Source organism: Emys orbicularis, chromosome 8 (assembly GCF_028017835.1).
Source record: "Emys orbicularis isolate rEmyOrb1 chromosome 8, rEmyOrb1.hap1, whole genome shotgun sequence".
Lineage (NCBI taxonomy): Eukaryota > Metazoa > Chordata > Testudines > Emydidae > Emys > Emys orbicularis.
Genome location: NC_088690.1, coordinates 59,378,569 through 59,955,284, shown reverse-complemented (window position 1 = coordinate 59,955,284; position 576,716 = coordinate 59,378,569). Strand labels below are relative to the sequence as shown.

General features: G+C 44.5%; 5 protein-coding genes across 8 annotated transcripts; 3 read left to right on the top strand and 2 right to left on the bottom strand.

Annotated features, from left to right (window-relative positions):
• Positions 1 to 107,164: 107,164 nt before the first annotated feature.
• On the top strand, positions 107,165 to 367,395 carry RALGPS2 (Ral GEF with PH domain and SH3 binding motif 2). The gene is made up of 20 exons (XM_065408804.1): positions 107,165 to 107,242; positions 108,379 to 108,518; positions 119,884 to 119,991; positions 136,171 to 136,221; positions 161,855 to 161,938; positions 183,251 to 183,340; positions 199,535 to 199,627; positions 217,392 to 217,518; positions 291,813 to 291,950; positions 292,429 to 292,519; positions 295,284 to 295,351; positions 304,582 to 304,717; positions 307,742 to 307,893; positions 320,746 to 320,800; positions 327,971 to 328,048; positions 330,195 to 330,300; positions 338,256 to 338,348; positions 354,249 to 354,354; positions 362,407 to 362,498; positions 365,817 to 367,395. The coding sequence occupies exons 2-20, from the start codon at positions 108,462 to 108,464 to the stop codon at positions 365,844 to 365,846; spliced, it is 1,755 nt and encodes a 584-aa protein (XP_065264876.1). The 5' UTR covers positions 107,165 to 107,242; positions 108,379 to 108,461; the 3' UTR covers positions 365,847 to 367,395.
• ANGPTL1 (angiopoietin like 1) lies at positions 243,701 to 262,439 on the bottom strand. The gene is made up of 4 exons (XM_065409866.1): positions 261,563 to 262,439; positions 248,079 to 248,272; positions 246,387 to 246,657; positions 243,701 to 243,888 (listed from the first exon to the last, which is right to left on the bottom strand). Exons 1-4 carry the CDS (start codon positions 262,386 to 262,388, stop codon positions 243,701 to 243,703), a joined length of 1,479 nt encoding a protein of 492 aa, XP_065265938.1. The 5' UTR covers positions 262,389 to 262,439.
• A 72,873-nt stretch (positions 367,396 to 440,268) lies between the features above and the next one.
• Positions 440,269 to 465,885, top strand: FAM20B (FAM20B glycosaminoglycan xylosylkinase). The gene is made up of 8 exons (XM_065409787.1): positions 440,269 to 440,354; positions 443,735 to 444,261; positions 448,493 to 448,579; positions 451,747 to 451,856; positions 454,699 to 454,870; positions 458,979 to 459,170; positions 463,291 to 463,350; positions 465,560 to 465,885. The coding sequence occupies exons 2-8, from the start codon at positions 443,885 to 443,887 to the stop codon at positions 465,789 to 465,791; spliced, it is 1,230 nt and encodes a 409-aa protein (XP_065265859.1). The 5' UTR covers positions 440,269 to 440,354; positions 443,735 to 443,884; the 3' UTR covers positions 465,792 to 465,885.
• Positions 465,886 to 476,881: 10,996 nt separating this feature from the next.
• On the top strand, positions 476,882 to 484,238 carry TOR3A (torsin family 3 member A). Its single transcript, XM_065409928.1, has 6 exons — positions 476,882 to 477,107; positions 478,016 to 478,129; positions 479,459 to 479,724; positions 480,226 to 480,401; positions 482,551 to 482,675; positions 483,991 to 484,238. The coding sequence occupies exons 1-6, from the start codon at positions 476,882 to 476,884 to the stop codon at positions 484,236 to 484,238; spliced, it is 1,155 nt and encodes a 384-aa protein (XP_065266000.1).
• A 5,194-nt stretch (positions 484,239 to 489,432) lies between these two features.
• Positions 489,433 to 574,591, bottom strand: ABL2 (ABL proto-oncogene 2, non-receptor tyrosine kinase). 4 transcript variants are annotated; one of them, XM_065408867.1, is made up of 14 exons: positions 574,417 to 574,591; positions 518,395 to 518,565; positions 515,748 to 516,043; positions 514,825 to 515,097; positions 506,495 to 506,579; positions 503,695 to 503,872; positions 500,801 to 500,985; positions 500,335 to 500,487; positions 499,033 to 499,122; positions 497,350 to 497,523; positions 490,389 to 491,135; positions 490,329 to 490,335; positions 489,915 to 490,297; positions 489,433 to 489,875 (listed from the first exon to the last, which is right to left on the bottom strand). In XM_065408867.1, the coding sequence occupies exons 1-14, from the start codon at positions 574,589 to 574,591 to the stop codon at positions 489,433 to 489,435; spliced, it is 3,360 nt and encodes a 1,119-aa protein (XP_065264939.1). The 4 variants fall into 4 exon arrangements, with proteins under 4 accessions (XP_065264939.1, XP_065264940.1, XP_065264941.1 ...); XM_065408868.1 differs by having other exon boundaries at positions 489,433 to 490,583; positions 490,899 to 491,135; XM_065408869.1 differs by lacking the exon at positions 574,417 to 574,591 and adding an exon at positions 522,022 to 522,130 and having other exon boundaries at positions 489,433 to 490,583; positions 490,899 to 491,135.
• Between the last annotated feature and the right edge of the window lie 2,125 nt (positions 574,592 to 576,716).

The window sequence follows — 576,716 nt, the reverse complement described above, 5'->3', positions numbered from 1 at the left end:
CCCTGCACATTAAATATCCCCGTATCCTTAGAAGGTGTATTGAATTACTGCTTTTCAGTGCAGTGGTGTAGATTGAATATCCTGGCTGTAGACACAAAATGTTGTTTCCCTCTCAGTTCTTCCAGTAGCAAGTAATGAATTCTTTGGTTTGTTTCCATGGAGCCAGAGTAAGGATCAATTCTCTGCTGTCCTTTATAAGATCAGTGGGAACCACAGTTTCCAACTTTCACGTGGTAAATAAGCACCCCGACTTTCACAATAAGCCAAAAATCCAGCTAATCCCATTTCAAAACAAGGCCAAAACAAGCCAATCCCTATATGTGACTAGATCCCCCCGGTGTGTAGTCTGGGACTGTTGTGGGCCTGCTGTGCACCCGACTCTCTCCCACCCCTTGCCCTTGCTTGCCGGGAGCCGATCCAAAAAAAAGAAGCAACAACCTACTAGCCAACAAGCAACTCACAAGCCAATTAAGCCAAAAACAAACCCAATTTCTGTGTTTTTTTTCCATGGGTTTGGCATGTCTGGTGGGAACCTGTAACTATCCTGATGTAGCAGAACACCAGGTTCTGTGACTCAAACCAGCTTTCCACTACTTGCAGGAAATCCCCCTTAATACTTAGCCCAGTGTCAGAGCAGTGCAGCTTTGTCTGACCAGGGAGGGGGGCTGCCATCTGAGTCCAGAATTCTGTCTCAGCAGTTAGCAGGGCTGGGGACACAGAACAATGACCACGACATCGTTCCACCATTGACATCTGCCAACTATAGACCCAGAATTTGTGTTGATGGTTACAGAAGGGACCTTGTGGGAGAGGAACAGCCCAGTGATGAGATACTGGAAGTGAAGGGAGGTGAGGAAGAATGGACAGGAATATCGAATGAAACACTACTATCATGGAGCTGTCTGGTAAAGCCTCTATCATTCTTTCCTCCCTGTTGCCCAGGCCTTAGATTGCAGAGGGACTAATGTGTAGATAGCAGCTGTAGTTGCATGGGAAAAGGGATGTCTCACACTCATGAGGTGTGCCCAACAGGAAAAAAATTTTCAGCCCCCAATGAACAGACTGCTCTGGCTCACACTTTTACACAACTCCCTTTCCCTCTCCCACCTGTGTAACTTTTTTCCTGTGTAACTTAGGCCGGTTTACAAGCAGGTACCACGCTGAAGCCCACCAGAAACTGTTTGCAAACTGCTATTAAGGTGAGACCCTCTTTGAGAAGGACTGCATCTCACCTCATTCAGGAGCTGCTGTTTTATATCCTCAAGGACGACCAGGGCAGGTGAGACAAAATCCACTTTCAGAATCATGTACCCAGTATCTACACAGGAGAAAAGCGTCGCATGAATGGAGGTGTAGTCCAGTGCTAAGCAAATGCTTCTTTTTCTCTCATCTATTGTACAATGGTATTGTACCTAATAATAAGTTACAATGTATCACACCGGTGCAATCTACTCACTACTTAAAGGGTTGAGGTGCATGATGCTTCTAGAAGGGCTGCAGTCCATCTCCTCAAGATTGTTGGGCTTCTATTTTCTCGGGAGTACACACGTTGAGGAAGGCAACTGAACTAAGAAAAGCTTGAATGGGTGCCTGACCATGAAGTGAGTGCCCCTGCCTATGCAAAACTGTCAGGTCTGAGCTGAATGCTGCTTCCAATGCCATTGTAATTCCAACACTACTGTCCCTGCTAGTGCCACTCACTGGCTATCCCTGAATGAGAGTTACCACTCCAAGCAGAGACTGAAAGGAAGAGGGTATGTTCTTATCTTAGGGGGAGAGAACTTATATACAGAGTGCACATGCCCTCAACATGTAAAACTTAAGGCTACGTCTTCACTACGGGGGGGGGTCGATTTAAGATACGCAAATTCATCTACGCAAATAGCGTAGCTGAATTCGACGTATTGCAGCCGACTTACCGCGCTGTAAGGACGGTGGCAAAATCGACCTCCGCGGCTTCCTGTCGACGGCGCTTACTCCCACCTCCGCTGGTGGAGTAAGAGCGTCGATTCAGGGATCGATTGTCGCGTCCCGACGAGATGCGATAATTCGATCCCCGAGAGGTCGATTTCTACCCGCCGATTCAGGTGGGTAGTGTAGACCTAGCCTTAATAAAATGAGACTAGACTATACAATGGGTGACAGCATCCCACTCAATTGTTTTTCTCAGCTATGTCCACACACTGACAAGGTTAAAGGATGTCACTTGGGGAAATAGCCACAGGTATCAAAGAGAAGCTAGACAGGAGATGTCCCCTGTAAGTAGTCGTGGCCGCGCCTCCGCATCCACCTCTCAGGGAGGCCATGCCTCTTCGCAGTCTGAACTGCCAGAGTATGTTCAAAACAAAGAGAGGGGGAATTAGCAGTACTTGACGGGCCACAGCCTTTAAGCAGGAAAGGGCCCCAAACAGTCTGGGCTCTGGCTAGCAGTCAGGACAGAGCAGTACCAAGTTATAAGCCCAGCCCTCATGCAGGGCGGGGCAATAAACAATCAGGCCTCTGGCCTGCAGTCGGGCAGAGCTGTAGTAGTTCACATGCCCAGCCTTCAAGCAGGGCAGGACAGCAAATAATCAGGACTCTTGCCTGCAGTCAGGCAGAGCTGTAGCAAGTATAAGCCTAGCCCTCAAGCAGGTGGGGGGGACATGAGCAGGGTGGGGCAGTAAACAAGCAGGGCTCTGGCCTGCAGTCAGGCAGAGATGAATCAGTTTATCTGTGCAGCTTTTAAGTAGGGAAGGTCAGCAAACCGTCAGGGCTCTGACCTGCAGTTAGGGCGAAGCACCCACAGTCTATGATCCCAAACTCTTGGTCAGAGCAGAGCAGCAAGTCATTAGGGCTTAGACCAGGGTTAGGCATAGAGTTGCCAACCCTCCCGGTTTCACTGGGAGTCTCCTGGAATCGGGCACTATCTCCCAGAGGCTACTGAAGCCAAACCGGAAGATTTTAGGCTGCTAAAAGCCCGGCAGTGCAGGGAGGCTAATGCAGGCTCCCTGCCTGCCCTGCCCCACGCTGCTCCCAGAAGCGGCCGGCACGTCCCTGGGTGGGGGCAGGGGGTCTCTACGCTGTCTCTGCCCCAAACGCCGACTCAGCAGCTCCCATTGATTGCAGCTGGGACCTGTGGAGACGGTGCCACCAGGGGCTACAGGGACATGCTGGCTGCTTCCAGGAGCGGCATGGGGCCAGGGAGACTGCCTTAGACCCCCCTGCGTTGCTGACCGGGAGCCACTTGAGGTAAGCGCTGCCAAGCTGGAGCCCACACTCCTCACCCTCTCCGCACACCCTGCCCCAGACGTGAGCCCCCTCCTGGAGCCAGCACCCCAATCCCCTGCCCCAACCCCTCACCCCGTCCCACTCCCCCACCCTGCCTCAGCCCAGAGCCCCCTCCTAAAACCAAACTCCTTCCCAGAGCCCGCACCCCCTCCTGCACTCCAACCCCCCTCCCGCACCACTCCCCCAGCCCTGAGCCCCCTCCCACATCTAAACTCCCTCCCAGACAGTTGGCAACCCTAGTTGAGCACACAAACACAGTCTAGGAGGCTCGGGCCAGATTCACAGAGTCTAGTGTCCTAGCGCAGCAGACTGTAGACTGATGCAGGCCTCCTGGCCTAAGGAGGGGGAGTATTGCCACCCCAGGGGTGAGGTGACAGGGGGGACGTGGGCCCACCCACCTCCACTGCATCCTAGCCCAGGGCCCTAACAGTGGCGGAGTGGTCCGCCACTAGGTTAGCCAGGATCCGCCCACAACACTAGGGTTACCATACGTCCGGTTTTTCCCGGACATGTCCGGCTTTTTGGTAATCAAACCCCCGTCCGGGGGGAATTTCCAAAAAGCCGAACATGTCCGGGAAAAATACTCCGTGGCTTACCTTAGAGCGAGCGCCGGGGGCTGCTGTGCTCCCTGACTCCTGGGCTCTGTAAGAGCCGAGCTGCCCGAGCGCTACCGGCTTCGGGCAGCCCCCATGCCTCTGGACCCTGCGCCCCCAGCCGGGCACTTCCCCTCCCGGGCTCTGGGGGCACAGGATCCAGAGGCATGGGGGCTGCCCGAAGCCGGTAGCGCTCGGGCAGCTCGGCGCTTACAGAGCCCAGGAGTTCAGGGAGCACAGCAGCTGCTGGAGCCCGGGAGGGGAAGTGCCCGGCCGGGGGCGCAGGGTCCGGAGGCATGGGGGCTGCCCAAAGCCCGAGCGCTACCGGCTTCACGGTTTGCCGGGCAGCCTCCAGACCCTGCGCCCCCGGCTGGGCGCTTCCCCTCCCGGGCTCCAGCTGCGCTGGGGAAGCGCCGGCCGGGGGCGCAGGGTCTGGGGGCTGCCCGGCAAACCGTGAAGCCGGTAGCGCTCGGGCAGCCCTTTTCGCGTGGCTGGGAGGGAGGAGGGGGAATGCGGGGCGCTCAGGGGAGGGGGCAGAGTTAGGGCGGGGACTTTGGGGAAGGGGCGGGGTTGGGGCAGGGCCGGGGGTGGGAAAGGGGCGGGGCCAGGGCCCCGTGGAGTGTCCTCTTTTTTTATTTTTTAAATATGGTAACCCTACACAACACGCTGACCTTGTACCAGGACAACTCTTAACCAGACTGTTGTCTAGTTTCCCTGGACTTCTTCCTACTCTCCCTCTCAGGTGTACCTGCGTCCAGGGGTCATTCTCAGTCTCCCTGGGATATACTGCCAAGGGTGGCAATAGCAGTTCCTCAGTGTGAGGAGTGGCAGGGCCCTCGGGGCAGCTGCGGTTCTCCTCAGCATCCCACTCCAGCAGCAGGGAAGACATGTCTCTCTCCCTCAGCGGCTCCCTCCCAATTGAGCTGCTGGGCTGGTGTTTTATACTTCCCCTTCCTGTCCCACTCTTCTGCTTCCAGTGTGTAGGGCGTGGTCCTCCTGGCTCCACACACCAGGCGACATGTGGCGTTCCCTCCCCGTCCGCCTCTGAGGGAGGCCACACATCCTCACTACATCCCCAAATGCAGGTACAGTACAGATAATATAGTGGCAGGGCCTGAATAAAGGATGGGAAATGCCCACTGGCCCTGCTATGCTGGGGTTTGCTTTGCTGGATGAATGTGCTATACCATAAGAATGATTTTCCAGTAGACTGCCCTGTAGGGCTCCAGTGCCTTTTAGTTGACTGCCCTATGCTGTGTATGTTAAAGAATAAGTTTTTCCTGTAGGACTGCACGGGGTTGAAGTCACAACACTCATACCCGCAGTTGCCATGTGCAGACATTCACACCTAGTCTGGCTCTGTTGAGGAATAGAAAGTTACAGCTTCCTCTAAGTGCAAAGACATAAATATTATGGTACAAAAGAGAGAAGCAGCATTAGAGTCCCCACCTGTATCTTGAGAGCCCTCTGTAGGGGCACTTCCTGTGACGATGGAGGGCAGTAGCTGAGTGGTAGTTGGGGATTCTGCACTATCTTCTGTGTCAGAATCAGTGATATCTGTGAAGAGAGAATATAGATCACTGGAGAAATCTAAAATCATGGTTAAAAGGAGCTATAAGCTTCCTAAGCACTGATACTGACTCTTCAAGTGACCATTAGTAACAATCAAAATAATTTCAAAGAGAAGCTGGACGGTTGAAGTCCCCCAAATGCAGGTATCGTAAGATAATACAGTAACTCCTCGCTTAACGTTGTAGTTATGGTCCTGAAAAATGCTACTTTAAGCGAAACGATGTTAAGCAAATCCAATTTCCCCATAAGAATTAATGTAAATGGGGAGGGGTTAGGTTCCAGGGAAATTTTTTTCACCCGACAAAAGACTATATTTTATATATATATACACACATATACACAGTATAAGTTTTAAACCATTTAATACTGTACACAGCAATAATAATTATGAAGCTTGGTTGAGGTGGTGGAGTCAGAGGGTGGAAGAGGGTGGGATATTTCCCAGGGAATGCCTTACTGCTAAATGATGAACTAGCACTCGGCTGAGCCCTCAAGGGTTAACACGTTGTTAATGTAGCCTCACACTCTACAAGGCAGCACGAATGGAGGAAGGCAGAGAGAGACAGAGACACACACTGTGTATGAGAGAGAGAGAGAGAGACGTGCATTGCCCCTTTAAGTATGCTGACCCACTCTAAGCACTGTACACTGCCTTTTTAAGTAGATCAGCAAGTTGAGACAGCAGTTGCTGCCAGCAAGCTCCCTCTGTTCTGAGCCCCCTGCTCTGTGGAGATAGCCTGATGGGGTAAAGGAGCAGGGCGGGGACACCCTGACATTAGCACCCCTCTTTATCCCCTCCCCCCCGCACCGCAAGCAGGAGGCTCCTGGGAGCAGCTCCAAGGCAGAGGACAGGAGCAGCACACGGCAGTAGGGGGAGGGACAGGTGAACTGCCCGGCAATTGATAGCCTGTTGGGCATGCGGGAGCCGGGAGCTGATAGGGGGCTGCCGGGCCATCCTGGTTCCAAGCTCCCACCAGCTAGCTCCAACGGGCTGCTCTTTCTCCAAGCAGTCAACAAAGCAGGCGGCTGCCAAACAACGTTATAAGGGAGCATTGCGCAACTTTAAACGAGCATGTTCCCTAATTGATCAGCAACGTAACAATGTTAACCGGGACAACTTTAAGTGAGGAGTTACTGTATAGTGGCAGGGGCTGAATAAAGGATGGGAAATGCCAACTGGCCCTGCTATGCTGGGGTTTGCTTTGCTGGATGAATGTGCTATACCATAAGAAAAAATTTCCAGCAGACTGCCCTATAGGGGCTCCAGTGCCTTTTAGTTGACTGCCCTATGCTGTGTATATTAAAGAATAAGCGATTGCAAAATACTTCTCTTCTGAAGCTTGCAGATGCAGAGCACATCCAACATTTGTGATCTCCGTGGAGACTTGTTTTGTCTTCTCTTCTGAATTCAAAGGGAATGTTTGTCCAAGGCTGAGATCCCTACAGCCAAATTCCAGTTTGTGGTTTTTGCAAAGTTCCAACCCACAAAGCATGGAACTTATAAAGAACATAAGAATGACCAGACTGTGTCAGACCAAAGGTCCATCTAGCCCAGTATCCTGTCTTCCAACAGTGGCCAATGCCAGGTGCCCCAGAGGGAATGAACAGAACAGGTAATCATCAAGTGATCCATCCTCTGTCGCCCATTCCCAGTTTCTGGCAAACAGAGGCTAGGGACGCCATCCCTGCCCATCCTGGCTAATAGCCATCGATGGACCTATCCTCCATGAACTTATCTAGTTCTTTTTTGAACCCTGTTATAGTCTTGGCACAGGTTGACCATGCATTGTGTGAAAAAATACTTCCTTTTGTTTATTTTAAACTTGCTGCCCATTAATTTTATTTGGTGACCCCTAGTTCTTGCGTTATGAAGAGTAAATAACACTTCCTTATTTACTTTCTTCAGACCAGTCATGATTTTATAGACCTCAATCATATCTTCCCCCTTAGTCGTCTCTTTTCCAAGCTGAAAAGTCCCAGTCTTATTAATCGCTTCTCAAAGGAAACATCATCTACCACACATTTGACCTGACAACCGTGAATTAAAAATAATCCAAATTCCTAGAAGTTAGAGATGGAAAACACCTATGAGGTCATCTAGTCCATTCCCCTGCCAGTTCCCCATTGGACACTTACTAGTGTTGTGCCTGTCTAGTATGAAATGTCCTCAATGGCATTTCTATCAGTGCCCTTAGGAGATAAATAAATGGCCTAGCAGGTCTGTCTGGAAGCTTTTCCTGTAGGACTGCACGGGGTTGAAGTCACAACACTCATACCCGCAGTTGCCATGTGCAGACATTCACACCTAGTCTGGCTCTGTTGAGGAATAGAAAGTTACAGCTTCCTCTAAGTGCAAAGACATAAATATTATGGTACAAAAGAGAGAAGCAGCATTAGAGTCCCCACCTGTATCTTGAGAGCCCTCTGTAGGGGCACTTCCTGTGACGATGGAGGGCAGTAGCTGAGTGGTAGTTGGGGATTCTGCACTATCTTCTGTGTCAGAATCAGTGATATCTGTGAAGAGAGAATATAGATCACTGGAGAAATCTAAAATCATGGTTAAAAGGAGCTATAAGCTTCCTAAGCACTGATACTGACTCTTCAAGTGACCATTAGTAACAATCAAAATAATTTCAAAGAGAAGCTGGACGGTTGAAGTCCCCCAAATGCAGGTATAGTAAGATAATACAGTAACTCCTCGCTTAACGTTGTAGTTATGGTCCTGAAAAATGCTACTTTAAGCGAAACGATGTTAAGCAAATCCAATTTCCCCATAAGAATTAATGTAAATGGGGAGGGGTTAGGTTCCAGGGAATTTTTTTTCACCAGACAAAAGACTATATTTTATATATATATACACACATATACACAGTATAAGTTTTAAACCATTTAATACTGTACACAGCAATAATAATTATGAAGCTTGGTTGAGGTGGTGGAGTCAGAGGGTGGAAGAGGGTGGGATATTTCCCAGGGAATGCCTTACTGCTAAATGATGAACTAGCACTCGGTTGAGCCCTCAAGGGTTAACACATTGTTGTTAATGTAGCCTCACACTCTACAAGGCAGCACGAATGGAGGAAGGCAGAGAGAGACAGAGACACACACTGTGTGTGAGAAAGAAAGAGAGATGTGCATTGCCCCTTTAAGTACGCTGACCCTACTCTACGTACTGTACACTGCCTTTTTAAGTAGATCAGCAAGTTGAGACAGCAGTTGCTGCCAGCAAGCTCCCTCTGTTCTGAGCCCCCTGCTCTGTGGAGATAGCCTGATGGGGTAAAGGAGTGGGGAAGGGGGTGGGGGGGACAGCCTGACATTAGCACCCTCTTTCTCCCCCCACTGCACAGCAAGAAAGATAGAAGCAGTATTAGAGTCTCCACCTGTATCTTGAGAGCCCTCTGTAGGGGCACTTCCTGTGACGATGGAGGGCAGTAGCTGAGTGGTAGCTGGGGATTCTGTGCTATCTTCTGTGTCAGAATCAGAATCAGTGACAGCTGTGAAGAGAGAACATAGATCACTGCAGAAATCTAAAATCATGGGTAAAATTAGCACTAACACTGACTCTTCAAGTGACCATTAGTTACAATCTAAATAATATAAATGAATACATTAACCTTTCACTGCTGGAAAACTGCTGGACCTAAAGCAAGTAAATTAACCTACATCCAAGTGGATATTTATAGCTATCTAACCACAAATGTAGAAGCATGGGTGGCAGGTGGAGCCCCCTTTGGGGAGGCTAGCCCCCAACTCTGCCCCTTGCTCCCCCTGCCCAGAGAAGCCCTGGGCTGGCCAAAGCTGCACCGTGCCTCCTCCCCTCCCTGGACCCACCCCACCCCTGGGAAAAGCATCTGTTAGAAGACGCTTTTGATATGCCCCATGCAGATTCCAGGGCAGCTGAGGAGGCAGTATGTGTTTCCTCAGCCATCCCGGAACCTGCATGGGGCATAATAAAGAAAAAACTTCGCCAACAAAGCCTGCAACTGGGGGGGGTTCGGCGCCCATGGCAGCGCTGGGGAGGCAAAGCCTGCCCTGGCCTATTATACCCGCCGCCCATGGTTAGAAGTCAGCAAATTTGGCAGCCTTTGCTCAAAGACTGTGCTGTGACGGGGTGGCCCAAGGCCTTTGAAGCCCCATACTGGAGGGCTTGCAGTCCTACCACATGCTGCCCCCGAAAAGGAGCAGTAAAGGTGGGTCCTCCCTCCAGGCCTGCCTAGAAAGGCTGCAGGGAAGCAGCCAGTCAGAGCACAGCAAGCCCAGTTAGAAGGAGCTGCCGGGCCTGCGCCTGAACAGTTTTGCTGTTGGTTGGAACCAGACGGGTGAGGAAGGGCTGGAAGGCTGTGAGACTCCAGGCAAGGAGGCCTGAGAGACATGAACTTCAGCCCTGAGGTAAGGGTGCAGGGGAAGGGGCTCTGTGGGAAGTGGCCCAGGGACTAGCAGCCACAACAGAGTTAAAGGAAGCAGCATGGGGCTGTTATTTGTAGGTCCTGGGTCAGGACCCGAAGTAGTGGGTGGGCCTGGATCCCCCCTGCTGGCAGAGTGGCCAAAGCCCTGAGAAGGGGCCAAGTGTTGTTTAGAGGCCCGAGTGAAGGGCAGAACTCAGTCTCCAAGGAAAAGGTTCTGGGGGCACTGCTGTATAACAGGGCAGGGACAGATTGAAAGCTAGCCCAGAAGGGGCTGAAAACTTAGCCCCAGAGACAAGGCTAAAGATAGTAACAAGGGCACAGGGACAGGCCCTGTTGGACCTTTTACCTTGGAAGGGGTTTGTTCGGTGATGCATGTTTACTGTGTGACTTAGTCGGAGGGCTGAAGACCCACCTGACAAGAGCAACAGCCGAAGGGCACTGTGAACAGAGAGAGTGCAGATTCGCACCAGGCCGACAGGAGGCGCTCATGAGAGATGAGTGGCCCCCTTCACAGACACATTGGAGAGAAGGAGGCTGTATAAACCCGATAGGTGCTACACAGGCTATATCCACAACTATCACAGCCCCACAGACAAAGGCAGAAAGGTGGGGCTGTTAGGATTAGCACAGCTGGTTGCTGGGGATGGTCAAACTGAGCCTCCCTAAAAGTAGGATGGGCTAATTGGTTGAGGCTCAAATAAAAATTTCACCTTAAACAATTCAAGGCCCTTCACCTGGCTGCTATTGGCACAGTAGAGCTGCTAAGAAAGCCTGTTCTCACATTCTTTCTCTATTGGCCAAAGCCACAAGGGACAGGAAATCATAGGAGAAAATTGGCTCTCATGAGATTTCCAGCCCTGTTTTGGGATCAAAGATGCTGAGATAAACATAACTGTTTGGCTGCTTATCTCATCAAAATATTGAGAGGTTTGCTCACCACTTTGGAAGAATTAAAGTGGCTTGTCCCCTAGAACAGGGGTTCTCAACCTTTTTTTTCTGAGCTCCCCCCCGCGCTATAAGAACTCCATGGCCCACCTGTGCCACAACTAGTTTTCTGCATATAAAAGTCAGGGTTTGCATAAGGGGGTAGCAAGCAAGGCAATTGCCTGGGGCCCAGAGGTGAAAGTGGGCTGGTACGGGTTGGTTCGGCGTACTGGTAAGAAGTGGCCACCAGTATGTGTACACAGCCAATGTTAAAGCGCTGCTGTAGCAGCGCTTTAAAGACCCTCCTTCAAGTGCTGCCACCACAGCGCTTTAACATCGCTGTCCCTTTTGCCACCCCCAGGGCTGCCGAGGGGAGGGGGAAGGGGAGCTGCCCCGGGGCCTGCAGTTTAAAAGTGACCGGAGCCCCAGGCCCTTTAAGTCAAGCCAGGGTCAGCATTGCTTCAAAGCCAGCCAGAAGTGCTTGGTGTTGACCCACCCTCATCCTGGGCTGGGAGTGCTGCTTCCACTTCACCTTGGGAGTGGGGGAAATCAAGAGACTCATGCAAGCCTCCTGTGTAGCAGCACAAAGCTCTATCACTTGGCCCCATAAGATTCTGAACTGAGAACATCATCTGTGCTACCAGGAGACTATGGTGACACATGCAGAGCATGGCACAGAGGTTCTCATCCTGTTCTATGCTGTAACTCCCTTTTCTAGATCAGCAGCCCACTCAGCAATATGGAAAGGGCAGGGTGGATGCTCCCCCCCTCCCCCCACGAGTTGTAATCCCAGGTTGAGAACCCATGGTGTACAGCTGGGAAGTGTCTCAATACCTACAGTAGGAGCAAATGAAGGGTAGCACCCGGTTGCAAGAAGAAGGGAGCAGGAGAAGGATAAACATTGTTCCACACGAGTCTGGCATAAACAGGAAGGGATTTAAATCAGGCATCCAACTTGCACTGCTGTAAGTGAGGCCATTGGACCAGCTCAGCCCTCTCGTAGCTGTGTTGTAATGGAGGCCTATCCAGGCAGTTTCAGTCGCTGCTGCCACCACTCCATTCAGATCTTGAAGGGTTAAAATGTCTGCTAGGCCCTCGTGGTTGCTCCTGCAGTAATCGTAGGCTGCGGCCCAGCTCATTGGGGTCCTGACCAGTACAAAGGCGTATTCACTGGCCACAGTCTGGAATGCAACTGTGCAAGAGAGAGAATTAAGAATGCGGACAGCTCTCCCAGGCTGCCTCTACCTCCTCCTCAGCCTGCTGCCCTGGGCCAGAAATAAACAGGGGCTGTAGGGGGAAATTTTTCCAAGACAGGAGCCCAGCTTCCATTGAAAATCATCGAGACGTGTGCTCCTAAGACATTTAGGCCTATTTTTGAAAATCCCATACTTAATCTATAAAGGGTCTAGCACGTCTGGCTATCAATAAACAAAAATGTATATAGAAATAGGGTTGTATGCTTTTATTGATAAGAACAAACTAAATTAAGCTCTGGTGTGAGTGGGTGCGATTCCACCCAAGTCAATGGAGTTGCACTTACTTACCCAAGAATTACAATTGTCCCAACATATGCAGTTACACCAGACAGCATAAAAATGACAAAGGTTATTTTTTCTCATGTTTTGGGGCATAAACAGATCAGCAATTGGGGTAAGGAAACACCCCCTCCCCCATCAACTGGGTTAGAATATAATTAAATAATATTGCACACTTAAGAGCCATGGTGAAGACTTTACACCTTCCACTGAAGCATCTGCCCGTGTCTACTGTTAGAGACAGGAGGATTTTGATCTAGAGGGAACACACCATAGATCTGATTCAGTAGGGTAATCCATGGGTCCTTAGCTATGGCTGGCCAAAAACAAATACTGTCTGATGGCTGCTCAGCAGACCTTGTGAAATTAATTGGTGGTCTCAGTCAAATGCCTCATGGACAGGTTTCCTCATCACAAAAACCACCACCACAACTGGCTGTCTTGTTGGCCCCCAAGACAGTTGGGTTCGAGACTGAGCTATCGTTTCATCCTAGATGTCGTCCCTCAGGTCAGACCTGAGCCATGTTGGTAGGACTCCCATGGTTGTCACAGCATTTGAAATAACTTTAGTTCATTTTAGACTTACAGTTTTACATCAGTTGATTACATTTATGAGTGACTCTTCAGTGCAGGTTGGAATACATGCTAGGTTGCAACTAGTCTGTATGGTTACTACTCTGTCTTGGTTACCTCTATTTTCAGGATAAGCATTTTTGGACTGACCTTTATGCTGCGCTGTATGGGGTCAAAGGATTAGTACAAAACTACATCTGTTTCAACTAGCAAATCCCCACTAGAGTGAATGAGCCTGGAATGAAGTTGATAAATGAATTCCATGCAGCCATGATATGAATATATTGCTACAATTGTCTCTCTAACCACCACTCCATTATCAGCATGAAAAATAAATATCTTGGGAACCCTGGGGACAAATACACATGTCCAGATGTTACAAGTATTATCTGCACATTGGCTTACAGATACATTGCAATTTGCTGCATGCTGAATTGCTGTCACTAGAGGTGAAATGCTTGTCACTAGTGAAAAATCTCTCTCGATTGGTAACAGTTCCATCTCCCCCACTGCATAAAGACACATTACTGTAACAAAAGATGAATAGAGCTAATTTGTTTCTTCCTATCTTTCCATGTGGGACTTGTTTCCTTTCTCTCAAATAATTTATATCTCACTCACTGGACTGGGGACATAGGCAAAGTACTGGGCAAAGCAGAAGTAAATCACTTAGCAAAATAGCAAATAGCTCCTCCATGCACACTCCTTCCCCAGCCAGATTGAACAGAAATGCATACATCTTTTGGAACTCACATTTACCAGTAAAAGCCAGCTGAAGATAAATTAGTATATTGTGATGCAGTAAATAAGTAGTGATGGAGAATTAAAAGGGAGGAGAGGTAGTATTGGTGAAAATAGCCAGACAGATGGTTCTGTAGCTCAAAATCTGCCACCGAACATGCTGCTACTGTGCGAGCTTCCCCCGTTAACAGTCTTGCCAAAGTGGCTCATGTCTGACTTGGAGGAACCATGTCTAGGATGAAAGCATAGTTCAGTCTCCAGCCCATCAAATCCTTGGCCTTGGGGCCAACAAGGCAGCCATATGAGGTGGTTGTTTTTGTGATGAGGCAGCCTACCCGTGAGGCATTTGACTGAGACCAACAATCAATTTCACATGGTCTGCTGAGCAGCCATCAGACAGTGACGGTGCAAACGTTCAGTCACTGTGAATGTGGGCAAGATTCAAACAGATAATTTGGAGGTCAATAAGAATATGTTGATATCTCAATTCACCTCACTTCTCCCAATCCTCTACCTCAACCAGACTTCTACACCCCTGGCTACGTACTGATACTTCTCAACAACTAGGAGGAAAGGGAAAGAGGAGGGGGGCAAGTATGGCAGTATTTGACCAGGAATACTACAAAATTATTGGGTTGAAAATGGATGGAATTTTTCAGTGTAATATTTGCTTGCCAAAAACCCACCTCCAGGTAATTATTTTTTGGGATGGGGCAAGTAAATGTCAAAATGTGGGTACCCAAATAAGAAGATTCTCCCCCCCCCACACCTTGGAAAATCCTGCACCTGTCTAGTTAAAAGGTGAGGCTTTAGGGAGATCCTGTTCCCAATCTTTGTGCTGAAGTCCAAATCTAAGAAAGCAATAAAGTACCATACCTATTGCAAGCAGTAAGAAGAACAGCAGCATCCTGTGGTCTATGCTGTATGGTCCGTAGGGGAGAAAGATGAGGGCGTCTGGAAACCTCTGTTAAATAGTACTGGGATGATTTGCCTAACTGCAGTCACACCTACTGCTGCACTAGAGACCTAAACCATTGGAATAGCACCAAGGTTATTACCAATGGTGCAGTGTACTCACACAAGTCATGTTGTTTCAGGTACAGTTTTGCCCCATGCCCTTACTTAAACTATACTACACCACTGCAGTTGCACTAACATCTGAGGACCTATTGCCAGGGCTCAGCCTGTGAAACATTTTGCCACCAACACCACCCTCACACATACACATGTAGTGCTGCTGTGCTCTATTAGACAACTACTTTGTTCCACCCCAAAGGTAGCTGCATGTTAACAATGGGAGCTGCAAGGTGTCATTATTTAGTGCTTGTGAAGAGCTTTGCATATGTGAGGTGCTATAATATATTATAAGTGCTTAGCATCATTACACTGTACTTTTGAAAAATTTACCTTTCAGACTACATTGCAGTTTCTCCATTGAGAAGTGCTCCTGACCCTTCACAGTCTGAGGCTGCTGGTCTGAGCAAATCAATTGTTATTGTTTCTAGACATAGACCCAAACCAGGAGTCTGGACTCAAGCCCCCTCTTTTGTTCTGAGAAAGTCTATATCTACATTTGAAATTTGAAGCCTGAGACCAAGCTATAACTGGATAAACTCACAACACCAAATCTAAACTCGGGGAACATTCACAGCTCAGGTTAATCTATAGGCTTTTTTTTATTTATGTATTCCCTTATCTTGGAGATGAGGAAGGATTCCCAGCATTTGCAAGTGGAGAAAATTGGGACTTTTGGCTGGACAAAGTGTTAACCTGCCATGCATCTAGAACAGGGGTGCACACATTTTTTGGCCCGAGGGCCATATCTGGGAATAGAAATTGTATGGCGGGCCATGAATGCTCACAAAATAGGGGCTGGGTTGTGGGAGGGGGTATGGGCTCTGGTTGGGGGTGCAGGCTCTGGGATGGGGCCAGAAATGAGTTCAGGGTGCAGGAGGAGGCTGGGGCGGGAGAGTGGGGTGTGGGTGGGGTGAGGGTGAGGGCTCCGGCTGGGGATGCGGGCTCTGGGGTGGGGCTGGGGATGAGGGGCTTAGGGTTTAGGAGAGTATTCCGGACTGGGATCAAGGGGTTCAGAGGGTGGGAGGGGGATCAGGGCTGGGGCAGGAGGTTGGGGCATGGGGAGAGGCTCAGGGGTGCAGGCTCCGGGTGGTGCTTACCTCAAGTGGCTCCTGGAAGCAGCAGCATGTCCCTTCTCCAGCTCCTATGCAGAAGCGCGGCCAGGCGGCTCTGCACGCTGCCCCGTCTGCAGGCATTGCCCCTGCAACTCCCATTGGCTGTGGTTCCTGGCCAATGGGAGCTGCAGGGGCAGCGCTTGGGGCGGGGGCAGCATGCAGAGCAAAGGCCCCTGGCTGCCTCTATGCATAGGGAGGGATAGCTCAGTGGTTTGAGCATTGGCCTGCTAAACCCAGGGTTGTGAGTTCAATCCTTGAGGGGGCCATTTAGGGATTGGGGCAAAAATTGGGGATTGGTCCTGCTTTAAGCAGGGGGTTGGACTAGATGACCTCCTGAGGTCCCTTCCAACCCTGATATTCTAGGGGCCATGCCGCTGCTTCCAGGAACGGCGTGGAGCAGCCTCCGACCCTGCTCCCCAGCTGGAGTGCCGGAGCAGGGCAAGCCCCAGACCCTGCTCCCCAGCAGGAGCTCAAGGGCTGGATTAAAATGGCTGGCAGGCCAGATTCGGCCCTCAGGCCGTAGTTTGCCCACCCCTGATCTAGAAACTTACTCTGATCCCTAGCATGCACTCCACATGTGACCTGCTTTCCCGCTACCCATGCTCAATCCAGTTAACAAGCCATGAACCAGATGTTTGGAGATGGATCAGACAGGAGCCTCCCGACTGGAAACACTGGGAAGAAAACAATTGGTGTGCTGAGCCAGATAGGCAGCCATGGTAAAGCAAAAGATCCAGCAGCTGGAGGATCATTAGTGGAGGGAAAAAATCTGTGGGTGGTTATTGGAAGAACAGAAGTATGGGAGTGGATCCACACTTTGGAGTCTGGCCCAATTTTAGGCAAGGGACAGGGATGGAAAAGGTACTGAGAACAGATACAGTGACACTGTGATTTTTGTATCTGTGTGTTAATGAATATTGTTTACTATGTGAAAATGCATGATGGAATAACAACTAGCCCACCACCCAGGCATAGCTGTTGGCCTGGGTTTGTCTCTGTGCTCACCTACTCTAACAAGAGTCCTGCTTAATTGCTAAGAAACAAGTTTTTAGTCTGAGCTGTCCATGAAATGGATAGAAATGGTTTGTTATCCAAATCAGGCATTGTTTGTGTAATGAAAATTGATGGATGTCACAGGGAGAGTGAGAGTTTAGCAATCTCTTTGGAGCTGTTATTTGCATCTGTGGACCTGACTCCAGACAGAGCTGAAAAGGGAATCTGCCTTTCTGCCATTTAAGCTAACATTTTTTGAGGGTGTCAGCTGCTCTAGGGAAAGCATCTGCAAATTTGAACAAGGGAAGTATTCAAACCGAGCAGCATCCTTTGAGGACTTGCTTCCGTAGCAATCTAAAATCTGCACTCCATGCACAGGTCAAAGGCAGGTGAAACAACAATAAATATTGAGCAAAGGAAGTTAATATGCATTCAGATTATTTTAACAGGAAATTATAAATCAAATGTTTCTGTGCAAGTCTGTTTTTTTAAACTTCTGATACTCTTGCTTTGCTTTGCCCCAAACTAATGCTGATCCATATCAATCAATGACACCTGATTAGGTGTTTGATATACTAGCCATCTATCCAGTTGAGTATACTGTTTGCAAGGAATGGAAGGCTCCACATACAGAGGTGACTCTGCTCAGGACTTATTATGGCCTCAGGTTGAGCAGATTCCCTACATGTTTGGTGAACGACGTTGAAAGAAGTGCATCCTTAGTCCCAACTTTTCCCCTGCTGACCCCTTTGTCCTCATGCACTGATCTCTGGGCCCAGGGAGAGCCCTCTGCAGGGTTGAATGAAGGAAGGGATGGTGCCATGACGGGAGAGTTAATGTTTGTAAAGCACAACATTATAATATTCACCAGAACCTTCTGAACAGCCCCATCTCTCCTGCCTAGAGCTGTCTTATTCAGACAACCCCAGCACAAGCTAGATCCTTGTTGTCCCTTCTAACCCTATTATTCTAAGCCACTGGGATTCTCTTATCCTGCAGCAGGAGGTGGGGAGTTACCAACCCAGAAACACACATACTTTACATAAAATGAGTCTGCTGAGTTTAGGGTATATCCCAAAGAACTACCTCACTCACTCTCCCAGTTATTTTCATAGAGATGTGATCACAGGGAGCAAGAGTCCATTATATTCACCATGGATTCCATGGATTCACCAAGGGCAAGGCATGCCTGACCAACCTGATTGCCTTCTATGATGAAATAACTGGCTCTGTGGATATGGGGAAAGCGGTGGACGTGATATATCTTGACTTTAGCAAAGTTTTGATATGGTCTCCCACAGTATTCTTGCCAGCAAGTTAAAAAAGTATGGATTGGATGAATGGACTATAAGGTGGATAGAAAGCTGGCTAGATTGTCTGGCTCAATGGGTAGTGATCAATGGCTCGATGTCTAGTTGGCAGCCGGTATCAAGCGGAGTGCCCCAGGGGTCGGTCCTGGGGCTGGTTTTGTTCAACATCTACATTAATGATCTGGATGATGGGATGGATTGCACCATCAGCAAGTTTGTGGATGACAATTAGCTGTGGGGAGAGGTAGATATGCTGGAGGGTAGGGATAGGGTCCAGAGTGACCTAGACAAATTGGAGGATTGAGCCAAAAGAAATCTGATGAGGTTCAACATGGACAAGTGCAGAGTCCTGCATTTAGGACGGAAGAATCCCATGCACCGCTACAGGCTGGGGACCGACTGGCTAAGCGGCAGTTCTGCAGAAAAGGACCTGGGGATTACAATGGACGAGAAGCTGGATATGAGTCAGCAATGTGCCTTTGTTGCCAAGAAGGCTAACGGCATATGGGGCTGCATTAGTAGGAACATTGCTAGCAGATCGAGGGACATGATCATTCCCCTCTATTCGGCACTGGTGAGGCCACATCTGGAGTATTGCGTCCAGTTTTGGGCCCCCCACTACAGAAAGGATGTGGACAAATTGGAGAGAGTCCAGTGGAGGGCAACAAAAATGATTAGGGGGCTGGGGCACATGACTTACGAGGAGAGGCTGAGGGAACTGGGCTTATTTAGTCTGCAGAAGAGAAGAGTGAGGGGAGATTTGATAGCTGCCTTCAACTACCTGAAAGGGGGTTCCAAAGAGGATGGAGCTAGGCTGTTCTCAGTGGTGGCAGATGACAGAACAAGAAGCAGGGAAGGTCTAGGTTGGATATTAGGAAAAACTATTTCACTAGGAGGGTGGTGAAGCACTGGAATGGGTTACCTAGGGAGGTGGTGGAATCTCCATCCTTAGAGGTTTTTAAGGCCCGTCTTGACAAAGCCCTGGCTGGGATAATTTAGTTGGGGTTGTTCCTGCTTTGAGCAGGGGGTTGCACTAGATGACCTCCTGAGTCTCTTCCAACCCTAATCTTCCATGATTCTATGATATTTGAGTTAGGAGGTGCAGGGGAACATTGTTTTCACAGGCCTGTCTCAAAAATGCTAAGGCCAGTCCAGCTCTGTGCATTTATATAGTGCTTCCTATGTACAAATTACTGCATAAATATTCACTAGTTCAGTGGTTCTCAACCAGGGGTCTGGTACCCACTGGGGGGCCGTGAGCAGGCTTCAGGGGGTCTGCCAAAATAAACCAGAGAGTAGGGCCGGTGTTAGACTCACAGAGGCCTGGGGCTGAAGCTGAAGCCTGAGCCCCACTGCCGTGGGCTGAAGCCAAAGCTCGAACAACTTAGCTTTGTGGGCCCCATGTCGTGGGGCCCCAGGCAATTGCCCTACTTGCTACCCCCTAATGCCAGCCCTGGCTTTTAATCTCATGGATATGCAGAAAAAGAGTTGTTGAGGACTAGGCAGGCCCTGGAGTTTTTATAGCATGTTGGTGGGTGGGTGGGTGTGTGTGTGTGGGGGGGGAGGCTCAGAAAGGAAAAGGTTGAGAACCCCTGTGCTAGTGAACCCAAGGAGGTAAATTACTGTGCATGATAATTCCTACTTTACAGATGGGGAAGTGAGGCAGAGGGGTGAAATGATTTATCCTAAGTCACATAGTAAGTCAGTACTTCTTGACTCCCAACCCTGTGCTCATTCCTCTACACCACAATGCATCTGATCTTAATCTCCATATTCCCCCCAAATGTTCCCTAATTCCTCCTCATTAAAGGGGCAACCCTAGGTATTGGAGTCTGCAGTGTACCATAGTGGGAAGAGTATCCAGTGAAGACAGAATGTGATGCTGTCTCTGATGATAACTCCGGAGAGCTTTGTAATGTACAGTTTGTTGCTGGTAAGTCAGTTGCAGCATTTGAGTAATGTTCAGAAACAAAAGGTTCCACAGCCAATCACCTTGGCTATAATTAACTGGTGTTGCTGTACACACTGGGAATTACCACCCTGGAGGGCCTATGTTTAGTTGTCATCTGATCAAGTGGGAATAAGTGCAATATTAAAAACGTTTCAGGGACTCTAAAACCCAGAGTTTGTCAATGCACTGACAAGTGTATGGGGATGGGGAATAAATCAGGAGACTTGCAACAATTTGGAAGGATCAGCACAAGTTGCCAGAGTGGTCCGTCCCCCCACGCCCAGCTGCGGCCTGACAAATCCTAACAATCTCCACTCTAAATACCACTTCAAAGATCTCTGCCTGAAACAGGAGCCAGTTAAATTTATCTGATTAGAAGGCACCAACTTCTCAGCCTCTTTAGGAGATGTTCACAGAGTGGCTGTAGCTGTCAAGCAAGCGACAGTGCATTAGCATATATGTGTGTAGTCAGGTTTCTTGTTGATTCTTTTGCTTGATATTGTGCATACAAGTCAGGTTTACACGAAAGACAATGGAAAGTTTCCATCAACAGGTGGCAAGTTCATTTGCAGAAAACAATCTCATGGGAGCCATGGACCCTGGGCTATGCATGGCAGTTACTGAGGGAGTCACTGAGACATTGTATTCCTGTAATGTTGCCAAGGGATTCCTGTGCAGACAGAGGAATCCTGCCTCAAGGCAACAAAAGGTTTCTCCACAAAATGCACATGCCTTTAACGTGGAAAGCATCCGGCACTTCCTTCAGCATAGGACTCAGCAGGAGAAGCTCTTCTGAATGAACTGAGAATTGTGTTTGGATATAATGGTCTGAGTTAAAATGGTCATTATGGAGTCTCCTGCTGGTGGCCACCATCTTTCTTGTGACATCCCCAGGGCTCCCTCAAACCCAGGGACAGAAGTTGCAAACTCTTTTCTAACCAGCTTACTTGCAGTAATGAGGGAGCCATGTGGCCGCAACTGTCTCTGGGGGTCTCTGATATAGGCATGGAGCCAGTGTAACCAACTCATGTGTGGCAGGCAACAGGAACAATTACTAGATCAATCCCAACCTCTCCTGAACATATGTTCCTGGGGAGTCAAACTGTTCTTCAGCTCAAAACACAGGCTTGTGCCACTTGAGATGGTTTAACTGAAGGTACTAGGAGGTCCCTTAATCTCTCTGTGGACTAGTTGTTAGAGGGCACTGTCACACATGCACACAAAGCCAGTGCATTCGGAGCTACCAAGCTTCACACGCACATTTCCCCTCATGCAGGGCTGCAGTAACTGAGCTGGGATTGTACTGCAGTGACTCCTTTCTGCCCCTGCAGGCACAGGCACTGAGAGCAGGGAGACTGTCATTCTGCCTCTGCTGGCACCCAGCTAGTGTGGCGCATCCAGGGAGGAGGAGGAGATGGCAGCTATTGGCTGATTCATGGCCTTGGCAGTGGGGAACTGAGGGGATATGGGCTCAGGAGTGCACAAGCTTGAAGGGGCTCACAGGCAGTAAAGGAAGCAGAGACAGAGTAGGGAGACTGTGTCAGGATTCTCACCCACCAGTTCCCCACATTGCCAGTCTCCTGCCATCACCCCCTCAGGCTGTCCTAGGGTCTCCTGCCCCTTCCCCGCCACAAGCTCCAGGGCTCCCTCAAGCATAGGTTGCTTCAATTCCATCTAATACCCTAGTCGCCACTGACTCCTTCAGGCTCCCCAGGCACCTCTGCTTTCTTCTGCCTTCCCACTTCTGCATGCTGCAAGGGATAGGCTCCAGCCTTCTCTCCCTCTCACCTACTCCTACTGCATTCTGAGGGGGATCACTGATGAGCTCTCACTACAGAGAAATGTCACACATGGAGCTGCACAAAACCAGGCAGTAATGTACACTGACACCCAGAAAGCGAGAGAGAGACATAGCTACAGCTGTCTCACTATTAGTGCCTGAAGGAGCTTCAGGAAGAATTATATTCTTTTCTTTCACAGAGAAGCAGAGATCTCATGCAGTAAATGAAAACCCAGATTTAAAGGGACACCAGAGGTCAGAAATCTGGTCAGTTTAAAAAAAAATTAAAAGTAGTTTTGTGTACTACATCTGTGTCTGAGGTTCCATGCCCATTTTTGTGGTTATATAGTCTCCTATATTTTCAATGGTTTTGCTCCTTTTTTCTGTGTAAAAGACTCACCCCAGCAAGCAGGGAAACTGTCTGTCTAGAAATGGGGAACGGTGAAAGTGATTCTGCCCAAAGGGTGAGATTAGGAGCACAAATCCCATTGCCTTTCAATAGGATTTGAGCTCCTAAATCACTTAGGTGCTTTCGAAAAGCATACTCAAAGTAGAATCTTTTCCATCTAATCACTTTCATTTACAGTACATTTGGGTGGTACTTGTAACAAGTGGAGTTCAGGTGGGTAAAACTGTTGGGGATAAATCTAACTGAATATTTTCAGACCTTAAACCAAAATGGTTTCAGTATTAGAAGGGGAACAAAGTTCTCGGGGAGGTGGGTTGTTATACTTTCCTATACAATTTACCCATGGTCCAGTTTGGACTATCTGTAAAAATTACTACTGATTCTATGCCAAGTAAGTTGCCACCATCTTTGTGGGTCTGCAGAAAGTGGTGAGGTCTGCTTTCAGTAATGGCACTTCCATTCCCTGAAGCTGTGCCTTCTATGCTGTGACCTCCAATTATCTTCACACAGATTATTTTTGTTTACCTGCCATATTCTTGCCCCAGAGCCATGTTTTGTAGCAATTCTGCCTATGGATACAATCCCATAACACCGTGCAAATGCCTGTCATAATCATGTTTTAAGGTCAAAATTTCATGCATATATCGAAGTATTTTTGCCTCTTCAGCTTCCCTGCTGGCTTTGGTAACAGTGGTGGTTTCTTTTTTTGTGTAGTTATAATCTGCTTGACATCCCAACACTCATTTATATCCAGTATTTAATTTATCTGCTGGAACTAATGGAACAATGGATATTGTTTTGGTAATGTCCTAGGTCAGGAGTTATGGTTTTTCTGCTCCAGGAAACCTCCCATCAATATTAAAGTAAATCTCTCTCGATGTGCCATCAAATTACATCAGACCCAGCAAGAAGTCTGTGAAGAGCCTCACACTTGACAGGGGAGTGGAAAATAAAACAAACAAATGGCTTCACTATATGATTTAGGAAGGGAAGATTTAAATAATCATATTTCTGGTTGTGAAGAGAATCTCTCTCTCTTTCACTCAGAAATTTGGCTTTTAAATTTTCTGTGCATCTTCTAGTTTTCTTCCCAGGCCAACACACAGAGTTTGAGTTCTTAAAAATTCCCATCAAACCCATGAATTTTAAAAATGTTCTATATGGGAACCAGAACCTCAGGAGGTTTTGACGGCATTAAAGGGACTGCAGGAAGATGGTGACAGACTGAAGGAGACAGGGTTTATACAATATTTCATCAAATCTTGTGGCTGGCTGGTGACCTAGCTCACTCACCACATATGATTAACGCACAGAAGTAATGGTATTCTTTTTCCCAAAGCTGATGAGTAACGGAATAGTCCGCCAAAAGAAAAGTTACTGTATTGTAAGTCTTCCCTCCTCCCCCCCACCACCTCCAAATGTATGTTGAAATGGGCAGCTAGGTACTGTAGAACATGATAACCATGTCAAATCTCCACAGCAACTTTCTAATGCCCACACTCCATGCATCTTTTTTAGTTGAATTTCCCCCAGGTCAGGTTGGAGCTGGAAGTCACAAAGAGCATGAATCTGGTACTTTGACTCAGCGAGTGACAGAAGAAATTCAAACTGGATGTGACACCGATGCCTCTTTACAAAGGGTTCCCTGTTCTTTGCAAACAACTCTCACCTCAGACCTGACAAACTCACTACACCAAACATGTCTTGCAGAATATTTACCCATAAAGCATAACATATAAGGTATCTGCAGAACGCTTGTGACTTATCAAGACTCAATTAAGGCTAAGTTTTAGTCACGAGTATTTTTAGTAAAAGTCACCGACAGGTCACGAGCAGTAAACAGAAATTCACGGCCTGTGACCTGTCCATGACTTTTACTATATACCCTGACTAAAATTTGGTGGGGGTGCCGCAGGTGCTGCAGGGGGCGTGGCCTGGGGGGGTGCCGCAGGTGCTCGGGGTTGTGTGACTGGTGGGGGGCGCTATGGGTGCTCAGATGGGGGTTTGGCAGGGCTGGGGCAGGCTCCCTACCCAGCTCCTGAGCTCCACGTGCTGCCTCCACTCCGCCCCAAGCCCCAGTTCTGCAGCTCCCATTGGCTGGGAACCACGGCCAATGGGAGCTGCGGGGGCAGTGCCTGCCGGCAGAGGCAGCACGTGGAGCTAGGAGCTGAGGGAGGGGAGCCACCCCCTCCAGGTAAGCACCACCCCACACCCCAATCCCCAGCCCTGAGCCCCCTCACACCCAAATTCCTGCTGCTGGAGGGATGGGGGTCCCCGAGACTGCCCCAGCAGCAGCCGGTGCGCCTGGCCCTGGCCTGCCCAAGCTGCTCAGGTGGCCCCGGGCCAGGCACACCAGCCACTGCAGAGGTCATGAAAAGTCATGGAATCCGTGACCTCTGTGACAAACACAGAGCCTTACTCATAATCACTGTGAGATGTATGTCTGGGTAATATAAAAGGAATAACTAAGATAAGATTTTGTCATGGAGGTGACAGAAGTCACGGGTTCCATGACTTTCAGAGACCTCCATGATGTTTTCAGTTTCAGCCCCATTCCTGGGGCCGGAGCTGTCAGCTGCCAGCGGCAGGAGCCCTGGTGTGCTGAGCCGCTGGAGCGGTGGCAAGAGCTGGAGCCTCCCTCCCACCAGCAAGGCTTGGGCTATCAGTCCCCATCTCCATCTCTGTGGGGCTCGGACTTCAGTCCCCCCGTCAGCACCTCCCCATTATTGTTAGTAAAAGTCACAGACAGGTCTCAGGCTTCCGTGGATTTTTGTTTATTGCTCGCAACCTGTCTGTGACTTTTACTAAAAATAACCATGACAAAATCTGAACCTTAAGTATAATGTAACTATATGGAAAATTTGCTTTATGGACTTGGAGTAGAAGTTAGTCACCGGGGGATAATATGTCTTAGTGATGACCCATTCTAGCGGGAGGGAGTTGTCACCCCACCCTGATTAGCCGGTATGTAATGCAAGGTTCAATTGTCTAGCCTTTCTCCATCCTAACACTTCCAATGGAAAAATCATCAGAGACCACTTCCACCAATTGAAACCACTCAGAGGTTACAAAAAAAAAGAAAAGAGAAGAACAGTACAACAGACAGATAATCGCTCTGCCTATGAATAAAGATAAAAGTCTGTTTCAGTATAACACAGGATGGGGAAAGGTACTTTGTATCCTTTTACTGATGGGACATCTTTAGGAGTAGAGATGTTCTCATGAAAAATTGGAACTTTGTTCCTGCAAAGCCAGCCAGCTCTGCAACAGACTGAACTTTGAGGGGCAATCCTACATTTTCAGACAGGAAAGGTAGCTTTCGGTAAGAGCAGACTAAGGTTAGCCTTGTATAAATTTATTTTATTTTGTAAACATTTGTTGCCATCACTCTGTCTTGTTTCAAATTGAATCTCTATTCTTTCTTAAATAAACCTTCCCTTGTTTTATTACAAATGCTGTGTGTTATACAAGAGCAGCGCTTTAAGGTAAAACTAGTAAACCGGGGTACACTGCTCCCTTGGGGCCAGAGAGGATCTGGGATTTCTGAGAGTAGCCAGTGTCAGGGGCTGGATATCACAGGGAAACAATTCCAAGGGACTTGGGGACTAGGGTGCATTTATTGTTAATCTGCAAGGCAAAGGCAGGACTGGCATAGCCAAGAGAAGTATGTTTGAGTGGCTGAAAGCCTGGTGGTATTAGGGAGCTGACACCCAGGTAGGCACAGGCAAGACTCCCTTACTATAGAGGTTGGGAGGGTAACAAAGTGACTCAGGATACTGGGTACTCCAAGGAACATTACTATCTGAGCCATCCTGAATAGCCTATGGGTGGTACTTTTCAGCTTCATTGACTTCATTGGCTACTTTTGGCTTCATTGGCTATATGACTGTAGTAGTTAGCAAGGCTGTCGTAAATTCATTATACTGCAAGCACAGGGCATAGTATTGACATGCATGTGTGTTACATTCGGTTGACCCAGCTTTCAAATGTGAGCCTCTAAATACGTCATCCAAACTGGTATTTAGATACATAAGATGAACACAATAGTTTGAAATAACGTTGAATACTCTAATACATTTTATTCACTTTTCTATTAGTGAAATATATTAATGAGGGGCCAAATCCTGAGGAAAATACTGAGATAACACTTCTACTGAGTTCAGACAGAGCAAATCCTACTTCACCTCAGTGGCTGTGGCAGTTTCTGGCAGCAGAAGCAATAGAAGTGACATGGTACAGCTCTGCAGGGCAGGATTCTGGGGATTGCACAAAAGCTGCAGTCACAGCCTGACTCCATCCACAGGGACCCTTCTCTGCAGTATACAGGGGCTGTGTTGGGAAGGGGCAGGGCCAGAAGACCTGATCCCTTTTTTCTCTCCCACTGACCATAACTACATCATCCAGGGTGCTGCAGTGGCATAGCTACAGCTCCATAGCTATGCAGACTGCAGATGCAGACTGTAACGACAGAAGAGGTTTTTTTCCATTGCTGTAGGAATACCACCTCCCCAAGTGACAGTAGTTAGGTCAACTGAAGCATTTTTCCATTGACATAGCTACTGCAACTCTGGAGGTTAGGTTGGTATAGCTGTGGCACTCAGGGATGTAGATTTTTCACATCCCTAAGTCCCATAGCTATGTCAACGTATGTTTTAAGTGTAGACCAGGCCACAGTGGGACATGGAGGACTGTGAAGGCTACTTCAGCTAACGGATTGAAGTCGTCTCCATGGGGTGGCTTCATAGTATTTTGCATGCAGCTTTAATTGAAACAACTGGGAATCATGCCAGAGTATTTGAGTGCAGAATTTCATCATAAATACATCTGGCTCTAGCAGAATCTAGTGGTGGTATTTACTGGATTGTCCCCAGCAAGTTCCTAACTGAGTATCTAGTTTGGTTGTTTTCGTACTGAATGGGCATTAATTAAACAGGACTTGTGAAGTAGCAGGGATTGGCTGGGCTGATGCTCAGTTTGCCTGGATTCAGCAAAATTCACCCCTTCCACGTATTTCTTCCATTTGAAACACTGTAGTTTCAAAGTTAATATGTTTGCTCTGGAGGATGTGAATTGGATGCCTTCCTTTCATCTGTAAGTAATGTTGCCATAATTCTTTACTCAGAGCATCATATAAGTTGCTATTCCATATAAAACTAGTTTTATCTGGTTATGTTACTGATAGGCTGAGAAACAGAACTGCTTTTATAAAATACTCTGAAAGACAGAATTTGTAAGATAGATTTTGCATGAGAAGAAAAAAATCAAGGAATCAGTTTCATTTGGTTCTGATACCATTTTCATATCCAAATTGACAAATGTGATATAGTTCGATAACAAAAGAGATTGATGCAAGAAACCAGGCTTTCTACACTTCTACACTTTTATGGTGGAAAATGCTATTAAAAATAAAATGAATATGGGAATTTGGAATTAGGTGAGAGCTAGAGAACAAGAGAATGAATTAGGTGAGTAGGGTTGGAAGCTTTTTCAGATGGGAAATGAACAACTCAGATAAACATGCAGCACATATTGATTTAAAAAGTATGTCAGGCTTAACATATGTGTTAAACTATTTAGCTAGAAATGAGGCATTGCATCTACTTAGCATCCAAAAACCATGAACAAATGTTACAAATCTGACATTCAGAAGTGGAAATGTGACAAAATCTACAGTGCTTAGGGAGAAGAACAAAGAAGGGGATGGGTTTCATGGATCAGATTTTGGTTCATCTAGTTCAATATCCTGCCTCTAGGAGTGTCCCACGAGCTGATGCTTCGGAAACTCCCACAAAAGAATAATGCATCCAACTTATTGTTCAGTGCAGTACTTAGGAAGGGGGTGAGGTGATATTATCTTTTTGACTCCCATAGGTTATCAGTTTATGCCTTGCCACATAAGTTGATTATCTTTATCTCAGCACTCATGAGGTCAGATGTAATGAGCTATATGATTATTAGCCCAATAACAGTGTTTGAGGTGATTTAAAATGCCTTCAGTCTGACATCAATTAGTTCACAAGGTTAATTTTGGTCACTGCAAGTAATTTTCAGCTTGAATATTTGGACAATCAAAACCCCTCTTTAAAAATATTCCCAATTCTTAAAATAATTTGACAAATGTTTTGTGCCAGATGGAGGTACCATATCACGGAAAGAAGACTGATCAGTAGCAAAGTATGGTACAGAAAATATATTTTCCCCTCCTCATTTTCAAACAAATATTGCTGAGATAGAAAAGGTCCAGAAGGAGGTAACAGACATCCTAAAGAGGTACACCAAGTTAATTATGTGGAAAGGCTGCAGGATAAACATGGCTAAGGAACAGACATGATCAAAGTTTTCAAAGTGCTAAAGAGGATAGGGTAGGTTGATGTAGATAATCTCCTCAAAGTAATGATTAACCCCAGGACAAGGACACAGACTAATAAGGAAATAGCACCATTTTGATCTACAGTAGTTCTGATCATTCAGACTCTCACATATCACTATATAATCAGAACTCCCTAGAGCATCAGCTTTTTTTTTTAAATAGATATTGGATGTGTCTCTCTCTTATACATACAACATTTATCCTTGAACCAGTCAGAAAATATGAGGGTTAGGGTGGACTGAAATTATTATTAGGAACCTATCCTTGCAACAAAGCCTGATGCCAACTCTGTCCACATATCTATTCAAGTGACATCACCATAGGACCTAATCACATCAGCCATGCCATCAGGGGCTCATTCACCTGCACATCTACCAATGTGATATATGCCATCATGTGCCAGCAATGCCCCTCTGCCATGTACATTGGCCAAACTGGACAGTCTCTACGCAAAAGAATAAATGGACACAAATCTGACATCAGGAATCATCACATTCAAAAACCAGTAGGAGAACACTTCAACCTCTCTGGTCACTCAGTAACAGACTTAAAGGTGGCAATTTTGCAACAGAAAAGCTTCAAAACCAGAATCCAACGAGAAACTGCTGAACTGGAATTAATTTGCAAACTAGATACCATTAACTTGGGCTTGAATAGAGACTGGGAGTGGCTGGGTCATTACACAAATTGAATCTATTTCCCCATGTTAAGTATCCTCACACCTTCTTGTCAACTGTCTGAAATGGCCATCTTGATTATCACCACAAACGTTTTTTTTCTCCTGATAATAGCTCATCTTAATTAATTAGCCTCTTAGAGTTGGTATGGCAACTTCCACCTTTTCATGTTCTCTGTATGTATATATATCTTCTTACTGTATGTTCCATTCTATGCATCTGATGAAGTGGGCTGTAGCCCACGAAAGCTTATGCTGAAATAAATGTGTTAGTCTCTAAGGTGCCACAAGTACTCCTGTTCTTTTTTGCAGATATGTCTACACTACGGGATTAATCCGAATTTATATAATTCGAATTTGGGAAACAGATTGTATAAATTCGATTGTATGCGGCCACACTAAGCACATTAATTCGGCGGTGTGCGTCCATGTACCGGGGCTAGCGTCGATTTCTGGAGCGTTGCACTGTGGGTAGTTATCCCATAGCTATCCCATAGTTCCCGCAGTCTCCTCCGCCCATTGGAATTCTGGGTTGAGATCCCAATGCATGATGGGGCCAAAAACATTGTCGCGGGTGGTTCTGGGTATATCCTCCCCCCTCTCCAGGAAGCAACGGCAGACAACCGTTTCACGCCTTTTTCCTGGGTGAACAGTGCAGACGCCATACCACGGCAAGCATGGAGCCCGCTCAGCTCAAGACAGCAGTCATGAACATTGTAAATACCTCGCGCCTTATCGTGCAGTTTATGCTGAACAAGAACCTGGAAAACCAGGCAGCGAGGAGCAGGCTACAGCAGCGCGGCGACGAGAGTGATGAGGATATAGACATGGAATTCTATCGAACCGCGGGACCCGGTGCTTTGGAGATCATGCTGTTAATGGGGCAGGTTATAGGCATGGAACGCCGATTCTGGGCCCGGGAAACAAGCACAGACTGGTGGGACCGCATAGTGTTGCAGGTGTGGGACGATTCCCAGTGGCTGCGGAACTTTCGCATGCGTAAGGGCACTTTCATGGAACTTTGTGACTTGCTTTCCCCTGCCCTGAAGCGCCAGAATACCAGGATGAGAGCAGCCCTCACAGTTGAGAAGCGAGTGGCAATAGCCCTGTGGAAGCTTGCAACGCCAGACAGCTACCGGTCAGTCGGGAATCAATTTGGAGTGGGCAAATCTACTGTGGGAGCTGCTGTGATGCAAGTAGCCAAAGCAATCACTGAGGTGCTGCTACACAAGCTAGTGACTCTGGGAGATGTGCAGGTCATAGTGGATGGCTTTGCTGCAATGGGATTCCCTAACTGTGGTGGGGCGATAGATGGAACCCACATCCCTATCTTGGCACCGGAGCACCAGGGTACCCAGTACATAAACCGCAATGGGTACTTTTCAATGGTGCTGCAAGCACTTGTGGATCACAAGGGACGTTTCACCAACATCAACGCGGGCTGGCCGGGAAGGGTTCATGATGCTCGCGTCTTCAGGAACACTACTCTGTTTAAAGGGCTGCAGCAAGGGACTTACTTCCCGGACCAGAAAATGACCGTTGGGGATGTTGAAATGCCAATAGTTATTCTTGGAGACCCAGCCTACCCCTTAATGCCATAGCTCATGAAGCCATACACAGGCAGCCTGGACAGGAGTCAGGAGCTGTTTAACTACAGGCTGAGCAAGTGCAGAATGGTGGTAGAATGTGCATTTGGCCGTTTAAAAGGTCGCTGGCGATCGCTACTAACTCGCTCTGACCTCAGCCAAAGAAATCTCCCCATTGTTATTTCTGCTTGCTGTGTGCTCCACAATCTCTGTGAAAGTAAGGGGGAGACCTTTATGGCAGGGTGGGAGGCTGAGGCAAATCGCCTGGCTGCTGATTACGCGCAGCCAGACACCAGGGCGATTAGAAGAACACACCAGGAAGCGCTGTGCATCAGAGAAGCTTTGAAAACCAGTTTCATGACTGGCCAGGCTACAGTGTGAAATTTCTGTTTGTTTCTCCCTTCATGAAAACCAGCCCCCTTTATTGACTCATTCATTCTCTGTAAGCAACCCACCCTCCCCCTTCCCCCAGCTTTCTTTCAAAGGAAATAAAGTCACTATCGTTTAAAAATCATGTATTCTTTATTAAGTGATTATAAACATAGGGAGAGAACCAAGAAGGTAATCTGGGTGAGGTTTGGGAGGAGGATAGGAGGGAAGTAAAAGGCCACTGAACAAATTCAATATAATGACAGTCTTTTGGTTGGGCTGTCCACTGGGGTGGAGTGGGAGGGTGCACGGAGCCTCCCCCCCTGCGTTCTTACACGTCTGGGTGAGGGGGATATGGAACATGGTGAGGGGGGAGGGAGGTTATACAGCGGCTGCAGCGGCACTCTGTCATCCTGCTGCCGTTCCTGAAGCTCCACCAGACGCCGGAGCATGTCCGTTTGCTCACGCAGCAGCCCCAGCGTTGCAGCCTGCCACCTCTCATCTCGAGCGCCCCTCAAGACCTCACGTTCACTGGCATCTTTCCTAAATTTAGATACAGTGTCCTTCCACTCATTCAAATGAGCTCTTTCATTGCGGGTGGATTCCATTATTTCTGTGAACATGTCGTCTCGCGTCCTCTTTCTACGCTGCCTTATCTGAGATAGCCTTCGGGACGGAGGAGGGAGGCTTGAAAAATTTGCAGCTGCTGGAGGGAGGGTTGAAAGAAAGGAGAGAAGTTTTTAAACTGATACATTTTACAGAACAATGCTTATACTCTTTCATGGTGAAAAACACTATTCACATTACATAGCACATGTGATTTCAGTACAAGGTCGCATTTTCCATCTTAATATTGAGTGCCTGTGGCTTTGGTGTTAGAGATCACAGACGCAGGTCCGGGCAACAGAATTCAGCTTGCAGGCAGCCATGGTAAGCCATTGTCTTTCGGCTTCTGCGCCCTCCTTTCCCACATACCAAGCAAAGCCTGTTGACTGCTGCGGTTTTCCTGTTAACCTTCAGCAGCAGAAAACAAACTAACCCCCCCACCATCCAATTCTCTGGGATGATCGCTTTATCCCTCCCCCCACCGCGTGGCAGGTATCAGGGAAGATCCCTGCAGAAACCAAACTAACCCCCCCCGCCCCCCCCCTCCCGCCATGAATTCCCTGGGATGATCAATGTACCCCTCCCCCCACCGCGTGGCAGGTATCAGGGAAGATCCCTGCAGAAACCAAACTAACCCCCCCGCCCCCCCCCCCGCCATGAATTCCCTGGGATGATCAATGTACCCCTCCCCCAACCGCGTGGCTGGTAACAGGGAAGATCCCTGCTAGCCAAACGCGAAAAGCTCAGGGCCAATTCCGCCCCCCCCTGTGATTGGCTAACTGCAGGGAAGGATTTCTTTTCAGCCACAGGCAAACAGCCCAGTAGGAACGGCCACCTCTGTCCCCTTAATTAAGTTCCCGTATTTCAACCAGGTTACCATGAGCGATATCACTCTCCTGAGGATTACACAGCAAGATAAAGAATGGATGTTGCTTGAATGCCAGCAAACACCGGGACCATACGCTGCCAGGCTTTGTCAGGCAATGATACCAGATTACTTGCTGCAAGCATGGCGTGGTCAAGTGTCCTACCATGGAGGACGGAATAAGGCTGCACTGCCCAGAAACCTTGTGGCAAGGCTTTTGGAGTACCTCCAGGAGAGCTTCATGGAGATGTCCCTGGAGGATTTCCGCTCCATCCCCAGACACGTTAACAGACTTTTCCAGTAGCTGTACTGGCCGCGAATGCATCCCAAGTCCTCAGGGCAAATTAATCATTAAAAAACGCTTGCTTTTAAACCATGTTTTATATTTTAAAAGGTAAACTCACCTGAGGTCCCTTCCATGGGGTCATGGTCTTGGCTACTGGCTTGGGAGGCTTGGGAGGGTACTTCAGTCAGGCTGAGAAAAAGATCCTGGCTGTTGGGGAGAACGGAGTGCTGGGTGCTCTCTGCAAGCTCGTCCTCCTCCTCCTCCTCCTCCTCTTCCCCATCCGCAGAATCCTCAGGTGTAGCTGATGAGACTATCCCCGACCCGGAATCCACGGTCACAGGTGGGGTAGTGGTGGCGGCCCCCCCTAGAATTGCATGCAGCTCGGCGTAGAAGCGGCATGTCCGCGGCTCTGACCCGGAGCGACCGTTTGCCTCCTTTGTTTTTTGATAGGCTTGTCTGAGCTCCTTGACTTTCACGCAGCACTGATCTGAGTCCCTATTGTGGCCTCTCTCCATCATGCCCTTGGAGATTTTTTCAAAAGTTTTGGCATTTCGTCTTTTCGAACGAAGTTCTGCTAGCACTGAATCCTCTCCCCATATAGCGATCAGATCCAGTACCTCCCGTGCGGTCCATGCTGGTGCTCTTTTTCGATTATCAGCCTGCATGGTTACCTGTGCTGATGAGCTGAGGTATCTGTGGTATCTGTGGTCACCTGTGCTCTCCACGCTGGGCAAACAGGAAATGAAATTCAAATTTTCCTGGGGCTTTTCCTGTCTACCTGGCCAGTGCATGCGAGTTCAGATTGCTGTCCAGAGCGGTCACAATGGTGCACTCTGGGACAGCTCCCGGAGGCCAATACCATCGAATTGCGGCCACACTAACCCTAATTTGAATTGACAAAATCGATTTTGGCGCTACTCCGCTCGTCGGGGTGGAGTACAGAAATCGATTTTAAGAGCCCTTTATTTCGAAATAAATGGCTCCGCTGTGTGGACGGGTGCAGGGTTAATTCGATTTAACGCTGCTAAATCCGAATTAAAGTCATAGTGTAGACCAGGCCACAGACTAACACAGCTGCTACTCTGAAACCTGAAATTATTTTGATTACCACTGGATGGGGCTAGAGTCATTTTTGGTTAGCAGCTGCTGAACTCACTTCAGTAACTTCTTTTTAAGAGGGAAAATTGTAACTCAGAGCTGTTTGGAGATCAGTAAGCAGAGCTCTTTATACCAATTATCTAATTCTTCTGGAAGTTCACATATTGCATGTGTGGTTTTCCTTTGTCTCCAACCATATGCAGCTGCTGAGACTTAAATCTCGGAAGCAGACTGAAGTTCCAAAGCCCAGCATCAATTAATGCTTGGGAGATGGGGGGAAAATGTAGCTTAAACAGAGCTTTATTTTATCCTGTTTTCTTGAAATACCTGTTATACATCAACCAAGGGCTAAATATGGGACTGTGACCTAAAATGAGTGACACAAAAATAAGAGCGCAAGAAACATATATTTATGTGGAATTCATGTCTTTACAATATACAACATTTCACTGTTTCCTGATTCAGCTTTTCTGCTCTATATGATTTAAGAGTGAAAACAAAGGAAGATAAGTATGAGTTCAGGTCTAAGACAAGACAGCAAATTTTAATACTTTGTAATGCGGTAGAGTTGAGAGGGACGTAAGGCAAATAGATTTTTGTTTTGGAAAGAAATTCCAAACAGATGGACAATATTTTTAATATTGTAAATATGCTGAAATACAAAACTGATAGATGCAATTACAATTCCAGCATCCAACCTCTACCAACCCCATGAGATACATGATATTAAAATTAGATAGTTATTACACTGATATTAATAACTTAAGAAACTAAATCACAGCATCTGGAAATTGGGCATCAACCCTGCAAGAATTCCACGGGACAAAAACTAGGTCAAGTAGAGCTATACTTTTCTCATTTTAGGGAGAGGAATTACATACTTTTAGCAACAAGAGAATGCTTTCTTTGTCTTGGTAAGTCACACAGGTAGATTTAACAGATGAGCTTTATTGCACATGATTGCCTAAGACCTGACAGGTTCACTGAAAAAGCACCTATAAGGGACCACGTGATCTGTGAGGAGCTACATTAGAAGTACACCTGCATTTGTATGGAGACTAACTTTCATTTTGTCTTTTTGGTAAAGGATTGGCTTAATTCTCTGGGGTGCTGCTGCAGCATGGATTTCAGATACAAATTTGTCTTTGTTTTTGGTCCTAATCTTTCTGTGAAAACAAATTCAGATTCACCCTAAAACAAATTCTTTTAAAATTACTTAATTTGGCTGCTGCACTGAAGAAAACAATGTTTTTTTTGAATAATACCTTTTTTCCATGAGAGACACAAGGGCATGTTAGCCTTAAAGGAAGTTTGTGCTGATAAAATATCGAATAGGCTTAAACAGATTTAACTGTAGATCGATTTCTGTTTGAATGCTATGCTCCTTTTGCTTCCCATTATAATGTAATCTTTACTTTATTTTTGGAATGTTTACCTCTTTCTGTTTTTGATTCCCTCTGTTTCCTTGAAACTATGTTGATCATGGAACTGTTTTGACTTTATTATTGTTTATATTTAACAATAGTGGTAGCCAGCCAGGAAGTTATGGTTGTCACTGCATGGCATAGTCATTTGGGATTTCTCAGTACTAGAGATCATAGAAGTCAGGACTTCCTGCTCCAAAAAGTACAGACCCTACCATTTCAGCCAAAGAAGGATCTCTTTTAAAATATGGCCTATAGCAGAAGTTCTCAACTGGGGGTCCACAGCCCCCTAGGAGGCTGAAAGCTGTTTCAGGGCGGCTGCAGAGCCCTGCAGCTGAAGATTGGAGCCCCGAGCCCTGGTGCCCACTGTGCAGCTAAAGCCTGGAGCTGCGGGGTAAAACCTGGAATCCTGAGCCCCAGTACCTACGGCTGAAGCCCTGAGGCCTGGCACCCCCCGTGGGGCTAAAGTTGGAAGCTGCGGGGCTGAAGCCCGGAGCCCTGAACCCTGTCACCTCCCACAGGGCTAAAGCTGGGAGCCCCAGTGACTCTCACGGGGCTGAAGCCAGGAGCAGAGCCACAGGGGTAAAGCCCTGAGTTCCAGTGCCCCCCACAGGGCAAAAGTCCCAATTGCTCCCCCCCCCACAAACTGCAGTGTCTTGCCCAGAGCGGGGCAGTCCCGGGAGCAACTCCACACCGTCCCCCCACCTTCTTCTCTTCTCCAGCCCCTCAGAGGCCCCAACCCCTGGCCAGGTCAGAGGTAGGGTTGCCAGGTGTCCAGTTTGTGACCGGAATACCCAGTCAAAAAGGGATCCTGGTGGCTGCTGACTGGGCCAGCAAAAGTCTGTTTGGTGGCGCAGTGGGGCTAAGGCATGCTCCTTGCCTGCCCTGGCTCCATGTAGCTCCTGGAAGCGGATGGCATGGCTGACTCCTAGGTACAGGGCGGGCCACGGGGGCTCTGCGCGCTGCCCCGCCCCAAGCACTGGCTCCACAGCTTCTATTGGCCTGGGGCGTGGGCAGCACGCAGAGCCTCCTGGCCCCTCTGTCTAGGAGCCGGACATGCTGGCTGCTTCCAGGAGCTGTGCGGAGCCAGGGCATGCAGAGAGCCTGCCTTAGCCCTGCTGCACCGCTGACCGGGAGCCACCTGAGGTAAGCGTTGCCCAGCTGGAGCCTGCACCCCAAACCCCCTCCCACACCCCAGCCCCCTGCCCCAAGTTGGAACCCCCTCCTGCATCCTAACTCTCTCCCAGAGCCTGCACCAATCACCTCCTGCCCCAACCTGGGCCCCCTCCCGCACACAAACTGCCTCACGGAGCCTGCACTCCCTCCTGCACCCCAGCCCTGAACCCCCTCCTGCATCCCAAACCCCTCATCCTGGATGCCACCCCAGAGCCCACACCCCCAGCCGGAGCCCACATCCCCTCCCGCACCCCAAACCTCTGCCCCAGCCCAGTGAAAGTGAGTGATCAGCAAGTGTTCTGTTAAGGTTGGTTTGTTTACATTTTATTAAGGGAAACTGTATTGAACTAAAATACCAGCTATGGATGCAATCTAAATTGTAAAATTTCTTATAGTTAATAAGAAACTTCATTACACATTTGTGAACTGCTAATTTTGCTGAACAAACATTATTTATGCTGATTACATAAATGTAACTCATTCTATCATGCAGTTTTTATCTGAAATGCTGTTGTGTGAGACCAAGAGGGGTGTAATCAGACTGGAAAATACAGCAAATAAACTAACAATATATTAAAATCCTTTTATATGAATCAAAATATTTAAATTCCTTGAGGCTCTGGACACTTCATAATGTTAATTGCAGTTGCACGTATCTAGCATAGTCTAAAAGAGGTTGATAGGATACAGATAGGTTAAAAATCTTGTAATGCCAGATAACTTTAAAATCATCTGCAGATTTAATCTTTCTTTTGTAACAGTCTGTACATGTAACTCAGATTTTTTTCTTCTGGTTTATCTAACTTTTGTTTAAAGGATTGAGTTTGTTATTCAAATAAAAATTATGCAATACAAAATTCATTGCTACTACTAACTAAAGATGGTCCCATATCAGAATCTCAAATTTAATACCTTCCATTATTTTGAGAGCATCCAATAGTAAACAAAACTGCAAGGAGATATGTCTCTGGATCTGGCTGAGTAAACACTTGATCAGTTTTTCTCTCCAGGTTAGATTTCAACTGCATTGAGTCTGAATTGAATTAAGATTTTATTACAATTTAGAAACATTTAAGCAGTTAAATGAAGGGGCTTTTTATTAATATATTTTATTCACCTTTTTATGTGTATTGTAAGGAACTGTAGCAAGAAATAATTGAGAGCCAGGTAATCCATTCCCACAGGAAAACCCACAGCAGTGAATATAGGAGGATGAAATTCATTTCCCACCCCCTATAGAATGAGATGTGAGTTTAGTCCCTATGGATCCTCTGGGATATGGAGGGATCCATGTGAACTCACTTTTCATGGATCTGAGACCATTTTGGGAAATCCTGGAAAATGAGCAGCCTCCCAAATCAAAAGCTGAAGCACAATTCATACTTCTTTTTGGTCACACTAAAATAACAAACCTGGGCTCTGGAATTTATTTGCAATCCTGAGGGCCAGATCCTGGCCTCTGCTAAGGCCGCATGTCAGACTGTATAAGGGTTTACAGAGCTCCCCAAATGGCACAGAACTGGTGTAGTCAGCTATGTGTCACCCTCACTTCTCACTCCAAAGTAGGGAAATGTGAGCAGAGAAAGGGGGCATGGTTGGAGGGCTGCTGCATTCCAGAAATTCCCTAGGGGGTGTTGCAGCTGCAGGTGCTTTAATTTGCTCTTTGGGATCAGCAGCCTGAGAATCATGGAGCCACATATGTGGCTAATGGTTACTTTTCCATCCCACTCCCTGATTGCCACATGGTTTTTTCCAAGTATCTGGCCTTGAGTACAGTATCTACAGGCCTGTTTTTCTACTTTTCTACTTTCTCGTCTCCATTTTTGCTGACAGGTAGAGTACTGCAGTGCACAAGGACCAGCTGTTTGAGTTTGAAGAGGAAAATTCTTAAAATTCTTCATCATCAGGCCTGCTCATATGATCAATGCAGAGAGGAAGACTGAAGGGATAGCATGTGGGCAAGAGTAAGTACGGTAGATTGAAACACAGCTGCTAGGTTTAAATTTAGATATACCGACTTTGAAGTGTCCCTTTAACTTTAAGGAACACAAATAAAATATCCACTTTAGTGGAACCAGAAGACTAATTGGGTCAGCTTTGTGATGACATATCAGCAAGACAGATTTATTGTTTATAGTCCAGGCATTATCTTCTTTTATTTTCTGGTGAACAAGTGTACATTTTCCTGGGCAATTTTTCAGCATTCATTTTCAGAGCTCTGAATATTTGAGTCACCTGTGCTTACCCCATCCTGGCTCTAGAATTAAGTTGATTAAGGGGAATGTGCTGCTCATGGCTAGGCAGTGTGGGGAGCAAGAGTTGCTTGATGTGTGTGTTACACACATACACTACAATGCATACTCTGTATACACTCACACATTATTTATATGTATTTGCTTGTTAATACATTTTGACAGGAATCTATTAGTAAATATTTGTTTACATCTAAAATTAGAAGTCCTACACTAGAAATTAGGCAATAAAATAAACAGTATATACATTCTGAGTGACACAAGTTTTAAAAAAAAAATGCATGACAAAATCAGAAGTAAGCATAACCACCCCCATTTAAGTACAATAATTCTCTTGGTCTAGGCAAATCGTTTTAAATGCATGGGATAATGAGACTGCTGGAGAGAGCAATATAGAGCGAAGAGTGCAAAATGCTGCTAATGTGCCTCGTCATCAAATCCTGTGAGTTCCACAGTTCCAACAGTATTATGGTTCTTATTGGAAACTTCTTGAGGCACATCAAGCTAAATTGAAGGGAACACTCTCATAAAAATAGCATTTCAACATGCTGCTTCTTTTGTAATGATAAATGTGAGCCAAAAAACAGTGGCTATTTGACAGTTCATTGAATCAAAGAGAAAGATTAAGTGACTGATTCCATTTTAATGAAGCAGTTAATATCTAAATTTGAGATATATTGTCCCATTTCATTATTTTGAGGAGTCTCATCCTCCTCCAGTAATACAAAGAGGATTTAGGTGTTGAACTCCCATTAGTGTTAATGGCCTGGTTTTCAGTGTTATGGTTTTCAGAGCCACACTTCCTCTGGCTCTTCCTGGTACATTTGTAATGTGGGCCTGGTACTTGTAATACTGGGAAGTAGCCTTAGACTGCCAACTCAGCTCATATGATGTATAGAGGAGCTTGGGGGCTTAAATCTTTGAATGGCGGGCAGAATGCTTGTCCTTGGATTCCAAAAGCCAGTGACAAGTTAGTTACCTGTCAGGGGTCATGCCAGCTAGGACCAGCTACTGACCTGCTTCCCTACTAACTTCACTGCTAGGCAACTAATAGGTCCAGATGCACTGCCCTGGGACTGCCTGATTAATTGCAGCACCTGATTGGCTGCAGGGTCAGCAGCCTGGTTTATAAACCCAGCAGCAAGAGCAGTGAACTGGCTGCTTAATGTACTCCTTGTCTGCTGCTGTTCTTAGCCCTGCCGTCTGTAGCCCTTCCCCAGTTCCAGCTTGCTCCTGTTCCTACCCCACCTTTGTCCTGGCTTTGGACTCCTGACTCCCACCCTCAGCTATGCCTTCTGACTGTGACTCCAGTTTACCTTTTGGCTTAAGTGTTGGCTTCTGACTCCTGGCTTCAACCCTTGGCTCTTGTTCAGGACCGGCCCTGTCTGAGTTCTATTCTAACTAGTAGGCCAGACTCTTGCTCCATCCATTAAACCACACTGCCAACTGAAAGTTATAAACTGCCTGCTGAAATTTCTGGCAATATGATGTTCATGCTACTCTGACTCTGAGCTTCTACCTAGAAGAAAATCCAATGTAAATATATTGCTGTTATTATAGCTAATACACTGGGAAATACTTGTAGGCTGGATTTTTTTTTTTTTTTTTGAGCATCCTCCGGCATTTTGGAAAGTCGGTGCCTGTGTAAGGCCTGGTCTAAACGGCATAGCTACATTGCTCAGGGATATGACCGACCTAGCCCCTGGTGTAGGCAGCACCTAGCTAGGGTCTCTCAGGAAGGTGGATTATCTTAGGGTTACCATTCGTCCGGATTCTCCCGGACATGTCCGGCTTTTTGAGTTTAAAAATAGCGTCCAGGGGGAATTTGTAAATGTCCGGATTTCTCCCCCCCCTGCAGAGCGCGGCATGGCTGACAGGGCAGCCAGCTGGATCGAGCCACTCGCATGGCAGCCAGAGCCCCTCCTCCGCTTCCCCCCTCCTCTCCCCTGCAGCTTCAGATCACTCCCCTCCTCTCCCTCCCCCCCCCCCCCCTGCATTCGCAGATCGCCGGCCATTCGCATCGGGCCTCCAGCAGTCTGGAGCTCCTCCCCCTGCTCCCCCTCCCCTGCTGCCCAGCACGCCGCTCAGCAGCACTCTGCGAGGGCAGGAACCAGGCTATGCGCTCCATGGGGGAGCGCGGCAGTGTGTCGGGCTCTGCGTGGATGGGTCAGGAGTTCGGGGGGGGCTGTCAGGGGGCGGGGGTGTAGATAAGGTTTTGGGCAGTCAGGGGACAGGTAGGAGGTAGGGTCCTAGGGGGGCAGTTAGGATGGGGGGGGTCTCAGGAGGGGGCAGTCAGGGGACAAGGAGCAGGGGGGTTGGGAGTTCTGGGGGGGGCTGTCAGGGGGCAGGGGTGGGGAGAGGGATTGGATTGGTCAGGGAGCAGGGGGGTTTAGATGGGTCAGGAGTTCTGGGGAGGGGGTCTGTCAGGGGGCGGGGAGTGATTGGATGGGGTGTGGGAGTCCTGGGGGGTCTGTCAGGGGGTGGGGGTGTGGATAAGGTTTTGGGCAGTCAGGGGACAGGTAGGGGGTAGGGTCCTAGGGGGGCAGTTAGGATGGGGGGGTCTCAGGAGGGGGCAGTCAGGGGACAAGGAGCGGGGGGGTTGGGGGTTCTGAGGGGGGCAGTCAGGGGACGGGAAGTAGGAGGGGCTAGGGCAGGGCTCCCACCGTCCTCTTTTTTGATTGTTGAAATATGGTAACCCTAGATTATCTACAGTGATAGGAGAACCTCTCCTGTCCGGTGCAGGTAGTGTTTAAACTGAAGTACTACAGTGGCATGGCTGCAGCTACGCCGCTGCACCATTTCAAGTGTACACAAGCCCTTAGTGCCTACAGTGAAGCGCTACTGCTGTGCAGCTGCAGCACTGCAACTGTCCCACTGTAACATTTCTATTGTAGACATAGCCTAAGAGCCTAGTGAGTTAGGCTCCCAAATCCAAAGGAAGTTCTGTGCCTATCTCCTTTGACAATCCTAGTCTAGATTCTTTCCTCTCCTGAGCAGAAAGGAGGGAACGGGTGGATGCACCCCCACTTTCATAAGTCTCTGCCAGCTCTTCTTTGTGTATACAGCATACCTGGGTTTCTGCAGAATTTAGAAGGGTATTGGAGGATAGGGAATGAGGAGGGAGAGCTTGGGAGCAGCAACTCTGTTTACTATCTGGAAAAATGCTAGGTTGCAATGGGTTCATGGTAATCTACACAGCAGCTAATGTTGCTCAGTGCAGCATGTCCTGCACCTCCATGGCTTTTACAGTACCTCCTTTCTGTGTGTGTGGGATTGGGAATTAGTGCACAGCTATGTGGGAGGGAGACAATGACAGTATGGTTTCTCAGTGAGCAGCATTACTAGGTAAGGGAACTGGGAGGAGACAGGGAAGGGGTGACACGCTATGGGAATGATGCAGGATACAAACAGCTAGTGCCTGATTTTCCCCACAGAGCTCCAGGAGCTAAGGAGTTTGAAGGTCCTGTCCCTTCTAAAGCCTCTGCAGACCCCTTCCATCTGAACAGAAGAATCATCAGTAGCTCAACAAACTGAACTTCAGAATGTTTTTTTCCAGCTTATGGATTTTTCCATGGGAGGAGGAGGATATGGACTAACAGTGGAAAATGGGAAAAGGGATTTATTAAATATTCTCTTATTAAAAACTGTGATGTTGTTGTTGAGATTTGCTTGTTGAAAGACCTACTCTATAAAAGTGGGGGATCAGCTACATCTGGAGCACTATCCACCCTTCTTGGACACTCAAGGAAGGCTTTCTATGGGTTTAGGAACTGCACAGAAGAAGGAATAGTAACTGGGCAGGTAAGTGATGGGGAGTGGGTGGGTAGGTCAAGGTCTAACAGAGCCCCTGGCCCCTTTTCCAAGGCCCCACTCTGCATAGAGAAAACCTCTGGGATAGCAACAGACTTAGCGCTCTTCCATTCAAATACTGACCAGTATCATAACACAAGAACTAGGGACCACCAAATGAAATTAATAGGCAGCAGGTTTAAAACAAACAAAAGGAAGTATTTTCTCACACAATGCACAGTCAACCTGTGGAACTCTTTGCCAGAGGATGTTGTGAAGGCCAAGACTATAACAGGATTCAAAAAAGAACTAGATAAATTCACGGAGGATAGGTTCATCAATGGCTATTAGCCAGGATGGGCAGGGATGGTGTCCCTAGCCTATGTTTGCCAGAAGCTGGAAATGGGTAACGGGGATGGATCAATTGATGATTATCTGTTCTGTTCATTCCCTCTGGGGCACCTGGCATTGGCCACTGTCGGAAGACAGGATACTGGGCTAGATGGACCTTTGGTCTGACCCAGTATGGCCGTTCTTATGTTAGTTTAGGAGATCAGCAGTATCTGAGCACTTGAAGATACAGTGTCAGGGCATGTAAAATTCCTGTGGTCCAGATAACCCCCTCCCATGGAAAGAAGGAAATCTCAGTGACAAAATTCCCCAAATCATCTCATATGAGGGTCAGGGTTTGCCCCACTGACCCAAAAGACAGAGCCCCACTTAAAAAGGGCATGTTCCCTGGGATCTGTGGGAGGCCAGGGCATCTGCACTAACTTTGGCTCCCACGGGCAGGTCATTCTGCTGGTTCCCTGGCAGAATGGGCTTCCCTGCATTCCTAGATGGTGGTTATGCAGAGGGAATAGTCAGGGGTGAAAGTAACTTAAAGGACTTACCGGTACGCCTGGAGTCCTGAGTGGGGGGCGTGGCCTCAACTGGAAGAGGTGGGGCCTCAACCGGAAGAGGTGGGCCTTTCAAGATTTAAAGGCCCTGGGGCTCCGGCTGTGGCTGGGAGCCCCAGGACCTTTAAATTACCCCGGAGCTACCAACTGCAGAGGTGGCTGGGAGCCCCGGGGCTCAGGGGTGAATTAAAGGGCCCAGGGCTCTGGCCGCCACGGAGCTCCCGGCCCTTTAAATCACCGTGGGAGCCTGGCTGCCGGAGCTCCGGCAGCGCTTTAAAGGGCCCGGGGCTCCCCGCAGCGGCTGGAGCCCTGGGCCCTTTAAATCACCGCCACGGAAGACGGTCCAGTCTGGCACAGCGTACTGGCTTTTGCCGGTATGCCGTACCGGACCGGACCGGCTTACTTTCACCTCTGGGGATAGTACAGTATTTTTTTCCCCTTGGTAATGTCCATGGTCTGGAGGGCAGATAATGTGTGTGGACGTAGGGGGTATGAGTTGGCCCTGTGTATTTTCTTAAATAGCTGTATATTTTTGCATCCCTATTGATGCTTCTCTCTGTACAAATTTCAAGTGCAAGGCAGAGGGAGGAGTTAGAAGCTTTTCTGAGACTTCTCTTGGGGCTGTTTTGCATGTTGTTGTTTTGTAATGTTGATTGCTTTTTTCCATGTTGGCATTTTTATTCACATGATACTGATCGGTCAGTAGCCTGTCTGAGTAAGTCTTGTCCTCCTCGTTGCATTCTGCTGCTGTTGACAAATAAGTACTATACTACTTCTCATGTTGGATTACTTAATATTTACCAATCTATTCAAAGCCTTCTGTCTCTTAAAGCATTCATACAAACGTCTGCATTTTTACATGGCTTTTCCCAGCATTGATTTAAATTACAAGTCTTCAATTGTCTAAAAAAATGGAAAGAAGCCACTGGGGAAAACAGATTAATTCAGAATGGAAATATCTTGAAGGAAAATGCCTATGTGAATTCAAGTCATAAGGATTGAATCCAAATGGTATTAGAGGAGACTGGGATACAAAGAAAAATAGAGGGTCTTTTTGGCTGCCTTAAAGCCATTTCAGAACAGTCTGAGAAAGCATACATACATGAATGAATTTGTTACATAAGGAAACTTGTTTCTGGGTCTATCTTTCAGTTACACATTGGCTTAAAGCTACTGCATGTATGATGCCCCAAAGCAATACTGGTATAGTAAGTATTTTTAAAATTATTATAAATGGCTTGGAACAAAACAAACAAACAAAAAAAGTAGGAATTTCCATACCAGAGCAAATCAATGGGCCAGCTACACCAGTATCTTGCCTCTGACAACAGCCTATGCAGAAGGTAAAGCATTGCCATAATACACCCAAACAATTGTATAAAAATATATTAAGTACAGAAGTTTCTTTTTAACTCTAGACAGTTATTAGGTTATTACGTGAAGCCTCAGAGTTGCTAGCTCTTGTAGTTATTATCCCTGTTATTGTGCAAATGCTGTTATCCATATATGTCTAATCCTTTTAAAACATCTTACTCAGAAAATTGTCTCGTTTACTAAGCTATTTCTGCTGCAGCAGGGAGTTCCAGGGGTGTTACAGTGTATGGGTGGAGGGGGGGAGGGAAAAAAAATTCCTTTAAACTTTTTCTGTCTTTTCATTCACCAAGAGTTCCCTTTTTCTCATATTATGTGTTCAAGTCAGAAGCAGTGTTTCACTGGCTTCCTCTATGATGTATCATTCAATATTTTGTATATGTTTATATCTTTGGGGCAGGAACTATCACTTTCCATATGTTTGTACAGGACTTAACACAATGGAACTGTGATCTGGTTGGGTTCTAGGTGCTACTGGATAATAATAGAATTTATTATTATCTCCTATTATTCCTTACTCTTTTTTAAATTTCTCCTTGTTTGGAAGCCTTCTCCTGTCCCCGTAAGCCTTAGATCCTTCTGGTTGCCCTTTGCTGATCCTCTTCTATTTCTGCTCTGTCCTTTGAGGTAAGATAACCAAAACTCAAAACAGTATTTAAGGTAATGACATACCATTAATGGCATTGTAGTATTTTCTGTATTATCCTTTATGCCCTTCCTAATTATGGAGCACAAGTTGCCCCTCCATAATTAAAATTGCATTTGCATTTCAATTGTAAGCTTTATTTTTAGCCCCTCTTCTTAAATCACAAAAATATCCATGTCCTCTAAACTTTCTGTTTCAGTAAGCCTACCTGAGGTGCTGCTAGGTATATAGCCCATATTCCAGACTGGTGAGCTCCTCACAGAAAGGGAGATTTTAATATTACCTTGTAAATTAACTTTCTGCAAAGGAAACTACAGCTCTGACAGCCCTACCCTTGTATTAATGTATGTGGCTATGGTGGTTTTATCTAGAAGCATGTTTCAGAGTTCTTATTTTTTTTTGGTTTTTTTTAGGTTAGTGTTTGTTTCATTTCAGGTTAAGCCTCTTTATTCAGGCTGAGATAGTGAGGCCTGTTGTTAGTAATCAGCTAGGAGTTGAAGCAACCTGCAACAACTTAATGAAGAGCAGCAGTCCTTAGGAAACTCCAACTAGTACAGAATTCTGCAACACCAAGCTACTGTGAGCACATCAGGCTTGTCCTCTACTCTCTAGACAGGCTTCTCATCGAATATTGAGTCAAGTCTCAGCTCTTGGTCCTTATCTTCAAAGTGTTGAGTGGCCTCGGTCCAGCATATTTAAAAGACCACCTAAAGCTCTAGGATGAAGATTGTGGTTGACAACTTTGCTTCTCAGGCACAGTGAAACTTTCTGCTATTAGGGTAAAGCTCATCTGGGCAGAAGATAGATATTTATTTGGGACTGGTTTGAGACTATGGAAAGAACTCTCATGGGAACTAGGGACTATCATACACTTCACCAACTTCTGTCCAAGTGCAAGGTGCACTTCTTAATTTTGTCACAGAATACAATGTACATTTAAAAAAAAAACCCCTAACAAATTACTGTGGTTCACACACAGTTCTCCCCTGGGTGTGTGAGAGAGAATGAGTATGACAGAGAGAATGAACCAGATATGACAGATGTTAGTCATGTTTCTTAATGCACTATTGGAAGGTCCTCAGATAGGTGATGGGAGTGGTTTAAGGACCTGTAAGAATAGAATAGCCTAGAATCTATAATTAGTGGACTCCTTTGTGAATGATTTTTCTGGTTCAAATCTAAAAGATAGAGCTAAAAATATATTGGAAGTTTTTCTCGTGTAACGTTTCTCCTAGTTTTCAAATATGTGTCTTTTTCTACTAGTAAATTGAATGGGATAAATCTGGCAGCTAGAAACTGGGGTCAAAGGAGGCAAACTTTCAGCATTTTGGAGGTATTAAATATTTATTGGTAATGTTTTTAACTTGATAGATTTTTATTAGTACATATTTGTATAAAGCATGAATCAGAAACTTCTCCCCTAATAATCAGTGGCTATCGTTATATAAATAATGTTAAAGCACTGTTGTTCCGCACCCTCACTATATATGGCCATATTCTCGGGGGATGAAGGGGTGGGACAGACAAACAAGACCTTATGGAAACAATGTAAGATTCCACCCCTTCATGTTTTCAACATCTGTCTACTTTACATTATTTAGGACTTGGATTTCACATTCTTCAAATGATAAATTCCCATGCATGTCAATGGAAGAGGATCAGACCAAACAAAATTGCTTTATAAATGTCAATTTTGGCCCCAGCCTGGATCAGAAGAGAGTAAAAGATGGCAGGCTAGAAATAGGCACATTATATTTTGGAATCTGCTTGTTGAGAGTGTTTTGAAGTCTTTCCAAAATACACAGGAAGAATCTATTCCATGTAGAAAGTTCAGCAGCTGTCTCCAGCTGAGACACAGTTATGAACACTAGACCTTTCAGGCCAGCTGCTCTGTCAGATGATTTTCTCACGAAACAGGCCTCACTCACATAAACAGTGGCTTCTTATTATGTCTTTTTAAAACATTTTGTTGAAGTTTTCTTATTTAATACAGGAAACACTGGCAAACACTGATGTAAGATATTATGGGGTGATGAGTAGCCAAGCAAGAGCATTCCTACCTAAAGTCGAATGTTCAAACCTCCCTAAATTCCACATACATAGCAATCTTCACGTCAAACTGAGGGTATAGTTTGGGCTGGAAATTTGAGGTCATTTGGTCAAGGGGTTTCTGAGAAACCCCCATATCCATCAGAGCTATCATCTTAACTTTGCATTTTTTGGATTGCTAAGGGTTGTATTTTGTTTGTTCTTGTAACGCTAATGGTCTTGTAGTGGGTGTGTAAGGAGACCTTAACTGCATTTCCTAGCTTTCCAGCATTTTAGTGTTCCATGTTCGGGAAAGGCATGAGGAACACTGGGGACTATGGAGCACCTGGAACCTTAACTCCATGTTTAGCAATCTTTTTTGCATGTTTGTATGCAAAGAATATTTTATAACCTAACTCATGAGGAGCAAAGTGGGAACATAGACTTAGAGTAATTACTCCCTTCAGCCCCAGCTCCTGATCAGGGCCGGCTCCAGGCACCAGCTTAACAAGCAGGTGCTTGGGGCGGCCAAGGGAGAGGGGCGGCACCTGCGGCAATTCGGGGGCGGCAGGTCCCTCACTCCCTCTAGGAGCGAAGGACCTGCCGCTGAACTGCCACCGCCGATCGTGGCTTTTTTTTTTTTCCAATTGCCGCCGCCGGTCGCGATTGCGATCGTGGCTTTTTTTTTTTTTTTTTGCTTGGGGCGGCAGAAATGCTGGAGCCGGCCCTGCTCCTGATAAACCCTTCTCTACATAAAGTGCAATGGCATCAAGGAAGATGGCCCACAGGCTTTTACTCAGGGCTGTGGACCAAGATGTTCCCAGGGGCTGCTCTACATACTGTATAGGCAAACAAGGCAGCTGACTAGGGTAGACGATTCTGACTAGGGCGACAGGGGGTTGGGCCAAATCTGAGTGGCACTGCAACCCCCATGCACCAGGTCACAACGCCACTCACTCAGATTTGATCTGGCTGAGCCTCGATCATGATGGAGGGGTGGCTGTGACAAACCTGAGTAAGTGGCACTGTGACCTGGTGCTTGCTCCTGCCTCCCCTTCTGCCATAACCACTGAAGGATCAATGCATTGCCTCAGAGTCTGATGTGCCCCTCTGGGATGTGCATCCCATTGGTTGAGAAACTCTGTTCGGTGGTGGTGGTGGTGGTGATGAGGGCAGCATACTGAAGGTTTGCCTAGGGTGGCAAACTGTCTTCTTGAGTGGCCTCTGGACATACAGGCTACAGAAACTGCTCCCTTGATTATCCCTGAAGGCCTTTGGAGGTAAAATGTTAAAAAAAGGTAAATAGAAATTAACCAAGGTATTTATTTTATTTAAATCTGACCAAACAGACCATCTGCATCCTACACAGCAAAGCCACTCAGTACCATGTGGCAGGGGCCTTCAGTGGAGTCAAGCCAATTTGGACCTACATTTTCAGAGGAAGATTATTAATTATGGGTAAGAAATTATTTTAGATTTGTTTTGCACCATTCTTCCTGAAAGCTCCCAGTGTTTTGCAAGTTAAGGGAAAAATCATGCTTGCCTTATTCATGCAAGTAGTCCCATTCAGGAATCATATTCACAGGAAGTAGGTTGGGCAGGGCAGAAGACCAGAGGCGAGAAGCATCTAAACTGAGTGTACTTGCCTCTTGTGGCTCTCAAGGAACAGTGGCTTAAGGAGATAGAATTCTAGATTTCTTCTGGGCAGGGGAAGGGAATCAATTCCATAATGGAACAATTATTTGGAGGAACTTCATGGAGGATTACTGCCATGCAGGGGAGAGTGAGACTCCTAGTATTCTTGTGTTTATAACATTATTTATAGTGCAGTTGCAAGTAATAATCCTTAGCACTTCTATAATGTCTTCCATCCAAGGATTTCAAAGCACTTCATAAATACTAAAGGCTGGACTATGATTGACCCTTTATGTGACTGTACAATGGTGGAAAGGGAATAAGGAGCTTTCCCAGGACAAGAAAGAACTGCACTCCTGCCTTGAGGGAACACAGGGACTTCTACTGAATTGTTCTGTCTCCTAGGAACTATTCATCCAAAAAGGAGCGGGGAGTAGTCAGAGCCAAGGCTCTTTCCTCACCCCCACATGCTGGTCATATAGAGGAGAGAACATTGCACCTCTTAAAGGGCAAGGCAAAATGAGCTTCCGACTGTGCAAGTGAGGGGCTCTGGGAACCCTTCTCCCTCTCTGAGGGAGAATGGTTCCTAATGCTCCTACTGAAAACATATATCTCTGCACCAACCCTTATGATGAGCTAAGTGCTATTAGCATAATTTAGCCCTAATGAATTAGGCCTCACAACAATCCTGCAGCACTAACAAGAAATCCTATCACAGGTACAATGTAGATTTGTCCTTGATTTATGCTTTTTTCTGAGATGTAACATTTTTCATTTATTAGCTAACTTAGATCATAAATTACAAGAAAAGGTGTTTTTCCAAGTAGCTGATTCATCACTACTTGTGGTTAAAAAGAATGTATAGGAACAGATGGCAGGAAGACAGGATTTAAGCAAGGGACAGATGCATCCACATTAGGGAGCTTGGAGGATAAATCTCTTGATAATCATGTCTGCTACAGGAATTCACTTTGTTTACTTAGGTGGTGAAGTATGACTAGTTACAGCAATTAGCAACTGCTGTTGCGTATGTTTGGGATATTGCTCCCTTGGATGATCACTAAATCCTATTACAAATAGAGTCCTTTTTCCATAGGGCACATGATTTTGGGGATGCCAGTGTCCGCATTCTTTATGGTAAGGATGTGTAATTGGACCCACAGTCGCACAGGAAAGCCTCTACAAAGGCTGGGGAACCAATGCTGTGGAAATGTCTGATGGAAGACCCTCTCAAAAAATATGGAGAAAGCTGACTTTAGAACTAGCTTTTTAAACATGTCCTTAAAAGAGGGGGGAGGGGAGTGCATGCAATATGAGGAAGATAAAAAAGAGAATGAAATGTAACTACTGTTGTATAACCAAAGTTCCAGCCCAATCTTACAACTGAAGGGCTGAGAAATAACTGAACATGTATCTAAGGGTATGTTCTCATTATTCACATGACTCTTAGCTAGGGTGACTAGACAGCAAATGTGAAAAATCGGGACGGGGGTGAGGGGTAATAGGAGCCTATATAAGAAAAAGACCCAAAAATCGGGACTGTCCCTATAAAATCGGGACATCTGGTCACCCTACTCTTAGCAGTTCTGAGCTGGTATGTTTTTCTATCAGGGACAGTCCACATTTCCACTGTACATTGCAACATATTGCACGACCAGTTCTGTCTGATCCTTATGAGGGCCACATAAATTGGAAAAGCTCCTTATTTCCTCTCCTCCATTGTGCAGTCACATAAGGGTCAACTGCAGCCCAGCCGTTAGTGTTTATGAAGTGCTTTGAAACCCTTCAATGGAAAACATAGAAGTGCTAAGAATTAGCAACAAAGACTCCCACAAACATATCAAACCTGTCCTCTTCCCTCTACCGTGGCGTCTCATAGAATTTCAAATCAAATTCTTAGTCCTTATTTTTGAATGCTCCATGAGCTGGGCTCTGGGTATCTAAAGATCGTCTCATGATTTGGAATGAAGACCATGGTTGACAACTACCATCCTTGGGTAGTGGAACTCTCAACAATAAGAGTAAAGCTTGTCTGTGCAGAAGACAGAACTTTCTCCGGGGCGGACTGAGACCATGGAATTAACTTCTCCAGGAACTAAGAACCATCATGAACTGCACTGCTTTTCACTACAAGTGCAAGGCACATTTCTTTGACCTTGCCTTCTCTACTATAAACACATAGCAACAGATAGATTTATATTTTAAAAAAATAAACTACCAAAAAAAGACACTCTACTGCACAGTCTTCTCCCTCTGGGGAGAGGATGAGAGAACAAACAGCGTGTGACAGATTTGTAGTCATGTTGCTTAATGCACTGTTGGAAGATGCTCAGATACTACAGTGATGAATGCAGTATAAAAACCTATCTAGCATTCTCACTTCTAACTGGGAGACCTGGAAATAGTAGCATGGTGCACATAGTTCAAATGTACTAGTCTGTGGCTGACTGGCAACTATTGTATTGTGTAAGCCTTAGCAGACATTGTTAACCATTGGGATAATCTTTATTATTAGCTTCATATTTAACTGAATTGAATGAACACTGTACTGTGATTAATGCAGGAAGAATGTCTTCCAGTTTTTACTAAGGACTACAGTCGATGTGTATTGTATTGAACTTAAACATACTCAAAAAGAAAAGAGGAAGATTCTGATGATGATATCATGATATCATGCTCTGGGTCTGGTTGCTATTTAAACTAAAACACAGACAAGGCCACCAATGAGAATCATGTACTGGAAGAGAAGTAGGAATGTGTAAGACTAAAAGTCAATGACTATTTATCTTTCCATAGCACTCTGAATAACATTCCATTTACATTTCTTACTGCAAGTACCCTGTATTTTGCACCTGGAAACACACACACACATTTTATGTCCGCTAATGGAAAGATTAAATTTTCAATTTATTTGATCATGTTCAATTACAGATATATTGATAACTTCCAACTCAACAGGGTATGGATATAAATTCTCATTCCTCAGAGAAACAGTTTTTGAAATAGTTTAAAGTATATTCATTAGTTGGATAAAGTAATATTTGTACTTTGGCAGTTTTGAGGATAAGTTGTAAGAATAATGCAGCACTCAGTTTGCAAGGAGGCCATGTCCCTTTTGGATTTGCCAGGATGATGATACATGAAAAATGCAGAATAGTTATACTTCTGCACAAAATGCATAACCAAACAAGAAATCATAGAAATATACACTTTTGATATTATTCAGGATATGCATGTGTCTGAGAAACAGCTTCTGAGATGCTACATTAATAAATTCCTATCCAGAAGAGTATCTGGCTGCCGGATAAATAAATAGATTAGATTTATAAAAAATATTTTTTCTGTGATATATGTGGAATATACAGAATATGATGTGATGGTGGTGTACTATAAATGTTTTAGTCGCTCTCATTTGAAATGAGTGGCATAACTCAGTTGTGGCTTTGCCAATCGTGAATAAGAGTAATGTGGTTACATCAGATTCATAGCAGTAAACCTTTGTAACACTATACTTTCATGTAGTTGTGTCCTCTCTGACATTTCCTTTCATTCTGAGTGTTAACAGTGCAACTTGTAATGTTCTGCTAATGTAGATTTTTGTATGGAAAGTTTAATATAACAAAGGGAAAATTAATTGGCTGGTGTACACTGCTTAATGTAATTTTAATTTAAGAGGGAAACTTAAAAAAAAGTTTTTCTTCAGATCTTTAATTAACAGTTTGTCTTTGTTAGCTAAGAATAATGTTGACAATTTGGCAGGGACCTGAATGCCACACCTAAATTGCATAAAATGAAGCTGATTGCTGTAGCTACAAGTTAATATAGAGAAGTGGCCTGTGATGTGAGAATGAAGAAAATGATTCTTTCTGCTATTCCTTACCAAAGACTCAACCAGAAAAAAGTAGTAACCTAATGCTACACACTTTCTCTGCTTCACTGTTCAGCTTCTATCTAGAACCTTCCTCAAATGGCCCCTGTAATTGTTTAAGTACCAGTCACCTAGTCTCATATCAACTCCTAACCCACTTTTGTCCCATAAAATATATTTAACAAGAATTAACATTTAACATTAGATTATAGATCCAATTTTCACCAGCTTCAACACTTGTCCAGATTAAGTCATCTTCTGACTGTGTTCCACAGTCTAATTATGTCTTGTGTGAAAAAGTATCTCCTTTTATCACTTTTGGATTTACCACCTTTCAATTTAATTGAATATCCCCTTCTATTCTTGAGACAGGGAGAACAGAAGCTCCCAGTCTACCTTGGCCAGATCATTAATTATTTTGTATATTTTTGTCATGTCCCCTGTTATTCATCTCCTCTAATATAAACAATCCTAGGCTACTCAAGAGTTTGTCCATGCCTCTAATTGTTCTTAGTGACACCCTATGTATCTCTTCTTATTTTTCAAAATCCCTTGTGAAATGGGTGATAATATTCCTGTTGAGGCTGCACCATATATACAATGGCATATTTTCTGTATTATTCTTCACCCTATTCCTTATGCATCCTAACATTTTGTTTGCTTTTTTTTTGTTTTTACTCTACCTGCACATTGATCAAAGATCTTTATTGAGCTGTTGACAATAATGCCCATTCGTCTAGTCTGGGTAGGTTCTCTGAAGATTTCAGTCTTCCATGGCCTTGACTAACCTGAATAATGTTATGTTATCTGCAAATATTGACATCTCATTGCTTACCTCCATTTTCAGATCGTTAATAAATATATTAACCAATATTGGTTCTAGTACAGAATTGAATGACATTCTGCTGCTAACCTTTTGTCATGATGGAATTTGACCATTCATTCCTATACTGTTTCCTGTCTCAGCCAATTTTTGATGCATGACAATACTTTACTTCTCACTTCAGACTTAGTTTCCTCACTGGCCTCTTGCGAGAGACTTTGCCAAAGGTCATTTGAAAGTCTAAATAAATTGTCAACCCGTTCTCCTTATCCACTATTTAACTGGCTCGTTCTAAGAATTATAAATGCGTAGTGAAGCAAAATAGTTATCTCCTCCCTCAGTGAAGGAAAATGATTTATAAATATTTTCAGCTTTGCTCCCCCTTGGATTAAATATTGAATATTTAATCACTGTGCTAAACTTTGTTGCAGTTAGAAATCTGGTGAACCCTTCTTTCAACTCAGGCCACTGCATTGGCCTATCAAACTGAAAGCCTGGTGGAGAGTTGAAATTTGGTATTTAATTTTCCTTTAATTTATGCTGGTTCAAAATGAGTCAACTTCTGACACTGTGCCATGTGACGATAGGAAGGACTGCTTTCTTCTAACACCCAACACAGAACTTTTATTAGTATCAGGAAAACAGTATTTGCTTGTTATGGTGCAATCCCTAACATCATTCACTCTCATTTTCTGCTTTAAAGGGTGGAGGTGGGGGGCTTCTGTGTGGAATCTTCCCTAATCCCTTCTGCCTGGTTTCCTGCTATAGATTTTAAAAAGCAGTGCACATAGCTTCATAAAAATCATGCCATGCTCCATCTTGATTTACTGTGGTCTGCTCAGACAGAACTTTTCATCCTGGGACCTGTCGTCTCTACAGACGCTACCTTTCTCTTTTAGAAATGATGTATATATAGCAGGCAGGCCAGGGTTTGGATGGTAGTTCATGGATTGGCTGGTGTATGTACACATTGCTGACACATCTCTGAAATGAGCTGTGAACTAAGCAATAACTGACTTCCGTGTAGCAGAGAAAAAACAGCGAGTTAATTAAGGAGAGAGATCAATGTTTGTAAAGCAGGCTGAAGATGAACAGTGGTGCTGGAACTAGGGGTTCTGGGAGTGCTGCTGCACCCACTATCTTGAAGTAGTAGTAACAAACACCAAATACATGATTTCCATCATCAGCACCCCCACTATAAAAATTGCAGCACCCCTGAAGATGTATAAATGCGAAGGATGAATTATTAGAGGCACTCAGGTGGTCTGGAACAGAGTAGGCAGGCTCCCCAAGGAGCGTGAGTGGAAAGGGGCCCTAAAAAAAGCAGTCTGGGGTAGCGTCCAGAGATGGCCCTTCCAGATGTTCCACATGTTTAATGTATAGTGGACTGGAACCTGCCCCACTGAACGCGAGCGATGGGGAAACAATCACAGGCGAGGGCTATGCGTAGCTACATTCCCCCCACTCCTTCCTTTTTCTCTGTGGCGACCAACCGCAGCAAGAGGGTGCGCGCGCCTCAAACCCTCTACCCCCGCAGTTGAGCGCGAGCTGTTCCAACTGCCAGCGGCGGTTGGGCAGTTGCGATCGTTGGGTCTGTCAGGCCGGGCGCGCGCGTAGTCACTTGCGCCGCAGACGCTTCACTCGTAGGCGGGCGCGCGCGCGGTCGTTCATCACCCGGCGCCTGCGCGGATGGGCTCATTTCCCCCCTTCCACAGAGAGAGGAACTTATGCGCATGCGTTTTCTACCTTCCTTCTCTGTTTGTGGTGGTGCCTGCTGTTCCCTCCCCCCACCTCGGGTCAGGTAGCCGCTACTGAATGACAGTAATCCAGACCGGGTGAGCTGCAGCGGCGGCGGCCCCGAGCGCGGGAGCCCGCCTGGCGGACGGAGTGGTTCCTTCCCCGCTCCGTCTCCTTCGCAGGTAAGCCAGGGGATGCACCCCCGCCACACACACACTCACACTTCCCCGACGTGAGGGAGGCCGCTAGCCGGTGCCGCCTCTCCGGGGAATTGCGGCTGGGTATTGTCCAGCTCCTCCGCTCTCTGCAGCCCTAGAAGGAGGATAAACCGTCGCTTGGATTCCGGGCCTCAGGGTTGCCGGGCGGGGACTGGAGGCGCACGGTCCCCTCCCAGATCCGGGGAGGGTCCGGACCCCCCAATCCGGACCCTCTGCAGTCGGGACGGGGTCACTGACACCACCCTCCACCCACACCCACGCGTGTGGTCCCCCACACCCTAGAGACACGCCTGGGCGACGGGGGAGTTGGACTCCGGCCGTGGGCCGTGCTGGCATGGGGCGCGCGGTGGGTGAAACGGGGGTAGTTACGGTATAAGCCCCGCCAGGCCAGGGCAAAGCGTGCGCTGTGTGAATGGGGCTGGAACGCCCAATTCCCGCCCGTGTGTGAACAGGCCGGGGGGACCGACCATCTCCTAGGGTGGGGTGGGCGTTTGGAGCGTCCCCGACTCAGGCAGCCCACCCGCCGTTTGAATGGGGCTGCGCGATGGCGAGGAGGGGTATGTGAAGCGGCCTAAACCCTAGCCTAGGATGGGTTGGAGAGGGTGAGACTGGCTCCTTGCTAGATGTGAATAGGGAACATGGATCAAAAGGCACGTGTTCGGAAGGTGGGCTACCTTGGCCTGCCCCCCATGCCAGACTAGAGGACCCACCGTTTGAAAGGGCCTGAGCCTTGGCCCTTTAATGCGCCGGTGTTCCGAATCGGTCTGTGTGTGTGTGATCATTAGATGGGGATACACAATAGCTCAAACCGGGTGCGAGTAAGAGCGTGCATGGTTTGAATGAAGCTTTTGCTTATTGATAGCAGTATGGAATGGTCTATCTATGTTTTAAGAGAATTAGAGCTTTTGTGGTTTTAATGCATTAGTTGTGAGGTGTGGGTACAGGGTAACTAACTGAGCCCTGTTGGTGAGTTAAAGCACCCAGGGTTTGAATGGGTCTTTGTGATCATGAGATGGGGTTATGGAGCAGCTTGGGTCGCAAAACGGATTATAGCATGCACTCTTTGAATTAGGATGGGTTGAGGTGGGTTTGGAGTGCTGCACTACCATGGAGACTTTTATAAGGAAGAGGGAAAGTTTGGGTGACAGAATCCTGAAGTTCAACACTCCTGATGCCACTGGCCTGCACCTGGAAACCACTGCAGTAGAACAGAAATAGGTGTTGGGTCATAGACACTAGTCCTTTTTGGAGATGTGGCTCTGGGAGGGATGTGTAGGCTAAACAAAGAATTAGATGCAACTGTCTCAGGCAGATTAGTGACAGACAACCATTTGCTCTTAAATGCGCAGTTGGAGACTACTTCAGTTACTGTTTCACACAAACAGTCCAGTATATTCAGAGAGCTGCATTCTCAGAGGCAATTTAGCACAGCTGTTACTTTGTTTGGATGGTAGAGGGAAGGGAAAACTGTGCTAATATAGACGGAAAAGAGGCAGATAAGACACTGGATTCCAATCAAAGAGAAAATAAAGTGCGAAAAACAAATATCCAGATAATAGAGAATTCATAAACTCTTGCAGTTCTCCTGTTTACTGGGTTCATTTCAAGATTGGCAGTTGCTATAGGGGACTATTTTAATGGAGTTAACTTTTTTATAAAAAATTAAGTTATTTCTATCTGTAACTATCTTATCTGTCCCAGTTCGATGTTTTAATTTTTTAAATAAAATTGGCACATTTTTCAGTCCATTAATGTAAGGGATTACCGTCATACCAGTTGTAACTGTGCCTTTTTTTTTTTTTTTTAACTCTGCACGGTGTTGTAAACTCATAATAAGGAAACAAATGGTAAAATTAAAAAAATTCTTCTCCCCTCATGTTCTTTTGAACTGTGTTAAATATATACTACAAACTTTAGAATCCTTAAAAATAGTAGGACTTTCATGTACACCACCATTTCAACATAGACTGTACTGACTTGGACCCTGATTATATCATACGGTCTACATGCGGACCATAACTCCTATGATGTAGAGCTTCATTTACTCCTGGGGGAATTCTGCGCCAAAAAATTAAAAGTTCTGCACACAATATTTTAAAATTCTTCGTAATTTATTTGTAAAAATAATGCAATATAATCATGCCAGTTTCAATTATTTTGGTAATTTATTTAAACTACAATACAATGGCTGGAGAATGGGAGTGAGGAGCATTGGAGGAAATCTCCATGCCCCCTTTGTCTAATAGTAATGTAGCTAGGTTTTACCCTTTATTTCTAGTTATTAGTCAACAAGTATATGCAGCCATAACATCAGTGTTACGCCCTAGGCAACTGAAAGAGCAAGTGAGGGTTGGGGCGTCAAACTCACAATTTATATTGGCTACTGACCATCTCCAGAAAGGCCAGTAGTAAACAGTTCATGGATCACACTGATAGGAAGTTTTTTCAGCCCCAAAATTTAGATCAGTTCTAATCACTAAAGCACCATAAGCATTTATAAGGCCATACGGTTATTTACAAAAGGCTCCTTTACACTACTCTGGCAATGTAAAGGAACCTTAAAACTTGTGCACCCATTTTATACTCCTGGGGGAATTCACTAAGAACAATTAAGTAAGCAGGCTGCTACATTCTGCTGTGCCCCATGCCTGCCTCCTCAGAAACACCCTGAAGCCTTGCCCTACTACGTCAGGCATGCTGCAATAGCGAGCAAGAGGGGCAGAATGTCTGTCTGTCACTGGCATGCATGCCCTGCCCCCTCAGTGGTGATTGATGTCTTCCCACGCCCGCCCTGTCCTGGCCCCCCACCGCCCTGGGGATAATTGATGTCTCTGCTGGCTGTTCTGGGTGCCAGAACTGACGTGCCTGTGCTGCTGGGGAGGAGCACGTGACCACTCTTGCAGCTTCTCTTTCTGCCCCGTCAGAAGTCATTTTTCCACGGGGAAGCAAAAAAATCTGCAGGAGACATGAATTCTGTATGCGTGCAGTGGTGCAGAATTCCCCCAGGAGTATCTGTTTAAGTTAATGGGGCTCCATGCTGGTGCAAGAAGCTGTTTGTATAGATCAGATTGTAGCATCAGGGTCTAGTGGATAAATAGTAGTCCCGGAGTTGGTATTTTTTGGTCTTTTTCAGAAGTACTGCCCCTTGTTTTGAAGCAATTTCTATGGAAAAATGTTGCATTTATCTGAAAATTTTATTTAATAACACTATACCACTTTCTTCTGCAGGTGAATCATTTACAAATGCAAAAATGTTTGCATTTTTTAGCCCCCTACCTACCTCACTTTCTTTTCTTTGCCAGCGAAGAGAGTTAGGAACCTCTCTTTCATGTGAAGAGAACTCTGCTTTTACTTAGAAAGGACTAAGACCTTCGGTAGATCTTAACATTTGTGTCACTGGGGAGAGCTGTAAAAGACAGAGTATTTCCACTCAGAGGTTTTTGCAGTTCTAAGGTTCAAGTTTCCTTCCCAACAGGGATGAAGTGTCATTGCACACCGAGGCTAGGTCCACACTAAAAAGTTAGGTTGACCCAGCTATGTTGCTCAGGGGTGTGAAAAATCAACACTTCTGAGCGTTGTGGTTAAGCTGACAACCCCTGGTGTAGACAGTACTAGGTCAATGGAAGAATCAGAATGAGAAGAATTAGAATTCTTCTGTTGACATAGCTACTGCTTCTTGTGGAGATGGATTACCTATGCTAATAGGAGAACCACTCCCATCGGCATAAGTGGTGTCTACACTGAAATGGTACAGTGGCACTGCAGCGCCACTGTAGTGTTACAAGTGTAGACAAACCCTCAAATACTGCAATGCTGGGTAGCATGTCTGAGACAAATACCTATAGGAGAGAGATGTTGAGTAGCCACTAGGAGTTCAGTTCACATCTTCCCTAAATACCCTGTGTTAGATCTAGATTTCAGCAAGCAGTGGTTCGGTACTTCTTTACCTAAAGAACTCCTCAATCCATTGTCTGTTCTATGTGGTGTTGCTTGCCACTCTTCCACAAGCTGGAATACTGTACATAGAGGCCCTCATAAAAGGAGAGGCTACTTTCTGGTAACTGTTGTACGAGAGTTGCCTCTGTGCATTCACACTTTCCTTCTACCTTGGGGTTCTTAACATGCTATTTGGCTCCATAAGAAGGAACTGAGGTGTTTGGTGGCCATACTCTTATATATACTCAGATGTTGAATGCTGATGTCAATAGAGGGTGACCATGTAGTCCCAAAGAACACAGCTTTGCTAGGGATTCCAAGAGCTTGATGCCAATGGGTACCAACCCCCAAGTGGGAATACACAAAGAATATCAGTTGCCAGCAGGGTGGATTTGATTTAAGTCACTAGTTAGGAAGACTCGATTTAATCATGGATTTCTACATAAAAGTGCATTCTTGTTGGTTGTTATAATCTTAATACATATTCTTCACAACTCAGAGACAGAGGTAGGTTTCATTTTTAGAAGGTACACACTATACATTTTTAAAGTGATTTATTTTGAAAACTTTTCAGATTAGTTTTATAGCTATATCAGAAAATGAATGATTGTTTGGTTATTTCATTTACCAAAGATAATTGAAGCAGATATTTATGAAGTCATTGGGAGGTGAACTATCTCCAGTTCAACAGGTTAATCATTAATATTTGGAGGATTTTCTTACCATGCTGTATTAGGAGGAGAACATCACCGGACAGACATTTAAATTGTTTTATTTAACTAAAACAACAACGTTATGTATTCTGGATTTTTTTCTTCAGAAGCAAACATACAATATTTTAACAAAACAAGCATATGAATTTTGGAATGTAGTCAAACATTCAAGTTTTTTAAAATCAGGTTTGTTTTTGTTAAAATCGTTTTTAACTAAAATAATTGAATGAAATATTAAAAAAAACCCAAACAAATTAAATCATCTCTGCTAGCCAGGTCAACAGGAGAAACTTAAAATATTGGCTTCTGCAGCTAACTCAGTCATTTTCACCTTCATTTTCTTGTTTGCTCATAATCTGGAAAAAAACAGACAAACAAGCTTCCTTACTTTTTCAGGTCCCAAACGATTTCTCAATTTGGAATGAATTAGTCCAAAGGAAGAAAATATTCTTTCTACACCAGTAGAAAAGGCTACTGCTGTTAAAAGTGAGATTATCACTTCAACAGTCTCTGAATCCAAATGCTTAAGGGACTTTCACCAGTTCACTGGTGTGACTTTCTTTAAAACATCATCAGCAAACACATATTTCTTGAATGGCTCTTATTCCCAAACTGGGCCTCTTTTACGGCCTGCTGCCATTATAGGTTTTCTCTTCTAGTGAGAGAATGGTATGGTAGATCTCAAATCAATGAAGGCTACACTCAGAAAGATCTCAAGATTTCTGGAATATGCTGCTCGTCCCTCCCTTCTCACATTTATCTCCAGATTTCTTCTCCTTGTCTAGATCTATTCTGCCCCCAACAATCTTCTATTCACTGAACTTTTTGAAACTTTGCACTTTTAGAGAGAGGTAAGGGATTGACTCTGTGTACACAAATTTGCAAAGGGACAATAGGGTTGAGGTCTGTTATTTCTCACTTCTCTATATTTATTTATTTATTTAAAAACATTTTTGCTGTTAAGAAGCATGTTATTTTTGGAGACACAAATCCACAGTTTGAGAACTGCAAAACTAAGCATCTCTGATGGTATCTTCTAGACCAGTGGTTCTCATAGCCAGTCCGCTGCTTGTTCAGGGAAAGCCCCTGGCGGGCCGGGCCAGTTTGTTTACCTACCGCGTCTGCAGGTTCAGCTGATCGCGGCTCCCACTGGCCGCAGTTCACCACTCCAGGCCAATTGGGGCTGCGGGAAGCGATGTGGGCCGAGGGATGTGCTGGCCGCCCTTCCCGCAGCCCCCATTGGCCTCGAACGGCGAACCACAGCAAGTGGGAGCCGTGATAGGCCGAACTTGCGGACATGGCAGGTAAACAAACCGGCCCGGCTCGCTAGGGGTTTTCCCTGAACAAGCGGCGGACCGACTTTGAGAACCACTGTTCTAGACTGAGCACTGAGTCCCATTGGGTAGATAGAAAGATTAACCTAAATCTATACAGAAGCCCCTGGAGCCCTATAAGATTGGGTCCCTAATCCATGAACTATTGGAACTCATTTACAAAACTTTTCATAAACATTACATGAATATGTTGTCTCATACTATAGAATTAGAATTTATAATCCCTATTCCATGATGAGATATCTTTGAGCTATAAAGTACCTTAATTAAAACTATCTTTAACTATATTTTTCCTCAAAAAGCATTTGATCAAAAAAAATCCAAATAAAGTAAAAAAAAATCTGATTGTTTTGATTTTTTTTTTTAAATCATTGATTTTTATCCACCCTGGTTACCAGTAAGTAACCTGTTGTTCTTTTAAATTTTATTTTTGTCTTTATTAAAATGGAGTTTTAGGACTTTAAGATCCCTAGATTTTTTTTTTTTAGTTAAACATTTCTCTTGACATACTCCAGATCTTTCATCAGTATTTGGATTGATACCTGATGCATCTCTATCTAAAACCATTATTTCCCCAAAACAAAGAAGGGGAATTCCCAGATTTCAGAAGTTTCAGTTTCTATTTGAGATAGCTCATGCAATGGCATACCGCTTTAGGATGAGGCAATTTCTGGTTTTATTTCCATTAATTAAAAGTAAACAGACTATATTACTGCAAAACTATTATCAAATTAAGTATTTTTTAGTAATTTTCATTACTATTGTCTAATAATAATTTTATTTTTCCTGGCTTAAACAGGTATTTACCAGTGCCCAGTCCTAAACTAGTTTTTCTCATGAAATTACCACCCCTGCAAATTGTATTTTTTAAAGAATTGGTTGGGACCAAATCTGTGTCCCGCTGAAGTTTATGAGAATTTTGCCACTGACTTCAGTGTAACCAGGATTTGGTCCTTGATTGATTTTTACCTACTCAGAACTCTGAGCCAATTGAACTCCTGCTTTCCGTTTGAATTGAAAACTTTGCTTTAGGGCTGGGTGGTGTAATCTAATTACTTGGCTTTTGTGTGAACTAAGGCATGCATGCACTATATTTCACTACAAACACATCATGACATGTTTCTGTTTTGAGAGTCTTTTACAGTCCTATATTTGACAGTGTTGTAAAAGAAAATGAGCAAGAAATTTTTGAGAAGATACTTAAAAATGCCTCCTGAAACTATTTGGAGAGTGTACAAACTAAGTCAAATAAATAAAAATTTTAGACTCCTCTGACAGCAGGTCTGTGTCCCAAAAGCAGAATCAGACAAATGTAATGTGTTGGTTCTAATGGAGAGTCATGTTGTTAGGGAGAGACCAATATTTTATCCACAGTTATATTTGCAACAAGGCTATCATCAGAAGGCTGATCTTTTTGCTCTTCATTTAACTTATAAGAAAAAAGATCCTCAAAACATCTTTGTTTTCAAAATTTTAAGGTTAACTGTCAGGGTAAAGAAGAACTTTTTTTTTTTTTTTTTTTTTTTGAAAACCTGAAGGAAATTAAACATACCTTTACAAAGGAAGAGATTTAAACTGGACATTCTGAAATTTTTGTTAAGTGTCTGATGCCCTTATATATTGGGAGGGAAAGTCAAATTAAATTTGGGAATCACCCTGGTAGTTTCTATAATAATCCCATGAGTAGGTCAGTTTTCAAGCAAAGAAAACAAATATACAGTATTTTGTTAGGATTTTCAGAAAAATATATGAATCTTTGTTGTAGCTAGAGGAATGAAAAAAAAAAAAATGATAATTTTGTCATCAAATCTGATGTGAAATACTTTGTGTGAGCCCTTTGTGTTAGGAAGCCTTTGTATGTCAGTGGATTGAAGAAGTGGATAATTTACTCCTGCAGACATTAGGCTTCAGTACAAAACAATGCATGCACTGAATGGTAGTCCTCATATTTCCCTAGCTCCACACTCCCATTCCTCTCCTCAGATGCAACTGAGTGTATGGTCCGTGATCTACATTTCCTTCCAGTTGATTTAATCCATGCAATGCTTATCAGATCCCCAATGAAAGTTACGGAATTGAGAAACATGGTGGGTTAAGGCAGTATATTCTAAGATCAGTGTCCCAAGCAGTGCTTGAAAGCTCAGTATGATTACATCAGCTGACCGGTTTCAGAGTAGCAGCCGTGTTAGTCTGTATCCGCAAAAAGAACAGGAGTACTTGTGGCACCTTAGAGACTAACAAATTTATTAGAGCATAAGCTTTCGTGGGCTACAGCCCACTTCTTCGGATGCATATAGAATGGAACATATATTGAGGAGAGATATATACACACATACAGAGAGCATGAACAGGTGGGAGTTGTCTTACCAACTCTGAGAGGCCAATTAAGTAAGAGAAAAAAAACTTTTGAAGTGATAATCAAGATAGCCCAGTACAGACAGTTTGATAAGAAGTGTGAGAATACTTACAAGGGGAGATAGATTCAATGTTTGTAATGGCTCAGCCATTCCCAGTCCTTATTCAATCCTAAATTATTGTATCTAGTTTGCATATCAATTCCAGCTGAGTGTGTGTGTGGATGTGGAATCTCACTCTTATTTTTGGCACCTTAGAGACTAACAAATTTATTTGAGCATAAGCTTTCGTGGGCTACATCCCACTTCGAAGACATGTTTCTGTTTTGAGAGTCTTTTACAGTCCTATATTTGACAGTGTTGTAAAAGAAAATGAGCAAGAAATTTTTGAGAAGATACTTAAAAATGCCTCCTGAAACTATTTTTCGAAGAAGTGGGATGTAGCCCACAAAAGCTTATGCTCAAATAAATTTGTTAGTCTCTAAGGTGCCACAAGTACTCCTGTTCTTTTTGCTGATACAGACTAACACGGCTGCTACTCTGAAACTCTTATTTTTGTAATAAGTATTCTTATCACAAAGAGGACATTACTTTTCTTATGATGCCTGTCCAGTGAACTTAATAAATTAAGTTATAAGGAGAATATGTCATAGGGACTGTTATAATTTAGATCCATTATGCAGTAAAAAGATTATTTGGTGTAAATAAAAGCTCTCTATATAAATATACCCATATAAGGACTGGTTATTCCCCACTCAGTCAGTGACATGTTTGCTTGCTATTTACCAGATGTTCTAAAGTTAAAATTAATAAGGTGCTTCAAATGAGAAATGTCTATGTACTGTGAAAAATGAATACGATTAAAAATATTTAAAATTTTTATTCTTAAATTAAGATAAAGTTTCAGTTGAGCTTCTTCCCCATTTACTGCCTCTTGTAATTTGAATTTTGATACAAAAGTTAAAAATATAAAGGTAAACTTAAGTAGGAGTATCAGTAATGTATTAAGATGAAATTCATCACAGTTCTCTTGCACACATGATTAATAACTGACAACACTTGGGTATTTTTGTAAGGTTGTAATAATTGAATAAGATGTAGAGTAGAGAATACAAAACTTTCTATGTAAATCTGTTTCTAAAAGTATACAGTGTACTTTAATTGCTAAATAAAATTCCCATTATGTTTTTATAGCTCATTAGACACACAGTAAAATAAAGTTGGTAAATTATGAAGAGAGGAAGACTACTTTGGATTGGTATAGAAATCTATTATGATTAGAATGGGGCAGATTCCCTGTCACTTAGGTAAGATTGTGGTGGGACAACTCCCATGGTGCCTAGATGCCTTTTATCTCTTTGACCCTTATCAATCTGATATAGTCCTGCCTGTTGCATAGACATTGCATTGGTCCATCTCCTGACAATAGATGAAGACCAGGTGTCCATGCTGGAGATAGTAGATCTATCAACTATCTTTGATATGTTAAGGTGATGCTGACTCTCCTCTGAAACCTTATGGGGTGGATGGAACTGCTCTTCAATGGCTTTGTTTTTTCCCCCTCTTGGACAGATCTCAATGGGTAGTTGTGGGCAATTGCCCCTCTTCTTGGAGAGCTGTCATGTGTGGTGTGCTGCACAGTACCATTTTTCACCCCTCTTGTTCAACGTGTATATGGGGCCATTAGGAGGGTTAAAATGAAATATGGGGTTAAGCTTTTTCAGTGTGCTGATGACACCCAACTGTAGGCTTCTCTCTTATCTGTCTGGGATGATGCAATTCAGCTCCTCAGTCAGTGTCTAATTGAGAGTGGAGCATGGGTGAGAGTAAGCTGGCTGAGGCTCCACTCAGATAAGACTGACGATGATGGGTTGGAATAAGCAACTGGAAGAGATGTTGAAGGTATATTATCAGCCTCCATGATTAAAGGAGCACATCTGCTATTAGTTATTAGTGTTTGTGACTGAGGGGTGGTTTTTAGACCCCCAGTTGTTGTTGTTGTTGTTGTTGTTTGTTGTTTGACAGTCATATTACAGCAGTGACCCAGTCAGCTTTTCACTGCATCTGGCCCGGAAGTTGCGATCTTTCCTTTGAGATGTGATGCTTCCTACTGTTATCTATGCTTTTGTCACCTCTAATATTAGACTACTGCAGTGTGCTCTGCATGGGGACTGCATCTTATAATATAATATATGGAGATATACGTATCTCATAGAACTGGAAGGGATCTTGAGGATCATTGAGTCCAGTCCCCTGCCTTCAATAGCAGGACCAAGTACTGTCCGTGACAGTTTCTGCCCCCTCCCCACCGATCCCTAAATTGCCCCCTCAAGGATTGAACTCACAACCCTGGGTTTAGCAGGCCAATGCTCAAGCCACTGAGCTTTCCCCCCCCCCCCCCCCCCTTAAACCATTTGGAGACTGAAGTTGGTGTAGAATACAATGGCTTGCTTATTGAGTGGGTCATTTCACTGGGAGCACATAACATCAGTATTCTGGGATCTGCACTGGTTGCCCATTTAGTTTCAGATGGAGTTTAATGTGTTGGTTGTGACCTGAGACTGCCTGGCTCCCTATGCCATATTGCTACTGCTTTGATTAGCAGGCGTTCTCAAATTGGATCCCCTTTCTTATAAAAGAAAGGGGCTGGCTGTTAGAACATTCTCCTAGGAGGGCTCTGTCTGAAACTTGCTCCCCCTTCTTGGCCTGAATTTGGGGACTTCCTGGGCATGCTGCTAAAGATCCTTGTTTGATAGGGTCTTTGGAAAAGGCTGAGGGTATGCTTCCTAGATGATGGCTGGCTGGCTAGCTGAGTTCCTGGAGAAGTGATTTCAGTGATGATGAGATTTAATTTAAATGCATTTATTTTATAATTAAGGCTCTTAGAGCCAGGGCTAGGTGTCTTTAATATTTTAAATCTAAATAAATTAAATGTATACCAGAATAGTTAAAGCAATATAACGCTCTTGTGAATGCAGTTATGCCAATATAAAGGTGATTTATACTGGTATAGGGGAATAAGCTGTAAGGCATCTTTATTCAACTACATTCACACTAAGGAATGTGTGTGAAATGGATGGATTTTATTGTAAGGTAGCTGTCAGCACTTCAGACAAAGTCAAAAAGCAGGTTTCGGCCATATCTACGGTAGGTCTTTTAGCTGGTATAATAATAGGGTGACCAGATTACAGAGGCGAAATATCGGGACGTGGGGGGCGGAGCCAAAAAATAAAAAAGCTGGTGGGGAGAAAAGAAGAAAAAAAAAAAAAAAAGCACGAACAAGCGGGAAGCGCCTAGGCTGGCGCCGGCCACACGCAAATGTAAACAGCGGCCCCTGGGTCCCGGGACGCAACAACCCCCGCCTGGAGCCTGAGGACTGACACCCTGATGCCGTGGAGATGGGGACGGAAAGGGGGAGCGCCCCCGCCAGGTCCCTGCGCGGAGACTGGCCTGGGCTGGCCGCGGGCGCGCCAGCGTGGGGCAGCCCCTTCCCTGGCGGGCTCCAGCTCCCCGTGGGCCCGGGAGTGTGGAACTGTAGTGACCTTCGCGCCACTGGGCTACACCCCGCTGGAGAAGCGGGACCTTGCCACGGCCCCCAGGCCGGGACTTGCCCAAGCATCGCGGGACGGGATCTCCTCACCTAGGGTCGCACACCCAGCCAGGCACGCACTGCTCCCCCCGCCCTGCCCCCTGGAGGCAGACAGACTCACAGATTCTAATAATCCCCAGCACCGCGGCGGAGCCGCCGCCTGACCGGCCCTTCCAGCCGCTCCTCCGCCTCTCCCTCGCTGCGTGTCAGGCAGAGGCATGCGCCTGGCACCCGGCGCCAACTACACCCCTCCGGGGCTGGGGCGCACATGGCGGAGGTGCTGCCCCCCCACCCATGGGCGTGTAGGGAGCCGGTTCCCCAGGCCGGACCCGGGGCTGCCCTCCTGTCTGCGTTTGGGCCAGGGCCAGGCTGGACTCACCCCGCCGTCCCCGGGCCTCCTCCCTCCAGCGCTTGCCTGGGAGGGGGGAGGAATGCGGCGTGCTTCGGGAAGACGCGGGGATTTGGGGAGGGATCCAATGGGGCAGTGAGGGGGTGGGGCCAGGGCGGGGATTTGGGGAGCTATCCAACCGGGGAAGGAGGGGGCAGAGTTGGGGCGAGGGAGGGGGCGCGAGCCGGAGCGGAGGGCAAAAATTGCTTGTTTGTCCAGTGTCCTGACCAAACATTGGTTGGGACGCGGGACAAACGAGCAAATATCGGGACAGTCCCGATAAAATCAGGACGTCTGGTCACCCTATATAATAATATTGGTTAGGAGTGTTATTCTTTATCATGTTTTTATACCAGCAAAGAGTCATAGAGTAGGCTCAGTTATCCTGGCAAAAAAGTCCGTTTGCCAAAGTAATTTATTTCATTTGGGGAACTGACATAAGCTATCCTGGGAAAAGTGTTAGTATAAGCTGTCTTCCCCTCGCTCCGCCTCCTCCCCCACTCCCCGTGCAGGAGATGGGGTGTGGTTTGCCGGTATAGCTAACAAACCTTTTCTAATGTAGATAAGGCCTTGGTCGTCCCCATGAATCGCAGTCAGTCACTTTTGTTCACACAGTTTTTACAAATACAAAAGGAAAAAGAAATGCTCACCTTCTAAGGCTTTGTCTCCACTTACCAGGGGATTGATGCGCGGCGATCGATCCATTGGGGGGTCAATTTAGCGGGTCTAGTGAAGACCCGCTAAATCGACTACTGATCGCTCTCCCGTCAACTCCGGTACTCCACCAGAACGAGAAGCATAAGGAAAGTTGACGGGAGAGTTTCTACCGTCGACCCAGCGCGGTGTAAACACCACAATAAGTCGACCTAAGGTACGTCAACTCCAGCTACATTTTTTCACGTAGCTGTAGTTGCGTAACTTAGATTGACTTAGTCCTGTAGTGTAGACCTGCCCGAAGTAACAGCAACCTGTGCAAAATTCCTGTTTGGGATTGTCTTATGCCCTTGAATTGCTCTTCTGGTGCCTAGACACCACCCTGGTTGGCGTTTTACAAATATCTAGTTAAAATACAATGTGAGGGAGCTTGTGAAAGAGAGCAAAATTCATCTAAAACAAATCTAAATGGCAAGTTGATACTCTCCTTGTTTCTGCTTAGTCTTATGACTATAATTGTGAAAATAACAGGAGTACTTGTGGCACCTTAGAGACTAACAAATTTATTAGAGCATAAGCTTTCGTGGGCTACAACCCACTTCTTCGGATGCATATAGAGTGAAACATATATTGAGGAGAGATATATACACACATACAGAGAGCATGAACAGGTGGGAGTTGTCTTACCAAGTCTGAGAGGCCAATTAAGTAAGAGAGGAGGGGAAAAAAAAAAAAAAAAAACTTTTGAAGTGATAATCAAGATAGCCCAGTACAGACAGTTTGATAAGAAGCAAGTGTGAGAATACTTACAAGGGGAGATAGATTCAATGTTTGTAATGGCTCAGCCATTCCCAATCCCTATTTAGCCCTGAGTTGATTGTGTCTAGTTTGCATATCAATTCCAGCTCAGCAGTCTCTCGTTGGAGTCTGTTTTTGAAGTTTTTCTGTTTTAAGATAGCCACCCGCAGGTCTGTCAAAGAATGGCCAGACAGGTTAAAGTGTTCTCCCACTGGTTTTTGAGTATTATGGTTCCTGATGTCAGATTTGTGTCCATTAATTCTTTTGCATAGAGACTGTCCGGTTTGGCCAATGTACATGGCAGAGGGGCATTGCTGGCACATGATGGCATATATCACATTGGTAGATGTGCAGGTGAACGAGCCCCTGATGGTATAGCTGATGTGATTAGGCCCTATGATGGTGTCACTTGAATAGATATGTGGACAGAGTTGGCATCGGGCTTTGTTACAAGGATAGGTTCCTGGGTCAGTGTTTTTGTTCAGTGATGTGTGGTTGCTGGTGAGTATTTGCTTTAGGTTGGGGGGTTGTCTGTAAGCGAGGACAGGTCTGTCTCCCAAGATCTGTGAGAGTAAAGGATCATCTTTCAGGATAGGTTGTAGATCTCTGATGATGCGCTGGAGAGGTTTTAGTTGGGGGCTGAAGGTGACAGCTAGTGGTGTTCTGTTATTTTCTTTGTTGGCCCTGTCTTGTAGGAGGTGACTTCTGGGTACTCGTCTGGCTCTGTCAATCTGTTTTTTCACTTCAGCAGGTGGGTATTGTAGTTTTAAGAATGCTTGATAGAGATCTTGTAGGTGCTTGTCTCTATCTGAGGGATTGGAGCAAATGCGGTTATATCTTAGAGCTTGGCTGTAGACAATGGATCGTGTGGTGTGTCCTGGATGGAAGCTGGAGGCATGTAGGTAAGTGTAGCGGTCAGTAGGTTTCCGGTACAGGGTGGTATTTATGTGACCATCGCTTATTAGCACAGTAGTGTCCAGGAAATGGACCGCTTGTGTGGATTGATCTAGGCTGAGGTTGATGGTGGGATGGAAATTATTGAAATCATGGTGGAATTCCTCAAGGGCTTCTTTTCCATGGGTCCAGATGATGAAGATGTCATCAATGTAGCGCAAGTAGAGTAGGGGCGTTAGGGGACGAGAGCTAAGGAAGTGTTGTTCTAAGTCAGCCATAAAAATGTTGGCATACTGTGGGGCCATGCGGGTACCCATAGCAGTGCCGCTGACTTGAAGGTATATATTGTCCCCAAATGTGAAATAGTTGTGGGTGAGGACAAAGTCACAGAGTTCAGCCACCAGGTTAGCTGTGACATTATCAGGGATACTGTTCCTGATAGCTTGTAGTCCATCTGTGTGTGGAATATTGGTGTAGAGGGCTTCTACGTCCATAGTGGCCAGGATGGTGTTTTCTGGGAGATCACCGATGGATTCTAGTTTCCTCAGGAAGTCAGTAGTATCTCGAAGATAGCTAGGAGTGCTGGTAGCGTAGGGTCTGAGGAGAGAGTCCACATAACCAGACAAGCCTGATGTTAGGGTGCCAATGCCTGAGATGATGGGGCGTCCAGGATTTCCAGGTTTATGGATCTTGGGTAGCAAATAGAATGTCCCTGGTCGGGGTTCTAGGCATGTGTCTGTACAGATTTGTTCCTGTGCTTTGTCAGGGAGTTTTTTTAGCAGATGGTGTAGTTTCTTTAGGTATACAAACATTGAATCTATCTCCCCTTGTAAGTATTCTCACACTTGCTTCTTATCAAACTGTCTGTACTGGGCTATCTTGATTATCACTTCAAAAGTTTTTTTTTTTTTTTTTTTTTTTTTTCCCCCTCCTCTCTTACTTAATTGGCCTCTCAGACTTGGTAAGACAACTCCCACCTGTTCATGCTCTCTGTATGTGTGTATATATATCTCCTCAATATATGTTTCACTCTATATGCATCCGAAGAAGTGGGTTGTAGCCCACGAAAGCTTATGCTCTAATAAATTTGTTAGTCTCTAAGGTGCCACAAGTACTCCTGTTATTTTTGAGGATACAGACTAACACGGCTGCTACTCTGAAACCTATAATTGTGAAGTGAATATCAGATATGAAATGGATGTAAGTTCAGTTGTAAAGAGAAAGTATATTCTGTCAGGGATATTAAAAGGCTGGATAATTAAGTATTTTTGAAGTATAAAGCAAGAGTACAGTCTTTTTATGCTTTTGAGGAAAGTCTGTGCTGATAAATATGAAGGAATTACCAATCTTCTTTAGAAAGTGTGCTTGCAGATTGTTCTTCTTTGAATGTCTAATTGCATGTAGTGTCTTCTGCTTGTTTTTTAAAACAAAATGCCAACAGTGCATTTATGAAACTTGGCTCTGAGTGAATAACTTATGCATACAGCTCCAAGTTGCATTATATGCTACAACTTGTGTTTTATTAGTATTTTATTAATGTTTTTGAGACGTCAAATATCATGACACAGCTCCAGGAAAAAGTCAAATTTATTTGAAGTTTTCTTTGCGGAACCTAATTAATATTTCAAAATAAAAACTAATTCACAAGTACCCTTTCCAGGAGAAACTGCAATGTATATAGTAATTAATGTATATGAGACTTCAGTTTGTAGAAATAGGATGTGCGTAACTGATTTTTCAGACTTACATTTATGGTACAATCACAAGTGCAACAGAACTTGTCTTGTGCGTTATCAAAAAGGCAAATCGAGTGATCTGGAGAGGGAAAAGAAGAAACTCAAATAATGGCAACAAAATAATTCACAAATGCTATTCTACATTTGTGTGGTGGTATTTAAATATGAGTTGAAAAAATAGGATCATATAACGATGATGCATCTCAGGAAAACGCAACAAAAATGCGCCTATGTGTCTAATGAAGCAGTGTGGCTAACTTGTCTACTCTGCATTTCAAAGTTACATAAGACTCTGGGGAGAAAATTTTGGAAATAGCCATGGATGTTTGGAGAAAAATATATATTGAGGTTGCATCTTCTACTTAGGATTTAAGACTCAAATTAATTCAACAAAAAAATCCTGGATTATATTAGACTCTGAGAACATATCGTGTATTGTGTTTTGAGAGACCCATTGTTTAACCTGTTTTGGTAATGTTGAAGTATTAGTCAATCCTAAACATTCTTCTTCGAGGGCTTGCTCATGTCCATTCCATTTTAGGTGTGCGCGTGCCGCATGCGCTGTTGCCAGAGATTTTTTCCCCCCCAGTAGTATCCATAGGGCTGGCTCTAGTGACCCTTGGAGTCCCACTCCCATATGCTGGCATAAGGGATGCTGCTGGCCCCACGCCCTTCCAGTTCCTTCTTACCGCCTGTGACGGTTGCTGGAACGACTTTCTCTCCCTTGTGTTTTCAAGACTTCTCCAGCGGTTGAATTTGACTGTTTTTGTACGTAGTTAGTGTTAGTCATGTATAGTTAGCAGAGTTAGATAACGGTCCCCTCAGGGGACACCATTGCTGGGACAGGGCATGCCCTGGTCCCCGGGATGGGGCTCCAGGGGGTGCTAGAGCTGGCCCCTACAGATACCACTGTGGGGAAAATCTCTGGCAACAGCGCACATGGCGTGCACACACCTAACATGGAATGGACATGAGTAACACATCTCAAAGAACAACAGTTATGGAAGGGTAGTAACTGTTTTTTTTATACCTCAGTTGTGACATTTTTATTCTTGGTATGAAAATTATTAAATCATGCTATTAATGCTAAAAACTTTCCGCCAAGTGCAATTGTAAGGAAAAGTGAGACTGCTTATAGAATGGGAAATCCACAGTGGGATGGAATCTGTGTGAATTGGTCAATCTTGAACGGGTATCACTGCAATGTAACAATAGTTTGGATGTGTGGCATCAATGTGATACTAGGAGACATATTTGGCCTTCTTGGAATTGTATAACTAATCAGGGTAAGTCTGTTCATGTTCAGTGTTTGGGATGATTCATATTTTTGATGCAACTGATTTGTCTCTCTCTAACCTATTGTATACAATCATAAAATATATCTGAGGGAAGTCGTAAAAAAAATTGCTGAGTATGTTCAAAGGCTGAGGGTTGTATGTACAACTAAAAGGACTTCTTACTCAAGAGTTTTATATACTGCATTTGCTCTCTGAGCCAGCTGGTATTTTATTTTTCATTATTTTTTTTTATCCTGTCCAATTTCTACAATCTCTCCCTAAAACTATAGTCTTCAGTCAAAAGGGAAATGGGCAGGAATGGAATTAGAAGGCATGTAAGGTTACTAGCCTCTTTGCCTTTACCTTTTTGTGGGAATGAAAGAAGAGGGCAGACTTGCCTTACTCCCCGGAGACGCTGTGGATATCTCTACATGGCAAAGGGAAACTTGTGTCTCTGAGTCTGTGCGCCCAGGTCAGTTGACTTGGGCTGCCAAAAATAGTAGTACAGACAGACGTTCCTGCTTGGGTTGGAGCCCAGGCTCCAAGACACTCCACCCTCTCTAGGTTTCAGAGCCTGGGCTCCAGCCCGAACCCCAACATCTGCTCTGCTATTTCTAGCTCTGCAAGCCCCAGTCAATTGACGGGGATTCTGAGGCTCACTGCCACGGGTTTTAATTTGCAGTATAGACATACCCGGTTAACTCTATGCTTCTTCTAGGTGTTAGACTTCAGGGCTGACTTCTGCTGCATGGGACAGATGTCTAGCTGGCTTTGCTCCTTGAAAGGGAGACAGGGTGAGCCTGAGCAAATGCAAATTTTAGTTGCTGGTGTTTTTCTCCAGCTCTGGTGTCCTCTTTCCCTACTACGTTGCATGGGAGTAATGAGGTCAGATGTCTATTACTTCTAGGTCAGTAGGGCATCTCCATGATCTTGTGGAGAACTAGCCGGTATGACTTGAGAGAAATGCCAAATATCTGTGTATTGTACATGTGTTTTTTTTGTTGTTGTTTGTTTTTTTAATGGCATGGCTTTATGTGAATGGTAATGAATTTTTTGTTGTTTTTCATAAATGAGGAGGGTAAGGTGTCTAAACTCTCGACACCCATGCACTCGTGCATACATCTTCCAGTACTAATGGAAGTTCCATACATTAATAGAAAGGAGAGTGGACTGGTGTCCTTAGGGGTTTACCTTTTTGGTCTAATGTATTTGAAAGAGCTAGCTGCTTAACTCAAAACAAAGAATGACTTGTAGTCAATAAGAGATGGGTTTCAACCCCACTGCCTCCACATCAATTTTCCCTAAGAGGATGTAGTGTAGTAGTCATGCAGTCTATTTTAGCTTTTTACATTAGTGACAATTTCAGAGATTGACATGGCACAGCACAGTGGAGTTCTAGATCAGTGGTTCTCAACAGGGGGATATGTACCCCTGGGGATACGCAGAGGTCTTCCAGGGGGTACATCAACTCATCTAGATATTTGCCTAGTTTTACCACAGGCTACACAAAAAGCACTAGTGAAGTCAGTTAAGATCTCACAAAACTAAGTGATTGGGCAACAAAATGGCAAATGAAATTTAATGTAGATAAATGTAAAGTAATGCACATTGGAAAAAATAACCCCAACTATACATACAACATGATGGGGGCTAATTTAGCTACAACGAGTCAGGAAAAAGATCTTGGCGTCATCGTGGATAGTTCTCTAAAGATGTCCACGCAGTGTGCAGAGGCGGTCAAAAAAGCAAACAGGATGTTAGGAATCATTAAAAAGGGGATAGAGAATAAGACTGAGAATATATTATTGCCCTTATATAAATCCATGGTTCACCCACATCTCGAATACTGTGTACAGATGTGGTCTCCTCACCTCAAAAAAGATATTCTAGCACTAGAAAAGGTTCAGAAAAGAGCAACTAAAATGATTAAGGGTTTAGAGAGGGTCCCATATGAGGAAAGATTAAAGAGGCTAGGACTCTTCAGTTTGGAAAAGAGAAGACTAAGGGGGGACATGATAGAGGTATATAAAATCATGAGTGATGTTGAGAAAGTGCACAAGGAAAAGTTATTTACTTATTCCCATAATACAAGAACTAGGGGTCACCAAAAGAAATTAATAGGCAGCAGGTTTAAAACAAATAAAAGGAAGTTCTTCTTCACGCAGCGCACAGTCAACTTGTGGAACTCCTTACCTGAGGAGGTTGTGAAGGCTAGGACTATAACAATGTTTAAAAGGGGACTGGATAAATTCATGGTGGCTAAGTCCATAAATGGCTATTAGCCAGGCTGGGTAAGAATGGTGTCCCTAGCCTCTGTTCGTCAGAGGATGGAGATGGATGGCAGGAGAGAGATCACTTGATCATTGCCTGTTAGGTTCACTCCCTCTGGGGCACCTGGCATTGGCCACTGTCGGTAGACAGATACTGGGCTAGATGGACCTTTGGTCTGACCCAGTACGGCCTTTCTTATGTTCAGTACAAACTAAAATTTCATACAGATGACTTGTTTATACTGCTCTATATACTATACACTGAAATGTAAGTACAATAATTATATTCCAATTAGGGCTGTCGATTAATTGCAGTTAACTCATGCCATTAACTAAAAAAAAAATCATGATTAAAAAAATTAATCATGATTAATCGCAGTTTTAATCACACTGTTAAACAATAGAATCCCAGTTGAAATGTATTAAATATTTTTGGATGTTTTTCTGCATTTTCAAATATATTGGCTTCAATTACAACACAGAATAAAAAGTATACTGTGCTCACTTTGTAATCACAAATAATAATATAAATGTTTGCACTGTAAAAATGATAAAATAAATAGTATTTTCAGTTCACCTCATTCAAGTACTGTAATGCAACCTCTTTATCGTGAAAGTGCAACTTACAAATGTAGATTTTTTTTTTTTTTGTTACAAAACTGCACTCAAAAACAAAACTGTAAAACTTTAGAGCCTACAAGTCCACTCAGTCCTCCTTGTTCAGCCAATCGCTGAGACAAAGAAATTTGTTTACATTTACAGGATATAATGCTGCCCGCTTCTTATTTACAGTGTCACCTGAAAGTGAGAACAGGTGTTTGCGTGGTACTTTTGTAGCCAGCATTGCAAGGTATTTATGTGCCTGATGTTCTAAACATTCATATGCCCTTTCATGCTTCGGCCACCATTCCAGAGGACATGCTGATGCTGCCGCTCATTTAAAAAAATAATGCATTAATTAAATTTGTGACCAAACTCTTTTGGGGAGAATTGTATGTCCCCTGCTCTGTTTTACCCGTGTTCTGCTGTATATTTCATGTTAAAGCAGTCTCGGATGATGACCGAGCACATGTTGTTCGTTTTAAGAACACTTTCACTGTAGATTTGACGAAACACAAAGAAGGTACCAATGTGAGATTTTTAAGGATAACTACAGCCCTCGACCCAAGGTTTAAGAATCTGAAGTGCCTTCCAATATCTGAGAGGGACTAGGTGTGGAGTATGCTTTCAGAAGTCTTAAAAGAGCAACGCTCCAATGCAGAAACTACATAACCTGAACCACCAAAAAAGAAAATCAGTCTTCTACTGGTGGTATCTGACTCAAATGATGAAAATGAACATGCGTCGGACCGCACTGCTGTGGATTGTTATCGAGCAGAACCCGTCATTGACATGGACCCATGTCATCTGGAATGGTCGTTGAAGCATCAAGGGACATATGAATCTTTAGTGCATCTGGCATGTAAATATCTTGCAACACTGGCTACGACAGTGACATGCGAACTCCTGTTCTCGCTTTCAGGTGATGTAAACAAGAAGAGGGCAGCATTATCTCCTGCAAATGTAAACAAACTTGTTTGAGCGATTGGCTGAACAAGAAGTAGGACTGACTGGACTTGTAGGCTCTAAAGTTTTATATTTTATTTTTTGAATGCAGGTTTTTTGTACATAATTCTGCATGTGTAAGTTCAACTTTCGTGATAGAGATTGCACTACAATACTTGTAATGGGGTAATTGAAAAATACTATTTCTTTTTTTTACAGTGCAAATATTTGTAATAAAAATAAACATAAAGTGAGTACTGTACATTTTGTATTCTGTGTTGTAATTGAAATCAATATATTTGAAAATGTAGAAACACCCAAAAATATATAAATAAATGGTATTCTATTGTTCTTTAACAGCACGATTAATTTTTTTAATCACTTGACAGCCCTAATTCAAATTGATTTATTTTATAATTATATGGTGAAAATGAGAAAGTAAGCAATTTTTCAGTAATAGTGTCCTGTGACACTTTTTTGTATTTTTATGTCTGATTTTGTAAGCAAGTAGTTTTTAAGCGAGGTATAACTTGGAAGTACGCAAGACAAATCAGACTCCTGAAAGGGGTACAGTAGTCAGGAACAGTTGATAGCCACTGTTCTAGAGCATCACCTAATAAAAACATCTATTTGTGGAAAACAACCCATTTTTTGGGAGCCACTCTTAATAGAGATAGTAATAATCTTCTAAAGATGGCCAAACATGGCCAAATCAACCCTCTTAAAAAACAAAACAAAACAAACAAAAAAACCCAATCAAAAACAACCTCCCATTTTCCCAACCCATCTATTTGACCATGAAGCTGTTTATTATAACCCTTAGAAAACTGGCTAATCCTGAGATATATTGTGCTTTGCTGAGTGGCCAGTTTCCAAGGGATTGTGTAAACTGGAGACAGGAATTGTGCTGGGAGAGGGAGGAAGCCAGGAGTATAGTCACTAGGTCAGGGCCCCTGAGAAGAGCCAGAACTTTTATTCCCATGACTCCCACTGCAAGGAACTTCTGCATTTGGTGCTTGGCTTGGGATCTCTTTTAGGCCATATAAGGGCTGAAGACCTGTGGAAGCCCATATATTCATACTCCACACCAATATTCAGACAATTTGACAAACACTTGAGGTATTTCTCCTGATGGTAAAAAGAAAAGGTGGTGCAGATCCTTAGAGATAAAACAGCCTTCTTGTGCTGCTGTCTGTAGAGAGTGAAGTATATTAGACCAGGTCTTTCCCTCAGCTGTACATCTAGCAGATAAGAGGAGACTCATTTGTGGATAATATAAGATGGGGTGGGGGGGGAAAGAATGATTTCTAAAAATGTATATGACTTGTTCATCATTCTTATGATGCGGGTTTCCCCAAGTGGGTCTGCTTGGTTTGAGACAACACCAAATGTTCCAAAGATATCTGTTTTTATCCTTTGTAGTTTCGGGAGCTATGAAGATGTAAAATTTGCCTCTTATTTCTGTTTATCTAATGGATCACAGTTTTCTTGAATTTGTTTGAAATTACTTGTCAAATGATTTCTGCAAATTTCTGGTCTGCAGATTGTTTGTGAGCAGTTTGAGTATATGACATTCAGAATTTGGGCTGCTTTGATTGGCAGTATTGCCAAATCCACACAGTCAAAAATCATGACTGCCCCAAAACTTCATTAGGTTAGCTTAAAAGTTATATAATTGTGGATTCTTTTTATTTGCCTTCTGGCTTTTGATCCTTTAGGGTTTGTGTGTTCACGTCTTTCTCCACAACTGTGAGGGCTAGAAAGTTATTTTTAATGAAAGCTGAGATTCTCATGTAATCTCAAGTAGCTAGGAGCTGAAGCTTTAAGAAGAAAATTCTGATTGTCCTGATAAAATTGTGAGTTGGCAACATAGACATGAATATTGTATGTATGTGTGTTTTTTCTGTTCCCAGAGAGAATAAACATAATTCTTAGAATTAACTTTCTGATGTGGATAGTTGCAGTTTTAAACTTGCTCTCTGTGGATGCTATGCAATATCTGCTTGAAATCTGCTGTTAGAGCAAACATTCCTGTGAGTGAACTAAAGTCACTTACTAGAATGTTTCTGGCAACAATAGAGAACTTACCTTCAAGGGAATGGAGCTCTTATCTGAATGGAGGCAGTGCTCTATTCTCTCAAGGATTCCAGGGAGATGCTGAGGTAATCAAGAATACCAGCACTATACTTGAAGCCATTCAGGTACCAGCTACAACAAAGGCAGAGGATGCCATCCTTCACTATCTCCAACCAGAATACTCCTCCAGAAAGCAGTCCTGTTTGTCAGGAGGCATGTAGCCTTAATCTTCCTTGTGAATATTTTAAGGCACAATTAACTTGGGTTAATATTTTTAGAGTGTATAAAATTTCTACTAAACAGGTAGACTCTGGATACTAAATATTGAAGTCAAATTGGAGGTAGTGTAGTGGGAATCTTAGGCCTGATCTACACTGGGGGGCGGGGGTGGGGAGGAGAGCGATCTAAGTTACGCAACTTCAGCTATGTGAATAACGTAACTGAAGTCGACGTACTTAGGTCTACTTACCGGGGTGTCTTCACTGCGGTAAATTGATGGCTGACGCTCTCCCGTTGACTCCGCCTGTGCCTCTCGTCTTGGTGGAGTACCGGAGTCAACGGGAGAGTGCTCAACGGTTGATTTATCGCGTCTAGACTAGATGTGATAAATTGACCCCCCCGCTGGATTGATCGCTGCCTGTCGATCCAGCGGGTTATGTAGACAAGCCTTAATTGTTCCCACATGCCCATCCTTTTGTGGTATTTAAATTACTGAGAGCTCCTCCACAGCAGTGGATTGTAACTGTGCTGTTCCTGCACACACTATTTCCCCCCCCCCCCCATGTGGAGGCACTGTGGGTATGTCTACACTACGAAATTAGGTTGAATTAATAGAAGCCGGTTTTATAGAAATCGGTTGTATACAGCAGATTGTGTGTGTCCCCACATAAAATGCTCTAAGTGCCCTAGTCGGCGGACCGCGTCCACAGTACCGAGGCTAGCGTCGACTTCCGGAGCATTGCACTATGGGTAGCTATCCCACAGTTCCCGCAGTCTCCGCCGCCCATTGGAATTCTGGGTTGAGATCCCAATGCCCGAATGATGCAAAAGAGTGTCGCGGGGGGTTCTGGGTACATGTCGTCAGGCTCCTCCCCCTCCGTCAGAGCAACGGCAGACAATAGATTCGCGCCTTTTTACCTGGGTTACCTGTGCAGACAACATACCACGGCAAGCATGGAGCCCACTCAGCTCAGCTCAGCGTCACCATATGTCATCTGGGTGCCGGCAGACGTGGGACTGCATTGCTACACAGCAGCAGCAGCTAACTGCCTTTTGGCGGTAGACGGTGCAGCATGACTGGTAGCCTTCATCGGCGATCTGGGTGCTGGCAGCCGTGGGGCTGGCAGCCGTAGGGCTGCATTGCACCAGCCCCTTGCCTTTTGGCAGTAGATGGTGTATTACGACTGGTAACCGTCGTCATCGTACAGCAGTGGCTGGAACTCCGTATGTCCCCCAGTCCCCCATTCCCCCAGTCATATTCTGCTGCCTTCACAATGACGATGATGGCTATCAGTCGTAGTTACCTATTACAAGTTGGATCATCGCACATTAGCAGAGTCTTCCCTGAGCAGCAGATCGTGCAATAGGCCTGAAGGCCATCATCATCATACAGGAAAAATGTGGCTATCAGTCTTAGTACACTAACTGCCAAGCGCCCAGTATTTGCTGCCAAGCACCCAGAAGATGCCGAGGGCTATCAGTCATGCTGCACCGTCGTCTTAAGATGTAAAAAATAGATTTGTTCTGTATTCATTTGCTTCCCCCTCCCTCCGTCAAATCAACGGCCTGCTAAACCCAGGCTTTTGAGTTCAATCTTTGGGGGGGGCCATTCTGTGTGACAGTTGTTTGTGTTTCTCCCTGATGCACAGCCACCTTGGTTGATTTTAATTCCCTGTACCTGTACGCCATGTCGTCACTCGCCCCTCCCTCCCTCCCTTCTTCCCCTGGTCCGTCAGATACTAGTTTCGCGCCTTTTTTCAGACCAGACGCCATAGCTAGCACTGGGATCATGGAGCCCGCTCAGATCACCGCGGCAATTATGAGCACTATGAACACCACGCGCATTGTCCTGGAGTATATGCAGAGCCAGAACATGCCAAAGCTAAACCAGGACCAGCCGAGGAGGTGATTGCAGCGCGGCGATGAGAGTGATGAGGAAATTGACATGGACATAGACCTCTCACAAGGCACAGGCCCCAGCAATGTGGAAATCATGGTGTTACTGGGGCAGGTTCATGCCGTGGAACGCCGATTCTGGGCCCGGGAAACAAGCACAGACTGGTGGGACCGCATCGTGCTGCAGGTGTGGGACGATTCCCAGTGGCTGCGAAACTTTTGCATGCGTAAGGGCACTTTCATGGAACTTTGTGACTTGCTTTCCCCTGCCCTGAAGCGCCAGAATACCAGGATGAGAGCAGCCCTCACAGTTGAGAAGCGAGTGGCGATAGCCCTGTGGAAGCTTGCAACGCCAGACAGCTACCGGTCAGTCGGGAATCAATTTGGAGTGGGCAAATCTACTGTGGGGGCTGCTGTGATCCAAGTTGCCAGGGCAATGAAAGACCTGGTGATATCAAGGGTAGTGACTCTGGGAAACGTGCAGGCCATAGTGGATGGCTTTGCTGCAATGGGATTCCCAAACTGTGGTGGGGCCATAGACGGAACCCATATCCCTATCTTGGCACCGGAGCACCAAGCCACAGAGTACATAAACCGCAAGGGGTACTTTTCAATGCTGCTGCAAGCCCTGGTGGATCACAAGGGACGTTTCACCAACATCAACGTGGGATGGCCGGGAAAGGTACATGATGCTCGCGTCTTCAGGCACTCTGGTCTGTTTCAAAAGCTGGAGGAAAGGACTTTCTTCCCGGACCAGAAAATAACCGTTGGGGATGTTGAAATGCCCATCGTGATCCTTGGGGACCCAGCCTACCCCTTAATGCCATGGCTCATGAAGCCGTACACCGGCAGCCTGGACAGGAGTCAGGACCTGTTCAACTACAGGCTGAGCAAGTGCCGAATGGTGGTGGAATGTGCATTTGGGCGTTTAAAAGCGCGCTGGCGCAGCTTACTGACTCGCTCAGATCTTAGCGAAAAGAATATCCCCATTGTTATTGCTGCTTGCTGTGCGCGCCACAATATCTGTGAGAGTAAGGGGGAGACCTTTATGGCGGGGTGGGAGGTAGAGGCAAATCGCCTGGCCGCTGATTACGCGCAGCCAGACACCAGGGCGGTTAGAGGAGCACAGCATGGCGCGGTGCGCATCAGAGAAGCTTTGAAAACGAGTTTTGTGACTGGCCAGGCTACGGTGTGAAACTTCTGTTTGTTTCTTCTTGATGAACCCTCCGCCCCCCCCCCACCCGGTTCACTCTACTTCCCTGTAAGCCAACCACCCCACCCTCCCCTTCCCCCTTCGAGCACCGCTTGCAGAGGCAATAAAGTCATTGTTACTTCACATTCATGCATTCTTTATTAATTCATCACACAACTAGGGGGATAATTGCAAAGGTAGCCCGGGATGGGTGGGGGAGGAGGGAAGGAAAAGGACACACTGCAGTTTAAAACTTTAACTCTTATTGAAGGCCAGCCTTCTGATGCTAGGGCAATCATCTGGGGTGGAGTGACTGGGTGGCCGGAGGCCCCCCCCACCGTGTTCTTGGGCGTCTGGGTGAGGAGGCTATGGAACTTGGGGAGGAGGGCTGTTGGTTACACAGGGGCTGTAGCGGCGGTCTCTGCTCCTACTGCCTTTCCTGCAGCTCAACCATACGCTGGAGCATATCAGTTTGATGCTCCAGCAGCCGGAGCATCGACTCTTGCCTTCTGTCTGCAAGCTGACGCCACCTATCATCTTCAGCCCGCAACTTGCTCTGTTCATCCCGCGATTCAGCACGCCACCTCTCCTCTCGTTCATATTGTGCTTTTCTGTAATCAGTCATTGACTGCCTCCACGCATTCTGCTGTGCTCTGTCAGCGTGGGAGGACATCTGTAGCTCTGTGAACATGTCATCACGCGTCCTACGTTTTCTCTTTCTAATCTTCACTAGCCTCTGTGAAGGAGAAACATTTGCAGCTGGTGGAGGAGAAGGGAGAGGTGGTTAAAAAAGACACATTTTAGAGAACAATGGGTACACTCTTTCACGTTAAATTTTGCTGTTCACATTACACAGCACATGTGCTTTCGTTACAAGGTCGCATTTTTCCTCTTATATTGAGGGCCTGCCGGTTTGGTGTGAGAGATCACTCACGCAGTGCCAGGCCACAGATTTCAGCTTGCAGGCAGCCATGGTAAGACACAGTCTTTTGGCTTTTTTAACCTTCTTAACATGTGGGAATGGTTTCAAACAGTAGTGCTCTCATTTCCCATACCAAGCACCCGTTGGGTTGGCCATTTAAAATGGGTTTGCAATGTAAAAGGAGGGGCTGCGGTTTCAGGGTTAACATGCAGCACAAACCCAACTAACTCCCCTCCCCCACACACCCAATTCTCTAGGATGATCACTTCACCCCCCCCCCCCCACCGCGTGGCTAACAGCGGGGAATATTTCTGTTCAGCAGAGCAGGAACGGGCACCTCTGAATGTCCCCTTAATAAAATTGCCCCATTTCAACCAGGTGACCGTGAATATCACTCTCCTGAGGATAACAAAGAGCGATAAGGAATGGATGTTGTCTGCATGCCAGCATACGCTGCCATGCTTTGTTATGCAATGATTCCAGACTACGTGCTACTGGCCTGGCGTGGTAAAGTGTCCTACCATGGCGGACGGAATAAGGCAGCCCTCCCCAGAAACTTTTTGCAAAGGCTTTGGGAGTACATCCAGGAGAGTTTTCTGGAGATGTCCCTGGAGGATTTCCGCTCCATCCCCATACACGTTAACAGACTTTTCCAGTAGCTGTACTGGCCGCGATTGCCAGGGCAAATTAATCATTAATCATTAAACACGCTTGCTTTTAAACCATGTGTAATATTTACAAAGGTACACTCACCAGAGGTCCCCTGTGTGCCCTCAGGGTCTGGGAGCATGCCTTGGGTGAGTTCGGGGGTTACTGGTTCCAGGTCCAGGGTGATAAACATATCCTGGCTGTTGGGGAAACCGGTTTCTCCGCTTCCTTGCGGCTGTGAGCTATCTACATTTTCTCCATCCTCATCTTCCTCGTACCCCGAACCCGCTTCCCTGTGTGTTTCTCCAGTGAGGGAGTCATAGCACACGGTTGGGGTAGTGGTGGCTGCACCCCCTAGAATGGCATGCAGCTCCGCGTAGAAGCGGCATGTTTGCGGCTCAGCCCCGGACCTTCCATTTGCTTCTCTGGCTTTGTGGTAGGCTTGCCTTAGCTCCTTAATTTTCACGCGGCACTGCTGTGCGTCCCTGTTATGGCCTCTGTCCTTCATGGCCTTGGAGACCTTTTCTAATATTTTGCCATTTCGTTTACTGCTTCGGAGTTCAGCCAGCAGTGATTCGTCTCCCCATATAGCGAGCAGATCCCGTACCTCCCGTTCTGTCCATGCTGGAGCTCTTTTGCGATCCTGGGACTCCATCATGGTTACCTGTGCTGATGAGCTCTGCGTGGTCACCTGTGCTCTCCACGCTGAGCAAACAGGAAATGAAATTCAAACGTTCGCGGGGCTTTTCCTGTCTACCTGGCCAGTGCATCTGAGTTGAGAGTGCTGTCCAGAGCGGTCACAATGAAGCACTGTGGGATAGCTCCCGGAGGCCAATAACGTCGAATTCCGTCCACACTACCCCAATTCCGACCCCCTAAGGCCGATTTTATCGCTAATCCCCTCGTCGGAGGTGGAGTAAAGAAACCGGTTTAAAGGGCCCTTTAAGTCGAAAGAAAGGGCTTCATCGTGTGAACGTGTCCAGGCTTAATTCGATTTAACGCGGCTAAAGTCGATCTAAACTCGTAGTGTAGACCAGGCCTGTGTGTATCAGCAGCAAAATGATTGAGGTGCTCAGAAGGAGAAAAGAGGCAGGAAGCAGAAGAGACCAATTGCAGGAGAAGAGGTTGCTGAGGGAACAGATGAGTAGTTTGCCTCATTCCTTTCTAATCAGTGGTGATGTGTTGACTTGGTGGTCTGGTGCCAGTATGTTTGAGTTTGTTTTTTCTAGGCCAAAATGAGCACAACCAGTTGATGGGGTGGAGGGTACACTTCTTGTATGTAGAGATTTTCTGTGGCAGACTGAAATAGCAATCTTGGTAAGCTCTGGAAACAGTCTAACACTGTGGTAAGAGCCTTTGATAGGAGGAGAAAGTTAAATAGGTAGGGGAAATGGTGTGGAGTTTTGTTTTGTTTTTGGAAGACCCTTGATGAGCAAAGGGGCAGAAATTCAGGATGGGGTGAGATTGACAGAAATGAAAAAGAATACACAGATAAAAAGAGGAAACTGGAGGCAGTTGTTGTTGAATACTTGGATTGGTGGCAGAAAGGAATAAAACTTCATGCTTCACCTCCAGTCTCTTGTCTTTATCACTTTTGCACACTGCCCATTTAAGAGTGATGTTTTTGGGGGTTTGGGGAAAGAATTCCCTTACTGACAAAAATGAAATTAATACCCTTAAATATCTATCTCCAACATTCTTTCACCATTAAATAATAAAACATCAATAGCTATTTTCATTATAGGACCAAGGCAAAGTTGTGTTTAGAGTCAGCTGAAGGAACACAAACTAACACATCTTATCTTATTACCACAGATGTGCTGACATGAATGATTGTGATGCAAATATAAGGGAATAAACAAAATTTTAAACTCTGTTGGAAACATGGCAATAAACTCTTTTTCCAAATGGAAAAGAACATTGCCATCTCTCAGAAGCATTGTTTACCACCAGCTACTTGGAAAATCCCTCCTGTCTTTTTGTTACTTCTTTCATTTTCAGTTCTGTTCTAGTCTTTCATTTTTCACTGTGTGATACCAGAGTTCAGTATAATGATTGAAATTACACATTGAGATATGTACCTCTATAAAAATTAGAGAACTTTGACTAAAGCTGGTAGATCAATGGCTCACTCTAATCCAATGCCCTGATAGAATAATCTTGTGTTGGTTTGCAATGTTTGTTTCTTTTCCCTTGGTTCATCATGTGACTTGATGTGGATGCAGAATTCTTCAGTGGTGAAAATAGGGTGGATTTTTGGTCTTGTGTTTATGCCCTGTATAGAAGCTAAGGGCTTGGCTACACTTGAGAGTTACAGCGCAATAAAGGAGCCCCGGGCGCACTAGCTCACTACCCGTCCACACTGGCAAGGCACGTAGAACTCTCTGACTCCGTGGCTACAGCGCTGCTGGTACTCCACCTCGGCGAGTGGAATAACGTTTGCTGCGCCCCCGCTGAAGCACCGCGGTGCCAGTGTGGACGAGGTGTTGCATTACTGCGCTCTGATGAGCCTCAGGAAATGTCCCATAATCCCCTTAAGTCAAGTGGCCACTCTTCTCATTGTTTTGAACTTGCTGTAGGAATGCAGATATGCTGTTTGAATGCTCCGTTTCTGACAGCCAGCTGCTTATCTGCTCCAAGACAGATAAGTGTGCTACGAGAGAGATTAGTGTGGAATGGTGAGTGAGTGGGGGGGGGGGGGGGGAGAGTCTGCTGCTGTCTCAGTGGTTTGAGCATTGGCCTGCTAAACCCAGGGTTGTGATTTCAATCCTTGAGGGGTCTGGGGAAAAAATCTGTCTGGAGATTGGTCCTGCTTTGAGCGGGGGATTAGACTAGATGACCTCCTGAGGTCCCTTCCAAACCTGATATTCTATGATAGTTATATGGATAAAAATTCAATTTAAAATGCACAAAAACTTACAAGACAGCATGCTGACATGCTCTCAGCCCCCCCAAAACCCACTCTCTCTCCCTCCACATACACACAACACATTCCCTGTCAAACTCCACCCCACCCCCCCATTTGAAAAGCACGTTGCAATCACTTGCATGCTGGGATAGCTGCCCATAATGCACCGCTCCCAATGCCGCTGCAAGTACCGCAAATGTGGCCACACCAGTGCACAAGCAGCTGTCAGTGTGGACAGACTGCACTGCTTTCCCTACTGCACTCTCCGAAGGTGGGTTTAACTCATAGCCCTCTACATCTGCAAGTGTAGCCATGCCCTAAGGAAAGTCCCTGCATGTGAGCTAGTTTCCATACAGGGTATAAACATATGACAAAGAAACATTGCGAAGCCTGCACCCACTGCAAGGGATTCCATCTGGAAGTTTGGCACAAAAATCTCTTCCTTCTCTCTTCCTCCCTCCAAACATTGGAGGGAATGATCTGGCCGAGGATGATTAATTCTGTTGGATTACTCCCAATTTAGAGAGAGAAATCTCTATTTACAAACTGATGAAAACTAATTGTTGACTTTCCTATCTAAATATAAATATGCCACTCCTCTTCAAGGATCCATTCATAGCCTCTGCCGTGTGCATTAAAGACTAGGGTATGGGTTATTCATAGTTTGCACACCCTCCTCTGTCCACTGTGCCTCACCTCCCACACATGCCGCATTCCCCACCACAAGTTTAAGTGCCTAAAGATACGCTAACTTCTTGTCTCTAGACAGATTCATCACAACCCATCCAGAGGACAGATGGTAGTGCAGAATTTTATATATAATACAGTGTTCTTTACCTCGTCTCTTGTTCTGGATTGTGAGTTTTAAATTTGTGGTTTCTTTGTTTATAATTGGTTGTATCTAAGAAACATAGGGAAGCACCACTAACTGTGGGGAAGTTCTAAAGTGGAGCTGTAGCATGTCCCAGTCCAATTTATAAACGTCCCCTATATGTCGTCCTCCCCTTCTTTTCAGCTTCTTGCCCATGCCAACAAATATGCCTTTGGCTCCTATCTTTGCCAGCCTCTCCAGGGACAGGTTTCCCTTCCTGAAGGAGGGGCAGCATAAGGTGAATTGATTTAAATAATCAATTTTAATCATGATTTAAATCAGCCAACAGGAAACCTTGATTTAAATCACTGATATATCTTTTTTTAATCTTGTTTTGCATTTGTACTTTTTAACTGTTTTCCTAATGAAAGGTTTATTTTTGTTGACTGATAACATTTTGGTTTGCAACTGAATATCCCTTTACAATAAATTTGCTTCTTTTTGCTAACCAGGAGGATATACTGTATCTATACACATTATTTAGGCAGTTATGTAGCTTAACTCACATTTGTTCAGCTTCTTAATTTTTAAATTTTTATTAGGAAATTGTGAATGATGCATTTATTTACTAGATTAATTTTTTTACTTGCGATTTGTGTCAAGCTCTATTTGGATAGAAGCTAAAAAATGCAATTAAAAGTGCACAAAAACAGCATTTTATCTTGTTATTAGTTAAATAAAACTACGGTACCTAATGCTGGATATATAAAGTTTAACAAAACATGTTTTGCATTTAAAACTAATTCAATTATTAAACAAATGAAGTATTATCTGTAGTTAGGCATGTGACCAGAAACAGTTCAATTCACTATCAGGATTTTAGAACTAGTAGACCACCGTCAAGGTGGCCTTGAGACCTCTGTCAGAGCCTAGCCATCCTGACTTGGCACTTTGGCTGAGTGCTTTGGCATTGGTCAGGAGTATGCCTGAGACCCGGCACTGCTCGTCTTCCCCAGTGCATAAGACCTCTAGACAGGCCGGTTGCTGACACTGATCCTCTGTAAGCTTGGGGTTAAAAGTAGAGTGCAGCCAAAACTCAAGCACTCCTTTTCTCTGGTAGCACCGAAACTGGCACTGTTGAGTCTTGGTCCCGAAAGGGTGAGTGATAGGGTGTTTGAAGGGCTGGGTGGCCTAGCGGTTAGCACACCTGACTTCTGGTCCCTGGCTGAGGTGCCTGGTTCCTGACCTTAAGTTGGGAACCTTCTGGCCTCTGCTTGCATCTGGTCTTCGGCCCTTAAGGAGGGGTGGTAGGGAGACCTGGGCTCTCTCTCTTCACTGAGTTCCAGCCCAGGGCCCTGTATGAAGCAATGCTGGCAAGTTCCTCTTGCCAGGGAGTCTAAGTCCACTGCCCTGTGCTACTTCCAACCTATTTCCTTCAGTTTGAGGCATGGCCCCAATAATCCAAACAGTTTTTGTAGTGGCTTGTGTGGAGTAGTGTCCTCTTGTGGACCTTTCGTTGGCGTTCTGCTGTGGACTCGGGTCCTTCTGGGCAGAGCAGATATAAGATTGGAGGGGTTTAGCCCCATAATTTCTTTATTGTACAGTTTACTCAGTGCTGGGTTCTCGCCAGTCTCCTCAGCAGTCTCTCTTGGTCAGGGACACAGTGCTTCTCCCTCCAGCGGCTGTCCTGGCTGTCAGGCTTGTAGTGATGCTCCCCTCATGTAGAAAGACAGAGCTATCTCCTGCCTCTTTGCTAGCCAGCCTTAAACTGAGCCAGATTCTCTCCTTTTCTTCCTCCTTCAGGCCAGGCACTGGCCCAAGATGTAGCGGTGTGGAGCTAGCTGGGCTCATAGGCTCTCTTTTTAACCCTTTTCATGCTGGTGTGAGGTTTCTCAGCTTCATCACAGGGCGTCTTCTACATTTGTGGTACCACAATGACCTGAGACCATCCTGGTACTGACCACACTGGAGGCATTGGCAGCAGCAAGAGATTTGCTGAGCCTATCGGTAATGTTATTCCTGGCAATGCAGGAGACCGTGCTTCTGGTACCAGCAGTTAAAGGGGCTCTGACATACCAGGGTGCAATCCAGATTAATGGGGATGGTGTCACCCTTGCCTCGCAACCTAGGGTGCCTTGCAGTACCTTACTGTTGTATCTCTCAACCTGGACCGCTCACAGCCTTCATCACGCAGGTCACTCCTAGATGTGTTTGTGTAATTGTAGCTGCCCGTCACACTCTGGCTCTCACCAGTCTGGGTTATACTTCAGGATGACCGCAACACTCTCCCAGTCCCAGATTTCCCTCCAGAAATGTGTTTTGCACTGCCCAGGCCTCTCTTGGACAGTCCAAATATATTAAGTCCATTATTCTTATAAGGGAATAATATACAACAGCTTGCCACCTTAAATGGAGTTACCCAGACACTTCAATTTAAACACACTGGATTAGATAAAACAATAAAACAAGTTTAATAACAACAAAGAGATTTTGAGCACAGGTAATGAGGCATAAAGATCAGAAATGGTTACAAGAAAAATAAAAATAAAACTTTCTAGTGCCCAACTTAAAAACTACATTAGAGTCAAAGCGAAGTTTCTCACACATACTTCTAGCAATATTACTGACCCACCTTCAGGTCAGCGCCCCTCCCTCAGAGTCTAATGGCTGCTTCTTTTGTCTTCTCAAGTGCAAAGCGTGCAAGAGACAGGAAGAAAGAGGAGAGGTTCTCTTGGGGTGCTTGTTCCTCCTTTTTATAGTTTTAGTCCCCCTCTTGAAAAGCATTTCCAGCTGAGAACCAGAAGACAAAAAGTCTGTGTGGAAGGATGTTCCCTACTGGGTTTTTTTTTTTTTCCCCACCTGAGTGAGCTTCCTTTGTTTTCTCCTTTCTCCCTTGCTGCTTGATGACTTTGTTCATTACTTAAATGCAAATTAAGACAAGCATACCCTCCTTTGTTGAAGACAGGTGTGTTTGAGTAGTTTGGTGCTACGTGAGTCTGAACATATATTTTTAACATTATATGCAGGGAAACTTTTAACTATACACATAATACTTCTACACACATTATACTGTGATATTACTGATCAGCAAGTTGAGTTTTCATATACCTCACAAGGCATACGTTGTACAAGGATTATTACAATAGTGTGTAGGTATGAATACAGGAGTGCATTCCATCACAGGGTCCACTGTTGGTGCAGTAATCGATACCATGACAACCTCCTGTGTTTCAGACTTCACACCCATCTGCACTGTTGAAGGGGAAGCCTGCAATGTTGGCTGCACTATACTCTTTCCCAAGTCGGCACCTGTCTCAGGTACCATCGGCAGCAGCCTCCACTGTGACTGGGTGCAACCTGGAACTGGGGTACTGCTCTCGCACTGAGATGCTGTGACAAGCTGCAAACCTCTCCAGGTACTGCACTTACATAGCCATCCACAGGCATGGACACACCCAGCTGAGTTATATGAATGCTTCCCCAGCCACTCATGAACGAACAATAGAGAGGCTCCAGCCAATTTCCCCAGCCTAGGACCCCAGGGCTGTATTGTCCTGCCTTGGTCAGAAGCCTGACCAGTGTAAGTTTATTACCTAGTCCACCCCTACCTCAATGTGGAGAGGACATGCATGAGCTTTTTTCCACTGAGCAGATTCCCCAAGCACTTCAACCAAAATACTGTTTAAGGTAAAATATAAAACAGATTTATTAACTACAGAAAGATTTTACATGATTATAAGTAGTAAGTGTACAGATCAGAGTTGATTACCTCAGAAATAAAAGTAAAATCGCAACCTGAGTTCTATAAACTAGACAAGATTTGAATCAAGCAGTGTCCCGCCCTGATGGTATAATACACAAGCTAGAATTCTCCTTTCCAGCCTGGGACCACCTCCCCAGTTCAGTCTTTGTTCTCCAGACTGTTTCCAGGTGTTGAGTTGGGCGCAGGGAGGGGGAAGAGGCCCAGTGATGATGTCACTTCCCCTCTGTTATAGTTTCTTTCAGCTTGCTGGAAACATCTATGCTTGTGATTGGGTCAAGCAGTCTCCATTGTCTACGTGCTATCTCTGAGAAGTCTTTATTATATACGGTTCTTGGGAATGTGGATTCCTTTAATGGGCCATCAGAAGTCAGGCTCCTCCATGGTTGCACCTGAAAGGCTGGTTGTGGGTGTTCCGAACCTTACAACATATTTCAGTAACACACACATAGCAAAACTTCATAACTTTCCATACAGTGATAGCACATACAATCCAACAAGATATTAATGTTCAACAGATCAACTTTTAAAATGATACCTCACAAGGCATGCTTTGTACAAAACATATCATAATTATATGACAGTGGTGAATATAGGGTTTCCAATGTGCTGCTTTGAAGCATAGCGTGCTACATCCCCTTGGTTAGCAGAGGGTGATTCATCCTCCCCTGAATTGGAGATTGGCTCTTATGTTTCCTTGCCTTGGGGCTGGTTATGCTACTCCTCACCTAGGTGTTATTACCCTGAGGTTGCTTTGGGATCCTCCAGCTGGAATGGGATTGGGCATGTGGCCATGACCAGTTCAGTGGTCCTTTAAAAACACCTGGATTTCTAGGTCTTACTCAAAGCATTCCTTCTCTGTATCATCAGAAAGGAATGGAGAATCTACTCACCAGGCGCTGCCTTTTCTCTAGTCTGGTATTGGGCCTGCTACCAAGCAGGAAAAGGTGGTTCAGGAGAAGTCTGTTGGACAGCTAGTGGAGGAGTGGCAGCCTCAACCCTGTGCTGGCATCCTCCTCCCTTCAGAGGCACCTCACTCACTTCCAATTGTTGTTATAGAGCTCACCAAGAGCTATTGGAGAGGGTTGCTTCTGGTTTGGAGATACAGGTGGAGGAGGTTAAGGAGTCCTCCCATCACCTTTCTGATATTTTGGCCACCACTGGGATGCCTTACTTAATGGGCTGTAAAATCATCTCACTAATAAGTTGCTCTGGTAGACTTCTTTGTCCCTTCCTCCCATCTCAAAAAGTTCTGAATGTAAATATTATGTTCCCTCTCAGGGGCATGGGCAGTGGGTATAAGAGGCCAGGGGAGGCTAAGCCTCCCCAAACAGCTGGCCTGCCACCCTTGGAGCATGCTGCCACCAAAAGGGCGTCCTGACTGTGGCCCTGCCTGTGCTCTGCCCCGAGGCCCCACTCCCACTCATCCTCTTCCTGCCTGAGGCCCCGCTCTGCCTCTTCTCATCCCCGCTCCACCCGCATGGGGGCCTCGGGGGAGGGAGCGAAGAGGCACATGGGGGTGGTGAGTGGTAGGCAAGGAGGAGGAGGCCGAGTGGGAGTGAGCCTCGGGGCAAGGCCATGGTCTGGGCGTGCCCAGCCTTTCCAAATGGAGGAGTCACTCGCTGCCTATACCCAGGGGGTTGACTATCTATATTCCTGTTTCACCCTGGGTTTTTTGATGGCATCAGCGACCAGTGAAAGGAAATAACAGGGCTAACAGGTGGCAACCCCCAAATCAAAGGATGCTAAAAAATTTACTTAGTAAAAAAGTTTATTCTACTGTGGGGTTGCAACTCAGGATTGCCAACCAACAAACTCTTTTGAGTGTTATGATTGTAACATTTGGGACTCCTTGTTAAAGTTTAAGGACATGTTGCTGGAGGGCACTACGCAGGAGTTCTTCACTTTAGTTGATGAGGGGAAATGAGTAGTGAGAACTTGGCTGCAGGCTGGACCAGATGTGGAGGACTCAGCTGCTAGGACCATGGCTTCTGCGATTTCCATGTGCAGGAGCTCTTGGCTTCAGTCCTCAGGGCTTCTGCATGAGGGTCAACAAACAATTCGACTTGCCCTTTGAGGGCAAACAGCTTCTCAACTCCATGGGGTGAAGGATTCTAAGGCAACTTTTTTGGGATTGTATATGTGACGGGTTGGATCACAGAAACCCCCTTGGGAGCTGCCACCCAATGTGCCAAGACTACCCCTGCTTCTGTTTTCCCTGCCAGCTCAGGACTCCAGCATCCTGTCTTGCTGAGCGAGACACTCCAGTCTGCTCCAACACAGACCCAGGGTCTGAATCACTTGCCCCAAAGCTGCAAGTTTACCTGAAAACAGCGTACAGTAGTGTGCTTGTCTTTAGCACTCAGATGCCCAACTCCCAATGGGGTCTAAACCCAGATAAATCCGTTTTACCCTGCATAAAGCTTATGCAGAGTAAACTCATAAATTGTTCGCCCTCTATAACACTGATAGAGAGATATGCACAGTTGTTTGTTCCCCCAGGTATTAATACATACTCTGAGTAAATTACTAAATAAAAAGTGATTTTATTAAATACAGACAGTAGGATTTAAGTGGTTCAAAGTAGTAACAGACAGAACAAAGTCACCAAGCAAAATAAAATAAAATGTGCAAATCTATGTCTAATCAAACTAAATACAGATAATCTCACCCTCAGAGATGTTTCAGTAAGCTTTTTCTCAGACTGGACACCTTCCAGGCCTGGGCACAATTCTTTCCCCTGGTACAGCTCTTGTTCCAGCTCAGCTAGGGGATTCTTCATGATGGCTCCTCTCCCTCTCTCTTCTGTTCCACCCCTTTATATATCTTTTGCATAAGGCGGGAACCCTTTGTCCCTCTGGGTTTCCACCCCCCCTCACTGGAAAAGCACCAGGTTAAAGATGGATTCCAGTTCAGGTGACATGATCACATGTCACTGCAAGACTTCATTACTCACTTGCCAGCACACACATATACAGGGAGACTCACAGGTAAACAACCATCTGCAGACAGTGGGAGTCATCAAGATTCCAAACCATCATTAATGGCCCACACTTTACATAATTACAATAGGCCCTCAGAGTTACATTTTATATTTCTAGTTTTAGATACAAGAGTGGTACATTTATACAAATCAGATGATCATACTCCGTAGATTATAAGCTTTGTAATGATACCTTACAAGAGACCTTTTGCATGAAGCATATCCCAGGTACGTTACATTCACTTATTACCGTATTTTCTCTAAAACTATCCCAGTTACATTATATTGACTTATTATCAAGTTTTTATAAAACCATATAGACTGCACAACGTCACAGTATACTCCTGCCCCATCCAGGAAACGCATTTTCACCCACAGCAGACCCATTGGTACTCTGCCCCTGCTCCTTGCCAGGATCTGCAAAGAAAGAAAAGTAGAAGTTATAGACGCGGCCATCTCCTCCTCCTGCTTCTACATCAATGCCTTCTCCATCTAGATACCCAGGGATTCTAAACAGGTGATTTGATGGGTTGATTGAGGATGCTTTGCCAGAGTCCATCTCCCCCTGTTCGCAAACAGTTTGTGCCACTTCCTCTGTGCTTGCTCCTGGATTACTTCAGACTGATGGGTCTTAAGCACTGTGGAAGTGGTATATACCCTCCAATTTGTTTCTCCTCCTCCCTTCCATACTCCCTCCCCTCTTCAGGGACCATTCTCATGAGGAGCTCCTTTTCCAGGTTCATTCTTTCCTTCTGGTAGAAACCATAGAGGAGGTTCTTCAGTGTCACAGATGGGAGCGGGTTCTATTTCTATTTCCTAATCCTGAAAGCAAAAGGAGGTCTCCGACCAATTTATACTTGTGCCAGCTAAGCAGATATCTCATAAAGATAGTGTTGCATCGTCACCCTGGCTTCCGTTATTCTGTCCCTGGAGACTGGTATGCCACTCTCAACTTAAATCACCACATGAAAGTAGGCACTTTATCAAGGTCACAAAGTATCTCAGATTCATAATGAATCATGCTTATTGCCAGTTCACCGTGCTGCCATTCGGCCTGTCAGCATCTCCTCAGGTTTTCACAAAATGTATAACAGTAATAGCAGGTTTACTGAGGATGCTACGGGTGCAAATCTACCCTTATTTGGATGACTGGCTAGTCAGAGGCTAGTCCAGGGCTCAGGTACTGTCCAGTTTGTCTATCATCCAGTCAACTCTCAAAGCACTGGATCTACTGATCAATTTAGAAAAAAATCTATCCCACGTCCAGTTCAGAGGATAGAGTTTATAGGAGCAGTCCTGGACTCTACTCAGGCCAGAGCTTTCCTTCCTGACACAAGGTCCCAAACGATTTGATTTCTTGCTGTAGATCTCCAGGCCCACCCAGTCAGAATAGCTCGAAACTGCATGAGGCTTCTGGGGCATATGGCCACATGCACATAGGTAGTCCGGCATGCCAGACTACATCTCAGATTTCTTTAAAGTTGGCGAGCCTCCGTTTATTCTCCAGGTCATCACTATTTGAGCTCTGTGCTGAACAAGTCCTCTCGCATATTCACTTCTCTTGATAGGTGGACAGACCCATTCAGTGTATGGGTAGGCATTCTGTTTGCTCTCAACCTTCATAAGAATATAAAGATGGCTATACTGGGTCAGACTAATGGTCTGTCTAGCCCAGTAACTAGTCTTCTCACAGTGGCCCGTGCCAGATGCTTCAAAGGGAATGAACAGAACAAGGCAATTCTCAACTGATCCAGCCCCTGTCATCCAATCCCAGCATCTTGCAATCAGAGGCTTAGGGACACCCAGAGCATGGGGTTGCATCCCTGGTCATCTTGACTAATAGCTATTGGTGGAGCTAGCCTCCATAAACCTACCTAGTTTCTTTTTTGAACCCAGTTATACTTTGGCGTCGACAACATCTCCTGGCAACAAGTTGCACCCATTGACAGTGTGTTGTGTGAAGAAGTACTTACTTGTGTGTGTTTATTTTAAATATGTGGCCTATTAATTTGATTGGGTCACCCCTGGTTCTTGGTTTATGTGAAGGGGTAAATAACACTTCCTTATTCACTTTCTCCACACCATTCATGGTTTCATAGACCTCTGTCATATCCTCCTAAGTCATCTCTTTTCCAAGTGGAACAGTCCAGTCTTTTTAATCTCTCCTCATATGGAAGCTATTCCATGTTCTTAATCTCTTTTGCCCTTCTCTGTACCTTTTTCCATTTCTAATATATCTTTGTTTGAGATGGGGCGACCAGAACTGCACTCAGGATTCAAGGCGTGGGCATACCATGGATTTATATAGCAGCATTATGATATTTTGTCGTATTATCTATCCCTTTCCTAATGGTTCCCATTGTTCTGTTAGCTTTTATTTTATTTTATTTTTTTAAACTGCCACGGCACATTGTGGGGATGTTTTCAGAGAATTTTATCCACAATGACTCCAAGATCTTTCTTGAGTGGTAGCAACTGCCCCATCATTTTGTATGTATAGTTGTGATGGATTTCCAATATGCATTACTTTGCATTTATCAGTATGAATGTCATCTGCCATTTTGTTGCCCAGTCACCCAGTTTTGTGAGATTCCTTTCTAACTCTTTGCAGTCTGCTTTGGACTTATCTATCTTAATTTTGTATTGTCTGCAAATTTTGCTGCCACACTGTTTACCCCTTTTTCCAGATCATTTATGAATGTATGTCATGCTGTATGGAGTGGCTCATGACTGTGAGTGCCTACTTCAAAAAAGCAGGGCAGACACTCCAAACATGGTTGTATTTTCTATATTTAGATTTCACCAAGCCAGTAACAAGTGTAAACTGCTAAAATACTATAGATAGTCCGTTAGATACTCGAGTCTATCTTGCAACCCAGGCAAGCTGCACTATGTGATAATGGTCTGTCTCTGTTCCAAGAGACCAGTCACTCACCCTGGTCTATTTGCATCCTAGATGTCAGAGCAAAGAAAATACTGGTAGCCAATTCTGTAATTAACGGTTTATTAGCTGGGGAAAAGATGAGTTATTGAGAGTTTAAATCAGGTAAAATAGGTGTACAGGTGAGTCTGTCTATAATTCCAAATGGTAGCAGAGATGTAGTTTTCCAAAAGTCTCTCAGGGCTACCCAGGATAACTCTGGGGAGCTCCGTCTTCTTGTTCAGTTATTCTGCCATGTTAAAATCCAAACAGTTCAGTGATGAAGATTTTTTTCCTTGTGTAAATACTTAAAGCTTCTCTCAGAAAACAAGCTGACAGGATCACTACCCATGCAGTACATTTAGTTACAGGAGTATACACAATAACCCATCAAATGAGAGAGAAGCCTACTGTAATGCAAAAGAAGAACTATCAGGAAAGTGCTAATTTCAAAGCAAATGGTCACTGTGTGGGGTGATCTGCGGTCAAAGATTCTAAATGCATTTCTCACTCTGTCATCAAAAAAAGAGCCAAATGTTTGCTATTACATTATAACAGGATACAGATAAGTGAAAACAATGCATGCGGCACACCACTTTATGAAGTTTAAACAGCAAACTGAATACATTCTAGTACATTTAAACAATCACTTTTGACATGTACACCTCTACCTCGATATAACGCTGTCCTCGGGAGCCAAAAAATCTTACCGCGTTATAGGTGAAACCGCGTTATATTGAACTTGCTTTGATCCACCAGAGTGCGCAGCCCCGCCGTCCCGGAGCACTGCTTTACCGCGTTATATCCGAATTCGTGTTATATCGGGTCGCGTTATATCGAGGTAGAGGTGTATTATATTTTGTTGCACCTGTTGTGACTAAGTGGAAATGTTCTTAATGTTTTCTCTGAATATTGTGTGGGTGCCTCTGTTTCCCCTGCAAGGTGCCAACTGAAGGTGTTGGAGAACAAAGAGATCAGGTGGGCTCCTTGTCCGGAAAAGAGACAAAGGCCAGAGGAGGGGCTGGAGGGAGTGTCAGTTTGGAGCTGGCTGGGGAAACGGGGAGAGACCCAGAACTTGGGTCTGGGCTCCCCACCCCCCAAGATGGACCTGAATGAGGGGTCCTGTTTTCTGTACCTACAAGCTCTGTTTTAGATTGTGTTCCTGTCGTCTAATAAACCTTCTGTTTTACCAGCTGGCTTAGAGTCACGTCTGACTGCGGAGTTGGGGTGCAGGACCCTCTGGCTTCCCCAGGAGCCCCGCCTGTGCGGACTCGGTGCGGGAAGTGCATGGTGTGGAAGGGCATGCTGAATGATCCGAGGTCAGACCCAGGAAGGTGTAAGCTTCTTGCCCTGGAGACAGTATGCTCAGAGAGAGGAGGCATGCTCCTCCAGAGTTCTGACTGGCTTTGTATGGAGTAGTTTCAGAGCATCCCAGCATCCCCTTCCACGCCGTGCGCTTCCCGGGAGTCCGCACAGGCACTGACACTCCCTCCAGCCACTCCTCTGGCCTTTGTCTCTTTTCCAGGCATTAGGAGGCCACCTGATCCTTGTTCTCCAACACCTTCAGTTGGCACCTCGCAGGAGAGCGGCCCAGGCCATCAGTTGCCAAGAGACAGGGTGTTGGCCATTCTCTGTGCAGACAGCATCACACTGGCCCTCTAGGGCTCTACAACAATCACACCCCCTTATCCCACCATCTAGATCCTTAAGAAATGCATAGGGGAAACTGAGGCACCCACACAGTATTCAGAGAAAACATTAAGAACATTCCCACTTCATAACACCTGTATACAACCAATTATATACTTTAAAGGGTGTAAAATAATCAAGTATTGTGCTAAACACGATACCCCAAACTGACCGCCAAATTTAAGTTGCGTGTTTTTTCCCCTCAGGTGAGGGCTCTGGGGTGCGGCTGGGGATGAGGGGTTCACAGTGCAGGAGGTGGCTCAGGGCTGGGGTTCTGGGGTGGGGCAGGGCTGGGGATGAGGAGCTTGGGGTGCAGACAGGCTGCCCCAGGGCTAGGGCCAGAGAGGACTCCCCCCGCCCCTGCTGGCAGCAGCAAGCTCCAGGGGAGGGACCCCTCCTCTTCTCCCCCTCCCTCCCCTTCCTGTAGCACACTCACTCTGCACCACTGTCACTGCACATGCTCCTAGGGCCCCTCTCAGGTCTAGGAAGCCCCCTCGCCTCCCCTATGGTGGGTACCGGGGTGGGGGTTGCCATCACATGTGGCCTCCCCTGCTGCTGCCCCTCACCATAGCCTCACTGGGGGTGGGGGATGGGGCTGCCCCTTGCCCAGCATGGGGCAGGAGTGGTGGCTGTGGGGGCGGGGGAGGTCAGGTTGTCACAAAATTCACCCAAGTCCCAGCTGCTCGGGTCTAGGAAGTCCCCCTCCCCATCTCCCCTGTGGTGGGTGGGTGCGTGCTGGGGGGGAGGGGACTGTCATCACATGTGGCTTCCTTCCTCCCCTGCTGCCCCTCACCGTAGCCTCACTGGGGGGTGGGGGATGGGGCTGCCCCTTGCCCAGCGTTGGGCAGGAGTGGGGGCTCCGGGATGGGGGGGGAGGTGGCTCACAGGGTCAAACAGTCACCAAAGTCCCAGCAGCTGCTCAGGTGAGTGAGGTCCACTCCAGATGTCTCCTGGCCGGAAGCCCCCTTGGCATCTCCTCCAGGTGGGTGCCGGGAGAGGGGAGGGGAGGGGACAGGGGAGGGCTTCCAAGCATGTGTGTGCCTCCCCCTCCCCCTCTGAGGTGCTGCAGCAGCCAGCCTGCTGGCGCTGCTCTTGTGCTATAGCCCTTAGGCAGCAGCAGCAGCAGCCTGTGTAGTGTAGGATACTGCTCCGTGTAGGAATGTGCTACACAGGCAGCACAAGCAGGCAAGGGAGAGGCGCGCGCTGCTTTCTTTCAGGCAGGGACGGTCCGGGGCAGGGCGGGGGATGCGCCGGGGTGTGTGTGGGGCAGGCAGGGGCCGGGGCCCGCTTCAGGCAGGGCCGGGGGAGAGACCCAGCTCCAAATATTGGTGGAGCAGGGCCCCCAGCCCTGAATATTCTTGGAGCCTGAGCACCACGAAAGAATATAACTCGCCGCCCATGGGCATGATTTCCCATTACAAAAGCCATGTTGACTCTTCCCCCAACAAATTGTGTTAATCTATGTGTCTGATAAATCTGTTGGTGTTTTGTTTTGTTTTACTACAGTTTCAACCAATTTGTCAGATACTGAAGTTAGGCCTACTGGCCTGTAATTGCCAGGATCACCTTTGGAACTTTTTTCTTAAAGTCAGTGTCATATTAGTTATCCTCCAATCATCTGGTGCAGAAGCTGATTTAAATGGTAGGTTACATACCACAGTTAGTAGTTTGCTCACATTAGTGATGGATATGTCTGTCTGGAGGTGGGAGCTTACGTGGGTCTGCTCCAAACTCAGAGTTCATGGTCCTCGTGGGACCTGTCTCTGCTTATTAATGTCAGGGAGCTAAGGGCTGTCCACCTAGCCTGTCAGGCTTTCCTATCTTAGGTTAAAGGGAAGAAGCCTGTTTGTTCTCACAGATGACAGAGTGGCAATGTTCTGCCTCATCAGGCAGTGAGGAGTCCACTCTTTTGTGCTTTGTCATGAGGCAATTCACTAATGGAACTTTTGCATTGCCGATTTAATCAATCTCAAAGCCTCTTGCCTTCCAGAGGTGCAAAACAAGCTTGCATATCGTTCGAGTCACCAAGAGTGATCTCTCCACCTGGATGTAGCCAGGGGTGTTTTCTATCAGTGGGGGAATCCCCAAATAGACCTATTTACAACCAAAGCCAACAGGAAATGCCACCAGTTTTGTTCCCTACAAGGTTGCAGTCCTGTTTCCATCACAGACACTTTCCTACTATCCTGGTTGAACAAGCTCTGCTATGCTTTTTCCTCAAAGTCCACTGCTACTCCAAGTTGTTGCTAACCATAAAATGAGACTTGCCTGGGTTATACTAATAGCCCCAGCCTGGCCCCGGCAGCACTCGTTCTCCAATCTGTTGGTGGAGGCTCTGATTTCACTTCTTGTTGGACCCAGACATAATTTTGCAGGATCATGGTTGGCTGCTCCAGCTGAACCTGTGGGCACTTCATTTAACAGCTTGGAGGCTCCATGGCTAAATCCTACAGAGGAGTCACTCTTGATTGGAGCAAGTTCACCATGTCTTGTTAAATAGTAGGTAGGCTTCCACCAGGACTACTTAAATTTTGCAATGGAAGCATTTTTTCATCTTATCTCATCAATTCGAGGTTTCCTCAATCCAGCATAGCCTGGACTATCTGTTGCACCTAAAACATCAAGGGTTGGTGATTAGTTCTATTCAGGTCCACTTAGCAGCAACATCAGCTTTCCATCTTCATGTGAACAACTGTATCACAATCAGATTTTTTAAAGGCCTGGAAAAGTTGTATCCTCAGATAAGAAAACCGGTTCCCCGCAGGACTTGAACTTTAATTTTGTCAAAGTTTATGATACTTCCATTTGAAGCTTTAGCAATGTGCTGCTTACTACACCTATTACTGGAAGTTGGCTTTTTTAGTAACAATCACTTCAGCCAGGAGGGTGGCTGAGCTGTGTGCTCTGACATCTGAACCTCCTTATACAATTTTCTTCAAGGACAAAGTGTATCTACGCCCTTATCCAAGATTTCTCTCTAAAGTGGTATCTAATTTTCATGTTAGCCGGTCAATTTTCTTGCATATGTTTTACACAAAACCCTATGCCAATAGAGAGGAGCAACACCTGTGCATGCTAGATGTTAGAAGACCTTGGGCATTCTACATAGGTAGGACTAAACAATTCCATTTGTCAACCCAACTGTTCATGGCCATCACAAACAGGATGAAGGCTCTCCCAGTATCATCACAGAGAATTTCAGCATGAATAGCCTCCTGTATTTGTGTATACAGGCTGGCATTTCTACAGTGAGCAAAGTAACATGGCATTCCACAAAATCACAATGAGCCTTGTCAGTGTTTCTTGCACAAGTCCCTATCTAGGACACTTTTAAAGCGGCAATTATAAGTCCCCACCTTCACATCCCCATTCTGGAGACTCTTTTAAGTTTGGATGAGTTGTGTGTGTACATAGACTCCCATGACTTCTGCTTTGTAGCTTGTGAGCTGCCAAGAATGGAACAGACATGTGCAATCACTCAAAGAGGATAAAACAGTTACTAACCTTCCATAATAGTTGTTCTTCAAGATCTGTTGTACATGTCCATTCCACAACCCACTTTCCTACCCCTCTGGGTTGGAGTTGTATGGTGAAAAGGAAAGGGGGAGGGCAGGTTTTGGGGAAGTTGGTGGTACGCAACGGCAGAGGGTGTTTGAACCGCACTGATGGGTAACACTGAGGAAAAATTTTCCAGTGACTGAGTGTGGGGTGCACAAACACTGAGTGCAATGGACATGTGCAACACATCTTAAACAACAGTTATGGAAGATTAGTAGCTATTTTTTTTCTTGCTTTTTCAACTCCCAATTGGTCTCTTATCTTTGAATGAACTAGTCAGTGAGCTGAACTAGTTGAACAAACTGAAATAAAGAAAACGTTGTCTGTATCTGCAGAAGAGACTGCTGCTATCCAAAGCTGGTTTAGCATTCCAACAAAGCCTGGTTCCAGGTGTTTGCCAGTGACTTCCACCAGTTCAGTGATATATAACTTTCTTTAAAACTTGGCAGCAAACATGTACTGCTTAATATTATTTTTTAAAATTTTCTTAATTTAAATTATTTTAATAGGTCATAATAAATTTAGGCTTTAACATAAATTGTCATTTTAATTATAAATAGGTTTGTTTTTTATTAAATTAAATACAGGTTTATATTTTTTTAAAAAATCTGGTTTTAATAGTCCATTTTTTTTTTAAAAAAAGATCAACTTTTTTATTCACCATGGGGCAGCTGGTGGTAAATCCTTCTCCAGTTCATGAGCTTGCAAAATAGGACAAAACTCATTTCCAAAGGACCTCCCAGATTCTGGCTATGTCTGCACTAGAAATCTTACAGCGGCATAGCTGTACCGCTGCAGCTGAGCCACTGCAAGGTCTCCTGTGTAGACTCTCTATGCCGCTAGGAGAGAGCTCTCCCACTGGCATAATTAAACCACCCCCAATGAGAGGCAGTAGTTGTGTCAACGGGAGAGCATCTCCTGCTGACATAGCACTATCCACACTGGCGCTTCTGTTGGTGCAAATTATGTCAGTCAGGAGTGTGGTTTTTTAACACCTCTGACTGACACAAATTTTACCGAAGAAGTGCTAGTGTAGACATAGCCTAAGAGTTAAAGGGGTTTTTAAAATAAATAATCTAGTCACACTTAAAAGTATTCACTGACCAAAAAAACCAACCTTCAATAATGCAGAGTTAAGGTATCTCGTGCCCTTCACAGACAAAAGCGCTGGTGGGGACAGTGCTATATCGGTGGGAGATGCTTTTCTGCCAGTATAGCTACTGCTGCTCATTGGGGATGGTTTAATTATGCCTCCCGGAGAGCTCTCCTGCTGGCATACAGCAGCTACACAGGAGAGCTTTCAGCGGTGCAGCTGTGCTCATAGGCGCCGACTGCATTGGTGCTCCAGGGCTGGAGCACCCATGGGGAAAAATTAGTGGGCGCTCTGCACCCACCGACAGCCAGCCTCCCCCCCGCCCCCCTCCCCCCTGAGCATGCTGCGTCCTCGCTCCTCCGTCTACCTCCCAGCTGCCGCCAAACAGCTGTTTGGAGGCGTTAACAAGCTCCGGGGGGGAGGAGCGGGAATGTGGTGCGCTCAGGGGAGGAGGCAGGGCCGTGGCGGGGATTTGGGGAAGGAGTTGGAATAGGGGTCGGGCAAGGGTGGGAAGAGGTGGGGCAGGGGTGGAGCCTCATGGAAGGGGTGGAATGGGGGCAGGGGTGGGGGGTCGAGCACCCAGGGAAAAGCGGGGAAGTCGGCATCTATGGCTGTGCTGCTGTAAGGTCCGAAGTGTAGACATAAATTCCAGTCTGCTGTTCTTTCCTCTAGGCCGCATGATTTGGATCACTAATGCTGTTCCATGCCCCCACGATTCTAGAACATTTAGAATAATTGTTCTTTAAATAGAAAAGTCTTGTCAACCTCAGCTGTAGTAGAGCTAGCTCTCTGCTTTAATATTGTATGAAGTTAATCATCAGCAACTGCTTTGCTATATCCTGATTCCCAGCACAGGATAATCCTGAAATATAGGAAGCTCTAAGAGGTGTGAAGTGGGCCATTCATCTCAATATGATGGTCTCAGCTAATGAGAGAACCCCTTAGAGATGAGTACAGCCTGAAACAATAGCTCTGACATGTGAACTGCTCCATTCATCTCAGTGGGTGTTCCATCCCCCTTCCCCAGTGTTTGAGAAACCTGTGATGTGTCTAAATCATACCTGTTCTCCCCACCTCCTCCAGTCTCAGCAGTGTGTTCTTGGTGCATGCTCCTAGCATGTCTGTTCTCAGCTCCCCACCCCAAGCAGCAGGGCCACAGAGCTTGAACCTGAGATGTCAGCTCACGCATAGAGCAGGGAGAGACTGGCATAGACCCCTTCAGAGGGTCAAGGTCCCCCAAATATGGGCTCTTGGCTCCTCTGTTCATGCATGCGTGCATGCTCTGTGTACCTTGTGACCATTAGGCACGCGCCTGAAATGAAAGCTAAATTCTTTGGTGAATACAGTTCTGAATTTTGCTCCCCTAAAGGGGCAATGGGGCAGACACTAGTTGGGGGTAACTCTTGAGCGATTAAGACCCCTGTTACAGGATCGGAGCACTGGTTTGATCCCAGGTCTGGGCAAAAAAATACATCAGCCTTAAGAGAACTGTTTTTTCAGATTGCTGTATCTTGGGAACCCCTTGGTCAAAATACCTCAAATTTGGCTCCCTAACTGTACCCTGTGCCCATATGAGGCACACCAAATTTCAAGGCAATATGAGTAACCGTGTGGGAGCATGTAGAAGAGTTGAGCTTTAAATAGAAAGCTGGTCTTGCCCTTCGCTATAGCAGGCCTGACAGTCCGCTATAATAAACTCAGAGCTTGTCTACACTTACAGCTGCACCGGTGCAGTGGCACAGCTGCACTGGTTACTGAAGACACTCCATGCTAAAAGGAGAGCTTCTCCCATCGTTGTAGGTACTCCACTTCCCCAAGAGGTGGTAGCTATGTTGACAGGAGAAGCCCTCCCTTTAACATAGCGCTGTCGATGCTGGGGGTTAGGTCACTATAACTATGTTGCTCAGGGGTGTGGATTTTCCACATCCCTGAGCAACGTAGTTATGCTGACACAAGTTGTAGTGTAAACCAGGGCTCAGCAAGGTTCCTTGAATGTTTTTAAGTAGTTTTTTCCTCTAGTACTTATATAGAAGATACTACATCATGGTTTCAGTCTGTTCTTGTTTAATTGAAAAATAATAGCTAAGGCAGTAAAATAAAATACATTTTTTTTAACGTAACCCCCTTCACAAAGAATCACAAAACAGAAGGTATGTAGAAATCAAATAGGCTGGTGGGTGATCCTGAAAAAATGAGAGGCTTTTTAGAAACCCAAACTTTTGTGGACAAAGGTCATGAATAGAAAACTTTTTAGTTGATTCCTGGCTCTAGTGCAGAAAAGCTATCTGATTATAATATTGTATTTGTTGTGTCTCATAACTTTTTTAAAAAGACAAATGATCCCTGAAGTTGTGTGAGGGAAATCACACATTTTTCAATAGAAAGCCCTTATCCGACAATTGCAGTCACAGCTCCCTGAAACATGTGTCCAACTGTTTGTTTTTAGTTCATTAAACTTGCTGCTTTAAATAGTCCTATCCTTCTGGTGGATCCATGCATGCATTGTGAGAGGCAGGGACTGCTTCCTTGCATGACTGCGTGCAGATACTGTGGCAGAAAGCTATCGCCTCCTGCTGCACCCACTACCGATTAACTCTTGGCCTGAGGTCAGAGTCAACTTTGAGCACTGCTACTTTTGAATGGTGGTGGTTAAGGAGGTAAGGAACTTGTTTATTACTGTAATTCATTTTTAAGTTTAAAGTTGCATTTTGTTTTCCTGTTTTGTTGTGAGTGGGTTTTTTGAAGCTGAGCTAATAGTTTTCTTCTCTCATGGTTCCTTATAGGATTCAGAGAACAGGAGTGGCTCATGTCCAGAGTGAAGACGTGCTCCCTGACACTTCTGTCTTACATCTCATCTGATGCAGTGGGGTCCAAGGGATGTACCAGTCTTCAGGCGATGGAAGTGGGGAAATCACTGGGTGCTGGAGCACCATGAGGAGGTAATTTGAGATCTGAGATTAATCTGGGGACATGAGGATTGGGGAATTGCCTGACTGTATCTCTTCATTAATGCCCCTCTGTTTTCCTTTTCAGAATTCAGGAATGTGGGAGATGTGCATCAAAGCAGCTACTGGATTATTGTGCCAACAAGTAGTAAAACAAGCACATTCACAGGTTGTAATTGCATACTGGCTGCTTAATTTGTCCGTCTTTTTTTGTTTTGTTTTGTTTTTCATGTAAAGCCTCTGGAGGGGAAAACTAAACAAGAATATATTTAAACTAAACTTTTTTTTTTGTATTTAAAGTTTTTTTGTAAAAGCTGATAAAATGTTTATTAAACATATCTTTTGTCCCTCATTATTGCTCTGTGGATTGTAGCTACTGTGTTTGGGTTTATACTGGACAGAGTTGAGACCATCCAAGTACATCATTGACTGCTTTTGTGCAACTGATATGTGTGAACAGAGTTGGCATATAACCACTATTGATGGGTTGCTGCTGTCTAAACTACTTGCAGTTGCATGGCTGCTCTAAATTGCATCAGTGGACCAGCTCAGCATAGATCAGGCAAGGATTGGTGGAGAGCAGAAAGATCTTGAAAGCCTCAGGATGTGGGCCTATATTTCAAATCCTCCTCATTTTTTTCTTTCTTTCCTGCAATGATCTTTTAATTATCAGATTACTCCTGGGCATGTTGAATTACTTAAATTTTTGTTCTTGCAATCTCTTGCTCTTTAGGATTACATATTTGTCAGATGTACTAATGAAGATTACTGCAAGTAATTTAAAACTCATCTATACATGTTTACGAGTGTGTTTTTGGAAAAAATTCCATGGAATGAATTAACTTTATTTTGTGTCTGTCTTGTGGCCTTTTATTGCAGTTTTAATATTAAACCTTTTAAAGTCCTATCGGATTGTTAAGAGTTACATTAAACCGTCTGTTTTCCAGTTAATTGCAGCCCTGACACAGTTCTGACTTGACTTTAAAATATAAAAGTCATAATTCATAATTAGCAAATTCAGGAAATGTATTTAATCTGTACTCTGATTAAATACAAATGTAGATACCAGTAAAAATTAAGCTAGGATCTGTTTCTCAACACTAGGGGGCACTAATATTTCATGAAATTGAAAATAAAACAAACCTTTATTGTATCAGTAGCATTCATATATAAATAAATAATTTTATTGCATTGACGGTCCCAAAATATTTTTCCTTACCAAACAGTTTTTCTGTGCAGAAATGAAAACAACAAGCAGCATTATTATAAGAATACAATTTCTGACTTGCTTTCATTTTCTTGTAGGAATGATTACTCTGTTGCCTTGGAAATGAAGTGACTACCCTGCTGCTGTAAATGTAGGGCAGAAGATCAATGGTGTGGGCAGTATGGAGCTAATGAATGGGCAGTCGAGCAATGTTAATATTGCCGCTACTGCTTCAGAGGTAAGGATTACAAGCCTACAGCCCCTTTATTAGTTAGTCAGATATTTAAATCCATAAAATGTATAGGGTTACAAAACCTCCCCCCCCCCCCCCCCCAATTGAAACAGTGACTTTTTTCTTTCTACAAAGATACGTTGTGCAGCACGGTCTTATTCTGTGGATCTTGTCTCTGACATTTGACAGTTTATATTTAATTTAGTTCAAAATTTTGAGTTTTTAGAATGCTTACTGGCCAGGAGCATGAATCAGCCTGTGTAGATTTGCCATAGGCAGTAAGTGCCTCTCCTCAGTTTCTATGGATGTGGTAGAAGCTTTTCAGCTCTTGTTGTGTCTGATTATTCTATCGTGCTGTGCCTGGTGTGTAAAAGGAGTCTTAATGAAAACTCTTATGCAGTTCCAATTTTTATTTTATACTTAACTTTTGAAAATAATTTCAAGCTCAGTAAATGGGTGAGGCTTTGGCACATTTTTTGTTGATGATGCGCCTCATGTCAGTTGCCTTCTCCAAAGCTTTGTCACACTGCCTGGATGCCTCAGGTGGAGTGTTAGAGCCTCTCTGAAGCACACACTGTAGTCTTGCTTATGGTGGAGCATCTCTCTTTCTGTTGCTTGTCTCAGTCCTCTTGGTGCCCCCACCCCAGGCTTTTAAGAGCCTTCAAATAGATTGTTGTTTCCTAGGTCCTTTGCTTATAGGCTGTATGTTACACAGACAGCAGATCCTATGGTGGGTTACTTGACTGCCCTTTCTCATTTAACAGCAGTTCCAAAGAGACAAGAGGTACTTTTAATGTGGATAAGCCATAGGACATTCACGCTGCTGAGCTATGTGCTTGGGAAATGGGCTCCTACCTTTGTAGTGGGTTTTGGTTTAAGGGTAGGGGCTTGTTAAATCTTATTCAGTACCCTGTCTTTTTATCTTGAGGAGACCTTAGGATGTGAGGGTGACAAGACAAATGTCCCTTGCTTCCTGGATGATCAGGATGAATCATAGGGTTCTCCATAAATATACTTCTTCAGAGTTGGATGTTATGTGAGTAGAAATAACACACCCCATGTGCTTCCACTGAGAACTAGAGATTGACTTCCATCCAGAAGTCGCTCTCTTAGGTTTCTCATACAATGAGTCTTGGTTCTTTTACTCCTGTTTATGAAATCTGCTTTTGTAGTGCCTTTAGTACTTCTTGAAGAGTGGGTGAGGTAGGGTGTCTAATAGCATCACTCTCCTCCCCCACCCCCACCTCCTTCACAGTCATCTGGGGGGAGGGATAGCTCAGTGGTTTGAGCATTGGCCTGCTAAGCCCAGGGTTGAGGGGGCCATCTAGGCATCTGGGGCAAAAATCTGTCAGGGATGGTACTTGGTCCTGCTGTGAAGGCAGAGTACTGGTCTTGATGACCTTTCAAGGTCCCTTCCAGTTCTATGAGATAGGTATAGCTCCATATTTAAAAAAAAAAAAATCATTAAGAATAAGGTCACGCAGTGACTATATCCCAAGTCCTGCCAAAGGTATCTTCGGACTGCCACATGTCAACCTATCCACCTTCCAGTTTTCTTCCCTAAGTCACGCTGTTTTTTGTAAAGGAGAAAATACATTACATGCACTTGATGTAAAAGTCTAATGCCCTCCTGATTTAGACAGGACTAAGCCCTGTAGGAAATCTCCCAGATTATTTCTCTCCATTGCAGAGAACTAAGAGATCTCTGATTTCCAAGCAAAGACTCTCTAGGTGGATATCTGGCTGCATTACCTACTGCTATCAGTCTCATGATCTTCAGTTTCCATAGAGTATTTACTCACTCTTCTTCAATAGCCTTTTCTTAAGAACTTTCCCATTGCAGAAATATGTAGAGCCATGACTTGGACATCCATTCATATGTTTGCTGAACACTGTGCTATCACTCATGCCTGAGCTTCTGATGCCATATTTGGCTCTACTGGTCTGTCTTCGATCCTAGACTCCACTCCGAAGCCCTATCCCTCTGTAGATAGTAATGCTCAATAGTCACCTAGAGTGGAGCACCCATAGTTCCTACTTGAAGAAGGGAAGGTTACTCACCCTGTGCAATAATTGTGGTTTTTCAAGATGTCCCCCTATGGGTTTTCCACTACTCACCCTCCTCCCCTCTGCTTCATAGTTCTTTACAACCGGTTCCATGGCAGAGAAGGAACTGAGGGCGGTTCACCCATGCAGCTCTATACAGCCTCAGTGTAAGGCACAAGGCTGCAGGGGGTGTGTGGGCCCAATGGACACTGCTACAATGGACACTGTTACCTAAAATCTCCAATCTGAGGTGCATGGAGCACAAACGCACCTAGAGTAGAGCGCCCATAGGGGGACACATCTTGAAGAACCACAGTTACTGCATAGGGTGAGTAACTTTGTCTTTTTCATGTTCTTTAAGATTATGCTGCATATTTGATTTTTTTTTTTTTTTTAAGCTGGCAAATGTAAATGGGAGAAGAGGTGTTTAAAGTGGATACTGCTTGCCATTTCTTTTAATATACTAAAAACCAAAGGATGTTTGTGGGTCAGAATTAAAAAAGACAAAACAAAAAACTGTAAAATTGAGTTCACCGCAGTCTGAAGACAACTTGCTTTTGTCTATACCCACGTCTTTTCCCCTGTCAGATCTGTATTCATTGTTTTGCTGTATGCAGTGGTGTTGTAGCTGCGTTGGTCCCAGGATAATAGAGAATCAAGGTGGGTGAGGTAATATCTTTTATTGGACCAATTTCTGTTGGTGAGAGGGACAAGCTTACCCCGAGGTCTTCTTCAGATCTAGGCCCGAGTTAGTTTTCCAATCTGCACTATAGAGTTAGGTCGACGTAAGGCAGCTTACATTGACCTAACTGTGTTAATGTCTACACTACAGTGGTGCTCTTGCCAATATAAGTCGCCCAGTACATTAACTTAACTCCACCTCCGTGAGAGGCATAGTGCTTAGGTCGATGTAGTTAGGGCAACACAGTCTCCATGTGGACACTGCGTTACTTACGTCATCTGACTGTCAGCCGTGTGTGGGGCTGACAGCTGAAGCTCTGCACCTGCGCTGACAGCCCGAGCTGTCAACCAGGCGCAGGGCTTACAGCTGCCTCCCCCTCCAGTGCTGATGGCTTGAGCTGTCAGCCCGGCATGGGGCTCACAACAGGAGCTTCTCCCCCTGCTTCCCACCCTAGGGCTGACAGCCCAGTGCAGGACTCAATTTCACCACAGTTTCAGAGCTACTATTATTTCACTTTTCTCTGGCTGTCAGTCCCGGGGCAGGGGGACTCCAGCTGTGAGCCCCGTGCTGTTGTCAGTGCTCCCCAATGCCCTACTGTAGTCGATGCAAACAATCCTGGTGAGGATGTGGAGCACCAGCAGAAGGAGGCTAGTGTGGACACCAGCCCCTGATTTAATTGCTGTGGTGGCTGGACTTAAATCTAACTTAAATCGACCTAATTTTGTAAAGTAGACAAGCCCTCAGTTTCTCTGCTAAATACAATATTTGAACAGCTTGTTTAGAATAAGTAGTTAACACACATTTCAAGGGACCATTCAAGCTGGAGTGGTCAATTAATACCCTTCCAGTCATAGGGAGGGAAGGAAAGGAGGAGTGGGGCGAAAAGCAGCTGGGTGTTAGTGGGTTACAGATTGTGCTTCACCCAATGACTCCCCTTCAGTTTGTCACGCTTCTTATGTCACATTTAAATTTAGGCTGCAGTGTTGTCAGAGTGCCCACGTTACTGTTTCTTCTGTGAAATGCCTAGCACACTTGGATGTTGCCAAATAACTATGGGATGCCAGTTGTGCCTCCAGTAGTTAAGGCTGAGCTGAGTTTTACACATAAAGCAGGGATTCATCCTCATAGTTGTGTATGAAAAATACATTGTATCCTCCCCAAAATTAGTGTTTGAGTATAGCAGGGGGTAGTCAATTTGTTTTTTGTCAAGGTCCAAATTTCTTGGACAAGGTATAGTCAAGGTCCAGACTGCAGAGAAGAAAATAATAAAAAACTGGAGGGAACTCCAATTGCTAGGAAAAGGCAGGTGTTAGTAATGGGAGATTGGATCATTAGAAACGTAGATAGCTGGGTTTGTGATGACTGGGAGAACCGTATGGTGACTTGCCTGCCTGGTGCGAAGGTTGCGGATCTCTCGAGGCATCTAGACAGACTTATGTGTAGTACTGGGGAGGAGCCGGTGGTCGTGGTACATGTAGGTACCAATGACATAGGGAAGGGTAGGAGAGATGTCCTGGAGGCCAAATTTAGGCTGCTAGGGAAGAGACTGAAATCCAGGACCTCTATGGTGGCATTCTTAGAAATGCTCCCAGTTCCACGCGCAGGGCCAGGTAGGCAGGCAGAGCTTCAGAGTCTCAATGAGACGATGGTGTAGAGAGGAGGGGTTTACATTCATTAGGAACTGGGGAAACTTTTCGGATGGGGGGAGCCTATACAGGAGAGATGGGCTCCACCTAAACCAAAGTGGAACCAAACTGCTGGCACTAAACATTAAAAAGGTTGTAGAGCAGTTTTTAAACTAGGAGATGGGGAAAAGCCGACTGCTGCAGAGGAGCATGTGGATCGGACAGAGACTTCTCTTAGGGGAGAGTCTAATGATAGAGAATCTCCAGGTTACAGTCAGGAGCAGAGGATGGAAGAGGATAAAGTAGGGGCCAGATCAGATGATAAACATTCACATAAAAAAGAATCTGACACATCTGAAAAGGGCAGACAAATAAACAGTGACACGTTTTTAAAGTGCTTGTACACAAATGCTAGAAGTCTAAATAATAAGATGGGTGAACTAGAGTGCATTGTGATAAAGGAGGATATTGTTATAATAGTCATCACAGAAACCTGGTGGACTGAGAGCAATCAATGGGACACAATCATTCCGGGGTACAAAATGTATCAGAAGGACAGAACAGGTTGTGCGGGGGGGGGCGGGCGGGAGTGGCACTATATGTGAAAGAAAATGTAGAATCAAATGAAGTAAAAATCTTAAGTGAATCCACATGTTCCATAGAATCTCTATGGATAGAAATTTCATGCTCTAATAAGAATATAACATTAGGGATCTATTATAGACCACCTGACCAGGACAGTGATAGTGATGATGAAATGCTAAGGGAAATTAGAGAAGCTATCAAAATTAAGAACTCAATAATAGTGGGGGATTTCAATTATCCCCATATTGACTGGGAACATTTCACTTCAAGACGAAATGCAGAGATAAAATGTCTCGATACTTTAAATGACTGCTTCATGGAGCAGCTGGTACGGGAACCCACAAGGGGAGAGGCAACTCTAGATTTAATCCTGAGTGGAGCGCAGGAGCTGGTCCAAGAGGTAACTATAACAGGACCGCTTGGAAATAGTGACCATAATACAATAGCATTCAACATCCCTGTGGTGGGAAGAACTTCTCAACAGCTCAACACTGTGGCATTTAATTTCAAAAGGGGGAACTATGCAAAAATGAGGGGTTAGTTAAACAGAAGTTAAAAAGTACAGTGACTAAAGTGAAATCCCTGCAAGCTGCATGGGCACTTTTTAAAGACACCATAATAGAGGCCCAACTTCAATGTATACCCCAAATTAAGAAACACAGTAAAAGAACTAAAAAAGAGCCACCATGGCTTAACAGCCATGTAAAAGAAGCAGTGAGAGATAAAAAGACTTCCTTTAAAAAGTGGAAGTCAAATCCTAGTGAGGCAAATAGAAAGGAGCATAAACACTGCCAAATTAAGTGCAAGAATGTAATAAGAGGAGTTTGAAGCCAAAGAGGAGTTTGAAGAACGGCTAGCCAAAATCTCCAAAGGTAATAACAAAATGTTTAAGTACATCAGAAGCAGGAAGCCTGCTAAACAACCAGTGGGGCCCCTTGATGATCGAGATACAAAAGGAGCGCTTAAAGACGATAAAGTCATTGCGGAGAAACTAAATGGATTCTTTGCTTCAGTCTTCACGGCTGAGGATGTTAGGGAGATTCCCAAACCTGAGCCGGCTTTTGTAGGTGACAAATCTGAGGAACTGTCACAGATTGAAGTGTCACTAGAGGAGGTTTTGGAATTAATTGATAAACTTAACATTAACAAGTCACCAGGACCAGATGGCATTCATCCAAGAGTTCTGAAAGAACTCAAATGTGAAGTTGCGGAACTATTAACTAAGGTTTGTAAACTGTCCTTTAAATCGGCTTCTGTACCCAATGACTGGAAGTTAGCTAATGTAACACCAATATTTAAAAAGGGCTCTAGAGGTGATCCCGGCAATTACAGACCGGTAAGTCTAACATTGGTACAAATTAGTCGAAACAATAGTTAAGAATAAAATTGTCAGACACATAGAAAAACATAAACTGTTGAGCAATAGTCAACGTGGCTTCTGTAAAGGGAAATCGTGTCTTACTAATCTATTAGAGTTCTTTGAAGGGGTCAACAAACGTGGACAAGGGGGATCCAGTGGACATGGTGTACTTAGATTTCCAGAAAGCCTTGACAAGGTCCCTCACCAAAGGCTCTTACGTAAATTAAGCTGTCATGGGATAAAAGGGAAGGTCCTTTCATGGATTGAGAACTGGTTAAAAGACAGGGAACAGAGGGTAGGAATTAATGGTAAATTCTCAGAATGGAGAGGGTTAACTAGTGGTGTTCCCCAAGGGTCAGTCCTCGGACCGATCCTATTCAACTTATTCATAAATGATCTGGAGAAAGGGGTAAACAGTGAGGTGGCAAAGTTTGCAGATGATACTAAACTGCTAAAGATAGTTAAGACCAAAGCAGACTGTGACGAACTTCAAAAAGATCTCACAAAACTAAGTGATTGGGCAACAAAATGTCAAATGAAATTTAATGTGGATAAATGTAAAGTAATGCACATTGGAAAAAATAACCCCAACTATACATACAATATGATGGGGGCTAATTTAGCTACAGCAAGTCAGGAAAAAGATCTTGGAGTCATCGTGGATAGTTCTCTGAAGATGTTCGCGCAGTGTGCAGAGGCGGTCAAAAAAGCAAATGGGATGTTAGGAATCATTAAAAAGGGGATAGAGAATAAGACTGAGAATATATTATTGCCCTTATATAAATCGATGGTACGCCCACATCTCGAATACTGCGTACAGATGTGGTCTCCTCATCTCAAAAAAGATATACTGGCACTAGAAAAGGTTCAGAAAAGGGCAACTAAAATGATTAGGGGTTTGGAACGGGTCCCATATGAGGAGAGATTAGAGGCTAGGACTCTTCAGCTTGGAAAAGAGGAGACTAAGGGGGGATATGATAGAGGTATGTAAAATCATGAGTGATGTGGAGAAAGTGGATAAGGAAAAGTTATTTACTTATTCCCATAATACAAGAACTAGGGGTCACCAAATGAAATTAATAGGCAGCAGGTTTAAAACAAATACAAGGAAGTTCTTCATGCAACGCACAGTCAACTTGTGGAACTCCTTACCTGAGGAGGTTGTGAAGGCTAGGACTATAACAGTGTTTAAAAGAGAACTGGATAAATTCATGGTGGTTAAGTCCATTAATGGCTATTAGCCAGGATGGGTAAGGAATGGTGTCCCTAGCCTCTGTTTGTCAGAGGATGGAGATGGATGGCAGGAGAGAGATCACTTATGTAACCCCCAACAATAATGATGAGTAAATAAAACAATTTCAGGGTCTGTTCAAAAACGTCTTCTAGTTTGAATTTGGCCCGAAGTATGCCAATTGACTACCCCGGGAGTATAGAATGACTTTTCTGAGAATTTTACAAGCAAATGCATTAGTTTGAGGTAAAATTAGTATTATGTAAAAATTAAATTACGATCTTTGAAATACTTAGCACCCATTGGCCGATCTTTTGTTCTTTCATGATCTCAGTAATGGAATAATAGGTTCTTCAAATGTGTCATAGTTAAAATTTACTGAAATCTTGTGCATAAGCCACATTATTTGTAGATTGTTTTTGGTATTCATGGGCTTTTTTTTCCACTGTGTTAATCATAATTGAAAGTTTCTTCTTCAGTAGAGATGAAGAACAAATTTCTTTTGTAGAGAATTCCACAAAAAACTGCCCTTTTCAAAGTGGCTGCCATCTCCCTGTCTTCTGTATTGGACTGAAGCCTTAGCTGACCTCAGTGGTCATTTTGAGAAAGGTATCTGTTCACTGAACAGTGGTACTAAGGCCTGGTGTACACTAGAAGTTATCTGTAAACCTGTGTTGGTTAGGAGTTGATTTTTACTAATATAGTTATACTGGTACAAATCCTAGCATGGGTGCACTTATACTGGTATAGTTTATTTTGCTTCCTGAACTGGAATAAGCTATACCAGTATGAACATTTCTATACCTGTATAATGGCATCCACCCAGCAATGGGTGTTGGGAGGGAAGTATCTAGTGTAGAGTAAAGTCATGAGTATCTGCCCCCTGACCGCAAAAAGCTCCATCATCTTCCCTGAGGAAGCTTGGTTGGCTTCACTCTCATTGCAAATGTAAGATAGTGGCTATTTTACAAAGGGCAATTTTTTTTGTGAGTTTCTGTTGAAGGAGATTTTATGCACCAGCCTCTGACAGATAAACTTAATTATGAAAAACAGTGGCAAAAATGATCATTAATCCTAAATATTTCTTCTCAAAAGCCACCTGTTGCACCAAATCTACTCAACAGAGAGAAGGAACCACGTGTGTGCAGGGGGCTGGAAGGAGCAATTTAGAAGATAGGGAGGAGGGTAAAAATGAGGGGTACACTCGGGTTGTTTTCTGCTGCACTGGCAAAAAAGAGTAGCTGTAAACCTAGCTAAACTAGCCAATATGTCCTGGCTGCTTTGCACTTCTCCAGAGTGGCATAATACAGCTAGAGTGTACCAGTGAATCTATCCATAGAAGTTAAAAGGATGATTTTTCATATTTTCAAATCATTAGAAATATCAAATAAAAGTTCTTTGAGACTTTTGTTTAATGTTATGATTTTTTAAAAATCAACAGCCCAAGAAGATTTCAAGACAAACTATATTAAAATGGAGTTAAAATTGAGATTACAAATCAGTATTTAGGATAAATTGACAGGGATGTTGTAATTATTCTCAAGCTAAATGTTATAAATCCAGGAAATTCAGAGTTAAGATTCAGTGTAAAAATTTAAAATATGGCGTCAGGTGGTAGGAAAAAAAAAATCTAATGTTAAAAAATTTGTTTAATCTAAGACCACAAACACCAAGGTTTAATCCCAATAATATTTTTTAAGTAGTGTTACTGGGCAGATTTAAGGTTGCTTGGTTGCCCTACCACATTTCCTATCTTAACATGTTTGGATTTCTTTTATGACTAAGTAAATGACTACACAAGGTGCAAGACAGTAAAGATCAGGTCAAATATCTCCAACAATTGAGATATTGCGCTCTTAGAAAGCAGTCTAAATGTGCTGTGATGTATTTGGAAACTGGATACCAAGTCAGTCTCAATTTTGAGATTTGTTTAGTTGCAGGCCAATAGTTCAGGTTTAGTCATATCTTAGTCATATATTTCGGAATAAAATAACCCTTTAGAGAATGCTGCCATAAAGCCTGATTATTGATAACATGGCTGCCTTTCTGTTAGGCTGAGATACCATTGGGTTTAATTACACAAGCGTCTTTAAGTTTTAAGTACAGTGGCAGTCTGTATCGGTGTGATCTTTTGGAGCTGCTATTTTGCTTATTCAGTTACTTTTTTTTCTTCTGAATAATTTGAGTTGTATCAAAAGTGGCTGATCACTCCAGGCTACTTCAGTGAAGCAATTATTTGTTTCTGTGTGCTGGTAAACCAATAAAAAGGGCTTTTAAGAAGAGAGAGTTGCTGTCATTTTACTCAGCACAGTAATCTGAGGGTTCACACGTTACAAAGCAGTATTACAGGAACCTAATGTTGGTGATTGGAAGCCAGTTTCTATTTGTAGACAATTGGAAAAAACAATCTTTTTGTTCTTTAATATTAACTTTTAACATTAAATGTTGTTGAAGCACATCATGCAGGTTGCTGAAGATGCAAATCTGTGTGGTTTTCCTGATGCATATGTTGAAAAGAGATTATACCGTTACAGTAATGTAGTAGTTACTGTAACAGCCATAATTGTGCTTTTCTGCTCCAACAGCTCATTAAAATAAGTTTAAAAAATGGAGAGCACTCTATTATTTAAAATTTCAGCTGGGTTAGTTCACTCCATTTCCAGATATCCCAGTACCTAGCTATATGTGGAAAATTAGAAGTTGGGTTATATAACTGATTATAACAGAAACAAATTCTGCTTGCTCTGGTTTTCATGGAAAGATGTTGAGAACATCCAAATGTAGTTTGCACTAGTGCTTATGCAGCTGCTGGGACAGTTATTGCTGGATTGGTTACTAAAAGTATAATTTGAAAACAGTGAAGTTTGGCTGCCAGAACCATTATTGGTGGTAACTCCTGAGAAGGGAAGAACCCAGCTTCCCCCTCAGATCCCACAATTTGCTGTATGTACAATGCAGACATATTGTGTCCAAGATTATTGTGTAAAATATCATATATATCTTATGAAATATAGTTGCATTTAGCAAGGACACTTGTATACAGTCTGTATCTTTTTTTATATTTTACTGACATTTCCCCCCTTAAAAAAAAAAAAAAAAAAAAAAAAAAAAATCAGGAGAGAATGGGAGAAAAAGGCAGAAAACCAGAAAGATAAAGGAATGGGAGGGCTGGGGAAGGGGAAGGAGAGCAACATTTCAGTTTCCATCCACTAGGATAGTTTGCATATCTGATATCCAGAATCTTGATTGTAAGTAATTTTTGGAGTTCTGGTATCCTTTCAAATTTAAGAGAGAAACTGATTTGCAGTCTTATTAATTATTACTTTCATGTTGTCTGCTAACCCAATCACTACAAATGGTCTAAACAAAAATCAAATTTATTTTGTAATTGCAGTGATTTTAGTGCTTAAGAAAGGAGGTAGGATAGCTGACATTATATCATCTTAGTACTTACCTGCAACTACCATTTTATTTCAATGTTAGCTCTTTCTTGACCAGTCTTTGTATCTATTCGCCCTGTGCAGTGATTTTTTTTTAAATCTAAGACTAGTAGAAATCATTTTTTGCCTTGAGTAAGCAAGTTTAAATGCCAATTCTCTCTGTGTAAATGTTTGCATTATGAGCATCATCTAGAGCCCACTGAAGTCAACTGAGGTTCTCTGGTTTCAATGGGGTTTTGGTCAGGCCCTAATATGCTACATGTCCTAATATGCTACACACACAAGGGTAATTTGCAGTATAGAAATGTTTCTTGCAACAAAGAGACACTTGAAAATAAACATTTTCTTCTTGTTTTGAAAAGAGAACTGTATCTATGTTCTTTTTTTTTTTTATTTTGACAGAAGAGTAGCAGCTCTGAATCCTTAAGTGACAAAGGTTCTGCTGAACTGAAGAAAAGCTTTGATGCAGTGGTATTCGACGTTCTCAAGGTTACACCAGAAGAGTACGCCGTAAGCAATCAACGAGTTATCTTTTTGTGGGAATACTTATACTTTTGGTGCTGTTTCTTTTCCCCTCTTAACAACCCTATTTCTCCCCACCTCCCACCCACAGGGCTTCAAAAAGAGGCCCTCTGTGGTTCCTTCGGTCACAGGTGCTGACTTCCTCCAGGCCCTGGGCTGGACAGTAGAGGACATACATTTCTGGGGGGAAATCTAAGACTGGGAGTGTGTTCGGGTCACCCTGCAGTATAACCAAGACTGATAAGAGCCTGAGAGTAATCCAGCTATGGCTGGCAGGCTGCAGTTACACACAAACACTCAAGTTGTGGCTTGCATGCTGGAAAGTTGTTTGTGAACAGCCCAAGTAGAAATTCCTTCAGCAAGGCATTGTAAAGCACCCAAAGTTGCAGGGCAGGGGTGACAGCTGCTCATTAGTCTGGATTGTACCCTGGTATGTTACAGAAAGGTGGTTTTATGATTTACAACATTGGACTCGAGATCTGTGTTGTGTTAAGAACATAAGAATGGCCATACTGGGTCCGACCAATGGTCCATATAGACCAGTTTCCTATCTTCTGACGGTGGCCAATGCCAGCTGCTTCGGAGAGAATGAACAGAAAAGGGGCAATGTTGAGTGGTCCAGTCCCACCTTCTGGCAATTGGAGGTGTAGGACACCTGGGGCATGGGGTTGTCTCTCTGACCATCTTGGCTAATAGTCATTGATGGACCTATCCTCCATGAACTTATCTAGTTCTTGTTTTTAATCCTGTTACATTTTTGGCCTTAACATCATCCTATGGCAATGAGTTGCACAAGTTGACTGCGTTATGTGAAGAAGTACTTCCTTTTGTTTATTTTAAACTTGCTGTCTATTAATTTCATCAGGTGACCCCTAGTTCTTGTGTTATGTGAAGGTGTAAATAACATTCCCTATTAACTTTCTCTATCGCATTCATGTTTAATAGACCTCTTGTCATATCCTCCCTTAGGGCAGGTCTACACTAGAAGCACTACATCGGTGCAGCTGCGCCACTGTAGCATGTCTGGTGAAGATGCTCTGTGCTGATGGGAGAGTGTCTCCTGCTGATGTAGTGCCAGAGTGGAGAGCGCTTAGGTTGCATCGCACAGCTGGGTGTCCTTTTCACACCCCTGAGTGATGCAACTTAGATTGGTTTAAGTGGTAGTGTAGAACTGCCTTTAGTCATCTTTTCTAAATTGAACAGTCCCAGTCTTTTTAATCTCTTCTCATATGGAAGCTGTTCCATAGTCCTAATCATTTTTGTTGCCCTTGGGCAAGTCACTTTTACTTTGCCTCAGTTCCTCATCTGTAAAATATGGTTTATAATACTTGAATTATAATATCATTTGAGCAAGATTAGCTCCAGGTTTTAGCTCCTCAGTGTGAAACTGGTAGAATTCCCTTAGGTCATGAGGATTGATAACCTTTAAGGGCAGCAGTAGTGGTGTAGAGCAGTGGTTTTCAAACTTTTTTTCTGGCGATCTAGTTGAAGAAAATTGTTGATGCCCGCAACCCAATGGAGCTGGGGATGGGGGGTTTGGGGTGTGGGAGGGCCTCGGGCTGGGGTGGAAGGTTGGGATGCAGGGGTGGGGCTGGGGATGAGGGGCTGGGGGGGGTTTCAGATCTGTGGCAGGGGGTTGGAGTGTGGGAGGGGGTCAGGGCTCTGGGCTGGGGGTGCAGGCTCTGGGAGGGAGCCGGGGATGAGGGGTTTGAGGTGTAGGAAGGGGCTCTGAGTTTTTTGGGGGGGTGGCTGGGGTAGTGGATTGGGGCACTGGTTTACCTCGGGCAACTCTTGGTCAGCGGTGCAGTTGGGGGTGCTAAGGCAGGCTTCCTGCCTGTCCTGGCACTGCGGACTCCGCTGCGCCCCGGTAGCAGCCAGGGGCAGGTCCGGTTTCTAGGCGGAGGTGCACAAGCGGCTCCGCGCAGCTCTCGCCTGCAGGCAGGCTCCCCTCCCCCCCCCAGCTCCCATTGGCCGGTTCATGGCCAAGGGGAGTGTGGAGCCCCGTGGCCTCCGTGCCTAGGAGCTGGACCTGCTGCTGGCCACTTCCGGGGCGCAGCGCGGGGTCAGAACAAGTAGGGACTAGCCTACCTTAGCTGGGCAGCATCGCTGACGGGACTTTTAATGGCCCAGTCGGCAGTGCTGACCAGATCCACCGTGACCCAGTGCCTTAGATTCCGCCACCCAGTACTGGGTGGCAACCTGCAGTTTGAAAACCACTGGTGTAGAGTGTAAGCTGGATGTCCTCTTTATAATAGCCTTTTCTCCGAATGCTTCAGTTAGTTCCTTCTTGATCTATAATTGATGCAGGAACTCCTTGTTAGACTGTGCATCTGCATTACTTCAGCTCTTCTGGAGATGCTCATGTATCCTTATAGCACTTATCCGTACTTTTCCAGTCTTATGCTAAGGAACTGAGGTCTGTCTGTCTAGTAGAAATGCCTAAATTCCTTTTGAGAACATTGCCTTGAATGCTCCCACATACTCTGCAGTGCTTCAGTACTTCTTTTTGAGGGAGGAGGTTTTGGTGCTTTTTCACAGTATTCTGGTTCCTACCCTGACATGTCAGTTTCTGCTTTGATATGCCAGACCCTATTTAGATGTGTTTTGGTTTGATTTTGTTGCTGAGACTTCAGTGTCTGTCCTGGTAGTGAAGCACAGTATTTTTCTCCAATGTCTGACTTGGGGTGGTCCAGCATATTGGTTTTGGGGATTTCAGGTTTCTTAACATATTGAGGCTACTTGGTGTTCTCAGCATTGGGAGGATCTTTTATCAGTCTCACTGACTGTCTGACGGGCTTTTTAATGCTTCGTACCTGTCTTTCAGATATGTTTTTGAAGAAGGAAGTATTAACTTTAGTGGCTTCAAACCATAGTAGAACTATGTCCAGGAGGAATGGCAATTTTTTTATTGTGTTTTCTGTCTTGTAGCTTAATAGGATACTCAAGGATGTCAGATTTCCTGTGGATATCATCTTATGCACTGAGAAACTGTGCACGATACCTCCAAACCCTCTTTGAAATCTTGGTATTGGTGTGGGATAGCGTTTCCCCTCTGGAGAGAGACCAGCTGGAGGAGCAGGCAGCCAGTCAGTTCTCCAGCTTCCTGGGGGTGGTGAAGTCAGGCTCCAGCCCTGGGACGGTGGGTGGCAGGCTCCAGCCATGGGGCTTCTGGCTCTGTTCTCCGGCTGCGCGGTGGTGGGCTTTTGCCCTGAGCTCTCCCCCCATCACCCTTGGCTCCCACTGCCTCCCCCAGTGCCCCATCATCCCTGGCCCGCACTCCCTCCGTACTTATCTCTCCATCCAGGGCTTAATTTGTCCCTGGTCTTGTCAGGGCTAAGTAAGTCTGCTGTGAAAACTGATATTTGTATGTTTGTTAATATCATATTTCACAGCAGATTTAGTAAGCTAGCAAGTCTTAAGAAACAAAACAACCAAAAAAGCAAAAGAAACAATAAAAAAAAGACAAGAATGTGCAAAGCACCTTATTTGTGTTTCTATTCTATTTAAGTCCAGTAAAGAATAGAGACAGCAGTACATTTTTATTATTGTCTGCAAAAAAAAAAAACCTACATAAATAAATTACAATGATTTGGATATGTATATGTGCATATTTGTTTTTCTTAAAGTTGTTAAAATATTTTAGGAAAAATAGTCAGAGCAGCCACCTGCAAGAGTTGGTGGCCACACTCTGAGGCCACCAAAAAATTTGTTGTGAGAACCCCTGATAGTCCTCACTCAATTCATAAAACCAACCTTTGAACCTATGAGTGAGTGCTCCCTCTTAATCTATTAAACAGTGTTCATCATAGCAATACATTTTCCCAGAAGAGTAAGGGAACTGCAGGCTTTGAAGGTGGATTCACCATTTACAGTTTTCCACAAACACAAAATGATCCTTCGTCACATCCTATATTCCTGCCCAAAGCGGTAACTAACTTCCCTCAAACTATCATTTGCTCTACCAGTATTCTTTCCCAGCTTTCATATGCACTTGGATAAATAGACTCTACACATTACTCTAAAAGAGCATTATCTTATTATTTAAAAAGTACCAAAGGCTGCAGAAAATCCCCATATCTCTTCATATCCTTTAGAGAATTGTAAGGGTCAGGCTATTTCTTCCCAATGCTTCTCCAGATGGGTTAGGGTTATGTATTGAAGAGAATACAAGCTAGACTGTTCCTCTTCCCATGAGGGTTAAGAAATGCTCCACTAGGATTAAGTCAGCCTCTTTGTTATGCTTTAAATGTCTCTATTATTGAAATCTGCTGAATTGCAACTTGGAGCTGTATACACACAATCACTAAATATTATTTCTTTAATTTTAACATCCATGTCCAATGCACAATTTGGTAGAGCAGTTTTTCAGTCACAGTTGAATTAACCAGTACTGTGACACAGAATTCTATCAGACTATCTCTAGAGTAGGAATGTGTAGAGGTCACTTGGAGAAGCAGCACTCACTCACTCTTACATTCCCCTCGTCATCAGAGTCCTCACAGTTGCAGACCTGAGGAAATTGTGGAAGGAACTTATTGCCACACTCCCTTTTATAGCCTTACCCTCAGAACATTTGGGAATAATGAGGAGGAGCAGGAAGGCATGTGAGAGTACTCCAATGACACTTCTATGAAGTGTTCCGTGGGGTTTGAATGTGTAGAGTCCATCTCAAACTGTAGGTACAGGTGAGTAAACCTCTATTTCTGTTTGCGTATGGGCTAAGCCAGTCCCATTATGATGAGAATCTGGAACGTCACACAAAACCAGGCATGCATCTGGCCTTCATCCATACCCACAAGCCTAACATCCTGGTTTCTGATAGAGAAGCAGAGTTCTGCAGCCCGGGTGACTCTAAGCAGGTACTCTGGTGTTGGATATCTTGGAAGTAAACTGAGAAGTATGCTGAGAATAACAAGTTTGTGGTGTGGGGCAAATAAACCAACAAGGACCCCTTTACCTGCATCATACAAAAACTGCTTGATTATCATTAAGATTAATTCCATCAAGGAACATGTGCCAGGTATTTTGACTTGCCATGAATTAGTCAGTTTGACTTGTCTCTGCAATTACATTCACACAGCTTTATATTTTTAACCACTCAGTTACCATCAGTTAAAAAGTTTCCTCCGTAATAGGGGGGGCTTTCATCAAAGCTGACAAAAACTTCTGTTGAACCCACGTAATCTTAAATTTCTTACATGGACAGTGACCTCCGTTGCAGGGTGAATGAGGGTTAGGAACACTCTGAAGCCTCACCTTCTTGTTCAACTCAAAGCCTATTCTTTTGTTAGCATTGTTCCCATGCCCACATCCCTGTCCTGGTGAGGTCCTTTGCCATATGCTGAATGTTAAGATCATGGGTATTTTATCTGGAATGGTCTGTAAAGCCCATTTAAAAAGTCCACCCTATACTCCTGGGAGACTACTGCGCCAAAAAATAAAAAATTCTGCACACAATATTTGAAAATTCTGCAAAATTCTGCATATTTTGTCAATATAACACAATATAAACATGCCTGTTACAATTATTTTGGTAATTTATTTCAAAATATCTGTCACCAAGTATGTCTGTTACAATACAGCCAAAAAAAAAGATTCTGGTAATTTTTTTTGACAAATAGATTCCTTACGAGGCATATTAATACAGAACTTTGTGTCATTCATTTAAATTACAATACAGAACTGTATTTCTTGCACTTGTCAGAAGCAGTGCAAAGGCTTGGGGGAGTCAAGGGTAATGGAAGAGCTGAGGAAGAGGGAAGGAGCCTGAGAGTAAACCTGGAGGGTGTTGGGTGTGGGTGGGAGGTTTCTCTTTTGGGGATGGTGGGTTGGGGGGGGAATTGTTAGGGTGTTGGGAAGCCTACCCCATGCAGACCCTGGCTGACCCCAAGCCTCTCCCATTGTCAGGCATGTCTGCCCCTCTCCACACACCCCTCATTCTCCTTGGGTCTCTGCAATCCCCATCCCCAGGCTCAACACTATCACCCCACTAGCTCCTGAGCCCATGCTCCAATCTGTCCCCCCCATTAGCCATTCTGAATCCCAGTCTGTGACCCCCCCCCCCCCACCAGCAGCCCTGTGTGCCCCACTCTGTCCTAACCTGGCTCTGCAGGTAGGGTGCTGTGATGAACTCTACTCCTGGGGGAATTCTGCGGCAGTGGACATAGAATTTTGTATTTTCCTGCATAAAATACATTTTGCTAAGAAGTGCTGCAGTTCTGTGTTTTGCCCACCAGAGGCCGCTGTGGCGCTAGACCAGCCAGCACTTCTTAGGCAAAATGTTTTTTATGTGGGGAAAATACAAAATGATGCGAGAGAGATGAATTCTGTATGTCCGCAGATGCACAGAATTCCCCCAGGAGTAACTCAACTTTGGGGGTATTTTTACACCAATTTGCTGGGCAATACTGTGACCAAAAGGACTGTATCTAAATGAATCTGGTATCTCTTATTGCTTTGGCCTGGCTGACTGGCAGATGGAAGGCTATATCAAGGTTCATTTATCTTGGGTAAGGTTGCCACTAATGTCTCTTCCAATGTTTCCATTGGAGATATCTGTATAATACACATATGCAAAACATTATTGTTTGAATTTAGCCTCAAGAGGGAATCCTGTATGTGGCTCTCTAGTCCAGAGCTTGTTTCCAAGGTGAGGAGAGACCAAACTTTCCCATCCACTTCATTTTTCCAGATGTCCCTTTTTTTTCACTTGGATGTTTTATTTACTTTACTGGAAGTTTATTTGTTAATTGTTGTCTCTTGTAGACTTGACTGTTTTGTGCACTGTTGGATGTTTAAGAGGAACCTTGCTCCTCTTTTGTATTTATGAATTAGAAAAGAAAAAAAAAACCTTTCAACACATTGGTCTTGATTGTTGCAGGTGCAGGTTTATTGACTTTTTTTACTCTTCAGGAGTAAGAATTGTTCACAGATAATATCTTTAGAAAAAGGTAAATTACTTATTATGCTTCTCAATATTTTATTATATTCCTGGAATCTCACTGGCCTCCCTAGTTCCCCATAGTATTTGGCGATTCTTTTAGAATTATCTTCATTCTTGCACCTAGCTTTCATTTTTTCTTGGTGGTATTTTTGATTGTGTTGATGATTTGGCATGGACTGTCATCATGGAAGCATCACTTCCTGCGCAATCAAAATAACTAGAACATTTGGAGGGGGAAATATCTGTATTTAGCAGTAGGTGGAATGTGATGGATCATTAAATCTTAATGGCTCAGGGAGAACTATTACCCTTGAGCTAAGACCCAGGAGTTGAAAATTCTGCACAAGAGATATCTTTACAGAAACTGAACTACAGGGAATTAATTTACCCTTCATTTCACAGGTATGTTATGAAGATAAATTAATTTGTTTGTGAGGCATTCAGATACTAGGCTGATGAGTGCCTTAGAAAAATCTCTTTAAATTAAAAAAAAAAAACCTCTCAGCAAGATATTTTTAAAAAAACATGTCCCTCAGTATTGTATTTTTCTCAATCCTATATACTCTGCTGTTTGGCATTCCAAGCCCAGCTACATACAATACCATAGTGCCTTCCCTAACCTATGGTACCTCTATATGAAGGAAATAATGGTTTGGTTTTGGAATCTGGGTCTGGAACATGAATGGTCATTACACTTATGTATTCAGGTTAGCTGGCAAGGCTGAACAGAGCTCCATTGACTAACTCCTATTCAGCCAGTAGAGGATGATGTTGAGCAGCAATGAGGTATGTCGATTTAGCCCGTCTGCAGAATTTTGATTACCATCAAAGAGCGAGATACAAAGATCTTATTTGCCCTGTTTCATATTTCACAGCACTTCAAAGCCACCAAGTCAGCTCTAGTAAGAGAAACCATTAATTTGCATTAAGGTTTTAATATATTATCTATTGAGCCAGAATCTTAACATTGCATAAAAATCCTTATTACAGTCTTTTTCCATTACTCAAATTATTCCCCAAACTGGACAGATGTTCATTTTGTTAAATGGAGCTTTTGCTAGAGTTTCTAAATTGAGGTTAACTGTTCTGCAATTGTAGTCCAGTTTAGTTCAGCGAATGACTTTCCTTTTTTGCCAACAAGGTTTGAATATGCATTCATTTTTTTTCTAATGAGACAAATCTTCACTTTAGGGTTCATGTTTGTGTGAATAGGCTTGAAGTACTCTATAGCTGAAGTTCTACACTGTTAACTGAGCGACCAGGAGGTGGCATATCTGCTTACTGGTGGAGGCATTAACTGGTTGTAACTTCTCTTCTGGTGTTAGTTTATTTGTATGATATCCTATTCTGCTCATTCTTGCTGAGATGGGAAAACAGATACATTCACACAAAAAAAACCCTCAAAAACAAACCCTTACTTTTATTCCTGTAGGGAAGCCCATCCTTCGCTCTCTTAGTACTTCATTTTACTTTTACTTGTCCAATTCCATTTGGGTTTCCATTTATCCTATCTGCTTCCCATATTATTACAGGAAGGCTATATGATGAAGCAATAGCTATAAGATTTTCAACTGGGCACATTGATGCTAATGAGAAAAGGGCAGAATGATATTGTATGCAAGAAGATCTGTTGAGATTTATAACACCTCTGGTTCAATCAGTGCCAGAACTGATGAAAACAATTAAATGAACTCAGTAAATACCTCTGAACATAAAACCGGGTCCACATTATCAGAGGAGACGTAGGCAGAGAGTACCAATCACTATACTAAGACATGCTGTATGATAAAATACCCGATTTTTCATGTTTCCAGTTTGATACTTCCTATACACCCGTAGTAGAGACTACTACAGCAAGTTTGGAGAGTGAGGAGGCTAAGTCCCGTTGCAGTTGCCAGTCATAGGCAACAAATTACTTGCAAAGTGGCAGGGAATTTTTGAAGTAGTGAGTCAGGTGAGGGATGTGGACTATGAAATACTTTTGTTGTAGAAAGAAAAGGCAAGATACGATGTACATTTATTAAAACCCCAGAGGAATAGGAAAATAGCGTTGAACCTACAGTACTGAACAGGTGGCAGTAACGTCTCCAGCTACCAGGTGGAGACCATACTCCTGTGCTCTTAGGGGAAAATATCTCCAATGTACAGATGATGCAAAGAGATGAATTTGATAAGTGTCTTCACCACCACAACTGGGAAGTCTAATCTTGCTGATTTTTGGATCCTGATCAAATCATGTTAGCAGTGTACATTCTGTATACCATAGAGAATATATATACACAGAGGACATGAAAAAATGGGTGTTGCTATACTAACTATAATGAGAGTAATCAATTAAGGTGGGCTATTATCAGCAGGAGAAAAAAAAAACGTTTGTAGTGATAATCAGGATGGCCCATTTCCAACAGTTGACAAGAAGGGGTGAGTAACAGTAGGGGAAAAAAATTAGCATGGGGAAATAGGTTTTACTTTGTGTAATTCCCAGAGAGGAACTTTTAATCCAAGAGTGTTACTTTTGGGCATCAGGATAGAAATATAAATGATGCTATGCTTAACAGAAGCCTTGCTATTACTTTCGTGACAAAAAGCATTTTGGCAATTAGGATAGACAACGTTAAGCCGAGTTAGAAGCCATGAATACTCCTCATGATAAACAACATAGTTATGAAACAAATTACAAAGTACTGCTTTCAGAATTTACAACATCCCAAGGAAATAGTGTTGTGAATATTCATCTGTAACCAAAATCTAGACTTTCATTTTGCATTATAGCCAGCAGTTTTAGTCCATCATCCATTCTAAAACCATTTTCTGCATCTCAGAGACATATTCATAACAACTGAGTTCTTCTTCATGACCTCACATAGCAGGCAGCAAAGTCAAATTGGAAACTGAAATGCTATAGTTCTTTCTGGCAGGCTGCCCTGTCTGTGGAGCTCAGATACTTCTCTGCCTCAAAGACAGCACACAAATTTCTCTTCAAAACCAGCTGAGAGGTTTACCAGCTGAGAGGTTTACCAGCAAGGACAGAAATTACATAAAATCTGCAGCTATGCTGCTTTTCACTATTCTGGAATAAATCTGCTTTGCCTGCAAGCAGTTGAACTAGTCTGAAATAGAGATATTTGACCAAGTAGGATATTTTGGGCTGCCTTCATCACACAGTAAAAAAGGATCTAGTCGTCTTCAGCCACCTTTACAGATAAACATTAAGTGGACAGAGTTCCTGTACACACGATCCCTTAAACCCAAGGCATGACTCTGCCATGGAAGAAAAGAACACTACCTACAACTGCAACTGATTGCAGTTTAACAGCTCTGCACCCAGAAGCATATAGTCCTAACACCACTACAGTTGTCCTCGAGGAGGATCATATGCCTACAGAGCCTGAGTTCTGGAAGATTTTTAAACTGAATGATATGGCCCCTCTTACTTGCATTTTTCCCGAGAGCAGTCCAGCTAAATCCCAAATAAACAATTTCTAAATTGTAGAAGGACCCTGTAGTCCTTGAGGAGGAAACTGAATATGTTGGTCCTCGTCCTACTGGCTGTAAATTTTCTAGGTAGCCTGTCTGAGAATCTTTTCTTTGTCCCTCTTCCCCCCACCCACCCGCGCACACAGGAAAAACTGTGTGGTGGTAATCATTGTAGTATTTGAACACTTCAAAAATAATAATGAATTTATCCCCTCCACACCCATGTGAGTTAAAGTACTATTATCACTGCATAGAGGGGGAGCTGAAGTACTGCAACACCTTGCCCAATAAAGAACACTGTGGCAGAGCTGGGAATTGAACCCAGATTTCCCAACTCCCAGTACAGTGCCTTAACCACAAGATTGTTTGCTTTTCCAGATGTTAACTTCACAAATTACATAAATTCCTTGAAAGATGAGCATTCCTCTTGAAGGAGTCTTCAGTTTTTCCAGATCCAAGAAAACCAACATTCTCATATAGAAAGTAATGCTTCTCCCTGACACATTCTAGAACTATTACCTGGCATGCATAACCAAATATATTTCTCTTTGTCTGTCTCTGCTGTAGGTTGGTTGATCTTCTGAAATCTTTCTAGAATCTGTTTTATCTGTCCTTCCTCTCTTTCATTTTAAGCTATAGAGACATTCTTTAATTTATGTATAAGATTGCTAGACATAATCTCTTTCTGGAATATAGAAGAATGAATTTTCCCATATTAATTTTTGTAGTCAAAATACTTATTCACAAAGACCTACCTGGAGGACAGAACAAAGAGATATTGCAAATTTACAGTTGTATTGCACTTACAAATTTTTTCTTGAAGGACACTGGTAACTTGATAAAGAAAAATGATTGTGGGAAACTTGTTTCATTTGAACAATTCAAGTCAAGATGAGCATTTCAGAACTCTGCTTGAAGTATCAAAAAAACTGAGCCACCTAGAGAAGATGGAGTTGGCCAGAAAGCACCAAAATCATCTTCCATGGATTTGCGAGTGCTAAGGACTTGGGAAAGAAATTTTACTCTGGGTCTGCAGTACCAAAATCAAATTAATAGGCATGTTTTTAATTTAACTTCATATTCCATTTGGGCTGAATCTTTCCTTGCTTGGTTTTAAAAGTCATTTTTTTCAGGAAGCTTGAGCAAAATTTGTTGAGTTGTTTTCATAAAGTAAGCATCATAAAATACATTTCCCCGCATATTCTGAGCTGAAATGTTGTCCTCTAACTTAATCAGCTCAAGTGAGACACTTCAGTTTGGCTTGTTTTTTATATATCATTGAGACTTAAAAAGCAAGTCAGGTTTGGGGGTGGAAATAGTTAATTAGTTTTAAATGTGTGAAATCTGCAGTTTTGCTTGTGTGTGTTAGGGTTTTTTGTTTAATACAGTGTAAAAATATATTTATTATAAAGTTGCAAAGGAGATTGTAAGCTCTGCAAGCCAAATGGTTCCATATCAAGGAACTTGTAAATTCAGTACTGGGATGCCTTCGGGTTGTGGACCACTCTGCAGGTTCATGGGACTCTAACAGAGATTGTAAACTTTCCAGGGGAAAGCCTCTAGGCTGGGGTGGGAGGTATTTAGCATATACCCACTGCTCAAGCAATTTACAATCTCTGCTGGGCGGAGCTGATGGAGATTGATATTTTTCCCCTAAGAATTGGGCAGTGAAATGCAAAAAAACCCTAATATTAGTGCAGTGGCCAATGCCAAGTGCCCTAGAGGGAATGAACAGAACAGGTAACCATCAAGTGATCCATCCCTTGTCGTCCATTCCCAGCTTCTGGCAAACAGAGGCTAGTGACACCATCCCTGCCCATCCTGGCTAAGAGCCATTGATGGACTATCCTCCACGAATTTATCTAGTTTTTTTTTAACCATGTTATAGTCTGGGCCTTCACAACATCCTCTGGCAAAGAGTTCCACAGGTTGACTGTGCTTTGTGTGAAGAAATACTTCCTTTTGTTTGTTTTAAACCTGCTGCCTATTAATTTCATTTGGTGACTCCTAGTTCTTGTGTTATGAGAAGGAGTAAATAACACTTGCTTATTTACTTTCTCCACACCAGTCATTATTTTATAGACCTCTATCATATCTCCCCTTAGTCATCTCTTTTTTCCGAGCTGAAAAGTCCCAGTCTTATTAATCTCTCCTCATACAGAAGCCATTCCATACCCCTAATCATTTTTATTGCCCTTTTCTGGGCCTTTTCCAATTCCAGTATATCTTTTTTGAGATGGGGCAACTACATCTGCACGCAGTATTCAAGATGTGGGCATATGATGGATTTATATAGAAGCAATACAATATTTTCTGTCATCTTATCTATCCCTTTCTTAATGATTCCCAACATTCTATTAGCTTGTTTGACTGCTGCTGCACATTGAGTGGATGTTTTCAGAGAACCATTCACAATGACTCCAAGATCTTTCTTAAGTAGTAACAGCTAATTTAGACCCCATCTTTTTATATGTATAGTTGGGATTGTTTTTCAATGTGCATTACTTTGCATTTATCAACATCGAACTTCATCTGCCATTTTGTTTCCCAGTCACCCAGTTTTGAGAGATCCTTTTGTAGCTCTTTGCAGTCTGCCTGGGACTTAACTATCTTGAGTAGTTTTGTATCCTCTGAAAATTTTGCCACCTCACTGTTTACCCCTTTTTCCAGATCATTTATAAATATGTTGAATAGTACTGGTCCAAGTACAGACCTCTGTGGGACACCACTATTTACCCCTCTGCATTCTGAGAACTGACCATTCATTCCTACCCTTTGTTTCCTATTTTTTAACTAGTTACTGATTCATGAGAGGACTTTCCCTTTTATACTATGACAGCTTACTCCTGCTTTAAGAGCCTTTGGTGAGCGACCTTGTCAAAGGCTTTCTGAAAATCTTAAGTACACTATATCCACTGGCTGCCCGTTGTTGACCCCCTCAAAGAATTCTAGTAGATTAATGAGGCATGATTTCCCTTTACATAAACCATGTTGACTCTTCCCCAACAAATCATGTTCCGCTCTGTCTCTGACAATTTTGTTCTTTACTATAGTTTCAACCAGTTTGCCCGGTACTAGTTGTTTAGCAGTCTTCCTGTGTCTGATGTACTTAAAATTGTTTTTGCTATTATTTTTTGAGTCTTGGGCTAGCTGTTAGTCTTAATTATATTTTTACACTTCTTTTGCCAGAGTTATGCTCCTTTTAATTATCCTCACTAGGATTTAACGTCCACTTTTTAAAGGATGCCTTTTTGCCTCTGACTGTTCCTTTTACTTTGTTGTTTAGCCATGGTGGCACTTTTTTGGTTCTCTTACTAGGTTTTTTTAATTTGGGGTATACATTTAAGTTGATCCTCTATAATGGTGTCTTTAAAAAGTTTCCATGCAGTTTTCAGGGATTTCATTTTTCCCACTGTACCTTTTAATTTTCGTTTAACTAACTTATTTTTGTGTAGTTCCCTCTTCTGAAATTAAATGCTACCATGTTGGGCTGCTGTGGCGTTTTCTCCGCCACAAGGATGTTAAATTTAATTATATTATGATCACTGTTACCAAGCGGTCCAGCAATAGTCACCTCTTGGACCAGATTCTGGGCTCCACTTAGGACTAAATCAAGAATTGTCTTTCCTCTTGTGGGTTCCAGGACTAGGTGCTCCAAGAAGCAGTCATTTAAGGTGTCAAGAAACTTTATCTCTGCATCCCGTCCTGAGGTGACATGTACCCAGTCAATATGGGGATAGTTGAAATCCCCCATTATTATTGAGTTTTTTTTATTTTTATAGCCTCTCTAATCTCTCTGAGACAATGAATAGTGATTGACCCAGGGAAATAGAGTGAGAGTGACTGTATAGCCAGGTAGTTAGGGCACTCCCGTAGGCGGCAGTGGGAGGGATAGCACAGTGGTTTGAGCATTGGCCTGCTAAACCCAGGGTTGTGAGTTCAATCCTTGAGGGGGCCATTTGGGGATCTGGGGCAAAATCAGTACTTGGTCCTGCTAGTGAAGGCAGGGGGCTGGACTCGATGACCAGTTCTAGGAGATGGGATATCTCCCATTGGATTGGATTGGATGCGAGACCCAAGTTCAAATCTGTGCTCCAAGGATTATTTATTTATAAAAAAAATAGAACAGTTTCAACAGGAGAGATTGAGGAAAAATCCACACTGGACTATCCTGTAATTCTGTGGCTAGGATATTCTCCTGCAACGTAGGAGATGAAAGTTTAAATTCCTACTCCACATCAGGTGATGGGGGGAGGTGGAGGGGGGAGAATTGAATTGGGTCTCCCACATCCCAGGTGAGTTTCCTAACCACTGAACTAAAGATTATAAGGGAGGCTGCCGCTGCCTCTTCACCATTCCCTTTTTGCTCCCCTGGCCATTGTATTAGTCTAGTTCCCCTCTGTTTGTGTCAAAATGCCTGAAATCTAAAAGAAAAGAAAATGACAAGAAGTAAACACCCTAGCAGACATTATAGTTGTGATTGGAAATAAAATCAAAATATGAGGAGGTATTGTTGACAAAAGTTAACAGCTTATACACAGACATCATGCGTGTTCTTAATATTCCCAGGGAGTTAAGAATTTCATTGGGTTTGATTATTGTGACAATTTTCTCCTGAATGATAATTTAATAAGTATAGGCAGTTTTTTAACGATGTGGTGAAAAGTCTTTTCTTCTAGAATAATTCACCTTTTCCTTGTCTTCTAAAATATACTGATTTTGTTTGTTTTTGTAAGAGATGGTTTCAGTCACCCAGGTTTGTTTTTAAATTAAAAAGCAGCTCTTCTGTTTTTAGCATAAACACATAATGTAGACTATTGTGGTTGGTATGGGTGAAAGGATTGCAGAAAGAAACTCTTACGTAAAGGGTGAGTATGGAATAATAACTAACTGAAATTCACAACTTTGTTCTATTATTCGTTGCCTCTTAAATGAACTTGTGAGGCTAGGTCTGTCTGATTTCCCTTAGTTTAGAAAAATAAATACAAAACCCATCTCTGTCAGTAGTTCTTCTCACACAGAAACACAGCTCCTCTCGTCACCTTTGCTAAAAACACAAACAAAAAAGCAAACCACTGTTTATTAATTTTAGCTGGTGGGAAGGAAGAAAATTCTTTTGTTTTTAATTTTTGGCATATAAACTGATACTATAGTGAGGGATGCCATATAAGAACTTATAGAGACAGGAAAAATGGACTTTTGTCTCGTGTGTCCTTGGGACAGAGGAACCACTCAACTTTGTGGTTCATATGCTACAAACATGAGAAATGACACATGATTGATTAATAAGATGCAGAAATGTTTCAAAAGATACACATATAATGATAAGAGATGGCTGTTTGGAGGATTGAGAGAAACTGAGTTCGTGAGGAATTTGAAAGTGCTTTCTTGGCGATTTTTAGAAATCTTTCTATATTTGACCTGATAGCTTATACGTTTTAAATCAGGACTCTCATAAACAAATGCAGGATTCGGTTCATAAGAATAACTTACTTGCTTGTAGATAGGATTATGTTTATTTGAATAAATGTAAAATACTGACCATTGGTTTATACTTTGGATATGCAGCATGTCTTAATGGTAATAGCAAAGATACTTGTTGGTAACAGATTCATAATATCTGATGTTTCCAGCATGATTATAGTGAAACAACAAAATACAACAGAGTGTTGGCACCTTATAACCATGTAGGATTTTAAACAGACAGAAAATTAATTTTGAATGTAATGTATGACTTTGTATTTCAGGGTCAGATAACACTAATGGATGTCCCAGTATTTAAAGCTATTCAGCCAGAGGTGAGTAGTTCACAGGTTTTGTTTTCAATTTTAAATGAAAAGGGTCAAGATCTTGTGATGTCAACCAACAAACATAAATTCTGGAACTGGAGAATATGTATGTTCAATTATCCTGAGTTTCCATTTCTTATAGCTTTGAAGCAGATGGCTTTAAAACATCATGAGGCTATCTGGATCTAATAATGGTGTGTTTTGGGAAAACTATTGGAATTTAAACACAGTCAAGTAATGATAAAACGAAGTGTCTGTCTGAATGTTTCTTTTGCAGTGTTTCTGAATGTTAAACATCTGTGGTTGAATATATATCCTAATACTTTAAAAGTTCAAACTTTTCTTACTAGTTGAAAGACACATTTGTTATATTGGTGGTGTATTGTCTTTGGACCTAAATGACAATAAATATGATCATAATATGCTTTTTGTACATTGATAGTATACTGATAGGCCCGTTTGACTTTTTACTGTCTGGTTACATTTTCCATATAACAAGTGAGCTACATTGCTTGTCCTCTAATTTACATAGAATATCCATACACCTGAATGGTAAGGAAGTAGGTGATGAAAAGGAAATAGTGGATACAAGTATTAATAATACCCAAAACCATACATCAGCAGTTGAGTGCTTCATTCTTTTTTCTACCCAAAGCACATAAACAGAGTGAGGATTTTAGTATTGTTCTACCCTGCCTGATAGAAGTGTAGAATAATGGGATACCTTCCCTATGGTGAATCCCTTTCTCTCTCCCATAAACCCACTCTGTGGTTCTGAAAAAGGTCTTCCTGGATCAACTGGGATGTGGCCCAAAAGAAGGTGATGGGAAGAGACTGAGTGATTTTACCATTTCCACTAAAGATGCAGCATGTGAGCATAAGGAGCTTTTATGTCTAAGACTATCTGAGTAGTCAACAGAATTCTTCTGCCACTGGCCATTCCAGTGTTAGCTGTTTAGCTCTGCATTTAATATAGCTTGGTCCATTGTTGGTACTATTTTCAGCTGTTGATGCTTTGTGCCAGTGCTGTCTCATGCAGTTACCCCATCACCTAACTTGTCTTCTTTTAACTTGACCTAACTTCTGGGCCACTTTATATAATTTGTCTTTTATTCTGATTAGTGGCGTGTTTCATTTCTGTCTATGGGAATTGTGGTTGATTTACACTAGATTAATTGCAGTTACAGCTGAATGCACAGTTCCCAACAGTCCTGGGTTTTGTGGGACTGTTATGCTTTGACTCACAAAATCCCTTGTCCTGTTAGAAGTGGGGGCTGAGCAGTACTGTAACCCCACACACTGGGGCCAGATCGCAGCGCCTGGAGCAGGGAGCTGAGCTCAGGCATCACTTGGGACAGGAGCGGTAGAGGCCATTTCTGTGGAGCAGGCTCACTCTGCAACTCCCTTCCCACCGAGTGCGGCCATGACACAAGTCCCCCTTCCTCCCCTTTCTCACATTGGTACCTTCTTTGCGTTTTGTCAAATCTGCAGTGAAAGTGTTTTTAAAATGAACATGAGCTGGGTCATCATCAGAGACTATCTGCTATAACATGAAATATATGGCAGAATGCGGGTAAAACAGAGCAGGAGGCATACAATTCTCCCCCAAGGAGTTCAGTCAGAAATGTAATTAAAGCATTTTTTTAACGAGCATCATCAGCATGTCCTCTGGAACGGTGGCCAAAGCATGAAGGGGCATATGAATGTTTAGCATATCTGACATATAAATACCTTGCAATGCCAGCTACAAAAGTACCATGCAAATGTCTGTTCTCACTTTCAGGTGACGTAAATAAGAAGCGGGCAGCATTATCTCCTGTAAATGTAAACAAACTTGTTTGTCTTAGCAGTTGGCTGAACAAGAAGTAGGACTGAGTGGACTTGTAGGCTCTGAAGTTTTACATTGTTTTGTTTTTGAGTGTAGTTATGTAACAAAAAAAATCTACATTTGTAAGTTGCACTTTCACGATAGAGATTGCACTACAGCTCATGTATGAGGTGAATTGAAAAGTTCCATTTCTTTTGTTTATCATTTTTACAGTGCAAATATTTGTAATCAAAAACAATGTACACTTTGATTTCAATTACAACATAGAATACAATATATATGAAAATGTAGAAAAACTTTCAAAATATTTAATAAATTTCAATTGGTATTCTGTTGTTTAACAGTGTGATTAAAACTGTGATTAGTCGCGATTAATTTTTTGAGTTAAATCGCGTGAGTTAACTGCAATTAATCAACAGCCATCATTTTTAAACCTATTTTAGTTTTTCTTGCAGCTTGTCTACACTAACAGTTTGTGGCAAGCTGGAGCGTGAACATACCCTGCACTAGCCTGCCACGGACTGTGTAGACAAGCCCTGAGAATCATAGAATTGTAGGACTGGAAGGGACCTTGAGAGGTGATCTGTAGAGCTCTGTGTCTGTCACGGAGGTTGCGGAAGTCATGGATTCCATGACTTTCCACGACCTCCATGTCTTCTGCAGTGGCCAGTGTGGCTGGCTCCAGGGCCAGCTGCTCAGGTGGCCCCAAGGACAGTCACACCAGTCACTGCTGGAGCGGTCCAGGGGACAGCCACACCAGCTGCTGCTCCAGTGGCAGCAGGCAGTGGTCCCCAGCCACAGCAGCCGTGGTCCACTGGATCACCGCAGGTGGCCGTCCCTGGCTGGGCAGCTAGGCAAAGCTGCCGCGGTCCGCTAGCCCCAGGCAGTGGTCCCCAGGTGGCCAGCTGGAGCAGCTGTGGTCAGGAGCCCCTGGCAGCTGGTGCTGCTGGCCCCCAGCAGCGGCCCCCCGAGACATCCCCTCAGTGTGTCCCCCCCCCAAGTTATACTAAAGATACCTGTGATTAAAAGTAATGGACAGGTCACAGGCCATTAATTTTTGTTTATTGCCTGTGACCTGCGCAAGACTTTTACTAAAAATACCCGTGACTAAATCGTAGCCGTAGTCATCTAGTCCAGTCCCCTGTACTCAAGGCAGGACTAAGTATTATCTAGACCATCCCTGACAGGTGTTTGTCTAACCTGCTCTTAAAAATATTCAACGATGGAGAGTCCACAGCCTCCTTAGGCAATTTATTCCAGTGCTTAACTATCCTGACAGGAAGTTTTTCCTAATGTCCAACCTAAACCGCCCTTGCTGCAATTTAAGCCCATTGCTTCTTGTCCTGTCTTCAGAGGTTAACAACAGTTTTTCTTCCTCCTCCTTCTAACAACCTGTTACGTACTTGAAATCTGTTATCATGTCCTCTGTCATCTCTTCTCTTTGAAAAAATTTGGTTTGTTTAGTCTAATCTTCCCTCATAAGTCATATTTTCTAGACATTTAATAATTTTTGTTGCTCTTCTCATTTAGTCATTTTGTTTCTCTTAGCACAGATTAAATCTAAATTTCTGAATATTCTTTACTGTGTTGAAATATTTTTAATTAAGTTCTAAATGCTTACTGTTTAAGTGACATCAGAATTTGATTTCTCTCACATAAGCTTAATTATCTGACAAAATCCAGAGCTGAATATCTAAATTTTTATGGTAATTTTTTGTGGTGGTTATCTTTTGGCATCAAAATCAATGGAGAAACTCAACCGACATTCGTAAACACATCTTAAGCCTTTTGCCTAGATCTATAGCATTGTAAATATATCTCAGAGCTAATTCTTCCTGTCTATATTCAAATATTTACCATAGTTATATAGTCCACAGTGAAACATAAGTTTTAGAAGAGGTAACTTTTGAGGGCTGGCTCATGTCAACATTTTTCTCCTAGAAGCAGGTATATTCTAACAAACAACCGTTTGAGAGTGTACTTTTCTAAATTATTAAGAGAATTTTAAGCTCTTGGATAGATGTGAAGAAGCATATCACTCTCAAGCATCTCCTCCAAAGACCTGGGTGGTAACGGTATGGGCGGGGGGAGGGGGACTGTTTCTCCTATTAAATATTTGATTTCTTTCTTGACAATAATAAGTCAAAGTGAAAAAATGTGCACTTATGGTACCCAAAATATCTTAATCTTTCTTCATACTCCTTTAGTCCCTTCTTTTTGGGTGGAATGCATTACAGAACATTAATTTCGTCCCCTCAGCTGATTCTGAGTATTCCTGTTTGTGAGATGTTGCTGTCTGGTGTTTATGAACTTCAGGAACCTTATAATGAAGTATTTTTTGTTTGGATTGCACTGTAAGCCCCTGACGACACCAAACATTCGGAAAGGAGGTTATAAACAGTAGTGCAGTTCCCCAGCCACTTCACAGAGTGTATGGCTTTGGCTAGCACAACACTGTGTATCACCTTCTCTCTCGGAGACAGAGGTCCTCTTTTGAAACATATAGGAAGTTAAGAAAAGCTAGCTTCTATCAAGGTAACACTAGATATCCTCTGATGCCTCCTATGCTGTCACATCATTCTTTGCTACATCTCTTCTTTGCAAAACACTGACTTGAAGAATGTGTTTTAGGCTTTAGATGCAGACACCATATCCAGAAAGAAGCTAGTTCAAGCACTCTTTGATAAGTGTTTTTAAAAGTATGTAGCTAATTTTCTTCTATTGGAACAATAATCCCAGTCCCAGAAAAGAGAGATGCTCTGTTTTCTACTTCAGGTTCTTTGCATCAGTAAAAAGATCTTTGTCCAGTTCTGGACATCTCTATCTTCAACCTCTCGGTGCACATGTGTTCAAAAAGTTGATGGTCCGGGTAGCCAACTTGAGACAAGCGCAGCTGCACATACTGCCACTTGAACCATCTACTGATGAAGGTGCAGTTAAATGAGGTGATGGCTTGACATTTCTCCACTAAACCATCCAATTCCTGGCACATCATGGATTCAAAGTGAAGCAGCAGAACTTTTTGACCCATCTCAGGAATTCTTAAATCTGGGATCTCTGAGCCAATCTAAGTCTTGTGCTAGCGCTTAAGGAGAAATTCAACAAAATTCATACCCTTCACAATTTGCAGCTAGTTGACATGATGGTAGTTTGTGGAAATGATTTTTGGGGCAGTACTCCACCTCTTTCCCCTTTAGAACTTTCTAATCAGGCACTGGTGGTAACAGACTTAGAATATGTATCCTTATTGAAAATCCTAGATATTAGTCTGTCTCTTTAAGGACAAACCTTGGGCAATTCAAATAACTGTCACTCAGTATCAGGTTGGAAAGCTCATGTAACCTTGCACGGCACAGGGCAAGTGGCGACCTCAGGAATCAAACTCCTGGAAGTGTGGGGAATGTAATAACCAGCTTTCTTCCCAGGGTCCCCCTGCAAATTGCAGATATCCATTAGGAGAGTGACAACAAAACCATTATAACTTAACTCAAATGCCAAGATGGAATAAAAAGTAGGAGCCTAAACAGAGATCAGATTCTTTACCTGATACACCTGTCTCTTTTCTTCAGAGCCATATACTTCTATGGCAAAACCAGCATTCAGGTTCACTTGCAAGCTAAATGCAGGAATAAAGGAGCAAGACTAGCACACCATTGTTCAGATGGGAGAGTGCTCTCCTGTTGGCATAATTACTCCGCTTCCACAAGTATTACTCCATCTCCTGCCGACATAGTGCCAGTGTGGACAGTGCTTAGGTCACTATAACTTGTCGCTCAGAGTGGTGTCTTTTTAACACCCCTGAGCAATGTAAGTTAGATCGACTGAAGTGATAGTGTAGACCTGCCCTGAGAAAGTTTGAATAGATGGAATTATTATACATCTGCTAATAAGTAATTTTCCTTTCCTTAAGGGTGGAGGGAATCGAGATAATGTATTAACATACATCTGTTGCAGAAAATTTCACTCTTATGAAAGCAATCAATCTGGATTTTAATTGCTTGGATAACAATAGAAGGTAGAATTCCCAAAGTCAATCCTACTTTTCTTTTCTTGAATAAACACATGGCTGAGTACTTTCCTCTTTAGTGCTTTTTACTCTCTAGAGCAGTGGTTTTCAAACCGTGGGTCGCGATCCAGAACTGGGTCGCGGAATAGAAGGGACTGGGTCGCAGCCGCTCTGGTCAGCACCACCGACCAGGCTGTTAAAAGTCCTGTCGGCGGTGCTGCCTGGCAAAGGCAGGCTAGTCCCTACCTGTTCCGACACTGTGCTGTGCCCTGGAAGTGGCCAGTAGCAGGTCTGTCTCCTAGGTGGTGGAGGGAAGGGGGGCAAAGGGCTCCGCACTCCGGCCAATGGGAGCTGGGGGGGTGGTGCTTGCGGGTGAGAGCCGCTTGTGCGCCTCCGCCTAGGAGCCAGACCTGCTGCTGGCCGCTTCCAGGGCGCAGCGTGGTCCGCAGTGCCAGAACAGGCAGGCAGCCTGCCTCTGAACCCCTGCTGCGCTGCTGACCGGGAGCCGCTTGAGGTAAGCCTGTGCCCCAAACTCCTGCCTGAGCCCCCCCCAAGCCCAGAGCCCCCTCTTTCACCACAAACTTCTCATCCCCCAGCCCCACCCCAGAGCCTGCACCCCCAGAGCCCCTTCCTACACCCTCACCCCCCCAACCCTCTGCCCTAGCTCTGAGCTCCTCCCACATGCCAATCCCCTCATCCCCAGCTCTATTGGGTTGTGGGCTTCAACAATTTTCTTCAACTGGGTCGCCAGGAAAAAAAGTTTGAAAACCACTGCTCTAGAGTGCAGTGATTCCACCTAATCACTGATTTAATCAGTTGTACTGCAGCTAGTTATATTTTGCTTTTCAACTGAGGCCAGGTCTACAATACAAACTTACATCAGTATAACTACATCTCTCGGGTGTGAAAAATCTACACCCCATGAGCAACGCAATGATACCAACCTAATCCTTGATGGAGACAGTGCTATATCGATGGGGCAGCTTTTCCTGTCAACATAGCTACTGCATCTCATGGGGGTGGATTAACTACGCTGACGGGAGAAGCGTAGCAGTGTCTTCACTAAAGTGCTATGGTGGTGCAGCTGTGCTGCTGTAGTTTAAGTGTAGACCTGCCCTGAGTTCCAGAAGACACATCTGAGGAATGTATTAACTGCTTTTCATTGAAACGTTGGGTCCTTTTCACTTCAGTTACTCAATATAATGAATTATAAATTATCAAGATAACTACTGCTACTAATATCCACACCAGTGAGTTTTTAACTTTTTGTAATGTATTTAGTTCCTTTAGCTAGATTCTGACTAGGTTAGATAATAAAGTTTTGAATCATTTGGCTGAGACAGTGCAGGAGGGATTATAGTTGGTTGTGGGTTACCACTAGCTATAAAAGTTGCATAATGATTTCCATTATGAACACTTATTTTAACTCACTCTGATTCGCTAAAACGTTCACCTTCCAGCTGAAATATTTTTCATACTTGGTCTCTGCCCCAGTCTTTCCCTACCTTAAGCCTTGATTGCACTAGAAAACTGAACATTTGTTAAAAATAGTTAATGTTATAGATTCCATTGAACTGGTATAGAAAACAATTTAAATGCCAGTGTAGAGCAGATAGTTTTCAATACCATTCAAGAAGTCTGTCATTCTTTCTAAAATGGTGTTGAAAATGGGATTGAAATGGTACTTAAACAGTTTTTGCTACCAGTTCAGAAGGACATCTTGCTTAAAAACATTTTCTGTAATAGTTTCATTTCTTAATGTAGACTGAGCTGTAGATTCTCCAGACAACTTGGTTTATTTCGAGGCTGAATCAGGTTCCCTACGCCAGTGTTGGGAGATTTCCACATGAGTAGCAGGTATTGATATTGACAAAAATTGTGATCCTTTTCTACAGATATTGGAGTACCCTGGTGCCTTTTAGAATGAAGGCTTAGTGCTATTTGAGTTGGAACTGTATGTTTGATGCAGCATAGCTGGATATTTGACCTGAGACTGCTTTGGCTAGGTCTACTAATGTGAGTGGAACTGATAAAATGGGATCATCCATTTTTTTTATTTTAACTCCGTTTGTAGGTATTCAGTGAGGCCAGTACTTGAACACAACAGGACTGTTCTGGTTCCAACTTTTGATGCACAAGATACTTACTGTTTTGAGATGTCCTTTCAAACCATAACAAGCCAGTCCTAGGAAGTAATTTTATATCCATGATTCTCAATTTTTTCTCACTTTCCAGGTAAATAAGACATACATTACTGATTTACTGAATTTTAGGAAGTTTGCTGTCACGCTGGAGAATGTAACCTCTTATAAGGGACATTTTTCATGATATTACAGCATTTGCATCAATTACTGTTTTGCATTTGGCTGTTGTTTAAAGCTGTATATCTTTGTCCTCTTCGTGTCCACCAAACTGTGATGGATATTTCCTGTTCTTTGAGAACTTTGAGGCAGATCACACTTTACAATTGGTCTGAGGGTTAGGACCACTCCTTTTGGAGCCTTCTCAAAATTCTGTCTTCATATAGCACAAAGAGCGGCACACAGTCCTCCTCTGATGCACATCTTTTTCAACCAATTTAGGGGTGGGGATTCATTCCTTCTCCAAATCTACAGTTTTTCTTCAGTTTCGCTTTGTCACTCCTCCCCCAAATTTAGTTTATTAATTTTAATTTGAACGGAGAGCTTTTGAGGTGGCACTAAGTTGCTCCTTGCTCTCTCTGCTCAAGCATCAAGATGATGGATCTAACACAGACAGTGAACAGGACCAGATTCCCCTGGTACCTGGGGACAGGCTAGATTCCAACAGACACACCTCTCAGGAGTCCAGCCCTTTGGTTGGCATGTCAACTGGGACTTTGTCCAGTGGAAGAGCAGGCAGAAGCCAGGAAGACTCTCATTTCCTGTATCCTCAACTAGAGCAATAATTAATAGCATGCCCAGACAGCACTTAATTCAGTAGCTGAGCTGATTTGCATGCCCCTCCCCTCCATTGCAATTAGGGACAAGTACTATGGGACATCTAATAAGCATCATGTCCTTAGCACTCCCATTCATTCAGTATACCCCAACCTCACTCATCCAGTAGGTAGTTAAATATTTCACCTTCTTACTGGCAATTCTGTTCCTTGACTCCCAGCAAATGTCTCCCAGGATATGTGGCTTAATGTCAATGGAGTGGTAAACTGTACTCCTTCCCACTTCCAAATTATGCATGGGACAGTTCTCTGCCCTCATAAATATGATAACCCTCCTAGTGGACCGTCAGTTCAGCCCTCTTAAAACATAGGGGATTGGCAGTCTTCTTGAGGGCTCTGCAATGTAGGATGCCATCCTCAGACTCTGCAAAAACTGTGTGAGCAAAAGAAACTCCTGGTATCGGTCAGTCTCCTCCCTTCTCCTATACCAGCCCCAAAGGAAAAAGAAAAACAAACCAAAGACAAAAAGTCCAATGGTATTCTGAACTTGAATTCCCAGTTCAGCCTTGATCTGTCAGCACCAATAAGCACGTGTACTGCAGAAGAAAAAATGAAAAAGATCAAGAACATAAAAAGCTTCTTCACCTTTATCATTCTCTTCCCTCCCCTGATTATCAGACTCGCACATTGAAGTGGAAGAAATAAAAATCAAGAAAAATTCAGGCTGTATCCATCTATATATGACTTTTCAGTAGAAAAAGAGGAAAGTTTCTTCATCCAACCCAGGTGAAGCAGAGGAAATGGCACAGGAGACACTTTTGCTTCCACAGCTATTCAAAACCCTGGAAATTCAGTCTGAAGCTGCAGGGGAAAGGGAATCGGAGTATGACAAGCAAGCAGCCTGCAAATACTTGCCATTTTTTAAAAATAGCAAACCAGATTACAGGTAAATCTAGAAGCTCTAGCCTCTGCCTGAAGATGAAGATTGTAACTTTGACCAAAGAAGATGCACTGCCTTCTCTTGTTCAGGATATGTGATTCCCCATCAAAGAGAGAGATTCTTCCTAAGTCTCCCTTATCAGTAGGGTAAATGAATGGTGATCTTCGAGGTGTAGCAACAAAACCTCTTGTAAGCCTTGAGATCCTTGGCTCAGTTATTCTGCTTCTCTAAAACCATCCTGGCCTGGACTCTAATGAGTTTATACTCTACCTCTAAGGTCAAAAGCTAAGGGAAGCACTCCAGAAAGTTTTCCTAAAATTACATTTGTCTCTGTGGCACTGGATTCATTTGAACACATGGAATCAAAATCCCCAATACTGCCTCAGGAAAGAGGGATTACAAGAAAGATACTGAGAGCCATATTCCTATCTTGGCTTCAGCAGAGCTATGCTGATTTACACCAGATGAGAATCTGGCCAAGAAAGAGTACATAGCACTGTTCCCAATCTTTTAGCTACAGGAAGGGCATTAAAATTAGAACAACCATGTTGAGGTACATAAAACAAGTATATGGAATAATACAGATAATCATACAGGAACCAACAGAAATGCAAGCCCCACAGCATAAAACTCTTATGAAGGTGACTTTTTTTGTTTCCCTGTATTTCAACTATCTTGTGGAATCACTTTGAGACCTGATAGAGAAACACTAAATATAAGTGAACAGCAATAGCACAAACTCCTTAAATGAAAAGAAATTGATACAAAGGAACAGGAGAAAATTAAAGATTACTGTCATAAACTCCACTAAAAAACAAAGAATTCCAAATTTCTTACCACAAGTGAACTTCAGAAACACCTCAAATGGTCAAAGAATCCATTGCCTTACTAGAAACTGCTTACAGAATTCAAGGAAAATACACCCCAAAAAGTGAAGAGCACCGGAATATCTGGATGAAATGGTCATTAAACACTCCCTCGCCAAAATAACACTGAAACGACAATCCCAGATTGAGTTAACCGGGGAACAGTAGGACAAATCAAAATTCCAGAAATTTAATGAAGAAGAAAAAGTAGTCCATAGTTACGTAAAAATATTTAGAAAGGAATGAAAGAAAAGGAGAGGGTGAGAGAAATGCAAATATAACAATTGCAACATTCCCTGCCACAGAGACCAATATGTTCACCCGTGAGAAAAGTCTCGAGACATAGTAATATCATGTGCCTCCTAACAGAAATAAAATGACTTACATGAAGAACAAAATCCATGGAAATATAAATTACTATCTTCCCACAGTTCCTCTGTCAAAACTCATTAAGCCACAGTTGTTAGATAAACATTATATAAATAGACTTGAATGGAATATGCTTAAATGAAAACTACCTAATTTCAGGGGAAAAACGAGTCAATCACATCTGCCACTATCGATGAAGTAAAACCTACTCTAATGAGACAGAACCGTACAAATCCTGGAGTGGACATCTAAATATGCACACTGGAATTAATGTTCTAAGAAAGGTGGATAAACATGTAGATTTCCAAGTACCCATTGCAAGAACAAGGAGCAATGGTCTCAAGTTGCAGTGGGGGAGGTCTAGGTTGGATATTAGGAAACACTATTTCACTAGGAGGGTGGTGAAGCACTGGAATGCGTTACCTAGGGAAGTGGTGGAGTCTCCTTCCTTGGAGGTTTTTAAGGCCTGGCTTCACAAAGCCCTGGCTGTGATGATTTAGTTGGGAATTGGTCCTGCTTTGAGCAGGGGGTTGGACTAGATGACCTCCTGAGGTCCCTTCTAACCCTGATATTCTATGATTCTATGAAGATAATGAACAATGAAAAATTATCATTCACTAAAGCCACCATTTCACCCAGGAGTTTTTCCTGGATCTGAGCTTTTTATTGCAAGGCTTGTGAAAATCTGAGGTCTAGAATTTTGACATTCAGGGCAGTAATAGCAACACTTCTACCATCAAGCATCACATGCCACTATCCACAGGCTATAAATACTCCATCTCCAGAATTCAAGCCCAATCCTTCTTATCCATAGATGGCGAATGTGTTTCTAGTGTTACTACATTCTGTCTCTAGCCCTACATGTCTTTTAAATTCCCACATTCCAGTTATTTTCCAAAACCTTTTTGCCTCCGCGCCTTTTGCCTGTGTGCAGTGTTGGCTTTGGTGGTTCTTTTTTCTTGACACCTTGCAATCTTTGCTAGATCTTTTCCAGTGTTAATTCATTGTGTTTCCTGTTACTGTTTATGGTGTTGCTTTTTTGTTTAACAGGTATGTATTCAAAGGAGAAAGGAAGGGAATTTACGTTCCTCAAGGCTTGTTCATATGACAGATACGAAGTTGACAGCCACACGTATTGTCTGTCTAGGCTCACCTATCACATAGAGGTAGGGAGTGGAGCCTTGAGACTTGGCCCCATCTACACTGGCAAGTTTCTGTGCAGTAAAGCAGATTTCTGCGCTGTAATTCCCGAGAAGTACACACTGCCAAGCCACTTACTGCACAGAAACTGCGCAGTTGTAGCACTCTAAAAAAAACCACCCCGATGAGAGGCGTAGAGCTTTCTGCGCTGGGGCTACAGCGCCACGGTGCCAGTGTAGACACCGTGGCGATTACAGCGCTGCGATTGGCCTCCGGGAGGTGTCCCACAATGCCTGTTCTCACCTCTCTGGTCATTGGTTTGAACTCCACTACCCCGCCCTTAGGTGACCAATCGTCATTCGCACCCCATACATTCCTTTGCAAATTTGAAAGTCCTCTTCCTGTTTGCTCCGTGATTTGTGCAGTGATCTCAGCGCATCTTTCCAGGTGGCAATGCCTGCTCTACGCACCAGGCGATCCCCCGCTTGGAGCAATGCCGAGCTGCTGGACCTCATCAGAATTTGGGGAGAGGAGGCTGTGCAGTCCCAGCTGCACTCCAGCCGTAGAAATTATGATACCTATGGACAGATTTCATGATGCATGATAGAAAGGGGCCATGACCGGGACACATTGCAGTGTAGGGTAAAAATGAAGGAGCTGCAGAACGCCTCCACAAGGCACCTGAGGCAAACTGCCGCTCCGGTGCTGTGCCCACGAGCTGCTGGTTCTACAAAGAGCTGGACGTGATACTCGGTGGCGACCCCACCTCCACTGCAAAGGCCCCTGTGGATACTTCATTGGCTCGCGTGCCAGTCGAGAGTGGATCGAGCCAGGAGGAGGAAATCTTGGATGAAGAGGGGGAGGGGGAGGGAGAACCAGAGGCAGAGGATGGCTCGGAGACCAGAGATGCATGCAGTCAAGTGCTCTTTTCTACCTTGGAGGAGCCTAGCCAGTCACAGCAGTCAGATCTTGCCGAAGAGCAAACAGGAGAGGAGGCCCCTGGTAAGTGGATCTGATTTTGGGAATTGCTGAAGCGATTTATTGGGGGCAGGAGGGTTGCAGAAAGCAGGCTTGTCTCCCACCGCATGCCTAGTCTGAGCAGTGGAACGGGCTGTTGATAGACTCCCTCACTTCACGGGAATCTCCCTCAGAGGTCTCCAAGAACCTCTCGTGGAGATACTGGGCAATCCGCTACCACAGGTTCCTCGGCAGAGCTGCTGTTTTTCTTGCCCCATTAATGGTAACTTTCCCGTGCCACTGTGCGGTCCTGGGCGGGGGACCATTGCTGCACACAGGCGAGCTGCATAGGAGCCAGGGTGGAAGCTGCAGTCTTGGAGGAGACCCTCCCTTGATTCCCTGCTCACCCTCAACAGCGAGATATCTTCCATAATGATCACATCCTGTGGAAAGTGTGGGGACAGGAATGATTATCAGGCCCCCCCTACAGTGCTGGCTCTCCCCAAGAGCCACATGCTCAGTGTACAGCAGGGTCCGGGAAGAGTGATTTACCTTGCCCCTGTGGCTACTCAGCATTTTGGGGGTCTTGTGGCTCATGTGCTTGCCTGGGGTCAGCCAGTTAGTGACAAGTGTGTGAGTACTGGCTGTGTTTTAAAGCACTGAATCAGTGTTGTCTGTGTTGCAAGCAATACTGCTTCTGTAAAATGTTGCATTTAAACTTCACAGAGATGACCTTGGGAGCCCAGCCTTCCTCTGTTATCGGCGGCAGAATGGCTGCGCAGAATTAGAAAGTGGCCACAAAGAACTAAGGAGGACTTTTTCTGTGAGGTTATGATGCACTCCGCTGCCGAGAAGCAGGAATTGAAGGAGTGGCGGGACAGCGAGAAGAGGGAATGAAAGGAGAACATGGCATACTAGAAAGAAGCCACGGAGCGGCTCTTAAAGGTTATGGAGCACCAAGCGGACACGCTCCAGGTGATACTAGCTCTTCAAACGGAGCAGCTCCATGCCCGCCCTCCCCTGCAGCTGCTGTCACAAAACTCTTTCCCAAGTACCTACCCTCCCTCCCCCCAACCGCCAACACACTGTTATCAACCTCCTGGCTCCACTCTCTACTCGCAGCATTCCACTCCTCCCTCCTCACAGTCCAGCAGTGTGGACTCCCACTACCCACTGCACTCAACACCCATCCCTCTGCAGTTTGGCCCTGCTGAAGTACAGCACCCGCTGCATTGTACTCCAAAGGAGAAGGTTGGGTATGATCCCTGGCCATACACAAATCTGTAGTCATCCCAGAACCCCTTCTTCTCTGAAGACTTTCCCTTCCTCCATCCCTCTCCCTGCTGATGTATTTTTGTCATTTGACTCTCTCCTCTGGTTGCTGTCTTTTAATAAAAGAATTGTTGGTTTGAAAGCAATCTTTATTCTATTAAGTGAAAGCAAAAAGAGCACTGCAAAGCAACATGCAATTATGTTAAACCCCCTTATTGCATCATGTGCACGAGTTACCTCCTAGCATTACAAGCCCTGCAATCCTGAGCAAATTATTAGTGGCTTTCAGCTTCAAATTGCTGCTTCAAGGCATCCCTGATCCTTATGGCCCCGCGCTGTGCCCCTCTAATAGCCCTGGTCTCTGGCTGTTCAAACTCCGCCTCCAGGCACTGAGCCTCTGCAGTCCAGCCCTGAGTGAAGCTTTCACCCTTCCTTTCACAAATATTATACAGCATGCGACTATAAGCATAGGAATATTGTCATCTGCCATGTCCAGCTTCCCATACAGGCATCGCCAGCGGGCTTTTAAATGGCCAAATGCACACTCCATGGTCATTCTGCTCGTACTCAGCCTGTTGTTGAACCACTCCTTGCTGCTGTCAAGTTGCCCCGTGTATGTTTTCATAAGCCACGGCATTAAGGGGTAGGCGGGGTTTCCCAGGATCTCAATGGGCATTTCGACTTCCCCTATGGTGATCTTCTGGTCCGGGAAGAAAGTCCCTGCTTGCAGCTTCTTGAACAGGCCAGTGTTCCGAAAGATGTGTGCATCATGCACCTTTCCGGACCAGCCTGCGTTCATGTCTGTGAAACGCCCACGGTGATCCTCAAGCACCTGGAGAACCATTGAGAAATACCCCTTGCGATTAATGTACTTGGTGGCTAAGTGGTCTGGTGCCAGAGTTGGAATGTGCGTGCCATCTATTGCCCCTCCGCAGTTAGGGAAGCCCATTTGTGCAAAGCCATCCACAATGTCACGCACGTTGCCCAGAGTCATGGCCTTTCAGAGCAGGATGCAATTAATGGCTCTTCACACTTCCATCAACATGACTCCAATGGTCAACTTTCCCATTCCGAACTGGTTCGTGACCGATCGGTAGTCTGGAGTAGCCAGCTTCCACAGTGCAATCACCATGCACTTCTCCAGCAATGGGGCAGCTCTCATTCTCATGTCCTTGCGCCGCAGGGCTGGGGTGAGCTCATCACACAGTCCCATCACACAGTCATGTGAAAGTTCTGCAGCCAATGCTTGTCATCCCAGATGTGCATCACGATGTGTTCCCACCACTCAGTACTTGTTTCCCACGCCCAAAAGTGGCGTTCCACTGTGGTCAGCACCTCCGTGAATGCCACAAGCAATCTCGTGTCTTAGCTACTTCACGTGGCAAGATCAATGTCGCACTTTGATCAACTTGCCTTTGCAGTTTAAGGAATAACTCCACTGCCACTCGTGAGGTGTTGGTCAGAGCGAGCAGCATACTGGTCAACAGTTTGGGATCCATTCCTGCAGACTGAAGAGGCAGGACGTGCAGTACACAAACAGTTGAAAGATGGTGCCAAATACGACAGAAGCACAGGGATTGCTGGGATACGAAGCATTGCATCACGGGGCATTGGGACAGGACCCAGGATGCCCTGCAATCCCCTCCGTCTTCCCACAACTCTTAGCAGCAGAAGAGGAAGATGTGCTCTCTGGGATAGCGGCCCAGAGTGCACTGCTCTGAATACCGCTGCAAGTGCCACAAGTGTGAACACACTATTGTGCAGGCAGCTGTCAACGTGAACACACAACAGCGGTTTTCCTGCTGAGTGGTGCTGTAACTGCTGGCGCTGTAACTTTGCCAGTGTAGACGTGCCCTTAATGATCAGATGTCATTCTGTGCCCTTAAAAAGATGTGGGTAATGCCTTTGATCCTTCTTGAGGCATTCCAAGAAGACTTCTTAAGTCTGGTACAAAGGCTGGCCTGGAATGCTTCGAAGAAGAATTTCTTCGAGTCTAAACCTGATTGTCAGATTGCAAAGTGCTGAGACTCCATGCTAGTACTACCCATGCAAGTCTGAGGTACGCATTTAAAAAGGTGGTACCATTTCATTCTTAATGCATGTAAAATGGTGCTTTTTCATAAACCCTGACTCTTCTCCTCTCCCTCACCTTTCTTGGTCTTGGAAGTCTTTCTTCTGCTCCCATCAGCTATTCCTTCAAACTGCTCCCTTGACAACATTCCCCAGCTGATCTTCTTTGCTCCTATCTTATCCTCCATGCATGCTTCTCATTCACCACTCTACTCATTTGGCATGTCTTCTTCAGACTTCAAATATACCAATGTCAAAAACAAACCAGCCTTGCCCTGTCTTCATCTCCCCTCCCTCCCCACCCTTTTCACCTTTGTTTTTCCATTTGCCTAGGATTCCTCTCTTTCCTTTCCCATCTGTTTAGGTGCCCTCACCAAGTCTTGAAACCTTCTCTGCCAAAGTTGTTAGAACTTTTTGAACACTAAATACAGTCTGTGTTAAAGTTAATGCAGCTTCCATGTGATATATTTTATGATTGTCAAAATATCAAGGATAGGGATGATTTAGATAGGGTGGAAAAAAATAATATAACAAGGAATAATGGGATAAATTTCAGGAAAAAATTTTTAGGCTGACAATGTCAGGAGGATTTCCTTACACTGCAAAATTTTTAGGCCGTTCACAAGTTTTCAAAGGGAAATGGTAGAAGGCTTATGGATTCTGACCTTAAAAAGTCTAGACTGAACAGAACACTAGAATACACACTTAGGAAATGACCCTGTGTTGTCACAGGAATGGTCTAGATGACCTACAGGAATAATAATTAGAGATGGGGGGAAAAACTATTTAAAGGAGGTCTGATCTAAAATCTTCGCAATATTGCCTTTGCAGTTGGATTATGTTGCCATGATACTGTCTACTTTTAGTAAAGGGAATAGCTTGAGAGTGCTGAAGTCATGTTACTTGCTTGGCAAAGGCAGAACTTTAAATATTTTAATGGGGACCACAGTGATTGGTTTTCTGTTTAGTTTCTGAGATTTTTGTTTGTCTTTATTCCTTTTGAAATTTGTACTTTGCATCTGAATAAATGGCTCGGTGTGGGATCAGTTGCTAAAATCATCTGAAACTAAATATTAGTTAGGCAATGCAAGAGTGGTGCTGCCCTACGATATTAATCTTCATAAATAGTTTACACTTTGAATTTTATTGTGGCAGGAAAAATTTATTCACTGATTATATAAGAAATGCCATATCATCAGACATGCAGTTATATGAATGTTGTGCAGCTCTTGTGTGGATTATAATCTTGAAATTAAAGGCTGTCTCTTCAACTGGCAAATAAATCCAAATATTCCTATAAAAACGTATTTTTCTGTTCTAAGATATTATTTTTAAAGTCAGAAAAAAGTATTGCTTTAGTTCTTACTTCTGCAGTTGTACTGGATACCTGTATAATTTAGAATTTACTCAATTAGCAGCTTTTTTTATCTTGTAAACTGGAAATTCTGTTTGAAGGCTCTGACTCTGTCCTTAATTCACCTTGTGTCTGGGTATTGCAATGCTTGTGGTATGGGAAATTAAATGTTGTATGTTTAAAAACAAACACAAAAATGCCTCAAAGCAAATTTATGGCTGAGCAATACACTGCTTAAAAAAAGGTTACTATAGAAACTGTAAGAATAGCTTATAGGTGAATGTTGCTTTTATGCTAATATAGAAAGACCATTACTGTAGTCCAGATGAATAAGCCTAGCAAATACGTTCTTGTAGATAGGCAGTATTTAAAATAAGGAAAATATAAGATGTTCAAAATATACTTGGTGGCTTGCACACTTTTGATGATTGTACTTACTTAGGCTCAGGGTGGACTCGATTTAATCATGGATTTCTGCATAAAAGTGTATTTTTGTTGGTTGTTATAAGCTTAATACATATTCTTCACAACTCAGATATAGGTTTCATTTTTAGAAGGTACACACTATACATTTTTAAACAGTGATTTATTTTGAAAACTTTTCAGACTAGTTTTACAGCTATATCAGAAAATGAATGATTGTTTGGTTATTTCATTTACCAAAGGTAATTGAAGCAGATATTTATGAAGTCATTGGGAGGTGAACTATCTCCAATTCAACAGGTTAATCATTGATGTTTGGAGGATTTTCTTGCCATACTGTATTAGGAGGAGAACATCACCAGACAGACATTTAAATTGTTTTATTTAACTGAAACAACAACGTTATGTATTCTGGATTTTTTTTCTTCAACAGCAAACATAATATTTTAACAAAACAAGTATATGAATTTTGGAATTTAGTTAAACATTCAAGTTTTTTTTTAAATCAGGTTTGTTTTTGTTAAAATTGTTTTTAACTAAAATAGTTAAATGAAATATATAGTTTAAAAAAAACCCCCAAAATTAAATTGACTATGTTAGCCAGGTCAACGTGAGAAACTTAAAATATTGGCTTCTGCAGCTAACTAACTCGTCTTCACCTTCATTTTACTGTTTGTTCATAATCTGGAAAACAAAAACAGGCTTTCCTGCTTTTTTGAGGTCCCAAACGATTTCTCAATTTGGAATGAAGTAGTCCAAAGGAAGAAAATATTCTTTCTACACTGGCAGAAGGAGCTACTGCTGTTAAAAGTTAAATTATCACTTCAACAGTCTCTGAATCCAAGTGCTTAAGTGACTTCCACCAGTTCACTGGCGTGACTTTCTTTAAAACATCAGCAAACATATATTTCTTGAATGGTTCTTATTCCCAAACTGGGTCTCTTTTACAGCCTGCTGCCCTGAAAGGTTTTCCTTTCTAGTGAGAGAATGGTATGGTAGATCTCAAATCAATGAAGGCTACACTTAGAAAGACCTCAAGATTTCTGGAATATGCTGCTCAAACAGTTTCCCTTTTGTTTCTACTGCCCGTCCCTCCCTTCACACCTTTATCTCCAGACTTCTTCTCCTTGTCCAGATCTATTCCGCCCCCTACAATCTTTTCTATTCATTTTTGAAACTTTGCACTTTTAGAGAGAGGTAAGGGATTGACTCTGTGTACACAAATTTGCAGAGGGACAATAGGGTTGAGGTCTGTTATTTCTCACCTCTCTTATTTCTTTATTTTTATTTATTTATTTTTGCTGTTAAGAAGCATGTTATCTCTTGTCAGGGTTCCCTCCCCACTCTGAACTCTGGGGTACAGATGTGGGGACCCACATGAAAGGCCCGCTAAGCTTATATTCCAGCCCTTATATAACCAGCTTAGGTTAAAAACTTCCCCAAGGCACAAATTCCTTTCCTTGTCCTTGGACAGTATTGCTGCCAGCACCAAGTGATTTGAACAAACATTTAGGGAGGGACCACTTGGAGCCCTGTCTTACCCCCCCCCCCCCCAAAATATCCCCCCAAGCCCCTTCACCCCCTTTCCTGGGGTGACTTGAGAATAATATGCCAACCAATAGGTTAACAAAGTGAGCAGAGACCAACCCCTTTGGTTTTTAGGACACTAAAAATCAATCAGGTTTTTAAAAGAAGAATTTTATTTTTTTTAAAAGTAAAAGAATCACACCCGCAAAAATCAGGATGGAAGGTACTTTTTACAGGGTAATAAAACTATTTAAAACACAGAGGATTCCCCTCTAGGCTTAGTTTTAAAGTTACAAAAAAAAACAAACAAAAAAAAAAAAAAACAGGAATAAACCTCCCTCTTAGCATAGGGAAAATTCACAAGCTAAAACAAAAGATACACCTCTACCCAGATATAATGCTGTCCTCGGGAGCCAAAAAATCTTACCGCGTTATAGGTGAAACCGCGTTATATCGAACTTGCTTTGATCCGCTGGAGTGCGCAGCCCCCCCCCCCCCGCAGCACTGCTTTACCGCGTTATATCCGAATTCGTGTTATATCGGGTCGCGTTATATCGGGGTAGAGGTGTAATCTAATGCATTTTCTTGCTATTACCGTATATACTTGTTCATAAACTAAATTTTTTAAGTAAAAAAGGGAAGCACCAGAGAAGGGGGTCGGCTTATGAACGGGTATAGAGAGGGAGAGGTGGGACACGGTCCCTCCCCCCAACAGAGGGAGCAAGGAGAGACAGCACAGCCAGAAGGGAAGAGGTGGGGCCAGAGTCTCTCCGCTTCTGGCCATGCTGCTCTCCCCCCAGCCTCCGAAGCAGCTGTAGCTCCGGGGCTGGCAGGCTGCAGCTGTGCCACTCGGCCCTGCCCCCCAGAGCAGGCTGTGGCCACGCCGCCGGAGCACACTGTGGCCATGCCACTCGGTCTGGCCCGCCATAGCAAGCTGCAGCCGCGCTGCCCAGCCTGCCGGAGCAGCTCCAGCCTGGTCAGAGACATCCTCCCCTGGCCCATCCCAGATAAGGTGGGACGGGGGAGAGTGTGGGGGTCCTGGGCAAGGGGTGGGGTCATGTAGGGGATGGTCACAGGGGTTACTCCCCTGACTCCCAGCTTCTCCCCCCCCCCCCCAAAATTCCCCCCCCCCAGTTGCTGTCCCGGCCCGTCAGGGTAAGCAGCTGGTGTGCCGTGACACTTTGTTTACTTAGGTTTACCTCCATGCCTGCGGACGCTCAAGATAAACAAACGATCTCGGCCCGCCAGCGGCTTATCCTGATGGCCCGGGAGCCAAAGTTTGCTGACCCCTGATTTATAGAGTCGGCTTATGAACAAGTTATAAAAAATTTCCATTTTTACTTATCCATCTTGGGGGGGAGTCGGCTTATAAACGAACCGGCTTATGATCAATTTCTGTAATTTTAGATGTATCATTATAGGATCTTTTTTGGAGCTGGTTTACCTACTTGGTCTCTTTCTTTGTCCCAAGAGGGAATCAACAAAGAGAGCACAAACAAAACCTTCCTCCCCTTTTCTCTCCCCTCCCCCCCCAGATTTGAAAGTATCTTCTTTCCCCATTGGTCCTTCTGGTCTGGTGCCAACTAGGTTAATTGAACTGATTAACCCCTTACAGGTAAGTGATTCTGTACCTCTGGCCAGGAGGGATTTTGTTACTGCATACATAAAGGTTGTTACCCTTCCCTTTATATTTGACATCTCTGGAGACACAAATCCACAGTTTGAGAACTGCAAAACTAAGCATCTCTGATGGTATCTTCTAGACTGAACACTTGCATAGATAGAAAGATTAACCTAAATAATCTATACAGAAGCCCCTGGAACTCCATAAAATTGGGTCCCTAATCCATGAACTATTGGAACTCATTTACAAAACTTTTCTTAATCATTACCTGAATATATTGTCACATACTATAGAATTAGACTTTATAATCCCTATTCCATGAGGCATCTAATGTTTTGTTCAGGACAAGTTAGGTGAGAAAAGGCCTTATCCACCATATTACTGCCTGGTGTGTCTGTCTCTGCAGTGGCTTTCCCTTTTAATTTGATTTTTCTTTTCCTTGAAGGAATACCCAGACGTTTTTCTCCCCTTCTCTTTTATTTTACCTCCCTTTGCTGAACGGTGATGGCATTGGTGAGTTAGACTGGTTTCTTTCCTTCTGCAGTCTCTCCAGATCCTAAGCTCACACAGCCTAGTGACAGTCATCCCAGAGAACTTCAAGTGACTACCTTATAAAAGCCAAAATCTTCCCTCAAAGTAAAGTAAAATAAAATAAACATAGCTGGGCTTGATTCTCTGCACCCATTCTCACAGAATTAATCAACAGGGTTGACTAATCAAAATGTTACAAGAAAAAGACAAAGAAGGCAGTATAGCCATCTTCAGTATGACACCTCAGATTCTACATCACTCAAGGAAGGAGATTTGTTAGAATCTGATTCTGAAGAATCAGATTCCCTCACAGAACAGTCTGTTTCCTCATGAATATTTTAAAACCACAGTAAGGAGACACTGATCTTAGTTGTACCTCCAGAATAAACCAAGCAGAAATCCAGTCTCTTTATAGGGGAAATATTTCCCCTCCAGCTCAAAAATTGAAACTTATTTCCCATCAGTGCAGTTGTTGAGGAAGTGATCAGTTCAGAATGAAAATAGCCATTGGCAGAAGTGCCTTAATAGACATCTCATGAAATATTATAAATTCCAGGATTAAAAAAACCTACCTACTGTTTGGTGCAGATACCAGGGATGTGGCTGTGACTGCTGAGGCAAAATAAATGGTCATGCCCATTGACAGATTCTTCCCCATTGACAAAGTGGACTGAAAATAGAATTCTCATTGTGTAGGAATAATTAAGCCACAGATGAATCTCTTCTGTCTGGCCATCTATTTTGCTTGAATATATCTAACACGGTTTAGAGGACTGCTCCCACTGAAAGACAGAGACAGCCTTTCTTAACATGAAATCGGTCACAGCATCCTTCAAGGAAAATGCCACTGTGGATTCAATCACAATGTCCACCTGGTCAAACGCATCCAGTGCAATTACTAGGACACCCATGAATCCTGTCCGGAGAGCAGACAAGCAAGCAAAACAACTTGTGGCTTCCATTTCTTTTTGCAGCTGAAAAGGTGAGAGAGACTAGGCAAAGTGTGTGGTGGAAATTCAGAAAAGGAAATCTTTCTGCTGTAGGGTGCCATAAAAGGGATTTCAGACAGTTCCATTTGTTTTCTACTATGATCACTCCAGGATCAACAGAAGAGGTCAGACACCAAACATTGGAAGATATGGAAACAGGAATTTCATGGGAGGAAAGTCCTGGCAGGAGCATGTGCAATCCTTAAGCGCAACAAATGCCCAGGCTCTCCACTTGGGAGAAGCAGCAGATCCCTGTCTGACTAGCAGATCTCTCTCTTTCTCTCCCTCTTTTCCCCCTCCCCCATGTGAAAGAACTCCATTGTAGACAGATGGGTTCTTATGATAGAAGAGCAAGGGTATTTCAGTCTGAAAAGTTCCCAAAAGATTGCTGCATTACAGACATTTAAAAAAAAAAATATCTTCAAAACAAACTGGGTTGTTCTTGGCAGTAGAACCACTACTTTCCATTGGGACTGTAGAACCAGTTCCCCAAAGGAGAAGTTATCCAACTTCTCTTTTACTGTACAGAAAAGGTCTGGAGTGATCAGGCCCTTATTGGACATCCTCAAGTACAGGGGATTCCAAATGGAGACTCTTTCACACTGAGTATTTATCAAAAGTGATTTTCTCATTCCAATTGGGTGCATGGATGTGTCTCAAGATTTGCCTTCTCTCACTCATGTTATCATTAGAGGCCCTATATTCTGACCATAAGTATTTCCTAAAGGTTCTAGTCACTCATTGCCAAACTTTGCTCTGGGAAATGTGAATGTAATGCATTCCTGGATCACTTCCTCATTTGGAATATGAATGAGAACCACAGAGATCGCTTTGAGAACACTGCAGGAACAAAGATTTTTCATCAATAATTAGAAAAGCATCCTACTTTCCACTCAATTCTACAGCTGGGAGAAATCGTTTATACTTCCAAAGGCATCATGTATCTCTTAGCAAACAGTCTGACAAATTAAAGTCTGTAATCTCAAAGATACACTTTGGAAATACTTGTGGTCTCTTGTTGGTACTATGTTAACAGTATACAGTGTATTGTATATCATATTGATATGAAATTAAAGAATGTGTGTTCCTATATTTGAAGCCCTAAATGGTTTAGGTCCTCACTATTTGAGAGACCTTCTGACTCTCTGATGTATCCACATCTGTTACAGTCATGTGAGGTGCTTCCTGGGATGGGAGGGGGTTACTGGGGCTGAGGAGGCCTTCTCAGTGTGATTGTGATTAAACACCTTATGAGTTGAATACAAAAGTTGTGTGTTAATTTTGTTGTACCAATAAAGTGGAAGCCAGCTGGAAGCATGGAGTAGTGCTTGGTTTTGATAAGTTATGGTACTATGTCTGTGGTGTTAAAATTGTGTAAATGTTTAAAGGGCTTGAGAGAAACAGTAATAAATTGAAACAAATGAAGCTACTTTGCTATTTGGCCATTTAATAATTGGCAGATTGTCAAATAATAATAATTGGACCAGATTGTCAAAATACAAGTATTCAGTATTCATGCAGACAAACTCTGTTGCATGCACTTAACCCCAGATTTGTGCATGTAGATAAAGGATTGAGCAGATGCAAAACTGTGCATACTGAAAATCTGACCCATACTGTGTAGGATTTTGCATTACTTTGTGAGGTAGATTTTTTGTGCTGTGTGTATGTTGTGTGATGTAGACGAGGCAAATGTATCATTGTTGTTGGTGCATGTACCTATACAATTTGGAAGTAAGAAATTTTAACTAGATCTGCTCCTTCAGAATTAATTGTAGATAAATAGCAATGGAGAGCTGCATTTTCCATATAAAATCCTGGTGGTAGTTGGGGTGGAGGTATTAGGGAAGGAATCATAATTTGATAGTTCTGAAAAAAAGATTTTCAGATACTAGAAATTAGAAATAATTTGTTAGAATTTAGAAGTAAATGAATTATTAGGGGCTCTATTTTTAGGTTTAAATGAGAAATGAGAAATCACCTGTTTTTCTCTCATGACTTGCTGCCATGTTACCTAGGTTGTTTGATGACATGACATTCTGGGCTAATTACAAGGGCAGTGGTTCACATTTTCAATGCTGGCAGTCAAGCAGTCTCTTAAATAAGACTGGGTATTGTGGATAAACTACTAACACAACAAAGGGGCCATTCTAGTTCCTGCCACTGCAACCACCGGAGGAGATGATGGCCCTCTCAGTTTTGTTTGTAAACTTTTTTTTTTTAAATTTAGTGTACAGTTTAATGAAACATACTGGATTATGTATATAAGATGCAACTGTCGATGCATATCAGTTAGATAAATTTTTTTTTTCAATAAACGTCTTGAAGAAATTACCTTAAACCAAACCTCTAAACATGTCATCTCTCTATGCTCTTCCAGGCCACATGTAAATCTAAAAATAGAACTTTCAGTCTGAAACCCACCAAATTGCTATTGTGTTATTTCATCCATTTCAAAACACAACACAACAAAACAAAATATCCCAAACCCTGAATTCAACCAAAATCAAACCCTAAAATCAGATTTTGAAAATTTAGGAATAGTATTTACTTAGTAAACAATGAGATTTTTTTCTATTTATGTCTTATTTGCATCCAACCCAATAGATGCAAACATACCAAAGCAGTCTGGAAAAAGTTTAACTCTACATATTTGTTACCTCAGTGCATTGTTGCATTTCATTGCCAAAATAAAGAAAATGAAGATTTGAGTACCTTGAAATGTATATAACCATGTCTGTCTTTGTTTTGTACCAAACATGCTGAATATGCTGATGGCACTCAATAAACTATAAATATTATAAACCAATTGTCATCCTCATATTCTAGGAATTGTCAAGTTGTGGGTGGAATAAGAAAGAGAAGTACAGTTCTGCTCCAAATGCAGTTGCCTTCACAAGAAGATTCAACCATGTGAGTTCTTATTATAATAATGGCAACATGATTGTATGTATCAGTGTTAAAAATCATCCAAGTGGAATGTTTAATCTATATATTTTTGTCATTCACTGCTAAATATTTGGGGATTGACATGCCTGTGATGTAAATGGCTTGCTTAGGTGCAACAGTGTGATTACTTTAGTCCTGTTTAGTATCAGAGGGGTAGCCGTGTTAGTCTGAATCTGTAAAAAGCAACAGAGGGTCCTGTGGCACCTTTAAGACTAACAGAAGTATTGGAGCATAAGCTTTCGTGGGTGAATGCCCACTTCATCAGATGCCGCGTCTGAAGGCGTCTGATGAAGTGGGCTTTCACCCACGAAAGCTTATGCTCCAATACTTCTGTTAGTCTTAAAGGTGCCACAGGACCCTCTGTTGCTTTTTAGTCGTGTTTGTTTCTATTAAGCTTTTTTGTTAAATAACAAATTTTGATGAATAAGAGAAGGAAAAGATATTAAGTAGGTTTTCCCCCAGATGTTTGCTGTACATTTCCTTTCATAAGGTGGTCTGGGTGAAGGGTTTAGTGTAAAAAGGGTTCCTGATGAAATAGAAACATTTTTCCCATTTATAAGAGTATTTAGTGTCTTTGATTTGTGTAGCAGTTCTTGTCCCAAAAAACGTGGTGTTGAATTCTGTCAGAATGGTTACATTTTTACTGTGCTTCTGAGAAGACTGTTGAAAATGTGGCTAGATGGCTATATATCGCTGTTAATCCCAAGTTATGAAAGGCAGTGGAAATCCGACCACTGAAAGCAGTTGGCTAAAGCTTGTTACAAATCGCAAACAGCCTGTCTGATTGTGCTAAACTGACTTGCCAGTGAGTCTCCTGTTTGACATAATTTATCAGCCAGAATGACCTGAAGAAAAGCTCTGTGTAGCTCAAAAACTTGTCTTTGGTTGGTCCAGTGAAACATATTACCTCACCCACCTTGTCTTAGCCAAAATGTCTTCATTTGCTCAAGCTTATGAAAGTCAGTTTGTCTTCTTTATTCAGTTTTTATTTTAAAATGCATCTTTTTATATAAGTCCCTGATACTGTGTTAAATACTTTAGTTGTCTCAACAATTACTTGAAATTAGGGCTATCAAGCGATTAAAAAAAAATCGTGATTAATCGTGTGATTAATCGCACTGTTGATAATAGAATACCATTTATTTAAATATTTTGGATATTTTCTACACCTTCAAATGTATTGCTTTCAATTATAACACAGAATACTACGTGTACAATGCTCACTTTATATTTATTTTTGATTACAAGTATTTTCATTGTAAAAAAACAAAAGAAATAGTATTTTTCAATTCACCTAATACAAGTACTGTAGCGTAACCTCTTTATCATGAAAGTTTAACTTACAAATGTAGAATTATGTACAAAAAAACCTGCATGCAAAAATAAAACGTAAAATTTTAGAGCCTGCAAGTCAACTCAGTCCTTCTTCTTGTTCAGCCAATCACTCAAACAAACAAGTTTGTTTACCTTTGCAGGAGACAATGCTGCCCTCTTGTTGTTTACAATATCACCTGAAAGTGAGAACAGGCGTTCGCGTGGCATCTGTTGTAGCCGGCGTCGCAAGATATTTACGTGCCAGATGCGCTAAAGATTCCTATGTCCCTTCATGCTTCAACCACCATTCCAGGGGACATGCATCCATGCTGATGACTGGTTCTGCTCAATAACAATCCAAAGCAGTGTGGACCGATGCATGTTTATTTTCATCATTGGAGTCAGATGCCGCCAGCAGAAGGTTGATTCTTCTTCGAGTGATTGCTCCTGTGTATTCCACAGTAGGTGTGCGTGCTCGCCACGTAAACCGGTGCCGGAAGTTTTTCCCTTAGCAGTACCCGTAGTGGGGGAGCACCGCGGCAACCCCTGGAGTAGCGCCTCTATAGCGCGCTATAAGGGGAGCTGTGCACTCCCCCCACCCTCAGTTCCTTCTTGCCGCCAGTGAATGTAGTCAGAACTTAGTGCTCCAGCTCTGCTGCAGCACTGCAAACCTTAGTAGTACAACTCTTCTTAGTAATCCGAATTTCTAGTTAGTGGCCTGGCTCGGGGCATGCCCCGTGCCCCAGGCTTCAAGTCGTGCGACTCCTGTCGCAGTTCTATGCCCAGAAGCGATCCACATACTCAGTGACTTTGCTGTCTGGGCGAGACTCACGTAAGTGAGCGTTGTAAAATCTGCCAGTCGTTCAAACCAAGAACGAAACGCGAACGAGATATCCGTCTCCGGGCCTTACTAATGAAGTCGGCATTGGCACCCGCACGCCATCCCAATCCGGCGCCGGGCGCGTCTTCAGTGTGCAGTGACGCCCCATCAGCTAGTCGGCACCGCTCCCCCGCTAAGAAGCAAGGGAAGACTCAGCGGCGCCAAGAAAAGGACCGGGGCAAGGCCGCACCTGAGTTGGGCAGCCCACGATCCCCCTCGGGACCCAGACCTCTGACTCGCGCTGAGTGGAGTAGTCCGGTCCCGTCAACGCGTGTCTCCCCGGCAGTGAGGGTACCATCGACGTCGGAGGCAGCGCAGGCGGCGCGTGATATTCTCACCCTTCCGGTGCCGAGTGTGCCGCCCGAGATGGGCCCTTGCTCCAGAGGGAAGCCGCCACTGGGAGCTCATCGACCCTCCCCAGTTCGGCATAGCCCCCGCTCCGAGGATGAGGTGCCTATCCATTCTGCGGGGCCATCTCGTAGCCCGCGCCAGACGCCCACGCCGTTGGCTGACTCGCCTGAGAGGGAGTCCCGAGGGGGAGTCCGGGAGGGGTCGCAGGCACCGAGGCAGGAGGCGTCGACGCTCCTCTTCCTACAGGAGTTATAGGAGCAGGTCTCCACGCCATCGGCACCGACGCTCAGACTCGAGTGATCGCTCCGACAGGCATCGTTCGCGAAGCGCCCCTCGGCCAGCACTGGCACCTAACCGTCATAGCCACGGTCACCGTGGTGACTCTGGAAGCAGTACCTCTGATGGGTACAGGTCTTCCTCGTCGAGATCTAAATCTCAAGGCCGGCACCGACGAGGCCGTGGACGTTCCCGTCGCTCGTGTGGCACCGTGTGCACGTCAGCAACGTTGTCCTTGGCACCCAGCCGCCCATCTCCGGGATGCGCCACCCCGCACTATCTAGCGACTCCGCTCAGTCCCCAAGTGGGGCATTGGCAAGGGGCACCCTGGCATGGACAATGGTGTCAGTGGGCACCTTGGCCCCAACCGCCGGTACCAGCACGACCCCGTTCGGTGGCCGGGGCATCGCAGGTGCATTCAATGTCCCCGCCTCGACACCGGGAGCAGATCCGGTCCCTTCACCGGCACCGGAGGAATCCATTGTGGTGCCACCACCCACCTTACAGGAAGACTTTAAGGCTCACCAGGAGCTCCTTAGGTGGGTCGCCTCCAGTCGCCAGCTCCAAGCTGAGGAGATGGAGGAGCCATCGGACACGTTGTTCCATGTCTTGTCGTCCTCGGCACCGGGCCGTGTGGCCCTACCTCTCCACCAAGGGGTGGCCAATATCTCCACGTCGCTTTGGCAAACCCCGGCGTCCTTGGCGCCTATTTCAAAAAAGGCGGAGAGGAAGTACTTTGTGCCAGCAAAGGGGCACGAATATTTGTACTGTCACCCGGTACCCAACTCTCTGGTGGTGGAATCGGTAAACCACCGAGAGAGGCATGGCCAACCTGCACCCACCCCCAAAGATAAAGACGCCAGAAGACTGGATACCTTCGGCAGGAAGGTTTATTCATCCGCGAGCTTCCAGCTCAGGGTGGCTAATCATCAAGCCCTCCTGAGCCTCTATGATTTTAACCTGTGGGGGTCCCTGCCAAAGTTCGAACCTCTTCTTCAGGAAAAGGATAAGAAGGAGTTCAGAGCTTTTGTCGACAAAGGCACGGTGGCGGCGAAAGCGGCCCTCCAAGCAGCTTCGGACGTGGCAGATACAGCAGCCCGTTCGATGGCCTCTGCTGTTGCCATGCGCAGGGCGTCATGGCTCTCGCTGTCAGGGCTGTCCGCGGAGTCCCAGTCCCTCATGCAGGACTTGCCTTTCAACAGGAAAGCCCTGTTTGCGGATCAGACAGACACCCATCTACACGGGATGAAGGACTCCTGCACCACCCTGCAAACTCTGGGCCAATATGTCTCACCGGCTAAGGACAAACCCAGGCCACCGAACGGGGTCGTGCTGGCACATACACTTCCTAGGAGCGCAGCTGGACTTGGTGGTGGCCACGGCCTCTCTTCTCAGGGACAGGTTTGAGACGCTCAAAAGTCTCATAGCCTCAGTCATGTCCTTCCCCGTGACAACGGCAAGGGTGTGCCTTCAACTCCTGGGCCACATGGCAGCCCGCACCTCCATGGTGCCACATGCCAGGCTCAGAATGAGGCCCCTCCAACTCTGGCTGGCCTCCCAATATTCCCTGGACCGTACCAGGCCGTTCAGGAAATCCTCGCAGCTGTTCGTTGCATCGGCTGAGCGTATGAGAAGGCAACCAGTCTCCACCCAGCGCCTTTCCTGCTGGATCACCTCGTGCATACGCACGTGTTACGACTTGGCAGGGGTTCCCCCGCCACCTATCGTAAAGGCGCATTCTACGAGAGCGCAGGCCTCGTCAGCCGCCTATGTAGCCCATGTCTCTATCCAGGATATATGTAGGGCTGCCACGTGGTCCTCTGTCCGCACCTTTTCCTTGCACTATGCGATCGTCTCCCAAGCACGGGATGACGCCGGGTTTGGTAGGGTGGTACTCTGTCCTGATAACCTTTAAACTCCTACCCGCCTCCATCAGGGATAGCTTGGAGTCACCTCTAGTGGAATACACATGAGCAATCGCTCGAAGAAGAAAGGACAGTTACCTGTTCCGTAACTGGCATTCTTCGAGATGTGTTGCTCAGGTGTATTCCACGTCCCGCCCTCCTTCCCCTCTGTCGGAGTTGTCTGGCAAGAAGGAACTGAGGGTGGGGGGAGTGCGCAGCTCCCCTTATAGCGCGATATAGAGGCGCTACTCCAGGGGTTGCAGCGGTGCTCCCCCACTACGGGTACTGCTAAGGGAAAAACTTCCGGCACCGGTTCACGTGGCGAGCACGCACATCTACTGTGGAATAGACAGGAGCAACACATCTCGAAGAGCGCCAGTTACAGAACAGGTAACTGTCCTTTTTCTTTTTTGGTGGTTTGGGTTCTGTAGTTTCCGAATTAGAGTGTTGCTCTTTTAAGACGTCTGAAAACCTGCTTCACACCTTGTGCCTCTCAGATTTTGGAAGGCACTTCAGATGCTTAAACCTTGGGTCGAGTGCTGTTGCTATCTTTAGAAATCTCACATTGGTACCTTCTTTGCATTTTGTGAAATCTAAAGTGAAAGTGTTCTTAAAATGAACAACATGTGCTGGGTCGTCATCCGAGACTGCTATAACATGAAATATGTGGTAGAATGTGGGTAAAACAGAGCAGGGGACATATAATTCTCCCCCAAGGAGAGGATTGCCAATCACATATTTAATTAATGCATTATTTTTTTTAATGAGCGTCATCAGCATGGAAACATGTCCTCTAGAATGGTGGCCGAAGCATGAAGGAGCATATGAATGTTTAGCATATCTGGCACGTAAATACCTTGCAATGCCAGCTACAAAAGGGCCATGCAAATACCTGTTCTCACTTTCTGGTGATATTGTAACTAAGAAGCAGGCAGCATTATCTCCTGTAAATGTAAACAAACTTGTTTGTCTTCGCAATTAGCTGAACAAGAAGTAGGCCTGACTGTTGTGAAGTTTTACATTGTTTTGTTTTTGAGAGCAGTTATGTAACAACAACAAAAAATCTACATTTGTAAATTGCACTTTCACGATAGAGATTGGACTACAGTACATGTATGAGGTGAATTGAAAAATTCTATTTCTTTAGTTTATCATTTTTACAGTGCAAATAAAAAATAATATACACTTTGATTTCAATTACAACACACAATAGAATCATAGAATATCAGGGTTGGAAGGTACCTCAGGAGGTTATCTAGTCCAACCCCCTGCTCAAAGCAGGACCAATCCCCAGACAGATTTTTGCCCCAGATCCCTAAATGGCTCCCTCAAGAATTGAACTCATAACCCTGGTTTTAGCAGGCCAATGCTCAAACCTCTGAGCTAAACAGTCAAAAATATTTAATAAATTTCAATTGGTATTCTATTGTTTAACAGTGCGATTAAAACTGCGATTAATCCTGATTAATTTTTTTGAGTTAATCGTGTGAGTTAACTGCGATTAATCGACAGCCCTACTTGAAATAGCTATATCTCTGGGCCCCTTGGAACTCTATTATACTCCAGGTTGTAACATTTTTTTATAATGCCATATTTTTGTATATCAGATGCAGTAATTCTCCCCTCTGTTGGAGTCTCTCAGGGCTCCTTTCTTGAATTGACTCTAGTTCATTAAATTCACTTCCCTCTTCAATGTGGAGAGAAATATGCAACAGCTTTTCCCCCCCCAGTTATGAATTCCACAAACTGGGTTTTAGACAAAACAAAAACAAGTTTATTAATTACAAAAGTTAAATTTTAAGTGATTATAAGGGATAGCAAACAGATCAAAGCAGATTGCCCACTAATAAAACAAAACGCAATCTAAGATTAATATACTAAAGAAATTGGTTACAAGTAGCAAATTCTCACACTAAATGATGATGTTTTAGGCAGATTACAGAGACTTGCTTTCAGCTTAAAACTCCAGATATTCCTTTCAGAGGCCAAACAACCTCTAGCCTGGGCTCAGCCCTTCTCCCTCCAACCCCCCTCAACTCAGTCTCTGTTTCTCAGGTGTTTCCAGCAGCCTTCTTTCTCAGGTGGGAACAAACCACAATAATGTCACTCCCCTGCCTTAAATAGTGTTTGCATATGGTGAGAATCCTTTGTGTCCAAGTTTGATCCCCACCCCCGGTCAGTGGAAAAACACGGGTATTCTAAGATGGATTCCAATACCAGATGTCTTGGTGACATGCCTCTGTAGGGCCATAGCAGCCATGATTCAGAGGCTGTTCTCAGCGTCCCCAGGAAGACTTCCCAAGAAGGTGAGATTAGCATCTTCAAAGACCTATTGCTCTCTCTAATGGCTCTTCCTCACAGTGAGCCATCTAGACTGATTGCATTCTGTCTGGTGGGTGTTCCCCCGGTGTAAACACACTTGTAATATTACTAACTTCAGATACAGAAATGATACATGCATACAAATAGGATAATCAGTGGTCTCCAAACTTTTTTGATCGCGCACCCCTATCAGTAAAAAATAGGATAATCATATTCAGTAAATCATAACCTTTCCATACAAATATGCATACAAATAGGATAATCATATTCAGTAAATCATAACCTTTCCAATGATCTCACATGCCTTATCTTGCAGAAAATACATCATAATCATGCCATATTTATATCATAACAATATCTCTGTGAAGAATATAGGGGCGTGCACAGGCAGTTCTATGTCAACTTAACTTTTGTCAACCAAACTTTGCAGTGTAAACATAGTATAAAGTTATCCGATGAACTTCAGTCTACTGCACGTGATCATTGTTGCTTCCAAAATACTATCAGCAGACCAATACTTCTGAAAAGCATCTGTAAGTGATTTAATACTCCCTTCCCTGCCACAGTATGAAAGCTGGCCATGACTTTCTTTTGAAGGCTTGGGGGAAGAAGGAGGAAGACTAAGGGTATGTCTACACTACGAGAGTAGTACGATTTTACTTAAATCGAATATGTGGAATCGATATTACAAAGTCAACGTGTGTATCCACAATAAGGACAGTAATTCGACTTTGTGAGTCCACACTAACGGGGCAAGCGTCGACATTGGAAGCGGTGCACTGTGGGCAGCTATCCCACAGTCCCCGCTGCCCATTGGAATTCTGGGTCGAGCCCCCAATGCCTTCTGGGGAAAAAAATGTGTCGAGGGTGGTTTTGGGTAACTGTCGTCATCCAACCGTCACTCCCGCCCTCCCTCCCTGAAAGCGCCGGCGGGAAATCAGTTCGCGCACTTTTCTGGTCAGTGACAGCGCGGACGCCACAGCACTGTGAGCATGGAGCCCGCTGCGACCATCGCTGCAGTTATGGCTGTTGTCAACACCTCGCACCTTATCATCCACCTTTCCCAGAGGCAGATGCTGAGAAATCGGGCGAGGAGGCTACGGCAGCGCGGTGAGGACCTGAAGTTTGAGAGTGGCACAGACCTGTCACAAAGCACGGGACCCCGCGCCGAGGACATCATGGTGGCAATGGGTCATGTTGATGTTGTGGAACGGCGATTCTGGGCCCGGGAAACAAGCACGGACTGGTGGGACCGCATAGTGCTGCAGGTCTGGGATGAATCACAGTGGCTGCGAAACTTTCGCATGCGGAAGGGGACTTTCCTGGAACTTTGTGAGTTGCTGTCCCCTGCCCTGAAGCGCAAGGACACCCGGATGCGAGCAGCCCTGACTGTCCATAAGTGAGTGGCCATAGCCCTCTGGAAGCTTGCAATGCCAGACAGCTACCGATCAGTCGCGAACCACTTTGGCGTGGGCAAATCTACTGTGGGGGTGGTTGTGATGCAAGTAGCCAACGCAATCGTTGAGCTACTGCTCTCAAAGGTAGTGACCCTGGGAAACGTGGAGGTCATCATAGATGGCTTCGCCACAATGGGATTCCCAAACTGTGGTGGGGCTATAGATGGAACTCACATCCCTATCCTGGGACCAGACCACCAGGCCAGCCAGTACATTAACAGAAAGGGCTACTTTTCAGTGGTGCTGCAAGCACTGGTGGACCATAGGGGACGTTTTACAAACATCAACGTCGGATGGCCGGGCAAGGTTCATGACGCTCGTGTTTTCAGGAACTCTGGTCTGTTTAGACGGCTGCAGGAAGGTATTTACTTCCCGGACCACAAAATAACTGTTGGGGATGTGGAGATGCCTATAGTGATCCTCGGGGACCCAGCCTACCCGCTAATGCCCTGGCTCATGAAGCCCTATACAGGCGCCCTGGACAGTGAAAAAGAACTCTTCAACTACCGGCTGAGCAAATGCAGAATGGTGGTGGAGTGTGCTTTTGGACGTCTCAAGGGGAGATGGAGAAGCTTACTGACTCGCTCTGATCTCAGCGAAACCAATATCCCCATTGTTATTGCAGCTTGCTGTGTGCTCCACAATCTCTGTGAGAGCAAGGGGGAGACCTTTATGGCGGGGTGGGAGGTTGAGGCAAATAGCCTGGCTGCTGATTACGCCCAGCCAGACAGCCGGGCGATTAGAAGAGCCCAGCGGGACGCGCTGTGCATCCGGGAGGCTTTGAAAGCTAGGTTCCTGAGTGAGCAGGGTAACCTGTGACTATTAAGTTTGTTTACAGAGAAGCTGAACCTGCCCCCGTTTCTTTACCCGGTTAATGTTCACTATCCTCTCCAGTTACATACCCCGTTCCCCCCCCTTCCAACACACGTTTAAAAATAAAATCACTTGAAATTTGTTAATGAACACAGTTTTCTTTATTACTGTTTTCGCGGTAAAGTGTTGAACCTGGGACGCAGACTGTGGTGGGGAGCGGGTGTAGTGTAGTGATGCAAAGGACGCTTCTAAACTCGAGGAATGACAGGCTCCGTACTGGTGGACTGGTTATTTCAACGGAGCCTGACACCCCTCCTGTTCGGGACTCTGTGTGTGGGGGCTATGTGACTTTGTGGCAGGGGGAGGACGGTTACAGATCCCCTGCTGCATGGCTCTGTGATCCAGGATAAGGACCGCTGCATAAGATCTCTAACTGCCCTCCCCCGCCACAAAGTCACATAGCCCCCCCCCCCACACAGAACATGAAAACCACCTCCCAGACTGACCAGGGTAACTAGTGACTGCAATGTGTGTGTGCCCTGCTGCTGAACCTGCCCCCGCGTCTGTACCCTGGTAAAGGTGACTGTCCTGTCCAATTACCAACCCCCTTCCCCCCCTTCAAACAGACTCTCCTCTAAAAGAACATGATGGAAACAGTAATTAACAGAAACGTATTTTTTATTAGCAACTACACATGAAACTGGGGGATGAAACTGGGACGGGGGCTTGGGTGAGGCGGGCAGGAAAGGACTTATCAAATTTTGGGGAATGAGAGCCTTCTGGTACTTGAGCAGTCTGCAGGGAGTGAGAGTTTGCACGGACTCTGCTGCCCCTCCTTCTTGGGACTTTGGGTGAGGGGGGTATGGGACTTTGTGGCGGGGGAGGGCGGTTAGAGAGACTGCAGCGGGGCTCTGTCCTCCTGCCTCCGGTCCTGCAGAACATCCACAAGGCGCCGGAGCGTGTCCGTTTGCTCCCTCATTAGTCCAAGCAGCGTTTGAGTCGCCTGCTGGTCTTCCTGCCGCCACCTCTCCTCCCGTTCAATGTGTGATCGGTGGATTTGGGACAAGTTCTCCCTCCACTGGGTCTGCTGGGCTGCCTGGGCTCGGGAGCAGCCCATAAGTTCCGAGAACATGTCCTCCCGTGTCCTCTTCTTCCTACGCCTAATCTGCGCTAGCCTCTGGGAGTGTGATGCCAGGGGAGGTCGGGAGACAGTCGCAGCTGTGGGATGGGAAAAAGGGAGTGAATTCCTCAGAAAGATAAATTTAGTTGTGAACAAGGAACATAGTCTTTCTCTGTGAAGAAGACCATGCACAGCACCTATCACATGCGCACTCAGGACAAGGTCGAATTTTCGGCCTTCGCATTCAGTGCCTGGGGTCTTGCAGTGCAGATCAGACAAGCGGGGCAGGACAGCGGAATTTGTGTAGCAGGCCGACATGGTAAGCCGTAGACTTGTGGCTGCTTAAAACTTTAATAATAGCACTGGCCTCCTTTCACGTTCAAAGCAATGCCAGTCCCTGCTGCCAGCAATCTGGCAAGCATGAACTCTGCCCCTGTCCCATCCCCTCACGGCTGTCCCAGGGAAAGATCCCTGTATGCTGCCCCTCTCCCGCCTCCACCGCGTGGCTGTAAACCGCCGGTTACAGTTCTGTAAAGGAACAGGCAAGCAGTCCCAATACTAACATTCCCCTACCTAATTCAAAGCAGGTCACCATGAGCAACATCACTCTGATGAGGATTTCAGAGACTGAGAAAGAAAGGATGCTTCGGGAAAGCATGCAAAGACCAGGGACGTATGCCGCCATGCTCTGCAAGGAAATGATCCCCGAGTACTTGCTTGTCTCCTGGCGCAGAAACGTTTCCTACCACGGAGGACCCAATAAGGCCGCTCTCCCCAGGAACCTGATGCAAAGGCTTTCCAATTACCTCCAGGAGAGCTTCGTGGAGATGTCCCAGGAGGATTTCTGCTCTATCCCCGGACATATAGACCGGATTTTACTGTAGCTGCACTGGCAGGGACTAAACAGTAGGGCAAACCAATCATACTAAAGCGGACATTGTTAGATTTTTTTTCAGTAGTTGCACTGCCAAGGACTGAAACGTTAAGCGCCTAGGGCAAAGTAATCATGCAAAACCCATTGTTAATATTGTTAATATTCCTATTCTGTTAAAAATAAACGTTTACATGTTTAAAACACTTACTGACTGATCCTTCCCCTGATTCTGTGTCCGGGTTAACGCCTGGGGATGGTTGGTAGGGGATCTCTGTAAGGGTGATGAAGAGATCCTGGCTGTCGGGGAAATCAGCGTTGTAAGCGCTGTCGACTGCCTCGTCCTCCTCATCTCCTTCCTCATCTTCCCCGTCCGCTAACATGTCCGAGGAAGCGGCCGTCGACAATATCCCATCCTCAGAGTCCACGGTCAGTGGTGGGGTAGTGGTGGCGGCCGCACCTAGGATGGAATGCAGTGCCTCGTAGAAACGGGATGTCTGGGGCTGGGATCCGGAGCGTCCGTTTGCCTCTTTGGTCTTCTGGTAGCCTTGTCTCAGCTCCTTGATTTTCACGCGGCACTGCGTTGCATCCCGGCTGTATCCTCTCTCTGCCATGGCTTTTGAGATCTTCTCGTAGATCTTTGCATTCCGTTTTTTCGATCGCAGCTCGGAAAACACGGACTCATCGCCCCACACAGCGATCAGATCCAAGACTTCCCGATCAGTCCATGCTGGGGCCCTCTTTCTATTCTGAGATTGCACGGCCATCTCTGCTGGAGAGCTCTGCATCGTTGCCAGTGCTGCTGAGCTCGCCACGATGTCCAAACAGGAAATGAGATTCAAACTGCCCAGACAGGAAAAGGAATTCAAATTTTCCCGGGGCTTTTCCTGTGTGGCTGGTCAGAGCATCCGAGCTCGGACTGCTGTCCAGAGCGTCAACAGAGTGGTGCACTGTGGGATAGCTCCCGGAGCTATTACCATAGATTTCCATCCACACCTAGCCTAATTCGACATGGCCATGTCGAATTTAGCGCTACTCCCCTCGTTGGGGAGAGGAGTACAGAAGTCGAATTTAAGAGACCTCTATGTCGAACTAAATAGCTTCGTTGTGTGGACGGGTGCAGAGTTAATTCGATGTAACGCTGCTAAATTCGACATAAACTCCTAGTGTAGACCAGGCCTAAGACTTGTGTACTGTTGTGACGGGGTCCCCGGGGTGCAACCTGAAACTAGGGTACTGCTGAGCCCTCTGTCTTACCAACCAGGGCTCCCTCTTGCACTGTGATAATGTGACAAACTGCAAATCCCTCCAGGTCTTGCACTCTCACAAACATCCACAGGCAGGGACACACCCAGCTGAGTTACATGAATGCTTTCATGAGCCACCCATGAACCAACAATAGAGAGACTCCAGCCAGTTCCCCAGCCTAGGACTTGGTGCTAGATGTAAACCAATAGAGATACTCATTTTCCAAAATAGAACTTTGCACACAATAAAGAAACAGACAACAAAATTAAAGTGCTAACAAACAAAGCCGAAATCTCATTATAGGCGAGTCTCATCTTACGCTGGGGTTACGTTCCGCTGTCAGCATGTAAAGCGAAAATTGCGTATAGTCAAAATTACATTGAGTGTAATGGCGAGTGGAATCGCCCGCACTACAGGTACAGTATTAAAATTGTTATTTTTCTCTTTTTTTTGTTTTCTTTTTGCCGACCGCGCAAAGCTGAATTCGCGCATGTTAAATGCGCGTAAGATGAGACCCGCCTGTACTTCAAAGCGGGTTGTAAAAATCTCTGAAAGGAGATGTAGAAATGCGATGGAGCAGCAAACTACTCATGTTTAAGACAATCAGGGAGCAGTGGGACAGAATATATACAATTTTGACAGAAAATGGGGATACTCAGCTCATTGATAGCATTGACCACAATACCTTGAACATCTTAATAGTTCCTTTAGCCTTCAAAGAAGTGTCAGATGCACTAGAGCAGTCATCTAGAGCAGTGGTCTCCAAAGTGGTGTGTGCGCAAAAGGATTCTTGGGGGTGCGCCGTAGGAGGAGTGGTGGTGTTTTATTTTTTCCTTCGGCAGTTCGGGCGGGAGTCCGAGCAGCTTTTTTTTTTTTTTCTTCTTTTTTTCCTTTGCTTCAGCAAAAATGGTAGAGCCGGCGAGGCAGGGGGTGCGTGCTCAAAAATTTTTTACTGATAGGGGTGCGCGATCAAAAAAGTTTGGAGACCACTGATCTAGAGTAGTCATCGCAGCCCAGTCTCCACTTAGTGCCCATTTGGTACAAAAGGCTGAAAAAGCATCTTCATCCTTCTACCACTGATGAAGATAGTCTTAAGTCAAAGCTTTGCAATGTCTCATGGAAAAATTTGAAATTAGACCTATGCATAGAGTAGCGGTTTTCCTACACCTGCGAACGAAGGGGATGAAATGTTTTCACTGAAGAAGAGAGACAGGAAGATTATCAAGAAACCAAGAAGCTTGTCTCATTGCATGAAGAAAAATATTGCTGCAATGAATCTTATGCTTCTTTTGTCAGCTACATAGACTACATTACCAAAGGAGAAAAAATTGTCACATAGAGTTTGAGGATTCGAATAACGAGTGTGGAAATGATGATGATGAAGTGTCAAAGTATGTCACCCTGATGCTGACAAAGAATGAAGATGTGCAGCTGCTGGAGTGGTGGAGACAACAGAAGCACAATTTTCCTCTTTTTTCAGTCGAGTTGCACGGTTTGTGCATTCCACCGTCCCTGCATCCAGGGTACCCTCCGAGAGAGCCATCTCAGTCTCTGGTTGCACAGTTAATGAGAATCAAATTTCACTTTAGCCAGGAACTGTGGATGATTTAATGGTTTTACACAGTAATATTTCAAAGAAAATCAACTGTTCCGAGAGACATCTAAGACGAAGTCCCGCAATTCAGGGCTGGTATAAGTCACAAGCTAAACAGGCGCCCAACTTTTTATTTTATAGTTCAGTTTGTGATTTTGAGTATTATTGACTTGAGATGTTTATTTTATTTTTGTATGTAAAATGCTATTTGTTCTGATGCCTGTTTAAAATAATATAGCAAGTGTGTGCATTTATGAAGCCATATATCTTCCTTATACAGTATTGATGCATGCATATTGATGCTCCTCCTGAGAGGTACAGTGAGATAGGGTGCTGGTGCATGAGCAGATGTAGATACATATGAAAGTGGGGTGCGGATCGCGGGTCAGATACAAGTTATTTATTGTGGATGCGGATCCAAATTTGTATATCCCTACAGCTCTGTATCTGTAAGAAGACCTCAGTTTCAAGTCTCCTTTTTTAAAAGGTCTTCCCCTCTGCACGGATATTCAGGATAGGTAAACTTTAGCCAGGATGTCTTTTCCTGGGTTGTACAATTTTTCTAGGTGCTTTTAGCTAGTATCGTCTGGTTAGGGAGGCAGCCTCTCTTTGCCTGACTGCACCACAAATCGTGAGCATGGTTTTCTATGTACACTAATACATACATTCATAACCACACTCTTCATACATATCTCCTAATGACCATTAAGTTTAATACATTACAAGCTTTCATAAAAAATCTTACTCGCCTTTTATAATATAATAAAGTTGTGTATAATCTATTGATTCAACTGCCTATTCTTTGGGGTCAAACTCCCTATTCTCCCCGTGGCGTGTTTGGACCCTGATTGTCACAGGTGCAGAGAACCCAGCTGCGGGTGGTGTCCCAAAGCTGCCTGGGCCCATATGCTGCTGGCCTGTTTACTGCAATAGAGCTAATCAAACTCATCCCAGAGTAGCATAGGAAAGTCTCCTGTCACCGGGGAAGAAACAAGGCATCACATAACTAGAAATCTTTGAAAGGATTGCAGAGTATCTCCACGAAAGCTTCATTTAGATCTCTCGAGGATAAAAGGGATGCCCTTATTCAGATAAACAAAGTACGCTTCCTCCCCCTCCCCCCCGTCTAGCCTAGTAAACCAAAGAATTGAAAAGTGGACACTGAGTCTACTTTCTGACACTAATCTGATGTGGACTGTGTAATCAGATTGCCTTTCTAATTTCTTTGAATTTATTCCCTAATGTTTTATTTTCTGACATTATACTACTAAAGTAAGCAATCAAAAGTCAATGCCTTTGTTCTGTAAATCTGCGGATGAGATGGGCACCATTTTAAAATGGGGAATGATGGTGGAAGGGGGTTTAGGTAGGAAGATGAGGTTTTGGGTAACAAAAGGCAAAAAAATTATTATAAATTGCATGTATGTGCTTAACGAGCTCCCTTCCCCTTCATCAGCAAGCTTATCTGCACTCACTTGGTGGGACTGGTTTGAAACCGCTGCTGTGTTTCCCACCTCCAATTACACTGGTCTACAATTTTTGAGAAGTCGTCTGCTTCAGAGATAAAATGTGCTATTTATTATGTATTTTGATGTGCTGAATTCAAATATGACAATTAAAACAACTGATTGGCTACTGTTTCTAAGATATTTAAGTTTTTACATTTTATGTCTATGTATATTGTGTAGATAGAGTTTTAATCATAAATTGTAAACCTAGGTCTTTTCATGTGTTTATGGTTGCTTTACATGATATTTCACCTGTCCTGTTTATGTAACACTTTAAAAATCAGCAAAAGGGTTATATAAATAAAATTTATGATGAAACAAAAGGCAAAAAACTATTATGTACATAGTTTAGTCCTATTCAGTGTCTACTCGGCGCTTCTTGGCTTGTCTCTTGTATTCATTAAATGGAGCATCTCTTGTCACTGTCCAGCAATAGTCTGCAAGCATTGATGGGCTCCATTTGCCCTGATAGCGTTTCTCCATTGTTGCAATGTCCTGGTGAAATCGCTCGCCGTGCTCGTCGCTCACGGCTCCGCAGTTCGGTGGAAAAAAATCTAGATGAGAGTGCAAAAAATGTATCTTTAGTGACATGTTGCAACCAAGGCTTTTGTATGCCTTGAGGAGGTTTTCCACCAACAACCTGTAGTTGTCTGCCTTGTTGTTTCCGAGAAAATTTATTGCCACTAACTGAAAGGCTTTCCATGCCGTCTTTTCCTTGCCACGCAGTGCATGGTCAAATGCATCATCTCGAAGAAGTTCACGAATCGGAGGACCAACAAAGACACCTTCCTTTATCTTAGCTTCACTTAACCTTGGAAATTTTCCACGGAGGTACTTGAAAGCTGCTTGTGTTTTGTTAATGGCCTTGACAAAGTTCTTCATCAGACCCAGCTTGATGTGTAAGGGTGGTAACAAAATCTTCCTTGATTCAACAAGTGGTGGATGCTGAACACTTTTCCTTCCAGGCTCCAATGACTGTCGGAGTGGCCAATCTTTCTTGATGTAGTGGGAATCTCTTGCACAACTATCCCATTCTCAGAGAAAACAGCACTACTTTGTGTATCCAGTCTGCAGACCAAGCAAGAGAGCAACAACCTTCAAATCGCCACAAAGCTGCCACTGATGTTGGTCATAGTTTATGCACCTCAAAAGTTGTTTCATGTTGTCATAGGTTTCCTTCATATAGACTGCATGACCAACTGGAATTGATGGCAAAACATTGCCATTATGCAGTAAAACAGCTTTAAAACTCGTCTTCGATGAATCAATGAACAGTCTCCACTCACCTGGATCGTGAACGATGTTGAGGGCTGCCATCACACCATCGATATTGTTGCAGGCTACAAGATCACCTTCCATGAAGAAGAATGGGACAAGATCCTTTTGACGGTCACGGAACATGGAAATCCTAACATCACCTGCCAGGAGATTCCACTGCTGTAGTCTGGAGCCCAACAGCTCTGCCTTACTCTTGGTTTGTTCCAAATCCCTGACAAGGTCATTCAGTTCACCTTGTGTTATGAGGTGTGGTTCAGAGGAGGAGGATGGGAGAAAATGTGGGTCCTGTGACATTGATGGTTCAGGACCAGAAGTTTCATCCTCTTCCTCTTCCTCGTCTGACTCAAGTGAGAATGATTCTGGTGCATCAGGAACCGGCAGTCCTTCTCCGTGGGGTACTGGGCGTATAGCTGATGGAATGTTTGGATAATGCACAGTCCACTTTTTCTTCTTTGACACACCTTTCCCAACTGGAGGCACCATGCAGAAGTAACAATTGCTGGTATGATCTGTTGGCTCTCTCCAAATCATTGGCACTGCAAAAGGCATAGATTTCCTTTTCCTGTTCAACCACTGGCGAAGATTTGTTGCACAAGTGTTGCAGCATATGTGTGGGGCCCACCTCTTGTCCTGATCTCCAATTTTGCAGCCAAAATAAAGGTGATAGGCTTTCTTAACCATAGTGGTTATACTGCGCTTTTGTGATGCAAAAGTCATTTCACCACAAACATAGCAGAAATTATCTGCACTGTTCACACAAGTACGAGGCATCTCCGCTCACTTTGGCTAAACAGAAATGTGTCCCTTTGCAAAATCAAACACTGACAAATAAGAGAGCACGACACTGTATGATTTCTAGAGCTGATATAGGGCAATTTGTTCAGCAGAGTGATGTAAGCTTTGTTATGATTGCATCATCCATGACTTCTAGGAATAACATGATGCAATTCATATCATGTATGACGCAATACCAGCTTCAGATTGCATCATTCATTGTTTTGCCTAAAAAGCAAGTACTGTCCAAACCCAGTCATAGATTTATTCATAGATCCAGTCAAAGATGTATTTTAGTCATTTCTGGTTTAAATTGAGATCCCTTCCCTTTATAACTCACTTATCCTCCGCCATTCCCAAGTCAAGGGTCGTATATACTGACCCAATAGCATATCTTGAAAACTAGAGCCAATCAACAATTTTAAGCATCATTTTCGTTCTCAGTGACCCCAAATTAGTAAAGTTTGACTACATTTATTTCAGAAGCATTTTGGCTGTAGAGCAGTGTTTTATCAGTAACCAGTTTGCTTAAAAATTATTGAAAATTGAGCTCCGTATGTAATGCTCCTCTAGGTATTACACAGTTTTGTAGTATTTGGAATATAAATGTCTGATTCTGAACCTTCGTTTGATACCAGAATGATGTCAAAGAGCTGTTTTGCTCCATGATTGTGCGTTTAGTTCTAACCAAATTTCTGTGACTTCAACAAGAATACAGTACTTTAGGGACTTGACTCTCTCCTGGTGCTGTTCTGTATAAACAAATATGGAACTGTAAAACTGCACAGTGTGAGGTTAGATAGGATAAACAAGGTTTTTTCTTACTGGAAGTAGACACAGGGATAGTGTCTGGTTATACATCCAGCCAGAGTCTGCAAGAAATAATTTTAGTTTCTCAGAAGTTGAAGAAGCAGTACAAGTTTGGGGATGGGAGGAGTAATGCAGCAGAGAATGCGTCTATAGTGTTTATTTTTTAGAACTCTGTAAACAGCAGTTGCATTACATCCTGCTAAACCTTGATCTTTTTTCAGCATTTTTAACAGTGTAACAAAGAAAAAGTTGCAAGATAAGGTACATCAGCTTTCACTTGCTAATTCGTCATGACTAGAAAGTATTTTTATTTTTTTTATATTAAAACTTTGTCAATTTTATTTTAATTTTTAAATACTTAAAGTGAAAGCTTGAAATGTTAATGCAATTTTAGATATGTTGTATTTGGTAGCAGCCACACTTTAAAAAAGAATGTTCCAGTAACACAGTTGTTGTAGACTTCACACTATATAGCAGGGGTGGGCAGACTACGCCTGAGGGCCGCATCTGGCCCGCCAGCCGTTTTAATCCAGCCCTTGAGCTACCACTGGGGGGAGCGGGATCTGGGGCTTGCTCCTCTCCGGCACTTCAGCCAGGGAGCAGGGTTGGGGGCCGCTCCACGCAGCTCCTGGAAGCAGCGACATGTCCCCCCTCCGGCTCCTACACATAGGGGCAGCCAGGGGGCTCCACTGTGCACGCTACCCCCACCCCAAGCACCGCCCCCTGCAGCTCCCGTTGGCTGGGAACCATGGCTTGAGGTAAGCGTTGCCCGTAGCCTGCACCCTGAGCCACCCCCCACCCCCACCCCAGCCCCAAACCCCTGCCCCAGTCCTGATCCCCCTCCTGCCCACCAAACTCCTCAGTCCCAGACTGGAGCACCCTCCTACACCCCAAACCCCTCATCGCCTGCACCCCCAGCCAGAGCCCTCACCCCCTCCCATACACCAACCCCAATTTCATGAGCATTCATGGCCCACCATACAATTTCTATACCCAGATGTGGCCCCCGGGCCAAAAAGTTTGCCCACCCCTGCTATATAGTATATAATCTTACTACAGTAGAACCTCAAAGTTACGAACACTTTGGGAATGGAGGTTGTTCGTAACTCTGAAATGTTCGTAACTGAACAAAATGTTATGGTGGTTCTTTCAAACGTTTACAACTGAACATTGACTTAATACAGCTTTGAAACTTTACTATGCAGAAGAAAAATGTTGCTTTCCCTTTATTTTTTTTAGTAGTTTAGGTTTGACACAGTACTGTATTTGCTTTTTTTGTGTGTGTGTCTGCTGCTGCCTGATTGTGTACTTCTAGTTCCAAATGAGGTGTGTGGTTGATCGGTCAGTTCGTAACTGGTGTTCGTAACTCTGAGGTTCTACTGCAGTATATTAAAAATATAACATTTGTGAATCTTATAAGACTTTAACAAGGACATTTTATAGTATAAATTACTTGTAAATATCAGCTTATCTAGCAATGACAAGACATCAAACTGTGGAACCTAGAGTATAGATTAGGCCTTGATTTAGTTTAAATATTATTGGTCAGATTTTCAGAAGTGCTGAGCATCCACAAATCCCATTGAAGTTAATGTAAGCTGCTAGTGCTCAGTACCTTTGAAAATCAGACCATATCACTTTGTAGTAATGTAAACTTGTAATTAAGGTTGCAGTTCAACTTTTATTGTATCCACTTATGTCCATTCATAACTGTCTCAGATTTTCTTTTTGCCTTGGAACTGAAACTTTCCACTCTAGGAATGAAATCCTGGCCCCATTTAAGAGAGTGGGAGTTTTGCTATTGATTTCAGTGGAGCCTAAACTGAACTCAAGCCAGGTCTCAGCTCAAAAGTGAATGTTTTTGGGACGTTTACACACAACATATTCAGTACTTTCTCCATTTAAAAATAGGCTTTCTACATACACTTACCTCAAACAGCAGAACTTTAAAGCTTACCTTCATACATGGTTAGCCCTCAGTGAAGAAATCTATGAGGGCAAGGCTAGCTTTTGTGGGGGAGGAGGAAAGGTTTAGGAACAACTTTCAAATGAGAAAATAGGAATTAAAAATCGGTGTATGCATGCAACACACTTTTTTTTTTAACTGCAAGTTTTTAGTTATGTTATTGCCTGAAGTACTGTGGAGTTATACAGTTTCATAGTGGTTAAATTCATAATTCTATAGTATCAAAATGATATTTTCCCTCTAAATTCAGAATAGTGTAGTTTAAATTCTCTGGCATCACAGAAAAACACAATTGCATAACTTCATAAGCAGAATTTTTGTTTATCTGTTGTAGCTGTTGTAGGTCTTGCAGTTTATAGAGTTTATATAATAGAATTTAAAACTTCATATTATAGTTAGCTATAATGTTTTTAAAATCTAATGTAATTAAATGCAAATATCTACATTAATTCAACTTAAAGTTGTAAACTTCAAATATTAAAGTCAGGAAATTCGAAAGTTCAGGATCTCAGAGCAATATTAATGTAGTCACATTTTGCATATAGGGAAGTGTTTTGAATTAAGGCTTTTAAGTTAATTTATTTAATAAGTATTATGTGCAGTTTGGGTCAGTTAAGATTTTTATAGCAATGTTAACTTTTGCATTTCCTAACTTACAAAGTTACTGTAAGTATGATATTTGCTTTGATGTAGTTTTTAATGTATTTAATGTTTTCACTTCATATATGAAACATACTTGCTTTAACTGCCTTTTTATGTGTTTTAAAACTAGGTGAATTTTCTTTTTCAGGTAAGCTTCTGGGTCGTTAGAGAGATTCTTCATGCACAAACTTTAAAAATAAGAGCTGAAGTTTTGAGCCACTATATTAAAACTGCTAAGGTAAGACTTTATTTGTTTTGGGACTTGATATGCTGTAACTTTTATATGCGAGTTCACCCTTTCAAAAATGCATGTGGATAAATATTTGTTTAACACTCCATTTGGCTGCAGTGGTGTCTGTTAACATGTGGTAGTGTTTGGCCTCATCAGTGTGACAACATCAGCAGAAAGGGTGACAGACCAAAGCTCCAGAACTGGAGTTATATGCCTAAAGAAAAATTTACTTGGTTTAAGAAAATGCTTTCAGATGCTGTATTTCAAATAATTTACTAATTAATTTTTACTAATTTTAATGTTTACTAATTTTATTTTTCTATCAGTATAATTTATTTCCCATTTTATTGGATAATCTGAATTAAGCACCTGTCGCTATTTGCAGGCTCTGAATATTTTACTTTGCTCTGGCTGCTGTTCTTTAAAATACATTGTTTATTTTTGCTGCTTGGAAGGAAAGGGCCTGAGACCTCTTTTCTTCTAGTAATAATGTTATGGCTAATATCAATCTGTCTGGTATGAAATACTTTCTTTTGGGTGTAATACAATTTCAAAAATATTTTTTTGAGTAAAGGTGTAGTAGATCAAGCAGCCGCTAGCCATGTTTCCCTCATCTCATATTAATGTTGCCTGTTCCAATACATTAGCTAATCATCCATGTACAAATCCTGTTGTTACTTGTGTGAATACTCTTCCATTGTGCAACCTCTGCATGGGGCTGAGTTCCCTGCGAAGCTCTAGACAGCTCCCTACAAAGTACTATGAAATGTTTTGAGGGCAAGATAGAAGATCTCCTATTCTCTTCCCTGTCTCTCTGCTTCATGGTTTCTTATAGCACCTATCACTACAATATCTAGGTGATGGAAGCTATCCCAAGCATTAGGTTCCCACATTTCCCCCCATAGATCTTAGCATCCATCTGGAAAAAAATCAGAGGGGCGGGGACAGGGTTTTAGAATTCTACTTGTTTAGAATTCAAACCCTTGTATGTCTCTTAACAGTGTTACTGGGGTTGAAGTGATGTAGGTTTTGTCAGTTAAAACTTGTCAGAGTTGTGTGCAAGTGGGTTTGGGCATGCCTTTTCTATTCAGGTCCTTATATAGTCTTCATCACTATTTAATGCCTTAAATTTTGCCCTGAAAAATAAGATTAGGAGAAAGAAAAGGGATAAAACCTCTAGGATCTATTTTAACTGAAATTTTATTAAAAAGTAGTAACATTAAAAAGATTTTGTTCTGTTCCTGACTGCACTCTTTAACAGAAATATATGGCTAGAATCACTCCCCTGTTTACATCTGGAGAAACTGTCATAGAACTAGGCAAAGGTCCCCAAAGGTCAACCAGGAGTTGGGGAGGTTATGGCAGGAGATCAGTAATAGTACAGAAGTTTGGAATGGCTGATTGAAAAAAGGACCTGGTCAGGGGATGTTAGGTGTGCACACATTCAGCACCAACTTGAAGCCGATTTGGCTCCAGTACTCCTATATATTTCCCATTGGGTAATTAAAGCTTCTCTTTTCTGATGGAAATCCCTAAGGGAGGGCAATGGTGGAAACTCCACCTGACCTTCCTGTAAGTGAATTTGCCTGGGTGGATGGTAAAAGGGACCTCATTAGCTAGGAGGGATTCAATTTATACCTTGTTCTGTCTTCAGAAAATCTTGCCCAGTTAGCACTTGTAAATACCATAACTGAACTGCCACTTATTTTCAATTCGTTGTTGTATTACAGCCACTGAGACACAGCCTGAAATACTGTATGCAATATTCTGCCAAGATCTCCCTCTCTGAAATGTCTGCAGTTTTGAGATAATTGTGGAAGCCCACTACATTTTATCATTTGCTTTAGCCATGGAATTGAGATTTGTGTTTAATAGTAAAACGCACAAAATTTACTGAAAGTAGTTCTTGAGTCTTTAATCTGTTATAACACATTAACCCTGAGCTAAATGTTAGCTTCAGGAAGCGTGCTTATTCTAAAGCACCTTCTATTACCAGGCATGTAATGCACCTTTGTCAGCTTTGTGGAAAGTACTTACTGGTACTTTACCTGCCTGCCAATATTCATAACTCCAGCATTTTTATTAACACGCAATTCCCTGTTGTTGGTTGTGAAGTGACACAAATTATATTCTAATCCCTGGAAAACTCTGCAGATTTCTCCACTCAAATCAGGAAGAATCTTGTGTTGTTGATACTTAGGCCTGGTCTACACTAGGAGTTTATATCGAATTTAGCGCCGTTACATCGAATTAACCCCGCACCCGTCCACACCACGAAGCTATTTAATTCGACATAGAGCTGTCTTAAATTCGACTTCTGTACTCCTCGAAAACGAGAGGAGTAGCGCTAAATTCGAAATGGCAATATCGAATTAGGCTAGGTGTGGATGGAAATCGACGGTAATAGCTCCGGGAGCTATCCCACAGTGCACCACTCTGTTGACGCTCTGGACAGCACTTCGAGCTCGGATGCTCTGACCAGCCACACAGGAAAAGCCCCGGGAAAATTTGAATTCCTTTTCCTGTCTGGGCAGTTTGAATCTCATTTTCTGTTTGGACAGCGTGGAGAGCTCAGCAGCACTGGCAACGATGCAGAGCTCTCCAGCAGAGATGGCCGTGCAATCTAATAGAAAGAGGGCCCCAGCATGGACTGATCGGGAAGTCTTGGATCTCATCGCTGTGTGGGGCGATGAGTCCGTGCTTTCAGAGCTGCGCTCCAAAAGAAGGAATGCAAAGATCTACGAGAAGATCTCTAAAGCCATGGCAGAGAGAGGATACAGCCGGGATGCAACGCAGTGCCGCGTGAAAATCAAGGAGCTGAGACAAGGCTACCAAAAAACCAAAGAGGCAAACCGACGCTCCGGATCCCAGCCCCACACATCACGTTTCTACGAGGCACTGCATTCCATCCTAGGTGCGGCCGCCACCACTACCCCACCAGTGACCGTGGACTCAGAGGATGGGATACTGTCCACGGCCGGTTCCTCGTCGGAAATGTTAGCGGACGGGGAAGATGAGGAAGGAGATGAGGAGGACGAGGCAGTCGACAGCGCTTGCACCACTGATTTCCCCGACAGCCAGGAGCTCTTCATCACCCTTACCGAGATCCCCTACCAACCATCCACAGCCGTTACCCCGGACACCGAATCAGGGGAAGGATCAAGCAGTGAGTGCTTTAAACATCTAAACATGTAATTTTAACATAACTGGTCCACCGTGGTAACACACGTTCCCACGCCATGAGTCCAGTAAGTAGTCTGGGATCATGGCACGGCACAGCATGGCGGCATACGGCCCTGGCCTCTGCATGGTCTCCCGAAGCATTCTTCCCCTCTCGCTCTCCGAGATCCTCATTAGAGTTATATCGCACATGACGCCCTGCTTTAAATTAGGGAGGGGAATGTTAGTATTGGGACTGCTTTACAGCCACGCGGTGGAGGCGGCAGAGGGGCAGCATACAGTGATCTTTCCCGGGGACAGCCGCGAGGTGGTGGGACAGGGGCAGAGCTCATGCTTCCCTGATTGCTGCCAGCAGAGAGTGGCCTTGCATTCAGTGCGAAAGGAGCCCAGTGCTACTATTACATTTTTAAGCTGCCACAAGTCTACGGCTTACCATGTTTTCCTGCAACAAAAGTAGAGGTGTCCTGCCACGCTTCTCTGATCGCAACTGCAAGACCCCAGGCACTGAAGGCGAGGGCCGAAAATTCGACCTTGTCCTGTGTGCGCATGTGAAAGGTCCAGTGCATGGTGTTGTTCACAGAGAAAGACTATGTTCTTTGTTAGCAACTTCATTTATCTGTCTCAGGAATTTACTCCCTTTTTCCCATTCCCACAGACACATCTGCGACTGTCTCCCAACCCAGCCTGGCATCACACTCCCAGAGGCTAGCGCAGATTAGGAGAAGGAAGAGAAAGACGCGTGAAGACATGTTTTATGAACTTATGGAGTGCTCACGAGAGCAGGCAGCCCAGACGACACAGTGGAGGGAGAACTTGTCACAAATGCACAGAGCAGTCATGGAACGGGAGGAGAGGTGGCGCCAGGAGGACCAGCAGGCTACTCGAACCCTGCTTGGACTAATGAGGGAGCAAACGGAGACGCTCCGGCGCCTAGTGGATGTTCTGCAAGACCGGAGGCAGGAGGACAGAGCCCTGCTGCTGTCTATCTCTAACCGCCCTCCCCCGCCACCAAGTCCCACACCCCCCTCACCAAAAGTCCAAAGAAGGAGGGGCGGCAAGGGCCGTTAAAACTTTCAGTCGGCCCCTGCACACTGCTGCAGCAATGGAAGGCTCTCGTTCCAAAGTTTGAAAAGCCCTTTCCTACCCATCTCACAATAGCCCACGTCCAAGTTTCCTCCCCCCCTTTTCATGTGCGGTTCATAATAAAACATCTGTTTCTGTTAAGTACTGTTTCCGAGAGTGTCTTTTAGAGGGGATTCTGTCTGAAGGGGGGGAAGGGGTTTGTTACTTGGACAGGACAGTCACCTGTAGCAGGCTACAGAGGCGGGGGCAGGTCCAGCATCAGGACACATACACAGTACAGTCACCAGTTACCCTGGTCAGTCTGGGAGGCGGTTTTCATGTTCTGGGGTGCGAGGGGGTTGATCTGTGACTTTGTGGCGGGGGAGGGCAGTTACAGATCTTCTGCCGCGGTCCTTATCCTGGATCACAGAGCCACGCAGCAGGGGATCTGTTACCCTCCGCCCCCTGCCAGAAAGTCACTTGGCCGACACATACATGCAGTCCCGCCCAGGACTGCTGGCAGGCTGCGTTGAAACAACCAATCCAGCACTGCGGAGCCTGTCATTCCCGGAGTTTAGAAGCATCATTTGCATCAAAACAATAAACCAGCCCCCCGCCACAGTCTGCGTCCCCGGTTTAAAACATTCCCGCGAAAACAGTAAGAAAGAGAACCTTGTTCAGTAACAAAACGGAACAGATTTTATTTGTTGGGAAGGTGGGGAAGGGGGTATGTAACTTGGAAGGATAGTCAACAGTAACTGGGTAAAGAAACGGGGGCAGGTTCAGTATCTGTGTCCACAAAGTGAACAGTCACTGGAGACCCTGCTCAGTCAGGAACCTGGCTTTCAAAGCCTCCCTGATGCACAGCGCGTCCCGCTGGGATCTTCTAATCGCCCGGCTGTCTGGCTGGACGTAATCAGAAGCCAGGCTATTTGCCTCAAGCTCCCACCCCGCCATAAAGGTCTCCCCCTTGCTCTCACACAAATTGTGGAGCACACAGCAAGCAGCTATCACAATGGGGATATTGGTCTCGCTGAGATCACAGCGAGTGAGTAGGCTTCTCCATCTCCCCTTGAGACGGCCAAAAGCACACTCCACCACCATTCTGCACTTGCTGAGCCGGTAGTTGAATAGTTCTTTCCCTGAGTCCAGTGCGCCAGTGTAGGGCTTCATGAGCCAGGGCATTAGCGGGTATGCAGGGTCCCCGAGGATGACTGTAGGCATCTCCACATCCCCAACAGTTACTTTGTGGTCCGGGAAGTAAAGACCTTCCTGCAGCCGTCTATACAGACCAGAGTTCCTGAACACCCTAGCGTCATGAACCTTGCCAGGCCATCCAACGTAGATATTGGTAAAACGTCCCCGATGGTCCACCAGTGCTTGCAGCACCATGGAAAAGTACCCCTTTCTGTTGATGTACTGGCTGGCCTGTTGGTCCGGTGCCAGGATAGGGATGTGAGTCCCATCTATAGCCCCACCGCAGTTTGGGAATCCCATCTCGGCAAAGCCATCTCTGATGAGCTCCACGTTTCCCAGGGTCACTACCTTAGATAGCAGTAGCTTGACGATTGCCCTGGCTACTTGCATAACAGCAACCCCCACGGTAGACTTGCCCACACCAAAGTGGTTAGCGACGGACCGGTAGCTGTCTGGCGTTGCGAGCTTCCAGAGGGCTATGGCCACTCGCTTCTGGACAGTCAGGGCTGCCCGCATCCGGGTGTCCTTTCGCTTCAGGGCAGGGGACAGCAACTCACACAGTTCGAGGAAAGTCCCCTTCCGCATGCGAAAGTTGCGCAGCCACTGGGATTCATCCCAGACCTGCAGCACTATGTGGTCCCACCATTCTGTGCTTGTTTCACGGGCCCAGAATCGCCGTTCAACAGTATCAACAAGACCCAGTGACAGCGAGATGTCCTGGGCGCTGGGTCTCATGTTCTCAGAGAGGTCGGAGCTAGTGTCCGACTTCATGCCGTCACGGTGGTGCCGTAGCCTCCTCTCATGATTGATCTGCAGCTGCCTCTGGTACAGGTGGAGGAGAAGCTGCGAGGCGTTGAGAACTGCCACAACTGCAGCGATGGTCGCAGCGGGATCCATGCTCGCACTGCTGTGGCGTCCGCGCTGTCAGTAATCAGAAAAGCGCGCGAACTGATTTCCCACCGGCGCTTTCAGGGAGGGAGGGAGGGAGGGCGTGAGTGACGGACGGATGACGACAGGCGCCCAAAAGCACCCTCGACACATTTTTTTACCCAGAAGGCATTTGGGGCTCGACCCAGAATTCCAATGGGCAGCGGGGACTGCGGGAACTGTGGGATAGCTGCCCACAGTGCACCGCTTCCAATGTCGACGCTTGCCCCGTTAGTGTGGACTCACAAAGTCTCACAAAGTCGAATTACTGTCCTTAGTGTGGACACACACGTTCGACTTAGTAATATCGATTCCACATAGTCGAATTAACTAAAATCGAAGTACTCTCGTAGTGTAGACAAGGCCTTAGAGTGTGTCACCCTCATTGCAAGGAAATATAACTAAATTCTAACCATCACACTTATTCACCTCATACAATATAGTTTGATTTCTGATACATTAAAGGAAACATCAAAACACAGATTCTGCTAATATGTTCTCCATCCTGTACTTTCATAACACAGGAATTCTACTTAGTGTCTGACTTCATCACTGGAACTAGAATGTGGTTTCTGAACTTGTGAACACAAGACGCTTTTGTATTTCCTAACTTTTCTTCTGTTTAGACCCAAATTCATTTCTGTTCTTTGTACATTTGGTATTATCTTTTATTGTAAATTGTTTTCGTCACAAGTTTAATGAAACGGAGGTTATAGAAAATATATGATAACACTAATCCCACATTATCTAAACTGTTCTATTTTTCAAAAGTTGTCCATTTTGCACTTGCAGAGTTTGAGACACATGGAAGTTTCTTTCAGAGATGTTGAGAAAATTTACACACATCGTTTGGTCAATAATAGTTTTTTTTTGTCTACACAGATTCCCACTCTTGGGGTTATTCTTCCCTTTTAAAATGCAAGCCTGAAGCACTTCAACTGTCTGTTCAAGTCAGTTCATGAGTTTAAGGAGTCAAATGTTTTCAAGTGAGGCTATATCAGATACATACACTAGAAACAATCATTTTAAGGTTTAGTTTTGCATCTTATCAGTTTAAACTGAGGTCCTCTCAACATCCTCCTTACTTCAGGCATGCAGAAAAGCCAACACTAGAGAGAGAAACATGCTCCATCTGTAGCTGCTGAGTCTGTGTCCCTATTGGTATCAAATCAGCAATTTTGATGGGATGCCTGGGAGCCTTAGTTTCTGTAGAAAATACAGAAAATACCCTCCACCCTGGTTCCTATTTGAGGACTGTTTCTCTTAATGTTCTGTGACATGAAGTGGAAAATACATTAGACCAATGAAGTGGAAAATACATTAGACCAGTGAGTACTAATAATAATCCAGAAACGATTTTCAATCCTATTCCGCTCCATCATTGTTGTTCATTATTTACATTACCGTAGCAGTACTCATGCACCAAGACCCTATTGTGCTAGGGACTACAGAAACAGACTGAAAAAATAATCCCTGCCTCTAAAGTGTTTATAATCTAAGTCGAAGACAGTAACAACAGATGGATACATATAGATGGAGGAGTGGAAGGAAACAGTGAGACAGTATTCGTCAGCATGAAGGCAGTGGCCTAACCATTGTCAAGCTTTTTTGTTGGCATCATAACAAAGGAGAGTTTTCTTTAAGAGGGATTTGAAGGAGGAAAATGAGGTAGCTTTGCAGATGGTTTATGGGGAGCTCCTCCCAAGCATGAGGGGTAGCATGGGAGAAAGCACAATGATGCTAATTTGAAAATCTAACAAGTGGGTGACGGACACTGACATAGTTGCCTGGTCAGAGGAAGGGGCTGACACTTCAACAGTGAATGGGAGATGGTATGTAGGGTGGAGAGGGCCTTAGAAGTGAGAACAAGCAGTTCATATTTAATGTGATCGAGAAGGTGGAGCCTGTGGAGGGATGCAAAGAGAGAGTTACCATGATCAAAGCAGTGGGCAAGGAGAATGATCTTTGCAGCAAGATTCTGAATGGATATGAGGGAGGCAAAATTACATTTATCAGGGCCAGAGAAAGATATTGTAGTAATCAAGATGAGAACCAGGACAAGAAATTTTGCTGTGTGGATTGACTAGGATAGGCTGTATCTTAGAGATGTCTTGCAGAAAGAATGTAGAAAATATAGATATATCTTGATGTGAGGACATAGAGACATCAGAGTCAAAGATGACACCCATGTTACAGGCCTGAGTGACAGGCAGAATGGTGGTGGTGTCCACAGTGATTAAGAAAAGAGGTAGGGGAGAGGACTTGTGGGCAGAAAGATTAAGAGCGCCATTTGACTTATGTAGAGCTTGACTGACAGGCAGACCTCCCTGAGGAAATAGCAGAACGTGATGCCAAGATTTTAGCTTGGGTAGAAGGAGACAGGTCTGTAGTAAAGAGCACTCCATGTTGCCTGCCTTTTCCTAATGCTTTTTCAGTGATCTTGTTCACAAGAAAGCTATTGTGATCCTAGGATGTGTAAACAGAGGAATTTTGAGTAGGGGTAGAGAGGTTTGGAGCTCTATATTTGGCACTGGTGCGACTGCTGCTGGAAAACTATGTCCAGTTTTGGTGCCCATAATTCAAGAAAGATGTTGATAAATTGTAAAGGGTTCAGAGAAGAGCGCTGAGAATGATTAAAGGATTAGAAAACATGCCTTTATAGCAGGGGTGGGCAACCTATGGCACGCGTGCCAAAGGTGGCACACGAGCTGATTTTCAGTGGCACTCACACTGCCCGGGTCCTGGCCACCGGTCTGGGGGGCTCTGCATTTTAATTTGATTTTAAATGAAGCTTCTTAAATATTTTACAAACCTTATTTACTTTACATACAACAATAGTTTAGTTATATATTATAGACTTATGGAAAGAGACCTTCTAAAAACGTTACAATGTATAAATTAGAGTGAATAAATGAGGACTCGGCACACCATTTCTCAAAGGTTGCCGACCCCTGCTTATAGTGATATAGACCCAAAGAGCTCAAACTATTTAGCTTAACAAAGAGAAGATTAAGGAGTGACTTGATTACAGTCCGTAAGTATCTAAATGGGAAACAAATATTTAATAATGGACTCTTCTGTCCAGCAGAGAAAAGTATAACAGGGTTCAATGGCTGGAAATAAAAGCTAGACAAATTCAGACTGGAAATAAGGTGTACATTTTTAACAATGATGGTAATTAACCACTGGAATAATTTACCAGTGATCATGGTGGATTCTCCATCATTGACAATTTTCAGATCAAGATTGGATGCTTTTCTAAAAGATCTGTTCTAGAAATTTTTGGGGAAGTTCTATGGCCTGGATCATACAAGTCAGACTAGATGGTCACAATAGTCTCTTCTGGCCTTGGAATCTATGACTCTAACCTCCCCTGCTAGGAAGTGCAATTTAGGTAAAGATACTGGCAAATTAACTATTTAGCTGAAACTCAGACCACTTTTAGGAGAATGTTAGGGTGCGGACACATTGCCAGTTCGTCCTTATGAACCATCACATAATGTGGATCAGCCCTCTTAGCTCACTATCTCTCGTTCCTGAAGTGTTTGCCATCAGAAACACTGTCTCCTGGAAAAATGGTTTGGAGAATATTCTGAAAGAGGTTAGTGTGGTGGTCTGTAGGTTGTGAGCACCAAGTTCTGTCTCGCAAAGATGGAGGTTCAACAACAAGCCAAAAAATGTTTCTGAATTTCTTCAGTGTGGCATATGCAATGACTAAAGGAGTGATTTTTACAAAGGCACAAAAGACAAGTAAGCACCAGCTGCCATTTGTGCTTTTGAAAATCTCTGCTAAATGTCCCTGTACTGGGGAACAGTAAGTTGAAAAAACGGAGGGGAACTTCAGCTGTAGTCAGTCACCCTGGAGTTCTTGAGACTTAATCAGGTTGGCTGACTCAGGAGCTACACCTTTCTTCCATTTCAGAAAGTAACTTTATCTTGTACAAGCTTTGGAGATCTCTAGCGGGATCTGATGAACCTCTTCAGAGTAGGCTGTGCATGAAATTGGAAAAGTGTCATAATCTCAAGTGCTAGACTCAAGTCCTGTTGACCTGACTCTCTTGGGATCAAAAGGTCCTGAAGAATTGAGGCTAGAATTTTCAAAGGCGCCTACGGGAGTTAAGCGTCTAGCTCCTATTTCAATTTCAATGGGGACTGGGCACATAACTCCTTTAGGTGCCTTTGAAAATCCCAGCCTGAAAGTATTATCAAAGTTTAATTCCAGAAGATCCAAATACCAAAATACCAAGTTGGAATTATCAATATTTACATAAGTTTTATCCTGTTATATCTTAATTATAACCTCTGGGATCAATAATTTCAGAGGAAAATTTAAACAAAAGTTTTGACCCCAGTCCACATAAACCAAGACTCCTGGCACTTCAGAACAGAATAACACTTATTAATTGTAATATAGAAGTTTTATTTGAGGCTTTTGCCACCACAGGAATATTGACTTCATAGCAGCATTTTTTAATGTGTGTTTGATTCTGATCATCTGATAAGATTAGTTTTCCCCCCCAAATTTTCTTGTTTAATCTGTTCTATCTTGTATTTAGCTGTGACATTTAGTACCTTTCCCAGACCTGAAGAATAACTTTGTGTATCTCAAAAGCTTTTCTTTCACCAACAGAAGTTGGTCCAATAAAAGATATTACTTCACCCACCTTTTGTCTCTGTTATGGGACCAACAAGGCTACAACAAAACTGCAAACAATTACCAAAATGTCTGTTTTGCAGTCTAGTTTTTTAGATCACACCTCTTATGGATAAAGGGTTATATTTCTTATGTAGTTTTGTTTTTCCTGAACCCATACTATTAGCTATGATCTCATTAGCTAAGAAGAATCGGGCTTGATTGATATTTTGGTAGGAGACCTCTAAGGTTGTGACAGATTTCACTTACTAATCTACCTGAGGCGTCAGGTGATCAGGCTGAGGCCACAGGATCGTTTGGGGAGGAGATGACGAAACACACCAAGAGTTTAAAATTTAAAGCTTTATTAATAAAAGAATAAAATAACAGCAGAGAGTGATGGGTGCTCCCCACGTCACTCAGAGGAAGGAAGAAAGCGTTAGTGCTCCAAGCTGTAACCCACTTTCATACTCACTTAGTTCTACAGCTCCACAGCCGTGAGAAGAGGAGATTTCTTGTCTAGCCCATGACCTTGGGCCGGGGCCAGCGTCTTATCTCCACACGGAGCAAGCTGAAGTGCCGAGTTAACCCGTTCTCTGCTCTCTTTCTTCTTTCCCCCTCTTGGCCTCTTGCACCCTGCAAGGAATCTTCCATTCCATATTCACACCTTTGGCTCTCCCCCGAAATGCCTTGTGTTGCTTGCAACCGCGTTAGCAACATACAATGCTGATTTGCCTCCCCATGGGACCCCTGAGGGCCTGTGACGAGGTAAGTTTAGAGTCCTGCAAGAAGCAGTATTTCAGCAGGTGACATTCTAACCCATTAGACAGCACTTAACCAATGCTTCAGCATGCTGCTGAATATTGGGATAAAGTACTGTTGGAGGTATTTATCTTTTGAATGAGACATAAAATTACAGTTTTAAATTTAACACTTGTGACTAAACACCTGGGGAAGTTTTTGCAAGAGTAGTGGTGTTTGTGCTGGCCGTGTTTATTATTACTATACTTTCTGCTTACCTTACATTCCTTCTAATTTCAGTTAGATATTGTATTATTCTCTTCTTGTAACACTGTTTGCATAGTGCTTGTATGGACTATCAGTTATTGAGTTTTACCCAAGAGAAAGCTGCATCTCAGTGGTGGAAGAAGGGTTCTGATTATATATAAACATAATCTTATAAAGTACTTTAGTTTCTCGAACAGCTTAATGGGACTAAATTGGGGGGCCCAGATAATCTTCATCCAAGAATATTAAAGGAACTGGCACATGAAATTGCAAGCCCATTAGCAAGAATTTTTAATGAATCAGTAAACTCAGGGGTTGTACCGTACGACTGGAGAATTGCTAACATAGTTCCTATTTTTAAGAAAGGAAAAAAGGTGATCCGAGTAACTATAGGCTTGTTAGTTTGACATCTGTAGTATGCAAGGTCTTGGAAAAATTTTTGAAGGAGAAAGTAGTTAAGGACATTGAGGGTCAATGGTAATTGGGACAAAATGCAACATGGTTTCACAAAAGGTAGATCGTGCCAAACCAACCCGATCTCCTTCTTTGAGAAGGTAACAGATTTTTTAGACAAAGGAAACGCAGTGGATCTAATTTACCTCAATTTCAGTAAGGCATTTGATACGGTTCCACATGGGGAATTATTAGCTAAATTGGAAAAGATGGGGATCAATATGAAAATTGAAAGGTGGATAAGGAACTGGTTAAAGGGGAGACTACAACGGGTCATACTGAAAGGTGAACTATCAGGCTGGAAGGAGGTTACTAGTGGAGTTCCTCAGGGATCGGTTTTGGGACCAATCTTTTTATTACTGACCTTGGCATAAAAAGTGGGAATGTGCTAATAAAGTTTGTGGATGACACAAAGCTGGGAGGTATTGCTAATACAGAGCAGGACCGGGATATCATACAGGAAGATCTGGATGACCTTGTAAACTGGAGTAATAGTAATAGGATGAAATTTAATAGTGAAAAGTGCAAGGTCATGCATTTAGGGATTCATAACAAGAATTTTGGTTATAAATTGGGGACACATCAGTTGGAAGTAACAGAGGAGAAGGACCTCGGAGTATTGGTTGATCACAGGATGACTATGAGCCGCCAATGTGATATGGCCATGAAAAAAGCTAATGCGGTCTTGGGATGCATCAGGCGAGGTATTTCCAGTAGAGATAAAGAGGTGTTAGTACCGTTATACAAGGCACTGGTGAGACCTCATCTGGAATATTGTGTGCAGTTCTTGTCTCCCATGTTTAAGAAGGATGAATTCAAACTGGAACAGGTACAGAGAAGGGCTACTAGGATGATCCGAGGAATGGATCTTATGAAAGGAGACTCAAAGAGCTTGGCTTGGTTAGCCTAACCAAAAGAAGGCTGAGGGGAGATATGATTGCTCTTTATAAATATATCAGAGGGATAAATATCAGGGAGGGAGAGGAATTATTTAAGCTTAGTACCAATGTGGACACAAGAACAAATGGATATAAACTGGACATTAGGAAGTTTAGACTTGAAATTAGATGAAGGTTTCTAACCATCAGAGGAGTGAAGTTCTGGAACAGCCTTCCAAGGGGAGTAGTGGGGGCAAAAGACATATCTGGCTTCAAGACTAAGCTTGATAAGTTTATGGAGGGGATGGTATGATGGGATAGCCTAATTTTGGCAATTAATTGATCTTTGATTATTAGCAGGTAAATATGCCCAATGGTCTGTGATGGGATGTTAGATGGGGTGGGATCTGAGTCACTACAGAGAATTCTTTCGTGGGTGCTGGCTGGTGAGTCTTGCCCACATGCTCGGGGTTTAACTGTTCGCCGTATTTGGGGTCGGGAAGGAATTTTCCTCCAGGGCAGATTGGCAGAGGCCCTGGAGGTTTTTCGCCTTCCTCTGCAGCGTGGGGCACGGGTCACTTGCTGGAGGATTCTCTGCACCTTGAGGTCTTTAAACCACGATTTGAGGACTTCAATAACTCAGGCATAGGTTAGGGGTTTGTTACAGGAGTGGGTGGGTGAGATTCTGTGGCCTGCGTTGTGCAGGAGGTCAGACTAGATGATCATAATGGTCCCTTCTGACCTTAAAGTCTATGAGTCTATAAGTCTCTCATCCAGACAGATTCTATTTAGTGACGTGTTTAAACTCTCTAGTTTGCAACAGACAAATATTTTTGTTGCATACATATTTTTATTTTTGGTTTAAAAATTATTTGTGCTTAATGGCAATAAAAACTTAATTAGCATTACATGTGCAATTTTGGATGGGAATCTTTTTCTTTATTGGATAGTGCTAGGAATACATAATAACATGGGAAAATCAGGAATCTTTATAATAGAACAAACAAATGAATTTCAACTAATCACATACTATGTAAATCATACTTTCATTTACATAAATGCAAATTTAATTTGAGTTGTATTATTGAACGTTCAATATAATATTGAAAAGTATTTTGTGTGTGTGTGTTTTTTTTCTTTAAGTGCTCTTTAATGACTTTAAGGTACAAATCATGTGTTGGGTCAGTGTGGAAGAGCACCACCACAGCAGGAGCTACAGTTGTCCCTAAAGTAGTCATGATACCTTACAGAGCTCTAGGGTGATATAGCATCTATTTCCCTTTGCACCAGGCCAGCTTGCTGGCTTCCATGCAAGGTGGGCAGCACAGGGTCTTGCCCCATCCTCTTAGCAGAGGCAAGTACTCTTATGATACCCAACTATAAACATGGGGCTGCCTGTGTGGAGCACAAGGTATGGAGAGTCCCTCTGTTCTTTCTTCCCTCCTCATTGCCTTGTGCACCCTTATGGGGTTAGGTACCAGTATTGGCCTAAGAATTTTTTTAATATCAAGCATTGTGGGATGATAAAAATTAAGGGTTTGTCCACCCGGGGATCTCCAGAAAAATTAGTCCAAATTAACTAAAGGTTTCAATTTAAAGTGGATTAGCTAAACAGCATTAAGACCCCATGTGAATGTTCTTATTTAGAATTAAAGTGGCCTTAATGTGGGTTAGTTTAATACACTGAATTGAGATAAACTGAATTAAGGCCACTTTAATTCTGATTGACTGTCCCCAGGGGGGTTTAAGGCAGTTTAACTAGTCCACTGTAAATTCACACCTTTAGTTAATTAAGACTAATATTTCTGAGTGTCCCCATGTAGACAAGCCCTAAGTATTGAGAGTGAAATTGTTCTTTTAACAATGAGACCAAAAGATGTGAAATATTTCTAAAGGTTTGTCTTCGTGGGGGAATAGGTATTGCGGAATAGCTATTCCTCACTAGTTTCCCATGTGGACACACTTATTCCACACTAAGAATGCCTTTGTGAGGTTTAACTTAATCAAGTTTGGAAGTGTATTAAGCTAAACTGCAAGGTATTTTAATGCAGAATTGGTATGTCCACATTGGGAGCTAGTGTGAAATAGCTATTGCACTTTAAAATCACACTTCAGCTTATTCTGCACTTCTCCATGTAGTGCTTAGAGAACAAAAGATGTGAAGTATTTCTAATAGTGTTTCGACTCTATAGGGTTTGAATTCACTAATTTTGCAATGTAGGGAAGACAGTTAATTTGCCAGTATGTTTATCATTTATTGCATTATATATAGGATGGTGTAAGAATGTATAGGGTGGTGTAAGACATTCATATATCCTGAATGTAATAGAAGTAGAGAACTAAAAATAAACAAAACCAAATCTAATAAGGGCTATAAAGACCAAAAAAAAGACCTATTTCCTAGTCATAGTGAGATCTACTGTATAAGCTTGGAAAATATTTGTACAAATCACTTTTTGGTATGGCTTTTGCTTTTTTAATTAAAAATGAAAGGATGGGGATTTAAAAAAAAAACACAACTATTAATTTCCACATAAATAGGGAATCTGTTAAAGTGTGTAGTGAGAGAGGTTCACATATGGTGATCATCTGTGCAGAATCACAAAGAATAAAGTTTCCATGAAACTCAGTCCCCTAAAGATAATAGCTACAGTCATCCAAGGATTCACCATTATACACTGTAAAGATTTAATTAAGATACCATTTTTACACTGTTATACAATATGGTTTATTTTTTACGTATGAGCCTAAATTGCCTTCTGTATAATCTTAAAATGTTTGATCAGTGTTTTTAACCACTGTACATCGATCACTTTACTGCAGTTGGAGTATTTTTTCAGTTGTATATGTTTTCATCTACAGAAACTTTATGAGCTGAATAACCTGCATGCCCTTATGGCAGTGGTGTCTGGATTGCAAAGTGCCCCCATCTTCAGGCTGACTAAAACTTGGGCGGTAAGTAAGCTCAGTAGGGTAATTAGTGATTTTGTTTATTCCTTCTTGAAAAATAGATTTATTATAACCTTTTGTAGCTTGCTTCAAGGATCCAATTATTATTAAAGATACTTTTGAGTTTAATTGTACTACATACAATGTGTTTCTAGTCATTTAAGTCTCTATTCTCCTCTTGAGCCTTTTTCCATTTTCCTTTGAAAAATTGTTCCCTGCAGATTCTGTTAAATACAGTGGTTCCTAATTTGGCCAAATGCTATTTTGTATTAGTTGTTGGAATATTATGAAGGCCAAAGAGAATTGTATTTTAATCGTGCAAGGGATCATATTGTTGGAGTTTTTTAGCTATAGAGAATAAATGTCCAAAAATTACTTGCTCAGATCCCATAAATAATTTTCTTGTTTCTATCACTGATAACTAAATTTGATCTTTTTTCAGTGTTTCCAAATATGATATTTCATAGTTGTAGTAAATGTACTGAACAGTATATTCGCATGTCTCTTTTTTAATATCAAATTTTGAAAGTGTGAAGTTCTTTTTGTTTGGCAATTTTTCCCCTCTGCTACACTATATTTGGCTAAAATAGAAAGTAAGATGATTTTTCTGTCCAAGTTTCATTAGTCAGCACAATTTTGGGAATAGCTTTTGCTAATTACTACTGCAGAGGCAAGAAAAATATTGTCTGATTTTGCCATAAATTATATGCCTGCATAGCCATACAGATGGGCTTCATCCTTTGCAATGTATTCAAACACGGTAAGGTTTAATCAGCAATTGAAATACTTGTGCGTAAGGCATACACATGAATTGACTTGTAAAATGACGGCTGACAGTTCTCAGCGAGGGCATATCGGTGGACAGAACTTTCTCTTCTCCTTTGAGTGATTGCTCATGTGTATTCCACAATAGGTGTGCATGCTCACCACGTGCACCGGTGCTGGAAGTTTTCCCCCTAGCAGTACCCGTAGGGGGGAGCGCCCCCCGCGACCCCTGGAGTGGCACCTGCCTGGCGCAGTATAAGGGGAGCTGCGCGCTCCCCCCACCTTCAGTTCCTTCTTGCCACCAGTGAAGGTGTCGGAACTGCTCTGCTCCAGCTCTGCTGTAGCTTGTCCCCAGAACTGTTCGTTCGTTCAACGTTAGTACCTGTAGTTAGTTAGCTGTTTAGTTAGTTTAGTTAGTCAGTGAGCCCGGACCAGGGCATGCCCCATGCCCCGGGGTTTAAGTTGTGCAGCTCTTGCAGGCGTTCTATGCCAAGGAGAGACGCGCTGCTTGGGAGAAACCCATATCAGCGAAAGGTGCAAGATTTGCAAGTCGTTTAAGTCTCAGACCAAAAGAGAAAGGGACATTAGGCTCCGGGCCATCCTGATGGAGTCGGCGCTGACCCCGACCCTGGCACGCTGCTCCGAACCGGTACCCGGCACTGCGGCATCGGTATGCGGTGACCCTCCAGTACCATTGACCAGTCGGCACCACTCCCTGTCCACGGGGCACACCAAGAGGGCCAAGAAGACTCCCTCTTTGCAGCGGCACCGAGGGAAGTCTGGGACAGAGGCTAGGTCCATGTAGGGCAGTCCTCGATCTCCACCAGGCCCCAGGCCTCCGACTCAAGCTGAGCGGAGTACCCTGGCCCCTTCGGAACAGGCCTCTCTGGATGTCCAGATGCCTTCCACGCCTGAAGCCTCCAGGCAGCCCGGGATGTCATATCCATGCCGGTGCCTGGAGCGCCGCTGACGTCAGCCCTGCGCTCCAGAGGCAAGCTGCCGCTGGGATCCCCGCAACCGCCTCTGGCCTGGTACTGGTCTCGGTCGAGGGAACGTTCCCAACACCAATCACCGCCCAGCAACCGCTCGTGGCAGAGTCCAGGTGGATTGTCCTCAGCGCTGACCAGACTGTCTGGCTGGGTTCCCTCCGACCGGAACTCGCGGCACCGCTTGTCCTCAAGGAGTGAATATCGACGGGACTGTGGCGGGCGTCACCGTCGGTCCTTGTCTCGGAGAGGGTACCGCAGTCGGTCACGACATGATCGACTCAGTTCCCGCTCGGAGTCCCGCTCTAAGTCTCCGCCAAGACGTCGCAGTCCCGGGCGTCAATTGCCGGCGTCTCGCCGTTGCAGGTCCGCCCATTGAGGCCGTTCGCGGAGCAGCTATTACCGTTGGTACAAGTCCTCCATGTCGAGATCGTGGTCCCGTGGCCATCCTAGATCCCAGCACCACCGCTTCTCCCGGTCCAGGGACAGCAGCGGATCTTACGCCAGCCTGGTCTCCATCCATAGCCGTCCCTTGATGGGCCAGGCCGGCCAACCCAGACAGCTGGTCCTGCCGGTGCCACAGCAGGTGCAGTGGCACCGAGCATCGTGGCCGGCCAAATGGTACCAGTGGGCACCATGGCCTCCGGCGCAGCCCTCGGTGGGGGCTCGCTTGGTGGCTGGAGCTTTGGAAGCACTGTTGGCCTCCCTCTCCAGACCCCCGAGGAAGGAGTCGGTGGGACGTAAGTCCTCGGCACCATGCCTGGAGTCCAACCAGGTGGTGGACCCTCCGGTGCCGGCCGACACCCAGAGCACCGTACCGGCCTCTTTGCCCGCCCGGAGGAGGTGATTGCGGCCCCGCCCCCCCAATGTCCTGCAGGAGGACTCTAGGGCCTACCAAGAACTCTTAAAGAGGGTGGCAGCGAGCCTACAACTCCAGGAAGAGGAGATGGAGGAGCCCTTGGACTCTCTGTTTAACGTGTTGTCCCATCGGCACCGGGTAGGATGGCCTTGCCTCTCCATGAAGGGGTGGCTTTGATTTCAAATGCCCTGGGGCAAACACCAGCCTCGTTGGCCCCCATCTCTAAAAAGGCGGAACATAAGTACTTTGTACCCACTAAAGGGCACGAGTACTTGTATACCCACCTGGCACCCAACTCCTTGGTGGTCGAGTCGGTTAACCATAGGGAACGGCAGGGTCAGCCAGCCCTGACCCCAAAGAAAAAAACCTCTGAGACTGGACTCTTTCGGAAGGAAAATTTATTCATCTTCGAGCTTCCAGTTACGAGTGGCAAACCATCAGGCTCTCCTGGGCCGGTACGAATTCAATCTGTGGGGCTCCCTGCCTAAGTTTGAGGACTCCTTCCAGGAGCGCGATTGGAAGGAGTTTAAGGCACTAGTGGAGGAAGGGACAGTGGCTGCTAGGGTGTCCCTACAGGCAACCTCGGATGCCATGGACATGGCTGCACGATCAATGGCCTCTACGGTGTCCATGAGACGGGCGTTGTGGCTCCTACTCTCTGGGCTGTCCAGCGAGGCGCAGTCTTCCATGCAGGATCTCCCGTTTGATGGGAAAGCTCTGTTTGCGGAGGAAACAGATACAAGGCTGCATGGCCTGAAAGTCTCCCACACGACCCTTCAGACTCTGGGCCTCTATGTCCTGGCTCTGGCAAAACCTAAATTCAAGCCGCGGCAGACTCCCGCCCAGGCCACCCTCCTGAAGTACGAGTCTGCCCATAAGAAGCAGCAGGACTATAAGAGATGCCCTCAGAGGCAGTCTCGGCCTGCCCCCCAGCCTGGGTCCTCCAACGGCAAGCAGGTGGGGAAAAGGCGTCCACTCGGGGGCACCCCGCCAGTCCCCATCAGGGATCCACCCCCAATAAAGCTTCCCTTCTCTAACCGGTTGTGTGCTTTCCTCCCGGAATGGTCGCGGCTAACCTCGGACCGATGGGTCCTCAACACCATTTCCCGGGTTTACACCCTCCAGTTTACTTCCTCCCCACCCAACCACCCTCCGCCGCTGTTCTTGGGGGACCCCTCGCACAAAGCTCTGCTCGAGCTGGAGGTGCGGCAGCTCCTAGGACTAGGAGCGATAGAGGCTGTGCCCGAGGAGTTCATGGGCAAGGGGTATTACTCCCGTTATTTCCTTATCCTGAAGGCCAAAGGGGGGCTCAGGCCCATCCTGGACCTCCGAGGTCTGAACCAGTACGTGGTGAAGCTCAAGTTCCGCATGGTCTCCCTGGCCTCCATCATCCCCTCCCTGGATCCTGGGGACTGGTACGCTGCCCTAGATCTACAGGACGCGTACTTCCACATCCACGTATTCGAGGGGCACAGACGCTTCCTCAGTTTCGTGGTGGGACAGAATCATTACCAATTTACAGTCCTTCCATTTGGTCTGTCTACTGCCCCCAGGGTGTTTACAAAATGCATGTCGGTGGTAGCAGCCTACCTCAGACGGCGGGGGGTCTGGATATTCCCCTATCTGGACGATTGGCTTGTCAAGGGCACCTCCCGGTCACAGGTGAGGGATCACATGGCGCTCCTCCTGTCCTCATGCACTGCCTTGGGCCTGTTGGTAAACAACACCAAGTCCACGTTAGTCCTGGTCCAATGCATAGAGTTTATCGGGGTGCTCCTGGACACAGAATCAGCCAGGGCCTCTCTTCCGCCAGACAGATTCGAGACCCTGAAAGGTGTCATAGACTCAGTCACAAGGTTCCCGGTGACAACAGCCAGGGTTTGCCTGCAATTCTTGGGTCACATGTCGCCGTGCACGTACATGGTCTGTTACACCAGACTCAGGATGAGGCCCCTCCAGCTCTGGTTGGCCTCGAAGTTCTCCCAGGCCACGGACAGGATGGACAAGGTCCTCACCGTGCCGGACTCTGATCGCCTCCCTACGATGGTGGTCCGCCCCAAACAACATGCTCCAAGGGGTCCCGTTCAGGGGCAGGGCCCCGTCGTTGGAGCTGGTGTCTGATGCATCGGACCTGGGTTGGGGGGCCCACGTGGGGAACTTTCAGACCCAAGGTCTGTGGTCGGCTCAAGACCTGACCCTACATATAAACGTCAAGGAGCTCAGGGCAGTGCGGCTGGTGTGTATGGCCTTCCGCTCATACCTAGAGGGCAAGGTAGTCAGGGTCCTCACGGACAACACGGCCTCAATGTTCTATATCAACAGGCAAGGCGGGGCCCGATCCTCTGCCGCGAAGCCCTCAGGCTGTGGGACTTCTGTATAGCCCACGACATCCACCTGAAGGCCTTCCACGTACTGGGCGTCCGGAACAAGAGGGTGGATCACTTGAGCAGGGACTTTTCCTCGCAACACGAGTGGTCCCTCCACCCGGAAGTGGCCCACTGGCTCTTCCGAAGGTGGGGAACTCCCCAGGTGAACCTATTTGCGACTCGGCAGAACTGGTGATGTCCCCAGTTCTGCTGGGGCGGGGCGGGGGGAGGAGGCCTGGGGAGGGGCGCTATCGCCGATGCCTTTCTCCTGTCATGGTCAGGCCGGCTTCTCTACGCCTTTCCCCCGTTCCCCCTAATCAGCAGGGTCCTGGAGAAGATAAAGTCGGACAAGGCCCAGGCAGCATTGGTACGGGACCCTCACGGGCCTGGCGGTAGCTCCGCCGATGCTGCTCCGCCTCGACCTGCTCTCTCAAGACCAGGGCCGCCTCCTCCACCCCAACCTAGCGGCTCTTCACCTCATGGTGTGGCTGCTCAGTGGTTAGGTGGAGAGGAACGGACATGCTCGGACCAGGTTCAGCGCAGCCTCCTCAAAAGTAGATTGCCCTCCACTCGCTGCGCTTATTTGGCGAAGCGATCCCAATTTTCTAGGTGGGCGGTGGACCAGGGTGACCGCCCCGATCCAGCTTATCCTTGATTACCTCCTGCACCTGAGGACCCAGGGCCTGGCGCCATCGTTGGTCAGGGTGCACCTGGCAGCCATATTGGCCTTCCATCCGCCGGTGCAAGGGCACACGGTATTTTTCCCATGCTATGACTGGCCAGTTCCTTAAGGGTTTGGACCGTCTTTTTCATATTCTAGACCCCCAGTCCCACAGTGGGACCTAAACCTGGTGTTGGCTCGTCTCACAGAGCTCCCGTTTGAACCACTGGCCACGTGCTCCTGGTCTCACCTCTCGTGGAAGGTGGCCTTCCTGGTTCCAATCATATTGGCCAGGCGAGTCTTGAGGGCCCTGACCTCCGAGCCGCTGTACATGGCCTTTCATAAGGACAAGATCCAGCTCCGTCCACACCCCGTATTCCTCCTGAAGGTGGAATTTTTCTACCGGTCCTCTGCCCCAAGCCTCACGCATCCAGTTAGGAGCGCCGTCTCCACACACTCGATGTGCGGCAGGCTCTGGCTTTCTACCTCGAGCAGACTAAGCCGTTCAGAAAGTCCTCGCAACTGTTTGTCGCCTTGGCTGATCGCGCGAGGGGCCAGCCGATTTCCACTGAGAGGCTGTCCAGTTGGATCACTTGGTGCATCCGTTCCTGTTATGAACTGGCGGGTGTTCCCCCGCCACCCATTGTGAGGGCACATTCGACTCGGGCGCAGGCCTCGTCGGCTGCCTTCGTGGCCCACGTCCCCATCCAGAACATTTGTAGGGCCACCACGTGGTCTTCGGTTCACACGTTCACCTCGCACTATGCGATCGTCCCCCAGACCAGGGACGACGCTGGGTTTGGCAGGGCTGTCCTCCATCCTGGGAACTTGTGAACTTCTACCCACCTCCAACAGATACAGCTTGGAATCGCCTATTGTGGAATGCACATGAGCAATCACTCGAAGAAGAAAAGACAGTTACTTTTTCCGTAACTGGTGTTCTTCGAGATGTGTTGCTCATGTCTATTCCACATTCCACCCTCCTTTCCCTCTGTCGGAGTCGTCTGGCAAGAAGGAACTGAGGGTGGGGGGGAGCGCACAGCTCCCCTTATACCGTGCCAGGCAGGCACCACTCCAGAGGTTGCGGGGGGCGCTCCCCCCTACGGGTACTGCTAGGGGAAAAACTTCCAGCACCTGTGCCCATGGCGAGCACGCACACCTATTGTGGAGTAGACATGAGCAACACATCTCTAAGAACACCAGTTATGGAATAGGTAACTGTCTTATATGTTACCAGAGTGCTGTATTCCTGCAAGCCAGAAGGCATTGTGAAGGGTAGTATTTTTCAGTTAACATACACTATTCATGACCATGTAGGATGGTATAAGCTTCAGTAATCAGCTGAATATAATTTGCCTCAGGCAAGTTAGGCTTGTTCAGAATTCCAAGTAAACACCATGCAGGTCCTTATTTTTTTGTATAACATTTTTTGTTTCAGAATGTCTTAAAATAGTCAAAAATTCAAAAAATTTCAATTGGTGTTTCAAGGTGTTCTGGGAGAGAATCCCCAAACCTCCCATTTATTTTTAATTCCCTCCCTTCTGTTCCCCCAGTCTGTCTTGGTTAACCACAAGCCCGTTGCCTATTCCATTTTGCACTCTCTGCTAGGATCACCATCCATATCACAAGGGTGTGTCTCAGGCCTCCATCAGGGGATGCTCAAATTAAAGCCAGCTCAGCCTTTCCTCTGACCATTGAAATCTCAGGTAATCCAGTTTTTGAAAAATCTTTGATTTTCATGGAGAACTGATTCTTCTCCCATTTCTGGAAAAGTGTTTTTAACACTTCAGACTTTCCTGAGGTGAGCTCCTCTTCAGAAAGCTTTCTCTCTTGAAATCCAGTTTGTGTAAATTCTTTTGGAAGTAACATTTCCATCTGGTTCTCAATATATAAAAAGGAAGGAACGTCTTCTAAAGATAGGAAGCACCAACTCAGCATTGTCATCTGTGGAGTAGGTCATGCAATGCAATCAATCCCCAAAACCTTCAGCTGAAGAAGCTGACATTTCCCACTCCCTCTTGAAACATTTTGAATCTTATGATTCTAGTCCTCTCTTCCTGAATGAAGCTATGGGGGACGAAGTAGATCTTGTGCACTCCCATTTAAAATTGGCAGATTGAGCATCTCAGTTTATACAAAGAGACCTGAAAATGAGACATAAATGCAATTGGTCTGCCTTACCTATTCCAGATTCCTGGACAAAATAGTGGACTCATTCCTCACTATCCAGAGAGGAAAAGAGTCATCAACAGAGTCCCCTTTAAAAATTAATGGGTTCAGTAAGCAAACCCATTGTCACCAAACACGTGTTGCCTTCTAAAATCAACTTTTCCTTTTTATATCTCAACAAGACCATTCTCAGCATAGGGAAATCCTAATTAAAGTGGACTGAGCAAGCATTCTGAAAGAATTAGTGGGTTGCAGGACTGAAAGCTCTCTAAAGTGAGGCTCTAAATCCTTCCCCACTGCGCTACAGGTAGTCATGTCCGCTGTTGTCTTTGTTCACGTAATACTATCTTTGCCACCAACATGCATGATACTGGAATGGCCTTTTACAAGGTTATATTGGTCATTTTCACCTCAGTGGCAGAGAAACTTTGGCTGTTTCAACTACAAGGATAATAGGTCAGATTGTTGCAGGTGGTTGGCCTCAGTATAAATACCTTCACAAAGGGAACATACTGACCACACATGTCTGACCATAGCCTTATCTATCACCCACTCTCTGCATTCTGTGATGAAAAGGGACTGGAGAGGAATGATTTAAAAAAAACAAAACCCTAAGATCCATTAAATTGGCTCTTGCTTTTCCTTATGACACTACCTCTGATGTTGCCACAGTCTCTGTAGATGTCTCCTCTGAATTACTTTAGAAAGCGGATACTTATATTTCAGGACTTCTGATCTGTATCCCACCATAACAAGGCAGTTACATACAGGAACCCTTTGGGGTGAAATTGCATGTCGAATTCCTCAAAAAGAGCCTAGAGGGCTGCATAAAATATCAACAAGATTATGCCTAATTGACCCACTTTGAAAAAAACACAATTAACTAATGAATAATTTCATCCTGTTCATAACTTCCTGTGTTAGTATTGCTGCTAGTTCTTTAATCCCTTTCATTCTATTGGAGTTAGAAGATGCTTCCCAAACAGTATCCAAAAAGGTCACACAAGAAGTGACTTCTTCACATGACAATGAATCCCTGATAGCCCAGGAGCCTGTCTTTCTAGAAGGGAGACAGTCAGTTCTTCAGGGGAAGGAACACGTTTTTATAGTTATGTATAGTGCCTAGCATAATGGAGCCTTGAGCCACAGTTGTGACCCCCATGCACTACTACAGTTCAGATAATAATGAAAACTTCTCCTTTGAGTGATTGTGCACATACATGTTCCACTGTAGGTGTTTGTGTTCCAGTGCACAAAAATTACACACTTTTTGCCATCAGTACCACTAGGTGGCCCATGTGCCCCTGCTCTCCCCATGTTCTTGGGTCAGGGCATGCAAGGGGTGTGTCCACTGCCTCTCTGTTCCTTTTCCTGTTGTGAGAGTTGGGGCTCCCACAGTGTTAGCTTCGATTAGCCAGCTTTCAAAAAACTTGTAGTGTATACATTTAGTATTTAGCATACTATAATTAGTTATAGTTTTTATTAGAACCTGGAGGATTTATTATGGAAAAAAATCCCCAGATTTTAAACTGTGTCATGTGTAGGGCTGATATCCATATCACAAATAGGCACAAGAGCTGTTTGGTTTGTCTATGTGAGGGGCAAATGCCCTATTTGTACTTTCATCCCCCCCAAACTGAAAAGCAGAGATACTGTCATCTTAAGATTCACTTCTTGAAGGAGGCAATGTGACCTGTGTCTCAGCCAGGTCCCGATCGTGATCCAGCAGACTCTGGATTAACTTGGAGTGTCTCTCCAACTACTTCTGAGTCAAAACACAAGTCTGATAGTAAACATTGTTTCCCCCTTCTCTGTCCAGGTCAGAGCATTCTGACTATGACAAGGCCTCTAAGTCTCAATCTCTTCTCCCAGAAAGTAATCTGTTAAGTCCTCTGGTACTGGTTAGAAGCTTCACAAATTGAAGTGTTCATCGGTCCCATTTGAGGTGGCACCATCAATTCCATCAGAGCCATTGAGACAGATGTCCTCAGCTGTGCCGGTCCTTCTCAGACTGTCCAGTATACTTCAGCTTCACCAACACTGTCGGCATCAATATGCTTACGTGGGGAGCCTTCTACTCCCTGGGTATGGGCAGTTAGGGATCTTCTTTGTTTTTTCCTGCCTGACTCTCCTCTGCTGCAGCTGGCTCTAGTATTTGTGCCGACGACACACTCTGCACTGAAGATATACCCAGCACTGACCTATTAATCGGCTTTTCAGCCACCTCAATATCTTCCCTAGCCCTATTTCTCCATGGTCCTATTTGTCTTGGGCTGCTCCAAGAGACTCTACACCTCTGTCTCCATTCACTTTCTAGGAGGAGGTATACTCCTCCCTCAGTACAAGAGGCATCTTCCTAGTATCCTGCAGCCATCCCTCAACCTGCTGTGATGGAATCTATGAAGGAGGAAGAATTACTAGAGGAACCCTTAGATGTTCCTCCCTATATTTCCTCCTCTTCACTGGACAACGTGTTTACTCCAGAGTCAGTGTCTCTTTCTCCCCTCTTCTCCCCTCCCTACCTTCCCCCTAAGAGAATTTTGAAGTCTTCCAGAATCTAATGATGAGAGTAGCTGCTTCTCTAAGGGTGCAGGCAGAACCTGTGCCAGAGAATACACATATCTTCCTTGATGTACTGCAGACTCCTACTTCAGGAAGGGTTGCCCTTCCTATCAATGAGGCCTTACCACAGCCAGCAAAGAATCTTCGGCATACTCTAGTCTCTATATCCCTCATGGCCAACTGAGTGGGCAGATGATACCAGGTCCCTCAGTAAGATTTTGAGTATTTTTTTACTCCTCCAATCCCTGATTCTCTCTCTGGTGGTAGTGACTGCTAATGAATAGTTTTGTCAGTCTCATAATAAGTCCACGCCAAAGGATAAGGAGTTTAAGAAACTGGATTTATGTGGCTGTAAACTATTCTCCTGCCACTCTTGAGAGTTGACAATTATCAGGCTCTTTCTTCAAAATAGAATTTTATTCATTTCTCTTCTCTTTTTAAGTCTGCTGATAAATTACTAGAGGAATTTAGGGACCAGTTTCTAGCTTTGTGCTGTAAGGTGGCCCTCAAACTACATTTTCCTTCAGGCAGCAATAGATGAGGCTGATACCACTTTGCACTCTATGAGCACTGAAGTCTCCATGTGACGTTGTTCCTGGTTGCAGGATTCTGACATTACAAACAAACAAACAAAAAAGATAATGCTGTGTGCACACTAAAAGATTGTTGTGCAATGCTTTGCTCTTTAGGAGTTCATAGACCAGTTATGAAAAAGAAGCAGTTTATGCCGCAGTATTACTTTAGAACCTTTTTTCATCAGAGACCTTGATATGTCCCTAAGAAGAGGTCAAGATCTCTTTGACGTCACCAGCTATCTTTGGCTGTGGCAGGGCCTTCCCACCAGACATCTGCAACCTCGAAGCAGTCATTTTTGATTTTTTGATCAAGAAATGTATACTGATGATATCTCCTCCGTTTGGATTATGCCTGTCTCTGTTTTACTGTGCTTGGGAAAACATCATGTTGGACAAGTGGGTACTCAGCACTTTAAGGGAGGGATAGGCTATCCAACTCTTACCTTCCTTTTCCCAACCCGCCTTCCCCATCCCTTTTCAGGGATCCCGCTCATAAGATTGTGTTACTTCAAGAACTATGGTCTCTTCTAGAATTGGGAGCAATAGAAGACGTTCCTTGCCAACACAGAGGGAAAGGCTTGTGGTGTTGGTACTTTCTGGTCCTGAAGAAATGCTTTCACCCCAAAGTTGAACTATTTCATCAAAAAAAATCAAGTTCAGGATGGTCACAATATATCGCTGCCACAGAAAGTATTTTTGATTTGTTATAGGCACCAACCATTACTAGTAAATAGTGTTCTACTTCAGTTTCTCTTCATCCCTGATGTTCTTCACCAAATGCATGTTGGTGGTAGCAGACTACCTCCATCGTTTGAGCATTCAAATATTTCCTTATCTGGATAATTGGCTAGTTTGTGCACTATCAAGCGACTGGGTCCAGAACAATGTCCTACTCATCAGACTAATGTTCTTCCATTTAGGGCTGAAACTAAATTTGGGAAATCACAATTAAAAACCCACTCAACTCATGACTCATAGAAGTAGACCTTGATGCCAGAACAGCCCTGGCTGATTTCCCAAGGGATTGTTATCAATATCAATCTGTAACCTCAAGTCCAGGACAAGAAGAAAAGTGCCTGCCTGCCTTCAGCTCCTGGGTCACATGGTCTCATACATATATGTAACTTCGCACGGCAGACTTCACTTTTGCTGTCTGCAGGTCTGACAAGATTTGGTGTATCACCCAGAAATCCTCTGGCGTACCTGGATTGGTAGCTGGATCCACAAAATGTATGTAGAGGAGTTGCATTTCTGTCCTGAGAACCAACTGTTACTCTGGTAACAGATGGGCCCCCCAGCCATTGGTAGATGCATCCCAGTCAATTTCAGGTGCAAGCTTCTTGGTCACCTCAGGAGGTTTCCTTCCACATAAACATGTTGGAGCTCTGAGCTATTCATCAGGCCTGTGAGATACTTATACCCACCGTTGAGAACCAATGGTACAAATTCTCACAGACAACACCACTGACATGTTTGTTTTTTGAACAAGCAGAGAGGAGCAAGAATCTCCCAACTGTGCCTTTCACCTTCTGGGAGTAAGAAACATGCTAGCAGATTTCCTCAGCAGGGTTTTCATAGACCAACATGAGTGGTCAATCAAGAAAGACATCCTTCTTCAGATTTTCCACTGCTGGGGATATCTAGTAATAGACTTGCTAGTGACCAACCTCAACAGCAAATGCATGAGGTTTTGCTCCAGGGCGGGCCTCAGCCCAAGTTCCGTCATAGATGGTTTTCTTCTCTGGTCTGGACACCCCCATCTGCATTTCTTCCAGTTCCTCTCATTCCAAGATTACTGAGGAAACTGAAACAAGAAAGAGCGTCATTAATCCTTATTGAACCAGCATGGCCAAGCCAATATTGGTTCATGGATCTACATAGACTGTCTATCCACTCACCGATAACTACTACTACTACTAGTCACAGAACTTCTAACTCAGCACCAGGGCAAATCTCTACATCCAAACCTCAAATCTTTCCACCTTACTGCATGAACACTCAGAAGAAATTGCTGCCGGGAGGTTCAAATCATCTTGGTGAGCATCAGAAAGGAATCCACTAAAGCCAGGTATGCAGCTAAGTGGAAGAGATTTTCCATTTGGGTACAATCCCACAGTTTATTGCCCCATTTCACAGAGGTTACACATGTGCTGGACTATGTTCTGCAGCTGAAATTCATAGATTCTAGGACTGGAAGGGACCTCGAGAGGTCATCGAGTCCAGTCCCCTGCCCGCATGACAGGACCAAATACTGTCTAGACCATCCCTGATAGACATTTATCTAACCTACTCTTAAATATCTCCAGAGATGGAGATTCCACAACCTCCCTAGGCGATTTATTCCAGTGTTTAACCACCCTGACAGTTAGGAACTTATTCCTAATGTCCAACCTAGACCTCCCTTGCTGCAGTTTAAGCCCATTGCTTCTTGTTCTATCCTTAGAGGCTAAGGTGAACAAGTTTTCTCCCTCCTCCTTATGACACCCTTTTAGATACCTGAAAACTGCTATCATGTCCCCTCTGTCTTCTCTTTTCCAAACTAAACAAACCCAATTCTTTCAGCCTTCCTTCATAGGTCATGTTCTCAAGACCTTTAATCATTCTTGTTGCTCTTCTCTGGACCCTCTCCAATTTATCCACATCCTTCTTGAAATGCAGTGCCCAGAACTGGACACAATACTCCAGCTGAGGCCTAACCAGCGCAGAGTAGAGCGGAAGAATGACTTCTTGTGTCTTGCTCACAACACACCTGTTAATACATCCCAGAATCATGTTTGCTTTTTTTGCAACAGCATCACACTGTTGACTCATATTTAGCTTGTGGTCCACTATAACCCCTAGATCCCTTTCTGCTGTACTCCTTCCTAGACAGTCTCTTCCCATTCTGTATGTGTGAAACTGATTTTTCCTTCCTAAGTGGAGCACTTTGCATTTGTCTTTGTTAAATCATCAGGCCTTTCAAATAATTTTGTGATAGTTCACCTAGCCTCTATTTCTGCATTATATCCACCAGTAGATGTTTTTTCCATCTTCTTTCATCCCCTCATTTCTTGGTTTTTGAAAGGCCTAATCAACTTTTACCCTCCCTTGTCTGCTTCTGTACCAGTATGGTATTTAGATCTAGTTCTCTCCAAATCGATGGCCCTGTTTGAGAGCCTATGACTACAACTTCATTACATTCATTGTCAATGAAGATGGTGTTTTTGCTAGATATAAATTCTGCAAGGAGGGTTTCAGAACTTCACCCTTTCTTGGATGATCCTCCTTTCACAGTCTTTCATAAGGACAAGGTATCCGTTAAGTTTATATCCAAGTTTCTGCCTTCCATCTAAGCCAAATGATTAATTTTTGGTGATTCTTCTCCCTCTCCCCCCCCCCCCCCCCCGCCCACGCAAAAAAACCCAACCAAACCTCCATTCATCTGAGGCTGAAGACGCACTCCATGCTTCGGATGTTCATAGAGCCCATTGCATTTTACTTGGACCACGCTAGATCCTTCAGGTCTTCCCCCCTTCCCCCCCAGAATCTTTGTAAACTATACTGAAATAATTAAAGGCCAATCAGTATCATCTCAATGCATCTCACATTTGGTTTCTGTCTGTTTAAAATTTTTTTACAATTTTGCTAAAGTCTCTTCTCCATCAAGAATAGCAACTTACTCCACCTCATCAGCTTTCCTGAGCAATGTTCCAATAACTAATATGTATGCATATTGTACATGTGGTCATCTGCATGTACTTTCCACTCTTTATGCCATCACTCATCCCTCTCACGATGAAGTCAGCTTTGGCAAATCGGGTATTACAGTCTCTGTTTGGATGAACCAAAGTTCCTGGTCCTATAAGGGAACTGCTGATGCATCACCTACAGTGGAATTTATATGTGCACAATCACTCAAAGAACAAGTTACTGTAAGGTAAGTAATTTTTTTCTTCATGTGTGCTGGTATTTCTTCAAACATATGGGGTCTTAAAATTGTAGAGTGGGGACCCTCCTTCTAGATTCTGAGGATCTCCCCCTGCAACATTACTTGTCTCCTCTTCCCCACAAAACTCCTTAAAAAAAGGCAGTTCTGAACAATCATTGGGAACAATCCTCCTCCCCCACCCCCTGCTTGCTGTCACTGTATCAGGCACACCGTCTCCCCTCTGAGCATCCTCTTCCCACCCCCATGATAACACCTGTGAGTAGTTGAGCTCAGAGATGTGACACTCCATGGAAAGGAACCCCAGGGCACAGAGCTCTGTCTGCTTCACCAACCAGACAGAGAACCCTCTTGCCCCCAGGCTGGGAACAGGTCACTCTGATTCCTGTGCAGCCCCAGGGAGATAAGTGGAGGTGGGCATGTTGCGGCGAGGAAGATAGTGGCAGCACCCTAGCTGATGGCGGGACTGTGTCTCAGGAACTAGGATCTGCTCTCTCTTGGCTCCTAGCCCCTATATCCCACCTCTGAGACAGGAAAGATGATGATTTTGCGATCTGAGAGTATTGAAAAAACTGCTGCAAGCCTTTGCTACCCTGGAGTTTTGGAATTCACACTGAAGCCCCTTATGTCAAGCATAACTGCACAAATCACCAATAGTTTGTTCCATAAACAATTTTTTTTCTATTTGTTGATTTCTGTCCTCCAATATTAACCCTGATATTAACTTCACAGTTTTCCAGGTACATTTTTGCACTGATTTTTCACCCTTTTTAAATGTTTGAAATAAATACTGATACATTTCCTGGAAACTTTAGAAAAAATATAAACCAGAAACGCAGGTTCTTACACATGGTGAAAAGACATGAATTCGTCTAGACTAATTATGCTGCAAATACCCATTTTGAGAAGACAAACCTAAAAGGTAAACTTCATGTCCCAAATGTTGGAGCCTGATAATAGTGGAAAAATCAGACATCCTTGCTAATACTTTGAGCTCTAACAGTAGCCCAATACATTTAAAATATACAGAATTTTTGTATGTGTTATTGAGCATGAGGTGCTGCTAACTCAAATGGTGAGACCTCCAACTAAATATGGACAAGATGGAGATGATGCTGGTTTGAAAAATGAAGTATTTTGAAAACATGGCTGTGATCATGGCATCTAAATTGTCTAGACTTAAGCTCCAGCTACCTCAGAGACTGCTTTTCCCTCTATGCTCTGCCACAGTCTCCTCTCTGCAGAGATGTTTAAACTATCACATGAGTTCCCAACAAGCCATTATCTTCATGGCTATCCTCAGCTCTGTATCTTTCCCTGGAAATCTGCAGTAGCCCAAACCTAGCAACCTCTCATAGTAGATGTAAGACACAACTGTTTCATAGATGGGCGTAGGGCCAGAACTTCAAGGAACACAATTTTCTGGATGACAATTCTCTCCCTTTAAAAATGGCATCTCTCTGAAAGCTGATGTAATATTTGCTGCATCCTAGTGAAGTTTGTGGGCAGAAAATATAGGCAAGAAAGACAAAAGGTGTAAAATAAATGCAATTATATTTTTGCAGAAGTTCATAGATTTGTTCCATCATTGTCATGGAAACCCAGGTAGATTTTGGTTATAGTGGTGGTGTAAAATCTCAAGGTTATGTACCTACACACCTAGGATATCTCATTACACTTTTTTAACTACTAATTACTGTTCATCTTCACATATAGCTAAAACTTTGGTCGAGAGACTTGAACACCTAGTCTCCTGCCAAAATGGTCAATCTAAACATTTTTCTACATTTCCTTAAATTCTGGCCCAAAAATGAAATAAAACCTTTAATGTGGCTACTCAGTGGTAGTTCTGTTATAACTGATGATCCTGTGACAAAAAGAGCCAATACAACTGCCTTTTTGCTGACAGAACAATATACACAGGTGGTTTGTGTACTTTTCTGTGGAGAAGGCAGATCCAAGCCCCTATTGCATCTTTCTCTTACTAAACAGAGTTTTTGTATGTGAATTGCCTGATGCAGACATACTGATATACATTGATTTTAAAGAATTATAGTGCATTTTAAAATTTTCACTAGATTTTAATGCTCTTATTTCTTTCACTGGAAAATAAACTTACTGGGAAAATTTACAGTTCATGAAGTTTCAAGATAAAGAAACCATAAGACTATCAATAGCTCAACCAAAATGGCATGGTTGTGAAATAGGGCTTTGTTATGGACCTATGCTGTTAGGGCAACCATATTTCCTGCAATCAACTTAGCTTCACTCCCATTTTCTGCTAAGGGGACTTTTAAAGCTTCACTCCTATTGAGAGCAATGGAAGATAGTGGCCATTTTGAAAGAGGATAGATCTTCATGGAATTCTTTGTATTAGAACATTATTTGTAAAAAGCAACAGAGGGTCCTGTGGCACCTTTAAGACTAACAGAAGTATTGGGAGCATAAGCTTTCGTGGGTAAGAACCTCACTTCTTCAGATGCAAGAATTATTGTGTGTACCTGCTGAAGAAGACACTTTCAATAATGGAGAATAACAGTAAAAAAAAATTAATCCTTTAAAAAAATGTAACCAGTGCATGAGAGTTCATTGAGTTTTAACTGATATAGAAGTTTTAATAGTCTGCATTATTAAGATAATTCAAGGCCAAAAAAAAGATTTGATATGGTGCTAAATTTCTAAAAAGATCCATTTAAAAATTAATTTTAACTTATAAACTAACCAATTTTCTTGTAAATTCTGAGAAAATGTATTCTATACTCGAAGAGAAAGAGCTGTAATTTTTGGGATGATACTCAGTATTCTTCATATATAACAAACTGGTTGAATCCTGCTTTAAGTGCAAAATTCATCTCAACCCTAAATGAACTGCAACCCTTCTATCTTTGTCTTTCTTTTCTAGTTATTGAGCCGAAAAGACAAAACTACCTTTGAAAAGTTGGAGTATGTTATGAGTAAAGAAGATAATTACAAACGACTTAGAGACTATATTAACAGCTTGAAGATGACTCCTTGTATTCCTTATTTAGGTAGGTAAGCTTAATATGTTTGGTGTGCAGTGTTAAGGCAATAGTACTTGCACAGTGACTTGCAGAAAAACTAAAAGCCATCTTTTAAGCTGTATTTGAGAGTATATTAGTGTTTTTACAAAGAATGTAGAAGCACTTGGTTGGCTGTAAATGTTCTATATATAGCACAGGGGCGGGCAAACTTTTTGGCCTGAGGGCCGCATCGGGTTTCAGAAATTGTATGGAGGGCCAGTTAGGGGAGGCTGTGCCTCCCCAAACAGCCAGGTGTGGCTCGGACCCCGCCCCCTATCCGACCTACCTGCTTCTCGCCCCCTGACACGCCCCCCCCGGGACGCCTGCCCCATCCACCACTCCTGCTGTCTGTTCCCTGACCGCCCCTGGACTCCCTGCCCCCCGCCGTCCCATCCCAACCGCTCCTCCTTCCTGACTGCCCTCTGGGACCCCTGCCCCATCCAACAAACTCTTTCCCTAACTGCCCCCCACTGCTCCCCCCCACCCCATCCAACTCCCCCTTTCTTTCCTGACTGCCCCCCCCCCGGGATCCTTACCCCATCCAACCATCCCTTCTCCCTGTCCCATGACCATCCCCGGACCCCCCGCCCCTGACTGCCCCCCACCGCCCCATCCAACCCCTCCTCTCCTTTCTGATTGCCCCCCCCCCCGGACCCCTGCCCCATCCAACCACCCCTTCTCCCTGACTACCCCCGGAACCCCCGCCCCCATTCAACCCCCCTATTCCCTGCCCTCTGACAGCTCCCACCCCCATCCACACCCCCGGCTCCTGACCACCCCTCGAACTCCCCTGCCCTCTATCCAACCCCCCGCTCCCTGCCCCCTTACTGCGCTGCCTGGAGCACCGGCGGCTGGCGGCGCGGCTGCACCATGACAGGTAGCTGCGCCGCCCGTCTGGAGCCAGCCACGCACTACTCAGCACAGAGCGCCGGGTCAGACCGGGCTCTGCAGCTGTGCTGCCCCAGGAGCTCACCCCCCAGAGCTTTGTGCCAGTGGTGCAGTGAGCTGAGGCTGCGGGGGAGGGGGGACAGCAGGGGAGGGGCCGGGGGCTAGCCTCCCGGGCCAGGAGCTCAGTGGCCGGGCAGAACGGTCCCGCGGGCCGTAGTTTGCCCATCTCTGATATAGTAAGAAATAACTTTTCTACTTAAGAAAAATTCCTGTTAAACCTCTCAGGTGCTCCTAAGATTTTACATAGAGTATCAGTTTTCTTGGAGATGATGTGTAGATTTAATGGTTGGCTCATGGAGAAGCAGTTAGAGACTGTTACTCCTGGAAGTGCTTTCCAAGAACTAAACATTTGACTATAAATTTAATAATGAAAAGTCATCAGTCACTAACTTCAGAGGTAAGCATAACTTCTGGAATCTGTTTTAGGTGTTGTGGAATCTGATTTCTGTTGCATATATTATCACTTTGATTACACTGAAGTGACTAGGATATTAAATTGGTGCTACAAAATATAAAAAAATAAAATGGGTGATTTATAAAGATTTATCATGAATAATTTGCCTTCCTATGTTTCTAAGAAATCTTTACTGATTGATTTATGTATTTGCTTAATGGATATAGTTTTTATGGCTATGATCAAATATTTTCACCAGTTTTTTGGAATTACTTGATTTTAAAGAGCAGCTTTAAGCAGGGTTAGTGCCTACCAGTGTATTTTTGACATTTTTGTAGTTGAATGTTAATTATATAAAACTTCAGTAATTATATAAATGTTAAAGAAATGCTTGTCTGACTGTTTCCCTCTCCCAGAAACATCAGGCAGGTCACATGAGTTCATCCAACTTAATATGCATTGTGTTGCAGACATCGGTTATTTCTTTATCTACATCAAGATGAGCTCCAGTGGCTCACTACAGTTGACTAGACTTGATAATCCCCCCCAAACTCTAAATCTGCTATTTTCTCCTTTACTTCTTTGGGCTATTTTAAATCCTCTTGGACGTGGGGATTAGAAATCCTTTATTGTGCTAACATCCACATATCTGTCATGATAGGTACTTCAGCCTCTGTATCTTATGTGGGGGTAAAGAATCAGTCTTGTCAGGCACTGGTAACAAGGGAATGCTCAGCCCCCTGCAGCTCCCACTAGTTTTGTTCTGCTTCAACAGCAGCAGACAGAGTTAACCAGACCTTTGCACTGAAGAGGTTTTCTGAGGAAATTTTTAAAAAAACTGTAATTCTGAATTAGCAATTTGGTTCTATAATTTAATCTTCTAAATGTCAGCTGTGTCTCAGGTTTGTTGGCCTTATAAGTTGTCAGCTCTGCTTCCTTTTGTGAAATACTGAAGCAGCTGATATCCCTTCAGTTGCTTAGGGAGAAAACTAGGCCAAAAAAGAGAGGTTTATTCTTTCACTTCATCCCTTCTTACTTAGTGTCACAGTGGGGAGTTTCACCTCCTCTGGGGGTAGGATACATTTTTCCCTCTCAACAATCTTGTCAAGGCAGGGGTCACCTTGGCCTTCTTTCTCTAAGCAGAAGCAAAACCAGGCAGGATTGACTTGGATGGACGAGATGCAGGCACCATCCTAGAAGCCCAGTGTGGGCAGTGGTATGTAATTTCCCCTACCCCAGACAGAAGAGGAGCCAGGCAGGACTGTAACAGCCCACTCCAAAGGCAAGTGCCTCCTTCCTCCCCTTTCTCAGGAGAGCAGTGCCAGAACATCAGTACGCTAGAAGTGTCTAGAACTCACACCTGCAACCACCACTCCTGATTGTAGTGCTCTTGGGCCACAAATGAAAGGCTTTGAACACAACATGGATGCCAGAATGTTTAGTAAGGGGCCTTTACTCTTAGTCCCATCCCCAGTCCTGTCACCTCTATATCAGGCCTCCTAAGGGTCCCCTTATTATAATATCTCAGGAAAGGGCCTCTAGCAAACCCATTTGAGAGAAGAGAAAAAGGATGTTCTAGTGATTAGAGTGCTAACCAATGCTATGGGAGATGCAGATTCAATTCCTGCTCCACCACAAACATCCTGTGTGGCCCTGGGCAAGTCACTTAGTTTCTCTGTGCCTTGGCTCACCATCTGCAAAATGTGGAAAACCTGACTGAGATGATGAGGCTAAATACATTAAAGAGTGTAGATGCTCAGATACTACAGTGATGGGGTCCAAATAAGTAAGATAGATAGGTGGATGTGGCTCATGTGGATCCCATGCGGTAGAAATGGACAAAACTTGTCCCAGGTTTTAGAGTAGCAGCCGTGTTAGTCTGTGTCCGCAAAAAGAACAGGAGTACTTGTGGCACCTTAAAGACTAACAAATTTATTAGAGCATAAGCTTTCGTGGGCTACAACCCACTTCGTCCCAGAGCGTCTTGATTCCGGGGATTCCATTCTTGAACTCCAGTCTGACTCTGGGACATGTTTTTGGGTCTCCTGAAGTGGCCTGAAGATGGTAAGCAAAATCTCAAAAGGGGAATCTTCCTTGAGAGGCGGGCCAGCAAGAGGATCAATACAGCACATATTTAAAATTTAAAAGAAAACATTATAGGATAGGCTTGCAGTCATAATGTTATGAAGCTTTGATCAGTAGTTCTTTGGCTGCCCTCAATCTGATTCTTATACTGTAAACCCACCCTAAGACTCAAATAGCTTCAGACTTTGGGAGAATCACGTTCAGGGTACAAATGTTAACATTTGGGTGTTGTGAAATTGCTGAAAAGTTTCATATGACTTTCACTCAATCAAAAAGAACAGTGGGGAAGGGGAAATACTTTGTTCAATGATACTCACTCTTTAGAATCAGTTTATTGAACCTACTTTGTACCTCTTTGGCAATTCCTGCTTGATTTTAGCAGTGACTCTGCTCATGAACTCCTATATAGAGAGATTAATGTTTCATGTACTTTAAAAACAGATTTTCAGGTATTCAGAGAGATGGCATAGGAGATTGATTAATGAGATTGGTAATCACTGCAATCAGATCAGAACTGAACCTGGATGGGGGGCTGGGAGGTGGGGCATAAAACATAATCAGAATGGAATTTTAAGATTTGACTTCTTCCATACCTCCAAGATTAGAAAATGTTTCTCTAGAGTATTGGAAAGCTCCAACTTACAGCTATTCAAAGGTTTTTTAGCATTAGCTTTTATCTGTTATGGGTTTATGAGATGATATCAGACCAAGCAAAAACAATTTACCAGGTAGGCCAGGCTTCTTTCAGCATCCCAGATATCCCGGGCTTCTCTGCTTCTTGCTTAAACAGTCTTTCTGGTATCTAACGTTTTAGAAATAAAATAGATATTTTTCTCTATCTAGCTGATTTGGATTTTTTCTGTTGCTTCCTTAAGTGTACAAAATACAAATATATGCAAAATTGGCAAGGGAAAACAGAAAAATACTGGAAAACTGTATGATTGTTCTTCCTTTATTTCAAGTTTGTGCCAGTGCAAACCATCTCCCTTTAGACACATGAACAACTTTTTGTCCAAATTCTGCTGTAGAGTAAGTCTTTGGACATAACATGTCAATTTATTAAAGTCTAATGTGTATTTCCTTTTTGCTTAGAAATGAAAAATTGGTTTAGTTGATGTCTAATACTTCTTGCTGGGACCAGTTGTAGTTTAAAAACTAGTCTATCATCTGGCTTTATACAGTACTAGTTGTTATTAGTGACAAGAATGTCGTATGCTTTCATTTTAATTCTCTAGAGGAACAGTGAATTAGATATACTTTTCTGGGGTTCTTTCTCTAATGTTACTTAACTTCATATGGATAAATGGCTGGAAAAGCAAATGAAAATGGTTTGGAACAGTAATCTTAGTAAATCTGGAACTGTCTTGGAAGCTTAACTGTTCAATTCAGTTAATCTCTTCCTGCAATGAAAAATTTAACCTGTAGTAAGGCCTGTTGAGAATTTATAAAAATATTCTCTCTAAAGGTTGTTAACTAGGGATTTTTACTGAAATGAGTAGAAGAATATTCAATAAAAGAGCAATTCACTAATCTGTTTCTGATTTTCCACTTGTAGGCTATAATCTATTAAAGGTTTTTTTTGTTTGTTTTCTGTTCTTTGGTATGTAAAATGTGTACAGAAAGAGTATTGCTTCTGTGTTATATTACGTATACAATGCTATTAAACGATTAACTGGTTTAATGGCTCTGCTGTGGCATGACAAACTTAGTTTGGAAAGCAACTTTGGATATCACACTCCAGGAACTGGGAGAATGGCATTGCTTTATAAAGGTAACTTTTCTGGACTTACTAGGCAAGTTGATTGCCACATGCTGTCTGAGATCCCTGCTGGTGGTAGAAACACAGTTACATTGGCAGTGGTCATGAAGGACCCTGCTGGTAGTGGGGTTAGGAAGGACACAAAAAGAGGACAACTGTGGTGTTGTCTCAGAAGTTTAAAAGGAGTTCAGTTTTGTCTCCAAAATTAATATGGGTATATTTTCACTGTAGAGTTAACTCGAGTTCTTACTTGCATGTTGTCCCTAAACTGTCTTATACAGACACACAAACCTCTAACCTGAATTTGTTGCTTTCACCTGGGGCTTGCTGGTACATCTGTGGTTATAGGCTAAAGCACAAGTGAGCATGCAGGCTAAATCGCTTGTGGTGATAGTCCTCCAGTTCCTTCTCATAATTCTCCAGTGAGCCAAGAAGGTCAGACACATTCTTCCACAGTTCACTGGGAAGGAATCAGAGCATCCCCACTTACTGCAGTGCTAAGAACCATGGGATTTGCCCCCAGAATTCCTGGTGACATACAAGTGTGCAGCACCAATGTGCACCCAGTAACTCAAATGTGGCTTTTCAGTGTGGCCATTCACACCCGGGCTAGGCTAACCTGGATGCTCAAACCAAGATGCCAGTCACCCAAGTTAATTCTGTAGTGAAGACATATCTTATATGGCCAATTTAAATGGTCAACGCAAACTGAGAATGGATAAGTCATGTTTATTTTATTCTAAGCAAAATATAACCTCTCTGAAAAAGGTTTATAATGGAAATTCTGACAAAGCCTTTGTTATAGTTGTGCTGCCAGACTTCACAGTGAAACAAGTGGGTCATACTGATAGAAATAAAAGATGTTTTCTTAGCTTAAAATTTACTACTCCTTGAAATAGTCTTTTATATTTGTGTTTCACTGAAGGTGAGATCAGTTGTGTTAAACTGTGGGAGCTGAGGGAGGGGAGAAGAAGAGGTTCTCAGCGTAAAGGTGTAAACATTTGTCTGGCAAGTACTAGTCTGGCAAATCGTAAGGGGAAAAAAATGTGTGTGAATTACTGCTCTAAATCTGAAAATCATTAAAAATGTTTTTGTTCTTGTCATAAATTAAAGAACAATCTTAAGTGTTGTGCTGGGGATTTGGCACTTTGACAACACTCATTCTGTAGGAGAGAGAAAAATAGAACAGTGTGCTGCATAGGGATATGGAACATGATAAATATTCTCCATGTATAATTCTTGTAGGCATGCCTACTTCATTTTCCTAATGAGGAGGCAATACAATTTATACTACTGAGGATGTTACTCTGAAAATATGCAGAAAAATACCTTTAGTCAGGCAAAAATTGAAGTCAGTAAATTGAGCAAATCTTCCAAGTGCACTGCTTATGGTTTCCCTTGAGAAATGATTTTTGCAGTCTTGTAAGTCTTCTCTTGGGGAAATAGTGTGTATATATATATGGAGTTTGTGTGTGTGTGTGTGTGTGTGTGTATATGTATATATATATATATATATATATATATACATACACACACACACACACACGTATTTGTGTGTATGTATGTGTATATATATGTGTATGTGTATATATTGTACACACATGTATTTAATGTGTGTGCGTGTATGTATTGCATGCAAAAATGTACATTAAAAGAACAGTATTAAGGTTGCAAGATCAAGCACTCAGAAGTTAGGAAATGTCAGAATTAAGGTTGCCTATGCAACCTTAATTGGCTCCCTTGTGTGTATGGATGACAGTCTTTAATTACATGATCATATTTTTTTTTGTTTTGTTTAGGATACTGCTTCATTCAGTGCACTGGATGAACGATGCTCACTTAATGGGCTACTATTTAATAATGTTTCTCCTTGTTCATTGTGTGGCCCTATGCTTTATTTACTACATGCTATTCAAACTCCACTCTGCAAACAGAATTATTGGTTTCCTCCTGGGTTTTCCTACGGTGCTCATCACTATATTATCTGAATGCTTCACAAACAGTGAATGTATTTTCATAACACCCCTATGAGATGAATTGGTATTATCCCCATTATATAGATGGGGAATGGAGGGACAGAGATTGATTAAGAGATTAGGGTCAAAAGTATCCACTAATTTTGAATGCCCAATTTGAAACACCTAGGATCTTTTTTTTTTTTAGTGTGTAATATTATACAGCACTTACTGTTTTGGGAGAATTTTTGAAACTTTTTATTAAGGCAAAGTTGCAATAAAACATTAACATACTATATTGTACATTACTTACTCAGGATCAGGTTAATATGCAAAGAACCTGGCAAATATATTTAAAGCACAGTTCTTTGAGTGGTTCTGCATAGTCCCTTCTATGGATACTGCACTGCCTTTTGGTCCCTAATGGTAGAATCCTCTCTAAGCAGTGTCTGTTAGAGCAGTGGTTTTCAAAGTGCAGGTCGCGATGTGACAGATTTTCGTTACCAATCTGCCTGGGCCCACAGTTGATCAGGCTGGGACCACAGGATCTTTCTGGGGAGTAGATGACGAGGCACACCACATCTCTGAATTTTAAAGCTTTGTTGATAAAATAATAAAATAACAGCGGAGAGAGCTGGAAATGCTTCCATGTCACTCAAAGGAAGGAAGAAAGCATTAGTGCCCTAAGCCCTAACCCACTTTCATACTCACACACTCACTACCCAGGGCTGGCCAGGTCTGGGTGTAGCGTAGGAAAAGAGGGGGGGAAGGATGGACGGGAGGTCTGTCCTGTGCGCACAGGTCGTCCAGGATCTGCGATGTGATCTCTGAATTGCTCCAGTTCTTGGGAGGGCTTTTAAGTCCTGGGTTCCTTTGGGGGTGTCGTCATCCAGGGCCCTCTGTGCCTGGTGCTCTTTGTACCAGTCCCAATCGGCTTGCTGTGGCCTTCTCGGCTGCCCAAAACACACCGGCTCCGGAGAATTTGTTTTCCCTTCTGTTGGCCTTCACTGTCGCTGCCTCATTCGCTCTGTTTTCACTGCTATCCTTGCAGCTCTGCTCCACTTAGTTCTCCTCTTGTCACGACTGGGCAGCTGTAGATTTCTCATCGAGCCCATGACCTTGGGCCTGGGCCAGCGTCTACCTAAAGTGCTGAATTAACCCGTTTTCTGCTTCTTTCTTTCTCCCCCCTCCCCCTTGGCCTCTCGTACTCCTGCAAAGGAATCTTCCATTCCCCACTCTCACACCTTTGACCCTCCCCAAAATGCTTTGCGATGCTTGCAACAGCGTTAGCCACATACAATGCTGATCTGCCTTCCCTGGAGACTCCCTGAGGGAGGGGGGCCATTGGGGTGTGACAGCGACCTAGTACTGGGTCACAGAATGTAAGGCACTGGGTTGCGGCGACTCTGGTCAGCACCGCCTACTGGGCCATTAAAAGTCCCGTTGGCAGTGCTGTCCGGCTAAGGAAGTGGCCAGCAGCAGGTCTGGCTCCTAGGTGGGGCCACGGGGCTCCACGTGCTACTCCCTCCCCAAGCACCGGCTCCCAGGCTATGGGAGCTGGAGGGGGTGGTGCCTGCAGGCGAGAGCAACGCAGAGCTGCTTGCGCATCTCCTCCTAGGAGCTGGACCTGCTGCTGGCCGCTTCCGGGGCACCGCGCAGTGCCAGGACAGGCAGGAAGCCTGCCTTAGCACCCCTGCTGCGCCGCTGACCAGGAGCCGCCCAAGGTAAGCCCATGCCCCAACCTTGTGCCCCAATCCCTTTCTGCACCCCAAACCCCTCATCCCCGGCCCCACCCCAGATCCTGCACCCCAGCCTACAGCCCAGAGCCCCCTCCCACGCCCCAGCCCAGAGCCCCCTCCCATACCCTGAACCCCTCATCCCCGGCCCCACCCCAGATCCTGCACCCCCAGCCTACAGCCCTGACCCCCTCCCACACCCCAACCCCCTGCCCCAGCCCAGAGCCCCCTCCCATACCCTGAACCCCTCATTCCCGGCCCCACCCCACAGCCCTCACCCCCACACCCTCTGCTCCAGCCCTGAGCCCCTCCCACACCCCAAACCCCTCATCCCCAGCTCCTTTGGGTCGCAGGCATCAACAATTTTCTTCAACTGTGTCGCCAGAATTTTTTTTTGAAAACCACTGTTAGAGTGCTTGCATGGCCCCTTGTGTTCATACCCTCAGCGTTCATACCCTCAGCATCTCTGAACATGCTAAGGGAAAGAATGTACAGCGCCTTTTACTACCTCAGTTCCTTCCAACTGTTGTGCAAGGTGGAAGTGAACTGCTCTGATCCCACTCAGTCTGGGGGTTTTCTCCATTTCTTGCTGCCTTTGTAATTGTTTAGTATAGTTATAGTTTAGTAATAAGTATACTTAGTTAAGTTATGGTCCGTTCAGGGTTATGGTGTCCAGTTGTTTTCCTGGTGTTGGACAATTGTGTTAGATGCCTGAAGTACTTGGCAGAGCGCCACTCTCCTTCTCAGTGTTCCATCTGCTGGACTTTCATGCCTAGATCTCAAAGGAGAGGCAAAAATGATTGCAGGTGCTTAACCTTAAGGAGGCTCTTGAAGTTTTTGGCATTTGTTGGATCCAAGGTCTAAGGAACCCAGTCTCTGCTCCTGTGTCTTTCTCCAGGAAGTCAAAGCAGCTTAAAGATTCCAGGAAATTGGAACCTGTATTACTTATCTATTAAGATGGCATTCGTTATTACCTACATTAGCCAGAGAGGTGAATGAATTAAATGTCTTGATGGCTGATCCCAAGTTTTTGCCAAAAGTAGTTTCTGAATTTCACATCTATCAGACAATTGTGTGATTCTTATTCCAAGAATCACATGGGGTCAGACTGTGTATTCCCAGGCTATTTCTGGATAGTTTAAACAATGGATTGTTGAATGTTACATGGTAGCAGAAATTCCTGTACCTACAATGGTACTATCTCATTCCACCAGAGCTGTGGCAGTGTCTTTTGTTCACCTTACGCAAGTCTCTGTTGCTGAGACACTTTTACTTAAACCAGGCCTGCACAACTCATAAAGCGGCGAGGGCCATATTACTCCAAAGAAAACAGCTGAGGGCCGAAACCCCCCGGCCCCGCAGAAACACCCCCCCCCCCCCCCAGCACCGCCCAGCCCCACGGAAACAAACCCTCCTTCCCCAGCACCGCCCCGCCGAAACAGCTAAGGTTTGAGGGGGAGGGTGTGTGATACTTGATTAAGAATTTTTCAATTAAATCAAACAATTTTTTAAATTATTTTAATTTTTTTTATTAATCATGGAAAAATTAAAAACATCTGTTCCGTTGAAAGAAAACATTTGTACTTTTCATAATTACCTTGCAAATTTAATGAGAAATATTACATCTCTTTTCGGCAACAAGCTTGTCGCATTTGGGGGTCATATTTGAAGTGGATATTTTCATAATGTCTTCCAAATGGTCATCAGTCAGAGAAGAACGTTGCTTGTTTTTATTCATGTTCATGATGGAAAATGTTTGTTCACATATGTAAGTGCGTCCAAAAATGCTGAACGTTTTCAGTGCAACTTCATTGTCCAGACTTTTGTAGAAGTCCCGCAAGCTGCTTTCTCTGTGCTTATTTCGGTAAACTGCTGAACACTGAAGTTCAATAACCTCCAACTGCAAATCTAGTGTCACTTCCTCTGGATCCACAGAAAAGGGATCTTCAATCAGCTTCAACTGGACGTCTTCTTCTTTAGACAGAGTAAGTCTTCTGTCAAATTCTTCAATCAAAAGAATGATGTGCTTTGCGTATTTTTCTCCTAACTCGGCGTGTTTGTGCTGAGGGATACGCTGTGCACAAGTGGGAAAGTGACACATTTCACCTTTTGACAGCTGACTTCTGAAAAGTTTCAATTTCATTTTGAAAGCTTTCACTGCTGCACACATTTGAAATATAAGTTGATTTTTTCCTTGAAGTTGAACGTTGAGATCATTCAGGTGTGCTGTAATATCACAAAAGAAAAAGAGATCTTGATTCCAGGACTCATTTTCAAGCTCTGGGAATTTTATTGGCCCATTTTCTAGGAATTTTGCTACCTCCTCTTTCAAAGCAACAAAACGCTGGAGCACTCTTCCTCGACTCAACCACCTCACTTCTGTATGGTAGATTAAGTCATTGCACTCGGTGTCTACCCCTTCAAGAAAGGCTCGAAATGTTCTATGTTTTAGTCCTCTTGAACGGATGTAGTTTACAGTGGAAACTACCACTGACATTACATGCTCAAATTTTAAGACTTTGCTACACAAAACCTGCTGATGCATAATGCAGTGATGTTTGGTTAATTCTCTCCCGATAAATTCTTCAAGAAGAGTAACTGCTCCAACATTTTTTTGGCACATAGCTGGAGCACCATCAGTACAAATGGCCACCAAGTTTGTGAAATCTAATCCTGACTTATCATTCGTGCACTTTATCACTTCACTGGAGATTTCTTTTCCGGTTGTGCGACCCGTCATGGAGCACATGCCAGCAAGTTCTTCAGTAATTTCAAAGTTTTTATCAATACCTCTAATAAAAATAAGAAGTTGGGCGGTGTCTTTTAAATCGGTGCTTTCATCCATAGCTAGGGAGTAAAAGCAGAATTCACTGACTCTCTGCTTTAACTGATCACTTAAATTGGTAGAAATGTCAGCTATTCTTCTCCGTACAGTCATGCGTGATAGACTGACATTCTCAAATATTCCCCTCTTTTCTGGACATAAGAACATAAGAACATAAGAAAGGCCGTACTGGGTCAGACCAAAGGTCCATCTAGCCCAGTATCTGTCTACCGACAGTGGCCAATGCCAGGTGCCCTAGAGGGAGTGAACCTAACAGGCAATGATCAAGTGATCTCTCTCCTGCCATCCATCTCCATCCTCTGACGAACAGAGGCTAGGGACACCATTCTTACCTATCCTGGCTAATAGCCATTTATGGACTTAGCCACCATGAATTTATCCAGTCCCCTTTTAAACATTGTTATAGTCCTAGCCTTCACAACCTCCTCAGGTAAGGAGTTCCACAAGTTGACTGTGCGCTGCGTGAAGAAGAACTTCCTTTTATTTGTTTTAAACCTGCTGCCTATTAATTTCTTTTGGTGACCCCTAGTTCTTGTATTATGGGAATAAGTAAATAACTTTTCCTTATCCACTTTCTCAACATCACTCATGATTTTATATACCTCTATCATGTCCCCCCTTAGTCTTCTCTTTTCCAAACTGAAGAGTCCTAGCCTCTTTAATCTTTCCTCATATGGGACCCTCTCTAAACCCTTAATCATTTTAGTTGCTCTTTTCTGAACCTTTTCTAGTGCTAGAATATCTTTTTTGAGGTGAGGAGACCACATCTGTACACAGTATTCGAGATGTGGGCGAACCATGGATTTATATAAGGGCAATAATATATTCTCAGTCTTATTCTCTATCCCCTTTTTAATGATTCCTAACATCCTGTTTGCTTTTTTGACCGCCTCTGCACACTGCGTGGACATCTTTAGAGAACTATCCACGATGACGCCAAGATCTTTTTCCTGACTCGTTGTAGCTAAATTAGCCCCCATCATGTTGTATGTATAGTTGGGGTTATTTTTTCCAATGTGCATTACTTTACATTTATCCACATTAAATTTCATTTGCCATTTTGTTGCCCAATCACTTAGTTTTGTGAGATCTTTTTGAAGTTATTCACAATCTGCTTTGGTCTTAACTATCTTGAGTAGTTTAGTATCATCTGCAAACTTTGCCACCTCACTGTTTACCCCTTTCTCCAGATCATTTATGAATAAATTGAATAGGATAGGTCCTAGGACTGACCCTTGGGGAACACCACTAGTTACCCCTCTCCATTCTGAGAATTTACCATTAATTCCTACCCTTTGTTCCCTGTCCTTTAACCAGTTCTCAATCCATGAAAGGACCTTCCCTTTTATCCCATGACAGCTTAATTTACGTAAGAGCCTTTGGTGAGGGACCTTGTCAAAGGCTTTCTGGAAATCTAAGTACACTATGTCCACCGGATCCCCCTTGTCCACATGTTTGTTGACCCCTTCAAAGAACTCTAATAGATTACTAAGACACGATTTCCCTTTACAGAAACCATGTTGACTATTGCTCAAGAGTTTATGTTTTTCTATGTGTCTGACAATTTTGTTCTTTACTATTGTTTCAACTAATTTGCCCGGTACCGACGTTAGACTTACCGGTCTGTAATTGCCGGGATCACCCCTAGAGCCCTTTTTAAATATTGGCGTTACATTAGCTAACTTCCAGTCATTGGGTACCGAAGCCGATTTAAAGGACAGGTTACAAACCTTAGTTAATAGTTCCGCAACTTCACATTTGAGTTCTTTCAGAACTCTTGGGTGAATGCCATCTGGTCCCGGTGACTTGTTAATGTTGAGTTTATCAATTAATTCCAAAACCTCCTCTAGTGATACTTCAATCTGTGACAGTTCCTCAGATTTGTCACCTACAAAAGCCAGCTCAGGTTTGGGAATCTCCCTAACTTCCTCAGCCGTGAAGACTGAAGCAAAGAATCCATTTAGTTTCTCCGCAATGACTTTATCATCTTTAAGCGCTCCTTTTGTATTTTCATCGTCAAGGGGCCCCACTGGTTGTTTAGCAGGCTTCCTGCTTCTGATGTACTTAAAAAACATTTTGTTATTACCTTTGGAGTTTTTGGCTAGCCGTTCTTCAAACTCCTCTTTGGCTTTTCTTATTACACTCTTGCACTTAAGTTGGCAGTGTTTGTGCTCCTTTCTATTTGCCTCACTAGGATTTGACTTCCACTTTTTAAAGGAAGTCTTTTTATCTCTCACTGCTTCTTTTACATGGTTGTTAAGCCACGGTGGCTCTTTTTTAGTTCTTTTACTGTTTTTCTTAATTTGGGGTATACATTGAAGTTGAGCCTCTATTATGGTGTCTTTAAAAAGGGCCCACGCAACTTGCAGGGATTTCACTTTAGTCACTGAACCTTTTAACTTTTGTCTAACTAACCCCCTCATTTTTTATAGTTCCCCCTTTTGAAATTAAAGGCCACAGTGTTGGGCAGTTGAGGTGTTCTTCCCACCACAGGGATGTTGAATGCTATTGTATTATGGTCACTATTTCCAAGCGGTCCCGCTATAGTTACCTCTTGGACCAGCTCCTGCGCTCCACTCAGGATTAAATCTAGAGTCGCCTCTCCCCTTGTGGGTTCCCGTACTAGCTGCTCCATGAAGCAGTCATTTAAAGTATCGAGAAATTTTATCTCTGCATTTCGTCCTGAAGTGAAATGTTCCCAGTCAATATGGGGATAATTGAAATCCCCCACTATTATTGGGTTCTTAATTTTGATAGCCTCTCTAATTTCCCTTAGCATTTCATCATCACTATTACTGTCCTGGTCAGGTGGTCGATAATAGATCCCTAATGTTATATTTTTACTAGAGCATGAAATTTCTATCCATAGAGACTCTATGGAACCTGTGGATTCGCTTAAGATTTTTACTTCATTTGAATCTACACTTTCTTTAACATATAGTGCCACTCCTCCCCCTGCACGGCCTGTTCTGTCCTTCCGATATATTTTGTACCCCGGAATGATTGTGTCCCATTGATTGCTCTCAGTCCACCAGGTTTCTGTGATGCCTATTATATCTATATCCTCCTTTATCACAAGGCACTCTAGTTCACACATCTTATTATTTAGACTTCTGGCATTTGTGTACAAGCACTTTAAAAACTTGTCCCTGTTTATTAGCCTGTCTTTTTCTGATGTGCCAGATTCTTTTTTATGTGGCTGTTTATCATCTGATCCGGCCCTTACATTATACTTTTCAGTCCTCTGCTCCTGACTATAACCTGGAGATTCTCTATCATCAGACTCTCCCCTAAGGGAAGTCTGTGTCCGATCCACACGCTCCTCTGCAGCAGTCGGCTTTCCCCCATCTCCTAGTTTAAAAACTGCTCTACAACCTTTTTAATGTTTAGTGCCAGCAGTCTGGTTCCACTTTGGTTTAGGTGGAGCCCATCTCTCCTGTATAGGCTCCTCCCATCCCAGAAGTTTCCCCAGTTCCTAATGAACGTGAACCCCTCCTCTCTACACCATCGTCTCATCCACGCATTGAGACTCTGAAGCTCTGCCTGCCTACCTGGCCCTGCGCGTGGAACTGGGAGCATTTCTGAAAATGCCACCATAGAGGTCCTGGATTTCAGTCTCTTCCCTAGCAGCCTAAATTTGGCTTCCAGGACATCTCTCCTACCCTTCCCTATGTCATTGGTACCTACATGTACCACGACCACCGGCTCCTCCCCAGCACTACACATAAGTCTATCTAGATGCCTCGAGAGATCCGCAACCTTCGCACCAGGCAGGCAAGTCACCATACGGTTCTCCCGGTCATCACAGACCCAGCTATCTACATTTCTAATAATCGAATCTCCCATTACTAACACCTGCCTTTTCCTAGAAACTGGAGTTCCCTCCCCCGGAGAGGCAACCTCAGTGCGAGAGGCAACCCCAGAACCATCTGGAAGGAGGGTCCCAACTACAGGAAAGTTTCCCTCTGCTCCCATTGACTGCTCTACTTCCCTGGGCCCTTCTTCCTCCTTAACAGCACAGGTGCTGTCTAAGCGGAGGTGGGACAATTCTACAGTGTCCCGGAAAGCCTCATCAACATACCTCTCTGCCTCTCTCAGCTCCTCCAGTTCCGCCACCCTGGCCTCCAAAGTCCGTACATGGTCTCTGAGGGCCAGGAGCTCCTTGCACCGACTGCACACATACGCCACCCGCCCACAGGGCAGGTAATCATACATGCAACAGTCGGTGCAATAAACTGGATAGCCCCCACTCTGCTGCTGGGCTTCTGCCTGCATTGTATCCTAGTTAGTGAAAGGGTGGTTTACAGAAGGAAGTTTTGGAATGTGGTTTGGTTTATAGGTTTTAGGGGGGGGCCACGGGGATGGGGTTACGGCTGGCGAGGGACTCCCACTCCCTTCCCACTCCCCTTCTAAACTCCCTTGCGAAACTCCCTGTTAGCAGCCCCTGGTCGCTTGTGCGCGGCTTTATAAAGCCCTGGCCTGAGTGAATGCCCCGCCCACTGAGTAAGGCTCAGCCAATTACCAGAGGCTTCGAGCTTTCAAACCTGCCTCCAACTGCCAGCCAGAGCACACAGTCCCTCAAACAACCAAACAAACAAACACAAGCTCAGCACACAGCAAGTAACCCCCAAACACAAACAAACACACACTACAGACAGTCACTTACCCCACAGATGCTGTATTAGCTCCTCCTTCACCTGGAGAACTCCCTTGCGAAACTCCCTGTTAGCAGCCCCTGGTCGCAAAGCTCCCTGGTCGCTTGTACGCGGCTTTATAAAGCCCTGGCCTGAGTGAATGCCCCGCCCACTGAGTAAGGCTCAGCCAATTACCAGAGGCTTCGAGCTTTCAAACCTGCCTCCAACTGCCAGCCAGAGCACACGGTCCCCCACAGATGCTGTATTAGCTCCTCCTTCACCTGGAGAACTCCCTTGCGAAACTCCCTGTTAGCAGCCCCTGGTCGCTTGTGCGCGGCTTTATAAAGCCCTGGCCTGAGTGAATGCCCCGCCCACTGAGTAAGGCTCAGCCAATTACCAGAGGCTTCGAGCTTTCAAACCTGCCTCCAACTGCCAGCCAGAGCACACGGTCCCTCAAACAACCAAACAAACAAACACAAGCTCAGCACACAGCAAGTAACCCCCAAACACAAACAAACACACACTACAGACAGTCACTTACCCCACAGATGCTGTATTAGCTCCTCCTTCACCTGGAGAACTCCCTTGCAAAACTCCCTGTATCTGACATAACTCAGATACAGCAATCAACATACACTTTTTTAATAACTCGCCTTCTGTCAAGCATTTCCCAGCAGCAGCAATTTCCTTAGAAATTTTAAAGCTTACTTTAGTAACTGTATCGTTCTCAGTGCTCACTTTCTTGAAAATTTGCTGTTCTCTACTAAGGTTTTTCGCTAAACTGGCTGTTTTAATTATTTTTTCATTTGGGCTCAATTTGGCGAGATTGGGATGCTTAGTTTCAAAGTGCCACCGAAGGTTGTATTCTTTCGGAACGGCTAACGTTTCGCGACACACGAGGCACAGTATTTTGTCTTTGGAAATAGTATATAAGTATTTATTCGTCCATTCAGTGTTGAAAACTCTGTGCTCTGATTCTCTTTTTCTCTTTTTCTTTTCACTCATGGTATCCATTATGAAGCTCAAGATTTTGTTGAATAAATTCACACACAAGGGAAACACTCACAGTCACACACAAAGAGAAGAGATATCTCACGGCGCATGGCACACTAGCAAGGCACTGACGGTGTGTGGAAGCCTGTAGGTCCAGGGGTCACTATATTACTGCACACAGCAGTCAATCAATGCAGTTGTAGATAAATCTCTGCATTATGCATTTTTGTATAACTTTTATATGACTTTGTATTGAACCTTGGTACTATGTTATAGCGGGCTCCTAAGATAGTATAATTAAGGTAAAAGAAAAATTTCTTCTGTGCAAATTTTTGAAGCAGAGTTCAAATTTATGTGCCATGAGGCAAATGCACCCAAGTGAGTAAAATGCTTATACATTTAAAAAGTTTTAATTTGCAATTTGTGTCAATTTATATGGGTTTTCAGATAGACATCATAAGTAAAAAAAGAAAAACAAAAGTTTGTGTTTTAAATTGAAAATTTTCCTAAAAAATATCAATAAACGATTATCAGCCAAGAATAAGATATGTAATTACAAATGCATTTTAATTTCCTTATTGGTCGAAATGTCAAAGACGGCTAAACTAACCTTACTGTTTTTCCCTGCGATCTTTTTCATTTGCCCATTCAATATAAACTCTGTCCAGATCTATCAGTCCTCAATCCAGCTGGTAACTCTTAATACACATCAGCACCCCACATAGAACCCCCCACTCGCTAGTTTCCCAATACACACAGATTTCTCCTCCCTCCCTCCCAGTGCCCTTCCCCACAGCCCCACCACCACAACTAAACAATGCCCCACACAGACCCCCAGTGCCCTGACACACACAGATCTCCCTCACTGCCCAGCACCCCCCAACAGGCCCCCACTGCCTAGCACCCCAAAACACACAAACCTCCCCCACTGCCCAGCGCCCTCCACACCCTCACAGCCCAGCACCCCCAGCACATCTCCCAGACACTCACTCCACCACACCCTTCCCCCTTCCCTGGCCGCACTCACCAGCCCTGCTGGGAGGTCTCTGGCTCCTAGGGTGAGAGCGGCAAGGGGAGTCTCCAGTGGTGAGCGGGAGCCGGTTCGCACCGGTTCGCGGGAACCAGTTGTTAAATTTAGAAGCCCTTTTAGAACCAGTTGTCTTGTGCGGGACATCCGGTTCTAAAAGGGCTTCTAAATTTAACAAACAGTAAGTTGAAGTGACCAGGACCGTAGCTGGGGGGGAGCAGAGGGAGCGGCTGCTCCCCCTGAGCACATTATCCAAAAGTGGCGCCTTAGGAGCCGACCCCATGGGTGCTCCAGCTCTCCGCCCCGCTCCCCGGCCCCAGCTCACCTCCGCTCCGCCTCCGCCTCTGAACACTCTGCCCCGCTTCTCCCCCTCCCCCCCCGCTTCCCGCGAATCAGCTGTTCACGCGGGAAGCCTGGGAGGGCAGAGAAGCAAGCGGTGGCTTTGCGCTCAAGCCCAGGGAGGTGGAGACGGAGCGGAGGTGAGCTGGGGTGGGGGGAGCCGCCCGCGCCACAGCAGGTAACCCGGGGGGAGGGGCGCGGAGGGGAACCGCTCCCCGCCCCAGCTCACCTCTGCTCCGCCTCCCTGGGCCTGAGCGCGAAGCCGCCGCTTGCTTCTCAGCCCTCCCAGGCTTCCTGCGCAAACAGCTGATTCGCGGGAAGCGGGAGGGCTGCAAGCTCAGCCTGACCCGGTGCTCCAGGCACTGCACGGTGGCGGCGTGGCCCGGCTCCAGCCGAGCGGCCTGGCTGTAGCGCCGCCAGCCACCTCCAGGCAGCGCGGTAAGGGAGCAGGGAGGGGGTGTTGGATAGAGGGCAGGGGAGTTCAGGGGGAGTGGTGGGGGGGTGGATGGGGTCGGGGCGGTCAGATGGCAGGGAACAGGGGGATTGAATGGGGGCAAGGGTCCTGGGGGGCAGTCAGGAAGGAGCAGGGGTTGGATGGGGCGGTGGGAGGCAGTCGGGGCAGGGGTTCCAAGGGTGGTCAGGGGACAGGGAGAAGGGGTGGTTGGATAGGGAATCAGGAGAGGAGTTGGATGGGGCGGCGGAGGGCAGTCAGGGGACAGGGAAGGGGGTGGATGGGGCAGGAGTCCCGGGGTGGGGCATCAAGGAACGCGGGGGGTTGGATGGGGCCGGAGTCCCGGGGGGGGGGCCAAAAAGCGCTCAGGACGGGGGCGGTGGCTGAGCCCCGTGTCCCTCCTGGGGGGGGGGGGGGGGGGGCTCCGTGCCCGTGTCCCGCTTGGGGCAGTGGGGAGGGGCAGCGGCGCGCGCGGGCTCCGTGTCCCTTTTGGGGCGGGGGGGGGGGGAGGCGCGGCGGTGCGCGAGGGCTCCCTGCCCATGTCCCGCTTGGGGCAGGGGGGCGGGGCCGGTTTCGCGCGCCGCGGCCGCTCGGGATCTCTCCCTCCCCTCCCTCCCTCCCAGGTTTGAGACATTCGCGCGCCGCTGCTCCCCCTCCCTCCCAGGCTTGAGAGTGAGCCCCCGCGGACCGCATGTTGTGCAGGCCTGACTTAAACATTCTGCCCTTGATTTGGCTTCAAGGGCTGATGCTTGTTTTGGTAGAGTGGTGCTTCAGTCTCTATTCAGTTAGCTGTCTTCCTTCCCCCAGGTTATTTTCAGAACTGCTTATCAAACCACCCATAAGTGGAATATGTAGAGTCCCTCAAAGAAGAAATTAAGGTTACATACTTGTAACCATAGTTCTTTGAGATTGCTCTGCATGTTCACACTTCTGCCCTTTTTCCCCTCTTAGGGCTTGTCTACATTACCCGCAGGATCGACAGGCAGCGACTCACCGCAGTGAAGACACCGCGTTGAGTAGATCTAAGCACGTCGACGTCAGCTACATTATTCACGTAGCTGAAGTTGTGTAACTTAGATCAAACTGCCCCCCGCCCCGCCCCGCCCCCCTGTGTAGAACAGGCCTTAGAGTCCTATTGTTCTTTTCTCTCAGTTGGCAGTGGAAGGAACTAAGGTAGAAGAGGGCACTGTGCCCCCCCCCCCACCTTATATAGTCTCAGCCTCAGAACGTTCAGAGATGCGGAGGATAAGGATACGAGGTGAGTGTGTGTGAGCACTCTGACACTACTTGGAGAGGGTTCTACTATTAGGTACCACAAGGTGGCACAGTATCCATAAGTGTGAATATACAGAGCCATCTCAAAAAAACACTGGTTACAAGAAAATAACCTTCATTTCCCATGGAGTTGCCTAGCCAGTTCCACTCTCTCATGCCCCATGTCCCTCTACCTTTCAAGGAAGCAGGGAGGTCATTGAGCGTACAGGAGAGACAATGTCCCTGCTCTCAATTTTGGTGCCTGCCCTCATCCCAAACTGGAGCAGCAATTGAAGGGAATATCTTGCTTCGCCCCTGCAGCCTGGGCTGGAGCATGCTCAGTGTGGATGGACTCTGGGGAATTTCACTGCAATCAAGCAACTCTCTATCGAGCATGTGTGAAGTGATTTTTTTCTCAAAAGCTTCTAATTTTGCCAAATTTGGGTGGATTTTCACAGGAATAGCAAAAAGGAGACACATCCCTAACACAAAGGCCACATCCCTGTTGAATTTCAAATACCTGCTCCAAAGCATGAGGACACCACAGCATCTCAAAGAAAAGGTCACTAGAAGCTTTAAACATGGGCAAAACATAATTTTCACTCACCTCTTTTCTCAGAAACTGCTGCATTGTTTTTGGCAATTACAATAAAATTTACTTAATTTTCTTAGAAATTATTGAATGAAGTCTAGATTAGTACAGCTGTGAAATAACTGCCTTAATTAGAAATGTAACTGTAATTTAGATAATGCAGATTCTCTAGGTTTTTCTAATGAAATATTTAAATGAACTCTGAGGTGACATTGGGGGAGTGGTAAAAAAAAGGAAAGCTGAAGACTGCTTAAAGTCCAATGGAATCCCACAGTAAAAGCCTGACAGAGAAAGTGACACCTGTATCTAGTTCTGAATGACAAAAGGGAAATGGATAGATGAGGCGGATGAGCCAATATCTTTTATTGGACCAACTTCTGATGGTGAGAGAGACAAGCTTTGCAGCTATGCAGAGCCCTTCAGGTCTGGGAAAGGTACTAAGAGTGTCATAGCTAAATAAAAGATCAAACAGATAGTTTAGCATAAGTAGTTAGCACATATTCTAAGACCATTCAGGCTGCAGTGGCCCTTGCACAGGAAATATTTTGATACAGGGGGTGGGGGAATGCACATTCCCAAAGATACTGTGACAGCAGGCACAGTTAGAAAAAATAAACTCCTATTTCTGAGAGCAGGATTTTGAGTTCTTTTTTGGACTCATTAATATTTCCCATGAAATTGCAGTTAGTAACCGATGGAGAAAAACTTCATTTTGTGATTACCGTGGCACTTTGTCTCTTTTATTAACACAGGTGGTTTTTTTTAAAAGGAAACATTTGTTTCAGGGGAACGCTGTTTGTTCAAAGAGGAATTATCATTAAATCCCATTGTTTCCGACTGAATAAATGTTACATAAATGTGTTAGCTGATGTTACTTTGTATTTTTCAAGCAAATAATATGCCAACCTGCAATATTTGTAGCCATATTTTTTGTTTTTCCTTATGGCTTATTCTCATGAACCGAAGATGTCTAAAGCACTTCATTAAACAAGTTGGGTTTGGTTTATATGCACTCTGTTAGTCAATACATATATGTTAGGCATAGTGCAAACCGCCTTAATATTGTGTTTTATCCAACACGTGGGCAGTTATATTAACTGAATTATGTCTTTCCCACAATTCTGTTGACGTCCATTCACTAATGTCAAGATATATAGTCACAATACCTGCAAAGCTGAAGTCAGCTTTGGCACTGGAAAATATGAAACATGTCAAAGACAAGATACATTTGTTCTCTTTCCTGGTACAAGTTGAGAGGTACATTCACAGGAAACTGGTTTGAAATGTAGTATCCAAAACTGAGAGAGAAGTATACATCATGGTGCCAAAAAAACAAGATAAAAAGCTAATTGTTGCTTAGTCTTAGGTGATGTACAGAGTTCTTTTACTTAGTAAACTACTATGATACAAATATTAGTTAGGGTTGGAGGCAGGGAGTATATTGTGAGCAACTCTTCTGTAAGGTGAACTTCATGCTGTGAGAAACAAGCTTCCCTGAAAGATTCTGTAAAGTAAGAATTCTTTTCTTTCTGCATTGAACTGCATCGTCTTTAGCTGATAAACTTGGCAAGGCTTCACTGTTTGGGCTCTTGAACATTTTTAATATCAAACCACAAGTGTAGTTAAGCAATTGTCTATATTATAGACAGTAACTTTTCAGTTTACCTATGTATTGATACTAAACATGAAATGAATAGAAATAAAATATTTACAAAAGCCAACACTGGTGAATCATACATATTAATCTACAAAGATTGTGTTTCAGAACTGTAGTGTATTGATTGATGGAGTCTGAATATAGTTTTAATTGAAAGAACCAGCTATTGGTTTGCCAGCCACAATAGTGTTCTGCATAGCAACTATCGTAGAACTTCACACTCAGCACTTCTTGCTGCCATTGTGCTTTCACAATTAGCTGCTGTTTGATTCACTCTTGGCACTTCTACTTGAAATGCACACTTATCAGTTTTTTTTAATAACAGGTTTTAGCTGTCTGAGAATCACTTACTTCCCTGAAAAAACTGTTAGGGAATCAGTCTTGGTAGATTGCTATCTGGAAATCAGTGCGTACTTCTAATAAATGCCTTTAGTTTAGAAATCTGTGTTTCTATGTTTATATTTAAATCTAATCTACTTCAGTGCTTTCTAGAGCATCTATCTTGTAATATCTGGCCATCAGCTTGGACTTCTTCAGAAGCTGAATTTATACTGTTTCCTGGGAGTAGTATTCCAAGATTTTTAGGGGAGGGTAATGATAATTCAAACTTCAGAAGTCTCCTGGTAAGTAGCTTATAATAACTTTGATATAGTTGGCAATTTTACAGGTCAGATATCTGAGACTGAAAATTGTAACTAATTTTTCCAAGTTTAGTTACTGTTCCAGCTCCCAACCCTGTGCTTATTCTTCTAGGCCCCACAGTCTCTCTGCCCATAAGATGCTGTTTCTTCTTTGTACTGTTGTTTCTGCTTGCCCAGTTTCAGATCAAGGTAGCTATCAGTCTGTTTATCTAGATTTCAATAAGGTTAAAGTTGTTACACCTTGTGATAGTTTGTGTCCTACTTTTTTTTTTTCTTCAGTAGAATTTAAAGGTGGTACTTCCTGCTGTCATGTTCACCTGCAATGTGCTTCAGAGAAAACTGCAATTCCTTAAGACCTGACCCAAAGCCACTAATATCCAGTGGGGGGCTTTCTGTTAAGACTCTCACTGACTTTAATGGGCTTTGGATCAGCAGCTCTGTATCCAAAGAGGCTGTGAGTTTATATATATGATGGCAATATGTTATTGCCAGAACTTATAACAGTCTTCAAGTATGTAAAAAGTTGCTATAAAGAAGAGGGTGATAAATTGTTCTCCTTAACCCCTGAGGACAGGATAAGAAATAATGGGCTCAAATTGCAGCAAGGGAGATTTAGGTCAGACATAAGGAAAAACTTCCCAACTGTAAGGGAAGGTTAGACAAACATCTGTCAGGAATGGTCTAGATAATACTTAGTCCTGCCTCAGTGCAGGGGGCTGGACTAGATGACCTACTGAGGTCCCTTCCAGTCCTACATTTCTATGATTATAAGTTCAGAGTTGGCAAATACCATATTTATTTTAAAGAACCCAAGAAAAGTAAAGTACAAGAGTGTTTTTGTGTAAGTGGTTGAGAATGTGAATTTCTGTTCCTTATAATTCCCCAGGATATATTTTGTCCCATATGACTATGAGGTCATTCAGCTAGAAAGACAGTTAGGTGGAGGTACAATGTGTCTTTACAGCAGATATGCAAGGATGCAATTTAGTCTACAACTCTCACCCTTACTAGGTGTTACAGAGTAAGTTGCTATGCCTGTACTGAGGCAGAACTTTTCTCTTTAGTATAATCTTTTATAGGTGTGGAGATGGGATTTTCACAGATCTCTTCTTAAGTTGTGGTGTATGTTTGTTTACTCTGAAAATGCTTTCTGATCTTTAAATGGTATTTCTCCAACTAAACAAACTCTGTTCTTATAGTGGTCAAAATGACAGATTTGAGATATTCACATGATTGTAAAATGTTACAATTTAAAAAAGACATCAGCTCACAACTTCAGGTCCTCGCAGTTTTGTGACTGTTAATATTTGAGACTGATTAATGTAAGAATTGGATTTTAAATCATTTTGTTGAGCAAACTAGTAAATAGTGCTATACGTGGGACTGTTCTTCGTTAATACTTGGCAAAGTCAACTTGAGTCTGTGAAACCAAGGACCTCTTTACTGTATTCTGGCTTTTTTGTGTACCTAATTAGTCCTGGAAAGTATGAGTGAAGTAGCAAAAGTCCCTTCCATCCATTTATATCTGGGCCACAAGAGTATCAGCCCAAATTTGCCTTAGCAATACCACTCTTTTCTTGCTTTTGAAGTTGATCGGCATCTGTATATTGGTTGCCTTTCCTCATCTAGGCAACCACAAATGTCCCCAGGCTGCATTTATACAAAGTTTAGAAATAAATTAATATAATAATTAACATTAATTTCTTTAGCTGCATCATATTTTCTGAATTTACTATGTAATGCCAACATGTTATACATGCTGAAATCTGTTCAAGTCATGAACTAATAAAAATGAAAAAAAAATTGAATTTTAATGCCTTCTTGGAAACTGAGATTAGATTGCAATGATTTCAAAATGCCAGTTTGGTCACAATTTGCAAAAGGTTGAGAAAATGTGTATTTAATATATTCTAGTAAAAAAATTTTTTTTAAAATTTTTACCTATTTTGCTGATTGAGTTTTCAAGTGATCAAGAATGATTTTCCTATTCAGTAGCATGCATACCATAGATAGCACTGCCTGCCTGCTACGTGTGTTGAGTACAAAGACAAATAGAAAAGACATGAGCACTGTGGAATTTACTCATGCATTTATAAGAGTGTTTGTGTTATAAGAATTGTATTTTGTTTTTATTGTGCTAAGAAAACATTTCTCCTAAATGCTTTGACGGGAAGCAGGATACACATGTCCTGTAAGAAACAGTCTACATTATTAGCAACTATTTTATGTTAAATTCACAACTTCATGTGGAAATGACTCTTATAGTTTATTTGCAACCAAATATATTTCTGCTGGCAAAACTAGAGTTTCTCTCCAATTTTCTGTCTACTATTTTGGGGTGCAAACACATTGTGTGTGTAAATGTTAAAACAATAACAATGTAAGATCAGATAAACATTGAAAGTAATCTTATAATGAGTTTTTAAAAAACTATTAAATAACTGAAAATGAATTCATTTTCACATTAAAATAAAACAAATAGTTTGTTTTACATATTTACATTTAAAGGTTGAACTGATCTGGAGAAACTTGTACTGTAACCTAAGAACTATTTTAATCATTTTAATGGCTGCAATTAATGCAAAATGTGTAGGGCTTTAATGAAGATAAATATTTATTGCAAATGTTTAAACCCTTGTGTGTTTTGTGAATTATTAGAAGCTTTATATTTAACACATACTGTATCACAGTGAGAAAGTTTAAAAAACAAAAACCCAAAACACTTGTAGCACTGCATTTTGCAGGGCTAAATTGTGCAAAATAAGAGTTTAAATGTAACTTTTTTCCCCCCTGGAGCTCAAGCACTGAAAAGTTTTATATTTGATCACTTGAGACAGTGGGGTATGGTTTTTGTTTTTTTTCAGTCAATGGGTCTGATCATCATCTGAACTGCTTTCAGGGAATAAGAACCTCCTCTGTACTCAGCCCAAAAAATCCCATCTTGATATTTGCTTCTGTAATGACCTCCTCTGTACCACACTCCGTTAAGGTTAGAATGTGCGCAAGCATTATACCACCAGCCTCCTTTGTGAAAATGGGCACAATTTCCTGTTGGGAGAGAATAAAATAAGTGAAACCTCAGCACTTCAGAGGGGAAATGATAGACCAGGGGTTCTCAAACTTTTTTATGCTATGGACTACATATTAACAGAGTGCTTGTCTTGCTAGCCACTTTGTCTCCCATTAGTGATCAGATGGATAACTTCTCCTTCCACTTACAATTCTCTAAACTCTGTTGCAACTACAAACTGCAGTTCACAGAAGATTGCTGGTAATCTGAGGAGAGCTGGGCTGGTCACATGGGGCTGGCTCTCCTCTTTGATTTCAGCTGCTTAATTATATTGAAAGAAACTAAAAACATACTTTATGTAAGCAATTGTTAAGAATATCTGCTTTAAACTGTTCAGAAGTACTTTGGCGGGAGCAATGTGACTTGTGCCTTAAGTTTCAATTTCAGTGATTTGTGGTGAAGTTTACCTTATGAAGAGAGATATGGTGGTCAGTCTTCTCCGAAGTTTTAAAAGTAACAATATTAACAAAGTAGCAATTGTTTTAAGTCGTCATTTTTTAAGATGCTACCTACGTTCAGGGCCAAAACTGGACAATGAGTGGTGCCGTAACACGGTATGTTTTTCTATGGGTCATTTTCAGTTTTTAATCAACAATTTTATATTAGTATTAGAGCTTTTTATCATTGAAGGGGCATCATCAAAAAAAATATTTTGTCTGAAAATGTACTTGTTATAGATACAAGTAACATGCAAGGCCCTGATCCTACAAAGACTTCTTCATGTACTTAATTTTATTCACCTGGGGCTACTGAGTGATTCAAGTTAAGCACATGTATAAATCTCTGCAGGATTGGGGCATAACATTGCTATTAGTGAAACAGATGAGAGAAAATAGTATTCTCTATTTTTTCCGGTTTGTTTACTCTTTGTATATTGGTTTCACTGTTTCCCATATATAATCAGTTGGTTTCTCTCTTGCCAAAAAGACCCTTAAAAATATAAGGGGACAGAAAAACCGTTTTAAGTATTTTTAAAGGTATGTTTTAAAAAGATACTATGTTACATTAGCTGAAATGGGAATTTCTTAACTAGTCAGTTAAAAAATATCTAAGGCCAGGTCTACACTACCGCGGTAGTTCGACGGCTGGCAATCGAACTTCCGGGTTCGATTTATCGCGTCTGGTCTGGACGCGATAAATCGATCCCGGAAGTGCTCGCCGTCGACTGCGGTACTCCAGCTCGGCGAGAGGAGTACCGCGGAGTCGACGGGGAGCCTGCCTGCCGCGTGTGGACCGCGTCTGAACCGCGGTAAGTTCGAACTAAGGTATGTCGACTTCAGCTACGTTATTCACGTAGCTGAAGTTGCGTACCTTAGTTCGGATTTGGGGGTTAGTGTAGACCAGGCCTAAGTTAACAATGTCCCTTTGAGAAGTGCAAATAATGCTAGCATCAAAAGCTGCTATGAGACTCCCTAATCCATAGAAAAATATCGTTTTCCAGATTGCTAACCAAAAGGGTGCTTAAAGAGACACAATCAGTTTGAAATCTAGTCTATTTTAAAAACACTAGTTAAAAGTAGTGTATCTCTGGCAATTTTTGAGTCTTTATAATTGCATTACAGCACCTAGCACAGTGAGGCTGTAATCTCTCTTTTTGGGGTATCTAGGCCCCACTTTAATGCAAATAATATTCCTATTTCAAAAAATATTTTTTCTCCCCATTTTCCTACATTTCAGTGTAGGAAAACTCACAAAAAAAGAGAGAGCTGACTGTGCAGGAGAATCAATAAAGCTGACTTGCAAAATGCACAAAAAAGAGAGAAATATTTCTTCTCTCTCTCAATCTTTTGGTTGTAGCAATATTAGATGTTAACTGGTAATAATAAGTACTACAACATTTTCAGATAGAATTGTCCCTGTAAGATAATGGCTATGTAAAAATTTGTTTATTAACATGCATAATTAAAAAGGAAAGGAAAGAGTCTATGATTTTCTCACATGCTGGTAAAAACCCAAGAAGTTTGCTCCTTTGCAGGATTGCACAACTAAAATCCCACTAATGCCTCAAAAGAAGGCTTAGATGTGTAGTAAGTTATGTAAAGGCCTACTGCTAACCCTCTGGATCAAGGTTCACCAAGAAAGACAAATGACATGATTTCTGAGAATAACAGCAAAGGTCTTATGTGAAATAGAAGAAACACATAGCTTATTCAGTCATCTTACCCCTACTGAAGTTGACTGAATTAAAATAACTAAGTCCCCAGTTGTGCAACAGGCTCCATGCAGATGCATGGTTCTGCCTACATGGAATAATTTACGGGATTGAGGTCTATACTGGGATCATTTATAACTGAGTGGATTAACTGATACATTGCCTATAAGAAAAATTCATCTTCGTAAGAGTCTTTAAATTATTCTGGAGCACGAACTGTATTATTTCTTGAAACAGTTATATATGAATAAGGTGGCACTACCAATGGAATCTGTTGCATTGAGCAGCTTTTTCCTATGTATAACATCATTAAAATCCCCTTACCTGTGTATGTATCTCTATCTCTGTCCAGTGTTGTAAATTGTTTTCCATTGTGCCATATCATGGAATCCCCTGCATTTCCCTGGTAAGTTCCCAGACGCAGCCTATAGAATTCACTTTCAGGCTCCAGGCGAAAACTGCTGTATTCTGCATAGACTTTCTTATTACTCCAGTCTTCTAGTTCAATCAATAGCCTATAATTGTCCTGATTGGTAAGCATGTAAATATTTTCTAGTCCCAGCCAGTACTCTCCATCAACATTTCCAAATCCTTTCTGTACAAAGAAAACCAGAATATGAGGTTAAATCTACTGGCTTTTCTGAATCTATTGAATGAAGACATTTACCAGTAGTAGTAGTAGTATATCCCAGTAGAATGTGTATCTAAACTAAAAACTGTTAGGCTTTTAAACTTCTGCTCCACCCTTTCAATTAGTTCCTTTGGGCTAGATTCTGTCACCTTTACTTAATCTAAGTAGTACTCCACTCCATGAGTAGTCTCACTGATCTCAATGGGACTACTGGCAGTGTAATGTATTACTCAGCATGAGTGAAGGTGTCAGAATCTGATCCTTTGCACCTTTGATTCCCATGATGTGCTTTTTGGAACAATATTTTCTGTGGCACAACTACTGTTGTCCATTAAGATCGTATGAGTAACCCATTACAATGAAGTACTTTGAGGCACAGAAGATAATTATAGATGAGTAAGCCAATACTCAAGATGCATAACTTTTTTGTACCTTTTACAAGGTAGAATGGTATTTCACTATATATGTAATCAGACAATCCATCTGTGTACTCTAGATTTCAGTTCTAGTAAATTCAGTGAAGACTATTGGTCTTGAATCACAGACTGCTGGTATGATACATTTTTGCTAATATTTGCAAGCCATTGTTTCCTTTCCCTAAGAAAATATCCACTTTAATATCAATGTATAAAGTGTTTGGAGTTGTAAATAAAATACTTGTTATTTTTCTTTTAATTATGTGGTGTTTAATAGGATTATAAATTCTTTTCCTCCATAAAACGCTCTGAGAGCTAGTTTGTGGGCCAGTTTTCCCAAAAAAGTTAAGCAATTGAAAAACCAATTGTGTACACCCACTACAAAACTTTCACTTTATACTGAAATGTTCAGAGTTATACTCTTTTTGAGGCTATTGAAAGTAAATACTTTATTCAGATTGTGTGTAAAAGAAGTTTGGTTTTGTGCTTTATTATTTTAATCTCCTTTTTCCTTTTATAAAAGGGGGAATAAAGTAAAAAACATTTGTTATTTTGTCATCGAGGATACAGCTTTGTCAGATTCCAAGAAATTCAACGGTTAAACTTCTCATAGTAACCTTAATTCACTTCCTCTGCACATTTAAGAGGTAAAATTTATAACATATGACCAGCCATATATGATGATGCCAGTTCACAGACAAGAACGTTATTCTTTGTGGCTTAGCTCCCTTTTAGCTTTTGCTTTTTCTGTTTTTATTCGCCTGTTCAGTTTTTGCTAATTCTTAGTTCTTGGGTAACTAACTATTTTACTTCTGATTCTTTTTCAATTGTTAATCTTGCAGCAAAATTAACTGCAGTGGAGAAGAATTGCATTGAAAAATAGCATCTTGTGAATACTGATACCAGATTCTAGAGGTTACTGTCCCTACCAAAAATGAAGCTGTTACTTTTCTGAATTCTAAAACTTACCTTGTAACTGTCCCAATTCCTGAAGAAATTGACAGATCCATCTGTCCTTTTCTGAATAACTGCCCAGCCTCCAGGGTCCAGACTGTTCTCACACCATAACTGTACTGGTTCATTGCTGTTTTCAGGTTTGATCATATAAATCCCACTGTTGGAATGCCCAGCTTCTTTAGCTTGTTGACAGTCTTTGAAAGGACCTGTTTGAAAAGAACTGTCTTAAGCTTAAGCTTATTTTTTAAAAATGTACATTTGGGACACAAGTTACATATAACATGTAGTTAGTAGTGTATGTACACAAAGACTTTGTATTGCAATGCAAGACTTTATCTTAGAGGTGGTAAATATCTGAGATCCCATTTTATTCTTGCTGTTTCCTGCTAGAAAGTATTTACTTTCTCATTTTAACTGCAAATTTAAAAGTTCCATGGTAAACATTGCAAAACATCCTTTCCAGTTTGTGGTTAATTTTATAAATTTTGCCTATTTCCCCCACCAACCTTACAAATAGATAACTGTTTTGTTAAACAGGTGGTGCATTTTTTGACTCTTTACATCTGTTATTTTGGTAACTTTTTTCTTTATTGTGTATCACAAATTACACCCTGATACTAGATAGGCAAATATTGCAACTTGCATTTCGTAACTACTTTATCCTGTATAGCCTTACCAGATGTCGGATGCTGGCTTACTTCTTCCCTATAATGCATACATTTGAAATGGTCATAAAGTAAAAAGTAAACTAGAACGCATGAATAGAGCAGAACTACAATTTAATTAGAAAACTTTTGTCAAATTCTGCAAACCCTCTGACAGGAACCTTTATAAATCTAATGATTTTTATACTTCCATTTCCTGACAGTTATGATATGTGTGCATGGCTGTTAGCCAGGATAGCATGTGAGCAGTGGACCAGATATTTTTGAGCAGATAATAGTGTTCATTTATTGAGTTTCAAACCTACAGCTATGTAGAAATGCAGCTGCTGACTGTAGCTCTTGAAAGTTCTTTTAGGCTCTGAGTACACCTCTACCCCGATATAACCCGGTCCTCCGGAGCCAAAAAATCTTACTGTGCTATAGGTGAGACCATGTTATATCGAACTTGCTTTGGCCCCCCTGCTCCTTGTCCCCTGACCGCCCCCTCCAGAGACCCCCATCCCTAATCACCCCCAGGACTCCACCCCCTACCCAACCCCCCTGCTCCCTGTCCCCTAACTGCCCCGACCCCTATCTACACCCCCCCCCCCGCCCCCTGACAGGCACTCACCAGCAGCAGCGGGAAGCGGAGCAGCCTGGCCCCAGCCCGCTCCACTCTGCCAGCTCCCAGCTGCGGCGCTCCGCTTCCCATCACCGGTGAGTGCGGAGAGGTTGGGGAAAGGACACCCCCCATACTCACCTGCGGCGGGAAGCCGAGCGCCGCAGCTGGGAGCTGGTGGAGTGGAGCGGGCTGGGGCCAGGCTGCTCCACTTCCGCCGCTGCCGGTCAGTGCGGTGAGGTTGGGGAAAGGACCACCCCTCTTCCTCCCCCCTCCCCCCGTACACACCTGCAGCGGGAAGTGGAGCGCCATGGCCCCAGCCCGCTCCGCTTTCCTTGCCCCGGCCCCAGCCATGTCGCTGGGGGGGTGGGTGTTGGGGAAAGGTCCCACGTTCACCGGCAACGCCGGAAGCAGAGCAGCCCGGCCCCAGCCTGCTCCACTCCGCCAGATCCCAGCTGCGGCGCTCTGCTTCCCGTTGCAGGTGAATACAAGGGGCGTCCTTTTCCCCAACCTCCCCGCACTCACCGGCGGCGGGAAGCGGAGCGTCGCGGCTGGGAGCTGACGTGCTGATCCGCCGGAGCGCTGCTTTACCGCGTTCTGCGTGAACCCGTGTTATATCGGGTCGCATTATAGCGGGGTAGCGGTGTACTATATTTACTAAACATACTCTCCATTTCTGAAAGATGATCTATGAGCGTTCAGTAGGAAACACTGTCAGCTTACATTTTTGGAGATCCTTGCTATGTTGGTGTGTCCCTCTTAAAAGATTAGAAATCCAGCTATAATTTCTACCTCCACTAAATCCCTTCCCCCACAAAAAAATTAATGCTGTTAGTACATCACTATTTATATTGTTTTTGGACTGGTTTTATACCATCTTTGAGTCAGCTTTTTCATTATGAACTGGATATGTTCTGATAATGGCTAGCTAGTGATGAATCCCTTAAATTCAACTGATTTGAAAAATCAGTATACTTAACAACTTTTATATGGACTTATTAACATTCTGTTTAAAGTGTTTGGTTACTTTTTTGTTATGTTTATAGTATAATATAAACATATTAATAAATTGTGCAGTTGTCTCCATATAAGCTCATGCTACATCTAGAGTAACCATTATTGGGTTACAGTTCTGATACTGATTTGAAACAATAAACCTAACCTGCCCAATTAATAATTTAAACAAATAGCAATATAGTGATTATCTTTTAAAAAAATATTTTATGAAGTGTTTTTTTCAGTTCTCTTCAATTACTAAGATGATGGACTAGGTTCAACTGTCTTAATTTGATCTCTGCTCTATTTTTGAACAAAAAGATGGATGTGCAATGACTGTCCTTTGGTAACCCACCTGCTAAATTCAGGGAGAATATTCCATGTGTGAGGGCAGTCTGGAAAGAAGCACAATGAAGTTTGTTGATGGTATCCCTTTAATGTTCTTGATTAGTGAAAACCATTTTCACCCTTAACTCCATCTTAATGGAGGTTCTTTATCTGTTTCTTTAAAGACTTGTGAGTAGTAGTCTGATATTAGATGTGGAAATGTGTAATCAACCAGGATATCCATAGAACTAGTCCACATCTGTTACAAGTTGATATAGAGCTTGAATCACCATGCAGCTTGAAGTTCTGGGCAAATAGAACCATGACTTATTTATTACAGGTCTCTGAGATTTCATTCTTTATTAGCAAGTCATTGGGGCCTGTAATTCTCCAGAGTCATGCATTTTAGGAGTCCTGGTTATTAAAAGCTTACCAGTTATACTTGTAACTATCTTAAGTCATGACTTAAGGGTTTAGAGGAGTTGAAAAGAATAATAACCTGGTAACAGCTCAGAGTGCTTAGAAATGCCACTGGAACATAGGTGGCAATTCTGACTGAGCCCTTTGGTAAATGTTGATGGCACTAACAACTACAAGAAGTGCTACGGGAATTGAGTCATGATTTCTATAAATTGTGTTGGTGTACTATCAATGTTTGTAACTGACTAGACCTTTTGTCCAAGCTAGTGGAACGGGGAGCTTTCTGTAAAGTGCCTAGCACAATTTGATGCTGTATTAAAAAAACAGTGTGGCTCCATAATAAATGTTGTTCTAAAACAACTTCTTGATTATAAAAGATGTGAAAGCAGAAAAATAGCAAAACTTTATAATGTAGATTGAAATATTGAGAACAGTTGAACAGATCTACTACTGTGGCTGTAATACTATGTTCTGTGCAGAGGAAAGGAATCTAGGACTCTTATTTCCAGGACCATTAGAGACCAGAGCAGATGGTATTGCTGTTTTGACTCACTGCTAAGTAATGGAAGGTCGCAATAGTCTGTTTACATAGTGTTTTGACCATTGCTAAAATTCAGCTGGCATTAGTCTCACAGGATGCAATTTGTATAAATTTTGATCCTTAGACTTGTAGACACTGCTGATTTAAACTGTTGAAGTGGTAGAAGAGGTTTCAAAGTTACGTTCTAGAATGAAGGAGTGAATAAATCCAACAAATCCTTTAGTTTTGATTAATTATCTTACATCACTTTCTAGGGACAGATAAATCCTTTGATATATCATGGCATAGGAACTATGATCCATTTTTTGTAGTTGTTCATTGGAAATACTGAGATTTGTGACTTGATAAAATAGTTTGCGCTGTGTTGAAGTAAAGAGGTGTTGTTTTTATGCTAATGAAAGGAATAACATATCAAATATACAGTGTCCCTATTAGGACTTCATCTGTATGGTCATCCTTGAAGTCTAGTTGGGATAATGATAGTACCTGAACATAAATTATATCTTCCTTCTTCGACAGATTTTTCTCTCTCCACCAAATTCTGTCCAGTTACTAAAGTTAGATGCTGGTGTAACTGAGAACATGGTATGGCCCCTTGTGTCTCATAGTCATAGCTGTTTACTGAAAAACCAAGTTTTAATACTACTTACTGTCACCCGAATACAGAAATTAGAGTGGTTTTCACATCAACAAAATTAACTAAGTTCTAATTACCTATTCTTATTATCGTTGATGTCATAGCCAGAAAGAAAGGTTTACTATTTCCTCTTGAAAGCCAACCATATAATTTCTTTAACAGCTTTTGGTTTTTAAGAATGAAATATTAACATGAACAGAGACCATAGCTTTGGAATTTTGTTAAATATGTGAGAACAAAGGAGAGCAGATCTATTTCACAAAACGACACCTAGTCTTTTAGCACTTACAACATATGCATTCAAATGTTAAGATCTTGAGAAGAGCATAGGACCCATGTCTTATTTGTTTGCTTGGGTGCTGTTGGTAACTTGCACTTTTTGAGATCATGTCCTAAATTTTTACTATTACAATACCAAAATTGCATTCTATGTATATGATGATTTAGCAAATCTGATGGTTGATCTCTAGTGCATGACATTTTGACATATGTTAGGTGGTGAAAAAGGAAAATGATGATGGGATATTACTGGTTTCTTAGGATGGAATACAACTTTAAAAAAACAACAACAAAAAACCTGATGCCTGATTTGAGTGGAACAGATGGCTGATGCCCTAATGTGGATTGTCCAGAGACATTGTTATTGCTGAGTGATTGCAATTTTTACTTGCATGTCTTTAATAAGTATTTTGGAGACATTAAAGGAGAATCCAAAAATCAAAGAAATAAAAACTAACTAGCTAAAAAATATGATTATAGAAGGAAGATGTGTGAGAGGCCCTTAATGTTCACTTGTCTTGTATGAAACGCTGAAGTACAGATGAGGTATTATCCCTTGTGTGCATAATGACAACTATAGTTAAATGTGCCTACACATTTCCATACTAAATACATTTATCATTTGCTCATAACTTTCTCAATTTTTCACCTTTCCGGCTGTTATTTTCCAAGTCTGGTCTGTAACTGAAGTTGAGCTTTTTGGTTAGTTGGTTGTTTTTTGTTTTGGGGGGAGGGTGGCGTTTGAGCAAAAATGATTCAACCATTTTTGAGTAGGAGAACAGTAGGGAAAAACACTTCATACTTTTTTAAAAAAACAACAACTGGAAATAAGGCATAAATTTTTAACAGTGAGAGTAATTGTTCCAATGATTAATTTGCCAAGGGTCATAATGGATTCTCCATCACTTACAATTTTTAAATCAAGAGTGGGTGTTTGTCTAAAAGATATGCTCTAGGAATTATTTTGGGAGAGTTCTATGGCCTGTGCTATACAGGAGGTCAGGCTAGATGATCGCCATGTCCCTTCTGGCCTTAGAATCTATGAAACTCAGTGTTTTGAGGCTTTTATTAAAACCGCACTGACTCCAAAACTCAGGAGTTGAAATTGGGCAGAGACTGTTCTTAAGGAGGAAAGATGCTTTTGACATTCCACTGAAAATGGTTATGAGCAGTTGAAGATTGTAGTTTACACACGTGTGGTAGGTTTTAATTACTTTCAACCAACAATAACTTGAAAAAATATTTTCTCTGTAGAAATTAAACTAAGTACTTAAAATAAGGAAATAAGAGAACGTAAGTACTTAAAATAAGTTTGTTTTGCACAGACATAAGGGTCCTCATACCCAGACCAAGTTATGAACTGGGACCAAATGTATTAATTTGTTTTGATAAAGTAGTTGCAAATATAAATATTCAGTTTAATTGCCGTTCAGAACAGTTTTTTTTATTTTAAATTAATTGTCCTGCATGCAGCTTTCCTCTTCCCTTTAGTAAGTTATTTAAAATTAACTGTTGCATGATTTCCTTACATGCTGTGCAGTCCAACTTATTCACTGAGGTTCAGATTCAGAAAGTTACTTAAGCATGTGCCCATCTTAAGAATGAAAGTGGCTGAACTGAAGTTTAAAATTAAACATTAAGTATATTGCTTAATTGGCACCTGAGTGCCTGACCTGCTCCCATTGAGTTAGAAGGATTCTTCAATGAAGCTTAAATCACTTCTTATTTTTGTGTTAGGAATTGAGTATACAACTGAGGTTTATTTAATTAATTTATCTGAGTTCATAATTTTGCGTTTACATATGCATCTTGCATTTGTATAGAAAACACTTTTTTCCCCTCTAGGAACTTGTCTTCTGTGGGGTTGATTTCTCTAATGTTTTCACCTCAGTGTAAAAAATAGTTTCCCCAATGTGCTATGTATTTTCCTTCCGACCCACAATTAAAGATACTAATACATGATACTTTGCGCTGCCCCCAGGCAAAGGCAGGTTTATGTGATTGGGGACTCCTTACTGAGGAGGTTAGACAGGCCTGTAACCAGGGCGGACCCAGAAAACAGAAGGGTGTGCTGTCTGCCGGGCGCTAAGATACGGGATGTGGACCTGCGGTTGAAAAGGATCCTAAAAGGAGCGGGTAAGAACCCCTTGATCGTCCTTCATGTAGGAACGAATGACACAGCTAGGTTCTCGCTAGAGAGAATCAAGGGAGATTATGCCAGGCTGGGGAAGACGCTTAAGGAAGTCGAGGCTCAGATTATCTTCAGTGGGATTCTGCCTGTTCCTAGAGAAGGACAGCAAAGGGCAGACAGGATTGTGAGGATAAATAGCTGGCTAAGGGAGTGGTGCTATAAGGAGGGCTTTGGGATGTATGGCCACTGTGAGGCTTTCGGGGACAGACAGCTGTTCTTGCGGGATGGACTTCACCTGAGTAGGGAAGGAAATAGACTTCTGGGAGGGAGGCTGGCTCATCTCATCAAAAGGGCTTTAAACTAGGAACTTGGGGGAGACGGTTGGGAGATGTCCAGTTGATCTCCACGCCAGATTCCAACACTGAAAAAGAGGGCGAGGAGAAAAGCACAGATATAGGTAGGGGTAGGGAATTGGACATAAGAAGGAGGGGGCAGATGGACACTACAGGGTCCGTACCAAAGTGCATAACTAATGGGAGAAAGGATAGACAGCATACGGTAAGATGTTTATACACAAATGCGAGAAGCCTAGGTAACAAAATGGAGGAATTGGAGCTCCTGGTCCAAGAAATGAAACCTGATATCGTAGGAATAACAGAAACGTGGTGGAATGGTAGTCATGACTGGAGTACAGGTATGGAAGGGTATGTGCTGTTTAGGAATGACCGGAAAAAAGGTAAAGGTGGGGGTGTGGCATTGTATGTCAATAATGAGCTAAAATGTAAAGAAATAATAAGTGATGGAATGGATAAGACGGAGTCTGTCTGGGCAACAATTACACTGGGTAAAAGAACTACTAGAGCCTCCCCTGAGATACTGCTTGGGGTGTGCTATAGACCGCCGGGATCTAGCCTGGATGCGGACAGAGAACTATTTAATGTTTTTAAGGAAGTAAAAACTAATAAGAGCTGTGTGATCATGGGGGACTTTAACTTCCCAGACATAGATTGGGGAACAAATGCTAGTAACAATAATAGGGCTCAGATGTTTCTAGACGTGCTAGCAGATGAATTCCTTCATCAAGTAGTAGCTGAACCGACGAGGGGGGATGCCATTTTAGATTTGGTGCTGGTGAGTAGTGAGGACCTCGTTGAGGAAATGGTTGTAGGGGACAACCTTGGCTCGAGTGACCATGAGCTAATTTGGTTTAAACTAAATGGAAGGGTTAACAGAAATAAAACCATGACTGTGACTAAGGTTTACGATTTCAAAAAGGCCAACTTTAATAAATTAAGGCAACTACTTAGGGAAGTGGATTGGGCTAACATACTTAGAGAGCTAAAGGCAGATGAGGCCTGGGATTATTTCAAGCTGAAGTTGCACGAGCTGTCCGAGGCCTGTATCCCGAGAAAGGGGAAACGGTCAGTAGGCAGGGGAATTAGACCCAACTGGATGAGCGGGCGTCTCAAAGGGGCGATTAAGAAAAAACAGAAAGCGTACAAAGAATGGAAGAGAGGAGAGATCGGCAAAGAAACCTACCTTATTGAGGTCAGAGCATGTAGGGATGCGGTGAGAAAGGCCAAAAGCCGTGTAGAGTTGGACCTCGCGAGGGGAATTAAATCCAATAGTAAGAGGTTTTATAGCCATATAAATAGGAAGAAAACAAAGAAAGAGGAAGTGGGGCCACTGAAGCTTGCAGATGGAGTGGAGATTAAGGACAATCTAAGCATGGCACAATATCTAAATGAATATTTTGCATCGGTCTTTAATAAGGCTAATGAAGGGCTTAGGAATAGAGGGAGCGGGACAGAGGGGAATAAAGGAGGGGCAATTGACATTAAAGTATCAGAGGTGGAAGCCAAACTTGACCAGCTAAATGGGACTAAATCGGGTGGACCGGATGATCTTCATCCTAGAATATTGAAGGAGCTGGCGCGAGAAATTGCAAGCCCCTTGGCAATAATTTTTAATAAATCTGTAAACTTGGGGGTGGTACCGATGGACTGGAAAATAGCTAATGTGGTTCCTATTTTCAAGAAGGGGATAAAAAGTGACCCGGGTAACTACAGGCCTGTTAGTTTAACTTCTGTAGTATGCAAGGTCTTGGAAAAAATTTTGAAGGAAAAAGTAGTTAAGGACCTTGAGGTGAATGGCAATTGGGACAAATTACAACATGGGTTTACGAAAGGAAGATCGTGCCAAACCAACTTGATCTCCTTTTTTGAGAAAGTAACAGACCTTCTAGATAAAGGAAATGCGGTGGATCTAATTTACCTAGATTTTAGTAAAGCGTTTGATACTGTGCCGCACGAGGAATTACTGGTTAAATTAGAAAAGATGGGGATCGATATGAAAATCCAGAGGTGGATAAAGAACTGGTTAAAGGGGAGACTGCAGCGGGTAGTACTGAAAGGGGAACTGTCGGGTTGGAGGGAGGTCACCAGTGGGGTTCCTCAAGGTTCGGTTTTGGGTCCGATTTTATTTAATCTATTCGTTACTGACCTCGGAACCGAATGTAGGAGTGGGCTGATAAAGTTTGCGGATGACACAAAGTTGGGAGGTATTGCCAATTCGGAGAAGGATCGGGATATTTTGCAGGGAGACTTGGATGACCTTGTAAACTGGAGTAACAATAATAGGATGAGATTTAATAGTGGGAAGTGTAAGGTGATGCATTTAGGGATGACTAACAAGAATTTTAGTTATAAGTTAGGGACGCATAGGTTGGAAGTGACGGAGGAGGAGAAGGACCTCGGAGTCCTGGTTGATCGCAGGATGACTATGAGTCGGCAATGTGACGTGGCTGTGAAAAAAGCTAATGCTATCTTGGGATGCGTTAGGCGAGGTATTTCTAGTAGGGACAGGGAGGTGCTGCTTCCGTTATACAAGGCGCTGGTGAGACCTCATTTGGAGTACTGTGTGCAGTTCTGGTCTCCTATGTTTAAAAAGGATGAACTCAAACTGGAACGGGTACAGAGAAGGGCCACTAGGATGATCCGAGGAATGGAAAACCTTTCCTATGAAAGGAGACTCGAGGAGCTCGGTTTGTTTAGCCTAACCAAAAGAAGGCTGAGGGGGGATATGTTTGCTCTCTTTAAATATATCAAAGGGATTAATACCAAGGAGGGAGAGGAATTATTTCAGCTTAGTAGTAATGTGGATACGAGAACGAATGGATATAAACTGGCCGTGGGGAAGTTTAGGCTTGAAATTAGACGAAGGTTTCTAACCGTCAGAGGGGTAAAATTTTGGAACAGCCTTCCGAGGGAAACGGTGGGGGCGAAGGACCTCTCTGGCTTCAAGATTAGGCTTGATAAGTTTATGGAGGGAATGGTTTGATGGGATAATGTGATTTTAGTCAATTAGGCATTAACGTGCCATCGCGGGTAAAATGAGGGTCCGGCTGTAGAATCTTGCCTGTATGCTCGGGGTTCTGCTGATCGCCATATTTGGGGTCGGGAAGGAATTTTCCTCCAGGGTAGATTGGCAGAGGCCCTGGAGGTTTTTCGCCTTCCTCCGCAGCATAGGGCAGGGGTCGCAGGCTGGAAGATTCTGTTGTGGGTGAGTCAGCTTTTGTGGCCTGCATCATGCGGGAGGTCAGACTAGATGACCATATTGGTCCCTTCTGACCTTAAAGTCTATGAGTCTATGAGTCTATGTTTTGTGTAAACTGTTTCCTGCAGTTGTAGCTTAGTGACTCATTAGTACTTGAGAAGAACAGTTGTTTCAAATATAATGAGAAAAAAATATGCTATAACATATCCAGAAGACAGTTTTACCTTTCATATGTACAATCTTTTTTTCATTTTAACGTTTATCTGATGAGGACAGCCTTATTGGGTTTTGGTAGTCTTATTTGGCAGTCTCCGTTTGTAAATTTTCTGCGTAATCTTCTAAACTAACATCCCCCTCTTGATGTTTTTCACTTTTCCTATTATTTTACAGCCCTTTTCTCTTTTGCACTGCTTTATCACACGGTACCTTAATTACAGGAAACAGAGAGAGAACTAGGAATAGCTTTGTAATTTATTGTATACTGGTTTTTATTTTAACTTTTAATGATCTACATTTTACCAGCTTTGGAACTACTCAATCCATTTTCTCCCACCTCTGTACAAAATGCACATTCTTAAAATTCCCAGACCTCAGTACTGAAAGAAAACACACAGCAAATGAACCCATTAATGTTAGAATAAGTTGACTGAGATTCCTTTAACTTAGTTTCCAGAAATGTGTAGAGGAAAGAGGAGATTTTTTGATAAATGTTTTACAGATAACATTCGTTTGTGCTGTTGCTTTTCCTCATATGTACATACCTATCTGTTTATAATTATAAAACTGAGGGAATGGGTATCTGGGGAAACAATAAATCATGATGTAGTTTTGTTTGAAAGTTGTTTTTTTAAAGAGAATTCTGCTGTTGCTGTCTGACTAGACATTAACATAGCTTTTTTTTTTAATATTAGCTGTTTCCTTTCTGCCACTTACAGGTGATTAAGTTCTCATGATATCTGGCATTTCAGTTGTACTCTGGGCTAACTTTCCCCCAGATCCCTAAATAGTCCCTCTTTTTATCAACAGCAGGTTGGTTGTAGTGAATGCAGAATAACCATGATAAATGTGTGTTTTCACCCTCAGGAACACTGTTGAATGTCCAGCTGAGTCTAAAACCCAGTGCAGAACATTATGCTATGTAAGCTCATAAAAGGCAAGAAAAAAGATGGTTACTTGGAAAGCATGGATTAAAAAAAAAGATAATCCAAACTTTCAGGATTGAGCAGAATAAATTGACAGTTTGTGATGCAGTTGGAAATAATTCTATGAAGTATTTTTAATAACCAGGGTGCATAAAATCAATGATTTTTAATTTAAATCGGATTTTTGAGGAAAAATAATTAAAGATAGTTTTAAATAAGATACATTATAGCTCAAAGGTATCTCATCATGGAATAGGGATTATAAATTCTAATTCTATAGTATAAGACAATATATTCATGTAATGTTTAAGAAAAGATTTGTAAATGAGTTCCAATAGTTCATGGATTAGGGATCCAATCTTCTGGTGTTCCACAGGCTTCTGTATAGATTATTTAGGTTAATCTTTCTATCTACCCAATGGGACTCAGTGCTCAGTCTAGAAGAGACCATCAGAGATGCTTAGTTTTGCAGTTCTCAAACTGTGGATTTGTCTCTCCAGAGGTAATATGCTTGTTAACAGCAAAACCAAAATTAAATAAATAAATAATATGTAGAGGTGAGAAATAAGACCTCAACTCTATTGTCCCTCTGCAAATTTGTGTACACAGAGTAAATCCCTCACCCCTCTATAAAAGTGCAACATTTCAAAAAGTTCAATGAATAGAAGATTGTTGAGGGGCAGAATAGCTCTGGACAAGGAGAAGAAGTCTGGAGATAAATGTGAGAAGCGAGGGACATATGCTTGTTTTGTTAAAATATTATATATTTGCTGTTGAAGAAAAAAATCCAAAATACTTAACGTTGTTGTTGTTTTAGTTAAATAAAACAAATTAAATGTCTGGTGATGTTTTCCTCCTAATACAGCTTGGCAAGAAAATCCTCCAAATATTAATGATTAGCCTGCTGAATTGGAAATAGTTCACCTCCCAATGACTTCATAAATATCTGCTTCAGTTACCTTTGGTAAATGAAATAACCAAATAATCATTCATTTTCTGATATAGCTGTAAAACTAATCTGAAAAGTTTTCAAAATAAATCACGGTTTAAAAATGTATAGTGTGTACCTTCTAAAAATGAAACCTACATCTGTCTCAGAGTTGTGAAGAATATGAATTAAGGTTATAACAACCAACAAGAATGCACTTTATGTAGAACTCCATGATTAAATCAAGTCTTCCTGACTCATGATTTAAATCAAATCCACCCCTATTAATAACGTGTCTAGGAATCATGCTGGAGTTCCAGTAACCCCCAGATTAAATGCATTTTTCTTTCATTGTCACTGGTATTTTTAATACTTTGTGAATCTATATAATTGGGTGAAGTAGGACAGTGAACTGAAAACATTCAGTGAATCTCCTAAATGTGTTCTCATGATATTTTAATAAAGAAAACAAATGCAATATTATCTTTCTCTCCTGGAAAAAATGTTGTTTTTCATTTTAAATATCTATGGTTGGGATTTTTAAAAGAGCCTAAATGAGTTAGGCATCTAACTTCAATTTTTGTGGGAGTTGGTCATCTTACTATCCTAGGTTCCTTTGAAATTCTCAGCCTAAAGAATACAAAGTTGTTTAGAGGATCATTGTGACATCAAATTGTCCTGCTATCATAAAGTCAGAATCTGCCGAGTGTTGAGAATTCATTGAGGCTGGAAACACAACAGTGCAATAATGCATAGTGAGTGTAAGTAGAACTGGTGAGTACAGCAAACATTGCTAGCTGCATTTACTTCCAGGGAGTTTATCTCTTTTCTTTGCTGTTCACAAAATTCTAATGTAACTTGTGGGACAATAATGTTCATAGAAAAAGCAATAAGTAAGTATCAATCAATGTTTGCAGAAATCAAATTTTGTTTCCAACTTATGCTCATCCAGTCTGGAAGTAAAAGTAGTTCTCTACAACCTGTAACCAGTGAGACTTACCTACACAGCTTGAATTTCAAATATTAAATACTTGCAGCAAAGTTCTCATATGTTATCTATAGGTCAAGAATTAGTCATAGAAATTATTTGACAAATAAATTTGAGAATCTACAGCTGCTGTCAACCTATTTATCATCAGAAGAGGTTGAATTTGCTGAATAAATTATTCATTTTGAATTATTCATTCCACTCTAGTTGTAAGTAAGCATTGTAAGAGGGTTTCCTATTTGTTTACATGACATTCTCTTTATTTTGGACATAATGTTAATCAACTCACCTTCATTGATTAAAGTTAGCGGTGGTATCCTGAAAGGACTTTTTGTAGGAGAAGTAGCTGGATCAGGTGGTGGCCTTATGTCTCTGTCTCTAGGATAACTTGGGTCCCTCTGTATCTCATTACCTCCCAAAAGGCTGGGAGTATAGTGCTGGCTGTTAGGAATGTGCTGTGGCACCACCTGAACAAGAGGAGGAGATCCGTCGGTGTCCTGTCTTGACAGTACCTGCAAGCACTGCTCTTCCAATAAAGAGATAATCACAGACTGATTATTTACAAGATCAGTTAGTGCTGCATATTTTATTTCAAGCTCCCTGTATCGTGTTGCCATCTTCAACATTTCTGTTGTAACATTGAGGATTTTGTTTTCCAGTTGGGAAAGCTCAAGTGAATTATCACGCTTTCGGATTATCTCATGCAAGAGCTGCATGTAGAGCTGAGTGACTCGGGAGTTCATGTTACGACTTTCTTTTCTCAGCAGTTTTACCTCATTCACAATATTTCCATCCACATCCACCACTAGCTGCAAGATATCAATCTCCCGCTTCTGCTTGGACAATACTTCCTTCAGGTTCTCTATGTCCATCCTTGTGATTTCATCTTTTCTGTTATCTGCTCCTACTCCTTTGGTGTTTACACAAATTGGCCCTGTTATTTTTTGTTCAGGAACCAAGAACGTATAACCACATTTTTTTCCTTCCTCTCCACTATCTGTTGAACGAGGGTGCCTCTTCGGGGATATTTTATTGAGTTTAGACTTTTCTGTGCAGTGTCCTGTAGACAGTAGTAGGAATAATAGCACACCCAAAGTCCATGTAGATATCTCCATTTTAAGATGAATGTGATGGCTTTCAGAAGACTAATAATTGGATAAATAGAAAGAAAGTTAATTAATCAGAATCCAGTTTTAAGGCCTTACTTTATATCAAGCAACATATCATGGAAGAGCACAATTTTTTACTTATGACACAAATGCAACTGAGACTTCTCTGCTGTAGATGCTGGCCACACTGAGATTTTCTTACCATGTTAAATTTAATTATCACAAAAGTACTTATTTATTTGGAATTACATTGCATTGAACAACTTGTCTCCTTTCTTGAAGCATCAAGACCTGAAAGATGTCAAGCAGTAGACATTTTAGCTTTAATTTGAATGAATACATTTTCAGAAAACAAGCTCCAATGTATTCAGATAACAAAGTAGTTCTTTGATCATAAGCTTGGCTACATAAGTTTATAAATATTAAAATAAAAAGGGAAATATTGTAATTACTTTTGTAGCCAAAAAAAAAGCAAACCCTGATTTGGGCTTTCCAGAAAATCAGAGGTTGAAACAATTTTTGTAATTTGCATAATATTAGCCTTAGTTCTACATATTTTTATAGTTTGTCTACAGCTAGATTTACAACTAGTGGCTTTGGAGATCTCCCTAACATGGTTGTCATAATTTTACTTTTAAAAAAACGTATTCAAGTAAATTTGGTTTGTAAGAAAAGGTAATGATAGGGTTAGCTGTGAGATCATATGCCCTGACCTGATGAAAATGTGATTCTTTTTTCATATATGAGTGAAAACAAGTGATGATCTTTGTTTTTGTCTGGGATCATTTGATGTTTAATATTGACCACTACACACTATGGAACGTTGAGTGCCTGCCAGCAGGGTCTACATGGGCCAGTTAGCGTGCAACATGTTGGTTCACTTAAGAATTCATACCCCTCAGGTGCACATTACTGCACCTTGTGGACAAGCCCATCATTTTAATGACAATTCTGATTAAACAGTTCATTAGCAAAGCATGTTTGCCTTTTGTGACTTTTTCTCCTAAAAGTTTGATTTCTACTCTAAGATATAATAAAACAAACACACCGCAAAACTACAAGTCATGATTGTATGAAGTGTGATTAAAAGGGGTGGGGGGGAGAAAACCACTTCCCACAAATTGTTCTGTACTTCAAATTATATTTTCTTCAGCAGGTTAATATTTACCTTTCACAAAACACACAAGGTGGTTAATGGACTACATTCTGGTAGAAATGAAGAAGCAATAGGAGTATTTGTTAAAGTTATGCATGCTTTTAGGTGTCCTACTGAGTATTAAGGGACTTTTATTACCAATCATTTTTTTAAAAAAGTCTTTAATAAACTGTCCTTTTTTCCTAACATCTTTATGATGTTTGCCATTATTCCAGATAACTTGTAAAGAAGCAACCAATTAATCTGTAAAAATGTCAAACATGCTTTATCAGCTATAACTGTTACACTCTTTTAAACATGTGACACATTAAAATAATGTGTTTGCTTAAATTATGTAGAGAAGTAAGAATGCATTGAAAAATCTGAGGACTATTGATTAAATTTTCCCATTTCTCTCTTTTTTTTGGTATTTGAGGTTATAAATAGCGAGTGGTATTCAGACCCAGAATAAATTAACTATTTTTTATCATTATCTTTGACTAATTGACTTGTGGAAAGGTGGTGGCTTTGGAGTTGATTGACTTTTGTCAGGGAGATTTTTCTCTCTCTCTTTCTCTCTCTCTCTCTCTCTCTCTCACTCCCCCCCTCTTCTCTCAGCTATGGGTGGAGCTGAAATTAATCTTTCTCTCCTCCTCAGCCTAATATTAGCAGATTGTACACAATACTGCACAATGGTCTCTGTGTGGCTTACCAAGAGCAGCAGAGTAAAACTGAGTAGAACAGGGGTCGGCAACGTTTGGCACGCGGCTCGCCAGGGTTAGCACCCTAGTGGGCCGGGCCAATTTATTTACCTGCTGACGCGGCAGGTTCGGCCGATCGCGGCCCCCACTCGCCGCGGTTCGCCGTCCCGGGCCAATGGGGGTGGAGGGAAGCGGCGCGGGCGAGGGATGTGCTGGCCGCGGCTTCCCGCCGCCCCCATTGGCCCGGGACGGTGAACCGCGGCCAGTGGGGGCCGAACCTGTCGCGTCAGCAGGTAAATAAACTGGCCCGGCCCGCTAGGGTGCTTACCCTGGCGAGCCGCGTGCCACACGTTGCCGACCCCTGGAGTAGAAGTTCATTGGTTTCATGCTGCACTTGCCACTTTTGCACAAACACTTTGTGCAGAAGTATCAGCCCAGACACAATCCTCCTCTTCAGGAGGGAAATTGGTGAGTACCCTATGGTACAGGGGTACTTGGTACAATGGATACCCCACTCATCCCCATTTTCACTGGGGGCATTCCCTACATGGAAACAACTGTTCCGCACCCACAACAGGACTGGCAAAGTCCGGAGAGAGAGAGAGACAGAAACTCCTCACCTATAAAAAATGCTCTTTAGCCTAAAGGAAGTACACTGGGCTGGGATTCAGGTGGCCACAAGTTCTTGTCTTACCTATGCTACTCACTGGTGTTAGGGTTGCAAAATGTACAAAACTCTTGATACCCCTGTTTTAGTAGGGAAGGGGAAAGATAGACAAGTATAACTTCCTCCACTCATCTGATTTTACAGATGGGGGTGGTAAATGAGATGTTGCACAAAATCACTTCTGGTAATTGTGGAAAGAGAAACCAGATCTCTAAGCTGACAGACCCAAATATCGTTCAATTAAACACACTTCCTTTCAAAGTAAAAATGCCAAATCTTTGGTTGTCCTGTTTGTAACCACTACTCTAGTCATTAGACCGCATGTCCCACCCACAGCCCGGAATTAAACCTAGGAATCTTGAATCCCAACGTTCTGTAGCTGTCTAGCAAATAGCTGTGTGAACTACTGGTAAATTGTCAGGTTCCCCTCTATGATCTGGTCCATATACAGGATGTCTATTTCTGCTGTCAATTACTCTTTTAGCTTAAGTTGTAGAGATCTGTGCTATATATCTGAAGGTCCTGGTTTCAAAAACTGTTGATGACTTATGCAGGAAAACATAATATGTGGTCATATAATTAAAAGGTCACAATGTATTTGAACAAGGTGTCAGAATTCAGGTTGCCATTAGTCATCTTAATTCTGGCATTTCCTAATTTGTGAGTAATTGATTTTGCAAATTTCACATTTTTTTAACGTTTTCATATTGATTTAACAATCAAGACCTTTAGTGTTTAACCAGAATGTTGAATATTTACACGGTTTTTCTGTTTTAACCAGCAAGAAAGTATTATGGCATATATTTCGAGTCTTTTTTCTTTTATTGGATTACTAGACTGCCAGAGCTAAATGTTATTTTTCAAACAAATTGCCACTGTTAAAAGACATTTGTGGTGAAAATTTAATTGAAATAATGTAAATTTTTATATTCCTGCATATTTCACAATTTATACACAGTAACAAGTGATTGTCAATAACAAAACATTTAAAGAGAAAATACACCATTTTAAATACTTTTTCCAGAAGCGGAACTTGTGTGGGTGTTTTGTTAAATATATAAATAACTGCTAAAGGTACACTGTCTGTGAAGTCAGTAGACAACAGCAACGTTTTTTGTCATGCCATATTTCAGGACAAGTTATAGGGTAGTCCTAGTGAATAGGACAAAGGTCAGATAGGAAGAGTTATGCTACACTAAATCACTCATTTGTGTAGTCTAATCCATATGAAGGTAATCCCCCTCCCTCACATGTGTAATATACTTAGCCAATTGTGCAATGCTTAATGTTGGAAGTTCGAGGTAAACTTTCCGGTGAGTCATGGTAAAAATATCAGAAATCAGAGCCATTTTCTGTAATATACTGTCTTCTCAACAGACCCTGGACCAATTGAACTAATCAAACTAAATTTGTAATCCCAGCCTGGCTCTCCTAACTCTCTTTAAAAATGAATGTTTATAACTGGGGTGAAGGAGACCTTAAAAATATGAACTCAATAAAAAACTGTGTTCTGGTCCTTTGTTTTCATACCGACATTTCAAAAATAGTCTTGTAAATATTTTTTAAAAATATGAATATTATGGAATCCATGATTGTCACAAAGACACAACCTAAGTAACGGTTTAAAAATTATTGAACAAATGGAAATAAAATTGGTATGCTGTAGTTTTTTCTCTGAAATACAAGTAATATAATTTCTTAAAAGCAAATGTACTGCAATAAAGCACCTAGTCCATTCAGATATTCTGCTGTAGTCTACTTTTGTATATTCTTTTAATGAATTAATTACATATATAGGTCTCTATCCTGTATACACATATACATTACTCATCATATGAGTAAAGTTACAAACATACCTAAGTGTTTTTAGGATTGGGGCCATAGACATTCTGTCTGACCATAAGAGGTATTAAATGGTCTAAAATGGAATAACCAAAACAACAGTTGCTCAAGCTGTGTCTTAGAACTCCAAAATAAACAAATGTTTCAACCTTCTGCTGTGTGGACAGCTGGTCTGAAACTAAGATGTGCCTATAGACATGCAAAGATGAGTTCCTTCTGAGACACAGACTTCGTTGTTAACTTGTGTGCTGTCACAGAAGCTTCCAACTGTGAAAACTTTGGCTCCCCTATGTGTGTGGTATTCAGCAGTTCAATACAGATGTTGACTGACACAGCTGGGGTTCCTAATAAGGTAATAGAGTTCTTCTTCATGTGGCTCTGCATATTCACTCGCCAAATGGTAGAACCTTCTCCAAGCAGTGCCCATTAGAGTGCATGTGCGCCCCCTCCTTTCTGCTCCCCTCAGCCGTTCTGAACATTCTGAGGACGAGGCTATATAAGGAGACCCTGTAACACATCCCTCGGCCCACACTGCTTCCCGCAGCCCCCATTGGCCTGGAGTGGTGAACTGCGGCCAGTGGGAGCCGCAATCGGCAGAACCTGCGGACGCGGCAGGTAAACAAACCGGCCCAGCCCACCAGGGTGCTTACCCTGACGGGCCACATGCCAAAGGTTGCTGATCCCTGCTCTTTCACCTCAGTTCCTTCCAACCTCTGGACCAGACAGAAGTGAACTGCTTCAGTCTGTTTGGATCTGGGAATTCTCTTTATTGATAGTGCTTTGGTAGCTTTTAGTTGTTAGTGTATCATTTTAGTTTAAGTATAGTGATAAGTGTAGGCAGTTTAGTATAGTTGGTAGGCTTGCTTCTGTGTAATAGTGGAACCAAAGAAGCCACCAGGGGTTTAAGAGATGTGCTTCATACACAGTTGTCTTCCTGGCGTAGGATGACCACTTTAGGTGCCTGACGTGCCTGGGCGAAGGCCATACTTCTGGGTATTCATTTTCAGGACTTTCACATCCAGAGAGGCACAATGAACTGCAAGTGCTTCTACTTAAGGAAGTTCTAGCTGCTAAACCTTGTTTTGAACGATTGCTTAATCCAAAGTCCTGAGGCCAGTTTCTGCTTCTGTGGCTTCCTCTAGCAAGACTAAGCTTCCTAAAGGTTTCAGGTCATTCTGATCTTCACTGGTTCTGGCTCAGGATCCTTCTGTTAAAGCTGTCAAGGCTTCAAAGGCACTGTTGGTGGGAAAAGAGCATCTGCCTGCTAAGGATCGTAGAGCCATGTTATCGGCTCCAGCTGTAGTGATTCCAAGGAAGAATGTGAGGGAGAAGATAGCCACTGTTAGCAGTGTCAGACCCGATACCTCAGACTTATAGAATCCATCCGATTCCGTGGCCTTTGCGGTTCCAACTCTGAAATCCAAGTTGGTTCTGGGTTTAGCTTTGAAGACCAGAGATGTGAAGCTGAGTATTTCTCCAGATCTGGTACTCTCCAGGTTTATGGGATTGGTTCTGTCCTCCACTCCTGTTCAGGGACCATCCTCTGATCCAAAGAGGTCTTTTACTGTGGTGGCTGATATGCACCTGTATGCGATCTGTATCCATTTCTCATGAAGAGAAGAGGAGATTTAGTTTTTCCTCTGAATCCATCTATGCCGCCTCATCCTGAGACTCCTACAGAGTCATCAAGGGAGATCTTTTTCTCACCTTTTATTTCTCTTCGCGTTCCAGGTCTGATGCTGTAGTTGGTGCAGTCCACAGTGGATCCAAGATCGGATCCTTGTTTAGAGGAAGAATTAAGAGATCTGATTCATCCCAATTCATGTTTACTCAGCCAGGGTTCCCCGACTCCTTTGTTGCCCCTCCTAAAGATATGTTTCCTGTTGTAGAGACTGGCAGTCCTGGACTCCACAGCCCTATTGTGTTCCACCAAAGGAATTTTTGAATCATTCTTCTTATGGATTGGGAGATAAAGTTTCATCTGATAAGGATCCAATAGCTCAGAAATCTCTGGATCCGATTGCACTGGGACTGTCTGCAGCTCAGAAAGTTGTGCCTGATACGCTATCTGAAGAGGAAGATGTGGAGAGAGCTCCTCTTTTTGAACCAGAACAAATGGATACTGACTTTGACTCCAGTTTATCACCAGATGAACATGTGGGTGTGGCTTCTGCTTCTTCCCCTTCTGAACACATTTTACAGTTCTATGACCTGATGGATCAGATGGTATCCACATTAAGCCTGTTTTTGGTGTCTGTGGAAGAAACCTCCCATATGGTATTCAACATCCTTGGGGCTACCTCAAGAAATAGGCCATCATACCAATTCTGGTTGGTCCTTCACAGCCTGCTAAGACTGTTTGTTTGAACAACTCCTGCTTTTTGCCATACACTTTGTCCACTTTTTTTGGAAGGAGGATCAGCTACCCCATGATGGGGTTTTCTTAGTTCCATACATATCCTGTGCCTAATTTGCTGGTGGTGGCTGCTGCCAATTAAGAGGCATAGGTCCAGCCAAGCCCACTCCACTCCACTCCCGCTGACACAGAGGGAAAGAAGATTGATGCACTTGGGGGAGATTTTTTTTCCTCTCTCTTCTCTCAGTATTAGGATGGCTAGTTATCAGGCAGTGATGACCCATTATCGGTTCTGTCCATGAGAAAAGATGGCTGTTTGTCCAAGATGATAAAAGAAGGCACATGAATGCTATTTGCACAGCAGGACAATGTGGCAAAGCATGGTTTAAGGGCTTTGTTTGATACTTTGGACTCTTCCGCCAGAGCATTGGCATCCACAGTTACCTTGAGGAGCATGCTTGGCTGCATTCTTCTTCCCTTGCTGTGAACAAAAGAATTAAAGTGGAAGATCTCCCCTTTGAAAGAGATGGTCTTTTCCGCAACAAAACAACTGAACTATTGGAAAAATTGAAGGAAACTAGATCCACTGCACAGTCACTGGGTCTTTATCCCTATGTTAGAAGGAATCCTTCTATGCCTTCTTTCTGCTATCAGACAGTTTTACCTTCATTCTTATTTTTCCTCAAGTCACAGCTGTCAGCAGTACTATCAGCAAGCTACATCTTCATCCCAGAGTCAGCATAAAAAAGAGGTCTGAAGATCCAGGTGCAAGATGAAACAACCTGCTCCCTCCTCTTTTGGTACGTCTACACTTACCTCCGGGTCCGACGGCAGGCAATCGATGTTCTGGGATCGATTTATCGTGTCTTGTCTAGACGCCATAAATCGATCCCGGATCGATCCCGGAAGTGCTCGCCGTCGACGCCGGTACTCCAGCTCAGCGAGAGGAGTACGCGGCATCGACGGGGGAGCCTGCCTGCAGCGTCTGGACCCGCGGTAAGTTCGGACTAAGGTACTTCGAATTCAGCTACGTTATTAACGTAGCTGAATTTGCGTACCTTAGTCCGAAGTGGGGGGGTAGTGTGGACCAGGCCTTTGTCTTCATTGAATGCCAGGCATTGGTTTTGATGTGAGGATTGAAAGTCATGGACCAATCAGCAAGCATCTATCCTTTCCTTTATTTGGAGACAGGCTATCCCAATTCATCAACAAATGGAGACTTATTACATAGGACAAGTGGGTCCTAGAAATTATAGAGAAGGGCTGTGTCATTCAGTTCAGAAAAATTACCCCCTTTCAATTTCCCTTCTCCTACCCTTTTCAGGGAACCTTCTCACAAGGCTATTCTACTTTTGGAAGTACAAAAGTTGCTCCTGATGCGAACTATAAAGAAGATACCCAAACATCTGTAGGGTCAGGGTTTTTATGCAAGGTACTTCCCGGTAGAGAAGAAAGGGGGGTGTTTCCATCCAATTTTAGATTTAAGAAAATTGAATAGATACATTTAGAATATTTGATTTCTTGTGTTAACTCAGCCTCCATTATACCCTCGCTTGCAATTATGGATTGATTCTCAACTCTCAATTTAAAGAATGCATATTTTCATATTTCTGTCCAATAAGTCCTTCCCTTTGAGCTGTCCACTGTGCAAAGAATCTTTATTAAGTGCCTTACTCTGGTAGCAGCACATCTGAGGAAATATAGTATTTTTGTTTACTCATATTTGGATGATTAGTTGCTGAAGGCTGCTGCATGCAAGGTTCTATTTCTTTACATCAGTTTTATAAACTCCCTCCTTTTGGATCTGGGTCTGCTTCTGAATGTCAAAAAATTGAATCTCTGTCCAACCCAGAGAATTCTTTTAATAGGTTCTGTGTTGGACTTGGTAGTAGGGAAAGCTTTTCTCCCAGAGGACAGTTTTCTGAAAATAGTGCAGTCTGTTTTGGAAATATGAACTTGTCAAACCCAGAAAGTGATCTGCCTGGGTCTCATTGGTTCAATGGCATGGGCTACTACCACTTATGTAATTCTGTTTGCTGACCCCAGAATGAGGTTGATGCAGCACTGGATATCTCAAGCCTAGAAACACAATCTAGACAGACTTCAGATTTTGTCACCATGCCTCAAGATGTTCTAAATTTGTTGAGGAGGTGGATGGACAGATCAAATGTTCTCAGAGATGATCTGTTCAATCCCCCTTCACCAGTAGTCACCATAACTTCAGATCTTTAAACAACAGATGGGGAGCACATTTAGGTCGTCTTACAATTCGCGTATACTGGACTTTTCAGAAAACCAGCTTGCTTATAAATGTGTTGGTGTGAACAACCCTTCATTTGACTCTCAAATATTTCCTTCCTCATATAGAGGGGAGGGTTGTTCAGGTATAGTGATGGACAATGCAACTGTGATGTGCTACATCTAACAAACAAGGAGGTGCTTACTTCTTCCAATTATGTGCCAAAGCAGTCAAATTATGGGACTGGTCTATCTGGTGGCCCTGTATTTAGCAAGGTAGGTCAATGTGCTGGGACAGTTGTCAGATGCACAAGTGGTCCCTAAAGGTCCAAATAGTGCAAGACATTTTCTCCAGTTGGGGTTGCCCCTACATAGACCAGTTTGCTACAAGGTTCAGCCAAAATTGTTCTCTCTTCTGTTTAAAGGCAGGAAGGGACAGTCATTCCACCTCGCACGTAGTCTTTCTGCGTTAGGGAATGGGGCCTTCTGTATACTTTCCCCTGCCCCTTTCCATTAATTCAGAAAGCAGCAAAGAAGATTTGTCGGGTCAGGGCAGCATGAATTATGCTGATTGATCCAGCTTGACCAAGCCAACATTGATTTGCTTCAGCTGTCAGACAGAGTTTGCATGCATCTCCCTCTGTCTCCAGATCTCTTGTTCCAGCAACAAGGACAATTGCGTTATCTGGATCCTCAGCCTCTTAATTTGGCTATCAGACTTTGATTAATCTTGAACAGCCCTGTTCTTCATTAGTGCAGAATGTACTGCTCAGTTCTAGAAAAGTGTCTGCTAGAAAGTGTTACTTTTAACACTGTCTAGATTTGTTGCTTGGATGCAGGGAAATAGGATTCTCTAGTCCAGCTTTCATTCCCTGTATTTTGGAGTATTTAATGGACTTAAAATCTGAAGAGTTATCCAGTTGCTCTTTAAAAGTTCACCAGGCAGCTATCTCAACTTAACCATATTTTTGTTGATGGTAGATTGCTTTTTGTGCATAGTATAGGTAAAACGTTTATGAAGAGGTTATCTAACATGAAATCCCCTTTTGAACCCTTAGCAGAGTATTCATTCTTTTATTTATCTATTAAAACAATATTCATTATTCATGAGCCAGAAGGGTGAGCAAATTGCATGCCCTAATGGTTGATCAGCCATTTACAATTTTTCATAAAGTTAAGGTGGTTCTTAGACCTGATCCCACATTTTTACCAAAAATGATTTCATATTAATAAAAAAACTAAATTTACCAGTATTTTCCCCAAATCCATGCCCTAATAAAGGGAAATCTGTGTTACCTGCTTCAGATTCTCGAAGGGTTCTTGCATATTATTTAAATAGAACTAAGAGTTTTAGGAAATCATCTAGATTGGTTTTGTTTCTTCTGTCAAGAATCATATGGGTCACTCTGATCAGACTATTTCCAGATGGTTTAAACAATGCATCATTGAATGTTACAAGTTAGCAGAAATTCCTGTGCCTATTGTTGTAGGGTCTCAGTCTACTAGAGCTGTAGCAGCATTTCTTGTTTGTGTTAAACATGTTCCTATTGGAGAAATTTGCAAGCTTGCTACTTGGAAGTCAGTACATACATACGTGCTCTCAATGTAGCTTTGAAAGGTGATGCCAAATTTGGCAGAGCATTGCCTCGGTCATTATTTAATTAGTTCTTCGAGTGATTGCTCATGTGTATTCCACAGTAGGTGTGCGTGCTCGCCACATGCACCAGTGTCGGAAGTTTTTCCCCTAGTAGTACCCGTTCGGGAGCGTCCCAGCGACCCCTGGAGTGGCGCCTCCATGGTGCGGTATAAGGGGTGCTGCACGCTCCCCACACCCTCAGTTCCTTCTTGCCGCCAGTGAAGGTGCTTCGGAACTGCTTTGCTGTAGCTTGTCCCCAGAACTCTTGTTCATTCAGTGTATGCGACCTGTAGTTAGTACTCAATTAGTTTTAGTTTAGTTTAGTTGGTGTACCCGGGCCGGGGCATGCCCTGCGCCCCGGGTTTTAAGTGGTGCAACACTTGTAGGCGTCCGATGCCAGTGAGTGATCTGCACGCGGACTGTTTACACTGGTTGGGTGAAACTCATCTCAGCGATCGCTGTAAGATTTGCAAGTTGTTTAAGCCTTGGACTGAGAGAGAGAGACATTAGGCTCCGGGCTATCTTCATGGAGTTGGCATTGACCCCAACTCCGATGCGCCACTCCGAGTCGGCACCGGGCACCGCGATGTCGGTGCCCAGCGACTCCCTGGCACCATCTACTAGTCAGCACCGCTCCCCATCCATGGGGCACACCAAGAAGGCTAAGAAGAGGCCTTCTCTGCCGTGGCACTGGAGTAAATCTGGGGCAGAGACTAGACCCGTGTTGGGCAGTCCTCGATCCCCATCAGCCTCTAGGCCTCCGACTCAAGTCGAGCGGAGTAGCCTGGCCTAGTCGGTGCAGGCTTCCCCGGATGTCCGGATGCCCTCCACGCCGGAGGCCCTGCAGGCGGCCCAGGACATCATGTCCATGCCAGTACCAGGGGCACCGTCAATGTTGGCCCCACGGTCCAGAGGCAAGCTGCTGTTGGGATCTCTGCAGTCGCCCTCGACTCAGTACCGGTCTCGGTCAAGAGAATGTTCCCAGTGCCGTTCGCCTCTCAGCGACCGTTCCGTGCGTAGTCCTTGTAGGTCACCGTCGACGCCCACCAGGTTGGCTGGGTTCCGTCCAACCGAGACTCCAGGCACTGCTCCGCCTCGAGGAGCGAACACTGATGGGACTGAGGCAGACGCCGCTGAAGGTCCTCATCTTGGAGGGGCTATCATAGCCAGTCGCGACACGAACATTAACGCCGTTCCCATTCGTCGTCTCGTGCCAGGACCCTGCTACGGCACTGCTCCCACAGCCCCAGGCGTAGATCACCGGCGAGTCGCCATCGCGGCTCCGCCCGTCGGAGCCGATCGCCAAGTAGCTGTTACCAATGGTACCGGTTCTCCATGTCAAGGTTGCGGTCTTGGGGTCAGCACCACTCCCAACACCACTGCTCCTCCCGGTCCAGAGACAGTGGCAGGTTGTAGGTCAGCCCGGCATACCTTCATAGCCATCCATTGATGGGTCAGGCCAGCCAGGCCGAACAGCCCGCTCCCCCGGTGCCGCAGCAGGTGCAGTGGCACCAGGCCCCGTGGCCGGCGCAATGGTACCAGTGAGCACTGTGGCCCCTGACGCAGCCCCCGGTGGGGGTTTGCTTCGTGGCCAGAGCCTCAGAAGGGCTATTGGCCTCCCTCTCCTGGCCTCCGAGAAAGGAGTCGCTGGGACGTACATCCTCGGCACCGTGCCCAGAGACTGCCAGGGCAACCCTGCAGGCAGTGTCCGATGCAGTGGACACGGCCGTGCGGTCCATGGCCTCCGCGGTGTCCATGAGAAGGGCGTCGTGGCTCCTGCTCTCCGGGCTGTCCAGTGAGGCGCAGACCTCCTTGCAGGACCTCCCATTTGACGGCAAAGCTCTGTTTGTAGACCAAACGGATATAAAACTTCATGGCCTGAAAGATTCCCGCACGACGCTTCAGACTCTGGGCCGCTGTGTTCCGGCTCCGGCTAAACCTAAGTTTAAGCCGCAGCAGGCTCCTGCCCAGACCGCCCACTCTAAATACGAGCCCGCTTATAAAAAGTCGCGGGACTATAAGACATGCCCACAGAGGCAGTCTTGGCCTGCCCCCCAGCCTGGGTCCTCCAAGGGCAAACAGGCAGGGAAACAGCAGTTTTGATGGGATGCCCGGGGGCACCCTGCCAGTTCTCATCAGGGATCCACCCACAATAAAGCTTTCCTTCTCCAACCGGTTGTGTGCTTTCCTCCAGGAGTGGTCGCAGCTGACCTCAGACCAATGGGTCCTCAACACCATCTCCTGGGGTTACATAGTTTACCTCAACCCTGCCCAACCACCTCCCTGCCCCCGTCCCTCCTGGGGGACTCCTCTCATGAGGCTCTGCTCGAGTGGGAGGTGGGGCGGCTCCTTGGCCTAGGAGTGGTGGAAGTGGTGCCAGTGGAGTTCAAACACAAGGTGTACTACTCCCGCTATTTCCTTATTCCGAAGGCCTGCAAGGCCTAAACCAGTACATGGTGAAGCTCAAGTTCCACATGGTCTCCCTGGCCTCCATCATTCCCTCCCTGGATCCGGGGACTGGTACGCCTCCCTCGATCTGCAGGACGCGTACTTCCACATCCATATATTCGAGGGGCATAGACACTTCCTCCGTTTCACAGTTGGGCAGGAGCACTACCAATTTACGGTCCTCCCGTTTGGCCTGTCCACTGCCCCCAGGGTACTTACAAAGTGTATGTCGGTGGTAGCGGCCTACCTCAGGTGCTGGGGGGGTCTAGATCTTCCCCTATCTGGACGACTGGCCGGTCAAGGGCAGCTCCCGCTCGCAGGTGCGGGATCACGTGGCGCTCCGTCTGTCCACGTGCGCCACTTTGGGCCTGTTGGTAAACGACACCAAGTCCACGCTAGTCCCGGTACAACACATAGAGTTTATTGGGGCGGTCCTGATGCCACGTGAGCCAGAGCCTGCCTGCCTCCCTCAGGACAGGGTTGAGACCCTGAAAGTGCTCATCGACACAGTCACGATGATTCCAGTGACAACAGCCAGAGAGTGCCTCCAGCTCTTGGGTCACATGTCAGCGTGCACGTATGTGGTCTGCCATGCCAGACTCAGGATGAGGCCCCTCCAGCTCTGGTTGGCCTCGGCATTCTCCCAGGCCAGAGTCAGGATGGACAAAGTCCTCACTGTGGTGAACCGGTGATCGCCTCCCTACAATGGTGGTCCTCCCCGGGGAACATCCTCCAGGGGGTCCCATTCACAGGCAGGCCACTGTCGATGGAACTGGTGTCAGATGAATCGGATCCGGGGTGGGGAGCCCATGTGGGGTACGTTCAGACCCAAGGTCTGTGGTCTGCGCAGGACCCTGACCCTCCACATAAACATCAAGGAGCTCAGGGCGGTGCGGCTGGCATGCATGGCCTTCCGCTCGCACCGAGGGCCGGGTGGTCAGGGTTCTCACGGTCAACACGGCCTCGATGTTTTACATCAACAAGCAAGGCGGGGCCCGATCCTCTGCCAGGAAGCCCTCAGGCTGTGGGACTTCTGGATAGCCATGACATTTGCCTACAGGCCTACCACCTACCGGGTGCCCGGAACTTGCGGGTGGATCACTTGAGCAGGGACTTCTCCCCTCAACACGAGGGGTCTCTTCACCCAGAGGTGGTGTATAGACTTTTCCAAGAGTGGGAAACTCCCCAGGTGGACCTGTTTGCGACTCGGCAGAACCGTCGCTGTCCCCAGTTCTGCTCGGGGGGGGCGCTATCTCCGATGCCTTCCTCCTGTCCTGTTCAGGCTGGTTTCTCTATGCCTTCCCCCCGTTCCCACTGATAGGCAAGGTCCTGGAAAAGATAAAGACGGACGAGGCCCGGGTCCTACTGATTGCCCAGGAAGCATTGGTACGGGACCCTCATGAGCCTGGCGGTCGCCCCACCGTTGCCGTCCCGCCCGGACCTGCTCTCCCAGGACCAGGGCCGCCTCCTTTACTCCAACCTAGCAGCACTCCACCTCACGGCATGGCTGCTCAATGGTTAGGCCGGGAGGAGAGGACGTGCTCGGAGGGGGTTCAGCGCGTCCTTTTGGAAGCAGGCAACCCTCCACGTGCCGAGCCTACTTGGCAAAGTGGTCTCGGTTCTCCCGATGGGCAGATGAGCGGGGCGTCTTTCCCCCGTGGCTGCTCCAATCCAGCTCATTTTGGACTACTTCCTTCACCTTAGGGCCCAGGGCCTGGCGCCCTTGTCTGTCAAGGTACACTTGGCGGCCATATCGGCCTTCCACCCGCCGGTGCAGGGCCACATGGTATTCTCTCATGCTATGACTGGCTGATTCCTTAAGGGATTGGATCGTCTCTTCCCATTCGTCAGGCCCCCAGTCCTACAGTGGGACCTGAACCTGGTGCCACTGGCCTGCCTCACAGGCCCCCCGTTTGAGCTGTTAGCTACATGCTCCTGGTCGCACCTCTTGTGGAAGGTAGCCTTCCCGGTGGTGATCACGTCAGCTAGACGGGTCTCAGAACTCAAGGCCCTGACCTCCGAGCCCCTGTACATGGTGTTCCATAAGGATAAGGTCCAGCTCTGCTCACAGCCTTCATTCCTCCCGAAACTGGTCTCCACCTACCACATGGGTCAGAACATTTTCCTGTCGGTCCTCTGCCTCAAGCCCCATGCGTCCAGTGAACAGTGCTGCCTCCACACGCTGGATGTGTGACGGGCTCTGGCTTTCTACCTGGAGCGGGAAAAAACTGTTCAGAAAGTCCTTGCAGCTGTTCATTGCCTTGGTAGAATGCATGAAGGGTCAGCTGATCTCCACTCAGCAGCTCTCCAACTGGATCACATCATGTATCCGTACCTGTTATTACCTGGTGGGAATCCCCCACTGTCAAGGCTCCTTCCCCACTCTGAACTTTAGGGTACAGATGTGGGGGCCTGCATGAAAACTTCTAAGCTTAACTACCAGCTTAGATCTGGTCTGCTGCCACCACTCCCAATGTGCTAATTCCCTTCCCTGGGTAGCCTTGAGAGACTCTTCACCAATTTCCTTGTGAATACAGATCCAAACCCCTTGGATCTTAAAACAAGGAGAAATTAACCATCCCCCCTCCTTTCTCCCACCAACTCCTGGTGGATCAAGATCCAATCCCCTTGGGTCTAAAAACAAGGAAAAATCAATCAGGTTCTTAAAAAGAAGGCTTTTAATTAAAGAAAAAGGTAAAAATCATCTCTGTAAAATCAGGATGGAAAATAATTTTACAGGGTAATCAAACTTAAAGAGCCCAGAGGAACCCCCTCTAGCCTTAGGTTCAAAGTTACAGCAAACAGAGGTAAACACCCTTGTAAAAGGTACATTTACAAGTTGAGAAAACAAAGATAAAACTAACACGCCTTGCCTGGCTGTACTTACAAGTTTGAAATATGAGAGACTTGTTCAGAAAGACTTGGAGAGCATGGATTGATGTCTGGTCCCTCTTAGTCCCAAGAGCGAACTCCCCCCAAAACAAAGAGCCCAAACAAAAGCCTTCCCCCCACCAAGATTTGAAAGTATCTTGTCCCCTTATTGGTCCTTTGGGTCAGGTGTCAGCCAGGTTACCTGAGCTTCTTAACCCTTTACAGGTAAAAGGATTTTGGAGTCTCTGGCCAGGAGGGATTTTATAGTATTGTACACAGGAGGGCTGTTACCCTTCGCTTTATAGTTATGACACCCACCGTCAATTGTGAGGGCACACTCGACTAGGGCGCAGGCCTCGTTAGCCACCTTTTTGGCCCATGTCCCCATCCAGGACATTTGTAGGGCTGATACGTGGTCTTCAGTTCACACTTTCACCTCGCATTATGTGATCGTCTCCCAAACCATCCTGAGAATTTGTGAACTCTTACCCACCTCCAACAGATATAGCTTGGAATCACCTACTGTGGAATACACATGAGCAATCACTAGAAGAAGAAAAGACAGTTACCTTTTCCGTAACTGGTGTTCTTTGAGATATGTTGCTCATGTCTATTCCACATCCCGCCCTCCTTCCCCTCTGTCGGAGTTGTCTGGCAAGAAGGAACTGAGGGTGGGGGGAGCATGCAGTGCACCTTATACTGCACCATGGAGGCGCCACTCCACGGGTCGCTAGGGGCACTCCCCGACGGGTACTGCTGGGGGAAAACTTCGGACACCGGAGCACGTGGCAAGCATGCACGCCTACTGTGAAACAGATATGAGCAACACATCTCGAAGAACACCAGTTACGGAAAAGGTAACTGTCTTTTCTCTGGTCCTACCTCCTGAGCTTTCAGCACTACTTGTCAAACTACACATAAGTAGAAATATGCAGAGCTGCTTGAAGAAATGAAGGTTATTTATTTGTAACTTGAGTTCTTCAAGATTACTATGCATATTCATACTTCTTCTCAGAGTCCTATTGTGGTTCCTCTGGCTTAGTGGTGAAGGAACTGAGGCAGTAGTGGGTGCAGTGCCCCATTATATAGCTTCACCCTCAGATCATTTGGAAATGGTGAGAAGAGGGTTAGGAGGGGATGCACATTTGTTCTAACAGGCACTGCTTGGAGAATGTTCTACCATTAAACACCACCAAGCAACTCAATACCCATAAGTACCCATGTAAGGGGTGTCTCATCCCCTGTGGTCCAGTCCCAGCATCTGGCAGTCAGAGGCTTAGGATCACTCAATAGTTGCCCTGTTCTGTTCATTCCATCTGAAGCATCTGGCTGTGGCCACTGTCAGAAGACAGGATACTGGGCTTAGATGGACCATTGGTCTGTTGCAGTATGGGCATTCTTACATTATGTTCTTAAGTAGCCTTCATCTCTTGCTTGAATAAACAGATCAGATGGTTTTATTTAAAGATAAACTGAAATGTTTTCAAACACTTGTATTTTAAAAACTTTAAAAATCCAAAATTGATGATAAAATGTATGACCTAAAAATGACAAATTCATTTTAAAAATAAGATATAAAATGAAAGGGTTTTTTTAGTAGTCAATCATAGATTGAAGAATTTATGTGGTGTCATTAACTGTTATAGGGGAAAAATAGACTTTTTAAGCAGATCAAGGATCTGTATTCCATATCCAGGTCTAGAAATGCCTGCAACTTTAAGGGGAAATATAGAACTCCAAGGGCTTGAACTCAGGTCTTGACAAGTAAGTGAAGAGGAAGAGTTTGCAACACCGCTGCTTTAAAATGCATTTATTTGTAATGTTTCACTGTGCCCATGTATCCTGCTAGAGATTAAAGATCTCAAACAAGGGGCCAGGTAGTGCTGGAAGTCAATGGTATACTCTCCTGGCACTTTTCTGGTGTTCCTATCAGATTCTGTAGCATATTTACTTTGATTTTTTTTTTTTAAATTCTGAACCCTTACGACTGTGAAGAAAATATACTGAATGTAAACTAGTGCAGTAGTGTCTTACTGAGTCTGCAGACCAGCAAATAAAATGTTACTTGTCTCAATATTAGCTATTATATTTTGGGTGAGATAATCTTTTATTGGACCATCTTGTGTTGGTGAGAGAGACAAGCTTTCGAGCCACACAGAGCTGTTGCACTGTATGTTATATTGTTGAACATTTTAACAGAAAAATTCAGGTACTGTGAATAGAGCTTGAGTTAGAGTACCATTACATTTTTCAGGCTCAATTTTAAAAGGAAATACAGAACAAAGCATTTCAATTCACCTTTAATTATTTTTGTTTCAAAATTCCTTTTCTGGTTTATTTATTACAAAGCTGCTATTTAATTAGGAATAATGTTCTTTATTACCAACTTAAAAAAAAAAATCCAAACCCAACCTAATTTTTCATTTGCAGTGTAGCATTGGTTTCTCCCTGGTTATGACATGTTACCCAAACAAATACTGTATGTCTTTTAAATACGTCAGTGCCGGCAGAGGTATTCAGAGGGGGGTAGGTGTGGAGAGTATAATTTTCTAATTGGTATATTTGAATTGTATACAAAGAAAGCTATTTATTTGTTCTGATTTGAGCTGATGTGGTTTTCATACTGAGCATACTAGAATTTTGAAACCATGGAAGAAACTGTAATGTACAGTGGTTTAAGTCATTTTGCTAAATGTGATCTGTCTAACAGATTACATATTTTCCAAGTTTTGTTGATTTAAGGTTTACAGTGGTCTTTCAATCGCATGAAATTAGTCCTGTTTTTCTATCCCCTCTAATTACTTTGTATATTTTAATTACATCTTGTATTTTGTGTCTCAGGATAGAATTTGAAGATCTACAAGATTTTATTTCCTTAGTAGGGATGATTGATTTTTCTAATTCATTCCACTTTTTAGGACCAGATTCTGCCCTCAGATATGCATAGGCTACTGCTATTGAAACTGATGGAAATTTAACATGCATATCTGAGGACAGGCTTTTGGCCTTTGTTTGATTGGAGAACATATTATCAGTGCATTTCTTTACTTTCTCCAGAGTTCACATTTAAAACAAGATGCAGTCATAAATAGTAGACAAATTCTAAATAATAAGAGGAAGTTAGTCTTAGGTGCACACATGCACATACTTTAAGAACACGCACAGTAGAAGAAAAAGAAGCACAGCTTTATAACAAAGCAAATTATTTTTCCACATTATGAGTTTTTCATCTTATTGTTATACACATCTGAACAGCTTTGTCCTTGTTAAAAGGAGTGAAAAATCCCTTAGGGAATGTCTATGTGGGGAAATTTACCCACAGAACCATCCTGGTATAATTCTCCATGTGGACATACTTATTCCAGAATAAGAGTGGCTTTGGGGGAGAGGGCTTATTTGATGTTGCTTTCAAAATGACATAAACTAAACAAAAAAAACCCCACTCTTATCCTGAAATAACTGTCTACACGCGCAGTTATACTGGTATAATTATATTCATATAGTTCTACTGGTAAATTTCACCATGTAGACAACCAGTTGTTCAGCGAGTGCCTCTACTTTGGACTATATAACTGGATTACTTAAATCTGTGTTCACTAGAATCCAGTAATAATACAATCTTGTATTTTGTGTGTCAGATCACTATAGTGGTACAACAGAATTATGTTTAGCATTTCTACTCAAAATACTCCTTAGGACAAACAGAAGGCTATTTTCAACATAGGCTAAAATCTTCAGGTGTTTTTTAAAATAAATATTTTTTTTTCAGCAGGGAAACTTGACAATTGTTTTTAAAATTAAAAATTGAAAGAAAATCTCTCAGCAGAAGAGGATTTTAAAGATTATCATGCCATATATTATGAAAATTTAGCAAAAACATCAATGAAATCCTCAGGTGTGGTTTTTTTTTTGTTTTGTTTTTTAAGCTATTCAGATTCAAAAGTCACTGTGTTCCTGGTAGCCAGAAGTTTTGGCTTTTGTTTGCAACTACATTACCTACATGTAACTTTGTAACAAGCAGAAATACTAGACTGGTGAGCATTGCGCATGTTTAGAAATTCTCTGCAGAACTGATATTGAAAACATTTTGCACTTGGCAGTAGGTAAGCTCTGAGAAATTTTGGTTCATTAATCAGTATATACCTCTCACAGACCAGATTAATAGCAGCACATCTGAGGAACAGCCAATTAAAACCAGTTATTGCTGTCAGAATAAACTTGGTAACAGTTATGTAACTTTTGGCAGAAGCTACACGTTCCATAAGGTCCAAAATATTCTGACTATAAATATTGATATTCCACTGATTATTTAAAATAAATCCTACAGAGCAAAAAACTAGCGCTTAGGGTCCAAAAACATATAGCTCCAGAATTATTGACTCAGCTGTTGAGAGATTTTAGGAACTGTTCTAAAATGTGTGTAGCAAAGACCTTAAGTAACTAAATGTGTCAATAGTAAAGACTACTTTCAAAAACACACAATGTAGATTTTCCAATGACATTCCGCTTTCTTGGTTACACCCCATAGCATATTGTAATGGGAGCCAGAGGAGGGTTAGAAAAATTAGTCATTTACCTTTTAAAGAATTTGAACAGGTTGTCAAGAATGTCTAAGACTTTTGTTTTATGCCATAGTTATTTTTCCCCAAAAACTTTTTTTGCCACACCTACATTTCCCTTTAGCTTTTTTTCTGGGGTCTCTTAATCTGCAGGTGATTCCTGAGGATTGGTAAATACAAATAGTTACTTTATATCTTTTCCATTGTTCTAGATGGTTTAATGTTTTTGTATTTATCCATCTTGAAAAATGCATTGGGGGGAGATGAAAAGTGTAAACTTTGTTTAAACTGTTGATATTTTTTAATTCTGCTTTTTTCTTCAGTCCTAATAACTAGATTTCAAGTTTAACCATTTTGATTTTTCAAATATAAAAACCTTAAGTGTTTCTCCATTTAGCATAAATACAGTTGTAAACTAGGTTTCATAATATTATTTATGAAACACTTCAGGGGCTTTGCACTTTAACCAGTCGTTCAATAATTAACTTTCATTCTCTTAAATTGTAGTCCTGTCGTTTTGTGGATGAATTGGGAACACACCAGTAGCCAAATGTACACATAGCTATCCTTTATTACACATAGTTAAAGCTTTTAAAGGAAAGGAAAAGATGAGTATTTGGCTACAAGAATTTGGATTTAAACAGCTTGATTGTCTGTCAAGTTACAGGTATTAATGTTGTTTTGAACTGATATATGACTAATATCATTCTTGTTTGTTTGTACAACTGGAATAATTGTTTGTTAATAGAGAAAATGCAAATAGTGGTCTTGGATAGAAATTCCCCTAATAAAACATATTAGTTGGATTGATGCGTATTAGTAGCTGTTTGAATTGTTGACTGTGCTGGCCTGTTTTCTTCTAAAGTGGTTTTACTTGGATATCCATTTTCTAGCTCTAGTAGTGCTAGCTACCTGTACACTCTGTGAAGTTGGGTGAAATCCTGGCTCTATTGAAGTCAGTGGGAACTTTGCCATTAACTTTGACGGGGCCAGGGTGTTACCCATTATGTTCAAGATACACTAACTACATATACTAAATAATTTTCTTTATTCTATCTGCTGATTTTCTAGAACCATATATGTGCACTAAGTCATTAAGCTAACTTAAAATAAAATGTACAGATGCAGTAGAATAAAAATTGGACTAGAAAGTATTTCAAAACAACTCAAACAAATGAATTGGTTCATGCTGTCATGATTTTCCCCTATGTTAAACTGTTCCAGTGTCGTAGAGTTTTTTAATGATTATTATCAGATGCTACAGAAATTAGTTTAATGTTTGAGAGTTGTCAAATAACTCTTAGGATAGTATTATATACATAAATGTATCAATCTCATGCAGAATTGTGCATATATATACAACATCCACATGCAGACTTGCTTGCAAATAATTTACCTATGGATTTGCAATTAAGCTTAAATAGAAAACTTACCAAAAACAAATTTTGCTGCTGCTTTTTGCTTCTACAGTAGATTGAAAATCCAGAAGTCAACTTGTTTTTTCTTCTTTGTGTTACCAGTGTTATTGTTTGTTAATCTGTAGTTCTAGTGAAAACTTTTTTTCTTGCCCTGTTAGATCCAAACTGTATTAAAGAATTGATCGTCTTCCTGCAGATTTAATAGAATAAAAAAATCAATCTAACTAAATCTCTCTAAGAAACATAACTGAAGTTCCAGTGTACTCTATTCCAGAAAAAGGGATAGTAGTGTGTTTGAAGCTGCTGTGTCTTACTGTCACATGCAGAAATGCACTAACCAGCTACAGCTGACCCAGATTCCATATACAGTACGCTTGGACAGTTTTCCTTTTCTTAAACAAACACGCACTAGACTTAGCCGTTCAGCCCACCTCTGATGTCACTATGAACTCACTGAAGAGCAAACAAAACTCCTTAGGGTTTCCTATCATAGCCTTTATGAAAGGGCAGGGGGAGGCTGAAGAGCTATGGACAAGGAAAGATTGTTTGCTGGTTAGAGGGAGGGCACTATATGGAAACAGTCTGTGCAAGAGTTCAGCAGGCAATTACAAAACTAACATTTTATTTCACAGCCTAAAGATGCCTTTCAAGTTTTTACAGTACTGGGCTTCATTTAGAAGAAAGATTCTTTCAGACTGATGAACTCAACTTGTGTTCCCAGGAATAAAAGAGGCAGACTGACTGGGTACAACAGGAAAAATGAACCATTTATAGTCTAGAAGAATGTTGAACAGAATGTCACATTCAATTCTTGAAGTTCACTTAATAAGAAACAGTTTTAGCTGTTGTTACACTCTCAAAGAATCTGATACATGTGGAAAATGTTAAAGCTATGTTTGGTGTTGGGTTAGGTATTAGAATATTTGATGCCATCTGATTAGTATTAAAAGAAGCAGAAGCCACATGTATTACGTACTTTTAAGAAACGAAGGATACCGTTGTCAGCTTTTAATTCTGTCACTTGAGAGTTTGTGTACAGGAGTCGATTCAGTGTGGGGTTTTGTTTAGTGTAGTTGTCAATTTCTTCAGAAATGACTAAATTTTATGGTTTATTTGTTTTTTTCTCTTAAAATTGTTTTAGATTTGATAAATAGGTCCAAGGATCTTGTATTTTGCAGAGGAGTTCTCTAGAAAGGTACTCTTAATTGTGCTAAAGATAAAAAGGCTGTCACTTAACTTTAAGGAAGAAATAATTGTTTAGATATCTCCTTCCAGAAATAATCTGTTCACTAATCCATAAACTTATAACCAGTACTACACTTTTGTTCCTTATGAATCTCTGTTGTTTGAACCAGTAAACATTATTCACCCTTCTTTCTATTTTAGATAGTACACTGTTCAGATCAGGGACTTTTAACAACTATCTCTGGACACTGCCTAGTACAATGGGACCCAACATGGTTAAAACCTTTAGGTACCACCACAATATAAATATTAAATAATAATTTGACTGTTATTAATTTATAATTTAAATAAATTAATATTCTAAGATTAGCAGAATAAAAAATCCTGAATTAAAAATTAGATGAAAATAAAATTAAACTCTGTATCACTAGAGGAGGTTTTGGAATTAATTGATAAACTCAACATTAACAAGTCACCGGGACCAGATGGCATTCACCCAAGAGTTCTGAAAGAACTCAAATGTGAAGTTGTGGAACTATTAACTAAGGTTTGTAACCTGTCCTTTAAATCGGCTTCGGTACCCAATGACTGGAAGTTAGCTAATGTAACGCCAATATTTAAAAAGGGCTCTAGGGGTGATCCCGGCAATTACAGACCGGTAAGTCTAACGTCGGTACCGGGCAAATTAGTTGAAACAATAGTAAAGAACAAAATTGTCAGACACATAGAAAAACATAAACTCTTAAGCAATAGTCAACATGGTTTCTGTAAAGGGAAATCGTGTCTTACTAATCTATTAGAGTTCTTTGAAGGGGTCAACAAACATGTGGACAAGGGGGATCCGGTGGACATAGTGTACTTAGATTTCCAGAAAGCCTTTGACAAGGTCCCTCACCAAAGGCTCTTACGTAAATTAAGCTGTCATGGGATAAAAGGGAAGGTCCTTTCATGGATTGAGAACTGGTTAAAGGACAGGGAACAAAGGGTAGGAATTAATGGTAAATTCTCAGAATGGAGAGGGGTAACTAGTGGTGTTCCCCAAGGGTCAGTCCTCGGACCAATCCTATTCAATTTATTCATAAATGATCTGGAGAAAGGGGTAAACAGTGAGGTGGCAAAGTTTGCAGATGATACTAAACTACTCAAGATAGTTAAGACCAAAGCAGATTGTGAAGAACTTCAAAAAGATCTCACAAAACTAAGTGATTGGGCAGCAAAATGGCAAATGAAATTTAATGTGGATAAATGTAAAGTAATGCACATTGGAAAAAATAACCCCAACTATACATACAACATGATGGGGGCTAATTTAGCTACAACGAGTCAGGAAAAAGATCTTGGCGTCATCGTGGATAGTTCTCTAAAGATGTCCACGCAGTGTGCAGAGGCGGTCAAAAAAGCAAACAGGATGTTAGGAATCATTAAAAAGGGGATAGAGAATAAGACTGAGAATATATTATTGCCCTTATATAAATCCATGGTACGCCCACATCTCGAATACTGTGTACAGATGTGGTCTCCTCACCTCAAAAAAGATATTCTAGCACTAGAAAAGGTTCAGAAAAGAGCAACTAAAATGATTAAGGGTTTAGAGAGGGTCCCATATGAGGAAAGATTAAAGAGGCTAGGACTCTTCAGTTTGGAACAGAGAAGACTAAGGGGGGACATGATAGAGGTATATAAAATCATGAGTGATGTTGAGAAAGTGGATAAGGAAAAGTTATTTACTTATTCCCATAATACAAGAACTAGGGGTCACCAAATGAAATTAATAGGCAGCAGGTTTAAAACAAATAAAAGGAAGTTCTTCTTCACGCAGCGCACAGTCAACTTGTGGAACTCCTTACCTGAGGAGGTTGTGAAGGCTAGGACTATAACAATGTTTAAAAGGGGACTGGATAAATTCATGGTGGCTAAGTCCATAAATGGCTATTAGCCAGGATGGGTAAGAATGGTGTCCCTAGCCTCTGTTCGTCAGAGGATGGAGATGGATGGCAGGAGAGAGATCACTTGATCATTGCCTGTTAGGTTCACTCCCTCTGGGGCACCTGGCATTGGCCACTGTCGGTAGACAGATACTGGGCTAGATGGACCTTTGGTCTGACCCAGTACGGCCTTTCTTATGTTCTTATGTTCTATATCAGATTCTATTTAATAACTTTCTATGAACTTTTTTGTCACCTTTCAACCAGAAGGCTTTTAACTTGCTTCTGTGTGCATGCAGACTGTGTTTGTATATTAATATTGGAGCAATGCCCAGAGGCCCCACTCAGGACTGAGAGCTCCACTGTGTTAGGAGCTGTACAAACACAATCACTGCTCCAACGAAGTGCTTTTTTTAATGTTCTTCCACCTGCAAAGCCAAACATTTTTGGGTTACTCTGACCCTAATTATACAGGTCTCAGAAAAAAGAAAAATATAACTAATTTTAGAAGTCCCATAAGTATTACCTAAAATAGCAGGGTTTTTTGTACAAAGTATTGAATTTAAGGTTGGATATATTGAGACCTTCCAGGGCTAGAAGCAAGTGCTTTGTCTCATTAGAAAACTGAGATTTACCCCATTCCAAGGGTAATCTATGAAGTTTTTCTCACCCTGCAGGGTCATGTTATATTGGGCCTTTTAACAGTTACAGGACTGAATATTGCCTGTCCTGCACTTCAGACTGTATCTTGGGGGATGAAAGGAAATCATTTCTGTAACAGGTTGTTTTTAAGTGGTAGCAGCATCAAGCTGCTCAGAAGTTTACAGTGTTCGCATAGTCACAGTAAAGACGGATTAGCGAGCAGAATGTAGGCAAAGCAGTCACATTTTCTTATGATATGGATATCTCCTGGGGGGGAGGGGTGTAAGTATGTGTGTGCATCCCTACAGTGAAATGTGCAGACCATGAGAAGCTCTTACCAGATGCTGAAACAGCAGTAGATGTAGAAGTGGTAAATAGAAGACATAAAGTTCAAACCAAGGGTACGTCTATACTTACCTCTGGGTCCGGCGGTAAGCAATCGATCTTCTGGGATCGATTTATCGTGTCTTGTCTAGACGCAATAAATCGATCCCGGATCGATCCCGGAAGTGCTCGCCATCGACGCCGGTACTCCTGCTCCGCGAGAGGAGTACGCGGAGTCGACGGGGGAGCCTGCCTGCCACGTGTGGACCCGCGGTAAGTTCGAATTAAGATATTTCGACTTCAGCTACGTTATTCACGTAGCTGAAGTTGCGTATCTTAGTTCGAAGTGGGGGGTTAGTGTGGACCAGCCCCAAGAGAAGAGATCTATGCAACCAGTGTGGTAGAAGAGCAGTTGAAACAAAAGCATTTTCTACTGCAGAATCCAAAATGAGAGAATTGGAGAGAAATGTCTTCAAACTTATCAGAAATAAAGACTTTCATTTTTCCCATAGTTGTGCACAGTTTTGCTTACTGGTTTTTAGTGGAAAAAGGCATTAGGGATAGTTATGATACATAGCAACCTGCTGTTAAATCATGAATAAAAAATAATGGCAAAATGTCAAGGGGATAAAACCCATGCATAATCATCATGCCCTTACCCTAGACAGATGTTTGATATTACATCTATCCCTGGTAGAGGAAAAACTCAAGGTTCTACCTTTTCAGCACTTTTGAATTCTTGTGTAACAAATAAGCTATTAGTGAAATGAATTTTAAAATTGTGTGGCTATATTGGGGCATGTATATATTTAGAATGAAATTCACCCATCCCCACGCAAAGCATGACACTTTGCATTGATAACTCAGCCAGCCTTGTGATGGAGATGAAATTCAGTAGCCTTTTTTCCACTCCTTACGGTCCATTCTTCACCCACCTTATTTGTAGATAGTGAGGGCCCCTCTTCCAACATGCAAGGGGATTAAAGGAAATGTGATGCAAGTGTCACGTTGGTGAGAGGGAATAGTGTTGCATTTGTTGCAGCAATAAATGGTCAGGGCTGGGACAAGGCTTTGAAAGTGGAAATGGAGAGGAATACATGGACTTTGATGTCTTCTTTTACTGCTTTTCCCCCCTCCTTCTTCGCACACGTTAATGCTGCTGTTAAATCCTGCTTGCTTTAACTTCGAAGTTTTGAGCCTTTGGGACAGAGAATAATGACGTTGCCAGTGGTGAAGGAAGAAGATGGAAGCTTTAAAGATGAGACTTGGAATTAAGACACTAAACACTCTTAAAGATCCTATAGAGCTTTTACAAAGTGTGGGGGAGAGGCAGGGGTCCTGGAACAGTTTGTATAGTGGGGGTGCTGAGAGCCATTGAAGCAAACTGTAAACCCTGTATATGATGGAAACCACTTCAAGCCCGGGGATGTGGCAGCCCGCCCCTCCCTCCCATCAGCCCTAGTTCCATCACCTATGGGGAGAGGGTGTTAATCCAAGTGTCCTAATCAGATTTCAATTTGTGTATACTCTTTGTCTAGCAAACGCTTTCCCGTTGCTGCAATTTGAGAAGTTTTTCTTTATTTTTTTTTTTGCTGGCATAGAAAGGGAGACTTTTCTGTTGGTCTGTTTCAACACAGCTGAGTTGGGGGAATTAAATATTCATAGATTCTAAGGCCAGAAGCTAATCATCTAGTCTGATAACTGTATATAACAGGCATAGAACTGCCTCCAAATAATTCCTGTTTGAACTAGATTATATCTTTTAGAAAAACATCCAGTCTTGGTTTCATAAATGCTGGTGATGAAGAATCACCACAACACTTGGAAAAGTGTTCCAATGGTTAGTTAATCTCCCCTGATAAAAACTTACACCTTATTAGATTTTATCACATTGAAAATGTTTAACAAAGTTCATGTTTTTGAACCTTCTGTGTTGAATACCCCTACAGGCTTGTCAAGTGAATGATGATTAATTGTTGGGATGACAGAAACTAAGGCTTGGTCTACACTTACCCCCCAGTTCGAACTTACCTCGGTCCACACGCGGCAGGCAGGCTCCCCCGTCGACGCCGCGGTACTCCTCTCGTCTAGCTGGAGTACCGCAGTCGACGGCGATCACTTCCTGGTTCGACTTATCGCGTCCAGACAAGACGCGATAAGTCAAACCCAGAACTTCGATTCCCAGCCGCCGAACTAGCGGCTGGGTGTAGACATACCCTTAGAAATGAGACCTGGCATAGTTGCACATAGTTTGATACTTACTTTGCAGATTCTGAAATGTTAATATGCTTCCACTGTCAAAGACTAAAGGTCAGATTGTGCCTGGTCCCTGTATAATACACAAGGAAAGCTTCCAACCTTCCATTGTGCCTGGCCCCTGTGGAGAGAACAGAGGTGAAAGTAAGCTGGTACGGTGTACCGGACCGAACCAGCTTCCCCAGGCTGGTGCTTTAAAGGGCCCGGGGCTCCCTGCAGCGGCCGGAGCCCCGCTGCCGCTACCCTGGGGCTCAGGCGGCGGGACTTGGGTGGCGCTTTAAAGGGCCCGGGGCTCCTGCCGCTGCGGGGAGCCCTTTAAAGCACCGCCCGAGCCCTGCCGCTGCTACCCCCAGGGCTCCTGCCGCTTCGGGGAGCCCCAGCCCTTTAAAGTGCCGCCCGAGCCCTGCCGCCTACCCAGGGGCTCAAGCAGCAGGGCTCGGACAGTGCTTTAAAGGGCCCGGGGCTCCTGTCACTGCGGGGAGCCCCGGGCCCTTTAAAGCGCCGCCTGAGCCCGGCTGCCAGAGCCCCAGGGTAGGGGTAGCGGTGGCAGGGCTCCAGCAGTGCTTTAAAGGTCTCCCCATAGCGGCAGGAGCCCCGGGCCCTTTAAATCGCCCCTTAGCTCCGGGGTTTCCAGCCGCCTCTGCAGTTGGTAGCTCGGGGGGTTATTTAAAGGCCCTGGGGCTCCCAGCCGGAGCCCCGAGGCCTTTAAATCTTGATTTAAAGGCCCCACCTCTTCCGGTTGAGGCCACACCTTTTCCGTTGGAGGCCAGGCCCCCACTCAGGACTCTGGCGTACCGGTAAGTCCTTTAAATTACTTTCACCCCTGGGAGAGAATGCAAGTCCTTACACTCGGAAAGCGCAAAGATTTCACTGAGCTAGTACTGCTGCTGGAGCTGTTCACTGCAAATAGGGCTGAGAAAGGAGTGAGGCAAAACCACTGGACAAGTGATGAAGGGGAGTACTTACTGAATCCTCCAAGGGGTGGCACAGCATTTCCAAGCAATATTATTTGTGCCTCCTTGAGGCACAAACCAGCAAAGAGCTCTTGCAGCCACAGGGCTTTTTCTCCATTGCTCCTGGAGCAAGACAAAGATTAAATGTCACAGTGGATCCTTGTACACATTAGTAAGTGTGAGCAGAAGTACATTCAAATTCAATTAATTGCTTTTTCTTTTAAATTTGAAACATTTAATAAAGGAAATACTCACTCTAATCTTATTCATTCAGGTATTTATCTCTCGGACTTGACGTATATTGACTCCGCATACCCATCTACAGGGAGCATTCTGGAAAGCGAGCAGAGATCAAATTTAATGAACAACATACTTAGAATAATCTCAGATTTTCAGCAGTCCTGTGAATATGGTAATCTAGCTCATTTATTTCTTTTGCAGTATTACTGAGGGCAACTCATAAAATAAAAATGTTCATCTTCTACCAAGCTGTTATTTAATAAGTCTTAACCAATTAATGTACCATTCCCATCTAAAACCATAAACCTTATTAAAACCAAATTCTGGAATTGTTGGGTTATCTCTCCTGTCAGCAGGCAAAGATAGAAAGAGACTTACTTATCCTCTATTTATCTCTTCTGTATTTTCAAAATGCATGCTGTGAAGATCTGGCCTTCCTTGGGTGCAGGGGAGGTCAGCCCAGGCATGGTTATGGATGAGGGGGATCCTCATCCTTTGCAAAAAACTGCAAAACAGTGGTGAGGGATCATTGTATTTTATGGCCCCAACTAAAGACAACAAGAGAAATATCTGCTTGTATGCAGATGTTTTCAAGAAACTCCCTCTGTCTAACGATGAATGACATAGTGATAATATTGCCTCTTCTCTAGATATTCCTCTGTTGCCTCATGTCCAAAAATACTTGAACTCAGTTCAATACATAGAAGAGCTACAAAAGTTTGTGGAAGATGACAATTACAAGTAAGTATAAAATTCTACAACTGACTAGGTAACCTTTTCTTTTTCCTTCTAAAAAAGTGAGTTTTATGTAACAGAAACCTTGAATACAATAATGAGCAGGCAAGAGACCCTGCTTTCATTTAGGTAAATGAATCCAACCTCAATGCTGCCACTCTCTTACTTCCATAAGTCTCTCTTTCTTTACTATAAGGAGACTGAGAAGAAATTGGAGTTAGAAAATAAGCAACAGTAGTCGTGACTTAAATTTTTCCTTTAAACATTTTATTTTATGTTATTGTTTGAGGGATAGATATTTAAGAAAATTAAACATTAAAGTTGGAAAAAATCCAATATAGTATCTTTACTCTGCTGTAAAACTGCAAAATGCTGTTGAAGGCAGAAAGTAAACAAACTGATCAGAGTAGAGATTTTTTTTTTCATTACTCTATTTCAGTAATTTTAGGTCTTGTAACAATAGAAAGAATTTAAAATGCAGAGTGGAATGTTTTTTTATTTGGAAAACCCTTTAAGCATAATAGAAGGGATACAGAAGTAGACAATGAAAATAACAGGCATGGAGAGACTTGCATATGAGGAGAGAGTGGAAAGATGGAACTGTTTGGAGAGGAGATATAAAGTAATAAAGATATACAAAGTAATGAATGGTATAGCGAAGGTAAACTAGGCACTCCTCTTTACACTTTTTCATATAAGAACTAAGGTGTATCCGATAGAATGGAAAGAAATACATTTACATTTGATAAAAGGAAATTACATTTTATACAACACTTAATTAACCTGTGTAACTCATTTGCCACAAGATATAATTGATTCCAAGACCTTAGCAAAATTCCAAAAAGAACTACATGTATCTAAGTAACTATTAGAACATCCATAGGTTTATGGGAGAGATTAAAAATTATAAGGGATATAAATCCTCATGCTTCAGGGCATAAGCCAATCATTGGTGATAGCTAGAAAGAAAATTCCATGGAATTCCAAGGAAGCTGTTCTATAATTGTTCATTAGAGATTCTTGCACCTTCTTGTGAACCATCTGGTGCTGACCACAGTCGGAGATTAGATATTGGACTAGAAGATATAGTGAATTGGTCCAAAGTAGCGATTCCTATCTTCATTTTATCAACTAGGCGAAGTCAATGGAGTCATGTGGTTTAACTGAATGAGGAATATGATTTTAGCAGTGCATATGCCTTTGTATACTGAGAAAATTGTGGAGATAATAACTTTAGTCTCTTCAAGGTGAAAGGAGATGGCCATTACTACTTTGAGAAAACCAATTGATACTTAAATCTTGTAGCATTTTCTTTCTCTTCAAAAGAAAACTACCCCTTTTCTCTTACAGGTGAAGGGTCAGAAAGGTAACTATCTACAATTAAGATAGTTACTTAAAATTAAGTCTCAGAAGAAAAAGTACTTAAACAGTTTCCTTTTTCATGAAGCTGTATTGAACTGGTAATTTTAAAATGTTAACAATATTGTATAAATTATTCCTGTGGCTAACAAACCTTTAAACTTTTATTTTCTAAAAAGTTCTTCCTAACTTCCTGTTAATTTAAAAACGGTCAATTCATCAAAATGTTCAGCAAAAAGCAGTTTGCAGCTTTCCAATAGTATTGAAGACATCATGGAAAAGTAAACAGCTTGAATTATTAACCCAGTCAATATGATTATATATTGTATCAAAAATCTACAGAAGGATATTTCATTTGTTTTTAAAATAGTAGAGCACATTTCACTGGTGATGTTTACCCCTTCACATAACATATGAACAAGGGGTCATCCAGTGAAATTAATAGGTAGCAGTTTAAAACAAACACGTGGAAGTACTTCTTCCCACAACGCTCAGTTGACCCGTGGAACTCATTGCCAAGGGATGTTGTGAGGGCCAAAAGTATATCTGATTCAAAAAAAGAATTAGATAAGTTCATGGAAGATAGGTCCCTCAATGGCTATTAGCCAAGATGGTCAGGGATGCAACTCCATGCTTTGAGTGTGTCTACCCCTCTGACTACTAGAAGCTGGAACTGGAAGATGGGGTGGATCACTTGATAAATTTGTTGTCTTCTGTTCACTCCCTCTGAAGCATCTGGCCACTGTCGGAAGACAGGGTACTGGGCTAGACGGATCATTGATCTGACCCAGTGTGGCCATTCTTATGTTCTTATTGGTTAAAATTTATAGGGCAAGGGTTCTCAAACTGGGGGTCGTGAGGTTATTACATGGGGGATCGCAAGCTGTCATCCTCCATCCCAAACCCCGCTTTGCCTCCAGCATTTAAAATGGTGTTAAATATATAAAAAAAAAAATTAATTTATAGGGGGGGGGGTCGCACTCAGAGACATGCTATGTGAAAGGGGTCACCAGTAAAAAAGTTTGAGAGCCACTGTTACAGGCCACTGTTACAGAACAAATTAAAACAGAGGATAACAAATGGTTTTGCCTATTGTGACTCCTGCATGTCCCTTTTTCTTTTCATCACTGCTGTAGAAAGCAGAACATCAAGTACAATAAATATAAACTTGGGTTAAGTAAAAAAAAAAAAAAAAAAAAAAATGTGGGTTGGTTGTTGCCCCCTTTTAATTGCTAATGAGTGATATGCATATCTGAAATTTCTCATATGTGCATAGCCTCTCTTACACTTGTGATAGCAAAACTTCTTGCAGCATAAGCCAACAAATATTTTAGCTTTCAAAGCTTTACATTAAAACACTTCAGGTTCCTGATAAATTAACGCTTTAACTTCTATTCCTTTTTTAATGCAGGCTTTCATTAAAGATAGAGCCAGGAACCAGCACCCCTCGTTCTGCTGCTTCCAGAGAAGATTTAGTAGGTAAATGCTTACTTACCAGAAGACATCAAAATTTGAAATCCATTCTCCACTGCCTTTGAGTTACTAGTACAAAAAATATTTTCCTAAAAGTGAAGTGCGATAAAAGATTTACAAAACGTATTTGTCATAAAAATTCTAAATTTGTTCTGTAAGTAGACTCTTGTTGTCATAGGAACCTGAGTCAGTTCCTTGGTTTAAATATGAAATTTAACTTTAAATTTAAATATTCATTGTCTGCCATGTCACACTAAATAACTTCATATTTGCTGTTTTCCCTCTTAAATACCTTTTCTTTCTTGGAACAATTACCTGTCAAAGGTGTATATCTTGTTTGATCTGCAGCATACAAGATGTACATTTAAAAATGATTTATGGTGGGATTTTCAAGAGTCTATGGGACTTAGGAGCACAAGTTCAAATATTTTCAATGGGACTTGTGCTCCTAATTCACTTGGGTGCTTTTGAAAATCTACTATGTCTACACGACGAAATTACTCCGATTTTACAGAAGTCGATTTTTGGGAACAGATTGTATAAAGTAGAGTGCACGCATCCACACTAAGCACATTAATTCGGCGGTGTGCGTCCATAGAACCGTGGCAAGCGTTGACTTTCGGAGCGGTGCACTGTGGTAGCTATCCCGCAGTTCCCGCTGCCCATTGGAATTCTGGGTTGAGCTCCCAATGCCCGATGGGGCCAAAAATTTGTCGCGGGTGGCTATGGGTAAATGTCGTCAGTCAACCCCCCCCCTCCGTGAAAGCAACGGCAGACAATCATTTTCCACCCTTTTCCCTGGATTGCCCGAGCAGACACCATAGCACGGCAAGCATGGAGCCCGTTCAGCCTTTTTTCACTGTCACCGTATGTCTACTGGATGCTGCTGACAGACGCGGTGCTACAGTGCTACACAGCAGCAGCTGCAGCTCCTTGCCTTTGCAAGTTAGCAAAGATGGTTACCAGTCATACTGTACCGTCTGCTGCTTTGCAAGTTGGCAAAGACGGTTACCAGTCATACTGTACCATCTGCTGCTGTCATGGGTGCTCCTGGCTGGCCTCTGTGAGGTCGGTCGGGGGCGCCTAGACAAAAATGGGAATGACCCGCAGGTCATTCTCTTCTTTAAGTTTTGTCTAATAGAGATTCAGTGCTGCCTAGAATATCAGGCAAGCCTACTAAAGAACCACAGATGCAAGCAGCCGCTCCGGGTCAGAGCCCCAGACATCCCGCAGAAATGATGAGCTGCATGCCATTCTAGGGGGTGCCCGTACAACAACCCCACCCGTTGCTTCCCTCCTCCCCCACCCCTCCCGGGCTAAATTGGCAGTTATCCCCCCATTTGTGTGATGAAGTAATAAAGAGTGCATGAATTTGAAACAACACTGACTTTATTGCCTCTGCAAGCAGAGATCAAAGGGGGCAGGGGAGGGCGGTTGGTTTACAGGGAAGTAGAGTGAACCACCATTCTGCACTTGCTCAGCCTATAGTCTGTCCATCATGGCCTTGGAGATTTATCCGAGTTCAGATTGCTGTCCAGAGCGGTCACAGTGGTGCACTGTGGGATAGCTCCCGGAGGCCAATACAATCAAATTGCGTCCACACTAACCCTAATTCGAACCGGCAATGTTGATTTCAGCGCTACTGCCCTCATCGGGGAGGAGTACAGAAATCGATTTTAAGAGCCCTTTATGTCGACAAAATGGCTTCGTTGTGTGGACGGGTACAGGGTTAATTCGATTTAATGCTGCTAAATTCGACCTAAACTCGTAGTGTAGACCAGGCCTTAGACTGAAAGTACAATTATTTCTTTAAAATAACTGCTCCTAATATATTATAAAAGAAATGCTATTAAAGAAGACATCTGGTTAACTAGCAAAAGATTCAGCCTATGTAAGGAACTGGTGTAACCACAGGTCAGGGCCTGTGAGCCAATTTACCCTCTGAAATAATGCACATTTAGTTTAGAAATAAACTTTTTCAACATTACACATTTTTACAGGAAAATTATTATTAAAATTTAGCTTGAGGGTATGCAGTAAGAGAAAATGCTGTGGTACATAGAATCTTAGAATCATAGAAATGTAGGGCAAGAAGGGACCTTGAGAAATCATCTAATCCAGCCTCCTGCACTGAAGCAGGACCAAGTATACCTATACTGTCTCTGACAGGTGTTTATCAAACCTGTTTTTAAAGATCTCCAATGACAGCTATTCCACAACCTCCCTTAGTAGCCTGTTCCAGTGCTTAGCTATCCTTATACAGTAGAACCTCAGAGTTACAAACACTTCGGGAATGGAGGTTGTTCGTAATTCTGAAATGTTCGTAACTGAACAAAACGTTATGGTTGTTCTTTCAAAAGTTTTCAACTGAACAACGACTTAATACAGCTTTGAAACTTTACTATGCAAAAGAAAAATGCTGCTTTCCCTTGATATTTTTTTTTGTCGTTTACATTTAACACAGTACTGTACTGCATTTGCTGCTTTTTGGGGGGGGGGGGTCTTTTCTGCTGCCTGATTGCATACTTCCAGTTCCAAATGAGGTGTGTGGTTGACTGATGTGTTCGAAACTCTGAGGTTCTACTGTAGTTAGAAAGATTTTCATGCTGTCTAACCTACGTCTCCCTTGCTAGCTAACCTAAATCTCCAGATTAAACCCATTACATCTTGTCCTATGTTTAGTGGACATGGCAAACAATTTATCACTGCTGTCTTTATAACAACCCTTAACATATTTGAAGTCTTATCAGGTTTCCCCTCAGTCTTCTTTTCTCAAGACTAAATATGCCCTTTTTTTTTTTTTTAAACCTTTTATCATTTTTGTTGCTCCCCTTTGGACTCTCCAGTTAGTCCATATCTTTCCTAAAATGTGGTGCTCAGAACTGGACATAGTACTCCAGCTGAGTCCTCACCAGTCCCAAGTAGGCAGGACAGTTACCTCCCATATCTTATTTACAACACTCCTATTAATATACGCCCAAACAATATTAGCCTTTTTACCCACTGCATCACATTGTTGACTCGTATTCCGTTTATGATCCACTATAACCCCCAAATCCTTTTCAGCAGTACTACTGCCTAACCAATTATTGCCCATTTTGTAGTTGTGCATTTGTTTTTTTTCTTCCTGAGTGTAGTACATTGCACTTTATTGAATATCATCATGTTGATGATATTGTCCAATTTGTCAGTCACTTTGAGGCTCTTGCCACCCCTCCCAGCTGGTGTCATCCAAAAATTTTAGAAGGATACTCTCCACTCCATTATCTAAATAATTAATGAAAATATTGAATGGTACTGGACCCAGGACTGACCCCTGCCAGACCCCACTAGATACATCCTCCCTATTTGGCAGCAAACCATTGATAACTACTCTCTGAATACAGCCTTTCAACCAGGTTTGGAACTACCGTGTAGTAATTTCATCTACAGCACATTTTCCTAATTTACATATAAGAATGTCATGTGGAACTTTCTCAAAAGCCTTACTAAAATCAAGATATATCATGTCTACATCTTTCCCGCTATCCACTAGGCCAATAACCCTGTCAAAGAAGGAAATCAGGTTGGCGTGGTATGATTTGTTCTTGACAAATCCGTGCTGGCTATTATGTACAATCCTGTTATTCTATAGGTGCTTAGAAAATGATTGTTTAATAATTTGTTCCAGTATTTTTCCAGGTATCAAAGTTAAGCTGCTGGTGTATAGTCCCCCTGGGTCCTCTTTGTTCCCCATTTTAAAGATAGGTACTACGTTTGCCCTTCTCAGTTCTCTGGGACCTCATGCATCCTCCATGTGTTCTCCAAGATAATTACTAGCATATGTGTCTCTAAGGTTACAGGATACATTAAAAAAATTGTATTTGGGTAATCATAGAGTTGCAGGACTAGAAGGGACCTTGAGAGGTCATCTAGTCCAGTCCCCTGCACTCATGGCAGGACTAAATATTATCTAGACCATCCCTGACCGGTGTTTTTCTAACCTGCTCTTAAAAATCTCCAATTATAGAGTTTCCACAACCTCCCTAGGCAATTTATTCCAATGCTTAACTACCCTGAGAGTAAGGAAGTTTTTCCTAATATCCAACCTAAACTGCCCTTGCTGCAATTTAAGCCCGTTGCTGCTTGTCCTGTCCTCAGAGGTTAAGGAAAACAATTTTTCTCCCTTCTCCTTGTAACAATCTTTTTTATACTTGAAAACTGTTATCATGTTCCCCCCCCCAGTCTTCTCTTCTCCAGACTAAATAAACCCAATTTTTTCAATCTTCCCTCATAGGTCATGTTTTCTAGACTCTTAATCATTTTTGTTGCTCTTCTCTGGACTATTTCCAATTTGTCCAGATCTTTCCTGAAATGTGGTGCCCAGAACTGGACACAGTGCTCCAGTTGAGGCCATATCAGTGCAAAAGAATTACTTCTCATGTCCTGTTAGAACACCCTTGCTAATTCATCCTGGAATTAATTTTTTTTTCTTTTCAATAGTGTTACGTTGTTGACTCATATTTAGCTTGTGATCCACTATGACTAGGGCCCTACCAAATTCACGGTCCATGTTGGTCAATTTCACAGTCATAGGATTTTAGAAATCAAGCCACCGCTCTCCAGCCACCAAGCTCTGAAGACTGCCACCCATACTTCTGTGCTATACCATGACACCCCTACAATAACCTTGCGAACCCCTCCCCCACACAACCCTCTTTTGGGTCAGGACCCCGTTTGAGAAATGCTGATCTTCCCTGTGAAATCTGTATAGTATAGGGTAAAAGTACACAAAAGACCAGATTTCACGGTCTGTGACACATTTTTCACAGCTGTGAATTTGGCAGGGCCCTAACTGTGACCCCAGATCCCTTTCTGCAGTACTCTTTCATAGGCAGTCATTTCCATTTTGTATGTGTGCAACTGATTGTTCCTTCCTAAGTAGAGTAATTTGCATTTGTCCTTACTGAATTTCATCTTATTTACTTCCGACCATTTCTCCAGTTTGTCCAGACCATTTATAATTTTAATCCCATTCTCCAAAGCACTTGCAACCCTCCCAGCTTGGCATCGTCCGCAAACTTTATAAGTATACTTTCTATGCCAGTATCTAAATCATTGATGAAGATCTTGAACAGAACTGGGCCCAGAACTGATCCCTGCAGGACCCCCCTCGATATTCCCTTCCAGCTTTACTGTGAACCACTGATAACTATTCTCTGGGAATGTTTTTCCAACCAGATAAGCACCCACCTTATAGTAGATCCCCCACTTGGTAAGGCAACTCCATTTTTTCATGTGCTGTATATTTATACTTGCCTACTGTATTTTTCACCCCATGCGTCTGATGAAGTGGGTTATAGCCCACGAAAGCTTATGCCCAAATAAATTTGTTAGTCTCTAAGGCAGGGGCGGGCAAACTTTTTGGCCTGAGGACCGTATCGGGTTTCAGGAATTGTATGGCTGGCTGGTTAGGGGAGGCTATGCCTCCCCAAACAGGCAGGCGTGGCCTGGCTCCCACCCCCTATCCCCTCCCCCCGCTTCTTGCCCCCTGACGGCCCCCTGGGACTCCTGCCCCATCCACCCCCCCTGCTCCCTGTCCCCTAACTTCCCACCACCCCATCCAACACCCCCTCTCCTTCCTGACTGCCCCCCAGGGACCCCTGCCCCATCCAACCACCCCTTCTCCTTGGCCCCTGACTGCCCCCAGCTGCCCCATCCAACCCCTCCTCTCATTCCTGACTGCTCCCCCAGAACCCCTGCCCCATCCACCCCCCCGCTCCTTGACCCCCGATTGGAATCCCTGCCCCTGACTGCCTCCTGTCACCCCATCCAACCCTTCCTGACTGCCCCCCCTCCCGGGACCTCTGCCCCATCCAACCACCCTTCTCCCTGACTGCCCCCGGAACCTCTGCCCCCATTCAACCCCCCTGTTCCCTGCCCTCTGACCGCCCTGAACCCTATCCACACCCCCGGCCCCTGACCACCCCCTGAACTCCCCTGCCCTCTATCCAGCCCCCCTCCCCCGCTCCCTGCCCCCTTACTGCGCTGCCTGGAGCACCATGACAGGCAGCCGCACCGCCCGGCTGGAGCCAGCCACGCACCGCGCAGCACAGAGCACTGGGTCAAGCCGGGCTCTGCAGCTACGCTGCCCCAGGAGCTCGCCGACCAGAGCATTGCGCCAGTGGCTCAGTGAGCTGAGGCTGCGGGGTAGGGGGAACAACAGGGGGCTAGTCTCCCAGGCCAGGAGCTCAGGGGCTGGGAAGAACGATCCCGCAGGCTGGATGTGGCCCGCGGGCTGTAGTTTGCCCACCTGTGCTCGAAGGTGCCACAAGGACTCCTCGTTGTTTTTGCTGATACAGACTAACACGGCTACCCCTCTGAAATCTATCTCCATCTAGGTTGTATTTCCCTAGTTTGTTTATGGGAAGGTCATGGAAGGTAGTATCAAAAACCTTAGTGAAGTCAAGATATACTGCATCTACCGCTTCCCCCCATCCACAAGGCTTGTTACCCTGTCAAAGAAAGCTATTAGGTTGGTTTGACACAATTTGTTCTTGACAAATCGATGCTAGCTGTTACTTATCACCTTATTATCTTCTAGGTGTTTGCAAATTGATTTTTTAATTTATTTTCTCCATTATCTTTCTGGGTATAGAAGTTAAGCTGACTGGTCTGTAATTCCCCGAGTTGTCCTTATTTCCCTTTTTTATAGATGGGCACTATATTTGCCCTTTTCCAGTCCTCTGGAATCTCTCCCATCTTCTGTGACTTTGAGAGGATAATCGCTAATGGCTCAGATATCTACTCAGTCAGCTCCTTGAGTATTCTAGGATGTATTTCATCAGGCCCTGGTGACTTGAAGACATCTAACTTATAGAAGTAATTTTTAATTTTTTGTTCCCTATTTTAGCCTCTGATCCTACCTCATTTTCACTGGCATTCACTATGTTAGATGTCCAATCTTTACTAACTTGTTTGGTGAAAAATGAAACAAAAACGTTATCTAGCACTTCCGCCATTTCCACATTTTCTGTTGCTTTTTCCCCACTGACTGTCTAACGGGCCTATCCTGTTCTTGGTCTTCCTCTTGCTTCTAATGTATTTGTAAAATGTTTTCTTGTTACCCTTTATCTCTAGCTAGTTTAATCTCGTTTTGTGCCTTGTGTTATTTGTTTATATTCATCCTTTGTAATTTGACCTAGTTTCTGCTTTTTGTAGGACTCTTTTTTGAGTTTCAGATCATTGAAAATCTCCCGGTTAAGCCAGAGTGGTCTTTTGCCATGCTTCCTATCTTTCCTATGCAGTGGGATAGTTTGCTCTTGTGCCCTATATAATATCTCTTTGAAAAACTGGGCGCTCTCTTGAACTGTTTCTCCCCTTAGACTTGCTTCCCATGGGATCTTACCTACCAACTCCCCGAGTTTGCTAAAATCTGCCTTCTTGAAATCCATTATCTTTATTGTGCTGTTTTCCCTCCTACCATTCCTTAGAATCATGAACTCTACCATTTCATGATCACATTCACCTAAGCTGCCTTCCACTTTCAAATTCTCAACAAGTTCCTCCCTATTTGTCAAAATCAAATCTAGAACAGCCTCTCCTCTAGTAGATTTCTACATTCCAAGAACTTGTTGGATAATCTGTGCCCTGCTATGTTGTTTTCCCAACAGATGTCTGGGTAGTTGAAGTCCCCCTTCACCACAGAGTCCTAAGCTTTGGATGATTTTGTTAGATACTTAAAAAAAGCCTCGTCCACCTCTTCTTCCTGCTTAGGTGGTCTGTAGTAGACCCCCTACCATGACATCACCCTTGTTTTTACCCCTTTTATCCTTACCCAGAGATTTTCAACCAGTCTGTCTCCTATTTCCATCTCCGCCTTAGTTGACATGATCTTTCACAGTTTCCTTAAAGACACTATTTTAGTGTATACAAGCAAAGGAACAGAATTAAGGTGGTGATTGGAATCTTGAATCTGAATTTCCTGATCTTTGTGCAATGAAATAGCAAAGTTAATATTTTGTAAGGAATCTTATCTATCAAGAAATCAGATTGGGCACCATTGCATCCAAAACCAGTAAGGCTACCTATTAAGCTAAAGTTGAATCTGCTTCTCCTGTTTTATTTGTGGCTTTAAGACAACTATCTAAAGAACAAAAGATAAGTAAATGTGCTATACAGTATGTCTACACTGCAGTTGGCTTCTACCAGTTGACTCAGGCTCACGGGGCTTGAGCTAAGGGGTTGTTTAAGGGCTTGAGCTGCAGGGCTTGAGCTAACGAGTTGTGTAGACATTCAGGCTTGGACTGCAGTCCTGGCTGTAGGACCCTGCAAGATGGGAGGGTCCCAGACCCGAGTGTCTATACCTCAATTAAACAGCCCCGCAGCACAAGCCCTGTGACCCCGAGGAAGCTGGCATGGACCAGGTGCAGGTTTTTAACTGCAGTGTAGACAATACCCATCAATTCCTATACAGCCAGTTTCTCCATTCCCAACAGACTTGACCTGGCTCTGCTTTGCCTTTGTAATGCTCCAGGTTTTTTAACATATTTATTATTTTAATAAGAATAAATAATATTATTTTAAAATGACATAGAATAATAAAATGTATGGTTGCTTCCCTCTCTGTGTCATGGAGAAAAAGCCCTTTTATTTCACAATGATGTTAGGAGGAATAACTACTTAATGGTAAAACTATGTTATAAAGATGAAAAGGTTAAGATCAAAAGAAACCTTTTCCTTATTCCTTTTAGATGCTTCCTTTGTATCAGAGTATGCCAAAAGACACATTACTTGTCTAATGGGAATGTATAGTATAATGGTTTGACTTTTTAAAAGACTCAAATGTTTATATTCTTATTGCTTTTTTAACAATACACCTCTACCCCGATATAACGCTGTCCTTGGGAGCCAAAAAATCTTACCGTGTTATAGGCGAAACAGTGTTATATCGAACTTGCTTTGATCCACCGGAGTGCGCAGCCCCGCCCCGCCGGAGCGTTGCTTTACCGTGTTATACCGAGTCGCGTTATATCGGGGTAGAGGTGTAATTATCAGCTCCTCTTAAACTGAATTTTAATTTTGTACTTTAGCAAGATCCTGCAGTATTTTCTCAGAAAGAATCTTATACAATTTTTAGAAAGATATGAACCTTGTGGTGTTGGGTTTTTTTGGAGGGCTGATAAATAGCATTTGAAATAGTCACATTGGTATTTCTCATGCTCAGTTGGAATTTTCTATTTTTCCTTTGCTCACAGGCTCTGAAGTGGGAGCATCTCCACAAAGTGCACGGAAAAATGTTGCAGCTGAAGGAGCATTACTCCCACCAACTCCCCCATCACCTAGGAACCTGATACCACATGGGCATAGGAAATGTCACAGCTTGGGATACAAGTCAGCATTTTATTTACTTTTACGAGTTTGAGCATTTACATATTGGACTGTCTTCTGACAACAAAAGCTTTTGCTTTAAAAAGTGAAGTATTTAATTAGCAATCTTTCTATATAAAGACCACAAAACACAGCTCATATTCTGGAAGGAATTTATGCAAGAAACAGGGTTTGTCCATTCGTTAATCAGTTTTTTTTAACTTGCATTATGATGTCTTACTGCTTGCCTCTGAAAAGTTGTGTTCCTTACAGCTCGCCTTCTGTGAGTGAGTCTGACTCAGGAAACGATGAACCAGATCTTCCTCAGTTAGAGTACCTGACCTGGATTTCCTCATTGCACACTTAACATAAAATTGCTTTTTAAGTAAAAATAAAAAAGGTCCTGATACTTATGTGATTTAAGAGCTTGCATGGATTGCATCTTGTTACCTGCAGCAATTTGGGTTTCCTTTATTTTTTGAATTTGCAAGAGCAGATCCCATGAGATTCCAAATCTGCCAAGTACAATATGATTGCTTAGAACCAGAGCACCTTTCTCTATGTGAAGCTGAAATAATTCTGTCTCACAAGTTTGCTCATTTAGTATGGTACTTCAAGTAGTAGATTTTTAATAGTTTTTTAAGCAAGTGGTGTTCCTTTTTAATCAGTTATCCTTCTAATTAATATTCTCCTTTCCCTTATGCCTTCCATAAATTACACCTGAAAGGAATTGAGTCCATAACTAAGTGCATCCAGCTTTTATTGTTTTGAGATGAACTAATTATCTCCAATTGTATGAGACATGTTGAATTATTTCTTTCTGTAAACTTGCTTGCATGAAATTTAACCTCTACAATTGCTGTTTAAAGAAGAAAAACATCCTATACATGCAATGAAGTCCCCTCTATCCCAAAAGAATGGAGAGAAAAAAACTTTTTGTTTTGGACTTTTGTGCTCCTTAATTTTGTAACAGGCAAACACACTTTAATGGGACTGTCGATTTAAAAGTTGTGGTAAAGCCATTCTCAGATTTGTTCTGTCCTAACAGAACTCTAAAGCAGGGGTCGGCAACCTTTCAGAAGTGGTGTGCCGAGTCTTCATTTATTCACTCTAATTTAAGGTTTTGCGTGCCAGTATACATTTTAACGTTTTTAGAAGATCTCTTTCTATAATATATAACTAAACTATTGTTGTATGTAAAGTAAATAAGGTTTTTAAAATGTTTAATAAACTTCATTTAAAATTAAATTAAAATGCAGAGCCCCCTGGACCGGTGGCCAGGACCCGGGCAGTGTGAGTGCCACTGAAAATCAGCTCGTGTGCCACCTTCGGCACGCGTGCCATAGGTTGCCTACCCCTGCTCTAAAGGAACCACGTAGACTTTATTATATATATACTTTACCAAATATTGGTACACAGCACTGTATCTCCAAGACTCACATTAATGGCAACTCGAGTCACAGAGCCAAATCTCTGTGCACTGCACTGGAAATTTATCCCAAATGATTGACTGGTTTCAGAACTTCTTCTAGCTCAGTAGTCTCTAGCAATAACAATGTTTACCTACAGAGAAATGATAAACTGCTAATTTCATTTTTTCTTCGAACTCTCCTTTTGTGTATTCATAGTTCTTGAAGAGCTGAGATTTGTCCTGTTAGCTTCTGAGATTCATGGCAGTAGCTCTAACAGAGCTTATAATGAGAAGTTAGCTACTATGTGTTCGTGTACCCATTATAGCTCAAGACTTCTGTGTAGAGTTGTATGGGACAGGATCTGTACTTTTCTGTATCCTTAGGCAGTTCTGAATTCCACATGAACTTAAAATATGGAGCTCTGTGTAGAATGTTACTTTTAGAGAACAATAGTTATACAGGTAAGAAATTCTACACTACAGTGAGAATACCAGTCTCAATGGATTCCTACACACTGGCTCTTGCATCTGTGGGAAGAGCTGGCAGGAACTCAGAAGTTCTAGCTGTCAGAATCAACTGGTGTTGGTTTGCTCTCCCCAATGCTCTGATGAGCTGTGATTGACTATTGTTCATGAAGGAGTTCCCCTGGCACTGCAGACCATTAATCAGTAACACTTGTCCCATGTCAGCATAAAGTTTCTCAGTTTTGACTTCTGTTTCCCAGTGTACCCTTTACTATAGTCTCTAGTCAGTCTCTAATTAAAACATTTGGATATTTTTTTTAATAGAGGCATTTTCCACCAAGATACCTATTGAGTTTTGACATTCCAATGTGCTATTACCCCCTTCTGCTCCACTCTGAGCTAGATATGGTCCAATTGCATCATTGACACTCTGGCCTTTGGTCCTGTTTACATCATTCTTTTAGAGAAGCAGATTCATTCTTCCTTCATGAAGCATTTGATTTTAAAAAAAAATATTGAAAGTCCAATAAAAATCATGGAGTTTTTATTTGCTCTTTCATATTGACTACTCTTAAAAACCCATGCAGAAAAACTTCTAGACCAGCTTTATATCTCACATGGCACTTACCTTTTGCTGAGGCAGATAGTCAACTTCCTTTTAAGCTATAATTAAATCTGTTCCATGGCTGAGCAACCCTCCTTACCCTTCTTTTGAAAATATACCCAAAAACTATGTCAGTGTCTCCTCAGTTCCCTTGTCACCTCAAGGAGCACGTTCTAGAGATTATTCTCTAATTCATCTCTTTCATGTGAAAGCTTTATAAACTACAATAAAAACATGACATTTATCTGTGCAAGTATGAGGCTAATGTGACCTCGTTTTGTCCCTAGCATATAAAATACAGTTAATTTTCAAAGTTCTTATAATTAAATTAAAGCACTTTCATTTTCATTCAGATAAATGTTATTTCAAGCAACAGTCATCCCTCGGTCCTCAGGGGCATTGTGCAGTTTTGGTACTAATAACCCATGCGAGTTATACCACTAGAGTTTTGTCAATGACCCAACTAAATTATCAAGGGGTGCACAGCAAACTACGTATTATTCTTTAATACCTTGAAACAGTGGCTGTTGAAATGTATTAAGAATATTTGTATCCTCATTTGTTCCAGTTTCATACACAAAATGAATACAGCAGAGTTTAAAAGTGCAACATTCCCCAACGCAGGACCAAGACACCTATTGGACGACAGTGTCATGGAACCTCATGCCCCATCCAGAGGGCAAGCAGAGAGCTCCACCCTTTCGAGTGGAATTTCAATAGGTGAGACATTTTTAAAATGTAGCTGTGCTAGTAAAAATGTGTTTTAGTACAGTTGACTTGAAGGTGTGTACCAGCAGGACTATTATAAAATCGTAATAGCGTTTTAGAACAAAGGTAGGCAGGAATGTGCAGTGGGGGCGGGGGGGACTGTGTGTGAAAAGTGGCCGAATAAATGGCATGACCTGAACTACAGCTGAGAGATCATTATTAGATGATTGTTTTTAAACCTATTCAGTGATGCATCCAAACAATAATTGTTTTACCACTTTCTTTCCAGATATTTTTCCAAGCAAATCCTTTGTTCAAATCATGCCAAATTAAAACTTTTTGCCTTTTGGCACTGATCATTATTTAAAATGTAATACTGAATTAACAACACAAATTTAAATTGTAGAAAAGAGAACCTCAATCTAGTAAGTTTTCTTACTGGAGAAGGTGGTAATCTTCACGTTTCAGATAAGCACATACTGAGTGTGCATTAGTAAATTATTGATGCAAGTTTCAGGTGCAGGCTTCACCCATTAAACTACATGAGAAACTTGTCTGTTAATTGTGTGTCTTATAGCTTAATAGAGTATTGCTCATTATTTTGAATTCCAGGTTTTGAAAACAATTTTGGTGGATAAGGGAGTTTAAGTTTTATCCTTCTACTGGGAGAAATAGCTCCTAGTAGGATATGTAGTGATAAAAAAAAAAGATTAAAAACAATAAATATATTCAAAATAAGAGGAGACAGTTGCTTGTTAAAATTTTCTACCAATTTTTGTTTCTAAACTTTCCTGCGTCATTTAGGGCTTGTCTACACTAGCGATGTAGTCTAGTGTACACTTAAGTCGATGCAACTTACGTCTCTCAGGTGTGTGAAAAAGCCATCCCCCTGAGCGATGCAAGTTACATCGACCTAAGCGCTGTCCACACGAGCACCAATGCAGCTGCACCGATGTAGCACTGTAGTGAAGACTAATCCTTAGACTCTTTTTCCCTCCTCCTACTATCCGGGAGCCAGGCTACCCTTTTAAGTAGCATTTTATGCCCCAGCATCTATGTTCAGCTGACCTTCATTGACGACTTCAGGAGTTGCAGTTGTTCAGCATCTCTCAGGATTAAGTTTTAGCTATGTAATTCTCAATTTAGCTTATAAAATAAAGGTTGCATTAAAAATCACTGGCACTTCTGTTGCTGTTGAAAGGGAGCTGGCACATTTTGAGAAATTTAAAATTTTCACTTTCCTCTGTCTTTTTCTGCTCCTTTCCCCTGTGTGACTTCTGTTATATTTATTTGTCTGTTTGGTCCACTTGCCCACTCACGCATTTACTATAGTGGGTGGTCACTGATATGTTTTGCAGGGGGGGGTTTTAGGGGTGAAGTCCTAGATGTGTACCTCTGGGAGTCTATGCTTGAGTGTGAAATCCAAATGGTTCAACCAGTCAATAAGAAACATAGCTTTTGTCCATTAAAATTCAAACAATACTATAATATGTTTATAGTCCATCCAGTCTTGCAGAAATTCTCTTGGGCCCAAATCCATTTCTAATTTCAGACTAATTCCTCTGACCTTTCCTCCTGGAGGAAAGTGGTAAAAATTTTAGAATCATTAGTGTCTGTATATTCCTGCCTTAAACAAAGACAACAGTCTTTACTCCAATGTGTTCCAGTTTCTCAAGTATAACTCCAGTCCTTATCCTTATGGTGGCAGAAGCTGTAATGCTACAGGGTAAGAGAAAGATATTTAACTTCAACTGAACTAATTCAAGAAAGCGTCTCTTTATAAGAACAGTGTCTTTTCAGGTTTAAGTTGAAATAAAAATATGTATCATAGTATCAACATTTTTATGACTTTTCCTATTAAGTCACACTCCTGAAATACTTGGATTCCAAATGAGATTATATTTTTATAAATAAGTGGTGTGTGTAGATAGGTTACAGTACATACATTTGCTTTCTATTTTTGGGACCCTATCCAGTAGGAGAGAACTCCACAGAACTGCTGTGTGATGCGGCCCCCTGGAGTACACTGTTCAGGTGTTTGGAATCCTTCTAAGTCAGAAGCAAACTGCTTTGGGAAATCAAATCTGGGGCCTAGGAACAGGAAGATAGTCACCTCTGAACATGCAAATAAATGACTTTCTTTTCTCCTAAACCTCGGTCTCATGCTTGGTATTGCATAAAGCTACATATAAGTTAACTGAGCTTATGGCAAGGGCATAAATTGAGGAAATAACTGAGGGCTGTGAATACACAAGTTTCATTTTTAGGTTGTTACTACAAATCCAGGGCATACAGTCACTATCCAATGTGTTGTGTGTATGTTTTATCTCTCATGGACAGTATAACACATTGTCCTTCTCATTTTGACAGTAGTATTGGGAGCAGTAGATGTATACTACTGGTTGACATTCTCTGTCTTCTTGATGTTGGTACTCTTTATTTTAGATTTTGTTTGTTTGTTAGGCAACCGTCTGTAATTTAATTGGTGTTCCAACTAAAAAATAAATTCTAAAACCCATTATGGTGGCCTTGTGATAGGATAGAGCTGAATCACTTTGGGAGCTTGGTCTTTGAGAAGTTGGTGAGTAGCCTTATCCCATAGGATACTTGCATTGGACTGGTGCACTTTTATTAATGATTTTGACAGAGCTGTCAAATATATGCATTAAAATTTACAGATGCCAGAATAGGTAGTGTTAGAACTTAGTGATATAGCGGTCTTATAAACTTAAGTAGAATATGAAATATGATGGACCAAATTTATTGCTGCTGTTAGTCAATGGAGTTACATAAATTATGAATTTGACCCAAGGTAAATCTCTGTAAAATGATGCCCTTGAGTATAAACAGTGTGCAAGATAAGTAAAATTTAAGTAGCCCTGAATTTATTTAAAATATTGTAGGGAAAAGTTCTGATTTTAATAACAGACTCAGCAGGGGTAAATTGGCTCCATCCCTAACTTCAGCAGAGCTGTTTGTTTACAGCAACTGAGGATCTGGCCTAACAAAGAGGATCCCCAAAGAAAAATTGGGCTTGTCCTTTTTTTCTTCATGATATCTAAAGAAGGCTGAAATGTTTTTCCTGAGAAAGATCTCTTTCCACTTGTGTTTTAGGTTAAAAATTCAAGTGCCCTCTAGGCTAGAGATGGTCTATGGTGATTGGAGCACTAGAATAATGATGACATCATAGGAGTCAAAAAAGGGAGGAAATTTTAGTCTGAATATTTTTTTTAAACTGTCGGGTTTGTTTGCATGTTTGTTTTTATTAATACTCACTTAACTTATATGATGAACATCTGGATATAGAAAGCCTATATTAAAGATTCAGCACCCTCATACTTTCAGTCAAGGTATTAGAGCTCACAGTAAACAACCCTGAGATCTCTGAGGTTATCCAGCCAAATCAGTGAACACCAAACTTGCCATTCCTGATATTTCAAAGGTTGAAAACCTTTCAGGCCTTCTTTCTGCATTACAAAGTAGCAAATAAGTACAGAAGCCCATTTTTTTAAAAGCCTGCACAAGTCTAATTTAAATTCTGAGCCTAGTAGTTATTACCAGTAAAAAAAGCTAATGGGATGTTGACTAGTATCAAGCACAGTATGTTGCATAGATGCAAGGATGTTTAAAGATTTTTCAGATGAAGTATTTGAAGAAGCTAACAATAGTTATAAAATTTTGCCAGAAGGATCCATTTGAGGCCATTGGAAAGACCAAATATTGAGGACACATAAAAGAAGAATTTAAGAAGATGGTATTTTACGGGAAGTATTGAATGGGTGAAGTGAGGTTTCCTGTTGAGTTGATAGAGTAAAATAGTGTATTTAGGGTATTTAAAGAAAACTTGGCTAGCTATATAAAGTTTAATAAGTTAAAGTGAGTTTCAGTTTTGTAGCTGAGCTCCTTTTGAGCAGGGTGAAAAGGAGTGCGGATCTGAGATAAATATTTCCTGCTTATGCTTTTTTTCTCGATTTTTGGGCATTTTATTTTTTTTGAGCGGGGAGAGGAGGTTGGTTTTCTGGGGAAGTAGCCACAGCTGGGCTATGCCCCAATCAGGCCACAGCTGGCCTGTATAAAAAGGCTGGGAGCCAGGAGCTCAGAAGTCTCTCTCTGCACTCAGAGAGAGAAGGGCCTGGCTGCAGGGAGCTAAGACAGAGTACCTGGGTGGAGCAGGGCTGGGGAAAGGCTGAGGAGCTGGGGAGCTCCAGCCTGGATAGCCCCAGGCTGTGGCCTAGTAGGAGGCCAAGGGGTACTGAGGATTGCAGAGGGCAGTCCATGGGTAGGCCAAGGCAGCAGGTCCAAACCCAACCTTACCTGTGATGAGTGGCCTATACTGCAGTCTGCCCCAGGGAGCGGGGGCTAGTTGGTGACTGGCAGTGACCTTATTCTGAGGTGAGGTAGGGATAGTGGGTGGGGGTTCCCCGGGGAGGGGAGACCCTAGTACTGAGGGGTGTACTGCCAGGGGGCAGCACCCTAGATAAAAGGGCACCGGGGTCCGGGAGAGACACGGGGGCCAGAGTACAGACGGATCACGGGCCCGCAGGGGGTGCTCCAGGACGCTGGAAGAGCTAATTCCCAGAAGAGACCAGCAGGAGGCGCCACAGGGGTGAGTCCGCCCCTCTACACATCCGCTATGACTTCCACTCCAAAGCTCCCTCCTTCCACCAGAGGGCACTGCTCTGAAGTCACCTAAAGTGGAGCACCCACAGGGACATCACTCAAAGAAGAAGAGAACGTTACTCACCTCATGCATTAACGGAGGTTCTTTGAAATGTGTCCCCCTGTGGGTGCTCCTCTAGTCTCCCTCCTCCCCTCTATCTGCACAGCTCCAATTGTAGGATCAGTTCCAAAGATAAGACAAGACAAGTAAGGATAACAAACGAGAGGGAGGTTTAGGGGTAACAGTGACAGGCACATGTAGTTATATAGACTAGTTAAATGTACAATTTGATGGCATGAGTCTTTAATATATAAATATGAGATATTAATTATACCAAAAATTTCTGCTGGCTACCTGCCTATACGTTATTATTTAGTAACTAACTGTAGGCATCATGATAGAATTTGGTTTCAAGGAAAGGCTAGTGCTTAGAAAAATGCATGATACTGAATGCATGTGTACTGATCTGCGAACAAAACACCTTCTTAAAATATTGTCTATACAGATCACTCTTGGCATGTGTCTATGACAGAGTCTTCAAGAAAGTTTTGGCCACTGGAATTGTGTGGATACTTCCTCATGGAGCTGTTTGTACTTGTGGTTATACAAGGAGTCACTGCCCCTCAGTTTTGTACAGCCACTGCAACATCTAATTGCTTACACGTTTATTTTGAATACTAAGAAACTGATAACCTTTTATCTGATGCTGGAGCAATCCATGATAGTTGGATACCAGAGTTCACAAACTGATCTTGAGTCTAACTGAATAAGTTAGATGAAACATTACCTTCATATATGAACTATTTAGAGCTGGAATATCCTGTTTATATCAGCCAAAACTTCCCAGTGGTCTAGGCTAAGCAAAAAGTGCAGAGAAGATGCATTATAAAAAGCAGCTCTAAGAACTCTTATGTCCTATGGGGTGGACACTGAAAAGCACCTCAATATTCTATTGTAAGAAATTATAGGGCCAAATTCAGAAGTGTTGTGTAATGGGTGTAATTTATACATTGGTAAATTAGTATGAGACTAAAAGACTCTGTATTGATGTAACTTATGTAACTAAGGGGCCCAGAATCAAGTGTAAAATGCACAAATTTAGATTCCCATCAACGTTAGACTTGCCTCTGAATTAAAAACATGGTATTTTAAAACACTTTTTATATCTCCTACAATTGGGCCTGGAAAGACCTGATTTAACCTGTAATTAAAAGTTCCGTTTAAATTATACAAAATACATGGCCACACCACCCCAAATAAAGAAATTGCAATGAAACATATCAAACAAAAGAGGAAAAGATGCAGAATAAAAGTTAAAAATACCCAAAGAAGGGAAGTTTGGTGGGGAAACAAAATAAGAAGAAATAAGCTCACGCTCCAATGTCCTTAAACAAATAAACTAAGCTAAGTAGACTTTTGTTTCCATCCACTAAGGAACATAAATGTACAATGCTTAAAGGACAAGCCTTAGGGAGCCGCAATGAAATCTTTAGTAATATATTTTCTACCCCAGAGAGAGTCTTATTTTGTGAAGCCTTTTATTTCGTTGGGGTTTTTTTAAGATTCTGCATGTTGTATATGTGACATTATAGCACTTTGCATCTTTAAAGCACTGAATTGTGTTCAGTAGTAGGCAAAACAACATTTAAAAAAGCTTAAAAAGAAAATTGTTTTCCCACTGGAAACAAAAATAGTGAGAGTGAGAAAAGTGGATAACAGAGGGTTGTCCAAACCCCTCTTGGAAACCGTAGGATGTTTTTTTCCCCCTCCCCTGTACACTCTTTTCCCTTTTCTTTTATTCTTTCCTCCCTCAAGAGCCCTGTGTTTTGTGCCACACATCCCTGCCAGCCGTGAAGGACTGCATGCAGTTCTTTGGAATCCTGTGGATTTTACATATTTTAATAAGATTTAAAGTCACCTCTATTGACTTATATTTTAAGTTCAGCTTGTTTCATATGTATTTAGATAAGTTGTTTCTATGTTCAGTATTGTCTCTTTACACACTTTTGTAAACTAAAATGATGTAAACATGATGACAAAATGTTAACAGCCATTAGTATATTGTGTTGAAGCAGGCCACTGGCCTTATGAAATGCTCTGGCGGGCCGTAGTTTGGGCACCGCTGTCCTAAGGGGATTATTGAAGAATGATACAGTGCGCTCCCTCCACATATAGGCTGATTTTTTTTTTAATTCCAATTTTTATTATTAAAAATCCCCCTGAACCTTAAGGTAAGGAAATATTATTTATATGCCTGTTCTATGACCCTTACTATCAAATATTTAAGGACAATATTTTTTATTACTTTGAGGTGGCTTCTGCATATTCCCACTTGTGATATCAAGGTTCTTGTGCCATGTGCTTCCAGAAAATTCTAGAGAGCAATGACTATTGTGACCATTACCCCTCCCCTTTACTCCCTCTCTGCTTGTTCAGAATTCCAAGGGTATGAAAGGGAGAGTCCCTTTTGTCTGCTGAAGGTACACACAAGCTTGAATTCGCTCAATGCCCTAAATACTTCCCTCATCATCATCACTTCTTGATTTTCTGCATTTTGGGGGATTATTTTTGTTGTGAGTAACTTAACTATTCAGTTTAAAAAGAAAGCCAAGGGTGCTCATACATCATGAGCATTGCCTGGGCTGTTGAAGAGTGGGAGAGCCCCCTGAAATCTTAGTTGACAAGGGAAGTTCTTTAGGCCCAGTCAACTAAGGGCAGGTCTGCACTACTGCGTAAATCAATCTAACTTGTGTCACTCAGGAGTGTGAAAAAGAGACCCCCCTGAGCGATGCAAGTTACAGTGACCTAAACACTGTCCACACTGATGCTATGTCGGTGAGAGATGCTCCCTTGCAGACATAGCTTCCGCCTCTTGCGGAGGTGGAGTAATTATGCCAATGGGAGAGCACTCTCCCATTAGTAAAGAGCGTCTTCACCAGATGCGCTACAGCAGCACAGCTGCACCAATGTAACCTTTCCCGTGTAGATCTGCCCTAAGTCTAATACTGTGTTAGTTCAGCATTGACTCTCTGGTGGTTAAAAAGGCATTCAGGTGCTCAGTCTACAGAGTTCCTTGAGCAAGTATAAATAATATTCAAAGGTGGTACTCTCAAAGAACTACAGTGAGTAACTTTTCTATCTCAAAGTCCATTTTACAGTAACAATTTAACTGTGATGTACAAAATATATTTATGAATTCTTGGCATATATGTAACTAATCATATATTTTTATATTCCAAGGTGTACATATCTTAGCGATGAATTTGTATGTTTGTCAGTGTCTTAAATTCGTTAATACCTTACTTTTAAACAAAGTTTTTTGTATGAGAATTTCCTAGTTTTAAAATAAAGGTTTTGAATCTAGTTCTGTTTTTACAAACAAACTAGCTTCTACTGTAGCTGTTTAAGCAGTTGAATACTTAAAATTTTCAACTCATAAAAGCATTAAGCTCACTGAAATGGCAATGCTAGAAATTAGCTTGCTAGTAGAAGTAGCAAATGTTTAGGAGCTCCACAGATTCAGTATTTACCCCTTGATCCTGATGTCCCCTTTTTGTGGACTTTTACATCTACCTAGTGGAGTTAAGAATTAATGACTTCATTAGATAGGCACCTTCTCATGCATTTCTTCTTTTTCCTGGCTGCTCTGTACACTCTGTGGTCCAATCCACAGCTTCCTATTCATTTCTCATAGTGTTGGTTATAAGCCAGGTCAAAGCTTCTTTTAGGGACAAATCAGGGTAGCTGAGACCAAGCTGGCTGAAATCTGTTTGGTAGCAAATCTGGGGCTTGGAATTGTGGCTGTAGGATGGGACCCCTCAGCTTAGGGTTTGGATTGGCCAAGGAGGAGGGCTCTAGAGATAGGGAAGTAGAGATTGCTTTCTCTCAGACTTTATGTATCCAATGAAGAGAGCCTTCTCTAGTCAGGGCTTGAAGATTTTCATTGTCTCCAAGCCCTAATTGGTTCACATGAAATCCTTTGAAGTCAAGGGGAAAAAGCTGGACCTTAAGTTTAAAGCTATGTCTGCTGGGTGTGAAAAGTTTTTCCGAGTAACCCCATGCCCTGGTCCCAGCCCCATTCTGTAGTCTCATAGACTTTAAGGTCAGAAGGGACCATTATGATCATCTAGTCTGACCTCCTGCACAACGCAGGCCACAGAATCTCACCCACCCACTCCTGTAACAAACCCCTAACCTATGCCTGAGTTACTGAAGTCCTCAAATCGTGGTTTAAAGACCTCAAGGTGCAGAGAATCCTCCAGCAAGTGACCCGTGCCCCACGCTTTAGAGGAAGGCGAAAAACCTCCAGGGCCTCTGCCAATCTGCCCTGGAGGAAAATTCCTTCCCGACCCCAAATACGGCGATCAGTTAAACCCTGAGCATGTGGGCAAGACTCACCAGCCAGCACCCAGGAAAGAATTCTCTGTAGTGACTCAGATCTCATCCTATCTAACATCCCATCACAGACCATTGGGCATATTTACCTGCTAATAATCAAAGATCAATTAATTGCCAAAATTAGGCTATCCCATCATACCATCCCCTCCATAAACTTATCAAGCTTAGTCTTGAAGCCAGATATGTCTTTTGCCCCCACTACTCCCCTTGGAAGGCTGTTCCAGAACTTCACTCCTCTAATGGTTAGAAACCTTCATCTAATTTCAAGTCTAAACTTCCTAATGTCCAGTTTATATCCATTTGTTCTTGTGTCCACATTGGTACTAAGCTAAAATAATTCCTCTCCCTCCCTGATATTTATCCCTCTGATATATTTATAAAGAGCAATCATATCTCCCCTCAGCCTTCTTTTGGTTAGGCTAACCAAGCCAAGCTCTTTGAGTCTCTTTTCATAAGACAGGTTTTCCATTCCTCGGATCATCCTAGTAGCCCTTCTCTGTACCTGTTCCAGTTTGAATTCATCCTTCTTAAACGTGGGAAACCAGAACTGCACACAATATTCCAGATGAGGTCTCACCAGTGCCTTGTATAACGGTACTAACACCTCCTTATCTCTACTGGAAATACCTCGCCTGATGCATCCCAAGACCGCATTCGCTTTTTTCACAGCCATATCACATTGGCAGCTCATAGTCATCCTGTGATCAACCAATACTCCGAGGTCGTCGTCCTCCTCTGTTACTTCCAACTGATGTGTCCCCAATTTATAACCAAAATTCTTGTTATGAATCCCTAAATGCATGACCTTGCACTTTTCACTATTAAATTTCATCCTATTACTATTACTCCAGTTTACAAGGTCATCCAGATCTTCCTGTATGATATCCCGGTCCTTCTCTGTATTAGCAATACCTCCCAGCTTTGTGTCATCCGCAAACTTTCTTAGCACATTCCCACTTTTTGTGCCAAGGTCAGTAATAAAAAGATTGGTCCCAAAACCGATCCCTGAGGAACTCCACTAGTAACCTCCTTCCAGCCTGACAGTTCACCTTTCAGTATGACCCGTTGTAGTTTCCCCTTTAACAGTTCTTTATCCACCTTTCAATTTTTATATTGATCCCCATCTTTTCCAATTTAGCTAATAATTCCCCAGGTGGAACCGTATCAAATGCCTTACTGAAATCGAGGTAAATTAGATCCACTGCATTTCCTTTGTCTAAAAAATCAGTTACCTTCTCAAAGAACGAGATCAGGTTGGTTTGGCACGATCTACCTTTTGTGAAACCATGTTGCATTTTGTCCCAATTACCATTGACCTCAATGTCCTTAACTACTTTCTCTTTCAAAAAATTTTCTAAGACCTTGCATACTACAGATGTAACCTTGCAGGTCTCCAGTTCTGCGTCCACACAACCATGCTGTATCCATAAAGGCATCCCGGTTCCTCACTGATTTTTCCAGCCTTGAAGCCACAGACAACCTTGCTCTCCAGCTCAGCTCTAAGCTGCCCTTCACCCTGGCTCCTTCCATGACCCTCAAGGCCAATGCTACCTCCCTACTAAGATTTTAAAAAATTTACCCCCAAATCATTCTCAGAGCTGGGACTCCCCTGCTGTTATAGTATATAGCAAGTCAACAGTAGGCAGAGGAGGGAAGTTGTGGCCTTGGAAAGCATTAAGGAAGTCAGTGTGATGGACTGGCTAGAGGCTATTGTAGAATGGGGATGGAGCTAAGGAGCAGGGATTTTTTGGAGGCTGGAGCTAGTCAACCTGTGGAACTCTTTGCCAGAGGATGTTGTGAAGACCAAGACTATAACAGGGTTCAAAAAAGAACTAGATAAATTCATGGAGGATAGGTCCATCAATGGCTATTAGCCAGGATGGGCAGGTCTGGTGTCCCTAGCTTCTGTTTGCCAGAAGCTGGGAATGAGCGACAGGGAATGGATCACTTGATGATTACCTGTTCATTCCCTCTGCGGCACCTGGCATTGGCCACTGTCGAAAGACAGGATACTGGGCTAGATGGACCTTTGGTCTGACCCAGTAAGGCCATTCTTATGATTGGGTGATAGCTAGAGGAATGGAGCAAGTCTGGTAGCTGGAGCCAGGAAGCAGGGCTCATCTGAAGGTTAAAGAGCAAGAAAGAGAGTCTAGCAGGGAAGAGGGGCCTTATATTGCAGACAGTGAAGCAACTGAAGTTTGAATTTACAATTTTAAATGCTTCAATTCTTAAATGCTGTGCTGTAGCCAGTAGAGAGGAAGGATGATCTAGTGGTTAGGGCAGTGGCCTAGGACTATGGAGAGCTGGGTTCAAATCCTTTATTGTTATCTCTGTGCCTTAGTTCCCCATCTGTAAAATGGGGACAGTAGCGCTTGCCCTACCTCAGAGAGGGGTGTTCTGAGGATAAATATATTAAAGATTGTGTGGCGCTCAGATACTATGGTAATGGGGGCCATTATAAGTACCAGAGAGAGATTAATGACAAGAGGGTATCTCTTGATGTAAATAGAAGCAGTTATAAGTAATGTAAATAACTTTATTTTTATTTTTTAAACTTCCTTTTATACTGAATATTTTGTACATATACTTAGTTTCAGCTGTTAAGGCCAAGGAATTTGTAAGTTAGAGAGATCTGAGAAAAAAATTGAGTAGGTGCACATTTCAAAAGGAGGTCATTTGAAATGACTTCAGATTCCAGAAGTGATAACCAGAAAATTAACCATAGGAGAAACTGGCATAAGTTTTCTGATTATATATCTAATTTTCAGACCTGACTATGGGATTTAGTCACCATTGTAACTGCAGATCTCAGTACTATGGAGCTGCCAACAACACCTCCATATGGTCACATTTATATATTAGTCTTTACAGAATCTGTCATCTCCATCCCATATGTTCTGTGGAGCAAAACAGATGCACTAATAGTCTGACCATACACCTCACTTTCCTGAAACAATTATTTTTTAAACAATTAAACCTAATTGTTTGCCTAAATCTAGGTATACTTAATCCTACCTGAGCATGGGGGTAGGGGATAAACTAGATGATCTCTTCAGGTCCCTTCCAGCCCTATATTTCTATGATTTTAATAAGCATATCAGTTAAATCATTGCTGGTGCTAGCCCATTGGGGGGCCTTATGCAGAAATATTTCCCCCTGATCACACAGAACACATACTAATAATTAATACGGAGCCCCCTTAAGCTACTTGGGGCCCTATGCAATTGCTTAGTCTGCTTATGCCTAGTGCCGGCTCTGGGTTAAATTCAGTTAACTTAAAAAAGTTAATTAAGGGTTTCTGAATCAGCATTGGCTTTTAAGATATTGGAGACTCTCAGTGAAGTTAGTCTGGAGCTAGTGGATTAAGTTCCAGTCTACTCCTGTATGTAACAAAGCTGCATCTGTTCATCATGACAGTGAATTATCACGTTTTGTGTTGTGATGGCACCTAAAGAAGCAGGTCCTTTTAAATGCTCATCAGGTTAGGCATGAAATTAGACAGATGAAAATTTGGGATTGTTGCATTAATTTTGAGAACACTTCTCCCCTTTAGCCTTTGGATATTGCAGATACATAGAACCAGTCTCCTACCAAATCCATATCTCCTACATTTTTTATCTATAACTCTTAAGTCATTCCTAAAGTGAGCACCTTCTATGTAGCGTTTGTTATAGATTTATTTCTGCCTAATCACTCTCATAGAAATTCTAAGGAAAAAATGTCACAATTGGAACAATTAGACTACAGATGGTACAAACTGAGGAATAAAATAGTTGGTTTCAAAGTATTATGCCTTCTGGTTTTAGGTAGCAGTGATGGTTCAGAACTTAGTGAAGAGACTTCATGGCCAGCATTTGAAAGGTAAGAAAAACTGCTACATCTAAACCTATATCTCCAACTCCATTCAGACCTCACTAGTTTAAACCTATCACTCAACTCCTTGCAAATGAAGTGTAATGTTAGTGGTGTGCAGAACTCAATTATGTAATAAACTGGGTAACAGCCATTGCTTCTAGAGTACAGTGTACCCTTTGGTTCTTGTCAAGCCAGTTTAGGGGGCAGCACCTTCTGGTTATCAGCTAACAGAGAGCTTTGTCACCTTACTGGCTTATTGCTCAACTTTGTCTCCTGAATTAACTGGACCACCACCAAACCCCTGACAGATTTCCTTTTCATGAATACCGGCATTTCCTGTTCAATATCCTCAACATCATGTGCCTCTCCTGTTTCAACATGTTCACTATCCCTCAGACCTCCTCTCTGTATCTCTTGTATTCCTGGCTCCCTGAATTCCCACCAAAGTCCTGCTGTTCTGGCTGCTCCTTCCTCTGCTGCCTGCTCTCTCCTATTCCCCCCTCCATCTCCTGATTACTCCTCCGTCTGCAACTCGGGGAAATCCTGAAGCAATCCCAGCTATCACTACCTATCCTATGTAATGTAGACTTTTATATCATGCTCGTTACCATAGTATATAACACTATCCAGGTGTCATTGACCACTGTAATCCAACCCCCCAAGTATTCAAGAGTGAGATGAGGTGTTAAATAATTACAGTTGAAAATAGTAAAAATTGGAAACATAACGTTTTCCTGCAAGCTATTAAGTTGAACCATGAATAAAGTGTACTGAGCCCACTACGTATTCACCAAACAGTCTGCTGGGTAACATGGATTATAATTCTCTCTCTCATATTCAGGGAACCCATCAATCTGGAAACTGACTGGGGTAACCATGCCCACCTCTATGCATGGAGACATGGATAGAAATTTTGGCCTAAGGACTTTCTGTTTATAGCCAGGAACTGTATCCCTTCCCAGTGTTCTGCCTTTGTCTTGTAGAAGCAGTTCAGATTGTATAAATTCCTTATGGAGAGAGATTTAAGTTGTGCTTTGTACCAAAGGTGAACTCTTCAATACCATCTCTTCCTATAAAATCTGTTATTTCCATGGAAGGAGCCCCTAAGCATCCAGTGGATGAGAGGCTAGAACAGTCTCTTCAGAGAAGCAGACTACTCCTTGGCTACCCTGCATGCAGCTATAGCATACAGCATCATTTAGAGATTCCCTGAAGTGCTCAAGTCATCTATATTGATATTTAAACAGAACAAAGTCAGAAAGAAGAGGATCTGGAACTTGCATATAACCCATTCCTATATATGATGCAGCTTGTGATATCACGAAGTTTTCTTTCTGCTCTTCCTACTTTGCTCCACTCTTGCCAGGAAGAGTAAGGTCCTGAGATGTGGGTATCATATTGAGTGTCCATTTGATTCAAGTTCCCTTTGATGGCCAAAAATTATATGGGGAAGCCTTAGATACAGTGGTGAAAGAAGCCATGGATCTGAGTAAGCTTCCTCTGGCCCAAGGAAGACATACATTTCTTCCTCAAGGGCAAAAAACTTAAAGATTCTAGCAAAACATCAGAACCTAATCCTTTCTTGTCTCCAAAGGAAAAGAGTACTTCTCGTGGCCCTTATCTCAAGAATCCAGAAGAAAGCAGGTTATCTCCAGTCCCTCTCCCAATAAATAATGAGAATTGGATGGATCAGACTCTCTCCCCAATTGGGGGCAAGTTGAAAAGTTTGCTGCAGGTTTGGGCTGGAACTATCCAGGACAAATGGGTTTGTGCCTGAGCATCATGGCTACTGCATAGAATTTTTCATCCTGCATTCATCACCAAATTCCACATCCTTTTGATGCTTCCCTCTGTCCTGACCAAAGAGCAAGCTTTTTTGGACCCTATTTGATGTAAACTCTTTTTGAGGACATTTTCTCTTGTCCGATCCCAGGAAAGGGGCTTAGATTCTTCATGGACACTGGGAACATGTACGAGACCTTCATAGGTATGGCTTATGTCTTTCAATCACTGAGATGGTGGAGCAAAGCTAGGAACTTGATGGGGGATGCTTTGACTGAAATGCCTAAAATTAAAGGTCACTGTGGTGCCTGCCTGAACAGTTGGAAAATTGTACAGTAGAGTTCCATTCTTGTTATGGGGAAAAAGGTCCCTTTGTGAATAAAGGAGAAGCATCAATTAGTTGGAATTGCTAGCCATTAGCAAAACCATGACTCACCAAATGCCCTTCATGACTGCCACCTCCATCCTGGTTCAGAGCCAGGGAGAGGGAACTGAAAGTCGGTGCCCTTCAGTTTATCTTCCAGAGTGAGGGGAGTCAGCAGATCAACGTATTTGCTTCAAGCAACAAAAAATTGTACTTTTTCTATCTGAGGCAGTGGGAGAGCAGGATATGGAAGATAAATTGTTCTAATTCAAGTGGACATACCATTTTATGTGCACCCATTCTTTTTCCTTTCCTGGCTTAGGTAACCAGAACATTCAAAAGGGATGGGGCCTGAGTCCTCTTCCTTGTTTGCTTATCAAATGCTTTTTCTCCTGAAAAATGTCCTCTGTGGAGGTTACCTATTTCCAGAGACTTGGTAATGCAATGATTAATATGTTTTCAAGGCTCAGAAGTTTAAACTGGCAGTCTGGAACTTAATAGTAAGCTTTAAAAACTTGGGATCTGGATCAACTAGTCAAGATCCTCTTGTGGTCCAGAAAAGATCTGCTGTGTTTTAAAAGGTGTGTATGTTGAACACGGTCTCACTTCAGAATCAATGTCAGTCAAAACCTGTCTTAGCTACTTACTTGGTAGATTCACTAAAACTACCCTAAGGGTGTTAGATGCCTAATTTCCTTAGGCACTTTTGGAACTTTGTTGGTATCTTACTTGTAACTGCAGTAAGAGCCCTCCACTTATCTATGAGGAAAAGTTAGTTTTTACCCTCCTATCCCTTGATTCACTAAATTACTCCTGGGGGAATTCTATGCCACTGCACATACACAGAATTTATGTCCCCTTCAGATTTCTTTGCTTCCCCGCAGAAAAATGACTTTTTGACAGGGAAGCAAAAGGAAGACGAGAGCGGTCATGCAACCCTCCAGCAGTATGACCCTCCGGCGGGGGTGGGACTGGGGAAGACATGGCTGGTGGCTCCTACCCTGCTCCAGGCTCAGTTGCTAGTCCCAGCTGGGCTGTGAAGGATGGGACTTCCTTTTCCCCTGCACGGCATCTGGGGCTGGGTCAGATCCACCCCCAGCTACAGGAAACTCTGCAAACTCCCTCCCCCCGTTTCCTGCACCCATCACTCCTCAGCTGCAGGGGCAAGGATCCCTGTACAGGGAGCTCCTCCCACATCTGCCCAACTCCCATGCATCCAGACCCCCCCTCATACTCAGACTCTCTTAAGTCTCACCCCTCTGCACTCAGAACACCCCCCTCAATGAGCCCCACTCCCCCTACACCTGGACCACCCCAACGAGCCACCTGCACCCGGATCTCCACCCCACCAAGCCCCAACCATCTGCACCTGGATCCCCACACCACTGAGCCCCACTCTCTCAGCATCTGCCCCCCCCAGCCCTCCCCACATCCAGCCCTCCCTGCTGAGCTCGATCCCCACCACACTCAGACAAACCCCCCTCTTCCCCCTCCCCGACTGAGTCCCAACCACTTTCACCTGGACTCCCCTGCAGACTTCCATTACCATTGCACCCAGAACCCCCCAACAATCCCCTGTGCATCTGGATCCTCTGCTGAGCTGCCCGCACACAGATTGCCCCACACCTGTCCTTCCACACTTGGATCCTGCCTTGCTGAGCCTGCCTGCCCACACCTGGTGTACCTGGCATGGAGGGTCAGGGCCCTGGGGTGTTTCTGGGGCAGGCCCGGACCTTGCACTGTGTCATGATTGAGTGCAGCCTCACCGCTGAGTCCATGTCTGGAGGAGTGGGGGGGCTGGACAGTGATCTCCCACCTCTGTGCAGCCAGTGTCCTGTGCTCCCCGGTGCCATGCTGGAGCCTCCACATTTATTTGACAAATAAAATTTGCAGAATTTTAAAATATTGTGTGCAGAATTTTTATTTTTGGTGCAGAATTTTTAATTTTTTGGCACAGAATGCCCTCAGGAGTAACTAAAACATGATCAGAATTACATCTTTCAATTAAAGCTCCTGCAGCCAGCTGGGAGCTCAACTTAGTACAGGGACAATTGATGCAACAGCCCTTTGAACTAATGGCTATGACTTTGTTGTCTTTTCTTGTCAGTTGACATTACATTGTTGTCATTACTTCTTCAAGGAGGGCCAGTGAATTCAATGCCTTGGCATTAATAACTTTTTTTTGTTTATTTTGTTTATTTTGTTTTGGGCCCCACACTACAAGAAGGATGTGGAAATATTGGAAAGAGTCCAGCGGAGGGCAACAAAAATGATTAGGGGTCTGGAGCACATGACTTATGAGGAGAGGCTGAGGGAACTGGGATTGTTTAGTCTCCAGAAGAGAAGAATGAGGGGGGATTTGATAGCTGCTTTCAACTACCTGAGGGGGGATTCCAAAGAGGATGGAGCTCGGCTGTTCTCAGTGGTGGCAGATGACAGAACAAGGAGCAATGGTCTCAAGTTGCAGTGGGGGAGGTCTAGGTTGGATATTAGGAAACAGTATACCACTAGGAGGGTGGTGAAGCACTGGAATGGGTTACCTAGGGAGGTGGTGGAATCTCCTTCCTTGGAGGTTTTTAAGGCCCGGCTTGACAAAGCCCTGGCTGGGATGATTTAGTTGGGAATTGGTCCTGCTTTGAGCAGGGGGTTGGACTAGATGACCTCCTGAGGTCCCTTCCAACCCTGATATTCTATGATTCTATAATCTTGATTTTTACTCAAGGTTGTTTCTCCTTACCATTTAAATTGGTATATTTCACTCCCTTTATTTCCCCCAATACTTCCCATCCTAATGAAATAAAGTGGCATTGTCTGGATGTCTGCCAAGATATTATTCCACTCAGGCAGAGCAAGATCAAAAGCCACAATCTTTCAATAAGTCTAAGCAGGACTTGTAAAATTGTATAGATGAGCAGATGAAACTCCTCTATTTAGTTTGAACTAATTCTATAAAATCTCTATTTCATGGATAGAGGGAAATACAGCTTCTTATGGGAAACACTGCAAAATGACAACCTGGCATCTTTTCACTCATTTATAAAACACGGTTGAATGTGTTCTTCATCTTCAGCTGCTCGCTTTGGTTGTAGTATCTTGCAGATTGCCATCCTCGCTTGATCTCTGTTTGACTTTCTCTCCCTCCCTCTTCTGAGTTCCTGACTGCTTTCTAATTCCTAATATTCCATTTCCAGACTGATGGATTACTTGTGTATGAAAATGAGACAATTTTGTCCTTACCTACAATTTGTTGTTTTATGGCAGGGAATTGGTCAGTCTGGATTTTCTCTCCCTCATAGTGATAGCTATATTTAGGTTGCCTAAGGCTTTCCATTATAAAAAGTTCTTGTGATTTTTCTTTTTTTTTTTTGAGAAGCTCTAACACTCCTCTTGTTTGAAGCAGGCTTTTGAAGCTCATCAGGGAGAAAGCCTTCAGGCTAGAGAAGTGCCTTTTCTGTGTCGCTTGAAATTCTGTTCAGTTTGGGCTAAGATATAAACCAGATCTAATAACCATTTCTCCTCAATCATACTGTCAGCAAAATTTTGTCAGCGTGTTCCCTCCTCTGGGTGGTTGTACCCCAGCATGTAGATAGACCAGTGGTCTGTCATCTCAAGTGCTAGTGGGCATAGTTACCAAATATAGTTTTTATCCAGATTGATCGATTCCTTGTTATGCAAAGACAAATTAAAAGATTAGAACAAAGCTTATATCCATCATTTACATGGAAGATGGATGCAAGTCATAAATCTCTCATCTATATATGTTGTTGATGCAACAGTTGTATTTAATTTTTAAAAATTGTAAGCATAAAAGTTTAGCTGTCTAAATCATTAGGGTTTTTTAGAAATTAAAAAAAAAAAATCTGACCTTATCAAATTTTGCAAATTCAAAGATACCTAGGTTGCTGAAGGGCAGAGATTAATTATTTAGAACACAGTTTCCTTGGGAGGGAGAATAGGGTGGAAATCTATATTTATAGTACATCTATGGTGAGGTTTCTTATTACAGCATATGAAATTATTTGAGTTGGTAAGGGAGTGTAAACTTTATATTTTGTTTAACCTTTTTGATATTACTGTGTTTTCTTCAGTACTGCTATTAATTAATCATCACTGACTTCAGTGGAGCTACATCAATTTACACTAGCTATGGATCTGACCCTATATAACCAGCTTTGAATCAGGCACAGAATAATATTCAAAAGATAAGTTTAGAAAATAAGTGCTGAAATTGGGTAGCAGTACTGAAAACAGCAGTAGTAAAGGGCTCAAAAATTTAAAACTTCCTATGTTACGTTTATACTCCCTTTAAACTGAATCATTGAGATATTACAGGTTTGCTGTCTCTTAGAGCTTAAATAATTTGCATTTGACCTTGGAACCATAATATATTAAGCCACAAATATCGTTCACTAACAAGATTTTGCCAATAAAAGTGTATCCAAGTGAAGTATCTGTTTTTTTTTAATGTATAGCATTTTAAATAGATATTGTCTCATAGCAGAGTGTATGTGATTTTCTTTGTAAGTTGACTTCAGTGGTTGATTTGGAAATGGTGCCAATACTCAGGATTGAGTTAAGAAGTCTTTGTATTCCTCTAACTACTGTTGCTTGTGTGCCTATTTCTAAGTTTAGGGGCCTTATTGCCCTTTGCTTCTTGTCACAGAGTCTACAGGAGTATCTATAGTCAGCATTAAAGGCAGCAGTTTGCAACCTAGTTCCTTATAGTATTTTCATTTTTATTTTGAGAGTTAAAAGAAGCTTTTCTGTTCTCAAAACCCATTAATTGAGATGACAATAAAAATACCCCAGTGTTATGAGCACTGACATCAAGAACATCTGTTCAAATAAGAAATGTAGATTTTGAAATCTACAACTGCATGTTTTTTTCTAATGAAATCATCCACTACTGCTTATTGTAGGAGTGGTAGTTATGTGGCACAAGAGACTTTATTACACTGTTCTAGCAAATTATGCTGCTTTTGTGGATAAAAGTATATGTAATATATACAATTTATAATGGAATCCAACAGGAACAGATTATACCATTCTCTCGGTCCGGTGACAAGAGTGGCACGAAATGGCTATCGAGGCCACATGAAGGCCAGCAGGTACAATAATCCCCTGCATCCAGGGGTCACAGATTTTTCCTCTGGTGTTGGTGACTGGCTTGATAATTAAGTGGGTGTCTTCTGACATTTCTGATCTTTCTAATTTTCAAGGCAAAATTACGGTAGTGACTTATCCTTAAACAGAAATTTTCTCTTCTGTGATTTGATCTATTTCATCATACAGGCTCTGGCTCATTCTGTTCTGCCTATCCAGTTTCTAAATATTGTATCTCTACATCAAGACTTAAAGATGCTTTACTATAGGTAGCTTTTTAACAGTGTAACACTATGTGGTGGTGGTAGAAACCATGTTGGCAACAAAGCGTACTACTTGTGCTTGAGACTGTGTCCAAGGTGTTTTCTTTGTTAATAATTCTTCATTGAACTTGCCTTAAAAAAATGGCTGACTTGGTTAAATTGCAAGTCATGAATTAAAATTGGCCCTCTGTGTGGCCAGACTCATTCTAAATAGCACTATATATAAAACTGCATGCTCACTCAGCTTTTCATTCTGTCTAATTAAATTACAACTCTGTCTGCAGCAGTGTGGTACTGGAGTTGTAAAAGAGAAGGGAATAACTCTTATGTACTAATGAGTAGCAAGCGTTGCGTGTAATTGAGTTAAATTCATGTTCATATCCGTGTCTGAATTTGTCAGTATATCACTGTCAATTAGTAGGTGTAGTGAAAATGTTTGCCAGATTTCTGAGATATTTTGCATATGCATAACTGTTGTGATGGGTTAATGGATTAATTCTGGTTTACTTCAACAGACATGTCAGAAATCTGTAGTTTCTCAGCATATTTCTAGAGAGCTGATAAATACACCAATTTAATTATGTAAACTGGTTGATATAAACTGAAATTATCCCTGTTGTGAAAATAAGAATCTTTCCTGTTTTAAAATAATTTGTAAGCCAGTCAGTTGCTCACTTTTAATAAAGTTTTGGTTTCCTTTTCACCATACCAGGCATCTGTTTTTGGCATATTCTTTTTGGGCACCATTTAGATTGATAGGGAATTAATAGCACACCAACTGCATTATAACACACACAATTTACTGCTGTGGGCCAGGTTTTCTGCTCTCTATTATTGATGTCCTTTACTGCTCTCAAATATCTTATAATTATTGTGCATGTTTTGTTGAGCTTTTGCTGTGGATTTTTTATTTTATTTTTTGTAATTTGACTGACTCAAATGATTTTAATAAAAAATCCAGTTTTTCCCACTAGGACTTAGGAAAAGATTCTAATAAAATATTGCAACAGTGATACAACATTACTTGTTCAGGGAGTAATGACAAATCTATAATTATTTACCAATTAGAATTAGTTATAGTTGAAATATAACTGTATCCTAAGCTTTGGGAAGTGCATTTTAAAATCATGAACCACCTTCTGGCCTCATAAGTTTGTTATTCCTCTGCAGCATGGCGATGGGTCACTTGCAGGTTTAAACTAGAGTAAATGGTGGATTCTCTGTAACTTGAAGTCTTTAAATCATGATTTAAGAACTTAATTAACTCAGCTAGAGCTTAGGGGTCTATTACAGGAGTGGGTGGGTGAGGTTCTGTGGCCTGCAGTGTGCAGGACTCAGACTAGATGATCATGATGGTCCCTTCTGACTGTAAAATCTGAGTCACAGGTTATGTCTACTCTACCCCTTATGTCACTCAGGGGTGTGAATAAGCCGCCCCACACCCCCTCAGTGACATAAATTACACTGAGCTCGGAGCTGGTGTGGACAGCACTATATCGGCAGGAGAGTTTCTCCCAGCAATATAGCTACCGCCTTCATTAGGGGATTAATTAAGTTGATGGGAGAATGCTGTTCTGTCAGCTTAGAGTGGCTACACTAGAGCTTACAGTGGCGCAGCTATACTGATGTAGCTGTGCCATTATAAGCTCTCTAATGTAGCCATAGCCTGAGTAATCATTTACTTTTGCTTGTGACTGTAAATTCCTCAAGAGCAATCCCTCATAGCCACCAAAGTCTTTTTCCATGATGAAGTCTAATAAATAAAATGTCAGCATTTCTAAATTAAAGTACAGATGTTTACATTATGTTTGGGTAATGATTGGAGTACTGCTTTGGGTAAAGGATATTTATATATTTTTCATACTATTTTCTCACATGCTTCTTGTAGTTCTGCAGAATCTGAAGATTTGGCTGTTCATTTGTATCCAGGAGCAGTTACTATTCAAGGTGTTCTCAGGAGGAAGACTTTATTGAAGGAAGGCAAAAAGCCTACCGTAAGACTTCAAATATATGCTAAACCATTTTTCCTCTTTCTCTATTTTAAAATGATATCTTTAAAACAGAACAAAGCTACTTGGTTAAAATCTGGAAGCCTTTGCTCACTTTTTACTCAGTCCTTACTGAAACAGAACTCTTGCTAAAATCAGTAGGAATTATGATCAAGTAGGAACTGACTAAAAAGTGAGTAAAGACTTCAGTATTTGGTACCTTATATATTTGTCACTTACAAAGGCTCCTGCTCCTAGATTTGATTTTTTTGGAATTCATGTGATTTGTCTAAATCAAGGAATTACTGTTATGGAAGTTGATCTTCTTTGTTCCTTCAAAAGTATTCCATTAATCCTAAATTGTTAACATTTTTGCACTTGCATAAACGGTATAACTTATAAATACATTTAATTTACCATAGTATAACTTACTATCTATCCATATCCACTGCTAAAAGAAAAAAAATCAAAATACCTTTAGAGGGCAAGAGCCTGGCAACTATTGATATTAAATAGAAATATTGTTAAAATATTAGTGTTGATATATCTATAGACACAAGAGAATTCACATTTACAGCCTGTACAGTTTTATTGCCTCTTCCTTGCATACACAGTCTATAACTTCATACATTGTTGAGACACCTCTACAATGCCTGAATTAAATAAAACTGGATATATTAAGGAGGAAATGGCATCCTTCTCTGAACTTCTTTGCTTTAAACTATAATGGTAACACACCGTTAATGATATTTATGTGTGTAATAATTATATTTATAACTGCCAGACACCCCCAAGCCAAAGCACTTGGAATACTGCACGATAAGGTACAATACAGGGAACCCATGCTTCAGTTGAATCCATGTGGATGGACCCTTGTGTCTGTGCCATTGATTCAACTGCCAGCCTGTGCAGATACAATTGCAAGATCTAGGACCTTAATTTTTCTTGATTTAGCAAATAAGTATTTCTCCAGAAGTAACGTATCTATCAGATTATTGTAGATTTACACCACAGAATTCCTTGGATTTTATTTACATTTTTAGACCTACATATTTTTCTCCTTAATCCAAGTAGGTTTTTCAAACTTCGTCTCCCAAAAAATGTTCTGTTGCTGGAAGATGTCTTTATATTTCCTTTTAGTAACTAGAATGTCAATTTTGCCGCCATTCATATCCAACTGGAGTATGGAAGTGCTAACCATTTGTTTCCCTTTCCCTCCCTAATTGTTGAACTGATCCGAAGAGTGAACAGACTAAGCAACCTGGAGTACAAAATGTCATTATTCCCACTCATTTATTGCTAGATCTTTGATGATGTAAATTGGCATAGTTCCATTGACTGAGTGAGCTATCCCAATGTATACCAGCTGAGAATCTATCCCTTATAGATTATTTCTGTATTTTGACATATTTGACATATTTTGTCTATAAATGTGATTCTTGGATATCACAAGCACAAATATCATATCTATTTCTATACTTCTCATTTATTTGCAAGCCCAGTCTATCATAAATGTCCTTGTTCTAATATATTAATTTATGCATGTGTTCAACTAATTAAAAGTATTGCAAATGATATTGTAATGTAAATACTTTAACTTTATTTGCTGTGAGTTTATTCATTTTATATATTAAAAATACCAAAATGTCCTTGTTTGCTAAATCTATTGATATTAACGAGTGTGTGCAGAGCATCATAATGAGTGTATGCAAATTAAAGAGTAAATGTTTGCAGCACTTTTTTTTAATCATCTTGATGTATAGTTCCACAAGAAGAAGAAAAGCATCTCTGTCCTTTAATAATTAGACGTTTATGATGCCTGGCATCAAGGTGTTATAATGCTGATATCATACAGTAAATAACATTGCTTTTTGTTAATATTGCTTCTATCAGCAGCTGGTCTGGAAATTTCTTTTTATTTAAACATGGTAATTTCAACTGACAATTTGCTGACAAAGAGCAGCACATCAAAAATAATCAGTGTAGCTTTTTATAAGCCATCACAAATGCCTATTATTGTAACTCAGTTGGCTTGCTGTCTGTGGTTAGAAGCAATGTTATAGTTCCCACTACACTAGTTGATAGAGATGGTCACGTTGTGGTAGACTTTGAATCCATTGAGAGGAAGACAATTATACCACTATATAAGCATCACCTGATTAATGGTGACTTTGGAACAGAAAGCATGTTCTTCTTCGAGTGCTTGCTCATGTCAGTTCCATTCTAGGTGTGTGCGCGCGCCCACGTGCACAGTTGGAGATTTTTGCCTTAGCGGTATCTATAGGGTCAGCTGTGGAGTGCCACACTCATGTGTCGGTATATAAGGTATCGCCAGCCCTATGCCCTCTCAGTTGCTTCTTACCGCCCGTGATGGTTGGTCGGTGCGACTTTTTCTCCTTGCCTAGCAAGTTGGTTAGCGGTTCTCTCCTTCCTTCAAACTTTTAGTGTCTTGTAAATAGTTTGTTTACAGTAGTTAGTTAATAAGTATTAGTAAAGTAGTGTAGTTAGTAAGTTAGAGTCCCGGTGGGGACTTTGCCCCAGGCGGGGTATGCCCCGGTTTCCGGGTTTTAAGCCCTGTTCTGCCTGTACAGGCCTATGCCTGTTAGTGACTCCCACATCAGCTTCCTAAAGTGCTTGGGGGAATCACATGTGAAGGACAAGTGTCGCATCTGTAAGAACTTTAGTCCGAGAACACAAAAGGAGCACGACATCCGTTTGAGGGCCCTCCTCATGGAGGCTGCTCTCCATCCGGCGTTGGAGCCCTCCCAGCTGGACTCTACTCCCAGCACTTCGGCCTTGTGCGTAGTGCACCCCCAACACTGGGCTTTGCCCAGCAATGCTCCCCTTTGCCAGTGCCCAAGAAGAAATTGAAAAAATGCGACTCCCCAGCACCAAGCAATAAAGGCCAATGGGTAAAGGATCCAGTTTGGGCTGCCCGCCCACCCCGGAGCTACATGGGTGTGCCTCCCTGATCAGACCCTAGCCCTCTTTCCCCCCGCCCCCTCCAAGGGATCCACCACCGACTCTCAAGAGTGGTAGGGGACCCTGACTCATGGCAGGGCTGTTGTCTTCCCAGGCCCTACCAGAGTCCAGAGAGCAAAGGACTCTTCCAGTGCCACTGGCACTGCGCACAATGCTGGACCCAGCAAAGCCTCCCTATGAGGGCAAGCCAGCCGTAAACCGCCCGCCCACCCACACACCCCAGAGGGCAAGCGAACACGCTGGTTCCCGAAGCTGAGGCAGCACTCTCCGTCTCCACAGTCCAGGTTGCCGGTTAGATGTCCTAGGTTGCTGGCACCGCACTCGTGGTCTCCGCCTACTTGACACGGATCGTCCAGAGGGAGATGTTGGTCATAGTATGGCCGGCACTGGTTGTCCTCCCGCCAGTAGTCTCCACGGCATAGATCCCCATCACCTAGACCACGGGAATGATCTCCGATGCGGTACCAGTCTCCTCGCTCCTGACACCAATCTGCCTACTCAAGGCACCGTTCACCTACGGTGATGGTTAGCCGTCAAACTCAGGCGTTGACAGCCCCACCATGATCACTGAAGGGCTCTGAAAGGGAGTTGAGCCCCGCGCTGAGGGAGCACCAGCACGAGTGGGCACCTGAGGCTGTGTCAACCTCCGTGATGTCTTCCTGGCAGCAGGACCAGTGGCTGGCACAGTGGCCCTACTGGAATGCATGGCGCATGCTGGTTATGCCAATGCCCTTTTCACACCACTCATCGGTTGCCACTTTGGAAAAGCAACTGGTGGCACCGGGCTCAGTGCGTGAAACAGAATCGGATGCTGGGGGGAGGAGTGAATGCCCACTCCTAAAGTCTCTTCCCCCAAGGGGGATGATGTCCTACACCCTCCCCATCTCCAGATGAGGGTGTTGCGGGGCTCTCTCCTGCCAGCCCACTGGACAATTTTAAGGCGCCACCAGGCCCTGCTTCGAAGGATGGCCATGAACTCGGGCCTGGAGGTGGAGGAGATGGTGGAGCATTTGGACACCTTGTTTACTATGCTCTCGGCATCAACCCCCTGACATGTCATGCTACCGGTGCACGATGGGGTCTTAAAAATAACTAAAGCCCTCTGGCAAACCCCGTTTTCCATCCCGCCCACTTCCAAGAGGGCTGAAAAGAAGTATTTCATCCCACCTAAAGTGTTCGAATACCTGTATACCCGCCCACCTTCGGGGTCACTGATTGTCTCTGTGGCCAATGAGAAAGACAGACGGGCAAACCAGTTCTACTCCCAAAAATAAAGAAGCCAAGAGGCTGGAACTTTTTGAAAGAAAAATGTATTCAACGGCCAGCGTCAGTTCAGGGTAGCAAACCACCAGGTTCTTTTGGGGAGATATAACTTAAACTTTTGGGATTCCCTCCATAAATTCGAGGATTCCCTGCCCCAGGACTTGGCCCAAGAATTCAGGGCCCTAATTGAGGCAGTGTAACAGGGCGACGACTCACCCCTGCAGCACCTCCTGTCGGTCGTCCTAGGAATTAGCTCTTCGACTCTGGAGTGCCCTCTGCAGGCCGGTGTCCCGCTTCCCGCTGGGTCCCAAGTCCCTCTTGGACCCTGGTGCCCCTTTCAGACTGGGGTGCTGCCCCCTGCAGTACCCCGCAGTCTCACTGGGTCTCCCCTCCCCAAGGAGCCCCCACCCCCTATCCCCACCTCGCCTCAGTCGTAGGCTACTGCCAGTCACCAACTAGCCTCCTCTCCCTGGGGCAGACTGCAGTATAAGCCACTGATCACAGGCAAGGAGGGGTTTGGACCTGCTGTCTCGGCCTAGCCTTGGTTCTGTCCCGTACAACCCCAGTACCTATTTGGCCTTATACTAGGCCACAGCCTGGGGGCTTCCAGGCCGGAGCTCCCCAGCTCCCTGGACCTTCCCCCAGCCCTGCTCCAGCTCAGGTACCTTATCTAGCTCCCTCTACAGCCAGAGAGAGACTGTGTCTGCTCCTGGCTTCACTGGCCTTTATAGGGCCAGCTGGACCCTGATTGGGGCGTGGCCCCCAGCTGAGGCTGCTTCCCCCAATCAGCCCAGTTTTTCCCCTGCCCCAGCCCTAGCCCTCTCCCAGGGCTGGTTTTAACCCCTCTGGGCAGGAGTGGGGTGACCATCCCGCTACAGGCAAGTACAGCAGTGGCTAGATGCTCCCTCCAAATGGCCTGGGACGCGGCTGATTCGGCTGCCAGGGTGGTTGCATCGGCAGTGGTCATGAGGCACAGTTCCTGGCTTCAGACCGTGGGCCTGTCCCAGGAGATACAGTCCTCCATGCAGGACCTCCTGTTTGATGGGAATGGACTCTTTGCAGAACAAATGGATGCGAGGCTGCATGGACTGAAAGACACTCGGACAACCCTCTGCTTGCTGGGTCTTCGTACACCGCAGTCGGCGAGGAAGCAGTTCCAGCCGCCCCCGCCTCCAAGGTCTTGGCAGCCTCGTCAGGGATCTGCAAGGAGAAGGGACAGAGACATGAGTTTTTGTCGTTGCTGCCTTTCCTCTTCCTGTCACCTGCGCAGCCCAGCCTGGCGAAACATCGTGGGGAGCCAGAAGTGCTCATTTTGAGGGTGCGCTCAAGAGCAACACCCCAGTCCTCTTCCTGGATCTGCCTTATTCTTTCCTTAACCACCTATGTCCCTACTGTTCGGCCTGGTCGCAGGTGACTTGGGAGCGCTGGGTGCTTGAAATTATATCCCTGGGCTACACCCTACAATTCTTAGCCGCCCCTTTCCCACCCCCCTTCCCTGTTCCTCTTCAGGGACCCTTCTCATGAGCAACTCCTCGTTCAAGAGGTTGAGAACCTCCTGCAGATGGGGACAGTGGAAGAGGTCCCTCGGGAAATGAGAGGAGAAAGGTTCTACTCCCGTTATTTCCTAATCCCGAAAGCAAAAGGGGGCCTAAGACCCATTCTGGACCTGCGGCACTTCAACAAGTCTCTCAAGAAGGTCAAGTTTCGCATGGTCTCCCTAGCCTCCATCATCCCCTCCCTGAATCCAGGAGACTGGTACGTTGCCCTTGACTTGAAGAATGCTTATTTTCATATCTCCATCTTCTAAGGGTACAGACGATTCCTCTGCTTTATGGTGGGCTGGCACCATTTCCAATTCACAGCACTGCCATTTCGTCTCTCCTCGGCCCCGCAAGTGTTCACAAAATGCATGGCACCAGTGGCCGCTTACCTGAGGCGTCAAGGTCTATCTGTATCTCGACGATTGGCTCATCAAGGGCACATCTCGGGAACAGGTGCAAAGGAGCCTCGATCTGGTACATTCCATCTGCCACGACCTGGGCCTCCTGATAAGCAAAAAGAAATCAACCCTAAGACCTGTACAACGGATAGAGTTCACAGGGGCGGTCCTCAACTCTATGCGAGCCAGAGCTTTCCTTCCAGACACCCATTTCCAAGCCATGTTGGACTTAATTTCTCATGTAAAGGACCCACCCGCTCACCGCCGCTTGCACCTGCCTGCGGTTGTTAGGCCACATGGCAGCGTGTATGTACGTGGTCCATCATGCCCAGCTCCATCTCCAGCCATTGCAAGCATGGTTGGCATTGGTCTACATCCCCAACAGACACGATCTAGACCAGTGGTCACCAACTGGTCAATCGCGATCGACTGGTCGATCCTAGAGGATCTCCCAGTTGATCGCGATCTCCAGCGGGGCTGCTACTAAGACAGGCTCCCTGCCTGCCACGGCCCCACGCCGCTTCCAGAAGTGGCCAGTGCGGCCCTAGGGTCGCGGAGGGCAGGAGTCTCCCTTCACGCGCTGCTCTTGCCTGCAAGCACTGCCCCCACAGCTTCCACTGCGGTGCTCGCAGAGAGGGGCAATGCATGGAACCACGTGCTGCTGCCCCCCTACCCACCCCCACACACACATGCATAACCATGAACTCCAAGCCCACTTTCAGGAATACTGCTTGTGAGTTACATAGAATGGAATCGACATGAGCAAGCACTCGAAGAAAAAATGGTTACCTACCTTTCTTCGAGATGTGTTGCTCTTGTCCATTCCATTACCTGACCTCCTGCCCCTCTGTTTGAGTGGTTGGCAAGAAGGAACTGAGAGGGCGTAGGGCCAGTGGTGCCTAATATACCGACGCATGAGCTCGGCACTCCAGAGGGCACCAATGCCGACCCTACGGATACCGCTAAGGCAAAAATCTCTGACGACTGCGCACATACACCTTGAATGGAATGGACATGAGCAACACATCTCAAAGAACAGCAGTTACAAAAAGTCGGTAACTATTTTTTCTACCCTGCTCAATGGAGGATGAGTGCTGAAATGACAGCAGCTAAAATGGGTCTTAATAGTTGTGTTATTACAAATATTTTGTGATAAATCAGTAATTTCCAAACAAGTCAATGTTCTAATTCTTGATGCTGCCCCTTGATGGCAAATCTATCATTAAAAAGAAAAGGTATTTCTGTACCCAAAGTCAGTGCAGTATTGAATAAAACGTCTTGGTAAAGTAGAGGAAATAAGGGGGGAGGGATAGCTCAGTGGTTTGAGCATTGGCCTGCTAAACCCAGGGTTGTGAGTTCAATCCTTGAGGGGGCCACCTAGGGGTCTGGGGCAAAATCAGTACTTGGTCCTGCTAGTGAAGACAGGGGGCTGGACTTGATGACCTTTCAAGGTCCCTTCCAGTTCTAGGAGATAGGATATCTCCATTAATTATTATTATTAGAAGTATTACCTTGTTTGATACCTGGATCATTAAGGAGTGATCAAGACCTCTGTGCACTACTTTCTTGATTCATCCTGTGTTCCTGGGCATGTATTCTTAATCTAACTAGAAATAGCATCAGTGAAAAGGCAGCTCTTTTTGGCTGGGCTAGGTCCTGGGCAGTTGCTGCCCTAGGGAAATTTATGGGATGATGAGGTAAACATACATGCATTTTTAACAACAAGACCGCATAAAATATTTTGTTTCATTAATCTGTTCTCTCTCTTTCTCTGTAGGTAGCATCTTGGACAAAATACTGGGCAGCACTGTGTGGAACCCAGCTTTTTTACTATGCTGCAAAGTCTCTGAAGGCTACAGAGAGAAAACATGTATGTATTATAGTGCATCTCCCGACACTGCCAGCCAAAATTTAACAGTAAATGCACTTTCCTGATACTCACACCAACAGAATAATCCAGGACCTGCAAGTGAGCACTATCCTGTCCTTCAGTCAGTCTGTGTCATCTCTATGGATACAACTTAATAGAAATAGGCACTGTAATAGGCTATACAGGGAACATCTACTTTGCATGTGTCATTTGGGCTCAGTGAAATTGTGTATTAAACACATTAGAGAAGACCTGGAAAGAAAGCAATGCTAATGGTCGTCTTGCGTTGTCACCTATAGACCATACCTTCCTACAATATCTGATTAGAACAGGGGTGGGCAAACTTTTTGGGCCGAGGGCCACATCTGGGTGGGGAAATTGTATGCAGGGCCGGGGCAGGGGGTTGGGGTGCGGGGTGTGGGAGGGGGTGCGGGGTGCAGGAAGGGGCTTAGGGCAAGGCATTGGGGCAGAGGAGGAGTGCGGGGTGTATGAGGGGGCTGAGGGCAGGGGATTGGGGTGCAGCAGGGGGCTCAGGGCAGGGGGTTGGGGTGCAGGAGGGGTGCAAGGTGCAGGCAGGGGGCTTAGGGCAGGGAGTTGGGGGGTGAGGTACAGGAGGGGTTCGGGCTCCGGCCTGGTGCCGCTTACCTCAAGTGGCTCCAGGGTGGCAGCGGCACGCACCGGAGCCAGGGCAGGCTACCTGCCTGCCCTGTCCCCGGCCCCGCGCCGCTCCCGGAAGCACTGCGGCCCCTGGAGGAGGGGAGGTGGAGGGCCTGCGTGTGCTGCCCTTGCTGCGCTTCCAGGTACCTCCCTGGAAGCTCCCATTGGCCTCAGTTCCCCGTTCCCGGCCAATGGGAGCTGCGGGGGGCGGTGCCTGGAGGCAAGGACAATGCATGGAGCCCTCTGCCCCCCTGTCCGGGGGCCACAGGGACGTGGTGCTAACGGCACCGCGGGCCGGATCCAAAGCCCTGAGGGGCCATAGTTTGCCCACCCCTGGATTAGAATATATCACTGCCCACTCCCAACATTGAAGCAAACAATGGCAAATATAAATATTTAAATGTGTAAAGAACTGGAGAGTGTGTTAAACTCCAGTTTTTGTGGATTACTCTTCCTGCCTATTCTGTCTAATCCAGTAATTCCTGAATTGTGGTCTGTGGACCACCAGTGGCTGCAGAGCACTTCTTGGTGGTATATAGAGAGCTGGCTTGTCACGTGATGCTGGCTCTCCTATCTTGTTTCCAGCTGCTAAATCACATTGAAAGAAGCTAAAATTACATTAAATACTTCCTTATTACTACTTTTTTATGTAAGTAATTACTGTACTTGCTCCAGGAATGTTATGCCATAGCCAGTGGAAGGGGAGAAGGGTGGTCTGTGTAGTCATGAAAGGGGGAGTGGATGTATCTATCAAGAGATGGAAGAAAATTGGGAACCCCTGATGTTGTCTATGTAGAGCCTATACTGTGACTATCACTTCTAGGCAGTAGCTCTATCCAGTGTTTCAAGTCTTCATTAGCCATGTGAATTTTGTCAGATGCCACTGTACATTAGGTCATTATCTTTGCATAAAGCTGTATAATTTTAGAAAATGAGAAGTTGTGCTCCGGAATCCTGGAAAGGGGACTAGCTTGTTTGTCTGTGGTACAAAATGTTCTTTTTCCTATTTCTTACATGCAGAGGGCAAAGGTAAGATCTTGGATCTCTGAGAGTTCTGTTCTACTTTCTGTAAAAAGAATCCACTAAAAATTGTCTTTGTCATTTATATAACAAGCTGTGTGTTTTCCAAATTTATTTACACTAGTTAATTTCACTGGGAAACTCAATATTATAATATCTAAAGTAGCTTAATAGTAGCTTAGTACACTAAAAAGGTTTGCATGACTTAATTATTTTTTCTCCCCACTTTAAATTGGCATTCAGTTTGCTTAGCTGAGAGCAATGGTCCTGCTTAATCTAATCTGTCAATTGTTACTGCCTAGTTTGAAACTAATAAAGTGCACTTTGGACAGATTTATATGTGATATTAACAAAAAACTTACATAGTCAAATCTGCCTCACTAAGAGTAGAAATAGCAGGAAAGAATGGAAAGAAACAAGATTGTACAAATGATTATATTAAAAAAAAAATTAAGAAAATAATTTGTTGCTGGCATTATATTGTCAAGGGTGTATTGCTTGTCTTTCTGGAGGCATTGAGAATTTAAAAAGCCTTTTTTCTGCCAGTATGTCATGTTCTTCTTCGAGTGATTGCTCCTGTGTATTCCACAGTAGGTGTGCGTGCTCGCCACATGCACGGGTGCCGGAAGTTTTTCCCTTAGCAGTACCCGTAATGGGGGAGCACCGCGGCGACCCCTGGAGTGGCACCTGTATATCATGCTATAAGGGGAGCCATAAGCTCCCCCCACCCTCAGTTCCTTCTTGCAGCCAGTGAAGGTAGTCAGAACTTTTGTGCTCCAGCTCTGCTGCAGCCCTTCTTCTCGACCTTAGCGGTACTGTTGTAGATCGTTCTTCGGTTGTTAGAGTGGGCTCGGGGCATGCCCCGTGCCCCAGGCTTCAAATCGTGCGACTCCTGTCGCCGTTCTATGCCCAGGAGCGACCCTCACGCTGAGTGTCTTCGCTGCCTGTGAGAGACTCACATCAGCGACCGTTGCAAGATCTGCAGGTCGTTCAAGCCAAGAACCAAGAAGAAGAGAGACTTCAGACTTCGAGCTCTCCTGATGGAGTCGGCGCTGATCCCGACACCGGTACGCAGATCGGACTCGGCGCCAGCCGCTGTGTCGTCGGTGCGTAGCGCGGCCCCTTCGACCAGTCGGCGCTGCTTTCCGTCCAAAAAGCAAGGGAAGGGCCCAGCCTCACAACGATGCCGAGATAAGGACAAGAGGGAGGCTGGTCCCGCACTGGACAGCCCTCGATCCCCCCCCCAGGCTCAAAGGCTCCGACTCGTGTGGAGCGGAGCAGCCCGGTACCGTTGGCCCAGGCATCCCCACCGGTGCAGATGCCGTCGACGCCAGAGGCAGTGCAGGCTGCGAAGGACATTATGTTCCTGCCCGTCCCAAGCTCGCAATCGGGCACGGGCCCTAGGTCGCGAGGCAAGCCCCCTTTGGGTGCCCACCAGACCTCTCCGAGCAGCTGCAGTTCCCACTCCGAAGATAGTTCCCTACACCGCTCGGCTTGCAGCGGCCGCTCTTCTGACAGCTCCCGGCCACCCTCGACGCCAGCCAGACCATCCAGGTTGCCGTCGGGAAGGGAGTCGCGGGGACCCTCTACGCCGTCTGCCAGCGAGCGTAGGCACTGAGAGAGGCACCGAGAATGCTCACCTGCTAGTCGTGGGTACCGGAGCTGCTCTCGACGGGACAGACATCGGTGCTCCCGTTCCAGCTCCTGCTCGTCTAGATGTCACGCCAGAGGCTCCCCTCGGGGTACCTTAGCATCAGGGCACCGGGCTTCGCGTCGCCATCACGTATACCGAAGCAGTTCGTTGCGTGGGTACCGTTCATCGTCGTCGAGATCCCGGTCCCGAGGGAGACGACGTCACAGACACCGCTCCTACCGCTCCCGCGGCACCGAGCGTTCTTCAGCGACCTCGGCCTCGGCACCTGGCCTCGGCGCGCGCCGTTCCGCCGGGACCCTGTGGCAAGGACAGTGGTGCCAGTGGGCACCGGGGCCATCGGTGCCAGCCCAAATGGAGACCCGTTCCAGTCGCCGGAGCGTCCCAGGCTCCATCGGCCTCCTCCGGCCGCCCATGGGACAAGTCGGCGGGTCACAAATCGGCGGACCCGCGCCAGGACTCTGACCTCGGTCTCGACGCCCCGGCACCGACCGAGGCCCGTGCGGGATGTCTCTCCGGCACCGGACAACACCATAGTGGCACCTCCGCCATCGGTACCGCAGGAGGACTTCAAGGCGCACCAGGACCTGCTAAAGCAGGTGGCTTCCAACCTCCAGCTGCAGGCCGAGGAGATGGAGGGTCCGCCTGATTCCCTCTTTAAAGTCCTGTCTCCCTCGGCGCCAGGCCGCATGGCCCTGCCTCTGCACCAGGGTATTGCTAACACCTCTAACTCCCTGTGGCAAACTCCCGCCTCCTTGGCCCCAATCTCGAAAAAGGCCGAGAGGAAATACTTTGTGCCGACGAAGGACCGTGAATACTTGTATTCCCACCCGGCACCCAACTCACTCATTGTGGAATCGGTAAACCACAGAGAGCGTCAGGGCGAGCCCGTGCCCACCTCCAAAAACAGACGCCAGGAGACTGGACTCCTTTGGCAGAAAATTTTATTCGTTGGCTAGTTTCCAGCTTCGCGTAGCCAACCACCAGGCCTTACTGAGCAGGTACGACTTCAACCTGTGGGAGTCCCTGCCTAAATTTGAGTCCCTCCTCCCGGACCGGGACAGGAAGGACTTCAAGGCTCTGATAGAAGAGGGGTCGGTGGCGGCTAAAGCGGCCCTGCAAGCGGCGTCCGATGCTGCTGACCCAGAGGCCCACTCGATGGCGTCCGCAATCACCATGCGCAGGGCGTCGTGGCTCCTGTTGTCCGGGCTGTCGACGGAGGCCCAATCTCTGATGCAGGACCTCCCATTCAATGGCAAGGCGCTCTTTGCGGACCAGACGGACGTCAGGCTGCATGGGATGAAAGATTCCCGCAGCACCTTGCAGACCTTGGGCCTCTACGTCCCTCCAGCTAAGGACAAGGCCAAATCGCTTCCGGAGGTTCAACCTGCGAGAACCAGATATGAGCCCCCGTACAAAAGACCCAGAGACCAGAAGCGTCAGTCTCAGCGGCAGTCCTGCTCTGTCCCGCAGCCTGGACCCTCTAAGGGCAAGAGGCAGGGAAAGAGGCGGTTTTGACTATTTGCAGGGGGGCACCGGGCCTGTTGCCAGGGAGACCCCCCGATTAATAAAGTTTGTGTTCTGCAACCGATTGTCTGCCTTCCTCAGGGCGTGGTCCCGCGTAACTTCGGACTAATGGGTCCTCAGTACCATTTCCAAGGGCTACGTGTTGCAGTTCACCTCACCCCACCAAATCACCCGCCCTCCATGATGGCCCTGGGGGACCCGGACCATGTCCGCCTCCTGCATCAGGAGGTGGATCGGCTGCTTCACCTAGGGGCGGTGGAAAGGGTACCGGTTCAGTTCCAGGGCAAAGGGTTCTACTCCCGATACTTCCTGATCCCGAAGGCGAAAGGGGGTCTCAGGCCTATTCTGGACCTGCGCGACCTGAACAGGTTCCTAACCCGTTCTAAGTTCCTGGCCTCTATTATCCCCTCCCTGGACCCCGTCCATATTTTCGAGGGGCACAGACGCTTCCTCCGATTCATGGTAGGGATGGACCACCACCAATTTGCGGTCCTCCCCTTTGGCCTATCCACGGCTCCCAGGGTTTTCACGACATGTATGTCCGTGATGGCGGCCTACCTCAGGCGGGAGGGCATACAAATCTTCCCTTACCTGGATGACTGGCTCCTCAAGGGGGAGTCTCGTTTCGAAGTGGAGTCCCACGTGGAGCTGCTCCTGTCGACATGCGCCGATCTAGGCCTGGTCGTGAACGAGACCAAATCAACATTAGTGCCCGTTCAGCGCATAGAGTTCATTGGGGCCCTGCTGGACTCCTCCAGGGCCACAGCCTCTCTCCCCTTGGACAGGTTTGAGACCCTAAGGGATCTCATCACCTCGGTCACGGCCTTCCCGGTGACCACGGCGAGGGCGTGTCTTTGGATTCTGGGACACATGGCGGCGTGCACTTACGTGGTCCGCCATGCCAGGCTCCGTATGAGGCCCCTCCAGATATGGCTGGCCTCCCAGTTCTCCCAAGCTCTCGACGGTCTAGACAAGGTTCTCACCGTCCCGTCCCCGATACTGGCTTCCCTCCTATGGTGGTCCTGCCTGAGCAATATGCTGGAAGGGGTTCCCTTCAGGGAGGCCAACCCCTCCATAGACCTGATGTCCGATGCTTCGGACCTCGGCTTGGGAGCCCACACGGGGGACGTGCAAACCCAGAGAACTTGGTCGGCCCTGGACTTGCCCCTTCACATAAACGTCAAGGAGCTCAGGGCGGTACGGTTGGCGTGCGTGGCTTTCCTTACACACCTCCGCGGCAAGGTGGTCAGAGTGAGTCCTCACGGACAACACCGCCGCCATGTGCTATATCAACAGGCAAGGTGGGACTTGCTCCCTAGTCCTCTGCTGGGATGCCCTGAACCTTTGGGAGTTCTGTATAGCCCACGATATCTCCCTGAGTGCGGCTCACTTCCTGGGCGTCTGCAGTACGCAAGCGGACCACCTCAGCAGGGTCTTCTCCCCCAGTACGAGTGGTCGCTCCACTCGGAGGTCGCTCACCGGCTCTTCCAAGAGTGGGGAGCTCCCCAGATCGACCTGTTTGCAACCCGTCAGAACCAGCGTTGCCCCCGGTTCTGCTCCAGAGGAGGGGTGGGGGAAGGCGCGATCTGCGACGCGTTCCTCCTGAGCTGGTCGGGCCAGCTCCTATATGCCTTTCCCCCATTCCCCCTCATCACCAAGGTCCTTCAGAAGGTGAAGGCGGACAAGGCGAAAGTCATTCTCATAGCCCCGGCATGGGCCTGCCAGCACTGGTACGGGCCGCTCCTACACCTCTTAGCGGCCCCCCTGAGGGCGCTACCACTCCGCCCGGACCTCCTCTCCCAGGACGGGGGGCGCCTCCTCCATCCCAATCTGGCCACGCTTCACCTGACAGCGTGGCTGCTCTGTGGCTGAATGAGGAGGAGAATAGGTGTTCGGAGTAGGTAAGGCGAGTCCTCCTGGAAAGCAGGAAACCGTCCACGCGTCGGACTTACGTGGCTAAATGGTCCAGGTTCGCCAGGTGGGCGAGTGAGCGGGGAGTGTCCCCCTCCGCTGCACCTCTCCAGTTTATCCTGGACTACCTCTTATCCCTTAGGGCCCAGGGACTGGCACCTGCCTCGATCAGGGTGCACCTGGCGGCCATATCGGCCTTTCACCTGCTGGTGCAAGGCCACTCGGTCTTCTCCCACTCGATGACCTCCCGTTTCCTGAAGGGTCTTGACTGTTCGTTCCCGTACGCTAGGCCCCCCGTGCCACAATGGGACCTCAAACTGGTCTTGTCCCGTCTCACGGGGCCCCCCTTTGAACTCCTGGCCACGTGTTCCTGGTCGCACCTCTCGTGGAAGGTGGCCTTCCTTGTGGCGATCACGTCAGCCTGCCATGTCTCAGAGATCAGGGCCTTGACCTCAGAACCCCCCTATACTGTTTTTCATAGGGATAAAGTCCAGCTCCGCCCACACCCGGCGTTTCTCCTGAAGGTGGTCTCCGCCTTCCATATGGAGCAGAGCATCTTCCTTCCCGTGCTCTGTCCCAAGCCCCACTCCTCTAATGAGGAACGCTGCCTCCACACACTCAATGTGCGTAGGGCGTTAGCTTTTTATCTGGATCGGACTAAGCCGTTCCGGATATCCTCTCAACTCTTTATTGCCTCGGCCGAGCGGGCAAAGGGGCAGCCTATCTCCACCCAGCGGTTTTCCTGCTGGATCACCTCGTGCATACGCACGTGCTATGATCTGGCAGGGATTCCCCCGCCACCGATCGTCAGGGCACACTCTACAAGGGCTCAGGCCTCATCAGCTGCCTACGTCGCCCATGTCCCCATCCAGGACATTTGTAGGGCGGCCACTTGGGCCTCAGTTCACACATTTACTTTGCATTACACAATCATCTCCCAGTCTAGGGATGACGCTGGGTTCGGCAGGGCGGGACTTCGTCCCGAACCTTCGTGAACTCCTACCCACCTCCAGCAGATATTGCTTGGAATCACCTACTGTGGAATACACAGGAGCAATCACTCGAAGAAGAAAGGACAGTTACCTGTTCCGTAACTGACGTTCTTCGAGATGTGTTGCTCCTGTCTATTCCACACCCCGCCCTCCTTCCCCTCTGTCGGAGTTGTCCGGCAAGAAGGAACCGAGGGTGGGGGGAGCCCGTGGCTCCCCTTATAGCGCGATATACAGGCGCCACTCCAGGGGTCGCCGCGGTGCTCCCCCAGTACGGGTACTGCTAAGGGAAAAACTTCCGGCACCAGTGCACGTGGCGAGCACGCACACCTACTGTGGAATAGACAGGAGCAACACATCTCGAAGAACGCCAGTTACTGAACAGGTAACTGTCCTTTTTGTGCTCCTGTTGCTGACTTGATGCCTTTAGGTTTTATTCCAAATAATGTATTTTTCCAAGAACAGAATCATCATTCTATAAATCTCTCTTGCCTGGTGTTTTCTCCATTTCAAAATATCAAATGATAACTCAGAAAGGGGGAAATAGTACTTCCCTAGTACACTAATATGGGTGAGAAAGGGTTTTACTATAATACCTGTAACATGCATATACTTCTCAACAAGTAATTTTAAAACAGGTTTAATAAAAATGTTGTTGAAAAAAAATCTGAGTAGCTCTTGGCAGTGGGAAAGCTAGGGGAGTTACATAGCTAGCTATTATATTCTGTTTCTAAATAAAAAAAAGGTTTCACTTCTGTTTATAGATGGCTTGTTGATTAACAGTTTATTTCAGAGTAAAAATACAATAATGAATATCACACTATAAGGGGAGCAATCTTTTATCTTAAAAGTCTTATTGAGGATAAGTAGTATACATTAAATGGACATATAATAATACTTCTCCAAAGGTAAATATATAATTCCCAGATCAGAATCTTTAAACTGAAGATAAGACTGAAAATGTATCAGTAACTTTAAAGGAAGGAAAATCTATTAATTTCACTTTTAATGGAGATATATCAACACTTTGGCATTTAATCTCTACTTCTGATGACCTTATTAGTGCAATGCCTTCTGATGCTCCCATGTGGTGGTGCAGCTATGCACCTCCTGTATTGCAGGGTTATTGTGAAATAGAATAGTGTAGCTCTCAGCCTGCCCCTTAAATCCTAATTATCTGATTGTGGGCTGTCAGGGAGCCTGTTACAGCTCATACTTGTTTAGTTATTATTCAGGAATGAAGTTTAACTATCTGAGGGTAAATTGGAGATGGTCTGCAGCTGTGTTAATTTAATTTGTGTTTAGAAGGTAACTGATGCATGAATTGGTATATCTTCTGTTGCACAGGTTGGGTGGTGCATGTGATAAGTTGCATAATAAAAACATATCCAGGAAATGAGTTTGTTAAAAGTTTGAACTTTGTCCTTTTCACAAGACAAACACCAGCTTATTGTCTTGTAGATATTAATATATAAAATACAAACATCAGTTATTCAAACTTAATCAAAGCTACCACCTAATGTTTCCTCATATCTGCTAGTATAAGATGAGATCCATAGTCTGTATTAGGAGGATAGGGGAGGTCTGAGAGGTGAGAGGTAATAGGCAACTGAGGGGAACAAAACAGGTTACTTTTTATTGTAGAGAGATCACTTGAAACTATGAGGTGATAAGTTTATTTATAGTTGGAAGGGGCTGGACATGAACTGGTCATGAGAGAGGGGTCTTTTTTTAAGGCATATACATGTCTGATATGAAAAATAAATAGTAATATGGTACTTAGCTCTTTGCATGTTAAAAGTGCTTTACATCAATATGAACAACGAGGAGTCTGGTGGCACCTTAAAGACTAACACATTTATTTGGGCATAAGCTTTCATGGGTAAAAAAACCCACTTCTTCAGGTGCACCTGTACCCCACCCCCCAACTCCCTGCCCTGAGCCCCCTCATGCATCCCTCCTGCACCCCAACCCCCTGCCCTGAGCCCCTTCCTGCACACGGCACCCCCTCCCACACACCGCACTCCCTCCCGCACCCCAACCCCCTGCCCTGGCCCTGCATACAATTTCCCCACCCAGATGTGGACCTCGGCCCAAAAAGTTTGTCCACCCCGGTATACACACTGACACAAACCCATGTGCTGTATCTCTGACATTATCTATTTTTCTACTTTGGGGCTTTTTGCTTTTCTGCCTTTTTTCTCTTTCTCAGCTCTCTGCCTCCTTCCAGCCTTAGCCCTCCTTAGCTCAGTTTCCCCCAAGTGGCTCACCGTCAAAGAGCCTCCAAAGATCAATTTCAAGCAGAGCTAATTTTTCCAACCACGAGGGGAAAATCCCTGAGGCCCTAGGAGGAGGCAAATATTTGTTTTGAGCAACTTAAGCAGTGGCCCAGGAGGGCTTATCTGTGTGTGGCCCAGGAGGGCTTATCTGTGTCTGACCCAGAGCTGGTAAAAGAGTATGGTTGCACAAACCCTGCCTCTCGGATATGCAAAGTATACGCAGCAAGATAAAAGGAGTTGCCACCAGACTCCTTGTTGTTTGTATCACATTGTAAGGAGACTGAAGAATGCTGGGATGCTAAACTGTTGATGATGACTTTGGATTTAGGATGTTATTTTTAGTCTAGTACCTGCTATTGTATTTGTTAATTTAAATTATGGACAGACGTTAGAGGGCTAAAGTGCAGTTTATTTCTTGCACAGCCCCCAGATAGTTTTGCAGAGATACAAAATCTCTTAATATAGGACAAACATTGGGATAACTGATGTTAACTTTGGAATGGAAATATTTTTAATCTATCTATTAATTAAATTGCCTGTTAGAGTTTACAGCAGAAATAAATAGATAAAATGTGCTATTTATTATGTATTTTGATGTGCTGAATTCAAATATGACCATTAAAACAACTGATTGGCTACTGTTTCTAAGATATTTAAGTTTTTACATTTTATGTCTATGTATATTGTGTAGATAGAGTTTTAATCATAAATTGTAAACCTAGGTCTTTTCATGTGTTTATGGTTGCTTTACATGATAATATTTCACCTGTCCTGTTTATGTAACACTTTAAAAATCAGCAAAAGGGTTATATAAATAAAATTTATTATGAAACAAAAGGCAAAAAACTATTATGTACATAGTTTAGTCCTATTCAGTGTCTACTCGGCGCTTCTTGGCTTGTCTCTTGTATTCATTAAATGGAGCATCTCTTGTCACTGTCCAGCAATAGTCTGCAAGCATTGATGGGCTCCATTTGCCCTGATAGCATTTCTCCATTGTTGCAATGTCCTGGTGAAATCGCTCGCCGTGCTCGTCGCTCACTGCTCCGCAGTTCGGTGGGAAAAAATCTAGATGAGAGTGCAAAAAATGTATCTTTAGTGACATGTTGCAACCAAGGCTTTTGTATGCCTTGAGGAGGTTTTCCACCAACAACCTGTAGTTGTCTGCCTTGTTGTTTCCAAGAAAATTTATTGCCACTAACTGGAAGGCTTTCCATGCCGTCTTTTCCTTGCCACGCAGTGCATGGTCAAATGCATCATCTCGAAGAAGTTCACGAATCTGAGGACCAACAAAGACACCTTCCTTTATCTTAGCTTCACTTAACCTTGGAAATTTTCCACAGAGGTACTTGAAAGCTGCTTGTGTTTTGTCAATGGCCTTGACAGAGTTCTTCATCAGACCCAGCTTGATGTGTAAGGGTGGTAACAAAATCTTCCTTGATTCAACAAGTGGTGGATGTTGAACACTTTTCCTCCCAGGCTCCAATGACTGTCGGAGTGGCCAATCTTTCTTGATGTAGTGGGAATCTCTTGCACGACTATCCCATTCGCAGAGAAAACAGCAGTACTTTGTGTATCCAGTCTGCAGATCAAGCAAGAGAGCAACAACCTTCAAATCGCCACAAAGCTGCCACTGATGTTGGTCATAGTTTATGCACCTCAAAAGTTGTTTCATGTTGTCATAGGTTTCCTTCATATAGACTGTATGACCAACTGGAATTGATGGCAAAACATTGCCATTATGCAGTAAAACAGCTTTAAGACTCGTCTTCGATGAATCAATGAACAGTCTCCACTCATCTGGATCGTGAACGATGTTGAGGGCTGCCACACAACAACACACGATGTTGTTGCAGGCTACAAGATCACCTTCCATGAAGAAGAATGGGACAAGATCCTTTTGACGGTCACGGAACATGGAAACCCTAACATCACCTGCCAGGAGATTCCACTGCTGTAATCTGGAGCCCAACAGTTCTGCCTTACTCTTGGGTAGTTCCAAATCCCTGACAAGGTCATTGAGTTCACCTTGTGTTATGAGGTGTGGTTCAGAGGAGGAGGATGGGAGAAAATGTGGGTCCTGTGACATTGATGTTCAGGACCAGAAGTTTCATCCTCTTCCTCTTCCTCGTCTGACTCAAGTGAGAATGATTCTGGTGCATCAGGAACCGGCAGTCCTTCTCCATGGGGTACTGGGCGTATAGCTGATGGAATGTTTGGATAATGCACAGTCCACTTTTTCTTCTTTGACACACCTTTCCCAACTGGAGGCACCATGCAGAAGTAACAATTGCTGGTATGATCTGTTGGCTCTCTCCAAATCATTGGCACTGCAAAAGGCATAGATTTCCTTTTCCTGTTCAACCACTGGCGAAGATTTGTTGCACAAGTGTTTGCAGCATATGTGTGGGGCCCACCTCTTGTCCTGATCTCAAGTTTGGCAGCCAAAATAAAGGTGATAGGCTTTCTTAACCATAGTGGTTATACTGCGCTTTTGTGATGCAAAAGTCACTTCACCACAAACATAGCAGAAGTTATCTGCACTGTTCACACAAGTACGAGGCATCTCTGCTCACTTTGGCTAAACAGAAATGTGTCCCTTTGCAAAATCAAACACTGACAAATAAGAGAGCACGACACTGTATGATTTCTAGAGCTGATATAGGGCAATTTGTTCAGCAGAGTGATGTAAGCTTCATTATGATTGCATCATCCATGACTTCTAGGAATAACATGATGCAATTCATATCATATATGAGGCAATACCAGCTTCAGATTGCATCATTCATTGTTTTGCCTAAAAAGCAAGTACTGTCCAAACCCAGTCATAGATTTATTCATAGATCCAGTCAAAGATGTATTTTAGTCATTTCTGGTTTAAATTGAGATCCCTTCCCTTTATAACTCACTTATCCTCCGCCATTCTCAAGTCAAGGGTCGTATATACTGACCCAATAGCATATCTTGAAAACTAGAGCCAATCAACAATTTTAAGCATCATTTTCGTTCTCCGTGACCAAGAATTAGTAAAGTTTGACTACATTTATTTCAGAAGCATTTTGGCTGTAGTGTAATTATTTGTGCTAATGCTCCCTTTTTATTGGATATGTAATGGTTAAGTCACATTATTTACAAACATTTGGAACATGCATTTGGTACTTCATTCTGTAAATCTGCTATAAAGTATTATAGTAAAAAAATAGATATTTTAAATAGAAATCTCTTTTTAAACTAGTTTTAATAACTTGAAAAACTTTGAGACTATTGTCACTTTATCATTTCCAAAGGTCAGTTGCTAATACCTAAAGCAGAGTTCAGAATCCGCTTGTTGACAGGGAGAAGTTTGAAAAGATTTCTAAAACAACTGTTTCTGTTTGGGACACAAAGTCCAAATTCTAACTGCTGTGGTAGACTTGAGTCGTTTCTACAAGCTGCTTCTAAATCAAGGGCATTGCATCATTACTCTGTGTAATTTAAACAACATGCAAATTTCCAGTCGCATTTCATATTGTGCATCTGTCAAAATTAATCTGAAACACATTGTGTGATTAAAAAAAGGTTTGCTTTACTCACGGATGGTTTTTAAAATGGCATACATTCAGAAAAGAAGATGGTATAATTATTATATTATGAAAGGTGTGTAAAGGCTTGTTTAAAGGCTTCCTATCAAATTCCAGAAATGAGTGTTCTGGACACATAATCCAAGTTTTGGTCACAAGCCTTTAGAGTAATGGTTAGGAAAGCATCATCATTGCCAAAAAGCCCCCTTGACCCAGGAGGAGGATAGCAACATTGCCAATGGGTGGGAGTGGGGAAAGAAGCGGCATAATCCTGGCAGTGCTCACCCAAAAAAGTATTTATTTGTGGGTTTGTATATCACATGTACAATGATGGAGTATGGTGGTATAAATATTTTATTGGCATGAGTTTGGATTGTTCTTGCTATTTACAAATGGCAGTGCTACAAGTGAGTTATATAGGTCCTAATGAGTCTTCATACCACTTTGCACTATTTTGTATTTTATTCATGCCACATTTTTCCAAAAAAAAAAATCTAATTTTAGAAATGTTACTTTTAATTTTATAGGGACTAATTTTCATATCTCAGCCTCGATAAACCAGATTTTGCTAGTATCTTGAGACCAGTTGTACAGAAGAGGGAGAGGAAAAACAGTATTAATACAGTTGTAAAACTTCTAAAAATGATCTTAAAGTATACCCCATATTATCAAACTGTTCCATAGCTTGTCACAAGAATATCAAAATATGTGATATGTTGATATTCTTGTGATAAGCATTTATCATGCACTTTTGACCATTTTTGTTCTCATTTACCTCACCCAGTACTTATTTTGCTATTTCAACCCTCTGCAAATAACTGTCTTAAAAAAAATATATATATATATCACACCACCCAACATCCCATCCAAAAAGTAGAACTTCCACAAAATTGCCTCCCACCCCAAATAACTCCAGCCTGAGGCCCAGGATAGGCATGATTTAGTCCTGGACCAGTAACAGCTTTTCTAGACATAAAAATATCAAAAATTTTACCTGATATCTCATGACTCCAAAGGGATATAGATGCAGGAGTTTTATCCTTATGAAAAAGACAGGTTTCAATCTTCTCAAGCATTTGTTTCTAGGTCTGGCGGTTACATTGTTTAATTTTTAGGTATAAAAAGGATATTTTCAGTAATTTTTAAAGATTTTTATGGTTCATTTGGAGACCTAGACAGTTGAAATGAGAGTAGCTAAGGCCCTGGCTTTGCAGAGAGAGAGGGGTGTGAAAGTCTCAATACAACTTTTAACTGAAATATTTGTAAAATAGTTTTTTCTCTAATATACATAGCATAAACAGAATATGAAATGATGTGGTATAGTATAAAGGTTTATTTGGTATAATCTGTATTATTGAGTAATGGGTTCATCACTTGTCTGTAACGCATCTATCACAAACTCATGCAGATAAAAGCCTTTGTGACATCATTAGGGCCCTACCAAATTCATTGTCCATTTTGATCAATTTCACAGTCATAAGATTTTAAAAATCGTACATTTCATGATTTCAGCTATTTAATCTGAAACTCTCGGTGTTGTAATTTGTAGGGGTCCTGACCCAAAAAGGGATGGGGGGGGTCACAAGGTTATTGTAGGGAGGGTTGCAGTACCGCTACCCTTACTTCTGCGTTGCTACTGGCGGCAGCGGTGCCTTCAAAGCTGGGCAGCTGGAGAGTGGTGGCTTCTGGTCGGGAACCCAGCTCTGAAGGCAGAGCTGCTGCCTGCAGAGCTGGGCCTTCAGTCAGCAGCCGCCACTCTTCGGCCACCCAGCTCTGAAGGCAGCAGCGTAGAAGTAGGGGTGGCATAGTATGGTATTGCTACCCTTATTTCTGCACTGCTGCTGGCGCAGTGCTGCCTTCAGAGCTGAGTGCCCAGCCAACAGCCACCGCTCTCCAGCCGCCCAGCTCTGAAGGCAGCGCAGAAGTAAAGGAGGCAATACCACAACCCTCCTAAAATAACCTTGCAACACCCTCTGCAACACCCTTTTGGGTCAGGACCCCCAATTTGAGAAATGCTGATCTCCCAGTGAAATTGGTATAGTATACAGTAAAAGTATCATGGTGCTGAAAATACTGAGTTTTGTCAAACTGTACAATATATATGTTTATGACCACACAACTTTGTGGCTGTGTTGTTTCCTATTATTCCTTTATGGAGATCCAGAATAGCATTATTTTGTATTTTTGGCAGGTTAGCAGAAAGCAGAATTGGCCCTTTATTTCCATATTTTTGTAATATGTGATGCTTTAATTCTGGCTGAACCCTCTTGATAAACATTAATACATACTCTCTATTTTTTTTTCAGTTCAAATCTACACCAAGTAAAAATGTGTCAGTGGTAGGATGGATGGTGATGATGGCTGATGACCCAGAACATCCTGATCTCTTCTTGCTGACTGATTCTGAAAAGGGTGAGTAACATCAGGAGAATGGTGATACGCATAAAGATCTTTTCTTCAGATTCACCTGACTTTACAAACTCTGTTAGGCGTGCTCATAATTAATAACAAAAACTTTGGAAGGGATATTAAATCTCAGAGCTTAAGCCAAATTTAGGAACTCCGTAGGACTGCAGCTCCTAACGCCTACTTTCCTAACTTAAAAGTTTTGCAGCAGCTTTGCCTGATACATGTTTGTAAATCATGCTTGGATCATACAGACATTATGTACATGAAACTGCATCTACCTCTAATAGTTCAACATCCAGTCCACATCATTCACCTAACTAAAACAAAAAAGGGCTATTCAGATACACTATTCCAGTAGTTCTCAACCAGGGGTCCTACAGAAAGTAAAGACAGACAGGTTATCCTGATAGCGCCAGATTGGGCCCATCAACATTGGTATGGGACCCTCCTACAACTTCTAGTGGCCCCTCTGTGCAGACTGCCGCTCCGACCGGATCTCCTCTCCCAGGAGGGAGGATCCCTCCTCCACCCTGACCTGGCCACACTTCACTTGACAGCGTGGCTGCTCCATGGTTAGACGAGGAAGAGGGGAGGTGCTCTGAGGATGTTAGGCGAGTCCTGCTGGAGAGCAGGAAGCCCTCCACACGACGAACCTACCTGGCCAAATGGTATCGGTTCTCCACGTGGACGAGGGAAAGGGGCTCCTCCCCCTCATCCGCGTCGCTCCAGCTCATTCTCGATTACCTACTGTCCCTTAGGACCCAAGGGCTGGCACCCGCCTCGGTCAGAGTAGACTTAGCAGCAATTTCGGCTTTCCACCCTCCGGTGTATGGTCAGTCGGTATTCTCCCACCACATGACTTCCCGGTTTTTGAAAGGTCTGCATCGGGCATTCCCTTACGCCAGACCCCCGGTCCCGCTCTGGGACCTGAACCTAGTACTCTCCCGCTCTTAGCTACAGCGTTTCTAGCTGAGTGGTATCCAGTTTCACTGAACTTTCCTTGTTGAACTTTCTTTCGCGAGTGCCTGGCTCGGGGCATGCCCCGTGGCCCAGGCTTCAAGTCGTGTGACTCCTGTTGCAACTCCATGCCCAGAAGCGATCCCCACAATCAGTGTCTTCGCTGTCTGGGCGAGTCTCATGTTAGTGACAAGTGCAAGATCTGCCACTCCTTCAAGCCTCGGACGAAAAAGGAGCGTGAGATCCGACTCCGAGCTCTCTTAATGGAGTTGGCATTGGCCCCAGCACCGGCGCGTCGAGCTGACACCGCGCCGGGCTCCGCGTCTTCAGCACGTGGCGAAGCGCCTCCGGTGCGCCGTTCCGAATCGGCACCCGGTACCGTGTCCTCGGTGCGCAGCGAGGCGCCGTCAATGTCCCGGCACCACTCCCCAGCTAAGAAGCAAGGGAAGTCTCAGTGGCGCCGACAGAAGAACAAGGGTAAGGCCGGACCCGAGTTGGGCAGCCCGCGATCCCCACTGGGACAGAGACCTCCGACTCGGGCTGAGCGGAGTAGTCCAGTCCCGTCCGCGCGAGCCTCGCCAGCGGTACGCATGCCTTCGACGCCAGAGGCAGCTCAGGCCGCGCGTGACATCTTAACGCTTCCAGTGCCGGGAGCACCGCCTCAGTCGGGCCCCCGGTCCCGTGGGAAGCTGCCTTTGGGCGCCCATCAGCCCTCCCCGGAGGTGTTGGAGGTCGAGGCACCTTCCCGGGTTGAGGTGCCGAGCAGAGCCCCACGACGCACGTCGAGTCCGCGTCCGGGCTCTTCGATGAGCGGATCCCACTCCTCCAGTCTCAATCGTCGTTGAGGAGGTGGCAAGAGGCAGCGCCGTTCCAATTCCAGTGAGTCCGAGAGGAACAGGTCACGACGCCGTTGGCACCGACGCTCGTACTCAAGCACCCGCCGTCACAGGGGCCATGCTTGCGGTGAGTCCCGAGAGTCCCCGGCACCGAGGCGCCGTGGCCACAGGTGCTGCAAGGAGTCCAGGGACATATATCTCTCGACCTCCTCCAGGTCGAAGTCTCGGGGCAGGAGCCGTCACGATAGAGACCGCTCCAGCCATTCTTACAGCACCGTGCGCTCCTCCCGGACCTTGGCGTCGGCGCGCAGCCGTCTCTCCCAGTGCTGCACCGCAGGACCAACCTGCCCTGCCGGCGCCCGATGCGCCTCTGCTCCAGGCCGTGGCCTCAGGCACCTGCGCAGCCGGGACCTCGCTCCGTGGTGGGAGCCTCTCAGGGCCAACCCGCGTCGCCTCCCCGGCACCGGGATCAGGCCGTGGGTGCCGAACCCCCGGCACCGACTCCGGCACCAAACCCGGATGTGGAGCCCACAATGCCGTTGGCCGCCGAAGGCACCGCACCGTCCACTTCTTCGGCGCAGGGCGATTCGGTTGCGTTACCGCCTCCCTCTTCTCAAGAGGACTTTAAAGCGCATCAAGAGCTACTTCGGAGGGTGGCAGCCAACCTCGAGCTCCGGGCCAAGGAGATGGAGGAGCCCTCCGATACACTCTTCAATGTCCTCGCCTCCTCGGTACCGGGGCATGTGGCGCTCCCTTTCCATCAGGGAGTTGCCAACATCACCACTGGCCTTTGGCAGACCCCGGCCTCTCTTGGGCCTATTTCCAAGAAGGCCGAGAGGAAGTACTTCGTCCCCACGAGGGGTCTCGAGTACCTGTACACCCACCCAGCTCCAAACTCCCTGGTGGTAGAGTCAGTCCACCACCGCGAGCGGAATGGCCAGCCCGCGCCCATGCCAAAGGACAAAGACGCTCGTAGACTTGATACCTTTGGGAAAAAGGTTTATTCGTCAGCGAGTTTCCAGCTCAGAGTGGCCAACCATCAGGCGCTTCTGAGCCGTTACGAGTTTAACCTTTGGGGGATCCCTCCCCAGGTTCGAGCCCCTCATTCCTGACAAGGATGCGAAGGAGTTCTGGGCGCTGATCGAGGATGGTACGACTGCCGCCAAAGCGGCTCTCCAGGCGGCTTCGGACGCGGCAGACACAGCCGCTCGTTCGATGGCTACCGCGGTCTCCATGTGACGGGCATCGTGGCTCTCGCTTTCGGGGCTGTCGTCAGAATCCCAGTCCATAATACAGGACCTGCCATTTGATGGCAAGGCCCTTTTCGTGGACCAGACAGACACCCGTCTGCACGGGATGAAGGACTCCCGCACCACCCTGCAGACGCTAGCCTGTACGTCCCACCTGCCAAGGACAAGCCCAGGCCTCAACCCTCTGCTCCACAAGCTAGGGGCAGATATGAACCCCCACCTAAGCAGCAGAGGGATCAAAGGCGCCAGTCCCAACGCCAATCCCGCTCGGCCCCACAGCCTGGGGCCTTGAAAGCCAAACGGCCGGGAAAACGGCGTTTTTGACTTGTTGAGGGGGGTCACCGGGCCTGTTGCCAGTGTACCCCCCACACAGTTAATAGTTACCTTTCTAAACCGTTTATCGGACTTCCAACTGCAGTGGTCCCATATAACGTCGGACCAATGGGTCCTCAGCACTATCTCCCAAGGGTACAGGCTGCAGTTTGTTTCAACCCCTCCCAACTGTCCCCTGTCCGGGCAGCCAGCCGGGGCTCCGGAGCATGCCCTCCTCCTCGGTCAGGAAGTAGAGCGCCTCCTCTCTCTGGGAGCGGTGGAAAGGGTACCACGGGAATACCAGGGCAAGGGCTTTTACTCCAGGTATTTCCTCATCCCCAAGGCGAAGGGCGGGCTTTGGCCCATCCTCGACCTGCGGAATCTCAACCAGTTTCTGGTGCGTTGCAAATTCCGCATGGTATCCCTGGCCTCTGTTATTCCATCCCTAGACCAGGGGGATTGGTTTACGGTGCTGGACCTCCAGGATGCGTACTTTCACATCCACATTTTCGAGGGTCACAGACGCTTCCTCAGTTTCCTGGTGGGTCAGGACCACTTCCAATTTACGGTCCTCCCCTTTGGCCTTTCTACTGCCCCCAGGGGAAGAGTACCAGGTTTAGGTCCCAGAGCGGGACCAGGGGTCTGGCGTAAGGGAATGCCCGATCTAACCCTTTCAGAAACCGGGCCGTCATGTGATGTGAAAACACAGACAGGCCCTGCACTGGGGGATAGAAAGCCGAAATGGCTGCCAGGTGCACCCTAATGGAGGAGGGCGCCAGGCCTTGGGTCCGAAGGGATAGGAGGTAATCGAGGACAAGCTGGATAGACGCGGAAGAGGGAGAAGAACCTCTATCCCTTGCCCACCTAGAGAACCTATACCACTTAGCCAGGTAGGTTTGCCGCGTGGAGGGTTTCCTACTCTCCAGCAGGACCCTTCTCACATCCTCAGAACACCTCCCCTCCTCCTCATTTAACCATGAAGCAGCCACGCTATCAGATGGAGCGTAGCTAGGTTGGGATGGAGGAGGCGACCTTCCTCCTGGGAGAGGAGGTCCGGACATAGCGGCAGTCTGCAAGGAGGGGCCGCTAAGAGTTGCAGCAGGGACCCGTACGAATGCTGACGGGCCCAATCGGGGCTATGAGGATAATCCTTGCCCCGTCTGACTTCACCTTCTGTAGGACCCTGTCTATTAAGGGGAAAGGCGGGAAGGCATACAACAGGGGGCCCCGACCATGGGAGCAGGAACGCATCCGATAGCGCCCCGTCGCCCTCTCCCGCTCTGGAGCAGAATCGAGGACACTGTCGATTCTGGGCGGTGGCGAACAGGTCTACCTGGGGAGCACCCACTGTAGGAAGATCCATCTGGCCACCTCCTTGTGCAGGGACCACTCATGTTGTTGGGAGAATACCCTGCTCAGGCGGTCCGCGAGTGTGTTGCTCTTGCCGGGCAGGTAAAAAGCCCGCAGGAGCATATTGTGAGCTATACAGAACTCCCACAGGAGCTGGGCTTCGAGGCATAAGGCCCGGGAACGTCTTCCTCGTCGAGATCTAAATCTCAAGGCCGGCACCGACGAGGCCGTGGACGTTCCCGTCGCTCGTGTGGCACCGTGTGCACGTCAGCAACGTTGTCCTTGGCACCCAGCCGCCCATCTCCGGGCTGCGCCACCCCGCACTATCTAGCGACTCCGCTCAGTCCCCAAGTGGGGCATTGGCAAGGGGCACCCTGGCATGGACAATGGTGTCAGTGGGCACCTTGGCCCCAACCGCCGGTACCAGCACGACCCCGTTCGGTGGCCGGGGCATCGCAGGTGCATTCAATGTCCCCGCCTCGACACCGGGAGCAGATCCGGTCCCTTCACCGGCACCGGAGGAATCCATTGTGGTGCCACCACCCACCTTACAGGAAGACTTTAAGGCTCACCAGGAGCTCCTTAGGTGGGTCGCCTCCAGTCGCCAGCTCCAGGCTGAGGAGATGGAGGAGCCATCGGACACGTTGTTCCATGTCTTGTCGTCCTCGGCACCGGGCCGTGTGGCCCTACCTCTCCACCAAGGGGTGGCCAATATCTCCACGTCGCTTTGGCAAACCCCGGCGTCCTTGGCGCCTATTTCAAAAAAGGCGGAGAGGAAGTACTTTGTGCCAGCAAAGGGGCACGAATATTTGTACTGTCACCCGGTACCCAACTCTCTGGTGGTGGAATCGGTAAACCACCGAGAGAGGCATGGCCAACCTGCACCCACCCCCAAAGATAAAGACGCCAGAAGACTGGATACCTTCGGCAGGAAGGTTTATTCATCCGCGAGCTTCCAGCTCAGGGTGGCTAATCATCAAGCCCTCCTGAGCCTCTATGATTTTAACCTGTGGGGGTCCCTGCCAAAGTTCGAACCTCTTCTTCAGGAAAAGGATAAGAAGGAGTTCAGAGCTTTTGTCGACAAAGGCACGGTGGCGGCGAAAGCGGCCCTCCAAGCAGCTTCGGACGTGGCAGATACAGCAGCCCGTTCGATGGCCTCTGCTGTTGCCATGCGCAGGGCGTCATGGCTCTCGCTGTCAGGGCTGTCCGCGGAGTCCCAGTCCCTCATGCAGGACTTGCCTTTCAACAGGAAAGCCCTGTTTGCGGATCAGACAGACACCCATCTACACGGGATGAAGGACTCCTGCACCACCCTGCAAACTCTGGGCCAATATGTCTCACCGGCTAAGGACAAACCCAGGCCACCGAACGGGGTCGTGCTGGCACATACACTTCCTAGGAGCGCAGCTGGACTTGGTGGTGGCCACGGCCTCTCTTCTCAGGGACAGGTTTGAGACGCTCAAAAGTCTCATAGCCTCAGTCATGTCCTTCCCCGTGACAACGGCAAGGGTGTGCCTTCAACTCCTGGGCCACATGGCAGCCCGCACCTCCATGGTGCCACATGCCAGGCTCAGAATGAGGCCCCTCCAACTCTGGCTGGCCTCCCAATATTCCCTGGACCGTACCAGGCCGTTCAGGAAATCCTCGCAGCTGTTCGTTGCATCGGCTGAGCGTATGAGAAGGCAACCAGTCTCCACCCAGCGCCTTTCCTGCTGGATCACCTCGTGCATACGCACGTGTTACGACTTGGCAGGGGTTCCCCCGCCACCTATCGTAAAGGCGCATTCTACGAGAGCGCAGGCCTCGTCAGCCGCCTATGTAGCCCATGTCTCTATCCAGGATATATGTAGGGCTGCCACGTGGTCCTCTGTCCGCACCTTTTCCTTGCACTATGCGATCGTCTCCCAAGCACGGGATGACGCCGGGTTTGGTAGGGTGGTACTCTGTCCTGATAACCTTTAAACTCCTACCCGCCTCCATCAGGGATAGCTTGGAGTCACCTCTAGTGGAATACACATGAGCAATCGCTCGAAGAAGAAAGGACAGTTACCTGTTCCGTAACTGGCATTCTTCGAGATGTGTTGCTCAGGTGTATTCCACGTCCCGCCCTCCTTCCCCTCTGTCGGAGTTGTCTGGCAAGAAGGAACTGAGGGTGGGGGGAGCACGCAGCCCCCTTTATGGCGCAATATACAGGCACCACTCCAGGGGTCGCAGCGGTGCTCCCCCACTACGGATACTGCTAAGGGAAAAACTTCCGGTACCGGTGCACGTGGCGAGCACGCACACCTATAGTGGAATACACCTGAGCAACACATCTCGAAGAACGCCAGTTACAGAACAGGTAACTGTCCTTTAAGTTACCACATAGCTCCTTCTGAGAAAGCACATTTATTCTTAAGGTAAAAGCATTACAGAGTACATATTAAAAACAATAAAAGAATGTTCACACATGCTAATAAGCTTACCAGCAATCACCCCAATACCATGAAGGGCTCTGGCAGATGAACAGTTCTACAAACCTCACCAACAGGTTTTTCTATGGTCACAAGTTCGTAACAGCTGTTAGCTCAGAACAATCACACTCATGAAAAGTTTAGTCGCCCCTTTATACAGCCAGTATCTTTGAACTGGAAATAGATCATTAGTGGACAATGGGTCTCTTCTCAGTTAGTAGCTTCAAAAGGCTGGGTTTTTGCATAATCAGAGGAGTTACATTTGCATATACTTGTCCCTAGAGGTTTCTTGGGAAACCCACTTAACTTTAAAAGTTCATTGTTTCAAATAGTCTTTGAAGCTCATAATGCCTCCCAGGTTTACATTAGTCGTGTCTCTTCCCCCCAGAGATGTTATATACAACCTCATAATAATATATAAACATTTGCATTTTTAATGTAATGGACACCTAAGATACTTAAACTTAATTCAGTAAGGTTTGTCCAGGATATCGCAGGAAATTGCCCCATCTGTCACAGGTGCCACGGACAAAAAGTACTTTGGTCACAACATTCTAAATAATTTGGTGGGATCAGGGTCTTGGGGGGATTTTTGTTTTTGTTTTATTTTGTTTTTTATTGACACTGATCTTAATAATTGGTTTGGAGGCTGTGAACTTTTGGCAGAATATAGCACATCTGTTGTATGAAGTCAAATGATGTTGTTTAAATTGCAACCACACCACCCAAGTTCTAAAGTTATATGAATAGAATTCTGTCTTTTCACTCTTTGATAATGTTTTATTTATTGTTTTATTTATTTATTTATTTGAACTTCAGTAGAATTGAAGTACAGTACTATATTTGTTCTTGTCTGATTTTTTTTAATCAATTTTTTTCCTACCTCTGTCATTTTAGGAAATTCATACAAGTTTCAAGCTGGTAACAGAATGAATGCAATGCTGTGGTTCAAACATCTGAGCGCTGCCTGCCAAAGCAACAGACAACAGGTGAGAACAATACTGTGAAAAGGAATTGAGAGCTGCTGATCGGAACTTGGCATTGGTAACTAGCTGTGAAAGAAAATGGAGTACTAGTCGGTCAGTTTTTATGCAAAACAAGATACTCCTACCAATACACACAACTTGGAGGTAACATAAAGATTGTGTTCACAAACAAAGATTTAAGCCTTTATAAGGATCAAATGAAGCAACTGGGCAATTTGGAGGGGGAAGGGATATCTTAATACTTGTAACATATTGACAGGGTTTTATGCATAATATACCCTTACATATCTTTATTTTTTTAAAAGCAACATACTAGGCTATTATAAAGTAATAATTCAGAACACCTTACTGGTAGTATCACCATTGTAAGCTGTAGTAGTGTTTAGAATCAGTATTGCAAAATTCTGTGTAGTGTCATTTAGGGCTGTCAATTAATCACAGTTAACTCACGCAGTTTAACTAAAAAAAATTAATCACAATTAATTGCAATTTTAATCGCACTGTTAAACAATAGAATACCAATTGACATTTATTAAATATTTTGGATGTTTTTCTACATTTTCATATATATTGTATTCTGTGTTGTAATTGAAATCAAAGTGTATACTCAGTCCTACTTCTTGTTCAGCCAATCACTTAGACAAACAAGTTTGTTTACATTTATGGGAGATAATGCTGCCCTCTTATTTACAATGTCACCAAAAAGTGAGAACAGGAATTTGCATGGCACTTTTGTAGCCAGCATTGCAAGGTATTTGTATCCCAGATATGCTAAACATTCGTATGCCCCTTCGTTCTTTGGCCACCATTCCAGAGGACATGCTTCCATGCTGATGATGGTTCTTTAAAAAAAAAAAAAAAAAGTGTTCATTAAATTTGTGACTGAACTCCTTGGGGAAGAATTGTATGCCCCTGCTCTGTTTTACCCGCATTCTACCATATATTTCATGTTATAGCAGTCTCAAATGATGACCCAGCACATGTTGTTCATTTTAAGAACACTTTCACTGCAGATTTGACAAAATGCAAAGAAGGCACCAATGTGAGATTTCTAAAGATAGCTACAGCACTCGACCCAAGGTTTAAGAATTTGAAGTGCCTTCCAAAATCTGAGAGACGAGATGTGAAGCATGCTTTCAGAAGTCTTAAAAGAGCAACACTCTGATGCGGAAACTACAGAACCACCAAAAAAGAAAATCAACATTCTGCTGGTGGTATCTGACTCAGATAATGAAAATGAACATGCATCGGTCCGTACTGCTTTGAAGTGTTATTGAGCAGAACCAGTCATCAGCATGGACGAATGTCCTCTGGAATGGTGGTTGAAGCATGAAGGGACATATGAACCTTTAGCACATCTGGCACATAAATACCTTGCGACCCTAGCTACAACAGTGCCATGAGAATGCTTGTGCTCACTTTCAGGTGACATTGTAAACGAAACGGGCAGCATTAGAACTGAGCAGTAGAACTGAGTGCACTTGCAGACTCACACTGAGTGGACTTGCTTACTCTAAAATTTTGTTGTAATTGAAACCAATATATTTGAAAATGTAGAAAACATCCAAAAATATTTAAATAAATGGTATTCTATTATTGTTTAGCTGTGTGATTAATCGCACGATTAATCGCGATTACTTTTTTTAATCGCTTGACAGCCCTAGTGTCATTTTTGTTAGGTATTGGCTACCCAATATAACCTTTAATCAAATTTTGTGTTGCTTATATTGCTAAAAAGCATAAAGAAGCACCTGAGTGTGAGCTTGGGTGGCTAGCCCATGCCTCTGCCCGTGCTGCTATTTTTAGCGTGGTAGCTCAAGTTGAGCTAGTACAAATCTGCCTACCCAAGCTGCGGGGCACACTGATGAGAGCTTAGCTTTGAGCCATAAGCTACATATAATGCAGTTATGTCTGTTATAGACACTCTTATTCAGTGCTACTGGTGCCTAGGAAAAGGTCACAATCCTGACAGGTGTTCAATCTACCTTGTCTTCTCTAGTCACCTGTATAAATATCAGGATGGCCACCTCAAACACTTACTTAGGAAGTAGGCTTTTCAGGTCCAGTAAACCAAGTGCAGTATTAAAGTTTGGCACTGTCAGTGGTGGGAGGCCTGTCCTAACTTTTTGCTGTGTAAACACACTCATTTTGAGGGGTCAGTAATGGAAGAGGATGAGTTTGAGATGACTAGTGACCTTGAAACACTTCGAATCTCACCTTTTGCAGATGAATCTATGATCTCTTCGTGAACTGATTTCCCTTCCCGGACTTATTGTGACCCCTTGCAGAGAGCTTCAACCTAGGACTTAGTCTGGTCCCAAGAAAGCTCACAGGGTCTTCATTATTCTGTAGACCAAGTACCTCAGATTTGTGGAGATCCCTTTTAAGCAAGGGTACCATGAAACTGACAAAGAGTCTTTGGTTATCCCCAGATTCATTCTTCCGACTCTGAAATAGACAAACTATCCCTCTATATCAGGTCATTGAAAAAGGTTTTGAATATTTTTACTTGTCTGACCTTGGGCTCTCAGATTGACTCTCCAGCTGATGTGAGATCTCACTACGCTGAAGCTTCTAGATACATATCAAAGGGTAAGGACATTAAGCAGCTGGATCTCTTGGGGAATAAGATTTATTCCTCAACCACAGTGCAGATGAGGAATGACAGCACTCTAAAAGTGCTGGCAAAATATGACTTCCTCACATACAACAAGCTGATTGTTCTAGATCTGCTCCTGGAGTATATTAGCATTTCCTCTTCTTTATAGGAGCAGTGTTGTCAGCACTTCCCGTTTTCTAGCCATTAAAGAATGATGAAGAACACTGCTGTGCACTTCTTCCTCTCCATTATTTGGGGAATGCCTTCACAAAGATATGAGATTTGCATATTCCATGAACATGGCAAGACTTGGCCTTATCCTAGTCTCTGTTCATTGGAATTCCATAAACTGGGACCTTCAGCTGCGAAGGCCTTGCATCTGTCTTCAATAGGCTTGTTAACTTTAATAAATGTTAAACTCTCAATTGTGGCCAAACTACATTATGTCATAATTCACCTGTAGATATAGACCAGAGCCAAATCATGTTATAACACATTTTATAAACCATACTGCAATCTAATGTCTGCCTTCTCTGTATATATGTTTCCTATAGTTGTAGTTACTCTAGTGCTGCTTGACTGGTTGTATTTACCCTTTTTTTTGTAGAGGGGAGAGGTAAACTGAACATTTTAAACTTGCAAGGGGTGGGTTCTGAAAAGATGAAATATGGAAAGCCAATTCTCAAAATAAAAATCAGCTGTTACTTGTGTTTTTGTTTTAGGTTCCTGCCAACTTGATGTCTTTTGAGTAAAAAGCTAATTCAAAACATGAAAGAGAACAATTTGATGAACTGTTTCTCATCATTTGAGCATGACGTCCTGAAGAAAGTGTGCCAGCTATAAATTTATTTTTGAGCCAGAACAGAACCTAAAGGCTCAATCTCTAAACGCTGGAGTACTAACAGTTTGGGGAATGGATTCCCTTGAGTGAAAAATGGAGTTGCAACATGAACTGCCATGGACCATGCTTCTTAATATTTTCTGAACTGACCTGTGGAAACCACTGCCTTAAAGAGTGAAAGGAAAACCAACATGCAACACCAAATAGTGTGTGTGAAACTTATGGCGGTGCTGTGCTTGGGTTAAATAGGTTGTAGCTAATTTGCATTTCTTTTAACTTTATACTAATTTTGGGGGGGGGGGGAACCACCTTTTTAGTATTCTTTAAAAAGGGTATAACCATATTTCTTAAGGGTTGCATCAACAGCTGGGTTTAGACTAAGGATATAGCGGTACTTACACATTCTAGGGATGGTGTTTAGACTATACTAGCAGCCTTCAATTGGAGCTTCTCTCAGGCTCACTTGATCTGGAGCATCATTAATTTTCTCAGACCTAGACTATGAGAGCTGTAACAAATGCAACGTTTTGTTTTGTTTTGTTTTGTTTGTTTGTTTTAAGTACTAAACTTGGTAACCTTAGTACTGTATAGGAACCTTACTTCCTGCCAGTGGCACAAAGGCTGAGTGTGTGTACAGCACACTTTTTCTTGTAAGCAGGATCGTGATACATGCTTGTCTAGTTCCTGGTTGAAGAATAGTCTGTTTTGGGTTTTTTAAGTGGGAGCTGTGAGGTGTCATCAGGTCAGAACTGAGTGTTTCCTTCCCATTGTGTTTCTACACTGGTTACTTTCCTCCATGTGATGGTTCCACTACACAACAAACACTGGATATAGCTCACAGAGATGTTTTACTTCTCTGGAAGGATGTTCCCCTAGGTACAGTTAAAGGGAGGGAAAAGCAGAAGATCCTCTCTCAGGGTAAAATGCTTCAGAGTATCAGTTTTATAAGACCTCTTTTTTACGGTGTTTGAGAGACACAATGTCAGAGTTTCCATATTTTCATTTTGAAAAAAATGGTTTTAATTATCTGTATTGTTCAAGATTTAGGAGCTTGAACTATATTTGCAATTCCTAGAGAAGTTTAATCTAGGAAAGAAAAATAGGGTGGACTAGATAATCAAAACCTTTTTCCTATATATGAGTAATTCTTTGTCACTAAACGTACTTCCTCAAAAAATTTAAAATCCCAAACTGGAGGACAAATTTGCTGTGTTCTGTGCATTAAATTTTCATTCATGCCTTATTTTGGGTTCTTTTAAGTTACTTAATTATAGTCTCTTGTACACAAAGCCCTATTTAACATTCGGAACATTGATCTTTATAAATATGGAAGAAATTCCAATAGTGTCCAGGAAAACTTCTTGAAAAAATGGTAGATATTCCACTGAGATTGTAATTCAAAAGCAGTAAATAAGCTTACAGGTGCACCCCTAGACTTCCTAAAACTATCCAGTAGTCTGAGGTAATGAGTTCTCTTGATAATCTTAAAAAAAAAAAAAAAAAAATCCAGAGGTGGTAATTTGTTTGGTAATGTACACTTCATTTATTAAATCAGGGTAAGGGGATAGAGTTTCACACATTAAAGTTCCCAGAATCAATATTGCATTTTCTTAACAGAAATCATTAGTTTGTGACTGATGAGGCAGAGGAGGAAGGTTGCTGTCCCTATTGAGAGAACAAACTAGCATAAAGAGAGAACCATTCTTGGGGAGGAGAGAGGTGGAAAGTTGGGGTGTTTCCAAATGTTACTCTGTGAAATCTGTTTTTAGTATAAAGAGGATATAGTAGATGCACACTTCTGTGTCACACTTACACAATTTGGTATCACTTTGTATATCTTTTTCTGTGGAGAGTGAATAATCAGTTCTGATCCTGAAGTAGTATATCCTGAAAGGAGGTTGCTCGTGACGAATCACTTTTCAGTTCAAACATCACTTAACCCATGTTGGGTGTATAGCAGAGACAACATCTTCATAGCCAACAGTATTACTGTAATAGATTTTGCACAGCTTTCGTTTTTGTTTTGCATTTTTAAAATTACTTAGTGTGTGTTTCTTCTCAAAAGTGTTTTTAACAAAATGTGTGTACTTTTTTTAAGCATTGTGTATGGTAACCCTGTGGATTTTGGATTTTTTTTAATAAGCTAATTTAGATGCATTGCAGGTTAACTATATCTATTCTTATGTTAGTGAGAGGAAACATGAAACTGGGAGCCACAGCCTGACATCACACAGCTTTGCTAAAGACAGAGTCGGGTCAGAAGGTGTTGTTTTTGTTCTTTGAATTTATCCAGATGTCTTTTCTTCTGTTTTTATGGTACATAGAGTAAGATGGGGAAAGCAGTGCTGAGCCCTTGTCAATAGTCATCATTAGATGAACTGTTGCCTGTAGCTGCTCTCTGCCTATTTAGACATCATATATCATTTTGATCTTTATTTTTCTAGCCTCAAATATCTCATTTTTCGTGGGAGAACTGTTGAAAAAAGAAGCCTCTTAAAATGTTTAGCAAGAGTAATAAGAGAAACAATGATTAATGAAAAAAATTTTAGATACTTAGTACCAGAAGTTCAATATCTAGTTCTGTTTTATCCCGTATTAGTGTTTGTGACAATCTGAAGGATTACTGGAATTAAGACTTTACATCTTTTGAATTGGAAGATTATTAGGGAAAAATGATTTTTTTTCTCTCCTGAGAGGAAACCTGTCACAGAAAGCTTAAATTGAATGACAACTCAAATCAACTATGCAGAGCACAGTAATCCACCTCTCTGTAAAAAGTAGTAGTTAAACAAAACGTTTAAAGTAGTAATGGGAAAACAATACAACAACCAGATAGGTAAGGATGCACTATCCAGAATGTCAGCCAGTTGATTGTGTTTGTCTTTGGTTTATCTTGCAATGTTTTTCTTTAGTTTTTACTTTCAGTAGCTGTTGAAATTTTGCAGCTAACGTTCATAACTTTATTTTGTTGTATTTATATCTTTAGTTGAAAGAGGTCTCTTGAGATGTCTTGTAGAACAAAAAATCCATTATTACAGGAATGTGGACAAAAATAGTTCAGAGTAGATCTTCCTGGCTGGGTTATATGTAAATGTTGATCATCTGCTGACTGGTATACTACAAAGCCACTTTTTTCACAGTTCACTTCCTATAAGATTTTTAGTTTAAACACCAACAGAGAATCCACCCAGTTTAGAGAATTAGTTGTGGTGATACTAAATGTAGTGCACTTCTAATACATCTCTGGCTATCGTAAATTGAAGTACTAAATGCTAACTTAATGTTAGCTTTCTAACTTAATGCTATTTCTTTATAACTTCTGCTACATTTAATCAAATGCCTTCCATTTCAGTGTTCTTAAAGAGCTAATGTTAGTCACAATTGATTTTACAAAATGGGATCTGTACAATTTGAGTTAATCTAGGCATGTGCTTCATTTTACTAACCATTTCTTGTGGAAAATGCTGTTGAAACATTGCCCAAGTTACTCTGATTCAATGTGCATTTGAGTTAAGTATGTACCACCTGGTTTTAATACCCAACTTTTAACCTCTCCTACAAGGAACTTTTCCAAGATTCTAACAAGCAGATACCACTTCTGTAAGTTCTGAAAAGGAAAAAGCTCACTATGCTGAAAATCGTGGCAGGGCGATCTTCACTTCCTCAATTCTGCACTCTCTCATGTGGCCCTTTTGGGGAATTGACTATTTGTTAACTTTCCCTCTCAGAACTCAGATGTGTTATAGAAGAATTTGCAGCAACATTGTTGCTGCTAGCAGAACATTTACTACTGAAAATGAAAACATAAGAAACAAACTATCAAGGAAACACAAAAGAATGCAACACAGTTGCATCAGTTTATTTTTGTTGATTGACGTTAACTATGTAGTTTAATGCTAGTTTCCTTGCCACATTTTAAGTGCGCTTATTTGCAATTAAATTTTTAGAAGAACATACTCTTCCACTGTTAATGAGAAATGAAGGCAGGTTGTCAACTGGAAGATACTTTCCCTTCCAACAGAAGTAAATGTAGCTTTGTGTTGCTAAGGCACTGTGGGCCTTTTGATGAAAGGAAAATTGGGTGGTGATGTTTTTCTGGCTCCTGCAGTGGCATTTTTCTTCATTCTCCTCCTCTGGTATTTTCATTCACAAGCATTAGAAGTCCTAATCTTTTCACAGCCATTTTAATATACTGCCTGCTCTAAGCTTCAAAACACTAGACTTGCTACTAAATCACACCAATGAGTTGTTTATTCTTGCTACGAGGTCAACTTTTAAAAGCGTTGTTATTTAAATACCGACCCTTTCTTTTTTTCCTTTGCCTTTCCCTAAAAATGGCTTGTGTCTAAAGTAAATAGATTTGGTGTTTGGGAGAGTTGTTATTGAAGGAATCTGTATAAGTGAATGCTGAACTTCTTCAGTGGGTACAACTGAACTTCTTTCTGGTCATCATCCAAACTTTTGTGGGGAGGCAGACACTTGGATCTGAGAGAGACTGGTCAGTGCCTTATTGTCAGTTTGAAGTTCAGTTCTGTTGTTCTAGAGCTGAAAATACAATAGCAACCACTGGACCGAATTACTTTCCCTGATTTCTGTAGTGTGTACCCTCTTTCCCAACATTTTTACTTTTCTAACAGAAGGAATTAGTCAATTTTGGTCTGTGTAAGATAGATATGATTTAAATTACTAAACTGTTTTTCTAGGTTTGGTCATTTTTTTTAGCAGAAGCAGCCATTGACAGATTTGTCTGCAGATTTTATCAGAACGGTCTAAACCATCTTGTAACAATTTTTCTTTAAAATATGAAACATTTGGAATGTCAAGCCTAAGCGGGAAAAAAAGCAACAAGAATAAATAAGGATCAGAGGGCATTCCGAGTAATTTCTAGTGTTTGTGAACTTTAGTTCCCCTAGCTAAAAATGAGGATTCTCTCTTCCTTTTTATTCCTTTGAAACACTCTACTGTACAAATGTGAAAGGACTATACCTAGCAACCTTTTTGTTAATTTAGAATAAATATCAAGGAGAAACTTAAAAAAAAAAACTGGACAAACTGTATATTGTAGCTTTTCTTGAAGTACTTTAAGCTCATTTGTGCAGGGGTTGTTTGTTCTATTTCTGGTGTCATACCATCTAGTGAAAACTAAGTTTGCCTACAAGAGATTTGTGAGCTTTGAAGCATTAAGCTTTGAAGCACATAGCTTTGGATGGAGAAATTAATTAATAAGCTTTCACAGGTTGAGGTTTTTTTTAAGCAATGAAAGCCACATACAATAGAATATTCATTTTCCTCTAAGACATTATGATAGAAAACAGAGCATTTCCTCTGCGGTGTTTTTAACTTCAGATGTTTGAAAGGAAAAGCATAACCTATCACAGAAATGATCAACCTTAAAGGGTTCTTCAGTGACAATTGAAAGGATTAGCCCAAGGTGAAGAAAGCAGAGTTTTGAGTCTAGCCATGCATGTTACAGAACAGAGTTGAGGATTTTTCTCAAGGACTATTACTATAAAAAAATGCCACAATGAGATGGAGGCTTTTGCAGATCAGACCATGGTGGCTAATTGCTGGAGCTTTTCCTCAAACAGCCAGGAGTAACATAAACATTCAGTTTCTTCTGTACACTTGATTAGTATCAAATTTACCTTAGTGGAAGAGGGATGTGGCCTCCAATTCCTCAGCAAAGCTTTTGCCATTCCAGAACTGCTCCCAAATATGGTCCAAAAGTAGTAAAAGTTGACCAATTAAATAGGGAAAGAAAGGATCTTTAGGGTTCACCTGTTTACAGAGCCCTTGACTCCTTGCATACAGATAAATACACCCATTCAAGCCCTACTGTAGTAGTGCAGAGGATGGGGAAATCATACAATCTCTAATAATCCAGGAAGAAAAAACAGATTGTTTATATGATAAACACAAGCCATTTTTAATGTTATTCTTCCATGTTGACTTGAGATGCTATAGTGATAGTAATTGCACTATGACCTCTATGAGTGACGTGCAGTTAGACTGTCCTCTAGCCTTTTTTCTTCTTCTATTTTTTTAAATACTTAAGTGTGGGCGTGTGTGAAATTGTGTGTTTGCATAAGCTAGTTTAAAATTACTTTAAGTATGGATTTCAGAAATCTTTCCTACTGAAATAAATGATTTAAAATGTGGATTTGTGTGAACTATTAGTTTATTTTTCATAATCATATTGATACCGCAACCACGCTCGAGCACAGAATTTGGTTCTTTCTGAATACATTGCCTGGGATCAGCTGGAATTTGTGTATTATAAGCTCTTTTCAATGGACCTGTGAAGAACAGCATGAAAATAATATACCACTACAAATAAACACGAAGAAGAAATCCATAAACTAACAAGGAAAGACAGTTAATGGAAAAGAGCTTTTATTTGATTAATTTTTACAGCTCCTTCTATTAGCTGCCAGTGAGCAGATGCTTTCCCACCATGGTATTTCCATACATGTGCTGTCTGTTTTTATCAGATTTTCCTCTTGATTTCTCCATCCTCCTCATCCTCCTTTGGATATACACTTTTCCTTTAAAGATGAGATAAATTAAATTCATTGCAAACACAGCCATTAGTTAACATGCTTTATTCCTATTACTTTATTAAGAAACTGCAAAAAGGTAAAAACTGAGCATGTGCAGAGAATGTTGGTAATGTGCAAAGTACTTTTTTATTAGCCCTTGGCATGGCATGTCAGCGTTCTGTGCCTTTTCACTGTGTTACATCACATTGGAACAGGACCTATGTAGCTCTTGGTGTGAAATGATGTGGATTATTGCTTGCCAGGTTATGAACCTAGGGCCCCTTCTACCCTGTTTCCTTGATGGAACTATTTGCTTCTAGACTGGATGCATTAAAAAATAAAAAGGGCAGAGTAGACTTTACTCTTCATTATTTCCAAATTATGGAACTTTTAAGACTGTTGTAAGTGTTCAGTACTGTGAAAAATTATATGGAATTAATCTGTCATCGGTTTTATTTCCTCACTCATTTTCCAAATCTTTTTGTTTCTCATAAACTGCTCACTAGAGCTCAGCACAACAGTTTTGGTGTGCACATTTTCTGACGAGGACTGATTCCATCCTTGCAGATACAGTCTGCAGTCTGTGACATGGCTATTACTGGAAGTTGAATGATGCTGACTAGAGCAGTGTTTTTGGAAAAGTCTTTTCTCACCTGTCTAATCACCTCTCTCCACACAAGAGCCTTAATTGTTCTTGAAGTAGTGTCCCTATGGGTGCTTGACTGTAGCTGTGCTTGTGTCCCTGTGCTGCTGATTGGAGAGCTTCGGTAGCAGTGTCTGTTAGTCCCACACATGCACTGTCTCTCCTCATGCTGCCCCACGTGGCTAGTCAGCACATGCTTGCTTAAATCCCCTCAGTTCCTTCTCAGTTGCCCCTGGCTAGAGACGGAGCTCCTTGCAGTCCGTTAAGATCATTGCTCTATTCTCAGTTAGATAGTTAATTAGCCTTGTAGCATAGTGTAGTTGTAGTTTCTTCCTTACTCATTTTTTTCTGTCTCTTAAAAAAAAATTGGGGGAGGAAAAACCTTTATTTTTCCCGCTTTTCTTTCACTGGGGACTCTTCCCCCATAACGGGGTATGCTGGGCTTCAAGAAATGCCTCACTTTCAAGGAGGCAATCCCAATTGCAGCACTCCCAGTGTATTCGTTGCCTCAGGGAAGACCACCTCTAACAAAAGTGTGGTCTCTGCCAGCAACTTCAGCCACGATCTCGTAAGGACAGAGAGCTCTGACAGAAGATCATCTTCATGGAAGCGGCTCTCAGGCCCCCTCAGGACCTGCGCCAGGAGTCACCTGGCAGACATGAGCCACAGCCCTCTACATCTAAAGGTTGTAGGTTGAGGAAATAAACTGCTGACCCCTCTCACAAGTCATCTAAGAGAGCGGGAAGTCCCCATAGTGAGCCCAGAGATGGCCATAAGCGATCTCCATCTTGCTCGGTATCTTTGGCACTGAGACCATCTCAGTCTGGCACCCATGGCTAACGGACACCATCAGCAGCCAGTACCACTGAGCATGGGGACTGAGTCGTCAGCACTGGGGGACAGGAATAAGAACTCCAATAAAAAGATGTTCCTGATACACGAGTCTATATTGGTACCACCATTGATGCCTCGCCAAGCACCGGAGTGACCAGTACGGACAAGATCCCTGACACACACACAGACCCCTCAGCACTATCACTGGGACAGTTGATACCAGCGGAATCCCATCACTCCAGGAACTTCCGCATACCAGATGTACTGGGGTCCCTTCTCCGTGGTACCAGGAATGCCTCACTGAGCCTCTGCCTAGCACGGGAATCATCACCACTGCCATGCCACATTTCCCCGCTCTCTAGTTCAGACTGCAAACCAACGGACGTGGTGTCACAGGACTCCTTTTGGGCCCCATATGATCAGGGCCGCTGAGAGTGGGTTTGGGCCCCGGTGAAAAAAAATTTCGGGCCCCCCAGCAAGAGCGAACAGGCTAAACAGGGCTGACGAGAGGGGGGGGGGAAGCTGGGCCCCGGTAAGGCGACGAGGGGGGTGGGGGGAAGCCGGACTGCCGGGCCCCCTTCCGGACTGCCAGGCCCCAGTAATTTGTACCGGCTTCCCCCCCCCCTCTCGTCGGCCCTGCATATGATGCTCAGTACTGACAGAGCCCAAACATGTGTCCACAGATGGCCCCACCACTGCCATCCTGGTATGGCCACCCATGGGCACCACTGCCAGGCTCTGTGCCACCACCACTCCAATGGCCCTATTAGGAGCCTTGGGTGGCATACCACCAGCATGCCCCTTGGGCTTCCAGCCTCGCCCGAGAACCCTCAAGACACAGCCCCTCGGACACAGCATCAGAGCTTTGGAGGCTCCACAAGACATCATACAGGCACAGGAGGTCGGTGCCAAGGAAGAAGTGACACTGAGGGCCATATCCTCCTGCTCCCCGGATAAAGCCGTAATGCCTTCCCCATCAACTCTGGCAGATGACTTTTGTCTCTTCCAGGAGTTGGCAAAGAGAGTTGCAGACATTCTCCAAATACCACTGGAAGAAGTCAAGGACACACCATCAACTCCTTGACATTCTCCATTCTTCCTCCTCAAAGATCGCCGTCCCTATTAATTAAGTCAACTTAGACCCAGCAAGAACTGTATGGCAAACTCCAGCATCGGTAGCACCCTACCTGCAAGTGGGCAGACAAAAAATACTATGTCCCCGCCAAGGAATCTGAGTTTCTCTTCTCCCACCCACCACCCAACTCCATTGTGGTGGGTGCCGTCAACTCCTGTGGCCGACAACACTAATCAAGGGCCACTCCCTATGATAGGGACTGGAAGCACCTGGACCTTTTCGGAAGGAAGGCGTACTGCTCAGCCACGTTCAAATCTGTATCGCCAACTATCAGGACCTCACGGAAAAATATGACTATATAAACTATTCAAAATTGAATGACTTTATTGAATGGATGCTGGAGTCACATTGTGACCAATTTAAGGAGGGCCAGTATTGGAAAAGACATTGCTGCAGTCTGCCCTCGATTCAGCGGCTAGGTCTCCCTCCACAGCAGTGGTGATACGACAGGACTCTTGGCTCCATCTGTAAGGCTTACTGATGGAGGTACAGTCTACGGTTGAAGACCTCCCTTTTGGAGATATGGCAAAACCTCCCTTCACACTCTGAAGGACTCTAGGGTCCACTCTCTGGTTGCTGGGCATCTACATGCCAGGACAAAAAAGCTGGTTCAGTCCCCAATCCCAGCAAAGACCATGCATATCCCAATATCTGGCTAAATGCCACTATGAGCCTCATAGTTTGTGCTTGGGAAATTTGCCTCTCTCTATCTGGCCTGCAATCTTCTTCAGCCCAGCCCTCTGTGTCCAGACAAAAGTTCTGACGTGCAGATCGAGGTGTCATTAGACTACTCTCCCCCAACTGATACAGCCGACCATTGCTCTACACCCAATTGGCAGCGTTCTGCAGTTCCTGGGAATGAATAACATCAGACTGGTGGGTCCTAGAAATCGTTCAAACTGAGTACTCCATCCATTTTATCTCCCTACCCCCTCCAAAACACCCTTCCCCATCCCTCTTCAGGAACTCTTCTCATGAGAATTCACTGTGACAAGCGATAAATCATCTTCTCCAGTTAGGAGTCATAGAAACGGTACCTCAACATCTATCAGGCAAAGGGTTCTACTCTCATTACTTCCTAATACCCAAAAGGAAGGAAGGATGGAGACCCATACTAGACCTCAGAACTCTCAACAAGTTTAAGGCTCTAAAGTTCAAGATTGTCACCTTATTCAGCGTTGGAGCAGGGAGACTGGTTTTCGGCCCTCAATTTTCAGGATGCCTATTTTCGTATCTCAATTCTACTGACTCAGACAATTTCTCAGATTCACTCTGGGATAGGACCACTACCAATACACAGTTTCAGAGTAGCAGCCGTGTTAGTCTGTATCCGCAAAAAGAACAGGAGTACTTGTGGCACCTTAGAGACTAACAAATTTATTAGAGCATAAGCTTTCATGGGCTACAACCCACTTCTTCATCTAAATGATTCGGAAGAAGTGGGTTGTAGCCCATGAAAGCTTATGCTCTAATAAATTTGTTAGTCTCTAAGGTGCCACAAGTACTCCTGTTCTTTTTACCAATACACAGTGCTCCCCTTCGTACTATCATCAGCCCTGAGAGTATTTTCCCAGGTTCTCTCAGTGATGGTTGCTCTCTTGTACCCCCGAGGGATCATGATTTACCCGTACTTGGACAATTGTCTTCTCAGAGCCAGATCTCTCCAAGAGATCTTGGGAACTGGGCCTACAGATCAATGCCCAGAAGTCAACCCTCGTTCCAGTGAAACACCTGGCATTCATAGGTGCTGACGATGACTCATTACAGGCTAGAGCTCTCTATTTTTTCCGGAGGTTATGCTCAGGCTGTATCCAAAATTCATTCGTACGGTAACCTCCCCATTCCATATGAATCAATTGATTCACCTTCCAATCTTTTTTACCCCAAGCTTCACCAACACAACAGGGAGGCTATATTACATACCCTAGATATCAGGATACTCCAGGCCTTCTATCTGGACAGGACAAAGGTCTTCAGGAAGTCTCCTAGGCTTTTCCTCTCTGTTTAGGAAAGATCCAAGGGCTCAGCAATATCAGCCCAAAGGCACTCCAAGTGGGTTTCAAATTGCGTCAGACAGGGTTCGCAACGTGACCCCTCCAGGCTCTATTCATACACACTCCACAAGTTCGATCTCTTCATCTGTCGCCTTCTTCAAGAACGTCCCTATCTCAGAGATCTGTAGAGCAGCAACATGAGCGTCAGTCCACACTTTTGAGGAACACTATGTGATCATTGGGGACTCTGCTGCTGGTGCCATCTTCGGCTCTACAGTGCTGTCCTCTATAACTGATCTGACTCCAAAGTCCTGGCCCTCCAGAAGGGGTGACTGGAGCCAGCCCTGTATACCACATAACTAAACATGTAACTTAAGTTTGTGACTGACTGTTACAGTGTGCTGCAATGTGTAAAATGCAACTTTCCATAAATTTCAGGTTTTTTCAAAAAGGTCTTGTTCAAAGGTGATCTGCAAAGGAAAAAGAATGTGTACTTTGTGTACAAAAAAACAAAACTTTCTTTACGCATAATTAAAAACAAAAAGGCAGAAACACTCTTTTGCTGGTCACCTTTAAGAGAGAAGTATCTCATACAAAAATACAGCTGGCAGCAAAGTGCCTCCTGTCAGTTTCTTATGTATTGAGTTAAACAGATTGAGTCTAGTTGAAGTTAAACAAATTCAGACAGGAAATAAGGCATAATTTTTTAACTGAGAGTAATTAACCATTGGAACAATTTACCAAGGGTCATGGTGGATTCTCCATCACTGACAATGTTTAAATCAAGATAGGATGTTTTTCTAAAATATGCTCGGGATTATTTTGAGGAAGTTCTATGGTCTGTTTTATACAGCAGGTTAGAGTAGTTGATCACAATGGTCCCTTCTGGCCTTGGAATCTATGAATTATGAATTTTTTCTCCAAGTGGGAAAATACTAAACAGTTCTAAATGATTATTTTTAACTAATTCATAGTTAATGGTCAGCTTTATCTCTGTCCACATTATGCAGAATCATAGGGAGCTGAACAGTTTCAAGGTCAACAGCTAAGCATTTACCATAACCCTTTGTTCCTGAAAAGGTGTGGACGCTAATCCTCCTGGTTAAGTATGAACTGATTCAGCATGTCCATGCACAGCACTCCCTCCACCTGTTGTAGAACTTATCCCAAAGCAGTGGTTTGGGGAAGAATTTGTAAGGTGGCATGAATATCATTGTTGGATTCTGTAGGGAAACCATTTGAATTAGTTCAACTGCACAACCTGCACTTCTTGTCTTCACTAGTGCTGAAACAGGGCCCACTGAACAAGTGCGGGCTGAATTATAAGGCTTGCTGACAGCTAGATCAGTTTAACTGGTCCTTAGAACATTTGTGAACTATTACAATTGACATGAAATATTTTACAAGCAGCCCAGGTGCTTGGACCTGAACTGTAAATGTCCAAGGTATTCAGTGTAGACAGGACTAATGAGGCTGTTTCTCCACAGTAATCATAAAAAACTCAGGAACACGGGACTTGCCCTTCCATATCAGACCAAGGGCTCATTTAATCTAGTATCCGGTCTGATAGCGGCCAATACCAGAAGCTTCAGAGGAAGGTGTTGGATACCCCATGATGGACAATTGTAGAATGACTTGCCCATAAGGGAAGTTTCTTCCTAAATCCTGACACTTATTGGTTGTCTTATGCCCTAAAGCATGAGGCTTATATTGCTTCTTTTTAAAACTTATGTAACTGTGGATGTTCTCACTAACCATACAAATGTCTAATCTCTTTTTGAATTCTACTAACCTCTTGGCCTTGCTGATATCCTCTGACAGTGAGCTCCATGTGTTAGTTATGCATTTTGAAGAAAAAAGCAAACCACACCATTTAATCTTGCTCTGACCCATCAGCCGTCACATTGCAGTTAGTTGACAGCACAAGAAACAGCCCAAGTGGTGTCAGTTTTTGCCTCTTCATAGCAAAGTGTACTTCGCCCTTAAAGACAGTGACACCAGTTAGCTACTGAATGGCTTTGTAATAATCTTGGTCCTTTCAAAAAGATCTAGCCTTCGTACATGTATAGGAATTCATCCCTTTTTATAAATGTGTGTATTTTATGAATTTACCATTTCTTCCACAGAATGGTGAGGATTGAACTTCAAAAGCCAGTGGGGAAGGGAGCTTATCCTCTTGGGAATGGGTTTTTGTTAATATAAGTTAATTCTAGCACTAATGAAAAGCGTCACTGTCCATCCTAGACACCTGCAGTTTATCTACAGAATATGTACAGGAGAAGAGCAAGTGTCCTTATACATCCCCATCAATGCATCTCAGCATTGATCTGTAGGGACCGTCTCCAGTGGTTGTTCCAGCTTCTTTCTCATTCAATCCTTATCCTGTTTGAGACCTCTAATGAAGGTACCAGTTAGAATATAGGAAATTACCACATCAGAATGCTCAGACAGCTTTCTACGTACTCCAGTCTCGTGCTTCCAACAGCAGCTTTCTAATCCATGTCACAGAGGAAAGTGAATCTCCCTTAACGCATCTGGCTTACTGTGCAGTAATCTATGGTGATGGAAGAATTTCTTCCTGACCATAAATGGAGACCAATTTAAGCCCAAAGCTCTTTGTATGAAGTTCTTTTGATTATAAGTCAAAAATGACCTCTTTTTCATTCTTTTCTGGTGTTTTTTAGTTCACACTTAGAAAGATTCAGTTTTTCAGAAAATGAATGAAATTGTGCAGTAAAAAGAAGTAAAAATTGGAATCATATGGGGCTTAAAGTTACTTTCCACATCAGCTATAGATTTATATTTTGGACTTAAATATAATGCCTTAAATCTTATTTTAGAGCCTGTCATAACTATAAAGGGAAGGGTAACAGCTCTCCTGTGTACAGTACTAAAATCCCTCCTGGTCAGAGACTCCAAAATCCTTTTACCTGTAAAGGGTTAAGAAGCTCGGGTAACCTGGCTGACACCTGACCCAAAGGACCAATAAGGGGACAAGATACTTTCAAATCTTGGGGGGGGGAAAGGCTTTTGTGTGTGCTCTTTGTTTTAAGGGGTGGTTCGCTCTTGGGACTGAGAGGGACCAGACATCAATCCAGGTTCTCCCCATCTTTCTAAACAAGTCTCTCTTATTTCAAAATTGTAAGTAAAAGCCAGGCAAGGCGTCTTAGATTTACTTTGTTTTCTCAACTTGTAAATGTACCTTTTACTAGAGTGTTTATCTTTGTTTGCTATACTTTGAACCTAAGACAGAGGGGGGTCCTCTGAGCTCTTTAAGTTTGATTACCCTGTAAAGTTATTTTCCGTACTGATTTTACAGAGATGATTTTTACCTTTTTTCTTTAATTAAAAGCCTTCTTTTTAAGAACCTGATTGATTTCTCCTTGTCTTAAGATCCAAGGGGGTTTCGATCTGTATTCACCAGGAGTTGGTGAAAAGGAAGGAGGGGGGAAGGGTCAATTTCTCCTTGTTTAAGATCCAAGGAGTTTGGATCTGTATTCACCAGGGAATTGGTGAGAGGTTTTCTAAAAGCTTCCCAGGGTAGGGAATGGTGGCAGCGGACCAGAACTAAGCTGGTAGTTAAGCTTAGAAGTCCTCATGCAGGCCCCTACATTTGTACCCTAAAGTTCAAAGTGGGGATACAGCCTTGACATGGTGGCAGAGCGGTGGGATTCGTTTTAAACCCAAAAGCCAGTAAGAGATTTTTTTTTTCCTTCTAGCTGCTTGGAAAGCAGAGCTGAAGGTAGATGCATATCTTATCTCTCCTTGCCTGAAGGCAGAGGTGTTAAGTTTTTTTAACGAGGGCCTTTGTTAAGAGAAGGGTTCAAAGCGAGCAAACTTTGACTGGTAAAGGCAATTTACAAGCTGAATTGTTTTTTTTTTTCTTTTTACATCCTCATGAATAGCTAGTTAGAAAGTCTCTGTTAACTCAGCAGCAGCCAGAGCTGAGTACATCCCAGTTTCAGTCAACTGCAGAGGGGTGTGACCCAGCACAAGAAAACAGGAAAATGACTACCAAAGAAGAAAGAGCCAAAGAGGGGGCACACAAGAGAGAGATGGAGCTGAAAGAAAAAGAGATAGAGCTGAGAGACAAAGAAGAGAAAGCCAAAGAGGGGGCCCACAAGAGAGCTATGGAGCTGAAAGAAAGAGAGATGGAGCTGAAAGAAAAAGAGATAGAGCTGGAAAAAGCCAAAGAGGAGGCGAGAGAAAAAGAAAGGAAGCATGAACTGGAAGTAGTAAGGGCTAGGCAGGATGCACCAGCCCATCCTAGCAACTCCTCTCCAGGTACCACTTCCCATCCCAGAAAATTCCCCACCTACAAGGCAGGCGATGATACTGAGGCCTTCTTAGAAAATTTTGAAAGGGCCTGCCTTGGATACAGCATCGCTGCAGACCAGTACATGGTAGAGCTGAGGCCGCAGCTCAGTGGACCCTTAGCAGAGGTGGCGGCTGAAATGCCTAAGGAACACATGAACAGTTATGAACTTTTTAAAAACAAGGCCAGACTCAGAATGGGGCTAACACCCGAGCATGCCCGTCGGCGGTTCAGAGCCCTAAGGTGGAAACCAGATGTGTCATTTACCCGGCATGCCTACCACATTGACAAAAATTGTGATGCCTGGGTATCAGGAGCAAATGTTAAATCTCTGGAAGATCTGCTTTCCCTAGTAAAAATGGAGCAGTTTTTAGAGGGTGTTCCTGAGGAAATAGAAAGGTACATCCTAGATGGGAAGCCCAAAACTGTAACCGAGGCGGGGGAGATTGGAGCCAAATGGGTGGAGGTGACAGAAAAGAAAAAAGCTAGTAGCAGTTGGAGCGAATATCAGAAGGGGCAAGCTGAAACAAAACCTTATCACCGGGGACAACCCAAGGCCCCACCCACATCCCAAGGGAAACCCCAGACGCCTTCTTACCCCACCCCACCAGTCTCCACCAACCAACATCGCCCCGGTGATACCTTAGCAGGGCGATGTTTTAAATGTAATGAACTGGGGCATATAAAGGCTCACTGCCCCAAGAACCCCAACCGATTACAGTTCATTACCCCCCAATCACACCAAAGATCCCCAGACCCAGATGCCTCTCTCATACCCTCGGAGCGAAGGGAAACCTTGAGAGTGGGCGGAAAGAAGGTTATCGCTTGGAGGGACACTGGGGCACAAGTGTCAACTATCCACCAATCCCTAATGGACCCCAAACTCATCAACCCGGAGGCTACAGTGACAATTCAACCCTTCGTGTCACAGTCTGTAACCTTGCCTACAGCCCAGTTGCATGTCCAGTACAAGGGCTGGTCAGGAATGTGGACTTTTGCAGTCTATGACAATTATCCCATCCCCATGCTGCTGGGGGAAGACTTGGCCAACCCTGTGAAGCTAGCCAAGAGGGTGGGAATAGTCACCCGCAGCCAGGCTAAGCAAGCTTTCAACCCCATCCCTGTTCCTGAGCCGTCCACCAGGGCCCCATCTGTGTACCCAGAGACCCAAACAAAGGTGGTGGAACCGGATCCCCTGCCAACGACTGCAACAGCCGTAGTGGATCCAATCCCAGAGACCCAGCCAAAGCCAGTCCCAGAACCGGAACTGGCAACGCAACCAGCACCAGAACCATTGCCAACACTGAGTCCAGCGCTTGCAAACCCGTCTACAACTCCAATGCCAGAGGGCACCAGCGAGCCTGAACTGGTGGAAGCAGCAGATAACCCTACCCAAGAGGCTCAGCCAGAGCCTGAAATACCACATAGTGCACCAGCGGACAGCAGTTCACAATCAATGGAAACAGCCCCAGCACCTGCATCGCTTCCAGAGGGACCAAGCCCCAGCCCACAGTCCAAGGAGGAACTGATGTCTCCAGCATCAAGGGAACAGTTCCAGGCCGAGCAGGAAGCAGATGACAGCCTTCAGAAAGCTTGGGCGGTGGCACGGAGCACCCCACCGCCTCTCAGCTCTTCTAACCGATCCCGGTTTGTTGTAGAACAAGGACTTTTATACAAGGAGACTCTTTCTGGTGGGCACCAGGAAGACTGGCATCCTCAAAGACAGTTGGTAGTTCCCACTAAGTATCGGGTAAAGCTCTTGAGCTTAGCCCATGATCATCCCAGTGGCCATTCTGGGGTGAACAGAACCAAAGACCGGTTGGGGAAGTCCTTCCACTGGGAGGGAATGGGCAAGGACGTTGCTAATTATGTCCGGTCTTGTGAGGTGTGCCAACGAGTGGGAAAGCCCCAAGACCAGGTTAAAGCCCCTCTCCAGCCACTACCCATAATTGAGGTCCCATTTCAGCGAGTAGCTGTGGATATTCTGGGTCCTTTCCCAAAGAAGACACCCAGAGGAAAGCAGTACGTACTGACTTTCATGGATTTTGCTACCCGATGGCCGGAAGCTGTACCCTTAAGCAACACCAAGGCTAAAAGTGTGTGCCAGGCATTAGCAGACATTTTTGCCAGGGTAGGGTGGCCCTCCGACATCCTTACAGATTCGGGAACTAATTTCCTGGCAGGGAACATGAAAAACCTGTGGGAAGCTCATGGGGTGAATCACTTGGTTGCCACCCCTCATCACCATCAAACCAATGGTCTGGTGGAGAGGTTTAATGGAACTTTGGGGGCCATGATACGTAAATTCGTAAATGAACACTCCAATGATTGGGACCTAGTGTTGCAGCAGTTGCTTTTTGCCTACAGGGCTGTACCACATCCCAGTTTAGGGTTTTCACCATTTGAACTTGTGTATGGCCGCGAGGTTAAGGGGCCATTACAGTTGGTGAAGCAGCAATGGGAGGGGTTTACGCCTTCTCCAGGAACTAACATTCTAGACTTTGTAAGCAACCTACAAAACACCCTCCGACACTCTTTAGCCCTTGCTAAAGAAAACCTAAAGGATGCTCAGGAAGAGCAAAAGGCCTGGTATGATAAACATTCCAGAGAACGGTCCTTCAAAGTAGGAGACCAAGTCATGGTCTTAAAGGCGCTCCACGCCCATAAAATGGAAGCGTCGTGGGAAGGACCATTCACGGTCCAGGAGCGCCTAGGAGCTGTTAACTATCTCATAGCCTCCCCCACCTCCAACATAAAGCCTAAGGTATACCATGTTAATTCTCTTAAGCCCTTTTATTCCAGAGAACTAAACGTTTGCCAGTTTACAGCCCAGGAAACAGATGACGCGGAGTGGCCTGCAGGTGTCTACTACGAAGGAAAAAGGAATGGTGGCGTGGAAGAGGTGAACCTCTCCACGACCCTGGGACGTCTGCAGCAACAGCAGATCAAGGTGCTGTGCACACGCTTTGCACCGATTTTCTCAGCCACTCCAGGACGGACCGAACGGGCATACCACTCCATTGACACAGGTAATGCTCACCCAATTAGAACCCCACCCTACTGGGAGTCACCTCATGCCCAAGCTGCTATACAAAGGGAGATCCGGGACATGCTACAGATGGGTATAATCCGCCCCTCTACCAGTGCATGGGCATCTCCAGTGGTTCTAGTTCCCAAACCAGATGGGGAAATACGCTTTTGCGTGGACTACCGTAAGCTAAATGCTGTAACTCGTCCTGACAACTATCCAATGCCACGCACAGATGAGCTATTGGAAAAATTGGGACCATGCCCAATTCATCTCTACTTTAGACTTAACCAAAGGGTACTGGCAAGTACCACTAGATGAACCCGCTAAGGAAAGGTCAGCCTTCGTCACCCAGGCAGGGGTGTATGAATTCAATGTACTTCCTTTCGGGTTGCGAAATGCACCCGCCACCTTCCAAAGACTTGTAGATGGTCTCCTAGCAGGATTGGGAGAATCTGCAGTTGCCTACCTCGATGATGTGGCCATTTTTTCTGATTAATGGACAGAACACCTGGAGCACCTGGAAAAAGTCTTCGAGCGCATCCGGCAGGCAGGACTAACTGTTAAGGCTAAAAAGTGTCAAATAGGCCAAAACAGAGTGACGTACCTGGGGCACCAGGTGGGTCAAGGAACTATAAATCCCCTACAGGCCAAAGTGGATGCTATCCAAAAGTGGCCGGTTCCAAAGTCAAAGAAACAGGTCCAATCCTTCTTAGGCTTGGCCGGATATTATAGGCGATTTGTACCACACTACAGCCAAATCGCCGCCCCGCTGACAGACCTAACCAGAAAGAAACAGCCAAATGCAGTTCAGTGGACTGACGAGTGTCAAAAGGCCTTTAACCAGCTTAAGGCAACACTCATGTCTGACCCTGTGCTAAGGGCCCCAGACTTTGACAAACCGTTCGTAGTAACCACAGATGCGTCCGAGCGAGGCGTGGGAGCAGGTTTAATGCAGGAAGGACCGGATCAAGAATTCCATCCTGTCGTGTTTCTCAGCAAGAAACTGTCTGAGAGGGAAAGCCACTGGTCAATCAGCGAAAAGGAATGCTACGCCATTGTGTACGCGCTGGAAAAGCTACGCCCATATGTTTGGGGACGGCGTTTCCAACTACAAACAGACCATGCTGCGCTACAGTGGCTTCATACCGCCAAGGGAAATAACAAAAAACTTCTTCGGTGGAGTTTAGCTCTCCAAGATTTTGATTTTGAAATACAACACATTTCAGGAGCTTCTAACAAAGTGGCTGATGCACTCTCCCGGGAAAGTTTCCCAGAGTTAACTGGTTAACAATTGTTCTTGTAATGAAACATATTGTTAGTTTTTATATAATCAGTAGTATGTCTAAAGGTACATGTGTCTTGTTAACTCTGTTTTCTCCTAGAACTCCAGGAAGAAATCACAGCCAGTGTGGAACCGAACGTCCAACACTATCTGTGATTTGGGGGGCGTGTCATAACTATAAAGGGAAGGGTAACAGCTCTCCTGTGTACAGTACTAAAATCCCTCCTGGTCAGAGACTCCAAAATCCTTTTACCTGTAAAGGGTTAAGAAGCTCGGGTAACCTGGCTGACACCTGACCCAAAGGACCAATAAGGGGACAAGATACTTTCAAATCTTGGGGGGGGGGGAAAGGCTTTTGTGTGTGCTCTTTGTTTTAAGGGGTTGTTCGCTCTTGGGACTGAGAGGGACCAGACATCAATCCAGGTTCTCCCCATCTTTCTAAACAAGTCTCTCTTATTTCAAAATTGTAAGTAAAAGCCAGGCAAGGCGTCTTAGGCCTGGTCTACACTAGGAGTTTATATAGAATTTAGCGCCGTTACATCGAATTAACCCTGCACCCGTCCACACCACGAAGCTATTTAGTTCGACATAGAGCTCTTTTAAATTCGACTTCTGTACTCCTCGAAAACGAGAGGAGTAGCGCTAAATTCGAAATGGCAATATCGAATTAGGCTAGGTGTGGATGGAAATCGACGGTAATAGCTCCGGGAGCTATCCCACAGTGCACCACTCTGTTGACGCTCTGGACAGCAGTCCGAGCTCGGATGCTCTGACCAGCCACACAGGAAAAGCCCCGGGAAAATTTGAATTCCTTTTCCTGTCTGGGCAGTTTGAATCCCATTTTCTGTTTGGACAGTGTGGAGAGCTCAGCAGCACTGGCAACGATGCAGAGCTCTCCAGCAGAGATGGCCGTGCAATCTAATAGAAAGAGGGCCCCAGCATGGACTGATCGGGAAGTCTTGGATCTCATCGCTGTGTGGGGCGATGAGTCCGTGCTTTCAGAGCTGCGCTCCAAAAGAAGGAATGCAAAGATCTACGAGAAGATCTCTAAAGCCATGGCAGAGAGAGGATACAGCCGGGATGCAACGCAGTGCCGCGTGAAAATCAAGGAGCTGAGACAAGGCTACCAAAAAACCAAAGAGGCAAACCGACGCTCCGGATCCCAGCCCCACACATCACGTTTCTACGAGGCACTGCATTCCATCCTAGGTGCGGCCGCCACCACTACCCCACCAGTGACCGTGGACTCCGAGGATGGGATATTGTCCACGGCCGGTTCCTCGTCGGAAATGTTAGGTGACGGGGAAGATGAGGAAGAGATGAGGAGGACGAGGCAGTCGACAGCGCTTGCACCGCTGATTTCCCCGACAGCCAGGAGCTCTTCATCACCCTTACCGAGATCCCCTACCAACCGTCCACAGCCCTTACCCCGGACACCGAATCAGGGGAAGGATCAAGCAGTGAGTGCTTTAAACATCTAAACATTTAATTTTAACATAACTGGAATATTTATATTGTTAAGAATGGGCTTTTCAGTCACTCATTTAAACATAGAAACTTTTATTTATAACAAAACAGGAATATTAACTATATTAGCAATTTGTTGTTCATGATTTAGTTGGCTTAGTCAACTATTTACTCCTAACTATGTATAGAAAATCAAATAATGTCCGGATATTCATGATTAGGCCACCACAGGACGCTCCACTCTGTAGTCCCTTATGCTGCACTTAAATGAAAAGACGGTCAATGTGCCCGGGAATGGACAGAGAGTCCTCCTGGGATAGCTCGGCATAGCTCTCCTGGAGGTACCGCTCAAGCATGCGCATGAGGTTCCGCGGCAGGGCGATCTTGTTCAGTCCCCCGTGGTAACACACGTTCCCACGCCATGAGTCCATTAGGTAGTCCGGGATCATTGCACGGCACTGCATGGCGGCATACGGCCCTGGCCTCTGCATGGTCTCCCGAAGCATCCTTCCCCTCTCGGTCTCCGAGATCCTCATCAGTGTAATATCACACATGACGCCCTGCTTTAAATTAGGGAGGGGAATGTTAGTTTTGGGACTGCTTTACAGCCACGCGGTGGAGGCGGCAGAGGGGCAGCATACAGGGATCTTTCCCGGGGACAGCCGCGAGGTGGTGGGACAGGGGCAGAGCTCATGCTTCCCTGAATGCTGCCAGCAGAGAGTGGCCTTGCATTCAGTGCGAAAGGAGCCCAGTGCTACTATTACATTTTTAAGCTGCCACAAGTCTACGGCTTACCATGCTTTCCTGCAACAGAAGTAGAGGTGTCCTGCCACGCTTCTCTGATCGCAACTGCAGGACCCCAGGCACTGAAGGCGAGGGCCGAAAATTCGACCTTGTCCTGAGTGCGCATGTGAAAGGTCCATTGCATGGTGTTGTTCACAGAGAAAGACTATGTTCTTTGTTAGCAACTTCATTTATCTGTCTCAGGAATTTACTCCCTTTTTCCCATTCCCACAGACACATCTGCGAGTGTCTCCCAACCCAGCCTGGCATCACACTCCCAGAGGCTAGCGCAGATTAGGAGAAGGAAGAGGAAGACGCGTGAAGACATGTTTTATGAACTTATGGACTGCTCACGAGAGCAGGCAGCCCAGACGACACAGTGGAGGGAGAACTTGTCACAAATGCACAGAGCAGTCATGGAACGGGAGGAGAGGTGGCGCCAGGAGGACCAGCAGGCTACTCAAACCCTGCTTGGACTAATGAGGGAGCAAACGGAGACGCTCCGGCGTCTAGTGGATGTTCTGCAAGACCGGAGGCAGGAGGACAGAGCCCTGCTGCTGTCTATCTCTAACCGCCCTCCCCCGCCACCAAGTCCCCCCCCCTCACCAAAAGTACAAAGAAGGAGGGGCGGCAAGGGCCGTTAAAACTTTCAGTCGGCCCCTGCACACTGCTGCAGCAATGGAAGGCTCTCGTTCCAAAGTTTGAAAAGTCCTTTCCTACCCATCTCACACTAGCCCACGTCCAAGTTCCCTCCCCCCCTTTTCATGTGCGGTTCATAATAAAACATCTGTTTCTGTTAAGTACAGTTTCCGAGAGTGTCTTTTAGAGGGGATTCTGTCTGAAGGGGGGGAAGGGGTTTGTTACTTGGACAGGACAGTCACCTCTAGCAGGCTACAGAGGCGGGGGCAGGTCCAGCATCAGGACACATACACAGTACAGTCACCAGGTACCCTGGTCAGTCTGGGAGGCGGTTTTCATGTTCTGGGGTGCGAGGGGGTTGATCTGTGACTTTGTGGCGGGGGAGGGCAGTTAGAGATCTTATGCCGCGGTCCTTATCCTGGATCACAGAGCCACGCAGCAGGGGGTCTGTTACCCTCCGCCCCCTGCCAGAAAGTCACTTGGCCGACACATACACGCAGTCCCGCCCAGGACTGCTGGCAGGCTGCGTTGAAACAACCAATCCAGCACTGTGGAGCCTGTCATTCCCGGAGTTTAGAAGCATCATTTGCATCAAAACACTAAACCCGCCCCCCGCCACAGTCTGCGTCCCCGGTTTAAAACATTCCCGCGAAAACAGTAAGAAAGAGAACCTTGTTCATTAACAAAACGGAACAGATTTTATTTGTTGGGAAGGTGGGGAAGGGGGTATGTAACTTGGAAGGATAGTCAACAGTAACTGGGTAAAGAAACGGGGGCAGGTTCAGCATCTGTGTCCACAAAGTAAACAGTCACTGGAGACCCTGCTCAGTCAGGAACCTGGCTTTCAAAGCCTCCCTGATGCACAGCGCGTCCCGCTGGGATCTTCTAATCGCCCGGCTGTCTGGCTGGACGTAATCAGAAGCCAGGCTATTTGCCTCAACCTCCCACCCCGACATAAAGGTCTCCCCCTTGCTCTCACACAAATTGTGGAGCACACAGCAAGCAGCTATCACAATGGGGATATTGGTCTCGCTGAGATCACAGTGAGTGAGTAGGCTTCTCCATCTCCCCTTGAGACGGCCAAAAGCACACTCCACCACCATTCTGCACTTGCTGAGCCGGTAGTTGAATAGTTCTTTCCCTGAGTCCAGTGCGCCAGTGTAGGGCTTCATGAGCCAGGGCATTAGCGGGTATGCAGGGTCCCCGAGGATGACTGTAGGCATCTCCACATCCCCAACAGTTACTTTGTGGTCCGGGAAGTAAAGACCTTCCTGCAGCCGTCTAAACAGACCAGAGTTCCTGAAAACCCGAGCGTCATGAACCTTGCCAGGCCATCCAACGTTGATATTAGTAAAACGTCCCCTATGGTCCACCAGTGCTTGCAGCACCATGGAAAAGTATCCCTTTCGGTTGATGTACTGGCTGGCCTGGTGGTCCGGTCCCAGGATAGGGATGTGAGTACCATCTATAGCCCCACCGCAGTTTGGGAATCCCAGCCTGGCAAAGCCATCTATGATGAGCTCCACGTTTCCCAGGGTCACTACCTTAGATAGCAGTAGCTTGACGATTGCCTTGGCTACTTGCATGACAGCAACCCCCATGGTAGACTTGCCCACACCAAAGTGGTTAGCGACGGACCGGTAGCTGTCTGGCGTTGCGAGCTTCCAGAGGGCTATGGCCACTCGCTTCTGGACAGTCAGGGCTGCCTGCATCCGGGTGTCCTTTCGCTTCAGGGCAGGGGACAGCAACTCACACAGTTCGAGGAAAGTCCCCTTCCGCATGCGAAAGTTGCGCAGCCACTGGGATTCCTCCCAGACCTGCAGCACTATGCGGTCCCACCAGTCCGTCCTTGTTTCACGGGCCCAGAATCGCCGTTCAACAGTATCCACAAGACCCAGTGACAGCGAGATGTCCTGGGCGCTGGGTCTCATGTTCTCTGAGAGGTCGGAGCTAGCGTCCGACTTCATGCCGTCACGGTGGTGCCGTAGCCTCCTCTCATGATTGATCTGCAGCTGCCTCTGGTACAGGTGGAGGAGAAGCTGCGAGGCGTTGAGAACTGCCACAACTGCAGCGATGGTCGCAGCGGGATCCATGCTCGCACTGCTGTGGCGTCCGCGCTGTCAGTAATCAGAAAAGCGCGCGAACTGATTTCCCGCCGGCGCTTTCAGGGAGGGAGGGAGGGAGGGCGGGAGTGACGGACGGATGACGACAGGCACCCAAAAGCACCCTCGACACATTTTTTTACCCAGAAGGCATTTGGGGCTCGACCCAGAATTCCAATGGGCAGCGGGGACTGCGGGAACTGTGGGATAGCTGCCCACAGTGCACCGCTTCCAATGTCGACGCTTGCCCCGTTAGTGTGGACTCACAAAGTCTCACAAAGTCGAATTACTGTCCTTAGTGTGGACACACACGTTCGACTTTGTAATATCGATTCCACATAGTCGAATTAACTAAAATCAAAGTACTCTCGTAGTGTAGACATACCCTTAGATTTACTTTGTTTTCTCAACTTGTAAATGTACCTTTTACTAGAGTGTTTATCTTTGTTTGCTATACTTTGAACCTAAGACAGAGGGGGGTCCTCTGATCTCTTTAAGTTTGATTACCCTGTAAAGTTATTTTCCGTACTGATTTTACAGAGATGATTTTTACCTTTTTCTTTAATTAAAAGCCTTCTTTTTAAGAACCTGATTGATTTCTCCTTGTTTTAAGATCCAAGGGGGTTTGGATCTGTATTCACCAGGAGTTGGTGAAAGGAAGGAGGGGGGAACGGTCAATTTCTCCTTGTTTTAAGATCCAAGGGGGTTTGGATCTGTATTCACCAGGAGTTGGTGAAAGGAAGGAGGGGGGAAGGGTCAATTTCTCCTTGTTTAAGATCCAAGGAGTTTGGATCTGTATTCACCAGGGAATTGGTGAGAGGTTTTCTAAAAGCTTCCCAGGGTATGGAATGGTGGCAGCGGACCAGAACTAAGCTGGTAGTTAGCTTAGAAGTCCTCATGCAGGCCCCTATATTTGTACCCTAAAGTTCAAAGTGGGGATACAGCCTTGACAGAGCCTTCCACAGATGTCTGTATATCAAATACTTTAGTTATTTTAAAGTATAGTCCATATATGAATAATATACCTTGCACTTACCTTGTACCTTTTTTCTAAGGATTTCAAAGCACTTTACACAATGTGTACACAACAGGTAAAAGAGTATTGCTTACAACTTTGCTTTTAGGTTTTGCTGTGTCTGGAATAACAGAAATATTTGAGGATAAATACGCTAATCATTTGGTTAGCTGAGAATATCTGCTACCCATTATGCATGGCCTTAGCATGCATGCTACTATGGTATCCAGTAAACATTTACTAAACAATGTCTTGATTAAATCAAATTCTTTGTGGTGTTCTTCTATTTGCCCTTAACTGTACAAGAGCTGTCAAATAACTTGCTGGTTATCAGTTCAGGATGTGGGGAAGCAGGTCCTTAAGCCTCTGGCAATATATTCCTATCAAGTTCTTAATCTCCATGAGCCGTTGGTGAAGAGCTGCATGAAACCAGCCTGTGGATCAGTCTTCTGTCTCTCTCAGGCTATGTTTACACTACAGACCTTACAGCAGCACAGCTGTACCACTGCAACCGCGCCACTATAAGGTCTCCCGTGTAGCCACTGTATGCTAATGGCGGTATATGGCCCAATGAGCGGCAGTAGCTACATAGGCGGGCGAGCGTCTCCCGACAGCATAGCACTGTCCACACCAACATAGCAATTTTGTCGGTGAAACTTATGTCAGTCAGGAGGGTGGGTTTTTTTGCTCCCTTGACCAACAAAAGTTTTACCGACAAAGTGCTAGTGTTAGATATAGCCTTATACATTGTGCAAGAACTTCCAGGAGCACATCTACTGACACGAACTTGTCTGCTATGAGCACCATGAGGGCAAATCTCTGCATCAGAGTGGAGCCCCATTGATTTCAAGGTACAGGGGTCATCTTGTACGGAAGAGCTTGCAGTTCTTTTTCAAGTGCTTGCTCACCACGTGCAGAGTCACCAGAAATTTTCCCCCAGTGGTATCTGGCATGCCGGCTCTATCGCCCTCTGGTGCTGCATGCTCATGTGCTGGTATAAGGGGCCAAGCTGGCCCTACGCCCTCTCCATTCCTTCTTACCACCTGTGACGGTCACTGGAACAACTTCAGGTTTCAAACTCTGTGCCTCCTGCAGCAAGCCCATGCCAGTGAGCTACGCACAGTCCAGCTGTCTGAAGTGTCTGGGGGAAGCCCACGTGCAAGAGCCTTGCCAGATCTGTCACAAGTTCAAGCCTTGTAGGAAAAAATGGACAGGGAGGCTACCCTAAGGGCCATCCTGATGGAAGCTGCACTCAGACTGATGTCTGACCCAAACCAGTCGGACTTGGCACCAAGTACCTCAACATCGGTGCAGAGTGTTCTTCCGGCAGCACCAGCTGCCATCTTGACAGCCCATTTGATGAGACCTCAGGCTTCATCAGCAGCGTTTCTGGCTCAGGTCTCCATCCAAAACATCTGCAGGGCAGCCATCTGGTCGTCAGTATGTACTTTCTCCTCCCACTGTGCCATCCCCAGCAGGCTAGGAATGACACCAAGTTTGGTAGAGCAGTGTTGCAATCCACATGTCCATGCACTCCAAGCCCACCTCAGGTACTGCTGGGGAGTCACCTATCATGGAACGGACATAAGCAAGCACTCGAAAAAAAAAGTTATTAACCTTCCAATACTGTTGTTCAAGATGTTTTGCTCATATCTATTCCACGACCCGCCCTTCTGTCAGAGTTAGCCAGCAAAAAGGACCTCAGAGGGTGTGGGGCTGGCTGGGCCCCTTATACCAGCACATGAACATGTGGCACCAGAGGGCGATAGAGCCAGCCCAACGAATACCACTGAGGGGAAAATCTCCAGCAACTGTGCAATGGACATGAACAACGTATCTCGAAGAACAACACTTACAGAAAAGTTAGTAACCATTTTTTTAGGTGTCTTTGTACAAAAAAGGAATACACTAGCGGCTGGAGTATTCCTTTTTTTGTACAAAGGCACCCCAAAAAATGGCTAGAGTCTAGCCAAGTTTATTGAGATGAATATTTTCCAATTGCACATCAATCAGGATCTACTTCCTGAAGATGGTGAAGGGGTGACAAGCTTCAATTGTATGTGTGAGTGAGCTGGCCATCTGCTTCTAAAACTCCTCCACAGATTCTTCATGGAGCAGCATTATTGTCAATCTAAGAGAGAATAATTCTTCATCCTCCATGCCATTGTTTTCATATAAAAGGGATGGGCCAAATATGGTTAAAATTGTGCCCTCATAACAGATAGCTACATGGGCGGTGGGTATAATAGGCCAGGGAAGGCTCTGCCTTCCCTGGCTGCAGCTGCTGTTGCGAGACACAGGGCTGGGGCTGCTTGGGTCGGAGGGGAGGGGTTCCGGCCGGCCCGGGGCTTCTCTGGTCACGGGAGTGGAGGGCGGGGGGGCTCAAGGCTCTGGCTGCGGGGGGAGGAGGGGAGAAGAGGCTAGCCTCCCCGATGGAGCGGGGGTCCACCCACCACCCATGGATAGGAAGGGAGGAAACTAAGGGGCCTCACCTGAATCTTTGGATTAGGACCAGGTACAGCAAGAAAGGCCACAAATTTCTTGACCAAACCCCCTCTCCCCCTCCCAAAAAATGAGTAAGAATTTTTTTTTAAAATCTGCTTATCTAAACTGTAAATATATCATTTTCTATAACTAAAAGCTATTAATAGCTTGCAGCACAACGCCTTTGGATCCCCATTTGGTCCATGAAACATCATGTGGTGCTTGATCGTTGTTTTTAATGTTATATGTAAAGTAAACAACTTTTTTCTATCTGCTTTCCCACTATAGTGCATATGCATATGGAGCCTTGCCAGGACCACCCTTTCCCAGCACTCCCTGGACACAGAACTGGGCAAGGAGACCCTCTGCACATGTTGGGTACAATAGAACCTAGATGGTGTCTCCCCTCCCCTGTGCCATGTGGCCTTGGGGGGAGGGGCGCGGAGGGACTGCAGAGAGGAGCCAGCGACTCCAAATGGTAGGAGCAAAGGCAGCCAAAGCAGGGATCTGTGGGCATTCAGCTTTGCGAACAGGGGCCGCTAACAGGGAGTTTCAAGAGGGAGTTTGGAAGGGGAGTGGGAAGGGGGCGAGGTACACTTGCCATTCTTTAAAACCTTTAAACTAAACTATAATCAAAACTTCTTGATTTAAACAAAAACCCTTTCATTAACCTACGTAGCTGTAGGGGAGAATGCAGGCAGAAGCCCAGCAGCAGAGTGGGGGCTATCCTGTTTATTGCGCTCAGTGTAGCATGTATGATTACCTGCCCTATGGGTGGGCGGCATATGTGTGCATTCGGTGCAAGGAGCTCCTGGCCCTCAGAGACCGAGTACGGGCTTTGGAGGCCAGGGTGGCGGAACTGGAGGAGCTAAGGGAGGCAGAGAGGTATGTTGATGAGGCTTTCCGGGACACTGTAGATTTGTCCCACCTCCAGTCAGACAGCCCCTGCGCTGTTAAGGAGAATGAAAGGCTCAGGGAAGGAGAGCAGTCAACGGGAGCAGAGGGAAACCTTCCCATAGTTGGGACACCTTCCCATAGTTGGGACTCTCCTTCCAGGTGATGTTGGGGTATCCTCTCGCACTGAGGTTACCTCTCCGGGGGAGGGAACTCCAGTCATTAGGAAAAGGCAGGTGTTAGTAATGGGAGATTTGATCATAGATAGCTGGGTTTGTGATGACCGGGAGAACCGTATGGTGACTTGCCTGCCTGGTGCGAAGGTTGCGGATCTCTCGAGGCATCTAGATAGACTTACGTGTAGTGCTGGGGAGGAGCCGGTGGTTGTGGTACATGTAGGTACCAATGACATAGGGAAGGGTAGGAGAGACGTCCTGGAGGCCAAATTTAGGCTGCTAGGAAAGAGACTGAAATCCAGGACCTCTATGGTGGCATTCTCAGAAATGCTCCCAGTTCCAAACGCAGGGCCAGGTAGGCAGGCAGAGCTTCTGAGTCTCAATGCATGGATGAGACGATGGTGTAGGGAGGAGGGGTTTAGATTTATTAGGAACTGGGGAAACTTTTGGGATCGGGGAGTCTATACAGGAGAGATGGGCTCCACCTAAACCAAAGTGGAACCAGACTGCTGGCACTTAACATTAAAAAGGTTGTAGAGCAGTTTTTAAACTAGGAGATGGGGGAAAGCCGACTGCTGCAGAGGAGCAAGTGGATCGGACAGAGACTTCTCTTAGAGGAGAGTCTAATGATAGAGATTCTCTAGGTTTTAGTCAGGAGGAGAGGATGGAAGAGAATAATGTAAGGGCCAGATCAGATGAGAAACATTCACATAAAAAAGAATCTGACACATCAGAAAACGGCAGACAAATAAACAGTGACACGTTTTTAAAGTGCTTGTACACAAATGCTAGAAGTCTAAATAATAAGATGGGTGAACTAGAGTGCCTTATGATAAAGGAGGATATTGATATAATGGGCATCACAGAAACCTGGTGGAGTGAGGACAATCAATCATTCCGGGGTACAAAATACATTGGAAGGACAGAACAGGTCATGCGGGGGGGAGACTATATGTGATAGAAAATGTATAATCAAATGAAGTAAAAATCTTAAATGAATCCACATGTTCCATAGAATCTCTATGGATAGTAATTCCATGCTTTAATAGGAATATAACAGTAGGGATGTATTATCGACCACCTCGCCAGGACAGTGATAGTGACTATGAAATGCTAAGGGAGATTAGAGAGGCTATCAAAATAAAGAACTCAATAATAGTGGGGGATTTCAATTATCCCTGTATTGACTGAGTACATGTCACCTCAGGACGAAATGCAGAGACAAAATTTCTTGATACTTTAAATGACTGCTTCTTGGAGCAGCTGGTACAGGAACCCACAAGGGGAGAGGCAATTCTCGATTTAGTCCTAAGTGGAGCACAGGATCTGGTCTATGAGGTAACTATAACAGGACCGCTTGGAAATAGTGACCATAATATAACAACATTTAACATTCCTGTGGTGGGAAGAAAACCTCAGCAGCCCAACACTGTAGCATTTAATTTCAGAATGGGGAACTATGCAAAAATGAGGAGGTTAGTTAAACAGAAATTAAAAGGTACAGTGACTAGAGTGAAATCCCTGCAAGCTGCATGGATGCTTTTCAAAGACACCATAATAGAGGCCCAACTTAAATGTATACCCCAAATTAAAAAACAGTAAAAGAACTAAAAAAGAGCCACCGTGGCTTGGCTTAACCATGTAAAAGAAGCAGTGAGAGGTAAAAAGGCATCTTTTAAAAAGTGGATGTCAAATCCTAGTGAGGTAAATTAAGTGTAAAAATGTAGGAAGAAAAGCCAAAAAGGAGTTTGAAGAACAACTAGCCAAAAACTCAAAAGGAAATAAAATGTTTAAGTACATCAGAAGCAGGAAGCCTGCTAAACAACCAGTGGCGCCCCTGGACGATCGAGATACAAAAGGAGCACTTAAAGGCGCTAAAGTCATTGTGGAGAAACTAAATGAATTCTTTGCTTCAGTCTTCACAGCTGAGGATGTTGGGGAGATTCCCAAACCTGAGCCGTCCTTTGTAGGTGACAAATCTGAGGAATTGTCACAGATTGAAGTGTCATTAGAGGAGGTTTTGGAATTAATTGATAAACTTAACAGTAACAAGCCACCGGAACCAGATGGCATTCACCCAAGAGTTCTGATAGAACTCAAATGTGAAATTGCGGAACTATTAACTATGGTTTATAACCTGTCCTTTAAATCGGCTTCTGTACCCAATGACTGGAAGTTAGCTAATGTAACACCAGTATTTAAAAAGGGCTCTAGAGATGATCCCGGCAATTACAGACTGGTAACTCTAACGTCGGTACCGGGCAAATGAGTTGAAACAATAATAAAGAATAAAATTGTCAGACACATAGAAGAACATAAATTGTTGGGCAAAAGTCAACATGGTTTCTGTAAAGGGAAATCGTGTCTTACTAATCTATTAGAGTTCTTTGAAGGGGTCAACAAAATGAGGACAAGGGGGATCTAGTGGACATAGTGTACTTAAATTTCCAGAAAGCCTTTGACAAGGTCCCTCACCAAAGGCTCTTACATAAATTAAGTTGTCATGGGATAAGAGGGAAGATCCTTTCATGGATTGAGAACTGGTTAAAAGACAGGGAACAAAGGGTAGGAATAAATGGTAAATTTTCAGAATGGAAAGGAGTAACTAGTGGTGTTCCCCAAGGGTCAGTCCTAGGACCAATCCTATTCAACTTATTCATAAATGATCTGGAGAAAGGGGTAAACAGTGAGGTGGAAAAGTTTGCAGACGATACCTAACTGCTCAAGATAGTTAAGACCAAAGCAGACTGTGAAGAACTTCAAAAAGATCTCACAAAACTAAGTGATTGGGCAACAAAATGGCAAATGAAATTTAATGTGGATAAATGTAAAGTAATGCACATTGGAAAAAATAACCCCAACTATACATACAATATGATGGGGGCTAATTTAGCTACAACTAATCAGGAAAGAGATCTTGGAGTCATTGTGGATAGTTCTCTGAAGACGTCCACACAGTGTGCAGCGGCAGTCAAAAAAGCAAACAGGATGCTAGGAATCATTAATAAAGGGATAGAGAATAAGACGGAGAATATCTTATTGCCCTTATATAAATCCTTGGTACTCCCACATCTTGAATACTGCGTACAGATGTGGTCTCCTCATCTCAAAAAAGATATACTGGCATTAGAGAAGGGCAACTAAAATGATTAGGGGTTTGAAACAGGTCCCATATGAGGAGAGATTAAAGAGGCTAGGACTTTTCAGCTTGGAAAAGAGGAGACTAAGGGGGGATATGATAGAAGTATATAAAATCATGAGTGATGTGGAGAAAGTGAATAAGGAAAAGTTATTTACTTGTTCCCATAATATAAGAACTAGGGGTCATCAAATGAAATTAATGGGCAGCAGGTTTAAAACAAATAAAAGGAAGTTCTTCTTCACACAGCGCACTGTCAACGTGCAGAACTCCTTGTCTCAGGAGGTTGTGAAGGCTAGGACTATAAGAGGGTTTAAAAGAGAACTAGATAAATTCATGGAGATTAAGTTCATGAATGGCTATTAGCCAAGTTAGGTAGGGAATGGTGTCCCTAGCCTCTGTTTGTCAGAGGGTGGAGATGGATGGCAGAGAGAGATCACTTGATAATTACCTGTTAGATTCACTCCCTCTGGGGCACCTGGCATTGGCCACTGTCGGCAAACAGGATACTGGGCTGGATGGACCTTTGGTCTGACTCAGTATGGCCATTCTTATGTTCTTATGTAGACCTTTCTATAGTTTTAACTGGACTTTGTGATGTGCTGATTGGCTGTTTGCTCCAATTCCTTCCCTCTATCTCCCCTTTGCCCTCCTTCATAGTCTCTTCACCTCAGTCCCACTCCACATCTGCCCGTCCTACCCCCTTCTCCCCTTCCTTTCTATTTAGCTGATCTCCTCCTACCTAACACCCCACCACCACCAAAAAAAAGGCACTAATATAACCCATTCTTAACTCTGCTTGTGGGTTATACAGGTCACAGTAAGTCATTGGCTCAGCCAGGAACAGAATCCCAGAGTTCTGATTCCCCTTTCTCTGCTCTAACTATTAGCAGACAAAGAAGAAACACAGCCGACATTCTGATAGTTTGTGTGGAACCTAGTGTATTTGCAGATTAGGGGAAAGGAAGATGTTCTTTTAATCAACTCTAAAAAGATTATCTTAAGGAGAAAAAGCTGTAGCAAGCACATTTATAGTAGTAACACAATTTTAAAAGTCAGTTGAATTTTGGACCTTAAGTGTTCTATTAACAGCACATATGGAAGCTGAAATTGGATCCCCAAATGTCTTGACAGTGTGTATCTAATTCAAACGTATTTTGTTTTCCAAAAAATAAAATAACAAAATTCTCAGCTGGTTTAACAGTAGTTTGACAGTGCCAGCAGACTTTCCTTTCCATTAAAACTCTCAAGCTGTCATCATCTGTTTTAAATGGAAATAACGTGTTCTAAGAACATTTTTCTGCTGATGTCACTGTGAGTTTTATTTTTTCCTAATAAAAAATGTTTGTATTAGAGTGGCTTCATGACAGGAAATCCCTGTGAATAAGTTTGTCTCAGTGATCTGTTTCTGCCTTAGAAGGAAATTGCTATTCCAGACAGGTTTGGGGGGCGGGGGGGGGGGAGAGGGGGAGGGAGAGGGAGAACGGCTTTGTTTTTTTTATCCCATAAATTTTTCAACATATGCTGCTAGAGCTTGGAATATACGTGGACTGACTCCTGTTAGAGGCCTACTCTAGAAGTAGGTGTTTTACCCCAGTGCTTAAAGGGCATTTCAAATTTATTTTTTTATTTGAAAAATACACCTATCCCTCCCTCTTGAATATGCCCATTGTTCCATGTGTGCATACGAAAGGGCAAATCCTCTTCCTAGCACGCAGGAATACTCTTGCCCTCTCACCAGGCCCCCTAGAGGCAGCAGATCTGTGCCTGGCCACTAGTCTACTCTCAGGCCTTGGGTAGTCTTCTGCAGTTTTTGTGCCCTAGCTTGATGTAGGAGCAATGGTTACTGGATTAATCAAACCAGATACATCACTGATACTCTACCCATCCCAAGCCACCTCTGAAGAGCCCCTTTGCATTGCACAGGAGTTGCTCACCTGGATATCCTTCTGAAATCCTGCTCCTTCTACACACAATGTAACAACACTGGTATGTGGAACCCGCCGCACCCAGGCAAGTGAGAGCAGGATTTGCCCCATCTTTCAATAGCATGGGAGAGTATACACACCTCTTTATTAAATATGAATTATATTTTAAATAATGTTTTGGTAATGCTGAATTCGTTCCTAACAGTTTTGCAGTATGTATCACTGCAGTGATACTGATGCCGATCTTGCATTGATATAATGGCTTTCTTCCAAAGAGGATCCCAGACACTCTACGAATTGTACAAATTCTATACAAATAGAGAAATTGCTTCCAACAACCACTGAATTGCAGCCATCTCTGAGATGAAACATGGCCATCTGCTTGCAATGTTACACCGTAATTCAGGAGATGCAACTGAAAAGAGTACCTTATCCGGTAAAATTTCAGGAGGTAGTTAAGTCAGCAGAATATAACTGCTCACTTAGAATTTGGCTAGGATACTATGGCATTTACCCCAACCATGTGGGATTTTTAATTACCGCAGAGTGGTCAGGACTTCTGATTACATTTCATCTAAAAAGTGGCACTTCCAATTGCACAGTTTCCCTATCATCACACCAAGGTGTTGGTTCTGTACTGGCTACAAAACAAGAGACATCTACTGAATCATCAGTACCACTGCACTTATGTAATGAGCTGCAGCCAACATTTGATGGAGATATTTCAGGCAGTCATGCTGTATGGAAGATATACTGCTAGATGAGGAGGCTTTGGCATCCCCCATCATCCCCCAGAATGAATTAAAGTTGGAAATACATAAGCCAGTAAATTCTTTTCCCTCAAATGCCCAATGGGAATTTCACTTTAAATTTGCATAGGAATAAAACTGACAAAACCTGGCTACTAGCCCTGTATTTTGTAAGAGGTGGCAAAACTACTCTCTTTAACACTACCTCTGGGATCAGCAGTGGTGGCAAATTTCAAATGTGGCTTGCACCACTGAGACCAATGGAGTACAGGTGGACACAGGCATACCCGGGTTTGTGGGGCTCTGTGCTGCTCCTTCCCCAGAGAAAGCTGCTCTCCTGGCTGCCTTCTGTTTCACCACAACTCCCCCTTCTGTTGTGAGAATTCAGAATAGATCCAGCCACTCAGCCTATCAAGTGCAAGTCAAAGTTGTAAAGTTCTCAGATGGGATTGTCTGGTTGTGAATGCATCCTGATGGTCTCTGAGTGCAGGACCAAGGCAGTCTCCCGTGGTTCACCCTGCTTAAGGCTAGCTCTGCCTGGCATCCCTTCAACTCAGCAAGTTGGAGCAGAGTCCCACTTGGAATTTACACTGAAACCCCTTCTGCTTTGTATTAACATTGAAGTTTTGTTTTGTGTTTTTTCTGGGTTTTTTTCTCAACATTTCTTGGACAAATCTAATATGCTTAATGGATTCTGATACTTTCTCTGGGCATTTAAGCATTGGAGAGTGAACAGTGCCCCCACAGGGGAGTTCCCTGGCAGATCCTTGTCTGAACAGCTATGGCTGGCTTCCAGGAGCACTAAATTTCAGCTGCCTTTCCATCCAAGGCCTGGTTAGTTTAGTATCCCCCACTCCTCCATCCCCTTTCCTCCTTCCACCTTTAAAGCAGGAGATATTCCAGCCAACGTATTCGTCATGTTTCCGAGCTTCCCTGCTGCTTGATTTATAAAGAGAAGGCTAGGGAGAGAGATTCCAGAGCTGTGTGCTGAGTGTGAACTACCTGCAGTTGTGCAGCAGGGCGCGTTAGCCTGGCACAACCCAACTGTATGAGTTGGTCCTCAAGTTTAAACAGAGAAAACTGGAAATAAATCCCATAGATTCAAATGAAAAAAGTGCAACAGTTCCAGTACTATCCCATGTTTGCAAATGAAACCGGTGAAATGTGTGAAGCTTTGCCTTCCGGGAACAGAAGCTGAGACCTTGAGTGAGGAATACTGAAAGAAAGACTCTCAGAATTGATTTTTGTGTCGAATGTTGTCAGCTTGCTTTTCTCACATTACTGTGCTTCCGCAAGTTCTTACTGTGGGTATCTGTGTGAGGTTTGCCCAGTGGAATCTCTTTGAAAAATTTCCTGTTACCTGCCTGTCATTCTTGCATTTTTCATGTTCTGCCACTGACTCACAGTGTGACCTTAAGCAACTCACTTAAGCCCAAATTTTCAATAGTAGCGACTGATTTTTTGGGTCCCTGAGTTTTTGGGTGCCCAACTTGACTCTTTAAGGGACCTGATTGTCACAGATACTGAGAACCCATAGAGCCTATTGATTTCAGTGAGAGGATTGGGTGCATAGCACATCTGGAAATCAGGCCCATGTGTATCAAGTTTAGAGCTTAGAAAAGGAGACATCCAAAATTAGTAGTCACTTTTGAAATTTTTAACTTTATTATTTCTGCCTTTTCCACCTGTAAGATGAGTTTAACAATACATATTTAATAGGCTGTTTCCAAGTTTGTTTAAAGTGTGAGGTCATAAGAAGAAAGATGTTGTAATGAATGTCACATTTCTTATTTCAAGTTAGAAATCAGGAACTTAGCCAGCCAGATTCTTAGCTGGGGTAAATTGTCATAGCTTCATTGATTTTAATTGAGCCGTGACAGTTTACAAAAATTGAAGAGAGAGTCCAGTGTATCCAGTTGGGCACCAAACTGAGTTCAGTGAGGATAGGTGCGTAATAGCATGCTCAGCAGATCAGGTTACACACAGATTTTTCTATGTATAATTGCACAGTGATCAATGTCGTCTTGTTAATTAAGGTCCATGTTCCCTCCTGTTTGTTCTTGCATTGGCACTCTAATAGCCCCTTTCCCTTTTTATTCGAACAATGGCTATGTAACCAAAAAGGAATTTAGTAACAGGCAAAAACTGGTTTTGGGTTTTTTTTTTTTTTTTTTTTTTTTTTTACAGTGATGTTGAAAAAAATATTTTAACTACCTTAAAACATTAACTCTTCCGTCCAAATCCATTTTTAACTTCTCAGATACAATGTATAGTTTTTGGCATACGTTTTTTATTAGTGAAACAAGTACAACTTATGGTCGGTGTTCCAATAAAGCAGAGAACAAAAGTTGATGCTCCCAGAGGATTATTTTTCTCTGGCAGTTACTTTAAGTTACACAAACTACAGTAAAATGAATATTAAATCTATACTTAGACCAATCTCACTAAAATATTTAAATGAAAGCCAATCCTTTTATGCCTCTGTATGTTCCATTAGCATGGTAAAAAGTCTTTTTTTTTTTTTTCCCCCCCCAGAGCATATGAGATCATTTAAGTATGGAGCGTTGACAGCTTTTCCATATGCACTGAGACTGTTATTTGAATTTAGGGCGCTCTAAGAATAAGGATAAATTATTTGGTGTTTTGAATTAGTATTTGTTGCTGGATCTTACACGATAGGGTTGGTTTATTATCAATGTGAAGTCTGATTTACATTTGGCTCCAGTATCTTACCCTCTATTTCTTGTTCCTATTGTATTACATAAGAAAATGTAGGCACTTCTTGTAAACAATCTCAGTAGGGATTGCAGTAACTACTTAAGATGGTGGAAGACCAGGAAAAGGGTGCAGAAAATAGAAAATACAAAGGATAGAATACAAAACTGATTGGTGCATATAAGTGCAGAATTGAAAAATCAAGGTGGTTATTTTCTGGAGTTTAAATAGTCATTTATATAGCAGTCTGCATACATAATTGAACAGTTATTCTAAACAAATTTAATCCCCAGAAAAGATGAAAAGGGATTTGCAGAAACATGGAGGATTTATGGTGAGAATGGAGTTTATTTAATTTGGAATGCAATGTGTAATTTTATGGGTTAAATTCTGGAAATTCATATATTGGCCTCCAAAACAGGTGCGGGGAGACACACTGCAAAAACAGCAATAATTTAATACCTATGTTCTGGCTCTGCCACAACTGGCACATGGACAGTCAGGCCTGCTGGCTGGAGCCGGTAGTCAGGCCTGCTGGTTGGAACCGGTAGCCGGGAACCAGATCTGGGAGCCAGGAGCTAGGGCCAGGGGTCGGAGCAGGAGCCAGGATCCAGAGCCAGGGTCGGAGCCGGAGCCAGGAGCAGGGGTTAGAACCAGAGTTGGGAGCCAGAGCCAGGAGTTGAACCTGGCCAGAAATCAGAACCAGGAGCAAGCAGGACTGGAGCAGACTGGAGCAGGACAAGAACAAGACAGGCACAGGAGTAATTGCTGCTGCTGAGCTTAAAAGCAGACCTGCTGGCTCCCTTCAACCAATCAGGTGGGCTGGCCAATCAGACTGTCCTACCACAACCCATCTGAGGTCACTAATCTGCCTGGAGGTTGGGCTGGCTAGTCCTCATGTTCAGATGAAGATGCTCACTCCTGACAATATCCCCACAAGCACTCCCAGGGGCACCTTCTAGGGGCCCTTTTCCCGGGCTTCTCGGGATGAGCTCAGTAGGTAGATGTGATGCATAAACATACTCTGCTGCCTCCCGTGACTGGTCATCAGGACCATAGCATTCCCAAACCACTAGGTATCAAAGCTAACCCCTTGCTTGCGTGGAGTCCAGAATCTGTTGGGATAGGTATTCCTCTTATCCTTGGACTGATATAGGTGGCAGGTTGGACTGACTGGGAAATGGGTTTTTGGGGGGAGACACAGACTGCCAGGTGGGTTTTCATTGACTCCAGAAGCCGCGGGTTGAACATCACCATTGTTGATTTGCTCCACGATCTTGAATGAACCTATGTATTGATGGTCTAACTTGGCTGATGGTCGGGTTGACTGGAAGTTTCTGGTTGAAATCAGACCCTGTCCCCCACAGTAAGGTTAGAGGTCCCTGATTAGCATAGCACGTGTAGGTCTCTGATTGTTTCCAGATGTTCCATGAGCTCCCATTGTATATGGTGCAGGTGTATGACCAGATCTGCTGTCCTGCTGATAATTTAAGAAGCAACAGAGGGTATTGCTCCATGATCTGATTTACCTATTCTGTCAGTTCCTTTGGTCTATGCCAATGAGGTAAGAAGTGTGCTGCATCTAGAAGCTTAAAAACTCATGCCCAGAAGTAGGCAATAAATTATGGACCTCAATTTCAGACAATGCCAGTTGGAAGTTTGTGGAGCTGGAAGTAATGCTCTAAGAAGAGGCAAGCTGTCTCTAAGCTGGTAGGGACTGTGTAGGATGGAACAAAATGTGCCACCTTGGTCAAAAGATAGATCACAACCAGCATTGCCATGCAACTGTGGGAACAAGACAAATTCACAATGAAGTCCAGAAACATGGTGGACCAGGGCTGGGACGGGGTTGGCAGTGTCTGGAGGAGGTCAAGTAGCTTCATGTATGGGTTCTTAGTTCAGGAACAAAGGTCTCAAGAGCTTACATATTTCCTGACAAAGTAATGCATACCTGGCCAACAGAAGCTTTGTGAAACCAAGCTCCATGTTTTAGTTTGCCCAAAGTGACTGGTGAGCAGCATCTCATGGCAGTTTCAGGACTCGGAGTTGAGGTGGTCCATCAGGGATATATAAACATTCCCCATGATAGAGGATCTTATTCTGTAATTGGAAACCTGAAGCAGGCTGGGTATCTGCATTGTCCTAGGCCTGGTGGATCTGAGTAATGAATGGATCATGAGGCAGCAGGAACTGAATGATGGACATTAGGCTCTTGTCCACAGTTCCACTGAGAAAATTGGATGGGTTAAGAACTGTTGAAGGAGGTTCTGTGCAGGGTTCGATGCACTTATCTTTGCAGAACAAGGCATCTGCCTTTCTGTTTCTAGCACTCAGGAGGTAAGTCCCAACAAATGCTAATCAGGTGAAGAATCATGACCAGAGGATCTGATGCTGATTTAAGTTTTGGGCCATGCAGAGAGATTTCAAGTTCTTGTGGTCAATGAGGACCTGAACTAAGAACTAGGCTCTTTCCAGGAGGTGACACCACTTTTGAAGGCTGCCTTGATCTCCAGTAGCAATTTATTACAAATGTCATAGTTCCTTTCTGCCAGGGTTAACTTTCACAAATAAAAGGCATATGGCTGGAGCTGATTACATGGGCCCATTTGTTGTGACAGTATGGTTCCAATGACGAAATAGGATACATTGGCCTCCACTGTTAATAGCTTGGTGGGGTCTGGATGGACAAGGATGGGACCCGTGGTGAAAGCTCTCTTTAGTTGGTCAAAGGTGGATGGAGCCTCAGGAGACAAGACAAATCAGACGCTCTTCCCAAGAGCTGTCATAGGGACTCCCAGGCAGGAAAACACATTGATAAAATGCTGGTGAAAGTTGGCAAACCTGAGGAATTGTTGTACCCCTTGCATGTCCCTCAGAGCTGCCCATTCAAAAATGTCTGATAGCTTATGTGGATCCATAGTCAGCCCTTTGGGCAAAATGATGTATCCTGGAACTCGATTGTGCTCTGGTCAAATTCACACTTCTCCAACTTAGCATCAAGGTGGTTCTGGTGGTGTCTTTCCAAGCAGGGCCGGCTCTGGCTTTTTGGCCGCCTCAAGAAAAAAAAAAAAACGGGGCGGCCAGAACGGCAAAGCAAAAAAAAAAAAACCTGCGGCACAGCCGGAGCGCGGGTGCAGGGGGACCGGCTGGGGGGGGGAGGGGGAGGGAGCAGGAGAGAGAGAGAGAAGGGGGCAGCCAGGGCTACAGCAGGGGCGCTGCCACGCAGCCCCTCCCGCTGCGCTGCCTCCTGCCGCGCCGCCGCCTGCCGCGAGGGCTCTGCTCCGGTCGGCGGGGAGGGAAGGAAGAGGACTGCCCTGCAGGGCACTCTGGTTCTCTGTGCCGCCGCCCCCTACAGGGTGGCCGGAGCGAAACAAGAACAAAAAAACAAAAAAAAAGCGGCCGTGCCGCCCTAGGATTGGGCAGAATGCCGCCTCCAACAATCTGCCGCCCCAAGCACCAGCTTGCTCAGCTGGTGCCTGGAGCCGGCCCGGTTTCCAAGGCACGGTTGTTTGTGGGGGACCTGGTTCTTGGAGAGGATGAGGATATTATTGATCATGATGAACCCATCCAATTTGTCTCTACAGGTATCAATGATGAAATGTTCGAACATTACAGAGGCATTGCACAATCCAAAAGGCATTACTTAAGTACTCACAGTATAAACGGGGGGGGGGGAGATAGCTCAGTGGTTTGAGCATTGGCCTGCTAAACCCAGGGTTGTGAGTTCAATCCTTGAGGGGGCCACCTAGGGATCTGGGACAAAATCAGTACTTGGTCCTGCTAGTGAAGGCAAGGGGCTGGACTCAATGACCTTTCAAGGTCCCTTCCAGTTCTAGGAGATAGGATATCTCCATTAATTTATTTATTTAAAGATCAGATGTGGAAGGCAGTCTTCCATTCATCTCCTTCCCAAATACAGACCAGGTTATAAGCTCCACCAAGGTCCAGTTAGGTAATGATCTTAGCAGAGCAAAGTCTCTTGAAGAGCTCACTGATAAGTGGTAGAGTGTATCTATTCCAGATGGTTACCTTATTCAAGGCTTAATAGTTTACACAAGGGTGCAGGGAGCCATCTTTTTTGGCCACAAAGAAAATCCGGGCTCCGGACAGGGACATGGATGTGTGGATGAACCCATTTACAGATTCTCTCTGAGTTATTCTTGGAGAGCCAGAAGCTCAGGCTCTGAGAGGGAATAGATGTATCCAAAAGGAACCTAATTTTCTGTCTGGAGGTCAATGGGGCAATTGTAGTGACAATGTGGCAATAGTATATTGGCTTTTTTCTTATTGAATACATCTGTCAGATCCCTGTATTTCATCTGCTACTGAGGGAGCTACAGGTGCTGATGAAGTTTCTGCTGACCTGTTCCCTCCCTTTTTGAATTTTGCTGTATCCTCCAAAGTGTTGGCATCCCGTCTTTTCCAGATTTCGGGGGGGGGGGGAGGTTAGGTGGCTGGTGTTCCTCAGGTTTAAACCATGGATGGGCTGTGGCATGGAACTGGGTTCAGTGAGACTAGAGTGCCATCAAAATGGTGAGCAAAAAACAGCCTGTGCCTGCCCCCAACCAAATATACAGCTCATGCTTAGTGACCTAGGAGATGTCAAGAATGACTGGGAAATGCAGTGTGAACCAGGCCAAACTGCAGGGTTTTGCATTGATCCTGAAAGGGCTGTGACTTCCAAGGGTGCAGTGTCTCATGTGACCAGGCCTATTGAGAGGGCAGAGACCAGTCAATAGATTCCACAAGATCAGGAATGGCCTTGCACTATGTCAGGATCCCATGTACCCAAGCAAACTTCAAGTCCATAAAGTTACCAGAATCAACCAGTGCATCTAGACCAGGGGTGGGCAAACTTTTTGGGCCAAGGGCCACATCTGGGTGGGGAAATTGTATGCAGGGCCAGGGCAGGGGGTTGGGGTGCAGGAGGGAGTGCGGGGTGTGGGAGGGGGTGCGGTGTGCAGGAAGGGGCTCAGGGCATGGGATTGGTGCAGAGGAGGGGTGTGAGGTGTATGAGGGGGCTCAGGGAAGGGGGTTGGGGTGCAGGAGGGGTGCGGACTGCAGGAGGGGGCTCAGGGCAGAGGTGCGGACTGCAGTAGGGGACTCAGGGTAGGGGTTGGGGTTCAGGAGGAGTGTGGCAGGGGGTGCAGGAGGGGTGTGGGGTGCAGTAGGGGGCTCAGGGCAGGGGGTTGGGGTGCACAGGGCTACAAGGTGCAGCAGGGAGCTCAGGATAGGGGGTTGGGGTGCAGCAGGGGGCTCAGGGCAGGGGGTTGGGGTGCACAGGGCTATAGGGTGCAGTAGGGAGCTCAGGGCAGGAGTTGGGGTGCAGGGTGTATGAGGGGGCTCAGGGCAGGGAGTTGGGGTGCGAGGTGCAGGCAGGGGGCTTAGGGCAGGGAGTTGGGGGGCGGGCTCCGGGGTGGCAGTGGCGCACATCGGGGCCAGGGCAGGCTCCCTGCATGCCTGCCCCGGCCCCGCGCCACTCCAGGAAGCGCTGCGGCCCCTGGGGGAGGAGGGGCGGAGGGCTCTGCGTGCACTGCCCTTGCCGCGCCTCCAGGTACCTCCCCCACAGCTCCCATTGGCCGCTATTCCCCATTCCCGGCCAATGGGAGCTGCGAGGGGCAGTGCCTGGAGGTGAGGGCAGCGCACAGAGCCCTCTGCCCCCCCGCCTGATGGCCACATCTGAGAGTGGCGCTGGGCCAGTGGCGCCACGGGAGGCAATCCGTAGTTTGCCCACCCCTGATCTAGATTGAACTTCTGTGTGGAAGGATGCCACAAACAAAGCAGAAGCTGGAGGGGTGCTGGCCACTGGATGGATGCCTCAAGAGTCCCTGTGGACAGGTGCAGGCGCTGTGTGCTAAAATAAGGGGAGGAAAACTGACCCAGCTCGTGTATCTATATCGTGGCTGGGGTGTTTCCCAATCAAGATGTGGGTCAGGTCTTCAGTGGGCAGGACAGAGCAAAATGCCCAGGTTGTCCACAATACCAACAGAGACCACCTGCCTAGTGTTGAGTCTTCTTCCCTTTGGAGAGGCAGTTCTGGGGCCCATCAACCTGTAGGGATTCAGACTGCAGTGTGGACACAGGAGATTGGTTGGTTGGGGTCTCTGATTGGGTGTTCACCCTGCACTGGTCATGAAGGGGTTAATGTAGATTGAGAAGGGGGCTAATTAACCTGACAGGCCACAGCTGAGAGGAATCAGGTGGCAAAGCAATCCACTGGCTCAGGGAGGGAGCCCAGCTAGGGAGTAAAGAGCTGGACTGGAAATATAAAGACAGGAAATTGGAAGCAGAGGGGGCTGCTGGGAAATAGGCTGCAGTCACTCCCCGGGAGAAGGGAGGTGTGTTTGGGGTGAGAAAGGCAAGTAGCCTACAGTTACTCCCTGGGATGAGGGAGTTGTGAAGCAGGCAAACCCAGAGTGGTGTGGGGGAATGCCAGATGGTGAGGAAACAGCTCAGAGAAAGCAGTAAAGTCTAGAAGGGAACCGACCTTCGCTGCTGACTAGAGGGTCCCTGATCCAGAACCCAGAGTAAAGGGCAGGCCTGGGTTCCCCTGCCAGCCACTGAGGACATGGCTCCATGGGCCAGTGAATGGGAAGACTGTCCAAGATTGCTGAAGAAAGACTTCCTGAAAAGGGAAAACTTGTATAGTGACCTGGCTGGAGGGCCAAGTCACGAAGAGGCAGCAGCAGCTCGTGGAGCGAGAGAGGGGCTGTAGACAGAGAGAGAGAGGCAGAGAGACAGCATGCAACCACAGGAAGGGACATCGACCTCATGAGGCTAATCCCCAGAACAGCCAAGAGGAAGCGCCATCCTAGCAGTGAGTAGAGCACCCCATGACAGGGCTGTCAAAACCAGCCTGGCTCAGAATGTCACCCTCCTTTCTTGACGGCATTCAGATAGGCATTGTCAGTTTTCATGGCCAGATCAATAAAAGCATTTAGGCCAGTCAGAGGCTGTATCCAAGCCTGCTCATCCTTAATGTCATCATAAAGAGACAGTGCCGAAAAGAATGGCACTGAGTGCCTTGTTCCATTCTGTGACCACCACGAGGCGCTGGAAGTTAGCAGTGTAGTTAGCAGCCAACTGGTGTCCCTGCATTAGGGTCTGAAGTGTGGCCTCTGCTGTGCACGTTTGGTTTGGGTTGCCAAAAATCACTGACATGGCTTGGACAAATTCTTCAATCTGATTCAAGAGAGGGCTAGACTTTCCAAGGTGTGGAGAGGCCCAAGCCAATGCTTCTGCGGTCACCAAGCTGACAAGCCCCACTTTGGTCTTGTAGGTGGAAACGTCTGTGGGCAGAGTAGAAACAGGAGATGACACCTGGTTTAGAAACCCATGGAATTTTCCTGTCACCGTAGAACTTAGCCAATGATACCCTTGCCTGATATCAGTAGGTCTGGGTCACAGGTGGTACGGCTTGTACTTGTAGGGCAGCATTCTGCACCTGCGGGGCATTGACCAGGTCTGTAGATTCTGCAAGGTGCCCACTAGCTCTGCCAAGGAGATGCTGGCTTTAATGGAGTCTATCCTAGCAGATAAAACAAGTTCTTTCAAGTTGCCCAAACTGTCACAACTGGGTCATAGATGGGTCTAGTGGTTGGAGCCGGAGTCGAATCAGGAGTCAGAGATGGAGTCAGGTGCCAAGGGTCAGGAACCAGGAGTCGAGGCCAGAGTCAGCAGCAAGTAGGGAAGTAGGTCTGGAAAGGACTGTAGCAGGACAGAAATAAAGCTGAAGCAAGCCTCCGCACGAGGTAGGCACAGGAGTAATTGCAGCTGCGGGCATAAGCACTGAGCAGCCGGCAACCTGCTGCTGAGCTCAAAAGCAGGCCTGCTTGTTCCCTTCAGCCAATCAGGTGGTCCGACTGCAGCCCAGCTAACCTCGTTAATCTGCTTGGAGGCTGGGCTGGCTAGACTTCAGGGTCAACTGAGGAAGCTCACTCCTGACACTAGTCACATACACAAGCTGGAATAATATAAGTGGGGGAAAAGAGGGAGCAACTGCAGACGTGGTCAGTTCAGAATAGTGAATGCATAACATGAGAATCAAGTTTCCTCTTTGAGACCCTATGGCATGGCCCTGTTGCAGTTAGAAGGGGAGCCAGCAAAGAGAGAGGCAACTTCTGCTGTGCTCTCTTGCTGCCTGCTGCAGGTTTGCTGTCTGTACTGCCAGGATGGATTTGGTCCTTTGTGTGAAAGGTGGATGCTTCTGTCTCCGTGAACTTTTAAAACCATTGCAGTGGGCAGAGTAGGTGATGCTTTCTTTTAAAGAAACGTGACGGCTTGAGTTACAACAGCTGGGTTAAACCTAAAAGTGTTATGAAGAATGAAACATCTGTACAGACAAGTCCTAGAAGATTAATAGACGCTTATTTGCTTCTGTAAAAAGCAACTGTACCCTCCAGCTCAGATTAACAGCATACACCCCCTCCTCTCTCCCTGTTTTTTGTTTAAATTACACTGGCAGCCAATCTATCTCCTATAGTATTTGTGATGCTGTAAAAGCAATAAAACACAACTGCCCTTTCCTTGGCCCTCTTTATGTGCCCTCAGTTCAAATGAGCAACACCGGATATTTAACTGAACATGTTTCTGAAGTAAGTGGGCAAATCAGATTGCCCTTGAGAAGGTGACCTTTTTGTGAGTGGCATTTACAGCACAAGTTGGGGCAGAATTCTTTATTTACCAGTGCTTGACAGGGTAAAGGGGTAAGAATATTATAAATATGTATACTTTCCATATGCTTAATGACTGGTTATCTGACTCCATTCTTCACACAGGAAAAGCCAGGAAACAAAGACATGACATAATCACATAATGCTTAATGCATCATAAAACATATATACTTACTGGAGGAAAAGCTGTTTATCCTTTGATATCATGGTTCAAAAAACAGTCAGTCTGTGAGTGGAAGGATTTTCTGTCCCTGTTGACTACAGGCTTGCAGAGTTGGCTTTGGACAAAGACATTGGACACCCTTCACGCATGCAGAAGTGATGAATCTGACATGGTAAGAATCTAGGTCAAAGAGTGGAGGAAAATGGGTAATGGGTTTGTGATCATCCTCGACTCTTGTATAGGGAAGTTTCATAGCTGTGGGCTGGCCAGTGAAAAGGTTCTGTTTCCTATTAGTCTTATCATATCCAACACCTTCAATGTCTGGATCCAGGGAGCGGTGTTACTGAGAAAGCATGGCTCCACAACATTTACCCTTAACGTTCAAGACCAGGAGCCTAGGCTCCATCTTCTATTTGCTGTGTAGCTAGTGTAGTGATAGGAGGCAGTGTAGTGTAGAGCAGTGTTTCTCAATGAACAGTCCGTGAACTGGCACCACTCCCTGAGATCTCCCTGACACAGTTTAGGAAGGCAGCAAGCCAGTCCCTGGTATCAAAAAGGTTGAGAAACACCGGTGTAGAGGATAATAGCACTGGACTCAGACTCAGGAGATCTGAGTTCTATCCCCAGCTCTGTCACTGATCTACTGGGTGACCTTGGATAAGTCACTTCACCTCCCTGTGCCTCAGTTTCCCCATCTGGGAAATGGGGATAATGATACTGCTTCTGTAAAATGCTTCGAGATCAACTGATGAAAAGTTCTATATAAGACCTAGGTATCATTATTCTGCTCCTGTTGACTCATGTTTGCCAGCAGCCAGGCTACTACATTTGGTAACAGCTGTAGTTTCTTTAGCATTTGTGGAATGATTCTCCAGCATATAGTGTATTGAAGTTAACGCAGCCATGGAGGCCACAAGATGGAAGATAGATGAGTGGGAGGGGAAAGAAAAACATAGCCTTAGCCAAGATTCCTGCCCACAAGAATTAAAGAAACAAAGCTAAGCTAGCATATTACCATGTGGCTTCTTTGGTAGTCTCTTATTGCAAGTAATAAAGCACCTCTTGGGCTGTCCTTTACCAATTATCATAAATCCTACCGCAGTGGAGCTTGAGCTCTCTTGATTCCAGAGACCCCACAAAAGCCACTACTCCCACAGGGAGATGTCAGGTCTTGCCCCTGTCTGTTTGCCCTGTGCGGGAGCAGTTGAAGAAGAAGAAACAAGGTGCATTAAAGGGACAGTAGAAGACTAACAAAGATGGGGCAAGCGGTCAAATTTCCCTCCCCCTTTCAGGAAGCTCCTGCTAATGCTGGGGAACAGGAAAAGCCTTTGATGGCTCTTTTGAATCCACTTGCCTGTTCATCAGTCTATCTGCTGCCCTTCCCCATTTCTCATAGCCAACTCTGGGAAAGCAGCCACCTTCTTCATGAGAAGAGCAGGTGGCAGTGAGAGTCCCATTCATCTACCACCAAATTAAGTGGACAGACATACCAGGGATAGGGATGAGGGAAGAGACCAGAGACTCCAGGAAGGGGGGCAAGAGGCTGTTGAGGGCTAGATGAGCACTATGAATAGCTGGCAATGGGCAAAGCATGCGAAGGGAGAATTTCAGTGTTATGCAAGCCTCCCCTCTGAATATTATGTCCTCATGCCATATTTAAAATAAATACTACCACATTCAGCATTTTCTGCTGTGGGTCCAAATCAGTCCAACTTCTGGGATGTATACAGCCATTACTGTAGTAGCTGTGTATGTGTTTAAAGTGCGCAAGGAGGTAGAGATTTTTTTTTTAACTCCTGCCAAAATATCCTGCTGCTTCTATGTAAGCAAAACCTCCAGCAAAAATGAATAAACTCAAAGGGCAGCATATATCCAAAAAGACAGATGGAGACTCTCACATCTAGCGGAAGGTACCTTTTCACTAGGACAGTGGTTTTCAACCTTTTTTCATTTGCTGACCCCTAAAAAATGTCAAATGGAGATGCAGGCCCCGTTGCAAATCTTTGACATAGTCTGCGGACCCCCAGGGGTCTGGGGGCCACAGGTTGAAAACCGCTGCACTAGGAAGAAGAGCAGTCAGAAATCTTAGAGAAGCACATCTTAAAAACACTCCTAGTCTCCTCCCCTCCCCCACTCTATCTGACTCCTCTGCTTGGAGTGTGTGTTGAATCCACGGGGGTTCAGCAGCACCAAGAAGGGGAGCCTTCCCAGACTTTACAAGCTCACTTGGTTCCCTGGCCAGGGCTGCCCAGAGGGGGGGCAAGTGGGGCAATTGGCCCCGGGCCCCGCAGGGGCCCCCACGAGAATATGGTATTCTATAGTGTTGCAACTTTTTTTTATGGAAGGAGCCCCTGAAATTGCTTTGCCCCGGGCCCCTTGAATCCTCTGGGTGGCCCTGTCCCTGGCTGCTTAGTCTTTTTCGCCATCCAAGAGCAGCAATGCCGTTTTACATTTGGAGAAGCTGATGCTTCTGAATATCTGATTGGATTTCAGTTTCCACACTGTAGAGCTGTTTAGCTCGAGTGCAGTTCTTAGCAGTGTGTTTTCACTCAGTGTAGATAAACTCTTGGGAATATTTTAGTTTAATTGAACTCCAAGGGTCAAATTCATCCCCAGTGTCATCTCATTGACGGGGATGAATTTGGTCCCAAATGTATATATTTTCCTGCCTGCAAATTGGCTTCCTGGTTACAAGAAGCTACCCAGTACAGTCAGGATCTCTTCTCTGTCCATGCCTTCCATGCTGCCTTCTGTGCCAGAAAAGTGCGAGCTGGATTCCACGGCAGTGCCATCACAGGCCAATCTCTCCGTGCTCGGTTGGATGAGGGGGGATATTATGGAAAGAGTAGCCTCTTGATCATTAAAAGGGGCTGGCAAAGGGGTGGAGGGAATGGGTTTATGCTTTATTTTTTTCTTCTTGATGATGTCAAATGAAGACCTGAAAATTGTTTTGGGGGGAGAAAAATTCTTGGTTTTTTTTGTTTTTTGTTTTTTTCATAAAATACTCAGGTTTTGACTGCCCTTTTCTTCCTTGGAAGGTTGTAAGGCCCTGTCTACTCTAGGGAATTTTAGCAAAACACTCCTGCCAGATGTACCAGTGGGAGCCCTAGTGGAGACAAGACTGTCACCTTCTGGCATCTTTCTCTTCAAATCAGTAAAGATTCAGCTGCTGCAATGAGGAAATAAAATGCTGGAAGCCACTTGGACCTTGAATACACTAGTGCAGTTGATGCAACAGTAGAACTGGTGTGGATTTTTTTTTCCTGAAATTTACTGCTGTATGAAAAATCTGTGGGTGACTGGAAAACTTGTAGAGTTCTATCACGTGCCAAGGAAGTGAAAGCTGAGCAGTTGAGAGAGGAAATTATTTTTATTTGAACTGTTCAAAACTCTTACTTTTTTTTGTTTTGTTTTTGTGAACCCTGTTTAACTAACAGAGCTTTCTTCTAGCTGTATAAAATTCAACAACCTGGTCTTTGATTCAGGTCTTAAAAAAATGTCAATCCACTTTTCTGGGTCTTCAAAGGAAAACTTTCTGCAAAAGTAGGGAAGAGAAAACCCTTGGGATCCCTGATATCTCTAAGGTAAGAAAATTAAGTAGAAAGAGAGAGAAACAAAGCCCTTTTCTTAGGCCTGCTCCATGTTCCTCAAAAAGCAAAATAAGGGGACAAACCGATGTATTTGTCCTCATTAGTCACGTTTACAATGGTAAGTAGCTTTCTGTTACAAACCGGCTTGCGTTCTCCCCTTCTACCTCAGCCAAAACTAACCAGCCTACTTGAAATCTCTCTGTGTGGTCTTCTGCTAGATGAATATTTTGGCCACGTCAGGTTATTCACAAACTCCTATTCCCAAAGGTTGCTTTGACCTAACATTTTAGGCTGGTACACAAACAAGGAAGGCAGCAAATACAGCTAGGTTAATTTCTATTCTTTTTGTATTCGTTATCTATAAAGCAGTGGGTGGGTCCTGTTGGATTTTTAAGAATCTTAATGAAGGAAGAGAGTCCAATTACATTTGAAGTCTACTCTTTGAGGTTTGTCCTAACAGGCATCTGCACTGACAACACCCTTAAATCAGTAGAAGGCACCAAGCATTTGCTGTAGCAATCCCAATGGTATGCAACTAACTCCTTGTCAGTCTATTTCTCCATATTTTATTTTAAAAAACCACACACACACACACACACACACACACACACACACAATAAAAACTCTTCTCCTTTGGAAGCATCTTCTGTCTTAACAAGAGCTGGTTGAAAAATGTTAAAGGAATTTCAGAAAATTTGAACATTTTGTTCTGCAGGTTTTAAGAAGTAGTGATTCCTTATCTATATGGATTTTTTTTTTCAAATTTTTATCAACTCATTTCAATCTTCAGGTTTTCCTCCTTTTCCCCTCTTATCCCCCATTCTTCTGGTTTCGATTTTGCCAATTAAAAAGGGGGAAAAGAAGGGGGAGAGGGTGGGGAGAAGGAAGATTAAAAAGGAAGAACTAAAAGCTGTTTGTTCATTCTTTGTATTTCCACTCCATGGTGGAACTAGACTTGCTCCTTTCACTTAGTTTTTAGTCTGTTTCTAATCAAGTTCACTTTCTGACTGTTGGGCAGTAGGTCAATGCTGCAGTGTTTTGGTTACAAGTGCTGCAGAGGAATAATTCTATCCAAACAGCTGTTTTAACCTTCACAGGAACATTTCGGTTAATTTTAGCTTTTGTAAATCTTGCTTTTTACAAAAGCAAAAATGTGAACCTAAAAGTGTCCCTTTAGCTACAGGAGCAAAACTGAACAAGGGAAATTCTGGCTTATTCCACAATACCCCCCAGGACAACTCCCTCAGCAAGGAGAGAGAGAGACTCAGCCGATGCACCACACACAAGATTGAACTGACTCAACATATCCTGATGGGCCAGGATGCAGTTACCCAAGGAACTACTTGACAGCTGATTGACCCTTTGCTGAGACAAAAATAGCTGGGGAAGAAGTGTTGTTTTCAAGCTTTTCAAGGGAAATTATTTTTAAAAGGAAAGTTTTGTTTGTTGCAAGTTTTTGTTTGATGGTGCATGAGTTCTCTGTGTGTTACTGTAGAGGCCTTGAGTTGTGCGCTGGCTTGATTGTAAGTTGTAAACACATTACTTTTCTTTGCATTTCTAGTGTTAGAATGAATCAGATATTAAATAACAAGAGAAAGGAAGAAACTGTCAAAGGATGGTGCTTTCTGACTTCCCATAGCTGACAATGTCCCGTTAAGTTCCATTTCGAATTCTGTTCTCCCCTTCCTCTCTGTTACTGTCTTTCCATAGTGGAAGTATTGGGCAGAGATTTTAGCATTTGCTCCTATAAGATTTGGACTAGTTTGTACTCTGTTTCGACGGGGAGCCATCCATGCTTTGATAAGCCATGGGTATTAGAAAAGGATTTATGAAATGGTATAAAAATGCATTGGACCATGTAGTGAGGGTCAAGCATATGGAAGCAATGATTCTATGCCCCAGTAGAGCTGATGCTGGAAGAGATTTAAGCATGTCATGAGGCATCTTTTCTTAGTTGAATTCATTTGGGTGCACAACAGATTCTGTTCCGGTTGTGCATGTACAGTGTGTGCATGTGCTCACATTCTCTCACAGAATAAGGTGAACACAGATGTGTGTGTAAATGCAAAAGAGAGATTAAATCTCTCTCTCTCCTGAGCTATAATTTTAGATGGGAGAATAGCAGCTGCTCAGGTCTCTGGTAATGCAGTCTTCACCTTGGGTAGGGATTCTAAAGCATCTCTCTCATGGGGCTACTTGTTTCCTATTTGGTTTCTTGTTGCTAGGCAATATATTTTTACCCCCAAAACTTGAAATTTACAGCTCTCATATTGTTCCTTTGCCATTTTTCCAAACCTCACATCTGTAATGGGTTTTCCATCTGCCAGTTTTCCCAGGTCACCTCATCCATCTTCAACTCTGCAGAGGAAAAAGCAATAGAAGAAGCCTTGTGGTTTAGTATTTTTAATTTTATTTTCCTATTTTAGCTTCCAGCTGTAATTAATTCTCTTGCAAAGCCATATCTGCCTGTTTGGGGCAAAGAAAATGGGGAACGGGGAGGTAAAAGAAATGAAGTCACTCTTCCTTTCCCAGTAAAAGGCAGAATCTGGTAGGTGGCGGTTGAGAACAGTTGCAGCTTCTCAGGGGAGTCTCTCCCCATCTGCCAATACTTCACATAATGGTGAAGTGCTGCTGTTGCTCAATTGGCAGCACTCCTGCATTTGGGCTGGAGTTTTGTGGGTTTAGTTCCCACACCAGGACTATGTCTGCAATGCAATTAAACACTCGTGGCTGGACTGTGTCAGCTGACCTGGGCTCATGGGACTCAGGCTGCGGGGCTGTAAAACTGCGGTGTAGATGTTCAGGCTTGGGTTGGAGCCCAGGCTCTAGGACCCCATGAGTAGGGTTACCATTCGTCCGGATTCCCCCGGACATGTCCGGCTTTTTGAGCTAAAAATAGCGTCTGGGGGAAATTTGTAAATGTCTGGACTTCTCCCCCCCCCCCCCCCCCCCATGCAGAGCGCGCGCGGCTAACAGGGCAGCCGGCCGAATGGTGCCACTTACATGGGGCTCCGACAGTCAGAGAGAGCCCCTCCTCCGCTTCCCCTGCAGCAGAGATCACTCCCTCCCTCCCTGCATTCACAGATCGCCTCCGGCAGTCTGGAGCTCCTCCCCCGCTCCTCCTCCACTGCTGCCCAGCGTGCCGGGACGAACGGCTCAGGCCGTTCCTGAGCAAGTTCACAGAGACGTTAGGCGAAGGCCAACAACAAGGGGGCCAGGGGGTCGGAGAAGGGGCAGGGAGGTTTTGGAGGGGGCAGTCAAGAGACGGGGGGGGTCAGCAGTTCGGGGGGGGGCTTTCTGGGGGAGGGTGTGGATAAGGTTTTGGGCAGTCAGGGTACAGGTAGGGGGTAGGGTCCTGGGGGGCAGTTAGGGTGGGGGGGTCTTAGGAGGGGGCAGTTAGGGGACAAGGAACAGGGAGGCTTAGGTAGGGGGTGGGGTTCTGGAGGGCAGTTAGGAGCAGGGGTCCCAGGAGGGGGCAGTCAGTGGACAAGGAGCGGGGGGGGGGGGGTTGGGAGTTCTGGGGGCGGGGCTGTCAGGGGGCAGGGGTGGGGAGAGGGATCGGAGCAGTCAGGGGACAGGGAGCAGAGGGGTTTAGATGGGGCGGGACTTCTGGGGGGGGGCTGTCAGGGGGTGGGGAGTGATTGGATGGGGCGTGGGAGTCCCAGGGGTCTGTCAGAGGGTGGGGGTGTGGATAAGGGTTGGGGCAGTCAGGGTACAGGTAGGGGGTAGGGTCCTAGGGGGCCAGTTGGGATGGGGGGAGGGTCTCAGGAGGGGGCAGTCAGGGGACAAGGAGCAGGGAGGCTTAGGTAGGGGGTGGAGTCCTGGGGGGCAGTTAGGGGCAGGGGTCCCAGGAGGGGGCAGTCAGGGGACAAGGAGCGGGGGGAGGGTTGGGGGTTCTGAGGGGGGCGGGAAGTGGGAGGGGCAGGGGCGGGGCTCGGGCAGGACGGGGCGGGGCTCCTCCCGTCCTCTTGTCCTCTTTTTTGCTTGTTGAAGTATGGTAACCCTACCCATGAGGGGGGAGGATCCCAGAGTACAGGCCCCAGCCAGAGCATCTGCACCACAATTTTACAGTCCCACAGCCTAAACCTCGCAAGCCTGAGTCAGCTGACACCAGCCAGCCATGGGAGTTGCATGGGAAAGTGTCCTACCATGGTGGAAGAAATAAGACTGCTCTGCCCAGAAACACTCTGCAAAGGATTGCAGAATACTCCATGAAAGTTTCCTAGAGATATCCATGGGCTATCCCAGTCTACATAAACAGTCTTTTCCAGGGGCCACCCTCTGCATAACTGGAGCAGCCACTTGTAAGCAGAGAACCACAGCACCTCGCTTTTTCTTCACAGTAAACATGCAATACTACCGAATGTGTGTGCCTGCTAAAGTTTAACTGGATTTTCATTTTAACCATATACTCACTAGTCGGCCACCATGATGTCCTGCGACCCACAGGGCTCCAGGGTTAAAAATATTTCCTGGCTCTCCGGGAGAATGGATCCACCACTCGCCTGTCTCCCATTATCCTCCTCCTCCTCTTCCTCATCCACCATATAATCCTCCTGGTTGTCCCTAGATTCTCTCACCTGTGAGGTGTCCACGTTGCTTGTGGGGGTGCTGGTAGGGTCACCCCCGAGAATCGCATGCAGCTCGTAGAACCGGCATGTGTGGGGTTCAGCACCACAATAACTGTTCGCCTCCCTTGCCTTCTGGTACGCTTGGAGACGTTTTTATTTTCACACGGCACTGCTGTGTGTCCCTCGTGTAGCCCTTCTACCCCATCCATGAGCGATTTTTGCATAGATGTCAGCGTTTCTTCTGCTGGATCGGAGCTATGCCTGCACAGACTCTTCTCCCCACACAGCAATGAGATCCACCACCTCCTGTGCAGACCAGGCTGGAGCACGTTTGGGGCATGTAATCTCCATGGTCAGCTGTGCCCAAGCTGGCATGCTCCCAGTGCTGATCAAACAGGAAATGGGAATTCAAAAGTTCCCGGGGCTTTAGCAGAGGAGGGGCTGTTTCCTGTGTACCTGGCTGCAGTGCAGCAGAGTTGAGAATGATCTCCAGAGCAGTCACAGATGAGCATTGTGGGACACCACCTGGAGGCCAATTAAGTCAAATTATACAACACTGTATCTGCACTACCTTGCAGTCAGCCCATGAAAATCGAACTAAGTGCTATGCCTCTCACAGAGGTGGATTACAGAAGTCGACATCAGAGGCGACTTAGGCAGATGTAAAGGACCCGGTAGTGTAGACACATACATTAACAGGTCTACTTAAGGCAGCTTCCTTCGACCTAAATCTGTAATGTAGACCAGGCCAAAGAGAGCCATCTTGACCAGTGCTGAAAGCTGATCATCCAACAAGAATTGGGAATCCAACCACATTCCCAAGCTGCAAATATGAGTAGTGAATGTCACATTTCTGAAATCTTTCCCATATCTTCCAGTTGTTTTTCCTACTCTACCGTGTGTGTGTGTGTGTGTCCCATTTTTAGAAGTCTGTTTTAATCACACTGAACTGTTGCTGACTTGGAAAAGGAGAGAAGTTTGTGGTGAAGGCAGCAGTTCTCTGAGATAATCAGGTGAAAGGTTAAGAATAGTTTTGGGGAGAACTAGTCTGAACTGAGTTTGCCTGATTCCAGCATAAAATGGAATAGCATGAAATAACACTGACACCCTGTGGACACTTAGGGAGAGAGATTCCACAGATCATGCTGACAATTGTTTGTTCTCTTGATTATGTGTTTTGGCTTGATATTACTGATGGATTCCTTCACATCCCAATTACTTATATTTTATTTAAATATCTACTTTCTACAAAGTAATATTGCAATCCAATAAAAATAAACAATTTATACAAAAAAAATTCAGTACAAATTTAATGTATAATATCAATACCTAAAAGCGAAAGGGGTGTGTGCGTCCAGCTATAAGAAAAGGACAGTTCTTGATCAATGTTTTGAAATGTACCTCTTTCTATGGCATGTCTATGGATAGAAAGCTGGCTAGATCATCAGGCTCAACGGGTAATGATCAATGGCTCCAAGTCTAGTTGGCAGCTGGTATCAAGCGGAGTGCCCCAAGGGTCAGTCCTGGGGCCTGTTTTGTTTAATATCTTCATTAATGATCTGGAGGATGGCGTGGATTGCACCCTCAGCAAGTTTGCAGATGACACTAAACTGGGAGGAGTGCTAGGTACGCTGAAGGGTAGGGATAGGATAGGATACAGAGGGACCTAGACAAATTAGAGGATTGGGCCAAAAGAAATCTGATGAGGTTCAACAAGAACAGGTGCACTTAGGACAGAAGAATCCCATGCACTGATACAGACTTGGCACCAAGTAGCTAGGCAGCAGTTCTGCAGAAAAGGACCCAGGGGTTACAGTGGACGAGAAGCTGGATATGAGTCAACAGTGTGCCATTGTTGCCAAGAAGGCTAACGGCATTTTGGGCTGTATAAGTAGGAGCATTGCCAGCAGATCGAGGGACGTGATCATTCCCCTCTATTTGGCATTGGTGAGGCCTCATCTGGAGTACTGTATCCAGTTTTGAGCCACACACTACAAGGAGGATGTGGAAAAATTGGAAAGAGTCCAGCGGAGGGCAACAAAAATGATTAGGGGGCTGGAGCACATGACTTATGAGGAGAGGCTGAGGGAACTGGGATTACTTAGTCTGCAGAAGAGAAGAATGAGGGGGGATTTGATAGATGTTTTCAACTACCTGAAAGGGGTTTCCAAAGAGGATGGATCTAGACTGTTCTCAGTGGTACCAGATGACTGAACAAGGAGTAATGGTCTCAAGTTGCAGTGGGGGAGGTTTAGGTTGGATATTAGGAAAATCTTTTTCACTAGGAGGGTGGTGAAGCACTGGAATGGATTACCTAGGGAGGTGGTGGAATCTCCTTCCTTAGAGGTTTTTAAGAAACAGAGTAGAGTCACCCCCCTTCGTTTGGTCAGTTTGGGACTTCGATGAGGTAATGCTCACCTGACTCTGAAGGGGGGGGGGGGGGGGCAAAGCCAAGATGGAAGAAAGAACATGATAAAAGGGAGAGACGTTTGTCATGCTCGTCCTCTCTTCCACCTCCATCTACAGACATCACCATCAAGCAACTGAAGTGCTGATCAAAGGGGAGAGCCTGGCTGAGGGGCAACCAGCCAGTTTGTGGTGAGAAGCATCTAAGTTTGTAAGGGCATTGAAAGTGTTAAGATCAGCTCAGAATGTGTTTTGCTTTTATTTCATTTGACCAAATCTGACTTGTGCTTAGATTTATAATCACTTAAAATCTATATTTGTAGTTAATAAATTTGTTTGTTCAAACCAAACGCACTGCTTCAGATAGAAGCATGTCAAAGACTCCCCTTGGGATAACAAGCCTGGTACATATCAATTTCTTTGTTAAATTGATGAACTCATACAAACTTGCAGCATCCAGTGGGCATAACTGGACACTGCAAGATGGAGGTTCCTAGGGTTGTGTCTGGGACCGGAGATGTTGGTTAGTGTCATTTGGTTGCACAATCCAAAGAGCAGCTTACATGCCAGAGGCTGTGCGTGAACAGCCCAGGAGTGGGGGTTCTCACAGCAGAGCAGGGTAAGGCTGGCTCCCAGAGTCAAGGATTGCAGTGACCTAGCAGATCACCGGTCCAGATAACACCAGGGGAACGTCACAGAGATCTAATGTTAAAAGTTTCTGTGTCCAGCGAAAGATGCTGCAGTGTTCCCACTTCCACAGTTTAAGCAATAACAGATCAAAACTGTTGAAAATACAGCAGCTGTCTGCCCACCACCAAACTTTTGGACTGACGAGAGGACTCACATAGGTGTTGAAGTGGTCAAAAGTGAGTTTAGCATTAGATGCAACCTCAGCTATTTGTCTGGAATTCTACGATATAGCCTCGTGCGAGGAGCAGGCATGGCCACCTGGAAATATGCACTGAGACCACTGCATGCATCACCGAGCAAACAGGAAGGGGACTTTCATAATTCCAAAGGAATTTACAGGGTGGGGATGACAGTTGGTCACCTGAGGACAAGGCAGTAGAGTTCAAACCGATGACCTGAGAGGCGAGAACAGGCATTGTGGGACACCTCCTGGAGGCCAATTGCAGTGCTGTAATCGACCACGGTGTCTACACTGGCACTGCAGCCCCGGCACAGAAAGCTCTATGCCTCTCGTTGGGGTGGGGTTTTTTTTAAAGCGCTGCAACTGCACAGTTTCTGCGCGCTAAGTGGCATGGCAGTGTGTACACCTCAGGAGTTACAGTGCAGAAACCTGCTTTACTGCGCAGAAACTTGCCAGTGTAGACAGGGCCTTCGTCTTCTCACTTGTTCACACGCAGGCATGAGCCCAGCCCCACCCCCTTAACATCTCTCCACGGACACACGCACACACCCAGCTTCCCTCCTCTGCCCTACAGTGATCTGCTCTCTGCTGCTGGCTGCTCCCAGCAGATTTGCCCGGGCTACTGGGAAAGGGGCATGTGTTCCCCACAGATTTCTTTGCTCCCCTATTTTTCTGCAGAGGAGCCAGGAAATCTATGCCACAGGGGCGCAGAATTTCCCCAGGAGTATAATATGCATCAGCAGGGTACACATAGACCGTTACACCTCAGCAGACTAGTGCAGAGTAGATTGACGCCCCGTTTACAGCAAACTAATTGTGTATACAGTCCTCAATAGGTGTCCCTCTTCCCCCTGAGTCAGCACTGAACCAGTTTCTCAGCACTGCATTGTTTGAGGTGCGGTGCCTTCCATCTTTGGGGATAGCCAATGTTTTGACTACTCATGGTAATTTAAAGACATCATATCACTTTTCATAACAGTGGATGTGTAAACTCCATTATTGTAGCCAAATTCCAGTATGGTTTCTAACATTCTGCCTACTTCAAATTCCCCTTGCACTTTCAGTTGGTTGAAATTCAATTCTTAATTTCCCATCCAAAACTGTTGTGGCAAGTGGAAGGGGCTTGGGAGACTGCTACTATTTTTAATCCAGTTTGACCCCTGTCAGCAACATTTCCATTATTACTACTGAGCGTGATACAAGTCTCCATATGTCCTGTTCTATGTGCAGCAGAAGACAGTCTCTCTGCTCCATGGAGCTTACCAGTCTGTATAAGACAGACATCTTCCTTCAGTCTGTTTTCCCAGCCTACATGAGACATTAAACTCCTTTTGAATAATTATACATGAGGCTTTTATCACCAGATTTTATCTTAAGAAAATCAACAATTATCAGTTTTAACAATTGATGTTTCCTAGACCAGATTTGAAATCAGTGCAACAGTGGAAAACATTTTGAAAGTGCTTTTTAAACAAATTTGTAGGGTTATTTCTCACTTCCCTGCTGCAAAACAAGAATACATTTAAAATATGTTAATCACATTAGCTCCATTAGTTTGTTTTTGCTCTGGCTGAACTGGCCAACTTGAAGAGGCCTTCTTTGACATTCTTTTTAGACAGAGTCTGTGTTTGTTCAGATCTGATGTGTATTTAATGTCTCTTATTTTCCCCCTCTCATCCTGGCGCAGCCTGTGGTGCTGAATGATGCAAGATCTGGATGTGTTTCATGGGAAACCAACCTAAACTAACATCTGGGTTTCATGAAACCGTCAGGGACTTCAGAGCAAAGAAATGAAAAGCAGTGAATACCTTTTGCCTTGATCAGGAAGGTATGTAGCAAAGGTAGCAGAACTCATTCCCTCTTGCCACAAGGAAGTTTAGTCTAGTCTGATCTGATCAGATGGCTGCTGCTCCACTGGGTGATCAGGCTGGAATCTGACAACTCCCACAAGGGAAAAGACAGAAAGGGAGGGGGCTGTCAGGGTTCACTTTGGTGTCATGGATTAGGTTGAAGAGATTTTTCCTATCATGGTGCCAGCAAGGTAAGGCCATGTGTGTGTTAAGGGGAGGAGATGAGCTAGTCAGGGATACATCTATACAAACATGTGATGGGGGAAACAGAAAATACAAGGTAGATTTATGTAATGTGAGCCAGAACTGCTGTGCTATTTACTTAAAAGCACACTGCTGAGAGTGGAGAGGCTGGCTGTTTGCACTGTTTCTTATTTATATATAAAACGCAAATAAAAAATGTTGATTTATAGTTAAGGGTAATTCAAGAAAAGATGAACCATTAAACACATCTGTAAAAGAGGGGGCAAAAGCCTCAAATGCTAAACTATGGAAACTACAATCTAAAGTTGTATAAATAATTCTGACACCAGCTTTAACGCCCTGGTCTTGCTCCCACCATTAAACAGAAACAAATTCAGTGACCCTCAAGCAAGCGACCACAACTCTGACTCTGGGTTTGTTTTTTCTATTTTAGAGCCCAACCCAGGCATCCACTGAAACTAATGGTCGTCTTTCCTTTGACTTTACTGGGAGTTGGACTGGGCCCTTGTATACCTTTTTAACATTGTCCATTTGAGTAATGTGTATATAGTTTCTTGTGAAGTGTAAAGTTTGATGCTTCATTCTGACATGAATAGCTCCTGCTTTAATGTAGTGGGTGGATTTTTATGAACTGGTACGGGTCATGTATAGTCTATGTTCTCACAGCCGCTTTGTCTCTAGCAATATTTATCACAGTAGTAATACGTGAGATCATTTTTCTCAGTAAGAAAAGATTGCTACATGTTTATATACTACACTGATGAATGCTATAGAGAAACTTGAAGATTATATTTAGGCAGTCTTGGATTGTTAAACTATCCTTGATTTTCCTGAATTGCGTATGGTATTGTATGAAAGGTCAACATTTTTATAACTTCACTATGTATAAGAGCAAGTTATTAAAGTTTTTATGTACTGCTTTGAGAGAGAGCCATGTGGCAAGTAGTATTTGGTTTGCTGACACTGTAATAATAGTGAGCGATTTGTTACAGGGCAGAATTAGAAAGGCTGGGTGCTCATCTTTGATAATAGTTTGCTTTTCATAGCCTCTGCATGCTGTTTGTGTGTTGAGCTTGGTGTCAATTGTTCCTGTAAGCACTGGTGTGTCTTTTTGCAGGATTGGAGCCTAAAGAGTGTGAAGCATTTTAAGATCTATTGATGAAAAGCGGTATATAAAAACTAGGTATTATTATTATATTAGTTAGAAGGTGGCCTTTGTGTTTTCCTACTTGTGGGTTAATATACGTCTCCGTGAGTTTCTGGAATCTTTTAGAAAGCAGTGTCCATTAGGAACAATCCTCTCTCCTTATCCCTTCCTCTGGGGCAGGGTTCGGTGGGTATAAAAGGAGGAGTGGTTTCATGTTTGCCCTTCAGTTCCTTATGAACATCTCCAGTTGCAACAAGCTCAGAGCTCATTCAGTCACTCTGATGCTTCCCTCATTCTGTCTTGGGTTTTTTTCCTGACACTTTGGTGGCTGTTTTTGTTAGCTGGTGGTTGAAGTCCTGTGGTGAGTCAGTTAATTAAAAAACTTTTCTTTTTAAAACAAAGAAAGGAGAGAAGAAAGGAAAGGATGCGTGTTTGTCTGGCTTTTGTATAGACAGACCGGCAGAGAGTGAGTAGGCAACCTCAAACCCTTGTTAACAGGGGAGGCTTTCCTCCCTACTGTGCAAGTCCTGCATCCACTCTGGAGATCCGCTCACCAAGATCCGCTGGTGCTATGCCTGGCTTAACTGTTGTCCAAGTCCAAGGTTTCATCCTATTGACTGACTGAGTGCGCTGTCAAGGGTCTGGCCTTGTTGACTAGAGACTGAAGAACCATTTGCCACTTCGTAGTCATCACGAGATCTTTGTTGTGGGGCAAAGTTAAAGTTGTTTGCTTTATTTCATTCCATGCAGGTTCTTATACCACTCTCATTACCATTAAGTCTGAATGCCTTCCAGTTGTACATAAAATGATGAACTGACATCTGTCACGTGTGGTTCATTCTCTCATTCATCCTCTCCCCAAGCGGGAAAGTGTGCTCAGCGAAATGTTTTGTTTCCTTTTGGTTGCTGATCATTGAGAATGTTCCACTTTAATAGTCTGTGTCTGTTAACTGGGTGTAAAGCTTGGTGTCAGCATAGTCAAAATTGTTTTTATAACCTGAATTTGTAATTTCCATCTTTTCAATGTTTGGGGGGGTTTTCATGGAACTGCGCTTAGCAATCTTAACTGTAATGGAGTGGAGTTTTTTACTTTGGAATTTCTCTTGTTTCTTGTAAACATCTGATTTATTATATTACCATGTTTATCCCACTGCTTCAAGTGAGAGGATCTGTGCAGCACCTGGCAGCAGCCTATGTGTTGATTGAAAGTTTTCTCACCTAGGCATGCAGAGATTTTACTGGCACTGATATAATTATTTTACTGGTTCTCTGGTTGTGCTCTTGAGTCAGCCCCAACTCCCCACCTCCTGAGAATGGTTCCCTAGATAGTCTTTGTTCCCTGGCCCAATACCAGTCCAGACTCCCCAGCCAACTCCACTTTCACTAGCCCTTTTCCTTGGTTCCCTCTGTGCCCTATCCCGAGTCCACCCTCTTCCCACTGTAAGGTCTGCAGGAATGGAGCTGCGCTCACTGGGACCTTAATAGGTCTGCAAGCTGCCAAAGGTGACTGAACATCAGAACTTAGAGCCTCCACCTCTCCCTGGTCCCCTTTCCATCCTCCATTCCTAGCTCAGTGATCATTGCACTCATTACCATAATATGTAGGTACCTTGGACTTGGCATTCCTGCCTCCTGTGCCCCATCTCCAGATCTGCCCAGTTCTCATCAAGGAGACAGGGCGATTTGGAGGAAAATCCTGGCCCCAATCACCTACAATCTAAAGGCACCAGTGAGTACAGTACAAAGCAATACACAACAGAACAAGCAGGGCCGCCCAGAGGTCTTCAGGGCACTTCGGCGGCGGTCCCGGGGTGGAAGGGCCCCCCGCCGCGGGTCTTCAGGGCACTTCGGCGGAAGGACCAGTGGCGTAGCCAGCTTCTAAGAGGAGGGAGAGCAAACATAAAAAAGGCACCCCCCTTTGGCTCCTCCTCCGGCCACTCCGCGCCCCCCCCTTGGCTCCTCCTCCGGCTGCACCGCCCCTCCCCCCCCGGCTCCTCCAGCCCTGCCGTGCCACCCCCGTATCCCCCCCGCTCCTCCGGCCACGCCTGCCGCCCCCCTATGGCTGCCGGCCGCCAGCCTGCGCCCCCCCCTCGCTCCTCCGGCCACAGCTGCCGGCCGCCAGCCTGTGCCCCTCCCTCGCTCCTCTGGCCGCGGCTGCCGGCCGCGCTGTGGGCCACATGCTGCGCCCCCTGCTCCTCCGGCCGCGCCCCCCCACTCCTCCGGCCGTGCCCGCCGCACCCCTATGGCTGCCGGCCGTACTACGGTCCGCCAGCCTATGCCCCCCCTCGCTCCTCCGGCCGCAGCTGCCAGCCGCGCTGCGGGCTGCATGCCGCACCCCCCCCCCCCCGCTCCTCCGGCCACGCCTGCCGCCCCCCATGGCTGCCGACCGCGCTGCGGGCCGCCAGCCTGCGCCCCCCCTCACTCCTCTGGCTGCTTTTGGAAAGGCAGGGGAAGCGTCTGCTTCCCCTGAACCCCGCTAGCTACGCTACTGGGAAGGACCCCCCGCTGCCGAACTGCCGCCGAAGACCCGGAGCAGAAGACGCTCCGGGGGCCCGGGCCCCGCGAGAGTTTTCCGGGGCCCCCGGAGCGAGTGAAGGGCCCTGCTCCAGGGCCCCCGAAAAACTCTCGTGGGGTGCCCCTGCGGGCCCCGGGGCAAATTGCCCACTTGCCCCCCCCTCTGGGTGGCCCTGAGAACAAGTGTGTGATGTGGACATGGTCTTGTAGCACAAAAACTTCTCTGTAAAAATGCATCCTCAGGATTTTTTTTTTTTTTTTGTTTGAAGGAAGGAAGGAAGAATATCAAGCAAGTTGTTGAGGAGGCAAAGAGAGCAGTTCTTAGGAGACAAACTAGGGCAGAGCAAATGAAGCAGAGAGATGTAAAAGGAGATGGGGACAAAGTTGGGTAGAGTCTTCAAGGTGAGGGAATGAGTAGCTTGAACTTACGCAGAGTAAAGCGATTCTCTCTGTTGACTGCAATAGCTATGAGAAGTCCACCATACTGCTCCACCATTCCTTGCCATAATATCTTCTGGGAAAGACTGGGGCAGTATCGCATAGAGATATTTCTACACCATTCACGAGTGACTCCTGCTGGGAGAGCCTGGCGCTGCAACAGTGTAAAGGCAGTGTTGCCTAGTGGACAAAGCACTGGATTGGGACTCAGGAGACCTAGGTTCTATTCCCAGCTCTGCCATTGGCCTGCTGTGTGATCTTGGGCAAGTCACTTTCCCATCTGTAAAATGGGGTTAATGATACTGACCTCCTTAATAAAGTGCTTTGAGAACTTCTGATGGAAAAACACTATATAAGAACTAGGTATTATTATTCACAGAGACTCCTGCTGGATTAAGTTGGAATTTGAACATATTTTTATTGACTGGTGAACACCTATTACAAGCATGAAAAATAGTAAAAGTCTATATCATTACTTGCAGGAGTATTATATATATATGTTAATCTTGTATGCTCCTGAGCATTCAGAGCTGCAATTCCTGGCTGATCATTAACTATGGAAAACATATTTTCGGAGGGATAGATATATATCTTCTAGGGCTGTGCATTTGGTTTTCACAGGAAACCAAATACCTCTGAATATCTTAGTATTTGTTTTTTATAGGATTTCTTTATCTCAGGAATCCATATATGGGGTTGAAATAATAGTTCCACTAACTAGTCATTAGAATACCATAAAATCAGATCATCTATTCAAGGGCTCCCAGAGGAACTATATAAGTAAGAGCTAAGTGTTTTAAAAACCCATTAAGAAAAATATGAGATCCTGTTTCCATCCTCTTATATTTTCATAGATCTTGTAGTCTTATTCTAAAAGTTGCAGTTTCAACAACTGGAATAATTAAATATTGTGTTCCATATTCTTGGAGTGAGGTTAAGATGACTGAGACACTTAATAATTCTGCATGTTGTAATATTAAAAAGCTTGTTTTTCACATCCATCAATGCACTCAGCAGTGATTTGGGAACAAAAATGTTAAAGCAGGGCTGCACGCTGACAGACATGAGGACGGGAAGGGTTAAATTTGGACTTACCCACAGCTGCAGTAGTGCTAGGGGGAAGCATTTCTGCCTGAATACTGGTACTAAAATGAAAAAGAAGAAACAAGCAGATCAGGAAAGGGGAGACCAGCATGAAAAGAACTGTCAGGCCATGCATACTGTAAAGGGAAGCAGAGCAGAAGAAGTGGAAAAGGCACTGTTACTAAATGAAGCAGGTGGAGTGGGAGGCGAGGGCATGTTTCTTAAAAAATAAAATAAAATAAATCTACTTTGCAGACATTTTATTTAAAACTGTTAGGATGCTTCACAGCCTATAGCACAAGTAACATCAAGGAAATGTGACTTTACAAAACATTTAAAAAAGTATACAGTTTTTCTGAAAGGAAAGAAGCTTTTTTTTTATTTTTGGTAGGAACTACCTTGATTGTTGAGTCTAGTGTGTAACTTTTCTATAAGCACATTTTATTAGGGCTTTCGTTGGTTGTTTCAAAATGTTACTAGTAAAATAATGCCTCACACTTTGTCAAAATTTGTAGCCTATGTTTGAGTAAGGCATTAAAGATTTTGAAGGATGTACAGAGTCACTTGATGTGATCTCCTGTTCTCATGTTGTACAATATTATGAGGCACATCAATCTGAAACTAATAAAAATGATAGTTTTGCCATTCTGCAGCACCATCCATCAAAGAATCTCAAAGCAGAAAATGGAAGTGGATCAGAACCAGCGGTAAGGGTACTAATTTTATTATATTATTAATAATAATAATGTTTATTGTGGCTTCAGTCTCTACCTCCTCCCTGCAGTTTCTTTCCTAAAGGTCGATATCATCATGGCTGGGGGAAGTGGAATGCCACCTGGGTCCTAGTGACCCAAATGGGATGTCTTCTGCACAGTTCTGGGTCTGGAGGGCTCAAGAGGAAGGATGGGACCCGTTTAACCTGCTCTGCCCTCGGTTAGCAGAATCTCTTTGACAGCTTTCTATAGTTGATCTGTAAGCCTAGTAACAGCTTTGTGTGGTGAGGATAATTCATCTCCATTTTACAGGAGAGGAAACTGAGGTACCGAAAGGGTAAATGATGGTGGAAGAGCAAAGAATAGAATCCAGCTCTCCTGTTGTCTGTTTAACTGCAAGACCATGCACTCCTTATAACACAAACATCCTCACCCCACAACTCCGCACCTTCACCCACACAATAACATTATTAAGGCTGAAGAGTCAAGCACTCAGATGTTAGGAAATGCCAAAATGAAAGTTGCCTGTGCAACTTTAATTCATTAACCTTGTGCATATGCATTATGATGCAGTTTTTATTACGTGATCACATACTATTTTTTCTATATGACCCTGGCCTCATTCAGGACACAGGATGGATGGTGCTCACTAAAAGAGCAGCTGTTCAATATTTTGCTTTCTCCTCATTGTTCAATGGGTGGCTCCAGGCCTTATTTACTACACACTATTCAAACCCTGCTCTGAAGACAGAATTATTAATTTCTATGGGCTTTTCTATGGTGCTCATTATTTCTGGCATTTCTTAACTTGAGTGGTTGACTTTGCATCCTTAATGATCTTTTAACATAGATTTTTGTATGTGTAATTTCTTAGGTTTTTAAAAAAGCAAACTGAAAAAAACAAATTCCATCATGTGGTATCATATTGACACCTACATGGATCATCAGCAGGATTGGAACCTTTAGATCACCAAACAGACACCTATGACATGAGGTAACAGAGTAACTGATAACAGTAGTAGGTTGTCATCCTCATCCTCGATGGGGGGATGAGACACACAGCCAGATGGTTTCACAGCTATTTGCTGACAGCAGAGGAATGATAAGATTCAGGAACCTTGGGTTCCATTCCAGGCTTTGGAGGGGAGTGTGCTCTAGTAGGCACAAACTCTTCTACCCATTTCCCCCCCGCCTGTCCCTTCCAATTTTTCCCTGTTCTAGTCCAATCTCTTCCCCAACCCAATCCCATTCTCCCCACATAGCCAGTGTGTCTCCTTTCCTCTGCCTTCTCATCCCAGTCAGTCTCCTGGCCCAGCAAATCCTAGTCTCACCCCTTCCAACTCTCTGTCCCAATCTTCCCCCTTCCCCACTTCCTTGTCTCCAGTCTCCTTGCTCAGCCATTCCAAGTTCTCAGAAATAGCTGAGTTGTTCTGGCTGAAATTTTCCAAAGATGAGCCTAAAGCAGACAACTGGCATGGAAGATTTCAGCCTGAACAGGTAAATGTTGGCAAAGTTATAAGCAACTGAAAATGGTATTATTATAATGGGAAGCTTCGGACAGCCTTAAAAAGGGTGGTGCTACCACCTCTGTCCGTTATAGTCTTCTTTTTAAAAAGTAAATTAAACATGTTTTCTAGCAGATTGATCTGGGGTAAAAGGATTTATCTATGCAACAAGCTCCTGTAGGGGTCAGCCGGGCCCAGCATCTGGTTTCCTTCTAGTGTGTGCCATTCCACCCTCTAATGGGAGAAAGCACTTCCACCCTTTCCCAGGTAAAGGAGGGAAAGCCCCAGAGCCTATATCTATACTTCTCAACCAGCCATGCCCTAGTGGAGGTATGACTGAGACCTGGAGCAAATTATATATGCACGAAACTTAAAATGTTGTAGGCTATAGTGCCCGAGTGTCAGTGACTCCTTCCATTACCATGGGTTAATGATCCTTTATTTCTAAAGTAAAATAATTCACCTGCAGACATACTGGGACAGGATTCAGGTTGTGTGGATCAGGGGCTGAGATGAGGGATTGGTAGAAGGTGTGGCTTCTGGTTCGCTGCTAGGAAGAAAGTGGGAGACACTAGTGCACCTACGGTCTGGGCCCTGCTGACCTTTGGGTGGGTTTACATGGAGACACTCACGAACATGAATGTGAAATAACTGTGAATTTAAAGTTGCTTAGTTAAACCCCTGTGTGGGGACACTTATGCAGATTTAAAGTGGCCTTAATTTGGTGTAGCTAATCCTCTTTAAAATCACATATTTTCTTAATGTGGATTATTTTTCCTGAGTGACCACTGTGGACAAACCCTAATCTGTAGGGGAGGGGCCAAGATACTTCTTACTACCCCTCCCCGCAGCAGGTATTGCCCCCCAACCTTGGGCAGCACAGCACCCCTCACTGGCTGCTGTTTGCTCCCAGGCCTCAAGCAGGGAAGGGTTAATTGGGTGGGGCTTAGACAGAGGCTCCGGCTGGGGCGGAGGGAGTTAAATTAGGCACGCTCCTATTGGCTGTCAGGGAATAGTTGTGGGAGTGGGTGGAGGTCAACGAGCCGGTCCCATTGGCTGGCGTGTTAAAGGCGCTGCCCTATTCGGGAGCCCCTCTGGTCCTTTCGGTGAGGGAGCGGGGAAAGGTGCGGCCCGATTGGTCGGTGGTGGCAGATGAGGCGGCCCTATTGGTTGCGGCGCCGGGCGCCACCATGTTGGAGGGCTCGCGGGGCTGTTGGCATTGGCAGCGCCGGCCGGGGATGGCGCGCGGGCGCCGGCCGGGGTGAGTACGGGGCGCTGGGTGGCACCTTTCTGGGAGCGGCGCGCTGGGCGCTCGCTAGCGGCCCCGGGGCAGGTGAGCGGGGTCGGGAGCTTCAGGCCCGCCGCGCTCGACCCCTTCGGCCTGGGGGCCTCGTAGAGCTGCGGCCGCGGCCCTCCGCTGCGGTGGGCAGGGCTGCCTGCGTGGCTCGGCGGGGACGGGCCCCGCGCATACGGGGAGGGGGCGCCCCTCTCCCGCCCGACACGCCCCTTCCCCGCGGCGCGATCGCCCCCTCGGGTCCGTAGGGGAGCAGCAGCGACCTCCCGTGCGGTGCCGGGGCGCCCGTGGGGCAGACAACAAGCCCCGAGGGGCGTCGGGGTCTTTTCTCTGGGAATCCCCGCTTCGCTGGGGCGGTGTGGGGTCCCGTCTGGAGCCACGCTGGTATGTTGGGCGATAGGGAGAGTGGCCCCCTTCTGAGGGGATCAGTCACCCACCAGAGTTGGGTCTGCAAGGGTGGAAGTAACTTGCATTGGAAACCTTGATGGGGCTTTACCGTGGCTGCCTATGGTAGGGACGGGTCTTTAGCACAGTTTTCCCTGGGTTGGTTGTGAGCCTTTCCCAAGCATAGCTGATCATTCAAATAAGATCTTGCTCTTGTGAGAAGTCCCCCGAGAATCCTCCTCCACTTGACTTTGAAAAGTATTTGAATAATATTTCATGCTTCTGTGATCCCTTTCATCTTCACATTTCAAAGCACTTTACAGACAACAATTAAAGCTATACCCGCATGTCCTAGCAATTAGAAAAATATTAGCCCCCCTTCTGTAGATGGGGAAACTGAGGCACAGAATGGCTTAATGACTTGTCCAAGGTCACACTGCCAGTCAGCGGCAGCTACAAATAGAACCCAGGAGTCCTGACTCAAAGTTCTTTGCTCTAACTATTAGACAGTACACTTTAATTGTTGGGACCATCTCAGTGGCTGATGGGTAGTGGACAAAGATCCCCTCCCAACTCTCTACTCTAATCTTCAGTAAGAAGGGCTTGTTTGAGTGCTGTCTTGTACTCCAGCCATTTCTGACACGACTCAAACTCTAATACACTACAGTGAAGGTTAGTGTTTTTATACTGTCATTAGACCTCATAGTCTACCTAGCAGTACTGTAAAACCTGCACAATGAGACCCTTCCAACAACAGGAAAACTGCCTTAAGTGATCACTTTACTTAAAAGTATCTCTAAGCATTCAGTGCAGTGCAGTCTGTATTTGGCTGACTTTTCCAGTCTTATGGTGATCACTCAAGATGTTTCGCTGTGTATCTTACAACAAAAGCAAATAATTTTTTGCTGTTTTACCTTACCTCCATTCTACAGGGCCTTTGCAGTTAGATCTAAAATAAACACCTCAAAACAAACAAACAAAAATCCTCTCCACCCTATGTAATTGGAAAATTTTGCCTTTTCAGTAAGTTGGTTCCACTTCGAACAGCCATTCTGGTTATGGGAAAGCTTGGCGGTAAAGCCTGTGATTCAGCAAATGACATTGTCACATGATGAAAAAAATGAAACAAGTTTTACCATTGAGCATACAGATTAAATGTGGCTGTCATAAGAAGTATGGATTCAGGCTCAAGTTTGTTAGTTTGTTTGTTTGTTTGTTTTTTGTTTTAAAAGGAAGTGAGCCTCGCTCAACATTGAAGGCCAGACCGTTGGCTGGTATAAGTCAGTGAGAAAAAACGATTTATTTCCACTTGCAAACCAAAGTCCCAGGAGAGCCAGATAGATTTTGTACTGCCTTGCATGTTGTCAACAAAATTGGCAGCTAAGATCTGATCCCAGAATCTATGCTTCTGGTTCTGTAGAGGTGCTAACTACCTTCAGCTTCTGTTGAGGCCAGCGGAGATAGGGTGGGCTCATCACCTGGCAGGATTGGGCCTATTATTATTTAAGATTGCAGATAGATTTTCAGATCTCAGTTTTGAGTTTTTAGTGCATCTTTTTATTTGTCAGCTGAATAAACTTGTTCTTAGCATCATTGACACCAAACCTAGAAGGAAATGCATGTCATTTTCCATCAGTTTAAGGCCTTTTCTACACTAGTCCCCTTAAATTACCCCTTTGCTTATCGCTCCACCTCTCCCAATAGGGGGAGTTTTGGTGTCATTTAAAAAAAAAAAAAAATTGCTGGTGGTTACTGACGCTTTTATCTTCATGTCAGGTTTCCATGACAGAGTGTTAAAATGCTGGTGACCAACCAGTACCTTGTCTCTGCTCGAGCTCTCGCTACTGCTGCCGCTGGTGAAGGTGCAATGGAAGGTGTTTCTTAAGGAAAAAATTCTAGGCTAGGCCCAGCCTCAGAGAACTGCCTGCAGGGTTGTATGGTGAAGGTTGTTACAGACTAAGGGAGCAGGGAGATGCTGTACCAGACCAGTAAACTCATAGGAAGCCTTTAGCACTATATCACGAGGGTAGTACAGAACAATCACCAGGTAATGAAAGAGAGGTGGTAAGAGTGTCTGCAAATTCTAAGATAATGTCTGGGGGAGTATGTGAATAAAAGAATTCTATGCTGATAAGATCTATGTAGGAGGAGAGAGGGTAAGCTACCAAGGAATCTGCCAGAATGGAATGGGGGGAGGCCAGTAGAAATTGGTCTCTGAAGGCTGAAATAAATTGCACTGGAAACTTTGTCCAGCAAATTTCCCCATATTTACTATGATGAACCTTACAGTCCTCTTCATAGGATGTTCTTACACAAGAAACTGAGTATTTAGTAGTATCATAGTATTTTGGATGGCTGGAAGCATAACTGGGTAGGGTTTGAAAAAGAACTGAATATGTTCACGGAGGTTAGGTCCATCAATGGCTGTTAGCCAAGGTGGTCAGGGACACAACCCCATGTTCAGGATGACGCTAATCTCTGACTACCAGAAGCTGGGAGTGGAAGATGGGTGGATCACTCCATGATTGCCCTGTTCTGTTCTCTCCCCCTGAAGCTCTGGTACTGGCCACTGTCAGAGACAGGATACTGGGCAAGCTGGACCATGGTCTGACTGAGTATGACAGCTCTTATGTTTTTATGTTCTTCGGAGAGACAAAAGTCCATTTAAGCATGCACTTGAGTACATACAGAAAGTTGTAAGATGCATTTGTTCGCAGGCTTATTTCATGAGACTGAACTATGAAATTCTGGGTTCAGATCTGACTAATGAGGCCTCTCCCTGTTCTGTCTTATTTGAAAATTCTAATGACCAAGTGAAAGTCTTGTAAATTGTGTCCAGACAACGTTGCGACAGGCACCTTATTAGATAATTTTGATTCTGTCCCTGTAATGGCATTGCCCTCTAAGTACAGTTCTTTTCTAATTTCTCAGGTGCCAGAGTATACACCCTTTTGGTTTTGTGCTATGCCTGCTGTTTGTTTTTGCTTTTGGAAAGTGGTGCTGGGCTGGCTTAGAGGTGGTTGGCTGTTGCAGGACCCCAAGTCTTAAGAATATGAATGGATTCCATTTCCTCAACAAGTAGCAGAGAGCTGACTACGGTGTGTTGCTGCCACTGAGAGTGCCAGTTTGGGGAAGGGAGTGGTTTAGCTGCTGTTTGGCTGTCGCATGAGTAACCTTCCAGACTGGCAGGAAAGTACTGAGATACGTTTTTATTTAATAAGTGGGTGGGAATGCTTTAGTTGAGACGTTTGTGTGCATAATGAATGTGTTTGGTGTTTAAAAGTGCTGTAATGTGGGCATGGGGTAGGAAGGCTTGGTGTTTGCAAATAATACCGAACTGTCTAGAATCAGAGTTGAAATCCATTAGGAAATATCTGTGGGAACTTAGTGAAAAGCAACAACAGCAATATTAAAAACCTGGCATTGTTTTTATGTTCAAATATTGATTTGTTTTTTCTGGGACATGAGGATGTGGTAGCATGGGTGAAGGGTGATTCTTTTCTTCTCTGGGTGTGTACATGGAGTTTACTTAGGTAATAAAACTCTTGGACTGTGCCTTTTGTTTAATCAGCAAGGTTGCTGGAGATAAGAACATTGCGTGAAAGGACTTTCTCAGGCCTCATCTACACTAAGGCCTGGGCTACACTAGCGGGGGGGGTTCGAACTAAGATATGCAACTTCAGCTACGCTATTCGCGTAGCTGAAGTCGAAGTATCTTAGTTCGACGTACCTGGCCGTCCTCACGGCAGCAAGTCGACTGCTGCGGCTCCCCCGTCGACGCCGCTTACTCCTCCTGCCGAGGTGGAGTACGGGTGTCGATTAGCGGATCAATTTTTCGCGTACAGATGAGACGTGATAAATCGATCCCCAATACATTGAACAGTACCCACCGATCCGGCGGGGAGTATAGGCGTACCCTAAGGGTTTTGTCGACAAAAGTTATGCCGATGATTAAAACCCGGTATAATTACATTGCTTGTACATGTTCTCATAACGCTCCTTCTCTCAGCAGAGCACATCCACAGTTGGTGCTCTAGCATCGACAGAGAGAGCAGTGCACTGTGCAACTCACCACCTTCTGCAGCTAGGTGGTGTGGGAAGGCAGAATGGATCGCAGTGCATCGTGGTAGGGGCTCAACGTCTCATGATGCATTTTTCTATCCCAGTGTTCCATGGGCTTCCGACTACGTTTTGTGGCATTTTTCAACGGTCCCTGTTTACTGTGCACCAGCCATCTCTGTCTGAAAGGATGGATCCTGCACTGTTCTGTACTGTCACTGTTATGAACACGTTATGGCTGGTCATGCAGTATATCATGAACACCCAATCTGAACACAAATCAGAGGTGCCAAACTGCTATGAGCCATGGAAAGAAACAACACCAGATTACTTTTGGCATTCATGGAGCAGTTGGATGCGGAGGACCGTCACTTTTGGGTTCGGGAAACAAGCACTGAGTGATGGGATTGCATGCAGTGGCTGCAGAATTTCAGATATGAAAGCCACCTTCCTGGACCTGTGTGCAGAGCTCACCTCAACATTGCAGCGCAAGGACACCAAAATGAGAGCTGCCCCCTCGGTGGAGAAGCGTGTGGCAATTGCTGTGTGTAAGCTGGCTACTCCAGACTGCTACTGGTCGGTCGCAAATCAGTTTGGAGTAAGGAGATCCATCACCGGGGTTGCGTTAATGCAAGCGTGCAGGGCCATTAATCGCGTACTACTACGAAGGACACTGACTCTTGGCAATGTGCATGAAATGGTAGATGGCTTTGCAGCAATGGGATTCCCTAACTGCGGCAGGGCGATAGATGGCATGCATATCCTAATTTTGGCCTCGGACCATCTTGTGACAGAGTACATCAATAGAAAGGGGTACTTCTATATGGTATTGCAGGCATTTGTGGATCTCCGTGGCTGTTTCACTATCAACACGGGGTGGTCCGGGAAGGTGCATGACACAGAAACTCTGGACTTTACAGAAAGCTGCAAGCAGGGACTTTCTTTCCAGACAAGAAGATTCAAATTGGGGATGTTGAAATGCCCATAGTGATCCTGGGAGACCCAGTGTACCCCTTACTCCCGTGGCTCATGAAACCTTACGTGGGAAACCTGGACAGCAGCAAGGAGCACTTCAACGTTAGGCTGAGCAGGTGCAGAATGACCGTAGAATATGCTTTGGCAGATTAAAAGCACACTGTGGCTGTTTTTATGGCAGGTTAGACCTAAACGAGGAAAATATTCCCATGGTCATAGCAGCCTGCTGTGCACTCCATAATATTTGTGAGGCGAAGGGTTAAATGTTTCCCCTGGGGTGGAGCGTGGAGGTGGATCGCCTGGCAGCTGATTTTGAGGAGCCAGATACTAGGGCTATTAGAGGACTACAATGGGGGGGCAGTTCGAATCAGGGAGGCTTTGAGGCACCATTTTGACAGTGAGATCCAGTAATGTTTCATTACAGCGCTCTGCCATGCTTTGTTAACTTGCTGCCTTTCATTAAAATTTTGATGATTCCTGACTCTGATTTGTTCTCAGCAAATGATCACATTGCCACTGTGTATTAATTCCAGCAGCAACCACAATGTTTAGGAGACAAAGAATGATTATCTTTCACAGAGTATTTTTTATTAAATACCAATTAACAACATACACAGAAGGCTTGGTGGGAAGGGAGATAACAATGAAGGGCAGTGTAGGTGCCTGTATAAGTGGTCTGTTTTTCAGAAGTGTTTAACACCAATAGCTCCCTGGGAAATCAAAGGAATCTGTGGTTGCTCAGCGTTTCTAAGAATCAGGCCACTTATATATAGGTGCCTACATTTTAGGTACCAAGTGTGAGAGTCTTTCCCAAAGTGCTTTAATCTGTCCAGTATTGGGATAAATAAAGCCTAAATAAGTGTTTCCATTGTAGATAGTAGTGGTTCTGAAGTGGGCTATATGATCCAGTGTTAACTCTCATAAACCTCTGAGATATTTACAAAAAGGAAACAAAAGAAAGCAAGTTCCTATACTAGTTAAATTTAAAATAATGAAGTGAAATAAAGTGAATGAATGAATAAATAAAGTAAAGATATAGTGAATTGAAGATAAAATTCTGTTCATATTAATCTGCTTGGTCTTTTTGTTACGCTCAAGATGAGTGTTTAATGTCTTAGGGGGGTGTCTTCACTGCAATGTTAGATTGAGCTCCTAACCCAACTCCCATCCACATACACAAATCTCTAGCTCAAGTTAAGTGGTGCTTTAAGTTTGAGCTAGTTAACCATAAGTGGAGGGATGATTGGAGCTCAAATGCTGCTAAAGCTCTAGGAAGTAATGCAGTGGTGATACAACACTGATTATAACTCATCAGCTGTTAATCTAATCATTCTGTATAGTTTGAGTGGTGTTTTGCAGTGTGGTCACTCAAACTAGCTTGAATGGAGTAACCCAAGTATACTAATTGGAGCTAACTGTTGCAGGGAAGATAAGCCCTGTATCCTGCACTTGCAGGAGTATGGCCTTTTTGGTCCGGGGAAGGTTTGCCATCAGTACTGCTGATTCCCATTGCCAACCTGCATACCACAGACATTCTGTTCAGAGAAATTCTGCCCTTCCTAGATAGAACTGAAGGAGGAATTTTAGCTTATGTGAATTTCCTGGCTCGTTTCCGATCAATACCAGGAGAGGTTCTTTTTTATAACTGGCAGATCCGATAAGTATTACATAGATAAGGTGTCTGTAGTGCTAGATTGAAACAGCTCGGGTATTTGGCCTCCTTTTTAATTCTTCCTTTTCCCTTCATGGAATTTGGTGTGTTTAGTGACTAATCACATTAAATGAGTTATTCACATGTCAGCTGCATACAAGTTGCCTTTACAGTAACATTGTTTACATACTAATATCTGAAAACGGGGGCTATCAATAGTGTTTGAGAAGCAAGATGTGTGACCGGAAATGAGCAATCTGAACTGAGCTGTCACCTCACAAATGAGACAAACTGAAAATGATGGGGCTAAAGTTACTATCTTTTATGCTGCACATTTAAAACTGTTAGCCAGCTGAACAAGGAGTCAGTTTCAAAATATGGAGATCTGTTGATTGGGTGTGGAACTGCTTGTCCCTACCTGTCACTTGTAATTTGGTTTAACAGTGGGTCAGCAGGCTGTCCCCCAGCTTATTGGTTTAGTCTAACATGAAGATTTTATGCAGGAGTGCTCCTACTGTGCCTCTGTGAGGACAGCAGTGGTGACTTGCTAGGAGCCCAAGGATATCGATCTCATTAAAACAAAGTAGATTCGCAGCTACCCTCATCTCTTCAACGCAGGGTGTATGGCCTGCAGACACATACTGATTCTCATATGCAGTGTAGTCCATCTTAATCTGAACACGTGGGCCGCAACTTGCATGCTGAAGATGGGGATGGCTGTGATCTGCATTTGGCCAGTGGGATGCACTTTGGCTGTCCTTGTGTTGTAGATGGTAAAACTGATGGTGAAATAACTAAGCAAGTGCACTTGTATTACTTGTTTCTTGAATATGTAACTTCTGCCTCATCCATTTATTGCTCATCCCAGTGAGCATCTATGGCTCAGGGTGCAGTTTGTGGCCATTTTGGGGGGGGGAAAAAGGAATGTAAACTATGTGCAATCTCTACCAGCTCCATGAGTGTCCTACAGTGATGGTGGTGTAGTGTCAGTTTTCATTTGCATTCTGGTTATGTTTAATTAATAATGTAGGAATATTCTTTTCTTGACTTAATTTCACTAGATTTGATTAACTGCTCATCAGATGGGCCTTAATTGATAATTTATCAGCCAAAATTTATTGAACAGGGAGATGTCTTGCATCTGTCTTAAATATGAAGACATAGATGTACCACAGCATAGTTGCTCGGGCTGAGGTTTCAGCACAAGGTGATTTTTTTTTTTTTTTTTTTTTACTTCCTTTGTGTCTGTGAGGCTGTTGATTGTCTGTTGTTTCTCTCTCCTCTGTTTGTTTGCTCTGGAGATGTTTTTGGCTATCACTTTTGCAAACTGCTATGAAGGATGGATTTAGTACACCGGAATTGATGTCATACTTTTGATTTTCTTGGGACAGTGTAGAGAACTTGGAGATACTATAGGGACCACCATTTTTTTTTTTAAACGAGCCTTTTCTGCTTTTAAATGTGGTACCATCAACTTAAATAATAATTCTTTCCAAATGTTTTGCCTACTGTAGTTACAATAATTTCAGTTGTTACTTGTAAGTGCAATAATAGAAAATGTTTCATTTGGCAGCCTTCTATGTATATCGTTCGTTTAACTGTATCAGTCCTTTCCCCTTGTTTGTGTGGGGTGCTCACAGAGCAACAGGGGAGAGTGTTTACAAAAGAGGAAAATGGGATTGTGAAACCACAAAAATTGGCAGGAAAGTTTGGGGCTGGGTGCAAGTGCAGCACTCTTTAACGTGCTTAGCAAAAATGACTAGATTTTGAGTTGATGGTACCAGAGGATAGGTACCTGTGAAACTTACCTTTTTTTTTTTTTTTTTTTTTTTGGTTAATTTGTAGGGGTACCGGAAGATACTTCAGTGATGATAGACCCACAAGAGTGAAAATTATGAATGAAAAGCATTAACATCCCCCTCCTGACCCTGATCTCTAATAGACTTCCTGTAGCCCTTGGAAGAGAGGGTCAGGAGAGAAGGCTTGAAGGTCACCATGAAGCTAAAGCAGCGAGTGGTACTGCTGGCCATCCTCCTTGTCATCTTCATTTTCACAAAAGTTTTCCTCATTGACAACTTGGACACTTCAGCTGCCAACCGGGAGGACCAGCGGGCCTTTCACCGCATGATGGCAAGCTTGCGTGTGGAGCTAGACCCCCGACTTGATCATACGCTGCAGTCCCCCTGGGAGATTGCCGCCCAGTGGGTGGTACCACGGGAAGTGTATCCCGAGGAGACGCCGGAGCTAGGGGCTGTTATGCATGCCATGGCTACCAAGAAAATTATAAAAGCTGATGTGGGCTACAAAGGGACCCAGCTGAAAGCTTTGCTGATACTTGAAGGGGGACAGAAAGTGGTCTTCAAACCTAAGAGGTAAATATATATCCATCAGTGACTGGATAAAAAACCCTGTTTGAGTTTTTTCCTCCCTGTTGATTCATTAATTTATAAACTGATATATGTCCATATTGCATATGATGCAGTCTAGTATACAGAAGGTGGAGTGGAGCCATGCTGGTGATTTGGTAATATTCAGCTTGTCTGCCAGGCTAGTTGTCGTGATCTGGGTGCCTTATGGGAGTGAGTCATGGGGGGTCAAGAAATGGAAATTGATGGTCATCTTCAAACTAGGCCTAGAAGGTTGTGGTGCTACCAGTGGAATGTAATATTTTATGTTCTTCCTTGTATTTGTCAATATGGAAATTGCATTTCTGCCTTGATTGAACGTTCCACCATAAAGCTTATTATGTATGCTTGTGTATGCCTGTAATGCTTTCTAAACTAACTTTCCTTGAGGAAAAGGTGGACTGCTGGAATTTTCAGTACCATTTCTCTAATGGCGACTTGCACACCTGATTTGGAGTTGTATCATTGGACTGCACTATTTTGAAACAGTATGAACTTTTTGCACTGAAGTGGTGGTGATACAGCTTGCACAGGATACTGCATGCATCTTGTAAATACCGTGTCTTGTTACTGTATTTCTGTAGTGCTTTTTCTATAACTGAATGCCATAAAGAAGTACACAAAGCCTTAAGTTACATTCCAGTAGTAGAAGCCTTTTGGCTAAGATCAAGTGTAGTATCTGTGTGCAGGCAGGCAAAATGTACACATCAAGGACATGTACAACCAGGAATGTTTTTAGGAATGCCAGACAATTTGTGGTGGTGTGCAATGCATGTGAGAAAAGAGGGGATGCAGAGGGGAATTTTTGGCAAGGATGTAGGAGTTTATCCCTGCCTCTCTTTCATAGGATTCTGGAAGTTTTTAAGCAATTGCCCACACTCGGCTCCACAGCAGGTAGTCAGGTTCCCTATTTACCATCTTTCTGATTGAATCTGGTAGGTCTGGAGAGTTAGCAGACTGAGTGGGCAGTCAAAAAAGTAGAGCCCTGTGCAGATACGAAATCTATATCTGTGGATATAAATTGGTATCCACGGAGCTGCAGGGCTCTACCGGGAACTGCAGCAGTGAAAGCAGCAGTCTGGTAGGCTGTTGTTCCCAGGAGCAGCTGGGGTGGGTACCATGCTCCCCAGCAGCTGTCCCTGGTCATACTAGTGCAGTGGGCAGGGCTGGGGGTGGTACAACCATGCTGGAGGAGCTGCTGGCATGGGGTGCTGGCTCCTGGGAATGTTATGAACCATTAGGAAAGGGATAGATGATAAGACTGAAAAAATCTTAATGCCACTATATAAATCCATGGTATACCCCATCTTGAATATTGCATGCAGTTCTGGTCACCCCATCTGAAAAAATGTATATGAATATTGGTAAAGGTACAAAGAAGGGCTACAAAACTAATTAGGGGTATGGAACAGTTTCCATATGATTAAAAAGACTGGGACTGTTCAGCTTGAAAAAGAGACAGCTAAGGGAAGATATGACAGAAGTCTATAAAATCATGAATGGTATGGAGAAAATGAATAAGGAAGTGTTATTTATCCCTTCACGTAACACAAGAACCAGGGGTCACCCAATGAAATTAATAGGTAGCAGGTTTAAGACAAACATAAGGAAGTACTACTTCATATAAGGCACAGTCAACCTTTGGAACTTGTTGCCAGGGGATGTTGTGAAGGCCAAAACTGTAACTTGGTTAAAAAAAGAATTAATAAATTCATGGAGGTTAGGTCCATCAATGGCTACTAGCCAAGATGATCAGGGACACAGCCCTGGGTGTCCTAAGCCTCTAACTGCCAGAAGCTGGGACTGTATGAGAGGGGATGGATCACTCGATAATTGCCCTGTTCTGTTCTTTCCCTCTGAAGCATCTGACGTTGGCCACAGTCAGGAGACAGGGTACTGGGCTAGATAGACCATTGGTCTGAAGTAGTATGGCCATTCTTATGTTCTAAAGCAAAGATTTGACTGGACCTCTCCTCAGGGTCATAAGTAGGGCTCTGTGTTTGTCACGGATTCCATGACTTCCTGCGACTTCCACGACTTCTGCAACCGCCAGAGTGGCTGACCCCAGGGCTGCCTGAGCAGCTGGCTCTGGGGATTGCTGTAGTGGCTGTGCAGCCAGCCACACTAGTCGCTGCTGGAGCGGCCTCGGGACCAGCCGCACCAGCTGCTACTCTGGCGGCCCCTGGCAGCTGGCTCTGGGGACCGCCTGAGCAGCAGTCCCTGGGGCAGTGGGAGCAGCTGCAGCTTGGCAGTGGTCCCGGGGTGGCTGGAGCAGCGGATGACCCCAGGGCTCCCCCCACAGTGGCAGCTGGAGCAGCTGCTGGCCCCCTGGGACTCCCCCCGCAGCCGCTGGTGCTGCGGACTCCCCCTCTGAGAGCGTCTCCCCCCCCCCCCCCCCCCGACTCAATCGGGTATTTATGGTATACATAATGGACAGGTCATGGGTCGTGATTTTTTGTTTCTTGCCCGTGACCCGTCCATGACTTTTACTAAAAATACCCATGATTAAATAGTAGCCTTAGTCATAAACTAGCCTCTCAACCAAAAGGTGGATCAGGATTAAAGCACACTAGCAGATATTGTGGCAGACATGCACTGCTGCTGTACCTGTTCTGGGTAGTCCCTAGGGCTATTAATTGTCTAACTTGCACTAACTAGCTGCAGATTTTAAGAATTATTAGATCATCTAGTATATCACATGCCATAAAATTTCACTCTGTTACCCCCATATTCATAGATTCATAGATTCTAGGACTGGAAGGGACCTCGAGAGGTCATCGAGTCCAGTCCCCCTGCCCGCATGGCAGGACCAAATACTGTCTAGACCATCCCTGATAGACATTTATCTAACCTACTCTTAAATATCTCCAGAGATGGAGATTCCACAACCTCCCTAGGCAATTTATTCCAGTGTTTAACCACCCTGACAGTTAGGAACTTTTTCCTAATGTCCAACCTAGACTTCTCTTGCTGCAGTTTAAGCCCATTGCTTCTTGTTCTATCCTCAGAGGCTAAGGTGAACAAGTTTTCTCCCTCCTCCTTATGACACCCTTTTAGATACCTGAAAACTGCTATCATGTCCCCTCTCAGTCTTCTCTTTTCCAAACTAAACAAACCCAATTCTTTCAGCCTTCCTTCATAGGTCATGTTCTCAAGACCTTTAATCATTCTTGTTGCTCTTCTCTGGACCCTTTCCAATTTCTCCACATCTTTCTTGAAATGCGGTGCCCAGAACTGGACACAATACTCCAGCTGAGGCCTAACCAGAGCAGAGTAGAGCGGAAGAATGACTTCTCGTGTCTTGCTCACAACACACCTGTTAATACATCCCAGAATCATGTTTGCTTTTTTTGCAACAGCATCACACTGTTGACTCATATTTAGCTTGTGGTCCACTATAACCCCTAGATCCCTTTCTGCCGTACTCCTTCCTAGATACTGATCTCAGTAACTTGTGTTTGACTAAAGTATATCTTACAGAAAGACATCCAGTCTTGATCTGAAGACATCAGGAGATGGAGAATCCACCATTCTCCTTGGTAGTTTGTTACATTGGTTAATCACCTTCAAATTAGAAGGCACTTTTTTTTCTCTTTTTAAAGTGAATTTGTCTGGCTTCAGCTTCCAGCCATTGATTTTTGTTATGTCTCTTTCTGTTAGATTAAAGAGCCTGTTAATTCCTGGTATTTTTGCCCTAGGAAGATACTTATTCACTGTAATCAAGTCACCTCTCAGTCTGTTATTGACCCCGTTTATACATGCAAGGATTGCACTAGCACTGTTTGTCACATCATCACACTAGGAGCTGATGTTGAGTTTTGTCCACTATGACTACTAAATCCTTTTCAGAGTCAGTGCTTTCTAGGATAGTCTTCTATAGGTATGGCTTGTATTTTTTGCTCTGAGGTGTATGACCTTGCGTTTTGGTTGTATTAAAACTCATTTTGTTTGACTGGTCCTAGCTTACCAGGTGACTCAGATCAATGCGTGACTACCCTGTTCTCACTATGTACCTCTCTGCTAATCTTTACACTCTTTAATCTCACTAAACTCAGTCCTCCTCTCCCACAAGAAATCATTTTAGAGGTGACCCAGAGCCAATTTCACTTCAATGATTCTTGCTTGTGTGACTCTTAACTTTACTGAGGAGAATCCCCCATAAATCATTTTGTTTTTCCATCATTCATTGCATTTACAGATATGCCAGAGACTACGTAGTAGAAGGAGAGCCATATGCTGGATATGACAGACACAATGCGGAGGTGGCAGCCTTTCACTTGGACAGGTATGGAACTATGGGGTTAACTATTTAATTATTCTCTTGTTTTTGTTTTGGTTTTTTTGCACCAGTTCACTTCAGAGAGGGTGCCTGAGACATCAGTTTCCAACCTGCTCATTGAGTAGAACAAAAAACGTTATAAAACGTCATGACATGATAGAGTCCAATGAGCAAGGTTTCTGCGAAAGGAAATAGTATCACCCTAACTTATTAGAATGCTTTGCACATGTCAACAAAGTAATGGATAAAAAAGAACAAGATGGGCACAGTTTACGTAGACTTTCAAAGGGTTTTAATTAGGTTCCTCACGAGAGACTGCTAAAGAAACTAAGTAGTCATGGGGTGAGAGGTAAAGTATTATCATGGATCAAAAACTGACCAAGAGACAGTGAGTCAAATAGTCAATTTTCATCTTGTCAAAAAGTGAAGAATGAGGGTGCCTTAAAGTTCTGTACTAGGTCTTGTGTTTAGTATATTTGTCGGTGATCTGGGAAGCGGGGTGAGCAGTGAGAAAGCAATTTTTTTTTTTCCAGATGATATAGTGTTATTTAGGTTAGTCAAGTCTACAGAGGGCTGTGAAGCACATCAGAGGGACCTAACCAAGGTTGGTGAGTGGGTAACATGATGACAAATGAAGTATATTGATGGTAAACGCAGAGTAATTCACACTGGAGGGAAAAAATCAACTACTCATATACCTTAGAAGGGTCTAAATTAATGATCAATTTGGGAAAGGGGTCTGGGAATCATTGTGGACAGCTCAATGTGAAGACCTCAGCTCAATGTGCAGCTGCTGTCAAAAAATCAAATAAGATGTTAGGATACATAAGGAGTGGAAAATCAGTGGTGCAGCTTCATCTAGAATACTGCTTGAGGTATTGGTCACTCCATTTCAAAAAGGCTATTACATAATTAGAAGGGGTTTTAGAAAAGGGTATAGAAAATAATTGGGGGAATGAAAAAAAAACTCTCATATGAAGAAAAAGTGAAAATGTTGGAATCTCTTACTTTAGAAAGGAGGTGGTGAATAAGAGGGGACATGATAAAAGTATACAAAATAATGAATGATCTAGAGAAGGTGAATTGGAACGTTCTGTTCTGTCTCATAACACAAGAACAAAGGGAGATTAAATTAAATTGAAAGAGGGCAAATTCAAAACTGATAAAAGGAAATATATTTTCACAAAACATGCAATTCAGCTGTGGAATTCATTGCCAGACGATATCATTGAGGTCAAAAACTGAGCAAGATTCAGAAAGGGATTTGGTCACATAGTTAATACTACAATAGCTTTTAGAAGAGATATTAAGCCAATTAGGAACTGGGTGGTTTCTTGCACCTTTTTCTGACTTGTCTGGTGCTGGACTCTGTTAGAGACAGGATACTGGACGTTCGACCATAGGTCTGATCTAGCATGACAGTTGCTGTGTTGAATTGTACAAAGCAAAACGTATTCAGACTATTTTTGCTCTGAACTTTATGCCAGTTTTCTTTCATATTTCACAATCAGGGAGGCAAAGTAGGGTCTATTTTCCTGCATAGGGCACTGTGGTATCCTTTCTCAGCCACACTTTTTCCTACAATAGGATTATATTGGACTAAATTGAGTAAAGTTTCTGTTTCTATAAGGGATACTGCCCCAATGCCATTGGGTTCTTGTTTCTCTAGGGCTGTCCAGTGAGAGATTGGATTTTCCTACTTTTTCTCGTAATTTACAACCTCTTCAGGACTTGTGTGGCAGCTGCCTACTTTCAGTTAAGAAGGTCTGATCAGAGTTTTTTCAGAGCCGAAAATTGTTGCTCCTAGATCTGTGGGAGGGGTCTCTGTGGAGCATGAGTTTGACACCTGGGGTGGATCTGGACCACTTGTACTATTTTTTTCTGGCATCCACGACAACTTCAAATTGCGCAAATTGCAAGCTTTATTTTTTTTTATTTTTTTTAAGTATGTTTCTTGTGGTTATGTTGCAAAGATGACCTCTTGAATATGATTCCATGTAGTGCTGTCTTATACCTAAGCAATGGTTCTGGTGAGGTGTGAACTGACATCTTTCCCATTCATCACAATAGGGTGCTAATATTTAACTCTGATGCTGACACTTCAAAGGATACCTATTTTAAATAGTCTTAATTCTGTGCCCCTTCGCATATGGCTATCACATTTGCTCATACAAATTAGATAATTGCACACATCCAAATCTGTTGGACTCTTTTACTCTCCTGTATATCTCAGGCGTGATTTGTTAAGACAAACATTCTTCTTTGCCTATTTTGAATAACACTTTGCACTTCTTTTGAGCTTTCTGTCTGAGGCTCTAAAAGCAATTTACAAATGTTAAAGAACTAACCTTCATAGTACCTCTGTGAGATAAGTATTTCCATTTTACAGAGGGGACAACTGAGGCATAAAGGTTAAGGGTGGGTCTTTCAAACGTGCCTAAGTGATACTTGTGCTCCAAACTCACTTCGGCACTTTTGAAAATCCCACCCTAAACACCCAAGTTGCCTGTGGTCACACAGTAAGTCTAACAGACACAGGAACAGAACTCACTGACAGACTTGTGCTTAACTGCTAAACTATCTTTCCCACCTCTCTCATGTTTCTAAATGTCTTTGTGTTTTCCAAAGACACCCAGTTCTCTCAAACCAGCTTGTCTGCTCTCAAGTTTAACTGAATTGGAGTTTAAATTACAACGGAGTTTATCAGGTGGTTTCTGGGAATTAGTATAAATTATCTTTCCATGTGGCCAGCCCAAGGCCCTGTGGTGTTTGCTTTGAGCTGCTACATGAGAGACAATATATTTTGTGATATGAGGTCTCATTTCCGGGGTTGAGTTCTGTGAAGACACTGTATTTGGCCCTTGAAGAAAAGGTGCATCTCATGCTGCTCTGCAGTGACCACTCAGACCAATATAGGAGCATTGCTGATGGGCTGTAAAGGGAGTCTCGTACATCCAGCCCTCCTTAGCCAAAGGAAAGTCTTGAAAGAAGATAGAAGGTACAAATGGTGAAGGGTTAATTTCCAATGGGGTGCCAAGTTTAGCACCTGCTATAAGGCAACCATCTTTGAATTTGCTCAGTGGCTTGGAGATCTGATGTGGTTTTTAGATTTGAAACTGCTATTCCTGTTAAAATGCTCATACTTTGTCACCCCTCTTCCCTCCCCGAAACAGAATTCTGGGTTTCCGGCGAGCTCCACTGGTGATTGGCAGGTTTGTGAATCTGCGTACAGAGATCAAACCCGTTGCAACAGAGCAGCTGCTGAGTACATTCCTGATGCTGGGTAAGTGGGTTCTAGGTATCGTGCAGCCCATTGAAAATAAGCATGTTTATTTAAAAAAAAAAAAAAAGAGCAGTGGGAAACTGACATAACTGTAGAACAGTTAACTACTATATAGGAACCTGATAAACTGCTTCCAGCCCTTTGGAGGGATTTTAACGCTGGTATAACCTTGTTTGGTGGGGAAAGGGGGGTGGGATTATTTTTCAACAAAAAATACTTTGGTTTGCCTGTAATTTTTGTACGTTCCCTTTTGCAGATATTTGTTTGAATAAGTATTTTCTTCCTAATGTCAAAAGCAGTCAGAAGAATTTAGAAATAGACCTGAATTGAAAACATGGAATTATATTTTACTCTGAGTAAACTGAATGGACGGTTGGAATGATGTGGCTTGCTAATATACAAGATGGTGATGGATGATGATGTTTGTGTAGCACCAACAGTGTGCCTGGCATAGCAACATGGTTATAGAACGGGATAAGATGTTCATAACTAGATGTCCTAGAACAGTTCCATACATTTAATTTATAGTAGTAATGTTGATGGGGTATTTTCTGGGAGTTAATGACTCAAGAGCAGAGTCCTGCCAGCTGGTCATTATGCCTCAGAAAATGCCCTGTGCTACAACCATTAGTACTTCAGTCAGATTATAAAGTATCATATTTCTTTGTCAGAAAACATATTTAGACAACTGTTCATTAACAATGTATTGTTTTTATGTATGTATGATAGGCAGGGCTGGTAGCACTTATTATTAAGGTTGTCAGACACTTCCAGTTATAAGACTATATTTTCAGTTGTTTATAACTCTGCCAAACTTTAACTGTTCAGGCTGAAATATACCATGCCAGGTCTCTGCCTCATGCTGAGGTTGTGTGTGTTTTTGTAATTTCAGTCAAAATGGTTCAGCTGTTTCAGAAAATGAGGCTAATGAAAAATTGTTGTTTCGCCTATGTTCAAAAATTCAGGCAACTTTTTTTTTTTTTTTTAAGGGGGGGAGCTCTTGTGCCCCCATTCTGTGGAATAGGGACTTGAAATTTAGAAACATGGTGGCCTTTGTGTCAGGGATGTGCCTTTTGCTACCCCTATGAAATCTGACTAAGTTTGGCCAAGTTATTATCCTTTTAAAAATGTGAAGATTCCATCCCCACTAGGCAGGCTGCAGCCAGGGTCTAAAGGAGGACTCTCTCTCTCTCTCTAGTTGCAGCTGTTGTCTTTGCTGTGGTTGGGAGTGTTACGTGGAGCATGGAGCCAGTGTCTCTTTTGCTGTCAGTGCTCCCTTTGCTGATGCCAAAGCAGCATGGAGGGGGAATCTGTCTGATTTGAAAGCAAAGGGGACAAGAGCCAAACCTACGGTGATGGGGTGCAGAGGACAAGGTGGTAGGGTGACTGGAGGTTGGGAGAAAAGAAGCAGATTAAATGAGGAGCTGAGAGGGGAAACTGGGAATGAGGAGCCAGAAGGTGCAGAGGAACTAGGGCTGGCTGGGCAAGAGACTGGGACTTGGAGATGGGGGTGAAACAGATTGGAAGGATGTAGCAGCAGGGGTCAAGGTGAGGGGGTAGGGAGGGATAGGCAGAAGAATCTTTGCCTATTAGAACACACTTCTCTCCAAAGCCTGGAATGGAACATAAGATTCCTGAGTCTCATCATTTCTCTGCTGTCAGAAGCAGTGAAATCCTCTGGCAGTGTCCCATCCACCGCCCCGCCCAGAACTAGTCCACATAGAGGATGACAACCTACTATTGCTATCAGCTACTCCATTTGCTTGAATGGCAGAGGTCTTTGCAATAGAGTTTTAAAGGATCCAATCCTGCAGATGACCCAAGTAGGTGTCAGAATGGTAGAATTTCCCCCCCCACCCCATTTGCGCTTTTTTTTTTTTTTTTTTTAAACCTAGGATATAACACAAAAACTTAATATAATTAAGATTGCAAAGCTAAGCGCTCAGAAGTTAGGAAATGCCAGAATTAAGTTTGCCTGTGCGACCTTAATTTGACCCCTTTGTGCATGATCAAATACTATTTTTTCCCACTAGACCCCTCTCTCATTCACTGCACTGGATGTTAGTGCTCACTTAATGAGCAACTAATTCAGTATTTTGTTTCCTCTTCGTTGTTCAATGTCATAGTCACAGAATTTAAGGCCAGAAAGGGCGTCCAGATCATATAGTCTGGCCTCCTGTATATCACAGGCCACCAGCCCCCTCCTGCTAAATCCAACAACCGAAATTAAGTCAGGCTATTATGTGCTACAAGCAGAGACTAGGAAGGACAGAGATGAACCAGTGCCTGAGTCCTTTGTAAAGGCATGGACAAGTTTAAAGGAGGTATACCCAGATAATCCTGGCAAGTGACCCGTGCCCACACGCTGCAGGGGAAGGCAAATTACCCCCCAGAATCACTGCCAATGCGACCTGGAGGAAGATTCCTTCCCAACCCCACATATGCAGTCCATTAGACCTGAGCATGTGAGCACAAGAAATTTTTGAATTTCCTAATGTCTGAGTGCTTGACTTTGCAAACTTAATAATGTTCTTCTAATGTAGTTTTGTGTGTGTGTGTTTTCCCTTGTCTATTCAGTGGATCCTTTTAAAGTGAGCTTTTCATCTTGTCAAAGATGAATAATTTCCTGTTGGTTATCTCTCCATTTGGAACTTCTTTCCAAAAGAAAAAGAGAAGTTTTGGTTTCCTCTTGAGGGAAGGAAGAGGAAGGCGAAATGAAGTGAACTGTTGAAAGGACTTTTGTGGAAATCTCTCTAAAGGTCCTTCAGGCTGCTTCTCTCTTTTGTTTGGGCTTCCATAGAGTTACTGCTGTTCTTGTGATATGTTTTTTTTGTTTTTGAAGGTAATAGTACCTGTTTCTATGGGAAGTGCTACTATTGTCGAGAAACAGAACCAGCTTGTGCTGATGGAGATACCATGGAGGGGTCAGTCACGCTATGGCTGCCTGATGTCTGGCCTCTTCAGAAGCACCGGCATCCTTGGGGAAGGACTTACCGTGAAGGCAAATTGGCCAGGTATAAGAACCCGATAGGCCTACTGCAGCAGTTCAGAGTACACCAATCTTTGCATGCTTAGCCGTGTCTTGGGCTGTTTAAAGATTCTCAAGATCCAAAGGAACTTTCAGCCAGTTTTCTTGAACCAGAACTACTAGTGAAGGCCTCTGATGGGACAAGCATTAATTTGAGGGGGAGGGAAAAAATCCTGTGGACATCCAGGAATGCTAAGTGTCATTTTTCCCCCACTTTTTCCCTGGAAAATAACTTGCCACACAAGTCAGTGAGCGATTCAGCCATACCTGAGTTGACTGTGGAATCTCAGCTGCTTACCTCTCACTGTTGAGGCTTTCTTTTATACTGTGCCCCTATTTGGCTCAACAGAATCCTGTGACACTGAGTTAGTAGTCTTTTTGCCTAATTTCATGGGTTTTTATTGGTTCTATTTTTGTGGGGTTTTTTGTTGTGGACCTATGTCAAAAGCTTTCATACCAAAGTAATTTCGGTGTGTTTGAGGGAGATTCTGTGGAGCTTGGAAGAGATGAAGTTCTCTCCTATTTTTTTTTTTTTTTAAAGATCAAATTTTTGTGTATTTTGTGCAAAGTATATCTCACCTTAAATAGTTTAGAACTGAAAAGTTGTTTGTTTGTATACTAGCAACATGTAGGGATCTGGACCCATGTCCAAAGAGCACTGTTAGACGGAGACCAGTGTGGGCCTGAAAGTTATAAGACAGACACGGTATCTCAAAAACTCATTAGGTTAGAAACACTTTGCCAGGACTAGCCCAAATGATTTCAAGCTCAGTAAACTTTTCCAAGCATTGATCCAGGACAAGTGACCAGAAAAACATTTTCAGCCCCTGAAATCTTGTTTGCTGAACTAGATTTTTGGTTTAGCTATTTCCATCAGTTTCTAACTAGCTAGCTATTCACAGAAAGAATCTGAACTTTTGTGTGTGTGTGGAACTCCTTGCCAGAGGTGGTTGTGAAGGCCAAGACTATAACAGGGTTCAAAGAAGAACTAGATACATTCATGGAGGGATAGGTCCATCGATGGCTATTAGCCAGGATGGGCAGGGATGGTGTCCCTAGTCTCTGTTTGCCAGAAGCTGGGAATGGATGACAGGGGATGGATCACTTGATGATGTATTTGTGGAAAAGAGAACAGGAAACATTTTGCTTCTGTTAAGAAGTTGTTTCTCAACATTTATGCTATGTTTTACCATGTTGGAGTGAGATCTAGAGCTTGTCTGCATGGTGGGGTAATGCACACTATAAGGGCATGATTTTAAAGCACACTAAGGTGTTATGCATTAATTGTAACCCTGTTGGTGTGCATTATAAGTTCCCATGTGTGCTCTAGCATAGTACTGTTTCAAACACCATTATGTTAAAGCACACCAGCAGGGTCTATGTGGACTATAAATGCACAACACTTTAGTGCACTTCAGAAATCACACTTCCATAAAGTGCCTTACCCCACTGTGTAGACAAGCTCCAGGTCTAATCTGACAATCCTTATGTTATAAAATACTTTGTTCTTGCCCATGCAGATAGGATCAAATAACATTGCTCTTTTGTCATGTACTTAACTATATTGCTGCTTTCACTCTTTGGAAACCTGTCTTCAGGATTAGGGGAAGAAATATGCGTATGTTCCGTATGACATGTAATGTCCTTTCTGCTGCTCCTAATTATGGAAGATATTTGTGTAGGAGTTTTTCTTCTCAAAGCTGCTGCTTCTGCTCTGTCTTGAATAATCCTGTTTAACATTATTCATTTAGTGCCATTAGTGTACATAGCTTTCTACAACCATGTACTAGATAAGATCCCTGACCTTCGGAGTCACAATTAAACTCTTCAATAGAATACAAATTATCAGAAGTAAATGTAGGAGCAGATGGTGCTGGAGAAAGATCAGTGTGGTAACTTGATTGACAAATGGTGAATAGAAAGGGGAATGTAGCATGGTGCAGGGGAAAGGGAAAGCTGTTCCAAGTGGAGTAAGAGCTGTCATAAAAAATATGAATTAGAGACTGCGAGGAGGAGGCAGGGGAGCATTTAGGAGAGTGGTATGAGTAACACATAGTGTGCCTGGGGCATAGGAAGAAATATAAGATGAGATGTCGGAGCGATGTACAGAATATTGAGGGTGAAGACGTGGAGTTTGGGCTTGATGCAGGAAGAAAAGGAGGAAGCCAGTGAAAGGATTTGAGGACTGTCAGAGCAATAAGAGGAGAAGACTTTGGCCCACAGTATTTTGGATAGAGGATAGGTGAGATACAGGGAGGCCAGCGTAGAACTTATTCCTGTCCTCTGGAGACAGCATTGGTAATGGTTATAGCAGCTAAATTCTATTTCTGCCTCTGCTGCTGACTCACTCTGACTTTGGGCAGGTCAGTTAACCTCTCCGTTTTGTAAAATGGGAATACAAACCCCCTTAGGGGTTTTCAGTCTTAGTTAATGTTTTGTGAAGAATTTTGAGATCCATGGATGGAAGGTGCTGTATAAGTTGTACTTATTACTAGTAAAGATGGCAGATGGGTAGGGCATAAATCAGGGTGTTAGCAGATTGTGCGGAGAGGAAGAATGGATTTGAGAAAGAGGAAGAAACGACAAGACTTAGCAAGAGCCTGGCTGTGGAGAGGTGGACATAACGCCCATGTTGCAAGGCTTGGTAACTAGGAAAAGAATGGAGTTGTTAACTGTGATAATGAAGGGGGAAGAAAAGCTTTGGGAGGAAAGCCACTTTGTCCCTTTTGCCACTTTGAGGTTGAAACAGTGGCAGGATGTTGAGGATGGAGTAGTGCGGGTAGACACTGGAGATAAATTTTCGTTGTGAAATCAGCATGAAACTGCTGGGGTGGGCAACAATTCTCAAAATGTTATCCATGGAGCACTTCCTGGTGGTCTAAAGATTGAAATACTTTGAGAAGTAAGCTCTGTGGGTTTGGGTATTGGGAATGGAGCTGTTCCATAAGAGATTTCTGTAGAGTGGTCTGCAGAATGAAAGGGTTTGAGGACCCCAGACAGAGAGAATGAGTATATAGAAAGGAGAGAAGACAGAGAATCCTGAAACAGAGCCCTGCAGCAGGACTGGGATCCCGCAGCACCCACTGCTATAATAGCAGGGGCGGGATTAAAAAAAATCCCACACAGGGCTCTACCCTGAAAGCTTACCAGTGGAGAAGAAAATGGGGTGCTTCCAAACAAAACTCTGAAGGAGCAGTCAGAAGTAGAAGACAAATTGTATCATGGAAATGCGTGCAGGTGAGGTTTTCAGAGTATGAAGGACAATCATTGTGTCAAAGGTGTTACACTCCCAGACCAGGGACCATTTTAAAACTGGATTTTATTAAACTTAGTGTCCAAAAACACACACACACCTTACACGACCCCATTTCAGCTCAGTCTTTTCATAGCACACCAAAATTCTGCTGCTGCGACCAGAACTATCCCCTTTGAGCCCCCTCAGCAGACCTTCAGTTCTTAAAGGGAGAGGGCACAGTAACTCTAACCCTGATATTTCCTTCTGTGTGCTATAAAGGAGAATGAGTAGACAGAGAAGGCCTTTAGACTTGGCCAGGCAGGGGTCACTGCTAATTTTGCTTGGGTCATTTTCAGTAGAGAGAGAAGTTGGATTGGATGGAGGAAAATAAATTGAGACAGTAGGAATAGTGTACTGAAAAATACAATTTTTTATTTTTACAGTGCAAATATTTGTAATAAAAATAATAAAGTGAGTACTGTACACTTTGTATTCTGTGTTGTAATTGAAAATATATTTGAAAATGTAGAAAAACATCCAAAATATTTAATGAATTTCAATTAATATTCTATTGTTTAACAGTGCGATTAAAATGGCAATTAATCGTGATTAATTTTTTTGAGTTAATTGCATGAATTAAGTGCGATTAATTGACAGCCCTAAAAAAATCCACTTTTTAAACACCACTCTCTTTGATAAGTGAGTAAAAAGACAACTATAAACAAAACTTGAAAGGTCAGCTGTTATGTTTGTCTAAAACTGTTGCAAAGTGCTCAAGTCTCTTCTTAGGGGCGCCTGGGGGTTGCAGTAGATTGCCATCTTGGTTGACATTGCTTTGATTCCCCTTGTCTGCCTGCAGGTGGGAGTATGACGAGAGCTACTGCGATGCTGTGAAGAAGACCTCACCTTATGACTCAGGCCCCCGCCTCCTTGATATCATTGACACCGCCGTCTTTGATTATTTGATTGGGAATGCTGACCGACATCACTATGAAAGCTTCCAGGATGATGAAGGAGCCAGTATGCTCATCCTCCTGGACAATGCCAAAAGGTAGGAAGCATATTAGTGCTGGCGGCCACTTGGTGATGAGAAAGGCGGCACGCAGTTATCCATTCCCCCACTCTGCCTTTCCCATAGTTAGCCATTGCAATAGCTCAAGCTAAAATTCTGTCAATATTCCTTATGGCAAATCCTTTCAAATAATATAATAATAGAGAGGAGGAGGAGAAGAAGAAGGGAAAAAAAAAAAACTTTTTGTAGTGGTAATCACCACTACAAAAATTTTTTCTTTTTTTCCTTTTTTCCCCTTCTTCTTCTTCTCCTTCTCTCTCTCTCTCTTTCTCTCTCCTGCTGGTAATAGCTCACCTTAACTGATCACTCTCATTATAGTGTGTATGGTAACACCCATTGTTTCATGTTCTGTGTGTGTGTATGTGTATATATCTATATCTGTATATCTTCCTACTGTATTTTCCACTGCATGCATCCAGTGAAGTAGGTTTTAGCCCACGAAAACTGATGCTCAAATAAATTTGTTAGTCTCTAAGGTGCTACAAGTATTCCTGTTCTTTTTACTATATGTGAAAGAAAGCATAGAGTCAAAAATAGTAAAAATCATAAATGAATCAAACAGTACCATAGACTCTTCATGAATTGAAATTCCATGCTTGAATTATAAGAGTAAAACAGTAGGAATATACTGCCAACCACCTGACCAGGATGGTGATTGTGAAATGCTCAGAGAGATTAGAGAGGCTATAAAAAATAGACAATTCAGTAATAATGGTTTATTTCAACTATCCCTATACTGACTGGGTACATATTACTTCAGGATGGGATGCAGAGATAAAGTTTCTAGATGCCATTAATGACTGCTTCTTGGAGCAGTTAGTCCTGGAACCCACCAGGGAAGAGGCAATGCTTGAGGTGAATATAGCTGAATCGCTTGGTAATAGCAACTGAAATGTAATTAAATTCAACATCCTTGTGAGGGTGGGGCGGGAGGAAATACCAAAGAAACCCACCACAGTAGCATTTAACTTCAAAAAGGGGAACTCCACAAAAAATGACGAAGCTAGTTAAACAGATTTTAATACAAACAGTCACGAGTTAAATGCCTGCAAACTGTGTGAAAACGTTTTAAAAACACCATAGTAAGAGTACCAAAAAAAGCCACCATGGCTAAACAGAGTAAAAGAGGTGGTTAGGCTCCTAGCTCACGTAGACATACTTGTGCTATCTCTCATCTGAGCTAGTAGTGTAGCTGAGGTAGCATGGGCAGCTGCAGTGGTGGCATGGGACTAGCTGTGCTAAGTACAAAACAGCCTGAATTCCATATGTATGTACTTGGCGTGGCTAGCCTGTGCGGCTGCTGCCTGTGCTACCTTGGCTACACAACTATTTTTAGTGCGCTAGCTCAGGGGAGAGCTAGGACAAGTATGTCTGTGTGGGCTGGGAATCACACTCCTAGCTTGTAGTATAGGTATAGGCTTAGTGTAGACAGTTTTAACACCTTTAAAATTGTATTAGGGGGTTATGTAACCAAAGCTTCCCTTCTATTTTAAAGGTGTGAAACTCTACATTTGGGGTTTGTCTTACTAGGATTAAAAGGTGGTTGTTGTTTTGTTTTTGTTTTTTAAGTGGTAGCTGGAAGGGACTTGTTAAGGCTGATTCCCCACTCTGGCACTTCGAGTGCAGAAGGTGGGGTCATGCAAGGACTCTAAAAATTAATACAGGCCACTCCAGGCTTGTATTAAACTTCCAAGGTTACAACTTTTTTCTGACCTTGGATTGGTAAACGCTGCCACCACCCAAATGCAAAACCCCTTTGCGAACCCAGGAAGGCACACTTGGGAATTCCTTCCTGTGGGGTACCCTCAAGCCCTTTCAAACCCAATCCAACTCCTCCCCCCCCGTCCCCCTCCACACCGCTCTGAGGAAGAGCTGAGAAAGAGGGAGGTGGGGGAGGAAATCAGCTGTTTCCACCAGCTAATTAAACAACATACACAAACCTCTTAAGAGACACACCTTCAATTCTGTTCTTAAAAAAAGGTAAATTTTATTAATAAAAAAAAAATCATCTGGGAACGTAGGCATTTGCTAGATTAAAAAAAAAAAACTTCAAGGGTTAAGCATCAAGAATAACTTTCTTGAGGTCTAGCTTAAAGGTTACAAGCAAAACAAAAGCATCTGGGGTTAGCACAGAGGAGTCCACAAGCCATAAAGAAATAAAAAGAGATAAACCTAATCGCGTCTTCCTAGACATTTCCTGATCTACTTACATATCTGGGGTTTCAAATGAGTAGTTTCTAGGTATGATACTGATGATTTTTTTTATACCTGGCCCCAAGCTTCTTACAGCATAGTTGCAGCCCTGTCTACCTCTCCTTGGAGAACAAACAGACAGACAAAAGGGGAGTCTTGTTTCAATTTTAAAAAGTTGTAGCCTTCCCATTGGCTCTTTTGGCCAGGTGCCCACTCACTTCTTTTTACCTATGCATAGCAGTGAGACTTTTTAACCCTTTACAGGTAGAGCAATTCGAGAACAGCTACTAAGAGGGATTTTATAGCTACTTGCTGGCTGGCTGTTCATAAAAGGGAGCTCCCCCCCTTCATTTATCACAGGACTATTGGGTGAAAACACTGGTTTATTTCAAAAAGGTGAGACCATAGGTGACCCAGCTTGAGGGATAAGTCACAAGGTGAATGGAGACAACTAAAGGATAAAACTGTGCAGCACCGCTCTTAGCCCCAGTGAGGTGCTCCGACTGGTGAATCACTTTGCTACACTATGATCTTAGTACGTTAGATAACACTGGTTAAAAATACTTCCTAACTTAGTGAAGACTTAACCTTGGGGTTGAGTTACCAACGAACTACCATGATTGGTAGCTAACTTGATTTTAAAGCACCTTTTTTGTCATCTAGACAGACCCTTAGAGGGCTTGAAAATACCATTTCCTTCTTGTTACTCTTGGCCTTTCTTCCCTTTTAAGTATTGGGTTCTCCTGCTCCTTTCTCTTATTGTGAGTATTTCTAATCTGTCTGAAATAAACATGGCTCAGTTTAATTTTCATTGCTGTTTATGCATCAGCCCCTTCAATGACTCCTTCCATGATGCCAGCAGGGATGTATTCCTCTTTAGGAATATTAGTTAATTGCTGCTGCTCTCAGATGTCTTTTGGTGGATCCTACAAAAATGGTGGCTTTTTAAAATGTCCTGGCATTAGAGTGGGAGAGAGTTACATATTAGTCAATGGATAGCGATGGTGATAGTGATGGGTTATGTCTGTGTTTTCGTTATAACTACCTGTGTTCACATGCTCATACCCTTCTGAAACAATTTCCTCTGGGGGCATCTCAGCCCCAGAAGTGAATTTCTTCTGACATTTTGAGTCAAGTCCCTTCATCTGTCTTTGAGTTACTGAAGTGTGAAAAAATACTCTGATGTTTTAAGGCTTTTTTATGCTTAGCAACTCAGATGAATAAAACAGCTCCAGATTTTGCTCCCTTGTTAAGGAGCAGGCTCTTCGTTAGGCTTGTGAAGAAATTGTTAAATTAAATTTATAAGTGACTGAAAAATAACTTCTGTGCAAGTTTATTTGGCATCTATTTCAATGGAGCCCAAAATATACTATGAAGTCCTTTTGGCAGTTCTCCAGCTGAAAGGGTGATAGTGAGGTTTAGATGGTTAGAATTGATTAGCATTTTATGTCCCTGGCCTTCAGCTCGAGGTTGGCCAACTTGGGGATCTACATGTGTCAGGTGGCTGTTCCTCAATTCATTCCCTGTCCAGGAATGTCAGGGAGCTGATACTCTCATTCTTTGTCTAAACTGATATCCCACTTGTTTTCCCCCTTAGCTCAGCAATGTGGGCTACATCACTAAATTTCTTCACAGCTTGTTTTTAAAGTGCCTTGAGGTGGCTTGGCAGGGTAAAGAACTATAAAAACTAAAGCTGCTGCTGCTGTTTGTTGGGTACATTAACAGAAACTGTTGGGAGTTGTATGTCTAATTGGTCATGGGCTGAGAATGTTTTAGCTTCACTGATTTGAGTTGTTGGAGCATGGAATTGTTTGGTTATTGATTTCAAATTCCTTACAGAATCTGCTGAGGTCGGAAAGGGTGCTGAGTGTTCAGCTGGCTCACCTGCTTCTAATTTGTTTTTCAGTTTTGGAAACCCCTCCCTGGATGAGAGAAGCATCCTAGCTCCTCTTTATCAGTGCTGCATGTAAGTAAGTCACAGAGAAGCCATTGAGTTTATTTGTATGCAATTGCCAAATCTAAATCAGGAGCACACTGAAATTCATAGCATTGAAGCCCTCTGACAGCCTGGAGACATGCAGGGTATACACAGAACTCTTTTAGGTCACTGGTTCAAATTTACCTTTGATCAGTAATGACAAGTAACTTCCATCTGCAGCTGTTCAGTGGCTTATATGAAATGAACTGGTCTCTGGCCAGTTCCTGATGGACAGATGTTTGCATCACCATTGGAACTCTCACTGACAGAAGCCAAGGATTGGATAGGCATGGCAACTAAACCACCCTCATTCCTGATGTCCCTTCTGAGGGTTGAGGTACAATGGCAAGGCAGTGTGTGGAAGCTTGCACCGCTGCTACCTGTGCGGTTCTTGCTTTGGGTTATATGGAGGACTTGAGCCTTCAAAACTGCTAGTCATTGTGCTGCGTAGAGGGAAGGGTGTTCTCTGTCTGTGAGGCCTTTTTCTTGTCCCTTGTCTGTGCATGCATCCAGGCAGAGTTCTTCAGGGTATCCCTTGACTCCTTAGAGCAGAGGGCGTTGTCTGGGATTCTCTGTTCACTGTCCCATTCTGAATCCCTCATTTTGTCCCTGTGACCTGCACCCCCATCCTGCTTTTTTCATTTTTTGTCTCCTGCAACCTGTTGATTTCTGGGTTCTGTGGCCCCATGCTTACCTGACGAGGCCAGCCTTTCTTTGCTTTTGTGGGCTCTGCTCTCCTTGTCCAGTTAACAAATAGGCTGTATGTTGCATGAGCACTTAAAAAACCCAAACAAAGGAAATCGGTGCAGTAGTTTGCATGACTGTGCTACATCAGGGCAACGCAAACGGAGAAATGAAAATCACATCACTTTTTAAAATAGGCCAGTCTATTGAGAGTTCCTTGAGCTGCCCCTCGAGGGTTCAGTTTGTCTCCTGTATTCTTCGGAGTCTCTGGAAACCAGGAGCTTTGCAGAGTACGGAAGCTCAGCTCCTCAGATTGCAAGTACAGCCAATACAGCCCCTATATACTACAGCACATTTGACCTACCTTCTTTTGTAACACCTCTGGTTTCTGTAGCACACTAAAGTCTGCAGAAAACTGAAATTTCAACAGGAGCATGAAGTAAGTAAATAGAAACGCTTTTAAAAAATGATTAAAAATTTCCTTAGCTTTCCCTAGTAATTTTTTTAAATGTTTTCTTTTTCTTGTTTTGTGTGGCTCCTTTGGAGTCTGTGTCCTCTGTTTCGAGTTCCTCCAAACACAGTCCTAGAGGAGAGGTTTCCAGAGGCAATTCCCCTTCCATCCTTGCAGAAGATTGAACAGCTCCCTGCTCTTCTGGTCTTCATTCTTACTGAGCCCAGGTGGTCCATGGACAGCTCACACCTCTAGGCAGGGAAGCCTGTAAACAGAATGTTCTATGGTAGCCATGTGAATGTGCTAAAATCTGTTGCAATTGTTTTGACTGCAGAATTCACAGCTTCCCCTGGGGATAGGGAGTACCCTGTAACATGGGTGACACCACCCTCCCCTAACACTCGGTGACAATGATGCACTCCAAAGGGAGCTAGGTGAGTCAGGACATCAGTTGTGGCAAATTGCTACAACATGCAACTTTGATGGGAGGATTCCCAGGAGATTCCCCAGAAGAAAACAGTTCAAATGCGATAGTGTGAAAAGATTAAATGGCAAAGTAGAAAGAACATGGTAGGGAAGGTTAATCATCTGACTCTTTTCTCATCCATGACTAATTGTTGGTTGATGAAGTTCTGACTGGAGTAATGCTGAGTAAAGCATTCTTCAGTTCTGACTGGAGTAAAGCATTGTTTTGGGTTAGCAGTCAGACCTCTCACTCAGTTCCCTTCTCCAGCTCTGTCTGGGAAGCCTTCAGACTGACCTAGCTGCGCTCTTCCTGTCAGGAGCTTTCATGTTGCAATTCTTAGAAGAATTGCAACGTATTAGATCACTTTCCCTTCACCTTCATCTGCTACCAACATTTTAGGTCTGGATTATGTTACAGTTACAATCATATTTGGGAGTGCGGAGAGATACCCAGTTATAATTTGCTCCCATCTATGTAGGCATAATCATGTTGTAACTGGACTCCTCAACGGAGCAGCTATATGGTAGTGCTGATGGGACCTTAGACTGGAAATCCTGTGTGCACTAGTATGATGTGTGCTCATCTTTCTTTTCCAGCATCCGGGTTTCCACCTGGAACAGACTGAACTACCTGAAGAATGGAGTGCTGAAGTCTGCCTTAAAGACTGCCATGTCTCATGACCCCATCTCACCAGTGCTCTCCGACCCTCACTTGGATGCCATGGACCAGCGGCTCCTGAGCATCCTGGCTACAGTGAAACAGTGCACAGACCAGTTTGGTCCAGACATTGTGCTGGTGGAAGACAGGATGACACTCTCCCATTTGTAACTTTCATGGAAAACAGATGGAAACTCCTTTTTTTAAAAACAAATGATAGAAAAACAGCACAATTGGTTCTGAATGGCTATGCCCAGGATGGACTGGAAATGAATGGAAAAGCTCCTGAGCCAGGGAAAAGAGTGGTGGTGGTCTTTATCTTTGGCTGACAGCAGCTAGAGAAGGTGGAGAGTTTGGGAGCCCGTGGACAGCCCTGTAGCCACAGTGGCAGCTTCGCCGTCGTGGTGTGTCCATTGTTGGCAGTGGACGTTGCACTGGGAAAACACAACTGCTGGTGTTAATGAAAAAGAGAGTGGAATTCAAACAGTAATACGTGGGCTGGTTCTAGAGGGGACAATGGAGATGGAACACTACGGTCCCCTCCCCATTCTCTTTCCACAGCCACCCACTCTTAATATGCTCTTATGAGGTTTTAGTCCAATTCAGGGTTGTATATAATCAGCTGTGAGCTGGTTAGGCATTTTACTGCCTCTTTAAAAAAAGAGGAAGTGGTAAATAAATAATTAATAGTGCCCCTTAGTGCCCCCTACTGGGGTAGAATGTTCTTGCAAACACCAATAGGGGTGGGAGATGGTGTGTCTGCTGCTCAGCTATCTTCTCGTTAATAAGATGCTGGAAAGCGGGATCTGCTTCAGTGATCATATGTGATGATGCTTCAATGTTAAGTGCTAGTGAAAATCCATCCATGCAATTGGAAGGTGAGGAGATGGCAAGCTTTTTTTACATCAGTAAGATCCATCCAATGGCTGATGATTAATATCTGTTCCCCAAGAAATTACTACATGGACCAGCACTACTTTCTGTACATAGGGAATATAGCAGAGCAGATATCCCCATGATTCTATGTCCGTATTAACCACATTATCTTTGTGTTATAGCTGAGAAGCAGGATAAAATCAGTTCTCAGAGCAGATTCCGCTTAGCCAGATCATTCTTCTTACAGTAGGCCCTATAAATGGGGTGAGCAGAGTATGTAATACAAACTAGGAACAGGCTTCTTGCTAAACTACACAGATAGCCAATAGCTGTGAACAAAGAGCCTGAGGATTACAGAAAGTATTGGCTGCAGTGCCTGTGGCATTGAAGGGCTTAATCCCCACCACTCCCAATGGCAATCACAGTTCTCAGTGCTGTTGGTTTTGTAGAAGGCCAGACATTGACTTTTGTGGCAGAGCTCTTAAACTGAGCAACTTCAGTTGGCCTCTTTCCTTTTCCCAACTGCTCCTCTATAATTCATGCTGTGATACACTGATTCTCTGGTGGTTGTCTTGGAATTCTACCTTGTGTTAGTTTGCGGGCCATTTTTTGTATGGCAAACTTGATGCTCATGAAAAATACGTGCTGTCTATAAGAGGGTATGATGGAGGAGTTCTGTGCACATGTTCCTGTGCATTTATCAGTGCACCTCAATTTTGATTTGAAGCTCTCCTCTTCTGTTGGTCCTGTGTCATCCTCTAGCAGAGATTTCAAACTGTTATAGACTAGCTTGAGGCCACAAAACTCATCCTTTATGATAAATTGATTATTTAAATCCATGGCTCCAGAAGCAAAAGAGGATTTTTTTCAATACACTCCCACATCTGCTGGCCTTGCATCAGTTTGATGTTTGTAGCTAATATGGTACACAAAAGGATCAATAATCTTATTCAAGCTTTCTCCTAGAAATAGCAGGGTTGGGGGGATGCTTTTGTATGCACTACGTTAGATGATACAAGACAAAGTGCAGCAAGTTGATCTCCATTTCTGTGCTTTCCCTGGCCTCCTATGATTTCTTTCTTTCTTTCTTTAAATCTGTTCTAATTGCAGATTTAAAAATCTCTTTGGCTCTGCCATGGTGTGGCTGGCAGTTGGAGATTGTCCTTTCTGTTGCAGGTGTTTATCCTCATGAAATGCAGCAAGGTAGAATAGAAATAAAAAGTAACTCAGTGTTCTAGCTGATGCACCTGCTGCCATAGCCAATCTAGCAGGTATAAGTGGAAGAGATTACTTTGAAAATGCAATTGGTTTTATTCAAGGTGGGGGTGTTTACACAACCTGTCCTGAGGAACTGCAGATGCTGTTGTTAATAGACTAATGCCTGATGACACTTATCTCCTGAGGGGAGCTGGGCTCACATCATGCTTAGAGCATAAGTGAAAGAGTCTGGTCTTGTTCTAGTTCCCCTCTGGGCCATCATCCATGTCACAAACCCGCTACACACCTAGCCTTAGGACTGGAATAGTAGTGGGCGCTACAGGAAAGGACTGAAGTGCATTGACAGCTGAGAGAGAATTTCGTATAATACTTGTTGGCAGTATACCTGACTTTAAACTAGTGCCTATCATTCCAGTTTCACGAGCACTGAATTCACTCTTCAAAGGCAAACTTCATTTGGTCAGTGAGTTCTTTCCTACTATGTGTGAATTGTTCCTCCTGGCTTCCATCAGAGCAGAACTGCTTCAGCATAAACTATTATTGTGAGTGTGCATGGGGAGTGTTGGCTCTTTTCTCCATCTTTGAGAGCCCTCTTCTGCCACCCTCACTCATCCCAGTAGTGCCTTATTCTGTGAGTAGTCTTACTGATTTCAGTGGGGCTACTTGTGGAGTAAGGTACTACTTGGAATGAGTGAGGGTAGCAGAATTAAGCTTTGTTGGTGTGCATTGGCATTAAATAGTTACTGTGAAACCGAAGATAACTTATTCAAGGAGAGAAGAATAATGAATGGTGTGGCTTGCATGATCTCACAAATCTGTTCTTCCTGTCTGTTTTGAAGCATAAGCCATGACATTTGATGATGCGGGAAGAGTCAAGTATGTTGGGTGGGATTGGGATTTTAATTTACAGTTGCTCATTTGCATTTGGTGGTGGGTTTTTGTTTAAAACTGTGATCTTGCCACAAAATGAAATGAGTGTAAAGAGCTTTGTTTGCTTTCTCTCTGGCTTCCAGAGTGAAAAGTGAGTTGAAATTTACTAGCCTGCTTTCCCGCACTGTGACCGTCAGAGAATTAAAGCACTGCATTTTGGTTAACAATAAATGGAAAAGGGGTGAATAGGCAACTTTGGAGAAAGGTGGAAGCAGAAAATACAGGGATGTTATGACATGTTACCTGTGAAGGTCATTGGAAGAGCCTGCTCAGGGCTGGACATGAGGCTAACAGAGAGAAACACTGTGTCCTTTCTTACCTAAAGCTAGGCTACCCCAAAGTAGAAATAAAAATGGCATCCTTATGCCAGTGGGGTCTGTCTTGTACCTTTAAAAATTGGCATCCCTCATTTGTAAGAGATGCTAGGCTTTGTCATTGAGATTTTCATGATGCCCTCTTATTCCAGTTGTCACAGTCTACAGATGCACACGCGGTACATGACTGGCCCCAGATTTTCTGGGGGTGTTAATAGTCACGGTGCAGAAATCAAGAACTAATTAAGTCGAGCTTTATCAGCCTAGTTTTATTTATCTCCTGCCTGAGTCGGCAAACAGGGTGGAGGAAACACTCTAATTTGCTCTTCTGACGGCATGTAATGAACTGGAGTGTGTCTTGCCAAACAAACTTCAATTAAAAAATAATAATTTATTAAGATGGTAACTTATTTGCTGTGGCAGCTGGAGCTGGAAACAAACACCTGTCTTGGAGCTGCCAGAGGATTGCCCCGGGGAGCAGCTGCACAAATGAAGGTTGTTAGTAAGAAGAGAAAACAAATGCAATCCTGACTTTCTATTTGTGTTCCCCAGGGACAAACTCTGCATAAAGAAACATTGTGTGAATAAAAATTTTAATAAAACATTGATGGATTGTTTAAGTCTCTCTTGCTCTGGTTTCCCAACACACACTGGCTTAAACTTTGTGTTGTGCTACTATATTTGGTGGTAGTTTCTTCAAAAGTGGGCGCTGGTAGTGCATTTTTAAGAGAGGGGCCACGTGGAATTTGTTTGCAAAATAGCTGTTCAGGTTAGGAGAGGCGTGGCCAAGGAAATGTATCTGCAATGGACTCTTCAAAGGAATGCACACGTGTTCAAGTGGTCTCCCGAATGCAAATGTTTTGGCATTAGAAAATGCACCCCAAGGGTCTGCATCAGGAAAGGAGCAATTGTTCTGTATTGCATCATTAGACAGCAGTCAGCGACACATGCATTAAATTGGCAGCTATTTATGACTAGCTTCCAACTCCTATTGTGGCTGGAAGCCCTTCTCAGAGAGAGGGAGTAAAGAGAGAGTCAGGAAAGTCCCTTGTCTCCCTAAGGCTCGGACTTGGGCCTGGTCTACACTACGAGTTTAGGTTGAATTTAGCAGCGTTAAATCGAATTAACCCTGCACCCGTCCACACAACGAAGCCATTTACTTCGACATAAAGGGCTCTTAAAATCGATTTCTGTACTCCTCCCCAATGAGGGGAGTAGGGCTGAAATCGACATTGCCGTTTCGAATTAGGGTTAGTGTGGCCGCAATTCGACACTATTGGCCTCTGGGAGTTATCCCACAGTGCACCATTGTGACCGCTCTGGACAGCAATCTGAACTTGGATGCGCTGGCAAGGTAGACAGGAAAAGCCCCACGAACTTTTGAATTTCATTTCCTGTTTGCCCAGCATGGAGAGCACAGGTGACTATGCAGTCCGAGAATCGAAAAAGAGCACCAGCATGGACCGTACGGGAGGTACTGGATCTGATCGCTATATGGGGAGAGGATTCCGTGTTAGTAGAACTACATTCCAAAAGATGAAATGCCAAAACATTTGAAAAAATCTCCAAGGGCATGATGGAGAGAGGCCACAATAGGGACTCATATCAGTGCCGCCTGAAAGTTAAGGAGCTCAGACAAGCCTACCAGAAAACCAAAGAAGCAAACGGAAGGTCGGGGGCAGAGCCACAGACATGCCGCTTCTACGCTGAGCTGCATGCAATTCTAGGGGGGGGGCCGCCACCACTACCCCACCTCTGACCGTGGATTCCGAGGAGGGGGTAATCTCAGCCATGCCTGAGGATTCTGCGGACGGGGAAGATGAGGAGGACGAGTTTGCGGAGAGCACACAGCTCTCCCTTCTCCCCAACAGCCAGGATCTTTTTCTCAGCCTCACTGAAGTACCCTCCCAACCCTCCCAAGGCATTCTCCCAGTAAATGAGGCCATGGAACGGACCTCTGGTGAGTGTACCTTTGTAAATATAAAACATAGTTTAAAAGCAAGCATTTTTTAAAGATTAATTTGCCCTGAGGACTTGGGATGCATTCTCGGCCAGTACAGCTACTGGAAAAGTCTGTTAACGTGTTTGGGGATGGAGTGGAAATCCTCCAGGGACATCTCCATGAAGCTCTCCTGGAGGTACTCCAAAAGCCTTTCCACAAGGTTTCTGAGCAGGGCAGCCTTATTCCATCCTCCATGGTAGGACACTTGACCACGCCATGCTAGTAGCAAGTAATCTGGTATCATTGCATGACAAAGCCTGGCAGCCTATGGTCCCGGTGTTTGCTGGCATTCAAGCAACATCCGTTCTTTATCTCGCTGTGTTGTCCTCAGGAGAGTGATATCGTTCATGGTAACCTGGTTGAAATATGGGAATTTAATTAAGGGGACAGAGGTGGCCGTTCCTACTGGGCTGTTTGCCTGTGGCTGAAAAGAAATCCTTCCCTGCAGTTAGCCAAGCGGTGGCGGGGGGGGGGGGGGGGGGGTATTGGCGTTGAGCTTTTTGCGTTTGGCTAGCAGGGATCTTCCCTGATACCAGCCATGCGGTGGGGGGAAGGGTAAAGCGATCATCCCAGAGAATTGGATGGGTGGTGGGGGGGTTAGTTTGGTTTCTGCTGCTGCACGTTAACAGGAAAACCGCACCACTCAACGGGCTTTGCTTGGTATGGGAAAGGAGGGCGCTGCTTTACTGAAGGTTGCAGAAGCCGAAAGAAAATGGCTTACCATGGCCGCATGCAAGCCGAATTCTGTTGCCCGGCCCTGCGTCTGTGATCTCTAACACCAAAGCCGCAGGCACTCAATATAAGATGCAAAATGCGACCTTGTACCAAAATCACATGTGCTATGTAATGTGAATAGTGTTGTTCACCGTGAAAGAGTATAAGCATTGTTCTGTAAAATGTATCTTTTTAAATACGTCTCTCCCTTTTTTCCCTCCCTCCCGCAGCTGCAAATTTTTCAAGCCTCCCTCCTCGGTCCCGAAGGCTCTCTCAGATAAGGTGGCGAAAAAAACGCACGCAAGACGAAATGTTCTCGGAAATCATGCAATCGACCCGCGATGAAAGAGCTCATCTGAATGAGTGGAAGGACACGGTATCAAAGTACAGGAAAAATGCCAGTGAATGTGAGGACAGGAGGGACCAACGTGAAGAGAGGAGGGACGCTCGAGATGAAAGGTGGCGGCAGGATGCAACGCTGGGGCTACTGCGGGATCAAATGGACATGCTCCAGTTTCTCGTGGAGCTTCAGGAATGGCAGCAGGATCACAGAGTGCCACTGCAGGCCCTGTATAACCGCCCTCCCCCCTCACCATGTTCCATAGCCTCCTCACCCAGACGTGTAAGAACGTGGGAGGGAAGGCTCCATGCACCCACCCACTCCACCCCAGTGGACAGCCCAAGCAAAAGGCTGTCATTATTTTCAACTTCTGAAGTGTCCTTTTCCTTCCCTCCTATCCTCCTCCCAAACCCCACCCGGGCTACCCTGTCAGTTCTCTCCCTATGTTTATAATCAATTAACAAAGAATATATGATTTTTAAATGATAGTGTCTTTATTTCCTTTGAAAGCAAACTGTGATTGAAGGGGGGAGGGTGGTTTCCTTACAGGGAATGAGTCAATCAAGGAGAAACAAACAGAACTTTCACACGGTAGCCTGGCCAGTCATGAAACTGGTTTTCAAAGCTTCTCTGATGCGCAGCGCTTCCTGGTGTGCTCTTCTAATCGCCCTGGTGTCTGGCTGTGCATAATCAGCGGCCAGGCGATTTGCCTCAACCTCCCACCCCGCCATAAAGGTCTCCCCCTTACTCTCACAGAGATTGTGGAGCACACAGCAAGCAGCAATAACAATGGGGATATTGGTTTGGCTGAGGTCTGAGCGAGTCAGTAACATGCACCAGCGACCCTTTCAATGTCCAAATGCACATTCTATCACCATTCTGCACTTGCTCAGCCTGTAGTTGAACAGCTCCTGACTACTGTCCGGGCTGCCTGTGTATGGCTTCATGAGCCATGACATTAAGGGGTAGGCTGGGTCCCCAAGGATAACTATAGGCATTTCAACATCCCCGATGGTTATTTTCTGGTCTGGGAAGTAAATCCCTTGCTGCAGCCCTTTAAACAGATTAGTGTTCCTGAAGACGCGAGCGTCATGAACCCTTCCCGGCCATCCCATGTTGATGTTGGTGAAACGTCCCTTGTGATCCACCAGTGCTTGCTGCACCATTGAAAAGTACCCCTTGCAATTTATGTACTGGCTGCCCTGGTGCTCCGGTGCCAAGATAGGGATATGGGTTCTATCTATCGCCCCACCACAGTTAGGGAATCCCATTGCAGCAAAGCCATCCACTATGACCTGCACATTTCCCAGAGTCATTACCTTTGGTAGCAGCAGCTCAGTGATTGCTTTGGCTACTTGCATCACAGCAGTCCCCACAGTAGATTTGCCCACTCCAAATTGATTCCCGACTGACTGGTAGCTGTCTGGCGTTGCAAGCTTCCACAGGGCTATCACCACTCACTTCTCAACTGTGAGGGCTGCTCTCATCTTGGTATTCTGGCGCTTCAGGGCAGGGGAAAGCAAGTCACAAAGTTCCATGAAAGTGCCCTTACACAAGTGAAAGTTTTGCAGCCACTGGGAATCGTCCCACACCTGCAACACTATGCGGTCCCACCAGTCTGTGCTTGTTTCCCGGGCCCAGAATCGGCGTTCCAAGGCTATAACCTGCCCCATTAACAGCATGATCTCCAAAGCGCCGGGGCCCGCAGTTTGAGAGAATTCTGTGTCCATGTCTTCATCACTGTTGTCGCCGCACTGCTGTAGCTGACTCCTCCTCGCCTGTTTTTGCAGGTTCTGGTTCAGCATAAACTGCACGTTAACGGGTGAGGTGTTTACAATGTTCATGACTGCTGTCTTGAGCTGTGTTCACCCATGAAAAAAGGCGCAAAACGGTTGTCTGCCGTTGCTTTCCCGGAGGGAGGGGGAGGATGTACCCAGAACCACCCGCGACAATGTTTTTGGCCCCATCAGGCATTGGGATCTCAACCCAGAATTCCAATGGGTGGAGGAGACTGCGAGAACTATGGGATAGCTACCCACAGTGCAACGCTCCGGAAGTCGACGCTAGCCTTGGTACGTGGATGCACACCACCGAATTAATGTGCTTAGTGTGGCCGCATACACTCGACTTTATACAATCGGTTGCCAAAAATCAAATTCTGTACATTCGGAGTAATCCCGTAGTGTAGACATACCCTTAGTGTGGCCAGATCATGAGCTAGCTCCCACCATTTGGGGAAGTGGATTACCTACATTGATGGAAAACCCCTTTCTGTTGCTGTAGGAAGGGTCTACACTATGTTTCGACAGCAGCATAGCTGCAGCACTCTTTCCCCCCCCCCCTTGTTGATTAATGAAGTAAGATCACATCTAAGCCTCTGTTCATTGAATTTTAGTGCTATTTTAACAACATTGTGTGTGTGTGTGTGTATATATATATATATATATATATACAAACTTGCTTTAAGCCCTGCAAATAGAATTGACACTAAAATTGTATTTAAAACCACTGTAAATATAACTTTAATAATTTTTGGTGTTTTAATAAACAGAGGGTGTTTTACTCTTTAGTAAAGTATTAAGCATAAAAGTAGAAAGCCATTGGCACATGGAGGCTAATTGAGAAGCTATTAGCGGGTGATTAACATAGGGCTACATGCAGTGAAACTGTAGCTCAGAACAGCCCTTCTCTTTATCTGGAACACCTGGTTAGCTGACAGATTTGGATGTCCCCCAGGCCAGATAAACCAGAGTGTATTGTCCCATAATATTTCACATATTGGCCCATCTCTTAACCTGGTTAATAGGTGCACAGTCAGCAGGTTGCTGGAAAGCAGTCATTCTTCTCTTTTAGCTCCTGTGAAATGCAACCCCTCTGCAGCAGCCTGGATTCTGCTGTGATGCCTGAGCTGGTGACCTATCAGATCTGCCCGAGTACCATGGAACCAGTGTATTGATGGTCAGTTAACCATTTTATTCCCCCCCCCCCACCCCCAAATTTGCATTTGCAAACTTTCTTTTTCTTTAGAATCTGAAAACTCTGTGTTCTGGGAATGTGTGTTATTTTTAGTGAGTTTCTTCCTTCTCATGCAGATGTTTCTCAATCTAAGGTCTTGTCTAGACACACAGTTGCACCAGTTTAATTAAGGGTGTTTTTAAAATTGATGTAGTTGAGTTGAGGCAGATACTTCAATTAGTTTAAAAATGGCTTATATTGATTTAACTCAATTTGGTAAGGAACTGACTTCAATTAAGTTGATATAAGCCAAGTTTAAAATGTGTCCACACGGGGTTTTTGAACTAGTGTAACCAAACCAACAAGTATTTAAACCTATTTTAGTTAAACTAGTTCAACTTTGTGTGTAGAAAAGCCCTAAGTCATAGACAGGTTAGCTTTAAATCAGTGCTCATTATTTTAGGCAGAGGGTTAGAAGTGTTAAGGTTTCATAGATTTTTAAATCCCAAAGGGACAATTATATTTCTCTAGGCTGATCTCCTGCATAATGGGAAGTTTTTCTTTCCAACCCACAGGACAATCCCTGAAGATTGTGACCACAGTTTGTAATATTTGTATCAACCTCTAGATGGCCTTGTATTCCACTGGATGGCTTTCTCACTTTGGAATTGGTCTGGTGTATGACCTCTGAAATGAATGAATTGCCAAGCTTATTTAAAAACTGACTGTTGCACTTCATGAGCAGTTGGATGTGCTTAATATTCATTCCATGTTTAGGGATTGAATCTCAGGCTCTAAGCTATGGAGGGGCAGGAGTGGATGATGGGAAGGACTGGAATATAACAAGTGAACTTGAACTTGTCCTCTCCTGGTCCTTACTAAATATAGGTGCTAGTCTCTCACTACTCACTAGGCTGTGTCAGACAGCACCTGGATTTATAAATGATTGGTCACTATTCATGGACTCAGTCTCCAGGCTGCATTTCTAATTGCCCCTCGCTTTTCTCCAATATTAAAGTCTTGCTTTATTTGCAATCCTAGAATCTCCTTTCTGTAAAAGCACAGGCCAGGCTAGCCTTAAGGGGGAGGGTTTATGTGATGGGGGCTCCTTCTTTTTGGACCAGCTAAGATTGGGTGTGTTGCGTGGGCTGTCTGTATATTATACTGTATACCACTGCTCTAGAATGTGCTGGGACAGATGCAGCTAGGAAAGGATGAATGTAACAGAGGCCCCCTCCTTCCAAAATTCATGTGCCCAGGAATCCCAGCTGATGCCAGGATCTGGCCCTATCATTCTGCAACGCAGCCGTTAAAGCCTCATGATCTTATTGCAAATCACTAGGATGCTCAGAGAAGTAAGTGCCCAGACTGTAGAGCATCTCCTCTGTGCAGGGGGGGGGCGCTGTGGGCTGGGTCAATTGGACTTGGCTGTCTCAGATCTAGTGTTGCCCTGGGAACCCCACTGTGGTGAAAGGGGGCAGCTTTTCACCCCACCCCGCGAGGAACCAATGCTAGCCCGAGCAGCAGGGAAGCACAACGGGGGATACCTCCCTCATTGTCCCAGTTGCCTGGCCGTCTCTGGGGTCCCGGGGGTTGCAGCAGGGGCCCGGCCAGCGGGCTGTAAGTGCGGCTTGCACGGGGCTGCAGAGCAGGTGGCCCGGCGATCGCCCTTGGGCAAACGGCCGAGCCGCGCTGGCTGGGGACTGGCCCTGCCAGGGCGATGGGCGCGATACAGCCGGGGCCCCGCTGGGGCGCTCCCTGGGGGCGGCCCATGCAAGTCCCCGGGGCAGCCCTCGGCCGCGTGGGCGAGCTGGCCCCACCCCCGCCCCGCCGCAGCCCGTCCCCCGCAACTCCGCTGGCCGGGAAGTGAGCTCAGCGCTGGGGGAGTCCGGCTCGCCGCCTCCCTGCGGCCATGGCGCGCGGGGCCGGGCTCCCGCTGCTGCTCTGCTGCCTCGGGCCGCTGCTGGGCGGCGCTGCGGGGCGGAGCCGGGCGCCTCGGGAAGCGGAGCCGGGCGCCGCCGCGCCGGGGATGCCGCCGGGTAGGGCCGTGAGCGACCTCTCCAGGCAGTACGTGGCCTGCCGGCTGTGGCGGGGGGGCTGCGAGCGGCCGCAGGAAGAGGCCAGCCGGGAGCCGCAGGGTGAGGAGCTGCCCCGTCTCCCTCCCCTAGATCGGGCAACCCGCGTGGGGCGTTCAGTGCACGGCACCTCGCTCTGCCCCAGGCCGCCAGACCGCAGGGGGATCTTTGGGCTCGCGGAACGTCTCGGCCAATGCTGGGGGAGAGAAAGTGTTGCAGGGGAGCTACGGGACCGGACCATCCCATCACACCCTCTTACAGCAGCTTAGGATCTGAGCCAGGGTCTTTTTATGTTCCCACAGTTAAGAAAAAGTGTTGTGATCTGTTGTGCAAATGCCCGTGTCTCCAGATAGCTGTGCGTGTAAGATATGGAGTGACCGGCTTCTTTTGTGTATGTTTCCAATTTAATTCCTGTAGCTGTCAGTCACATGTGAGTTTTCATTGCTGTCTTCTGTACCCTCAGCACAACCAGAGAGGGGCCCCCAAGCCTTTGCAGTAAGCAGACACTGCTGAGCCAGGCTGCGAAATTGGATTCATTTGTATGGGCTCTAAGAAGGTTGCATCCAAGCCAAGAGGCATCCCTTGGCGAGAGGTGGTGTCCCGTCTCCAGTGGGATTAGCGATTTCCCAGCCTACATCCCTAGCACAGGGGTGTGTGATGGGGATCTCTCCCTTTTGACTGAGTGTCCTTCCCAGATGTGTATGTAATTACGGTCAGTAATTGTGTAGTTACTTTGGCTTCACCCTGTAGCTGCAATGTGCCATTTGAGTGACTGCCTATCTACCCATGTCAGTCTCTTCCTCCCCTCCCCCATAGTTGTGCTGTGGATATGGACATTGGTACTGCTGGTAAATTGATAGGAGATTTAGCATGGGTCTGTGGGGAATTCAAGGCTGATAGGGCAAGGTTTATCCTCAGGAGGCAGACAGCCTGTCATACAATTTCCTTTCTCACTGCTGCCTGTTTCCTAGGTTGGAGTTTGCCCCTGGTGGGTCAGGATTATCTGGAGATCCTTTCCAGCTGGTATTGCAGCTTTGGAAAGTGCTGCGAGACAGGAGACTGCAGAATAGCCAACAACATCACAGGTAAAGGCCCTTGAGATAGAGGATGGTCCAGAGTTTAAGGTGCTAGTCTGGAATTTAGGAGACCCAGGTTCAGTTCCCTGCTCTGCTATGACTCCCTGTGTAACCTTGGGCAAGTCACTTAGTCTCTGTGCCTCAGTTCTCCATCTGTATAATGGGGATGTCAGTATCGCCTGGCCTTAAATTCTTTAAAGATTATGAGGTGCTCATATGCAGTGAGAATGGAGGCCAAAGAGACAGATTGTGGTGTGCATGTTTCCCTGTCAGCTGGAGTGAAACCTCTAATTCCCAGTTCCTAGAACTAGGGGCAAACCTGTGTGAGGTTTTTTTAATTCTTAAATCAAATTTTTGGTCACAAAGAAGTTAGAGAAGTAGCAGTTCTTAGCCAGGTGCTGAATTTGCCTCAGTGTTCCGTGAGTTTAGACAGTTCAACTTCAGAACATTTTCTGTTCTGTGATGCACAGACAAAATTTACCCCATGACAAAATCTTAGCATCATTGTGCAGAGCGCTTTCCAGAGCAGAGACCCTACCTATTCCTGCCTGTAGTCTCCTGCACACCCAGAGCACATGAAAGGGGGAGGAAGAGCTTGCTCAAAGAGGGTCTGCTAAGCCCCATCCCTTTTTCCCAGTCCTGACTTAGATGGTAGATACTGAGCCCTGTATGTAGTCCATGTGAAAATGTCCTAAGCTGTGACTGGGTCTGGGACTTCAGTAATCAATGCAAATAGTGATTGATACTTTGTACTTCTCTAGGAACTTCCATCTGGGGATCGTAGTGCCTTTTTGCAAACGTTAATGAACTAAATACTATTCCCACTTTCCAGAGGGGAAAAGAGAGGATAAGTGACTTGCCTGAGTTCGTGGCAAAGTTGTGCATAGAGCCCAAGAATCCTGATTTGCACTACTGTGATCAGATCACTCAAAATGCTGCTTTCCAATCTAGCTCTGCATCTGTAATACCACTGCACAGAGACCCCTTGAATAGGCATACCCTCCAGCAATGCAAGGCAGAATGCCTAATGCTCTGATGGGCTCATCTTAGAGCAAAAATGCTGCCAAACGTCCTCCCTACTTGTTCCTACTCTAAAGTGATTTTTTTTTTAAATGTAAACAAGAAGTTTATTTAAACAACAAGATGCTTTACTTGAAGGGAAAACTATCTAGGATCAATGTTTTTTGGAGTAATTTACCCCTACTTAGAGGTTGCTCTACATGTAACAGCTACATACAAAAAAGTTATAAAATCGTTCTTGGTTTTACAATGATAAAAGAAAAACATTGATAGCAGGCAGGCTTGGGTGTAAGATCAGTGTTTCTTTTCATTCTGCAGGGTTAGAGTTGGACCTGAGCAGGAGGCTACATGGGCAGCACTTGGCAAAGGACGTCATTCTGAAAGCAGTGCAAGGCTTCCTGGAGACCCCACAGCCGGAGAAGGCTCTGGCTCTGTCATTCCATGGCTGGTCTGGCACTGGGAAAAACTTTGTGGCCCGGATGATCGCTGATCACTTGTACCGAGACGGGCTGAAAAGCGAGTGTGTTAAAGTCTTTATCTCGCTCTTTCACTTCCCACATCCCAAATATGTGGACTTGTACAAGGTGAGAAAACTCCGATGTTACCAGCCACAACAGCTGCCGGTTGTAGTAGGGGTAACTCAGTCCTAGCCTCTTCAATCCCAGTCAAAGGGGCGTTTCTGAATAGGTAGCTATCTCAGACCCCGCTTTTAATAGAGGATAGAGCAGGAGCACAGGCTGTTGGAGGAGCCCTATGCCAGTGTACAAAGTTGTGACACAGTAGGGAGTGGGGAGTATTGACCTGGGAATGTTGCAGGGGAGTTTTACTGGGACTGTCTGCATTGGGAATAGGAGACTTTCCTTGAGGGAAGATACCTGAGCATGTAACCTGAGAGCCCAGGAGGGGGATTGGGCGCAGGTGACACCTTCTGCTCGGGGAAACTGGACAAAGGCTGGAGGAGGAGCCGGGGGGAGGCTGGGTGAGACGGCTGGAGGTAGTTGTGTCTGTGTGAAGGATGCAGTAGAGCTGGTGGTGAACACCAGGTGATCTATACCAGTTCACACTCTTTTCCTACTGCCATGCAGGTTCAGCTGAAGAAGCAGATAAGCGAAACAGTGCAGCTCTGCAAGCAGTCATTGTTCATCTTCGATGAGGCAGAGAAGCTTCACTCTGGCCTGCTGGATGCCATCAAACCCTATGTGGATCACTATGACAGCATCGATGAGGTGGATTACAGGAGATCCATTTTCCTATTCCTCAGGTGACTACAAGGGACCCTAGGGAGAAGGGGTTGGCTCGCGGGGAAGGATCTGCTTTCTCCAAGGTTCGTGACAACCCATATTAAAGTCCCGTGATCTGGGAGATTGAGGTGTGGGACGGAGCTGCCCTTGGAAGACACAGGAATTGAAGGGAAAGTAGTTCTCTGGATTCTCCTTGTGCAATGGCCTCAAAGCCCACTCACTACAGCTGCTCACCCCTGCCTCATGATGGCTGAACGTAACTGTCTCTCCAGAGCCCATCCGTGTAGCTCCTTAGTTGGCATGTGCTGCTGACTGTGAGGCTGAATGTCTGCAACCCCCAGGAGTTGGCCCCTGGATCCGACACTGTATCAGTAGCACCATGCCAGTGAGCTATATCTTAGGAATCAAACCGGTGCCCCCCTCAGATGGTGTAGCCCAGAAAGCTGGGCAAGCATTGCACAGTTAATCAGAGAAGTGATGAGAAGTGTTTACCTTCCACTTGAGCATCTGCCGCTGGCCACTGATGGAGGCTGGATATACCAAACTAGGCCATTAGTCTGCTGTGGTAGGGCAGGTCCCATGACCTCTACTTAATTCTGATGTTTAGAGGCCTGGGCGCTTCTCTCCACCTGATCCCAGCTGCGTTTATCTGCTCAGAAAGCACATGACCTGGCCTGTCATTTTCAGAACTGGCCTAGAGGTCAGGGGGACTCTCCCCCCTTCCCATGAATAGGCTCCAAACCCTTGATCAGTCTGTTTGTGGAGAGGAAACTGGAATTGAGCCCAAAGATGGAGGGGCTACCCTGCTCTTGTGGTCATTCTTCCTGCCACGCTGAGGGGAACCTTGAACAACGTGTGATCCCAAGTGCTGTGGGAAGGGGGGCAGCAGGGCTCCTCTGGGCTGTGCACGCAGAAATATTGGCTTTGCACATCTGCCATTTAGAAACCAGACTGCTCTCGGAGATGTCATTGGAACCTTCGCCACACTGGGTCCTCCCCTTATGGGGGTGGCTGTGTCTCTGTGAAGCAGAAGGGGTTTCTTTCCTGTTGACCCCAGGGGAAATGTGGGAGCTGCAGCTTCCAGGACAGAGCTAACTAAAATTTGAAGGGGAGCTGGGGTAGAGGGAGTAGGCTGCTCAGAACTAACATGTGGGCAATGGGGGGGGAGGGGAGTCTTTTAGTCTCATCCCTCCCCCACTCCCATCTTGACTACGAGTTTGTCCCCTCCATCATCAGAGATGGCTCACGAACCCCTTGGAGAAGGGAGGGGGGAGTGTCAGTGTGTCCACCAGTCCTACTCTTCTCTGCCTCCTCAATTCCTAACCCCTTTGTACTGGCTAAGTGCTTGGGAGGGGCTCAAGCAGCTTTTGTCCTGGGATTTCTGCCAAGTGGGTGCGCGCTTCCCCCCCCCCCCCCCCCACGCACACACACCTTAAGGTGGGGACGGGGCTGACACCACTCTAGCTGGTGCAACTCCCTCACCAGCACTGATGCTGTTTCCAGGCCATTCTGACTGGGATAATTTTGCCTGAGCTTTGGGGTTCCCTTTGGAAGCTTCAGTGCCCGCCTGCCCCCTTTCATTGCACATGTGCGCTTAGAGAAACAAGCTTTTTAAAAAGTGGCCCCAATGTGTGAGTTCCAGCTGCCCTTCCCCTTACAAAGCACTAGTCAGTCAGGCAAGAACACCAATGTGGGTTCTCTGCCACCTTCATGATCTTCCAGCTCCACTTTCTCATCCACACAAAGTGCTGTCTGGACCACTGCTTCTAGTGGGACTCATGCCAGTTTCTCTGACCTTTGCTGACTTCTCTGCAGAAGGGGCTGGAAGATAAAGGGGCTGTAGTCAATATGTTCTGTACTCTTGATTCACAGTGTGTAATAGTCTGGGAGGGTGGGGCCTAACCCTAAGAATCAGGGCTGGGGCATGGAAGCAGTTGATCTGGTGAAAAAGTGTTCAGTTCTCTTTGCAGGGTGGGGAGAGAAAGCAAATCCATGTCTAGGGCCATTGGAAAGGCAGAGCTTTGGCTTGGGGCTACATGAATCCTTGTGCTACCAACGGCCCCGAGGCCTGGACCTGGGTGCTGTTAGTGGTTTTTGATGTATGATTTTGTGAGGAATAAACATTAGGATTATTCCAGATAAAGCATTTAACTTCCATTTCCTTCCCAGTAACATTGGTGGGAACATCATCAACCAGGTGACCCTGGACTTCTGGCGAGCTGGACGGGCCAGGGAGGAGATCACCATGGAATACTTGGAGCAGCACCTACGCCTGGAGCTGCTTGAGTCCACAGGTAACTGAGCTAATCGCTGCAAGTCTGCACTGGAGTTCTGCAGGCTGCTGCCCCTTCCCTGGGTGGGGCTGGCAGGGAGCAGAGAGACATGGGGACTCATTTTATTGATTGGCTTTTTCATGGCCCTCAAAGATTACTGAACACCCACCCCCCAAAATCTATCTTCACTACACCCCTGGGGAGGTACGTCAGTGACTTGATTCACAGTCACACAGGCTTGGTGGCAAAGCTGGGGTTTGAACCTAGATATCTTGTGAGAGAGAGACCAGTGCCTTAGCCATAAGACTGTATTTCCTCTTCTATCTGAGCTACAGCCCCTATTATCACTTAAAAGGGAGTGGAGTAGAAGTACCATATGAACAATGTTTCCGCAGCTCAGCCTTAGCCCATGCTATGCTGGCATATCCCAACCAGATGACCACAGGATCCTCTTCCCCTTTCACTCCCGAATCCCTACGGCTCAGTAGTACCCTGTTGGCTAGCTGGTCTGAGAGTGGGTGTGCTGACCACTTCCCTAAAACAGCACTGACCGCTGTTGGTATCACTAGATGGTTTCAGACATGTCTTGTGTCCAGAGATAAAAGTGTGTGTCGTGTGCAATCTGTAAATATCAGCCAGATTTCCTAAAAACGGGATGAGATATGGGGCAGATGTAGCCTCACGATTGCGTGGGCAGTTTGTTACTCGTGGTGACTACTGCCACCCTGCTCAGGACACGGTGCTGAGCAGAGCCACCTCCAGAACCCAGAGCCGGCTGCTCAGAGTGAAGAGAGGCCCAGGACATGCGGGGGCAGCACCGGACCCCCCCAGTGCTCCTTCTGGCAGATTTTTCCCTTTGGGTCTCCATAGTGGCATACAACTCTGACATCATCATGTAGCAACGTGGCCAGGAGTGGCACATGGGCTGTGGAGCCACATGGTTTCTCATGCCAAAGAGCGACTGTGGCTTCCTACCCAGGGAGTGTTTCATGATTTCTGTATGTGTAATTGAAACCATGACCCTCCCCCTCCCCAAGCTGCTTCTGCATGGTTAGATGAGCAGTGTCAGAGACTCCCTTATTCAGGTCAGAAGGACCTTTTGTTTAGAAAGAGATGCCTTTAACTCCAGGTCAGAAGAACCAGACACACGATTAGCCAAGGCCCTGTCTCAGACAATATTTTCTCAGTGTTGAACTAGCTTCTCCTGGCAAACTGCACTGTTCTTTTAACATTTGTGCTGGCTGAGATGGATGGAGATCTACGCGCCTGGAAGACACAAATGGTTCTGTTACAAGCTGTGCATTGAGTGCTCTTGTTGCTCTGGTTTTCATTGCAGATGGTGGCTTTGCCCACAGCCACCTCCTTGAAGAGAACCTCATTGACTTTTTTGTGCCATTCCTGCCCTTGGAGAATCGCCATGTGAAGCTGTGCGTTCGGGATGCTTTTCTGGCCCGCAGTCTTCCATACACTGAGGAGGTGCTGGACGAGGTGGTCAGGATGATGGTGTTCATCCCCGAGGAGAAGCTTTTCTCTGCCCAAGGTTGTAAATCTGTGTCTCACCGCATCAATTATTTCCTACCCTGACCCTGAATGTGAGGGGGAACTGTACCAGTGACCAGCATTGCTACTTGCTGCAGAATGAGACCTGTTCCTCTTGCATGAGCAGATTGAAAATTCACCCACTTGCACAGTGATGGGAACTTTTGAGGTCCGTCAGTAGTTGAAAGAGGCCTCTAAGGGTTGCTCTGATTGTCACACTTGTGTGGCACAGTGCAGCCTTGAGCTGGCTGTACCTGTCTTGAAGTTCCATCTCTTAGCAAGCAGCTCAGAGCAGAAGCAATGATTAGCTGTTGCTAAACCAAGATTTCTGGCTGGCAAATAGTGGTCTGCTTCACATGAGCAGAGCTGGTCTGGGACCTTGGTTTATTGTAGTGTGAGGGGTCGTGGGAAAGTCTGAAGAGGTCACAGAAGTCACTTCCTTGCTTCCTCTCCTCTGGGCCTCTCCCCCCATGCGTCATTTCCAGCACCAGCTGTTGGTAAGAAAGCGGTGGAGAAAAACCTAAACTTGGCTATGGAGCAATCTCCCATTTGGGGATTGGTCTGAGTGAGAATGTGTGTCCCAGGAACCTTCTTACCATCTGGTTAACGACGACAGCTGTAGGAGAGGATGCCCAGCAGCCTGCACCGATGATGATGCACAGTTTGGATAGAGATTAGGACTAAGAATCCCATCTGCAGCCTCCACCTACTGTGGGCATTCCAGGTGTATAACACTGACCTTGTGGTGTCCTTGCTCTTTGGTGACTTCCAAATGAGAGGACAAATAGTTCTTGACAATTTAATATAAAGATTAAAAAACCTTATTTTGTTATCGTGCTGTGAAGAGATGTTCACTTTAGCCATGCCAACCCTTCCCCCCACTAGACAGCAAGGTAACAGTATGTCTGCAATTCCAAGTTTATGAATATGTCTCCACTACAGCCCAGAACTTCTGTCAGGGATAGCATTTGGTGATATGAGCCAGCATCTTCCCCTCACTGAGGCAGCTCTTGCTATGCACACTCCTCATGCTCAGCTTCCTCATACTTCTGCAGCATTCACTTAAGGGAGCTCCCAATTGCAGCAACTTGGCCTCTTGACTGCTCTGATAAAGCAGGAGGACCAGAGTGGCTTGTCTTTGTCCTTGTCTAGAGCAAAGGTTGGAGAGTAGTGGCTGTGAAGGAGAACTCTGCCATTTGATTACTATTTCATAGACTAGCTAGGATTTTGCTGTTACACACTCTGGCTTTTGGCCAGAGATAGTATTACTACAAGAGGGACTGTTTGCTGTCTGGGGTACCTGCCAAATGATTTAAAAAAAAAAAGCAGCCCTAAAATGTTAACACTAAATACAGTGGAATAAGATGAATAATCACTTACTCTATGATCTGTAGGTCAAAAAGTGAAGATGAGGTGGAACAGCAGACACTGAGGACAGATTTCAGAGTGGTAGCTGTGTTAGTCTGTATCACAGCTACCACAACAAGGTCTTGTGGCACCTTAGAGACTAACAAATTTATTTGGGCATAAGCTTTTGTGGGTTAAAACCCACTTCATCAGAGGTATAGAGTGAAAAATACAGAAAGCAGTATGAATATTACAGCACATGAAAAGATAGGAGTTGTCTTACCAAGTCAGGGGTGGGTCAGTGCTAATGAGGCTAATTCAATTAAGGTGGAAGTGGCCTATTCTCAATAGTTGATAAGAAGGGGTGACTATCAGAGGAGAATTACTTTTGTAGTGCTAATGAGGCCAATGCAATCAACAGGGTCATCACCCATTTCCAACAGTTTTACTGAGGACAGAGTTCAGCTGCCTGGATGTTGTACTTGTGGATCTTTGATCTATTGTAGGCTTTAAACTGTGCCAATGGTTACTAGTCAGCCAGTGCCCTCACTTTAGAAAGAGTCTGACCAGGCACATTTTGTCTAATTGCCACTGAAGTGGATTTTGAGTTCGTATTCCCTCCTGGCACATTGGCTTCTAGTTACTAGTAAATGACCATGCACAGCTATGGTACTGTGAAGATAAATGGGCTACATGGTTCTTTACTGTTTTTTTTTTTGGCGGAGTGATATATATTTATTGACTCTGTTAGAGCAGACCAGCTTTCACTGTGTCAAAACAGTATAGTGCTCTCATTCTTCCTCGCTACACCTCACCACTACACTTCTGTAATTAACTGTATACTAAGTTATAGGTATAAGAGTACTTACACAAACTCTACTTGACCATCTCCATGCTAGCCAAGGAGTTTACCATCTATCACCAGCTCCCTACTTGCTTTCACTTCAGCGTACGCAAGACTTCAAAAAATATTATCCAAAAGAATAAACCCCATAAAAACATCATAAACCATTAGTTGGTCATGAATTAAGACCAAAAGAAAGTCAGCTCCTCATCATCAAAGCTTCCTATTTTTCTCATCTAGGTTAAATTCAGATGAAAGGGGAAAACATAAGTGGTTTAGATTCAGTTGTAGGCCATCAAAAGCTGAGATGCTCCCTGGTGCTAAAAACAGATCCAAGGGGAAAAAAATAAAAGGGGGTTGAGTAACTAGCACAAGAGAGAACTTCAGTTATAGAAAAGTTTGGAAAAACTGATGAGACAAATCCTTGCTCTCAGATTGGCTGAAAGGAATTCGCATATTATACAGTTGAGAAATAAGCATGTGATATTATGCAACTCAGGCATAAACAACTACAGTGCCTGGAAGTGTGTAACTACCCAGCAACCCTGCAGTCTGGCTGGAACAATCCCATTTCAGTGGGGTTAATAAAATATTGACGTTCTTTGCAAACCTGCTCAGTTAAATGTTTATTTTTTACATGTTTGCAGAGATGTTAATTTTTAAGCTCAGTGCAGCAATCTTTAGCTTAGAACCAGGCAAGTTGAACCACTCCAATAAAAGCACCATGTATTCAAGTTTATTTGCCAATAAAATATTGCAACTTTTATTTAAAACAAAATGCAAATTGGCAAAACTTGTGGAACGACAGGCAAAACCTTATTTACATCAAGTTTAACACTGTTTGCAGTTCACAGTCAGACAATAGAGTGAAAATTAAATTAGAAAAACAATCAAAAATATATTACATCAACAATTATTAAACAAAACAATTGACAACACTGGTAGTGTGATTGGTGATTAAGGTGTTTTTAGTTTAATCCAATATTGTCCTCAATGAAATCACTACTGATACAAACTCTGTGCTGAGCTGATCATAATCTTTAACCCCTGTGCACAACACACATGTTGAAAGAGTGACCCTTTGGTATAGACATTTAATTTTAGAGAGAGAAATAAATCAGGTGTTCAGTAATCTATAATTTGCTACCAATATGGAATAGGCTAAAGATCTTTTTCTGTCCTCCAGCTCCGCTGCCCATCCATGCAAAATCCACCTGCATAAGGTACTGGAAAGCATGCTGCACACACAGAATAAAGGAGGAGGTTTCTGAGCATGTTCTAGTCACTCATCTCCATTTGTGGCGGCCTCTGGAAGTGGTGTATTGTGCATTTAAAACAAAGTGGTGATTACCAGCCTGTCACTTGCATTTGTGAAAAAGTGAAACCCACCACTTGCCAGAGCAGAGCATACTGTATTGGAGACATCCTGCAGTGGTGCTTTGGTCACACATTATCTCCTTTTAAGTGACAGCACAAATAGCAGGCAAGGCCTTTTTCCACACACACTGGGCCCAATTGTGAAGCTCTTCCTCAGGCAAGCTCCCAAGGGCTTCAATGGGAGGCTGAATAAAACACTGAGGAGCTCAGGATATGGCCTATGGCAATTACTGACCCCAGTCACCATGTAACCCCATTAGACAGCAGCTTTTTAATCCACTATAGAACTGATGAATATCAACACAAACACTGGTGCTCTATAAAACAAAGCAGTTGTGTCATCATCACATTCTGCTGTGCTATAGTAGGAAGAACTGTCTAAGTTCCACAGCACAAAATGCTGTTGGATTTCTAGCATTTAAAAAAAAAGACTGTGGAGACATCTTACATATATATTCAGCCTAGTGACTTGGAAAGGCCAGGGCTTGTGGAGCAACTCCCACAAAGCTAATGCTATGTTGGGGGTCAGACATGCTGAGAAGGCTGTTACACAGTGGGACTACAGGGCCAGTAAGGCTATATTGCTGGTTCCCAAGATGGCTGTATTAGTGTCAGCACTTTCAATGCTACAAAGGAATGTAGAGAGCAGTGAGATTTTGCATTGACAGGAGGCAGTGCCTTGGCAACTGTGCATCTCCAGGTGACCACACAGAAGAAGGAACCAACATTGTACCAAAGTTAAAAACAAGCTACAGTTTATCAACAGACACTGGTAAGTTGTGCAACAGCCTCAAACTACTCACAAGTGACCAACTGTCAGGTAGCACCCATGCTAGACTACCAGAAATGGTTAAGAGTCAACCAAAGTGAAGACTGTGTGTTTGTGTTTTGGGGGGGGGGGGGGGAAGGGGGGGCAGGGCAGGTACTCAGTGGCAAATCTGCCCAGCATGCCTGATGCTTCAAATATAAATGTGTAATGGCATGAAGTGGGTGGGAGGGAAAGGGGTTAGTTTAATATATTAACTCATTTTGCAGTTCTTACTACAGCAGCAGCAGTACTGTGGAAGTATGCCACCTGGGCTAGTGCATCCACTTCCAGCAGCTCTGAACACCATCAGTGCGTTACCTCTTTCCCCACAACCACACACAGACTCTCCCCCCTCTGGGGCTCAGGCTCAGAATTCTCAGCATTAGGTACCAACCGTGCCCTACTGCCTTTCCCTTGTGATCTCTGGAGGCCAAAATATACATTAGTGCAGAAAGGGGAGGATCTGTACAGCCAGCTGGCCATGCAGTCACTCCAGGACTCTGGATAGCACATGGAAACCACCCCTACCTAAAGAACCCACCATCCATTCTCCTGCCTCTTACAGGCAAGAGCAAGGAACTTCTCTCACTTGCAGACATAAGTAGATCAGATTTGCTGGTTAGGGAAAATTCTTGAGATTCTGCCCTTTCAGCTTCAATCTCTCACACACACCCCTTCCTCCAGTGTCTCCTCCCTCCCTCCCCCTATTTTTGAGATGAAACTGTAAACGTGAGGAGAACTCAATGATCTGAGGTACTTCACAAAAACTCACTCAAGTATCAGTCTTTCCTTTTGAAAGCATCAATACAGGAACAGAGTTTCCCCTCCATGTGTAATTTTTCCTTTACCCAGATTGACAGTAGCTACCTTTGAACCACATCACTGATTTCTTGGACACATGACAATAAGTTATTAAGGACGGGGTTTGCTCCGGGCACACTAGCAGCTGTTGAGGACACCTGCAGTTCCTGCAGGCTGAGTTCCAGTTTGCTCACGGCTTCCCGGAAGGCAAATTTGTTGCGTGTTTGTGGGATGCAGTCCACATAGCCTGAGCAGTAATCCAACAGCTGGTGCCCCGTATCCACCAGCTGGCTGTTTGGCGTTGGCTCGGCAATGGCACTCGAGAGGAGGTCTGCACACTCCAGCAGCGCCTCTTTGCTGATTTTGTCCGCTGAGATTTTCTCAGCCGCCTGTTTGGTCTTTCTTAATGCCACTTTAGCACCCGCTGTGCCATTGGCCATTTTCGCTGGTGAGGTGGAAGATGATGACAGAGGCACTTGAGGGGGCGGCATCATGGGCCTCCCAGCTTTTCCACCACCATGTGCCACCACTGCCTTTTTACCACCTTCACTTGTTTCCAGTCCATGCTGCACTGCTGCGGTGTTGCTCAACTCTTCTGCTGTGTCTGAGCAAACGGGCGACTGCTGCAGGAGCCTCATTACTGGTGGTGGAGGTGGGGCACACTTTGGTTTTACCCGTCTGGGCCGGTCCCTGTCGCCGGAAGATGTGACCTGATGCTCAGATAAGAGCTTAAATTTATTACCCTGAGAGTCTGTGCCAATAAGCTGCACGTCTGCTGGAGTATGTTTTAGAGTGGGTGAGATTAGGACTGGCACTTTGTGGTTATGAGTGGTTGGAAGTATTGCTGCAGCCTTTGCTGGAGAAGACCATCCTGGTCTCTCTCCATCTTCTAGGGCTCCTTGCCGTGTACCACTGTTTTTTTCTTTGCTCTTAGGGGTGGTTGTTGCCAGACCTGGACAGTCCTTCTCTGCAACAGCTGAATCCCCTGAAGAGGTTCTGACTGGAAGAGCGGTGGCACCTCTTGGCAAGAGTTTGGCTTTCGGTCTCTCTCTGGTCAGAGCAGGGCCTTCTTCAAGCCTTTTGGGAAGCAGGTCAGTGGATCTACCTATGCTCTCCTCTGGCTGAGAGGAGGTGGACACTGTCCTTTCCAGCTGGATTTTTGACCTCTGGCAATTTCTAGGAAGAGTCATTGCCATCCTATCCTGCTCGGGAGGCCCCGAAGACATGGAAGATGTAGAATTTGACCTTGGAAAAGGCTTTGAAGCTTCTTCGGCACCCGTGGGTTTCCCTGCTCGTAAACCCAGTGTCTTTTTAATTAAGCGTGGTGTAAAGAAACCTGTGATGCCTGACCACCCACCACCAGTGCTTGCACTCCCACCACTGCTGGTACCACCACTGTCATCACTGTAGAAGTTCCTCTGTGCAAAGCCCCCACTGTAGCACTTGGCTGGGGCCAGGCTTGCATCCTGCTGGGTGGGAGTAAAAGAAAATCCATCAACATGCTGCAAGGAAGCAACAGATGAAAAGTTACCCGTGAGCTCATATTTCTTGTGGGGCTGATTCTCCATCTCACGGAAGGAACTGCTACGCTTTGGAGGTGTGGGGGCATTCCTCTTCTTCATAAAGGAGCTGAAAAAGCCACCCTTTCTGTCCCTGGTGAAAGTGGTCTCTTTAGCATCTTCCAAGAGGCCGCTGGGGGACTTGTCCCTTTGTTTGCGAGGCAGTGCTGGAGATCCACTTGTTGGCTGTGTGCTTCTGATAAACCCTAGAGAGAACAAACAGATGTGAATAAAGAATTGATGAAAACCCTAACTCATCCTGCAGGTTGGAATGGGTTGATCAGGCCTGGAACATTTAGACGTTCCAAATCTGCAGGGCTCTCTTCTGAAAAAAAATATAATTTTGTGCACATCTGGTGTTCTTTGGCAAATGATTTAAAATAAGTCGAGAAGTTCACTTAACAGAATATCTGGGATAAAATTGATGAATCTGCTTGTCTTATATTTTCTTGCTATTTTTTTCCTTTTCCTTTCCCTGTCCCTATTCTCTCTTCCTTCCTTAACTGCTTAAAATGTTTTTGTATTTTACTGTTTGATACTGGACTTCACATATAAAACTGACAAAACACAGCAGGAGATTTTTCTTTCATACAGCAATAAATGTGAAATTAAAAGGAAAAAAAGTTGAATTTACCAAAATAAAACTGAGGCTACAGCCAGTCCCTGTGGCATACCTGATTAAATGCCCTAACATGTCATGACAGTGACCATCAAGCTTTGAGTCAGGCAGAAATCACAAGTGAAATAAACCTGAGGAATTCTGTAGCTAGTTCCTGGGCATATGTCCTCACCACAAAGGCTGCTTCCCACCATGAAACAATTACTGAACTCTGTTTTTGAGTCCTAGAATGAGGTGGAGAAGCTTGCACAGCACCTGCCCAAACCAGGCCTGCTTTTAATTAATGCTAGAAATACCTTAATTTGCTTAACAATAAAACAAGCAATTTCTGCACACAGACCGTGACAAAAAGTCCCAAACTTGTTCTGTACCATTTCATACTCCTGAAGAAAAGAGCCATGCTGCTTTTCTCCATATTGGAATCCTCCTGTCTCTCAGCACCTGCAGCTTTCCCAAGAAATCAAGTGTTCCCTCAATCTGATCACTCCACTTCACTACTCCAGGAACAGTAACACAGCCAAGCTTTACTGGCCCTGTACATGCTCACGGCTGTATTACTTTTTCCTTTCCTACCTTAACTTGACAGTGCACAGCAAGTTTAGGGTAAAAACTGAATTACACCACCATACAAGACAGTTACCTTTTCCGTGACTGGTGTTCGAGATGTGTTACTCATGTCCATTCCACAATAGGTGTGCGTGCACTGGTGCCAGAAGTTTTTCCCCTAGCACTACCCGTAGGGGAGCGCCCCTAGCGACCCCTGGAGTGGTGCCACCATGGTGCAGTATAAGGGGCGCTGCACGCTTGCCCTACCCTCAGTTCCTTCTTGCCAGACAACTCCGACAGTGGGGAAGGAGGGTGGGTCGTGGAATGGACATGAGCAACAATCTCGAAGAATACCAGTTACGGAAAAGGTAACTGTCTTTTCTTCTTCGAGTGATTGTTCATGTGCATTCCACAGTAGGTGATTCCAAGCTATATCTGTTGGAGGTGGGTAGGAGTTCACAGACACTCAGGATGGAGCACAGCCCTGCTGAACCCAGCGTCTTCCCTGGTCTGGGAGACAATCGCATAATGCAAGGTGAACGTGTGGACCAAGGACCATGTAGCAGCTCTACAAATATCCTGAATAGGGACGTGAGCCAGAAAGGCGACCGACGAGGCTTGCGCCCTTGTCGAGTGCGCTCTCACAATCGGTGGCGGGGGGGGGGGGGGACCTCCCGCCAGGTTGTAACAAGTACGGATACATGAAGTGATCCAGCTGAAGAGCCGCTGAGTGGAGATCGACCGGCCCTTCATGCATTCGGCCGTGGCGATGAACAGCTGTGAAGACTTCCTGAACGGTTTTATTTGTTCCAGGTAAAAAGCCAGGGCCCGTCTCACATCTAGCACGTGGAGACGGCGCTCCTCACTAGACGTGTGAGGCTTGGGACAGAGTACCAGAAGGAAAATGTCTTGGCTCATATGATAGGCGGAGACCACCTTGGGGAGGAACGAAGGGTTGTGGGTGGAGCTGGACCGTATCTTTATGAAATAGCGTGAACAGGGGTTCGGAAGTCAGGGCCCGGAGCGCCGAGACCCTCCTAGCAGATGTGATTGCCACAAAAAAGGCTACTTTCCATGAAAGGTGGGACCAGGAGCATGTGGCAAGCGGTTCAAATGGAGGCCCTGTCACCCTGGCCAGAACCAAGTTCATGTCCCACTATGGGACCAGGGGCCTAACATAAGGAAAGAGGTGATCCGAGCCGTTTAAGGAATCGACTGGTCATGGCATGAGAAAATACTGTGTGGCCTTGGACTGGCGGGTGGAAGGCCAATATGGCTGCCAGATGCACTTTGAGATGAAGGAGATAATTCAGTATAAGCTGGAGTGGGGCAGCCACTGGTGGGACGCCATGATCGGCGGCCTACCGAGAGAACCTTGACCATTTTGCCAGGTAAGCCTGATACGTGGAGGTCCTCTCCTCTTGGCCTAACCTTTGAGCAACCATGCCGTGAGGTGGAGGGCTGCAAGGTTGGGGTGGAGGAGGCGACCTTGGTCCTGAGAGAGAAGGTCTGGGCAGGTTGGCAGCAGCCATGGGGGGGGCAATGGACAGGTTCGTAAGAGTCCCGTACCAGTGCTGCCTGGGCCATGCCGGGGCAATCATGAGGACGCGAGCCTTGTCCGTCTTGATTTTTTCCAGGACCTTGCTGATCAGTGTAATTGGGGGAAAAGCATATACACCTCTACCCCGATATAATGCGACCCGATATAACACGGGTTTGCATACAACGTGGTAAAGCTCTGACAAGCTGCTCTGAACAGCATGTTAAGGATGCCAGGCCGGGGCCGAGGGGTTGGATAAGGGGCAGAAGGTCTCGGGGGTGATCAGGGGCTCCCCCCCCAGGGTCTAGAAGGCAGGAGCTGTGGGGGGGCAATTTTGGGGGCCCTGCAGTCCCAGAGTGGCCCGGGGGATTAACGGGGGGCCGGGAGTAGCCCACTCCGCTTCCCTCACCCCGGCCCCAGCCGTGTTGCATGGGGGAGGGGACTTGGGGGGAGGGATCCCCCCGCACTCACCAGCAGCAGCGGATGCGGAGCAGCCCGGCCCCAGCCCGCTCCACTCCGCCAGCTCCCAGCGTGGCGCTCCGCTTCCCACCACAGGCAGACCTTTCCCCAACCCCACCCCCAGTGACACGGCTGGGGCTGGGGCAAGGAAAGCGGAGTGGGCTGGGGCCACATCGCTCCACTTCCCGCCGCCGGTGAGTGCGGAGGACGTCCTTTCCCCAACCTCCCCGCACTCACCAGCAGCGGGAAGCGGAGTGCCGCCGCTGGGAGGTGGTGGAGTGGAGCGGACTGGGGCCATGTTGCTCCGCTTCCCGCTGCTGCCAGTGAGTGCCTGTCAGGGGGCGGGGGGTGTGGATAGGGGTTGGAGCAGTCAGGGGACAGGGAGCAGGGGGGTTGGGTAGGGGGTGGGGTCCTGGGGGTGATTAGGGACAGGGGTCTCTGGAGGGGGCGGTCAGGGAACAAGGAACAGGGCGGGCCAAAGCAAGTTCGATATAATGTGGTCTCACCTATTACGCGGTGAGATTTTTTGTCTCCCGAGGACCGCGTTATATCGGGGTAGAGGTGTAGCAGCTGACCTGACCAGGACAGAAGGAAGGCGTCAGAAATCGCGCCCTTGCCCAGGCTCCTCCTGGAGCAGAACCGGGGGCACCAACCGTTCTGCCTGGTCGTGAAGAGGTCCACTTGGGGAGTGCCCCACGTTGGGAAGATCATGTGAGCTACCTCCGGGTGTAGCGACCACTCGTGTTGGGAGGAGAAATCCCAGCTCAGGCGATCCGCTCGAGAGTTCCAAATGCCCAGTAAGTGGTGGGCTTCCAAGTTGATATCGTGGGCGATGCAGAAGCCCACAGCCGGAGGGTTTCCTGACAGAGGGCTGAGGAGCAGGCCCCACTTTGCCTGTTGATGTAGAACATCGAAGTCATGTTGGCCGTGAGAACTCTGACTACGCTGCTCGTAAGGCACGAGCGAAAGGCCACGCAGGTCAGATGGACCGCTCGGAGTTGTTTAACATTTATGTGCAGGGCTAGTTCCTGTGCAGACCACAGGCCTTGGGTCTGGAGGTTTCCCATGTGGGCTCCCCACCCCAAGTCCGACGCATCAGACACCAACTCTATATTTGGGGAGCAGCTCCTGAACGGGACCCCTTGGAGCATGTTCTCTGGAGTGGACCACCAAAGGAGGGAGGCTAGTACGGACTCGGGCATGGCAAGGACTTTGTCCAACCTGTCTCTGGACTGGGAGAATATTGAGGTCAGCCAGAGCTGAAGGGGCTGCATCCTGAGTCTGGCGTGGCGTACCGTGTACGTTGCCATGTGACCCAGGAGTTGGAGGCACGCCCTGGCAGTTGTCACGGGAAACCTCGTGATCGCCCTGATGAGATCCCTCAAGGTTTCGAACCTGTCCAGCAGGAGGGAAGCTCTGGCCGATGTCGCGTCGAGAATCGCGCCAATAAACTCTATTTGTTGTACCGGCACCAATGTGGATTTGGTGTTGTTTACCAGCAGCCCCAGTGTGGTGCATGTGGACAGGAGGAGTGTTACATGGTCCTGTACCTGCGATCTGGAGCTGCCTTTGACCAGCCAGTCGTCGAGGTAGGAGAAGATTTGGACCCCCCGACGCCTGAGGTAGGCCACCACCACAGACGGAGGGGAGGCTGGGCTGGCATATGAATGACCGCTATCACAGGATGGGGACGAGTACCGGCGGCGTGAGTGGTGCCGGGCTCAAGACCTTGAGTCCGGTGTAGAGGAGCGGGAGTACCATCTGTAACGGCTGCTCCGCGAATGGCTCCGTCGGGTGGATCCGCAACGGCCGGTTGCTGGCGATCTACGCCTGGGGCTGCGGGAGCGGTGCCGTGCCGGGGACCTCAACCGGGACGAAGAGCATGAGTGGTGTCAACGTTGGTACCGCGAGGGGCTACGGTGGCTTCTCAGAGTCGGCGACCTCCGGTGCCGTTGGTCCCAGTCCCGGCGGGGCATGCTCTGACCCCGAGGCCTGCGCTCCCTCAATGTGGAGCGGTGCCTCGATTCCCTACTGCTCAGCACCCAGCCAGAAAATTGGGCGGGTGTCGACGGGGACTGGTGCAGGCTGCGAGCGAGGTGGTCACTCTGCATAGAGCGGCGTTGGGAACCTTCCCTCGACTGTGAGCGGTACAGCCCGAATGGCGACGGTGGCGGTCCGAGTGCTGGCTTACCTCTGGACCGGGGAGCCACTGGCATCAGTGCAGCCGGTACCGGGAGAGACATTACGTCTTGAGCCGCCTGCAGGGCCTACGGCATGGAGGGCACCCATATGTGGCCACTGGTGTCCAGGGAGGTTGGCTTGGAGTGGGCTGGGCTACTCCGCTCTACTTGAGTCGGAGGCCGCGAGGCCGAGGGGGATCGAGAGCTGCCCAGCGCGGGTCTAGTCTTGCCTCCAGCCTTGCCCTGGTGCCTTGATGGAGAAGATCGCTTCTTCGTCTTCTTAGAGTGTGCCGTGGATGGGAAGCGGTGCCGGCTGGTGGAAGGCACTGATGCCACAGTGCTCGGTGCTGACTCAGAGTGGTGTAGCGGTGTCAGGGCCGACTCCATCAATATGGCTCGGAGCCGTATATCCCGCTCCTTCTTAGTCCGGGGCTTAAACAATCTGCAAATTTTGCAGCAGTCGCTGACGTGGGTTTCCCCAAGACAGCATAAGCAGCTAGTGTGCAGGTCACTTATGGGCATAGGCCGTTTACAAGTGTCGCACGACGTAAAGCCCAGGGCATGCCCCGACCTGGGCGCGCTTCTCTATTCTATCTATATAAAACTTTTTTTTTTTTTTTTTTTTTTTTTTTTTAAATCTACAGGTACTAACTAACTACGAACTAAATGACAGTCCAAACAGGGAAAGCTACAGCGGAGAGCTGGAGCACAACAGTTCCGAAGCACTTTCACTGGCGGCAAGAAGGAACTGAGGGTGGGGGAAGCACCAGCACCCCTTATATCGCACCATGGTGGCGCCACTCCAGGAGTCGCTAGGGGAAAAACTTTTGGCACAGTGCACATGGCGAGCACACACACCTACTGTGGAATGCACATGAGCAATCACTGGAAGAACCAGTTGAGTCTATTTGATGAGTTATTAAATCTACAAGACATCCTGGTAAAATTCACAGGGCAGGTGCTCAGCTGGTATAAACTATCCATAGTTCCTTTGACTTTAATAGAGCTATAACAATTTACACCAGCTGAAGATCTGCCCCACAGCATTCTGGTCACATTGATGCTTGTGCCCATACCTGGTGCTGAGCTGGAAGCCGAATGCTCCACAGTATCTTGTGTTCCTTCAATATTCTCCTTATTCTCTGCCTGTTTCTTCAGAGTCCTAGTCTTGGAGGGAAGCATGGGTAACCGGGGCAAGTAGGGAACTATGGATGAGGAGGAGGCTGTTCTTCCAAGCTCCTCTGCCACCTCTGTAAGAAAAGCCAGGAGAATAGTTGGAACAAAGAAGAGCACAGGAATGAGAGAGAGTCTGCATTTTTACAACCGGCACTGGACCAGAGAGAAGAGCAACGGATTAAGCCTGTGAATGTAATTTTGCTCTACTGAGTCCAAGGATGCAGAGGATTAGTTATTTCCTGATGGTCTCAAGGTAACTCGTTTACATTTTTAAATTCAGCAACAACAACAACAACAACAAAGTTCACATTTTATACTTTGAAGTTGAGACAGATCTGCTCATGGCCCAAATGCTAACCAAGAAGTTCTAAAAAGTGACCACCTCTACCTTTAATAGGGAGAAGCAGCCCGCAAAGACTAGCGGGGTCCCACAATGCAGTCCCTCTTGACCTAGGAGGAAGCTGCAGGGCTCAAGGTGGAGGACACTGCACCTTTGCAGGCTTAAAGCTCCTGGCAACTTGCCAGGCTGCCTCTTGTCTGGGCAAAGTTTGACTGCCCCTATTCTAAACCATCACTGGGGAATTTTAGACAGGAGTGTTTTTTCTGCGTTAGGGAAGCGGATGGATCAACTTTCTTTACATTTCATTTCAAAGCTGGTTAGGAGCTGCAGAGGTACTCCCCTCTTCTGTCTAATACTGTGTACTATGTTTCAGACTACGGGCTTGTCCAGACTACAGGTTATGTCAGTATAACTATGTTGCTCAGGGATGTGAATACGCCACCCCCCTGAGCCACATAAGGTACACTGACCTTGCTCAGGGGTGTGAATAAGCCACCCCCCTGAGCGACGCAAGAGACACCGACCTAAGCGCCTGTGTGGACAGCACTATGTCGGCGGGAGAGCTTCTCCCATTGACGTTGCTGCTGCTGCTTGTTGGGGTGGATTAATTAAGTCGGTGGGAGAGCTCTCTCCTGTTGGCATAGACTGTACAGCAGCTTCACCAGATGCACTACAGCGGCGCAGCTGCATTGGTGAAACTGCACTGCTGTAGCGCTTCTAGTGTAGACTAGCCCTAATATTTATTTTCTAGCTATGTCCATGAGGTTATTGCATCCATTTGTTGCTGGTAATGGCATGCTAGGAGAACCTGACTTCAGAGATTAAAGCAGTAATACTACTTTATAAATATAAATTGTTTTCACAGTCGCGCAATTTCTGGAGTCAAAAATATAAACCCTACCTATTTTACGCCCACCCACCTTCCTCACTTGTCCCCTGAATGATAGTCAAACTCTGCAATGGAAGCAAGAGTTTATTCTTTCTAAAAATCTCTCCTCTTTGTACCTGAATGAATTACTTCCGTTTCCCCTGCACTGAAATATTTCTAAAGTGTATCCATTACAATGAATATGAACACAAGTTTGCACATGTTGAGAAGAACATATCCAATGCAGTCAAATGGCTTCTGTATTCTAGCAAGGTGAGCACCAGTAGGCCTGTAATCAGCCTGCCTCGGTCAGACAGTGCCCTGGAGGTGAAACTCCACTCCCAACATTTTGAGTACAGTAGCAAGGGTACTTGCCTTCAGAGATGCTGGAGTCATGGAACATTGTTTCAAAGGCTTGATGGGTCTCAGCAAAGGATGGTCGGTCTGGGGGATTCCACTTCCAGCCTGCAGCATGAGAAACCAGGAAAGTTCTCAGTGTATGAAGCAGGAATAGTGGACAATCTAGTATTCTCACTGAGGAAGGTAGAAAAGTCGCCAACCCACTACCTGACGGACTACAATATCCTACTGATACACTGGCTGTGGAACAGGTCCCACTGTATCCAAGTAAAGCACTGATGTGGTGTTGATGGGTCAGGAATTACATCATTGGATTTAAGCCAAGCACCATGTCACCAACATCAGCTTTTCCAATTTTTTTTTTTTTTTTTTTTAAATTCAAAGTGAGTTTTTCCTTGTTTGCTACCTCGGCCCTGGAGACTGAATTCTTATCTAACCACAGAAGAAGTATATATAGCACCAGCAGTGCAAGCTTTCAGCAGTGAACCACCAATTTTTTTTAAACTGTGCTGTGGGGCCTGTGATGGGGTATACAAACCCCACACTGACAACAAGGGGTTAAGGAGCTGCTCTGGGCTCAGCCAGCCCTGGCCCACCACACCTGCAAGACATGCACAGGCTTGAGGAGGAGTTAAAAGGGGAGCAGAACAGCTCACTTGTGGGCAGGCCAGGGAAGAGAACAGACCTTCAACTCTCCACTCCTGTGGAAATGGCCGTGGGAAGGCAGGATCTTTCCTGACAACAACTGTGTGAAGATCCCTCCCTCAAGGAAGGGAGGGCCTGATTCTGATACGCCCTGAGAGGGAGCCATTCCCCTCTCTCTTGTACTAACTCAGTTTGTTTGTGTTAATTCCCCTTGCTTTTTGTTTATGGACTGCCCCGGAGGGCCAAGTCACAGGAAGAGGCAGGCCACTGCAGAAGTGGAGCAGCCAGCAGATGCAGACCCCAGGGAAGAGAGAATGCTGCCACGCCATGCCCAGCCACAAGGAGGCATCAAGAGGTGAGATAATCCCTTCACAGAGTTTGGATAATTCAGCCTTCTGGGGCTATGCAGTCCTTGGCCTCTGCTGACAATTCCAAAAGTGCCATCTAGTACCAGCGGTAATGGTGATTTTCTGAAGTGGATATGTGCTCCCTCAGCTTGAGACCATCACACTCATTTCATACAGATCAAACACTGTGTTGAAAACACTACCACCATCAGCTCTATTTGAAGTGGCAAGCTAGAAGCAAAAGACTCCATAGCCTATTGTAGATTCCCTCCACCTCCACAGACTCTATTTTGCCTCCAAATTGAAAGTGAAAGGAAATACTCACATGCCCTCATCAGTTCATAAACTTTTGGAGGGCACCCCTCTGGTTGTTCCATCCGATATCCCTTCTCCAGCAGATCGTACACCTGTGAGAGGTCAATACCTGGGTATGGTGACATCCCGTAGGTGGCAATTTCCCATAATAGCACCCCAAAGGCTGCAAAAAGAGGACAAATAGGTTATGATTATAAATCTATCCCTTCTCTTCCATCGTCTGAATGCTACCGCTGTTTGTACTGTAACATAAAGCAGTCTCTCCTCTGAAGGTATTTTCAGGCCAGCCCGTGGGGGAAGGCACAAGGGGAGATTTGCAAGCTAAAAGTATTGCTGAGTTTTGATGTGGTGACCTAGCCTGGTATCAGAACACATCTTCCTCGTCCCTCTGAGAGCAGACTAAGGAAGGAAAGATGCCTTCTACCTGGGCTGGCATAGAAGAGGGCTTAGAACATTGTGAGTTCTTTCCTCCTTACCCCACACATCTGATTTAATTGAGAAGGTGTTATAGGCCAGGCTCTCAGGTGCTGTCCACTTGATAGGAAACTTGGCTCCAGCATGAGCTGTGTAGGTATCTCCAGTCATCAATCGACTTAAGCCGAAGTCAGCCACCTTCACCACGTGGTTTTCTCCTACCAAGCAGTTTCGAGCCGCTAGGTCCCTGTGTGAGTGAGAAGAGATGCAATCGCAGGGATGCTGTGGTGCAAACATCCTGAACTCTTCATCCCAATACATGTGCGGTACAAGCATTGCATTAATTTGTCTTTGCACACCAATTGCTGGGCCACATGCACAATTTATTTTTAACTATAATTCTACATTCGCAGTTGGTGTACAATGTATTAATTATATCATACAGCACTATGACAGAGTAGTCTGCCATCGAGAGTAGCAGCACCTAGTGGCCAGCTGCCCACTCCACTACCTGACCCTTTAAGGGTTCAGGAGGGTCCAGCAGATACATATAGAAACCTCAGGGTCATGGGAATGAATGCACTTGTGGAAGGAATCTGGACACTCTACCTACAAGGGCCAGAACCTTGCAGAGAAGGTGGGGCGAGGCTTCCCTCTCTCCCATCCAGCTCGGAAGGAGTTTGGAGAAGGAACAACATAAAGGCTGCCTCATGCCTGCCAGCAGACAGGCACTGATGGGAGAAGGCTGCCCTGCTGGACCCTCCAGAGTGGAAGGATAATTAGGAAGGGTGCACAGCTGAAGGGAATTGGCAAAAGCCTTGCAGCTGATTTAAGTCACAACCCCTGCTGCAAGGAAAGTGCTGGGGAGGGAACTCCTGCTTGAAGGAGGGTAATACTGATTAACCTAAAGCTAGGAGATAACCCTAACTACAGAGAGAGGGCTGAGAGGGAGATCCTGCTTTAAGGAAGGTAGGACTGACTAACCTGAGCCAAAGAGATCTGAGGCATTATCCTAGCTCTGGAGACAGGGCTGAGGGGGAAATTCCTGCTTGGAGGAGGGAAAGACTGACTAGCTCCAGGCAAAAGATAAAGGAGTTACTTGTCACAGCCTAGCTGCTGTGAGGGGCTGGGAGCAGCTTCAAGGGGTACCCTTGTAGCTGCCAAAGAAGAAGTGATGAAGAACCACTATTCCACACTGATTAGGCCTCAACTGGAGTATTGTATCCAGTTCTGGACACTGTATTTCAGGTAAGATGTGGACAAATTGGAGAAAGTCCAGAGGAGAGCAACAAAAATGATTAAAGGTCTAGAAAACATGACCCATGAGGGAAGATTGAAAAAACTGGGTTTGTTTAATCTGGAGAAGAGAAGACTGAGGGGGGACATGGTAACAGTTTTCATAAAAGATTGTTACAAGGAGGAGGAAGAAAAATTGTTCTAGTTAACCTCTGACGATAGAATAGGAAGAGTGGTTTATGTTGGACATTAGGAAAAACTTCCTGCCAGGGTGGTTAAGCACTGGAATAGATTGCCTATGGAGGTTGTGGAATCTCCGTCATTGGAGATTTTTAAGAGCAGGTTAGACAAACACTTGTCAGGGATGGTGTAGATAATACTTAGTCCTGCCCTGAGTGTATGGGACTGGACTAGAAGACTTCTCAAGGTCCCTTTCAGTCCTATGATTCTAGGCAGCGATAGACTCCTGAGAGAAGATTTTGACAAGCTGGGCAAAAGGTAGGAGCAGTCCCGGGAAAATGTTGAAGGGATTGAAGGAATTGTCCTTGGCCCCAACCCAGAGATGAGGGTGGTCCTAGGTTCCCCTACTCTTTCTCAGACGAAGAGGGAAGACATGGGAATCAGAAGGAGAAGAGGCCAAGTATCACAGCTCCCAGACTAAGGTTGAGGACTGGGCTCAAAAGCCACTAGACTTGGGGGTTTCCTCTTTGGGACTTTTGTGTTAACCCTGGACGGCTAGGCCCCATACAATGACAGACTGTTGTGGCACCCCCAGAATGACTACAGGGGGTGCTATATTGAAAAACACCCTGTAACACTGCACCCAGACATGGGAAGGTGCTCTGGAGGTGAGAGGCACGATGACAAGCACTCAAAAGTGTGCAAGGCACAATGCACAATACAGGCCATGGACCCGGTCTCAGAAAGCTTGCAATATAATTTATGAAGGGATGAATTAAAGAGGTAATCAAACAATAGGGAGGGGTAGGGGTGAGGGCAAAGGATAGGGTAACAGCAATAGTACTATGTGCTTACTCAAAGGCCTGGGCACAGAAGCAAATTATTATTTTAAATAAAAATAAGTGTCCAATATATATGCACTTCTTACCATGAAGGATGAGCCCTGAGACTGATGCTGAAAGGGCCTCTAGTATCAATTATTCGCTCTCATCCACACCAGGATGAGTGGGAGCAAATGTATTTTTGCCTAACCCTTCTGCTGAGCTGTCATTATGCCCCTACATTTAAAAAAGGATAGAGTATTTTTAAATGAATTTAGTAACTGAGAGATGTGAAACCGATCAGCCCGAAGGAGGAAGGTCTCTCTGCACAGAACAGGCAAAGACAATGTAAGCTTCCAACTAAAGGGATCACCACTAGGAATGATAAGACAGCTCAGTGTCCACGGTTCATTCTTTGTTGGGCCTCTATTAAGACTGCCAACAACAATGGCTATTGTGATGATGGATACATGCCCATTGGGAATGGGATAAAATCAGCTCATGACACACAGGCCCTTTCATTACTGAACTAGACCAGATTCGAACAGGTAACTCTGGCTCCCCATTTCCTTCAAAGAGCTTGTAGGTGACCTTTCTTGAAATCCCACTTCCAAGCCCATGAAAACTGCAAAAGGTCTCATTCTGAACGATAGGGTAACGTCTCATCCCCTTTCACTGCCATGTGGGTTTGCGACACAGCATAGTGGCATGTCACCCACCTGTGGATGAAATTCTTCTTCTCCAAGTACTCCATAGCAGAGGAGATCTGAGTGGCCATGTAGAGCAGCACGACTGCGCTCACCTCCTCCCGGTTGCATTCTCGTAGGTAGTCCAGCAGGTTCCCATATGGCATATATTCCGTCACAATGTAAAAGGGTGGCTCCAGGGTGCATACACCTGGCCGTGAAAGAGACAAAGTTAACATTTAAGTAATTATCTCAGCCCTAGTTTACCAGTACTCTTGAAGGATCTGAAATCCATTTACAGCATTTTCTGCCAAAGTAATGTACTCCTATCCCATTTGTTGTACTCAAAGTTGAATCTGTTTCATTTTCCAGGAACAACTTCAGTGTGGCCTACCACAAACCGAGATACAGGAGGCCAAGTGCACATTCAGTGCCACTCTACATATGGGGTAATTAGTACCAAAGTTCTAATAATCCAATGGAATATGCATAAGAGAGCAGTTTCACAGTGATGCATGGATGCAGAGTGGAAGAAGAGATGTTTTGAACCCTAAGAATTTGATCTTTTTCTCACCCTCAAACTCATGAGGCCAATTAGAATTCCCACTAAAGCTGGTCATTACCAGGTAAGAATCAGCTGGGTGGGTCTACAAGTTGGAATGTCACTTAAGTATGTGAAAACTCCCATGTATGACAGCTTGGTAAACTATCAATACCATGCAGCCTGCTTGTAGATCAGGACTCATTCACACACATTCCTTTGACAACTTGCACATTTATTGCAGCTGTGTGCAAAACATGTATTGGTGGTAGAGGGAAACAGGATATTAGTGTCAATTCTTTAAATAGGTCTCACCCCCTTTGTAGCTCCCTTTTACGGCTAATCATTCTGGCTCTCTCACACTGACAAACAGCATACTCCCACATGATGGATCAGAAGAGGTACTCCAAAAGCACTGATATATATCTTGAACACAAGTCTCTTTACATTGTGCTCTCCTCCGGCTACCAGACAGGGCTGGGCAGAGACATCTTCTGTGTCTACTTGATAATGGGTGCAGAGTGATTGACGTTACTGGAGTTCTTCACATTCCCAGCATTATTTCCTTTCGCCCTACTCTTAGCTGACAGCTTGGCTCCCAAAAGTAGTGACAGTCCAGGTGCGGCAGCAGATGGGACTATACACTAGTGAAGATTTGGGATCTAATGTCTATAGAGAATCTTTCCACATACAGAATTAACAGCTATGCTGACTATGTAGCAGTAATCACCCGACCATACACATTCCAGTGGGAAAACTTGGGGATGGCCAAGCTGCAAAGCCTGCATATTTCTTCCACTCACGTGTTGCTTCAATATGGGCTTATCTCTTCATTTTGCCTCCCCATTGCAGTTATCTAATTGTTATATTTGAACCTAGAGGACAACACACTAATATTTATTTGGTGATATGCATATTAGTCCTTTCCCACAGCAGTAGAGATTTGGTTGCTCTGTATTGTTATTAGTTATAGATATATTTAATCTATTCAGTGGGGCTTTTTTCAATAAATGTCTTTCTGTTCATATAAGTAACTGGGCAAAGACTATAAATGACAGTGTCATGTGTGAATGAGAGTATCATATGTGCTTTTAGATATGACATCATCTCCCTCAGTGCAGTGATAACTGTATTACTTTAACTGTCTCTGTATTTTTGGCTATCGCACTAATAAAAAAAGCTTCAGTCCAGGTAAGTAACATTTTGTAAGGCTGATCTGACAGACCCAAAAAGTAGTCTGTCCATTAACATGGCTGTGGTCAAGGTGTAATTTGACTGGATGCTAAAGATGTAGAGTAGTATAATGCATGGTCAGGTTTCACTAGTGCGTGCGTGTGTGTGTGCGCACGCAGAACAGAAAACTCCAACTTCGGAATGTATGTTGTCAAACATATCTTATATAGCTAAAGCACTTGGACTTCAGTCTAGTGCCCCAAGAGTACACATACCACAAAGGTGAGGACACTATAAACCCAGAGAGGCCTAAACGTCATCCTTAGGTCAAATGCAACTCAGAGTACCACAGCATAAACCAATGCTGTCTAAATATAGGCACCATCCAAAGAAGCGGACAGATCTGAGTATGCAGTTTGATCCAAGCACCCAGGTAGTATTGCCTGCTGGACTCTGTCAATAGATGTCACAGTTCTCTATTAAGTATTGGATTAAAATTTGGGGTGTCCCGTAGCTCCAGGCAAGTTGTCAAAATGGCCTTCAATTAGGCCAAGTTTGAATGCCACTGCCACTGGTGTACACTTCGGCGCGTACTGTTAGCTTAAACCCAGACTAGACCCCGACTTTGCAAGAATAGTGCATAGACTAAAGCAGGTCAATAATATGACAGCTGTCACTGTTTCAGGGCCGCCTGGGGGGGGCAAGTGGGGCAATTTGCCCCAGGCCCCGCAGGGGCCCCCACGAGAGTTTTTCGGGGTCCCTGGAGCGGGGTCCTTCATTCGCTCCGGGGGGCCCGGAAAACTCTCGCGGAGCCCGGGCCCCCGGAGCTTCTTCCGCTCCGGGTCTTCAGCGGCAATTCGGCGGCGGGGGGTCCTTCTGCTCCGGGACCCGCCGCCGAAGTGCCCTGAAGACCCGCGGCGGGGGGTCCTTCCGCCCCGGGACCTGCTGCCGAAGTGCCGGGTCTTTGGCGGCAATTCGGCGGCGGGGGCCCCCTGCCGCCGAAGACCCCAGGCCCCCTGAATCCTCTGGGCAGCCCTGCACTGTTTTTAAACAAAGATTCAGTTTAAATAGAAATTAAGACAGTAAGCACAGAAAGAGAGATCAAACTCCTTCACTCACCTAATAATTGCACTAGATTTGGGTGCTTGATTTCCTTCATCACAGCAGCTTCTTTCAAGAACTCCTCCACTTCCATGGTATCTTCCTGGAAAAATGGGACAAAAGAAAACAGGCAAACCCCTCTTAATGACTTTAAGGTCTGTTTTAACACTGTACTGTTCCAACACAGGAACTGGAGATAAATTCTTTTACATCTGTTTCTCATTTCTGGTTTCATTAATGCACTAGTGTTTGCAAAAAAGCATGTCCATTTCTTCTTCGAGTGACTGTTCACGTCCATTACACATTAGGTGTGCGCGCGCCGCGTGCACGAACGTCGGAAACTTTTTCCCTCAGCGGCTCCCGTCGGGCCTGCAGGGTCTCCCCTCCCGCCAGAGCGGCGCCCCGCTCTAGCGTATATATATCCCTGCCGGTCCAACCCTCCCTCAGTTCCTTCTTACCGTCCGAGGCGACGTTGGAACAACTCTGTCTCTCATCTGAGAGTGTCCCTTAGCATAGTAATTAGTGTTACAGTTATCAGTTCGTTAGTAGTTAGTGTTAAGCTAGCAGTTATCAGTTCTTTACAAAGGCTTAAACTCTTTGTGTTAGGTGTTTGGCTAACCCCGGCACCGGCCCTGGGCCGCGGCGCATGCCGCACGCCCAAGGCTTCAAGGCTTGTGCCACGTGCCGCAAGCCTATGCCATTGAGTGATCCACACGAATCGTGTCTCCGTTGCCTGGGGGAAGCACACCAAAAGGAGCGCTGCAAGATCTGTAAGGCTTTCAAGCCCAGGACTAAGAAAGAGAGAGACTTTCGCCTTAAGCAGCTGCTCATGGAGTCGGCGTTACAGCCCTCCACTTCTACGGCACCGTCAACCTCGGTGCGGAGTGCCCCGGCATCGGTTCAGGATCCGATGCCGGCGGGGCAACCTAAGCCTACGGCACCGGCTCGGAGGGAACACCCCCGGCACCGGTCCTCTTCGCCGGCTAAGCCGAAGGGCCAACCCAAGGCCCGAGGATGTTCCCCGCACAAGAGGGTAGCGCCCGCGAAGACTGCAAGTGCCACTAAAGCCGTTGCGGTCCCAACACAGATCCCGGTGCCAGTGGCTCCGGCGCCGAAAGGCCCGTCGAGCCCCGGGATAGGCGCGTCGAGTGAGGAGGAAGGGCTGGAGGAACTGTTGGAACAGCCCTCCACCCCGGACACATTTGAGGCAGCAAAGGACCTCATTGAATTGTCCGCTGAAGGCACCCTCCGCGCTAAGGATATTCCGCCGAGACTGCCGTCCAAAGGCAAGCCGGCGATGATGCACCCATCACAGTCGCCATCTCGGCACCGTTCGCGGCGCCAATCCCGGTCGAGCTCCGCCTCGGTGGACTCCCGGCTTCCCTCCGCGCAGCGGGCCGCACAACCGTCGGGCCCCAGCAGACGCGAGGCACCGGCCCAGCAGCCCTGCTCGAGCAGGCACCGGGATGTTTCGGTCGCGCGATCCCGGAGACCGGCCTCCCGCAGCCGCTCCCGGTCCTGGGGCCACCGGGACCGATCCAGGTCGGCACGGCGCTACTCCCGGTCACGAAGGCACCGCTCTCCAACCCCGGACCGGCACCGCCCCACGGCACCGCCGTGGCCCTCTAGATCACCGTCCATAGTTTCGGAGGTGGACTCGGGCCATTCCAGCAAATATGCCCACAGAGCGCAGGCCAGTAGGGAGCACGAAGCCTCTTGGCAACCACAGTGGGGCCACCCAGGGCAATGGCCATTCTGGACCCCTTGGGCCTACCATCAACAAGGCCCCCCGTCCAGAACCTCGAGATCGGGCCCCTCAGGACACCGGTCCCGCTCCCCACGGTGGCGCCCACCCTCCCGCAGGGAGTCCACGGTATCCAGGCCGCCAGAAAGGGAAAGGGCCGACTCGGCACCGAGCCCGGCACCGTCTCAGGCCCACGTCAGAGAACGCACTCCGGAGGAGCGCCCTGCTGATGAGGAGTTACAGGAGGAAGAGGACGCACAAAAGGCCATGACCTCCTCCTCCTCACCAGACGAAGCCGTGGCGGGCACAACAGTGTCCGGTCCTCCCCCGATTGACCATCGGGCACACCAGGACCTGCTCCGCCCAGTAGGGGTTGCAGGCAGAGGAAACCGTAGAGCAGGAAGACCCTATGGTCGACCTTCTAAGCCCGGAAGGCCCCTCCAGGATTGCGCTCCCGCTCATAAAAACGGTCCAATCTAATTACAAGACCGTATGGCAAACACCAGCCTCCACGGCGCCTACGGCAAAGGGCGTAGAGAGGAAATACTTCGCCCCATCCAAGGGGTTTGATTTCCTATTGTCCCACCCAACCCCATGTTCGCTGGTCGTCTCCGCGGTCAACGAACGGGAGCGACATGGCCAACAGGCCCCGGCCCCCAAGGCCAAGGAGGCAAAACGCTTGGACTTATTTGGGAGAAAGGTCTACTCGTCCGGAGGCCTCCAGCTGCGGATCGTGAACCAACAAGCGATCTGAACAGGCACAATTTCAACTCCTGGGCATCGGTGTCCAAGTTCAAGGAAGCCTTGCCTCAGGGCTCGCAACCCGAGTTTGCTGCCTTAGTAGACGAAGGGAAGGCGGTGGCCAAAACCTCCTTACAGGCCTCACTTGACTCCGCTGACGCAGCCGCTAGGACAATTGCGTCAGGAGTGGTAATGAGACGCTCGGCATGGCTGCAGACTTCTGGCCTTCCCCCAGAGGTGCAAAACACCCTCCAAGACCTTCCGTTCGAGGGTTCAGGCTTGTTTTCGGACCAAACGGATGCCAGACTACACAGCCTTAAGGACTCTCGAGCTACCCTCAAGTCGTTGGGGATGCACACCCCAGTGACGCAGAGGAAGCCCTTCAAGCCCCAACCTCCGCAGAGGCAGTACCACCCTCGTCCTAGACAGGAGCCTTACTGCAGGAGGGGCAGGGATAACAGGCGTAGACGCAACAACACGCCCAACCAAGGCCAAAATCAGGGCCAAAACAAACCGCAGCCGGGAAACAAACAAGGGTTTTGAAGCTGCGATCGAGGACAGTGTACCAACCTCTGTTCCGGATCCCCCCCTGTGTTTCAGGGACCGCCTGTCCCATTTTTTACCGTGCTTGGTCACGTATAACATCGGACCGCTGGGTCCTACGCACGGTGGAGGCAGGATACACCCTTCAGTTCTCCTCGCCCCCTCCCTCCCACCCCCCAACCCCGTCCCTCTTCAGGGACCCCTCTCACGAGCAACTCCTCTTGCAAGAGGTGCAGGCCCTCCTCACAGTAGGAGCGGTGGAAGAGGTTTCTCCGGACCTCAAAGGGAAAGGGTTCTATTCAAGATACTTCCTCATTCCCAAAGCAAAAGGGGGCCTTCGTCCTATTCTGGACCTACGCAAGCTAAACAAATACTTGCTCAAACCACGTTTCCGTATGGTCTCCCTTGGTACCATCATTCCATCCCTGGATCCGGGGGATTGGTACGCTGCCCTCGATATGAAAGATGCCTATTTTCACATCTCTATCCGACCGGCCCACCGGCGGTTCCTGCGCTTCACTGTCAGCCAGTGCCATTTCCAATTTACAGTTTTGCCCTTCGGCCTGGCAACAGCCCCGCGCGTATTCACGAAATGCATGTCCGTGGTAGCAGCTTTTCTTCGAAAAAGAAGGATGCGCGTCTACCCATACCTGGACGACTGGCTCCTAGTGGGCCGGAGGCCGAGGTTCGCTCCCATGTGGCATTGACGCTACAGGTGTTCCACGAACTCGGTCTACTGGTCAATGTACCCAAGTCATCACTAGTCCCTACGCAGAGACTGGACTTCATAGGGGCAGTCCTGGACTCAGTGGCGGCACGGGCGAGTCTCCCCGTGTCGAGGTTCCTGGCCATTCAGAAGGCCGTGAGCTCCATCCAGCAATTCCCCACGACCACGGCCAGATGTTGCTTACAACTCTTGGGGCACATGGCGGCCTGCACCCACGTAGTCGGACACGCCCGCCTCAGACTCAGGACGCTGCAGTTGTGGCTGGCCCAAGCATATCGCCCCAACAGAGACCCCTTAGACCTGGTCTTGACTATCCCGGCTCGGGTGTCGAACGCCCTCCGTTGGTGGCTCGATCGGCAGCAGGTTTGCGCGGGAGTCCCTTTCGCCGCCCCACAGCCCGTTCTGACGTTAGTAACAGACGCGTCGGACCTGGGTTGGGGGGTGCACCTGGGGGACCTGCGCACTCAGGGCTTGTGGTCCAGGGAAGAAAAGTTGCTTCATATCAACCTGAAGGAGCTAAGGGCGGTTCGCCTCGCCTGCCAAACCTTTCACGCTACCATAAGAGGCCACAGCGTGTTGGTTCTGACGGACAACACTACCGCCATGTTCTACATAAACAAACAGGGCGGGTCCCGGTCCTCTCCCCTCTGTCACGAGGCACTCCGCCTCTGGGACTTTTGCATAGCCCATTCAGTCCACTTACTAGCGACATATCTCCCGGGGGTCCAAAACGGACTAGCGGATCACCTCAGCCGGTCCTATCTCATGCACGAGTGGACGTTGAAGCAGGACGTCCTGCGTTCAATCTTCCGGAGGTGGGGGTTTCCCCAGGTGGATCTCTTCACCACCGAGGACAACAGCCAATGCCCCCAGTTTTGTTCATTCCAGAACCGCAGTCCGGGGTCATTGGCAGATGCCTTCGCAATCCCGTGGGGCGGGAGCCTGGGGTATGCCTTCCCCCCATTCCCGCTCATCCACAGGGTCCTCCTCAAAACCCGCAGGGACAAGGCGACAGTCATCCTTATTGCCCCGGCGTGGCCACGTCAGCACTGGTTCACGTCCCTGTTGGAACTGTCCGTGTCCACTCCGATAACCCTCCCCCTCCATCACGACCTCAGCACACAAGACCGAGGTTGCCTGCTCCACCCGAACCTACTGTCGCTACATCTCACGGCGTGGTTTCTCTCTGGCTAAACGATAGGGAGCACGGGTGCTCTCATGAGGTCCAGCAAGTCCTCCTTGGTAGTAGAAAGCCCTCCACAAGAGCGACCTACCTTGCCAAATGGAAACGGTTCTCCCACTGGTGTGAGCCTCACCACATCCAGCCTCTGCAGGCCTCAATCCCATCAATTCTAGACTACTTGCTACACCTCAAGCATCAAGGGCTCGCCCCCGCCTCAATTAAGGTGCATCTGGCTGCCATATCGGCGTCCCACCCTGGGGAGTTGGGGGTTTCGGTGTTCTCCAACCCCACAGTAGTCCGATTCCTCAAGGGGTTGGAGAGGGTGTTTCCCTACTCGCGCCCACCGGTCCCCGCGTGGAACCTCAACCTGGTCCTCACTAAGCTCATGGGGCCACCCTTTGAACCCCTAGCCTCTTGCTCCCTCCTGCACCTCTCATGGAAGGTAGCGTTTCTCGTGGCCATCACATCGGCTAGGAGGGTATCGGAATTGAGAGCCCTCACTTCGGAACCTCCTTATACAGTTTTTAATAAGGATAAAGTGCAACTGAGGCCGCACCCCAAATTCCTTCCAGAAGTGGTCACGCACTTTCATATGGGGCAGGACATTTGTTTACCGGTGTTCTTCCCCAAGCCCCATACGGACCCCAGCCACCGCAGCCTGCATACCCTGGATGTCCGTCGGGCCTTGGCGTTTTATCTAGACCGCACCAGGCCATTCCGCAAATCGACTCAGCTGTTTATTGCCGTTGCGGAGCGAATGAGAGGCCAACCTATTTCGACGCAACGCTTGTCGGCATGGATTGTGCTTTGCATACGCACGTGCTACGAGCTCGCCAACGTACCAGCCCCGGAGATCAGGGCTCACTCAACTAGGGCCCAAGTGTCCTCGGCGGCCTGCTTGGCACAGGTTCCGCTCCAGGAAATCTGCAAAGCAGCCACCTGGTTGTCGGTGCACACGTTCACAGCCCACTACGCGATCCATCATCAGACCAGAGAGGATGCGGTTGTCGGCAGGGCTGTGCTTCAATCAGTTATTCCTTGACTCCTACCCTCCTCCAATGGTAAGCTTGTGAGTCACCTAATGTGTAATGGACGTGAACAATCACTCGAAGAAGAAAAAACGGTTACTTACCTTCTGTAACTGTTGTTCTTCGAGATGTGTTGTTCACGTCCATTACACTTCCCACCCTCCTTCCCCTCTGTCGGAGTCACCGGCAAGAAGGAACCGAGGGAGGGTCGGGCCGGCAGGGATATATATACGCTAGAGCGGGGCGCCGCTCTGGCGGGAGGGGAGACCCTGCAGGCCCGACGGGAGCCGCTGAGGGAAAAAGTTTCCGACGTTCGTGCACGCGGCGCGCGCACACCTAATGTGTAATGGACGTGAACAACACATCTCAAAGAACAACAGTTACAGAAGGTAAGTAACCGTTTTTTCTTCCCCACCCACGACTGACCAACATAGGTGCTGCTTCTCACTCAGGCTTTGAACAAAACATCATCAAAGGACTCCATAACCTCTGGCCCAGCTGACTGGACATCTGCAGTATGGTTAAGCAACTTTATCAGCCTAGTGACTGATCTACACTGACACTTGGGAGCTTTAAGCTTAATTTGTGATTTCTTGCTCCTTAGTCCATCAAGTCTAAAAAAGGCTAGAGAGCTCAAGTCTCTGGAGGGAAAGAGGGCCTGAGGTCAATTATTAGCAATCCTTCTGACTAAGGAGTAGTTTTGATGGGTTATACAAGGGAATCCTGCCAAAGTGTTCTCACCTGGGAAGATGACAGCTACAGTTGTAGACTATAGAGCTAGCTTTAGCATTTTATTTTACTTAGCAGTAACACAAGGAACCTATAGGCCTGTATCCTCTAAGATATTATCTTACGCAGTTAGCATATGGCATAAGTTACCATAAGGCTTTGAGGCCTATGACCTCTGGCATAGAAAAATGGCCTGACAATTACTCTGCGTTTTGCAGAACTGGGAATAGCATGTTTGGGGGAAGGAGGAGGAGGGAGAGTTTATGCATAACAATACCAGGTAACCGCAGGAACACTGAACTGATACTAAGTTTGGATATCTTACAATGGATCATTGCAGATGCTTAGCCACAAACTTGCCTTGGCAACAAATTGATGCATATGGTAATAAATTAAAATCATATGTATACAAACCTATAGGACAGGGGTAGGCAACCTATGGCACTCACACTGCCCGGGTCCTGGCCACCGGTCTGGGGGGCTCTGCATTTTAATTTAATTTTAAATGAAGCTTCTTAATTTTTTAAAAACCTTATTTACTTTACATACAACAATAGTTTAGTTATATATTATAGACTTATAGAAAGAGACCTTCTAAAAACGTTAAAATGTATTACTGGCACCGAAATCTTAAATCAGAGTGAATAAATGAAGACTCGGAAAACCACTTCTGAAAGGTTGCCGACCCCTGCTATAGGATAAAAGGCACCCGTAGGGTAAGGAAGTTAAATATGGACATGGGAGGCTGGGCACTCAAATGAATATTTATGACAGGTCCTAGGCCCTATAACAGGGCAGACCACAACGTAAGGGGGTATGTGTGTCGTCATCATCGGTTGACCTGGACCATTGGATTTGCTTGACATGCCAAGGACAGAGCAGGTTTTTTGTCTTTCATTGCCAGATCCCCAAAGAAGTGTGTGGGAATATATGCAAGGAATGGTACAAGATATAACATTAACTTTGTAGTACTATTATCTTTGTATGTGGTTTGGAGCTTTTGTCTCTTTACTAATTGTGCTAATACAAGTGGTGAAAGCTCTGCTTTGCCCTCAGCATGAGTGCCTTTATTGTGCATATCAGGGTTCCCAACCAGATACTGAACTCAATAACCTTGTTTCTGTTGTGCCTGCTTCTGGGACTAGAATCTTACAACCCCCCAGCTCTTTAAATGAGTGTTAATTGGAAGTCAATAACCACTAAAGAATCAGACTACACAATGTTGGAACTTAAATGACAGGTGTGTAGGGAGAGAGGGTTGTGAAGTTTCCCAGAGGCAGGAGTGGGGTGGAGAAGAAGTTTTCCTGACCCCTAGTTCTCTGAGAAGCCTCCATAACCCGTTTTCTTCTTCCAGGTGGCTGTTACAATAGCCCTGCCTTGGACACTCAGTCTCCATGGAGAATAGACTTGACTAGGGAATTCTAACTGCTTTTAAGCCACACACGGAGCTTAAAGTTTGTTGTTGCTAACCTTTCTTCCCTGCAGGCTACTGTATAGTCAGCATAGGAGTTAGGGTTTCCCCACTCAATTTCCTGATGCGTTTGGCATTAGCAGGTGCAAAACATTCCAGAAGTAAGAGCACACTGCACTCTTCTGTTGGCTAAACATGCACTTCTAATGAAACAATGAGTGCACAGTGGTCTTAAAACCCACCTTTAGTGTTTTCACAGCAACCGTGAGATTGTATTTCTTCCAGACACCAACGTACACTTCACCATACTGCCCTCCCCCAAGTTTGTGCTTCATGGTGATATCCGTTCGTTCCATTTCCCACTTGTCATGGATGGGGGACACTCCATAGACTGTGGGCTTATTGCACTTGGGTGCTGGGTAATGCAAGGTTGTCACCAGTCCATCTGCCACTGTAGAATGATGGTGAACTAGCTCTGCTAATGTGTTGAAGCGGCTTTCGGCTGTCACATACACCTGATGAGAAAGGATCAAGAATCCATTTAACTATGTAGATATCTGAAATATTTCAGTGATCGTGGAAGACTGGACAGTAAAAACATTCAAATAAATATGAAGGGAATTCATAAATAAATTTGCTCTCAGTTTGATAGGAAAATAGAACAGGCCAATACAAAGGGTTTACATCTGCAGTAAGAGGCAGGTTGGGAAAGTACAGCCGCTGAAGTGATCGGCTTGTCTGATGACCTCCCCTATGCTTTCCATAATTTTAAAATTAAAACTATTGTAAAGTGCAGTCTCCAACCTCCTTAGGACCAGTGGAATCTCCCCCAGATGTGACGCACCACACCCTAATTGTGCCAAAGACAAACAACTGTTGGTTTAGCAAAGTCTTGCTTATTCTCACATACAGACTGTTCCTGCAAGGGCCAATTGAAATAGGTCTGTAACTACATCAAACCACCACTATTCTGCTCTCCAGTCACCCACTCAACAAGGACAATTAACAGCATTCTCAAGATTTCTTCTAAAGTGTTATTTCTTGGATTAGGGAATATAGCGTGGACAGACGTTCCCTTTTTTTCACCTTTCACTTGTACAAGACAAGATAATCGAGATATCCCCTATTTTCCTCTTCCCATTGTGTTCCTTGGAGCAGGCCTTACCTTTCCATCTGCGGTGGTATTGATCCTGTAGTGGTAAACACGCCCCTCGTACCGGAGGGAGATGGACAGCTGCCCTGGGCTGCTCTCACTTTCACGAACCAGGAAGCTGCCATTGATGAGACTGCTCAGCAGATACTCTGCTGCACTGCGTGACACGGGCCCATGATACCAGGAATGCTTCTCCAGGCTGTTCACTGGTGTGATATAGTTGCTTGGCACCCATCCCTGCCCATTCTTAGAACATACCTCACTCCATTCACCATTCTGGTTGTAACCCAGGACTCGTAGCTTCTCACCTGAAGATGGGGACAAGGGGGGGGGGGGGGGGGGGGGAGAGAAATCAAGTTGAAATCAGGTCAGTCTTCTTTGAGTACACATACTACTAGTTAACTAAGCCTGCCTTTGCAGCTAGAGAATACAAGTCTTTGGCAAAGACCCTTTAATACAACATTCCCAAGCTGCTTCATGTAATTTTTAAGTAGATAAAAAGTAAAATTCAGAAAGTGGACTCACATGAGCTTTTAACCTAGATTTAGGAGCCGTGGGGGGGAGGGGAGGGGGAAGAGAGAGAGAGTTTTGACAACCTCCAAATTTGAGGAGCTGAACAGCTAAGACACTATTCCCTAGTTACTCCAGTTTGGATACTCAGCTAAAACTTACTAACAGGCAACCACATTTCCACATGTGTCAACCAGTTCCAGTGCTTCCTCTGGTTTAGATTTCTGGAGCAGGGAGCTGACTCTTTCCTAAGAGGTTGAGGACCCATTCCAGGTTGGAGGACTTAAAACCAACCCCTTTAAAAATCGTTGTACAGCAAGATACATTTTTCTGGCATCCATTGACAATAGTGCTAAGAAACCGCCAAGCTGATATTTTCCTTGGTATATTTAAAGAAGCCTTTGATTTCCATTGAGTTGAGGCAGCAGGACAGTGAAATCTGTATATGGGCGATAAAGTTGAGAAGTGTCACTACAGACAGATAAAGAAGCCTGCACATATTACCACAGCAGGACCATGAGATTCTAGATCTCAGTACTAGTATCACAGTCCTACCACGCAGTGCTCCTCAGGCTGTTCAGTTACCTGCCCCTCTGTGCCAGCCACCCAATTTAGAGAATGGCTCCGAACTTTCCCAAAATATCTGTGTCCATGTTGACAGCAGTGGTGCTGGGATTAGTTTTCTGTGAGGATGGAGATACTGGTAAAATCAGCAGCTGCTGACCGGAGCAGGGAAGAACTAGTGTTTTGAAAGCTGACAGTTTCAGAGCAGGTGCGGGATCAACTTCCCACCTGCCAAGTTAGTTTGGTCACTAATGCCCAGCACCACCCAGGCTTATGCTAACTGCCCTTCAATCAACGCCCTGTCTAAGGCTGAAGGACATGCAGTGATACTAGCAGTGAAAACCAGTGCTATAGGCCTAACCCAAGAGTTTACTTATTTCTGAAGAAAAATTATGAAACGTCTCACACTGCAATGGGAAGGTTAAGCACTGGTGATTTTGGAGTATTAGGATGGTAATAATTATGCTCATTGGATCACCAACTGAGTACTATCTACATATAAAAAGAACAGGAGTACTTGTGGCACCTTAGAGACTAACAAATTTATTTGAGCATAAACTTTCGTGGGCTAAAACCCACTTCATCAGATGCATGCAGTGGAAAATACAGTAGGAAGAGATATATACACACACACACACACAGAGAACATGAAACAATGGGTGTTACCATACACACTATAACGAGAGTGATTCCACTGCATGCCATCCGATGAAGTGGGTTTTAGCCCACGAAAGCTTATGCTCAAATAAATGTTAGTCTTTAAGGTGCCACAAGTACTCCTGTTCTTTTTGCGGATACAGACTAACACAGCTGCTACTCTGAAACCTATCTACAGATAGTAATCTCTGCAATAAGTTATTTCTCCAGCAGGGGTCCCTGTTACATAAGTCAAAGAAAAAACACCTACTAGCAAGGCACCAATCTACCTATCAGCAGTTCATGAAAGACCATAATCTACTTCAGCTACATTCACTTCTTCCACTCTCTCTGATGGAATGAAGTGACAAGTGATTCTAGTATATTCTTTTCTCATTGTTAAACCCACAGCTTTAGCACTGAAGGAAGCTACCGATAGTTCTGCAGGGAGACGTTAATGCTGCCATCTTATGCCAGGTCTACACTATAAAGTTAGGTTCACCCAGCTACATTACTCAGGGGTGTGAAAAATCCACATCCCTAAGTGGCAGCCTAACCCCCAGCATAGACAGTGCTAAGTTGATATGTCAGTGGAAGAATTCTTCTATCTACCGCCTCTCAGGGAGTTGGATTAACTACAGTGATGGGAGAACCCCTCCTGTTGCTATAGTGAGTTCTACACCGAAGTGCTACAGTGGCATAGCTGCAGTGTTGCAACTGTGCCGTTGGCAGTGGCTTAAGTGTAGACACAGCCTTCGTGTGAAATACCTTTCCCCTTGTAGAGCGGCAGAGAAACAACAATCCATGTGAGTCATGCTTTCCCTCTAATTTAGGGCTGTTTGGACAGGTACGTGCTACCATCTCAGCTATCACAGGTCTGTGAATCAACACCTTGATGAGAACAAACTGGAGCCACATGAAGATGTTGAAAGGGTACAGCAAGCCTTACCTTTGGTGATGCTGAGTGTGTTGTCGCCACTTGCTACAAAATCATAAAGTGCAACAAAAAGATTGGGATCGCTCTCAGTGGTTCCAAGCAGGTTCTCCTTAGAGCTCCACCTGATGGCTTCATTCAGTGCCTGGGGTTCAACATCACAACCATAGGGGCGGTGAAGGGCCTCTGGACAAAAAAAGTGAGAGGAGGGAATTTACTCTATGTACAACAGCTGTGAATGTCAAAATCCAACTCACACACAACAGTGTTGCTGTTGCTGCAACTTTGTGAGCACTGCATAGAACAGGAAGTATGGATTTTTCAAGAATGGATGTTGTATATCAATCCAGGCATCAGAAAAACAGCCTGTGTGACCAGAGGATATTGAGGTTGTTATAAACAAATATGAAAATATATAGTAACTTGTGTTGAAACTGAATTTCATCAGCCCTTCTTCAAACTCATCCCTACCTTTTGAAAGTTTTTCCACAAGAGAAAGGAACATACAAGTTTCTAAAGATGAAGTGAGGGGAAGATTGATGAGAAATAAATGTTTCATATGATCATTTTACACATTTTCCCCCTCCTCTTTAGGGAAGCTGAACTGGAAAGAGTGGCCAGAAACATTAATTAATACTGACATCAAATGGCATGTCTCCATGAAGATCAACCGCTTTATGAAGCTTAAAATGATACAAATATTCCCAGAGACAAGCTTGGGACTACACTAGCATTTAATGCAACAATTTCGATTTTTTCTTTTTAAATTAGTGTGTTAGGAATTCAGAGATAGGATGGAATAAGACATGAAGGAGCCAGTTAACTGAGTAACATGGGAAGAATGAGGCAGCAAAAAGAGTGAGACACACCCAAAAGCAGAAGCTAGTCTGCACAGAGCCTTGAAAAGGGACAGAGAGCTTAAATGTGATACAGGATGGGGACAAGGGGAAGCCAGTGAGAAACAAACAGGGAAGGGCGGACCTGGGCTTGGTCCAAGCAGCAGGCAAACATTTGGCATGGATTCAGAGGAGGCCAAGACTCAGTGCCAGGAAACCAAAACTTAGGGATTTTCCTGCAATATCCATTCCATTTTTCCACTTTACTCTCCTTCTCTCCCTCCCCCTACATTTTCATGCTACTGTAACAAACATGACAGAACAGGTTGCGATTGTTAATTTATCAAACGTTTTTCTTAGCAGCACTCATGAATAGTTACATACTCTGTTGGTTATGCTGGCAGAGTTTATAACTATCATGAAATCACAAACGTGCTTCTCGGGGGGACTGTAAACTTGTGTCTGGAGTAACTAGATCTATATTTGAGGTCTCACAGAAGTTATGTGATTTGCCAGCATAACCTGCTGATCTTGTGTATGGTGAGTAACCTACATTCCAGGCCTAACCAAAAAGTTATCACATGCACCAGCAGAGCTCATCGGGCTCAAAGTTATAAGCTCAACTAGCAACAAATAAACCTGCAGCTAGGTATTAAGCTAGTGATATTTTCATTCCTAATGTTTTACTGCAGGTATGCGCAACAGTTTTTGTACATGGATTGCTGTCATCTTATCAATACCAATTGGTTTTAGATAATACTAAAGTACTACACTGGTATCACAAGACAACATGAGAAAATCCCAGTGGATAAATTATAGCACAAGTGCCCGTATCCCAGCACAGCTTCTTCTAGCTGGGCATGTATATACACATGTCAAATAATTAGCACTGAACTGTTTTAGTGGCAACAGATAGGAGCACCAATTCCTAGAAGCAGCTGTCTTTATGGAGCAAAAATAAATAGTAATTAAATAATACATTCTTTACACTTTTGTAGTGCCTTCCATCAAAGCCATTCCAAGTCTTTCAGTGCCTTGGGCAAGGTCACACACCAAGCCTGAGACAAAGGAAGTCTCCTGACTCCCAGCGCTCTCTACTTTAGAAACCAGACTGTCCTCCTCCCTTAAAGGAGCAGAAATGCTGCAAGTGTGTGACGAGAGCTTGCACTCTCTTTAAAGGTTTCAGAGTAGCAGCTGTGTTAGTCTGTTAAAGTTAAAAGAACAGGAGTACTTGTGGCACCTTAGAGACTAACAAATTTGTTAGTCTCTAAGGTGCCACAAGTACTCCTGTTCTTTTTACTCTCTTTAAAGACATTTGTACTTTTGGCCTCAAATTTACATTAACCAGGATGCAAATGTCTTCCTGGTTTCAATTATGCATTTGCTTTAAAGTCAGAGATTTTAAAAAAGTACACACACAGTTTTCTTTTACAATCAAATATAGTTTTAGATAAAAAATACAAGTATTTCAATTCAAGCCATGGTAGCTAATGCAATGAGCACCCAGCCCATACTTAAGGTACGGCTATAGCAGATGTATAATCAGTTACTATGAATCTAGTTGTTAACTTCATAGCAGGAGCAGAATATCAATTCAGTTAGTAATGCTGCTGAATCAAGCACCACAACCAGTCAAGATCTTCTAGCCTGCCCACATGCAGCTCAGCAGAGGATACTTTAACCAGAGGGAAAGCCCAGACCAAAGGCGGCAGTAGGTATGCCACCTGCTGCTGATTCCATAGCCTTGAGCAACACTACCCACATTAAACCATTTGTGGTACTACACTGAGTCGCCAATAGGAATTCAAAGCAGATGTGGGACTACCACTACTTCCTTTTGAATGCTTAGGAGGTCTGTGCATGTTCATAAGAGAAGTATTACATACCAAAAAAAGCAAAACTAAAGTAAATGGTTTGACATTTGAAGAGTAACTCTCAACAGTCAGTGACGTTAGGGGTAAAATATTCAAAAGCACCTGAGGGACTTATGAGACTTAACCCCATTTTCAAAAGTGATTTAGGCACATAGGAGCCTTATTTTCGGGAGGAATAAGGGGCAGGAAAAAAGAAAAAAATTGCTAGATGGAAAAAGCTATATTTACGTATGTTGATTGTCTAACTCATCAAGGAAACAATGACGTTTATGTATAATAACCCCGTAGAGTGAATACTTCATAAGCCCTACATTTAGATCCATGGTAGGGCACCAAACTAGAAACCTCTAGTTTTTAAACTCTAGATCCTTTTAATTTTAAGCTGCATCATAAAATAATTGTTATGGTACTACTGCATTAATCTCCCCCAGAGTGAAGATTTACAATCTAGAAAATCACTTCTCTTACACACTAATTACATCATTTTTGATCAAGGAAAAAGGTTGTGTCTCATCCATCCCTTTCCTCTTCCTGTTCTTTGTTCCCACTACAGAATTTACTCCCTTCCTGGCACACTCACTTTCCCGTTCAGCCAATTTGCAAGGTACTTTTTCCCCATGCTACTGTTACTTCTCGTCCGGCACAAGACTGAACAGAAAGTTAAAAGAAAGTCCTAAACCTGACATTTTAGAATCATATCAAACACTAAAGTTCTCTCCTCCTCTGAAATAAAATCTGTATAACTGTTCAATATGACAAGTTTTAATGATCCTCTAAAAAAACTTTACAAAAACAGAAATCCTCAGGCTTCCTATAGCTGATCTTGTACTACAAGGAAGAAAGAGACTTTTGTTTCCTTTCAAGTCCTCTATTCAGTGTACCTAGCAACATAGGCATGAAGGGGTGCTGTGCAACATTTCCATGCACCATACCTGTGAAATCAGATAAACCAGAATCAGAGGCTTCATTGCAGAGACAGCAAAGCAGGTTCTCCTCTTTGCCATAACTGCTGGACTGTAGTAGAACCGTTCCCAGGATCATACTGTGCTCAACAGCAAGCAAAAGGAACTGCTAGACACAAGCAGTCTTAGAATTCCACTCCCAGCACAAGTCATTCCATGTGATTATTACTCACATGGCTGGGAACCAATAGGAAAAGCTTCACTCCAGGAGCAAGAGGAGTCGTCACTGAGAAAATACATTTTATGCTCTATCTAGCTACTATTGCTAGAAGTATAGTAAGGGTGGAGCTTCCCAGTGCGCTGTGGACAGTGTGAGGAGAAGGTGGAGAATGGATTCCAAGTTGAAACATCTCTGGCATCAAGCAAGTTAGTCTTTGTTCCATTAGGTTTAGCAAATTAAGACCATAAGAATCATGCTTTCTCCAAGGAAACTGCTAGCTTTCATCCAAATGATCTACCATGTCATCAGTTTAAGGGGGCCACCCAGCTTGAATCATTTTCCACACCACATGCAACTGCTCATATGCTATTTTATTTACAGGAAATGACAAGTAACTACATTAAAGAAACATTAAAAGAGTGAGTAAGATGTACAAAAGCTAGAGAACTGATAATCAGTGATAAAAATGTGCTGATGTTGACATTCTGGTCCTAACTCATACCTTTTAAAAAGACTAAAAGTATAAACAGCACAGTAAACCTACATTTTTTGTTTATGAATATCCAAGTCAGATCACTTATGTTATTTCAAAGGACCACTGTCAAACTGATTATTTTTAAATTGACTAATTTAAATAAACAAACCAGTTTATTGAGCTGCCTTTAAAAAGGAATTTTTGAAATTCCTGTAATTTTGATAAGGGTTTCTCTGCATTCCTTTTGATGTTTGTAAGGATTTAACAGCAGCAAAAGAGAAACTAACCGGCTGGGGGAAGGAGTTGAAACTTACTATACTTAAGGCCCTTCCTTTTCAGTTTTTGTTTTAAATTTCCCAGGAACTGGTGGGTTTTTATTTAAAAAAATTTAAAAATGGGAGAAAATTGGTAAAAATCAAAAACAAAGGGCAGTGGGCGTGGAAGTGTAATAACCATCTGGCAGCCGAGGAAGTCTTCCGCTCCCTGCAGCAGCTCGCTGGTCTCAGCTGCCAGGACACAACTCCTTCCCATCTCTCTCCGCCACTGTTCAGAGAAAGCGGATGGGGCCATGCTAAAAGGCCAGTCAGGAGGGGAGTGGAAAGCTGCAGCCACTGAGCACTGGAACCGTTGTTAGACAGAGCCCCCTCCTGACCCTGCTGGCCCTTTAGCGCAGCCCTGCCTGCTTCCCCTGTGCAGGCTCAGTCCAGCAGGGGAAAAGGACAGGGCTCTGTTCCCTGGGGCTCTGTGCCTTCAGCTCCTGCTTGCAGAGAAGGGTAACTGCAGGTTGGGGGTTGCTGTAGCTGCGCAGCAGGGTAACAAGTTGGGCCAGGGGCCTATTCCTGGCAGCTGAGACCACCCCATAGAGCCCTGTCCACTTCCCCTGCCAAACAGAGTCCCTTCCTGATCCAAGTCCTTCAGAGTGGCCCCGTCCACTCCTGCGTTAAAAGGGCTGAGGTCAGGAGGGGGCTCTGTCTGCCATGGGAAGTCATTGCTGATGGGGTGCAGCCTTCCACTTCTTGCAGCAGTTGGGCAGTCTTAGTTGCCAGAATCTGGCTCCCTGACTGTCTTGCTCCCTCCCCACTGTGCAAAAGAAGTGGATGGGCCTGTGATTTTTATTTAACTTTCTGGATTGAAGGGCTAAGGGGAAATCAGTAAATATCAATAATCATAGAATCATAGGACTGAAAGGGACCTTGTGACGTCTTCTAGTCCAGTCCCATACACTCAAGGCAGGATTAAATATTATCTAGACCATCCCTGACAGGTGTGTGTCTAACCTGCTCTTAAAAACCTCCAAAGATGGAGATTCCACAAACTCCCTAGGTAATTTGTTCCAGTGCTTAACTACCCTGACAGTTCGGACATTTTTCCTGATGTCTAACATAAATCTCCCTTGCTACAATTTAAGCCCATTACATCTTGTCCTGTCCTCAGTGGTTAAGGAGAACAATTTGTCACCCTGCTCTTCATAACAACCTTTTACGTACCTGAAGTCTTATGTCCCTCCTCAGCCTTCTCTTCTCCAGACTAAATAAACCCATTTCCCCCCCCCATCTTTCCTTGTAGATCATGTTTTCTAGACCTTTAATCACTTTTGTTGCTCTCCTCTGGACTTCCTCCAATTTGTCCACATCTTTCCCCAAAGTGTGGTGCCCAGAATTGGACACAGTATTCCAGTTGAGGCCTTATCAGTGCTAAGTACAGTGGAAGAATTACTTCTCCCGTCTTGCTTACAGCACTCCTGCTAATACATCCCAGAATGATGGTTTGTTTTGTGGTGTTTTTTTTTTTTTTGGGGGGGGGGGGGGGGCCGCGCACGCGCCAGTTTTACATTGTTGACTCATATTCAGTTTGTGATCCACTATAACCCTCAGATCCTTTTCTGCAGTACTCCTTCCTCGACAGTCATTTCCCATTTTGTATTTGTGCAATGGATTATTCCTTCCTAAGTGCAGTACTTTGCATTTGTCCTTACTGAATTTCATCCTACTTAACTCAGACCATTTCTCCAGTTTATCATGATCACTCTGACTTATAATTCTATCCTCCAAAGTGCTTGCAATCCCTCCCAGCTTGGTCTCATCTGCAAACTTTATAAATGTATTTTCTATGCCATTATCTATATTGTTTATGAAGATATTCAAAAGAACCGGACTCAGGACAGATTTCTGCAGGACCCCACTCAATATGCTCTTCCAGCTCGATTTTGAACCATTGATAACTCCTCTCTGAGTAGGGTTTTTTCCAGCTAGTTGTGCACCCACCTTATAGTAGATTCGTCTAGGCTATATTTCTCTAGGTTGTTTCAGCTCATGTGAGTCAGTATCAAAAGCCTTACTAAAGTTGAGATGTATCATATCGACTGCTTCCCCCCATCCACAAAGCGCTATCCTGTCAGAGAACGACATTAGTTGGGTTTGACACGATTTGTTCATGACAAATCCATGTTGATTGTTACTTATTACCTTATTTTCCTCTAGGTGCTCACAAATTGATTATTTGCTCCATTATCTTATCGGGTACCAAAGTTAAGATGACTGGTCTATAATTCACTAGGTTGTCCTTATTCCGCTTTTTACAGATAGGTACTATATTTGCCCTTTTCCAGTCCTCTAGTGTCCCTCTCGTCCTCCACGAGCTGTAATGGCTCAGAGATCTCTTCAGCCAGTTCCTTAAGTATTCTAGGATGCATTTCATCAGGCCCTGCTGACTTGAAGACATGTAACTTGTCTAAGGGATTCTTAAATTGTTCTTTTTCTATTTTAGCCTCAGATCCAATCCTGTTTACACTGATGTTTCACTATGTCAGTCATCCGATCACTGTTAACTTTTTTGGTGGAAATTGAAACAAAAAAGGCATTCAACACTTCAGCCATTGTTAAATGAAGGGCCCTAACTATACTCCAGTTTTTCCCAAGTTTTTCGGAGGGAAACCCCTCAGGAAAATGAAACCAACTGTGCCCCTCTAAATCTCAGCCATGTTAGAGGCCTACACAAGTTAACTGGCAGATCTCCAATCCATTTCAACTCCCCATTTTAGGAAACAAGTGTAGCTCTTCATAAATACAACACTTCCTCCTTTCTTACATGCTTTGCTAAGAAGTGAAATAGTTAATGTTCACATCAAAACTATCATCAGTAGCATCTAAATTAGCATTCACTGAAACCATAAAGGAGTGTACTCTCGCCAATACTTTTCAACACCTAGGTGAATGATCAACAAATCCATCTTGGCCCAAGAAGTTTTATCTATGCTGATGAACTATGCATTGCTGCCCAAGCCAAGATCTTGCCCAGCTTGAAGCTATGTTAACACTGGCACTGTCTGGGCGCTCAGTCTATTACACCAAGAATCAATTTTGTGCAAACCCAGAAAAACAAAAGTGAATCTCCTCCATTTTCGGAATTGTGAGGCCAATAGGCAACTCAACATCATCTAGAATGTGGGGATCACTTGCCCACTTCTGGAAGCCTGTCTACCTTGAAGTGATGCTAGACTGCACTCTTTCCTTCAAGGCACACATGGAGAAGACAAAAGGCAAAGTTAGCCCGTGGAACATCATAGATAAGACAGGCAAAGGGTGCAGAAAAAGGTGGAAAACACAAGCAGAATGAACAATGTGATGGCAGCAAACACATCAGTTCCACTATTTATTTATGTGGTGGGTTTAGATACGAGGGCATCAGCTAAAGCAGAGGTGGGCAAATTGCAGCCATGGCCCACATCCAACTCACAGGACCCTCCTGCCCGGCCCCTGAGCTCCTGGCCGGGGAGGCTAGCCCCCGGCCCCTCCCCTGCTGTCCCCCCTCACCCACAGCCTCAGTTTACCGTGCCGCCAGCGCTCTGGGCAGGGGGGCTGCGAGCTCCTGCCGGGCAGTGTGGCGGCGTGGCTGGCTCTGGCTGGGCGGCACGGCTGCCAGTCCTGGTGCTCTGAGTGGCATGGTAAGGGGGCAGGGAGATTGGATAAGGGGCAGAGGGTCCTGGGGGGCAGTCAAGGGACAGGGGGTGTTGGATAGGGGTCATGGGGTCATGGGAGGGGGCGGGGAGGGGGGGGTCGGATAAGGGGCGGGGGGTCCTGGGAGGCAGTCAGAGGACGGGGAACAGGGTGGTTGGATGGGGGCAGGGGGTCCCAGGAGGGGGTGGGGAGGTTGGATAAGGGGCAGGGGGTCCTGGAGGGCAGTCAGGGGACAGGGGGCGGTTGGATAGGCATGGGAGTCCCAGGAGGCCTGTCAAGGGGTGGGGGCAATCAGGGAACAGGGGGGTTGGATAGGGGGTGGGGTTCTGGGGGGGCGGTTAGGGGTGGGGGGTCCCAGGAGGGGGCGGTCAGGGGACAAGGAGCCGGGCGGGGGGTTGGATGGGTGGGGGGTCTGAGGGGGGCAGTCGGGGGTGGGAAGTGGGCGGATAGGAGGCAGGGGCCAGGCTGTTTGGGGAGGCACAGCCTTCCCTACCCAGCCCTCCATACAGTTTCAGAACTCCAATGTGGCCCTCAGGCCAAAAAGTTTGCCCACCCCTGAGCTAAAGGGACAGAGGATGCTGAAGGGGAGAAGAGGTCAAGGGGAGTGATGCTGAGGTGAAGAGACTGGGGATGTGGGGGAAGCAAAAAAGTTGTTTTTTGTTGATGTTTTTACACTAAGATGACTGTCCTCATGTAAAATGGAATAGCTATTGATGTAAAATCCTAGTGGAGACAAAGCCCTGTAGTCTTTACCTCAGTGTGGCTAGTTGAGGAAAACTTCAGGTGGGAATACAGGATTAACCTTGATCAGCCACACTAAGGGTATGTTTACACTACGGGATTACGCCGATTTTACAGAATTCAATTTTTGGCAACAGATTGTGTAAAGTCGAGTGCATGCGGCCACAGTAAGCACATTAATTCGGCGGTGCGCGTCCATGTACCGAGGCTAGCGTCGACTTCCGGAGTGTTGCACTGTGGGTAGCTATCCCATAGCTATCCCATAGTTCCTGCAGTCTCCCCCGCCCATTGGAATTCTGGGTTGAGATCCCAATGCCTGATGGGGCAAAAAAACATTGTTGCGGGTGGTTCTGCGTACATGTCGTCAGGCCCCCCTCTCCCTCCCTCCCTCTGTGAAAGCAACGACAGACAACCGTTTCACGCCTTTTTTCCTGGGTGAACTGTGCAGACGCCATACCACGGGCAAGCATGGAGCCCGCTCAGCTCAAGACAGCAGTCATGAACATTGTAAACACCTCACGCACTATCGTGCAGTCTATGCTGAACCAGAACCTGAAAAACCAGGCGAGGAGGAGGCAGCGACGGCAGCGTGGCGACGAGAGTGATGAGAACATGGACATGGACACAGAATTCTCTCAAACTGCGGGCCCCGGCGCTTTGGAGATCATGATGTTAATGGGGCAGGTTCTAGCTGTGGAACGGCGATTCTGGGCCCGGGAAACAAGCACAGACTGGTGGGACCGCATAGCGTTGCAGGTGTGGGACGATTCCCAGTGGCTGCGAAACTTTCGCATGGGTAAGGGCACTTTCATGGAACTTTGTGACTTGCTTTCCCCTGCCCTGAAGCGCCAGAATACCAAGATGAGAGCAGCCCTCACAGTTGAGAAGCGAGTGGCGATAGCCCTGTGGAAGCTTGCAACGCCAGACAGCTACCGGTCAGTCGGGAATCAATTTGGAGTGGGCAAATCTACTGTGGGGGCTGCTGTGATGCAAGTAGCCAAAGCAATCACTGAGCTGCTGCTACCAAAGGTAATGACTCTGGGAAATGTGCAGGTCATAGTAGATGACTTTGCTGCAATGGGATTCCCTAACTATGGTGGGGAGATAGATGGAACCCATATCCCTATCTTGGCACCGGAGCACCAGGGCAGCTAATACATAAACCGCAAGAGGTACTTTTCAATGGTGCTGCAAGCACTGGTGGATCACAAGGGACGTTTCACCAACATCAACGTGGGGATGGCCGGGAAGGGTTCATGACGCTCGCGTCTTCAGGGACACTAATCTGTTTAAACGGCTGCAGCAAGGGATTTACTTCCCAGACCAGAAAATAACCATCGGGGATATTGACATGCCTATAGTTATCCTTGGGGACCCAGCCTACCCCTGAATGCCATGGCTCATGAAGCCATACACAGGCAGCCTGGACAGTAGTCAGGAGCAGTTCAACTACAGGCTGAGCAAGTGCAGAATGGTGGTAGAATGTGCATTTGGACGTTGAAAGGGTCGCAGGCGCACTTTGCTGACTCGCTCAGACCTCAGCCAAACCAATATTCCCATTGTTATTGCCGCTTGCTGTGTGCTCCACAATCTCTGTGAGAGTAAGGGGGAAACCTTTATGGCGGGGTGGGAGGTTGAGGCAAATCGCCTGGCTGCTGATTACACGCACCCAGACACCAGGGCGATTAGAAGAGCATACCAGGAAGCGTTGCGCATCAGAGAAGCGTTGAAAACCAGTTTCATGACTGGCCAGGCTACGGTGTGAAAGTTCTGTTTGTTTCTCGTTGATGAAAACCCACCCCCTTGATTGACTCATTCCCTGTAAGCAACCCGCCCTCCCCCTTCGATCAAAGCTTGCTTTCAAAAGAAATAAAGTCACTATCATTTAAAAATCATGTATTCTTTATTAATTGATTATAAACATAGGGAGAGAACTGACAAGGTAGCCGGGTGGGGTTTGGGAGGAGGGGAGGAAAAGGCCACTTCAAAAGTTCAAAATAATGACAGCCTTTTGCTTGGGCTGTCCACTGGGGTGGAGTGGCAGGGTGCACGGAGCCTCCCCCCCCCCCCCCCCCCGCGTTCTTGGGCGTCTGGGTGAGGAGGTTATGGAACTTGGGGAGGGGACAGAGCGGTTATACAGGGGCTGGAGCGGCACTCTGTGACCCTGCTGCAGTTCCTGAAGCTCCACCAAATGCCGGAGCATGTCCGTTTGATCACACAGCAGCCCCAGCATTGCATCCTGCCTCCTCTGATCTTCCTGCTGCCACCTCTCATCTCGAGCGTCCCTCCTCTCTTCACATTCATCCCTCCTGTCCTCACGTTGGTCCCTCCTGTCCTCACGTTCATTGGCAGCTTTCCTGTACTTTGATACCGTGTCCTTCCACTCATTCAGATGAGCTCTTTCATCGCGGGTCGACTGCATGGATTTCTGTGAACATGTCATCTCGTGTGCATTTTTTCCCACCACCTTATCTGAGATAGCCTTCGGGACGGAGGAGGGAGGCTTGAAAAATTTGCAGATGCGGGAGGGAAAAAAGGGAGAGAAGTATTTAAAACGATACATTTTACAGAACAATGCTTATACTCTTTCACGGTGAACAACACTATTCACATTACATAGCACGTGTGATTTCGGTACAAGGTCGCATTTTGCATCTTAATATTGAGTGCCTGCGGCTTTGGTGTTAGAGATCACAGACGCAGGGTCGGGCAACAGAATTCGGCTTGCATGCGGCCATGGTAAGCCATTGTCTTTCGGCTTCTGCAACCTTCATAAAAGCAGCGCCCTCCTTTCCCATACCAAGCAAAGCCCGTTGAGTGCTGCAGTGTTAACGTGCAGCAGCAGAAACCAAACTAAACCCCCCACACACACACATCCAATTCTGTGGGATGATCGCTTTACCCCTCCCCCCACCGCGTGGCTGGTATCAGGGAAGAGCCCTGCTAGCCAAACGCGAAAAGCTCAGCGCCAATGCACTCCCCCCCTCCCCCCCGCGCACCGCTTGGCTAACTGCAGGGAAGGATTTCTTTTCAGCCACAGGCAAACAGCCCAGTAGGAACGGACACCTCTGTCCCCTTAATTAAATTCCCGTATTTCAACCAGGTTACCATGAACGATATCACTCTCCTGAGGATAACACAGCAAGATAAAGAACGGATGTTGCTTGAATGCCAGCAAACATCGGGACCATATGCTGCTAGGCTTTGTCATGCAATGATACCAGATTACTTGCTACTAGCATGGCGTGGTCAAGTGTCCTACCATGGAGGACGGAATAAGGCTGCACTGCCCAGAAACCTTGTGGAAAGGCTTTTGGAGTACCTCCAGGAGAGCTTAATGGAGATGTCCCTGGAGGATTTCCACTCCATCCCCAGACACGTTAACAGACTTTTCCAGTAGCCGTACTGGCCGTGAATGCATCCCAAGTCCTCAGGGCAAATTAATCATTAAAAAACTATTGCTTTTAAACCATGTTTTATATTTACAAAAGGTACACTCACCAGAGGTCCCTTCCATGGCTTCATTGTCTGGGATACCGCCTTGGGAGGGTTGGGAGGGTACTTCAGTGAGGCTGAGAAAAAGATCCTGGCTGTTGGGGAGAACGGAGTGCTGTGTGCTCTCCGTAAGCTCGTCGTCCTCCTCCTCTTCCCGGTCCGCAAAATCCTCAGGCACGGCTGAGAGTACCCCCTCCTCAGAATCCACGGTCAGAGGTGGGGTAGTGGTGGCGGCCCCCCCTAGAATTGCATGCAGCTCAGCATAGAAGCGGCATGTCTGTGGCTCTGCCCCGGACCTTCCATTTGCTTCTTTGGTTTTCTGGTAGGCTTGTCTGAGCTCCTTAACTTTCAGGCGGCACTGATATGAGTCCCTATTGTGGCCTCTCTCCATCATGCCCTTGGAGATTTTTTCAAATGTTTTGGCATTTCATCTTTTGGAACGTAGTTCTGCTAGCACGGAATCCTCTCCCCATACAGCAATCAGATCCAGTACCTCCTGTACGATCCATGCTGGTGCTCTTTTTCGATTCTCAGACTGCATGCTTACCTGTGCTGATGAGCTCTGCGTGGTCACCTGTGCTCTCCACGCTGGGCAAACAGGAAATGAAATTCAAAAGTTCGCAGGGCTTTTCCTGTCTACCTGGCCAGTGCATCCAAGTTCAGATTGCTGTCCAGAGCGGTCACAATGGTGCACTGTAGGATAGCTCCCGGAGGCCAATACCGTCGAATTGTGCCCACACTAACCCTAATTCGAAATGGCAATGTTGATTTCGGCACTACTCCCCTCGTCGGGGAGGAGTACAGAAATTGATTTTAAGAACCCTTTATGTCAAAGTAAATGGATTCGTTGTGTGGACGGGTGCAGGGTTAATTCGATTTAACGCTGCTAAATTTGACCTAAAAACTCGTAGTGTAGACCAGGCCTAAGGTAAACACTACAGGTCCTTGTCTCCACTAGGATTTTACATCAATAGCTATCTTGACATAAAAAAATACACCTTTTTGGCAGCGAAGGTAAGCTTTTTCATCTCATTACTCCTAATTGTACACTGTTGCACTAGACTGAATTCCTCTCTCTCCTTTCTGTCAATACCCTTCCAAACATTTGTAGACTTATGTATTCTTTACCTTGCCCCTGCATCCCTTTCGATGTTTCTGAAACATATCATCCTTGTGGCACACATCATTTTTTACTTCTTCCCCAATTCCAGACAACTACTGAACTCAAAGTGCCCAGAACCAAATACAACATTCTATCTGCCAGACTTACATCAGGCTCTTACAAAGAACCTACAGATCATCAAATTTGGATGTTTTAGGGCAGTGGTTCTCAAACTTCTTTTTCGTGGACCACTTGAAAACTGCTGAGGGTCTCGGTGGACCACTTAATGAGCTTTCCAAATGTTGTTTGTACCATTAGCTAACTATTGTAAAGTGCTTTGGATAAAAGCGCTATATAAAAAAACAAACAAACAAAAAAAAACTTTTTTTTGTTCGACAAATAAAAGCACACAACTCATATTTTAACATCAGCAGTCTTACCTTTCTAATGTAATGGACGTGCCCTCTCTCTCCCGCTGCGACAGCCTGCGAGCTAGGGCTGGGAAGGAGGGGGGGGTCTCTCCCTCTCCTGTCCCCGCCGCTGCAGCCCCCGAGCTGGGTATTGGAAGGGGGGGCCCCCCAAAACCACAGCAGCCAGAGCTAGGAAGGAGGGCAGTCTCTCCCCGTCAGCAGCAGCCCTGGAGCTGGGGAAAGTCGCCTCTTTCTCTGTCTGCTGCAACCCTGGACGTCCCAAATACCCTCCACCCCCTCTTCTCACCCTACTGCACCCTCCCAGCTACCTCCTATTCCCCCCAAGGCCACCACCTCACCTTACGTGTGCGTCTTCTCCACGGTCGAGGCACCTAATTAGTGGAGCAATGCCTTCGTGGCTTCACTAATTAGGTGGGTGCCCCTTTATTCTCTCCTGTGCTGCCACCCAGGGGCGCACCTTAGAGGAAACTATCCGCGGACCACTTGAATGGAGCTTGCGGACCACTGGTGGTCCACTGATCACAGTTTGAGAATCTCTGTTTTAGGGTTTAAATTGTTCACCAGCTAAAGTCAGGAAGGAAATCCCTCTATAGCTCACTAGCGAACAACTAGATATATTAAGAAGACATTGCAGCTTGCACTGAAACATTTGGCATTGCCATTTTTAGAGGCTCAACTGCAGATTAGATGACCCATTGCTCTTTTCCAGGACAGGAATTCTTAAATTATAATCTGAGTGGAGGTAGTTCATTTATTGTTACAGTATAAGAGACTTCATCTTTCTCCCTAAAAACACCAGTCACCTTGAAGCACCCTGGAGAGGAAAGGAGTGAATTGTTAAAATAAAAGCACCTAGAGAAGTTGGCTTTATTTCAATTTTAAAATATATTTTAAGATGACATAAAAGACTTCCACTTAAATACTAGAGAGTTAGCCCAGTAATCTAATAGTGGTGTGTCCACTACCATGTAGGAAAGTCATGTTGGAGGTGTACTGGGAATGCTATGGAGACCATGTGATCAGCCCACGAAGAAGAAAGCATATCACTCACTTTACCCTTCAAGCCAATTAAACTCTGCAAGGAGTTCCATCCAACACCTTTAACCCAATAACAAATTAGAGGAGGGATATCTTTAGGGCTATCAGAGACATAAGAATGATTGAAGGAAAAAAAAGTCAATATTATTGGTAAAAAATATAGCTAAAAATGACTATTAATATGCAATAATGAAGGCTGTTCTTGGGTGGGAGGAAAGAGAGCAGCAAACATGGCCCACTTGCAGTACTTGCTCTTTGGGTTTCACAAAGCTAAAGTATCTTGGATATTTGCAAAAATGACCTGCTTTATGATAGCTGAGAAAATTCATAATGGCAAATCTATGTTACCACTACACTCGAGCAGCAGCAAAACTACAGACACAATGATAAATTGGGGTAAAAGGCAATATGAAGACACACACAGGCTTGAAAGATAGCTGAGGAACTGTGTACACACTTATGATGAGAAATCTAGTATAGCTACATCCCCATTAGCAGAACAGATTCCACTAAGGCCTTGTCTACACTAACAGGGTAAGTCAACCTAAGTTATGCTACTCCACCTACGTGAATAATGTAACTGAAGTTGACATAGCTTAGGTCGACTTACTGGGTGTCTACACCACGCTGCAGCTACGGGAGATGCTCTCCCGTCAACTTACCTTACTCTTCTTGTTCTGGTGGAATACTGGAGTCAACCAGAGAGCACTCTGCAGTCAATTTAGCAGGTCTTCACTAGACCTGCTAAATCAACCGCCAATGCATCGATCGCAGCAGCATCGATCACTGGTAAGTGTAGACATGACCTAACTCTCAGCAAGTGTGAATTGTAAGGAGGTCTAGGCAAGGGTGCATCTTCAAATATTAAATTATGAGAACTTATAACTTCAAAGTGATATTCTGCATATCAGGGAACTTGGGAAAGAGGAAGCTAAAAATAGTCACTTTTAGCAGGTGAGAGCTACACATCCTCGTCCACAGAATTCCAAGGTATAAGTCATTTAGGGAGACTTACTACCAAAAAGTCAAGTGGTTGTCAACTGTATAATCTATTTCAAAGTGGCTCAAATGAACCTTCCACAATTCTGGAAAAGATTATGTGTGCCAATACACATTTCCAGAAATATCAAACATGTAGAATGACAGCTAGAAACAATTTTGGGGGAGGAGACAGACTAGTTTTACTGCAAAAGTAATATCTGAAAAACAATGCACCCAAGTGAGCTAGAACCATCGATGCGAACAGAATAGCTACCTGGCAAAGTAAGTTTGTTCTGCAGATGTCAAGTAGCAGCTATTCACACCCTCAGAGAATATCCCAAACTATTTGATCTCCAAGTCATATTTCAGTGATTTGAAATAATTCTTTCCAACTCATGATTTTATCATGACTCCTATAATGTTTGGTATTTTTCTTAAAGTCCAAACTCCTGGAATAGCATGACTGCATTAAAAACTCAGTTTCTTGTTTTTGTTGTGTTTTTAAGATAAGTTTCTAGCCCTCAGGGTTGCAGAGAAAGGCTTGAAAACATGAGCTAAAGTCTCAAAAGTCAGAAAGGAAATAATACCAAAATACTATTTTTAAAGTCAATCTCATGTTTTTTTGAGGCATGACTGATGATTTTTTAATGTTAGGGTTTGGCAATACTGCTTACCTTTCTGAGGATATTCCGAGGGCAAAGTTCCCCAGGTGAGCTGATACAATCTGAATTTCCAGTACATCAGTTTAACTCTTAAACGCAATCCCAAGATGCTCATTAGCGCAGGACTCACTGCTCAATTCCATCAAACCACAATGAATATTCAATAACTACCAAGTCTATGCAGTCACTGGAAACACCAATACACTCTGGCTTTAACAAAATTTCCAAAAACTCATATGTGTAGCACCAGCTGCCACATGCTGTTCAAGATTATAGCTATTTTCTTTGTTTGACCAAAACAGATTTCATAATACTTTTTTTGTTTAAACACAAGAAAAATATTTTTAAATGTGAAGTCTTTCATGCCCCTCACTCCTTCAGATGCATTTATGTTGAAAGAGCAAATAAGCTGAATTTTTTCCTCTCTTTCCAAGAAATGACAAGCTCAAGCGTAAATACTCCTGCCCCTCAGCTCCATAAAAATGAGAGCAGACCAGGCAATAGCATTAAGGGTTTTTCTGGTTCTCATGTCTAGAGCTTGAGATCTCACGCTGTGAATCTGATGTTCACAGCAAAACAACTCAGTCTTCTTTTATGCTGAGAGTTATAGTTGGGCCAGCTCTGTCTCTCTGGCTTCTCCAGTTTCTGAGAGAACCTTCTGAGTGGAAGAAAGTGTGTATGTAATCACAGATATGCATGTGTACATACTATATTTAGGTACTGGCTGCAGTGTCATTTCCTGTTGGCTAAACCAAGACACTTCTAATTGGCTCAGTTGCTACAGACAAGGGACTCCATTCACAAGCCTGATTCCTGCAGCTGCTAAATGTCCAAGGTATCAATAGCACCCAGACTGCAAGAGGGGAATTCATAGCTCAACTTGGACAGCTTTTCAGTTTCAGGCTTATGTCACTGCATTTGTTATTTTCAAATCTGCTGGCAGCAGTATTTACTCACCATGCCTTTGCGCCCAGCACTTAGGGACACAATGCACTCATTGAAATTACATGAGCTCAGAAAAAAGGTCTTCTTTTCTGGCTTGGAGGTGTAGGTGAAACAGCTTCTTAGCCCAGCAAGCTTCACTAAAGAACTTAAACAGGTACAAAAAGGTATGCTTGATATTGTGTATGTTAAAAGTAATCTATGTTACACAGAGAACACAGAAAAAAGATGGTGAACAGAGAATTAATCAGATGCCAACTCTGGACTGTTTCTTTGCCAGTTACATGTACTAAAATATTAACACTGTTACCAGGCCCAGCAGGGAGTCAATGGAGAAGGACAAAGAAATTAAATGAGTTGGGATTTGCTCTTCACCCCTAAAAATGTTGAAGACGCCACTCTAAGACCTACTCTTTGAGGTAATAAACAGTAGGTACTACCAGAAATTGAAGTATCAAAAGTAATAGTATTGGAACAAATAGATAAACTTAAGAACAAATTATTACTAGGACTGGATACATCTATGACTTGAGGTGGAACTTGAAGTGACTGAAATGCTAACAAAACACAGCCATTTAAATGCTCGAGGACAGTAAATGTTTTACCTATTGCTGAATAGAAGTGATTCTGAGAATCACAGATCAGTTAGTCTTCTTTCAAATATCAGGAAAGCTGGATGAAACTATAATTAAAAATAGAATGATAATTATATGATAGAGACAAGACAGCACCACTTATACAAAGTAAATCATGCCTCTCTAATCTATTAGAACTCTGAGAATGTCAACTAAACAAAGGAGAACCAGTTGACAATTTGGACTTTCAGCAAGCCTTTGATAAAATCTCTTGTTAGTGGCTATTAAGTTAATTAGGTGGTCATGAAGTCTGAGGTAAAATCATATTACCTCTATATAAATCCATGGTATGCCCACATCTTGAATACTGCATGCAGATGTGGTTGCCCCATCTCAAAAAAGATAATTAGAACTGGAAAAGGTTCAGAAAAGGGCAACAAAAATGATTAGGGGTATGGAACGGCTTCCATATGAGGAGAGATTAATAAGATTGGGACTTTTCAACTTGGAAAAGAGACAACTAAGGGGGGGGATATAGTAGAGGTCTATACAATCATGACTGGTGTGGAGAAAGTAAATAAGGAAGTGTTATTTGATCACTCTCAAAACACAAGAACTAGGGGTCACCAAATGAAGTTAATAGGCAGCAGGTTTAAAACAAACAAAAGGAAGTATTTTTTCACACAATGCAGTCAGTCAGTCTGTGGAACTCTTTACCAGAGGATGTTGTGAAGGCCAAGACTATAACAGGGTTCAAAAAAGAACTAGATAAATTCATGGAGGATAGGTCCATCGATGGCTATTAGCCAGGATGGGCAGGGATGGCATCCCTATTCTCTGTTTGCCAGAAGCTGGGAATGGGCGACAGGGAATGGATTACTTGATGATTACCTGTTCTGTTCATTTCCTCTGGGGCATCTGGCATTGGCCATTGACAGAAGACAGGATACTGGGCTAGATGGACCTTTGGTCTGACCCAGTATGGCCGGTCTTATGTAAATTATTGACATATGTCATTAACTGATTAATAGCTAGAAATTAGGAATAAATTATCAATATTTCAGACGGTACAATGTTTTAACAATAGGGATCCAGAAAGTTACATGCTAGAACCAGTGTTGCTAATTATAGTTCAGGATCTGGAAAAGGGGATGAACGCTGAGATAAATTAAATAATTTTGTCATCTGCAAATGTTACTAAACAAACCATTAAATGAATGGGAAACATGAATGCAGATAAAATTCAGTATTGACAAATGCAAGGTAATGCACACTGGAGGTAATAACTTGAAATACCCATGAACATTGCTGGGTTCTAAATTAACTGTAGTCATTCAGAAAAAGATCTCGGCATCATTGTGGACATCTCAATTAAAATACCTGCTCAATGTGCAACAACAGTCCAAAAAAAAGGCAGACAGATAATCTTATGAAGTATAAAGAATATGATAGAAAACAATGCTGAAAATAGAATGACACCACTATATAAGTCAAGGGTATACCCTCACCTGGAAAAGATATAGTAGAAATAGAAGGGATTCAGAGAAGTTCAATAAAATTTAGAGGTGTCATAAACATACAGCTAAGGGTAGCATAAAATCCCTCCTTTACCTGTAAGGGGTCAAGAAGCTCTAATAACCTGATTGGCACCTGACCAAAAGGACCAATAAGAAAAGAAGATACTTTCAAATCTGGGGGGGGGGGGGTTGTTTGTGCTCTCTTTGTTGTTCTCTCTCTGGACGAGAGAGGGACCAAGGCAGGAAAAAAACATCTCCTAAAAACATACCTAAAATGAGCATCTAAGATTACAAAAATTGTAAGTAAAGCAAGAAAATGCGTTAGATTATCTTTTGTTTTAGCTTGTGAATTTTCCCTATGCTAAGAGGGAAGTTTATTCCTGTTTTTGTAACTTTGAAGTTAAGCCTAGAGGGGAATCCTCTGTGTTTTAAATCTTTTTATCACCCTGTAAAATTACCTTTCATCCTAATTTTACAGAGATGCTTATTATAAAGAAAAAAGTAAAAGAAAGTTCTTCTTTTAAAAACCTAATTGATTTTAGTGTCCTAAAAATAAAGGGTCTGGTCTGTACTTTTATTAAAGGCAATTGATTGGTATATTATTCTCAAGTCTCCCCAGGAAAGGGGGTGAAGGGGCTTAGGGGGATATTTCGGGGAAATAGGAACTCCAAATGGTCCTTTTCCTGAAATCTTTGTCTAAATCACTGGTGGTGGCAGCAATACCGTCCAAGGACAAGGAAAGGATTTGTGCCTTGGGGAAGTTTTTAACCTAAGCTGATAGAAACAAGCTTAGGGGGTCTTTCATGCGGGTCCCCACATCTGTATCCCAGAGTTCAGAGTGGGGAGGGAACCCTGACAAGAGGCATAGAAAGATTTCTGTTTAGAGAGGAGAAATTATAGTGGTGTACAAAAGAGTGAATGGCATAGAGAAGGCAAACAAATACCAGATTTATCTTATTATAAAACAAGAACATGTGACTATTCCATGACTGAAAGGCAACAAAACTAACAAGGATTTATTTCTGCCACCCCCAAAGAGGTGTAAACTCAAGTTGTATGGCTTAAGATAATCACTGATAGGGATAAGGAAGAAACCCTGTAAGCAGATTATTCCATAATTGTCGATTGCAGTGCTTCTTGCACTATCCTCTGAAGAATGCAGCCCTTTCCAGCGACAGGATAGTGGATCAGAGTGTCCACTTGTCTGAATCCATATGGGAATTCCTATATTCATCAAAAGGCATATGCCCACAATATATCCAGGATCTGCCACTGACTCACTGCATGACCTTAGGCAACAAAATTTCTAGTAATTCAGTTTATACTTATCTGTAAAATGAATACAATTCCTATTTCATATGGGGGTTATGAGGATCAATCTATGATTATAAAGAACTTTGAGGTCTTTGGAGGACAGGAGCTATATTAAATGTAAAACAGCTTATCAAAGTGGGACAATACAAACCCCTTCCTATTCACTCCCGAATTAGAGATGAAATGGTTCACCACATCTGTGATTCCAATTGTTAGAAGAGTGAAAATGTTAAGTATTGTTTACACAACACCAACTAACTATGATGCTAAGCTTAATAACCAGAATGAGAGTTATCAATACTACTAAGGTCGTAACAGTCAACCATCTGCAGTTTAAGAAAATAGAACAGTTAAGTACTCTATTGTATACTGTATTTGGCTTTAATTTATTCAACAGAAAGTTGACTGATAATGTAAGAAATGTCCCTTTCTGTATTCCTCCTGCTGTGATAAAGAACTTTTCTTTCTTGGTTTTACTCCACTTTCTCCTCTTCTCTTTCCTATAATAAATCCAGGTGTCTCTCTTCCTGCATCATTCCTGTCTTTTCTCCCCTTCTTCTGATCGCCACATCTCCTGCTATCCCTTTTCCCTTCCCTCCTGCCATATATTTTCTGTCTCTATCTCATTCATTCTTTCTCCAAAGTCCCTCTATATATCCTATTTCTATTCTGAAATAGTCCATCCACCCAGGCCTTGTCTACCCTAGAAAGCTGTGCTGCTTTATCTATACCAGTATTGTTAAAGCGGTAAAACCCTTCTAGCGTGGATGCAGTTATACTGGTATAGAAGTGCTTACACCTTATTCAGAGACTGGAAAGGGAATAAAATATACTGCTACAAGGTAACTTTATATTGGTATAACTGCATTTACGCTAGAGCATTTACTGGTATAGCTAGTTTGGTTAAAAATATATCAGTAAAACTTAAGTGTAGATGAGGCCACAAAGTGTAAAACATTTACCCAATTCCTTCCCCACACACACTTTAGCCAAGGATTAAACCTATTAGCCAAACACTTCGCCTACCCCACCTACTCGCTGGGAAGCACCTGGTAAGTTTCCTGCTAGGGTGCTGACCCTGAACCCTGCTTGGAGGCTTCATTTTTCACAGTGTCCAGCCTGATAAATGTGAAGACCCCCAACCCAGACTCTTCATGAAACTGGAAGAAAGAAGCAGCATTATCTGTTCCTCTCACACCCCAGAGCCTCCTAGCTAAATCAAGGAGATGGGCACAATATTTATTACTATTCCAACTGTTCTTCCCCCCCCCCCAAAATCAGGTTTTAGGTCCCATCCTTCCACACCTGGCCTCTGCTGCTGCTCATAGTTTCCTCAAACATCAGCATAATGAAAATGACCTGATTCCTGCCAATCTCACTGTTTCCCACTGAAATTTGAATGGAAGCAGTAAAAACTGACAATCAGGTCAGTTTCATTCTGGTGTAGATTAGGAAAGCTCTGAACAGCAGAAAACGATCTCACTTCATTGCTTACATCTGCAACATTCAGAATTACATTCGGCTCACTTCTCCTGTTCAGTAGGATGGAATAACAACTCATGTTGACACCGTCAAGGAATAAGACCCACTTTTAGTTATTTAAAGATACCTTCGCCCACATAGTTCTTCACATAGCTGTTTAAACACTATCCTTGCTGCCACCGTTTGTGGTGGTGTGACAGGGATGCCAAAAAGGACTGGGCAAGGCAGTGTCAGCTATTTGTAACAGGAGGCCAGGCTAACCTCCATCAGTACTATGTCTGTCTTTGTGTGCTGCCTCTCATGACTCATTTTCCACGTATTCTGAAGGAGGAAGGAAGAGGAAGAGTTTGAAACTCCCACTGGGAGGTCTAATATTGCTGCTGAGTAAAACAATCCATTTCCTCCTTTTTCCTATGAAAAAGTAAGATTAGTTTCCAAATGAAATTAGGCTGTGACATCAACCTCTGTGGACTTTATTGTGACAAAGACTTTGCTTTTCTGTAGAGAGACTACAGGCAAAGTGTCCTAAGCAATGCAACATGAAGTATGAGGCCTTTTTTATAGCATTTTCCCCACCACTGGTCTAGAACCAATGAAGCTGTCTACCAGTGGTAGTGTTTATAATTTATATTGACTTGCAGGTTCATTATGGTTGGGTATTATTTTGTTGAATTTTTAAGTTATGCCAAGGATACCCAAAGCATATGGAGAGACTCTCGGTATATAAATAATAAAGAAGTGCTTTCAGGGCACAGGCTTTTTATCATCAAGTCATCTAAATCTGCTCAGAGCAGAGTTGGATCCCCAAAAGGATAAAAATGCCTGCAACCTGTTTCTCTAATGCTTCCACCATGTCTACCATTTGATAAACAAAGGATAATTACCCAGTGTTCTGAGCAGGCTTGTACATCCCATATTGAAGCGCATGCTGCCACAGCTTCACTGCTTTGGGACCCGAGCTAGGTAGATTAAGGCTATGACTGCAGTACAGACATATATACACATATATGTCAGTCTATATTGATTGACATACAGTATAGACAATCTATGACTGCAGTACAGACATACTCAAAGAGATTTGCTCTCGTTGTGTAAACTAGCAAATGTACTAGTTGCTGACAACAGGAGACGTGAACTGCTTCTGAATGCTCTTTGATGGCAAGTATAGACCGAAACAAACCCTATTCATCAAGATATCTAGGGAAAATACTAAGAAAATTAAGCCATGCCATTCCTTAAAAGGAGAAGGCTTCCTTTGGTCACATGGAGTAAATCTGTATGGCAGATACATCCAAGTTAGTGTACTGCTTTGGAGGATCACCCAGGTAATTTTATATTACATACCTTTCAGATAGAGCCAGTATAAAATCCCTACAGCAAGAGTGACATGCTGTGAAACAGTTTTGTAAATTATTAATTGATATGATGCTAAGCACGTTAGACTTGTAAACTTTGTGCCAGGGCTAAATCCCCTCCACAGGGAGGAGGGAAATATCGAAGAAAGCACTTTACCCACTGTTTTGAAATGCAAGGTAGCATTTGCTTTTGCTACTAAGCCCTTTTGTTTTGTTAAGCTTTTTCTAACATTGTCTGGCTGTTTTTTGCCTCCCTGCAACCCCACTCTTGCTCTCTCCCCTCTCCATAAAACAAGACTCCCAGTTGTTGCATGCCTACACAGGTTTGGCAAGACAGCTGACTGCTTGGATTACACTGGGCTGCATTGTATTCCTTTAAGAATGAGCCACACTTCTTCTAAGTACCTCCTTTGGGACCACAGTTCAGTACATGCAGTGAAGTCAATCTGGCTCTGTTGAACTTGGGAATTCCAAGATGACAGGAACATTGAACAAGATTTTTCACAAGAACAAAATTTCCTCCTTGATATAAAGAACTGTTTAGTTGTGCAACTAAAGCTTTAGCACTGTTCGAGAACACACTAACTTCCTTTCAAACTCTGAGTAAACAGATTTGTTTTGTCCAAGATGAGCATCTTAAGTGGGTGTTGACATATTTTAGCTCCAGTTCACTATGTGAATCATCTGACTATTTAACAGCTTTATAAGACACGTCTTACATTTTAAGAGACTAAATTCTGCTTGGGGTAGTTGTATCATCTAGTGATATTTTGTTGATCTCAAGAAGCAGCTTTGTTCTTTTTTTATATCTGGGAGAAGATTTTTCATTTCCATGAATTATGACATTTTCCTTGTGGCAGTGGTCTCTGTCTAAAAAGCCCTATCTTTTTCCAATAGGTCTAACCCTCCTCAAGGATGTGACTCAGGAAAGCAGGCTGTTTTTTCACCCACTCATTAGTTCTAGACAAGTGGTTCTCAACCTTTTCCATGCTGGGGCTGCCTTGGGACCACTCTCTCATTTAGCAGCATTGGAAGGGCAAGGAAGTTGCAAGCTTCTTGACATCTTTTTGCAACCCCAGTTGAGAACCCTGGTTCTAGAACATATTTTTAATAACACTCTGCACTTCTAGAGCACCTTATCTAACCCTGTAAATGCTCTGTAAGCTTCACAATACTCCCTTGAGACAACTAAGAATTATTAGCTTTTTACAAATGAAGAACTGAGGTACAGAGGTTGCAACTTGCCCAAGGTTATGCAGCAAGTCAGTGAGAGATCCAGAAACAGAACCTATTACTTCTGACTGCCAGTATTGTACACAGCCTCTATATAATGGACCCTTTAGCTTATAATAGAAAGTTGTTCTAATGCTTTGTGAAACAGTTCAGTTTAAAATTTCTTTAGAATAATTATGCGCTTCCTGCTGAGCCTCAGCATTGCCAGAAGTGTGCAGAGTTCCTACTGTTTACAAATTAAATGTCAGCATACTGTTAAGTCAACACTGCAATAAAAATTTTGTTATTAAGCACCTCTGGCCTCCCAATGCTTTTAGATAGCACATTCTAGCAGCACACCATAGGGGAAATGTGAGTTAAACCATATCTCCGAATAAACCTACCTCTACAAACAAAGTATAAACACCACACATTTTTGTGTTTTTCTTTTTGATGAGCCAGTGAACAGTAATTTCAATAAACATGTGAGCTTCAAGATCTGGAGTCTGGAAAAGTTAAGTAATATGGAAAATTATAAGTCATATTGATCAAAGGCATTTAGCTAAACAGAGAATCATCACCACACTCACAAGCACTGACTAATCAAGGCTAGTATATCCTTTCACTATTGACATCAAATTCAAACTTGGCAATTTAGCCAAACTCTATCCCTTCTTCCGCCAAAGGGAGATCAGGTGTAAGTGACGCACAGCAACCAGTGGAACAATTGTTAGCAGCAGTAGGATTTCTCCCTATTTTTTAGAAAGTGATTAATTTAATAGTTTTGCCCATAGAAGCAAGAAATTTGTGGCAGAAAATCAAACCTAATAACCAATTTTTACCCGTTTATTTAAGTGTAAAATGACTTTCCCTAATTCAGCTTGAATGACAGCTCCACAGACACTCCCTTTAGCCATCACTCATACTGATTCAGCCATAGTAATGCAGAACATCAAATCCCGTTCATTTACAATGGATTCAATCTAACCAATCAATTCCTAAATTAAAGTGATGCATACACTTAAATCTGAAGAAAGCTGGCAGTGGTACAGTGGCAACTGATAGAATCACTATAAGGGTGTGGGGAAAATAAAGTGAAGGAAGGTTCCTAGATTCTAAGGCCAGAAGGAACCATGGTGATCATCTAGTCTGACCTCCTAACACAGGCCATAGCGCTTCCCCAAAATAATTCCTTTTGAACGAAAACATATCTTTAAAAAAAACAAAAAACACCCCACAGGTAAAAGGAAAAGGAATATCCCTGCTTTTATGAGCCTATAACGGCTATGGAAGTTCTTTCCCTAAAATAAAACTATGAAAGCAAAGTCTCAGTACAAAAGAAAAAGTCTCCTATTCCCCCTATTCATCCACAAACTTATGTTTATAATTATCTGTCACTAACTTCAGCCACATTTGAGTTTCAAGGATGTTGAAAAAGAAGGATGGTTTTGGTTGCTGCAAACGTGTCATGTGACTCTAGCAGTATGAAAGTCCTGTGGAAGCTGCTATTAAAAGCAACTTGGAAGCTGATTTACAAAGATCTCCACAAAAATTGGCAATGGGCACGTGTAGTATCTGAAACCATTTAACTCATTTTTTGAGAATGATTAGATTATAAGTTGGCTCTGCCCTGATAAAAATTTAGTTGCAGATCTGAATTGTCTAGTCCTACTTCCCATCCTCTCCCTCTGCTCTATGTCTCAAAGAAAGAGTGGGTTTCAACATAAAAAGTGACAATTTATTTCTCTTGAAAGAGACCAGTATTTCTAAAATAAGGTTTTCAACAGTGACAGTTGGTGTATCAACATGTTACTAATGCTAATATTGGAGCCTCCTTGTTCCACAACTGACTTCAGACCATTGGCACTATGATGTTTGCTTTAGTTAGTGTGCCAACAAAAGAAAAATGCAGCACTGAGAAAGAGATGATAGGATGACACTCAACATTTAATAGAGTACAGGTGTGTACTCTAAAGGCAAAACTGAAACTGACTCACCCAATTAGAATGTATTAATTAATTGACAGGTATAGTATATAAAGATAACTAGGGAGAATTATGAACAAGCTTGACTTTGTTCTTCACATATAAAGTGACTTTCTGTCCTAGTCTGAGCCAAATATATAAAATGTGGGTCAATCCTTCCAGTTAAATTAGGGGAGGGAGTGTCATGGTAACACTGATCCTTGGAGAGAAGAGGCTAGTGCTCCTGTGACTGGTCAGTGGAACCCCAATTAGGGTCTTAGTGACTCCTTTTAACCTCAGAGGGAGGAGACCAGCAGGTGAGAGCTGTTTGAAACCAGGAGAGACAGTGACCTGGAGAGCCAGAGCTGCCTGAAAGAGAATGGCAGGTGAGCACTGCCTGAGAGCACAGACTGGAGGACCAAGGAAAGGGGCAAGTGAGAGCTGCCTGGGAGAGATAGGGAAGCTGCAGAAAGCTCTATAGGTCCTCTCTGGGAATAAGGAGGAATTGGCTAGGCAGCCAGCAGAGGGCCTAGCCTGATGACTTGCCTGAGCAGGAGGCTGACAAAGGTTGAGGCCTAGGAGACCACCAGAGGGCTAATCTGGTGACCTTCCTGAGCTGGAAAGCTGGTGCTGGGAGGCTGAAAAGGGGGGAGGACTAGGAGACCAGTGGAGGGGTTAGCTTGATGTCTTTACTGAGACAGAGAACCAGTGCCAGGTGGGTGGCTGGGAGAGAGGAGCCCTGGAACAAGTGCAGAAAGGAACTGGGAGATGAGTGCTCTTGGAGTCACAGGTGGGTGACCTAGAAATGGTGTTCCTGGAGAGGAGCATGGAAAAATCCCTGTATGTTAAGTGTTACTGTGGGAATTGGAAGAATGGCTTTACCATGAGGTTTCTACAAACTACTGTCCTTTTACAAGAATTATGCCCAGAAGTGGGTCTTAGTATTGGACAATGCGAGAGACTATGCTTTTTATGACCAGACGAAGAAAGAACTGAGGCAGGCAAACTTGCTGTGCCACAGCCTACTGCAAAAGGGCACCCAAGCCTGGGGCCGCCTTTTGACAGAATGTTCATTTGGGGTCTGGTGGTCAATTTAGCTTCTAGAGGACACTTTTCCAGTATTACAGAACCACTACATCATTTAGTCAGATTCTTAATCTATGCTCCAGCAAAGACCAAAACTGGAAAATCAAGAGGTATAGGTACTGATAGAGCTGGATGAGTTTGTGTCCCTAAAATGAACCACCCCCTAAAGTGCATTGGCAGAGCATATGAAGCAACCTTGTACAGTACATATCAACATTCACTGTGCCTTGCTTTGCCAGAAGTAGAAGTCCCCAGTCTCATGAGCACTAAGATTCAACCTCCCCACACACAGGCAAGAAAAATATTTATTACATGTCTCCTTCTAATTTGTTAGGGTAGCACTGCCTTCTTATCACCGCCACAGACAGACTGATGACAAAGAACAAGCACCAGTCCAAGAACTAGGAGCCACTGATACTTAACATTTACCCTCATTAACAGATTCATAAACTCAGTGGGACAGTATCCAACAGCTGTTAGCATTTCTCTCTATCAGTTCTTGTCTGGAGAATTGGGGTGGGGATCATCACGCGGAGAGCACACAGACTCTGGCTGACATGAATGTTAACAGCACAGCTGCCTTCTCAGGCATGTTGCTGAGAGGACTAAACATTCCTGCTTGTTTTTCCAGAGACCGGGCTTGAGATTTAATGTAGGACAACTTTTAAAATGCCATTTTTCTCTCACCCTCGCCCTCTCTCCCCCAAAATCATTGCATGATTGTGTGCTTGTGAAAGTTCAGAGACTGATCGTAATAGGTGAAGTTTTTAGTCTCCTATGGACAAGACAGAGTCAGGTAGCATTACTATCAGCATTTCACTCTCAACAATGGTCTCCATCCCTAACCTTGAGGGATCTGTCTCTAGAGGTGAAAGAATATTCCTATTTATTATCTGAGGAGTCCTGAGAAGTTATCCCAGTCATAGAAAATTCATGTTCATAATGAACTGAGAACACATTCATAAATCTAAAGACCTCAATCTGCACTGAGCCCTGGTCCCATAGGAAGAAGGAAAATAGATAGCCATCTAGCCCTTCTGCTTCCAAGTAGCAAACAAAAATACAAGGGGATTGCCAGTGGTTTTAATACTGCTTGCACTCTCTATATATAGGCAGAGGAATTCACTCTGCCTTCATCCCCAGAAGCAGTACCTGCAGGTAAGGGTTGAAGCATGTTGGAGAGGCAGTATGTGGGACAATGCACTTTTGATGATGATGTACCTGTTCTGTGGATAAAAGACTTCACTCTTCAAGGCTGCCCATCACTAGTACTGAATAACCTGTGACTTCAGTTTATATCAGAATAAATGTAAAGGAGACACTCTTGTAGTCATGGTGCATAATACTGAGTCAAAATATTTCTAATTTAGGTACTTACATGGCCACTATTACAACAGCATCTATGCACCTCACAATCTTTGAATCTATTTTATCTTCACAATACCCCTGTGAGGTAATGAAGTGCTATTATCCCTATCCGACAGAGGGGGACCGGAGGTACAGAAAGACTAAGGCCCACATCCTCAAAGTATTTAGGCAACTGAGTTTCAATAGAAGCTAGAAGCCTAAATACCTTTGAGGATCTGGGCCCAAAGGACTTGTCCAAGGCCACACAGGAAGTCTGTGGCAGAGCAGGGACTTGAATCCTAGGCTAGCACCCTAACCACTGAACAGTCATTCATTTCCTTACATAAACAAAAGGCATAAGCATTGCCTATATGAGACAACCGCTCAAGGTACTGGCTGTTGACTATCCCTGCACACTCTGAAGCAAGGTGGATGAAAATCAACGATTCAAAAAAAAAAAAAAAAAAAAATCAGATTTTTTTTTATTTAAAATGCTTTTTGAGGAAAAACAGATAGTTAAAGATGTATCTTAATTAAAACTATTATAGCTCAAAGATATCTCATAATGGAATAGGGATTATAAATTCTAATTCTATAGTATGAGACAATATATTCATGTAATGTTTAAGAAAAGCTTTGTAAATGAGTTCCAATAGTTCATGGATTAGGGACCCAATCTTATGAGGTTCCAGGGGCTTCTGTAGAGATTAACCTAAATAATCTTTCTATCTACCCACTGGGACTCAGTTCTCAGTCTAGAAGATATCATCAGAGATGCTTAGATTTGCAGTTCTCAAACTGCATTTTGGGTCTCCAGAGATAACATGCTTCTTAATAGCAAAAATGTTTTTTAAATAAATAAATAATATATAAAGGTGAGAAATAACAGACCTCAACCCTACTGTCCCTCTGCAAATTTGTGTACCTAGAGTCAATCCCTTACCTCTCTCTAAAAGTGCAAAGTTTCAAAAAGTTCAATGAATAGAAGATTGTTGGGGGTGGAATAGATCTGGACAGGGAGAAAAAATCTGGAGATAAATGTGGGAAGGGAGGGACAGGCAGTAGAAACAAAAGTGAAACTGTTTGAGCAGCATATTCCAGAAGTCTTGAGGTCTTTCTGAGTGTAGCCTTCATTGATTTGAGATCTACCATACCATTCTCTCACTAGAAGGGAAAACCTATAATGGCAGCAGGCCGTAAAAGAGACCCAGTTTAGAAATATTTTAATGAAGTTCCTCTACCTGTGGGTAAGACAGGCATGCGTGCAAAATGCAAATAGTGCAACAAAGAAATGCAAGGCCTGGTTGCCCAAATGAAACATCATCATGAGAAGTGTTCCTTCTCAGGAGGAAGCTGTGTTGAAGTTGACGAAAGGAACATGTCTGAACATGTAGGATCTTCAGGTTAGTAAACTTTTTTATTTCATACTTCTTTCTTCCTAAGGATGCTGTTGAAATATGGTACTATCATAGATGTAGTTGTGATAAAAAATAGATAGCTGAAATAGGCAGATCTTCCTTTTACAATTTCACCTTTAAAGTAGTACTGAGTGTCAGTGAATGCAATGAGCACTACTAAATGAGCACTATGGTAATAATTAAATCACTGCATTGACTTATTTTGTTTAGGAGAATCCATTCTCAACATACAGGATTCTGAAGACTATCCACCTTCAAGATCACCATCATTTTCTATAGTTTCAGAGTTATCTGCCAATGACAGTTTTCAATCACATCATGTATGTCACACAGCCACAGTATATCACCTGTAGCAAAAGGAAAAAAAATCTCTATCATCCAGAAACAACCATAGATAAGTTTGTGATAAGAACCAGCAGATTACAAAAAGAGGCAATTGATGAAAAAATTGCCCGGTTTGTTTATGCAACAAACTCGCCTTTCTGTCTGATTGAGAACCCACACTTCATTAACATGATTCAGTCATTAAGACCAGGATACAGTCCACCCAACAGAGCAGATGTCGCAGGCAAATTGCTGGATAAAGTGTATGAAAGAGAAATTGAGCAGTGTGCAAAAGGTCTAGATGGTGAAATTGTTAACCTGAGTCTTGATGGGTAGAGCAACGTCCACAATGATCCTGTTGTATGTGCTTGTGTGACAACAGAAGAAGGGAATGTCTTCCTTACAGAAACAATTGATACATCAGGAAATGCACACACAGCAGAATACTTACAAGAAATAGCAGTAAAAACTATAACAAACTGTGAAAAAAATTCAAATCTCTAGTACGCAGTTTGGTCTCAGACAATGCTGCAAATGTATCCAAGATGAGAAGAACTTATTTAGAAGAGAGTGAAAAGAGTCTCAAGCTAATAACATACGGTTGCAGTGCTCATTTGATGTATCTCCTAGCCAAAGACTTCAGTGTTCCAGAAATAAAGACTAATGTTGTTGAAATTGCAAAATACTTCCGTAACAACCACTTTGCAGCAGCTGCTCTGAAAAAGTGGAGGAACCAAGCTAACTCTCCCATAAGATGTGCGATGGAACTCAGTAGTGGACTGTTTTGAGCACTATATCAAGAACTGGCCTAACCTGATGACAGTTTGGGAACAAAATAGTGGAAAAAAAATAGATGGCACAGTTACAACCAAAGTTCTCAACATTGGGCTTAAGAGAAATGTTGAACACATGCTGAGTACCCTGAAGCCTATTTCTGTAGCCTTTGATATAAAATTATTCTGCTTAACTGCCAGGGGGCAAATTTGTCACGTACACATGGAAGCTATACAGCACAGCTATTGCTATGTCTTAACCCAGGAAGTTCCTTCGAGAGGAAATGTAGCCAAACTCCAAACCTGCAGACAATGGAACTTTCTGTGCCTGTGTCCTGTAGATAGCTAACTGCTTAGTTTGCAAAATAAGCAAGGAGGAGGGGGCAAGTAGATGAACAATAAGGGGTCATAAGAGGGGCAGATACATGTAACTTGCTAATTATGTATGGTAATGATGGCAAATTCTGGCCAATCATAGAGCGATAGATTATCATAGTCAACTGCATATAATGCTTTGGTGTAAGTGTTTTCTTTGTTCTTGCTGACTTATGAGCTCAAACCCAATTGCAACTGAAATAAACGAATCGCCCCTCCCAGGGCTCCTTGCTTGATTAGCTGTGTCCGTCTCTCCTTATTCCTCAGCTGGAATGGACAGGAATTTCTATGACAGCTTGAACAAAATCCAGGGAGCTGTTTTATTGCTGATGCTGTTGAAATTTGGAAGGAACTGAGTGAGGTCTTAAAAGGAGAAATATGCAATGACAAAGTTAAATTACAAGCATTAAAAAACCGAATGAGACAAGCACTATCTCCAGCTCATTTTCTTGCAAATATTCTCAATACTCGGTACCAGGGTCGAACCTTAACTGCTGAAGATGGGGAGTTGGCTATGACATGGACATCCAGCAATCATCCCTCCATAATGCCCACTATAATAAACTTCAGAGCTAAGGGTGAACCATTCAAGAAATATATGTTTGCTGATGATGTTTTAAAGAAAGTCACACCAGTAAACTGGTGAAAGTCACTTAAGCACTTGGATTCAGAGACTGTTGAAGTGATAATCTCACTTTTAACAGCAGTAGCATCTTCTGCTGGCGTAGAAAGAATATTTTCTTCCTTTGGACTAATTCATTCCAAATTTCAGTCCAGAAATTGTTTTGGACCTGAAAAAGCAGGAAAGCTTGTTTTTCTTTTCCAGATTATGAACAAACAGGAAAATGAAGGTGAAGACGACTGCATTAGCTGCAGAAGCCAATATTTTAAGTTTCTCATGTTGACCTGGCTGACAGTCTATTTAATTTTTGGGTTTTTGTTTTTTTTTAATATTTCATTTAACTATTTTAATTAAAAACAATTTTAACAAAAACAAACCTGATTTTAAAAAACTTGAATGTTTAACTAAATTCAAAAATTCATATGTTTGTTTTGTTAAAATATTATATGTTTGCTGTTGAAGAAAAAAAATCCAGAATACATAATGTTGTTGTTTTAGTTAAATAAAACAATTTAAATGTCTGTCTGGTGATGTTCTCCTCCTAATACAGCATGGCAAGAAAATTCTCCAAATATTAATGATTAACCTGTTGAATTGGAGATAGTTCACCTCCCAATGACTTCATAAATATCTGCTTCAATTACCTTTGGTAAATGAAATAACCAAACATTCATTCATTTTCTGATATAGCTGTTAAACTAATCTGAAAAGTTTTCAAAATAAATCACTTTAAAAATGTATGGTGTGTACTTTCTAAAAATGAAACCTACATCTATCTCTGAGTTGTGAAGAATATGTATTAAGGTTATAACAACCAACAAGAATGCACTTTTATGTAGAAATTCATGATTAAATCGAGCCTTCCTGACTAGTGATTTTAATCATGATTTAAATCAAATCCACCCTGCTCTGAAGTAGTACTTCTCACATAAATAATCCCCAAACTGCCCTGATACCAGGTTTGTTTTCATTTCAAACGTCATAAAATACAAAACGTGTTTGTTAGAGGGTAAAGGACAAAATTGATAGAAAATGTCCATTGGCACACTTTAAGAAAGAAGTGTGGTCCTATGGATATGGCACTGGACTGGGAGTTAGTAGTTCTGCTACACCCTGCTACATGCACTTGGGCAAATTATTTTGTTAACTGTAACAATTTTCTCATCTGTAAAATGAGAACAATATTTCTTACCTTTCCCTTTGTAAGTCGCTGAGTCTTACAAATGAAAAGCACTACATAGGAGCTAGAGATATTGCAAACCAGGACTTAATTAAGAAAATTTTATTCTAGTTGAAGAAAATTTAAGTCACAGTTCTCTATTGTCCACAAAATCAAGAGGCCAACTTTGGCAACAGAAACTGGATTTCCTATTATACTTTATACATCTATGTTCCTACAGCTAGAGCTGGCATTCTGCTTCTAATGTGACTAGGGACTTAGGGAATAGATGCTGTAATTTCACTGGGACTAGAGAAACAACCAAAGGAAAGGGAATTTGGTATCATGGTAATGGAAACCAACAAGATATGAGAAGAGGTATTTACTCACATTCCATTACTTTTCCTGGGAGGCGGAAAAGCACAGAGTGGCCATGGAAGCAATGGAAGGGCTTAGCTGCAATGAGGGGAGCAATACAGAATGGGAATTAAGGAGGCAAAGAGGGAACCCAACACAAGAGATGGCAGCACAGCAGTCCATGGAAGAGAGGGCTAGGGAGCAAGAAACCAAAAGAACCATAATGGAGAAACGAGAGCCAATGCAGAAATGATACACATTCCTGGAGCACACTAACTCACTAATCTCTTTCCCAGTATGGGGAGGGGATGCCACATTCAGCTGAAGGAGAAGAGGAAATAAATATCTTGAGTCAGTGTTCATGATTCAACCCCCAGCACCAATTATTGGGCTTGTAAGGCAATCTCCCTTTACTTGGGCCCCAGGTTGCCTCATTTCACACAATACTACCCATGGAGTGGCACTGTTTGCTCACAATTTAAAATACACTTAACTGGCTGTTGGAAGAATCGGAAACTGTAGTATAGGATGATGCCAGGTAGACTCATCTGCAGTTTGGAGAAATCAAGCACTGTGCACTATAAAATACAGAGGGGAACTGTTTCCAAAGCATCCAAATTGTTTTTCTACTAATAAATGTTTTAAGAAGCTTTTTCTATTACAACTTTTTAAGGCTCCCACAGCTATGAAGGTCATGGTAGACTATTTCCCTGTGGCAACAGAAAAAACATGTGACACTGTTTCTTGCTCTTTCTGTAAGAAAATGAAAAAACGGTGCACAATAAATGCTGGGCAAATGGGCATACCAAAGGGGAAAATGTTGGGAATGGAGGCCTGGTGAGTGCCTTTGCACAATCCCCTTCCGTTTCAATAAACCCTTATATAACAGCATGTGAGCAAAAAAGACATTTAGGATACTGTAGCTATGGCATAATTTCTCAGATTCCTAGATTGTGGGTTTTCAATCACAATCTTAATTATAACAGGTTTTTGTACTCAATAATTATCCCAAAAGTCTGTATTTTAAGTACAAACCAATTAGTGTGGTCCTTTTAATTTTATGGTCTCATTTATTAACTTTTTTAAAATAACTGCAATGTGGAAGATGTAAATGTACATAAAATAAACAGTACTTGTGTGGAAAGAGTCTCTGTCCTGATTTAGCACAGCTGTGAGACAGCAGTCATTACTCATTAGTGCTGAAGAACAGAAAGCTTCTCCTTTGCCAGTTTTGTCTTAGGGAGTATAATACTTGTTGTTTCATTGAGCATTTTTGCTGTAAGTAGGCATAAGCATTTGATGTGTTTTACTGAGTTCTGCTGTCAGATGCTAAAAAATGGTATTTTGCCAAAGAATACCATGGGACTATACCTGGAGAATCTAAAGTTAAATTAGATAACATTCAACAAATTTATTAAAGTGCTGCGAGTTCCCATTTCAAGGCAAATCAAATAAGTCAACACAAAAGCCAATCTCTCCTCAGACACGCTGCCACATCCCTATCAGCAAGTGATCTCTGCAACACTGTCTAAAAAAAAAAAAAAAAAAAAAAAAAAATCACAGCAGAAATGCATTTTTCTTGTTTAATAATAGCCTACCAAATGAATGAATCAGTGGCAAAGGCAGTACTTCAATATTTAGCACTTACAAAGCCCTTTTAATCTTCAAAGCACTATATACAACCAAGTAAAATACTTAACACCCGTGTGAGTTAGGTCAATATTATCCCCATTTTGCAGATTAGAAAAGAGCACTGGAACATCTAGAGGTAATTCTACAGCAATAAAACCTGAAGTGATCAGGTGTAGCATGCATGTTTAATATTTATATAGCTTTCCATCACTCATGCCCAAAGGTTTATAAACTCTGTGTGTGTGTGTATAATATAGGTGTAACAGTGTGAACTGTCACATGGGGGAAGAAAACCCAAGCTGGTGTCTCCAATTAGCCAATCCTCTCACAGGCTTCTGGGAATGGGAGGGGTCTGGCATCTATATAAGATTCAGCTCATGAGTGGGAGAGGAAAAGCAACACCCAAGAAGACTGGATTGCTGAAAGAATGCCACGGGGATGTGGTGGTGGTAAAGATACTGAATTTGGGGAGGCTGGGGTCTACCTCCCTAGGAAACTTTAGACTTGACTGAGAGGTAGGAGAATTATGGGACTAGAGGATTTGGATGTTGATGATAAACTGATATGCCCCTTCTATAAGCATTCCTACATTATCTCTGGTGTCCATTTTCTCCCTTTTTTCCTGTAGTGGTCAGGTCATCCTGGGCCACCAGACAATGGCTTGGTGACATTTGGAGCTTTGGGATTTGGGGCTTAGGTGGAAGGCCAAGTAGACATCTTAATAATTGTCTGCTTAACTCCCCTCGAGCTGGTGAGAATCCAGTGGTTCACAATGGTCAAATCATTCACCTACCATTGAAGCATGGCACTCTCTAGGATGGAACCCAATAGAAACAAAATGACCATAGCACCAATCTAGGAGCATTGGTTCAGTATTGAACCAAGGAAAGAGAGAGAGCGATGAAATCACCAACACCACTTGAAAAAGTGATGATACCTACCCCCACCACTTAGGAAAGCACAAAGACATCTGAATACTAAGTGGGAGTTGTTTTCCAAGGACGGATTCCTCATAAATAGCATCCTAATCTCAAAAGAGCCCAGAGGTTTTTGCTACAAACAGAAAACAAAGCTCTTAAGCATGGTAATGTAGGATGCTGATTCTAAAGGACTGTAGCATCCCCTAGTGGAATGCTGAAGTTTTTGTAGGTTAGGCAAAGGTACGTAAGTTGCTCCTCTTACCGTCTCGCTTTAAATGTACATAGCATCGTACCGTTCTTGCTCTATCAGATTTCAAAGAACATAGCCAGCTCTGCCTGTACCACAGATCACTTATACCATACTCCTACAATGCAGTAACTGTTTCTCACACAGACTCATATTCCAGTGTAAAAAGGAGAACTTTCCAATAGAGAAAGCACTGTAAAGATTTCCCCCATCATGGCTCACTTCCACTTCTGTTTGGGCCAGGACACTTGAAAAATGCGAATCCATTAGTGCATTATCTTACTGCATATCAGCTACAAGCCAGCTGCTATAAAAAGGCAACTCTTGTACAAACATCAGCTAATTCTCAGCACCCTCTGAAAGTTTCCCCACTGTAAAACAGGAACACCAAGTAAAAGTACTGTGGTATTTAGTAGCACTACTATCACAAAACATTTCCTGAAAGATTTCTTAGAGCATGTGCCAAATATCAAATGGTAGAAACTAAATATTGACTTGGGGCTTGAATACACACAAACTTACACTGAAATAATTACATCAGTTTTAATTCATTTTTAATTCAAATTTAATACATTTAATTTATGGTGTATATCTAAGTGTAGACCCTTATTTCAGATTGGGTGTTTAGGTACGTCTACCCTAGAAGCGCTACAGCTGTGCCACTAGCATTTCTAGTGTAGACACTACAGCGACAGAAGGGGTTCCTCCATCTCAGTAGTAAATCCACACCTCTGAGAGGCAGTAGCCAGGTCGAATGCAGAATTCTTCTATCAACCTAGCAGTGTCTACACTTGGGCTCAAATCAGCTTAATTATATTGCACAAGGCATGAAATTTTTCACAGCCCTCAGCAATGTAGTTTCGCTGATCTAACTTTGCAGTGCAGACTAGCCTCACTTACGCTATGTCTCCACTTAGCACTTTCATTGGTATAAATTATGTTGCTCAGGGGTGTGAAAAATGCACATCCCTGTGCGACATAAGTTACACTGACAGAAGTGCTGGTGTAGACAGCACTAAGGCTCTTCTGCCAACATAGCTACCACGACCTGTTGGAAGTGGTTTAATTATAGAGTGGCTACATGGGAGATCTTACAGTGGCACAGCTGCATCGGTACAGCTGTGCTGCTGTAAGCTCTCTAGTGTAGAAATGGCCTATGTGTAAGGCTACGATTTAGTCACAGAGGTCATGGCAGTCACGGATTCTGTGACTTTACCGGACCTCCGTGATTTCTAGGGCTTCAGGAGGAGGCGGGCGGACTGTGTGCCCCTGCCCTGCAACTGGGGCTGTCTGGAACCAGGAAACTGCAGCCCCAGCCCCACAGCTTCTGCCAGGAGCTGCAGCTGGGACCGCGTGCTCCTGCCCGGCAGCGTCCCAGGCTTGGCGGGGGGCTGCAGCTGGGGCCGTGCACCCAAGCCCCGCAGCTTTCGTTGGGGCTGCAGCTGGGGCTGCGCACCCCTGCCTGGTAGCTGCACCAGGAGCCGTGCGCCCCCCTTGTGGCTTCCCAGGGCCGTGTGTCCCCCTCCACCAGTGTGACAAAGACTTGGTGGGAGCTGCAGTCAGGGCCGCGCATCCCCGTCCCGCAGCTAGCTCTGGAGCAGGGACTGTGCGCCCCCCATGGCTGCGCGCCCCCCATGGCTGCACCCCCGCATTGCAGTTGCTGAAGCCGGGGCTGTGCCCCCCGCCATGGCGGGGGGCTCGGCCTCTCAGCTCTTCTGCCCCCCTCCCCCATGGGACTCCATTCCTCCCCCTACCTAGCTCTGCCCCCTCCCCTCTGGTTATTTTTAGTAAAGTAACTGACAGGTCACGAGCTCCGTGAATTTTTATTTATTGCCTATGACCTGTTCGTGACTTTTACTAAAAATAATCATGATAAAATCTTAGCCTTAGCTATGTGTAACCTAGTAAAAACATTTGAGAGACCTGCACCAAAACAACATAGGTGGAAATTAAAACGGATTTATTTCTGTGCAAATTTGTGTAAACAAGCTCTTAGCTTCTACAAAGGCTCAAGCTGGAAAAGAAACGATAGAAGGTGGGCTTTTGAGTTTTCAAAACTTCTTTCTCTAATAATCAGCCAAAGTTCAGGAATTATTCTACAATTTATTGAAAACTAGAATTTAGAGTACAATGACCTTCTACACCTGAACTATAATCAATAGTCACCGTGTTAAAACTTTGAGAGAGTTGACATAACAATATTAAGTGGATGGAGTTTGCTGACCAGATAAGTTATGCAGAGTTAGAACAAAGGAGTGGGAGTCAAGAATCCTAGATTTCTCCTGCTTTGCTAGTCTCATTGTGTAACCTTGAGAAGCCACCAACGACAACATCTGAGTGTCTACTAACTTTGTGCATCCAACTTTAGCCACCCAATACTTAAGCACCTCTGGAAAAAAAAAAAAAAAAAAAATCAGACATCTGTGTCAAGTTGAATGTTGATGACACCAAGAAAAACAACATGCAAAATTAGTGGACACTTTGGAAATTTTTGAACTTAGTGTGTGTCTTGGTTTATTAACCTGAAAAAGGGTAACACTTCCTTTATAGGTATGTTGTGAGCCTTAATGCCTGTAAAAGCGTTTTGAGATGGACAAAAAGGAAAGCTAAACACAAAGTGAAATATTAGTGCTTTAAAGTTTTTGAGGCTATAAAATTATCTGCAGTTTTCCCATTCACTCCAAAGGCTTTCTTCAGATAAAACCTTTCCAATCAAGATCAATTCCTTTGTTTGTATTTGATATTTAGGACAGGAGAACAAGTTAAGCAAACACATTCAAAATAGTATTCCTATGAAAGAACAGTATTGATAACATATAAGCTGTTTGATTTGGTTCAGTGAATAAATTAGGTCAGAGGATGGATTTCACATTTACACCAACTACAAAACAGTGGTCCTTTACTCAGCACAGACCTTATTACCTCTGCTTTGAGAAAAAAAGCTATGAACAGCAGCATAGCTTTCCCAAGGAGCAGCATGAAATTGATATTCTTGTCAGTTTCAGGGCTCCCCACAGGCTTCTGAATAGAAGCAATGAAATTGAACAGTCTTGTTAATTTCATGCTGTTGCTAGTAGCAACAAAGGCTCTGGAGCAAGCCTAGGAAGATGTCACAGCATTGATTTATACTCTGTTCAAGTTTGAAAGGTTATCACAACTTAAAGGCTAGAAACTTAAGAGTGGTGTGTGTTTGGGTTTTGTTTTTTTAAAGAAAATTCTGCAGAAGTCAGCGCTGTTGGTACCCTTGCTCACCAGTGAATTTCCTACTGATCTGCTCAAACAGCTTTTACAATTATCCTGAAATCTGAAGAGACCAAAGCTTGAAAAAAATTAACAGCTTTAGCCAAGTGAAAGTTACAATGAACTGACCACTCTCGGATTATAGGAGACAATGCTTTCCAAAATGCATAAAGCATTGTGATGGTGTGGAGCCGCTCTTAATGCTGTATGCGGACCTTGTTGAGTTGTGTATTGTATGAATATATTGGTTTAGTTTAATAGTATACACACTTAAGGGTTGTTAAGGGACAACACTGGACAGGAAAAGACCTAGGAATACCAGGTCAAAAGGACTATAGCAGTTTAAAAAAGGAACTCCTTTCGAGAGAGACAGTGGCAGTTGTTGGGGAAGCTGTTTCAGGAAACCACTGACACAGGCACCCTCTGAGGTACCTGAAGAAGCTAGGCCTGCCCAGGTTATCATCAGGAATAGAAGGGCCATAGGTAAGACAAATATGTACACAGGCTGTTTTTAAATCATCTTCTCTTATATGCTTTCTTTGTACTATAGGAGCCATTTTGGTTTGGCGGTTTGGTTAGACTCCTGAAAGGAAAATAAATAGGGTGGATACAAGGGGTACTTTAGCCAGGAGAGGTAAAGGCATGAGCACTGTGACCTGAAGGACTGCATTGCGGTCTTGTTTACACTAAAGGGAAAAGTTGATCTAAGCTATGCAATTTGAGTTACACTCAAATCAACATAGCTTAGATCTACTTACCGCGGGGTCCACACTACGTGACGTCGACGGGAGATGCTCTCCCAACGACTCCCCTTACTCTTCTCAATCAGGTGGAGTACAGGAGTCAAGGGGAGAGCGATCGGCGGTTGATTTAGCAGGTCTTCATAGACCCACTATTTCGACTGCCAATGCATCGATCGCCGCAGCATTGATCCTCCGGTAAGTGTAGACAAGCGCTTAGACCAGAAAGGGGACAGAGGTGCAGCTAGTCCTGTAACTATAGACAATCATAACTTCCTGTGTTAATATTTCCAAGCAAAGATTCTATTATTGTATTAACCAGACAGTAAGACTGCCAGTAATAAAGCTTGACATTGACTTTACCAGCACTTGAAGATCACAAGAACAAGTGAGAGTCTTGCCAGACTAGCCTGGCAGGAGCTGCACCTGCGCAACGGGGAGAAACTGCTCAGTGTACCATGTGGGTGCAGTCTGGGTAAAGGACAGAGCTGAACTTATAGTGGGGGAGAATAAGGCATGGGGTTGGGGCTAACTTAATGGGGGATAGTAGGGGCACTATGGGGGTAGGCTGTGCTAAACTATGGGCCTTGGAACAGGTATGAGCTTGAGATTATGGGGTAAGCTATGCCAGGCTTGAGGGCAGTCATGAGGTGGAGCAGAACGGAGGTCATAAGGCTAGCGGGGGAGCCATGGAGCAAACAGTGCTAGACTGGAGATAGCTATGGGGTAGGCAAAGCCAAGTTGGAAGATAGTCATGGGGAAGTAGGGGAGCAGGCTCTGGGAGTTATAGTGGATTACAAATCGAATGAGTCAACAATATGATGCATATGCAAAAAAGGCTAATATAATTCTGGGATGTATTAACAGAAGTGTTGTTACATGAGATATGGGAGATAATTGTCCTGCTCTACTTAGCACTAGCGAGGCCTCAGAGGGAGTACTGTGTCCAACTCTGGGTTCCACGCTTTACATGTACATAAACTGGAGGGAGTCCAGTGGATAGCAACAAAAATGATAAAAGGTTTAGAAAACCCGACCTATGAGGGAAGTTTAAAAAAACTGGGTATGTTTAGTCTTGAGAAGAGAAGACGGAGTTGGAACCTGGTAAGTCTTCAAATATGTTAAGGGCTATTACTAAAAGGACTGTGCTCAATTATTCTTCATGTTCACTGAAAGTAAAACAAGTAATGGGCTTAATCTGCAACAAGAAAGATCTAGGTTAGATATTAGGAAAATATTTAACTGTAAGGGTAGTTAAACTCTGGAATAGGCTTCTAAGGGAGGTTGTGGAATCCCCATCATTGGAGGTTTTTAAGAACAAGTTGGATAAACACCTGTCAGGGATAGTCTAGATGTGTGTGTGTGGGGGGGGGGGGTTGTTTTTGTTCTGCCTCAGTGCAGAGGGCTGGATTTCATGACCTCTCAAGGTCCCTTGCAGCCCTACATTTCTATGACCTTTTTTCTCACTAACACTCATGTGGGGTGGTGCATAATTAAAATATTTCTTACTACATTTTCTCAAATTAGCAAATATGGAAAGGATTTTAAACAGGAGTTAAGTAGGAAAGGACTGGAAGTTTTCTCCTTTGCCATATCAAAATCTTGATTTTGTTCCCTTCCCTCGACCCCACAGCTCCACTCCCTTCCAAGTATTATCACTTTTTTCCTCTGCCCTGTTAGAGACCTCAACACCAAACTTCTGCAATTTCAGATTATCCTCCAAGTGTTTGGAGAGCCACAGGCTTCCCCAAAATGCAAAGTCTGCTCTCTCCAGTCAGCTTCTCCACACTTGCCACAATCACAAAAGGGAACAGAGACTGATCAGACCTGGCACAAGAACTGCAAGTGCTGCGCAACGTACTAACATTAGAAGGTGGTGAAACAAGCAGCTGTATAGTTGCCCACCCCACAATTCTGATCAGTTTCACCCTGATGGTGCTAGTGCAGGGGTTCTCACACTGGGGGTCACGAGGCTATTACATGGGGGGGTCGAGAGCTGTCAGCCTCCACCCCAAACCCCGCTTTGCTTCCAGCATTTATAATGGTGTTAAATATATAAAAAAGTGTTTTTCATTTATAAGGGAGGGGTCGCACTCAGAGGCTTGCTATGTGAAAGGGGTCACCAATAAAAAAGTTTGAGAACCACTGTGCTAGTGGGTGTTCTTTTCAGGTGCTGTTCCCAACTCTGCACAGGTACTTTGTAGAGCAAAGCTTGATAGTACTGCCGGGTGTGGTTAAGTGCTGGAGGCTGGAATGTTGTTGCCTTGGTAGCATTGTTTAGGCTGCTCAGTGCTTCTGTCCTTGGAGTTTCAATGCTGTGAGTAGATAGTGCTGCATGTTACTTTAGCAGACTCGATGTTATTCATAAAGGAAGACCACAGGCACAGTTCAGTGGTGAAGGCTCTCAGCCAGGTTTATTGTCAACGAAGTGAAGTACTAGCTCCCTGGATCAATGTCTACAGTTACACTAACACGTGTGCTTGTTGCAATGACTCAGCTCAGTCAGCGGTGAGACTTTCTGCTGCCCCCTAGGCTGGACAAAGGGTTACAGTGAAGGACCCGACATTTATAGGCTGAGGCAAACAACTTGCATACACAACTTGCATACTACCTTATGTAGTTCATCACATTTGTTACCTCCCCTCGTTCTTGATATTTTGAACAAAACATCCCTGTTAATTATATTGTAAAACCATCTTATTTTGTACTAGACTGAAATGTATCTATACTAACTGGAATACATTTATGTAAATATCTAGTGCCTAGCATGCTATCAACAACTTTGCCACATTCATGTACTGGACACTGAACTTGCAAGCATCTGCTTTAATACATGGTCTGACTTTGGTTCACAGCCTCTGGGTCAGGCATCAAATCTTGCACCAGGTCCAGTGGTCCAGGCTCTCTCTACCTACTACAGTGGCGATGCACTAGGTGGAGCAGGAGACACACAAGCTCAATATTTTCTCACTGGGAACACGTGTGTGTACATGTGTGCATATACCACCCCCACACATTCAAGAGAAAATGGAGCAATGTTCTAATTTCTTTCCCCAGTTCCTCAGTAGAATGCCCCAACATCAGCAGAGAATGGTGCCGCTGCCCCTGTTCATAGTACAGTACATATCCAGCAGCATGAAACGGACTGGTTTGCTTCAGCATTACTCTGTTCTGTTGGAAAACATCACATACACCAACAGCAATTACTATGGAAAAGGGGTTAAATATCTTCACATGCAGAATTGTCCAGCCGGAGAATATCTGAAGTATGTGGACAATGAAAGCACAATACCAGGGAGAATTTAACTCCTTGTGCATTACTGAATACAATAGCTCTACCTACAATTATTGCATTCCCAATATCTGATTGTTTTGTAAAGTACTTTGAGATAAGTACAAAAGGTATTTTATAGAAAATTAAACTAAACTTCAATATATACAATTGTTCTAGAAATGTCTTTACAAGACTAAAATAGTTCTAAAAGAGCTATAAAGTCTCTGGATAAAATATTCTACAACCTTCAAGGAAAGTAATTTCCTAAGAGTCCTAAGGACTTTAACCTAAGTATCTCTTTAATGGTACATCAAAACACAGGAAAAATTAAGATAAAACTGGCTATCCTTAGTGAGAGTTGTAGCTTCCACCTCCCCAGTTGCTCAACAGCGCAAAAATAAAGGAATTTCAAAAGCCACTCTGTAATTAACTTGGGGTGGTTTAGCTGATACAGGAAGCTACCATCACCATTAAGGGTATCTAATTTTTTTCAGATGTAGTTGCAGGTACCTATCTCCAATACAATTACTCATGTCTGCTCATAAAGCCACAATGTTCATATGTGGTTTCCAAAGCAGACACTCGTAATACAACCAAACTTTGCTATTGTGGTTTATAGCGCCACCAACAGGAAGCCTCAATGGCTTTACAGTTGCCTATATATTCTACAGAGACTAGACTGAATAGATCATCACAAGATTAGCCTTCAAAATGGAAGCCAGCATTTTACAACCATGACCACAAAGCCAGACACACAGGCTAGGGTACAGCATAGATAACTATATGGGTTTGAGTTAACACTTGTTTCAGATGTTGCTCAAACCTGTTTTGTTTTGTCACACCAACAAACAAAATTTACTTTGCTTTCTGAATTTGTTCAAGGACCTCAAATGTCTTCTATCAATGATTTACTGTATTTTTTCTAAATTTCCATGAAAAAGTACTCCCCTCACCATCTCCACTAGCAAACCTTTTCGGAACACACTGATAGATGGAACCTGTTCTTTTCCTTCCACAATGTTGCTTGCACATCTTTAAGGTGCCATCTACACTAGAACCAAGCCATGTTACACATATAAATACCAAATTATGTATTAAAATTGTTGGCATGCAGCAAAGTAGTAGCTGGGAGCACTAACAGTAGCATAGATACTGTTGCATGTTGTAAAACAGATAAGGTCGGCAATCTTCAGCTCTTTGAACGACATGGAAACTGAATGAATTTGATAGGCAAGTCACTAGAAGGGGGATACAGTTAGGGTTTTTTGTATAATCACTTTTCTGACACTTGCTTTTAACAATAGCAAATGCTCAAGAAATAGTGCGTCTTACCTGCTTCATGTAATTGGTTGTTTAACATTGAGTTCAGACCTAAATAAGCTAATTAGCTGTCAGCAGTGTTGGAAATCTATTAATCTTAAAGGCAACAGCAAATTAAGTGAACCCTGGAAATAATGTCAAGTTCTGTGGCCTGTGTTGACAGGTCAGCCTAGATAATCATGATTCCTCCTAGCCTTAGTCTATGAATCGGTATAGTCTGACAGTATGATTTAACTGCAGCAAAAATTAGTTCTCATGCAGCTCTCTAAGAAAGGCTATTTGACAGTTGCCGAGGTGGATAGCTCTCAGAACAAGCTACTAAGTTGTCACTGATGAAAACATGATCCTAAAACTATCCATATAGTTATCTACAGCCTGTAAACGCCAATATTTAAAAAGGGCTCTAGAGGTGATCCCGGCAATTACAGACCGGTAAGTCTAACGTCAGTACCGGGCAAAATAGCTGAAACAATAGTAAAGAATAAAATTGTCAGAGACATAGAAGAACATAAATTGTTGGGCAAAAGTCAACATGGTTTCTGTAAAGGGATAGAGAATAAGATGGAGAATATCTTATTGCCCTTCTATAAATCCATGGTACGCCCACATCTTGAATACTGCGTACAGATGTGGTCTCCTCATCTCAAAAAAGATATACTGGCATTAGAAAAGGTTCAGAGAAGGGCAACTAAAATGATTAGGGGTTTGGAATGGGTCCCATATGAGGAGAGATTAAAGAGGCTAGGACTTTTCAGCTTGGAAAAGAGGAGACTAAGGGGGGATATGATAGAGATATATAAAATCATGAGTGGTGTGGAGAAAGTGAATAAGGAAAAGTTATTTACTTGTTCCCATAATATAAGAACTAGGGGCCACCAAATGAAATTAATGGGCAGCAGGTTTAAAACAAATAAAAGGAAGTTCTTCTTCACACAGCACACAGTCAACCTGTGAAACTCCTTGCCTGAGGTGGTTGTGAAGGCTAGGACTATAACAGGGTTTAAAAGAGAACTAGATAAATTCATGGAGGTTAAGTCCATTAATGGCTATTAGCCAGGATGGGTAAGGAACGGTTTCCCTAGCCTCTGTTTGTCAGAGGGTGGAGATGGATGACAGGAGAAAGATCACTTGATCATTGCCTGTTGGTTCACTCCCTCTGGGGCACCTGGCATTGGCCACTGTCGGTAGACAGGATACTGGCCAGGATGGACCTTTGGTCTGACCCAGTATGGCCATTCTTATGTTCTTATGTAAACTGGCGATCAAGGTTAGCAATACAGCCTCCCTCAAGCTCAAAACAACAATCCTGTCACAGCTTCTCTAGGAGATGGAAACCACCTCTGCAAATTGTCAGTCCAGCTAGACAAAAAGCTATGATGAAAACCACTTGTGACAATCTCCTTTCTCTGTACCACATGCTTGATCAAAATTGTGTCCTGCCAATTTATTCACTTGGCCATGTCCCTGCTGCCAAAAAACCTGTTTAGAAAAAAAGTAAACTACTATACTTGCAAGCAGTAGCAACCCTCAAAGTATTGCCAGCACAATTTGTAACATGCCGTCTGTTCCATCTGGAGAACACAGGAATTGGAGGCACGGGGCGGTTGGGGGAGGTGGAGGGTTAAATCCAGTTTAAGTAGGTCGGTCCATAAAGTTCTGGCTAAAATGTTTTGAAGTAGTTTGTTTATTGCTTTCAATGCTTAGCTTCTTCAGGTAAAGTTTCCTTGTATACAAAAAGATTTATATAGTATTTCTGGCATATTAATACTTCCTATACAAAGGCAGGATATATTCTTTGTATGTTTCCTCCCAAGGAACTTTATAAGCCATTCAAATTAGAATAATTTACCTCATTTTTGGGGTGTAATAAGGCAGCTCTTTAATAGTGTAATGTTGCCGTGCACCACAGTTTAGGATAAGATGTGGACACTAGTACTGAATCCAATTGAAACTGCAGGAGTAATTTAGATATGGCAATTGGGGCATTAGAGAGAACATGCCTATGATTTCAAGTTCTATTGAGGCATTCCTTTAGACACTTAACTGATCCATCCTCCTTCATTATTTGGGTAATTAGTTGTTAGACAGGTATTTATATATTATGGTCCCACAAGATTTCTCAATACAATGCAAAGGCAGTCACCCAGAGTCCAGTCATTATATTACATCAGCACAGAGAATTTTGTAACAGGAAAAACCGGGCAATCAGCCCTGGCCCAAACTCCAAATTTCATTAGCATGAATGAAAATTATAGGATTTTTAAAAGGAGTGTGTATGAGCTATATCACACATTCACGTATATTAAGTTGACCCCCTATTCTTTCCCTCTGCCTCTTTCTTCTGTATCCAACTCCCTCAGGCTGTTTGAATTTCAAACAAAACAAAACAAAACAAAACCCCCCACAGTTTTATGCCCCCCCCCATGACAGAATGTTTTTATCATGTTGCACAGCACTCCAACTGCCTTAAGGGAGCTTTAATGATGATTTTATTTTTAAAAGTACAGGCTTATCTTGCTTGACCTTGCTGCACAAAATAAAAGGTTGCTAAACTCCTCCTCCCAGAGAACAAAACCTGGAACAGAAATGACCTGGCTCTGCTGGATCAAAAGCCTAGAATGGTATAGTCCACAAACAAAGAAATCAGAACTAGGACAAACCCAGCACTATTACGAACAGGTACTGTAGGAGCAACCAGGCCAGAGAAACTGGCCATTATTCCTTTCTTGTTTGTTCCCTATAATAAACTTATTTTAATACTCTGTACGTCACTTTGAAGATATAAACCATTCCAATATCAATCTACATAATGTCCCAGGTAAGGTAATGTCCTTATTTTACAGAAGAAGAAATGAAGGGCTTATCTACACTTACAGCCGTGCCGCTGTACCACTGAGCAAAGATACTACCTCCACCGACAGGAGAGCTTCTCCCATCGACATAAATACTCCACCTCCCTGAGAGACAGTAGCTATGTCGACTAAGAGAAGCCCTCCCGTCAACATAGTACTGTCTACACTGGGGTTAGGTTGGTATAACTGTCGCTCAGGTGTGGATTTTTCAAACACCTGAGCAACATATTTATATAGACATAAGTTGGTAGTGTAGATCAACTAGAGAGAATAAGCAATTGTCAAAGGTCACACCAGGAGTCAGTGTTTAAATTTAAATTAAATTTTAAATTAAATTAATGGAGATATCCCATCTCCTAGAACTGGAAGGGACCTTGAAAGGTCATCGAGTCCAGCCCCCTGCCTTCACTAGCAGGACCAAGTACTGATTTTGCCCCAGATCCCTAAGTGGCCCCCTCAAGGATTGAACTCACAACCCTGGGTTTAGCAGGCCAATGCTCAAACCACTGAGCTATCCCTCCCCCTAGAGGGATATTATAATGTTCAAGTCTCTGGCTCTTAGTTCCATGCTCAAACTACTAGACTAAAGTTTTGGGTTTTTTTTCTTTTCCTTCAATGAATTATTGTATTGTATTTACAAAACTTCAATTTAAACTTGACTTTATAATATACTACTAGCAACTAGCATGTCTGATCCATTTCTTGCATTTACAAGCCATAATTACATGTTTGTAGTAAGGCAACTTGCAGTGCCAGTTCAGATAAGGCTGCCAAATCTGCAAAAGTGTCTAGGTCTTGGGGCTTCACTCCACCACAGACAGGCTGATATGCTAGTGTGGTGCCTTTGTTTTTAACTACTCACACTCCACTGCTGTGCTCAGAGCACTCAATGGGTGATAACTTGAGACCCCTGGGGAAATCCGGATGTCTCTTAAATGGCCACCTGGTGCACAACACTGAAGGTTCCCTCCCCTTCCTTCTGTGTAACAAAATATATCTACCAGTCCTTGAACTACCTCCAAAAACACTGACACAGGTCCAGGTTAGTGCTCCCTCACTAGACTGCTGTGAAAAGATCCAGCTGGTAAAGCCTAGGGTGTTCTAAGCCTCCCGAGTCCAGTCACTGCCCCTGGCATGGGATCCCCAGGCACACCCTCCTGAGAGTTTGGACTACGTGGCCCAGTCCCTGGGGCTAGTACTGGCTTCTCAGGGCACGTCTTCACTACCCGCCGGATCGGCGGGTAGCAATCGGTCTATCGGGGATCGACTTATCGCGTCTAGTGAAGACGCGATAAAATCGATCCCTGATGGCTCTACCGTCGACTCCGGAAATCCACCGCGGCAAGAGGCGGTAGCGGAGTCGACGGCGGCGTGGCAGCGGTCGACTTGCCGCCGTCCTCACAGCCAGGTAAGTCGACCTAAAATACGCCACTTCAGCTACGCTATTCATGTAGCTGAAGTTGCGTATCTTAGGTCGACCCCCCGCTGTAGTGTAGACCTAGCCTCAGTTTCCCCCTGTAGCTTTAGCACATCCTCTCCCAGAACTCTACTTGAAGAGGTAAAGTAGAAGGCTTCAAGGGGGCAGGTGATAAGATATAGCACATGACACAGACTTTGCTCTTTAATACTATGAGACATACAGATCTATACAAAAACAAACCCGATATGCATTTCTCTCCCTCAGTTTCCTTACCATTCCAGAGCATTCTCTGTGCTGAAGTCAGAGTCCTTTAGAGCCATCCAGCATCCTCCTGTTGCAGTGCATAGCTTGGGTTCTGAAACATGTAGCCTTCTCCCCAATCTACCGCCTCTGGCCATTGTTAATCCATTCCCTTCTTCTCTCCTGCCAAACCTCATGTGTGTGTCCTGAGACTTTCCCTTGTGAGTCCTTTTATAAACTTCTAGTCCCTTGATCAGGTGACTTCCGAATCAGCCTCAACTGGTGATCAGTGTTCTACCAGATGACTTTGTTGTCTGGCATTCTTTCCCCAGATAAACCAATTCTTCTGGGTGGGAGCCAGTCCGTCTAGGATGTTTGTATTAAAAGTGAGGACCATTCCAAGTTTAAAAACGCTCTATTGTCAGCTCTGTACCACAACACACTGGAATTTCAGCCCTACATGGAGGTGAGAAGGCAATAGCTTCCACACTCAAAATGTAATTTGCAGCTTGATAAAGATATATACAGAGTTCATAATCACACACACAGAGTTTGTAAATTGTACAAATTCCCTAACTGTCTCACACCCATACTAGTTCTGGATACATCTGCTTTCCTTTCCTCCTATGGGACTGAACCTCTATAACTAGCATGAGAGAGCAGATTGGGACAAAAGGGGGGCAAAGCAGACTTAGTGAGGTGTAAGGACAATCGGAATTTCAAAGTATCTTGTGTAATAAGAAAACATAGTTGCCCCCATTTTTGCATAGCCCAAGATGAATTAAATTCACAGATTCCAAGGCTAGAAGGGACCACTGTGATTATTTAGTCTGACCTCCTGTATAACACAGGCCATAAAACTTCCCCAAAATAATTCCTAGAGCATACAGTTTAGAAAAACATCCAGTCTTGATTTAAAAATTGTCAATAATGGAGACTCCACCATGACTTAGTAAGTTGTTCCAGTGCTCATTACATGCTGTTAAAAACTTATGACTTTTTTCCAGTCTGAATTTATCTAACTTTAACTTCCAGCCATTGGATCATGTTATACCATTCTCTGCTTGATCGAAGAGCCCATTATTAAATATTTGTTTCCCATATAGATACTTAGACTCACCCCTTAACCTTCTCTTTGTTAAGCTAAATAGATTGAGTTCTTTGGGTCTTACTATGAGGCATGTTTTCCAATCCTTTAATCATTCTTGTGGCTCTTCTCTAAGCCCTCTTCAATTTATCAACATCCTTCTTGAATTGTAGGTACCAGAACTGGGCACAGCATTCCAGCAGTGGTCACACCAGTACCAAATACAGAAGTAAAATAACTTCTCAATTCTTACTCAAGATTCCCTAGTTTATGCATCCCAGGATCACAATAGCTCTCTTGACCATAGCTCCTGTTCAGCTGATTATCCATCAGACCCCCAAGTTATTTTCAAAGTCATTGCTTCCCAGGATAGATTTCCCCCCATTCTGTAAGTGTGGCCTACATTCTCTGTTCCTAGATCTGTAGATTTAGCTGTATAAAAATGTTTATGGTTTGTTTGTGCCCCATTTATTAAGCGATCCAGATCACTCTGAATCAGTGACCTGTCCTTCTCATTAGCTACCACACCCCCAATTTGTGTGTTGTCTGCAAACTTTTTATCAGTTTATATTAAGACTGTGTTTTACATTCCTTCCTCTGCTGATCAGATCCCACTTGTACTTAAAAATCTCGATTAGCAAGTCTACTCTGAGTTTGGAAAGAAATATTGTTCTTCTATATGTTTCCTTATCAAGGACTTAAAATGGCAGTAACACCCCAAACTGCACTTGGAAAGAGTACACACAGATTTAGCAAGGTGCACTCTGCTGGTAGTACAGTATGGGATGCAACTTCCTGAGCAGAGCTTGAGGAGGAATTTGGAAAAGCCAGGGGCTGGACTGGCCAATCATCTATATCTCCCCACATTTGCTGGTGTTTCAAGAAAAATGGAGGCAGGTGGAGGGTTTTCATTTTCAGCCTCTGACTGTCTGTGCTGGTCAATCACTATAAAAGGGATAAGAACATTGGTTTATCATTCATACAGTGAACACTGCTACAAGTACTGCCCTGCTCACCAGAGAAAGGATGGAATCCTGCAATCAGTAGGTTCCCTGGCAGTCGGCGAGAGAAGGAAGGAGTCTAAGGGCTGGTCTACACGGGGGGCGAGAGGGGGGGAAAATCGATCTAAGATACGCAACTTCAGCTACGCGAATAGCGTAGCTGAAGTCGAAGTATCTAAGATCGAATTACCTGGGATCCACACGGCGCGGGATCGACGGCCGCGGCTCCCCTGTCGACTGCGCTACCTCCGCTCGCTCTGGTGGAGTTCCGGAGTCGACGGTGAGCGCGTTCGGGGATCGATATATCGCGTCTTAACGAGACGCGATATATCGATCCCGGATAAATCGATACGGCGGGTAGTGAAGACGTACCCTAAGTGCAATGTCAACAGCAAAAGCCTCGGGGGGGAGGGGGAAGAGATCTGGCAGACTGGGTCCAGGTAATGAGGGAAATTAATGGGAAGCTAGGTCAAGTCAGCAAGCAGAATGGTGTCAGGGAGGCAAGAGTGAAGGGAATAAAGGAGAGGGGAGGGAGCAAGAGAAACAAATGGATCCAAGGGGAAATAAGAGCAGATCGAGGAATCTCCCTGGAAAAGGGAAATGAGCTCCTACTTCTCTAACTGCACCAAGGTTGCACAGAGGGCTTTAGTTGCTGTCTGAGATGACTGTTTAAAGATAAGAATTCAGCCTTGACTAGTGTTCACTATAATAACTTCTCCCCATTGAGTGAGTTCTTGTCTCTAAGGTACTAATCAGTTCTAGAGAAGTGTAAATGGACTTGAGGCCAATTCTAATAGGACTGAAGTATTTATTGAGGGAATGTGGGGATTCAGAGGTGAGAGCTGTAACTTGCACAAATTTAGATTTTTTGCGGGATGGGGGGGATCCAGGCTTCTAAAAAAAAAAAAAATCTAAAAAAAAAGAAGATTTCTATTTGTCTCACATCCTATGAAAACACCTCCTGAACGGCTTGCAACGAAACTATTTCAAACACTGAGAGCGTGACGGTGAAACTATCTTGACTAGTTTTCATTGTTCAAGCTGAGAGTTAAAAGCAAGCAGTATAAATAGTGAAAAACTGAGCTGCTGTAATTTTGTCTTAATAATCTAAATTACTACTAGCACAGAGAAATGCTCTTTCTAAATGGCCAATCTACAACTCTTCCACTATGAGGCTGGCTTCATTTCATGCTCCCTCTCTCCCTAGTTCTATGAGACATCAGTGTCGGGGACTGGGAGAGCAGGAGCTTGTGCTGAGCAGAGGAATTGCAGGGGACATAATCAGCTCAGCAACAGCAGAAGGGTCTCTATGTGCCTTCGTTCCCCAAAATGTGGATAAAACCTTTGCTTTCTCCCACCTTTGGCAGTTCAGACAAGCTTTCTGAGGCATGGACTCTTTTACTCTGTGGATGTACTGTACCTAGCACAACGGACCTCAAACTTGGTTAGGACCTCTAGGTACTACTGCAATATACAAAAGAGCATTTACAGTAAGTTGGAGTAAAGAGAATGTGAATTAACCTTAACTGTATTACACTTAAACAACCACAAATGGTTCCATATACTATATTGTACTTCCTGTGAACATAATTTCTATTCCCAGCACTGCCTCAGTCCTTTAGAAACAGTTATCACTATCCTTCTTTGCTAACAAAACACCAAGTAGAGCCACTTTGTCATTACAGGGATAGTTTAGATTGTTTGATCAGGCTTTCATAGCAGCTCTGCTGTGGAGATAAAGATTTATGATTTCAACATGAAACTGAAGAGTTAGAAAGTACTTTCACCTATACCTGCCCCTGAGCCCCTTTGCCATTTTTTGGGTTTACAGTGATTTTCCTACTTTTCATTATTTTTCTCTCCTATGATGCTGTGTGAAAGACCCACACAAACAAGGAAAACTAATTAACAGTACAGAGGAAATAGTGAAACTGACTTGAATTTTTTCCTCTCTAATCTTTCTATTATAACAACTTTGGATTTAACCTGCAATAGCAGCACACAAGACATTTGGACAGAAGTGACTTTTTTTTTTTTTTTTAAGTTGACAATGCCCTGAAGCCCATAGGCTGTTTAGTATAAAGGATGTTTAGAATCTCATCAATGCAGGGTGAAGATTTAGAAAGTGAATTTTCATTGAAGGTTACACTCTGCCTATGTCAGGTGGTAGATGTCCACAAGCCTGTATCATTGATTTACTAATGCTGTGCATGTCAGCTGGCATAGTGGATGAGTTTACATTTAAAAAAAAAAATGTGTAACCAGCAGTCCAGGATCTTAATGCATATGCTTGTTCTGTTGGGCACAGAAAGAGCTAAGCTGTCAGAAGCAGTTTTGCCACGTAAACACTGGAGCATGATTGCCCTAGCTGAAATAAAAATCGATAAACCTCTCAGTAGCAGATTCAGGTCCTCAAGATTTAAAAAAAACAACAACAACAACATCATGCACCAACATTAGACTTCAGCTCCTCATGCTCTTGCTAAGGTGTACAGCTTTCAGTTTATCATACTTCTCAACCTTCCTTGACCTACAGGATGAAGTACCCCCACTAATGGACCCAAAAAGGCACAGGAAAATTACAAAGATACAGTATTTTAAATTGTTGGCTTTTTGAAGAGGATGTTTTCCTGTAACCTCACTTTCATATTCAATATTTTTATTTCTGTAAAGTGAAAGGAGATGGCAAATTTGAACTTCACCTAAGTCAGCTGACAGGTGTACTGACTATTAAAGCCAGGCCAAGAACAAAAACAGCCTGTTCGATAGATCCTTAGTAATGAGAAAGCTATGTCAGCAATCAAAATGAAGTTAAACAGCAAGAGTAGCTCAGAAATGTGTTCAGTACTTATCCCCTCAAACAGCCACGGGTCTGACGAGATAAGACCCATTCCAATGATGTTCACAGACATTTTGCTAAGATCGAGGGCCTTTGTAGCCTTTGTAGCGCTGTGTCAATTTTTGATTCATATTTGTCTACAAAAAACACCTCCTTACCAATAAGGAGGCAGCAAAAATCGCTGCCCCCTTGCATAGCAGCTACTCAGCTGGGTAGAAGTTTCTGTAGCAATAAGAGCCTCCATAGGTGTTGCACGTCAGGAGAGAAGCATCCTTTAATTGCTCCCCTTTCAGGGGCAATGAAATCTGGTTGTACAGCCACATAACATCACTCTCCCTGAGTGTACACTTCACCCCGACCCTATGCTTGGAGTTGCCCACACCCCATCCGTGCCCTGACAGAAATCATTCTGGGAGCAACTCCAGCCCCAGCTCCAGCCCCCTCCCTCCATAGATCTCAAGAGAGGGACACGCCAGAGCAGACTGCTGCAGGCAGCGATAGGGAAGGGGGTGCATAGAGCTGGTTCCCCCGCAGACAGCGATGGGGGAGGGGGTGGGCGCGGCTGCCCCCAACGGTCCCTCCGCAGTCGCTGTTACTTCGCCCCCACCCCTTATTTCCAGCTGCAGACCCTGCCCCACCGGTCGTCCCCCCCCTTCCCCAGTGATCGGCGGCTGCCTCCGCCCTCCTTACCGTGCTGGGTGAAGATATTGAAGCCGCTCTCCGCGGTGCGCCCGGCCGCCTCCCGCTTGCGGCCCGCGGGCCTGGCCGCGCTGCTCCCCCGCGCTCCCCTGGGCTGCTGAGGCGGCGGCGGCTGCTGCTGGAGCCCGGCTCCCGGCTCCCCGACGCGGCCCACCTGCTGGCCCATCCCCGCGCTGCCGTCCTGGGCCCCCGCCAGCCCTCACTCACATGCCGCCTCCGCTGCCGGCCCGGCAGGCGGCCTCCTGCTCCCGCGGCCTGGCGGCTCCCCACAGGGCTGCCCCCCACCCCGCCGCGCTCCGGCCTGGGACTCACGGACTCGCCCCCTCAGCCCCCGCCGCCATCTTAACCACAGAGCTGCGGGAGAGAGGACAGAGCGGCTCCTAGAGACCCACCTCCGGTCCTCCAAGGGAGTCCTGCCACCGCCAACCCCCTGGCTCCACCCCTCGCCCCCGCCTTGACATCACCCAGCAACCCCCCGCCCTCCCCCTGACACCATTACCCCTCCCTGACGTCACCCAGCAACACCCTGCCCACCCGCCCCCTCGCTGCCATCACCCAGCAACCCCTCCCAGTGACTCCCACCCCGACCACTCCCATCCCATCCCTGCCAACCTCCATCCCTCCTTTCCATCCTGCACTATCCCCTTGACTACCCAGTAACAGACCTGACCTGCCCATCCCGTACCATCCTCCTCTCGATCCCCTGACCGCCCCTAGACCACACCTATTAACCTTCCCCACCTTTTCCATCCCCCCATTACCCCATCACCCACCTACAGTATCATCCTGACTATCCCCCACTGTACACTGACTTGACCCCTTCCATGTGCTCCTCCACTATCTCCCCACTATCCCTGCTGCACTACCCTGTTATTCTTCTGTCCCATAGTGCTCTTTCTGAACACAAGCTCTTCCCCGGTTCTGTAGAACTCTGCCTGGGACACTTGAAATACTGATCCCGGTGAACCTAACCCCGACTATAGATGCAGCTAGGTCAGGGGTTCTCAAACTGGGGGTTGGGACCCCTCAAGGGGTCACGATGTCATTACATGGGGGGGTCGTGAGCTGTCAACTTCCACCCCAAACTCCGCTTGCCTCCAGCATTTATAATGGTGTTAAATATATTAAACAGTGTGTTTAATTTATTAGGGGGATCGCACTCAGAGGCTTGCAATGTGAAAGGGGTCGCCAGTAAAAAAGTTTGAGAGCCACTGAGCTAGGTCAACAGAATAATTCTTCCGGCGACCTAGCTACCTCTTCTCGAGGGAGCGGATTTACTAGAAGCGATGGAAAAACCGCTTCCAATTACTGTAGTAAGTGTCTACACTACAGTGGCATAACTGCAGCTATGCTGCTGTAGCACTTGTACATACACTCAGACTCTCAAAGGTGGTCCTCTTCTTTTACTTTTTTATTTCTTTTCAACATTTGGTCATTTCTGATGTAATTTTTTCCCATTTAAGGTATTGAGTAAAAATAATAAACAGTGAAGGTGAAGACTATATCAAAAGACAGGTCAAATGCTTGCCCATTAATAGTCATATGGAGAACTAACCATTATCCTCTAAAAGGCCTAAAAATTCCAGATTGGCAGATGTATGACCCAGAAAACATACCCTGATTATATGAGAAATGATATGTGATTTCCCCAAGACCACCTTACCTGAAATAGTCACTAATAAAACAAAAACAGACATCTTAACATTAAGTACAGAATTATATGAAGGCATATAATGGACACATTTTCAACTACAGTTGCTGTTACATACGTATATCAAGTAATGTTCCAGTTACAAACTGTAAGCATTTGGAAGTATGGAAACTAATAGATATGGGAGGAGAGAGAGGGAGTGACTACTGTAAGACTCTGGGCTAGTGGAAGAGTTTGTTGTTTTTCAGTTTTGCTGATCCCCACCCCCCACCCCCTTAATTTTTTCATTTGGCCAAAGCTGGCAGGATGGGTGGCACATCACCAGGTTGTGCCTATGCTAATGTGTTCCCCAAGGACGTGTAATTAAACAAACTTGTCCTCTGCTCACTACAATGGTTTCCCATAAAATACTGAGTCAGATTCGAGTCTATGTCTTCATGGTGCTCAATGGCCTGTGCCCAGGATACCTAAAAGATCACCTAAAACTCTGGGATGGATGTAGACCATGGTTGACAGCTGTTCCTCAAGCACAATGGAGCTGTCCGTCACAAGGGGACAGCTCATTTGTGTAGGAGAAAGTGCTTTCTTAGAGTCTGGTTGAAGACTGTGGAATGACTCCCGTAGGACCTAAGAACAACTT

What these genes read in the sequence shown, in the direction of transcription:
- RALGPS2 (XM_065408804.1), top strand. Translation starts at nt 108,462, where the DNA reads ATGGAGCTAATGAATGGGCAGTCGAGCAATGTTAATATTGCCGCTACT. An exon ending in TTCGAGTGGAATTTCAATAG is followed by an intron (nt 307,894 to 320,745) that starts GTGAGACATTTT and finishes TTCTGGTTTTAG; the next exon opens with GTAGCAGTGATGGTTCAGAA. An exon ending in GCCAAAGCAACAGACAACAG is followed by an intron (nt 362,499 to 365,816) that starts GTGAGAACAATA and finishes TTTTTGTTTTAG; the next exon opens with GTTCCTGCCAACTTGATGTC.
- ANGPTL1 (XM_065409866.1), bottom strand. Translation starts at nt 262,388, where the DNA reads ATGGAGATATCTACATGGACTTTGGGTGTGCTATTATTCCTACTACTG. An exon ending in GCTAACTTTAATCAATGAAG is followed by an intron (nt 248,273 to 261,562) that starts GTGAGTTGATTA and finishes CTTTTCAAACAG; the next exon opens with GTCCTTTCAAAGACTGTCAA. An exon ending in AGATAGAGATACATACACAG is followed by an intron (nt 243,889 to 246,386) that starts GTAAGGGGATTT and finishes CTCTCCCAACAG; the next exon opens with GAAATTGTGCCCATTTTCAC.
- FAM20B (XM_065409787.1), top strand. Translation starts at nt 443,885, where the DNA reads ATGAAGCTAAAGCAGCGAGTGGTACTGCTGGCCATCCTCCTTGTCATC. An exon ending in GAGTACATTCCTGATGCTGG is followed by an intron (nt 451,857 to 454,698) that starts GTAAGTGGGTTC and finishes TTGTTTTTGAAG; the next exon opens with GTAATAGTACCTGTTTCTAT. An exon ending in CGTGAAGGCAAATTGGCCAG is followed by an intron (nt 454,871 to 458,978) that starts GTATAAGAACCC and finishes GTCTGCCTGCAG; the next exon opens with GTGGGAGTATGACGAGAGCT.
- TOR3A (XM_065409928.1), top strand. Translation starts at nt 476,882, where the DNA reads ATGGCGCGCGGGGCCGGGCTCCCGCTGCTGCTCTGCTGCCTCGGGCCG. An exon ending in AATAGCCAACAACATCACAG is followed by an intron (nt 478,130 to 479,458) that starts GTAAAGGCCCTT and finishes TTCATTCTGCAG; the next exon opens with GGTTAGAGTTGGACCTGAGC. An exon ending in GGAGCTGCTTGAGTCCACAG is followed by an intron (nt 482,676 to 483,990) that starts GTAACTGAGCTA and finishes TTTTCATTGCAG; the next exon opens with ATGGTGGCTTTGCCCACAGC.
- ABL2 (XM_065408866.1), bottom strand. Translation starts at nt 574,591, where the DNA reads ATGGGCCAGCAGGTGGGCCGCGTCGGGGAGCCGGGAGCCGGGCTCCAG. An exon ending in AAGAAGAATTTCATCCACAG is followed by an intron (nt 500,986 to 503,694) that starts GTGGGTGACATG and finishes TCACTCACACAG; the next exon opens with GGACCTAGCGGCTCGAAACT. An exon ending in AATTAAATCAGATGTGTGGG is followed by an intron (nt 500,488 to 500,800) that starts GTAAGGAGGAAA and finishes CTCTTTTTGCAG; the next exon opens with CCTTTGGGGTGCTATTATGG.